General features: G+C 41.3%; 1 protein-coding gene, 1 long non-coding RNA gene and 1 pseudogene across 4 annotated transcripts; 1 reads left to right on the top strand and 2 right to left on the bottom strand.

The window, feature by feature from the left end:
- Positions 1-132,380: 132,380 nt before the first annotated feature.
- On the bottom strand, positions 132,381-138,597 carry LOC119867158. The gene is made up of 2 exons (XR_005369143.1): positions 138,462-138,597; positions 132,381-135,149 (listed from the first exon to the last, which is right to left on the bottom strand). It is a non-coding gene; the product is annotated as an uncharacterized LOC119867158 (long non-coding RNA).
- A 25,732-nt stretch (positions 138,598-164,329) lies between these two features.
- Positions 164,330-442,525, bottom strand: CHCHD3 (coiled-coil-helix-coiled-coil-helix domain containing 3). Of its 3 annotated transcripts, none has more exons than XM_038556475.1 (9): positions 442,266-442,519; positions 431,361-431,448; positions 387,673-387,754; positions 344,610-344,727; positions 263,615-263,629; positions 262,484-262,567; positions 219,171-219,241; positions 175,820-175,955; positions 164,330-165,071 (listed from the first exon to the last, which is right to left on the bottom strand). In XM_038556475.1, exons 1-9 carry the CDS (start codon positions 442,344-442,346, stop codon positions 165,048-165,050), a joined length of 699 nt encoding a protein of 232 aa, XP_038412403.1. In that variant the 5' UTR covers positions 442,347-442,519; the 3' UTR covers positions 164,330-165,047. The 3 variants fall into 3 exon arrangements, 2 of the variants coding, with proteins under 2 accessions (XP_038412403.1, XP_038412404.1); XR_005369286.1 differs by lacking the exon at positions 164,330-165,071 and adding an exon at positions 205,417-205,533 and having other exon boundaries at positions 175,838-175,955; positions 442,266-442,525; XM_038556476.1 differs by lacking the exon at positions 263,615-263,629 and having other exon boundaries at positions 442,266-442,517.
- LOC106559697 lies at positions 308,704-309,318 on the top strand (annotated as a pseudogene).
- Positions 442,526-442,947: the final 422 nt, after the last annotated feature.

Raw genomic sequence — 442,947 nt, 5'->3', positions numbered from 1 at the left:
AGCCTAAAATCCAGGCCAGGGGTCCCAGTGTCTCTAAGAGATCACAGGTAAGAGGCTCAATGTCGGCTCGTGTCATCTCTTCCCATAGACTGTAGATCTGGGCACTGGACACGCTTTTGTCCCACATCCACCTCCACTGTGACAAGCTATAAATAATGACTGCTCTCTCATCCTCTTGTTTGTCTTAAATGACCTGAACGATGGCATTCTTCTCTCTTTCCTGGGAGAAATTATTCCATCATCAAATGCACCTCTCTGTGAAGGAATGTTTCCAAATTTCCAGCCTAAATGTCCCTTTGCCATTCCTAATTATGCTTCCTCCCATGTTACGATCAGTATTATTGAAAGCCTCATCATTTTCTTCTGCAAATAAAATGAAAGCATCCTATCTCTTTCCCTCCAGTGCTTTCATCAACACCTTTTGGACACGGATGTCCCTTCCTGATTCTTCATGCTTATTCAGGCATAAATACTACATAAAGAGAGAGTGCATCTTAAGAAAGGAAGAGTGAAATGATAATGGTAATGATGATAAAGATATCTCCCAAAGATCAAAACAGATATTACAGATTTTTGTGGAACCATAAAGGTTTCTTTTTTTTTTTAATTTCACTGTAATTGGAGAGTGAAATATGCCAAGGGGATACTTTGTGTAACTGATATCATGTTTAAAATTATCCATTCAAAAAACATTTATGCCTACCATATGTCACTGTGCCGCACATCAAAGCTGTTTCAGGCACAGTCCTTACCCTTAGGGGTTTTCAGGTGAATGGAGAACAACACAGTCAACAAATAAGTGCACTAATATGTTATCAACGCGGAGATAAAAGTCTTCACCAGGTAGTGTGAGATTGTAAGGGAGAGAGCATCATTCAATTCAGAAAGCAATTATTCTCGATTCTGATCATAACACCATACTGAAATTACAACTATTCCTTTTTTTATTAAAAGCGTCTCCGCTGTTACAATATTTTTAAAAGAAGGCTCATCTAAATGAGAAATAATAACAACACTAATGTATGTTCTTCGAAGTTAGGATTTTAAATTATGAAAAAAAAAGGATTTTAAATTATGGAAAGTTCATGACGGTACAATATTTACACAGCACTTCTATAGAGTTCCTGATTGCTTTACTTTTAAGGACCCCTGTTTCAAAATACTGAAATATCCCTGTGGGACGAAACCAGGACTCAGATGAGCAGGTAAATCATCTCCATTCATTCCTTCCTTTCTCTCTCTCTTTTGTTTTGATTTTAAAGATCTTATTGGCTTTATTCATGCACTAAGCAGAATCTAAGCTAATAGATAAAAAGGAGCTTCCCCTTTAGTCTTTCTTTCATTCATTGGTTATATGAACATATTCTGATCTCCTACTGTGTGCCAACTCCTAGGGACTCTTGAGTGGAGCTCAGAGCAGACTGAGTCTCTGCCCTTGTGTAGTGTGCATTGTGGGTGGAGGCAAGAGTGAACGAATTGAATGAATGAACAAGATAATCTCAGGTAGTGGTTGGTTTTATGAAGAAAATTAGCACTGCAAGGGCTGAAGATTCACAAAAGACTTCTCTGAGGTGGTAACATCTGAGCTGAGGCTTGAAGGACAAGAAGGAACCAGCTAGGTGAAGACATGGGGAGAGGAAGCAGCCAGTACAAAGGGCCCTGAAGTGGGTCATAGCAAAAGAATAAAATGCGCTTCCAAAGAAGGCAAGCTTTGGGAACCATGAGAGGGTGGGTGTGGGCAGAATTAGCCAAAGGAAAGAAATAGAACAAGCCATTGTAACACACAAACATGCGCATAGCAATACAATTAGGAAAGATAAAACAGTAAAGAGTCAGGAAAATAGTTCATAGTCTAAAAAGATCTTTGGATCATGTAACTTCTTATACCCTATGAATCAAGCCTGGTTCCTCAAAAAAAGCTAACATGTAGACTGGGGAACAGAAAGAAACTAACAAAATGATGAATTGAGGATGGGAGATGCTGATCAGAATTGTCGAATGGAGACTATGTCAGTTAGCAAGGCTTTTGCTTCTGCAAGTAACAAAATATCCACCTATCTATTTAAGCAGTGAAGACATTTAATATCTCACAGGAGCAGCCTGGAGGTAAGTGGTTCCTGGTCCAGTGCAGGGACTCAGTGAGGTTCTCAAGGAGCCAGTCAGTCTCGTCCTGCTTTGTCTGTGTCTCATCCTTAATAAGTCGACTTTTGGCCTTGAGATTCATTTCCTCATGGCCCAAGTCAGGTCCAAGCATCCCCTCACATAATCATATTTAAGACTCACAAGAAGAAAAGAAGTGCTGGGGAGCTCTTTTCTAGAGTCGTTCTCCCTTCTAACAGCAGGTGAAATTGCTCAGAACACTCCTGCATGTCTGATTGGTCCGTAGTAGGTCACATGGTCACTCCAAGCTGCAAGAGAAGCTGGGGAAAATGAGTGTCTGGCAAAGAGGAATAGGATCACTGGCACTGATTTGGGCCGATCAATATTTAAAGAGTTATCCCTACAGATTCGACCAATATGGAGAGCCTTGAAACAGAAAAAGGAGGGAATAGCGGGCCATAGGAATGCAGAGCTGTCCATCGGGGCTGCGAGAGGATAGGAGGAGAGAAGGAAGGGATGCCGTGTGTGATAGAAAGACCTTGGATCTGGAATCAGAAGACATGAGTTACAATCCCAGCTCTGAGCAAATTACCAAAACAATCTCAGCTACTAAAACTATCTCACAGCCATAGCTGTGAGGAGAAGAAATTGTCAGAGTAGGTTGTGAGCATCGAGCGTATCCCCAAGACTCGATGGAGATTCAAGGGAAAAGTATAACTTCGATCTTTATTTCTTTTTCTCTTTCTTTTCAAGCATATATAGTTGCTCCTATATTATACATAATACATTACAACAATAGCATATATATAACTTATGAATAAATAAACATACATGTATTGGGATTGCTCAAAAAATTTACCAATAAGGGTCCTGATTTTTAAGAAAAAAAAAAAAAAAGCTTGGAAACTCTTTGTAAACAACATAATGCATATGAAGCACTTAGCACAGGTTTGTTCCCTGCTGCCTTTCTGATGTCTTAGGATGGCAATTTTTTTTAAGATTTTATTTATTTATTCATGAGAGACACAGAGAGAGGGGCAGAGACACAGGCAGATGGAGAAGCAGACTCCCTGCGGGGATCCCGATGTGGGACTCAATCCCAGGACCCCAGGATCACGCCCTGAGCCAAAGGCCAACGCTCAACCGCTGAGCCACCCAGGCCATTTCTAATGGCTAAGGCAGACATCTATCCGTCTGAGGGCCTCCCAACTCCACTCTCCAAATTCCACACAGCATGTACTTTCTCGGCACCTCAAATCCCTCTCCCGGGAAACAGGATTATAAGCATCAGGCCACACAAGCAGCTCCCAGGAGTCTTTAGGACGTGGCTCCTCAACCCCTGGCATCTTCTTCTCTTTCCACCTGCTGTTTGTCTTTTGACTATTTTGGACTGATGCGCACTTCCGAGAGGGGGTGAACGAGGGAGGGAGGGGAAGCAAATCCAGGGAGGGGATTTCAGGCAGTGCATGAAGCCAAAGACCCCTCTGGGAGAGGAGGCTTAAAACCAAACGGGGTGTGGGGATTTTCTGTGCGATTCATTTCTCCCCGTGAACCCTGCGTGCCGTCAGCACGACAAACGAGAAGTACCGCATCTCCTTCCCAGCTGCCTTCCTCTTTCTCTGCAGGCGCTCAAGAAGATCCTCCCTTTCTTCCCCCCAGCTCTCCCTCTGTGGTGGCCAAGAGACAAAGATGGGAGTGGGGTGGGGAAACAAAGTCACAAGGTCACTCCGTGGCTCGACGAGAATACACCCAGCAGTCCCGACACCCGATCAAAATCACTTCCCTCATTAAAAGCACAAAGATAAAACCTCCCTTAAAAATACGAGGCCGGCCTTTAAATATTATCCTTTGCCAACAGTTATGCCAGCTGTGCAGGCATTGTTCACTTATTTAATTTAACCTCCACACACCCCCACCACCACCAAAAAAAGGCTTCTGGGTTTGCCTTTAAAAACCCACATTAAATTCTCACTTAATGATTTGACCGGCTCCCCTTTAGCTCCTTTTAAACGAGCTGCCGATAAAGGAATAAACTTGCTGGAGAAATAAGAAATAAGCCTTCTGAACAGTGCAGCCTGTTCTGCCGCTCTTGTCCGGGCTGAAGCCCCCTCCAATGAATTGAGAGATAATGCTAATGGAATTATACATTGTGACTGGATCAGGGGCTGCCACGGGAAGATAAATACCATAGCAAGGCTAAGGCGTTTAATCAAAAATACCCCCATACATGTCCTTTTTCTTTTTTTTTTTTTTCCTTTCAGGAAAAAAAAACCAAAACCCACAAAACCCCAAGGCCTTGGTTTACCACACATATTACTTCACTCACCTCGATGCTGCTATTACTCCAAATTATTTGGATTAGGGGAGGTCCTACCTACACATATCCAAAAGCAAATTAAATTAGTAAGAGCTACCCACCCAGCAGATGTTTACAGTGACACCGACGACACCATGGCCAACCTCTCGGAAGATAAACTGAATGTGGATTAATTCAGGAAGGTGACAGAGCGCTTATCTGTTTTGTTTAGGCTTGATTTTAACAAGATAAAATCGGCTGACATGTCTGGGCTGTCCCTGGATATGCACTAGCCTGTGGCAGCGGGCTGGCGGTCACCTCCTTGCCCTGCTCACCTCAGCTGCACCGGGTTGGTGAGGCCCGCGGAGCACAGGTCGGAGGTCCCCGCTCAGACCTGAGTCCAGAACCACATCCACATAATGGTAGTTTGTCATATTTGGGGCCTCGCAATGTATTTCGGTTCGTTCTAAATTAAAGTGAATTTAGTAACGCCCTCTCCAGGTAACCGGTGACACCTGGTGTACCAGTCAGAGGTTATTTCTGTACATGACAGAAACGGATTCTCTCTCTTAAACAAAAATGGAACTTTCTAGAAGACCGTCAGGGACTCATGGGAATGGGATGCCAGGGAGTTCTGGAGGATGACCAGAAGGAGGCCCGAGAAGGCGACCCCACAGGAACAAGTTAGTCTGCATGCTGCCATGGCCTGAATGTCATGGCATCGCTCATTCCAAGGATGAGGCCCAGGAGAATGAATCTAAGGCATGCATCCCCCTGCCTCTCTGAGATAGGAGAAGGGAGTCTGCCCTTTCAGTTCTCAGAGTGGGAAACAAGTACTAACTGCCCAGGAAGCACCACGCAATAGGAGACTTCCCACAAAAAAGAGCAGGTGCTGATAGAAAGAGGCTGGACGATGGGCACCCCAAAAGTAGCAAATGGCATGTATACTAGGGCTAAGAAAAGCATGCTTGGGATCTCTTGATGCTTGAGTCTGAGCCTCAGTAGCAGATGGCTTGCAGTAGCGACAAGAGCTCTTGAGGATGACCCAGGAGACCTAGACCTAAGTGTGGGTGTCCATGCTAGGCGCATCTATGGAGCTGAGGCCAGCCAGTTTCCCTCTAGCTCACTGGAATGGGTTGAATTGTGTCTCTCCAAAATTCATGTTACAGTTCTAACCCCCAGTACCTCTGAATGTAGACTTCGTTGGAAAGAAGGCCATTGCAGATGTAATTCGTGAAGGCAAGGTATCCTTGGTGTAGGGTGGGCCCCTAATCCACCCCGAGTGGTGTCCTTAGAGGGGAAATGTGAACGCAGACACACATACACAAGGGAAATGTCATGGCCTCCCCAGCTGGAGCTATGCTGCCACAAGTCAAGGCACTAGCAAAGCTAAGAAAGAGGCCTGGAACAGACCTTCCTCTAGCACCTTCAGAAAGAGCTGACATCTTGCTCTCGGAACTTCTGGCCTCTAGAGCTGTGAGACAATAAATTTCTGTGAAGTTATCCGGTCTGTGGAACTTTGTCACAGTAGCCCTAGGATACTAGTGTACTCGTCTTCCATGAGAGAAGTGTTTTTGACTAGGTTTTTGACTTTCAGGCTGAGTCTTGACTTGAACTGGAACGTCCCCAGAGTCCTGGACGTTCTTGGCAGCGCTGTTTGAAAACCATGAGGCCAGGCAATTTCCAAGGTCCAGCTCTCTCTAAACTAAAGCCTTTTTTAAGTTTTGACAAAGGAATGTTCCAGATTTTGAAAAGGGTGTTCCAGGGACATTTACTTCCCCAGCTGTGAGGGTAGCCTAGTCCCTTAAATAGCCCCATGCAGATCTCCATACCACACACCGCAGCTGTGCTTCATCAGCCCCTGAGCCCAGGAGGATGAGACCACTTCACCCAGTGGCTAGAAAGTGTGCAGATTTCTTGGTCGAGTCCAGTGGCATTTCTACTGAAACACATGTATTTTTGCTGGGCATGGGTCCTGGAGACTCATTCCCATTCTGGACCCTCATCATCACCTTGAGTTCCCCAGTGGATCCAGCCAGTCAAAAGATTCTCTGGGCTACCTCCTAGAGCTACCTCCAAGCCCACATTATTTTAAGAGCTGTAAAGATGTGCATTCACAGCATCCAGACAACAGAGAGGGAAACTTGTCCAGCTACACTTGCCCAACCAGACTTATGACTCATATGTGGAGGGAGGTCTCCAAGAGACAAAGTAAAAGAGGCCACCATTCTTTCATCCCCCACATTTTGTATAAAATTATTTCATACCTACATAAACAGTATAAAAACTACTCAAATGAACCCATGGATGCCGTCCACCTATGCCCAATAGTTGTTGTCATTCTGACACCTTTGTTGACATCATGAAATTTCACTTCTAGATACTTCCATATACCTCTCTTGAGAACAAAACAGTGTCTTACTTAACTGCAATACCATTATCACTCATACTAAAATGAATAACTCCATAATGCTATCTAATCTCAAGTCTATATTCAATTTTTTTCCATCAACTGAAGGAATGCATTTCATAGTTAGTGTCTATTTCCAATCAGGATGCGGTCACAGTTCACACGCTGTATTTAGTTGTGGTGTCTGGAATCCTATAATCCACTCTAGTCCTCCAACTCCTTTCTGCCATGACCCTGACTTTTTGAGGAACCCAGCTTGATGGCTTTGTGGAATGTATTATATTCTCAAACTATCTGATTGTTTCTTCGTGCTGTTGTTTGACCTGTCCTCCTACCCCCTGGAGGCAACTGCCATCTTGACTGACCAAAACTAAGAGTGGACTTAGCTAAGGGAGAGACGGGACTGAGTGCTCCCGTTTGAGGTCCATGTTCTCTCCGTCCACCAAGTACAGGCTCCATGCCAGCATCTCTAGCTCAGCACTGCCGCTGAATGCTTGGTCCTGCTGAGCTGCTCCAGGCCCACTGGTAAGCAGTGCTGCCCTTCCCTCTCTGGACCAGGTTGTCTCTGAGGTCAGAGTGAACACAGCTGGAAACATGCATGCAATGCCACAGAAGATTCCAAAGATGTAAAGGTTTCTTGGTGATTTATATCTCTTTAATTAAGGGCTTTTATGCTTTAATTAAAAAGTTACAGAAGTTGTCTTTACTTCTGAAAAATGTGTTTATGGTTGACTGCCTGAGTGAATTAAACAGTGTCTGTTCCCCGGGTTGGCTCCATGCTAGACTCCTAGAGCTCATTTTCAAGGTAGGAGGAAGGACGCCAGTGAGAAACGCCATTAAGAAGCAAGGCTGTGACAACTTTTCATTACTTTTTGATGATCATGCAATAATTTTCCATGATAAATCATCTCATTACATGTGCAAATTTGGAGTCAAAATCTAAATGCCATGGTCGTGGAAAGAAACAACAGCAACAACAACAAAACCCCAGCACTAGGGCCTGGTTTAAAGGGATTCACCTCCTAGTTGAGGAAACAGAATACAAGCTTATGTTTTATTACTAATCATTTGATTTGTTCTCAGGTCACACTAGCACATGTGTGGTGCATGATTGTACAGAGCTTTAACGTGCGCTCTGTGGATAGTCCAGAGCCAACATCAGGATCTACTTGAGGACCTAGACATGGCCCCAGGCTGACTAGTTGTCTGGGTCATTTGCCCAGTTTGTGTGGGCTCAGCTCAGATATCTTCTACTTCCTAGACTGGATTATCAGTCCTTGCCTTTGCATTTCCACTGGGTTTATTTTTAATCTTCACTTTTAATTTTTTTCTCTGCTCTTCTTTGAATTACATGCTTTATGCCACATCAGTCTCTTCCACTAGAATGTGTTGTCTCTGCAAGTTCATCTCCCAGCCTCCATCCAGATAGAAGTCACTACACCATGATTTGTGTCCCCACTCTGCCATGACCAAGATTATTCCAAAATGTCTAAATCACTTTATTTCACTTTTTAAATGAAATATGCCTATTTTTTTGACTGAATTGTAAGCCCTAATGATCACAATTTGATTACCACTCTTCTATTCTACTAGACCATAGGTCAAAGAATTGAATCAACAATACTCTATTCATCCCAGTATGGTCTCTCTCCATTCATTCATTCATTCATTCATTCTTGTATTTATTTATTTCCTTTATTCCCCTTTCCCAATCTTGTTACCTTGATCATTGGCTACCATAAAATGAATGAGGCTCTTTTGTTTACATGCATTCTTATAAAGTGTGTATATCTTTATGCACATGGAGTTTTTATTTACATAAATATATAATGTCACATGCTTCATGATGTTTTCTAGAATTATATGTATGTATATATACCTAGAATAATATTTATTTCTTGAATGATATATATATATTTCTAGAATTGTATATATATAAATAGAAATACACTGTTCCTTATAAATTCAGTAGAATGAAACCTTACAACTAACTGAGTCTGGATTTGGGGGGAGATAATGGGTCTTTGGTTACCATTTCAATTTCTTTAATATTTATTAGTCTAATTCTGTTCTCAAAGATTTTTCTTATATATTTATATTTCCTAAAAATATATCCATTACATCTAGTATTACATCTAGTACTATTTGTAGTATGCTTATTATTCATACCCTGCTCTGTCTATAGTTTTTTCCTTTTTTCATTCCATTTTACTTATTTGTATTTTCCCTTTTGTCTTGATCAGGTTTTTCAGAGGTCTATTTTTTTTTTTAAGATTTTATTTTTTTATTTATGAGAGACACAGAGAGAGAGGCAGAAGCGTAGGTTGAGGGAAAAGCAGGCTCCCTGTGTGGATCCTGATGTGGGACTCGATTTCCAGGACCCCGGGATCATGACCTGAGCCAAAGGCAGACACTCAATCACTGAGCCACTCAGGCACCCTAACTATTTTACTAATGACATCACAGAATCAGTTTTTGGTTTTGTTAATCTTTTCTGTTATTTTTTTTTCAATTAAAAATTTTTTATTATATTTATTATTTCATCTATCCTTCTATCTTTGGGCTAGCTCCATACTTCTTTTTTCACTTTCTACCTCCAGAGCCGAGCACATCCTTAGTATACAAAAGCTTTTTATCAAACATCTATTGAATAAATGAATGAATTGTAAACACCTTGAGATCAGATAATATGTCTTGTCCATCTTCATAATCCTCAAAGCACTTACTATACCACCTAGCAAATAAGAGGCCTAGTAAAGATTGAGAGAATATTTGCTGAAGGAATAGTTAATATAAAGAAATATACTCCCTCTTAAAGGAAGCTCCAGAATTCATCTAATTGAGACTTCTGGTTTTTTTTAAAGAAAGATATTTCTGATAGTAATGTAGAAACCATTAATAATACTAGTAACCCTCTATTCTTTTCATTTCCTGAGATAAAAGAATCTCAGCTAGGCACACAATCATCTAGAATGAAGACCAAGTGATTAAGTTCTGGCCAATGGGATATAAGTGAAAATCATGGGTTCAACTTGAGAAAGTGTACTTCAAGAGAGGACACATATATTTCTTTTTCCCCTTTCTTCATCTCACTTTCTGGAATGTGGATACAATAAAGGATTACCTAATAATAAAGGAAATCACCTTGGGAATGGAAGCCCCCATGACAAAGGAGCAGTAACTTATTCACTAGGCACATGTTGATCCTTTTCCTCATAAAACAAAGACCTAAGAAAGAAGGTGATGTTAAAATCCTCAATTCACACAAGAGGAAAGCAATGAGGGAGCCAAGACTAAGATGCATCTCTCATTCTTTCTCAGATCTCAACTTACTGGCCAAATTTACCTCTTTAGGAAAGGGCTGCTCCCAAAGGCTCTTAACAGAGAAAAGGTTTCTCATGTGAACCCCCAATAATATGCAGCCCCAGTGACTGCCTGAGCATATTCCAGGTAGACCTCAATATTTCAGACTCTGGTCTGATTTTTCTCAGGCTTGACTCTGGCTAAGTAGGTAATCAGGTTCCCAGTTCTTTTCAAGAAGGTCAAACACAATTAAATCAAAATTTGAAAGCTTTGTCCACTTTATATAGCTCATGACCTTGACTCTCAAAGTATTGTTCCACCTTTGACTACATGAGTTGTAGTGTAAGGTCCACACTCAGCATGGCTTTGCACGCTTCAGAGCAACCTTCATGGATGACACCTACATGCTATAAAATCAAATGATCATGTTGCTTCTGTCTCCCTACCAGCTTCTTTAAGTCCTTATTGTTACCAGAGGCTTCTAGGCATGTTTTTTTCTTAAGTGGAATCATTATCAATGGCCACTGTCAACATCAGCTCTGGATTGACCCCAGAACCCTACAAAAAAGAAATAGGCAGTTCTAGGTTCAAACATGGGTTTATATCTCCTGGACACCAGGGCCTGGATATTTAATATAAAGAATCCAAAGTCCCAGTTAAACTCTGCCTTTGGGGATTGGTACAGAAAAGGGGAGTTCAAAGGAGTAAAAATCGCTTTGTGCTCTTAAAAGTGAGCAGCCTATGACTCAGACATCTCACCAGTGAGAGGAAAATAAATAAAATGATATTTACTGGGTGCTGTCCATGTGCCACGCACTGTAGCAGGCACTTTCACATACATTTATTATTGAATCTCTTGTTCAGTTAAAAGGCAGTATAATGCAAAGGTTAAGCGTAGTTAGTAGCTATATGACCTTGAGTGAGTTACTAATTTCTCTGACATTCATGTAAAAAAAGAGGTAAAGTTCTTACCTCACAAGGTTGATATGAACAAGGAAGCTAGAATAATACCTGTCACATAATAACCACTCAAGAATTGCTTGTTGGGGAATCACTGGGTGGCTCAATGGTTTGGCATCTGCCTTCTGCCCTGGGCATGATCCTGGAGTTCCAGGATCAAGTCCCATGTCGGTCTCCCTGCGTGGAGCCTGCTTCTCCCTCTGCCTATGTCTCTGCCTCTCTCTCTCTCTGTCTTTCATGAATAAATAAATAAAATCTTAAAAAAAAAAAAAGAACTATTATCATTAATCATTACAGTGACATTTTGAAATGGGTTTTATTATGCCCCCTTTGAAGCTATGGGATATAAGAGTTGAGGACTTAAAATAACCTTCCAGGGATCCCTGGGTGGCGCAGCGGTTTAGCGCCAGCCTTTGGCCCAGGGCGCGATCCTGGAGACCCGGGATCGAATCCCACGTCAGGCTCCCGGTGCATGGAGCCTGCTTCTCCCTCTGCCTGTGTCTCTGCCTCTCTCTCTCTCTCTCTGTGTGACTATCATAAATAAATAAAAATAAAAAAAATAAAAAATAAAATTTATTAAAAAAATAAAAATAAAAATAAAATAAAATAAAATAACCTTCCAGGGTCCACTGCTAATAATTGGAGGAATGAGGATTCAAATCCAAGCTCATATAACCCCAATATCCTTGTTCTTTGTCCCAGCAATTCTCCAGAAAGCCAACCCTTCTCTAGCTGATTGTTCTAAACACAACTTAGCATTCCTTATTAAAAAAATACTTGCTATCAGGGTCACTAATATGGCCAGCAGTTGTGGCACTCAATGAAAATGGGCCATTGACAGTAGCCCACTCCCCTCTGATGACAAAATCAGCTGAAATATAAAGTTAAACAGGAATAAAAATACTGGGAGTCTTTACTGGTAAGAGCAGAAGACACAGTTTAGACCTAAGACCAAAACAAGCTTCCAGTTCTTTCTTTCCAAGTCCCGACCCTAGTGCTCAAACACAGGGGAGGTTTGAGTCTACAGAACATACAACTAGCAACCACCAGGAGGGTTGCCACGGAAGAGGATCTGTCTCCCATCTCAGCCAGGTCAGAGAGTACAAGAGAGACCAGAGACATGAAAAGCCATCTCTGATGCAGATCCTGCCCCATGCGGATACATAAACAAAAAATTTCAGATTCTCACCATCTCACTGATTAGTGGAATCCCCCTCCACCCTTGGAGGACCAGTGAGAGGTAGAAAGAAGCTTCTTTCTGATCCTACAGGAAGGGCTAGTAGAATTCTATGAGCCAGGGACCCCTGGGTGGCTCAGTCAGTTAAGCATCCGACTTTTGATTTCAGCTCAGGTCATGATCTCAGGGTTGTGATTTCATATTGGGCTGGGTGCCCTTGGGGAATGTGCTTGGATTCTCTCTCTCCCTTTCCCTCTGCCCCCACTCCTATCCTGTTCATGCTCACTCTCTCTTTAAAAAAAAAAAAAAAAAATCTATGAACCAGAAGAAACAGGGAGCAAGAGATTCTCTCCCGTACAACCCTACCCTAACCAAAAATTCCCAATGCATATTCCCATCAACCATTTATAATTAATCAATAAAAAAATAAATCCCACAAGTACCCAGAAAAGAGCTCTTAGCCTTGAAATGAATGTATTAATTGTTTTTCATTCCTTTCTATACCACGTTTTTATTCTTCATATAGTCAGTTTGCTGGTTTCAATATTCCTTCAAGTAGCTCCCACACTAATGTGATTGGTAGTTTAAATGTCTCAAAGAAACATCACAGACCCCTGGGACTTGTATTTTTTTTGCTTGGGAAAAAAAATCAAATGGATTACAGAGAATTAGGTGGCATTAATCCCACCCTGGGAAAAGAGAAGCCAAGTTCCTTCAGTCTCTTTGTTTATAAGGTCACCAGAATCCCTTGTTGGGAATTATTCCCCTGTAAAGCACTTCTGCTCAGCTACACTGCAGCCCTGCGTTGCAGATAATCCAGACAGTGATTGCGTCTGGTCTCTGAGCAGAAGCTTCACTGACCTCCCCTAAGAGGATTCGAGTTCCAGCTTTGGCTGCAAGAAGAAGTTGGGGAAGTCCAGCCCCAAAACGTGCCAATTCTGTGACCACCTTTGGGACAAGATTCAGCCTTGCAGGAAAACATCCTGGCTAGAGAAGCTTCAGCTGAAAATATAGTCTCTGCCATTGGAGAAGCCCTGGGTCCCAGGTCCCAGCTCACCAAGCATGTAGGAGGGCAGGGTCTACATTAAGGCTTGGGAGATGGGATCTCCAACTGGCACCACCAAACACAGTAGACCCCCAGCTGTGAGGCTGGTGTCTGTTGATATATTTTCCTTGGGTGTGGTTTTGTGTTTTTGAGACTATACCACACAAATTAGTCCATATTTGGCTACCAATTAATTCTGGCCTTGGGCAAACCATTTAACTTTGAGCCTCGGTGTCACACAGATCTAAATTAAAACCCTAAATCTACTACCCATTAATGATGACTTACGGGATCACTCTGAGCCTCAGTTTCTACACCAGAATGTTGAGAAGGTTAATGCATATTTTGCAAGGTGGTAATAAGGATTTAAAAGATTACACATATAAAGAGCATAGCAGACTATCTGGTTCTATTTGGTTCTGTTAGGCTCTGATTGAGTTATCTGCCCAGCTGTGTCCATCACCGTGCACCACCCTCTTCCGAGAAGTCTCCATTGTGTCTCCAGTCTGTATGGTCCCAGGGATGGGTCCCAAGATATGGACTCCATTACCCCTCTGTGGTGCAAGATGGGCCCCTAATCTAACACAGGCCAATATGAGTCCCTTCCACCAAGACCTGGAATCAGATATGTCCCCAAAGAGATAGGTCTCCCTTTGGATAGAGGACTCTGCACACCCACAAGTTGAGAAGCCGATGGGAATTCTGTGCTCTGCCAAGCAGACTGGAGCAGCTGGAGAAGCTCGTGGTCAAATGGAGAGAGAGAAGAGAAGGAAGGAGACAATGCAGATGACACTCCAATCCCCTAGATTATCCCTGCCCTTGGGCTCCATGAAATTCATACCCCTGTGCCTCATAATAGTTTCTGGGTTTTTTTGTTTGTTTTGTTTGTTTGTTTGTTTTTGTTTTTGTCAAAGTTAGCATGGGCTGGTTCTGGTTATGTGCAATACAGAGGAGTCTTAATAATCTGGTAAACAGTTGTTATTCAATAAGCAGTAAACCATTTATATAAAATGACAGAACTGGCCGAGTAATGCCACCAATTCTGCCCTACTCTCCCACTCCTTTATGTGAAATATTTATTTACCGGGAGTCCCATTCTATACATATCTCCTTCTACAATTTTGACCCAGACTTACCATTACTCAATAATTTGTTTGTTCTATAAGCTGTTCCGCTGTATAAGGGCAGGGACCATGACAGATCTCTATTTCTGTGTGCAGCTGGGCACGTCTCTCATTCTGGTCCCCTAGACATGACTTGCTTATACCACACTGCCCCTGGCTGCAGCCACTTCCTGGGACCAGGCCTACATGATCCTGTACTTCCCTCCTATTCCAACCCTTAACGGCCTTTCCTTTGTTAGCTGGCAGTGCAGAGCAGCCTATCCTCAGCTCCAACTGAGAAGGGGGTATTTTTTGAAAAGGCAGACTCCCCAGGTACTCAGAATAAAAATAACTAATGTGCGGCCCCCACACTGAGCACTCCACAGGAATCATCTCATTTAATTCCCATAACAATCTATGAGATTGGCACCTTTATTATCTACATCTCACTGATGAAAAAGCTGAGGCACAGAGAGGATAAGAATTTATTCAAGGTCACACAGTTAAGAAGTGGCAAAGCTAATCCAAATCTGTGCTGTGAAATGCCAAGATACATATGCTTTACCTCTTCACCACACTAAATGATAAGCCTCCAAGCTAGGCTTTGATTCCGTGCATGTACTACACAGATGATGCTATGACTAAGTGATAGCTGTAAGAATTCAGAAAGGGGATCCCAGCATGGGCTGATGGAATGATAATAGCATCAGAGAGGATTTGGGGACAAAGCACAATTGGACTTTGGCCCTGGAGAATGGGTAAGGAACATGATGGATGGTTGAAAGACCAAATACTTGGAGCTATGATTATGCATAGAGGACTTGTTGGGAAGCAGGTAGGTGACATTGGTAGATGGGAGCAAGTTCTGGAGACAAGAGGAAGCCAGGCAGAGAGCTGGGTCTTAGTTTGACCAATAGGTTGAATTGTGCCCCCAACCCCAAAGATACGTTCATGTCTTAACACACAGTACTTGTGATTGTGACCTTATTTGGAAATACGGTCTTTGCAGATGTAATCAAGTTAGGATGAGGTCATTCCTAATTAGGTTGGGCCCTAATCCAACATGACTGCTGTCCTTATAAGAAAAGTGAAATTGGGGATCCCTGGGTGGCTCAGCGATTTAGTGCCTGCCTTTGGCCCAGGGTGTGATCCTGGAGTCCCAGGATCAAGTCCCTCATTAGGCTCCTGCATGAAGCCTGCTTCTCCCTCTGCCTGTGTCTCTGCCTTTCTCTCTCTCTCTCTCTCTCTCTCTCTCTCTCTCTCTCTCAATCTCTCTCTCTCCCTCATAAATAAAAAAAAAATAAAAATAAAAAAAGAAAGAAAAGTGAAATTTGGATACAGAGAGACACACAAAAAGAACACACAGGAGGCAGATTGGAGTGACACAGCTATAAGCCAAGAAACACCAAGGATTGGTGACCACCACTGGAAACCAGGAGAGAGGCAAAGAAGGAGCCTCCTCTAGAGCCTTCAGAGGGAGCATGGCCCTCCCTGCTGACACTTTGATTTCTAACTTCTAGTCTCTAGAGCTAAAAAATAATAAATTCATGTTGTTTTAAGCCACTTAATTTGTGAAGCTTTGTTATGTCAGCCTTTCTAAATAATGGAATATATATATTTGGTCTCTGCCCCTCATTGCTGGCAGAGAGTTTCTAAAACCCTTCTAAGTTCCTAAGTGATAAGAGCACCAAGAGCATCTTTATTTTCCTATTATTTGCTCTTTGTTCTTGGTTCCTGGCACAGAACTCCTAAATTCCTTAAACTTCCCTGGGTTATAGAAGGATCTTCAGTTCTAATGAGGCAACTCTTGGTAGGCTCCTGGATGGGAGCTATTCACCAGAAAGACCAAGCTTTGATAAGAAGCTTAGAACATTCATCCTCTGGGAGTGGGAGAGGAGTGGAGATTGAGTTAATAATTGACCCTGCCTATGTGATGAAGCCTCCATAAAAATCCCAAAAGGATGCAGAAAGCTCGGGGTTGCTGAACACATGGAGGTGCTGTGAGGGTGGTGCACCCAAAGAGAGCTTGGAAGCTTCACATGCTTTCCCCATGCCCCACCCTAAGTATCTCTCTGCCTGGCTGCTCATCTGTATCCTTTCTTTTATCCTTTAGAATCAACTGCTAAAGGTAAGTGTTTCCCAGAATTCCCTGAGAACCATTCTAGCAGATTATCAAAACCAAGGAAGGGGTCATGGCAACCCTGACTTATAGTCAGTTGGTCAAAAGTACAAGTGATAATAAGGACTTGAAATTGGCATCTGTGGGGAATCCCTGGGTGGCTCGGTGGTTTAGCGCCGGCCTTCGGCCTAGGGCGTGATCCTGGAGTCTCAGGATCAAGTCCCACGTCGAGCTCCCTGCATGGAGCCTGCTTCTCCCTCTGCCTGTGTCTCTGTCTCTCTCTCAGTCTGTGTCTCTCATGAATAAATAAATAAAATCTTTAAAAAAAAAAAAAAAGAAAGAAAAAGAAAAGAAAAGAAATTGGCATCTGAAGTGGGGGAAGTCCTGGGGGACTGAGCCCCTGACTTGTGGGCTCTGAGGCTCACTCAGATATTGTGTGAACAGAAAAAAATTATAGAACACCCAGCCATGTTGGAGAACTGCTTGCTGTGTGGAAAACCCACACATCTGGTGTCAGAAGAGAAGTGCGGTGTGAGAGTAAAGGAAAGCACGTTGAGCCTCTCCTAGACACAGCCCTAGCAAACAAATATAGTCATCATCAGAGAAGCCTCCCAGGTCCTTGAGCAAGATTGGGGTAATGAGAGGGAAGCCATGTTTTCAGAAGATCAAGTTCAAAAGGCAGAAACTGCTCAAAGACATAGAAAGAAAATGGACTTTGAAGTAAAATTAGATTTAGCACAGTCCTCACTCTACTTTCTACCTCTTCCTACAGACCAAGGGACACATTCCATCTTCCCTTCCTTCCCTCCCCCTCCCTCCCTCCCCCCTTCCCTCCTGCTGAAGGCTCTGAGCAACTTGACCCTTCCTTCTTTACCTCAGTTTCTTTGCCTGGAGAAATGGGGATGACAGTGTTGCCTGTTCTCTACTCAGTACCCCCCCATCCCAGTTGTCCCTTCTGGTCCCCCTACCCTAAACAATCCTTTCTCTGTGCTGTCTTTCTCCATAGCCACACCATGGTAAGCTTCCATTTACCACACTGTGGCCAAGAATACATTGGTTTGTTGGTTTACTGCCTATCTCACGCTACTAGAAAGTCAGCTCCTAGAGGAAGCAATGTGTTCCATTCACCAATATAACCCCATGCTCAGATCAGCACCCAATACCCTACAGGGGTTCAACAAATACTTGCAGAATATGGTAATGATACTGTATGAAAGATCACATGACATGATGTATGCAACACAACTATTCTCCATAGGAAGGACTTGGCATGTGTCGTTCCATGCCTTGTATGTCCCTGAACATTCCCCATATTTCACAAAGAAAGCTTATGCATAACTGAGAGCCTATGTATTCTCAGCTTGGATATCCTATAAGTAAAGTTGAAGCAATACCACTTTATACATCTATTTCAAAATTTTGTTCAGTTTTCCATGTCTTTAAGCTGGAAGACAGACTCAGCCTTCTAGAAATGTTCTTTATAAGTAATGTATCTTCGGTGAGTAATCACAGTGGCCTCTGGTAAGGAAGGAGATCACATGTTCCTCGCATAACTAGTAATGCCCCTTCCCTTCAAGATGAAGACTACCTTCCTTTCCTAGCCAGTTACAGTGAAGCCCCCCCGTTTTGGCCAGTTCTGCTGTAACGCAATATATGCATTCCCAGAAATCATCACGATGAGCAAAATCACACAATCAAAACCATAGAGCTTATGGGGTGGGGGGGAAGGGGATTAGAAGCACAAACCTGTGGGGTGCCTAGATGGCTCAGTCGGTTGAGCGTCTGCCTTTGGCTCAGGTCATGGTCCCAGGGTGCTGGGATGGAGCCCCACGTTGGGCTCCCTGCTCAGTGGGGAGCCTGCTTCTCCCTCTGCCTCTGCTCCTCCCCCCAGCTCATGCTCTCTTTCTTGCTCTGCTCTCTCTCTCAAACAAATAAAATCTTTTAAAACACACACACACAAATGCTCAAAAACTCCACCAATGACACCTTTTTTTTTAAAAGGAGAAGAATCTAATAAAAATGGTAGCCCAATTGTACACGTTAAAATGGTTAAGAAATACATAAATACTGCAATAAAAATGGTGCTTTACCCTGAAATGTCCTGATGTTTGCTTATGGAAAGGGCACCTGAAAGGTTACAGCTTGTGTCACTGGGACAGGAAGTGGGCAGAAAGTTGGAACCGCAGGTGCAGATGGACGTGGCTCCCAGCACAGTGGGCGGACCCTGGGAGCAGGGGGATGTCTGAGGCATGTGCCTTCAATACATTCCTACGCTTCTCTGCTTCTCCATACGCCTATGCAGTTTTCTGCACTCACCTAGTGTTTCTCGCGTGCTAAATGGCACATAAGTAAATGTGAAATTTGTGCCATGCTCCAAGCATTCCCTAAAACATCAATTGCACTGGAACAAATTTGCGTTTTCAAAACCAGCCTTATAGCGGAACTTGCTGTGTATCCAAACTCACTTAGGGAGTTAGCAATCAGGCTGGGCCCAGTTTATGCTACCAGGTTCTTATTCACAGGGACACATCTCACTTCTAACGTGACCAAAGATAGGGCGGAGGGAGCATCCGATGGGTGGTAAAGCTTTCCTTAAGCAGAAAACGCGAAGCCTCGTATACTTGAGATTACCTGTCTTCAACTTTTAGAAGAAGCCAATCACAGGAAACAAGCTGATATGTGGACATGAGCCAAATAAAGTAAATAAAAAAATGTGTCCTGGAAAGAGATTCACCGAGTCCCCTGAGCCTTCCACACCTGTGGTTATGTGTAATAAAAATTGGCATTTCGGAATGGGGATTCTGACTCAGGATCCTGAATGCTTTCTGAATTACAAAATCAAGAGCAAATGCTGTTCGGTGTTCAAACAGCTTAAGGAAGGAAAACGGACAGAAGCCTTTGAATAGGCAGTTTAACAAGGCTAACCAAAACAAGAATTTTTCTTTGAAGATTTATTTATTTATTTATTGGAGAGGGAGAAAGAGAGAGCGAGAAAGCCGAGTGGGAGGGACAGAGGGAGAGGGAGAGAGAGAAAAATCTCAAGCAGACTCTGCACCCAGCATGGAGCCCAACGTGGGGTTGGATCTTACAACCCTGAGATCACGACCTGAGCCGAAACCAAGAGTCGGTCGCTTGACCAACTGTGCCAGCCAGGTGCTCCCAAGACAAGAATTTTTTATGATTCTCAGTTAACCAAAAATACTGTGTCTTTAACTTTCCAATTCCCAGAGGCTGGCTTTCACATGCCCACCAGAGACATGCCCCCCGAGGAGGTAAGCTACATCATAGTTTGAAAATCTGGAAAAGTTGCTCCGATGGTTCAAATGGTCTAGGGTGAAGCTGCCTCTCTGCACCCCCCGCCCCGCCCTCCCCCTACCAATTCTTGATCTTGTCCTACTTCCCCTGGAAGCATGAAGCACAGCAGAACTGCAGCTGGAAATCTGCCCTGAGCAGATGAGGAATCAAGGGGAAATTTTATAGATGGAGAGATGGACAGTCCTGAAGTGTAGTAACCAGACTACGGAGATTGCAGTTTCAGCTTCCCGTGACAGAAGAGCCTTAACGGGCCCCCTCACACACTGTGAGAGCAACAATCGCCGTAATGGAAATGTTCCCTGAGCCTGTGACTCCTTCCAGTCAGGAAGTTCCAATCAGGACACACTTTGCTCTTGTTGATGACAGTGACCTCCTGCATTCCCCAAGGAAGCTCAGGAGCACTGCGCACCAGATGGGGGAAGGTGAGCAGCGTTGCATTATCACTACCATCACTGCCCATCACTGTCACCATCGCATCATCCCATGGGGTGTGACGGGCATAGACCCCCTGCTGAGAGCTGTAGCCAGTTGCACAGACGCTCTTCCCTCAGCTAGAGGCAGGCAGCACAAGCCAGAAGGAATACTCATTCATTCCTTTATCAAAATATTAATTCTATGGTTATTTGGTCCCTATTGTGTATTACCAGGAAGGGTCCAGGTGGAATGAGTAGGTCATCGTCCCAGCACTCAAGGAACATCCATCCGAGCGGCAAAGGAGACACCCACTGCCAGTATTAGAACTTAGGTGTCACGGGAGAATGTTGGCCTCAGATTTTAGTTACCCCAGAAAGTAATAAGGTCATCATCCTCAGCCTTCTGGCGTCCAACCCCCATGTCCAATTCATTGCCAGGATTGCCTCATCTTCCTTCTCACTGTGACGTAAACCTTCCCCTCTGTCACTGCCCTGGCTCAGGCCCCCCCGGGTGTCTCTGATGGTCTAAACACAGGTCTCGCTGCCCCCCGCCCCTTGCCTCTCATGATCCATTCTGCCCAGTGCGGCCTAACTGATCCTCCCAAGATGCAACCCTGAAGGAGTCACTCGCTCCCCTGACTGAAGACCTTCCTGTCCACAAGCCCATGGTCAGGGGCGGCACCCCTTGCCCAGCAACCCATGCCCGGCACTCTCCAATGGCCCCGACACTCATCACCCTGCGGCCCTGCGGTGCTCACTGCTCCCTGGGAAACCCAGGCACCCCACACCCCGAGGCCTTGTCCATATGCTGTCCCCTCTGCTGCCTTGGCAGTCTGCCCAAATCCCTGTCCTCCCTAGAGGTCCAGCCCGGGGTCCACATGGGGAATCTCCCAGCACCTCCCTCCTCGTGCCAGGTAGGATGCATCACACTGATTGTTGCATTTTCTAAAAGTTTGTCATAATCATTTGTTTGGATAACTAACTAACTGCCCTCCTAGATTCTGAATTCCTTGAGGGCAGGACAAGTTTACCCAGTGCCAAGTCAGGACCTGACATGGGGTGACTGGACTCAGGACTCCCCTCAAAATACGGGAAGCTCTCTCATGGGATTGTAAGCCCTGCTGCATAAAACCCCCAGCCTTCCTTCTCAGGAGGCTGAACACAAACACATGGCTGGTGGGGGATGTCCTGGAGCAAGCAGGAATTTGCTCGAGGCCAGCCATACTCCTCGGTGCCCTCTGCCACTACTCTTGTGGCTGATGCCACATGCAGGGGAAGGCACCATGGGGTCAGAGCGTGGCTGGCAGTCTCTCACTATAGGAGGCCAACTACGTACTGCCCATTGTACTTTTATTTACTTCATTAGGTGAATAGATATTATCCCAATTTGATAGATGAGCAAACAGCCTCTCTGAGGTTAAGACGCCCAGGGCCACACTGGCTGTGCTACTTCCCAGGGCTGGGATTTGAACCCGTGGATCTCTGAGTCCACAGTGTGAGTCCCCGCCATCACTCTGCCTCCCGCGAGTGGCCGATGGCGGGGCAGCTTGGATGACACTGCCCTGCATCCTGTAGGGCCAACACTCCGTGAGCACTGGTTGTTATTTACCTTATATGGTGAGCGGAGAGATGCCCGTGTCCCCCCCATTTCTGCAGACTAACAGACGGGCGCTAATTCGGTAAGTGCAAATTGTCTGGCTTCGGTTCTATCCACCATCTGTCTGCTTGAACTAGTGGAACCAGGGTGACTTGTAATCATGCCCGGCTCTCTTCACAAGGTCCTTCCAGCCCTTCCAATGAGTTTATCCTCTTCCTATTTTAAGAAAGAGCTTCACATAGCAGGGCACTTATGGAACACGTCCAACTACCAGAGTCGAAAGTGATATTATGAAGCCAAAGCAATCACACAGACAAAACCCTTAAACTAGGTGCCAGAGGACCCGGGCTGGCCCCGCTCCTCCCAGGGAATTGCTGGGCGACGAGAGACAAGTCTCGGCAACTCTTAGGGCCTCAGTTTCTCCACCATGACACTGGCGTCTGGAGCTTTCTAGAAGAGGAGGTGGTACTTGTGCTGTGTGTGTGGCAGGCCTGCCCCTGTGGTGCTGGTGGCGCTTTGGAGGGACTGTCCCCAACCTTCTCATCCTCACCCTCCAGGAGAAGCTCTTGAAACCCCACATCAAAGACTCTCCCTGCCTCCCCACCCCTGCTAAAAATAAAAAGCTGAACTTCATCTTATTCATGCCACAGCTAGGATACAGCTGCGTGAAGCTCCACTTCCCTGCTCTCTGCGACAGCTTCCCCCAGCCTCCAGCCCCCACCATGTCTTAAGCACGAAAGCATGCACAAATGATAAGAGGGTCGCAAGGCTAAGAGAGGCAACTTATGCAGCCCACAGGGCCCCACTTAAACCCTGGGCACTATTCATTCTAATCCAAGGAAATACTTTCCACTCATCTACCTAAGGCTGTCTTCTCCAGCCAGTTCCTCCCACCCTGGAGGGTAGATCTCTCGGCAGATAACTGTCCCTTATGGCAAAGAGGGGTGGATTTTCCCCTCAGTGAGATGACACTGCTTCCTGGAGGAGCAGAGGTTTGCCTCTGGGGAGGCAGGTGAGCCCTAAGTATGCTTGGCCTGCAGGACCACGGGGGAGGGAGGCTTCTCTGTGTGCCCGGGAACACCCCTCCCTCCCTTCCTGCCATCAAGCCCTCCCCTCTCCGACCCCAATCACACATCCGCCTCATTCCCCCATCTCTGAGACTGGCAAATGAGCCAATCCCACTGCCAGCAGCCAAGTTAATTTTAAAAAGTCTCTTTGACAAAACCAAGAGGGAAAGTTGGCTGTTTAATTTGGTGGTTTTCTTTAGCAACACTGAAATGTCTAACATCTAAATGTGTGGTGTTTGCGAACTTAAATATGTTGCCTCTGGACCAGCCATTCCTCAAGGAACATCTGCTCTCCAGAAGATCAGAAGTGAGAAACTGCAAAGTTGCATTACTTCTCTTTCCCTGAAGAAACGAAAGGTGTTTCTCTCCCCCACAAAGTAACAGCTATTTCTCTACTCCACATCAAAACTCCAGCCTTTGGCAAACATGTCCTACTGCTTCCAAATCCAAGCTCCGGCGCAGAATGCCAGACTTGCAGAGTGACAGCACAGTGCCCACCTCGTGCACGTTCCTCAGTATCCCCACTTGCTTGCAACTTCTGAACGTCTCCTGCGAGCAACCCCAGGGCAGGGAGGCAACCTACTGAGCCTACACAGTAACATCTCCCCAAAGGTGGGGAACTCGTGATCCCGGGGCCCAATCCTGGAAGATGAGCTGCACACAAGTGTCCCCGTAGGTACAGCCTGGCCTACAACTTGGAAAATGGGGAAAGTTGCATCTGATGCTGGCTGACAATTTAACATGCAAAGAGACCAAGAGAGAGAAGTGCAGGATACCTGTGGGGAGAAAGAAGGTCCCCGAGACACAGTCGAAAGAGCTATAGACCTCTGGGCTCCTCAGTGATGGTCTCTCACTAGATGTAAATTCAGCTATTATTGGCGACCCAAACTAACGGAGGTTTTGACCCACAGATTCATTTGTTCATGTAAACGATGTCTGGAGGAAGGGAGTCAGGGGCTCCCAAGAAGCTGAGACTAAGGCTTCTGTCTTTGTGCACCACCATCTTCAAGGTCACCTCAAGGTCACATCATGACATCTGTCTTCAAGATCATTGCCGTGCCAAATGGCTGAGCTCCTGCTATCACACTGTGTGCTAGGTAGCAGGGAGGAAGAAAAACAAGAGCAAAATGTCCCCATGACACCAAGGCAGCTCCATTTTAACAACCTTCCCCCCAGCTGACATCGTAGTGGCCAGGATTTAGTCACATGGCTACACCTAACTGCTTGGGATGCTGGGAAATAGTCCCCTTTAGTTGTGTGCATTGTGATCCTGGAAAACCCTGGGCATCTTCTACTAAGGATAGAGGGGATGCAGGATAGGAGTGGACAAGTGGCAGTGTCTGCCACAGAGATACATCTTTCCATCTGTCAAAAGAATGTCTACCCTGACTATACATCAAGATATCTCAACCTTGGCACTATTGACATTCTGAAGCAGATAATCCTTTTGGGGGGAGGGGGAACTATCTTTTATAAGATATTTTGCATCTCTGACCTCTCCCCACTAGATGCCAATAGCCCCACCACCACCACCAGCCCTCTGAGGTTGTGACAACCAAAACCGTCTCTATACATTGCCAAATATCCCCCAGGTGACAAAGCTACCCCTGAGTGAGAACCACTGGTGTATATCGCAAGAGCATTACAACGAGATTATACACATGATTCTCATAGAGAAAGAGTAGGAACTTTATGCCTGTTCACCTAAGGGGAACACTGTGAGCAGAAATGGAATTAATAGGTAGGCTTTGTTGAAAAGCATCTTGAGAGGTTTTCAGAGTCAAGTGTACTCTCTAATGCTCCCAAAGTTTCCAAGGGTAAACTCACAACTCGGGGAGGGAACTGACCTGCTAGTGATTCCTCTCACCCACTCAGAGCTTGGAACTGCAGGCATAATGTCCTTTGGCCTCATTTAACACTCCTTTTCCCTCCCAGGGTCTTCCAACACCAGATTATCTCCGCCTGGGCTCTCCCCCTTCTGCTCAGCACACAGCTGACTCTTTGGCCTACAGGCTCTGCTTCAACAGCATTGCCTCAACTCACCCAGGATTCTAAGTCACTCTGCCCTCCCATTGACTGGTTCGTTCCCCTTCTGAATCCTCCACATCATGGTTCCATAAGCATTTGCTAATCTATTCACTTTTGTTATCACTCTCCCCATCAGACCATAAACTCCGTTGCAACAGGAACCATATCTCTCATTCACCTGTATTTACCAGTACCGGCATGGTAACGTGCCATTAAATATTTGATGAGTGAATGAATGAATGTGGTCATAGAGGTGAGAGAGCCAGCAGGTGCAGGGGGTGTGAGGGAGTGGGTAAGGGAGTGATGGAAAGACCTGTATACAGACCAGTGCCAAAGCCTCACTGGAGCCCATGACAATCAACGAGTAGCAAGAGGGATTTTCTTTAGTGTTAGTATTTCCAGTCCATTATTGGCACTTATTAGGTGTCTGTACTTGGAATAGACAAACAAATGAAGCCATGGGACCTACAGTATAATATACAATATGATACACATGTACTAATAGTTACATTAAAGGTAAAACATGCCAAAAGTATATTTTAAAAACAAGAAAAAAAATGATTTCAACAACAGTCCTGAGGGTGGACAGGTTATCTTATGTCTGGAGGCAGGGGGTTCAAAGGGCAGCATTGGAGGGAGGTTTTGCAGGATGTGTACAAGTTGGGTAGATGGGAGATGGAGAAACGGTCCTGGAGGGAGAAACAGCTTGAATTCAGGCAGTGAGTCAGAGCACCCAGGCTTTTCCTGAGAAGGGAGTTCAGCCCAGCACTGCCCAGCAGAAATGAAATGTGAGTCACACAGGCACCGTTAAATTCTCTGATAACCACATTCAAAAAGTGGAAAGAAACAGGTGAATTTAACTCTAGTATGTATTTTGTCTAATCCAGTACATCCAAATATTACCATTCCAATATGATCGGTATGAACAATTACTAATGAGGTATTTTACCTTCTTTTTTTCTGAGGTCTCCAAAACCAGGTGTGTATTTGACACTGCTCACCTCAATTCGGACTGGCCACACTTGAAGCGCTCAGTAGTCACATGCGGCCCCAGGTCCAGGGCACAAAGGCAGGGTGGATTGGCAGGCTCACCCTAGAGAGACAACAGAAGGAGGCAGGTGGTGGAAGAGGTGAACTTAGTACTGTTTTCCTACCCTAAGTTACCGAAGGAAAGCTCAAAGGTGGCAGGTAGCACACGCCAGGGCACAGGCTCAAAATGTGAGCCGTCGAAGCAAAACTGAAGGTCACAGGTACATGTCCCCAGCAGCCACGACTGCACATAATGGCCTACATGCTTGGCCATGGAACTGCTTGGCCACACCAACTTGGCTAAGAAGAAATTTCTGGGAGATGTGAGACCAGTGAGTTTCTCCTCAATGGAGGAGATGCCAACACTAGGGAGATGCCAGGCTGAGGTACTAGAGAGACTCCCACCCACCCCCTGAGCAGCAGAGAAAGGAAGCTGCGGAGGAAGGACACAGGTGTGCAGAGACAGACTGAGTCAAGGGGCCAGGAAGAGGTACCTGTGTCCCACCAGCTTCCAAGTTCCAGCTTTCCAGACTCTTCTGAACTTCCCCTTAATACTGTCCTTCAGATGTACTTTACATTTAAACTGGAATTTGTCTTTCTCTCTTTTTCTCTCTCTCTGTCTCTCTCCCTTGCTCTTCCCTCTCTTCTAGAGTGCGGATTTCTGTTCCATGCAAATAAAGATTTAGAAGTCCTACGAAACACTATTAGTACAGGGCTTTACAATGTGCAACGTTGTTGTTTTGTTTTGTCTTGTTTTTTCTCCTGACCTGCAGAGACAGAAGACAGTCCATGTGACAGGTGTGCTGGCCAGGATCTGACAACTGATCGAATGGGAAGCGGATGTTGGGGCGATGGCTGAGGCTTTGAGCCTGGATGACTGGGAAATTGATGGTGTCCTTCACGCAGATGGGAGGGGAGCAGAAGGGGGAGCAGGTCTCTAAGGGAAAATGATGCTGCATTATGCACAGACATGAGTCCTCGGCCTCTCTGCCCTGGCGGGAGTGTGCAGCCATGAGACAGCCTGTGCTCCTGGCTGAGTGTGAGACACGGACTGCCCAGAGTGCTTTGATCTGAATGGTCCCACAAGGACTCTGGATTACAGGGTTTCATCTCCTGGTCTGCTGATGGTTTGGGATACGACAGTCATTTCTGGTGTTTACTTTCAAGCCTGTCTTCTGACACTTTCCCTCCACACCTCTCCCACTGGTACCTACCTGCCTCTTATTCCTGTGCCATTCGGTCCCCCTCCATGGTCTTTCTCCCCTTCTTCTCATGGCCCACGGTTGGGAGACCCTATTTTAGCCCGAGGAAGAAAAACTAACACACTATGTCCATGCCAGCTTCTAGTGACACGTGCACAAATGTTCACACTCTCTCACACACATGCATATGCACATGCATTGATTTTCTCTCTCTCACATTCTTTCTACACCAGCCAGATTTTGTGACATTCTTCCCCCGGGATGAACTTTTCAAAGCTTTTCAGCTACTCCGGGAATGCAATGGCTGATAGCAGGTAGGTTCTCTTGGCTCTCCAGACTGAGGCAGCATTCTCAACCCGACGCTGGCTGCCAGTGTGTCCACACCGAGCACCACACACCATATTCATGAATGCATGTGGCCTCTTTGCAGGCCTGCTTTTGCATTTGCAAAAGAGAGGAGAAACATGACTCAACCCTACCCTACTCTGTCTCGGCCTCTGCTCTCTACGGATCTTTGGGGCATCAGTCTTGGAAGCTTCTGAAAAAAAGTATCATGGTAGAAATTTCATAGCCAAGGAAACTGAGTCACCTCATAGTGAAGGGCACTAGGCCCTATTTTCAAAGAGCCTTCAACACCCACAACCTAAGGATCTCTGGGTCCTATTCTCTGGCCCTGTGGTCTTCAAACATTTTTGATTGCTTGTCCCATTTATAAAACTTTTTTGAGCATCCACCCCCAGCATATGCATATTTATTTACTTATAAATTATAATTATGTAGAACTACATTACATTATGCACCTTATAAATAGGCATACTCATTATAATAGATATAATAGACACACTCAAAAAATAGAAATTTACAAAGGAGAAGAGTAAATATAGCTGGAAATTCCACCATGTTCTTTCCATTGAGTGTGGAAAGCTCAGCTGATGTTCCTCCTGGGTACACGCCTGCTTTGAAGACTCACCGGCTCACCATCAGCCTTCTCACGGTACAATCTCTGCAGCCCGCTTTGCTGATGCTCGTCAATATTCTCAGCCCCTTTCCCTTCCATCTAGATATACTAGAGGATTGCACTCCCCAGCCTTTGAAGGTACAAGTGGTGACCTGAGCTGCATGACCAATAAATGGCTCACATCATGTCTCCACGTCCTCTCTTCTCTTGCCACCACAAAGCCTAGGGCCTCATGTTCAAGCGTGGTGTCCTAAGATGGTCATCCCAGGGCCCCTCAAGTGGCTACAGTGAGGAGATTCTGTGAAGCCACGTTGGATTCGAGATTTGGGAGATGTTCGTCACTATAGCACAAACGAATTTATCTTGACCAACACCGTTTGTGAATGAAGAACCAGCTGCCATCACGGTTGTGGGTTTGTCTCTGAGGACTGGGCTTTCCCAACTCATGCCACCAGAATGGTGCTCCTTGGCCAGGACAGCTAGCTAGAGTATCATGGAGGGAGAACAGCAGGGAACGGGCTGTGGGATGAGGTCAGGGTCCAAGAGTCTGATGAGTAAACCTGAAGACCAGGTAGGCACCTTTTGGGCAGCCTTGCTCAGGACTTGATGGGCAGTCTCCACTCTGATACCAAAGCCATCCCTGCACTCTGGGCTGAAGATCGCCAAGCCAGAGGGTAAAAAACAACTCTGTATCCCTGGTTTCTGCATATCCTGTGTCTTCCTAACAGAAAGGAGTTCAATTTCAGGCCAAATAGATAAATCCTCCTCCTTTAGGCTACTCTTTGGCTCCTAAGGCAGCAGATCTCTGTCTTTATGAAATTTTCAGGAGAACTGAATTGGAAGAGTCCCTATTTCACTGAAGCTACCTCTCCGTCGAATCTAAAACATGAACAGCCCATTTCCCTGCATGCTTCCCGCATTGGCTGACGCCAGGACCACTACTGAATTACAGCACGGGCTCCCAAGTGGTTAAGAAGAGATTAGGAATTTGGAATTCCTTTTTAACTCTGACATATGGCTGAAATATTGGTCCAGCTATCCTAACAGAGATGAAGTCACCGTAACTTACACAGGATAGAATTTTTCTTTTTCTGCTGGTCTTGGGCTGGTGGGGCAACTCTGCTGCACAATATTGTTTCCAGTTCCTTCTGTCCTTCTCCACTGTTATCTTTACCACTGAGCTTCTATTTCATGGTCTGAGGTGAGCTGCTCCAGGTACCTACCAGCTCCACATCCACTTTCCAGACAACAGGTCTAGAAGAAGGAAGGCACAGCCTTCATCTCAGGGGCATTACCAGGAGTTGCACACACCACTTCTGCTCAGATCGTATGAGCAGAATTTAGTCACACTTTGCCAGGAAGGCTGGAGAAATATAGTCTCTAGCTGGGCAGCCACCGGACCCACTATATTTTAGACATGCTATTATTAAAGGAAGGAGAGGCGAAAAGGTATTAGCAGACGATCAGCAGCCCTGGCTTGCTAGTGTGCTATGTAGCCTTCTTCAGGAGGCCTCTCCTCCCACCTCCACCCCATGTGTCCTGCACTGCTGGTCCCAGTGCTCACCCAGGGCACTTATTCTTCTCTGTGTCCCACCAGGTGAAGCTTCACGAATACAAAGGTGGAGTCCATTCCATCTATACTTGTATCCCCATGCCTGGCACTTAGTAGGTGCTTTTTTTAAAAAAAAAAAAAAGCTTTTATTTATTTATTTAAGAGAGAGAGCATGAGTAGGAGTGTGGAGGAGGGGCAGAGGCAGAGGGAGAAGCAGACTCCCCACTGAGCAGGGAGGCAGACATAGGGCTCCATCCCAGGACCCCAGGATTGTGACCTGAGCTGAAGGCAGACACTTATCCGAAGGAGCCACCCAGGTGGCCCTAGTAGGTGCTTAATAAATATTCATTGACTAAGTGAATGAACTGGAAATTACATAAAGAACAGCCATGATGAACCCAGGACTCCCCTCTGCCTGTCCCTCCCGACCCCCCTCCAGTTTTGCCTACCTCTGCCTGCCCCAAGGTCTTCCCGGTCTTTCTCCTTCATCCTCTCTAGGCCAGGCTCACTCTGGCCAGATCCGGGCTTTGCTGCTTTGGGCTTTTGTGATGCACAGTTGTGAGGAAAAGAGGAAGGGAAGAGAAAAGGAGCAGAAGGCTGAAGTTGAAGGGGCCATTTTTTGAGTAACGATGTGTGTGAGAGAAGCAGCTAGGAAAGAAAAGTAGATTTAAGAAGCATCACTGCAGACATCACGGCCAGATGAGAGACGCAGGAAGAGGACACAAATTATTTGGAAAAGAAAATGTGTTAGACTCTGTTTCTGTGACCCAGACTCTGCCTGGCAACTAGGCAAGCTGTGGCTCAGAGCGAGGATGACTCAGAACAGCAGGCAAATGTCAGAGAAGCATCCATCCCAGAAAACCTCCTTAACGAGGATTCGGTCTGCTTTGAATCCAGCAAAAATAAACAACCCTACAAAAGATGGAAGTCAATGGCAGTGGCTTTCAAGTGGTCTCAGGTAGTTTCCCAGCCTAGAAATCACGATGTCCTTTGTGGAGCCCCATGAGATATTTACGTTTTTAATTCCATTTTATAAAACAACAATTTTGGCAGAAGACAGCATGATTATACCCTATGGATGAAATATAATATTGCAACCAGGCAAACACATCCAAAAAGATTAGTTGTCAAACTAAACATTTAAAAAAAAAACTGCTTCTGGATTTTTTTTTTTTTTTTTCTGTTAATGCTGGTTTGCCACTGGCTCGTCTTTACCTCTGTCATCTGGCTTGCCGGTACGTAAGCAGTATCAAAAATCAAAGGAACCGTATACGGGAGAAAACTGAAAATGGAGAAAATTCTATGCATTAATTGAATGTTTTCTGTAGGTTAGGAGAGCATGTCTAGACTGTAAGCTCCATGTAGGAAGTGGCAATGACTGTCTTATTCATTGCTCTGTTTCAGTTCCTGATCCAGTGGCTCACGCTGACACATTCTAGAAGTCTGTGTGAGCAACTCTTTCGTTTTAGGTAGGGAACCTCTCGCTCCAGTGGGAACACAATTTGAAAACGACTGAACAACAGCAACACCCCTTGTACCCGTTTTGCTTGGGAGGTTCTTTTTCTTGATAAACACACTCAAGGTTCCAGGGCCTCATTAGCTCTCATAGGTCTGAAAAGACTGGATGACACGCTCAGTGCGCATGAGGTCCTAATCTCAAGAACCCTGGTGATTTTGGAAGTGACCCCGGACAAGTGGCCTGAGTATACTGAGTATAATCTGTGTATGTGTTTGTTGGAGAAGAAAGGGGCCCCATGTTGTTTTGTTGAGTTTTCATTTCTTTGTTTGAGATCTTAAAACACTGAGATAACACTAAAACAACAAATAGCATTGCTATTCGTACTCGCAAAGTCCAGTATCCTTGAGTTTTCAATTTTCCTGCTTATTTTACATTACTTATTTTATTTCTTTATGTTTAGTAATTTATTTTTTTTAAGATTTATTGATTTATTTGAGAGAGATAGAGAGCATGAGTTGGGGAAGGGCAGAGGGAGAAGGAGAAGCTGACTCCTCGCTGAGCTAAGAGCCCGATGCGGGGCTCAGTCCCACTACCTAGAGATCAAGACCTGAGCCAAAATCAGTAGTCAGACACCCAGTGATCTGAGCCACCCAGGGCCCCTTCAGTAATTTATTTTTAATTACATAAGTAGTACAGTAGTGATGCTTTACGATGATTAAAATCCAAGCAATAAAAACTAAAGTCCCCTTGATTATCACCTCATACCCAGTCCCCTCCTGCAAGGTAACTTCTCTCTGGTTTGTTCCCTTCTAGACTTTCCTTCATATGTTTCCATATCAATGTATATGTACACAGAGACACTTACAGTTTCACCTTGTTCTTGTTTTTATTTCTCTACATGGTCTACTAAGGGACCCTTTACTCTGTGACTTGATTTTTCCTTTTGGAATAAGTCTCGAAGTCCTTACAACGTTCATTCACGTAAATCTACCTTATATTTTTCACTTATAATATACAATACAAGTATATTATACAATATAGCTTACATACCTCATTCCCTACTCCTGGACTTTTAGATGGTCTGTAATCTTTTGGTCTGTGTACCTTGCTGACAACTGGCATCTTATTTATGCTTCACTGTATACATATGAGAGAGTTACTCCAGGAAAGACAGTGAGCAATGGAATTGCTGGGTCACGGGGCAAAGACACTGACAAATAACTCTCCAAAGTGGCTGCACCAGATTACTTTCCAACAAGCACTGTATGAGGGAGCCAATCTCCCTAAATGTCTGCCACCGTCATCGAGCTTCAAGATGATGACCTACCAAGCCAATGAAAACAGTCTCCCACTGTTGCCTCATTTTGCCCCACCGTGTTTTGAAGGCTGGAGGTCAGCTATGTTGTTGCTATTTAAGACAGCTGTCCTCTCTCTGCTTTATTTGTTGCCCCCTGTTAAACAGGGAGACACAACATAAGCAAGCAGCAGTGGCAGACACTGCCAGCCGTCCACCAAATCTCTTCTTTCGGGCACACAGTTAGACTACCATGGGTTCTAGATATAAAAACCTAAGTGGGGTGATATGGACCACCTCCCAGCTGACCTATAAGCCTTTTCCACATGCTCTTCCCCGCCCTCCCCCGCCCCGGCTTGATGCAAATAAGCATGGTGAGCCTAGCTAGAAGCTACATGTTGAAGACGGTAGAACTCCAAGAGGAAAGATGCCCGGGTCCTTCAATAACTGTTTGGAAAAGGGATAGCCACCAATCCAAAGATTCATTTCAGATTTAGTGTGAACAAGAAACAAATTTCTAGTATATTTGAGTGTTTGGGGGTTTATTGCAACAGCCATCAGCATAGTATGTTAATAGAACATAGATGATCATTAAAATGATCACAGGTGCTAAAAAAAATTTTTTTTTAAATCAGGGAAGAGTTCCCTGGCAGATATTTAGGAATATCTCCCAGGGCGAAATATTCCACCTTGGAAAATCTCTGAACAATTAGGAGTTAGCTGAAGACAATAAACCCTGGATGTTTCACAGTCTGGCTAGCAAACGGATTTCATCCATTTTTCTGGTTCCCATTGTGGCCTGAGAAGACCCACTTATTGGGGAGACTCTGGTTGTTGGTCAGCACTTGGCCTAGGGGATTCTGTTCACTTGGGAATTCTCTGTCAGGTATCAGGGTCGATTATAGAGAATCTAGACACTGCAAAATTGTTTCATCTGAGGTCAAAGACTACCCTGAATGCCATTTGTTTTCAGAATGATACCCATGAGCTTGGGGCCAGAGGTGAAGCTACCACATGGTTTACCAAGTTACCTGTTGAGGTTGACTGTCTATGGAGAAGAGAAATTGCCTTACATAGAGTTATACCCAACATTCCCGTGAAGGAAAGCAGTCTCAGGAGTGTGGCTGTCAAAACTATTTGTGCAGGCTATTGTCCTATGGCCGTGAGAGGAAACCAGCCCATCTCTCCAGGAGACTTGTCTCCCACCCGGGCCCTTCCCTATTTTACATCAGAGCTGAAATGAAAGTATTCATATCCTGGTTTCAGTCCAATAATGGCAATACTAAGAGGAAAAGAAACCCTCGAAAGAGGCTCACTTATGAGTCAGATGTAAAAGTTAGAAAGGGTGAAGAAACTGGACGTTCTAGCTCTTTCCACCAAAGTAGCAGTATTCAAACAATCAAATAAGGCAGGAAAAGAGAAGCAAACCTGGCTGACCCTTGGGCTCACAAAGCATAGTTTGAAAAGCACTTTTCTATAGGCCCTCCCAGATGGCCCATCCAAAGGTCTGCAGGAAGCAACCCCCAGATCATGCAGCCACACCCCAAAAGTGGTGGCATTTCTGGATGTAGGAATTTTAACGTCCATAAAGATTTAAGGACAGAGACTTTGTTGCATTTTGCCTATTGTATTCCCAGTACCTGGCTTAGCATGGAGCACATAGTAGGTATTTAAGATGCAAGGAATGAGGGAATAAAGGAAGTTTCGTCTTCACATTGCAATCAGCAGCAGTTAGAGCATATTAGCCACATAGCATTTTACAGTTTACAAAGCACTTTCAGAACCTGCTGTGAAGTAGTCAAAACAGTGATTATCATCCTTTTAATGGAAACAGTTTCAGAGACGTTAGGTAACATGCTTAATGTCACGCAGCTAGTCAAGGGCAGTTACAGTACTGGAGCCACCTCTCTGGCTCTAAGTGCCAATGATGTTTCAGCTACCCACACCTGAGAGTCTTAGATGCTCCTATCTTAATGGCTGCAACCATCAGCGGAGATGGTGGTATAATATTTTTTAGAATCATAGCAATATGCAAAGCATATAAAGACTCCAGTTCATGACCATAAGCACAAGCCTTTTGATGAGCTATCATGGGTATAGGTTCTATCTCTACACTGAGGGGGCAATCCTTACTCTAGGAGCACAGATTACAAACCACACACCAAATGGTCATCCTAAACATTCATGCCAGGGAGCTCCAGGGGATGAAGAGTATGGGATGAAAAGTTGGTTTCATGACCTGGAAATCCACTCAAACTCCAAGTCCTTCTTCATATGGGAAGCTACACCTGGGGTTATTCAGTATTGGTAAGGAAGCATGAGTCTGGACACTACAATTCCTTGGTCTGATATAAGTCATGGATTTGGTCCACAACTCTCAGGTTGCTGGTTTGGTGTTTAGTGACTTAGAAGTTAAACCCAGGTCCCTACCAGCAAATTGTCAAGGGATGCTCTATTTAGGTTGACCATAACCTGCCACCTTGTCTTAGAACCACCTTCACCATAAACTCTCAAAAATTCACCTACCTCTGAGTCAATTCATAGACAAGCATGAACAGTAATTATGTGTACAGAGAGGCCACATAAAAGGGAACAAACAGCCCAAGTCAGGGGACTTTATTATACTTCTATGTTGTCCGACCTATTCTCCTTGTATAACATAGGTAAAATAACTCCTTCCCACGATAGTCAATGCCATGGATGCATTTTCACATGAAGGAAACTGAACCCTAATAAGAAAGCAGTATATTTGGTCTTTCCTTCTTTCCTTCTTCAAATTCTTCCACTACTTACTTTTTCCATCTCAAAAGTGAGGTTAGGCAATTCTTAAGAAAGACCAGTGATGGGATGTAGACCAATGATTTAAGCCCAGGAGAGGTGGGGAGAGTGTTTAGTCAAACCTCTCTGGATTAAGGATTAAGTGTCCACATAATAAAAGACACCCCCTGCCCATCCCATCCCAGCACAATGCTAATGTTTGAAAGAGCAGAGTTATGATCATCAGGGGATCCGTAACTTTGCATTTTGACTTTTGTGGCCCTGCATCACAACCACTCCCCCTGCCAATGTACACAATCTGAGCTCAGATCAGACTGCTAATTCTGCAATATTTTAACTGTATTTCCCCTTTCTCTGGGCACCATCTTTTCACACTATTTTCAGGAACTTGCAGAGCATCTGTTGCATCCAAGCACCGGAAAGAACACCGTGGAAGGTGGAAGCAGGTTGGAGGCAGAAATGGAGTGTGTGAAGTCTTATCAGTTAGAGACCTGAGATCCTCTGTCTACACATCAATCCGTTGCAACGGGCATGCATGTGCTTTATGTACGCTCAGCATTATGCTAGGTGCTGTAGAGTATATAGAAGTAAAATAATTTGTCATATGAGGCAGCAAAAGCCTTGTACTCTCATTGAGGAAGCCAGATACAAAGAGAAAATAATAAGAATAGTACATTGCATCAACAGTGAATACCTATGTGTGCTATATACTCAACACCAGTGTCTGCTCTAGGTACTGCGATATAGACAAAAATCCCTGCTCTCGTGGGGTTTACCCTGTAGTAGGTAATATAATTCAGGGTTTGATTGTGGAAGTCAGAAAATAAAAGTCATCTGTAATTAAGAGAAGAAATCTGGGTGGGCTGAGCTAGAAACTTCAGGTAGGCCTCCTTCCCCATAGGCCTTTCTGTTGAGCTTACCCAAACTGAATTCATCACCTCCTCTCTTATATTAGAGACCCTCTTTCTGTGAGCCCAGTCACCTTCACTACCCACTCAGCCTTATGAGCTAGCAACCTGGAGGTATACCAGATGGTCTTAACACACTTCTCCTTCCCTTCCCTCACTGAAGGTAATCAATCGGCATGCCCTGTAGATTTTATCTCCTAATTGCGTCCCAAATCTGCTCCCTCCTTCATATGCCTACTGCCACAGCCTAGTTCAAGGCTTCATCATTTATATCTTCTGTAAGTGGACACTGTGATGCAGAGTCCAGGTTCCCTTTCCAGGAAGGCCTTATTGCCTCCACTCTGGGAGTGCTGTGGGTGCCCTGCCCTCATGGGGTTAACCCCCTCAGGGATTGCTTCAGCTACTGAGGGAGCTGTCTTATCTAAGCCTTATTTTTCCCAGCCCAACCAAGGACTACCCTGAAGGGCTATTCTAGCTCCAGAGCCCCTCCACAGGTTCAGCTGAGGCTGTTGTTATGCACAACATATTTCTCTGCCCACTTCTGTCCCTTCCCTCCCACAGGTGTCAATACCAAGCAGGGAACCTCCTCAATAAATAGGCTGCATACCAGAACCCAACCTCTGATACCCAGATAATTGCAGTGGCTTCTACAACCTACTCAGCTTCCACTTAACGCTTCACCAATCCCATCTCTGAATATCTACAAAAAGTGATATTTATGATTTCTTAAAATTTAACTTTTCCTCTTATCAAAGTGCTCAAAGTTTATGAAATCAAATGTTACTCAAGACTTAAAATGAAGAATGGCATTTCCTTCCCCACCCACCACCATCATCTTCTGGTATTCACTTTTATATTTCTGAATAACCTACTTATGTTTCTATTTGCAGATGCTTTTGATTTTAAGATATTTATTGTTGTCCTACCATGGAAGATGAGAGTTTAGGTCTTTTACACACACACACACACACACACACACACACACACACACACTTTTCCCCTCTTCATTTTCCCAAGATTGTTTTGACTCTGTAACTTCATTAACAGCTGATCCATATGGTGTACTGATTACACTTTTTCCTATATGGGTTTTTCATTTTCCCTGGAATAAATAATTGTCATGTTTTCTTATTCGCTTGGTTTTTATGTACCCCTAATTCCTCTCCGAACTTTCTACCAGAGTATCTCTTTTCAATATGTTTAAACACATCTGGTAATCAATCCATTCAATACTTCTCTTCTTGGAGACTTCCCTCCTGAAACTCTCCATTCTTTTTCCAAAATTAGAAGCCCTCTAATCCTGCTCAATTATCCTCATCATTATAGAATATATTTTCTAGTAGCTTCTTGATAAAAGGTATACAGTGAATGATTTTTGAAAGACTTGCATTCCTGAAAATTTATTCTATTTTATATTAGAGTTCCCCCAGAGAAATAGAGCCAACAGGAGTTTGTTTATTAATTGTGAGAGATTGGCTCACAAAATAATGGAGGCTGAGAAATCCCATGATCTGTCCTCAGCAAGCAGGAGGTCCAGGGAAGCTGGTACATAATTCCAGCCCAAACCTGAAGGCCCAAGAACTAAGAATGCAGATATCAAGGGCAGAAGATAGATGTCCCAACTCAACAAAGAGCAAATTCAGCCTTCTTTTCCCATTTTCTTCTGTTCAGGCCCTCAATAGATTTTCAATCTATATTTTCAATGGAAAATTTTCAATAGATGTCCACCAACACTAGTGAGGAAGATCATCTATACTCAGTCTACAGATACAAATGTAAATCTCATCTGAGACATGTCACAGGCACACCCAGAACCAATGCCTTGCCAGCTATCTGGACATCCCTTACCCCACTCAAGTGGACACATAAAATTAGCCATCATGTATCCTCACACCTCATACATAGAGGTAGTTTGGCCGGGTATGGAATTCTAGGTTTAAAAACAATTTCCTTCAGAATTCTGAAGTCATGGCTCCATAGTCTTCCAACTTCTAATGTTGAGGAGAAGATCCATACATGTTGACCCCTGTTCTTTTATATTCTCTTCTCACTCCCTCCCTCCTCTCTCTCCCTCCATCTCTTTCAGCTTTTAGGCTTTTTGTTTATGGCATTTTGAAAATTCATGATATTCCACCATAGTGTTTCTTAGTTCAGGTTGCCATAAAAGATACCATAGACTTGGTGGCTCAAACAATAAAAATGTATTTTCTCACAGTTCTGAAAGATGGAAGTCCAAGATTGAGGTTCCTGGTGAAACTTCTCTTCCTGGCTTGCAAATGGTCACCTTCTCACTGTGTCCTCACATGGGCTTCCTTCTGTGTGCATGAAAACTGTGGGGTTGGGGGTGGTGGGGAGAGCCTGAACTCTCTGGTGTCTCTTTTTCTAAGAATTCTTGTCTTGTAGAGTAGGGCCCCATCCTCATGACATCACTTAACTTTAATTATCTGTTAAAAACCTTGTATCCAAATACACTCATACTAGGGGTTAGGACTTCAACCTATAGAATCTAGGGGGTACACAATTCAGTCCATAGCATGCAGCTGATACCAGAGGACTTCAAAGGAAACCATTACTTCTTATTCCTAGTTCTTTCCACAAACCAATTTGCTTCTTCTTGGTTTCTTCCCAACAGCACTTCAGCTTTCTCTGCACTAGTAAGTCATTTGTCACAGCCCACTGCTTTCCAGCTTCCACAAATCTGTAGACTTCTTCTGCCTTTTGCCATTTCCTCTCCTGTACTTTAATTTGTCCTTTTGTTCTTCTAACTCTTCATAGCCATTGCAGTGGGGTTGAGACAGGGGGTAGAAAGAAATGCAAGTGTTTGGTCTGTAAGCATGCCTGATATTCCTTGAGAGTGACATATCTGCACTGCAACCTTTATTATGACTCTCCACCTAACTAAATCCCTCCACTTTCTCCCCATGACACTCAATAAGGATTTTAAAACTTTTCAACCGATGTACTCATGGTGGCAGGAGAGAATTAACATGTATACCATCAAGCTTTTGGGATACAGTCCATAGAAGTCAGCCACTTACATGAAATTCCTTTGATATCTCACGTTTTATTTTTAAAATATATTCAAATTGTACCTCCCTTCCATAATAGTTCTATTTAATATGAGTATTATTTTAAATTATTGTCATTTAAATTGTTTTTCACTTTACTTTCCTTCCTCAATCTTCAAGTAAAATTGATGCTTTGGGAAGAGATCATTGTTTATCTCACTGCTTTGAGTATTCATGAGACATATATCCCAATTTAAGAGGTCCACCCTTATCCTTACCGTGACCCCAACATCAAGCACAGTATTTGGCTTAAATATCTTAGAAGATATTTAACAAGTGTTTGGTGAAGGAACTGAACTGGATGATCTTGAAAGGAGGGTATTGTTTGATGGGGAGTAGGGAGGGTGCATATGGCAGGTAGACCATTTAGCTAAGCCAAATTCTAGAGGAAGGAATATACATAGTGAGTCTGTTCTGGATGGTACCACAGGCTGGGAGCTTTTCCAAATATTCGTATGTCTGATATTTGCCCTGAGATCCAAGTGTAGCTGTGTCCCTGAATAAACCATGTTTTCACTCTAACATTTGACCATTGAACCTCCCCCTGGCCATGCTCTCACCTGCTCCTCACCCACCCCTCATTATAGCTCCTAGCAGGATCAAATCCATGCTACATGTTCAAGCCAATCCCAAAAGCTCCATCTTGGAAGCAGGGGTGCTCTTACACCAAGGGGTACAGACAGATGCTTCAACTTTGAGCACTGCAGGGAAAGTCCCCTAACCTCAGCAAATCTCCCACTGAAGTCAGAAATTCTTCCCTTGAATCACTGTCCACTCAATGTACAAAGAGCCCTGGGAGGGCTGCCACAGGAAGTCTTTAACATCTCATAGTGAATAGATAGAAAAACAGCTGCCTATCTCCTTGGAGTAAGGAGATATTAGAGACCACAGCGGGAGAGAAATTCCTACTGGAGTTAATTTAATACAGATCTTTTAAACTTTCCAATATAGCCAAGAGCCAGGTCTAGTGGTACCCCCCACACACACAAAAAAAAGTTCTCACCAGGTTCTCGGAAGATGAGGCAGCTATTTACAGTCCTTTTGGTTCTCTTCTCTGAGCCTTATATTTTGGCCTCATAATTTCAAGTGCAAAGAGCTCCAGAGCATCTTCTCATCTTTTCCTAGTTCCCATCTCTTTTTCCTTTCTGTCCCTGCCTTTCATCAAAACCATAGCTGGCAACAGTTTTAGTGGACTAATCTACTGGAGGAAAACATCCCAAGTTTCTTGGGTAGAATTCCTGGAATTAAAGCTCTTGGTAGACAAGGAAGTCATATTTTAACGGAAATCTTTAGAGGTAATAATAAGACAGAACACATATGAGCTCATTCAATCCTTACAATCTTGGGAATCTGGGACTCTATTATTCCCACTTCACAGATCAAGAACCTGAAGCCCAGAAGTCACACAGCTGGTAAATGCTGGATCCAAGTGTAAACCTAGACTCTCTGATTCCACAGTTAGGCCTGTGGGAGAGAAAACTATATCCTTTTTGCCTCTACCCATCTTAGGACCTCAACTACCTCTGTAACAAGACAGATTAACAAGAGAAAAGCACGCAAATTTACTTAATATAAATTTTATGTGACACAGCAGCCTTCATAAGGAAATGAAGGCCCAAAGAAGCAGTCACACTTGAGTGCTTTTATACTAGGTTCGATAAAGCATGGAAAGTGAAAGGAAAACATGATAGGACAAAGGGGTAAGAGCTAAGAGTAGTAAACTGAAGGGAAGTTAGCAAGGCCTGTCTTTCTGGATTCTTCTCAGCATCCCTTCATCTCAGCATCTTCAGAGATAAGGATGCTCCTTTTCCTTCAGATATAAGGAGGGCATCTCTCACATGAGAGCCTATGACCTGCTTCAGGGGAAGGTCAGAGTCCTCCTGCACCTGCCGTTGCTCAAATTTCTTCAGCTTGAAATATTCACTATGATCACACACCACATTTGGGGGTGCTGTGTCTTGAACCCCATAAGGCTCTTACCCATTATGCTACCTCCTAAAGTGGAAATAAATGTACATCTGTCTCAACAGCTCCCAGACTCTAACTTTTCACGTGCCAAGAAAATTTCAAAATACTATGGGGGAGGGTAGATCAACGCAGGATTGCCAACTTTATGTTTTGCCAAATAAGCACATTAAAAATAAATCCTATGATCACTATCAGTTCATTTTTAAAATGACTTGTTAACACCACAAAATGGGAAGAAGATAATCTCAGAATAAAAGCAGACATCTAAACCAAATAAATTTAGACTTGTGCAAAATGGTACATCTGCCCTGTTCTCTCCATTTTGCTTAAGACCAGTGAAAACTATTACAGTATTCGGAGCCAGGGATCAGCTCACCTGGTGTATTTTCTCAGGACCTGGAGCAGGATCTCTGGTCCTCTTGGTATGGGGGCTGAAGAATGGACCCAGACTCTCAGCTTCAGTCCTGGGAACATTACAAGGAAGGCAGGCCTGCATCTGGCCTACTCAAGAGTTCCTCCATCCTAACCAGAACTTCCACACTCCCTTCCACCCAAAGGACTGCCAGTGTGTGGAGCAGGTGGGTGAGGAGATGAAGAGAAACCAAATCAGCGGAGCTGGTGTTCTGACGGGGCTGTGGAGATGAGAGGTCTAAAAATGAATCAGGCAGTTCATTGCTTGGGACAGAGAAGAACAAACACAATTTACTCAAAGTGATGGAGAAACGGTGGAGCTTGGTGTTCTCATTCTTATGCTTATTATTCCTTCCTCCTTCTGAGATTGCCCTCAACAGGTATCCACTCAGCAACTGAATTGCCAAGGAAAAGGTGAAATTTGGGTCCTGACAATTTTACCTGCTAGGTATTTTTTTATGGTTCCCTACCTGCTTCCCTGGCTCAAGCCTCATCCTCTCTTTAGTCAACCATGGCAACAGACACACACACACACACACACACACACACACATACACACCAGCAGAGATACACACACACACACACACACACTCTCCCCATTCATCCATGCCACCCCAATACCACAACCTACCTTATACCTAATACTCCAGAAATGCCAACTTCCCTCCACATCACAGGACAAGTAACTCAGACTGCTCTATCTGCATTGTTCTCCTCTGTTCTATATGACCCTCTTTATCCCTTGAGGCCTCACAGAGGTCTCAGCTTCTCAGGGGGCCAGGCTGGGATCCTCCCTGGCCACTGTCCTCACACCCAGGCTGGGTCATATGGATATACATACATGTCTCGGTGGTGGTGGTGGTCATTGTGCTACACTGAAATCACATTCCCATTGCTTCCTCCTTAGGGGCTAAGGTCATATCATACTTATCTTTGCATTCTCAATGCCAACACAATGCGTGGTGTGGAGCAGGGACTTAAAATAGGCTTTTTGAACCATGTATTTGTGTATCTAGAGCCAGATGGTCCCAGTCCCAAGAGCTGGTAAGTTAGCTGGAGAGTTGATATGCCCTCAGGTATAAGGACAAGACAGAGTGTTGGATTCAAGATAACCAAGAGCTAGAACACATGGTGCAGTATGTTCCCAGCAAGGGAAAGAGAAGAAAACAATATGAGCTGTCAGAGCTAAGAAAGTTTCCGCGGATGACTAAGAAAGAAGGAATGCTGAGGCAATGCTTTGGCACCCCGGACTGGCTCTCTGTACCCACTGTGCTACCCCAGGCCTCTACCGGGCTGGCCCCAAATCCTCTACCAGCTCAGGAGAATGCCAAACTAACCCACTGCAACAGCATCAGGAGCCTCCAGCATTTCCATCTGACAGTGCGAGAATGTTCTGAGTGCCAGGTCATTGAACTTGAAATAGGAAAATGAAAGTCTTTGAATAACTGTTTCTGGCAACTTCTAAAGAGAAGAATGGCATGCATTTATCTGCAGGCATCAAGGATGGGATGCAACCCTGCCAGGAGGCTGTGGGACAAAGGAGAGGGCTCCAAGGTTCTGTTAGGAGTAGTCCTTCCCCAGAGCTCAGGGTGCAGAGCTTGGGGAGTGGGCATCCCCTCTGAAAATCCCAGCTGTGCACTGGGGGACATTGAAAAAGAGCGGCCACTGTCTCCTGCAACAAGGACAGAGAATGAGAGCAGCGAACCTCTACTGTGCAAAGCCTTCGATCTAAGACCAGGTTGGCTCAGCTTTGCCCAAGGACTCCAAGCAAACTGGGGTTTCAGAGCCAGAAAGCTGAGACACCCCTTCAGAAATGTTCTCCTAGAGCTGTGAGCTGAGAGGGTTCTGTGAGGGCAGGACTCCCTGCTCCATGGGGGTGGAAAAGATCCCCTAACAGTCTGATGTTCTAGGCATGGGGCTTCTAGAGAATGGGTGTTCCAGGAACTTAGTGCATTTTAGAGACCCTCCCAGGGGGTCACACCCAGGGAGATAGAAATTTCCAGCCAATGATTATCGTCCTACATCCTCACTTCCATCCCACAGTCATCATTAAATGTGTCTGTCCCTGGTGCACCTGGACTTCAAAGTGAGGCCACACCAGGTCCTGGGGCAGCAAGAGTTCACCTGCCAAAATCCTGCTCTGGTTGCTGACTTCCGGATTCACTGAAAGCCTGAGAGGGTCAGGCTCTAAGTGGCCACCACATCCTTCCTCCCCCACACCCTGGTAAGGTGGCCTCCTTTGAACGGGGTAGGGACTTCTCAGCCAAGCAGCTGCCCATGACCCAGTCCCTTCCCAAGTGCAACTGACCTCCAGCACCTAGTCATTCCGGTCTCCCTCCCTCCCTCTTCCTCCCTCCGACACCCAGGCCAGCCCTCACCTTTGGTATTTGAATCTGGTTGCCAGAAGCACAGCTGGCTGAACCCAAAGGAGGTAGGGGAAGGTGAGGTGGGAAGAATTCCACCCCACCCAGCAGCCCCAGCACACACCCCCTCCCTCCCTGGCAGCCACTGCCTCAAGCCTTCTTGGTATTGTTTGACGCAGATATCAGATATCGTCCTTTGTGGAAATGCCTGGAATGATGGGGATGAGTGAGAGAGTGAGAGAGAATGGCAAGAGATGATTCTACAAGTCCATTCCCAGAGAGCCTTTTGATCATTCTTCATTCTCTCAGCTCTTAGCTCCCCCTGCCTGCATCTCTCTCTCCCTCCCTCCCTCCCTTGCTCTCCCCCTCCTAACCTCCCCCTCCCCTGCTCCCCCTCTCTTCCCCTGCTCTCCAGTGTGATCTGTATGCAAGTCCTTCCTCTCTCGGTCCCTCAGTCCCTCGGGTGTAAAAAGGATGAATTACCTCCTTGATCTCAACGTGATTGGCCCCTGTCCAAGCACCCCTCACCTGCTGGGTACATAATTGAAGTGTGGTCTCTGAGTCTGCAGCTGTCATGGAGGAATTGACAGAGAGACTCGAACAGGGCCCCCGCACGCAGACCAGGCTCTCCTTGGCTGTCCTGAGCACACAAGAATGCAATTTTCCACACTCTGCACAAGGGGAAGGCCACACAAGATTCTGAGATACTGGGAGTGAAAAATTAGTACTGATGCCCCCAAACTTGCTTTCAGCTGCCCCTCATGCTCTGCGCCTGCTTCTGCCCAAGAAGATTCTGGAAGGCTGACAGAGCCTGTACCTCATTTCTTCACCTCTACTATGTTGTAGTTGCTCCAGCAGCAAATATATAAAAAAATCAAATAAGGAGAAATGAAGAAAGGATTTCCCCAAATTCATGAGTGCCAGGCCTTCCCACATATCTCCTGTCTCTGCTTTCCCCTCTGCTATAAATGGAGTACTGGGGCTCCCCCTCCAGCCACCCACCCCAGCCTCTACTCAGATCCTGAGCCAAGCCCAATGGAGATGGGAAGCTGACAGGTAGCTCAGTCTCTTTCCCTCCACTATAAAGCTTTCCACTTTGGTCCCTACTCCTAAATTCAAAAATGGATACCTAGCAGGGGTTTCCTTGGCCTCCTCCAGTCCTGAAGTCTGCCTGGAGCCATGGCCAGCTACACTCTGCAGTCATCCACAGCAGCACTGCCTAAGTGGCCACAGCCCAACCCTGACCACGGCTGTATCTGGGGTCCCCTCCCCACAATCTCAGGCCCTCCATTGGGCCGGGCACCGCCAGTCCACCGCCCTGCCTGCTCCATGGTGTCATGAGCAGATCACAATCGTCATTGTGAGCCTAGGTCTAGGAAGAAATAAGACTATCTGGATAAAACTCATACAAAAGATGACACTGGGCATTAGTACCCATGGTTACTGAGCTATCACAGCTCCTGTCTCTTCTACCCCGAGAATGCGAAAGAGAAATAAATAAAATGATGTTAGCGAAGCATTTGGAGCTAAAAGGGAGCAAAACATGCTCTGGTGTGTGTGTGTTCCCGGAGTGTCTCAGCCCCTGGGGACAAATGCTCATTGACATTCAGTCCACAAATAGCAACGACTCTACATCTGCCTGTCTGACCAGCAGGACATCTCATCTTTACCAAGCCACCAAGTGTTCCTAAGGTCTCAGGAACTGAGTCTATGCATCTTGTACTTTCCAATTCCAGTGGGCACCTCTCCCCTGTGTTCTATGGAGTTGGCATCCCCAGGCGGCAATTTTTCTGCACCCTGGTCTTTATCAAAGTTTACCTCTGGGGATGATGAGGTCAGAACTGAGTGTAGCTCATCATCCAACCCTGGGGACCCTGAACATTATCCCAGGAATGGGATATGGGTGAAGCCAGCAGAGCACCTCTGTGCTGAGATCTGACCTCCAAGCTTGGGCGCCCAGAGCAGGATGCCCCCTAATGAAAGGGAAGTAATGGTTCTTCCTATCCTTAGGCCTTTTGTGCTTGTGTTCTATAGCAGAGTAGCCTGTGCCTCATTTTCCATTTCCGCCCCAAGGCAAAAATCAAACCTCCTGCTCTTGGGTCTTTGTCTCTCCAGTCCCATTTTCCTAAAAACAACACCCTGACCTCCCCCACCTCCTCACCATCATGACCGCATGTAAACTAACCTCATTTACTTGTATAAGAAAAATCAAGAGTTTAGGTAAAACAAAAGAAAAGGTTTGCCTTTTAGCCTCTTCCCCAATCCCTACTGCTCCCCAAATGCCCTACTCCAATCACCAACAGTAAAATGTTCCATAAGTGAATATTTATCTTTTCAGGCTTTACATCTACACTGAGTCAACAGTGTCCCCCAGTTTCCCAGTGTGGATGGGTGCTGCTCCACACAACTGAAGGAATCATTCAGGGGTCCTGCTGAACAAAGGATTAGCCCTCCCACAAATAACATTAAAGTTTTCATCATTAACTAGAAAAAAAATGTATGCAATTTTCAAATGACAAATCCCTTGCTTCTACACATCAAACTAAGAAAGTCTTAGGGCCCGGGTACCCAGTTTTGTCTGACATTTGTGAATTTCCAGACTGATGACCAGAGTCACAGGGTAGAAAGGGCACTACAGAGGAGATGTGAGCTCCAGCCTCCACTCCGCCTCTAATTAGCTTTCGGTAAGGATTTTGCTCAGTTTTCTCATCTGTGATTTGAAAGGATTTGGCTGAATTTCTAAGGATTGCCAAGCTCTGATGTTTCAGCATTGCACTGTCTTTCATGATTAGTAATTATGACCTACAAGGGTCTTGATGCTGTGTCTGAAGCATCGATGGAAGATCTCTGGCATTCGTTCCCAAAGCAGAAACATGCTCAGTTCTCAGAGAGGATCACAAATAGTTATCGGTGAGATAAGAAACATTCATGGAACATTTACTGAGTGCCAGACCATATGCCAGGTGCTGGAGGAACCATGGTGATCAAAGAAGATGTGGTCCTTATGGAACTAACAAGTTAAAGAAGTTATGGGCCTCAGAGATCTTTCAATTGGTAAGAGACACTTATACAAAATGCATACATATCACCATATGTTATAAACTGAGTTGTGTCTCCTTCCCCACAAATGTATATATTGAAGCCCTAACTCCCAGTGTAACTGTATTTGGAGACAGGGCCTTTAAAGAGGTTAACTAAGATTAAATGTGGTGATAAGGGTAGGGCCCTAGTTTGTGTCCTTATAAGAAGAGGAAGAGAGATAGAGCATCCTTTCTCTGCTCATGCACAGAGGGAAGGTCACGTGAAGACACAGAAAGAAGGTAGCCATCTTTAAGCTGGGAAAAGGGGCCTCATCAGAAAATGAATTTTCTTGCACCTTGATCATGGGCTTCTGGCTTCCAGAACTGTGAAGACACAAATCTCTGTTGTTTAAGCTACCCAGTCTGTGATATTTTGTCATGGCAGCCCATGCAGACATATAGCATACCACATCAAATCCATGATATCATTGACTTTATGGCACACCATTATTTTATGTGCCACTAAAAAGGAAAAGAAAAGAAGAGACAGAAGAAAAGGAAGAGAAGAGAAGAGAAGAGAAGAGGAATAGACGAAGAGGAAGAGAAGAGAAAGAAGAGAAGGAGAGGCGTAAAGGAGAGAGAGGTCGCGAGGGCGCGGATATGGCGCCTCGACGCACTCCATCCCGCCTCTCTCCTCTCCGGCTCAGAAGAGAAGAGAAGAAGAGAAGAGAAAGAAACATTACCAACTAAAAATAATGCTTTATTTTCGCTGGAAACATTTAGACTCAGTGGAAGACTCTTAGAATCATTTAGATAGATTTTTTATTGTTGCTTCAATGCAGCCAAAAAGGGAAATATAAGCAAAATACATTGGTTACACAATTCCTAAATCTTATTATTCAGAGTCCAACTCCTCTGAATCACTTTTCAACTCAGAGTAGAAAATGGCACCATGGATGGATGATGGATGAGACAGCATTTCTTAAAAGTATGCTCCACTCACATCCCTAAGACTCTTCCAAGCCATTGACGCCCATTATGTAAGATGGATGTTGAGCTTTCCCACTTGCCCTGGGATAGACAATTCTCCAACGCGAATGTCAGCAACAACGTAACACAGCTGCACCTACTAGTGAGAGCCTTTCTTTCTTAGGTCCCTGTATTAGTTTGCTATGGCTGCCATAACAAAAATACCACAGACCGAATGGCATAAACAACAGAAATTTCCTCACGGTTCTGGAGACTGAAGGTCCAAGATCAAGGTACCACAAAGTTGGTTTCTACTGAGGCCCTCCCTCTCTCCTTGGCTTGCAAATAACTATCTTCTTGCTGTGTCCTCACATGCCCTTTCCCCCGCACATGCACACTTCTGGGATCACTTCCTTTTCTCAAAGGACAGAAGTCATATTGGACTAAAAGTTCAACATATAGATATTGGAGGGATGCAGTTCAGCCCTTAACAGTCTTGTAAAGCATTTGCTTGTTACATTGCAAGAATATATTAAATTAATACTATCTTTCCAGTGATAAAAATTTGCTTTCCTAATATCAATTGATGACCTGCTGTTCTGTTATCCTCGCCTTTCTGCATAAACTTTTAGTTTCAGTGCCAAATCAGAGTGTGATCTTTTTGAAGACATCTTAAATATAAATTAAACTCAAAACATGTAATGTCAATAATGCTCCTAGCTCATATGAAGTGATGATAGTGTAAACAACCATGACCAAGTCTGTGCTTGCTCACACAATGATAACAGCACCAAGACTGCTGCCCAACCCACAACACTGCAAGACAGTATTCATAGTAAGATATATTCCAATTTCAGAAATGTTAAATGTGGACAAAAGTATATGTGTTTGTGTTTGATGAAATATGGTAAAACTAAGTTAATTAGGATATCCATAAAGTTCTTGTGCAGCTTGAGTTTCTAATAAATTCACTTCCATATAACACATAAACCATTTGCAAAATGCAACAGAGAAGGAATTTACTTGAGATTTCAATGAAATTTTTAATGATTCATTTGTTCTAATTTCTTTCTTTAATTTTCTAGTAATAAACCTTATGCTATATGGAATGGTTATATCCAAATGTATCTAAAATGATGTTAGATATGTTGAAAGCCAACATTTCTGTAATTAAATATAGTAAATTCTGATTAAATTCCCTCCCTATTTCAACTTGCAGATTTTTTATATCATATACAGAAGTAAATTTATTCAAATTCCAAACTTGTATAGTATCAGGTGATTGATTACACAGTGTTTTGAGGATAAACAGAGCTGTCCTGAGAAAGTACTTCTTAAGTTGAGCCCAGGCAGGCGAGTTGGGTGTCAGCAGGGGAGAAAGGAGTATTCTAAGGAGAAGGAGCAGCAGGCATGGAAGCCTTGAGTCTAGAGAAAGTGACTGAAAAGGCAACTGATAGACTTGGAGCTCACAGCCCAGGGGAGAGGGGACATGCAGGACCACAGGATGGAGATGCAGATAGAGGTGCAGGCAGATGCCCACTGGGATGGATATGGAGAGGTAGGCAGGATGGAGATGTAGGCAGACACCCCCTGTGTCCCACCTTTTTGCTCCATGTCTAGACGCATAGCAGAGTGTAGACAGATCATCCATTGCTTCTTTTTTTTTTTTTTTATCATGGAGACAGTTAGAAATAATCTCAGTATTTCATTCATAAGGTTGGTTAAATAAATCATGGTCCACCCAAACAAAAATTAACAGAGAGTTACAAAGAAAGAAGGTGGAACTCTTTATCTATTTATAAGCAATGATCTCCAAGGTATATTAAGTGCTAGATGTAAAACAGTGAGTATAATTTGTGTTTAAAAAAAGAAAAAAATAGTTTACACTTGCTTATAGGGGCAAGACTATTTTGAGAAATGTACATAGGACTTGAAAAGTTGGTTACCTCTAGAGAAGTGCATTAGGTGTTTGAGGTTAGAGATGGGAGTGAGAATTATAATCGTCTGCCCTTTGGGCCATTTAAGTCTTGAATCTTGCAAATGTAGTGGCTACAAGGGAGAAAAAGGAGGAGGAGGAGGAGAGAAGAAGAGAAAGAAGATGAGGATGGAGATGCACGATGTTTTAAGTCTAAGGGCAGTTCATTAGGGACTGCAGCTCTGCTTTGGAATGGCTTATGTGTGAACAAATAATGATGAAAGTCCTTCATGTCCCTTTGTTTCTCGAGGATTCTATCAAACCAACATTGCTTCCTGGCCATGTCGCATGGGGATGTTCTTTGAGAGAGAGCATAAACTACTTAAGGGCAAGGAACTCGAATGTACAGATTCAGGATCCCCACAGTCCCAACACCATGCTGGACACGGCCAAGGGTTTTGCTCTTCTAGCTGCCAGTTTCGTTGGCTCATATTCCAACCCACAACATGGCCTCAGGGGTCCCCCCGAACCCAAATGCAGCATGAACAAGCTGAGAAGTTGCTTCTACTTATGCCAGCCAGGTCTCAGGGTTAGAAAAACATGCCCTGATTAGAATTATTCTTTTGTGGTTAAGGATACTCTCACAGGCACCAACAGGAAGGGTCTACGAACAGAGGAGTCACAATCTATTAGTGAGTTGTGACATCAATTTAGTGTCTCCAACTAGACTTTAAAAGACAAAAAGAATGAAATTTAAAAAAAAATACAAAAACCAGAGGGTATCAGAGACTAGTAAGTCTAAGTACTGATTGGTGAAACTTTTTCATTTCAAATATGTATGTGGGTAGTAGGTCATGAGGTAAAATATATTTTTTACTAGCCAGAAGTGTTTGAAAACCAGCAGTCCAGGGAAGTAAGTAAGCACAAGTACTCTAGAGCCAAGCCCAAATTAAGCTCATGGTACAAATGCCACCTCTTTTTCGACATCTTGTCCCCTATAAGGTCATTCAACCTCCTCTCATGGGTAAAAGGTAGATAATAATGCATCATGAGATTAATATCAGGTGCTTAGCACAATGGTCAACATCCAGAAATCATCATCACTCAAGAATATTGTTCTTGCCACCAAGAAATACTCCTTTCACCTTGTCAAACCTTCCTGGCCAGCCAGCAGACCACAGACTCGGGCTGAGATGGGAGTATGATGTGGTGTGTGCTCTGAGGAAGCGCCACCTTCCTGGTGACCTGAGAGTGCTCCAGCTCCTAGCAGCTTCTCCTCAGCTCCCGCCCCTCAGCCACCCAGGCAGCAGTTGGCTCTGCGGCTTCCTGCCTGTGGACCATCAAAGGGGCTGGGTCACTGAAAAGCCACATCTCAATTCAGTGGAGAACATTACTTCATTCCAACAGGACATTTGTTATCCTGGTTCCCCTTTCAGCTCCAGAGCCAGGGAAATAGATGGTCCCCAGCCACTGTAATTCCTTCCAGGTAGATTTAAAGAAGAAGATGATGAAGAAAAAGACAGCAGTTGATTTGTGGTTTGGAAGAATATGTGATACACATGCCCCTGTCCAAAATTAACTGTCAATGAATCAATATCCAAGAATGAAAGAAAGTGCTTTATACTGGGGCTTTTGACGACGAGGCTTCCTTTAACTTGCAGCTCCAAGTGTTAGCCTTTGAACAATGACGAGGGTCTGTTCTGAGTCACCTCCTCTGGTAAAATCCCAAAGCCTGCTTCTCTAATGCTCTTGTACTTCCCAAACCAGCTGTGAACCTTACATGCCCACAGTGGGGGCACAGGTAAGAATATGTGGTCATAGCAGCCAAGAGCCTAAGGATGCAAGGGAAACCAGTAGATGCTTCTATTGAGTTAGGATCACATCTGCTGCCGATGGGCCAGGGAAGACCAGAATGTCTTGTTCATTAAGTGTGGCTTGGCTGGCCGTGTGGGCCACAGTGGTGACCCACCTGCTGCTAAGGATGCCACTAAGGGTCCACACCATGACTGGGTACCAAATCTTAGCTTATCTGCTTCCTTTGCTCTTATCATGGTCACACACAGCTCTGCAAGAATACTAGCAGAGGGGGAGGGAACACAGGGAAGAGATTTCCCTTGTGCCCTAGTCTCATGAGCAGAACAGACTGGATGGAAGAGGAGTTTGGTCAGTCTGGCCCATTAGTGATATCTGGGTATGCCTCGGCCCTAGGGAACCCATAGCTCTTCCAGGGAGAAAAGCACAGAGGGGACTGACAGAGGGGAGATTACTGTGTTCTATGAAGCTTGTCACCTTAATGGCCTGATGAAAGGAGGGTGACAGAGATAGATCAGGGTAATACCACAGATTACTTACTGGATTGCCATTATCATTAACAGCCTTAATTAGCCTATAATATACTGTACCTCGGCAGCAAGTGCCAGTTAGAAATGGAAATCAGGCCAGCAATTAGGAAGACAAGGAGCAAGAATGCAGAAGTCCATGGCTCCTTAGGTCTACACAGAATGCTTTTCGAACCTTGGAGTTCACCACGCTGACTCAAGTCCAAGACCTAGACTTGAGTTTCTAACCAAGCTTATGCTTCTAGAACCTCACTCTCTTTTCACTTCCTGTTCTCACCTCTCTGACCAATAATGGCTGGTTCTACTCCTTTGTTCCCTTGATGATAATACCATCCTACAAGCGCACAGTAGGCACTTACATCCCCAAGGTTCGCACTTATTTCCTCCTCGCAGTAACTCCATGGGGTTGGTGGAAGCAGGCATTTCTATCCTCGTCTGACCCATAGGGGACATTGAGATGCAGTTACTGAATAACATGAAACTTGATGAGGACCCAATTCCCAACCCTAATTTCCAATCCACTACCAGCCCTACAATCATACATACACATTTACACTCACGTACATGCACTCACAGATGCACATGCTCTCCCACACTCTCTCTGTCTTACGTGCCAACTTGCTGACACACACACACAAACACACTCTCACATACCTACACACACACACACACATACACATGCACCATGACTGTCCTTCTGGTCAAACTTGCTATCCATTTCCAACAATATCAGATAATTCCTAATCATTGAGATGAGTGACTCAGAGATCCTTCTCCTTATCCAATTGTCACCCAGTTTTCAGTGACATAAAATATAGAATTTGGCAGTTTCCTGTGGGACTTGGGCCAGGGTCTCAGGGACAGTACCAAGAGCTGTTTCTCAAGCTTGCCTCTGCCTTCCTCTCTCAACAATGACACTGCACAACACTCTCACTAATTCCTAATGAGGGCCCTCCTCCACACAATCCTTTTCCTATCCTTTGGGAAATTAAATTAAAAATCACTCACACTCTCAGCCTCTCTGCCCATCCCTCCTCAATCCTGCTCAAGAAGAGGAAATGCTAGTCTGTCTACCTTTGGATAAGACCCCTGTGCATGAAAATGGTTTGCTTCCCAAACCCTCAGCCTAATTATGAGAAAATATCAGACACACCAAACTGAGGAAGATTCTAAAAAAAAAAAAGAAAAAAGAAAAAAAAAGTGACGTATAATATTCTTCTAAAGTGACAAGAGCATGAAAAATAAGACTGAAAATCTGCCACAGAGACTGGAGGAGACTGAGGAGACATGACAACCAAATGGAACATGGAATCCTAGACCAGCTCCAGGAGCAAAAAAAGGATCGTAGTGGGAGAACTGATACAATCTGAATAAAGGCTAATTTGGTTAATGGTCTTGTACCAATGTTCATTTCCCTGTTCTGCAATGCACTCTGGGTATGTGGGAGGTTAACACTGTAGGAAGCTGGGTGAGAGGTACACGGAAACTTGCTGTACTAGCTTGGCAACTTCTCTGTAGATCTAAAATTATACTAAAATAAAATGTTTAGTACAGAAAAGACTGTCTCAGCCTATACTCTCGGCCACTTGTAACTGAGAAGGTACATATGATAAGAACACTCTTAGAACACATGTGTCTGAGTCTTGCCTGGTGAGTCACTCACGGAAGGATGGAGGGTATATGCTACAGTAATGCACATGCTGGTACTGTGACTGGGAGCAGCAGTGCCAAGGCTTGAATTTTAAACAAATCTGTGAGGCTCATAGCCTTCCAGATCAATGACATGTTAATAAATAGTTCATACACACATGCACACACAGAGCAGGAAAATCTTTTTTCTAAGATTCGTGTAAAAACGAGTTAACATGTTGGTTTTTAATATGTTATATTTGGCATGTAATGCATTTTGGAGTGCTGTTTTTCTATTACCGCGATAAAAATAGTTTTTAAAATAAAATCCAAATTGCTTCTGCATAGAGAGGCCTGCGGTCCCAAAGAGCAGTTTGAGAATCAGTGGGGCCGCGCATCCTGACAGGTTTACCCAAGTCACAGAACAAGTTGGAATAAGAACCCAGGGCTCCTGGCTTCCTGTCCTGGGCTCTCCTGTACCACAGACAAGTCATAGGCAGGCCCCTTGGTAGAGCCCTGAATCCATAGACAGCCTGCAGCATGACAGCAAAATGGGGAAGACCAAGCTGAGTGAGGTGGCCAAGAGCATATGGCTCCATGGCTCATACAGATGGGGCTGAGGCCGGAAGAACAGAGTGGACAGCTCTGAAGAGGGAGCATTGGGCAGATGGCTTCATGAAGAGGTCTTCACAGTCAGCAGCAGCGTATCTGATGGTGGGGGGCAGGCTGTGAGGCCTGGTGAGTGAAAGCCCACCTGTGAGAGCACAGTAGACAAAGCCAGTAGCCCTCCCGAGGACAAGAGAGCAAAGGTGCTGGTAGCTGAGCCCAGCTGCACCATTGATGGGCTTTTGTTAAGGGACCAAGTTACTGGCTGTGGTATTATCTCTGCAAAGAGGAAAGGGGAAACATCGATGGCTGAATTCGCAGAGAAAATCAGAGGCCATGGGAGAATAACCCTGATGCTGTAATAGGATCATCAGAGACAGGCAGACATGGGGAACTACTTAAATTCTACAGAAAATTGAATAATTCCTTGATAAATATTGCAAGGAATCCAAACGAACCTTCAAAGATAGGCCTGATATAATACACACAGCCATTCGAAACCCACACCACCAAAGCTTGAATTACTCTGTTCCTGTGGCCCCAAGACCCTCCTGGCAGACAAGGCAGCAACACCTCAGGACTTCCTTCTATGAGCGCCCAGCCTGATGGAGAGACAGCCCGACAGACAGGCAGTGATGCTGGAGGCAGGGTGCAGTGCTTAAAGATGTCTGGGCCTCTGAGTGCCCCATCCTGGAGTTTCTGCTGCTTTCGGCTGAGTGGTCTCAGTTCAGTCTCCTGTGGTCCCTAAAATGTTTCCTCATCTTTTGAGGAAGGTACTCACTTTCCAATTCTAACCCGTAACATAACACTCCCTGTTTATAAACCCTCCAGTGGCTTCCCATTCAATTAAAATGAAATCCAAACTCCTGACCATGGCGAGCAAGTCCCCATAGGATCTGACCACTCTCTCTTTTACCTTCATCTCATACTACTTCCTCCTTCTATTCACTCTCCAGCCTCTCCACAACCCCCAAATGGCACCTCATCACCAGCTGGTCCAGGACCAGAGCCTGAGCCCCCTGACCTTCCCATGGTTGCTCCTTCCTTCATTCATACTTTCTCAGAGAAAAATGCTCAGAGCACCATGCAATTTCATTTCTGGATAAATGTTATCCACATCTATCTTGTTTATTTGTGGGGTGTTTTTTCTCATTTATTTTTCACTTACTGCCTGTCTCCCCCTACCTTGTCTGTCTTGTTCAGCACCCTAGAACAATGCCTAGAATACAGCAGGTGCTCAATAAATAGTCATTGCGTGGATGGATGAATAGATATTTCCCTCCCTTGATGTGTCTCTTACCTCAGATTTTTCTACATCAAAGACATTCCCAAGATAGATCTTAGAGTCTGTTTGTCAAGAAGCAGAGGCTTTGAGGAAAAAGCGATTTGCTCAGAGTATCTCAGGCAAGGTATTTCTGTTCGTGTTCTCCTAATGCATGACAGCATGGCACCACAGTCAACAAGCCATCCCGAGACCCTGCTGCTTCCCTCCTGAGACATTCCCTCCAGTGCATCTGATTTACAAGCCAAACGATGGTACTGTCCCTGTCCTTGGGTAAACTCTTAACACTCAGATAGCTCTTCTGTCGTAGGAATTCAGGACCTAGAAGGATATTGAAAGTAAAGTTCAAGGCTCAGACTTTGCGAATTTCCCACCTTGAGGAGAGGACCTCAGCATCACAGACACATATTTTTGGTTTCATCTATTTGATGCAGCCACCGTGAGCAAGTTTCACATGCAAATTGTCCACATTCCAAGTCTCTGTTATTTATGATCTAGGGCACACAGCACCACCATCTTTCCTCAGATCATTGAGAATGAGCAAAAGACACTTCCTAGGAAGAATAATGAAGTAGAGGGACCTATTTCACCAGATCAAGATCCATTATACAGATCCATACCCTTGATACAGAAATAGCATTTCAGGTCACTGGGGAAAGTGGGGGTGTACACTAAAAGGTACCAAGACAAGTGAAAATCCAAGGCAAGGAAGCAGAGAAGAAGGTAAATATATAAATTCCTACTTTCTTCCCACATAAAAAATCAATTCCGGATGGATTGAAGACTTACATAGAAAGGGCAAACATTAAAACATTTAGAAAAGAATATAAGTGAGTCTTCTCTATAAGCTCAAAGATTAAAAGGGTTTCTTAAGAAACAAAAGATTGATAAATATTGACTGCTCTAAAATCAAAGACTTCTGTTCAAAAAAAGAAGGTTTTAGTTATCACAAGATAGCATTAAATAAGTATATGACAAGTGAGAGAAAACACGGGAAATCTATTTAATCAGTGAAAGATTAGTATTCAGAACCGAAGTAATTCTTACAAGTCAATTTAGGAAAAGACAATAATCCAACAGAGAAAGAGATGAATAGAAATGTCACTAAAGAGGAAACATGAAAACAGAAGCACCTATGAAAAGATGACCAACCTCATTAGTGATCAGGAGATTATAAATTAGGAGCCCAATAAATACCGTATTTTTACCCACCAGGTGGGCAAAAAATTTAAAAACTGAGAATAACAAGTGGTAGCAAGGATGTGAAGCAATGGGAACTCTATTTTGGGGTAAGAAAAATCAATGCATTCATTTTGGGAAACAATCTGAATACATCTTGAAAGTCAAAAGTGCACCCACCATCAGCAAGTGAGTATATGCCTCCCAGAGAAATTCTTTCACCTGTAAGCCAGAAAAGTGCGAAGATAATATTAAAATGAAAAGCCTGAAACAACCCAAATGGCCATTAGCAAAAGAGTGAATACATACATTTTGGCATATTGACATAAATGGAATATTAAGTAGCTGTGAAAAAGGAAAATCCTACATCTACCCATAGCCACAAAGATAATCTTAAAAACCAAAATGTTGGGCACCTGGGTGGCTCGGTTAGTATCTGCCTTTGGCTCAGGTCATGATCTCAGGGTTCAGGGATTAAGCCCCACATCAGGCTCCCTGCTCAGCAGGAAGCCTGCTTCTCCCTCTCCTTCTACTTCTCCCCCTGCTCATGTGCTCTCTCTCTCTTTCTCTCAAATAAATAATACATTAAAAATCTTTTTTAAAAATGTTGACCAAAAAGCAAATCTCCAACGATATCATTGATATGTCTTTTTTAAACTCCAAAGCAAGCAGAATGAAACATATTGTTTAATGATTCACACAGATGAGGAACTGTGACTATATTTGAAAAGTCCAGAGAATGGTAAACACAAAATTAAAGAAAGTGGTTATCTCAATGGAATATCCAGGCTGAGCATTCTAGGGGAAGAATGCAGGAAGCATCCTGGGTATCAGTGAAGCACAACTTCTAAATTTGGGTGGTAACATCACCAGTATGTGTTTTACTACCATGCTTTGCTTACATGTCGAGATTGGGTCTAAGAGCAGATGAACTTGAGCTGTAAAATCACTGTTGTTCATTCCTTCAACAAACAATAGGGAGCACCTGCACTGTGCCTGCCGTGGGGATCCATCCCTGAGCAAGGCAAGCTCGGCTGCTGCTCTTGCTCTTCTGGAACTCGGGGTCCTGTGGCCAGTCTGAGGCCTGAGAGTTGAAACGCCTCCACTTTTCTCCCTCACAGAGCTGACATCTTCTGAGAAGAGGCAGTGCACAAGCAAGGAGGACTGCCTTGGAAGGGGGTCTTTAAACACAGTCTCCTATGGGGTCTAGAATCTGCCTCTGAAACAAATACTAGTTTGTAACAAGATTTTCTTTGGCCACCAGCCTGTCTCCAAAGTAATTAAAGCCTGGAGGCCTTTCTATAAAGCTGACTGGGAATGCCAATTGCTGGGAAGGCAGCAGTTTGAATTTGGATGCTGGCACGACAGTTGAAATGTGAATGTAAAGGGCCTGGAGCTGTGCTGTTGGTGTGTCTTGTGGCCCAAGCGCTGTCCTTTTCAAATACCTGGTGTGTTCCAGCCACTCACCCCCAAACACCTGGTCTTCCTGGGTGCGTCAGCCTCCCGGACCCTGCTTTGCCACTCGCTGCTGGAATCTAAGGGTAGTTGTTTCCCTAGTGCTGTCCGCTAGAAGCTTCCGTGGTCAATATGGTAGCCGTGCATCCCCTGTGTCTCTTGAGCACTTGAAATGTAGCTGGTGTGACCAAGACACAGAATTTATAATTTTATTTGATTTTAATTAACTTAAATTTGAAGAGCCACATATAGCCAGTGGCTATGTGTTAACACACTAGGTAGCAAAGTTCTAGAAAAACACTTTACTAAATCAAAAATTCATTTTTTAATTTAAAAAGATGAGGATTGTTGGAAGGAGACCACCACCAGCGAGGAGGCTTCCAGCAGGTTCAGAGCCCAGTTCAGGGCATTGTACAGGCAGAGCATCACTGGCTTGAGGATGGGAGTTTCCACCTGAAATTGAGGGAAAAACTCAGAACCACCTAAAAAAAATAATCATCTTTCCTATGTATCGAGAGACGAGAGGTTAAAGACAGATGTAAGGAAAGCCATCACTGTGTTCACGATAACCCAAATGTTGGAAACAACAGCAAACCTGTTACACCAATAAAGACTGGTGTACACATACAATGGAATATCATACAAACATTTAAAATCATAATGTAAAAGTTTTTATTAATGTAAGGGAAAAAGCAGAACATAAAACCTATACATACTTCGTGATCAAAATTTCATGGAGGAAAATAGACTTTATATAAATATATATATGAATAGAAAAAAGCTTACAATGAAATATGCTAAAGTATCAAGAGGAATCATTTCTGGGTGGTGAAATGATGAGTGTTGTTACTTCTTTTTTATATTTTCCCAATTTTTATAATGGCCATTTATTATTTTAGGCCAAAAAAAATTCTTTCTCAAACCATGTTTGGAAGAGCTTTTAATAATGTGGAAAATGCACTATAGAGATAAGCAAAAAAAAAGGCAAGAGAGAGTGTAGATATGTAGGACAAGTGGTTCTCCCACAACTATATACACCAGGTACAGTGATAACATTGAAATGGTTGCAACACTTCGGTGAAATTAGGCCTTTTTTCGACCATCTTACTCTCTCCCGTAGCCATTTCTTATGTGTATCATTTTCTACAATAGGGGGTAGAAAGCTAATCCATCTGGATGAGACTCTGACCCGAAACATTAAATCAAGCATCTTTAGGTCTTTCCGCCTGGCCCTGGGGAGACTTGAGTGACGTCCCCTCTGCACCCTCTGGGGAACACTGTGGGCAGTTCGCTGTCCCGGAACCCCCTCAGTGGCCCCATGGCCCTCCCACTGCCACAGTGGATGGCTACTCACCCACCCTCAGAGGCTGACCTCCTCTCCTCCAGGGCCCTCCCTCTCCATTACAGCAGAGATTGGTTGAAGGCAATCAATACATATGAAAAACAATTGATTTTCTTCCCTCCTCCCAGCTCCCTTCTCTGAATGACTCTGTGTGCCACACATACCGCATACCGGGAATCACACCCGAAAGGAAGTGCTCTGGCTCCCCTGTGGGGACATGGGCCCCTCGCCTCCCCCTCTCCACTCCCTCCCTCCTTCCGCACTTGATTTCAAGATTGGTGGCAGTGCTCTTTATCAACTTGGCAGGTGCTACTGCCTTTTCCGGGCTTGGCTCACATGCATCCCTGTGCTGGGCTCCCCCTATCTGCTGCCTCCCCCATACTGAGGTCCCCATGCCAGCATCCTTCTCAGAGCCAGGGAGATTGGGGCTACAGCTGCCCCATGCTGTCCCAGAACCACAGCAGCTGGCTCAGCAGCCTGGATCTTGCCCCCCAGAGCCTAAAGGAAGGAGAATGTCTCAGATACATTCACGACTCAGTGAAGAACCTCCTGTGCTTCATCTCAAAACAGAGTTGCTCAGAGCTTTAAATGGAACCGAGTCTAGTGGCAGCCCCACCAAAGCACTTCACAAGGGAGCACTTCCAGACTGTAGACAGAACCTTGGCATTTACAGGTTTACCCTTCACTATTGTGACCCAGGAAGCCCATCACCATCCAATGTGACTTGTCATTTTATTAAGGCAGGAGTTTGAATAGTTTTGTGCTATAGAGCTGATACAGCTAAGTGAGACTGAAGGTATAAACATGAAATACTCATCTGGAAGAGAAACTGAGGCACCAGAAGATGAAAGCACTAGTCTGACATGCCCTCAAAGAGGCTGATTTCAGAGTCACACAGGAGCACTTGGCATGGTTAGAATAGAAGTTGATGTGGATTTATTAAAATATAACAGTTACTTGATAGAGGGGGCTCTTTTTTTTTAATTTTTATTTATTTATGATAGTCACACAGAGAGAGAAAGAGAGGCAGAGACACAGGCAGAGGGAGAAGCAGGCTCCATGCACGGGGAGCCCGACGTGGGATTCGATCCCGGGTCTCCAGGATCGCACCCTGGGCCAAAGGCAGGCGCCAAACCGCTGCGCCACCCAGGGACCCCTAGAGTGGGCTCTTTAACAAAGTCTCAGTTGCTAGCCTTCCATCAATTTGGAAGGCACACACACACACAGACACACACACACAGAGTTTATTCATATCCTTAAACTATACTACTTACCTTCAATCATCATGGTATTCTGTGGCATTCAAGTTTTTCCCATTGGGTCCTAGTTGCCTGCTCCCCAAACACCAAAATAGGAATCTTCTAGGTGATCTGGCTCCTGGTAGACACCTGTAAATGTCAGCTGACATCTAGCCATGGTGGCCAGATGGACCCATCCTCATCCTCGTAACTTTCCTCTTTTGTTCTTATTGTATTACACCTCAATCCACCCCCATACTGCTCCTTTGAACTCTTCCCTAAAATTTTCTACTGTACCATGGGTCTGTCTATGACCCTGATGATCACTAATTATACCTCAAGAAAGGAGGCCATGCCACACTGGGCCCAAAGCACAATGCACTTATCCCAGGAGCAGACCTGGTTGTCTGTGAGAAGAGCCCCTTGTGTGCCACATGAACAGTACACACCCCCTTTGAATGGAGCAAACAATCCCCTCCGTGCATATGTGATTGCTACTAAAACTCCTCCAAGCTTGGCTCAGCTGTCAGGTGGTAAGCAGCAGAAAACTGGACGGACAGATGACAAAGCATACTCAGGTGTCTGGAGGAGGGTTGAGTCAGGAATTAGGAAGAAGACGGATGTCTTGAGGAAAAGCAGGAAGAAGCCAGTGACAGTCTTTCTGTGAGATTCATTTCAGGGCACCAAGCAAAACCTTACCAATCCTCTGGCTGACAATCTGAATTCCACCACTACAAAGCCAGTGTCGTAGGCCGAGGTTTAAATCTGTTAAGACACAACTGAGTGGGAAAAATTAGAGAGGGAGACAAACCATGAGAGACTCCTAACTCTGGGAAACAAATAAAGGGTCGTGGAAGGGGAGGTGGGCGGGGGGATGGAGTAACTGGTGATAGGCACTGAGGAGGGCACTTGATTGGATGAGCACTGGGTGTTCTACTATATGTTGGCAAGTTGAATTTAAATTTTAAAAATGTAAAAAATAAATAATAAATAAATAAATCTGTTAAGACACAAAGGGCTTGATAACCCTTTAAAAAGGGATCCAGGGATCCCTGGGTGGCGCAGCGGTTTGACGCCTGCCTTTGGCCCAGGGCGCAATCCTGGAGACCCGGGATCGAATCCCACGTCGGGCTCCCGGTGCATGGAGCCTGCTTCTCCCTCTGCCTGTGTCTCTGCCTCTCTCTCTCTCTCACTGTGTGCCTATCATAAGTAAATTAAAAAAATAAATATAAATAAATAAATAAATAAATAAATAAATAAATAAATAAATAAAGGATCCATGTCTTATTCGGCCAGGGGAGTGTTTCTGTTTCCAGAAGGCTGGTTTTGTTCTAGAACAGGAGAGTAGCAGGAACCCTGGACAAGGAGAGAGGCTAAAAGGCAAGGTGGGTGGAAGGAGCCCAGCGGCACGAAAAACATAGCATACCCCACACTCTAGGCCACTATTTCTTCAGAGTCAAGGTCAGCCTCTTCACCTCTTCACCTTCAACCTCAACACCTTCACCTTTGTTTTCATTTGATTTTTCTTTACCCTCCTTGCCTGTCCTGTTTGGCATCTTTTCCACTCCCCATCAGACCCCATTTCAACCATGGTGGCTACAGGTTTCTCAGCGTGTCCTCATTAATACACCTGGGCATGTGTCCCAAGGAGTTCTTAGCATATTTTCAACTGAGCACTCCTTTCATGACCTCCAACGCAGCATGCAGACTTCCTTCCCTCATCCCTCCCTCCCTTCTTCCCTCCCTCTATCCACTCTTCTTCCCTCCCCCCATTCTTCCTTCCTTCAATATTTATTAGGTACCTGTTTAAGTGCTAGGCCCTGGGACAATAAAGATAAATAATACACAAACTAAACCTCCTTTATGTTCTTGTTCAAAATACATTTCTCAAGCTAAACCCAAGCTTTGAGACCAGCAAACACATGAGTTTTCATTCTGCTGCATCCCTTGACCCTGCCTCTGCCTCCCCTCAGTGGATCTTGAGCAATTAAATGAGTTCAGTGCTTTGGTTTCCTTATTGATAGAACAGGGATGGTAGTAAAAAAAAGAATTTTTTTTTCCCTCGCAACCTTGAAGAGAAGCATCTTCATTCGTCTATAGTGCAGTGATTTGCATCCCTCCAGGAACTCATAGAAAACGAAGTGGTATTATTAAACATGCCAGTGACAGATAGTTCAAAATCCAGAGAATGTCTTTCTATTTTGTATATGAATGCTTTGGTAAAACTACCCTAGAGATTGTGTTATAATAATATCTCAACTTAAAGTAAATGGAATCTATTACTCTAGTTTAATGTAACAGAGTATTTAGGCATATGTGTGATTTTTGTTTCCTCTAACTCACAATTTTCAAAGGAGCTTTCAATAAGGATTCCCGGAAAAAGTCTCTTTTGTTCCTAGAACGTCCACTGTCCAATAATTATTGCATCATCCAAAGCAGAAGTTATACCAAGGATTCATAGATCGCTTTTTTTTTTTGAGTGGCAGCATGTCATACAAGAAAGAGTGTTAGAAGAATGCTGAGACCTAGGTTCTAATGCCAGTATTGCTATTTGCTAATCCCAAGTCTCCTTTAGCTAAAATTCTTTGGTTGCCAGCAACAGAAATCAACTGTAAATGATCTTTATATTTTTTAGGGAAGAATTCATTAGAAGGAAGTGGGATATCTCATGAAACTGAACAAAGAGCTGAACAAGACACACAAAGGGAAGGCACAAGAGTGGCTGCAGTCACGCAGCATCAAGCATATGGAATTCCTCTCACCCATGCTGTCCTTCATGGATTTGACATCAAGAATCCTTCAGGCTCTGTTTTGAAAGCCGTACTCTTCAGAAAGAGACTAATAAGCTCAGCGTTCAACAGGATTGAGAGCAACCTCTCTGAGGCCCAATCCAGGAGGGATTCACCAGAGTAGGACAACAGCCTGGACGTGGCCCTGGGGGCCTCCCTCTGGGTTGTAGTCATTCTCAGAGAGAGGAACATCAAGACGGCTGGGAGTTATTCTCAGAGACCTCTGCCAGGGTCTTTGGGCAAGGGACCAAACCCCTGGGCCTCAGTTTCTCCTATAAATTTATAAGTTGGACTCTACTGTTCCTGAAATCCCTTCTGCTTCTTTATCCTGTAGTTCATAGTGGTGGGCCATAGCATTTCTTAAAAATATTACTGAGCATCTTTAGACTATTTTCAATATCTCCAAAAAGGCAACAGAATTTTTTTTGAAGATAAGCTTGCCCAGATACACTAAAAAAATCAGGTGTTGACTTATGGTTTAGAATTATTTTAACACGGTGAGATAGCAATGGTCTTATATGAGTGAAAATCTCTAATTGGCAGATGATATTAATTACTGTAAGATCAGTAAATAATCATCCTGTGATTAATGTAACTGTTGAAAAAAAAAGTGATTTCTTAGAAGCAAAAAGCATTGGCACCCTTAACCTCTGTTGTCAGAGGAAGCTTAATTTGTTTGGGGGAAGTTGGAATAAATTTTCTCACTCACACCTAAGAGAGAACTTTGTTCAACAAGGAACTTGTGGCTACCCCAAGTCAGCCCACAGAAGAAAAGCCCATACACACTTAGCCATCAGTGTCGACATCCAAAGTGAGCAAGAAGACAAACTCACCAGGAGGTCTGGGAAATAAAAACGTCGTGTTTTATCTCAGAAATGCTTTCATAAAAGCAACTTACCCTCCTTTAAGGAACTCTGAAGGAGAACTTGAAATCAGATAGACTTGTGATTACTTTTTCTCAGTGCGTGGGCATTAGCAATTAAAACACATTAAAATAACAAGTAACCCTAACATATTCTTATGTCCTAAATACTCCGGATGAATTTTTATCTAGAAAGATCACACCTTCGCTTGAGAAACTAAACAACAGAAAACCAGTTCATCTCCTCATAGCACCAAGTTCGATGTTCAGAGACCTGGTGGCTAGTTAGCCCTATTCTGGTAATGAGATGCGTGCCCACGGATCAGTCACCTTTCCCTCTGAGCTTCAGCTTCCTCCTGTGTAGACTGAGATGCTCAGTATGAGGCTCTCTAAGATTCTTGCTCAAATTTTCCATTATTAAAATAGTATATTGTTCAAACATCTTCCAGGTAGCAGGCACTTCTCTAGGTGATTAATCTGCACTATGTCCCTTAGTCTCCAAAAAGAACATGCCATTTTCATTCCAGCTTTATAAAAAGAGGAGACGAGTGCATAGAAAGGTCAGGCTAGGGAGGAACAGGATCAGAGGTCTGTATCTAGAAAGACATGCTCAGCCTTGCTCAGTGGGGCACTGGATGTTTCCCCACATCACTTTTCTCCAATTTCTTCAGCACCATTGGAGCAGACGCTTGCCTGTGCACTTATTTTCATCTTCCCCCTGACATCACCCCTAATCACCTCAGTTACTTGTCTCTAAATTGCCTGCAATTTGTCTTCATCTTTCCAGAACTGAAGAACTGAAGAGATGATGGCAATATGTCTTCCAGGTGCAGTTTCCTTGCAGCCTCCTTCATGGAAGTCCCCGGGGAGTTCCCTACAGCAGAACATCAGGTCTGTCTGGATAGTACAGGCCCAAAAGGTAGGAAACCACAGGACTCAAAGATAGTAAGAACCCAAGTAGGACTATGTGCCTAACAAGTGAAGGGGTGGGAGACAGAACTCAGCCAAAAGTTTAAAGAAACTGGAATTTGCTCACCTAAACATAATAAAACTAATAAATTTTTGTAGACAATTCTCCATAGGACTCTCACGTTTTTGCCTATCTTATAAGCAGGGTGCAGACTCCCCTTTGTTCCAGACCACCTTTTCGTGAATGTTTACATAGCAAACATCCCTGGAAGATAGAGATAGGGTCTTGCTCTAGAGCAAAGGGCAGGCATGTTTACTGTCTGTTATAAAAGATTTGTGATCCCTAAGCTCAGAGTTCTTCATCTATCATGGAACTTCCTGTGTGTACAGGCTTCATCTGGCCACCTTCATTCCCACCCTGTGGGAAATGGGGCTCAGGAGGCCAACACAAATATGTTGACAAAGTGGCTACTGCTTTTGCCATAGTGATGTCTTCCATTTTTTTTTCCATCTTTAATCCAAGAATCTCATGTCTTCTGCCAACTTGAAACAATAACAGGCTAACTTACTAGGTTGCAAGTAGAACAAAATCTCAGGCCCTCTACAATTCTTGACATTAATAGGCTTGAGAACAAGTTTCAATAAAAAGAATAGTGTATCTTCAAAGAGAGGTCAACAAACTATTTTCCCTTTCCTGAGAACCCAAGAATATTTCTTAAACACAGGAGAGAATCCAGGCTTGTAGATTGTTAAATTTGCTAATACTTATCTGTCTTGCCTAGGGCAGTTTTGGACTCTCCTCTCCCAGAACATTTTAGAGGATAATCTAGATATCCATCCATGTGATATACATCAGGCCTAGACACACCTAAATGCAAAGGCACAGGCAGGCACAAACATGGCTTTCATAATACTAGTAATGGCCTAAAAAGTAACTCTGTCCATGCACAGGTCCTCACTGGTTCTTTGTCCATATGAAATATCCACAACATGTGAAGTTTTCTTCAGTGAATTAGCTCAGACTTGGTCAGTCCTAGTGCAAAGTCTCCATGATTCCCATGACTTAGTTAGGATCTATGAGTGAGTATTCAGGACCCAGTCCTGAAACAAGCCTTTTCCAAAGTGTGTCCTCCCACTGAAACTTTTGGCCTACTAGGGGAAGCTTCTAGTGAATTCAGAAAATCACCAGAGTAGGGAGGTGATCTCCAGGAACCAGAAGCTTGGAGGACTCATATCCCCTTCACTTTATCCTCTTCTTTTCTGTCCTGTCCCAAAGTTCCTCCACGGTGATGGCTTGGTGAATGACTAGGTAAGAATTTGGGCAGCTCTAATGATTCATTGATTCCCAGATGCCAGCAGACAATGAAGGAGATGATAGTGATAGTACCGAGCCCTGAACACCATGGAAAGTCTAACATGCTCACTTCTTTGCTAAACACAGAACTTCCAATGACCACAACCTTATACATGCATCCTTATACATAAAGAATTCATATGATAAAGAACTCAAAGTGTTTCACATGAAACTTCCTATACACATCTATGCCATTAGCACTACTTTACCTTTGCATAGGACGTTTCCTCTTCAAAGCATTGCTATCTCATTTGATTCAAACAAAACCCTATTGTCATGGCAAATATTAGTAAACCCATCTTACAGAAAAATATATCAAAGCTTAGAGAGGTTAAAGTGATGTCTGAAGTCACAAGGTGGTTATGTGGCAGAGCTGAAAACTGGAACCCACTGCCTGATTCCAAGTCCATGATCTTTTATTCTATGCCATGCAGGAAGGGGATGCAGGCTACAGCCAGAGGAGAAATGTTAGTCTCATTTTATAGAAAAGCAAGAATCAACTAACTTGTCAAAGGTCACACATTGTGTAATGTGAAACCAAAACTAGATACAAGGTCTCTAGAATCTGTGGTCCCAGTTCTTTCCCAATAACCACTTGGTCTTGCCAAGAAGGATGGGGATATATCTTTCAAAGGAAAGCATCTCTGAGAGGCTGAACACATGGCTAAGCTGAGCACTGAGGGGCCCAAGTCTGGACACCAAGGACCCATAGAGGGATATCTGTCCTTGGTCTCTTGTAATGTAGGTTCCCATCTTTTCTACACTATGGTGGCCAAGGCATGGTTTGGGTATCAGACCTACTACAGATTGAGTCCTATCTCTGGTGCTCACTCTCTTTGAGACCTGGGTCAAATGACTTAACATTTTCTGGTCCTCAGTATCCTCTTCTATTAGATAGGACAATAGCAATGACCATCTCATAGAGATACTGTGAAGAAATGCAATCAGGTACATAGAGCAATAAGTAAGTTGGCACCAGTAATACCAACCATGAATTGGGGAGCTGGCAGGTGGCAGGAGGTTCCAAGAGAAAAAGAGAGGGAAGGCAAATAAAATTGATGACACATGGGGCATCTGGGTGGGCTCAGTCAGTCAAGCATCAGCCTTTGGCTCAGGTCATGATCCCAGGGACCTGGAATCAAGCCCTGCATTGGGCTCCCTGCTCAGTGGGGAGTCTGCTTCTCCCTCTCCCTCTGCCTCTGTATGTTCTCTCTTTCTCTCTCTCTACTCCTCTCTCTCTCTCGCAAATAATAAATAAATAAATAAACAAATAAACAAATCTTTTTAAAAAAATTGATGACACAGACAGAAAAGCCTGCCCTAAGAGTCCTGAATTATAATGACCAGAATATTCTACTGGAGTGGAGAACGGCAATGTCACCCTCCCTCTGGCCAGCCCTTTCTCCTGACTTACCAGGCAGATCTGGCTCAGCTGCTAGGAATCTATAGCTCTGGGAAACAGCCTTGAGTCAACCAGTTCTCTCCTCTGCCTTTGCCCCTGGGGCGTAGGTTTCAGACTTGCAGCACTGCCGCAGTGCTCCAAGCCCATTCCAGCCTCCATTACTAGAAAAAAGCTGCATTTTCTCTCTGAGTTGATGGCTCTGGGCTGAGCCCAGGAGAGACAGGAGGCAGGGAGATGAACCTACTGCAGTGGACAGTCTGCTCATCAAGGTCCAAGACATTAAAGCATCCAACCCTGTCAAAGAAGGGAGGCGAAAATGTTTTTACAGACAGAAAAATAGGGTCTTGATCCTTTTTCAAATCACTCCAGCTCCTTTAGCTATTGCACCATCTCCATAACATTATGAGAGAAAATGTAGTAGAAAATATTGGTTGTTGGATCTTCTTATTAGAAAAGCCTGGCTTGGAGTTGGCTCTTTTTATTATCTGCAAGATGAGCCCAGGCCTTAGACAGAGACATGAGACCTAGAGGGTACAGTGACTTGTCACGGTTATACAGCAAGACTTGAGAGAACCGGACCTAGGACCCAGTCTCCTGATACAAACCCAGTATTCTTTCTACCATAGCCCCATCTCCCTTGGGAAGCCCTCCTTCATAGAACTAAGATGGGAGAACTGGTTTCTGAAAATCTATACTGCCCCCACGCCTATACCTCTCTGCCCTGCCCTGAAGAAAAAGAAAAATCAACAATAATGAATGCTTGCCCATCCTCCAACCTTAGAAAGAGAGCTTGAAAGAACAAGAATCACACTTTAAGTATTCAGCCCAACCCCAGAACTGCGTGGGCCATTATAAATAGAAGCTTAAGCACCCACATATTTAAGGTCTTACACAGAAATTGGACAGCATCTAAAGGAAGTCACTCATATGCATAAATAAAGGGCAGTAAAGTCAAGCTGAAGAGAGCTGAGTAAAGGAAATCTGTCTGGCTCTTCAGTTATGTGATTCTATAACCCGTGGGATTAGGGAAAGCTGGCCTGGAGAACAGAAGACCAAAGGAGGTGAAATAAGACTTTCATAATTGCCTTGAAGTTTAAAAAAATTACAGACAGAAACGACCAAGTGAAGATGAACCAAAAAAGAAACAGGCTTCTCTTATATAAGGACGATTCCAATCAGACATCACTGAGAACTTTCAGACTATAAAAACAGTAAGTCAGGAAGTCAAGAAAGAACACGGGACAGAGAAATCAGTTGCCTTGACCTCAGAGCCTTTCTTTCAGCCCAAGGATATCAAGAGGAGTTGGTCTCACAAGGACAGTGCTGATAGCAGGAAGGGAATAAATGAACTGTTTTAGGATCATCATGCAGTTGACTCTGCAGTCCTGCTCAAATGGCCACATTGGGACTATGTCTCCCATGACCAAGCTCCTCTATCTCTTCCTTGGGGGAGATAAAAACACAGTCAGGTAGAGCATCTCTTCCTTGGAGCATGACGCTGCTGGAGGGGAGCACAGGTTTAGATCTCCTTCCCATAACAGACTTATTAATGGGAGTGAGTCGTCTATACCAAAAAGATCCAGAGTCTCAGCAGAAGATGGGCACCTCACAGTGGCCTGTTTCCTACACGGAAGGGAGGATTTGTGTGCAGAGGAACTAGGTGAGGAGTATGGGGGAGAGGTGGTGGTAAGGATCAGGGCAGGGGCAAAGAAAACTCTGGCAACAGAGTCCCCTCTTTTTTTTCCCCTCTTCTCTCCCTCTCTCCTTGCTCAGTGTCCACACTAATGAAAATAAGCCTGCACAGCTTCTTCTGCAGCCCAAGAATTCGTTCAGAGCAATTTGGAGCCAATTGAATGAACAGGAATAAACGAGCAGATATTGCAGTTTATGGCTGGCTACTCTAAGGCCCCAGGCAGTGATTAGAGGCCCATGGTCCTTTTTATGCCCACAGCAAGAAGACGGGTGAAATTTGGTCCAGTTAAGAGATCTAAACAGGAGGTGCAGTGGTGAGGAATAGGATGGGTAATTATACTCTGGGTTAATACTGGGGTGGTGGCTATGCCACCCAGACCTGAGAAATAATTAAGTGATTGAGTAAAAGATTGAAACAGGGGGAGGCAGTGATTGCTTTGTTTGGCCCATGGATGTACAGAGATGAAGTGTCCTTGTGGGAGGGAAAGCCAATTGCTACTCCTGGTAGACCTTGTCTGCTGTTGGACTCTGTCCCAACACTGATTCACTCTTCCTAAGCAAAAGGGAAAACAAGTGTATCACACACACACACACACACACACACACACACACACACACTTCCCTGAAATGGCACCTACCCTCTATCCCCCTTCCTCCACTACCAGTGCTGGGAAGCAGATAGTAACACTGAGTTTTACGTATGTCCGCCCTTGTAGAAAGGATGAGTTTGGTCTTGCGATGATCTTTCACCAATTCTTTCTTGTGGTCAATGACACAGATTTCCAAGATGGCTATCCAATGTCATGGGAACATTTGCGGCTTTGGGATGGACATTTTCTCTAGACCAAGTAAATAGCTCCTGTGGGGAGTAAAGGCTACAACTTTAAACTCAGAACCAAAGAAGCTGTTGAGGAGACCTGGTTGACCCTGACTGAGCATCTGTATCTCAGTAAAGCATTTAGGAAAAGACCCCTGGGATCAGCACAATAACACTCCATCTTCATTAGGATAAGTCCTTGGGCATTTTGCTTCCCACCACTATTCTGAGAATAAAATCAAGGATCAAGTTTTCTCTAAAACCCCCAGCCTGCCCATATTTTTTTCTGTTTTATAGTACCAGCACTGAACCTATAAAAGTGAATAAGATGTGGTTCCTCCTCTCAAGAAATTAAATTCTTCTAGCACTTGATGGGATGAGCACTGGGTGTTTTACTATATGTTGGCAAATTAATTTAAATTTTAAAAAAAAGAAGAAAAAAGAAAAAAATAAATTAAAATCTTCTAATGAAGATAGGTATGCAAACATCATGTTGGAGGAAGGTAAGAGAGATTACATAAATAAAGGAGAGGAGCACCTAATCCCGCCAAGAGGTGGGTAAGGGTGTCATCACATCATATCAGCTAAGTCTTGAAAGATGAGGGACAGGACTCAGCCAAGGAAAGAATAGTACTGCATTGGTTCTCTAGGCAGAGAAAACAGCATGAGCAAAATCATAGAGGTAAAAAATTGTGTGGCTCAATTGGAGAAGTACTGTTGGCCCAGTGTTATTAAAACATAAGGTATGGTTCAGATAAATTTGCAAAGTGAAGTCACTAGTTCTCAGACACTATGCTAGATAAATAGCATATCTATTAATAATCAGTGCCACTGAAGGGTTTCAAAGTCTATATGGACGGGGGCCATAAGTTGTGATGTAGCCAGGTTTAAACATTTGCAGAATGAATTTGAGGGAGGAAGAGCAGGGGCAAGGAGACCAGTTAGGAAGGTATGGGAAAAGTCCGGTCTGGATGAAACATGGTGGAGTTCTAACCCAGGGCAGCCCATCTTTAGGAGGAAGGTGGCGCTTGCTTGGATGCAGGTCATGATGTAGGCACAAAAACAAGGATGGCTACCAGATTTCTGGCCTGGATGAGGCTGGAGTCGGGGATGACCAGCAGGAAGCAAAGAGCAGGCTGGGTTCCAATTGACCATGTGAAGCCCAAGGGCTTGGGGCGGGGGGTGGTATCCTAGTGGAGAAATTTCCAGGAAACATAAGGACTAAATCCTCCGCTCTGTCACCATGCAGTTTGGTCAGTCCGGGGGAGGAAGTTGGCCTCTGTATGCTTCAATTTCCCTCTGTGAAAACTAGAATAGTCCCTTTCTACAACTCACCTTCTGGAAATACACTGTAAAGACCAAACACGACAAGGTACCTCCAGCGCACCGGAAACAAAGCTGTTATATAAACATAGAAGGAATTTAAACAGTCTCTGCACTGGGCGTCCTAAGGCTTCCTATTATGGCAAAATGATTTCAAATGATGACCTCATTTTGTAGTAGGTCTGCTCTTTGCGACTTTTAAAATGTGTTTGAAAGCTCTGCAAGTTTGACAGGTGTGTTGGCTTGCCTTTAACTCTTTTTCCCCTTGGCTGCTGTGGAGGGACAGGGAGGCATATCACAGCCCACGTGCACTCAGGGAGACCTCAGAGCCACATGCGCCAGTGCCCCCACTTCACAGATGAGGACGCCACGGCCAGAGAGAGGAAGGGACTCACTAGAGGAACACAGGGCATCAGCAGCAAATCTAGGATCAGCACACAGATCATCCGACCTCACTGGCATCTTCTGAAACCCTACTTGGCAGGGGTGGTACCTGTGGTAACACATGGCCAAGGTCTCCCCACTGCAGCCCACTGGGCCTTTTGTGGGCCTCTGCCCCCCCAAATGGAGAAAGAGCCATTGGGGAAATGGTTGTAAAGCTCTCTGATGTTCCAAAGAGTTAGGCAAAAAAATACATAAAGCCCATATTATGAGTCTCTCCCTCTTTGTTTCAAACTCAGAACATTTTCTAGATTTATTTCTAGAATAATGCAAGACAAACATGGATGGAACCAGTGACTGAGAGGAACACATGGAGATGTAGTACTGGGAGTAAATTAGAAGATCCAGGCCAGGGATCCCTGGGTGGCGCAGCGGTTTGGCGCCTGCCTTTGGCCCAGGGCGCGATCCTGGAGACCCGGGATCGAATCCCACGTCAGGCTCCTGGTGCATGGAGCCTGCTTCTCCCTCTGCCTGTGTCTCTGTCTCTGTCTCTCTCTCTGTGTGTGACTATCATAAATAAAAAAAAAAAGTTGAAGAACACAGCGCTCACTTTAAAAAAAAAAAAAAAAAAAAAAAAGAAGATCCAGGCCAGGGTGGGGGGTCAAAGGGAGCAAGAGAAGTCCAGAGACTCGATAAAGAGCTTTCAGGTAGGGGGCAGGGCCCACAGCCCACCCCAGTATGGGCCGGGGCAGGATGGCCAGAGGGGACCCAGCAAGGCAGGTGGAGGACAGGGCATACCCAAGACCCTTGGTCCTGCAGGGCCTGGACCGAATGTGAGGGTGTGGACCCTTCCGTCCCCTAAGTGGAGCCCCATACATGTGGGGGGGTGTTCCCCAACAGTGAGCCAGCTTCCAGGAGATGATTCCCCCCGAAGAGACTGCAGGGTGACACCAGAGTGAGAAGCAGCAGGTACCACGTGGGCCTCCCACAGATCCACATGCACACTTATATTTTAAAGGATCTGAGAAGCCCCATTATAGACAAACGTGTTTAGCTTGGCTTACACTGTTCTGACCACAGAACCCCGTCCTCACAGACATTACGCTGGGAGACGCAGCTGGAAACCATCCCCTAACACTCCTCTCCTTTGTCTTCGGATGGCCTCCCTCCCAGTTCCCGCCCCAAGATGACACCACATATGCCTTCGTTAAGATGGCTCTGAGTCCCTGGGGAGGGGACTTAAGTCACTTCAACCTGCTTTGTCCAACACAAGCCACCCCAATGACTCAAAGTGGAACAGCCTAGTTTTCTGGAGAGGATTCAGGCCAGAACTCAATTTAATTCAATGTAGCGGGTACTTCCTGAAGACCAAGTCTCTCACACGGCTGCAAAAACAGTCTCTGGCCTGTCTGTCGTCTAGGGGAACAGACAAGGCTCCAGACCAAAACTGTAGCTCCGAAGTCAAGGCAGCATTCTAGTAGGTGGTAAAATTGGGGGGCCAGAAGAAGAGGGCTCAGAAAAGAGAGAGAGTGCTCAAGAAGCCTTCCTGCAGGGGGCCAGAGGTGAGGTTTAAAGGGGCAGAGGAGAGAGGGTGACAGCCCAGGTGTGGAGAGTACAGGTGAGGGTGGGGAAGCCCCACAGGGCTCAGGGGGCTCTGTGCGGGGTGTGTGGAGATAAGTGGCTCAAGGGGGTTGCATGTGCACAGGCATGTGACGTTGTCCACGAGATCCTGGACCCTCTGGTGACTGGGGGGGTGGTCAAATCCCCTTGCCCTGGGCGCTGTGGCCTGGCAGCGAAGACAACCGTTTCCGTGAATCACGCCAAAATGAAAGTCTCAGCTGCTATGGACAGAGGAACGAACCTTCTTCCTGCCCCTGGGAGTGTCTCCCTTCTAAGGCAGTTTGAGGAAGGAAAATGGCTCAGGTGACAGCAATTATGACACATTCACAAGAGAAGACAGTGACCCAGCAGCCGGGACCATTCCCACCAAACCCAACGGCTTCTCAAAACCTGTCCCCCGAAGGATGTCATCCCCACTTAGTAGCAAAACCATCAAGGCCCAGTTTCACTCAAGGCATTTCTCACGCAACTTGGCCAGAGGGCCCTGCCCGCTGCGCCCCAGCAGCCCAGGCCAGGTGACCCAATGGGCTCGCCCCCAGCCCCTGGGCTGTCCCTCATCTCCCACTTCTCCTCATCACCAGACAATGGCTCCCTTATTAGCTGGCCTCCTCCCCGTCCACAAGCCTTTATTACAGTAACGATGGAGTCAGCCTTCTGACAAAAAGGAAAAGAGTAATTAGAGGCTCTTGTCTCTGCCGGGCAGCCTGGCTGACATCACTCCCCCTTCCTCCCTGCGTCTCGGGCCCATGGTTAACCCCCTTCTCTCCATGCTGCCTGCTGGGAAGAGAGTCAAGCCAGGGACCCACAGAGAAGCAAGCTGCAGGCCCCAAGCCAGAGGGCCAGAGCCCCGGGAGACCCCGTGAGAGGAAGGAAATGTGCAGGACAGCCCAGCACCTACAAAGGGGCCCAACACTTGCCAGGTCCCTAGGGAGCTCATCACCTCTCCCCAGCCAGGCCCAGTTCCACGGCCATCCCCTTACTGTGGGAGAGACCGCAGGGCTGAGGCCAGTGGCCACTGCGGCTCCCTACTGCCCCATGCCCACAGCATGGTCTACACTGAGTAAACCCAGCCCAGGCCAAGCCCGGCTCCACAGTCAGACAGAGGCAACCTGGAAAACCCAATAGATGTTGGCTCTTCCCAAGGCTTCCAAATAATCACCAGATCTTAGAAGACATCATGAATTTCTCCAGACTATTACATGGTACCTAGTGTGTGTTAGGCAGTGAGGGGAGAGAGCGGAACATAAGGCACACTCTGCCCCTGCCCCTGTCTGTGTCCCTGTCCTTGTGGAGCTTCTAGGTTATCAAGGAAGATGGACATCGAACCAGTCGGTGCAAGGATGCTCTACAGCTCCCAAGGAGAGGCCAGGAGGCCAGGAGAGGCCCTAGTAGGGGCACCTAATCCAGTGTCAAGCACCAGGGCAATCTTCCTGCAGAAAGTGAGGCCTGGGTTTAAACTAGAAGTTATCCATGGAAAGTGGGTGATAAGGTTGCTGTGTGGGAGGACCCCAGGCTAAGACAGAATGTGGCCTCTTTGAGGAAATCCTAGGGCCCAGCATGGCTAGAACGTGGCAAATGAGGCCAGAGACGAAGGCCCAGGGGCTGAGCCACCCAAGCCTGCCTTCTCCTGTACCTCCTGCCTCCCACGTGCTGATGGAGAAGGCCCTTGCAGGCTATTCCAGGAAAATGTCAGAGCTTCTGCTAAAACCCTCCCAGTGAAAGAGGCACCCTGTGGCCCACTTATGTACAGTTGCAGTTGGTGGAAACTTTTTCCTTAAACTAAATGAAATCAGCCTCAGGGTGCTGAACAGGAAAGAACATAGGGTTTTGAATTTAGACAGATGAGATTTGGATCCTATCTTAGCCACTTGCCAGCATTATGAGCACGTCCAAAGTCACATTAACCTCTCTGAGCCTTTGTTTCCTCATCTCTGAAATGGGGAGATACTGTTTACTTTGCAGAGGTGCGGGGAGGATGAAATGAAAGAAGGAATGTACGGTGACTTGCCCAGGGCTCAACAAACATCAAACGTCTTTCCTCAGCCACCGGTCTTCTCTCTCTCTCTCTCTCTCTCTCTCTCTCTGAAACGTGTAGCATTCATTCACACAGATGAGCCTTCATATTTTTTAAGCTTCCCTAGATCTTGTCACTCCTAGTTCCTTGGACCATTCCTCCCAGGACACGGTTTCTAAGCCCTTTACCATCTGTTTGCACATAGGAAGAGAAGGATGGTGTCAATGCCAATTAGCAGAGAGCTCAGGACAACTACATCCCTAAATGTCAGCTGCACAAGGGCAGGGCCCGGCTGTCTCGTTCATCGCTGTCTCCAGCACCCGGCACAATGCCTAGTACATAGTAAGCACTAGATATATGCTGATGAGTGAATGACTGAAGTCTGGGGACACCATTTCCAGTAGGTCAGCCTGAAGAGTTCTCCATTTTTGAAGAGTCTGTGTCATTTCCTTGACTCATATCAGGCTAACACACAAATGTGGACCTCAGGACTTCCACACATGAGCCACTCTTTTGTCAAGCCTCCTTCATCCTGTCTTCCTTCAGTTCATTTCTGAATGAAAAGTAGATCTTTGATTTATCCCTCCTACCTTTTTTATCTTATTAGGTTCAGCCCATCGTTCTGGCCTGCCCAGACTTTTTTTTTTGAAACCTCACTCTGTCATCCAACATATTAGTTCTCCCATCCAGCTTTGCTCCATTGATCAATTTGTTAAGCATGCTTCCTATATCTTCATGTATCTGCGGATAAAATGTCAAAGAAGACAGTCACATTGTATGGTTCTCTAGGGAAGTGGACAAGCCCGCCATGAGTCAGCACTGGAGACTTCCCGGTTGACATCAGTTCATTAGTTGACACATCTTGCGGACAATTGTTCAACCAATAAGAAAACCACTATTTACACATTACTCCATTTTGTTCACATGACACTACAAGGGGCATTGTCAAATCCCCAGTCCAAATAAAACCTCTGCTCCCTGGTGTATTTACATCTATCCTATGCAGGGTGTCCCAAGCGCTGAGCCGATTGCACACGATCTCATTCTGCCCCCTCGACAATGGCCACAAGGCACCTTGTGTGCAGTGCAGGGCAGTGGCAAAGCAAGCCAGGCTGCCTCGGTTTGGGCCCTGACTTTGCCGCTGCTGGCCAAGCAACACTGGACAGGGGATTAGTCAGAATAGACCATCTGCTACAATGAATGCCTCCAACATCTCAGTGATTTAACACCAGAAAGGCTTACTTCTTGCCCATGTCACAGCCAATTCCATGGGTGGCCTTCCACAGGATGGTTTGGCCACCTAGGCTCCTGACATCTAGTGGTTCCTCTTCAGACACCTCCACTGGGTCTTCTCCATTTGGCCAACCAAAGGGCAAAGACCGGATGGGGAACTCCAAAGCATTACAGTTCTGACACACAATCCTCTCCCCACATTCTATTGGCCAGAACTAATCCCATGACCAATCTCAATGTATAGGAGACTGGGAAGTGTCACAGGTACATGTTACAGTGGCAAACAGTCCAACCTACTTACTCATCTATGTCATTGACCTGACTCTATGTCAATCTGTGTCATTGACTTCCTGCCTCTTTATGTCTACTAAGTTAGTCAAGGTTCTCAGATACAGATAGACAGAGATAGATACATAAATGTGTAGACAGAGATACTTTAAGGAATTGCTCATGTGAGTTTGGGGATTGGCAAATCTGAAATCTGCTGGGCAGGCTGGCAGGCTGGCAATTCTAGCAAGAGCTGATGCCACAGATTTGGGTCCGTAATACCTGCCTCTTCGCGGACCTCAGTCTTTTCTCTAAGGTTAAGTCTTCAACTGATTGGAAGGGGCCCACTCGTACGGTAATCTGCTCTTCTCAAAGCCTGCTGATTTAACTGTTAATCTCATCTAAAAATACCTTCAGAGCAACAACTAGATTGCTGTTCAACCAAACAACTGGGCACCATAGCCTCGCCAAGTTGACACATAAAGTTGACCATCACAAAGACACTGAGAATCAAATCAGCCAGGCAGCCTGGGTGGCTCAGCGGTTTAGCGCCACCTTCAGCCCAGGGCGTGATCCTGGAGACCCGGGATCAAGTCCCACGTCAGGCTCCCTGCATGGAGCCTGCTTCTCCCTCTGCCTGTGTCTCTGTCTCTGTGTGTGTGTGTGTGTCTCTCATGAATAAATAAATAAAATCTTAAAAAAAAAAGAGTCAAATGAGCTGTACCCGAAAGCTACATACAACTTCCATTAAACCAGTTCATGACATATAATAAGCGCTCAGTAAGCAGTTGCAACTATTATTGCCCTGTTTTACAGATGAAAAAGTTAGGACTTAAACATGTAAAGTAACTTGTCTAAGACCACTGCAGCCAGACTCCAGAGCCAATTTCCTCTCCACTCTTCCCCTAAAGGTCCCTGGGACCACTTAGTTATAAGCAGCTACAGCCTCTGGGCAGAAGTGAGGATAGAGGGTAAGTCTGGGGGAACAAGGTGGCTAGAGGGCAGCGTACAGGCAGGCAGAGTGCCCAACATGTGAGCAAGTCATGCGTGCTCATAAATACTTGCAAACTAGAATACAAATGTACCTGTGAAAAAAATCATACAGATGTGACACCACGTGGAGCAGGTTCCTGGCTGGAGATGCCTAGAGCAATGCTTTTCTTCATGTACCCCTCCACGATTACCAGCATCAGTCTATGGGTGTCAGCATGATCTGACCATGAAAGTTGCTCAGCCCAGCAAGGCTGGGCTCACTCACACTCTGCCATGCGTGGGAGGCTATCCGTTATCCGTTGAACATTGGTCAAGGGTCAGCTGGTGAAGGGATGGCGAAGCCGAGCTTGAGATCTGAGATTCAGCTCCCAGGCCAATCATAATACAAGCCCTCAGAAACTCAGCTACCCAGTGGCCTGCAAGCACAGATGGGTAATTTCAGTGCACAGGACCCCACAAGAGCATGTGACTGGGGTACGTGAACCTTCTCTAGAAGGGAGCAACCGAAACCCGTCTTGGGGTAGCAGGCTGGAAGCACTGAAAGCAGAGAAGTACAATGGGAGTTTGAGGCCGACACTGTTCCCTGCACCCTGCCCTCTGACTGCCCCAGGGAGTTTTTGTCCACGCTGAGTCATCAGCACCATCTCTTGGTGTTCTCTCCTGCTAAACGGCCCTGGACTACAAATGGAAAGTCCTGGATCCCGGTCATCAAGTCATCAATGATGCTGGACAAATCACTGACTTATCTTGAGTCCCAGTTTTTCACTCTGCAACATGGGTGTAATTTCCACTCGTCCAACCAGCTGCACACAATGCAGTTTCAACGTGTCTTTGAGAGCATTTTGAAAAGCACTGAGGACCAGACAAATGTGCAGCACCGTCATTGGCTTACTATGTTGAGGATAGAGATTCAAGGCAGCGCCCCCAGAAACAGGCCTCTCTCCCCCATCCATCTGGTCTAGACCTTGGCAGGGCAGCTTGCAGACAGGGGTTCTACAGTGTTGTCTGCTCACGGGCACAGTACCCAAGGCTGTCCATGCAGATTACAGCTGGCTCCATCCTGGTTGCCAGGCATTTCAGCTAAACAAAAGGAATTTGAGGAACAAGGCTCCAACGAATGCACACTGGGGTGAGCAAAATGACGCCCTTCTCCCTGTGATGGCCGCGTGCTAACCATCACAGCCTATGCAATTCAGGTTAAGGCCCTCAAGATGGGGACATTAGCCTAGATCACCCAGGTGGATCCGATCTAACCATAGAGTCCTTAAAGTGGAGAACCTTTCCTGGCCGTGGTCAGAGAGACAGACAACATCGACTCTGAGGGTGGAAGAAGAGCCAAGAGCCAAGTGATGCAGGACGGCTGCCTCTGGAAGCGGGAACAGAAAGCAGATCTTCCCCTAGAGGCTCCGGTTAGGAATGAAGCCCTCCCGACACCAGCATCTCAGCTTGGCAAGGCCCACGTCAGACTTAAAAAACAGAAGGCAACAGATTGGTGTCATTGTCAGCAGCTAAGTGTGGGGTGATTTGTTAGAGCGACACGAGGGAGCCGGTGCCCATGCCAGGAGAAGATGGAAGAGAGCAGCTCGTGTGACCTGCGGCGAAGGTGGAGGCGTGAATGGAAAAGCATAGGCCCCAAGGCCCTGGACCGGCCCCCGTCCCCTCCTCTCTGCTTGGAGCAATCACCACCTGGCTCCAGGAGCTCAGGAAAGGGTGCGGGCAGGGAGTGGTGGGAAAGTAGTTTCCAGATCAGAATTCAGAATTTATATCCGTTGCTGGGCTGGACTTAGCTCCACGACCTCAGTGTGTCCCTGGGTTTTTTTGTGCGTACGATAGACAGGAGATCGTGACCGCCTTGTGTGTCCCCATCCCCATTCTAGGAAGGGAGAGCATGGCTGCTTGCCTCCTCGCTGCAGCCGGCGTCCACCCGGGGCAGTCCCACACCATGGCCTCTCCCCTGCGCCTCCTTCCAGCCCAGCCCAGCCAGGGCCAGCAGCCACCCCTGCTCGGCTTAGTCATCTCCTTACAGCGACAAACGCCATCATTAGGAGCCTTTCATTAGCAGCGGCTTGCACGCAGCTGATGTTGATTTGATAGAATCCAATTTAGCATCCCACTCTGGGCTCTGCTCCATAAGCATTTGGGTTTCGCATGTACAGGCGGTTTGATGCTGTCTTGATGGCCTTTTAAGCGGCTGAGAAAATTGCTGGCGCGGCAATTTGGTAGCAGGCAGGCTCCCGGCGGGGGTAGGGGGTCGCAGGGACGGGGAAAGGGACCAAAGGGCCGTCTCAGCCTGTGTCTGTAAAAGACAGCTAAGTGTTTGGGACTCATGCATGTAAAGTGCAGAGAGAACAGTCAGAACCACCAGAGTGTCTGGGGGATCCCCCCCAAGCAAGGTTCCACCGTAGTGCCTCCCCTTGATGGACACAGCCCTGCCCCCCCCCCCAGAAAACGTGTCACCCCATGCCTGTGCTGCATGTCACCATCCACCACATGCTTTCCCACGTGGTCTCGTTTTGAGGTTGAGTCCCAACAAACTGTCAGGCTAGCAACCAAGGATGTCACCACCCTCCGTGTTGCAGACGCAAACCCAAAGCTCAGGTGCGGCTGCGTGAGCTGAGCGCCCAGGAGCTGGCGGCTGAGAGTGCGTGGGCCCAAGACACAGCAATAACTACGGTAAAGGTGCAGGAGTGGGCACCCGCTTCCCTGACTCCCTGTTCTGAACCCCAGAGACTCACAGGGGGCAACCCTTTACCCATTTCCTTCCATGGGGGCTGCCAGAATGGGGAGGTCAAGGTCCAAATAAAAAAGCCCCGATTTGTAGCATTTGCCCATATTCCTGGTAGGAATACTCACACTATGCCAGTTCCAAGATGTCACCAGCTGCAGGGGTGCAGCTGAAGGGGTGCTCTTCCCGGGCTCTGAGGACGTGAGCAGGCTCGCCCACACCAGTGCCAGCGGGCATGACACTGTTCTGGATTTGCACCCATTTTACAACTAGACAAACTGAGGCCTGGAGTAGTTCTGAGCCTACTAATGCCCCGGCCCCAACGATAAGCCGCGGGGCGCCGAGGATGCCGTGCCTCCCTTCTGTGGAGAGACACGCTGCCTGAGAGCCAAGGGTCAAGCACAGGCCAGAGCCGGGGCCTCTCCGCCCGTAGCCCACACGCCTGGTTTCACGTGAGCCTTCTCCTTGGGAGGGGCTGGGGAGAGGAGTGGCAGGTGAGGGCCGGCCAGCTGCTTCTGGAAGGAGCAGAGAAGCAAGAAGGAGAGCCCTTCTCTCCAGTGCAATCTGATGTCAGTTCAGGAGGCTGAATGGCCTGGGAAGACTTTCTCCTTTTCCTCCCCACCTGGCTCTTTTCTCTCTTCTCCTAGTCAGAGGCCTCAGAAAATCCCTGCTTTGAAATCGTTCTCCTGAAGCTTTGTATGCACCTCTTGGAGTCGGCTTCTCTTCTCTCCACCCCTCGTGCTAGGCCTCTCACCCGAGGCAGGTGGCCTGAGAGAGATGGACGGGGGCCCAGTGCCCTGTGTCAGGTGCTTGGCCCACCTCCAATTTCAACCACAGCTGCAATGCAGTGTTCAGACTGAGCTCAGACCCACCTCCAACCCACCTGACCCATCAGGGACTCATGGGGTTTGATCTGCAGGCAGCCAGAGGCCCGCCCAGGGGAGCTTATGCCCCTGGGGCAGCTCTCAAACAATGGGACAGGAGCTGGTAGGAAAGGCCCCCATCTCCCAATTCTGGGCATTCTCAAAGCTGCTCAGGAGGCCCCAGCAGCACAGAGCCAACCCTATGGCCTTCCTTCTCTCTGCGGCCTCCTCCCGATTCCTGGGATTGCCTCCCAAAGAAACTACCAGCACCCACTCCTTGCCTCAGGCACTGTTTTCAGATATAATAAACACAAACCCTCTGAGGTGGGTACGAGTTACACCCCCATTTTACAGATGAGGAGAGTGAGGCCATGTCTGCCTGACTCGGGCTAGATGGGCCACCCATCCCGCCTGCCTGTAAAGACAGTGGTCCTGGGGGATGGAACCGCAGCCTGCCTTCGCTGGGCTGGCTGGGACAGAGCTCACGCCTGGGAGCCAGCTCAGGAAGAGGCGCCTTGACCACAGAGAACACCCAATGGGCAGTGCTTGTCTCTGTTCAATCTTGAACCCTTTCCCATGAAAAGAAAACCTCTCAACATGTCACCTCATTTTTGTTTGGCTTTTGTTAATATATATAACATACGCAGGTGTATGTGTATGAACATGTATCAACAAACGTGTGTGTTGAGAAGCTGGAGAAAAATGCACCAAATGTTAACAGAATTCTTGGACAGTGGCAGATACTATTTCTCTTTTGTGTGTGTTTTGTGTTTTCTCTTTTTTTCCATAATGAAATACTATCGTGGAGAGAGGCAAGAGCATTTTTTTAAAAGAAAGATCAAAATGAATGAATGAATGAATGACCGACCAAGCCTCTTAGGAGGAACTCATCATTCAGTGAAACCCAGACAGCGAACAGCAAGACGCCTATGAGGTGGGAAAAATTCATTCTTGGCCCGCAAGCCTGCCTCTTGGGGACAACCCAGCAGCAGCGCCGAGGAGCCAGGAAAGGTGAGCACAAGGAAGGGAAGCTTGAGCAGCCAGCCCAAGCACCTGGACACCCAGAGGTAATGGGGCGGGCGGGGCAGGGCTGGGAGAAGAGATGGGGGCCACTTGCTGTCACGACATGACGCCTTGAGGGCAGATAGGTCCCCACCTATCTGGGGCAGTGTTTGAATGAGATGCTGCTCAAGGGCTCTGCAGGGAGTGGGCAAGATCTCAGCCCTCAGGCACGGCGGTAGACAACATTCCTCATCACCCTACGGAGGGGAGACTGTAGTTCCCTTCGAGTGTTGAGAAGACACTCATTTGTTCAAGTTGCCCAGTTGCCCTTTGTTCATTAATTCCACACATGGTTGACTTGAGCGCCCTCGTGCCAGTCATCGGACTTGTAAACCCTTAAGTTTGGGGACCATGATGGCCTTATTACTGTTCCCCCACCAGCTGTTAGCACAGGGACGGGAAGGCATCCAGACACGGGGTGAATGAGCGAACCCTACACCCCCACCCCACCTCGTACCAGAACACGTTGCTGGGCTACAAGGAAAGAAACTTAGAAGACCTGAGGTTTTGCTCCTGACCTTCCAGCAACCCATCTCATGACCTTTGGTTGGTCAGTTATTTAACTTGTGATTCAGTGTCCCCCAAATCAGAAGAGCTGACCCTGAAAGAAAATCTAGGATGAAATAACACATCATCTGTTATAAACTTGTTGCCCCTTAGGATAAGGAACTGGAGTCAAAGGAGGGCATAAATCAGTCCTCAAATCACAAATCATAAATCCCTTCCTCAAATCCTAGATCCACTGGAAGTCTAAAGTGGTTAGCCATGGGGTCCACGGGGCTCTCTTCACACTACTGAGACCAGAGTAGTGGCGTTGGGGGCTGGGAGGATGGCCAGGCTGGGTGTGGATCTTTCTGCTTCTCTTCAATGGTCCCTCCTCTGGGAACTTGCTGCCTTAATGGAGGCTGCATTAGCTAATCTAGTGATTCAATTACTTCTAAATGCTCCTGGCCTGAGAAGGAGGGACAGCAAGGTGGGGATTTGCTGGCTCCTATTTGCCGGAAAGGGTTTCCCAAGACAATGGAGCTGCAATTTAAATTCCCAAGTCTCCCACTTCCCTCTCCATTCAAGAGCCCGGGTCATCAACCCAAATGAGATCATGCATGTGAAAGCACTTCGTAAACTATTTTTATTACCCATTCCCTCTTGGGGTGGGCCCTCATGCCTCCTCCAGCCACCCTCTGTCCCAGAGGTTAAGGGGGCTGCCCAGCGACACAGGGACTAGTGAGGCCCCAGGCCTAACCCCGAGGAATCCCAGGCCAGTGGTTTTCCTGACGTCGCAGAATGGAAATGACATTTAGATCTTTCACTGCTGCAAAGATCCCATCTTTAGTGACAACCCTGCTCTGTCCTGGGCCTCTCCGCTCCTATGGGAAATTCTGTACCTCTCACACGGGGACACAATCACAGACTACCTCTACCATCTCCTACTATGTGCTAGAGGCCCTGTCGCCTCAGGGAGATCTGACTCTGAGGACCATGCTAGATGTCAGTTTCCAGGGAGCACATCTCAGTCCCTGGCAGGAAGGGGTAGAAACCAGGAAATGTGTAAGGAAGGAGGACAGCAAAAGAGAGAACGGATGGCACATAGGTGAGTCCCTACCACCTGGAGATCCTTTTACTCTCTTCCACAGGAAGAATGGCTTTTTCTAAAGTCTAGGAATTGCTGCTGACTCCTGGAAGCCCTCAGGATTGAGTGAGAAGCTGCTACCTCTTTGATCTCAAGGCTGGTATAAAACAAGAGTATTGGATGGGAATGGTGGTTCCAACTTGTGCATTGGAATCCACCTGGGAAGCCTTAGAAAGTTCCATGTCTCAGCCCCATACACAAAGACTCCAGTTGAATTGGTCTGGGTGTACAGTCTGAACATGCGATTATTTTCATTTCCTTACCCAGTGGGTGCCGGGAAACCAGCTCTCCAAAGAGAAAAGGTTCTCATGTGTAGCATCTGCCAATGTCCATGGCGTCAAAGTTTTCTCTAGAGCCTATTTCAAGCAAACCAGTGTGTACCAGGGAGTCCAAGCTGCCACTAAAGTGGAGAATCACTATAGCTGGCCCTTGAGCCACCTGGGACCGGAGAGCCCCAAGTCCTCAGAGCAGGGGTGACAAGGAGGGGTCTGGTCATAACTCACACAGAGACACCCCCACCCGCCCCCCCCCTTTCTCCACCAGCCCTGGAGGCCATCCTCTCATCCCCTTCTCCCCACCAAAGGCTCTCTGCAGTGGTTTGCAGAGATAAAGGACAAAGAAGGAAAGAAAGTCCCAGTGGTTTCCAAGCACTGTCAGAGCCACTTTCAGGAAGAACCCACCCCATTGTTCACCTCCCTTCTTTTCTGTCAGGAGAATGTCTTCAGTACTGAAAGCAGCCGGCCAGACATTGGAGAGGTCAATTTTTAGCACAGGATCCACTTTCACTGGCGGTAAGACCAAGGACTTTCCCCCAAAGACATTCAGAACCTTTGTTGGAGCCAGGGTCAGGGGAAGAGGGGGAAGACCAGGAGGCCCACAGAGACGAGGAAGATATAAGCTTCTCCTGGCAGTGGGGGGTCTTGGATGTTTTAGTGAGGCCCACCTAAGTCTAGGCCACCCTTCCTCCTTTCCTCCAAGGATGATCACCTTGAATTCAACCAAATTCAAACAGTATTCATTAAATACGTTCAGAAATTGAACTCCGGGCTAACCGTTTTTGAGAATTTTTTTTAAGTGGAAATACTGTCTTTTGAGACTAAAGGAGAGTCAAGACTCAAGGAAGAAACCAGCCTGTACTCAGTCATGTGTCCACTAGCTAATGGCTAGTTTGGGTTCTGCATGTGAGCATTTTACCAATGTATGTTATTATACCTCACCAATTCCCAAAAAGGAATATAGAAAGCTGAGGTCCAGAAAAGGGCAGTTGGAAGTCTTCATGGAGGCAAGACTTAAGGTGATACATAAAATCATCTGGGGTAGCAGCTAGCCCAGGTCTATGGGGCATCTGGGAATTCAGAGAACTCCACTGTCTCAGGCAGTGACAAAATGGCAGATGGCCCTGGGTCTGGGCAGACCTGCTGGACCTGGGCAGACCTGCTGGACGGGGCCGCCATGTAGACTTAACGAGCCAGAAACAAGAGGTAGGGCAACATCCACTCCAACGGGACCCCTTTTTCTAATTTGCTCAAAATCATCAAACCGGCCATCAGGAACCCCAGAAAGAGCCCAGCCTGCCAATACCACAGGGCCAAGGTTTGCCTCCCCCACATTCTATGAGATCTGAGGCCTGAGTTCCGGTTCCCACTCCATTATGAACAAGCTCCATCAGCTTGGGCAAGCTGGTCTACTTCTGAGATTCAAGGGTGCCCTGAAGGGGAGGGCAGCACACGCTCAGATCATAAATCAAAGAGTCATTGAGCACCCTGAGCATTCGGGTCTTTGGTCTTGTCACAGCATCCTCTTAGGTTTAGAGCAATACTTTACATCTCCTAAGCCCACATTGACCCGGTGGTGGTTAGATGCCTGGGGGAGTTGCCGTGACATTCGAAATTAGACACACAGACTCACTGTGTAGGTAGTTATGAGTTGATCATATCCCTATGTGGTAAAGTAGAGTGACTATTTGCCATCAGCTTGGCCCCCTGAACCACAGACCAACATTAAAGCAACAGGGGAGCTTAGAAATGATCGGATCATCTAATTTTACATAGGATGAACCCAAGACTAAAGAAACCAAGGGTCCAGGCAAAGCCACACAGCCCCTTGGAGGTGGGCCTCCATCTCAGGGTGTCTCGGCGAGAGAGGGCACAGCACAGGCAGTCACCACCCTTCCCAAGCCCAAGCACCGGGCCTGAGAGGCTGTGACAGGAAGAAGCAGCTGAATTGCAAAAGCAATATAGGAATAGACAGCAATGCTGATGTAGTTCGGTGGCAGATTGGGGGGTGGGGAGAGGGAAAAATAGATTTTAGGAATTAGGAGAGAGGGCCCGATCAGTCAGGGGTGAAAAGAGAGAATTGTGAGTGACAAATGGGACGCAGAACCACGGAGGAAGATGAAACGAGGGAAGGGGGAAATCACCCCTCCTCTGGCCACACTCTGCAGGCGGCCTCGAAGCACGGCCGTGGCTTGCAGACGGAAGGGAGGACAGCCTGGCAGAGGGCTGGGTGGTGGTGGGCACGGCGCACAGCAGAGGGGCTGCCGGGGTGAGAGCTTTCCAGAAGGACTGGGGCACCACTTGGGGCTTGCGGTCAGCTGGCGGGCTGAGCCGCGTCTCCTCCACTGGCCAGGGCGGGGCAGCGCCGCCCGACCCCATCCTCCCCGGGCCTCTCCCGGCCACACTGACACAGCCCTTGCCTCGGGCTCCAGCGCTAGATCAGGACCCGAGTTCTACCCACATAGACGGATCCACATATCTACACCTGCGGCGCTGGCCCGGGAATGCGTTCCTGCTGGTTCTTCAGCCTGGCGGGCCTCCTCCGTTGCCCGGCTCTGAGAAGAGGCCTCTGCTATAGGCGAATCTCGCTGCGAGGAGAGCAGGACGTAGCAATCCGGGGGCCCGGGCTCCACTTTGGGGCAGGCGCTGTTCTAGAAAGTGGCAAGTCTCCTCCATCTCTGCCTTTTGGGACTGGGCCTCTGACTCAAGACAGGGCTCCCTCGAGCTACGCACTACACCCGGCTTCACCTTTAAGAGAAAGGATAAAGAATCTGTGGTCTATGTGGACAGTGGAATATTACTCAGCCGTCAGAAAGGATGAATACCCACCATGTGCCTCGACATAGATGGAACTGGAGGGTATGATGCCGAGTGAAGTAAGTCAGTCGGAGAAGGACAATCATCATATGGTTTCACTCATGTGGTTATAAGAAATAGTGAAAGGGATTATAGGGGAAAGGAGGGGAACTGAGTGGAAAAACTTAGAGAGGGAGACAGAACGTGAGAGACTCCTGACTCTAGGAAACGAACAAGGGGCGGTGGAAGGGGAGGTGGGCAGGGGGTGGGGGGTGACTGGGTGCTGGGCGCTGAGGGGGGCTCTTGACGGGATGAACACTGGGTGTTATATATACATTGGGAAATTGAATTTAAAATTTTAAAATGTAAAATTAATTAGCTAAAAAAGAGAGAGAGAGAGAGAAAGGTGCAAACGTGATGAAAACTCTAGCATTTCAGCCCAAGGGGCCTGACAGACAAAACAAGCCCAGCCTCCCTCTGCTCAGCGACAAGGATTGTGACCCTCTCCTGACTGGGGATGGTTGAGACCCCAAGGCACAGAGAGCTCAGGGGACCAGATGACACCACACAGCTGGCCCAAGGCCACTCTGGACACCCTTTGCGTTTCCCAAGTCAGCCCTCCATCCCCCCAGAAGAGGCTTAGCAGACTTTAAAAGGGAGTGCCAAGCTGGAGCTGACATTTTTGATGTGTCCAATGGAGGGAAAAGCCAGAGGTCAGGGGACTGTCACCTCTGTAGAGCGGGGAGCCAGGCCTGACCAAAAGCTTGGACACTGGCCGGCCAGCTGCACAAACTGGACAGATGGACACAAACATCTGCATGCTGCCTCCCACTCGGTCTCCCCAAACCCCACTGAAGAGAAACGGGTTTTTTCTGCAAGGAAGTCCCAAAGAACTGCAAAAGCCTGAGTCTAGGAATCATCCTGTCCGGGGAGCAGGCTGTGGAGACACAGACGCCTGGGCGTCCGGCTCCCAGATCCCAGGTCAGTGGGTATGGGGTGGACCCAGCGATCTGCCTTTCTGGCAAACTCTCCCTGTGGTCTCAGGGCTGCGTTTTGGAAAACCCTGGCCAGAGCATTATTTGCAGAAATCATAGAAGGCGAACTTGTTGGGAAGAAAAAGGAAGCATTGAATCCTTCATCCCAGCACCTGCATTATTTGATTGTAATAATAACGATGCTTCTGTCTCCGAGTCACTTTGCATCTCAACTGACTTGCTTTTCCCAGCCACCCAGGCCGGGAGCCCGAACACACTCATCATCTCCGTGCTCCCGGGAGGAAGCAGGCCCTGAAAGAAGGGAAGAGGTCGCCTGGGACCACGTATGTAGCTAAATAGTAATGGGGACTTGGAGGCCAGGACCAATCCAGCTCTCTTCTGGCCTCCCCAGGGCCCTCCCCAAACAGCTGAGTGGGCGCTCAGACACAGAGGGAGACGGGTTTATAAAGAGGGCATCCCGTTTGTCCTCAGGGGCCACCCTCAGTGTTATCCCCGACATCCCACGGGTGTGGGCCCTGAGGGCGGGTGGGGCACCCGGACACGCCTCTGCCCTGTGGCTTCTGCTGTGACACTGTGCCACCCTGCCCACCCCTCCGCCAGGGAGTCCGGGGAGTGTCAGAGTCCCCAAGGGCGTGGGGTGAGAGGCAAGAGCGTCACAGGAAAACAGCATCTGAGTGTGAATCCACCACTCTGCAACTTGATCCCAGGGTGACCAGTGTGACCTTGAGCACGGATTGAACTTCCAGCAGCACCTTCTCCTCCGGTGAGATGGGTATGATGAGAACACAGGCCTCTTGGGTTTATCCTGAACAGTGCATGTGCTAGTGAATGAAAACCCCAAACACAGACATTAATGGCAGGCCCCTTCCCTCCTTACTCTTCCAGGAGGGCACAGTGGGGGATGTCCCCTCAAGGAGGGGCTGGTGCTGCCCTACAGGAAAGAGCCAGGGAGCCTCGAGCCTGGACCAGCTGACCCACACATCGTGGGCCTCTTGCTCAGAAAAGTTTTCTCCCCACTTACCCCATGGCTCCTGTCCCCACCACCGCCACCACCGAACGGGATAATGGGGAGCATGTGCAGCAAAACGCTGGCTCAGCAGAGAACCCCATACATAAAAATCATTCTTGATGGCTACAATGGAGTTTGCACTGTCCAGGCCAAAATGAAATATGAAGATGGGGCAGCGGAGGGTGACAGGGTAACACCAGGGAGCGGTGATTGAATACAGCCCATGAGTTACACTCAATACTTACTGAAATAGAAAGATGAGGTTATGCGTCACCGGGTTACTTCTCCCCTGGACTTGCAGATACTGTCTCCGTCCTCCCATTAGGTGATGCCCTTTTTCCTGCCCACTCCCTCCTTCTCCAGGACTGAAACAGGTTTGATGCCTCCCCGGGGATAAGAAGCTCCTTACAGCTCTTGATCCTGATCTGACGGGTCTGCCCTGGCAGGGGAAGGGTAGAGGCTGGGGCAAGGGCAAGCTCCCGGGTCCCCTGCCCCTCCCCTACCTGGCTCTGACGGCCTTGGCAAGCCCCCCACCACCTCCGGATCTCAGTTTCCTCACCTACAAAATGAGGCTTTTAAATCCTCACTCCTTGCTCCATTTAAGTGCCAGGGAATTCGCAGGCAATGTTGCTCAGTTGTGTGCATAGAGTAAAAGTTTATTGAGACACCTGGAAAAAAACAATTGGTCCCACGATGGTTAATTTGGTGGCTCTAAAAAGAGGCAACCATAAGGGCAGGGGTAGGGCCTGGAAGGATTCTCCAAGAGGGGGTACTGAGGGCACAGTGGGGGAATGTTAAAAAGAAATGGGCCTCTTTGTTGTCCCTGCCCAGTGACAGGTCAGAGGTGAAGATCATTAATTTTGGAGACTTTGTGTGTTCAAGAATGAGAAGCCTTTTGCCTAATGAAGAACTCTTAATAGGTGTTGTTTTTCCTAAATTATCATATTAACCACAGATAATTAACAAGCGTATCCTGCATGCCGCAGGCTACTGACAAACCCACGGAGCGCATCTCGCAGCCTATAAATCATCCTGCCGTCCTTCAAGGCAGCTGTTTAATTGCTCCCACATTTGAGAGGAGCAATATTGAGGCTCTCTCTAAATTTGGCTGCCAGTGAAAATAAAGTCAGCAACATCTCAGCTCTTCATCATCGTCGCTCCAACTTGAGATGCTGCGGACGGCAACCCTGCCAACGGTGGAAGGCTGGAAAGCACCCAAAGGTGCGGCAGCAGGGGAGCGGCTGGGCTGAACAAACCAAGGGGTAGCCCTTGAAGGGGGTGTCATACAGCCCCCTACACGGCGGTACTGAAACTAGGTCGATGCGTGGAAAGCATGCATTCCAAATCACGGTAAGTAGGAAAGCATCATAAAATACTGCGTACGCAGTGACGGGTCTATAAAAAAGGTACACAGTCGGCAACAAATCGTGGGCAAGAACTTAGAGGGGTATGAAGTGCTGCGTTTAGCGCTTGTTTCTATCCTGAAGCGGATTCGGGTTGTTGCTCAAGGCAAGACACTGCTTGTGCGGGTGACTGACCAGAGGGCTCCGACGCCAGCCAGTAGGCCGTGACGCTCCTGTCACCTGGCCCCCCGGTCACCCGACTCGGGCCCCACATCTCTGAAATGTGCTGGATCTCTGCAGCACCCATGCCGCCTGAATGGCCTTCTTGGGGGTAGATACCGGCCGAATGTGTTTCTCATGCCTTGTGGCTCATGACGTCATAGGAGAGGAGTCTGACTCTCCGAAGGAGAATCTCTCCTGTTCCCTTTGGCCAGACTCTTCCACGAGCTCAGTTGCAGGTTCAGACTGCCCAGCTCTCGAGCCCAGCTCAGGCCTCAGCCTGAGATGTGGCTGGGGGGTGACTTGGAGGGGTGGGGGGCAAGAGGGAAAGGAAGGGGGATCCCCACGTTCCTTCTCTCCCAAACCTGAGGGCTTGTCAAGGGGAGGGGCACGGGGAGCTTTTCTCAGCCTCTGATTTGGTGGAGTCCTTCCTTCTCAAAGCTGACAGAAGCTGAATCTGTCCTTTAAAACTTTCAGGGGTGGGTGGGTCAGTTGGTGAGCCTAGGTTTCGGCTTAGGTCATGATCTCAGGGTCGTGGGACAGCCCCGCATCAAGACCCTGGGGGCTCTTCAGTGTGGAGTCTGCTTAAGATTCTCTCCCTCTCCTCCCTCCCTCTCTGCTCCTCCCCTCCTCATGTTCTCTCTCTTTCTCTCTCTCTCTCATAAGTAAATAAATAAAATCTTAAAAAAAAAAAAAACAGAAAAACAAAAAGACACCTCTCATTCACTGGGCCTTTTTTTTTCAAGTGTAGCTTTTCCTTTTTCCTCCCAAGGGTAGGAGAGAGGGAACCAATGAATGAAGGCAGCTAAGGGCAAGAGGAGCATCCTGGAGTGCAGGAAGCCATGCTGGGTTAAAATCTGGGTGCTGAGTGGCAGAGGATCAGCTAGTTGGCCAGCTTTGACCCTCTGCCCGTTCTTTCTCGATGCCCCTGCACAGTCTCTTCGGCTCTCTGGGTCAGGCCACTGGAACATGCAAGGGGAAGAGAAGGAGATAGAGAACGCACGGCCTCAGCCAGCCCAGGGGCCCTTAGACCTAAGCTGTGGGACTCAGGGATCTCCCTGCAGCCCTGAATTTGTAAAGGAGGAAGCAGCTCGATCGCCAACCCCGCAAGGCTGGCAATTCCCTTCTTCAGCTGGACTGGGGCGTGGCACGGGGCCAGGGCATGTGCCCATCCATGGAGCACGTGGAGAATCGCAGGATGGTGCCTCGTCTGTCCCCCGAGCCCCGGTGCTCAGGAGAGGTCTCTCTCTTCTCCACCCACGCCACATCTCACAGGCCTTAACTATTGTTTGCCATCTCCTACTTCTGGTTTTGAAATTTTATTTCTGGTTCCCATTAACATATTTAAGCAGAGCTAGGGATGGAGTCCTGAAGTGACCCAAATCACTACCTTGTGTTCCCTTCTGTCCCTGATGGTGCCTGCAGGGAGCACTGGAGCCAGAGCACTGTGTTGAGCTATTTAAAGCAGAAGTACCAGAAACACGGTCATACAGAGTCAAGTCACACCCCGCACGTTGCCTGGGTCTGGAAGGGGATGACCACGGAGAGGATGGCGGGAAACCAGGTTGCTAGACACTCCCTTTGAGTATGAATGGCAGCCGTGAAAATGAACGCATGCTCACAGCACCTATGTGATACGGTAACGGTGGTATCCTAATTTTGCAGATAAAGAAGTGGGCGCTCAGAGAAGCCAAATCACCTTCCTAAGGTCGCACAACTGGTAGGTAATGACGCCAGGTAGGCTCCAGATCCCGAGCTCTTGTAGCCTGAAACATTCTGCCATTTGATGACCATTATAGGAAGGACTGAAGGGGGAATGAAGGCAAGTAAGAAAAAACAATTAAAACAAATTCAAAGAGATCAGGCAGGTGGAATATCCAAGTGTCAAATCAGCACAGAATCTAGAATTATTCTATGATAGCTTTTGCTCTGGTCCGTGTCCATAAAACAAGCATCTAAGCTACCATTTGGTTTGCTGAAAGGGCCTATTTACTTGGGGAGGTATGCCTGGAGCAAGTCACCTGGCAGGTTCTCCAGCCAGAATCATCCATCCACTTCATTTCCTGGTCAGTATTGCAGCCTCCTGGAACTTTCCTGGAGGCGAAGCATGTGCCCCACCTCTAACCACCTCAGGCAGAGCCATGTAACCATTAGGACACCTGCCCACAGAACGGGAACCAGAGACTGTCCCAAGGTACAGGTGGGCAAGTAGCCAGCCAGGGGGTCCCTTAAATGGCTCATGCAGGAAAGAGATGACATGGGCTCCCAACATGCTTGGGAAGGAAGGTAAGGAGAAGGGTGAGTCATTCAGTTCTTCCCAGACCACCTACCGTTGCCTTTTTCTTACCTGCCTCTTGGTTTCCAACTTAACCTCCACCTTCACTTGAAACCCCACGGAGAACTCAGTCTACATCAGCCTGATGCTCCAACTCCAGCCATCAATCTTCCAGCTCATTCTTTCCCCCCATGCAAATAGTCATCCCAACTCCATCCCCAAGGGAACTATGCCAAGAAAAATGATGTGGACAATACAAAGGACTGCAGGTCCATAATCACTGACAAGAAAAATGCAACAAATAAAAAATGGAACGCAAGAGAGAGGGTGGGGGGGAGAGGAGAAAACACAGAGACAGCATGTTCTGCATAATGGGGCCTCTTTTGTGTAACACTTGTAATTACACGCATATATATGCACAGAGGGAAGTGTGGAAGCTTTGGAGGCTTGAGACCGAGGTGGGGATTTCAGAGTGACTTTCCCTTCTTTTTATATTTCTCTGTTTCATTTTGAATGTTCTATAATGAATACGCATTACCTCTCCAAACAGAAAATACGTAAAAAGCCATAAATTTTAATTAAAACTTCTCCTCCTTGACAGAGCCTTCCCAGATTGGCCCAGAGAGAACCAACAACTTGCAAAGATTGCCGGGAAATGGTTATTTCCCATTCTATCAAGGCCATTTCTCTTACACTTCCCTCCCACAAACCATTTACTCTTAGACTTAGATCTAAGGGGGTCAGGGGCAGCTCAGAGAAGAATTGCCCCTCCCTGCACCAGCCTATTACCTCTTCTCCAGGTGCCTCTGAGGGCTGTCCTGATTTTGAGTTACTTAGATACGATGTGTAGACTTTCTTCAGACAGCTAACTTACTCTGAGGAGGAATGTGACATATATGTGTCTTCTAGAAGTTTATAAATTTTATTTTTTAAAGATTAATTAATTAATTCATTCATTCATTCATTCATTCATTCGTTCATTCATGAACACAGAGAGAAGCAGAGACACAGGCAGAGGGAGAAACAGGCTCCCTGTAGGGAGCCCGATGCAGGACTTGGTCCCACGACCCCGGGATCACAGCCTGAGCCAAAGGCAGATGCTCAACCACTGAGCCACCCAGGCATCCTAGAAGTTTATAAATTTTAATTAAATGAGTACTGTATCTTGTAATTACTTTCCTTGTCTTCATAGAGGTTTCAAGAACACTCATAGGCCCTGTTCTTCCCTATCAGCTCTACTGGGCAAAAGCAACAACCTTCTCAACCTGTCCCTCCTACCCCTCGACCATGAGATTCTTCTTCCCCAGAGCTGAGCTTGACCAGAGCCCTGAGCTCCTGTCTCCCTTCTGGGGGTCTTTTGTCTCTGAACCAAACTTCTCAGAAGGTACCTACTTATATCTCTTGGTTACATCGGATTTCCTTACCCAGAAGCCCTCCCTTCTGAGGCATGGCTCCTCTGCATTCCATTCAACTTCCAAAAAAATACAACAATTAGAACTGTCTTCAATGACAAGTAACAGAAAAACCTGACTTACAATGGTTTAAACAAATAGGCTTTTCGTTTTCTCAAACAACAAAAAGTTGAAGGTAGGTAGCTGATGACACTGATTCAGCAGTTTAATGATGCCAGGGCAAGTGGTCTCTGGTGCTCTATTGACCATTGTTTTCATGGGCCTCAAATAGCTGCTGCAGCCCCAAACATCACATCTATAGTCGAGGCAGGAAGACAGAGATGTGTCAAACATGCCATCCCTTTTATTAGGAAAGCAAAAGCTTTCCCAGAACACTCAGAACAGACTCCATTTATGTCTTTTTGGCCAGACTGAATCACATGGCCATTCCCGGATGGAAAGGAGACTGAGACAGCAAATATTTAGTTTCTCTAGCCTGGAAAGTAGCATACCGGGAAGATCCATAGGGTTGGCAGACCACCAATCTCCATCACAGAGGCCAAACCCTTTTCATTGAGAAGGTAACAAACAGGGGCACTTGGGTGGCATCTGCCTTTGACTCAGATCATGATCCCAGGTTCCTAGGATCGAGTCCCACATTGGGCTCCCTGTAGGGAGCCTGCTTCTCCCTCTGTCTCTGCCTCTCTGTGGGTCTCTCATGAATAAATAAATAAAATCTTTAAAGAGAGAGAGAGAGAGAGAGAGAGAGAGAGATAAGGTAACAAACAGAATGACAACAGCAAAACTTTACTAAGCATTCATTCTCCACAGGCCCTTTGCCAAACACTTTTTACATCTGCCGTCTTGGAAAATCCAACAATCCCAAGGTGCACGGGCCACTAGTATCTCCATTTTATAGATGAGAAACCCATAGTAGCTTACAAAGGTTAGAGGATCAGCCCAACGCCCCACAATCTGTAAGTGCCATACCTGGGATTTAAACCCTGCTTCTCCAGGAGCCAATAAAATCTTTCCATGAAGGGCCAGATAATCAATATTTTAGGGTTTGTGGGTCATACAGTCTGTTGCCACCACTCAACCCTGCTATTACAGTGCAAAAGCAGCCACAGCCAGCATGTAGACCCACCAGCTGTGTTCCAACAAAACTTTATTTATGGACACTAAAATTAGAATTTCATATCATTTTCACCTGTCGCAAAATATTATTTTTCATTGCTTTATTTTTTCCTCGACTATTTAAAAATATACAAACCCACGCTTAGCCAACAGGCCATGGTTTGCCAATTCCTGCAGTTTGCCAGTGTTGTAAACATTTTGGATTCTGAGCATCTGGAGGTTTTAATGTATGTGCTCACCCCTGCCCTCTGCTTGCCTCACACTGCTGCTTTGGCTTAGATCTTTCCATTCTGCTCTTTGGCTCCTGCATTTGTGTGCGTAGATCCACAAGGACTACGAAACAGCTGTCACCCCTGCCACATTTCACCAGAGCCTCAATACACACCCTTCTACCGGTGTTGCCACAGAGCTGACTTATCACAAGACATCCTGGCTTGCCAGACTTAGAGCAAACCCCAGGGCAATCACAGGGTGGTTGGCCTTGTCTAGTTTTAGCGCTTTTTAAAGTTTTTTATTTATTTATTTGAGAGAGAGAGTGCACATGAGCAGGGCAGGGGCAGGGGGAGAGACGGACTCCCCACCCAGCAGGGAGCCCGATGTGGGACTACATTCCAGACCTCAGGACTCCAGGATCATGATCTAAGCCGAAGGCTTGGACACTTCACTGACTGAGCCACCCAGGCGCCCCTAGTTTTAGAGCTTTCGGTGACTTTTTTCTATCATTAACAGCAGCCACTCCACAAGCTCTCAGGAAAAGAGAAAACTAGGAATGAAAGCCCAGATTGCTTTTCTTTCCTTGTCTAAATAGTACTAGATGTCTTTTTGTAACTGGGAATTAAGGATGTGTAGGAGAGACAGGAGCAGTGTGTGGTATCTAATTGCTCTGATTCCTCCTCCCTCTCTGTGCAGACCTTGATCACTCCCAAAAAACACCCAGGAATTTCTTTGGGGCTTTACAATTAAACTTCCATGGAAGGGGTGTTTGTCCATAAAAGCTACCACTGCTTTGAATTACTCAGCAAGGCTTCCCTTCTCTCTGTGGGTCCAATGGCAGTGATGGGCCTACTTGCTGAAGATTTCCAGAAGGTTCCACCAGCCAAGATCACCAATGCTGGGAACGATTTCTCTGACTGTTAGGTGCCTCCTCCTCCTTGCTACTCCTAAAGGCACTGGGGGTAATTAATGAAAGAATTATTTATGATCCTTGTTAAAGAATGGTAAGGTCTGGGGTGTCTGGGTGGCTCAGTCAGCTAAGCATCTGCCTTTGGCTCAAGTCATGATCCCGGGGTCCTGGGATCAAGCCCCACATCAGGCTCGCTGCTCAGTGGGGTGTCTGCTTCTCCCTCTGCCTCTGCTCCTTCCCACTCACACTCTCTCTCTTTCTTTCTCTCTCAAATAAATAAATAAAATCTGAAGAAAAAAAAAAAAAAGAACTGTAAGGTCAAAGATCACAATGTAATATGCACAGGGACCAGTGCAAGAGGGTTTCGCAGGGGTGGAGAAAGATTGGGCTCAACTCCAAACAACAAGGAAAAGTGGGAATTTACAGCCAAGGAGCCGAGTGGAGTCAGTGGATAGAAAGCGACTGGGGGAAACATCTGGGTTAAGGGGGGATTTGGGCTACAGTGACCTAAGAGGACTTCTGCTGAAGGCCTTGGACATCACCTGGGGGGCTCTGGGGGCTGGTGGAGGATGAGGACTCTGCTCAGATTTTAGGGTGATCAGACATGAAGGAGAGCAGTTCTGGCTAAACCAATTTAGCCAGATTCTTTCTAAAATTGGACAATAAAATCAGAGAAGCCCAGTTAGAGTTTATTTAAGGAGAAACTCTTTGTCAGGTGATTCCCAAATAGTGCTGTTGTTGTTATTTGTTGTTCTAATTTATCACTGATCTTGTGTGAGCAGTGAACATTTTAAGGCTCCCCCCCCCCAAGTGATTCTAGAGCCCAACTTTCCTCTTCTGTAAAAATGATGGTGACCAGATCTGCTGCACAGGATTGCTGTGAGGAACAAGGGAGACTGCATCTGTGACACCTGGTACTCTTGTGGTACATGGGGGTGCGCCAGCAGTGGGGCCCACCTTCCTGCTTCAAGTCTATGACTGTGTCACTGACGGTCTGATACTCCCTTGAACACTTGAGATTGGCTCCTGTCCATGGCTCCCTGGCCTCCAGCCAGGAGGTCGGGCAAGCATGCAGGCCCATCCACATGGCCAGCCTTTCCACCAGGTCAATAGCTCAGTGAGCACCACCCTTGGTCGGTCACACTGGCTCTGCCTGGGGAAAAGGCAGCTTCAGCCAAAGGCTTTGGGGAGTACCGGTTACCTGGCCCTTGGTTCATGGAGGGCTCCAGCTTGGCTCATACGCCTCCCCGAGGGGACAGGGCTCCTCTGAAGGAGACAGACTCAGTGGCCCTGACTCCCTTTGAAGAGGTGCTGATCTCAGGCTTGGGGCTGTTTTGGTTCCTAGCTGGTTGGTAGCAGACTTGTAAGAGGAAAATGGAAATGATAGCAAAAGAGCTCAGAAGGGCAGACCAAGGAGTCCACCCCTTCCTCTGGGCAGATGGGGTCTTGACGCTGAGGAGGAACATGAACCATCAAGTGCACGTTTAGATTTTGACGGTGGCCAGCAATCTCTCACTCACCTTCTCAGGGCCCAGAGCCATTGCTAAGCTTCAATGTCTTGAAGGGGCAGGGGGTACAGCTCTGCGGCTCTGAACAGCTCTACGTGGGATGCCCTGAGAAGGGCTTGCATCCTCTCAGCCTCAGAGACAAAAAAGACCAGAGATAGACTTATCTAGAAGCCTAGACAGCTTTCACAGCTCACTCGCCCCTGCCAGAGTGCGGAGGCGGGTGAGGCTGTCTGCCCTGTGGAGGTTGTGGTCTCTGGCGCTTGGTCATTCTTTGGGGTCATTGGGTTCCTTCTCTCAAAGGACACAGCCTCACAGCAAGCCCTGCCAGGCGTAAACAGGGCAAAAGTACTTGTCTCCATTCTCCCCAAAGGCCTCACAGCCTCCAGGCTATGAATGCTGGTCTTTGAAGGGAGTTTCCAGCCTCCACATTTAACCCCTCAGCACCCAGCTTGAGGCTCCCACGCACTTTCCAACACAGTTTTCTGCCATCCTGATGGGTGTGAGGTGCTAAGGCTTCTCTAAAAACAGCCAGGTGTGTGTGTGTGAGTGTGTGTGTGCACATGTGTGATGAGATGGGTAAGAACACGTTAGAATAGGTGTTTATCACTCTTTGGAGTGTTACAATGACTAGGCGTTTGTCACTATCTGAGAGTGACCCCCTTACAAACTTTAGCAAGGGTCTAAAAGAAGGTTATGAGGTTACTATGGATTGAATCATGTCCCCCCCACCTCCCCCCACACCCTCAGACAATTCACATGTTCACATCCCCACCACGTGCACCTCAGAAGCTGGCCTTATTTGGAAGTAGGGTTGTTACAGACGATGAGTTAAGGTGAGGTCCTCCTGGAGTGTGCTGGGCCCTATGGGCCCTAATCCGATATGACTGGAGTCTTTATTAAAAAAAAAAAAAAAAAAAAAGAATGCCAGAAGAGACAGAGACATGCAGAGAGAAGAGATGTGAAGGGACAGAGAGGGGAAACAATCATGTACAAGCTGGGAAACCTCCCACTAGAAACTAGGAGAGGCCTAGACCAGAGGGGCTTTCCTAGCACCTTAAGAGAGTACATCCCAGCAGACAGCTTGATCTCACACTGGCCTCCAGAGCCGTGAGACAATTTATGTCACTTGTTCTAAGCCCCCCAGCTCATGGTACTTTGTCAGGACAGCCCTAAGAAACTAATCCAAAGGGCAGTGGACAAAGGGGACTGTGGCCAATACAAAGGGTTGGAGGCCCTTCCCTTGGGCAGCCCTGGGACAGGACACCATGTCTGTTAGCCTTGGGCTGAAGGGTTCAAGTCATCTCCACCATATGAACACAGGAGGCCCATGGCATTCAAGGTCTTAGACATTCCTGGTTTTAACTATTGATGAAAGATCCCATAATTTATGACACATGATGTGCAGCCATTAGTCATTTTGCCAGGGCACAAACTTGAATCACGCACTCTGAGGCTGGTGTGTGGACAGGGCACTTGGCTGTGGCTTCGTTCTCCTCCATTTGCCACCCGTAGGCAGGAACACACGGATGGTGACAAAGCCTGTGCTGCTTTGTAGGAAAAAATGTATCTGAAAAGGCAGGTGGCGGCAGCCAGCATGGGGGAGGAAAGCGAAGAAGTCTAAGCATGTGACAGTCTAAGCCAGAAAGTGGCTTTATAAATGACCTGAGTTCCATTTTTATAGAATCATCACCGATCTACAGGAAGCAGGAGATTTTTCAATTATACTTTATTGCCTTGCGGGGGTAGGAGTCCTAGGACTTAGTATCACTCTTGAACTTGGTAGTTCACTGAGGTGTGAGGCTGCCTCCTTGAACAATGTCAGGGATCCACTACAGAGCAACGAGGTTCCACTGTGTTATCCAAACCTCCTAAAGGAAATTTAGATACCAGGCTTTCTACAGACGTACTGCTGCTATCTGCTTAAAGCACTGCTAAAGGTCACTTGTGTGGTGTGATTTGGAAAGCTTCTCAGAGGAGCCTTGCACTAAATCACCCATTCCTTGGGGCCTTATCACTATCAAAGCATATACCCGAGGCCTGAAATCCTGCCATTACAGACTCATTCCTCCTGGTGAAGGCATTGCCCCAACCTTTGAGGAGCAGCCATGGTTGCAGGTAAATTGCTGATAATCGCATACCCCTCAGTGTCAGTGGGCTGAGCAGACTGTTTAAAACCAGCCTGACCATGGTTGTTGATAAAGGAAGTGGGAAGAACCACTTGGGCCCTGGCATCCTGGCAGGAAGGTGCTAGAGTCTTCTAGACTTGCCACGATCAGCACTGGCGGTGCCTTCACACGTGAGGATAGGGCCACACGGAGGAACAGCTCGTCTGATCTTTCACTTTCTGTGGAATTGATGGGCTGTGGATCACATCAGAAGAGGGAATCCCATCAGTGACACCCAATCTTTAGAGCTGTGACTGTTTTTCTTTTTCTTTTTCTTTTTTCTTTAAAATAAACTCCTACAATCACACCAATCAGCTCTAAAGTAATCATCCGTTGTGGAGGGAAACAACTTATCATCAGATCTCTAAGTCTTGACTTCTAACATAATGCCCAGGGATCATGGGTCTCTAGAGCTCTCGCTTTGACGCCCCTCTGCTCCCTCTTGGTTTCCCTTCTTCTTTTAGGGTCCCATCCTTCCCTACCATCTCTGGCAAGCTTTTAAGATAACTCTAAAAAAATAAAGCAATGTCAGTAAGGGCCACTGCACTATTTAGCTAACAGATAACCACATCGCTCTTTCTCGAGATAGCTACAAAGAACATTTTTGAAACATGCTTGGGTTTGTGAAAATAAGATGGATTAAGTCCAACACGAAATAGACAGCCAGGGTGTACAATGTTAGCAAAGCTACCGAGTCTGTTGATATAGCACCACAACCAAGGCAGAACACCCTCAAATTTCAGGTGGTTTTTGTCTGCCAGTAACTTAAGAGTGTTTCTTTCGTTAAGCATTTGTGATGGACTTCAGAGCCTGCACTCTTTTCCAGAATCACGATCATAACTCATTAGACTCATCCTGCAATGTGGGACTCAACCAGCTGACATTTGCTATAATGCATGTATTTGAGCAGTGACATTGGCCAAGGACATAGCTGTACACTGAAGAGGTGGTACCATTATTATGTCCACTTCGTAGGAAGGAAAGTTGAAGCTGAAGGAGGACTGGCCCTAAGCAGTGGAGCTGCTGTAGAACCCAGCTCTACTTTGCAAATGAGTCCAACATCTGGAGAAACCCTAAGGAGACTATCTTTAAAGGAACGGAGCTGGAGTTTGAAGGTGTAGCTAAGATGTGTTGAGAAGGTAAGAGACCTTGAAAGCTGAGTTCCCATGTCTGTGGTGGCCCAAAATTCAACAGAATTGAAGGATGACTCTGCTGTTGAGGAGGATATGTTTGCTAGTCACCTATGGACAGAGGTCTGGAAGCAGGCTCTCCAGTTTGCAAGCTGATACTCCCTGGGACAAACCCTCTACCGTCCCCATGTTCATACAGAGTCCTCCTAGCAGGGTGTGTTGGCCCCCAGTCCTTCTGGAGAAAGCCTATAGCAACATCCTTGAAGGTCAGAAGTTCTTGGCTTCTTGGGAGCCTGTTGTCCCCCCTGTGAAGGGGCAGGCAGGGTGTTGAGGGAGCAGAGCCAGGGGGACCTGGTGATAGTGTAAGCATTACAAAGCTGAGCTTACCTAGAGGGGGATCAGAGTACCCTTGGGGTTACCTATCTAAACTGTGTTGCTCTGTCTTTCTCCACCAAGTTGTATTCTGAAAGGATAAACTTGAATATAGGGTTAATGAGAATTTAGAAGACAAGGGACCCCAAAAGTCACCATAAGGGCTATGACTCATCCCGCTGCACCCACATCTACTGGACCCAAGGTGCCCTAAGAGGACACCCCACTTCTCAAAACTCTTCCCACTCAGGGAACTCCAGGAACAAAGCATCCAAATTGGCCAGGGCCCCAAACTAAAAACACTATGAGCCTCCTCTTGTATAATTCAAAATTAAAATAGCACTAAACCATAAGGGAAAGAAGGCCCAACCCAGTTGAGATGTTTTTCCAGAGTAACTACAAATATCAAATATCTCCATCTATTGGATGTGTATGTGTGTGTGTGTGTGTGTGTGTGCGCAGCCATGCACACATTTGTGCACATACTCAGTTGGCCTCATGGATTACCCTGGACAGAAAGCTGTCCTCCCAGCGGCCGAGGCATGGCTGTGTGGTTGTGCTCTTTAGCCTGGAGCTCCCAGGTAGCCCAAGGATTCACGCAGGCTGCTGTGATGCTTTGGCAACTGGTCTATTTACTCGAGAGAGAAAAACCGCCCCAGGTCTAGCTGTTTCCTCAGACCACAGAAGTTAGAGAAATCCTCTGTTGCCGTCCTCAGCTTTCTAAAACCAGGGAAGTAACTAAGGGCTCAAATGAAACCACCCTCAGGGGGCAGGTGGTAAGTCCTGCTTTGGGGTCCCACTCACAACTCCACCCCTCTGGGCCAGCCCAGTCTCTGGTGACATAGAGGAGCCTCGTTCCCACATGGCCAACTTGACTCGAGGTCACTAACACACCAATAAGTTGCCTCAGGAGAAGACGGCTTCCCACGATCTGTGGAACTACCTTAGTTCTTAAGTGAAGGAGGCTCTCCCCCAAGATTGCCATAAAGTGAGCTTTAGGAGTCTGAGAACCTTCACTAAGCTTCCCCTCTCCCCTGCATGGCGTACACAGAAGTCTGAAATTCTGCTGGGTGGATTCTCCCTCCTTCCTCCCTACTCTAAGGAAGACATATTGAGTCTGACAAGAGCCCTTTATTCCCACTCCTTAAGCCCCGAAGGCCCTGGTCTACTACACGCTTTCCACGCCTCTTCCTAACAGCATCTAATTTCCACTGCGACCCCCTGAGAAGGGCCCTGGGAGAGGGGCTTGGTCTGGTGTGTGAGTGCTGGAGCGCCATCAACTAATATTAATGAAACTCTCTATCTTCCTCTGTCAGAAATCTTTACACACACATGCACACTCACACATTCCTTTCTATCTTTCACACACACACACACACACACACACACACACCTCTACACCCCATTCCAGTGGGAGCATTCATTTTCTCTATAATGCTCTCCCATTGTGAGTGTGGTGATGGGCAATAGAGATGATGTAATAATAATTTTATCGGATCAATATATCATTTAGAAAATAAAAGCTCTCCCCTTCGTCGGGTGATGGCCAAGAGGGGAAATGCCTGTGTCTGTCAGTAATTTATGTCTGTCAGGCAGAATGGATGAGATCTCCCGCTCAATGCTCTTGTGTCTTTGTGTTTTACTGTATCCCCTATGTTTTCAGCAATGCCCATAAAACATTCCTCTGAAGGGCTCTCCTTTGAGCAGGAAGCAGCTCCCTCCCCGTGGGGCTCAGATCTCAGTGAGGAGGAAAGCCAGCATGCCCTGTGGCTTTTAGTTTCTTTGCATCGCAGATAGAAGGTCAGTTTTGTGTAGCCTAGTGTTTGCCGGGACACCTCTTTGCCTTTCTCAGCAAGCACGCACTAGGAGTTCCATTTTACAGATGGGGAAACAGAGGGCCAAGAGGGTAAATAAATCTTTTCCTCCAGCCCATGAGGGCAAAAAAGGTCTTCATCTTCAACGGTAAGAAAGCATTGCCCGTGCCTGCCCAGGGCGTGGTGGGTGGCATCAGAGCAGGAGACTATGAGCAGGGAAGTGTGTCACTTCATGTGACAGCTACATCCAAGTCAGGAGGATAACAGCTGGGGTCTCTCCCCTTTCCCCAAAACCCTTCTGATCCTGCAGTCTCATCTTGATGCATGAGCTACCTGCCTCTTCTCTCTGACAACTCGGACGGGCCCAGGTCCTATCGGGGCAGAGACGTTGGAGCCGGCCATGAGTGACCCTTCAACACTTGTGCCCTCGGCCCGAGTCAGACAGAGTGTGCTCTTGGCTTTGGCTCCCACCAGTTCCCTGCATAACAGAATTAAAATAAGCAGACGGATGGGGGGAGAGGAGGCATGAGGGAGAAATAAAGAGCAACATGCAGCAAAACATTGGATCAGTGGTTTATTGGGAAAACACAGAGAAAATGAGAAGGAAGAAAACCACCATTTAGTGTGTGCCAGCCACTACATTAAACCATTAAAATACAGGGAAAAAAAAGAAATTTTCTCGAAACAGTATTGACAGTGAAATGGATGCTGTCTTTCTCGTATGTATATGGGCTGTCCACTTCTCGGCAGTTTCAGCCACAGCGGAGACGGCTTTGAGCTAACGCTGTACTCTTAGGGCAAACTTTCCTTTTGGAACAAGGGCATCCATTCTTCTACCCGTTGATTCACTCAGCTTTCTCTGGGGCGGAGAGGCGGGGGACCACATGCTTTCTTTTCAGGACTAAATCATACGACTGAGCGATCAATTTATTAGTGAATTATTTGTCATCACGTTTTATTTCAGTATATAGCGCAAGCTACTTGTTTCTTTAGCGATTTTTTGAGCACTTACTATGTGCTAGGCATTATCCCCAACACGAGGGGTTCAAGAATAAATACAATCAAGTCCTCGCCCTCCAGGGAACTGAATAACACCCTGACACAGAACACAGGCGGCAAATTTATCCCGTCAGCGACACTGACCCCAGCCTACTCAACTATTCCAGAACGAAAATGGTTGGGATTGTGTTTGTTTGGTTTGGTTTTGGGTTTGGGGTTTTTTTACATTTTTTTAATTTAAATTCAATTTGCCAACATATAGTAGAACACCCAGTGGTTTCGGTTTTGTTTTTGGAAAGGGTATTCAAGCTGAGAAGGACAGCAAGTTCACCCAGCTAAAAAGGGACAAACCCAGATCCTGTCTTTGTACCAACTTGCATATCCCTCCTTCAACCTAGACACACACTATCAGCTTGAACTTCTGATTATTACAAATACATGGTCACTTTCAGGACCTTCTCAAGGCTGGTCAAAGATGTGAACAGATGAGAAGTCTGGTCACTTTAGAAGCCCTCACTCTGGGTCCTCAGCAAACAGCTCTTTCCACAGGAAGGCAAAGGGTCAAAGGTAAGGAGGACAGGCAGCTGTTTGAGTTGAATTCACAGATCTCATGTTAGTTAAGGGTCCGCGAAACACAGATATCTTTACTCTCTAGCCACGCAGGACATATTTTAGCTCCACTTATTTGTTTACCTTTCCGTCCTCAGAACTCAGTACCATGCCTGTCACCTCATAGAATCTCCAAAAATGGCTTTTATAGTTTTCACTTTTCTCAAAATAACAAACCAAATCTTGCAGGAGTGCCCTTTTGTGCAACGGGGCTGCGAAGACATAATCAGCCAATGCCAGGTGGCAGAAACATAACACAGAGTTGTCATGGGCACATTCACAAGTCTGAGCAGTAGCAGAATGCCCCGTCATCCGGGCTCCCATCATCCCCAGAGAGGTGACCAAAGCCAGGCCTGGCTAGACTGGAACTCTGGGGGTGGGAATGAGCTCCAGGGCCATTCACATTTGTGGTTTCTCCAGCTTTAGATGACCTGACCCCCTCTACCCATCCTTATCTCCTCTCCCAGAGACAATTTCTTTTTTGTTTTTTTACATCTTTTTAAATTTAAATTCAATTTGCCAACATACAGTATAACACCCAGGGCTCATCCCATCAGGTTCCCCCTCAGTGCCCGTCACCCTGTTACTCCATCCTCCCGATCCTCCTCTCCTTCCACTACCCCTTGTTCATTTCCCAGAGTTAGGAGTCTCTCATGTTTTGTCTCCCCCTCTAATTTTTCCCACTCAGTTCCCATCCTTTCCCTTATAATCCCTTTCACTGTTTCTTATAACCACATATTAGTGAAACTATATGATGATTGTCCTTCTCCGATTGACTTACTTCACTCAGCATAATACCCTCCAGTTCCATCCACGTTGAAGCAAATGGTGGGTATTTGTCATTTCTAATGGCTGAGGAATATTCCATTGTATACATAAACCACATCTTCTTTATCCATTCATCTTTCGATGGACACCGAGGCTCCTTCCACAGTTTGGCTATTGGGGACATTGCTGCTAGAAACATCGGGGTGCAGGTGTCCCGGCGTTTCACTGCATCTGTATCTTTGGGGTAAATCTCCAGCAGTGCAATTGCTGCGTCGTAGGGCAGGTCTATTTTTAACTCTTTGAGGAACCTCCACACAGTTTTCCAGAGTGGCTGCACCAGTTCACATTCCCAACAGTGTAAGAGGGTTCCCTTTTCTCCGCGTCCTCCCCAACATTTGTGGTTTCCTGCCTTGTTAATTTTCCCCTTTCTCACTGGTGTGAGGTGGTATCTCATTGTGGTTTTGATTTGTATTTCCCTGATGGCAAGTGATGCAGAGCATTTCCTCATGTGCGTGTTGGCCATGTCCAGAGACAATTTCTTTTTTTTTTTTTTTTTATGATAGTCACACACAGAGAGAGAGAGAGAGAGAGAGGCAGAGACACAGGCAGAGGGAGAAGCAGGCTCCATGCACCGGGAGCCCGATGTGGGATTCGATCCTGGGTCTCCAGGATGGTGCCCTGGGCCAAAGGCAGGCGCTAAACCACTGCGCCACCCAGGGATCCCCCATAGACAATTTCTAAAACCGATCCATTTCCAGCTTTTTTGGTGACCATTACCCTCTTTTTTTTTAATGCTATCAAATGTTAATAAGAGCAACTGTGGCATCAATTAAGTAACAGCAGTCAAACTAAAAAGAGATAAATCAAAATTACGTCTACAAAGAGGAAACACAGGCAAATGTCTGGCTGTGGTTAGTTGAATTGAGCCTGCCCCAGGGCCCTGACCCCCTAACCCCCACAACCTAGGTCTCCTCTCCCTGGGGGACCTGATGACCCACGGGCTGCATGGAGAGCAGCAGGAGCAGAGGGCCGCATGAGAAAGGCTGGAACTGAAACTCGAAGTGAGCCAACACCGACTGTGAGCATTTGCTTTTCCCAGCTCACTGAGCTTTCTCTCTGCTGACAGAGCTGCTGTCCAACTTCCTCGAGCATTTGCTCACAGAAGAGAATCTGGTTTTGATAAAAGGAAGTGGCTCTTTCCCATTCTCTGCCCGAGTCCTGGGCCACCTTCCCACAGAGACTGCCCTTCTGACTTGCGTGGTTCATGTTTCTACACACTTTAAGACCATTCTTCTCCATTTCCAAGCAGGATGGTTCCTTTTCAGTGTATTTTTTGCATGACATGTTTTTTTTTTTTTTTAATTTTTATTTATTTATGATAGTCACAGAGAGAGAGAGAGAGGCAGAGACACAGGCGGAGGGAGAAGCAGGCTCCATGCACTGGGAGCCTGATGTGGGATTCGATCCCGGGTCTCCAGGATCGCGCCCTGGGCCAAAGGCAGGCGCCAAACCGCTGCGCCACCCAGGGATCCCTGCATGACATGTTCTTGGTATACTTCAGGATTCAGCTGGAGCTTCTGAATCTCACTTTCAAACTTACATTCAAGCTATAGTTCTCAGACTGCAGAGGTGCACACACAGTTTGGAGGCTTTTTAACTTGTCCTGGAGGCTCTTCATTCAACTTTCGTCACATGAGTTTTTGGATATATTTTGTTTGTCTCCCATCTTTTGAAGGACGTATCTAAACCATCAGGTCCCTGATTCTCTTCAGATCACCCCGCACTGAGACCCCGGGTAATCTCCTTTGTCTGCTGCCCTCTGTCCTGTCTGTCCAAGTGGCCACCAACCACTTGGAGATCTGTTCAAGAGACAGCAGGCAAACCTGTGCGTTCCGTATGGGTGCGGCCCGAGGTGCCAACCAGCTCCCTTGCTCATCCATGACTTGTTTCATCCGTGCATTTGTGTTTTCCAGCCTTTCTTCTGCTCCTTGCCTCAGTTTCTTGGGCACAGAGTTCTAGCCTCCCCTGAAGATTAGTGGATTAATTCAAGTCATCCATCACCTTCTTCTGAAGCGCTTCTGCACTGTCGTGAGAAGTGCTTTGAAGGTGTGTTTCCGTGTTTGTTTCTGCCCCGTCTCTTGGGATTGGAAGGACTTTTGATGCATCTTCAAGTGATCCCGTCTGTCTTTGAAGGTGAACCCAGTCCGTGAAGTCAAGTGCAGAAGGCTCTTTTTTTCTTTTTAATGATAAGGAAGCACATTTTACAATTTTTCTTTTTATTTAAATTCATTTTAAGTAACACATAGTGTAGTATTAGTTTCTGGGGCGTAGTTTGGTGATGGATCAGTTGCATGTAACATCCAGTGCTCATGACATTTCGTGCCCTCCTTAGTGCCCATCCCCAGTTACCCATCCCCCCAACCCACCTCCCCTCCAGCAACCCTCAGTTCCCTATAGTTAAGAGACTCTTACGGTTTGCCTCCCTCTCTGTTTTTGTCTTATTTTCCCTCCTTTCCCCTATGTTCATCTTTTTTGTTTCTTAATTCCACATAGGAGTGAAATCATGGCAATTGTCTTTCTCCAATTAACTTCTTTCACTTAGCATAATACCTTCTAGTTCCATCCACGTCTTTGTAAATGGCAAGATATAATTCTTTTTGATGACCAAGTAGCCCAGCAGGTCACTCCTCTCGGCCCCCTTTCCCCCGCCCAGAAGACCACCAAATTTATTTTTTAAGCGATTAGCACTGTTGAGAAAGGGGATGGGTCGACTCGGGGAGGAGGGTTTCCCAGCTCGAACTCTGAGGAAGCAGAAGCTGGGATAGTGTAGAAGAGAACCTTGCATTGCTTGGGAGGTTGGCGTGGCTTCTCGGGTCTCCTTTAGCCATCAGTTCTCAGTTTAGGTCTCAGGCAAGTGGCACTGTGCGGCAGGTTCTGTTATGTAGCCACGCTTTCTTCTGGTAGCACCCTGGGCCCTCTGAACACGGTGAGCACCCAACCAACCTGGGCCAGTCCCACTACATCATCTAGAGGACTCAACTACCTGTCCTTTTCCAAGCAGGCCTGTCCTCAAGGGCAGGTCACTTCTGAGTTGTATTGAGTGCTGCCAAACACAGCCTCTGTGGCTGCAGAAGGCTGACCCCACCACAGGCGGCTGGAGGGCTTCCGAGGCTTGTCATTAGCCCAGTCTACTCCCTGGCTCTTCCATACACTGTCATGGAAGCAGAAAGCCATTTGGCTAGCTCCTCTTCCCTCCTTCGGGTACGCCGGCCTTTACTACACAAGCCACCATTGCAGAACACACTAGGACTTTGCAGAGAAAGCCACAGAGACCTGGGCCTGTCTCGAGCACACAGACATCCCCAGAACCCTGCACGGCAGCTCCAGGACTAGCTGGGAGGACCTGTCTGTGGCCCTCAGAGGGCCCCCTCGGCTCCAAAGAGCACCACAGCTCTGCCTCGGATTAGCATCCCGAAGGCCACAACTGACCCACGCACAACTCAGTGGAGTGTTCCAGCTCTAGTGTCCTGCAACCAGGACAGACCAGGGGTTGAGATGGAAAAAAGAACAAGGCCAGCCAGGTTCTGTAAAATAAGGCTCCCCGGCTTGTGCTCTCACAAACAGGAAATATTACTTAGGGCATCTGGGGAAGTGGAAAGCAGCCAGGGGCCAGCCTGGAGCTCAGCCACTCTACGCCCCACATGGCCCTGCTGCCAGCCCAGCCGATCGAGGTCGTGCCCACCCTACTGCTGGTCACTGTCTGATTCTAAACGGTGTAGGTGGGTGACTCCACTTCTTGATTTGTCAACTTTAAACAATATCTACTGATTTCCCTCTGTAGAAATAGAAGGATTTAAACCTGTTTCAACTGCCTGCGTCTTAAGACCTTAGCTCAATGTTTGTGGCTTCGTATTATTTTCTTATGAATATATTTGGTTATGCCCATAACATTGAATGACATATATACTGTGCTTTCTTTATTGTTCCATCAACTTGAGTCAGTATTTTGCTTCTCTTTCATGTAAAGATGGTAATATTTATGCCCCTACACTTCCCGCTCCCTTCCATCTTCAACCTCCTCTCAGATGTATTTTTATATTGAATTGAAAAGGTTAACATTTACATTCTGCAACCACGAGCCCATCTTCTAAGCTTCCATGGGGTGACTCCAAATGTTTTTTCTTAAATAGTGTTTACATTACTATCACTATAGGCATCTTGCTCACGGCCCAGGTTCCCAAATCAATTCCTCTTCTGCAAATCTGACATTACAATCCTCAAACCCCTGAAGGAAGAATGGTCACAACATAAAACTCAATGAATTTTTTTTCTGATATTCCAGCAATTGCTTAAAATCCTGACACATTTTTCTTGCTATTTGGATAATGACTTTCTGGTACAGCTTCTTGTTTTTCTAGATGTTTCCAAATGCATTCTTTTTTTTTTTTTTTTTCCTGTGAACAATGAACATTTTTCTGACCCTCAGAATTTTCAATCCTCCCAAGGGTATCATCTACCACAAGGAGTTGCCTTTCTGCTCAGACACTCTTCCTGTCAGATCACTCTGTTCTTCCCCTCCAGTCTGGATTGGTGATCCTTGAGATTAGTTGTCCCAAAGACTTACTGCCTGGTTGTTAGTTTGGGGTCCTCTTAACTGTTCTTGATTGGACTGCTCTCCTGTCTTCTGGATCCCATGTCTTCCTTTTCCTTTGTTTACTTCCCCAGGCTGCTAGAATACATACTCAAATAATTTCCTGAGAAAGGGTATATGAAAATTAAATGTCTTTATTTTGCCCTGATACTTGATACTTGGGGCTGGATTTAAAAAATTAAGTTAGGTCTTATTCTCTCAGAGGAAAGGCATTATTGTCTTCTAGCACTGAGGGTTACAGATGAAAAGTCAGTTGCCAGTTCAAATTTCATTCCACTGAGGTGACTTATTTGATCTCTCTGGGAGACTTTAGGATCCACCATTTACCCTTGGTGATTTAAGATTTCACAAAAAAAAAAAAAAAAAAAAAAAAACTGTCTAACTGTTGGGTTGTTTTGCTATTGTTGCTTCTATTTATTTTGCTGGATACTCTGAGCCCTTTAAAATTAAGGTCCTCTTTAGCCCCGAGAAATTTTCTTTTACTGTTTCTTTTCTAATTTCTATTTTCTCTATTCTCTCTTTCTGTGATTCTTTTTCCTTTTATGTTTGACCTCAGGTTGAGTTCTCTTGTTTTTTGCCTTTTTTCCAATTTTATCTTCCCTTAATATTTCTGTTCTGCATTCTGAGATATCCTCTTGACTTTATATCCCAAGCTTATTCTGAATTTATTTTGATAATCAAGATTCTGTAATCTCTAAGAACTGTCTTGTATTTGCTTTCTGTTTCTTTTTTCTTTTTTTTTTCTTGTTTTGTGGATATAATATGCCCTTAAATATGAGTGTATAAATAAGTTTGTTTGTTTGTTTGTTTCCTGAACTAACTTGATTTCCACTGGGGTAAGTCTGTTTATCTTGGCCTGTCTTTTTTAGATTCTAGCTCTTTTCTAAACTTTATGATCTCTGGTTGTCATTCCATAGTTTAAAAGGACTAGGCAGCTAATGTGGTTTTCTTCTGCATTGTGCTGCATTGAGATCTATTTTGTCACCCTATCTCTACCCTAGAAGTCTCATTAGCTCTCCATGGGGTGTGAAAGGTTGCCTGGTTGTATACTAGCTGGCAGATTTGGTGTTAAGGAGCTGACTTGACAGCCAGGCGACAGACTCCTTGAAGAGTAGAATATGCACCAAAATCTGCACTAGATGCTTCAGCCTTCACCAGAGGACTGGTTTAAATTTGAAGATATACCTCTTGCATGTGGTTTTGGAGCAGATACCAGGTGACCCATCCAAACATATACCAACTTAACCATACCTCTTCTATGAGCTTTCCACTGCACTAGCTAAGTCTAACCTCAGACCCTTCTTGGTTTCTAGTAGTTTTATAGGCTCCCACATCCTATTGCAGCCTCTTTCTACACCAGGCTGTGCCTTTTTCTGACTGTTGCAAGTATCCTGATAATACCATTCATTCCAACTTCCAGAAAAGTGTTGGGCTTTCTTGTCCCGTGGCAATCTTCCTCTCTAATCTTTTGCCATAATATACATTATTTATAGCTCGATTCCCATGAAATCTAAGTGACCAGGATGAAAACATAAGTTCAAGCCACCATCTTGAACCAGAAGTTCTCATTAAAAGTCTGTTGGAATTCCACTGTGAATTTGAACCATGAATGCTGTTCCACTATGTGCCAAACATTGTGTTTGACTTCACTAGGCTGCCAGTATAAGAAGTGTTCGAGGGGTGCCTGAATGGCTCAGTCAGTGGAGCATGTGACTCTTGACCTTGGGTCTTAAGTCCAAGATCCAGGTTGGATGTGGAAACTACTTAAAAAAAATATCTGACTAAAAATTACATTTGAGCCATTTTTACAAAAAAGTTACAAAGGAAATTCAAGGTAGACTTGAGAGAAATGTTTCAAAGGGTCCAAGGGCAGAAAGGCCAGGGTTGGCAGCTTCTGGCATTTTCCCTGATTGCAGCTGCTGGAGCACACAAGGTTTGGAGGCCACTCCAGCTCCTGCCAGGAGGACAGAGTGGCTGTCAGTCAAGAGCAAAAGGCCATGCACCAGGGGCTCTCATCCTGGGCTCCTCACCAGCAACTTTTTCTCTGCATCAGCTCAGCTGCCAACCTTTGCACACACCTGCTTCCCCCAGCAGTGCCAGGAGAGGCTCACAAGCTCAGAAGATGAGACAGAGGGAAGGCCAGATCTCTGGACTTAGCTTTGATGTGCTGGTCCACCACTGATCTATGAGTAGCAGGAGGCGCAGAGCTTCTCCTGAGTGTTTGTCAGGGGTCCAGATACCAAAACCAGAAACAGATTTGAGCTAATTAAAAAAAAAAAAAAAAAAAAGGAAGAAGAAGAAAAAGAAGATGATGATGATGATTTTATCATAAGGGTTTGGGAGTTAACTACTGAAACCCAGTATCCTTAAAAAAGGTATAGAACAAAGGTCTTAGGGACTATCCAAGAGAAGGATTTGCTCTCCTTCTCTTATCTCCCATCCCTAGGTCTATTTCCTGTTTCTCTCTTTCTGCAGACTGGCTTTCTCTTCTCCTCAGTCTACATGGCAGAATGTGGCTGCCCCATAGATTGAGGGTTCACATACCCTGGTCCAGCCACTCAGAGAGACTAATGGACTTTCCCTTAGGCTGATACCTGGCAAACTTCTTCTGTAAAGGCCAGATAGAAAATATTTTTGGCTTCGTGGGCCATACAGTCTTTGCAGAACTACCCAACTCTATCTTGACATGCAAAAGCAGTCCCAGCTAATATGTAATAAATGGGCATAGGACCATGTTCCAATAAAACTTTATTTACAAAAACAGGCAGGCAGTAGGCAAGATTTGGCTAGTTTGCTGATCCCTGCCTTAGACACAACCCCAACTTTTCAGAAGCATGGGTTAGTAGTCAGTCCCTTAGTAACAAGACTGGGGGGGCCTGGGGGAGACACAGCAGAAGCATGGCTGCAGGGAGCTAAAGCCTGGAGGTGAGACAAGCAGTTCTCAGAGAAGAGAGCCTGGGGAGACACCCCAAAAAAGGTCTACTATATCATTTCTCATTGTAGCAACCATAATTGAGAGTATTAGCTCTTGGATCTACTAACTTCACAGTAATCTCTTGGAATTGAGTAGCAAGAAACTTTTTGCAGTTGCTTGAGATCCTCAGAAACAAAGTTCTACTTAGAATGAGACACTTTGAAATTTCTGACCATAAAAAAAAAAAAAGGAAACAAAGGAGATGCCATTAGCCCCCTAAACAACCTACAGCTCTATAACTCGGAAAGCTTATTCAAACCTTTTATTGTTTCTTAAATGGACTTTTATAGAAATTTTTTACATGTAAACCCAAGGCTCTGAAATTGAGCAAGAGGAATTCTGACCTGAGTTGGTTTAGAGATGCCACTACTCTCTGGCCCACATCTTCAGGGCTCTTGAGTGTGTAGTGGTGTGGTTGAGGGTTGAATTATATGCCCAGCATGCCTATAACTCAGCCTGTGTCCTCAACTCCCATGATAGCCCTGTAGTTTACAGGCATGTCATAAAAAGGCTGTGTGGCTATTGGTGGGAATGTAAAATAGTGTAGCTGCTGTGGAAAGCCATAGGGTGGTTCCTCAAAATGTAAAAGCAGAATTACCATGTGATCTAGCAATTTCACTTCTGGGTATATACCCAAAAGAACTGAAAGCAGGTCTCAAAGCGACATTTATACACACAAGTTTATAACAGCATTATTCACAGTGACCAAGGTGTGTAAGTAACCCAAGTGTTCATCGACAGACAAATAGACAAACAAGGTGTGGTACATATACATAAATAGGATATTATTCACTCTTAAAAAGTTGGGAAATTCTGATGCATGCTACAACAAGGTTGAACCCGGAGGACATTATACCAAGTGAAATAAGCCAGTCACAGAAAGAAAAATACTGTATGAGTCCACTTATAAGGTACCTGGAGTAGTTAAACTGGTAGAGACAGAATGTAGAATGGGGTTGCCAAGAGCTAGGGAGGGGGAATGGGGAGTTGTCTCATGGGTACAGTTTCTGCCAGATAGAGAGTTCTGGAGATTAATTGCAAAACAATGTGAATGTACCTAACACTCATACATACTTAGAAGTGGTTAAGATGGTAAATTTCATCTTATGTGTATTTTACTACAATTTAATAAAGAGTCTGTGGTGAGACAGGCCTGGGCCTTCACGGGCTCCAACAGGTAAAGACAGCGTATAGACCAGAGTCACTGCCCCAAAGGCTTTCCTGGAATGAGTTTCAGCCTCTCCTAATTATGTGTCTATAAAAATGGGAGTTTTGATGTTTTTTCTTCCTGCCAACAGAAACCAGGGAATGAGAAACACCCTGCTTCTTTGTGAAACAGTCCAGCTGGTCTCCCCAGAATCCTCTGGGGCCCAGATTACTGGAGCACCCAGAGAGCCCAAGAAGGGAGATGTGGCCTCTCACATGGTTGCTGTTCTCAGGACACCAGTGCAATCCACTATGGAAGCAGAGTAACCCTGTGGGCAAGTACCAGGGCCACCGAGGGAGAAGGGCAGCCCATATAACCCCCAGAGCCTCTCACCAGCCCAGAGGAAGAGCCAGAAGTTTCTTCTTTAGGTGTTGACACTGTGCCAGCCTCCCATGGCCCCCCTGCCCCTAGTCTTGTCCCCTCTGAGCCCTTCTATAGATGGTCTCCTAGCAACTTTTGACCACACATCTAAGTAGGTCACTGCCATACATTGATGTTCATTGGCTGCCTACCACTCTCAAAACCAAATTCCCTATCGTGACACTCAGCATCCGTGTCCTGATCCCTGCCTAGCTCCATAGCCACCTTCCTCACACCTCCCTATCTTCATGCTTCTGATCCCAATGCATCCCTGAATTTCTCCTAATGGAATTCCCCTAATGTGCTCCTTTGAAATCCCAGCCAATAAGTTGAATCCTTTTTTTCCATAAAATTCAGACTCTCAGACTATGCTCAATGTGGCAGGGTGGCTTGTGCACACCGTGTCTTATTCAGTCTTCTTTGGGGGCCTCCAATTTGTCCACATCCTTTATACAGAAGGACACCCACGATTGACCATACATTTCAGGGGTGATCCAAATAGCACTGAGAATAGCCCACAGGCTCCAGGAATGACTTGGCAGTTTTGAGACATCATAACAGACACAGACCAACCAAAAACCATGGATCAAAATTACAGAAGAGGAATTTAGGATGAACTGCTAAGCAAGGGCTTAGCAAAGCAGTAGGATAAGCTCCAGAAGAAGGTTGTCTCCTTTCCTTCCCTCTGAGGGTAAGTCAGAACCACATCTGGCTGGGATGGTGTGGATGCAGCCTGGAAGTAGGAGATGAGTGAGAAATGTCCAGGGGCTCTTCTGCCCCTGTGGTTTACATGGCCCCTTTGCTGGGGGCTCTCCAAACCCTTATATTTATTGCTGAAAATGGGATTGTTCTTTCAGCTTTTGGTTATGGGGTAAAATCCTTAAAAAGTAACCATCTTTCATTCCAGCCAAATTCCTAGGCTCCTAAGGGATGGGCAGGGGGACACTGACATCTATGTCTCTTGGCCCTGCTGCCACATGCACCCCAGATGAGGTCAGAAACTATAACAACAGAAGGGAAGGATGAAGTTGCTAACCCTTCCCCAGAACCTCTGTGGAAGCTGGAATAATAGAGTCCTTGCCAGAGACCAACTTCTGTGGTCAAGGATTTGAAAAATGAAACACAACTCTGACTCTATATTCCTACAAGGTGTTTCCTTCTGGCAGACCAGTCACAGCACTAAACCTCTCTGAACTTCAATCTCTTCTCCTCTTATGTGGAACTGATACTATCAGCCATATACATGGAAAGACTGCAACGTGCAAGGCATGCTGGAAGTAGTTGTGTTTACTTCACTTTCTATTCCAGTGAAGCAATATCTAGAATGAATAAGGCTAATCCAAAGTTGTATTTTTTAAGATTGTATTTATTGATTCATGAGACACACAAAGAGAGGTAGAGACACAGGCAGAGGGAGAAGCAGGCTCCATGCAGGGAGCCCAATGTGAGACTCGATCCCCGGACCCAGGATCACGCCCTGAGCTGAAGGCAGATGCTCAACACTGAGCCACCCAGGTGCCCCAGGCAGATATAAAATTATAAGACATTAAGGTAGACTTTGTGATTGTTCAGAGAGTGAAGAAAGAAGAGAGCCGCTCCAGATGGGCAAGAGTAGGGGGACTAGGGCTGCAGTGACAGCTGAAGCACAATCATCATGTTCATCGCAGCATTACTCACAATAGCTAAGGTATGGAAACAGCCTAAGTATCTGTCAATGAATGAAGAATAAAGGAATTGTATGTGTGTGTCTGTAGAGACATGTACACAATGGAATGTCCTCCTGCCTTAGAAAGAAAGGAGTCCCACCATTTGGGACATATATGAACCTAGAGGACATTATACTTAGTGAGATAAGCCACTTACAGAAAGACACATACTGCGTGATCTCATTCACAGGGGGATCTGGAAAAGTCAAATACATTGAAGAAGAGAGTAGACTGATGGAAGCAGGGGCAAAGAGGCGGGCAGAACGGCAGGCGTTAGTCAGTGGCACGGAGTTGCAGTTACAGAGGAGGAGTAAGTCTCGAGAACTAATGCACAAGCCTGGTGACTACTGATGACGATTCTTCACTGAGTACTGGGCATTCTCAGAGAGTAGATCTCGGGGACCCTCATCACCACACACACAAAGGAAGTGTGTGATGTGATGTAGATGTTAAACGGCCCGGCTGAAGTCAGCAATCCACTCTGTATGTGTACCAAAACACCCTGTTTTACACCTTAAATATATGCAGTTTTTTATGTTTATTAGAAGTAAATATACATACAATATATTTTGTTAAAAATACATACATACATACATACATACATACATACATATGTTTAAAAACCACACAAGCAATGAACAGTGTTAGCGACCACAGGTCCCCGTGCTGCTGGGCTCCAAGTCCCCCTGAGTTGAGACCAATCTCATGTATCACCACTAGTCCAGGCTTGGGAGCTACCACCCACCGCAGGCTCCCTGATACAATGGCCACCCTCAAACCATGGGCCCCTCCATCAGTGGTCACTGGGGGAACAGACAAAGGCCACAGCTCTTCCTATGAAGCATGGTCACATGGCTGAGGTCAAGAATCCTTGCCTTTTACCCACTGCAAGCCGTATTGGGGTCCACGCTCAGGAGGGAGCTGAATCAAGCTGTCAGTTCCCAGAGATAGAGTTTCCTTCCCCAGGGCCTTGGGGACTCAGGCAATTGCCAAACTCCATGGCCCCCTCTTCCCCTTAAGTGTGATAGATGGGCCGAGTTTTCTTGGCGGTTTAAACACTTTGCATTGATTTGTGTATTAGTTTGTATATTGTTTTGAGAGACCAATTTCAAGACAAGCTTTGCCCATCGTCCATCAAAGCTCACTGGTGCTTTATCTTCATTCTGAGTTGGCTGCTCATCAGACTCCGGGCAGGCTGCTGCCAAAAGATCCTGCTGCCCAGGACCTCCATCCATCACAGCACAGGGAACTCTCTGCCTCAGGTTCGCAAAGACTTAGGTGGGGGCCGCGGCCACCGGGGAACAGCACTCCACACTCGGCCACTTGGCTTCTTGGAGAAGATCTGAGCAACTGGTCTTTGGGACCCTTAACATCTCCAGAAACAAGAATGCTCTAGGGAAGCTCGCAAGCATTTTGCACACGGGGAAACAGAGTCGAGCATCATGGGCTAGAAGCCGACATAGACCCCCAGCTGCATCTTAACAGTGTTTGGAAGGAACAGCGTGGAGACAACCATTGAGCATGGGGCACTTTTCCTTTTGCTTGCCAAGCACCCATGCCTAGGGCTACTTTGGGGCACAGCTTTGGTGGAAGGACATGGGAATTGCAGTCACCCTCCGAGCAGCATCTTACTCCATTAAAGAGACTGGCTCCTGTCCTTCATCCATGTGGCAGAAGAGGCTAGTCCTTTGTCCTCCAGGAATAGGTGGGTGATGCTCTGGATGGGTGGGTGGAGTCCCCTCTGTGGACAGTTGACTCTCCGAGCCCTGGCTGCCACTAGGGCGGCCAGTGAATGTCGGTTGCTGGATTAGCATTACCTTCTCTCCTTCCCTCTCTGTCTCATTTCTTTTCTCAAAGTCCCTGTGACCCACAATGGCTCCACCCTCCAGCACCAACAGTGACACGAGCTGGGTGTCCTCACTCCGCAATCCTGATTCTCCAAAGGGCATCAGAACACAGCGATCAGCAAACCACGGCAGCCACGGCAGCCAGGCTCTCGCAGCTGGGCCTTGGCAGGGTCACTCCAGCTGACCGCAGAAGCCTAACCCTGGAGGAGCTGCAGGGAGCCTGCGATGGCCTAACAGGGGGGCATGGCCCATCCACTCAAAGGGTCACCGTGAAGCCTGGGGGTGTGGGCAGCAGATGAGGGAAACGGGGCTGACTGACACAAACGATGAGAGAATAGAATAGGCGACTTCCAGTCCATCTCCGACCCTTCATGCCCCCCTCTGCAGAACCCCTCAGCTCCCCTTTGCTCAGGAAAGCCAGGTTCTGGATCTTTCCTTTCTCTTGCCCTCAAAACTTAATTTTTCAAAATAGAGATGGCTCTCCATTATACGAAAAGATGCTCAGTCTCATTCTGGATAAAAGAAATACAAATTAAAACTACTGTGAGAGTCCACTTATCACCACCAAGGTGGCAAAGAGCCAAAAGCTCAATAAACCTGTGGCGCTGGCCATGCCGTGGGGACACAGACAGTCCCGCTCACTCACGGCAAGAAGGGGAGTAAAAATTGATATATCAGGATATTTTGACTGTATCTTACTGTAATATAATAAAAAAACATGTTTGGTCTTTATCCCATGTCTGGCACCGAGTTCTTAAAATGCTTGGAATTTTCTAAGTGATAGGAATGTGTTTGGTTGCTTAGAGGGAGGCCCCACAAACCATACCTAAGTTTATGCCAACAGAGTGCCTCGGGATGAGGCCCAGTCATCAAAATCACCAAACCTGTGCTGATATAAGGGTGAGAACTTTCAACCACATTCCTGGACCTCTAAGGTGGGAGGCTGATGGAGGCTAAGTTATAGACACTTGAAGGAGACCCAGAGAACTTCCAGATGGTGACAACAGCGATGTGCTGAAAAGGTGGCACCTGGAGAGGGTACGGAAGCTCCCACTCCCCACCACATAACTGCCCCCCCCCCCGGACTGTTCCTGAGCTGCATCCTTTATAATAAACCAGTAATAGTAGCAAAGCACTTTCCTGAGTTTTAGGAGTCATTCTAGAGAATTATTGAATAGGGGACAGGGGTGGGGGGAGGGTTGCCAGGAGAGCCCCTGAATCTGTAGTCAGCAGGCACCTCACTTGCAACTGGCATCTAAAGTGAGGTCAGGAGGCACCCAGGTGGCTCAGTGGTTGAGCATCTGCCTTGGGCTCAGGGCATGATCCCCGGATCCTGGGATCGAGTCCCACATCAGGTTCCCCACAGGGAGCCTGCTTCCCCCTCTGCCTGTGTCTCTGCCTCTCTCTGTGTCTTTCATGAATAAATAAATGAAATCTTGAAAAAAATAAAATGAGGTCAGCTGCGTGGGACTGAGCACTTAAGCCTGTGGAGTCTGATGCTAACTCCAGGTAAATAGTGTCAGACTTGAGTCAAATTGTTGGATACCCGGCTGGTGTCAGAGAATCAGGGAATTGGTATAGGAAAAGATACCACACATTTGGCATCAGAAAAAGAGACATCAGACTTGCAAAATTAGCCATGTGTGTATCTTTGACCCACCCAGAAACTGCTTCTAGGAATTACCTTACTGATAGACTCGCCAACCACAAAATGATGTAAACACAACCCTGTACATTTTGGTGTTGTTTAAAATAGCAAAAGAATGGAAACAACAGGGATCCCTGGGTGGCGCAGCGGTTTGGCGCCTGCCTTTGGCCCAGGGCGAGATCCTGGAGACCCAGGATCGAATCCCACATCGGGCTCCCGGTGCATGGAGCCTGCTTATCCCACTGCCTCTCTCTCTCTCTGTGACTATAATAAATAAATAAAAATTAAAAAAAAAAGAATGGAAACAACCAAACTACTATCTATATGGGAACTGGCTAAACTGCTGAGATGCATACAGTGGAATTCTATACGGTGATAAAAACAAAAGCAAAAAAGATTGAAGAAGCTCTTTAAAAAAAAAAAAAAGATTTTATTTGTTTATTCATGAGAGACACAGAGAAAGAGGCAGAGACATAAGCAGAGGGAGAAGCAGGCTCCCTGCAGGGAGCCCGATGCAGGACTCTATCCCAGGACCCCGGGACCATGACCTGAGCCAAAGGCAAATGCTCAACCACTAAGCGACCCAGGCGTCCAAAGAAGCTATTTATTTATTTATTTATTTATTTATTTATTTATTTATTTATTTTTATTTATTTATGACAGTCACACACACACAGAGAGAGAGAGAGAGAGAGGCAGAGACACAGGCAGAGGGAGCAGGCTCCATGCACCGGGAGCCCAATGTGGGATTCGATCCCAGGTCTTCAGGATCGCGCCCTGGGCCAAAGGCAGGCGCCAAACCGCTGCGCCACCCAGGGATCCCAAGAAGCTCTTTATTAACATAAAAATCTTTAGGGTATCTTGTTATCTGGAAAGAAAAAGCAATGGCAGGACAGTGTTGATAACATATTGTATCTTATGTTAAATAAAAAAGGGATAAGGAATATAAATTTCAATCGGCTAGTACATACTTTTTTTCCCCTTAATCTCTGAAAGGATAAGCAGGTCCTAACACCAACAGTGACCTGCTTAAATAGGAAGATAGAAGTGGGCAGATGATACACAAGGGAGGGGAAAGGGAGATTTTTGCTGATATGGGAACCAGGTGAATGTAATTTCTATTCTCATAGGAACATCAGGGAGCCTATGCCACCTTCTCTCCACTTTAAAAATTAAAATGTGGAAATCATGACTCAAAGACGTTCCCTTGTCTACCCAGCTCTCAGATCTGGTAAAAGGACTGCTACTCCCAGGCTCTCACTCCAGTTCAGCGCTTTTTCAGAGATGCTGCTAGACCATGTGCTCCTCTGGGCCAGTGCACACAGGACACAGGACACATCTCTGAATCACTGGAAACTCACTATTTATTAAGATCCAAATGAATGAATGTTACATTTTACTTCCTGTGAGCCCGAACTCTCTGGCTGAGCTTATTAATTAAGTAATCATAGCCTGAGAGTGACAGAGATTTATATCCCCCAACCAAGACAGAGCCACAATTTCCCAGGCACCTTGGCAAAAGAAGCACATCTGGTGAGGGGGGCCTGTTAGCACCCCTCAAGTGAATTGCCATAAACAACTGTCCATATTGTAACTTCTGGCAGAATCAGCCGATGTATGGAGTAAGAAAAGAATGATAAGGTTAATATACTTAACACAGCACTCAGAAGAAGAGGAACTATTAATTTGCATATAGATTGTTCAACCAAACTAATGCCCATGGGGCATGTCCTCGGAATTGTGCAGGCTGGAGTGGTGATTTGGTGCATCGCATCATGGATATCCTTCTTCTAGGCCAAACTTACTAAACTCCAAATGCTGTAGCAAGGTAGGGGGCAGGTGCATCTCTGTCCAAAACCTGTGATATGAGTCTTAGCAACATCCTCGAACTGACTACTACCTCACCCGGACAGACAGGGCACTCGCCTCAGCCAGGGGTGAAACTCAGAACCCTCAGGACATAGATGCGCACCATCCATGATGTGTGACAAACTCAAATTGTGTCTAAATAGGCTGGGAGGGTTCAGAGGGAGAGGAGCTGAGTAAGACCATAAACACCACAAACACCTTGGGAAAGCAGATTGAGTAAAGCTACCCATGATGGATGAACATTTGCTAAGTCAAAGAGATCTGGAGCTTACGAGGAGAGCTCCGTTGGGGAGCTTTTGGTCACAAATTAGAGGCACGTTTGGCTCCTGAGACACAGCTGGGCTGGCTGCTGCAAAGGGAGCAAGGCTATCACAGCCGCCAGAGGGAGAACGGGTAAGTGAGATGGATGGAGATCAAATCCTATTATAACCAACTCCATTACAAAGAAAATTTCACCTTAACAAAAATATATCCAAGCCAGAGGCATTGGCCCATAATAATCGTATATTGTTCAAATAACCCATTGTGCAGCATGCTGTTCTTCAGTCCTTCTGGGTAATAGTCTCTAGTTATAACAACACCCCTGCACATCCCCACTTACCACATGATGAATTATTTGTGGTACATGACAATACCTGCCTTCCTTTCCAACCCTCTGACTGTGGGAGGTGACTTTTGAGATGCTCTATTGGAAGCTGATGTTTTGAAAAACTGCAAGGAATTTGTCTTTGTAAGAATCTTTTTTTTTTTTTTTTTTTTGTAAGAATCTTTTTACTTCATCTCGGCTTCCCATCAAACCAATCACCTGCGTCTAACACCATTAGGAAGATTATTTAAAATGTTAGATGATCACCTCTCCATAAGCAGAACAAAAATACTTGATAAAACTCGGTATCTATTTGTGGTTTTAAAAAAATCATAGCAAAACAAGACTAGACATTAATTTCCTTAAACTAATAAACAACATCTGTCAAGAACCTATAGTGAACATCCTACTAAACACTGAAATTTTTAAATCGCTCCCTTAAAAGTCTGGAACCAGATTAAATGCCCTTTATATCAGAGATTGGCAGAACCTGAAAGGCCTTGGAAAATACTGTGTGGAGACAAGGATTTGGAATAATAAGAACTCTCCTGTAGCACTGGTGGGAGTATAAATTCATATGACCCCTTTAAGAGCATTTTGGCAATAACAAATTGAAGATATACATGTTCTTTGATCTGGCAACTCCATGTGCTCAAGGAGATATGACTAAAAATGTGTATTGTAGCTTTGTTTTTAGTAGAAAAAGAGTTGGAAACAACATATATGTCCATCAAAGGAAGGATATATTTATAGTGATATTCTTACAATGGAAGAGTACTTAGTAATTAAAATGAACCAGCTAGAGCTCCATGTACGAACATGGATACACAACACACACACCATGGAGACACACAAAGCAAGCTTCAGGACACCTGGGGGCTCAGTTGGTTGAGTATCTGCCTTTGGCTCAGTTCATGACCCCAGGGTCCTGGGATCGAGCCCTACGTCAGGCTTCCTGCTCAGCAGGAAGTCTGCTTCTCCCTCTCCCTTTGCCCCTCCACTTCCACTCATGCGTGCTCGCTCTCTCTCTCTCTCTCTCAAATAAATAAAATAAAATAAAATAAAATAAAATAAAATAAAATAAAATAAAAAACACAGAGCAAGCTTCAGAAAGCTATGCCAAATGGTGCCTTTATATAAAGTTTTAATTTTAGAAGCTTGTGGGGACTAGGGCTCAGCACAGGGGTCCAAGGGCAATAGATTCAGCCTCTCCAAGCAGACATTTGTCCTTGGAACAGAGTGATTGGGGGGATCACTCCAGTTCTGGAGTCAAGAACAGGTTCTTACCCTGTGTCTTGAATGTTACCAGTGTCTTAGTTCAGACTACAACAGCAAATACCACTGAATGGGTGGCTTAAATAACAAATATTTATTTCTTACTAGTTCTGGAGGCTGGCTGGGTACCAGAATGGTTGGGTTCTTGGTGAAGGCCTCTCTTTTTGTTTTACACGTGTCATCTTCTCATTGTGGCCTCCCACGACAGAGACAGAAGGCTAGCTCTCCTCATCTGCTTATAAGGACATTAATCTCATCATAGGGGCTTTACTCTCATGACCTAATCATTTCACAAAGACTCCACCTCCAAATACCATCCCAGTAAGCCTTCACCATAAGAATTTGCAGAGTGCACAGTCCATAGCAATCAGCAAGCCTCCTTGACCACCTGGGAATGACCAGAAATCGACTATTCACCAGAAAAATGGCAGCACAGAGGGAAACTTGAAAACATCCTCTTTTCTACTTTTCTTTCCTCTCTTTCCCCATTTCCACCTCCTGGTTTCTGATTCCCTTTCACTATCTGTTACATATATATCTGTGAGACATCCAGCAGGCTACCCTGGACTAGTCCCCCCTCCCACCTCTCTAATCAATAGAAACATCATGAGACAAGAACAAAATTGTGAAGTCCTGATTGATTGGATCACATTATCTCATAGCACTCAGTAGAAATTTAATGCTTTAAGGAAATTAAGGTGACTTGCTTCTTCTTTGAGGTCCCATGGGGTGACAAGGTGCACCCAAGGTCACACAACAACTTAGAGAGCAAGACCTCAACTCAGGTCTCCTGTCTTTCGGGATGATGTTTCTACTCCACCACAGAAGCCTATGATATAGGCTTATTATGTAAAATCCACAAAACATCAGCTTGAGTCTTCTTGTCCCTGTGGGGGTTCCAAAAATATCAGATCATGCTTTATGCCACTTTCAAGCTCACAGGGGATGATTTTCAGAATGCCTTCCCCCGTGAGGTCAGAGTCATGCTTCCCATCACACACTGGGATGGCACCCAAGCACACACAGTTGTGCATGCAGAATGATGATCTCCACATTTAGACTATGACTCATCATTTCAAATGTCACTGGGCTTGGAACAACTTGAAAGACAAGGAAGGAAGGAGAGTGATGTTGAAATCTCAGTGGAGTGTGCTGATAAAGACACGTTCCTGTTAATGAAAGGCGAAAGTGAATGTTTCCATCCCCTCCCTCCCTGACTGATAGCCAATTATCATTAAGACTCCAGTAGCAAAAATTGTCTTAACAAGGGAACGACTGAGCTCTAGATGCACGAAAATGTCTACAAACATTCCAAACTCAATTCCTTTCTGGGTGATCTTGATTTGTGAAGACCAGTGAGAAATATAAATCAGATTAAGAAGTTAGTCATCCACATTGATGGACAGAACTGTCATATTGATCTCTGCAACAAAACTGGGAGAAATCTCCAGTCCCTAACCCCCAAAAACTTACAATCTAATGCAATTCAGAATGAACACGGGATAAATTTAAGACATCTATAGAGAAACATATAAAGAAATAGTACTTCATTTAAAGACAATACCATATTCTTCTGGCATTGGAGAAAAACCAAAAGGATGATCCAAGTGAGATGGAGTAAATCAGGAAGGACTTCTTAAAGAAATGTGAGGTTTGCGCCATAAGACTTGGAAGGAAAGCAAGGCTTGATGGTGAGAAGACAAAAAAGCAGACATCCAAGGCAGATGAATGGCTTCTGCATATGCCCAAAAGAGCAGTTATGGTGATAGTGGGAAGTCTTTACATCAGCAAGATAAGGCTATTTATATTCGCTCATTTCTTTATAGACAACGACCTCAGGAAGGAGGCAAGGCAGGGATCCTCTCCATGATATAGAGGGAGAGAAGGACTTAGTAGACTAAGTGGCTTGCCCTAGGGGTCATAGCCAACAAGTTGTAGAGCTAAATCTTGAACTGAGGACTTTGAACTCCAACTACAGAACATTTTAGGGCTCCCTTAATGACCTGAATAGAAATAGGAACATAGACACAGTGACAGCTTTTTTTTTTTTTTAAGATTTTATTTATTTATTTATTCACTCAATGAGAAATAGAAAGAGAGAGGCAGAGGCACAGGCAGAGGGAGAAGCAGGCTCCATGCAGGGACCCCGATGGGGGACTCGATCCCAGGTCTCCAGGATCAGGCCCTGGGCTGAAGGCGGCGCTAAACCGCTGAGCCACCCGGGCTGCCTACAGTGACAGCTTTTAAAAGAACTTGGCTCAAGTGCAAGTGTAGGGCAAGGTAATATGCTACATACTTCCAAAGGACTCAAGAGTTATAAACTTGACCTGTTTGATTTGTTGGTCAAGAGTCTTAGAAAATGAATTAATGCTACCAAGATCACAGTTTCAGTGTCTTAGGTAGCAGGACTGAGAACATAGCTGTAAGCCACTGTTCTCTTAGCACACTCTGGGGTTTGCAAAAGTTCGAGGTAGGGGGGCAAGTAACAAAGAGAGCCCTCAATATTAGAAAATAGATCTCTCAATGTGCAAATCTCCACAGGTGGAAAAATACCTCCAAATATCTACTGATAATGGATTGCCCCCACCTTTCTCTGCATGCAAAGATCTGCATGTTATAATTGTTAATTTGAAGTTAAACTAGGCTGGACACTTATTCTTTTCCCTTTCAACCTGATTTCAGAAACTTTCAGCTGGCATCCAGCCACATTTCCACACAGAATCATCTACCCTTTAAAGTGTGTCAGGTTCAAATTTGCTTAACTTTTATCCCTAATTAAGAAGGCCAGAGGAATACTTGGTAAATACTTTGGGTCTAATTAAGTCTGATTGCATTACGAAATGGAATCAGTGTATTCAACTTTTTATATTTTGAAATTCCAAAGTGAGCCTAGTCTCTCCATTGGCCACAGATGATAGCCCCTTGCACGTGAAGTACATAAACTGTTCTCACCAGCTGGTTAGTGGCTCAGTGGTACACCACAGAATTAACCAATTTCTCAGGAACTGCAATAATCAGCTGCACCTTATGCCATAACTTTCTTTCTCTGGAGCACTGTGTCATTCTCTACCCTTACACACATGCAAGGTCCTGGGCTCCCTTCTTTTCTCCACTGACATTTCTCCCTTATCAAGGGTTCTCAACCATGGCTGCATTTTGAGATCACATAGGAGCTTTAAAAATCCCAATGGCTGTGTGGCATGCCCAGATTTAGTTGATTTGGAGAATGGCCCGGTGTCAAATTTTTGTTTAAGCTTCTCAGATGATTCTAATCCACTAAGGTCAAGAACGACTACAACTATGTGATCTTATCCAGTGCCTAGGCTTTAAATCCTAGCCATAGGCTATACTTCTAAATTTAATCTCCTGTCTTGGGCTCTCCTGTGAGTTCCAGAATTATTCATTCAAACCGCTTACTTGAGGGACACCTGGGTGGCTCAGGGGTTGGGCGTCTGTCTTTGGCTCAGAGTGTGATATTAGAGTCCCGGGATCAAGTTCACATTGGGCTCCCTGCATGGAGCCTGCTTCTCCCTCTGTCTGTGTCTCTGTCTCTCTGTGTGTGTCTCTCATGAATAAATAAATAAAATCTTTAAAAAAAAAAAACCTTTTTAAAAACCTGCTTACTTGACATGCCCACTTAGTTACCTAAAAGGCTTTGCAAACTTCACAAGTTGCAAATAGAGCTCTTAATTTCTTCCTACTTCCAGTGTGTTTTTCTTCCAATCGTTCTCATTGTAGTAAGTAGCTCAAACCTAAAGCCTAGAAGCCATAGTAATTTTCTCCCTTTTCCTCATATGCTGCATCAAATTCACCAGCAAAGTCCTGTTTGTTCTGCAACCAAAGTAGATCTCATAACCACTATGTTAGGCAGCTTCCAAGATGATCCCCATGTCCTAGTATTCATACCCTGTACAGTCCCTTCCCACATTGTACCTGGGTTGGTCTGTATGACCAATCGCTTATGGCAGAATTGATGGAATGTTACCTCAGAGATTAGATTATCGAAAGACTATGACTTCCATCTTGTTCTCTCCACCATCACCCACACTCTAAGGGAATTAAGCTGCAAGCTGCCACGTTGTAAATAGACCTTAGAGAGGCCCATGTGGTAGGGAACAGAAGCCTCTGGCTAACAGTCAGAAAAGGAAATGAGTCTTCCAACAACCGTATGAGTGAAGTTGGATTCTCCAGCCCAATCAAGCTTTGAACTGACTGCAGCCCCAGCCAACAGCTTGAATGTAACCTCATGAGAGACCCTGACCAGAAATACCCAGTTTAGTTGCTTCTAGATCCTACAAAAACTATATAATACAACAAGTGTTAATTGTTTTAAGTTGCTAAATTTGGGGGGTAATTAGTTATTCAACAATAGTATGATACTCATCCACATTTCTGCATCTCATAGCTATCATGCTCCTTCACCTACCTCAATTTCTTCTCTATTGAGGACAATTGTGATAGTCTCCTCACAGGTCTCTCTTTTCCCATTCCTGCTCTCTAACAATCAATTATACTGTTTAAATAAAAGTAGCTTACATCTCTTCCCTGTTTAACACCTTTCAATGACTTCCCATTCACTTAGAATAAAACCCAATTCCCCACAATAGTCCTTCCTAATCTGATTCTAATCTATATCTTCAACTTATTCTTATATTTCTCTTCCCATTTCTTACTGTGTTCCAGCCACATTATGCCTTCATTTTATAGGAAGACCTTGCTTTTCTTTTATGGCTAGAGAAGCTGAGGGAAAGAGGGACATTTTTAATATCAGGGGAATAAGATCCTGGTAACATTGCTCAAAACAGAAATTACTTTTTTGCTATATCTCTGACAAGTATTTGTCAAGCTTGAAGGCCACACAGCATATAGTGTGGGAAAAGAAGAGGTGCTTTTGCTTCTGGCAATATGTTGGACTAAATGAGGAGAGAATATCTTCTCAGTATAGAACATCTAAAAATGCTGAATAAAATGAAAAACATATTTCAAAGTATGGCTGAGCTAGCAAAGAAAAAAAGGAAACCAATCAAAGGAATTAAAAACAAGGAAGTGTAATTCAATGGGGATAAGCTACAGAGGCATTTTTCTTGTGGATATCTGTGTATTTCCTGATGATCTAGAGTCAGAGTCACATACATATGAGAATGGAGAAAACATCCTGGGTCCCAAGTAGAATGAGACTTTATTAGTTGAGACTCCTATAGAGTGATACATCAGTGGTCACATAGAGATATGTCTGGCTTAGCCTTGACCCTTAAGCCAGGAAAGTAACAGATGGAAAAAAGCCTCCCCTAATATTTCCTGCCACAAACTAACATTTATTAGGATTTGGAGCTATAATTCATATGACCTGTGAAGCCACAAGGAAGAAAAAGTGCCAAAGTTAAAAGTGGTCCCAGATTGACAGTGCTCCAAATACCTGATGGAAGAAACACAAATTCTCTCTGAAGGAATGGATCCTCAACTCAGACATCTTGATATGTTCATGAATGAAAAACAAAATCACAAAACACATGGGAGTACAAGCCAACACGAATAAAAGTCGATAGAAACAATAAATTGCAGAATCAGACCCATTGATCCTGCAGGTATTGGATAATCAGAGAAAGATTTTTTTTAACATAAAGAAATGAGGAAATTCAAAGTATTACGAAGGAGCAAAAGTTATCAAAGTTGGACAAACCTATTTTAAGAAACTAAATATAACATCATGAAATAAAAATTATGCTATATGAAATTTAAATTGGACAGTTAGGCAGATTAGATTCAGGAAAAAATATATCCAGTAGACTAAAGGAAATAGCCAAAAAATGACCCAGAATGCATCAGCAAAAAAGAAAAGAAAGAAAGAAATTAAGATACTTGAATGAAAGAATGAAAAGATACAACCAAAGTATAATTGGAATTACAGAAGATGTAACTAGAAAAAGAAAGAAAAAATATTTGGAAAGTTAATGGTTTAGAATTTTCCAGGGTTGACACCAACTTCTCAGTTTAGGAAACCCAACCAATTGCAAGCAGGACACATCATACAGAAACTATAGAAATCAAGCTGAGAACTGAAAAAAATAGAAAAAAAAATCTTGCACTCATGGAGTTTACTTTTAGGGAGGGGAAACTGACAATTGGCAATTAGCAAAGTTAAAACAAAACAAAACCAACCCAGATCATTCAGACAGTGACATGTGCTATACAAAGAATTTAACTAGGATGATGTGAGAGCCTAGAACTTAGGAGCCACGTCAGACTTGGTGATCACAAAAGGTGATATGCAAGCTGAGATCTGAATGACAGGAGGGAGAAAGTCCCATAAAGTCGTGTGAAATAGCACTCCAGGCAGAGGGAAGAGTTAATGCAAAAGTTCCATGTCTGCCTGACCCAACTTCTCTGAGCCTCAGTTTACTCATCTATAAAATGGAGGACAATATCTTCCTCATGTCTGTTGTGAAACTTGAATAAAATTTTGTATATAAAGTACTTGAAAATCTTTGAATCATAATATTACATGATAATTTTATGGAGGCAGCCTGGCTTCCCATGAAAAAGACAGACTTTGGACCACCTGGACTAACATTTTTGGCCTGATAATTCATGTGTGAACACTCTGAGATCCAATGTCCTCATGTGTTAAATGAGAATGATGCAGTTGCCATAAAGAGTAAAGGGTAAAACAATCTCACAGAGTCTAGTGCTGTGCCTGGCAAAAAGAACTCAATAATTATTAGCTTGCTTCTTATCCCTCTCCAACAATGTTACCTTTTCTATAAAGGTTCTAGAGGCCTCTTCACTCTCCACACCCTGATTCTAGCTGGAAGTTCCGTTTTCTCTGCTCCCCTTTGCACTTTATGTGTCTCTTCCATGCTTTTCTGGTTTTGTTTTTGTTTTGCTTTGCTTTTCTCCTAGTGATCTGGAAAGATCTTTCCACAGACTTTATTCTAGCCATCTTTTATCCCCCGTACTATCTCACCCAGGGTCTTTCATATCATAGGTATTTAATAAAATGTTATGAGTGCAAGAATAAATATATGAATTAGAATTGGAACATCTCCACCACCACTAAACCAGCTGTTTCACAAGGAAGCTAATTGCATGGCTATAGTTGTTTAAAGCTTCTCTCTTACATCAAGTCAAAATCTGCTGGTGGAGATTTTACACCAACAGCCCCCCAGTGAACCACATCTTTGGTATCCATATACTGATATTATCTCCTCCCACTCTGACCCTGGGCTTATCCCTACAACTCGCTGTCATCAATGGGACAGATATGACAAATCTTTGCTTGATATATCTTTGTGCCTTGGGTTCACCTCTTGGATCACTGCCATCACCATTCAAGGATGTCCAATTTCACCTCCTTGAAGATGCAAGACCATGGGGTCTGATGGACCCAGGAGAGCCCAGGCCTTACCAATCCACAATCAGACTATAGTTAAATAGGCCCTGGCAAAACCAGCAGAAGAGCCACCCAATCAACTCACAACATTGAGAGAAAGAATAAATCAGTGTATTAAACTAATATATTTTGGGAGTGGTTTGTCATACAGAAACAGATAACTCAAATATTCCCCCCTTTAACTTCTCCCCTCCATCTATTAAAGCAAGAATGATCCTTCTTCCACAGATGAGTCCTTCAAATGGTTAAATACCCTCCTGAACACTTTTAGTTCTTCAATGAATTTTCACAGCAGTGAAAGGCCTAAAGGTACTTTGGTTTGTCCCTCTCTTTTACAAATGTGGGGCTCAGTAAAGGAACACACTCACCTGTGTTCTGGCCATGCACCTTTTAGAGAGACTACAGTCACACTGGTCCAGATGCTGTGCTTCCAGTCATGTGGCAAAGTCAGTGTTAGTGTGGCATAGTTGACATCCCCTTCACATAGTGGCTCATATGGCACTCGGGCTCTTAAATCACAGGGTCCCTCCTATGAACTACTGTGAAGCCAGATCTTCAAACTCCTATACATGAAAACCTGACCATTTGAACCCACAGGTAGGCTCCTATTAAATTGGTCAGAACAATTTGGGCCAGTTGAGGACTTTCTAAGTTTAAATTCTATATAACAATGGACCTTTACATCATTAAATTCAATGGTCAAGTCTCTGTCTTCAGCGAAATCTGACCCACTTGATCACTCTGCCCTCTTGGGGATGGTTTCTTTTCTTGGCCTCACAAAAATCCTCTTGGTTTCCATCCTATCCCATTGGCTGTTTCTTCTCAGTCTTTGCTGGATCTGTGGACTTCTTCCTCTCTCTATTTATCCTTGCTCCCTAAAGCCACCTATATAGGCTGAACAACCCCCAACACTATTTCCCCCATCTTAATTTCTCCCCTGAATCTCAGACTCATATATCCCATTGCCTGCTAAAGATTTCTAACCACAGAATGGGTTATAGAATGGGCGTCTTAAAATGCAATCTATCCAAAACAAAACATCTGGCTTTCTACCCCTACTTGTCCCCAAACTTCTCCTCATCTCCATAAATAGTAACCCTATGCTCAATTTTCCTGACTGCTCAGTCCCAAACCCTTAGAATCATGAACTCGTCTCTCACATTCCACACACAATTTATCAGAAAATCCTTACAACTCCGCCTTCAATATCTACAATGTCTTACCATTTTCACCATTGCCTCCACCCACACCCTAGTCTAAACCACCTAGTCCCTAACCCAGACTGTTAGGCTACTATCCTAACTGGTCTCCCAGCTTCCACCCTTAAAGCCCACAGTAGCCTGTTCTGCATATGGCAGCCAAAGTAATCATTTAAGCCTGAAGTACATAAGTCATTCATACCTCTCATCTGCTCAAAACCTTCCAGTGGCTTCCTGTGTTACCCAGAGTAAAATCCTAAAGCATTACCATGACCAGAATGCTCTACACAATCTGGCCTTAGCCACTTCTTGATCTCACCTCTTACTATCCTCACCTTCATTCACTCCACCACAGCCACAGCACAGCCCTTATGCTGTTGTGCAAACCCTCCACACATACCCCTACGCAGAGTCTGCATTTGCTCTTCCCAATGCCTGAACACACGATTCTCCTGAATCTTAATTGTGGCTCACCTTCATTTTACATAAAGTCTCTGCTCAAAGGTCATCTTATCAGAGAAGCTGCCTTTCTGACGCCAGCAATAACCCCCATCACAGGCTACTTGATATCGATTCTTACCCCATCTGACATGTCAGTCTGTCTCTCCCTCTAGTGTGCAAGCTCCATGAGGCTTTGTTTTGTTCCCTGCTCTATCCCCAGTGCTGGAACCAAACCTAGCTCAACCTAGGTGTCAATATTATTTGATAAATGAATACACTCTCCCTTCTGATTTTGGACCATCTGCAAAACGGGTGTGTGGGTGTGTGGGTGTCAATTATATATTTGTCCAAGAAGCTGATTTTTTTCTTCACGTGATCAAAGGTTACAATCAAAACTAATCTCTGTGGGATGAGCCATGGAGGTCCCACCTCAAAGACAAATAATACTAGGTCTAGACTGTAGAAGGCCTTCACTACACATAATGAGCTGTCATTGAAATTTCTTGAGTGTAAAATGACAGAGATTGTCTCATACGTAACTTTCATTGGGTATATTTAAACAAACAAACAAAAAAATTCCTGCTTAGATCAATGTGGAAGCAACTTGATATTTTTCCTTTTTTATACCTCAGCTTTTAGAACATTGACAAGTATGGTTCATTCTGAATGGTCCTGAGTAATTCTCTGGATGAGGGCAGGGACCCCCGGGTCATTTGTAAACAGATGCACATGGCTGGAAATAAATAGATTTATGCATCTGAGTCTTAAGACCACATCTTATGCTCACAACACATGTATTTCTTATCTAAACACCTGTGCACAGCTATATATAGCATACACAGAATCTTGTTTTCATAGCGTACAGATAGGAATGCCAGAGCTCTCTTCTGAGCCAGGGAGTCTGAGAAAAAAGCTGAGGGAACAGAGTGGAAGCTCTGCCACACACAGCAGACTCCAGTGAACTCACACGTGTACCAAATACCCCGCCCAACAGCTGGCTGCTTTGACAACTCCATAGCTCAGGAGCAGCCGGGACAACTGAAGCCTTTTTGGCATTGACAGGCTTGTGGTGGAGAAGGAGAGGAGCAATCGAGTCCATTCTGAAGATCTGTTCACTAATTTCTTTAAAGTGAAAACAGTGGTGGCCAGAGCAGAGGCTCAGCAGCGTGGTCCTCAGTCCCTCCAGTCACCTACAAGGGGATGGTTGGCAGCAGCTCCGGAGCTGGAAGGGGCCTCTAGAAAGAAAAGCAGAAGCAGATCTTCCTGTGTTGCAGCCCACATGCAGGCCCTCAGCAGCCTCCCTCCCCTAAGGCCCTGATGCTCAGGAACTGAAACCAGAATCAGTTCCTTAATGTAACTGGGAATGTTATTAACATTTTGTTTTTACCCAGCTGTATCTATTCTTTCCTCTAATTCTCCTACCTCCCTTCCAGAATCACACCAAACCCTTCATCCCTTGACACTACAATGAAATCCATACATTTAAAAAACTGTACACTTTACAGGTGTGTGTGTGTGTGTGTGTGTGTGTGTGTGTGTGTGTGTGTAGGCTTCTGAAAGCCCATTTGGGTTCTTTCTCTATTCTGGCCACTTTTATTTCAGGGTCCACGTGGGCTGATAAAACTGTGATTTTTTTCCCTCTCCATCAGTATATCTTCAAAATTACTCATGAAGGAACAGCACTGCTCTTCATTGGTAAAATATATACTTTACTTATTCATACCTTTCAGGGTGAAAATATTGTTCCAGTTATAAGTCTTGAGTCCAAAGGTTGCATTGCTAAGAAAGTGACTCATCCATGGCATTACAGGTGAATAAGTGACCAGTGTGCCCAGTGCCTCTCCAGTCATGAGACAACTTACCTAGTTAACTCATCATCCTTAGAATGGGGCATTTTCCCAAATGGAATGTGAGGCATTCCATTCCTTAGGCATGAGTAGAGTGTTTAAGTTCACAGACATAACATTTCCTCTGTCATGTTTTTCTCCATTGGTGAAAGTTTATTAATATCCTGTGTTTTAAGAAATCAGTCCTGCATGATGACACTCCTCATTTGTAGTCACTCATTCCTCTTTTTGGTGAAGCTCATGGTTGAGTTTCAGCTCAGATCTTTCTTTAGCATTTGCTCTGGGAATCCAGAGCTTATACAAGGTGGTTAAGCAACTGATATCCTTAAACTTTTAGGCAAATAAATGCTCAGAAGACACATAATGTTTAGTCACCACCATGCTGATAATGAAGAGGACGACATCATTTTCACAGGATCATGGAAGTTTGTTCATTCAACGGCTACAATGAGCATGTAGAAATTTAGAGCCAGCATTTTACAACAGCAAAGGCACTTTCCAAACATTTGCTCATCTCACCATCGTCTTCTCAAGACCAGCTAGACTGAGCCATATGTCTTAGCCATATTCCATCCCTAAGCCTTATCATAATGCCTAGAACATCATAAATATTTAATAGACTTTGTTGAATGAATGAATGCATTCCCTGAACCATTCAGTGGAGATTCAAATTTAGAGATTAAGAGGAAGCTCGTAAGTATCAGAGTCTGACACAAGGACAAATTTTTGGCTACTAATAAGCTTTCCAGGCTCCGAGTAAATCATGACCATGTTGTGGGGTTGGGGGATGGAAAGAAAGGAAGAGGCGGTAATACTAGCAATTCCTTTGGGGGACAGTAGGAAAAATGGTAGTTGTTTGGCTTAGAAGTGGTTCAATGACCCAGTTGGAAGATCTTAGGGATTATCTACAAGACACCACATGGTATCCTGTGGAAAAGGAGCCAGAAACTTCTCAGCCTCAGCTTCACTGCTGTTCTTTACAACCTTGCCTACATTGCATTGTGGCTACGAGCATTAACTGGGAAAATGTGATGGTTATTTCTATGTGTTGACTTGGCTAGGCTATGGCACCCAGTGGTCTAGTCAAACATCAGTCTAGGTATTGCTGTGAAACTATTTTTAATATTTAATTAACATTTAATTCAGCAAACTTTGAGTAAACCAGGTAGACCTCATCCAATCCGTGGAAGGCCTTAAGAACAAACAGCAAGATTCCCTTTCTTTCTTTCTTTTTTCCCCTTTTAAGTAGGCTGCACACCCAATGTGGAGCCCATCATGGGGCTTGAACTCATGACCCTGAGATCAAGACCTGAGCTGAGATCAAGAGCTGGACACTTAACCAACTGAGCCACCCAATTACCCCCAAGATCGCCTTTCTAAAGAAGAGATTCTCCTGAAGACTACAACATTGAAAACTTACATGAGTTTTCTAGCCTGCTGAGAAATTCAGATTCAAGACTGCAGCATCGACTCTTCCCTGAGCTTCCAGCCTGCTCGCCTACCCTACATATTTCAGGCCTGCCAGCCCCCGTGATCCTGTATGCCAGTTCCTTAAAATAAACCGCTCAATCTATCTCTCTTTCCATGTATGCATATGTGTATGTGCACGATTGGTTCTGTTTCTGTGAAGAATTTTGATTAATGGAGTAAATCAAGCCCCCACATGGTCCCTGACAAAGTACAAATGTTCATTCTCTTGTATTATCCGTCATGAATCTAGCTCCATCCTCCTATAAAATATATGACCACCTATTTGCAAGATGCCAAATGTGCAAAGACCCGGCAATAGCAATGACCTACTCCAGGTCATGACCAGTCCATAACAATCTTCTGTTTGTTTATTTGTTTCAAGTTTTTATTTAAATTCTAGTCTGTTAACATATAGTGTAATATTGGTTTCGGGAGGAGAATTCAGTGATTCATCACTTAACAGTCCATAACAATCTTAGGTTCTAAATCCTCTTCTGACTCACCACCTGCTTATTCTTCTCCTTCCTGATACCAACCCACCATTCCACCCTGAATCCCCCCAGATGCTATCTATGCCCACTGAACCCTAGGAGTCAGAGGTCCTCCCCAGCAAGGATGCACTACAGTCATTTGAGCCAATATTCTAACCTTGCATATTTACTTAGGATTTCTCTCCATGCTGGCAGCAGAAAGTGTTTCAGTGACAGCCCAGCTAGCTTGGTTTGTGTCTGCACTTGAAGCTCACATGGCCCATCGTGGAGTGAGCTTGGCCCATAGCCCAGTGTCACTGCCGTGACATCTGCCTCTAAGAGCCTGTGTCTCTAGCACTTTTTTTTCTTGAAATTTTCTTAGGTTCAACCTGTCTGTCTGCCTGCAGTCACTTAGCTTTGTCACATAGCCAGCATTAAAAACACTTTCAGATGGTAAACGACTTTACTTTCCTGCATAATTACCAACTACAACGTCTGGGAGTATGGAGGTGTTCCTGAGACTATCCTGAGCTCCTACAATTTCCTAGGACTTACAGAACTTACTGAAAGCTGTTATATTCAGTTACAGTTTATCACAGCTAGAGGATGCAGCTTAAAATCAGCCAAGGGAAAAGGCACATAGGGCAGAGTCCAGGAAAGTTCCACATGCAGAGCTTCTAAGGAGTTGCGCAGCGTGTTAACTCCTTCCAGCAACGATGTATGACATAGGCACAGAGCATTTCCAACCAAGGAAGCTTACCTGAGCTTTGGTGTGTGGACTTTGCACTTGGGCTCCGCGGTTGACTGCCGACATGGCTGACCCCTCTGGAGGTGGAGTGGATACCTCCTGGCCCAAAGCTCCCAGGATAAATCACACTGTTCAGGGCGGCTCAAGGTCCCCAAGTGAAGAAAGACACGCCTATCAAGTGCAATATTCCAAGGGCCTAGAGATCACCTCCCAGCAGCTGAGAGCAAAGGCTAGATCTTCCTATGGGTAAACTTAATTTCTCAACTATAGACCCATCCCCATGGTGTGTCGGCGAGAGCAATTTGACTCTGCAGTATTCAGTAGCCACCTGCCATATTCTTAACTCTGACTAGGTTCTTTTGAAAATGAAAGCTTCTTGCCCCAGGGGTCCAGGAGAGGGAGTGGGGACAACTGGCTCACCAGACCCACTGCTGCCATTTAATGAGATGGCAGGTCAGTGTGAGCCCCACCAGGGGGTGCTGTGGTTTGTCCCTCAGCCTTCATTGGTGCACTTTGGGTTAGCCCAAAACCCTTCCTTCCTAGGGGGTAGCCCAGAACCCTTCCTGCCCATGAACTATCCAACTCACTCCTTTCAGCTTATTGCAACCCCAACTCAACCAATAGCGCTGTCTTCATTTACTCGAAAATGCCTCTTCTTTCAGCTGCCTAGCTTACCACAATTATGTCAAAAATAATTCACCAGATTTGCAAAATCTACGGATTACTGACATTAAGTGGTGAGACTGCTTAAACTTTAGAAACAAAGACTCCAGAACTCCTTGGGGGCTCAAGCCATGCACCCATTTTCCCATGTTGCAAGGCAGAGGATCTAGACTAAGAGAACATAGCTACAGGCAGAAGGACTTGACCCACATGAGAAAAGCCAGAACTGATGAGTGACAGGGGTGGTGAGGAAAGACTCGGGGGAGGCAGGCGGGTAAGCTGTGGGGGGGCTCAGCTGGACAGACCAGAGGTGCGGGGCTGAATAAACACGTACAAACACTGTAGCTTGCTCCACCTCCAGGGCAGATGCTGGGCATCGCTGACAAGATGTCAGGGCTCCTCCAGCCCCAGCAAAGCAGCTGCCCAGTGTCCTCCAGCAACCTTCTTTCTGCCTCAGGAAGAGGGCCTTTGGGTCAGGTCACCCTTCTGGCTCCCTTGCTCCATCTTACAACCAACTAAACAGGACCTGTCCCAGGACCTGCCCTCCCAGGCCCCAGTAGAGAAGTAGCAAATCTGCTTTGCTAAATGGAACTAACATGCCACAACTAATACTGTGGTCACATACCGTTTTCCCTTTAGCAAGGGTTCCGATGTCTTCACTCAAGAGAGACCAGTGGTAGAAGAGATGTTTTTGCTGTCATAGGTAACTAACTGACTTAGCTTCGTGCCATCCCTGTCCACAGAAGTAAGGACACTCAAAGAAATTGCAAGCTCAGTATCTTGATGCCATCTAATAGCATTCCGAGATCATACAGATATAAAATAAGGAGATTCTAAGTAGGCTGGTTTTGCCTTGTATCAGAATCTGATTCTAGAAACCCAAACAAGCCAACTCACCCCTACCCTACCCCCAGCTGATTCCTCTGTAGCCAGATCCTTCCCCTCTCTGAGTTCCCATAGAACCCTGCTCAAGGCGACCCAGCCCCGTGTCCCGCCGCCTGCCCTTAGCCTGTGAAGTCTGGGATAGGGTTGGGCAGGGACCTCATCTTTTATATCTCTGAGGCCCATGGTGCTTAGCAGGGCAAAATGGAAATTGCCAGTACCTGCCTAGCTACACTAGTCCTGGTTCTGATTCCCAAGCTACAGGAAAAGAGGAAAGCGGGGTAGCCTTTTCTCACTCCCCGACTAGGTCAGACCCAGTTCTACTCTCTTCAGGGAGAGGGGGACATTGGGAAAGGCCAGGTGCAGAGCCCCCAGAAACGGAACGTAAACCATGACGATGTGCCAAGACCACATCTTCAGGATTAAAATCTCATCTTCCCAAATACTGAAGGGGCCAGCTGATCAGAGACACCTCGACCCAGGGGAGCCCTGGCAGGTGCATCAGAACAATGATTCTCCCCCCTCCCCCCGACCACCAGCTATCATGAAGGTAGCGACAACTATCCAGGGCCGGGAGGATGGTACATAGGATTGGGACCTACTTTACACGGATGAGCATTTTTCCAATGTTCCTTCTTAATCATCAAAACAAAAATGAGCCCAGTTGACAGGAGGTCCATTCCTGGCTCCTTTAATCCAGGGGTCATGAACTTAGCCCTCTTTCTCAGCCCTGCCTTAGGGGGCCAGAAATCAAGGCCAGACCTGCTTATCGCCAAGACATGCCATCCCCGTGTTCACCTCAACTCCTTAAGCCATCTAGCCCCTCCCCCTCCAAATACGTCCCTCTGGTAGGGAGTACACTAACTCTGCAGAGGCCTGAGGTGACAAATGCCAAGAGGAGCCAGGAACATCTGCAGACGCCGCAAGCACTGTTTTTATGTCCTACCTGAAAGCAACAGCCAATCCACAGAGTCTGCTGTGTTGTCTTTTCTGCCCATATTTGTGGTCGAATCATGCGTCTTTTTAAACCACAGTATTTAAGCCACCAGCAATAAGAAAACAAAGAGGGGGAAATTCCATCACAAATTTTTTGGGATTTTTTTTTTTTTAGTCTATTCATCCAGATGGTGATAAGCGCTGGTCTGCACCTGTTATTGTTTATGCACACATTCCACCTATAGGAATGTGTTGGGAACTTTCTGGTTGAGTCTAACAAGTGATGCTGTGGACCAGACACAACCTATAGCTCCTGGTTTCACCCTTCCGTTCTCTGGTGAAATCAAAACTAGAGCTTTTAGTGCCACGGGGACATAAAAAAGCCAATGACAACTTGGCCTGAAAGCCTCAGAGCCTCAGATTCCTGGCTTCAATAAAGCTGTTTGCACACCCTGAACACAAATGCCTGGTTATAGTAAGAGCAGCCACTTGGCATTTCTTAAACATCTCCATATCAGGTCCCCATTCTAGACCTCCTGAATTGAAGTTTTTGAAGTCATGCCTGAAAAGACATCGATTTTAAAGATTTTATTGATTTATTCATGAGAGACGCAGAGAGAGAGGCAGAGACACAGGAAGGAGGAGGGACAGGATCCCTGCAGGGAGCCCGATGTGGGACTCGATCCCGGGACCTCAGGATTATGCCCTGAGCCAAAGGCAGACGCTCAGCCGCTGAGCCACCCAGGCGTCCCAAGACATCCATTTTAAACACCCAAGGGATTTTGACATTTGGTTGAGTTTGGAGTCTTCTGGACTGGAAGACTTTCATTTCAAAACCTTGAATGGAGACCTTGGTTCTGTCCCAGGCATGGAGCTAACTTCCAGTCTTTGCTGTGTAACTCAGGGCAGCTCACTTTCCTCTGGCCCTGCCTGGCTCTCAACTGAGGATGTTGGACTAGAATAAGTGAATTCCTGCTTATAACCTAGAAGACCTAGGGTTTCCTTGGAGGTTCCAGAAGCTTCTAAGGGGAAGAAGGTAGGAATGAAATAGTTTGGGCTTGGGGTTCCCTGCCTTGAGAGTTCAGCATGGGGGCTGCCAAAAATCTATTACAATGGGCTGATGTCAAGCAAGAGCAAATGGGAACACCTGCCTGGGATACAGGAAACACACAGCCCTGGAAGTAGTTTTTGTTGTTGTTGTTGTTGTTGTTGTTGTTTTTTGGGTTTTTTTTTTTTGTTGTTGTTTTTTGGGTTTTTTTTGGTCCTGGAAGTAGTTTAAGGTGGCTCAAATGGGCATGGTTTTTAGAAATCACATTCTTAACATGGCAACCCTTGAGAGAGCCAAGGATTTGGATTGTGGGATTTTAAGAGTATCATTCCATTTCTGGGAGTCATGATTTCCTCATCCTTCAAAGTAAGGGGTAAACCAGGTGGTCTAACATTTTGCCGTTCCAATGACTAGGACTGTCTGTATCAAATCCATACCCCCCTATGGTGTCAGCAGACCTAGGTAGAATGTTACTTGTGCCTAGAACCAGGGTGAGTTGAGCTGATCCCCTGGGAACGTGGTGCACAGCTGCGACCTCATTGCCATCTGCTACGGACTGAGTTGTGCCTCCCTCTCCCCCACTCATATGAAGTCCTAACCCCAAGGTGACTGTATTCAGGAGTAATTGAGGTTAGATGAGGTCATAAGGGTAGGGTTCTAGTCTGATAGGACTGGTGGCCTTATAAGGAGAGACACAGGGGAGCTTGCTCCCTCCACATGTGTGCGGAGCACAGACTCTGTGAGGACACAGTGAGCAGACAGCTGTCTGGGAGCCAGGAGGGGAGCCGTCACCAGAACCTGACCCTGCTGCCACCCTGATCTCAGATGTCCAGCCTCCAGCACTGTGAGAAAACAGAGAAATGAAGACTCGGAGGTGGGTGGCTCATGCCCAGTCCCACCAGATTGAGAGAGGACCATTGGCAGGAGGTACGCCTCCAATTTCTACCTCTGAGTGTTTGCTATTGTGCTGTTTCCCTTTGGGGCTTCAGCTCAGTGAAGACCTGTTGATAGAGTGAGAGTAGGAAGAAAAGTGAGCTTCCCGGTGCTCTGGCTACTTCTCCCCCTCTAGGACAGATGGAGCGGCAGTTCTCGGGGCCCAGCAGTTAGGCGTCCTTGTGCAGGGAGACTTCCAACACGAATGATGGGTTTCTGTGGTGGGCCAGGGTGGGGTTGGCCCAGCAGAGCAGGTGCTTCTGTGTTTCTCTCCAGGAAGTCCTAGAGAGTGAGGGAGGATGCTGTCTGTCAGGAGAGAAAGGCCTGTGGATTCTGGAGCACCAGACATGAGCCAAGCTGATAAAACACAATACTAACAAGGTTACGATTTTTGGGTTTGTTCCTATGCTAATAAACACCTTAAAATTACTTGTCTGGAGCATTTCTATTTAACTAAGCCCTTTCATAAACAGTGCCACTTATTCTTTACAACAACCCTGGGAGGCAGATCTTATCCCCAGTTTGTAGGCAAAGAAACAGCCTCAGCTGTGATTCACCAAATTCACATAGTTTTTGAGCAGCAGTGCCGAGACACGAAGCCCTGTGTTCTATTCCACTCCCCATCTCCTATTTCACCCAAGGTTTGCTCTTCACAGAGAAATCAGTAAGGGCTATCAGCTGCTCCTCAACTCAGCTACATGGTATCTTGTGCTTTTGGCTTTGGGGAGTGAAGGGAATAGGTGAAGACCTAGATGGCTTACTATAAAGTGGTGTTTCTCACATGGAAATCCAGGGAGGCCTAACTCCTAGTAAGATGTTAAAATGTATGTTTTAAAAACAAGTGTGGGTCTGTTTTTTAGTCAAGTTTGGGCGATACTCCATACAGCCTGTCATTCCTAGGAAATTATGTTAACAATTAAAGGCTCTGAAAAGTCCTTCAATGAGGAAGCTGGTACAAATTTGTTTAATTCAGCATCAGACAACACAACTAATTTTTCTATCAACATCTCAGTCCCGAGAGCAAGTGATGCAGGATGTAGAAATATCAGCAGCTAAGAGAACAGTGTGTTCACTCTGACAGGAATAAAGGATTATTGAATTAAAAGGAATTGAAACTATTATCATTGTCAAATAAGCATGTTTAACTCCTCTCTAAAAACCCATCACTAAAAATTCTTTAGCTAAATAAATCTCTTTAAAGGATCAAATCATGTCATTGTTCATGTATAAGCGTATTTTCACTTAAAGGATTAATAAACAAAACATCAACCGCTATTGTTCTTATTTTATCTCAATTTCCTGCATTTTTCAAGTTTACAAACTAGGTATCACTTATAAACTATACAAAACAAATAATTTAAAATAATCTGCCACCCAAAAGCTTAAGATTTAGGACCAAACTTGGACAGTAGAGGACCAAGGGAACAGAGGGGGAAAACTCCATCTGTGGGTTCCTGGGTAGGGATAGAACATACTAGAAGGTATTGAAAGACAAGGGTCCAAGAGTGAGTCCAGAGGTGTGAAAATGTAGGTTTTAGATATGGAGATTTCTGGACCCAAGACATGCATACACCTCGAGTCTGACGTATGTGTGTCCCTGTGTGGCCAGAAGGAAGGAAGCTTGAAGGGAGACATGACACAGAGCAGGACTCAGCTTACAAAGTGGGAAATGGGATGCAGAACAGCCGCACAGTCTGACACTCTGCAGCACTGCCAGTGTAGACAGGGTGAGGGTGTGTGCAGGATCAGCTGGAAATACGCAAAAAAGCTGTGGTCGTGGTAATGGGAGCCCATGGTTAACCCTGACCCTGTGCTGGACACGGGTCAGACAGCTTTATGATTGACTCACTTAATCCTCACAACAACCCACCCCCATTATATAGATGGGGAAACTGAGGCAAAGCAGGCTACAGAGCTTGCCCAAGTTCACTGAGCTAGTAAGTGGCTGCCCCAACAGCTGCTTCCCCTGAGAGATGGACGAGGTATGTCTGCCTGGGAAGGCAGGCCCCATGTGCCCTGAAAATGGAGGAAGGGAAAGGTGCGGCCTCCCCTTCAGATGGAGGAGACTGGCTATGGAAGCCCCATGCGGAACCCAGAGCGGCCCGCTCCGCCTGGGAGGACGATATGAAGAACCAGAGCTGGGGCCGAGGGCCTGGCCAGAGTCTAGCCCAGCCATTCGCGTTCCCCGGCAGATGAGGCCAGGCAAGGACTTAATTCCCAGGGGGGGCAACGGTAGTTTGGGACTCAGCAGGGCTGGAGCCCTGGGAGCCTGGCCCCTTGTTCAGTGCTCCTTCCACTCCTCACATCTCGTGTCAGCTCGGGCTGGGGACCATGGGTCCAGGACGGCAGAGACCAGGGTCTGGGGCACGTCAGGAAGATTCACTGCTCTGGGCCACGGAGACTGGCTTTAGCCCAACTGGGGGTCATGAGTGAGGTGCTAAGACAGAAAGGTCACTGTGGGTGTGAGCACCAAAGGGACAAGTCCCCTCCTCCACCATGTCTTCCCCTTCTCCCTCCCCAGCCCAAAGAGGTACCAGTCCCTGACACTGGCCCCTTCAAAGCTAAAGCATTTTAGAGCCTGATAAACCAAAATGCTGAAAATTCATCTGGTTTGGTTAACCCAGTGCTGAGGCTTAAATGATCTCCTGAGATAATCAGTAACTCGGGCAGGGGAGGGGCGCTCCGTGGAGAACTGGGGCAGAGAGGGGTGGGTGCCCACAGCAGGAGGGCACCAGGGGCAGCAGCAGCGTAGGGGGGCAGAGACACAGGGCGCCGGGAGGAGGGGGAGGCACAGGGATGAGAAAGATACCAGCTCCTCCCCCCGCCCCAACGCATGCACACGCACATAGGCTTTGAGCAGCCCTGGTAGGCTTGCTCCAAGATCCTCCTTTACCCCAACATCCTCTTCCACACCTGCCACCTTCTTCCTCGACCCGATTCCCTTCCCTAACATCACCCTCCCCCGCTTCTGCCCTCCCTGAAGGGGAGATGCATTGCGCCTAAAAAAGCAGGGCTCACGGGTACCCTGGTCAATGAGTAAATCTGGGTAAAACACCCAGAATGATGACTGAACTTAGTGGTTTCCCCAGTGTTCTGCCAAGGACACCAACATCAAGTAACACTTATTATTTGATATTTTTTTTAAAGAGTCCAACGTGACCCCCAGGGTAATGCTGTTCCCAATTTACCAACCAGGAGAGGTGTGGGTGGTCCCTCAGCCTGTTGGTTCTTCACGTGCATACTCTCTGCGCTCGTCTTTCCCCAAATGTCACTTTCTGCTAGATGCCCTCAGAGGTGGGTATGTGCCAGGGTGTGGGTCACAACATGACAGCAGACGCCAAAAGGGGGCAGAGTTGTTCTCCCTCTTTCAAAACAACATTACATGCTCAAGAATGAAATCTGACCCCTTCCTCACTCCATATACAAAAATCAACTCCAAATGTGTCACAGGCCTAAATGTAAAAGCTAAAACTATAAAACTCTTAGAAGAAAACAGGTAGGATACTGGGTGGCTCAGTTGGTTAAGCATCTGACTTCTTGATTTCAGCTTGGGTCTCAGGGTGGTGAGATGGAGCCTGGCATTGGGCTCCATGCTCAGCGAGGAGTCTGCTTCTCTCCCTTCCCCCTTTCCCTCTTCCTCTGGCCCTCCCATTGCTCATGGGTGTGCACATGTCTTTCTCTCTCTAAAATAAATATGATGCCAAAACCACAAGAAACAAAAGAAAAACAGACACACTGGACCTCATAAAAATTAACACCTTTGTGCTGCAAATGATACCATCAAGTAAGTGAAAAGACAACACACAGAATGGGAGAAAATATTTGCAAATCATATATCCGATAAGGAATTTGTTTCCAGAATATGTAAAGAAATCTTACAACAGGGGCACTTGGGTGGCTCAGTAATTGAGCATCTGCCTTCAGCTCAGGTCATGACCCTGGGTCCTGGGATCGAGTCCCACATCAGGCTCTCCGCAGTGAGTGCCTGCTTCTCCCTCTGCCTGTGTCTCTGCCTCTCTCTCTCTGTGTGTGTCTCTCATCAATCAATCAATCTTAAAAAAAAATCTTAACAACAGTAAAAAGCAATCCAAGTTAAAAGAAGTGGGCAAATAATCTGGCCAGAGATTTCTCCAAAGAGGATAAATACAAATATGAATGGTTAATAAACACACAAACCCATGTCCAACACCATTTATCATCAGGGAAACGTAAACCAAAATCACAGTGTACCACTAAACTACTTCACGACAAGTAAGGATGGCTATGATCAAAAAAGATAGACAAGGCAATAAGTAATGATAAGGATATGGAGAAATTAGAACCCTCACATACTGCTGGTAGGAACATAAAATAGTGGAGCCACTTTCGAAAAGTTTGGCAGCCCCTCAAAATTTTAAGCAAAATTTTAAGCACAGGTACCATTGCCACAGGAGTGGCAATTCCACTCCTAAGATTATATGCAAGAGGAATGGAAACAAAAGTCTACACAAAAACTTGTACACCAATGTTCACAGCAGTATTACTTGCAAAATAATAAATAAATAAAATGCTCAAAAAGCAGAGACCCTACTCTCCATCAACAAAATGTGGTAAATTCATACAATGGAATATTGTTTGATTATAAGAAGAAGAAATGAAGTTGCGGCACATGCTCCATACACATGCTACAGCATAGGTGAACCTTGCAAACATTGCACTGAGTGAAAGAAGCCAGTCGCAAAAGACCACATACTGCGGGATTCCATTTCTACGAAATGTCGAGAACAAAGAAGCCGAATGAGAGAGAGAGAGAGAGAGAGAGAGAGAGTAAATATGTGGTTGGCGGGGGACTGAGGATTGGTGTGGGAAATGGAGAGTGATTGCTAAAGACCATAGGGTTTCTTTCCAGGGTGATGAAAATGCTCCAAAATTAGACCGTGGCGATGGTTGCACAACTCTGTGATTATGCTAAAAGATACTGAAATGTATGCTTGAGAAGGGGGAACTCTATGGTATATGGATGATATTGTAATACGCTGTTCTTACTTTTTAAAGATTAAGAAAGTGGCGTGACCCCATTAGGAAACAGAATAGGTCAACTTAAATGTCCAGTTTTGCTTTTGACTGGAATTCCCCCAGTTTGGCAGTACTGATGGTCACAGATTGACCATAAGTTGACTAGTAGACCCAAATACCTTCCCGCAAACATCTGGGTAATTCACCTTCTGCGGGGCCTCGTGCGAACACCAGTGAAAGCAACGCTGGGGTCAGGATGAAGATACAGCGGGCAGCAAGGGCTGCTGGGCAGGAGCCTCTGGGCCAGGAGGGAAGCCAGGACATGCGGCCTCTCACCTCACCCACAGGAGCAGGGGATGCTATGATGCCCCTGAGCCCCCAGTTCAGGCCTGGGGAGAGCTTCTCAAGTCAAGAGGAAGGGCCAGACCCCTTGAGCATGCTGCGGGGGGGTGGGCAGGGGGCCTCTCTCATCTACCCACTATTGACTATCTGAGCTCCCAGCTGGCTTCTAAAATGCTCCAAGATTTCCTTTGTCTAGATGGGGGTCATCCCCGTCTCAGCAGAGGCCTACCTCTCAGCACTGGAGGCAAACCCCCTCCCCTGCCCCCCACCCCCACCCCAGGGCTCAGCCACCATGATGGGGAAGGTCTTACACTTCAAATGCCCATTAATAAGCTGGGAGAAGCCAGGCAAACCGAGCATAATGAGGTTCACAGATAACACTAGTTTCAGAGGAGCAGGAAACCCCACGCCTCGGACACAAAGCAAACCATCTGCGGAGGGAGAGGCTAGAAACCCAAGGCAAATGATCACCACGCCAGGCATGCTGGGAAAGTGTTGCCTCACTGCTGGCAGAGGGAAGGAGCAGAAGCCAGTTCCTTGGGGCCCAGGAGGCACAATGTGGACTTCAGCTCCCGATGATAGTCTACGGCAATGAAGGATGTGCCAGTGGACCATTAGCTCAGCCAGTCCAAGCAGCGCATGCCAACTCTTCTAGCAAAGATTGTGGTCCCACCATGACAGAATGATATTTTTTCAAAGATATTTCTATGTCTGCTGGCATTCTCTTGGGCGGCATTGACGGAAACTTCTGAGAACAAAGATTTATCAGGGCTGACAAAGGCTCTACAGATGTTGCCTGCTGTGAGTTTATAGATTAGATGCGGTCAGCTGAGTAGGGCAGCCAACGGGTCCCATAATAACACAAAGAAAAGCTAGCCAGGGCTGGGGGCAGGAGTGGGCAGAAGCAGAAAGGTTAGATCTCTGGCAGGTTTGGCTGGGGGGTCAGAAGAAGCACAGATACTTGCTGATGTGTTGGGGCTGGAGGAGGAACTGGGTGTCCCCGAATTCAGACATGGAAGCCCTACCGGCAACATGACGAAGTGCAGAGGAGGCCTTTGGGAAGTAGGGTTAGATGAGGTCATGAGGCTGGGCCCTCATGATGGGATTAGTGCTTTTATAAGAAAAAGAGACACGGCTATGAGGACACAGAGAGAAAACAGCAATCTTCAAGCCAGGGAGCGTCTCCTCACTGGGCAACAAACCAGGTGGCGCCTCCATCTTGGACTTCCCAGACTCCAGAACTGTGGGGAATGAACGTCTCTTGTTTAAGCCATCCAGGCACTGGTGTTCTGTTATAGCTGCGTGAGCCAACTAACACTCCAGGCGTCCACAATCCCGGGCAAATGGCACCACTACATTATGGCAAGGGCCTCAGGGAACACGGACTCACAACTGCTGAAAAACCCTGTATCCCTCGTGCCCTCAACAAATATTTCAGAATCAACTACTCTCCGGACACTGAGAACACAGCGTGGAGCCAGAACCAGAGCCTTGCTCTCGTAGGGTTTCCTATTCTGTGGACTTCACCATCTGGCTAACAGTTCAATAAAGACAGATCTGCGTGCCCTTAAGCTGAAGTCCTTCAAACAGTGTTTTCCTAGGACTTAGGTTGATGTAAGGATATGCTTTAGAATATATCAACTCGGGACAGCTGGGGGCCTCAGCGGTTGAGCATCTGCATTTGGCTCAGGGCCCGATCCCAGGGTTCTGGGATCAAGTCCCACATGGGGCTCCCTGCATGGAGCCTGCTTCCCCCTCTGCCTGTGTCTCTGCCTCTCTCTCTCCCATCTCTCATGAATAAATAAATAAATAATCTTTAAAAAAATCTAAAAAAAATTGGGTTTCTTTCCTAAACATCTTTAAGATAAAATTCACTAATCATAAACTCGCACATCTAATGTAAACAAGTCAATGGTTTTTACTCTACTCAGAGTTGTACAACTATTACCACAATCTAATTCTGGAATGTTTTCTTCACACCAAAAAGAAACCCTGTACCTCTTAGCAGGCATTCCCCATGCCTCCTAACACCTACCCTGGACCCACTACTTACTTTGTTGTCTCTGTGGGTTTGCCTCTTCTGGACATTTCCTATCAGTGGATTCACACAACACATGCTCCTTCTTTGGCTTAGCGTGTTTTCAGGGCTCACCTGTACCACAGCAGGCATCAGCACTTCATTCCCTTTCCCACCAAGCGATCTTCTGCTGCGTGGATGTGCCACATTTTGTTTTTTCATTCACCAGCGGGCAGAGATTTGGGTTGCTTCCACTTTGGGGCTGTTATAAATAAAGCTGCTATGAGCATTCAGGTACAAGCTTCTGTGTGGGCCCAGGCCCTCAGTTCCGTGGGGTATATTCCTAAGGGTGGAATTGCCGGGTCATATAGTAGCTCTGTGTCTAACGCATTGAGGAACCTCCAGACCCTCCCAAAGCAGCTGCACCATTTCACATTCCTAGCAGCACAGGAGAGTTCTCATTTCTCACATCCTTGCCGACACTTGCTGTTGTCCTTTTTGATCACAGCCATCCTAGGGGGTGGGAAGTGGTATCTCATTGTGGTTTTGATTTGCATTTATTTCCCTAATGATCGGTGATGCTGAATGCCTTTTCATGTGCATATTGCCCATTTGGTATCTTCTCTGGACCTTCTGCCCATTTCCCCCTGATTGGGGGCTTCATTTCACACTGTTCTGGAGATTAAGAGCATTAACCTTAAGGGAGCATTTGGTGAGAAGGAGGCTGAGGTGACTGAATGTGAGGGTACCATTAAACACCCAACCCCTCCAAGAAAAAAACTAACCTGAAATTGGTGCCCTAAGGAGGGAAGCACAGGAAGTGGGGGAGGGAGGGAGGCCGCATCTTTGTGAAATGCAGACGCTCCAGGTTTTCAGCCCAAGGAACAGCAAACCCAGTTCAACCACATAAAGGACGAGGAGAAATGTATCACCTCTCAGAACAAGAAGTCCGATGGTGGAGACCAGTTTTAGCTGAGGCTCAGACTCTTCCCACATTTTACCTCTGCTGTCTGCCATGTTTTGTCTCTGTCCTCAGCCCTGTTGCTCCATGGTCACAGGTGGGCACCCATGCTCCAGTCCTGGGCACTCACACAGCAACGTCAAAAAACATCAGGGGACACAAAACCCAGCCTTACTAAGGTCTCTAGTTAGCCTTCCCAGAAGCACCCAGAAGACTCCCCATACTTTAGTGGTCAGAATTAGATCACATGTCCACTCCTAAGCCAATCACGGCAAGGACAAAGGAATTACTATGATTGGCTTAGGTTATTCAAGATTTAGGCAGCTGGGAAGGCAGGGCAAGTTTACCCCGAAAAGACCTGGCCACCTGATACTTGAACAAACTCAAGGAAGGATTTTTTTAAAATTATTTATTTATGATAGTCACAGAGAGAGAGAGAGAGAGGCAGAGACACAGGCAGAGGGAGAAGCAGGCTCCAGGCACCGGGAGCCCGACGTGGGACTCGATCCCGGGTCTCCAGGATCGCGCCCTGGGCCAAAGGCAGGTGCCAAACCGCTGCGCCACCCAGGGATCCCAAGGAAGGATGTTTTGAGGTAGGCCATGGTAAACATCATTACAGGCTGTGTGAGAGTATGGAAAAAAGCCCTGGAAGAGACCTTGACCTTCTTTACTACCCTCTACAGATTTATAGCTCTTCCCGGAGGATGTTATAGGCCGCCCATAATCTTTTGTGCCTAGTAATGCTCACTCTAAGGACATTATTTATGTGACTTCAAGCTGTCTATAAAACAAGGCAGTGGCCCAAATTCTCCTGGCTCTAAAGGACTGTCAGGTCCAAATGGATGGTACTTGAAGGTGAGCAAGAGTGGGTGCATGGAGGGTCGGCGGTGAGTCTGTGGACTCCTAGATTTCAGACCCATGAGGTAAGTGGTGCAGGTATCACAATAAATTATGAGGAGGAGCCGGTTGAGGAGAGGTGAGGGAACGGTAAGTAGTCCGCTGTTTTGGACAACCTGAGATGGTGGTAAACATTGTCCAGGAAAATAGGCGTAGCGTTCTCAGAACTTGATTTCTTCCCTCGTTTATTTTTAATCTTCTAGCAACAGGGAAAGGGCACAGTGAGGGCAAGTGGCAGAGGCTGAGTTGGTGATATTTCACGGAGCCCCACGCACCTGCTCTGTACCTGCCTTATTGAGCAGCTCCAGCCTCAGAGCCAGTGACCCAGCACCACTGAATAGGACTTGAGAGTTCCCAACCGAGTTTCTTTTCTTTGGAAGTCTTCTCTCCTCAGAAGACCTCGGGAAACCAGTAGCGATGTGGAAGTAGTTTTATTTAGAATGACTGGGCTCTGTGGCCCGCACCCTCCTGGCCCACATGGGGCCCACAGAGCGCTTGTACCTGGGACACCCCCCGGAGGCAGAAGCAGCCAGCATGCACACAGCCCGGCTGCTTCCCCATCTCTCTCTTCCTGGGGAGCAGGCCAAGGGAGGGAACACGAGGAAGTGAAGCAGATGTCTTGGAGCTCGGGGGAAGGTGAAAAAGGAAGTAGGGAATTTGTCTGACAAACTTGGGCAAGCAAAACTATCATCAGCCACAGGCGGGAGGCTTTCTGTGACTTTTCCTCTGCTTGAAACCTCAGTGACTTTGCACAGGCCAGAACATCTTGCACTAGTGCAGCCAGTACATGGGAGGGAGGGGGCGAAAGGAACGGAGCTACGTTTACTGAAGGCTCATATTGCACAAGGCCCTGGACTAGAGGTCGGGGTCGGGGAGATGGCAGTTCACACTGAACGGGGATGCCCTGAAGGTCTTGGCGGCAGGATGAGGCACGTGCAGAAAGGAGGCCATGTGGCAAGTAAGAGCCGGACTTCTGGGGAGAACGGGACTGGGTCGAGTTTACCAGCTCTTATTTTTTTTAATTTTTTTTAATTTTTTTTTAAATTTTTATTTATTTATGATAGTCACAGAGAGAGAGAGAGAGAGAGGCAGAGACACAGGCAGAGGGAGAAGCAGGCTCCATGCACCGGGAGCCCGACGTGGGATTCGATCCCGGCTCTCCAGGATCGTGCCCTGGGCCAAAGGCAGGCGCTAAACCGCTGCGCCACCCAGGGATCCCTGGTTTACCAGCTCTTATGACCTTCGGCAAGTTACTTAACCTTGGTTAAGCCTTGGTTTCCTTATCTGTAAAATGGGCACAAGAAAAATACTTCACTTATAGGATTATTGCAGTAAGAGGTGATGTATATGATATGTTCAACACAGTGCATGGGGGCAGCCCGGGTGGCTCAGCGGTTTAGTGCTGCCTTCAGCCCAGGGCCTGATCCAGTCCCAGGATCGAGTCCCGTGTCGGGCTCCCTGCATGGAGCCTGCTTCTCCCTCTGCCTGTGTCTCTGCCTCTCTTTCTGTCTGTCTCTCATGAATAAATAAATAAAATCTTTAAAACAAAACAAAACAAAACAAAACACAGTGCTTGGTTCCAAAGAACCCTCCACAAAGGTCAGCTATTAACAGGTGGGTACGGGCAAGGGACCAGAAGCGCCTTTGTCATAGGGACAGCCTTAAACCCATTTGAATTTATTTTCAACACTTTTTCTTGTGAAGAAAAAAACACAGCATGTACGTGAACGCACAGCCCAATGAATTATCATAAATTAAACAGATCTATTCACCACCCAGGCAAAGGAAGATTATTACCAGGACCCTTAAAGACCCGTTGGTGTCCTCTTATCAATACCCCCAGGAGGGAACTGCTATCCAGTTATGCAAACACTTCATTTTTCTTTAGAGTTTTACCGCATAAGCATCCATCCATAAACACCACCAAGTACTCTGCCTTTTTAAGAAGTGTATATGAGTGAAATTATACATTTACTCTTGAAAACGTCTTTTCCTCAAGTTTGTGGGAATCATCCATTTTTACATGTAGCCATAATTCATTCACCTGGATTAATGTGGCTCACGCCACACACCTCCATATATATTTTTCTTCTAAGGGCACATTTGGTTGTTTGCACTTTGTAGGTAGTAGGAATGCTACCGGACATTCTCTGGGGTGTACTTAGGAAGGGCACGGCTGGGTCATCAGTTATGTGTATGTGCTAGAGAATGAACGTGCGTCCTCCCAAAATCAAATGTTGAAACCTAGTCCCCACTATGGTGGTATTTGGAAGCGGGACCTTGGGGAGGCGATTAGGCCATGAAGGTGGCTCACTCACAGATGGGATTAGTGCCCTGAGAGAGGAGCTCTCATAGAGCCCCCTTGACCCTTTCACCACGTGAAGGTGACAATGTCCATCCAAGGGACATGTCCATCTAAGAACCAGGAGCAGGCCTGCACCAGACACCAGATCTGCCAGCAGTTTGTTTTGGGAGTCCCAGGCTCCAGAACAGTGAGAAGTGAATGGACGGTGTTCTTAGAAGTCACCCAGTCATCTATAGTAGGTCTGCTGCAACTAAGGCAGTGTGTTCAGCTCCAACAGTGCCAAATCATTTCTCAAAGTGGTTGTACCAATTTGCAGTCTTATCAGCCATGTATTAGAAGCTAGTTGCTTCATGTCCTTGTCAACACTCCATATTTTCCCTCTTTTTAGTTTTTGCCATTCTGGTGGTAAATGGTGGCATCTCATTGTGAATGTAATTTGCATTCCCCTAATTAGTAATGCCATTGAGTACATTTCATACGCTTATTGCCCATTTAGATATTTACTTTCTGTGAAGTGCTTATTTCAGTCTCTTGCTCATTTTTCTGTTCAGTTGCCTTTTTCTTACTGATTTATAGTTCTTTATATAGTCTGGATATGAGCTCTTTGTTGGCTTATGCTTCATAAGTTTCTTGTCTCTTAAGGCCTGCCTTTTCACTCTCTTCTTCGTGTCGATGAACAGAAATTCTTAATTCCAATTTATCAAACTTTTCCCTTATGGTGTGTGGTGGTTTTTTGTTTTTGTTTTGTTTTCTTTTGTTTTTGTATCTTAAGAAATCTCTTCTTATGCTGAGGTCACGAAGCTGTTCTTCTATATTGTATTCTAGAAGTGTTCATGTTCTGCCTATTCATTTAAATGACACTCCAATTAAAACTGACATGAGTATGGAGCAAAGTAGGGTCCAGTCTCCCTTTTGTTCCGTGTGGGTATTAAATTGACCCAGCACTATATATTTTTTTATTGAGATACAATTGACATATGACATTATAATAGCTTCAAGTATATCACATAATGATTCAACATTTGTATATAATGTGAAAAGATCACCACAATTAAGTCTGATATCCACCACCACATATACACATTTTTTTCTCATGATAAGAACTTTTAAGATCTACTCTCAGTAACTCTCAAATATACAATACAGTATTATTAACTACAGCCACCAAACTGTACATTACCTTCCCATGATTTTAGAGTGAGAAGTTTGTACCTTGACCACCTTTACCCATTTTGCCCATCCCTCCCCACTCACCTCTTGCAACCACCAATCTGTTTTCTGTTTCCATGAGCTTGGCTTTTTTAAGATTACACATATAAGAGAGATGATAGTTATTCCTCTTTCTCTGATTAGCATAATGCCCTCAAGGGCCATCCATATTATCGCAAATGACAGGATTTCCTTCTTTTTTATGGTTGAGGAATATCCCACTGTGTGTATATACATATATCTTTTCTTCATCCATTCATCTGTTGATGGACACCGTTTGCTTCCTCATCCTGGCTATGATGGTAAAAAACTGCAGTAAATAATGCTGCAATGAGCATGGGTGTATATATCTTTTTGAGTTAGTGTTTTCATGTTCTTCAGTTAATACCACTAGTAGAATTTCTGATCATATGGCAGTTCTATTTTTAAGTTTTTTGAGGACCTCCATACTATCTTTAATAATGGCCGCACCAACTGACATCCCCACCAACAGTGCACAGGGGCTCCCTTTTCCCCACATTCTCACCAACGCTTGTTTTTTGATAACAACCATTCTAACATTTGAGAGGTGACATACGTCTTTAAGGACCAATCTTTCCCGTCCGGCCTGCAGTATCACCTTGGTTATATAGCGACCATTCACTTGCTGCTCCTTTCTGTTTGGGGATGCCCTATGCTGCTCCACTAATCTGTCCAAGGCCACACTCTCTTCATTACTATAACTTGATAATGACTCTAGTAGAGCAAGTCCTCCCATCTAGTTCTCCCAAGAGGTTCTTAGCTATTCCTTTTTCATTTTTTAAAGTAAATTCTCTTTACTCTTGGCTACTTTATCATTCCTCTTGATTTCAAAATAATTTCAAACATAAAAAAGTTTGGAGAAGAGTAAAAATTCAATCTCTTATTCTGAACCATTCGAGAGGGAGTTGCTGACTTGTGCCCCATCAACCCAATACCCGAAACGAGAACAGTCTCCTATATAACCACCATGCGATCGTCCAAAAAATCAAAAAGTCAGGGATCCCTGGGTGGCGCAGTGGTTTAGCGCCTGCCTTTGGCCCAGGGCGCGATCCTGGAGACCCGGGATCGAATCCCACGTCGGGCTCCCGGTGCATGGAGCCTGCTTCTCCCTCTGCCTGTGTCTCTGCCTCTCTCTCTCTCTCTCTCTGTGACTATCATAAATAAATACAAAAATTAAAAAAAAAAATCAAAAAGTCACTATACTACTGTCATCTAATCCATAGTTCAGTCCCTGGTCAAGTTCTGCCAAGTATCCCAACAGTCTCTTTTACAGCAAAAAGATTCAGTCAAGGATCACATACTGGCATTGGTTACTGTTGTCTGTTTTGTGTCCTTCAATTTGGGAACAGTTCTTCAGTTATTTTCTTGGCTTTCAGAATTTTGACACTTTGGAAGGTTACAAGCCTTTTGTGTATTGTCCCTCACTTTGGGCTTGTCTGACATTTCCTCATGACTAGATCAGGCTATACATTTTTGGTGGGAATACCACAGAGGTGAAGCCCTGTGTGTTCTCTTTGCATCCCCATCAGATCTTGATTTGACCCATTACTGGTATCAGAATGTTAGTCACTTGATTAAGGTTTCGGTCAGGTTCCTATAGTACAAGGTTACTCTTTTTCCTTTTGTAATTCATAAATTGGCCATCAATTTGAGATTGCAGTTCTTAAAAAAAACTTCAGCCCTTCATGTTAATGTCCATTGATGTTTCTTGTGTGAATTATTACTGTAATGGTTATCTAGTGATGATTTTATAATTTTGTTATTCCTTTTCCATTTATTAGTTTGCATACTATCCTAAGGAAGAAGTACTCCCTTTTCCCTATCTATTCATCCATTTATTTACGTTATCAGTCTGAATCCTACATATCCATGTTACTCCATGGATTACTATCAGTATTTATTTTGATGCATAAACTGCCCCGGATATGAATGATATCCCCTTCAAGTTGGCTCTGCCCTTTGGATACGTTCTCATCCTGTATTTTCCCTGTCCCAGCCCTGGAGTTAGTCGTTTCTCCAACAAGTTATGGTTCCTTTTAGCCCACTAACTGGTATTTAGAAACCAAGATCTGGGCACCTGGACTGCTCAGTGCCATTAGGATGCTGTTGCTTCTCAGTTCTCTCAGTGACAGGGCTAAGGAGTATATGTATGAATATTCATACAGATATATGCACTTTATACAATGGCATGAATACAAACATAAATACGCACACACACTTATATCTGTACTTACTTCTGTACCTGTATTTATACTTAAGACCACAATCACATCAGTATTTCCAATTCCAAACCAACACTACAGAGTTCATCTTAGTTTTCTCCTTTTCCATATTTGTAATTCCCTCATCTGACAGTAAGAAGCTGGCTCCTGTCATCTTCAATATATTTATTTACTAGGTCAGTGTCTTCTATATGTAACCACTTTCCCACTGCCACCATTCTTCTCCTACCAATACAGGCACCCTCCTCCGATCACTCAGGCCCTGACACCACACTGTAAAGTTCCTCTACCAGGAATGGACATCCTTCCTCACCCCAATCTGGGCCACCTCACCTTGACCTCCAGCATGGAGGCCAACCTTGTGAGATCCCACCTATTGGCTTTTGGACTGAATTATTTAGGAAGGAAGAAAAGGCACAGAGAAAGGATGGTGCTCAGCTACTTTAATTATTACCAGTGAACATTAACTTGGGATACTTCTTGTGGCTTATCAGAAAATAGAAGCCATCCATAGGAGAGAATGACCTAATCCTCTCATGACTAAATCCATAGCTTGCCTGCATCTATATTCATGAACATGACCTTCCCTATCACAATGGACAAACTGTGCTAAGTAAGACTGGATCCCCACTTCTTGGCCGGCTTCCTCTGAAACTTTTCACTGAATTTCTCTTTTCCTGGTTATTTCCATTGGCATCCCCAACGGGCTAAAATATCCCCAGTCTTAAAAAGAAACCTCTGTAGAACCTCACAGCTCTTCCACCTACTTCTATGCCTTTTAGTAAAGCTTCTCAGAGGTGCTGCCTCTCCTGTCTCTACTTCCCAAACCCATCTTTCCTCAACCCCACTGTGAGCAGGCTTTCATTATCACAGTCACCAAAACTGCTTGTCAAGTAGCCTTCAGGTCATTGAATCCATTGGCTAATTTTCTCTTCTCGTTTGATCCATCAGCAGCATTTAGACAGCTGGGCATTCCCTTCTTCTTCAAACACTTTCTTCCCTTGGCCTCCAAGTCAGCCTTGGTTTGTCTCCCAATGGCCACTGTCGCATTCCTCTCTGCTGACTTCTCTCCTGAGGGCCACAGGAGTGAAAGTTTTTCTTCTGTTCTCTCCTTGGGTGAGCACAATCAGTGTCAAGGCTCTGCATCACGGCCACACTGATGCCTCAATCTTCTATCTAGCCTCAGCGTTTCACCTAAGAGCCTACTCAGCATTTCTACTAGGAGTTGTAATTTACATATTAAATGTAACATAAAAACTGAACCTTTGACTCCTGTCCTGCCATGATCTTGCCAGTGTTGTGTCTCCACCCCACTATCGGTACAACTATTCAGTTAGTTGCTCAGGGTAATCTTGGGTTTCTTATGCTTTCCCTCTTTCCCTCCCCCATCCAATAGTCAGTCTTAGTGGGTCTACTTTTATCTATAAATGTCCTAAATCTGGTGACTTCTCACTTTCTCCACTGCTACCAGCCTAGTCCAAGTCGGCACCTCTTGCTTACACTGTTAATGTAATAGCCTCCTGCTGTTCTCTCTTCCACTTTACCCAACTTCAGATAATTCTTCACACAGCAGCCAGGGTGATCTTTTAGAAATGTAAGTTAGATAAACTGATGGACCTGCACCAAGCCTTCCAATGGTTTCTAATCACAATCAGAATAAAATTTAATTCTTAACATGGAGAATAAGGTCCCTCCTGTTTGGACCCTGCCTACCTCTCTAACTCATCTCCCAGCACCATCTGCCGTTTTCACTCCATTCAGGCCATAAGGACCTCTTTGCTGTTCCTTGATACACCAACCTTATTCTCGCCTCAGGACTTAGGTGCTTTCCATATTCTCCCCAGCCTGGAATGCACTCCTCACTACATTCAAGAATCTGCTCACCTGTCACCTCCTTATAGCTGTCTTCACCACTCAATCTTACTTAGCACCCTCTTCCCCCCGCAAGCCCTATTACTCCTCCCTGAACTCTCTAGTCCATGCCCTGCTTTAGATTTGCTTAGCCATTTGCTTCCCCACCCCACGAGGTATAAACTCCGAGAAGCCAGAACCTATCATGTCGATCACAGTATCCCCGACTCCTGGGACAGTGCTTGAGGCACAAAGGTAGGCATCCACATCAATGTGTGGATGATTCAGGCAATGCCAGTGTGGCATGATACTGTGGCTGAAAACCACCTCTCCAGGGTCCGAGAGAGGGCAGGAGTGGTGAGCGGAGAGGTATGGGTAGATCCATAAGGTGATGAATGAGTCCCTCTTATACTGAGGAGGAAGTTGTAACCGGTTATACAAACCCAGACAGTAACTTCTGATGTTCCTGAAAGAGCATCACCTCAGTGAGGATCCGTGACTCATCTGCTTCTGTACAATAACGTCTTTCTAACTTCACAGATAAATTCATTCCCAGCGGAAGAAAATCACCTTCTGCCTTCGTTTCTGAGATTTCCAAGTTCTGCATCAAGCACCTGAGAGTGAGGAGTGTGGGCTCCTTTATTTTGGATTCACATTTATTATGTGGCTGCTGTAAAGGCATTTTAAGAGCACGGAGGTTAACTCAAAATAAACTCCCGCCAGCAGGTGAGCCGACATCCAATTCACCCTCAGGTAAAGCAAAGTTGCTGGTGCTTTGCTCTGCAGCCTGTCCTCTAAGCTTGAAATAAAAAGACGTTGCCACACTTCAGCTCTGTGTTGAATAATATTTTCAATGACTTTGTGGACAAGTTTCTGAGACTAGGGTGCACATTACCTCAGGGAGATTCAAAACAAAGCTAAAAAATTTGCAGGCTGGACCTGTTTCTAGTTTGAGGCTGATGGAGCAGAGCAGCCTGTGACTACAAGATGGAAGAAAATGTCTTTACCTGGCCTCTAGGACTGCACAGGCACATAAGCGGGTGGTCCCGGGCGTTTGGCCTCAACTTTTTTATATATTTGCAGGAATGGGGAGACAGAGTGAGTGCAGGCTTTCAACCTGTGCTGAGGCCATGAGGAGAACCTGGCAGCAGCCTGGCCAGGGGGCACACCTGACACGGAAGGGCACTGCAGGAGGCTCCCAAGCCTGGGCAGGCTGTTAGCTGTGCCAGGGCGAAGATTAGGAAGGAGAGGTGTGGCCGGAGGACAGTGGTACCCTGCAACTTGGCCAGGGACCTCTGGCTTCCACATTTGCATTTAGGAGCCATTAGGGAAAAGCTCTCTCAGCAAAGTGGCAGTGACCACAGCCCACTAAGGATCCTCCCAGGAGAAGAGGGGAGACTATGTAGGGAACAAACAGGAGAGGGAACTCAAACCTTCCTGCGCAGGAAACGGAAGTGTATGGAGGCCTCACCTTGTCACGCTCACCTCAAGAGGTTTGAAGCATTTCACTAAATTGAGGTATAGCTATTTCCCATTTAGGGTTGACTTGGTTTGAGTTTCGGGGATTGAACTTTAAGAGTTTCAGTTTTCAGTTTCCAACTTCCTAAGCTGAAAAGCCATAAATACGGTGACCGTATGTTTTGAATTGAAACTGAGTTTAATACTGGACTGTCCCCTAAATACAGGCCATATCATCATGGCTGTGGGTCTGGGGCGTCCGGCTGGCTCAGTCGCTAAAGCATGCAGCTCCTGATCTTCAGGGTCATGAGTCGGAGTACCACATTGGGTGATGAGCTTACTTCAAAATAATAATAAGGCTGTGGGTCTATTTGGAAGGTTCAAGACAACTGATAGGAAAAGTGGAGGATTCTTTGATTCGGATGAGGACTTTACTAAAGCAATTCTGCTTGGGGGTGGTGCGGGTTGGTGGTGCGGCCCTGCCAGGAATACTGATGTTGAAAAACCTGGAGCAAGCGAGTATATCACATGAAATATAGAACATATACATACAAAAGAGAAGATACGGTGAGAAACCTGAGATGTGACTTGCCCCAATAGTGCAAGAGCAGCAGAACCAGAGTAACAGTCCAAGACTCTGGTATCCAAGATAATGCCTCGGCACCCCTGTAATAGTACCTCCCAGGAGCTGGCCCTGGAAGGCCAAGTAGCACAAGAGAACTTTAAACGGACAGAAAAAGCTAGAAGAGGAGAAACAGATGGGAAACACAGAGAGGGAGAAGCAAAGACATGGATGAAGACCCGGGGAAGCAGGGGAGCAGAGCAGTGACAGAAAACAAATGAATTATTAATTCATTCATTCAAATAATTCATTCATATTACCTGTTCAAGAATATTAAAACTCAAAACAGACTCCTAGCTTTCAGTTCACATGGTCTGAATCACAGTAAGTTACTGCTACCCTTTCAATTTTCTTCATCTGCTCTAATTCTTAAATCTTGAAAGGGTCAGATCCTACAGCTCACCAAAATGAGGGAAAGAGAATGATCCTGTGGGTTTCTGGCAAAAGCAATTATACATGTGGGCTGAAAGATATCAAGCTAAGAACCACAGGTTCCCAGCTCCTAAGCCAGAGAAGCTAAGGCCATCTGGCTGCTTGTTCAGTTCTAAGCAAAATACAACTCAAGAGCTGCTACGGTGTCTCATTGGTTGACTAGCAGGCCACAAGCATCTGGCTTTTAGGAGTCTATATTTGCTATTAATAATGATTAGCTAGTAATTTTTTAAACCATCACATGTTAGCAAGTTTTCTGGAATAAATGACTGACTTTTCAAAGAGAAGACTTTGTACTGGTCTGACCCAGCTGTCTTCTAGAAGTTCACCAGACATTTGCTTAGTGTGACCTGCTTTCAGGATGCTTTATTCTTCTTGGTTTCAAGAGCTAATCTCTTGTGGTTCAAGGTCTGTTCTACTTCATGGAGAAGCTGATTGGATCACTCCCAGGAGACTCATAAATCACAACATTTTTCCCAGGAAGTTGTCCTAAAGTCCACAGTGTCCTGAACAGAGCTATGATGTAGTTGAAAGAGAGGTCTCCAAAGGTGCAGAAAAAGCATCATCCCACCCTTTTATTTCCCCCAAAGTGCTGTCTTTCCCCCCATACCCATCACGTTTATCAGAATGATAAATTAAATATCTGACAAATCACCCTTCCATTCTCATGTATCTAACCAGCTTGAAATGCCTGATTCTTCTGTGCTGTATTTCTCTGCCAGCGACAAGACTGGCAGCCTGGGATGTGCCAAGTGCTTGGCTCTCAACTGCAAAACAAAACAGTATAGGAGGGAATTTGTGAGTTAGCTGATTTGCAAACACTACAGCAAGTCACCGTGTAAACACTTGTTTTTGTGTACCTATTATTTCTCCCAGGCAGTTACCTGGATGCCATCCTGACAGTGGCCAAATGTGCTGCTCAAGTTACCTTGCTTCCTTCATTCACACTTAGGTGAGCTCAGTTTATTTTGCACTATTAAAAACAAAAACCCTTCATTAAACAGTAATCACAGAGCCTCTTGGGAATTATGGTAGGAGAGTCACCAATGTCACTCAGACTCAACATCAGGTCTACAGTTGTGTCCACGAGGGTACAAGAAGATGCCATTCAAATGGAGCCAACTCAGGAATCAGGAGGAATTAAGTCACACTTACATTTACCAGGGTTGGTTGAAATTTCCAAGCACAAGTTCATCCTGACTTCCTCTAAGTAAAAGGTAATCCGGGCTTGTGGATAGTCTTTCCATGTCCCCAACTTCACAAATACCAGTTAACTGATAGTCACACAAACCAACAACATATACTGAGCCCAACTGAATGTATGTGGTGGCCTACATGGCAGGTTTTTCAAGTTTCCATCTATTTACAGTAGAAGAATCAGAGGGTCAGTGTAGTTAGGTGACTACTTCGTCCCAAATTGGTAAGAAGCAGAGACGGAACCTGAATACAGAAACTCCTTATTCCGGAGCCCGTATTCTTAATTATTTTGCTAAATTCTCTCTCTCTGCATTAAAAAAAAACAAAAAAACAAAAAAACAAAAAACTTCCATATGACAAAAGATATTTAGGTGACATCACAGCTCACTGGCATCTTCTTCTCATGAATATCCAAGAAAGACTTTTCCATTCAGCTGCAGTGTGAATACTAACTTCCAACTTACGAAAATCCAGGGTTGAAGCACCAATCCTTTGGTAGAAAAATAAATGATAATCAAGAAATTTCAATGAAATTGCAAAGAGCAAAAACTGCAAGGTTTTTTGTTTTGTTTTGCTTGGGTTTTTTTTTAACATTTAACATAATATTGCAGGGTCAGATGTTCCCAACCAAGCTTATCTAATCTAGTTTCTGCCCCAGGCAGGGTGACTAAGTCATCCCAAAGACAGGAAGGTTCATGCAATTTGTAAAGATCTTACTGAATCCTATCAGGCTGAGAGGTGAGTTGCCTGTCTGAGGCTCTGCAAAGTGCTTTGGAGCTTTTTAGAGGAAAGGTACAGCACAGATGCAAATTAATAGCAATACAAATCAACTCAATTCCCATATGCATAACCATCTAGCCCAACGAAAGGAATACATGGAGCCCCGGGCTGCAATGCCAGTCTTCTTTGGAAAATATATTTATTATTGATAGTGAGTGCAGTAAAGATGTCAGTATTCATAATCGAGAAGAGGTTGTATAAGCCAAGGTTGCCTTTATGTTGATAAAAAATGCCTTATTTCACTTGTAATCATAAACATTATTCCAGTAAAAGAGGTACATTTTTCTCTCCTTTTTGTCTTACGTACATGATCACCATAATAAGTTAAAATGAAGTAGCTCTTCTATAGTCAAGGGAGAAAAGAAAAAGAAAAAACCAACATGCCAGAGCCTAGATGATTGTACCCAGCATTTCTGGGCTGAGATGGAGGTATAGTGCCCTCCCCTCCCCACTCCAAGGACCCTAGCCCCCATCCCAAGCCCCAAACCCAGCTTTGCTGGAGTGAGGGTTTACCCAACTGTGGAGCCTGGTAAGAAGAGCAAGCTGAATAGAAAGTTAAAAAGGTGGAGAGGGCTGCCTTTCTCTTTTAATTGTCACGAACAGGGCTGACTGACACTGCAGTGTGTCCTTGTTTGTTGATCCCTGATCTAGGCCTCGGCTTTTCAAACTGCAGTTGATCAAACTGGGATATGCTTCGGCTGAATCTGCTCTCTGGTGCTTCTCTTTAATCGTTTTCTCCTTAAATGGGTTACTTTCTTACTAGGAAAAAAAAATGTTCCACCTCTGGAATTAACGTTGAGGAGTTTTGCTTGTTCTAAAAGTTGACTTTATCCTCCCTTCTCAAGCATGCTCTGCAAGAGAAATAGAAAACATGAGTTTTACCAGCAGAAGGGAATCCCAAAAAATGACAATAACTGTTTAGTACTATTTGTATTACTTTTCAAGATCTACTCAAAACCACATAAAACAAGGCGTATGCTTCTTGGTCTCAAAATACTATTACCTTTAATGAATACCACCGTTTAATGATGTATAATTTCCAAATGACTCCACCCCCCCCACCATACTAAGCTGACTCAAGAGTGAACATGGCATGGATTGTAGGGGGGTGTGGACATGTGTGTTGTCTCACTACCAGGGGCATTTGGAAACACGTGGGAGTATTTCTGGTGGCCACAGGGACTGGGGTGAAGCTACTGTCAAGGCAAAAGGGGTGGGGGGAGGCATGAAGTAGTGATTAAACGTGAAAGGCTCCAAGAGGGCAGAATCTCTCCCAGAAACCTCTGCCCATTCTAGGCCAGAAGGCAGATGTTCATGAGCTTGTTGGGCTGGACAGAGCTACAAAGGTGAGTATCTATTTTCAAATTGCCAAAATGGCCCCTAGATCCTATTTAGTTTTTTATTTTTGTGAATGGGGTAGGGGGTGGTACACAGAAAGAATTCAACTATCAGATTAAAACTCTATATTTAGCCAGGGCAGGGGATATACTGCCTCAATTCTTAGGAATCTTTAAAAGACAAAAGTGATACTTTCCCCTTTAGTTTTAAAATAATGCAGAAGAGGAAGGAGGCTGTGTCAGGCCCAAGGTTGTCTGTGATTCATCTGTTTACACCTTCTTCCCTACAGCCCTCATCACTCTAGCCATTTATTCACTCAGCTCTTAACTGAGCTCCTACTAGATCATCACTGCACTGAGTGAGGTGCTGTGGGGAAACCAATACACACGCCCATCGCAAGTTAAGATATAATATACTGTAATAATTAGCTATTTAAAAATATATACTGGCTAAATATATGCTAAAAATTGATTTTACTGAAATAAGTAATACATACACGTAGGATAAAATTTAAGATAAACCAGAGAATACAGAGGAAAAAGTAATTTTTTTCTCTCTTTCCTATTTCTTAGTTTCTTGGGTATCTTTCCAGGAAAGTAGTAATTCAAAAGAGGAGTGGTTCTAACTTGTTCAGGGGAAGAGAACTCTCTAGAACTGGAGTGCTCAGAGGAGGCTTCTAATAGGATCTTCTAATAGGATCTAATAGGCTTCTAATAGGATGCCCTCAGAGAGCATCTCTCTGAGTCTTGCAGAATCTAGGAAGAAGGACCAGGAGTAGGTTGGGGGGGGTGAGGAAAGGAAGCAGCGGCAAGGATTTGGAGGGAGGAGCATGCCCAGTATGTATGGAGAGTGGAGGAAAAGACTAGCCTAGCGAGACAAAAGGGTATACACTAGGAATGTACCAAAGAAAAGAGTGTCAAAAGAGTCACCAGAGTGAGAGCTTGGCCGAGCTACTTTCTGTTGGCTTCTGGAAAAAAACCTGGGAATCCACCACATGTCCTTAAATAGGAAAATGTCATTTAGAGGGCTATCCTGACATCCTTGGCATAATGGATCCAAGAGATGAGAATCTGGAAGTAAGAAGACCAGGGCAGGGGCAGAGCAGGAATCAGGGTGGAAATGAGAAATAGAGCCATAAAAGACATGGATAGAAAAACAGTGGTGAGACCTAAGTTATGGTGATCCTTGTGACTGGGAAGCGAGGATGATGGCATCACCAAGAGAAATGGAAAAGTCAGTGGGAGGAGCCAGCCTGGAAATGAGAAAAAAGACTTAAATTTGGAGTTTGTAAGAAATTCCAGATGGAAATGTCTAGAGGAAAGTTGCTTGAGAAGAGATGTTAACAGTCTTTAGAGATAAAACTGAAGATGAAGAGAAATGATTGAAATAACAGGGCAGAACAGAAAGAGTGGAAGGACAAATAAGAGAGTGTGCTAGTCACAAAAGTACAGGATGGTAGATTATCCTGACTTAGCCATGATTATAAGTTGCTAAGAAGTCTATAGGGCACAAAAGACCAGATCCAAAAGTAGGCAAACTAGTTTAGAGAGAACACATATAGAAATGGTCACAAAATACATTCAAGGAGGAAGTCAATTAGAAAAGCCAGATGCATCCAGAGAAAACAGGAAAGACAAAACAGATAAAGCAGAAGACTTTGCTCAGCAGAATTGTCTTATAATGGACCACTACTCAGCCACCAAAAAACAAAACAAAACAAAAAAAACAAAAAGAAAAAAAAATCTTTCCACTTGCAATGATGTGGATGGAACTAGAGGGCATTATGCTCAGTGAAATAAATCAGAGAAAGACAATTATCGTATGATCTCATTCATATGTAGAATTTAATAAGCAAAACAAAGGAGCATAGGGGAAGGGAGGAAAAAATAAAACAAAGATGAACTCAGAAAGTGAGACAAACCATAAGAGACTCTTACTCACAGGAAACAAACTGAGGGCTGCTGGAGGGCAGGGAGGTGGGGGAATGTGGTAACTAGGTGATGGGTATTAAGGAGGGCACGTGATGTGATAAGCACTGGGTGGTATACAAGACTGATGAATACTGACCTCTACCTCTGAAACTAATAATACACTGTATGTTAATTAATTGAATTTAAAAAAAAAAAAAAAACACCACCACAATGTGCGATTTCTCTCAAACCCATCATTCACATAAGCTCTGTATTTGTTGGAAAAATTAAAAATTGAGCACCTATGATGTAAGAGTCAGACCAGACAATGTCCCAGTATCACAGCATCTCATTTATCCTCTTGTGGCTTGATCTGTGTGAGATGACAACTGTGTGTCCAGTTATTTGGACAGGAAACTATGAATTCCAGATATATAGACAACCTCACCACAACAGTCTAGGTTAATACAAAATGGAAGTCAGTATAGAGTAGATTTATACTGAGTGCATCTAAAGGCATTTAGTTAGTTACTGAAGAAAATTATCAGCTTAAGAGCGATGCCATTTAGCATTTTGGGAGTTACACACTCACTACTTTCTTCAACAAACCAATGGGAACTTGAATCTATTATGTGCCTGGCCCTGGCTGGTTTGAAGATCAGCGGGCCAGTCTAACAAAAAGAGTAATGGAACACTTTTGAGCAAATCTAAAACACAGAGAAATCACTACATTCACAGAATAGCCTGCTACATGTATTAAAATTCTAAATTTCAAAGATAGCACAACAGTTCCACTAATTCACAGGTGGCTCCTTGAAGATACAAGGAACGAGGGAAGGCTCTGGGGCCAGGCTATACACATGTTGTAAACTGCACCTAGCTGCCAACAAAGGGTGGCAGAGGTGATACAAAACCTCCTCATTTCGGTCAAAGACGTTAATAAATAAAACGTCAAGTTGAAATTTTAAAAAAAAATAGACTGGCAAATACTCTATTATCACCATATCCTAACTATGCAATAAAACCTGCTCAAAACCCAGGTCTTAGGAACTCTGGCTGGAGGGATTCTGAGGCTTGAAAAGGTCTGTGTCACTTAGTGTCACCTTACAGGTTCTCCCACAATCTCTGTATGGGCTCTGTAAGTCGCTGCTGTTGGGCTGAATTTCAACACTGCATAAATTTAACACTGCATAAATTAACATAGGAAATTCCCCGAAGAATCAGGGAGAAGATTTGCAAGTTATAAAAAATTGCTTCCTTCATTTAAGGAACTGCTAACACTTAATCTTAATGTGGAGAAAGAAATTCCTTGCATTTGCTCATCATTCACGTACACGGGCCTGCAGAAACTCCTTCTATAAACAGCAGGGTAAATTACGGAGAGGAGAGAATGGCTCAGGCACCAATACTGCTCTGCCCCCAAGTCTCTTCCTGATTCCAGCCACCAAGGAGGGAACAACTGGCGGCTCACACTCGTCACACAAGAGCAGTGCCTCTGGAGACCAGAGATTGCCTGTCGTTTCCATTTATTAAAATGATCTTAACTGTTTTCCTCAAATATTTTTGCTACACAGTAATCTCATCAACTGATTTTCGAATTATAGCTTTCTTGAAGGGGTTGACTATCATAGCAATGTGTCAGCTACTGGATGTCTCAATATATTTAAGAAGAATTATGGCAACCCTGGATTGCTAAACAATCAGCATGAAGAGCATAAAAATATACTTTTTTTTTTTTTTAAGATACTATTCAGAGTGCTTGTCTCTGAGCTCCCCTGGCATCTCACCAAGATTTGAAAGCCCTAATGAAGCGGGGTATGGAAGCAGGAGGGTTTATGAGGAAGCACTAAAATGAGAACGTGTCTGGGTACACCTGAGGTTTTCCCAAGGAGGGACATGAAAAGTGGGGAGTAAATGATGAGGGAGTTGGTGAAGACACCACGAGGAAACGGTGAGATAGAAGCCAAAGTCATCAATAAATTCAATTTGTGAGGAGCAGAGATGGGCTTTGCCTGCACACCAATCACTACTCCTGACCACCTGAAAATCTCATTAGCTAATAACTCCCTGTGTCCTCACTCTCTGCTCTCCCCTCAACAGCCAGTGACATTCTTTATTCTTCCTGCTTAATGCCTGGATCTGGTTTCATACCTTCTCTGACAAATGCTCTGTGTAATATTCAAATTAAGTTACGAGTAATTAACTGTTTACACAACTTGCCGCAATAACAGACAAAACACAAACATATTGCAGTTCTAACTCTTGAAGGATAAGCACTAGAAAAGAAACGCCTATTAAGAAAAAGGAGTCTATTATCATGATATTTCTTCTATTAAACCCAAATTTAAAAAAAAAAGGAAAGAAAATGCCGTAGAACGACTATTACTCTTAGACTATTACTTTGAGAAGCATTCCTATGATAGAAGAGACTGGGGATAACACATGTAAAGTTTGGGATTCTGTTTGCTATGTTGTGACTCCAACTCCAAAGGGCCACCCCACTGCAGGATGAGAACACCTATTGTGGAACACCCATGTGTCAGCTGGAGTGTGAGCAGCCCAGCTGGGCGATTAATAAATGTCATTAGGTGATGATGATAAAGAGGCCTTCGAACATGATAAAAACATGCTCCCATGGGTCTTCCCAGAAAACTAACCTTGATTTATCTTTGTGTTCCCTGAGAGTAGGCATCTGTGGACATAAGAAGCAAGCACATAAAGAGAGGGGCCCCTGTGGTGGGTCAGGAGAGGGGAGCAGGGTTACTGGAGCCAGGGGACCATGTGACATTGGTTCAGAGCCTCTTTCCTTCCCTCCTGCCCATGCAAACCAGGTGCATCTCTGCACCCAGGGGTACCTACAGTTTCAAAGGAGGCAACGGGAGGGGAGACTGACTTCTTTCTAAGGGGCTCCTGCGCTCTAAGACCTCTTCCAATTTGTTCTTGAGGCTGAACTAGGAACAAGTTTCCAGGGTCGGTCTGCTCATATATCTACCACATGGCTCAGACCGGACAAGCAGTGACAGGGAGTGGCCAATCCTCAACTCCCACATGGCTCAGACCAGACAAGCAGTGACAGGGAGTGGCCAATCCTCAACTCCCAAAAGAGAGAAAACAGAGACTTAGCAGGGCCTCTGAAAGATCGTAGACCTCTAATTCAGTTTAGGTCAATGGGCTCTAGAGCTATGCTTGTCCAACTCGTGTACACAGTTACTTGTTGAGAGTTCGGATGTCTGGGTCATCAGGAGTAGGCTATTTTGGTCTGGAATCTGCCCTGTATATAGGTCACTGACACTCTGTGAGTGCAATTTTTTTCCAGGTGAAAAGACAGGATTAGGTCACATGATCTCTAAAATCTGTCTTGCTCTAAAAGCCTATGACTCTACTAAATCATTTGGATGCACTCTATAATTCATCTGAAAACAATGATAAAATACACCTTGCTCTGGCACTGGGTTTTTCTTTCATGAACCCTTATTTCTAGAGTGACAGCGATTACTTTGTTTTTAGGCCTTCTTCACACAGAGGGAAGTATTTGAGCCCTGGTCCAACACAAACCCAAGTCACGGGGGAGATAAAATACAATGTCCTTAAGAAGGCTGACACCTCCTGCCATGGTACATCCCTCCATATGCCCCGATCTTAAGGTTTTCTATTTTGGAGGCTACCCATAGATTGGAGGTGTCATTTACATTTTGGAAATAGAGGACAGAGTACCCTAACACATTGGGCTGAAGGAACTTCATATTAAGATGTAGCCTCATTCACTACTACTGCCAGGTGACTTTCTGACGTCCCCAATGATGCCAGGAGGGAACATAGGACCAAGGTGAGCACTGCCTTGCTTATAAGATGCCCTCATTTTGATCCTTCCTTCAACTGAGCTGCTTACTTGGCTAATGACCCACTGCCCACTTGTTGATTTAAACTTCTGTGGCAGTTTATCTTCTCCTCAGTGGCCTCCTTTATCTGACTCCAGGTTCACACTGACCTCTGTCCTTTGGAATCTCCTGGGTCTGGCTGGTGTTTTAAGTCCTGGGCTTTCCTTAGTTCTTCTGATCTGGCGTCCTGCTCTGTCTCCACACTCCCTTGCCACGCAAGATCCACAATGGATAGGTGAAAGCCACTGCAGAACAGGGCAGCCCAGAGCAGACGAGAGGCAGACAGCCTACATTTTCTAATGGACTTTATTAGCAGGCAGGCTACTTTCTGCCAAACAGGGCTGTTTCTCAGTACATTGCCTTTGGAGAAACTGTTCTTACCCTCTCCTAGTTTATTCCGCCACTTTGGCTTCCCTGAGGCTGTCAGAAGCATCAGCTTCAAGGAAAGGGCATACAGCCGTAGGAGGCTGGGCAACATGCAGAAAACCAGAAGTGCAAAGTTGAACGTTGAGAGAACAACCTAAAAGGCAGAGGTACTAGTGCTGGAGGTCCTCAAAGCTGGGGTGCTGCCTATACCAAACAGACATGTCCTGGCCTGAAATGTGCTCATAAACGTGTGCTCCTGTGCACACAAACTTGCTCTCCTGGGATACCTGGGTGGCTCAGCGTTTGAGCATCTGCCTTTGGCTCAGGGTGTGATCCTGGGATCCCGGGATCCCGGGATCGAGTCCCGCATGGGGAGCTGGTTTCTCCCTCTGCCTGTAATCTCTCTCTCTGTATCCCTCATGAATAAATAAAACCTTAAAAAAAAAAAAAAAAAAGAAAGAAAGAAAGAAAGAAAACTCTTGCTCTCCTGAATGGAAGTAGAATGAGTCCCACAGCATCACGGCTGGAAGGACCTCATGAATCACCTAGTTCAAACCCATAATTTGGCAAAGAGAAAACTGAAGCCCAGGTCACCATGGCTAGATTAGAATGTCAGCTACAGTATTTCCCATGAACTCTACCTTCCAGGGAACACGTAATGTTTGCTCAGAGTCCGGCCAACTTCTGTACCATTCTGTCAGCAGCAGGGCCGGGACAAGAGTTGGAATGCTTTGAAATGCCCCCTAAGAAGGCTACACCCCAAGCAGCCAGATGTTGCCAGAAAATATCAGGACAGTGGGGTGTCCAGGGAACAGAGCAATGTAGATCTGAGAGAGGTCCCTTTACTATCCTCCCTCCCACCTTTTGATAAAAAGAACTTGGGTACATTTTGGTCCACTGGTGGCAAATACCACCAGCTTCCCATTTCTCTCCCACCTTCTGTAGTCTCCTGTAAGGTAGGTGAATCAAGATTGAACAGAAATCAGGTTATAGTGGCAAGAACAGGTAATTTAATCTGTTTATAGAGAGCTATGAAGCTAGGCAGATATGAGAAATAACAGTCTATCAATTGATGTCTTCCTACATTTTTAAAAGCTGTACCTCATACAGCTAGCCAGTAGCTTTTACGTCTTAGAAATAATAATTACAGCAATTTATTATCTCTTTATCCTGATGAAGAACACATAACTTAATATACTGGAAGTAACAGTCTCAATGTCTCAACCCATGAAGAATTGTTTAAGAATAGCTGAAGAAAGATTGATGTGAGTAAATGGATGAAGACAGGAATATCCGGAAATTTTCCAATCAGTAAAATCTATTAGTCTACAGTACAGTGTCTCAAGGGAACCAGTGAAAGCCCAATCTTATGAGTCATTTAAAAGTGGAGTGGATTTGGTTCTTGGAGTTCTTCCAAGGGGAAAACTCTTGCAGTATACCGGAAATGACAGTACACCTAATGGGTTGCTGTCATGTTGACCATTTTCCACATTAGCATGTCTAGGTGGTTCTTTGGGTTTAACAAGGGAACACAAGAAAGGGGAACTGACTGGTCAGGATCCACTACAACTGATGCTCAGGACTACTATACTGCTGAGGCTCCTTCTAATAACAATGGGCAGAGTTGGGGGTCACAAGGTTAGGCCAACTTGAGAAAACTGGAAACGGGCATTAGAAGAAAAGTTGGGGACCTCCAGCAGAAATGATGCTCTCAACCCCCTGTGGGCATCTTGGTGTGGTCTTAAAATAGGGTACCTTTCTGCGTGGCCTTAGTAATCCCACCTCCCTATTTGTGACCTTCAGTCTCTACTATGACTTAATTTGATATTCATGTATTTTCATGTTTTTCTCTACACTTCATGATCATCGTTGACATTTTCTCTCATCGCCTTATTTCTGTATTATGTATATATTCTATATTCTGTATCATGGACATCCCGTCTCATATCTAAAACAAAAACCAAACACCATTTAAAATTTTTTTTTTGTTTTGTTTTTATGGTAGGGTATATCTTGGTCTCGTTGTTACATTGACTGTCACGAATGCCCTGGGTTTCAATTCTCTCAACTGGAAAACAGCGAAAATAAAACCATCTCTATTTACATCTCAGGTTGTCATAAAAACAGGCAAAAGAATGGATGTGAAATCACCTGGAAATCTAAAGTACTATAGAAATACAAGGTATTATTGCTTCTTGTTTTCTTGCCTATTACAATGTTGCCCATCTTAGGATAAAAATATTTTGTGGACAGCTATCTTTGTATTATTACCTGGTGCTATAACTCCCTGATATTTGAATAGAAGGGTCGTGAAAACAGGTACCTCAAAACACACTTGCTGGAAAGAACATTAAATTATGTTGCAGATGGGGGTGAGGGGGCCTATTTTGGAATCACCAGTAATAATCTGGTGCTCCAGGATGATCTGTTTAGTGGTTTCAACATGAAATAACACAGCTGAGGAAAAGAAGGAAAAATTAAGATGTACCAAATACTTTATATAAATGTAATCCCCATGACACTGGGGATAACATCACCTCAATTCACAGACAAGAAAAATCAATGCCCGAGGTCACAGAGTTAGTAAAAGACAAATCTTCAGTGCATACCCAGATCTGCCCAATTTGAACTCCCCACTGCACTGTGTGGCATATTTGATGTTGTCACAGAGTAACTTGTGTTTTATTGTATAAATATATCCCATTGATCGCATGGCACTAGATGCAGACAATTCAACACAACCCAGATAGACAGGGTGGAGTCAAAACTCCATGCACCCTTGCAGTTGCCACTTCAGTAATGTTACATATCACACTGTGCAAATAGGCATGTTAGATACCAGCACAGAAACATACACGTTGTCACAGCCATTCTTTGCACTGACTACTACCTCCACCCCAATATGGCACTAATATTAAGTTAGAAAAATCCATGAATCAGCTTGCAGGTCCCAGGGGCTTCAGTTAGTACTAAAGATTGGGGCTTGTTAAGAACATATCAGAGGTTGTCTTTGACAAATAAAATGTACTAACTTAACATGAGCAACATTACTTCTACCAAAGACCTTTAAAGAAAAGAATCACTGGCATGCTAGTAGGAGTTACACAGTTGGAGCTACAAGCAAGAAACAGAAGAAAGCCTCAAGCCAGTAGGCTTTTAAAGAAAATACAGGCTTTTTTTTTTTTTTTTTTAATAAATCTTGGTTATATATTTTTTTCTACTAGTGTTGATGTTACTTTCCAGCTACCCAGACAATACCAACCCTCCCACAAATATCAGAAATTTATAGTGTTAGAAATTTACACTAAGTGGTTTTATTAAAACTACAGCAAATTAGACTACAGAAAGCCATGCTGTGTTACTCAAACACTACATTTAGTTGGGTCAGAAGGCCAACTCTGGGGAGTTTGTCAGCAGAAGGAATCAAGGTTTCCGACAATTTCTGTCAGAACAACCTATATCCAACTGCTAAATCAGTTAAATGATGGGCAATTAGGTGATCTGCCAGAATTGAAAATTTGCGTCAGGGTTTATCATTAGCTTTCTAAAGCACATGAATTAGAGAACACACCCACAATCCCAACCATCTCTTCAGCTCTTCTCCATTAATATACAGGAAAAGATTATAAAGAATGAGCTTCAGGACGCCTGGATGGCTCAGTGGTTGAGCGCCTGCCTTCGGCCCAGGGCGTGATCCTAGAGTCCCAGGATCGAGTCCCACATCGGGCTCCCTGCATGGAGCCTGCTTCTCTCTCTCTGTGTGTGTCTCTCATGAATAAATAACCTTGAGACCTTGAGACACAATTATCATAAAAGACAAAAGTTCAAAACAACCAGGAAAAGTATTGTTTTAGTAAGAATCTTTTTCTTTCCTGCAAGTAAATGAAATGAGTTAAACACAAGGAGAATGTAGACTTTTCTCCCAACCACCTGGATGGAAGTCGATCACTAACGAATCTTGTTAGTTGTTATGGCAATTCTTGATGGTGATGACTAGTTTGGTTTACAAAGCTCTTCCATACACATTAGCCTATTCAGTCCTTATCAGTGCCCATGATGCTGGGCTTGCTTCCTTCTGGTGCCTCAATGAACTTGGCTCACACCCACCTGTTTGGCCTGATTGACACAGTGCATGTACTGGTTGGCCAGAGCAGAGCAGCTGAGGGTCTGCTGGGTGTTCTGTCGGTAACACTGGAGAATTTTGGCCTGCAGATCAGCACAGACAGGATGAAACTCATACCGCCTGAAACAAAAACAGGTGAGTGAGACAAATGGTCTTCAATCAGAATGAAGATCAAGGCTAAAGAGTATATAAAACATTAAATATGATATAAATGTTTCAAGCATAGAAAAAACATTTCTAAAAATGATTTCTATGAAATTAGTTCCAATAGTTGATACCAGTGATACCACCATGAGCCTATCCGGACACTGTAACACTCTCAACCAAGCCTATACCTAAACCAGGTGAATGGTGCCAATAATCTTTAGCCCAGTCTACCAAATCAGAAACCCAAGAGCCTCAATTTCTCTCACCCATGCCCACTCCAGTCAGTCACTGAGTTCGAGATAATGTGTGGTCTGGTCCTCTTTCACCATATTCACTGTCATTACATTAATTCATAATCACTTTTATCCTGGAATCAGGCAATGACCTCTAAACTAATGTCTTGGTTTTTGCCCTCTCCTCTTACCTTCCAAAACATTCTTTCTAATACGTAAATCTAAGACCAAATCTCTCCCTACCGCTTTCTACATAAAATGCAAGGTCAACAGGCAGTCCTTCTGGATCAGGTTTCCACCTACTCTTAGGCTTCATTCCCCACATTGCTGTAGCTTGACCAAACTGCTTTCAGAGTTTGATCCATACAACACATCCCTTCTTCACGTCTTTGCTCATGCTGCTCTTGATCTTGGACATGCTCTGCACCCACACTCGCACTCATTCCTATATATCCAGAAAATAATTACTTGTCTTTCAATACTTGAGTTAAGTATTGAAGTGTCACCTTCTTTAGACAGCTTCATTAGCTCTCCATTCAGCGTAGAGTCTACTACTCCCTTTTTGGTGACCCCACTGAGCCTGTATTAAGCTTCCTCTACCACTTTCTTTCACCTTCCACTTAACAATGACTACACCATAGCCTGATGTAATTGATTAGCCTATATCTACTAGAAGGCAAATCCCAAGAAGTAAGGACTGTCTTATTTTCTTTGTGATCTCAGTTATTGATACGGATACCTCTTATGGAAGTCATGCAATAAACTGCTAAGAATACAAATGGGTGGAGAAAAAACATTTTTAAATTTTCTGGGCTAAAATTTTACTAATTATACTTACAAATCTCAGATTTTAGTTAGATTTGCTTTCAGTGAATATACAGTACCAAACATAATGCCTCCAAAAATCTTAAAATACACACTTGAAAAATGATAACAAAATCAACCAAATGAATTATGCCAATGAAAAGGAAATATTCTTAAGATGGTAGAGGAACTTGAATTATAAGAACTAAACATACCCAGAAAAAATACATAATATTATCACTTTTAATCCAGGAATTTATATTTTTTCCAAATTAGTTTTTAGTATAAAAGGCTTCCAATCTTTCATATCAGTTCTTTTTTTGCAATTTAAATTTTTTATTTCTATAGTAATCTTGAAATAGCATTATTTTATATTAAATGGGTTCTAAAAAAAAAAAAACCCTAGAGAATACAGGGGGAATATTTCTCATCAATAAGGAATCCCCTGGGTGACGATTTGTCTCCTTACTTTTATTCAATACACTAAGCTAACAGATTTTGCTAGTACAGAAAACTGAAATGCAAACCATGTTACTGGTCCCTGAGGGAATTTACCTCTTACTACCTTTTTTTTTTTTTTTTAATTTTATTTATTTATGATAGTCACAGAGAGAGAGAGAGAGAGGCAGAGACACAGGAAGAGGGAGAAGCAGGCTCCATGCACCGGGAGCCTGACGTGGGATTCGATCCCGGGTCTCCAGGATCGCGCCCTGGGCCAAAGGCAGGCGCCAAACCGCTGCGCCACCCAGGGATCCCCTCTTACTACCTTCTAAAGAAGGTAGACATACAGGGAAAAAATAATCCCACAAATTTTTTGTAACATTGATTTTACTTCTTTTACTTTTTCATTCATGACCTTACTGCTCTGCCAAATACCTAGGAACAGGATTTAAATCCAATCCCCGGAGTTTCCATTCTAAGATTTCGAAGTTTATACATCTATGAATTTTTTTTGGACACGGATTTCCCTAATCCCCTACCATGAACATCAGCATCTAAAGGGAGTCAGCTGTTCTTTGAAGAGCAGAAACACAGTCATCACAAACTGACTGATGATAGCAAGGCACATACCTGGATAAATACTAAATAAAATATAATTAAGCATTAGGGCAGCTGAACCTAGCAAATACATGACTAATGTCTAGAACAGTTCATGGGAAAACAGGGTTACATTCTCTCCTAGTGCTGAGGACCACAATTCTTCTACTATATCTTAGATTTTAAAAGGAGAGGAAGGGGATGCCTGGGTGGCTCAGCGGTTTGGCGCCTGCCTTCAGCCCAAGGCATGATCCTGGAGAGCCGGGATCGAGTCCCGCCACATTGGGCTCCCTGCGAGGAGCCTGTTTCTCTCTCTGCCTATGTCTCTGCCTCTCTCTTTCCGTGTCTCTCATGAATAAATAAATAAAATATTTAAAATATGTATATATAAAAGGAGAGGAAGGAGGATGGGGAAAGAAGACTAGAACAATCCCAACCATCTCTTCAGCTCTTCTCCATTAATATACAGGAAAAGATTATAAAGAATGAGCTTCAGGACGCCTGGATGGCTCAGTGGTGGAGCGCCTGCCTTCGGCCCAGGGCGTGATCCTGGAGTCCCAGGATCGAGTCCCACATGGCGCTCCCTGCATGGAGCCTGCTTCTCTCTCTGCCTGTGTCTCTGTCTCTCTCTCTGTGTGAGTCTCTCATGAATAAATAAAGTCTTTAAAAAAAAAAATGAGCTTCCACATACTGCACAATATAAAGAAGTTGGTGGGTTTTTTCTTTTAAAAAACTATTCACGATGGAACAATTCATCCAATACTATGAACTGTGTAAAAAGGGGTAATTTAAGTTATATAATAAACATTTACCGAGTTGAGCTATCAGTCATGTAAGTTGATGTCCATAAGTTATTTATGATTTGAAATGTGTCAAAATATACTTTTATCACCACAAATCAATACTGCTCGCTTCCAGGGTCCTGATTTCCTGTCTGGTAGTCTGTTCTATGCATGTATGTCACACATACACTCAGACATCTTCTGAAATCTTTTTTGTATATATTTCAATAGTATTGACGATTAGATAGTATAAAGGGGGAAGGACGGGTAGAAATCAACATAATTGTGTCCCAGTTCCTGGAGTAGACTCTGGTACATTTTCCTTGGATTAATCTGAAAGGGCAAAGCTCTGCCTCTGTATTGATCCGCAATGCTTGTTATGCTGCTCTAATGCACTGTTTTCACTTTGGGAAAATGCTAAATGAGATTACCATCCACCATTAGAAGGCCATAAAACACGAGCCATGGCACCTTCCATTCAGGAAAAGGTTTAAAGGCATTTCCAATATGCATTATGGTAAGCCCTCCATATAGCCACCGAGTCAGCAATTGATTTGTATTGACTGCTTTCCTTCCTGCTGGTGGAAAAAGCCACAACAAGGCAAAAATAACAAAAGGGCAGAATTTCAAGATACCTAAGAAGGAAAATTAAATCTCGGCGGCAAGAGACATTTAAATAATTTAATTTCTTTGCATGAAAAGGATATTTTAAAAGGCAAATGGCGAATGAGAAATGTTAAGACAAAGATGAAAAACAAATCTAGAGAACTCGAAACAGTAATCGAGAAAGAGCTAGAACGGTAATCCCCAAACATATTGGGCAAAAAAGAATTGGTGGAATGAAGTCGATACTTGAAAATATATACTGATCAAAAATAAGAAAAAAAAAAACAATTTCGTGGTCACTTGAAATGATTGGGGATTTTGAGGGGTCCCACCATGTATCCCTATACTCCTCCTCTTCATTTCACTTTGCCTTTTTGGACTCTACACTCTGTTCCCTTCCTCCTCCCTCCCTCCCTCTCACAAGCATCTACCTTCGCCCTTCCTACCTTACCCCACAGTGGCCCTAAGGACCAAGGGGGTTGATAACCATATCCAGTGACAGAATGAGAAAGCCTAAGACGTGAACAGAAAATAAAATCACTCCTGGTGGCATTCTGTATCAGCAGAGCCACTTTTGCCAATGCTTAATGTTAAATAGTCACTTAAAAGGCAGCTAAGAAAATAGATCCCAGTGTTTTGCTCATTATACTGACAGGGCCACTGTAGAAACTTTGGGTGGGTGGGTGGGTGGGGGATACAGAAAAGAATACAGAAATACATTTAGGCTGTTTTTAATTTTTCAGTGCTTAAAGTAACATGGTGATGGATATAAATTATTACTGTCATCTCTGATTATTTCCTGGGGATAATTTCCTATAAGTTGAATTAAGGGTCAAAGACAAATAAAAACATTTTGGAAAAAATGAAGCTGAGATAAACAGTGTTCAGCTCTCCTCTTGAGACTTGGTGACACACTGACACTCGACCATCTGTTTTAGAGCTATCTGCAGGTTTCACTGCTGCTGCTTCCACTTTCATGTCTGAGAAACTTCTTTGATGTGGGTCTGAGCTTTATATTTCGAGGAAACTACTTACCCATCTTTTTAGTTCTGCTAATATAAATGGCAAGGATAATAAGGTAACTTCAGAGAAGGAAAAAAATATGGAGATAGCTCTCCACATACCAGTCTCCACCAGAAGGCTAAAGAAGTCATGTAATGACAATCAGCAGCCACAAATTCCTAAAGCTCTCAGGAACACAGAAATCATTCATTCTGAGTACAGGTACACACACAAAAAGATCCTTTCCCTCTATCTGGACCAGTTAAGTACAGATTTGCAGGGTGGGGTGGGAGGGGTGAGAGGGAGGGAGGGAGAGATGGAGGGGAAGAGGAGGAGAGAGGGAGGGAAGGAATGGATGGGTAGATGGACAGACACAGAGAATGGCTGGTGCTAAAAGAATTCTGATTCTTTTAACAAGTTGCGACAATGCATCCTTCATGGGATCTGGTGATCTCATAAGGTGGTATTAACCACATTAAAAGCAGGCACACAACACCAACCATGGAGTCAAATCTTTAGGTCTAATTGCTATGGCACAAAGCAATTAGCAATTTTGCTAATGCAAAAACTCTGATTTTATTCTGTATTAAACATTTCATTAGCTGTTAAGCCCAGGAATCAGGATTTCTGCCTTTATAACAGAAAACTAAAGCTATCAAAAGCCCATTGCCAATAGTTTAAAAATATGTAATAATCCACATTTATCATTTAGAATAAAGCTATCATAAAATGCAATAGCAAGGAAGAAAGTATTAACTCAAAAGTATCATCTATTCAATTTTTTTCATTTTACCTTAAATTACAATATCCTAATAACAGTTTCCAAATAAAATGTAAATAGCCTCTTTCTCATAATGCAAAATCTGAAAGACAACTCAACTTCAAGCTTTTTCTGGCATTCTTAAATAACTGCTAACCGTTTTTATTAATGATGCTGCTTCTATGTGAGCTGTAATCAGATTTCCACAATTACACTTCAGAGGTAAAATATCTACAAAAGTTGCCTGCTTTGTTTCAATTTGTCTCCATGTACTTTTTGCTATAAAATCTGAAAAAAATAGGGGCACCTGAGTGGCTCAGTGGTTGAGTGTCTGCCTTTGGTTCAGGCTGTGATCTCGAGGTCCTGGGATGGAGTCCCACATTGGGCTCCCTGCAGGGAGTCTGCCTCTCCCTCTGCCTGTGTCTCTGTCCCTCTCTCTGGGTCTCTCATGAATAAATAAATAAAATCTTTTTTTAAAAATCTGAAAAAAAAATGAAATAAAAGCAGAGGATTTTTTTTAACATTTATTTTCTAAAACGATGTATGTTCGCTATGATGGTATCTATCATCTTAACACACAAAAAATGCCAAGAGGCCTCCCCCCATTAACAGACTACATCTGGGGGTTGTTAAAAGAAAAACTCAGCTTTGGCTAGACATAGAACACAGTGTTTGTAAAATTCTATCCTAAATACCCAAGGCTTGAAAGACCAGCATCTATCTGAAAATATTTTAATATTTAATTTTAACTTTATTCTATGATGGACTTCGGAGAAAGATGTCAGAATCACAACTCAGTAACCTGGGTCTATAGGAAGAAAGTGACCTATCTGCAAGGACGGAGGGAAAGACACTGCCAGTCCTCCCCCAGGTTTTAGCATTCCCAGTAAAAGGCCCTATAGCATGAAAAATACAGAGAGGATCTCTGGTCACCTGTCCAAGATAAAATGAATAAAACATTGTTCATGCACAGATTCACTGTTCTTAGGCCAATAGGCCTTGCAAATCCTAAGCAGATGAACACAAATACACCACAATATAAGGTGAGTGAAAATCTAATTTGGCAATATATTTTTTGGTCTTATTCAGTAATACTGAATGCTTGGAAATGATGGGGACAGTAGGGCAAACAAACCTAGGAGGAGAGTGGGAACTTAACAGCTGAGCACATGAAGGTGGTACGGCCTGGCTGCTCTGTCTTCTCACGGTGCTCAGTGGACAATAACACACTCTAACGTTTTGGGGCTCCTAGATGTCTGCTTTGTTTTCCTGAGCACGCTGATCTTCCAAGAGAGCCACGTGGCATCTTGCTGACTTCACCACGCCCTGAGTGAGATCTTACAATACAAATCACCCCAAAGTGTCTGGATTTAGAAAAATGTGGCCATCTTCTGCTATATCTCCAAAGAATAAGGGCCCAAACAGTTTTGTTTTATAAACATTTCCCTAAACTCTGGTGACCTAGACTAATGGCCACCTAATGTTAGTGAAAAAAGCTTTTCTAGAAAAATATCTCTAAGTAACAATATCTTAGACAAGAAATATTTATTTTGTTGAAAACATTTGTGAAGTCAGGCATCAGGTATGAGGCAGAGAAGAACAATCAATTGACTACTGATTTCAAATTTTTTACCACATCATGGTATCCTTGACACATATGGACTATGTGCAGCAAGGCTCACATCTTGAAAAAGAGAGATAAAATACTTCTTTCTTACATAAAACATATCTGGAATAAAAGGCAATAATTACACAGAGTTTAGGGACACAGAATATAAATTATGCCAACATTAACTCAACCTGGAAGGATCCCAAATCAACTTCCAATCACACTCTCTTTGGAACAACACAGGACTTATGAGATGTTGTTTTCTCAAACTCACAATCTTTTCATTAGGCGAAATGCTAGAGCTAACATATTGCACTTTAGTCTGAGTGAGTCTTAATTTAGAGAATTATACACTATCCTTCCCTTTCTCCCTTTCTTTATGATGCTTGGAATATTATTGCTTAATAAATGCCAAGTATTAATGCTGTAATAAAAACAGGGACTAGTGGGTTAACAATGCAACTCTTTGCTTTAGCAGTGCCTGATACAGTAACAGTTAACACAAGTGTCCTGAGTAGAAACATCACCTCCAAAAAAAAAAAAAAAAAAAAAAAAGAAACATCACCTCCTGCATGCACACAGTAGGCATAAAACAGAATCACAGTTCACAGAAGCAGTCCTTGTTTATAACGTACTGTACTATCTACAGAAGCATCCTCTGTTCCTTCAAAAGACCTGCAAGCCATAGAATGCAGAGATGTCCAGGGCCAAATGTTAAATGTGAATCTCCAAAGGATACATCACTGTGTGAGTGAGACCAAGCCATCTAAATACACCAAATTATTTTTATTGAAATAACTCAATAAGGCTTTCAAGGTGAAGAAATGCATTATTATTTATAACATGATTGTACTAAAAAAGAGCATGGCATTTATTCTCACCTGACTTGGTAAAGCAAGTGTTTAATTAAGCAACTTACAAAATGTTAATCCTGAGCATATGTAATACATCACCATTGCATTTCTTTTACTTTAAATATGTATGTATCTGTATATAATACACTGACCTTATGCCAACACAAGTTAATTTATATTTGCCCCCCAGACTTTGTGAGTGATTTCTATTTCCCCTATCCTCTTACTTTGGAATGTTCACTAAAATTGGTCTAAGAATGGAAAATATGAGGGTTGGCTGGTTCATTCATTCTTTCATCCTCTGTTACCTCAACAACGGATATTATTAAGCATTCAGGACATGCCAAACACTATGATAGGTGCTAAGTAAGATATGATCTTTGCCTTCAGATAGCTCACAGTCTAACGGGGATGGGGAGAGACAAAAGTGTACACGATGTCTTATGAGATCGAGAGGTAATATAGTTGTAAATATAGTGCTAAGCAAATCCAGAGATCTAGTTTTGGATAGGATGGAAACAGAATGCACAGTGTTCTAGACTGGAGGATATCTATCACTGAACAGGAAGCAAGAACTGACCTTATGATTTTCCTGAAGTAACCTTCAAGCCTCCGGAAGCTCTGTCCAGTTTATCTTGACTACAGAGACAGATTCAGAGATGGAAAGAACTCCTTTGACTATTGGGATATGTATATACCCATAACCTGGTGACTCCAAGCCTTCTGAACTCTACTTTCCCTTGGAGAATAGCTTGATATTTGTGTTCATGACATTTGCTAACACAGGCTTGGTTGGGAGAGGTAGAAGTAGTTGGAAATAGTTAAAGCTTATAAATTCTGAGTCAATAGGAAACCAAAAGGAAATTATCAGAAGCCAGAGCACAGTTTTAGACCTACCAACAATAAACAAATATTGAGAAAAGTTGCGAGTTGCTGTTTTAGTAGCTATGGTGGTAACTCTCAATTGGTGCTGAAATGACTCTTCAGCCTTCATTGTTTTCCCTATTTGATAATGACTTTTGTACCTACTCTGTTGATTAATTACTTGATATGGCCAAGGATAATAAAACTGGATAATTTGGTCCTGGATCAATGCCCAAAATTGGAGGTGGGGGGGAGGCAGGAGGAACTGGGATATGGTGGTGAAGATAGAAAGATACGGGGAGCAAAAGAACACTCAGAATTATGAAGGAAGAGGGAAGACATTTTGGGCCAGATGAGTTTCAGGGGAGACAAAACGGAAACTGGCTGAGCGTCCCAACCAGCCCATGAGGAAGGACAATGCAGATGGAAGGCTGCACATTCTAGGCTGTGAGGCTGAAGTAAACTGTGGCATTTTGTTTTCCAAGACAACTTTCATTGCAAATTCTGGAAGGGATATTATACTTCCCTTCATCACCCATTCTTCCTGCAGAAAGTCCTCAAGTTCAAAAGAGGAAGAAATGGATACAGTCAGCTATCCCCAGTATAGCCAAAAGGCAGGCACCAGTCTTGGCAATTTAGAAGGTTCTTCTGACAGAGTACACTTGCAATAAATCTAAGACTCTCTATGCAAATGTAACAAAATGCTGAATACAACCTCCTAGAGATAATCCTTCCATATTTGGAGAAATATATTATTTCATTGGCCTTATTATATCATTTTCGACAACAAGATCTAACTAGTATAACAGCATAGAATCACAGAATTTTCTAGTTGAGTAGTATGGTACCAGCAGCCTGTACAGAAATAGGGTTGAGCATACGCACTCATGTTAAGCTCTTATTTTAGGCACTTACAATTTTTCAAAAAGAATTACCCTTTGGGACGGATTTCTTATGCTCTTCAGCTGAGGGGATGCTCCACAGTGTTGGGGGGCAGGAAGGGCGAGACGTCTGGTGAAATCCCATTTGAGTCACCCAAGCATAAAAATACACTTCGCTATCCCCACCTCTTCCCTGCTGTGATCACATGTGAGACCGCTTTTCATACTAAGGTAAGTCAAGAATAGCTTCGTTTTTAAAATTTCAAAACTGTCACATAGCTCAATGTGGAATGCAGCACATCCTACAACAACTAGGTTCAGAAGACCAAATGTGAAGTCTGTCGTGACACGGTGTGCTGCATTACTTGAGGTGATACTCTTTCTGCCACATTTTTACATTTTGAAAGCAAGATCGAATACCAGATCTGCCCAGGAAGGAGTGTGTCTGGCTCTCTTAACTGGAAGAATTGCAAATGTATTTCTTATAGTGACAAGTGAAGGGAAAAAAAATCACCCATACTGATTTGCTGTGTAAGTGTTGGAGTGCTAGAAATGAGGAGGGGGCGGGGGGGGGGGGTTGCAGGTGGGAAGGAGGTAGAACTAAGCCTGTTGTTGGTTCTCCATGACTTTGGTGATTTGAAGTACTGGGCCTGGAAGCAGGAACTCCCTATATGGGTGTACTAGGCTCCACCAGCAAACCCCCAGGGACACAGGGCAGCCGGGCAGGGAAAAGACACAGGGCATCACAGCAGTGGCCACCATGTACACACTGTGGAGGGGGTGCTAAAGGGTGTGTAGAGACAAAAGGAGGGAGAAAAAAACATGCTCATTAAAGACACATACTCGCAGAAGCCATGGGTAACATAAGGCAATAAGTATGCTAAGGGAAGGGTACAGCAGCCGGTGCTACACTGTTCTGGGGAAAGAGTGGTCTTCTCTCCTGGGTGGAGTTCACGTGGGAGTCCATGTAAAAGGAGAGGGGATAACAGAAGACCCTTGAATGAAGGGTGGGACTGCAGGACAGAGGACATGTGGGAGGGTGTGTGTGAGCCCCCAGCCTAGGCTCAGTGGAAACAGCTGGCCAAGTTCAGAGGACTCAGGTTGGAGGCAGGACCTGCAGAGGTGAGATGGGATACTGGAAAGGAAGGGGCTGGGGCTGGGGGGGACACACTGCCTGTAGTAATTGACAGCATGCTTAGACTCTATTCCGCAGCTGATGGCAAGCCACCAGCCTTTCCAAACAAGAGAGTGAAGTTATAAAGATGCCACCATGAAAAGGTTGATCTGTTATGAATAAAATCAGATGGAAGCAGAGGGAACTGCCAAGGCTCGGGAGGCCAGCAGAGCCCCGCCCGGGGAACAAACACAGGCAAGAAGGGCAGCACTGGAAAGTAGGAATGGAAGGAGGGGGTGGCAGTCAGGACACGGAGGAAAGACTGAGTGATGCACACGGGGCTTAGGCCAGAGGATTTATCCAATCAAAGTGCTCCAGGATGTCAGGAACCCCAGGCGGAGAGGCGTGGAGCTGGAGCTCAGCACTGGCAGGACTGCAAACACATGAGAAATGCCCCAGCAAGACCCAGGGTGCGCTGAGATGGAAGGCAGAACATGCTGGGGGAGTGGCAGCCCCTCATCGGTCACCCCACCAGGGGACAGCGGTAGGGAGGGCTGAGGGATGGCCCCAGAGCCCAGAGTGGAGAGAAGAACCCTGCAACACACTGTCCTGGGCTGGGGAGCTGAGGAGGGCTGAGTCTCTTGAGAAAGGGGACTGCCACCAAGAATAAGGCTGCTAATAGGCCACGGTATTTGATCCCTATCAACCTGGAGAAACAATTTCAGGAACGGGCAAGGCAGTAAGAGGCATGGAGGAGCTACTTCAGTGGGTACAACTGGCCATGGAAGAAAAGGAAAAATACAGAAAGGGGAAGATTACATTTGGCCAGAGACGTGGAGGTCTTAGAGGAGATGAGAGACTCTCAGTAGGGTCTTAAAGAATGGGAGAGACTCAGGCAGTAGAGAGACGGTCCGGAAGAGCGAAGAAGTAAAGGCAGCGATATCACCAACAAACTGTTTCTTCCAAAGATTCCTATGGAAATTCACATACAGATCAGAAGGCCAAACGCTTTCAACAGGCATGTTCTACAAGCAGACAAAGGAATTCCCATCAAGTACAGTAACTAGGGAAGATGTGTTCAGAAGTCAGCAAATAGGGAAGACTGTGTGAAAAAAAGAGGAGTTTTCAACAGGCCTTTAAAGGAGGGCATGAAGGGCAGAATGGGTGGCCTGGTCCCTACAGACGTGGTGCGATCATGGAGAAACACAGATTTCCTGGTTAAAGCACGATGTCAAGCATGGAGGATACAAAATATGAGGCTGGTGAGATGCAGGACAAGAAGGCCATCGTCTGTCTGCTGAGAAACCTCAATGGTGAGTGGAGGCATATGACAGAAAGGGGAAATCCTGCCCAGTAAGGGAGAAGAGGGATTATCCTTCTGAAGGTGTCACTAGGTGCTGGTGGCAGAAGAGCAGAGACGGCACTGCAAAGCAGGAGCATGCCGACTGCCCGGGCACGCAGTGGTGTCCAGACTCCTGATGCTTCCGAGGGACAGGCCAGAGACCCCCCTGCACCTCCCACCCCAGCATGTTCTTTAATACACTAAGTAAATGCATTTGTGGCAGGGACATATGTGTGCGTTCGAGTCCCTTACTGTTCTCCAAAACAGATGTAGGCTGAAATTAATGGCTGATGAATGGTTAACAGAAGATGGAGACAGCTTGGCATAAAGTGTCTTTAAAAATTAGGAGTTCAAGGGTGTTGGTTAACTATAGTTACTTATTCCCTGTAAGCTCATCACGTACTCAAGTGCAACTTAAAATCATGCAATGTGCATATGCTGATATACGCAGAAGACGTATAGGGTTAAAAAACCACACAATTGGTAAGGGGAGTTGCTTCAAAGGAGAAACCTTGGTCACGGACTTATTTAGGAAGAGTTCCACTTTTGCAGGTGACATCTACATCTTCTATCACAGGCATATGTTGCTTATCAAGAAAGAATTCATTTTAAAGATTACAATGCCATATTATCTACAGGTACTTTGTATGCCCTGGAAAATTGCTAGAAGAGAAGGTTGCTTTTTCTTGCAGGTGCCTAAGCACCAAAACCTGTAAGATCCGCAGCACTTAACAGATCACGCTGAGACTCCAGGTAAGAAATCCCACACGCCAACTCTACACAAAGAGGAGAATATAAACTGGGGAAGAATTCACAATGCCTTCACACATGTCCACCTTCAGTACAGCCCTTCTGGTTTAATATCTCAGCAACCCTGTGACAGAACAGGACAGAGAAACCACCCGGTTATTTCAAGGCACAGGGCAAACCACTGGGAGTAAAATGTAACGTGAGTACAAAGCCTAGAAGCTGTCTCCATGCATGAAATCCTTGTGTGTCAGGGAGGTTGGCCCCTTCTAGATCTCTTCCACTGCTCTTCCCCACTGCCCTCTCCCCCTTTAAATTGTGCGTAACCCCCAAAGCTCAGGTCTTTGCCCTGTCATTCTTCTGTGGTTCCAGGTGAAGTTAGCTTTCCCTCTTCGAGGGTTGTCCTCCTGCTTTCTGGGGGACAGAATGGGCTTTCTAGTTTTTCTCCATCAGTCGGCAGCCGTGTGACCTTTGGTTTCTTTGGGTATCGGTTTCTTTTTAAAACACAGAGGCTGTAATCTTCCCCTCCTGAAGCTAGGGACTAGATCTGGCGATCCTCTTCTAACCCTGCCAACTCAAAGATCTTTAGACTAAGCATCAACTGGATACGTCCAATTTATTTGATTTCTAGTTCCTTAACCAAACAAGATTTTCCTTCCATTTTTCACCAAGAGCAATACTGTTTATCAGTAGGCATGACATTTTTTTGCTTTTTTGTGCTCTTAATACTTTATATTCAAGAAGTCACTGAGATTGTTAGTTCTTTCCTTGAAAAATCTTTCACACTTTCAACCATCACTTGGTTCGCCCTAACAGAACCCTAGGCTAATGTAATAGTTCATGCACGGACTACTGTTATTATTACCCTCCGAATAGTCTCTCTGCCCTCTGCAGCTGCCTCTTCAAGCTCATCAACATCAATTCCACCAACTGCACACCCTGCAAAATGCTAACCTTTCATAGGGCGCAATCAGGAAGGATTCTTCTCCCTTTCCATCTTCCATATTTTTACTTTTAAAATATTTCTCATTTCCCTTGCCTTCTCACCAAGTTACTATTTGCGGTGTTGGGAGAAAGGGAACCCACTGAAACTCCTACTAAACCACTATTTACCTATTCTGGCTTCTACATGAAGGACACACGGCAACATGCGCAAAATTGTTTTCAAGCACAAACTAAACAGCTAAAGAGCACAACTACACATATTCCTAGTGTCCATTTCCCAAGCCATGTTATAAAATTATACAATCATCCTCTGATTTGGTTTTATTTTTTACTTTAAGGGTAAGTGATAAGTTTCCACAGGAACTAAAATCATTTCAAAGGGTTGGAACATGGAGGTGTAAAAAAAAAAAGCTCAAACATGACTTTGTACATAGTGCCTTGCATCCCTGAAACTCAGTATTATAAATATTAACCTCTTAATTCCCTGGATGTCCTGAAAATGAGGGGGGGAAAGTCTCTTTGTATTTGGGAAATGGATGTTTAATGTTAACTGGCAGGGAAAAGAAAGAATTTGGAAGGGAAGTGGCTGATAATCCAATTCATCTCTAGCTTTAAGCACAACTAATCACATATGGTAACACGATTTACCGAGTTTCAGTAGAAAAGTACATTATGAATTCAAGTAACTAATATTTTCCTACTTAATACCCTATAAATGAGGGACACATCTCCAAGGATTTTATAGCTAACGAAAGTGGAAAGTTTATATGGGATGTATAATCATATTGAACTACATGCATGCCTATGAAACATCAACACAATTATTTCTTAATTTAAAAATTCTAACATGTTTCTTTTTTTGGTCCTGATTAACTAAAGTAGTCAGTACTGATGCCATAAGAAGGCATTAAATTCTAACACATCATATAACCTCAACCCCCCTTGTGTTACGTAAATGGATTTAAGCATTTTTCAGAGGGCAGGCAAGATTTAGCAAATTGGCTTAACATTCTAGGCTGCTGCTGAGACCAAAATTAACAAGACCAACCATGAAGTACAGAAAACAACAGCCTGCTATATAAACTCCCCAAATGATTATGATGAGCCTCATACATGAGTATTTCAGAGGTGGAATCTCAATGATTCCTATATAAAGGGATAATGATGTATTACTGCAGGACTAAACAATGCATTTCTCAATTCATGTCCTGGATTGGATTCACCATGCTGAGCTCCATTAGTTTTACATCTCCCTAAGGGTTCCAATTCAGCAGTATTAATCTAATCCATTACACACAGCCCCAATCTATGAACGTCTGCCTTACGAATGTCCCTTAATACAGTTCTCCAGTTGAGTGTTTCTGGAGAAAAATCACATAAACCAAAGAAACTTGAATTATTATAAATTCATAAGCCGACACTAAATTCCGTCTGCCATACTTTTACATTTCTGGGGTAAATTCACTCTCAGCCCCCTTTACAACAGTCATTTCATCCCACCTCCAACCTCCCCTTGCCCCCTATCTCACCCCTTTTCCTTCCTCTTTCCGCTTGCCCATTTTTCTATGTTTTGCTGAGAAACACAGGAACCCAGAGAAAATTCTTTTATCTTCCCACGTTGGATCTGCACCTTTTCTAGTGTTACTTTGGAGGAAGAGTCCCTTCCTCTGTAAAAGGAAAGACAATCTCTCCGCATGAATCCAATTCTTAGCTTCTCCTTCCCCTATTTTCTAGTGGGATTTCTTACTCCTCCTATCCTCTCTCTCTCTCCAACTACATCATTGTCACTCCAACAGAACTTTCTGTGATGATGTTAATGTCCTATACCTCTGTAGTCCAACACAGTGATCATAGGTGCATGATGCTGAGCACCTGAAATGTGACTAATGCAAAGGTAATGCATTTTAAATATTACTTAATTTTAAATAAATTTATATCTAAACAGTTTAAATCTAAACAATAACTATCATATTGTTGAAAGCACGGCTCTGGGAACTACTATGCTTCCAACAAACACCTCCACTGCCCTACCTTCCATCCGTTCTCTTCTATTCACGCCAAAGTGACCAAATGCATTGATTCTTTGTACACATCATAGAGGAACAATCAGTACAGACTTGTTCAAGAAAACTACTCTCCTTTCATGAAGGGAGTTTCTTGGCTTCAAGAAACACTGTGCTCTCTTGCTTTCCCTCCATGCTCTCTGGCCATTTTCTTCTAATTAATCTCTAAATGCAGGAGTTCCTCAGGATCATATTCTGGATGTTTCTCTCTGTTCTTCTCCCTTTATACTCTCTCCATCATCATCTCAACCATTCTCATAGCTTTAATGCCACCTGTGTGCTGACAGCAAGCCAATTTTTATCCCTAGCTCTGCCTACTTACAGGCAACAGCCCACTGCTATTTACAAGGAAGGTTTTACAGGTGCTGCATGTTTAAAAAGAACTCTTAATTCCCTCCTATACACCCAATTTGTTCTTTCTTCCCCATTTCAGTAAATGAACCCTCCAAAGTCAGGTAGTCTCTCAATATACAATCTGTCCCCAGATCTTGCCAATTAAACTTCTAATCTAGGATCTGGAAATCGACCTATTTCTCTCCATTACCACTATCATTATTCCAGTTCAGGCCACCATGACCACTGTCTGGAATATCTCAAAAATAACCCAGTTGCCTGGGTTCCATTCAGACTCCCCCACCCTCACCTCTACTGCCATTCGTTATCAATCAAACTGGAGTGCCCCTTTTAAACCCATAGTTTCCAGGTTGTAACTCTAATCCTTCCAATACTTCCTACAACTCTTGGGATAAACTTCAAAATACTACTTACGGCCTAGAAGGTCCCAAAGGATGTAGCCACTGCCACCAACTCCAGCCTCAACTCTGTCCACTATGCTTTCCTACATGCTTTCAGAATCCCCAGGGAAGCGTGCTCCTTCCTCGGGGTCTCAACACAGGCTGGTCTTGCTGCTTAAATGCCCTCCCTCTGTACTCCTCCTAACGCCTGCTTCTTCAACCTTCAAATTTGAGCGTACCGGAGGTCACCTCTGATCTCTTACAGTGGCTGCCCAGGTAATTTGCTCTCATAGCACCTGCATGACTACAACATCAAGTAATTGGAGTAACTAGTCATTCTTCCCATTAGACTACAAGCTGGTAGACACCAGGGCTCATGTCTGTTTAGTCTACCACTGTATTCCCAGTGCCTGGTACAGCACTGTCAAACACCACAGCCTGCTTAGACCTTCTGCTGTGCAGCGACAGGGCAACCCTCCCTGCTCCTCACTGCCACTGTATGAGCCTGTGTGTGAGGGGAAGAGAATAAGGTAGACATGTGAGGAAGAGTGGCCAGACTGTGTTGGGAAGACCAAGGTTTCCAGCATACAAACTGGACCAAAAATGGATTCTCCAATAAAGGAGCATAATCAAAGTCAGTTAGGTTCTATATAAAGCCACTGCTTATATTTTAGCTTGTTGTTGGTGATGGTTAACACAGGATCGGATATCTAAGACATGTTATGTGCATGTCTGGGTTCCACTTCCTACTTGGTGCTTAATCTCCCCAAGGTGCGACATTTTCACTGTTCCCACTATTTAAGATTGCTGTAAAGATTAGTAAGGTAATGTTTAAGCCCTAAACATAATACCTGGCACATAGTAAGATTTTTTTTTTTAATGAAAAATTTTTAAAGACTATTTATTTATTTATTCATAGAGACAGAGAGACAGAGGGGCAGAGACACAGCAGAGGGAGAATTGGCTCCATGCAGGGAGTCTGACGTGGGACTCAATCCCGGGTCTCCAGGATCACACCCCAGGCCAAAGGCAGTGCTAAACCGCTGCGCCACCAGGGCTGCCCACATAGTAAGATTTTAATAAATATGAATATTATCAATATTTTACTGTCTAATAAAGTTAAGCAAGTTATTCTGAGAACTTGTTAGTTATCGCCTTATTTCCAAAGCTAAACAAAGTTCCACTTTCAAACAATCAACTTAAAAAACAAGTTTTAGAATCTAACCCATGTGAGAGCTGCTAACTGTTCATACAACTTGAAGATGCCCACAAAGTGTTCAGGTGGTGGCAAAATAGGGTTCCTGCATGTATTTTGATAAAGGGATTAAAAGGCTGCACTCATGTTAAAATCAAACCTCCAGCATGGGGTATATAATTAACATAAATCTATGTATCTTTTCTTTTCTCAACTACGTTCTCACAGGGAGCAACAGTCCTCCCTTTGAATAACTGGAATTGTATTTGAAGTAATTACACTTGGCACAGATTTGCCCACTGCTGGTGGCAGGGCTGCTACCTGTGATGAGGCAGTGAGGGGAACTCCACAGAATTGGTGGCAAACTGCTTTAATTTGCTTTAATAGTAGCAAAAGCTTGCCTAAAACAAGTTGGGCATTTCAAGAATAATCAACACCACACAGCTAAAGTTCTATTACCATTAAACCAGTATTCAAACAGGCCAGAAACTGGTTTTCAGCCTCTTCCAGGGAGCTTCTGTATCTTTAGTGTCATAAATGTCATTTTGTAAAGTCAAGCTGGCAGTCCTCAGCAGGAAGCCTAGAAGTGCCAGTGTTAATTAAAAATGTTGGATAACTTTTCAGTTTATTCATGCTGTGAGATCTGTTCTCCCACCGCACCCTCAAAAACTTTTACCACCAAAGGACACTCAAGAGCAGGGAGAAACATGAGACTACGAACTATGATTTCATTTTCAAATGGTTTGAAATCGATGGGCAGTTGACAGCATTGACTCTAACGTTGTTGGAGCACAATCCACACACTGGGACGGGGGGAAAGGATGGCCAGAAGGATTCTAATATTGGATTGCAAAGAAAACCCAGATTAGAAATTAGAAATGGTCTTCCCTATGACTAAATGAGTAGCTCTTGTGAAGGATAAATGAGATATCCAGATCTCTATACAAAAACAAAACTAAACTAAAAAACATAATACATATCTGTGGATTGATTACTGCTCAGAAATTAGTTGCACATGACTAATTTATGATGTAGAAAGCTTATAAAATTTAGAGTTTTGCCAATTTAGAGTTTATATATATATAATTTCACATCATGGTAAGAAGTATATAATGGCTATGGCTATATAGCATGTTAAGAAGTAGAAATTTTAGACTTATCTGCCTAATTTGATCAGTGTAAACTGTCAAAAACTGCCTGATTACCTGGCCAGCAACTCCAGCTGGAATTAGGACTGAAGAGTCCTAAAAGAGGAAGATCTTAAGTACTGTTCAGGCTTATAATTTCAGTTTCAGGTCTGAATAGCTGGTGTGGTCATCCAAGTTGAATAAATTAGATAATTTATCACAATTAGAGAAATAAAGCACTGAGGCTTTTACGAAAAGTAAAATTTTTTTAAAGTACACTCTATACCCAGTGTGAAACCCAACGTGGGCCTCGAATTCATGACCCAGAGATCAAGCAAGCCCTGAGCTGAGATTGAGAGTCAGACGCTTAACTGACTGGCCACAAAGGAGCCCCTGAAAACAATGATAAATCAAGTATAATATTTGTTTCTACCAAATACTGTAAATTTTTTACCACTTTGAGATCTTCGATATCAGCAATAAGTGCCAATATTCAGACTGAAGGAAGAATCATTTAAGAGATAGGAGCTTTACTTCTTTCAGTATTTAGGAAAGAGGTCATTTGATTCAAGTCTTATTTCCCTACTAGAAAACTAAGGATTCTGCTCAGGAGACACTATTTCAGAAATGCACTGAAGGTTAATATCTTTGCATGTATTACAAATGCTAATCTAAGTGGAATGTTAATATATTCTCCTATTCACTACAAAGAAAATGGCAGATAGGACTGAACATTAAGGACATTTTACCAACAGTTGTTTCTATCCTACTTATTTCTTAGGTCCCTGCAAATGCCAGTCACAGTTTCACTGGTGCTCAGGTAGCTAAAATGAGGCAAGAGAAATGGGCTCTCCTACGAGGAGCCACGTCAGGACAAGAGGTAACAAAATAAAGAGACCTGTTTTGTGGTATTTCATTTCACAAACCTGCTGGTAGGAGAAAAGGTGAAAACAGAACAGAGGAAAAAAAATTTTTTTTTGAGAAAAGATATTAAAATTGCAGGCTTTCTTGCTCCTTCCCCTCCACCTTCCTTTTTTTTTTTTTAAAAAAAAAATCTTTTTATTTTAAAGATTTTATTTATTCATGAGAGACCGAGAGAGAGAGAGAGAGAGAGAGAGAGAGAGAGAGAGAGAAGAGAGAGAAGCAGAGACACAGGTAGAGGGAGGAGCAGGCTCCATGCAGGGAGCCTGACATGGGACTTGATCTCGGGTTTCCAGGATCAGGCCCTGGGCTGAAGGTGGTGCTAAACCACTGAGCCACCCGGGCTGCCCTCCCCTCCACCTTTTTATTTCTAGTTTAGGCACTGTCAATCAGGGCGTCAACAGAGGTTTTTATATATGCTTCTAAAGCAGGGGCAGCAAATATAAAGGAAATATGCCAACTCTCTCATTGCTCATGCCAATGCTGGACATCACTACTCAATCATGACACTCCAGGCTGAGCCTTGTTATATAGCCTCAGAACCCTTCTCAACAACATGCTGCAAGGAGGTCACTACCAGTCAGCTGGGGTTGGTTCCTGAAACCAAATTTTTTTGTGTTCCCTTGCTCTAAGTTTGCCTCAGCATTCTAGCTTTAGCACGGGGTGCAACCCTCTTGGTTTTGCACTTTCCTAGATCCTGTAGTTAAGGTTGAGTATTCCGTGATGTTGGAATTCACAAGAGGCCTAGCTTTCTTCCAATTAGCCCTTTGCTATATAAAATCCAAGGCTTCTGAAAGTAAGCAAGAGACCAGGTACCACCCCTTTCTGACTCATTCCACATCCCTCTAAAACAGGAGCAAAACCAGGAAAAACCATCTGGGCCCAGTCTATTTCTTTCCTTCCTGGAGAGGAGTAGTAGACTCCTATCAGTGTTCAAGCTGGAGCTTAACTATGCTTGTTTTCAAAGCTGATAGGAGGTTCAGATTCAGCATTTACACTTTTTTTTTTTTTTTAAAAAGTACGCATTTTAAAGAAAGTTTCATGACAGTCACTAAATCACCTGTATGAGCATTTGAGGAGTACCTACCCCATATGTTAACATACCAATCATTTGGCTTCCAATACAATTGCTCTCTCTCTCCAGAAAGCCTTTAATGACACCATCTCCATCCAACCTTCATAATTTGGCTCCCTCCGCCTCAGAGAGTGGGACTTCCTGGGCACGGTCTTCCTGCCTGCCATTGTGGGCCAAATGTAATTCTCCCCCAGCTGCTGCTGTGCTTGCTGCTTTATGACAGGGGCCTGCCTGATAGCTCCGGGCCATTCCAGGAATGGGAAGCCTTCCAGGCAACAAGAAGCTATTAGATGCAACCTGCTGGGCCAGGCTCACATTCTGCTCCCAACGATAACACATATATGCTTCTGCCTATATTTTCTCATTCCATAGCTTAAAGGAGGATCATCTTACACACTCACAAGGAAGGCTCTCTCTGGACAAACAAGTCAACAGAAGAGCAGAAAACAGCAAAATGTTGCCTGAAGTTCATTCAATAAATGGCACACAAAGGCCTCAAAAATAATTTCTCAAGTGGAAGTAGATTCTAATGACTAGAAATATGACTGCCTGGAAAATGGACAGAATCCAGAAGAGACACAGTGCATCTCTGTCTGTACGTGGGAAGTGAAGGAAAGGTGGCCATCTCTCCTGTGCATGTTTGTCCCTGGTCCCCCACAGCTGCTGGCTCTAAAGAAAATGCTAGTGCAGGAGGCAGCCATATAAAGGGCAGCGCTTATCTGCTTCAGAGAGAATTGAAAAGATTTACGTATTTTTTTCTGGGGTCCCAAGCTTTTTTTTTTTTTTTGGCATTACCCATAATGTATTTGTCCATGGGATAAACAGAGACGCTTTCCCCCACAATTATATTTGCTTAAAGGAAAACACAGCTGCCTGTCGTGCATATTAAGACGCAACTGGAACTTGAAAGACCAAACAAAGATTTCAAAGGAAAGGAAAGTTTTTGCAGCATAAAAGACACTCCGCCATACCAAAGTGCATTGAAACTAAAAAACCAAGGCAGAGTAATGACTATTCTCCTTGGGGACAAAAGTCCTATTGAGCAAGAAGCTATAGGTGCCATTTTCCAGAAGAGCCACCTGCTACTACTTGGAGCTATTGCCGATATTCAGGAGCCAGAATTTCAGAGTCCTTCCATCTATGGAGTTTGTGTGGGAGAGGCTGCACGCACGTGCGCCCTGAGGCAAAACCAATAGGTAATTACTCGATGCTGTCACTGTGGGATAACTGAACCATCAAGTCGACTACTTAATGATCCCCTCTTAGACGACCAGCATCACACTGCTCGCCACTGTTAAGAGGAAACCTTTGGAGAAACATGCTAATCCCAAGTGAAAGCAAAGAAGATACTGTATTGCTAAGAGGGCCCCCCCCCCCCATCAGAAGTACAGAATGTGGCAAGAAGATAATAAGCCTAATTAGTCATTACTTGCTATACTTACAACTGCATCTAATAACACTGCTGCCACAGTGTGTTTTATGTGATATCTTCTTTATGCGGGAACCTTTTTCATAAAACAAAGCAAAAGCCAAACCAGTTTCTTTTATTCCCCTGGTTTTATGGAGAAATAACTGACGTACATCGCTGTGTAAGTTTAAGGCGTACAGAGTGACAGTTTGATTTACGTATGTTGTGAAGTGATGACCACGGGGGCTTCGGATAACATCCACCTTCTCACATAGATACAATAAAAGGAAAGAAGTAAAGAAGGGGCAAAATATTTTCTCCTTGTGATGAGGACGCTTAGGATCTACCCTCTTAACAACTTGAACTGTGCATCACACAGCAGTGTCAGCTGTTGTTATCATGTTGTACTTATTTATCTTGCAACTAGAGGTTTGTACCTTTGTCTACTTTGCTCTAGTTTCTCCTTCCCCTATTCCTGGTAGCCACAGGTCTTATCTCTTTCCCTATAAAGTTGTTTATTTTTTTTCAGATCCCACAAATATGTGAAATCAATATTTGTCTTTCTCTAACTTACTTCACTTAGCATATTTCCTTCAGGGTCCATCTGAGTTGCCATAAATGGTACGATTTCCTCTTTTTAATGGATGAATTATGTATACTTATATACATACACACATATTATAACTTTCTACATTTGTCCACCAATGGACACTTAAGACTGCTTCCATGTTGTTTCCTTTGAAATATCCCCAGAAATGGAATTGCTGGATCATATGGTTTTCTATTCTTAATTCTTCAAGGAACCTCCACGCTGTTCTCCACAGTGGCTGCACCATTTTACAATCCCACCCAGAGTGCACAAGGGTTCTCTTTCCTCCATATCCTCACCAGCATTTGTAATCTCTTGTCTTTTTGGTGATGGCCACTCTAACAGGCATGAGGTGGTATTTCATTGTGGTTTCAATTTGCACGTCCCTGATGATGCTGAGCCTTGTCTACTTTCCTTGGAGAAATGTCTTTTGAGGTCCTTTGCTAATTTTTTAATTGGGTTGTTTTTTTGCTACTGAGGTTATGAGTTCTTTAATGTATTTTGGATATTAGCCTCTTATTAGATACATGTTTTGCAAATACTTTTTTGCATTCCATAGACTATCTTTTCACTTTGTTGATGGTTTCTTTTGCCATGCAGAAGCTTTTCAGTTTGATGGAAGTCCACTTGCTTTTTATTTTGTTGCTTATTCTTTAGGTATAATCTAAAAAAATCATTACCAAAACCTTTGTCAAAGAGATTTATTCCTATGTTTTCTTCTAGGATTTTCATGAATGCAGGTATTACATTTAAGTCTTTAATCAATTACAGTTAATTTTTCTGAGTGGCTTAAGATATGGGTCTAGTTTCATTCTTCTATATGAGACTATCCCATTATCCCAGCACCATTTATTAAAGAGACTGTCTTTTCTTCACTGAGTATTCTTGGCTCTCTTGTCAAATATTAGTTGACCGTATATGATGTGGTTTATTTCTGGGCTACTGATTCTATTCCACTGGTCTATTTGTCTGTTTTTATGCCAGTACCATACTGTTTTGATGCCAGATAGTTTCTTATACAGCCTGCCTGACAATAAAAGTTAACACTGAACCTTAGCTGTTATCTATCCTAGTAAACGTGTCCATGATGTGGCGAGACTGCTCCACATTACAGTGGGGCTGCAAGTAATTCGTGCAAAGCAGCAATCCACGAGGGTCAGTAGGACTTAACAATCAGTATAGTTTTAATTGAGCCAGAAAAAGAAATGGCTCCTATTCTTCTCTTAAAGTATATAGGAATTCTCTTCTCTATGCCTTTGTTCCATCAGCACCTTGATCAGAAAATGCCTATAATCAAGTTTAATACAGACTTGTATGGCAGACAATAGAGATCTTATGGGGAAAGCAAGTTGACTTTCATAAGATAACTTCTTATGAAGTATTTAATTGGCTTTCTTGGTAGAGAGCTACCTGACTTGAAGATGTCATGTTTCCAAGTTCAACTAGAAAATGTTAATGAGACACACTGTAGTAATGGGAAAATATATAAATCTATCTACATTCACAGAGCCAAAAAACAGTCCTCAAAAATAGTAAAGGTCAGGAAGTTCTTGAATATCTTCTTTAACAAAAATTCAGACTGATTTGGAAATCTGAACTGAAGGAATTTCCAACTAATGACAAATCTTAAACTAATAAATAATACTCCACTGTATTTTGAATCTTGCTATAATCTTAACTACCCTATTGATACTGTCAAGAGAAATGCTTGCTTTCTCTCTGGCATATATTGGCGATAAACTCTGGCAATTAGCTAGTGTCTAACAAAAATCAGCTCTGTATTAATAGCCTGTAATAAAGAATACCAACCACTAGATAAAGCAAACCATTAAAGCTAGACAGATGTCACATAGCCAGAGTCCCCTAATTTGCTAAAGGAACTTTTTTCAGCATGTACTCACTATATGCAATACCTGTGCTAGGTGCTGGGGACCTTTAAACAGAATAAAACACAGTTCCTGCCCTCAAGAAGGTTTCATTTCAACTGGGAAGGAGATTCACATACTGAAATTAGATTACACAACCTTGGTAATAGACCCTTCAAACCCCCAGAGTCTAAAATTCTTACTTAGCTTTTTACACAAGGGTTTCTTTTAATGTAAATTCAAGGTCCCTTCTCAAGTAAAAATATCCTGAAGAATAGAAGCTGAAAAGCTTTTAAAACTCTTTATAAGAGTTTAAATCAATTTAGTAAATAACAATATTGATACTAACTGAACACCTGTTAAGAGCAGTATGCTATAAAGGTGGCTAAGACACAGCTCATGCCCCTAAGGAACCCAGTTCCTATTTTAGAAAGGGAGCCAGGGGCCCAGGCAACGACGACTCAAACTGGACCATAACGGGCTTGAGTGATACAACACAGAGGGAGCAATTAATTGTGGTCTTTTGGGGAGGTAGGGGGGAAAGGGAATCTTCAAGGGAGCCTTCAGAGACACTAACATATAAGACAAGTCTTGACAACGAACGGAGTTTACCAGCAGGAGATGGTGAAGGTGTGCTGTGAGAGCAAACCTGCAGAAGCACAAAGGTGTTAAGACATGTTCTCTCTTTAATGAATAACTCCGAAGTCCATGAAAGACTACCGCAAGAGATGAGGGTGAGGTTGTGTCAAAGGTTATGTTTATATTGTGCTTTAATATTGTAAGTTATTATATATTATGTAATATATAATATATGGCTGCTGAGGCTGATCTAAGGCTGCAGAGCCATTGCCCTTTGCTCCTACTTTCAAATGTTGTGTTCATGAAAATAAGTCTCTTTGTTTTCCTGATAATTAGCAAAGACTGTGAATAAGCTTAAAATTACATTTATATCTTTAAAAAGAGCATATTACTATTTGTAAGTATTATGATTCCACCCACGATTTTATTTTAAAACAGGATCCCACTTACTGCCCTACCCTCACCTAAAAAAAAGTTTGAAAGCTACCAAAGGGACAGGAGAAAGAGAGAGGACACGCACGCTATTCTCTCCAGGTTTCTATATTCCTGTTTCACCCTCTACATGGATCTACACTTTTTTCACAGAAGCAAGGTTATAAGTTAGATTAGCTTTTAAAATCCCAAACGTAGTTAAATACACACGCACAAGCAAATGCACTATTGTTTTTAATTTTCCTTTTAGCTTCTTTTCCTTTCCACATACTCCAGCTTCCAGTCTTTCATTCTTAACTACAAATATACAGGGGTTAAACAGGCTTTTGTGGACTCACCTAGACACTTAACCACAGGTGTCTTTTTTATTTCTGGAAAAAATTACAGTCCAAATGCCAAGCAAGTGACTTCAGAAGAAACTTTAGGAAGAATTTTGTTCATTCGTTATAGATAACCAACTTATAAGTGTGTGCAATCTCAAATTAATATGAATAACCTAAAGGTAAGACAAGTTATTAGATGAAAACTATATTATAAGCAATAGCACTTATCCAAGCACAACTTCTCATATGCATTTCTAACTAAATTATGTACATCCTGGCATATTAAAATATGATTATTATTTTGAGTAGTGTCACTAACTGTTGGTTAATGATTTGACAGAAAACATGTCTTTAAACACATATTTTAAAAGGCATGGTATATTCTCAAATGCAGGTTTATATGTCCAAGGATTACCACCAAGAGATATATATATTGAATTATATGATGGACATCAATTTAAAAACACATGAAATTCACTCAACAGAAACTTGAACTATTGAGGACTATACTAATTAGCTAAATATTAACAGCCTGAGGTGTGCCAAAAACAAGAATAGCCTTCATTTAATTCATCTACAGCATCTCTGTGATTATCACCTTTCACAGATGTAGAAATACAAGCATGGGGGAGAGATAACTTGATAGAACAACCCTACTGCATTATGTGAAGGATATCTATAAAGATGAGAGCCAGTAAAATTTCTGCTGATGTGGATATTCACCATTTCATTATAGCTACATTGACATTATGGAATGGAAGGAATAATTAAGAGAAGTCCTAGGGGTGGGGAGGGGGCGCACAGAACCCCGGGAGACCAAGAACCACAAACAAGAGAAAATGAGCATATTTTCTTGGTAGTTGCTGTAGCAAAATCTGTAGCATTATTAAACATTCTCTTTTTCTTAAAACTACTTCCTAGAGACTCCATTATACAAAAGGGGGATTTTATGGTACGAAGTACAAATAGATGTATCATTAACAAGGACAGATCGACTTTCTGAAGAACATGGCCAAAAGCCTAGCACTCAGATCTTTTACAGATCTAGCCTTAATGCACTCTCTGGAGCAATGATCCTATTTTCTCTCCATCACCAAGTTCTGAGAGTATATTTTTCATTTGTCTTGTCATCAGTTAGGAAAGGTGAAGATGTGTATACGTTTTGGTTTTCAATTCTCCTATTAAATCAGCTTCTCAGTGCTTCAGTTTCCAAATGCTTCAGAAGAGGTATGGATTGACATTTCTGCCAAAGGACAATTTTTTGCTCCGTAGTTTTTCCCAGAGTTAATGGAAAAAGTTCTACCACTAATCTTTTCAATTCACCTCTAGGGAATTACAAACCAGCAGCAAAAACTCTAAAGGTTGTGCCAAAATGTAATATTTTTAAATTACACAAGTCAAAAAAGCTGAAAATTTTCACAAAATGAGTTTTCCTTTTCTTCAAGGAGAGAGACACTTGGGAGGTCAGATTTAGATTCACACTGTAATAAAACCTCTAAAGTTACGTAACCTAGGCTCTACCAATTCTAACCCCACTAGATCTGTGCAGAAATTGATCCTGTATTGGGGTGAATGCCTACTTTATGCCCAGAAATTTACCTATATTGTTCATCACCCCTTATAACAACCCAATGAGTTATTATCCCATAAATATTTCCTACATCAGCAAAGGGCAGCACAATGCCACATGATTAGAAGGACTGGTCATGATTCAAACTCTACCCATGTTATGGGAACAAAAGTACCACTTCCTAAAGATTTATATACAAATTTGTTTCACTGCAGCAAACAGTTGTTTTTTGTTTTTACTTGTCAAAAAACCCAAATAATTTGAAACACAACCTAAGTGCCTGGCAATAGGGGATGGGCTCCATGAATTCTGATAGATCTATGCCACGGAATAATATGCAGCTTTAGAAGGATGAGTTGGAATTATAAGTGTTGACAAAGGAGGAATGGATGTTAAAGAGAATATATATAGCATAATTTTTTTAAGACTAAAACAATCTATTTTTTATTAATGTGGAAGGATGACTCTCAAATTGCAATTCCACATTATTGGCCTTGTTACCAAAGGAAGGAAGGAAGGAAGGAGGGAGGGAGGAAGGGAGGGAGGAAGGAAGGGAGGGAAGGAAGGAAGGAACGAAGGAAGAGAAAGAGAGAAAGAGAAAGAGGAGAGAGACAGAGAGAGAGAGAGAGAGAGAGAAAGAAAGAAAGAAAGAAAGAAAGAAAGAAAGAAAGAAAGAAAGAAAAGGAAAGAAAGAAAAGAAAGAAAGAAAAAGAAAAAAGAAAGGAAAAGAAAAGAAAAGAAAAAAAAAAGAAAGTACAACCTTGATAATTTTTAAAAATCCAATAGCATTTATTAATTTCATGTTCTTTTCACTACACTAAGCCTCTAGGAAGGATATCAAAGGCAAAAGTTGATCACAAAATGTAATGGGAAGGAAAAAAGGTTCTTAAATATTCATTCAATAATAATACTAGGATCTTATTACGTGAACTAGCAATATAGGAACTAGTTTTATACATCTTGGGTGCATGTAATCATAGTTAGGCATAAACCAAAAGTCATGCACCCAGATAGCCCATATCTTAATAAACCATATAAAATTTGCTTTTAACACATTCTTTGCAACAACATGCAGAATTTAGTATCATAATGAATTTTTTTTAGGATGCCTTTTTTTAGAATGTCATTTTTAAGGATGTCATTCAAAGAGATCATGGCTAGGAATATCTTTAAAAGTTCACCATTATACCGTCTCAGTTAAAAGATGATCCCGTGCACGACATGGTCTCTAGGGACAGTGCTAAAATGAGGAACCAGCATACTAGCTTTTGGTGTCCCTTTATCTGAAAAGATTCTTTTTCTGCAAAAATGCCCTAGGATTTCCCTACACAGGATCCCATGAACCAAACCTTTCTTGAATTCTCTCTTCCCTACCCTTTCAATCACAACTGCTCTTTCCTGTCCCAATCTCTCAAAGCCCTGCTGAGAGGTAATACTATGATGAGTTAACATGTGCTTATTTTTGAATGGATATTAATGTTAAAATAATAGTAACTCATAGGGTATAATAAGCTGTGATTATAATAAACACACACATACATAGGCACCAAACATCACGGTTGTATATTCAGCAGAAGATGTCTAGAAACAATGACCAACTGAAGAGGCATAATTCCATGGTGAGAATCATGCGAAACAGAGACAGAGGATAGGAAAAAAATATTTTCAAGTGGATAGAAATTTTTGGCCAAATCCTCACATCCTCACTCTCAAGTGTTAATAACTCTTCCTTTCACAACATGGCACATAAAGTCTGACCCTAATCTTCTTTTCTGGCCCGCTATTCCATCACAATGCCCTCCATATTCATCCCAACCACTTCCAGCATCTGATTCTCTCTTAATGGAAAGCTATTCTTATTCTCCCTCTTCTTACCTTATGAGAATTTCAAAGTGAAAAGACCCACCCTATGTCAGTCACCTCTTCCTGTAATCCAGATTCCCTTCCTTATTCCTACAGCATTTTGTTTTACCTTTATATTAGCAATTGCCACACTTGAGTCACTTTTGTATTAATCTGCCTCCCCCATTATATTCTGCAAGTGTTCTGAAGTCAGGCAGGGATGGTGTCCTCTTCATTTCTATACACCCTGTTCATAAAAATCACATAGAATTTATCAGATAGGAGATACTCAACAGTTTTTCTTGAGCAAATGTTACAGTTATACCCTCTGTATGAGGTTTTGACACCTCTATAGCACAGCTAATGAGCTCAACAAGTATAAGATCTCTGAGGGCAGGGACTCAAACTTTTATTTCTGTATTTCCAGCTCCCACAGGGCATGGAGCATCGAAGACCCTTGATGGGTAGGGAAGACCCTTTGTTGATTTTAACGATGATTAGAATTCTCTAAAGCAAGACTGTCATATTAATAATCTCTCAAAATAAATAGAGGTCACTAAACTCTGCACTGGGGGAAAAAATCCAAATAAATGAGGACAGTGTGTCATAATCTGCAAACTGAAAGGAAGTCCAAGACAAGGGCGCCAATGAAATTGGTCTGTTGGCAAAAATCCAGTATCTCAGATTCAAAGACTTTAAAAATGTGCCAAACAAACCAACAACACTCACCTCCCCAAACCAAAACTATGAATTATTTAAGTACTGACTACACATTTGCTTCCTGCTGCTTGTCAACTACCCAGATGTCTGAAAGACTCAGTGTATATCCAGCAGTGTTATTTTCTTCTTTATACTAGCGTCTTTTGTATTGGAGAGAACATGATCATGAAAAGAACCGGTTAATTATGAGCAGTGCCCAATGAGCTGTGATGGAGGTGTTATGAATGTGTATCAGTGAAGCCTGATGCGGAAAACAGCAGCACCTGGGCATGCAGCTAGCAAAGTAATGAGACAGTGAGGATGTGCTGGCACCGGGCTTTGATCGCTTTATCTTGTTCAAGGGCTCTGCTTGGGGAAACAAAGGTGAGAGGCACTGACCTCCTGCCTACAGCCTGCACAAGCACAAAAAGTAGTTAATGGATTAAGGATGGAGGCCCTTCTCTCTTCTGCTCCTTGCCAACACACCCCTTTTTCAGAACTTATGGTTCATAGTTGGGGGCCCAGCATAATGCTGGCTAAGCAAGCTTCTACCATATGAAGTGTCATGTCTGAACATGTCTACAGTAATTGGCAATTCATTTTTCATCCTGAAGGCAGAAACAGGTGTATGCTACCTTCAAAATCCCCATCATAAGCCACGCAGAATGGGCCTCTCACACAGTCAGCTTTGCTGAGATCTCTACCAGTGGCAGGCTGGTGGACTTCAGAGTCTCCACTAGGTGGGTATGTCTCACAAACAGATATGCATGTCATCTCAGCAGCACCAGAGAACAAAACAAAGTGCAAATGGCAGCACAAAAAAAGAAAAAACAAAAAACAAAAAAACCCACCACACAACAGCCAGCAGCCTTAGTCTTTCTTGTGTTAATACTGTAATTGGCAAACAGCTGACTTCTTTGTACTTAAGATCCCTACAAAGAAGCATATTTAACATACTGAAAGAGGAGGTTTGTGTCCTTGCAAAGAGTACAAAGCCAGATGTATCACTACACAGCGTTTCTTGCCAGCTTCATCCCCAAAACGGTGGCAGAGGTGACTTCTGAGAGGAGCCAAGAGCAAGAACTCCCCTTAATGAGCATATCTATCAATTTTCAAGGGACATAGTTAATTACTAGCATTTAGACATACATGCTCACAAAAGGAACACGGCAATTTAACTGCTGGCTACTGAATGAGAAGCAGAGGAAACAGCTTAAGGCAGCCATGTGAGCAAGTTGGGGATGCTTGGCGACACTTGAACATGGGAACATGTGTGCTTTCATTTCAACATGTAGGGAAGGGCCAAGATGCAAGCTTTTACAAGTTCTGAAGCATTTTGCCAGGACGTAATACACAGTATGAACAAACGGCTGCCTAAGATTATTATATCAAAAAGTACCAGTGTTACTGTATAAATGTTAAATATTGCCTTCAAAATCCCTTTATCAAAAATAACTTTCAAAATGTAGCTAGGTCTATCTGTAAGACTCTCAGCTAATGAGGAAGAGAGTATATGATTGGCAAATGTAACTTAATGAGGACAGAAAAAGACTAATTCTTAAGAAAATAAATAAAAGCAAGATTTACTCCTATATTTCTATAGCATTGAAACATATTGAATGATGAAAAATATGATTAGGAATACAATTAATAATCATAAGTTTCTTAAGACTGATTAAATTGAAGAAACGCTTATTTTTACCTCAGGCAAATTACAGTTAGAAGTTGGGCAACTCCTAATATTTTGAGCATTTTTTCCTAATTAAAATTAATTCACAATAAATTTAGGGTATTTTAAGTATAATCAATATTTTTTAAAAAAAGCACCAATCTTAAGTGTACATATTGTAGTAAAAATTGCATATGTCTGTATAACTATTATCCAGAAAGCAATACTCCCAGCGCCTTAGAAAGTTTGTATCCCTTTCCAATCAAATTGCCCCTCTCTCCCCATCAACTATTCTGATTTCTGTCATTACAGACTAACTTTTCCTACTGTTGAATTGCATTTACATGAAATCAAACAAATGGAAGCATATAGTATGTGCTTGGCTTTTTTTTTGCTTAATAGGTTTCTCTGATTCATCCATGTTACTACATGTATCAATAGTTTGCTTTTTTCTTAAACTGCTGAATAGTATTCTATTCCACTGTATGAATATACCACAAGTTGTTTATCCATTCTCTAGGCCATTTGGGTTGTTTCCGGTTTTTGACAACTACGAATAAGCCTGACACGAACATATGTGTACAAATTTTTTTGTGGATGTATATTTTCTTTCCTCTTGGAGAAATACCTAGGACTAGAATTGCTGAGGCATAGAGCAAACGTATGTTTAAACTTAAAAGAAATTTGCCAGACTTTTTCTAAAGTGGCTGCCATTTTATAACTCTATTAGCAAAGGAGGAAAATTCCCGTTTATCCACATCCTTTCAAACAATTAGTACCCTCGGTCCTTTTGGTTTTCAGCATTCCAACATTTTAAATTCACATTTTCCTAGTAACTAATGATGTTATTAGCACTTTCATGTGCTAATGGCCATCCTTATAGCTTCCTTTGAAGTGTCTGTTCAAATCTTTTGCCCATTTAAAAACATTTTCTTAATGGTGTTTTTAGATGAATAGAAATTTTAAATTATGGTAAGGATCAATTTATCAACTTTTTAGTTTGTTTGCCTATATCTTAAAAAAATTGAAGAGGGTCAGCAATGGGAACCCTTGATAGATTGAAACCATGAGATATCTCATTATAAATTATAATTTCCAATGAGCTATGGAAATATATGTTTAAGTACAATTACCCTAGAAGTTCTGGTTTCAATTTTAGTACCATGGTTTTATCCCACGCAGGGTGGGTGACCACAGACATCTATAATTATCTGGTTGGAGGCAAGGAGGCCTGATAGTATTTGGAGTAGGTTTGCCACATTGTGGAGTGATAACACATAACTGGATCTCACAATATGGACGAACTTATACAACTTCCCAGAGACCATCCTGACAGCTATCATTTTTATGTGTAGATAATGATGGCACAATTTTTAAGACGGTTAACTCTGTAACTTTGACAAAAGGAAAAAATTAAAAATCTACATCCTAGAACTCTTCCTGGACATTTTAAAATGTGGCAGGTCAGTCAGACAATAATTAACTCTGATTGACCCTCCTACAAGGTTCTCTCCTTTCTACCTGCAGCGGAGCGGCACTCAAAAAGCAAAATAACTTTTTCTTATCTTTGAAAACATCAAAGGAAAATCAAAAATTATTTTCTACTGGATCCTTTAAAATGTAAAGGAACTCTAGTCCAAATGAGCAAGAAAGAAACCCTTCCTAGTCCCAGTTAGAAATAGCTTTGGGGAACAATGAGCTGTACGGTTAATTACTCAAATAAGCAAGGATCAGTAAACAAATTCCAAAATACCATGCACTCTAGAATTCCAAATGTTTTCATTTTAAATACTATGATACAAGGAAAGAAACAAGCTATAATTCTGGCAGGATCTCCATTTATCTAACACTGTGCAATTAATATTTCATATAACCATGTAGGGTATGCTAGATGCTTAATGGATTGTATTGATTAAGGAAAAAAGTTCAATGCTAATGTTCTTGTAGGGGAAAACAGAACAATTTGTTATCTCATGTGGAACAAACCATGAATTCAGGAGCTTATGGCCACAAACCTAACAGCTACAGCAATATTGGTTAGGATAATTTACATGTAACACAGAAATAGGTTAAATAAAGTGAAGAAGATGTCCAAAGCAACACAAACCAACCCTGACTACCACAGCTGGGACAGGGAAGAGTTTGGGGCATGGATAGGATGGACAGGATGAAAGAAAAAAAAAAAAAAAAAAAAAAAGGATGGACAGGATGTGGCTAACTGGACTGGATCTTTGGAAGCTTGTGTCACCACTCCAGGTTCCTTTACATACTCATGTTGACCTAAGTTGCTGAAGCAACTTCTTCCTCTCTTGATCTTGTGACCAACTGCAGATGTTCATGTGAGCCGCAGTTGGTGTTCTTTTTTTTTTTTTTGTGAAACAGACCATCCTGTGATTTATACCCCTGCACCTGCCCTTTGGGGCCCTGTGTTCCAATTAACGTTGCCACCCTGCCCTGCCCCTTTCTGCAGACATCTCTGAACTGAGAGGAATACCGTGAGGAACAGTTTAAGAAGCAGAGAAGAGAGTGCAGATAAAAGCTAACTCCCAAGTAGTGTTAATGTTTCTTGCCATTTGCTTCTGTTTTCTCAGAAGACCCTGCACAGACTAAATATAGAGATCCAAACCAAGTAATAAAAAGAAACTAAGTAACTGAGATCTGATTAGCAGGGCTCTGATTTTAAGGAATTGGAACAAAGCATTAATCACCTCAGGTCTCTTTGGCAAATCTAACCAATTTTAAATGCCTATCATAGAAATGTTGTCAAGTATTGGTGCATTCCAAAGCAGATCTCACTTTACTTGGAACTAATCTGTGGTTGGAGGTGGGTGGGATTTGGGGGATAGAGAGGTGTCAGACTACCCTGTACACATCCCCTGATGAAGTACCAAAGGGCTGCCACACCAACCAGGACATACTTAAGATGGCAGCCAATGTCTTAGAATGCATAAAACAGCTACTTACAACCATTTTTAGATGAGGCACAATGACAACTTTCTTTTCTTTCTTTTTTAAATTTTAGACTTTCTCAGCTTGGATGCCCTAAAGAGAGTGGCAGTTATAATTTACATATTACAGATGGAAGAGACAAGCCAAAGATGTAATAAATAACCTGCCTGAGGAATTGGTTGTTCTAAATAACCAAGACTGTTTCAGCCAAATGTGTATTTGCCATCAGCTTCCTTTACAACGTATATTCTTCAGCTCATAAACATTATTTCTCAATTTCAGAACTGAGATCCTCCACTGGCAACACATGACAAACTCTAGAGGGTTTGAAATACTATGCCAGTTGACACAGGTGAGCTGATTTAAAATCAAAACAAAACAAAACAAAAACCCCACAACAAATAACCCTAAACTTCTAAGTAGGCTATTGAAACCAAGTTTATACACAAAGGGTACAGGTATATTTACTTTAACTAGAATTTTGCCTCTTTGGTTACTAAATCTCTCACTGAATAATCAAGATGTTACTTGGCTCCAAGGACCTTAGGGAATAAAATGTCACCAGTGCAGCTGCTATACTTCCTGCTCACAGCCTTTCAAATTAAAAAAAGGGGAAGGAGGGCCCAATACAAATGCAGAATTTAATTAGTTAGTAAAAGCCCAAATCCTTGCTCAAAGCCCTGTTCTTCCTGCAATATCGCATTCTTTTCTTCTTGTGTAAACTTTTCATTATGAAGGAGACATCTTTATAATACAATAACTCCAGTTATAATGTAACTGCTGGTAACATAACTCCTGCATTAGAAAAGACAGCATGTTCAAGTAATGTTGTTTTAATATAATTTGTGTTCAGCAGAAACCAAGTCAACTTGGTCATTTAGAATTTGATCAATGTGAATTAGTGTCTTACTGAGATAAACCATTTGATCATTTAGAAATTGATCAATGAGAATCAGAGATAAAACATTTATCATGTACATTTGGTCTATCAGAGCCATTCACGCAGCACTAAAGTAGGTTATAAGCAGACATCAATAAGTGTTAGAGACGATGTGCAGGGTACCTGTCAGCTGCAGCTACAAATGCATATACAACAATATATAATTTTAATCCTTTTGATAAGGCCAGTTATTCAATAAGGCAGCTAGAGTCACCAAAAAATTGCCAGAGCTCCACTGGAGAAACCAGAAAGAGAAACAGCGCAAAATTGAACAGCTCAAACTTTTGAAGAAAGGTTTAATTAAAAGTAAAAGGTAAGTAACATAAATTTACTTGGCTAAACTTCTAGAAAAGTTTTAAGACTATTAATCAGAGTAAACTTTGTACCTGCAGTACAATTAGTTCTATTAATCTAATATTTCCAAATTGAAGTCACATTGACATTCAGGCGCACTGCTTACGCATCTAACAGAATTATAAATTTGCCAGCCAAAACCTTATTTAATTATTTTACAGCCAATTAAGCAGGATCTTTAAACACTGTTGCTTAAAACTATCCATGATCCCACGTGTAATTACAGAGAACATGAGAAACACCTGCTGATACCACTGGCATGTCATTCTCAGCTTCACTAATTCGTTTGCAGGATAGCTATTAAAATTATCCACCCAAAAGAGAAACAAAACACACTGCCGGTATACAGGAATAGAATTTGCCACCCCAAAACACGTCTTTCTGGCATAAGGATTATTTTTAAGAAACTGGCAACAACATGAGAAACTCTGCAAACCAAACAGAAGTGGTCTTTGTAAAGAGACCCTGACACATACAAGGGATAGTGACATGCATATAAAGGAAACCTCCATTTGTACAAGTGTCTCCCTTGCTGTATCAGGAAGAGGAGGGAATGACTCAACCTCTAGAAACTCTTATTAATGGTGAAGACAATAACTTGAATCTGCATAACAACCTGACCCATGTTTACTGAGCTCCCATAATTGATTCTATGTTTCCAACATCTTTTGTCATTAGCTGAAGATGGTATTTAAAGAGATGGTTTTGACCATTTTGAAGAGTTATTCACTTTCTCCAGGTCTCTTGTGTATACACATTACTATACTTTGAGTTGTTTTCTTCTGTTAATTGGTTTTATATCAATTTAATTATTCGACCAGCCAAAGAACCTAGACAAAGGGAAAACTTTTACACCCCTACATCAGTCAAAGTGAAAACCTAATAAAACCAAAAACATTTTAAAGTTAAAGGGTTTTACACTGAAGAAAACTTTGAATGTATGCTAATACTTACAAAATCCATTTTATCTCTAAGAGTTTTGCATAGCATTCCACAGATACTCTAAAATCACCCAAACTTTTTCCACAGGGTAACTAATCTCTTAATACGTTGTAAGGATAACCCAGGCTTCTTCCATGAGCCTAAATTTATAAGTTGGGCTTCAACAACTTCGTTCAAGGATAAAAGTGAAAACCCTTCTAAAGTCGGGCACACAAAGGAGTATTACTAGTGTTCATGTACGATCTCATAGAATCATACTCCTTTACAAGTGCTTTATCTTCCAAAGAAACTGAAGCCAAGTTGAAATGTTACACCTCTAACGAAAGGATTCCAAAAATATTTTCAACAGACCTATGTCACTTCCCACATGCATACTTTCTCCTTTATGGAAGGTAGAAATGGGCCACTTTGTTATTTAAGACAGCGTGGAAAAGAAATATCAATTGTCCTTAAAATGCTTTTCATTTGGGGCGCCTGGGTGGCTCAGTCAGTTAAGCGCCTGCCTTCAGCTTGGGTCATGATCCCAGGGTCCTGGGATAGAGCCCCACATTGGGCTCCCTGCTCAGTGGGGAGCCTGTTTCTCTCTCTCCCTCTGCTGCTACCCCCTGCTTGTATTCTCTGGCTTTCTGTCAATAAATCAATAAAAATCTTTAAAAATAAATAAATGAAATGCTTTTCATTTGTTTGATATTGTATTATCTTCACAAGGTTTCTATCACCTTAAAAATATTCTACATTTCGGGATCCCTGGGTGGCGCAGCGGTTTGGCGCCTGCCTTTGGCCCAGGGCACAATCCTGGAGACCCGGGATCGAACCCACATCGGGCTCCCAGTGCATGGAGCCTGCTTCTCCCTCTGCCTATGTCTCTGCCTCTCTCTCTCTTTCTCTCTGTGACTATCATAAATAAATAAAAAAATTAAAAAAAAATATTCTACATTTCTTTGACATGTACTTAATATTTGTTTTTATATTTAAAAAAAGCTCATATGTACAAAACACACGGATAACAATGCTTCCTTTTGGCAGATGTGGTGCACAGCTCTAATCCACCCAAACAGGTCTGATTCTGATAGGGATCAAGAACTAGAACCCCTGCAGGCCTCTGCCCTGTGCCTCACTGTGCCCTCTGTCTCCAGGGCTTCATACCCTGTATCCAGCTGGGCTAGGAGCTCCCTGAGGATAAGAACTCTTTCTATTGTATTTTTTGTTTTGTTTTGTTTCAGAGGGGGATTTAACATCATGCAGATTTCGTCTGGAAACAAAAACAGAAATTTCGCTTGTGGCACAGTTGTATAACTTGAGTTGGACATAATAAAATATTATCACAATATATATAATAATACAAATAATAAAACTGATTATTCAGTGAGCATTTACCTTGTACTAGACCTGTGCTAAGTACTATCTATGTAACATTCAATGTGGATTTTGTTGAATTAATTACCTATCAGGTAGAAAATAATGATTAACATGGAGCATAATCCTCAGTACACTGAGGTATGTGACACAAAACTAGGAACTAGCACCACAAATTGTTCTATTTAACAGATAACAACAAAGGATGATAGAAGCAATTGGAACTGCTAAAAGTGATCGTTTCTAGTTAGACTGGGAAAAATAAAGGTTAACTTTTTAATAAAAGCTAGATGTAGGGCAGCCCGGGTGGCTCAGTGGTTTAGCACCTCCTTCAGCCCAGGGCCTGATCCTGGAGACCTGGGATTGAGTCCCACATCAGGTTGCCTGCATGGAGCCTGCTTCTCCCTCTGCCTGTGTCTGCCTGTGTCTCTGCCTCTCTCTCTGTGGGTCTCTCTCATTATTGTCATCTCAATAAATAAATAAAATCTTAAAAAAAAAAAAAAAGCTAGATGTAAAAAAATGGTGGATTTGCTAAGTGATTTGGGGTTTGGGGCTAAAATTTTAAAGCTATTGTGGGGTAAAAGTTCTTGCTGGATAATAAACAGCACATATTCTTAATCTCCAAATTGGTTAATCCCTACTGAAAAGAATAGTAATAGTATTTTTAATAACTTATTGGGGACATAGGTATCCCATCGTACTAGAACTAACTTTGGAATTTTTAAAAAGCACTTTATTTAAAAATTCTGTCTTCCTCCTTTCTCTGATGGACTCTGAGTTCCATACTGGTAAGATCCTACCTGTTTCCTCATGGCTGTGTATTCAGAACTCAGAGGGCATGTCATAGAGGAGCTCTCTGAATGAATGACACGTTGATTAAATAGGGAAAAAAATTCCATTAAATCTAAAGTGTTTTAATGGTTTCCTGCCAAAACTATAAACTGAAGGACTCAAGTGTGAGTTAATATTTAAGCATCCCTAAAATAATTCCATTAGCTATCCTGGCAGGATGCATCAATGTGACTGGTGTTTATCATGTGAGGCTTTCAAATGCTCTTAGCTTTCTTTCTCTTTACAGTGATTTTGTGTGACTCCCTATCAGGTGTATAATATCGCCCCTGAAATTGCAATTCAAAAAGCTTCTCTCTCCTATAACCGAAATACAACCAAATGAAATCTTCCATTAGATAAAATTAACTAAATCCTCCTCAAAGTCCTTCAGAGCCTGTTGTCTAAATGGGATGGCCGAGATCAGCTCTGCCATGAATGAAAAGGAGATACTATACTGCCTTGCAAAAGATAAAAGCCACCATGATTACCTGCGATGGCCAAATCTATAAGGAGAAACAAAGTTCCACTGAGTAATTTCAGTGCCTTCAAAGATGGTAAGCAACTCTTAGAACCATGGCACGATCACTTCCTAGGTATGAAGCTAACGAACTCACTGCAATTCAAAAATACAATGTTTTAGGAAGCTCAGTCTAGCAGGTAGCACTGAAAAAAAAAATCAATAATATAATGAAAGCCACTCTCTAAAGAACCAGCTTCTTAAAATTCCTTCAAAGTATATAAAAACCTGGAGTTTTATTTGTTCTACAGTTAGCCAAACTGCAAAGTCTAAGGGCAGAGTCCCCAAGACTATCCTCACCATGACATCATCTGCCAGTTCAACCCAAACCACTCTAACCTTTAATACGCCACTGAAAGGACTTACAGAACTCACAGAAAGCTATTAAACTCACAGTTAAGGCTTTTTATGGGAAATGATAGGCAGAATCAGCCAAATGAAGAGATACATAAGACAGAGTCTGGGAGAGTTCCAGATGCAAAGTTTCCACTGTCATCAAGATGATAGTTCTATCCTCCGGGCAGCAACCTGTGACAATATGCACAGACTATTTATCAACTGGAGAAGTTCACCCAAATTCCAGTGTCCAGAGTTCCACTGGGGCCTCTTTATATGGCCTTCACTGGTTGCCCATGTGGCTGAATTCAGTCTCTAGCACCACTCCCCAGAGGTTGGGCTGACACCACATGGCCCAAAGGGGCCATTCATGACATTTAATGAGATACTTCCATCACTTGGGAAATTCCAAAGAGCTAGAAGCTACCTCACCCAGAAGTGGAGTATAAAGGCCAGACCTCTCTTTGGGAAAGGCCAAATTCTCTACTCCACCAGGTGAGAGTAGAATTAATAAATAATATTTTATAAAGGTAAAAGAGAATAAGGCTGCTGAGGCTCTGATTAAAACGAGGTCTAACCTATAGCTTCCATGTTGTCTTGGGAGAAAGTAAGCCAGCAGGATATTTAGTTTTGTGTTCCATGTAGCCTCTCATTTGTCAGCAGGCTAGCCCAAGCTGAACAACATGGCAGGTGCATGGGGCTTTCAGAAGAGTGATTCTTTTCATGTAAAGCCAGACTTAACTCTCTCTATAAAAATCCAGCTTCCACCAATTTCCCAATCTGCTAAACCTCTACTTCTGGTTCTCCCTGGCCCCTCTATCCAGGTGTTATGGGCTGAATTGCCCTCTCCCACCCAAATTCATATGCTGAAGACCTAAGGACAACCGGTATCAGAAAAGTGTACTTGGACAAAGGGTTCTTAAAGAGAATTAAATTACAATGAAGTCATCAGCATGAGCCCTAATCCAAAGTGATTCCTAAGAAAAGGAGATCAAGACAGATGCAGAGAGGGAGATACTATGAAGACACAGGGAGAAGATGGCCACCTGCAAGTCAAGCAAGAGGTCTCAGGATAAGCCAACTCTACTGGCACCCTGATCTCAGATTTCCAACCTCCAGAACTGCAAGAAAATAAACTTCTGTTAACCTAGTTGGCCTGTGGGACTTTATTAGGCAGCCCTAGCAAACTAATACACCAGCCATTCACTAATTCCTAGTGAATCTTTCAATGACTTGTTTACACCCATCACCTCTTCTTTCATATAGTATTACCTTCCTGTTTCTCATGCCTCTAAAGGAGCCTCATATCTGCTGTCAGATTAATATTACTCAAGAAGCACAGAAATCAGGGCATTTACCTTGTCAAAGACCTTCCAAAAACTTCTAGCTCAATGAAGGCCAACTTCTTTTTTATTTTTTAATATTTTTAAAAAGATTTATTTATTTATTTATTTATTTATTTATTTATTTATTTATTTATTTATGAGAGAGAGAGAGAGAGAGAGAGAGAGAGAGGTAGAGACACAGGAGGAGGGAGAAGCAGGCTCCATGCTGGGAGCCCAATGTGGGACTCGATCCGGGACTCCAAAGGCAGGCACTAAACCGCTGAGCCACCCAGGGTCCCCGAAGGCCAACTTCTTAACCCAGCAGTTAATGAATGATCCCTGCTGACCTTTCCAACTTCATCATGCATGTGAGTCCCTCTGAGTCAAACCACGAATCTGAACCAATTTCTCACCCACCAACGAGAGAGCAGGGTTTTCCTTCTGAATACTTTTCCTTTCTGCCTACTCAATATACTCCTCTTCAAGCCTCAAGTAAATTATCCTCTTATTCAGGATAGCTTCACAGATCATTCAAATCAGAATTGATCTCCTTTGATTTACCTTAAATTTTAGTTATTTGGATAGCTGTCCTCTTACAATGAAGGGTGCCAAGTCAAAACTTCTCATGGTACAAAGACAAAAAGGTTAATGAATGTGACTTTATCATTAGGGAGAAAGATAAAAAGATAACTTAAAAAATATGTAGGTAGAGTACCTTTAAAGAATCAAATCCATATCCAATTTTATATCTAAATACTTAAGATAGCACATGAACTTGTAAGAGTGAGATCTGTGGCCCATTCTTAGAAGGTCTTTCCCTGCTGCCCCTAAAAAGATAATTCACTACCAAGACCGGAGGTTGCTGTGTTTTTGTCTTTTTAAGATTTTATTTCTTTATTTGAGACAAAGAGAGAGAACAGAGGGAGAATGAGAGAGAGAAGCAGGCTCCCTGCTCAGCTAAATCCCAGGACTCTGAGATCATGACCTGACCTGAAGGCAGACGCTAACCAACTGAGCCACCCAGGTGCCCCAAGTTTGTCTGTTTAAATATACCTCAAACCATCTTTAACTTAAAAAAATTATATATAAAAAAATCAACATTAAAATAACACTAATAACCATTACCACACAAATTGCACCACAGCAGAAAGTAATAACATTACACCTTAGGGTTTAATCATTTCATCAAATGCTTATAAACGTGCACCAGGAAGGAGGTCAGAGCCCAATGCGATCTTTCAACTAAACCTGTCACAATATCTTTATTTTGCTTCACTAATTTACGCATGTGCTACTAACAGGGGTTACACAATAGAACTATTTATACTCTCAGGAAAATCCTGAATGATGTCTTCTTACCTAACGTGAGAACTGGCAGCAAAGGGAAAGTACAGGGCTATGGGTCACGGACACTTTGATCCATCAATTACAGAACATTCATTTAAACATTCCAAGGATTAACAGAGGCAGCAATTTAACATCACCTTCATAATCAGGGGCAAGGTAAAGTCTGTGATTTAAATGCTTTCAAGGTACATGCGAAGAAATGAAAACAGCTTAAACATGAGAAAAGTGGATACTCAAATTTGGACAAGCCCATCATTTTATTACATGAAAGTGAATGGTCTCTATGTTTCTATTATTAATAGCAATTTCACATCACCTTCATAATCAAGGGCATCCTACCTTATGTAGTATGATTCCAAATAAAAATTCTAGTACACTGCTTTCAAATCTCCCTGAACTTCATAAAATTGAGTTGCAACAAGCTTTCATCAAATGCCCTTTCCCTGTGTTTGAATTCCGCTAAGAGTAGATAACAGGGATCCACCTCAACTGGCCAAATACACTTGGAAGTACTCCAGAGGGCTATGCAACAATCTATCTTTTGTTCAAAAAAGCAACAAAGTTGTACTTTCATCTGGTCAAGAACAGTAAATAATTATAATAGTATTAAAAAACTTACTTAAACTTTGCTTCCACATCTTCAACAGCTTTCTGATACTGTTCAGTGGTGACTTTGTAGAATTCTGAGCTCTGTGGACACAAATTGATGACAGAGTCTTCACTATACAAGAGGACAAAATGTGTGCAAGGCTTACAATTACAAAAAATACGTAAAATCTTTTTTCAGCCATTCAAGCAAGGAATAAAGATTTCTTGCATAAGTGATACAGATACTTCTAAAAATGCTTCTAAAGGTATCTATTTAAGTAACAGTATATCTGCTGGTATAAAAATCATTTTTTAAAAGATTTTATTTATTCATGAGAGACACACAGAGAAAGGCAGAGACATAGGCAGAGGGAGACTTTACAGTAAACCTTCATATTTAAAATTCATCATTATTTGATCCCATGAGAAAATTATTAACACATTTTGCCTATTATTCCAATATCCTAGCTAGGATATTCAAGGTTCACTTTTTTCTTACACAGTATTTTTGTCCTCAGGATGGATTCTTTATGGAATGGAATGTGTTCTGTTACCTCCACCTGACCACAGCATGTAGTCAACATTTGTAAAAAATTAGTAAGAACAGAGGATGGATTTAAGTGAATTTTTATACAAAAAAAAAGGTTTCCAGTATTACATAAATGAACACATAAGCAGCATAAATCAAGTTGCAATAGGAAAGTAATGTCTTTCCTGAGCCAGAAAGATTTAAAACTGTGTATTCTGGCTGGCTACTTGGAAACCTGTCTTTCTGCAGGGGGTGGCCTAAATGACCCAGGGAGCCTTCAGACTCAATGAAATATCCTGTAAAATGTATCCTGGTACAAAAGAACACTACACAATGCAGTGGTCTATTGTGCACCTTCAATCCCTGATCACTCAGGTTTCACATGCATGACTTGGGGTAGTTTATTTTTTAATAAATCATTGTTGGATGGTGAGAAAATGAAAATGAAATCCTCTTCACACCAGTGACCCCTTTGCATTTAACAATCTGGGTTGCCCAATGACAGTCACATCCAGGTTTGTTGGATGTAGATAAAATCAATAGGTATGTGATTAGACAGCAGACTCAGGGTGGCTGGTGCAGTGGACAGGTCACCATTTGAGATGATGAATGGCTCTCTATCAACCTGGAGTCCCCTACGATGCTAACATTTACTATAATCTTATTTGGGCTGCGATTTATCTTTCTTGCACCTGATCAATAAAGATGAACAGAACAGTTGTAAGGATCGATTGTAATTTTTTATCATTTTCAAGCACAAAGGTGCATTTTTGACATGAAGACAATATTCTAAGAATCCTGCTTCTGCATTTTTTAAAATTACAATTTGAGTGACCAACTTCATCAGTCTGTACACCAAGAGGTTTTAATTCATCTGTAGGTCTCAAGCTACCCAAAAGCCATTTGTCTTCTCAGATATTTTAACTTGAGGCTGTGGAACACCTTCCTTTCAGTTTTACTTATAAGACTTTCCTTTCCTTTAAAACACACACCAGTCACAACATGCTCTTTTGCAATGTTCAGTTTCAGCTTTTTTGAGAACCCTTCTAACAAAGAAGAGTAAAAAAGGCAGTTATTAATCTACCACTAACACTGATGAGAAACTATCCATACTACAATGATAAACTGTCAAGTGGGTATTATGTTACTGAATTACCTATTAAAATTCTGGTGAAGCAATAACATCTTGATTAATACTTTCAATTATTTTAAGCATTGAAATTGTAATGTCCAGACAGAGCCAGGACTAGGCTGAAAGATCTGGTTCTGTTCTGTGACCTTGAACAAGTCTTTCAAACTCCCGCAGCTTCCTTTCCACTGTTCATAACCTGTAAAATATGGATGATAGTAGCCCTGCCTACCTGCTAAAGCGGCTACAAAAATCAAACAAGATAGGCACCAGAGCTGTGAAACCTGTTAAGTGTCTTTGCAGAGCAGGATCAACACTGTATGAATACCCAGTATTTATTCATTCTCCTGCTGGCAAGTATATTGAGAATAAAATAATTTTGGAGGAAAAAATTAATTTCGGCAAAACTAATAATGGGTACAAAATCAAAATGATCAAAGGCAAATAAGCTTTCTAACAAGAATGATGCACAAAAGAGTTCTCCCATAATATAAGTTAGTGAGCTCCCCTTTGCTCTGTAATGCCAAATGCAGTAAAATTATTACTAATTTTGTCAAAGTTTCCCTAGAATGTTAAACACACACACAAATAACAGTGTACCTGTGTTGTCTGTAATCTTAGCTTTTAATTTCTCAAGTTAAAGTTTTAGGCTTTATTTATGCCCTGTATTTCCACCTCAGCGGCCAGATTCTCACATTGTATAAATCTTTCTAACAAAGAAAAGGCCCAGGAGGCCAACACCACATAACAACTAAGGGAATGAACACAAATATGCCCAAGATCTATATGTGGACAGTGTTGAATTCACTTAAGTATTTACTTACTCATTCAACAAAATTAGATACTCATTATCCCAATAACGTTCATCTTGAGGAAACAGATTGTCAAGAAGCTTTCTATCTGATGTAAGAGAAAACTACTCAGAATGAAAGGTCACAAATACAGAGTTAAAAGTTGTTGATAGTGTTATTGGAGTTCAAAAAGAGTACATATCACTTTTGGTCTCAGAAAACACTTTTTAAAGTGAACAACTATAAAAGAAAAAACCATTCTCAATGTGTTTGACAGCAGGATGATGAATACATACTAGGTATTCATACAGTGAAAATCTACATAGTGATGAAAAATAATGAATCAGACATATATGTGGGGCAAAAAAAGGGCAAGTTCTAGATATGATATCATAGAGTATAATTTATGTCAAGTTTGGAAAAATGCAAAATGATGAAATGGGATTGTTAAACAGCAAATTGCACTGATTATCTCCAAGTGGTAGCAATTGGGTGGTGGTAGTAGGATATGAAGGGGCGGAAACCCAGTGGGGGCTATATTTCTTTTTTTTTTTTTTAATTTTTATTTATTTATGATAGTCACACAGAGAGAGAGGGAGAGGCAGAGACACAGGCAGAGGGAGAAGCAGGCTCCATGCACCGGGAGCCCGACGTGGGATTCGATCCTGGGTCTCCAGGATCGCGCCCTGGGCCAAAGGCAGGCGCTAAACCGCTGCGCCACCCAGGGATCCCGGGGGCTATATTTCTTAAAGTGTTCTTAAAATGAGGTGTACACAGCTATTTATTTCACTACTTATAATATTTCATAATATATACAAAAATTGTATTACTCTCCTCCCCTTCCCCAAAGGAGCTAATTAACAGTAACAAATGATTTAATATTGCCAGACCATAAAAGTTATGTGTAGGGGGATGCATGCTTGAAGAGGTTGGCTAAATCAAGATTTTGTATATTTTCTTGAATGCTAAGCTATTGCAGAATATCCACACATTACCAAATAAGAGTACTTTTTCAATTTCTATTGTGAAATAACTTTGGATCTACAGAAAAGGGGCAAAAATGTGGAACATTTCCAGGGCACCTGGGGTAGCTCAGTTTGGTTAAGTATCTCAACTCTTAATGTCGGCTCAGGTCATGATCTCAGGGTCATGAGGTTAAGCCTCACTTGGGCTCCATGCTTGATACTCTCCCCCTCTCCCATGCTTTTTATCTCTCAAATAAATTAATAAAATCTTTAAAAAAATAGTGGAAAGTTTCTATCTTTACCCTCTTTCCTTTCATGTCAACATCTTAGATAATCACAGTACAGTCACTAAAACAAATAAGATAACAATGCTACAGTACATTACTAGCAACTAGTAGTAACTAAATTGCAGACATTATTTGGATTTCTCCAGTTTTTCTACAGATGTTCTTTTTCCATTTCAGGACTCAATCCCGAATGTCATATTACATTTAGTTGTCACAGCTCCTCAGCCTCCCCTCGTCTTTTATGACACCGTTACAATCCTAAGGAACACCAGTTGGGAATTCTGCAGAATGACTGATAATTTGGGCTTCTCTCACATTTTCTCATGATTAGATAGATGTTATTAGGCATTATTGAGACCAATACTATAGAAGTAATGGGCTTTTCTCCAAGTTGGACCCCAAACTACTTCCCAGATTCTAGTTTCACAACTGCCTCCCAATGCTGCCATGGTTCTACTCTGAACAGGTACTCACAGATGGTAGATGTACCCTAATTTTCAGAGATGCTGTGTGTGTTATCTCTATTGTCTTGAGATGGCAATAGGTTTGTATATGCCCCTTTTCTTATGAAGTACAAATTACTGTTACTTTAATGTCACTATTGTAACTAAGTTTGTTGTTACTTGGTCAACCCTACAGCTTGCAGTAGTGCACCTTACCATCAACATCAACTGTATTTTTGTCTGATCCTTTTTTAATAGCCAAATCTTGAGACCTATACAGTCTGTGCTTCAAATTAAGTAACGTCCACATTCCAATTTCCAGAGAAGGTAGAGAATATTTATGTATATAAAATGGCCATTCACAAATGACCATATACCTGTCTTTATATACCTACCTAGCTATATGTATCTCTATCTCCCCTCCAAACTTTGTTAAAATACTTTCTAAGTCCTTGTACTGTATGGGGTATAGGAGAAACAACCTGGTGAGATGACCCTAAAAGGAGAACCAAAAAGAACAGGTAGAGATGGGAACCCAGGGTGGCTCAGTGGTTTAGTGCCTGCCTTCGGTCCAGGGCATGATCCTGGAGACCCAATCGAGTCCCACGTCAGGCTCCCTGCATGGAGCCTGCTTCTTCCTCTGCCTATGTCTCTGCCTCTCTCTCTCTCTCTCATGAATAAATAAATAAAATCTTAAAAAAAAAAAAAAAAAAAAAAAAGGACAGGTAGAGAAAGTTGCCCATGATCCGACATGGTGGTCTTTCAAGGAAAGGATCACTGCTTTGTGCATGGCCATATTGTTCCTATGACTGTAAGGTCTTTTACAACATAAAAAATTTTTTTTTCAGAAGATTTATTTATTGAGGGTAGGACTGAGGGAGAGGGAGAGAATCCTCAAGCAGACTCCCCCTGAGTGTGGAGCCCAACACACTCAATCCCAGGACCCTGAGATCATGACCGGAACTGAAATCAAGAGTCCGTTCTTTAACTGACTAAGCCACTTAGGCACCCCTAAAATTTAAAAATATCTTTCATTCATAATCTTTCTGTAGCTTCCTGCTCCATCAACAGCAGTTAAATATTTGACACAATTAGTCAAGTGGTTGCATGAATTTGTGGCAGGTAAATGTCATTCAAATCAAATATTAAAAATCTATTATTGTCTTAATTTAAAACAAATTTTTATTGTTTTGACATGGGCATTAAAACAATGATTTCCACCAAGATTTCCTCTGAGAAGGTAGATCTTCTAAATTCAAAATAGAATAATACTATCTTTTTGATGTTTTAGAACTATCAAAAATCTGATAAAGGCTTTGTCTCTTTTTTGTCAAAGATTTAGTGAAACAGGAGTTCCTAAGAGGTGAACTATTTCCAAAATAACAACATAATACTAGATATGGGAGATGTGTCTGTCACCTATATTAAAAGACAAGACACCACTGGAAACAACAGGCATTTTCATTTTCTATATGAAGACATTTTCCAATCTAAGGCACTAGGTACCAATTACTAAAAACACAGGCAAAGGACTGAGTTGGCAGTGAATGGTCCACTGTACATATTTTTTAATATATTTAAAAACATGAATACGTTGTCCACAGCAGTTTATACTTTGGTGAGCAATTCATAGCAGAGCAATGTGAAGAGCGTGTACTTTACTTCTGAGCCACACTACTGATTACAGCTCCATCCTCACATCTGTAAAATGGGGAGAAGTAACCAAAGTGGTCAAATAAAAATCTCTGGGAGATTAAATATAATTCATGTAAGGTTCTTTAAAAAGTACCTGGGACTGCATATGGTAAGCATTACAGGAATGTTACCTATGATCATTATCAATTATTTGAAGAGTAAAAAAAGTATACAGTGTTGAGTAATTTTTTCAAAAGCCATTTTAATAAAAATCTAAATCCTTAAAAATGAAACCTTCTGTTAAACCAATCATTACTGAATTCTGCTTACAAGGCTCATCTGTTCTATTTTTCTGTTCCTTAAGATAAACGGGAAATGTGAAGACAATGGCTAGACAGTACTAAGAATGTTAATGGCTAGGAAAAAACTCTCTCTCTCTCTCTATATATATATATAAATATATATATATAGAGAGAGTGTTTTATATATATATAAAAACACCAAACCAGCCCATATAAAAAAAGAAGTCAAACCAGTAATTTTTTTACCTTATCACCAATGAAACAAATTAAATAGTAAAAGTACTTTTTAATGCCTGGACCTCTCAGGGCCTTAATTCTTACTATGCACTGTAAATCTCCAAGATGAGAAATACTGTTCATGATGAATCCCAAACTGATTTCCCATGGAACCTTTTCATTCTGGAGCGTCTTGAGAGAACAGAACAGAATCCCTCAAATGTTCCATGAGAAACACTGGATTAAAGAGAAGTTGACAACCAGTATTTCAATCATGTACTTCTTTGCATGCAACTTTTCGTCGAGCAATATTTTCTTATGGGTTACTTTTAAAACCAGTGTTCAAAAGAGTAGAAGTTGGCAGTATTAGAAAAGGGTATCAGAACTGATGCCAGTGCTAATAAAAAGAGAACAGGCTATTATCTCGAATTTTTAAAAGTTGAGTTGAGGGGTACCCGGGTGGCTCCATCAGTTAAGAGTCTGCCTTCAGCTCAGGTCAGGATCCCAGGGTCCCCGGATCCTGCGGCTCCCTGCTCAGTGGGGAGTCTGCTTGACCCTCTCCCTCTGCCCCTGGCTGTGTGTGCATGCACGCTCTCTCTCTCTCAAATAAATAAAGTTGAGATGAATTTCTTAAGGAAACCTATTACTGTACCTCTCCCCTGTTCCCTCAGAGCCCAGTGACAGACTGCAACACAGGTCATTTTTTTCCTCTTTTCCGTCTGTGTGACTTTTGGTGACATGACCTTCCAAGTTTCTCTCATCACGAAAGGGTGCAGTGGATTTCTCCACCTCCTCAATCTGGGCTATGCTTCTGACTTGCTCTGGCCAACAGAAGTGACAGGAGTGACGTTGTGCCAGTTGCAAACACAAGCCTCTCTCTTGGAACCCTGCCTAGTGCCACATCCATAAGCCTGGTCTGACGAAGGAGAGACTGTATGTCACTCCAGTTGAGGCCATCCTAGGACAGCCAAACCTCAGCCACGTCAGGATAAATGAGGCCAGACACATCCAGAAGTAGTGCCCAGGTGGGTGACCCGCAGAATTATGAGGTAAATACATGGGGGCTGTTTTAAGCCTGTCAGTTTGGGGTAGTTGGTTATACAGTAAAAGCTAACTGACTTAATGCCCTTCGTCTGTGTTCTCATAGCACCATGGACTTCTACCAAAGCACGCAATACATTGGCTGACTGCGTGTTTACACGTGAGCTCTCCAACAAGTCCACACGGTTCCTAAAGGCAAGTATCCCATCCCATGCATCATTATCCTTCGAGCACTCGGCAAAGTATATGATATACAAAACTTCCTGAAATAATAGTAGAATGACACCACTGATTCTAAATCTCATTCAAAAGTTTACTTTTATTTAAGACAGGCTGGGATGGAGAGAAGTCTAAAGTCAATGAAATAATATAACATGGACAAAATGGAAAGCTACATTTATTATGTGTCTCTTACACAAACTGACCAACACTACAGTCTGCTATGCCACAAAAAAGGACATGGATAGTGCCTAAGGTCATGTTCAAGTACAATAATAGTGCAGTGAGAGGTCAAGCAATGCACAATAACTCACATAGGTAAAGAGTTTACTTTCCTCGAGTAAGGAGGCCCCTGGATGCTGGAAACCTAGAGCTGACGTTGGTGCCAAGGATACTAACCAAGGCCTAGGTCCCTTTTCGCTATTCCTTCACAGCCACCATTAGCATCCGCTTATGTCCCCAGAGTCCCCAGATGGCTACTGTATATCCAGTTATCATGCCCATGTTCCAAGGAAGAGGAGGGACATAGAGACGGGAAGAGGAGCCCTCTCCAGAGATATGCGTTTCCATCTCTGTGGCCAGAATTATAGACCACACACAGCTCGATGCAAATGTTTTTGTTTTCTCACTTCCACAATAGGAGAAAGTAGGAGTTTGGAATTGGTGTTGAGTGAGCCAATTTATCATACCTGCCATGGAGAGCTGAAGTGACAGAACAAAATCATGCACAAAACAGCGTGGTTGATTTTAGATACAAGAATTCCAATATTTCCTTCCGGCCACTTTTAAAATTCGAATATGGAGTCTGGGCAGGCGGTGGGGGGGGGGGGCGGGTGACAGGGGGGGAGTGGGTAGGATTTACCCATCTGGTATTCTAATACCCAAGAATCAAATTTTTAGGCAGTATAAGAAGGAAACTGGAAGCAACAAGAGTGGGCACTATTCCCAATTTTGGGGAGGCTGGCCGTGGCCCATGTTTTTCAGTGTGTGATACTGCCACTTTCCATTTTCAGAAAGTCTCCCTTTAAAAGTATATTTTAAAATGCACATGCACAGACACACATTATTGCTAGATTTGAAAATTGTCTGTTTGCAAGTTCTAAATTAGATCAAAGGAAAACATGCACACACAGTATTCTGGCAGTATTTTCTCAGGTTCTGAATCTTATTTCTGTTCTATTATCACTAATATGACCATACCTGCGATACATAAAAAACGAACATATCCAAAAGGTCACAAGAATAATTTGTTAACCAGCTTTCATCAGTTCTTTTACAAAATGCTTCACATGATGGTTTGGGCACAACTATATAACATATCATTGTACTGAGGTACAATTTAAATTCTGGTAACCTTACACTATTTCTCAGAGGTGAGTAATGCTCTAGGCACCAGCCATTCAAAGACTATGGCCACTCTGCAGACATCGAGCAACAGTGAAAGGGAGAAGGACACATTTGCCCTGAGGTGTGAGCAGACTGGCTTCTGAACGTGTGAATCTACTCTTTCAAAGTTGATCTATAGGGGCGCCTGGGTGGCTCAGTGGCAGATGCCTTTGGCTCAGGTTGTGATCCCAGGGTCCTAGGAGGGAGTCCCACATCAGGTTCCCTGCAGGGAGCCTGCTTTTCCCTCTGCCTGTGTCTCTCATGAATAAAATAAAATCTTAAAAAAAAAAAAAGTTGATCTATAATCACCACTAACAATTTTAGGTCTCTATCCTTCCTACAACCCACCCAAACACAAGTGTCACTCTACCTGGCTAGCTTTTTTTTTTTTTTTAATTTTTTTTTAATTTTTATTTATTTATGATAGTCACAGAGAGAGAGAGAGAGAGGCAGAGACACAGGCAGAGGGAGAAGCAGGCTCCATGCACCAGGAGCCCGACGTGGGATTCGATCCCGGGTCTCCAGGATCGCGCCCTGGGCCAAAGGCAGGCGCCAAACCGCTGCGCCACCCAGGGATCCCCCTGGCTAGCTTTCTTAAACAAAGGTCTAGCATGTACAAGCACCAATAAAAGCATCGACCGACAATGTCAATGTGAGCATTCCTGTTAAGTGGCCGGATTCGAAACAGACTTCCACTTCTCCTTGTAACACTTGCCCAAGAACCATGTTATAATACGTAATCAGCCAGATGCAGGTGAGTACATTTCCACCAAGATGAAGTTAAGCATTTGGGGATGTGATTTAATGACGCAAATGCAGCATGGTTACAATTTCAAGCAGAGAAGTCCTCAAACAGTCATCTACTAAATGGCTTCAGGTGGCCAAAAAGAGCTCATGCTTCCTCAACACACCCTTTTTGTAGACTCCCACAGAATCAAGAGACTGACTCTGCAAAATGACTAAACTTTTAGCAATTTCAAAAACCATAAATTTTTAGAAAAAAATTTTAAAAACCTACTAATGGGTCTAAATTTAGTTTATCTAGCGGCTCCAGTATTTCTCCTGACAACCCTCCTATGAGAAAGCCTAACGGCCAGTCTGTATTCTGCCTCTGTGTGCTCTTGTGTATGCCAAAGTCTGTTACAGATGGGCAGAGGAGCAGTGGAAGGAATTTGATCATAATCAGTGAGAAAAGTGACCCTTGAATAAAGAAAGTACTTGGCATCTTAAAGACTCTTTCGTTATCGGTACTTCATAAACCCATGGCCTTGAGTCCACTGTCTCTCTACTCTCTCCTTTTATCCCTTTCCCTCCCCCTAAATTCCTGCTCCAGAGAATGCCTTTTAAATAAATACACTGCCTTTTTAAATAGCTTGTGAATTGCCAACATTGGTTCAGATGCATGGTATATCAGATTCAGTATTCTGTTTCTAAGAGGTACACCAAGGAATGAATTTGGTTATTTAAACTGGGTCTCTTTAGATGTCTCGTATTAAAAATGTAAAAGCGAGGACCTTATCTTTTGGGGTGATTGTATCAATGGGACATTGTAGGTTCAGCACTTGGCACAAAGCTTGGCTTCTCCTTATTCTCCATCAGAATACCACTCCTGCCAACCACCCTTAGCCGCCTAGCTGATCCCATCAGAGCCTGGTCTCCATTAATTTACCTGCATGACTCCACAAAACTGAAGAATGTGTGTCAAGTCGATGGATTTAATGCTGGTTTTGTGCAAGCGATAAACTCCTGTGTAGCTATCTTGAGCAGAAACATGTTTCCAATAACCTTTTGGGTCCATATATAAACGTATCTTGATTTTCTCCACTCTATTTTTTTTTCAAATTCACATCACTAGTGATCAATAAGAAATTACTAATTTAGCAGTTTCTTACAAATCAGAAGTTGTGACCACTAAGTTCCATGGTTAAAGGCAAATGAAGATTCCCTGTGGAGAAGCCTATCAGTAAATTATCCCAACATCTCTTCTTCCTACTTAGATACACCCATTTTAAGCTAGGTATACAGTGAACCAAACTAAAATTTCCAGGTTGCTTCTAGTTAGACCAGGCTGTAAGCAAAATTATAAGGGACTTCCAGGTAGGCCACTTAAAGCCAGCCAACCTCAGCTGGCAAAGAATCTTTTCAGCCCTTTGCTGCGAGGTAGGTGTTACAGCCAGAACTCCAGCAGCCATCCTGGAACACAAACTGACCTTACAGGGGGAAAACCCTGCACCAGGAGGCTGGAGAGGAAAAAATAGGTGCCTGGGGCTCTACCCACACTGAAGCCAACATGCCAGCCCTGGATTGCCCACCTCTAGACTTTTATTAAATAAGAAAATCAACTTCTAATTTTAAGCCAGTCCATCTTCATGACACACAGAGTGACGATAATCCAGAATAGATCTTCCTTAAACCCCGAACTGTTTGCTTTGTGTGCGGCTGTGGATGACTTTAATAAAGTCAAGTGCAATGACACCCCAGGCGCACCCTGTCCTTTGCAATAATGCTTTGCTTCCGCTTCGTCAGAAATCTGTTTCCTCTCTCCTTTTCTGACAAAGGAAGAACTGAAAATTTAAAGCCATGTTTAACTGTAGCATCAAATCTTAACCATCCCTAAGAAGCTACATTTCATGAAAATACCCTTGTTTCCTAGGCACCTTCGCAAAGTCAATGAATTGCTTCTGTACCTACATTCTCTTTCCATCTCTACTGTTTCTCATGTAAAGCAACAGAGCTATTCAGAGCTGCTTCTGGCATTTCTTGTTTTATCCCAGGCACTTTAGAAGCTTCACTAATTAGAGTCTCGGGTTTTTCTTTCGTAATTTAGTTTTCTAATTAGAATAGAAATTGTAGATTCATTGACAGCTTTGCCACTGCACGAGTTATGTTACTTCTACTGGAGTTATAGTATCTTGTGCCTTGGTTTCTTCGTCAGGGCAATTTAAATAAACAACTGCACCAAACCTTCAATTTGCATTCTACGTTTCCTTCATCTGTTCCCCTCTTCATTCTACAAATACTGAAGGTCTGTGCCAGACACGAGGCCAGGATCTTGAGATATGATGGAGCAAACAGAGGGTTGGCCCTGCTCCTAGGGAGTTTATGACATAGAGGAGGAGACAGACATAAATTCAAACCTCACACCAATAAGTATATAATTAACAAAGAGTTACAGTGCCACAGGATCACTATTAAAGATTTTTTTTTTAGGAAGTAGTTTTTCTAATGAGTCTCCAAAGCCCTATTTTTTTCTCTAAAGTAGCTAACTACCCCTCATATGCAGTTCTTAAGTTAGTTGTCTTTTTATTTCCTTTTAGTTTCTCTCACTGTTTCTGTCAAATGATTCGGGCTTCAGAGCAAAATTCTCTCCATCTTTAAAATTTTCTTCTAACCCTTTTCGAAATAAGGGAGACCTACTTACACTGATTTGGATGGGAAAAAGTCCATGTAGTAGGAAAAAAGGAAAGTTTATTCTTTTAAGATTTTATTTATTTATGATAGACACACAGAGAGAGATTGAGAGAGAGAGAGGCAGAGACACAGAAGGAGGGAGAGGCAGGCTTCATGCCGGGAGCCCGACGTGGGACTCCAGGATCGGGCCCTGGGCCAAAGGCAGGCGCTAAACTGCTGAGCCACCCAGGGATCCCCCGGAAAGTTGTAAACTACTTTGAATAGTGTATTTTTCTAAACTGGTGAGTCTACACACATGAAAACACACACAACCTGAAATATTCTACAAGAAATATTTGCCACCCCTGGAAAAGAAACATTAGGAGGAGATATGCTTTTCCTTCTTATTTAATTGCCTTCCGTCACAATTTAAATTTTTACCATGGAATTGTATCATTTTATAAGAAAATTAACCATGCCAAAATTTCCAACAGGCATTACACTTAAACGTGTATCATTCCAGAAAGTAACTCATCTAGATATTTTGGGGAAAGTGATTCCTTGGCCTCTTCCTGCTTTTTAAACCATGCTTATCATGAGATTTCCCATTTACCCTACCTGTAAAGTATGAATTTATTATCCTTTTCTATAATAATGTCAACAAAAGGCCTTAAATCTTTTTACTGTTTGTAGCTTTTCTAAGATAAAACCATAACCTCCCTTCTACACTCACCTTTTAGACTTTTATATTACACACCTCAGACCTTTCTACTTTTGACATCATTGTGCATTTCACTGTTTCTTCAACAATGGTGAGACAAAGCAATTTCACAGTTATCAAAAGGATTATCACGAGAATTTACCACGATGTCTTGCAAGACCCACATAGAAACTTTTAAATTACTGTGTGTTACCAGCACAGGAACCTCTCATTCTCTTGACTGTGTAACATGACACTGTCAATTCACCAGGTTGTAAGTTGCAAAGGGCTCATGAGGTGATATTACATGCACATTTAACAGCATACTCACTGGATGGCTTTTGACAGAAGGTGTCACATTTCTACTGCCAACACATCTTAGGCATGCACTCCATTTTTACCCTAACTGGGCTCATATCGTCTCCCATAGAAAGGAACTCTATAAATCAAATTCTCTTGTACTTGCTCAGCACATGCACTGGTGTACACACATGCTCAGTGTCCTCTTGAAAACTCGGGCTAAGAAAGAAAGCTGGAAACAATAATCCCAATGGTAGAGAAGCAGACAAACATGAGCTTCCTCATCATCAACTCTGCTGCATTCTTCACTCATTCACAATTTGATACTAGTCATCTCAAGAACTGACAACACATGCTCCCCATGATGTAACTGGCTTACCCATTTCACCTTACAGCTCTTGGACAACCTAAAATTCATATAAAAGGGCATATTTTTCAATAGTAAGCTAATGTAGGCCTGGCCCACAGGGCGGGAGCTCTAAAAATGGGAGGGTGAAGACCTCTTTAAAGGCTAGTGGAGGGATCCCTGGGTGGCGCAGCAGTTTAGCGCCTGCCTTTGGCCCAGGGCACGATCCTGGAGACCCGGGATCGAATCCCACGTCGGGCTCCCGGTGCATGGAGCCTGCTTCTCCCTCTGCCTGTGTCTCTGCCTCTCTCTCTCTCACTGTGTGCCTATCATAAAAAAAAAAAAAAAACAAAAAAAAACTTAAAGGCTAGTGGAGAAATAGAAACTCACGCATTACACTAAACAAGCAATGTAATTGCCTTCAGTTCTGTAGCGCTTTCAGCCTCCAAGAGAACCCCTCATCACAATGGGAATGCCATGGGGGGAATGTAAGCTGGCATCCAACCCTGTTTTTCCTCAAACTTTAAGGTCTCTATTGACTGCAAATAGATTATATTAATCATACATAGAACAAAAGACACATATTTTAAAGATTCTCACAGAAATTAAAAGACCTTCTGGGATTATTTCCTTGGAATCCAGGTTGAGAAACTAAGGGCTAATCCTTCTACTACCCTTTAGCTTATTATATAGTGACTTCCTCAGAGGGACTCCTAACCGAACAGGGAGGGTCAAGACTAACGCTTCTGAAGGCAAAAGAGAAGTGTGTAGAGTACAAACTGAATCCCTGGGAGGAAGGAGAAGTGTTAGGGGAAAAAAAGGGATCCTGACACAACAGGCTAGAGAGGCCAAGACAGAGTTGGCCTTCTTCCCACTTTTGCCTAGAACCTGAATTTTTAAAATATCGTAGAGGACAACACCAGTAACTCACATTGATCCAGAAAATCTACTCAAGAAAAACTCTCCTGAAAATTGGGCAAAGCTTCAAGCTTGCTTTCAGAGACACGACAGTGTTGGTCTCTGCTCCTCTGGCACCAGTCGAGTAGCAACCCCAAAGTGAATCAAATATTTATTAGAGCTAATACCTTTCCAACACTACACAAAAATAAGCTAAGCAGCTCAGATGAAGGGAAGAGTGCCACAGACATGCTCAGAATCCCAGACTGAGCACATCTCTTTGAGTAAGATTCTAACTGACCTCAGCAGAGTTATGGCTAAAAGCCTTAATTGAGGGTGCCCTCAAGATGCAGATACGGCAAAGCATTCCAAAGCTTAAAAGCTAAGTTAGGTTCATCACTGTGCTTAGAAAGCTATTTCTCACCTTTGAAATTTACTCATTAAGGAGCCAGGTGCTCAGCCTCTGATGCACAGATTTCACGCCCATATTCAATAGTTGTGGGGTGGTACAGGTAAGGGCCATGGAATTACTACCCACAGCAGTTTTTCAGCTGTGGATCTATTTTCGCCCCTAGCTTCAGGGGCCCAGGAGAAAAACTATGCAAAACCCAACCAAAGCCAACATTTTGGAAGTAATTTTATGATTTTCTAAGTAAAACTTTTCACCTAAGAGAAAAAGCCATTTTAATAAAATCTCCTCATTGGAAAAAAGGTCTAGAGTACAAGTATTTGCCACATATGTTTCCCTGAAAGTAGCATTTGATAGGCTATAGGAAAATTTGTGAGACAAATATTGATAAAATCATTTTACCTTATCCTTATCAAACTGGCTGGGCTTTGCATTGGCTTTTTGTTTTGTTCATACAACTGTTCGATGCTGCTGAGCCTATGAAGAAATGTACTCCCCTCCTAATTTGCTAGTGTGAGTATAAACTGGTATAGTTTATAGCAATATGTCTCAAATGACTTTGACTTGGCTTCATTTTCTAGAAATATCTGAAAAAATCATGGATGTGTATAAAAATTTAGCTAAAATTTCCTTCATCACAGAGTTTATATAACTAAAAGATGAAGAGTGACTTAAACATTCAACCACAGAGGACAGCTAAAATAAATAACAGATCACCCATACAATGGAACGGTAGGAACTGTTTCAGCTTGCTTCAATCCTGAAGACAGAAAAGGAGAGAAGAAATATTTAAACTCCTTCAAATTTTGGTACTTGGTGAATGGATTGAAGGGTAAGGACAGTTTGACAACAATTTCTTATAATGTACTAAACTATACAAGCTCTCTTCCAGAGTGAGAAAATGAAGACTTTTTAAAAAGCTGGCACTTTCACAAGCTACATATGTATCCATCCATAAAGCCCATACAGATGAGATGGTATGAATTAATTTTAAAAGAGAGGAGAAACCTATTTCAAATTACAAAAGTCAAAACCCTATTTATTCTTGGTGTCCCTGAAATTCTTCTGCCATTTGCTAAATGGGAGAATGTTCCTTTTCTGAATAAGAAATATTTACTGACAACCATCTCTTAAGGGCAGAGTGCTAGTAGCTGAGGGAAATGGTTTTCTTCTTCTTTCTAAAAAAAAAGGTAGTTATTTGTTCTAATGCTTATAATCTACAGAGATGTGATATTCATATGAAAATGTCCCTGAAAAAAAAAAAAAAGAAAAGAAAAGAAAATGTCCCTGAAAAGAGCAGATGCTCTGGATATCCCATTTTTACAAGTATACACAATCCCATCAGAGCAACAGCTGCTGGGAGGGTGGTATGGACCTGGACCCTCCCCAACAGCAGAGGGATTGATTGATTGATTGATTGATTGATTTATTATTTATAAATAAATAAATGATTATTTATATCAACAGATTTTATGATAAAAACCAGCTAAAGAAGTAAAGTCAGAGGCTATGCCTTCATTTTACCTACCAGGAATTGGTATGCTTAACTGAAGGTACACACTTGCTGGACATCCCAAAGTTAGTAACTGCTATAACCAAATCAGCAGCCCAGGTTTGATGCCATAAGTACAGGGCTATAATTTAGGTCCTGAGATTTAAAAATAAAATATGCCTTTTCCATACAAAGCAATAGATGGCATTCTGTAAGTACTTGACAAACTCATTATTTCCTTTGACCACGGAGCTATTATATTTATTTAAGTCATATAAGAATGAACTGGAGTGCCCAAGCAAAATAAGGTCCCATGCCGATGAAACGCCTATCTCAAGTTTTAATTCCCTTCCATCGACTTTGAGCCCGAATTCAGTTGTTAGTAACAGTGGCATGGTTCTCTCAAGTGCTAGCAACACATATAAAGCTTCTCAGGTGAACGGAAAACTCAGTCTTAATTTAAGGGTTAAAAAAATCTCAGATATGAAATGGAGAAAGATTTTAAAAGTGGCAAAGGGATCACCTATCCATTTCAAAGACATGTTTATCTTTTTGTATTTCAAAGGAAAGGCCTTTTGAAAGATCTGGCATAGAAATATGCATGTGAATGGAAACACATTGAAAAGTCTTAGCTTTCAGGTATAATGGCTCTCCCTTAGAAAAGGCTGTGCAGGATCCCTCCATCTCGAAGGCACATTTCATATGCTGCCAAAGCACACAAGGGCCCTGCAGTATCGCTTCTGTCCAGCTTTTATCGGATGACTCATTAACATTTTCCTTCATTTCGGGCCTAAATCCTACTACTACTTAAAATTTCCACTCATCAACTGCAGAGATGCATTCATTCATGTGGTTACTAAAACAGGCCAGAATGTGTCTTATTTGTTTTAGGGAGAAAAAAAGCAAGCGGGGGTGGGGAGGTGGGGGAGGAGGGAGGAGGGAATGGTAAGATGGGGAAGAAAAGATAATTATGGAAGACCCAGTAAGCAAATTTGATAGTCTTCTTCTAGAAATATTCATGAAAATCTGTTCTTAAAAACTGCTGGTATTTAGTAGCCAATCTTTTCCACATGACTTTCCCGAGAAATGTTCTTAGAAAGATCACACAAAGGGGTGATAACAAAATGCGTGTCATCAAAGGATCTTTTGGTCTGGCATGGAGTCTCTCTTCCCATTTTCAGTGCGGACTGCAAACTCCTTCCAAGGCCTATCTCAGTTGCTCTGTCTTGATCACACTGTGCCTTCTGCCTCGTGCAAGTCCTTCCAAATACCACAAGCAAGAAAGCAGCCATCCACCAGGGACAAAGCATCCTGTATTCTGTTAGTTTCCACAAAGGCGGACCCTGGGGATTTAGAGAGTTGAGGTCTACAAAAGCACTTTAAAGAATAGCATATTCATCCACAGGAAAGAAGTGCTCGTGAAACCCCTGTGATCTGAACACATCTCAGGGGAAAGAGACTGTTCTTTACTTTTGAAAAAGGTCTTTATTAAAAAGACAAATGTGAAATATAAATGTAGTCTGGGGTAAGCAATGTGAATTAGGCCCTAAAATCATTGCTTTTCCTAGCACACATTCACAGAACTTACAGAAGCAAAAAGAAAGTCTGTAGTAACCAGGCTGAGTTTGAATCGTGGCTTATTGCTCAGTGTGATCCAAATGTAACCAAATCCATCAGCAGCCAGATGTAAATGGCCTTGTGCTAGGCTGATTCTCTGCCTGGTGAAAGCCCTCTCTCCAACTGGAGGACAAGTTATTAAGAACCTGGTTGTCATCTTAGATTGGCTAGATCATTTGTTTCCCTGAATTCTTTTTCTCATCATTTACTCATTACACGCCTCCTCCTGATGTAAGTAGACATTTATTAGCTTCTGCATTTATTGCATTGGCAAACAGAAACATTCTGCTGCATTTCCTGGGGGGGCTCACTCATTTATCTATTAGATAAGAGACTGAAGTTTTCTACAGGGCAGAAAAATTAAAATATCAGTCAGGTTGACAGCCAGGAAAATGAGGGTCTCTCTGCAGCAAGAAGCTTTCTTGAGCTTTTGGTTTAGTGAGAAGCTGCAATGTTATTTCACCAAACTACCACTTCATATATAACTAAAACTGTGGCTATTAGCTAATACTCCAAATGAATGATACACACCATACCCAGTAAAGTATCTGAGATGCAAAGCTAATTGCTATTTTAAACAGAAAATGTAACGAAATGTTTTCAAAGGGCCATTTCTATAAAGAGCCAGGGAAAGAACACTCACTGCCTTACTGAAGCAACGAAAATAGAGCAAGAATCACAGGATTTAAAGCTGTAAGGGACCTTACAGGTTACTGGATGGAATCCTTTTCCAAGAATCTTTTTTTTTTTTTTAAGATTCATTCATTCATTCATTCATTCATTCATTTATGATAGACAGAGAGAGGCAGAGACACAGGAGGAGGGAGAAGCAGGCTCATTCATTCATTCATTCATTTATGATAGACAGAGAGAGAGGCAGAGACACAGGAGGAGGGAGAAGCAGGCTCCACGCCGGGAGCCCAACGTGGGACTTGATCCCGGGACTCCAGGATCACGCCCTGCGCCAAAGGCAGGCGCTAAACCCCTGAGCCACCCAGGGATTCCCCCCAAGAATCTTCTTTATAGCATCCCTGACATGTGATAGTTCTCATTCTGCCTAAAACCCTGGTGGCTCAGGGAGACTGTCACGGCCTACAAAGCAGTTTATTTTAGAGCTGAAGACCTCTGGTTGACAGGAATTCACCTCCTAAAGGTGGCCTGAAATAAATGCATGTGATCGTGGGCAAGCCACTCAACCTCTCTGGGCCTTGGCGGGGGGGGGTGTCTGTTTTAAAAATTAAGTGACCCTTATGTTGAAAGAATCAGAGTTAGAGGGGAAGTCAGAGGTGTAACTAGCTCATCCCAGCCAAAAGATTATTTGATTCAGCAGAGCACAGGACACTGCCCTGTCTTGTGGGGTGGCATCACACCATAAGCAGAGCAACCCTGCTTGTCTTTAACTCTCCATGCTGAGACACAGCCATTCCAATCAGGACATGGGAGTTCATTTAGGGTACAGCTGCTGTCTTCAACTCTTTATCAATTTCTTCTTCATTCTTTTTTCCTCTTTTCTTTTTAGCTTCACTTCACCTGAACCAACTTTGACTATACACCTTTCCTTCTTGACAAAAAGCAGAACCTGTAGCACAACGGAAAATTCTGTTGAGGCTGGCAGCCGCTAATATAACCCTTCCAAACAGTTGGCCTTTGCCTGCCATGCCCTTATCTTCTTGATTCTCTGACACCAACATTCTGGGGTTTAGCTCTCTGCTGAACAAAGCATGAATAGCCTAGTATTGTGCCTGTACTGATTACTCACAGAAAATTGATTTTTAGTGTTCTGCTCACTTACGAGTTTGTATGCTAGAGAACACCTGCCTTCCTGATATAATATTGCTTAAAGTATTGCTCAAGTCCCACCCAATCAGTTTGGGGATATGAAAGAATACAAATACTAGTAAGAATACTATCTTTACAAATCAGTCACATCTTTAGCCAAGTGTTCATAAAGCTATTTCCCTAAGTAGCTCTTAAGTCACGTGAGGAAAGCAATCTGGATAACAACACTGCTCTGTGAGCTGATATTCATACTGCGACACTGATAAGCAGTTCCACTGGTGCCATGGAGCCTCAGTATACCAACTGGAAGAGATTCTCACTCCTTACTACAAAAGCTTTAGCTAAGAGTTAGTGAACTCACTGGCAGGAAGTGCTGCAGCAATGTACTTGATGTCTACATTAAAAGCCCCCTTACATGTTCAACCATGGCTTAGAAGCCTGTGGAATGTAGCAATGGAACTTTCCAAAGATCAATTCATGTCCTCTCTCCCCAAAGAGTTAATGTCAACAACATAAAGCTAGAGGATACTTCATTAAAAATAAAAAAAATTACACCTGTGCTATAAGGACCTGGATGCTAGAGTCTCCCTTATTTGTGGTACCGTTGATATAAACAGTATGGATAAAAAGCAGTAGAGAGGTTCCTTACGGGGGTTCACAGTTTCACAAGTCCTATATATTCCATTACATGACACAGGATGATAAATATTTTTCAATTTAGTTTCAGCGTTTATCTTATCCAAGTGAAAGTCTTCCTGAAGATGTCCTTAACTCATACAGATAAATTCCTTACAAAAACTCTAATTCAAAGGGACACACCCCTCTATTCATTGCAACATTATTTTCAAGAGCCCAGATATGGAAGCAGCCCAAGTGTCTACGGACTGATGAATGGATAAAGAAGGTGTGGAAGGAATGGAATAGTACTCAGCCATCAAAAAGAATGAAATCTTACCATCTGCAAAAACATGAATGGATCTAGAGAGTGTTATGCTAAGTGAAATGTCAGTTAAGGAAAGATGAATATCATATGATCTCACTCATATTTGGAATTTAAGAAACAAAAAAATTTTAAAAAAGGACAAACCAAGAAACACTCTTTATAGAGAGCAAACTGATAACTACTAGAGGGGAGATGGGATGGGAGAGTGGGGGAAACAGGTGACACAGATTAAATAGTCTTACCACGAGCACAGAGTAATGTATGGAGCTGCTGAATCACTGAATTGTACATTTGGAACTAATACAAGACTGTATGTTAACTACACTGGAATCAAAATAAAATAAAATAAAATAAAATAAACATAAATTATTTCAAATGCTTCACTATATGTAAGGAACTACAGGAGGGACACAAAGATCAACACCACACAAACTCTTTCCTCAACTAACGAATCTGCCATAGAGTTGACATATATTAATAGGAATATTTAACATCCACTGATAAAAACCTATGTGCCAGGCACTGTGATACATGCTCCATGTTGTTATCTAATTTAAACCATACAACACTACCCTCAGGTTGGTATTATCTCTATTTTCCAGAGGAGGAAACTGAGGCCCAAAGAAGTTGAGTAACTGATTGTGCGAGCTTGTCAGTGGCACGACCAGAAAAGAATCCAAGCAGCTGGCTCCAGACGTGATATTCTTGATATTCTTAACAACTCTACTCTAGTGATTTCCAAATAGCTATATAAAAACTTAAAGTGCCTTATGTAAAGAAATCACATGTGGACAGAAGGATCAGAAGGCTTCATGTAGGAGGCAGCAATTAGCCTCTAAATAAATCTTATTTCTTACCTCAATCTGCTACTAGATATTTAAGTTATTATATTTTTTAAATTCCTAATTTTTTATTTCACTTGGCTTAAAAATGGGAGGAGGAGTGATAAGTCAATTGTAATTTCTAACAGAAGCAGATACAGGTGCTAAGTGGCTGTGACACTTTGGTGGATATCTGGACACTCGTTTTTAAATCTCTACATCACACACTGAAGCCAAAAAAAAAAAAAAAAAAAAAACAGAAAAATAATCACAGGGAAACTGGTTAACAAGCTAATGAACATGTAACTTTTCTAACGTAGAAATTATAAAGGTCAAATCTTTTTTCACTCTATACAAATTAAATTAAAATGAACTCCTAAGCTATATATTACATGGCCTTGAACTAAATTTTGACTAGTTAGATTTTTTCTAACAGAAAATGCTCTTAATAATCTTTTGCTTTTTTCTAGTCCAAATTCCCATTCCCTCCATGACAATGGAGAACCACCTCCCTGTACTATCCCACACCATCCAAAATATCTTGCACCATCCAATCTCTATAGAAGACTCCCTCTGCTAGACTGTGTCCCCTCCAAAGAGTTAACCATGAGTTCAGGCCTCAAGGTTTGGTTCTTCTTTCCTTCTGGGTCTCTAAGGGAGCTCCTCCTGTCTTGAAAATCTAAAATTTTTCCCAGTTGACTAATTTGTATATCCAGCCCAGACCTTGCCCCCCAATGACATACTTGCCGGTCCAAATATTTTGCTGACAGCTTGACTATCACAGAGGCACCCCAAAATTAAATGGATAAAATAGAATTTGTGATTTGTGCTCCATAGTCATTTCCTTGTTTCAATGAACCAACTCATGCCTCCTGGCCTTCCAAGGTTCAGTAAGCGGTTCTTCCTTTCACCCAGAAGATGAAGCTACAAACACAAGAATCCTCATTTTCCTTTCTCTTTCCTCATCTTATATTCATATAAAGATATACATATATCCTCCCTATTTCAGGCCAGACTTGCCTCCTTTCTTCTGTAATAGGCAGGTAATGGATTTGGATTTTATTCAAAGAGCAGTGGGGAAGCAACAGAGGTTTTCTAAGCAAAGAAATGACATAATTAATCTAACTCAAGTTCTGAAAAGATCACTGTAGCTCTTGGTTGGGGAATAGGCTGCTGGTGATGGGGGAGGGGGGGTGCAGATAATGGAGTTAAGGTGACATGGGATGACCAGAGTTTAGGTGAGAAATGACAGAGGCTTTGTCTTTGTTGGCAATACAATTAGAGAGCAGAAAACACTGAGCTGTATTTTGGAAGAATCAACAGAACTTTCTCATATTCAAAAGGAGAGATGAGGGCATGTGAGGCAAACTAAGAATCAATACTGTATCATAGGTTTTTAGCTTTAACCCTTGAAGAGAAAATGGTGCCACTTCCTGAGAAGAAGAAAGCTAGAGGAAACCTGGTGTCCAGAACACCTCAGAACCTCTATGTCTAAAAAAAAAAAAAAAAAAAAAAGAACCTCTACGTCTGCCATTCTGAGGGAGAGCAGGAAAGGGAGGGTGTCCATGTGTGCCCCCTACACTTGACGGTCTCTATAGACTGTTCTTGCTCTCCCTCTTAACTGCTTCGTTCTCAGATCACACCATCTGAAACAGAACCTGTCCAATCTATTTTCTCTCACAGTATCCACACTTCCTTAACTGTACTTTATTTATTGTCTAATTTTCTGTGGGTTTTGTTTTTGCTTTCTTATCCATCTCCCACTCACTAGATTATAAGCTCCATGAGGGCACATAATACATCCTTCATATTTATTCCTCCTTCCTCTGCCTAGTACAGGTCCTGGTATATAACTGCACCTCGATAAATGTCTGATCAGTTATCCTCAAGAATTTCTGGGGAAAGGGAAAAAATATGCCTAAAGGACAGGTTGACAAACTATTCGCATAAAGGGCCAGAGAATAAATATTTTAAACTTTGAGGGCTACACAATCTCTTGCAACCACTCAACTCTGTTGCAGCATTACAGTAGCCATAGAGAACATGCAAACAAGAGTGTGGCTGTGTTCCTATAAAACTGTATGTATACAGACTGAATTTTGAATTTCATAAAATTTGTGTGTCATGAAATTCTTTTGATTTCTTTTCAACCATCTAAAAATGCAGTAAGCACTCTTAACATGTAGGCCACAGTTTGCTGACCCCTGGTCTATTCAAAATTCACACATCTAGTGGCAAGGAAGGAGAGAGTGAGAAAAACATTAGATGAGGTGATTGGTATAACTTCTGGTGAAGAAGTTATACTGTAAAATAATCCTTGTATTCACATACCTGCTACCCTCCCACTAGCCTGCTGGCTCGTCAAGAAAAAGAAACCAGGTCCATGGATCTTGTCACCTAATACTTCGTGTTTGTTGACTGCAAGAGAGGGAGGAGGAACAGAAGAGTAGAAATGTATCCCAACTCTGAAACAAAGACAAAGCTTATTTTCTCTTGATTCTGCTACCACCTGGCCATGTTGAGAAACACATCAATTTCGAAAGATGAGTAGCCATATGATAAACTTCAATTTCCAACTACAATAATGACTTCAAGACCCTTAAAAAAATGTAAAAAGTATTAAGAACTCCCATTATTATCCTGTAGGTCATTCAGCTCAGAATAAACACTATTTTCAGATACAATGTCAGCAATATCTCTATTAATTACAAAACTGTGCTCCAACCATATACCTCTGTTATTAGACCTGAATTTTCTCTAGTCAAAAACGGTGAGGCAGACCATTAAAATGAATTTTAATGTATCAGATAAAGAAAGTTATGGTGCTGCAAAGATGCCTTTAAATACCTCATAAAATTATGTCAAATGTAAACCAATATAACTGAATGCTTTTAAAAAAAATTATAAGGAGGGGTAAAAAAGAGAGAGTGATGGTCCAGCTATGCTAGGGAGGGGCAAGAACACATGTTCCCAAGCTCCACAATGGCCACTCTAACATTTATAGTTGAGCCGAACTGTGCAGCCTCAGCAGACTGTCCATTGTAGAGAAACCATCAGGGAGTCTGATCTTTCTTTGTTTTAGGGATGCAAAGAGGTTAGAGGGCAGGAGGGCATTAGGAACCTAAAAGTGAGGAGGGAAAGAAATTTCCTGGAGGTGGGGGTGGGGGCAAAATGGAGAGTTGGTATTAAAAAAGGCAGATGCAAAGAGTAGCTATCCAGCCCTTTCTGTTCTGATAGGATCAATGAAAGCCAGAAAGGAAATTCAGAGATAAAGAAAACCATTTCTATCTACGGATGTGGTTAGAGGAAGAATTTTTGCTCAACTGAGATGACAACACACATGGGTAATCCACATATTGTTTGGCTTTGGTTAGGGACACTGAGTCCAAGTGGCCTACTTAGGCTCCTTTGTGTCTAATTCGATCCCATCCCAACTCTGGCCTCCCAGGAGTCTGTGCAGCGTAGAGATTGAGTAAGTGGGCTTACACTGCCCGGGTTCGAATCTTGACTCTACTGCTTACTACCTCTGTGCGCCTGAATAAAGTACACACGATTAGTTGGCCTCTCTCTCCTCCTAGGTAAGATAAGGATACAGCCCTGGACATGAAGGCATGGGAAGCATGCGGCATGGTGCCAGGAAACGGTAAGCTCACGATAAATGTTGCAGTTCTTTCTTTCCAACACTGAGGTAGGATTACTGGTGTTGACTTGGATTTGGGGGAAGGTGATAGGAGCTTGAAGAAAGGAATGTGAGGTCACAGGGAGTTTTGTAGGCACATTTCCACTTGAGGAGTTTAAAAAAAAATTTTTTTTTCTTAAGTATTCACTTACCAGCTCCATAGTACCTATTTACTATTCCTCTAAGAGAGCAAGGATTAGAATCACTCTTGAAATCAGAGTGCCATTTGAACTCAACACAGAGCTGATCTGCTAACAAAATAGAGACCCAAATAAGCAATGTCTGCCAGGCTTGGCAAGACTGATATTGTACTTGAAAAGCAAACCTGGCACTTTCTGAAAAGATAGTGAAGAACATACTAGAGCAATAAATGGCACGGAACCAAGGCAAGAGATGTGGGTAACTGGCATTCAACAGGACCTGCCAGGAGGCTCTTGCCCCATATGGATGGCTCAGGTCTGGCATACAGGCCCCTGCTCAAGTGGCACCCAATCAGAAGCCCCCCAGTATAAAATAGCATCTGTGCCCACTCCGCCCAACACACACATACGCTGTCATTTTCTCTCCCTTTATTATGAGTTCTTTTTCTTCAGAGAACTCATTACCACTTGACATAAAATATACTTGTTATGTACCGTCAATATTAACAGAGAGTTAACTCTATAAAACCAGTAATTTTTGTCAATTTTGCCCTCTGGTGTATCCCTGGAGCCTAAAACGGAACCTGCCACACAGTTGTTCTAAATAAACATTAAATGAATGATCCAGTCTGGTGAAGAGCTCACCCTGACAAGGCAGAGAAAATAAAAAGAAACTGAGCTAAAGTTCTAAATGGTCGGTAACAGAGTACTAAATTGCTTGTTTAAAAAAATTAATTTGGTCAGTAAAAAGCAATGATGATTTTCCCAAGTTTATGAAAATCCAACAACCTAAAAACATTCTAAATCACAGATGGGACCAAGAAAATGGAGGATAGTAGCTCTTGAAATCAACAACAAAATGAATGAAGAATATATGAGGTAGGTTTACAACTATAATTTAGAAAGTTTATTTCATTGGTAACTAAAATCAGCACACATTTTTCTCTCCCATAAAATGTCCACAGATAAAGTGACCGGAAGTATGTTAAGGAAAGTCGATATTTCCATTCCTTAAAATACTTGCCATGAACATAGAGCATTCTATTGCCATTACTGATTTTAGGATAAATGAATAATGAAAACTATAAAGCATAAGGAGTATCTAGCTATACCATTTTTCTATGTGGATAAACTTTAAGAGCAGTCATTTTCTCAAAAGAAAAATGATTTTCTTCAGATAATGGGAAGATCCAGAAAGTATATTATATAAAATAAGCTATGGGAAATTTTTAAACTGCAGTGTGGGTGTTCAAGGTGGCGACTTAGCAGGTATTTTACTGTATTTTGTACCCACAGAGAAAATGGGAAAGAAAAAACAATTTGTAACGGTTGCTTATGCCTTATCTTTAAATTACAGCATATTTAAATAAAAAAAAAAAATTCACCCACAATTGGGAAACTAGATTTAATCCTTATAATGCCCACAATTTAAACTGTAACAAGCGCATACTTTAGTCATTAAAATATACTTGGATTCAAGGGATTGAAAATATAAGATCTGCATATATAAAAGAAAATTTAAGGGGCCTAACCAATATTCGTCGTGTTTTGCTTTTTTTTTTTTTAAATAGCAGAATCAATAAAGACAATGGGAAGATGTGGGACAGATAAGAAAAAATAATGAGTAAATTACATGAGAACAACATAGAGGTTCATACAGATCTTTTGGAAAGGTTATTGTTTGGTGAATTCATTTTTTAGATGAAGCATTTAGTCATTTAATTGTACGCAAATTCTCAATCTCAGGATGCCTTTGAGAAATATAGTCAAAAAAGGTTCATTTTTGGGATCCCTGGGTGGCGCAGCGGTTTGGCGCCTGCCTTTGGCCCAGGGCGCGATCCTGGAGACCCGGGATCGAATCCCACATCGGGCTCCCGGTGCATGGAGCCTGCTTCTCCCTCTGCCTGTGTCTCTGCCTCTCTCTCTCTCTCTGTGACTATCATAAATAAATAAAAATTAAAAAAAAAAAAAAGGTTCATTTTTAAGAAACTTAACATAGTCTATTGTGAGGTTTTTTTTCTAAGCAGGCAAAAATGTGCTGAGACTGTTAGTTTTATAATTAAAAGGACTTTGGTGATTTTATTCTTTGGTGGGTACTTTAACAGACTCTTCCATAAACTGCACAAAATGATGAGATATGCCAGAATTAAGTCTGACCTAATACACTTTTCTGTAGAAATGAAATTTACAATACTGATATCAACATCCCACTGCCATGTCCCTGACGTCATGACTCCACCAGAAATGTTCTCTGCCTCTTAGGAATACAATCCAAAATAAAAAACTCATTAAAAAAAAAAAAGAAGAAGAAAAGAAAAAAGAAAAGAAAAAAAAAAGAAAAGAAAAGAAAAGAAAAGAAAAGAAAAGAAAAGAAAAGAAAAGAAAAGAAAGAGACAAAGAAAGAAAAAGAGAAGAAAAGAAAGGCCCTTGTCATCAGGAATATTCTGATCCATGAAATCCATCATTAAAGAGTCTATGTCAAGGAATCACCCTGCCATGTTTTTGTTTTACCACACATCTCCTTGTTCTCACCCCCAGTACAACCCGATGACCCGTCTTCGCCCATGCGTTCATGCTTTCTCCTCCTGGACATCCATTCTATCTTAATGGAAAATATAGAAAGTGAAAAAATAACTCATTCTTGTAGCACTTGTTAAATGAAAACTCCACAAGACTGACCCAAAAATCAGCATGAAAAGTGAATCCTTGTTCTGTACTGAGATCCCAAATCAGAGACTTCAAATGAAAGATTAAAATAAAAACAAACATTCAAGTTAAAGACATGTGCTCACAGCATGTTATTGAAGGGGCACCTGGGGCAGCCTGGGTGGCTCAGCGGTTTAGTGCCGCCTTCAGCCTGGGGTGTGATCCTGGAGACCCAGGATCGAGTCCCACGTTGGGCTCTCTACATGGAGGCTGCTTCTCCCTCTGCCTGTGTCTCTGCCTCTCTCTCTGTGTCTCTCATGAATAAATAAATAAAATCTTAAAAAAAAAAAAAAAAACCATAAAGGGGCATCTGTGTAGTACTTCCCCCAAATTCTAGAGTCTCCTCCATCCCTGCAATCCCCACACCCCAGCTACTCTCTTAAAGCTGCTTTCTATGAACTCTGCAACCGCTCATCTCTGGAACTTACTCTCTTCATCTTTATATATCAGTTTTGAGGAGCTGCATTCCAATAGCACAATATCTCAGGGTTTAATAAATAAGCCATTTTTAACCTGGAGTAGTGAAAGCTCAACCAGCTCTATTCTGTTGTGGTTGCTGTTAATTTCTTACCCGTTGGCTGGCATTATGATAAAAAATGAACAAAGATTCTAACCAGCCTCTGCTCAAAAGATAGAGGATGAAAGAAAGACGTAAGCTTAAGTACAATGGAGTGTCCAGATTTGAGATCTATCGCTATCTCTGTCCCCACACACAGTCTGTCAAATTTTATGGGATACACATACAAGAGAAAATTCTATTTTATCAAATAAAACAAAGTATTTACAGAGCTCTGAAAACCTAAAAGATTGGGAAGACCTAATTTTTGTTTTGGTTTTGGTTTTTTAAAATTATTTCTGTGTCACAAAATGGTTACGCAATTGAGCTAATCATTCTGTTTTCTGGCAAAATTCAATATAACATTTCAACATAACAAATAATGGGAAAATATGCTTTCCTAGAGTTTTCCCCCTTGTTAATTACTAACTTGTTAGTTATCTCAAACCAAGTGGAATTATCATCCTCTAGATGCTAAAGAATGATAATGATGGCAATAGCAGCTATCCTATTTAATATCCAAATAAATTCACAAATAATACTTTGTTTCATCTCTATACCCTCAAGAAGTATGTTATGAAAGCCACATTACAGATGAGGCTCTGGAGGTTACACAGGTTATGTGGCGCTCCCAAGGAGTCAGTCAATAAGTTGGTCTGACACCACTTGCCTTTGATGTCACTATGTTTACCTTCTGGTCTTTTGAGGGAGAGGTCCCAAGCCTTCAAAGCATTCCAGAATCATCCAAGCCCATCTCCCTATCTTGCTGAGGTCTGGGGTTATTAAATATCTCAGGTAATCATGAAATAACTGAGAGACAAGCATTTGGGAATGATAGCTTTACAACATTGTGAGTATCTGAAAATGAGCAACTAGAACAAGTCAGTAAGTTAGCTGTCCTTTTCTCTGTTAGAACAAATTGGGTGAGTTCTGCTGGAAATTTCTTTTGTTCAGCACAGCAATTAATTAAAAAACTACTGCATGCCTGCATTGTACCATGTTATCAATAAAGTGAGTGAAATTTTGTTTGAGTTTCATAAAACGTAAGGAATAATATCCACATTAATTCAATGTATTTCAGTCACCTTTGCAATATTTGGGATGGTTACCCCAACACAAATCAGTTTCAGGGACCTACATAAATACTCATTTACTTACTTAGAACCTATCTGATCGGATGATAATAATGACTAGGCAAACACTGCCAGCACTCCCATTCCCCAACTACAAAAAAAAAAAAAAAACAAAAAAAAAAAAAACAAAAAACAAATCTTGAAACCTCCACATTTCTGTTTCCTTGTCTGAAAAAAGTATACTTCTGTACTAGATGAATGCTAACGTTCTAAAGAGCAGTAAATTTTTATGTCCATAAAATACTCTACTTCATGAATTCAGAATCTAGGTTGTTGTATTAATAATGGTTTTAATCATCTGTCAGCATATGCTTCAAATATCGGCAATCTTGTTTGGCAAAGCTTGAAACCCAGAATTTCATCATATATCATGGTTTCCATTTGGCTACTCCTAAAGTAATATTCATTCAAAAACTCTCTTTTGTGTAATTACTCTTAAATAGCTAGAGTATAACTGATATTTCTGTACATGTAATTACTTCTTCTTCTATTTAGACTAAAATACTCTTTTGTCTTCCTGGCATTATTCTTTTGGGCACGGAGTTAAGGGTCAAATCCAAATGATACATAATATAATTTTTTAATGTACCCAACAGAGGAATGGCAATCTCAGTCTTTAATTACATGCTATTGGATTTTAACAAACAGTTCTAGGAATGTCTGCCAAATTTCTATAATTTAGAGCAACTATATCATGAAAGAATAGACAGTCCTTTTTCTTGAATTATAAAAATACTCACTGTAGTTCTAGTTATATTTTTACTTGAATGGTAGTGAGATAAGCAGAAAAACAGATCTCCACAGGTGGACTGCCTCCCCAAGTAGATTACCTGAGGATCTCTACTCTCCGCCTTAAAACTACCCTTTTCCTGCTTGTCACATCACATAGGGTCCATCTGGGCAAGGCTGAACTATACTGGAATTAAGTTCTAGAAATACTGATATTAATAAGAGGTAACAGGCAAGGAGGAGCAAAGAGAAATGAGAGGTGAACTGTGCTTTATTCAGTCATTCTGTGTATCTTGCGTGCCTTTCATGCATGATACCGGGGCATACAGTAGGTGCTCAACATCCATGCATGATACCTGGGCATACAGTAGGTATGTATCCTATTGTATGCCCAGGTATCCTTTATCCCTAAAAGGCGGATGTCTAACACAGGGCAGAGGAATGTCCAGAGAAACAGCAAATTTAGAGATTTTGTAGAGAGCGTTAAATCAAGAAGTGGCTTCCAGGTAGTTGGCTGAATGGTGTATTTCTGAGATTTATAAATTACTCAGGTTAATTCTGAGGCAGAGTCTAGAGAAGCCACAGAGCTGGAAGTTCAAATAGCTCTAGGATAGGAGGACTATTTGTAGCCTTAAATCAGAGGAAGGAAATGGACAGTAAATTCCTATCTGTGTGACCATAATTTAAATTTACAGGATGTTTATGCCACCAAGATTCCAGGATGAATACAATCCTACCAGCAGGCAATAAGATGGCTGGGCTGCTGTGGATACAGTGGTTCAAGGGCCAATTCATCAGAGATGTACTAGAAAGAAATGATTCTGCAAAGTGAGCCATGGCAAAGGAAGATAGGAGGGCAAACTTGCCCAAGTGGCAGTATGAGCTGGAAGGGGATCACCAGGGGATACCACATCCCATTCTCTCCTTGCTGCCAGCACACTAAGTCTCAAAATTACCTTGGATGATCTAGCTTGGTGTATAACTTTGATTTCTGGATGTTTCTTCCCATAGTATTTCTCATACCACCGTCTTTCTCCCTACCCCCCAGAGGAGTAATGCCTGAACCACAGACTCTTATCTCTCCTAGAACTCAGCCTGTGTACTTCACTGGATGAACTGTATCCACCGACTGATCACACCCTATAATGAAACTGGTGCAATTTCTCTTTACTATGGAACACGATCCACATTAAGTAGGCCTACTGGTGCTGAGTTTATGAAAGGAGACAAGTACAAAAGATGCTAAGGGAACTCAGTGGAGAATTCGCTCCTAAGCTCTTGAGGCTCTAAAAGTATCATGTCCACTTCCACCAAAAATCTTCTTAAAGTGCATGTGTGTGTGTGTGTGTGGGGGGGGAGGCAGAGGAGTAGAACCACATGATCAATGTAAGGCCAGAAAGCAATGGTCACACAGAAGGAATGGCTCTTAGCGAGGAGGAAGACAGAAGCCTGGCTGTACCAGCTGGTAAACTCAGGGCAAGTTCCTTGAGGTCTCTGAGCCTTAATAACAAAATCAGCAACAACAGGTTGGGTGGTGAAGAGAGAAAATACCTTCCACAAAGATCTGTGCTGGAGTTAAAAGGATGATATGAAATCATTTCATTAACTGCCTGCCTAATAATAATCCCTCAGTAGATGGTAGCTGTTTCAATGATGCTGCTGAGGAGAGTGACACAGATACTATATTTCTTGGCCAACAGTCTCAAATAGCACCACACAGTGCTAAGTGTCAAAGAACATTCTCACCCAAAGCCAAGTTTGGGGATAATACATGAAGTTGAGCACTCTATTTAGAATGGGGTTTGTCTATAGAACTGTTCACCTCCCCCTTCAAAGTCATGTAAAAATAATGGCTAAGAACACTGTCTAGGCAGTATGACTTAATTTACTTTAAAAGTCTGCTCAAAAAGTGGTATCTACACTGATGATTAATATTATGTAAGTAAGATACGCAGCTGCATTAATACCAGTAGCTAGCGTGACTGCAGCAGAAGGACCCTCACCCAGATCTTGGAGAAAACCTGCAGAATAAGGTGTAACCTGAGTTAAGGTGTACGCTAAGTGACCTGGAAGACAAATACCTACCTCACGTGGACCATTTCTGAGATGAGAGCCTTTCACCTCCTTTGAAATGAAATGAAAACTTGTGCATTCATTTATTTAGCAAAAATTTACAAAGCACCTACTATGTGTTGGGCACTGTTCCAGGGGCTAGGGACACAGCGCTGAACCTAAGGTTCCTGCTCTTAAAGATCTAAATGAGAACTACTAGAAATAAGGGCACATTCTGTGGCCACATTATTTTCCCTGGACCTCTTGTTTTTAACTGTCAAAAGAAATTACAGAGCACAGGACTACTGATCTTCATTCAGCTTAACTCATTGGATACAAAGTCTGCATTTTCTGATCTAGGCAAGCAAACCCTATAGCTTCCTCACCAAATAATAGTCAGTCCTATAAACTCTCCTGAAGGATCACAGAAAAACTCAAGGCTCTGAAGAGAAGGAAAAAAAAAAAGGTGTTAATAAATCTTTTCCTTATTCCTCTAGTCCTAGATCTTGGTAAACACTTGTGGGAAGATTTTTAAAGGTTCCCAATGATACTTAAATATTTACCTAATCTGATTACCATCCTATTTCATTTTATGAAAGAAGAAAAGAAAAGAAAGAAAAGAAAAGAAAAGAAAGGAAAAGAAAAGAAAAGAAAAGAAAAGAAAAGAAAAGAAAAGAAAAGAAAAAAGAAGAGAAGAGAAGAGAAAGAAAAGAAAAAGAAAAGAAGAAAAGAAGAAAAGAAAAGAAAAGAAAAAGAAAAGAAAAGAAAAGAAAAGAAAAGAAAAGAAAAGAAAAGAAAAGAAAAGAAAAGAAAAGAAAAAGAAAATGAAAATGAAAATTCCTATTTGGTCCCTTGATCCTTGGTGGCATCGGCCCCCATGCCTGATTTTTCTTCACCCAAGGACTACAAGTCCTGGCTTAAAAGGCATGATTCTGGGTGTGAGGAGAGGGGCCACTACCCATGGCTCCCAACTCCGCAGAGCCTGGAATAATGCAACTCTGAACAAGGACCCTGGATAAAACATCAAACTGAGAATTACAGGCATAGTTTTCTAAAGGATCTTAGAAGGACTAAAGATTATGAAGAGAATTAAAAACGTGAACAACTCCCACTCCAGAGGCCCTCAAGAATCCTCGGGCCTCTTTCTCATTTGTCTCCTCTTTTGCACCACAGTACAAAGGCAGGCCATTCTAGGATGCTTGCAGGTCCTCAGAAACCTTGAAATTAGAACTCTGCTAATGAATCCCTATGGCTTCTTGAACTTAGTGTCCTGGGATGCAAATCAGGAGGGACTCAGAACTACAGGAACTGGCATTGTGCAGGGCACAGCTAACCTCAGATGGTGTGCCGGAATAAGCAAAGTGTCTCTGGAAAAAAGATTCTATGGCTTGAGTGTGATGCTGAAACATGGCATGCAGTATCATCATCTTGGAAGCTCTCAATGTATATAAACTCTGAGAAGGCCCTGCAGTAAAGAAATCTGTTCAGTGTAGTTAAACTTAACATTTCTCCAAATTATTTGGCCATGGAACCCATCCCACTTCCTGACAAATACATTAATTTTTAAGAGTTGATCTAGTGCCTACCATGTGCCAAGCACTATCATGGCAATCAAAGGGGAGATATTTCTGGGCTTTGCGGAGCTTACATATTTAATATTTTCAGAGACCGCTATTTAAGGCGACCAGTTCACTCGATCTTTATCTGAACATGTAACCTGATGGATCATGCCAACCCACTAAATTCTCCTGTAAATCCCACAATCTTCAGCTGAGACAAAAAGTAGCAGCTACTCCTCACAAAACATTTCTGCTCTGGAAAATAATAGTCTGACAGAGCCTCCCCGGATCCACTGCAGCAATTAAAAGCTCTGTGCCAGATGCCAAAGAGTGTTTGTGCCATTCATATTTGTCAGTGTACCTCCATACGCTGCCTGGCTCACTGGAAGTGTTTAACAAATGTGTTCGAGAATAAATGGTAAACAACAAGGACTCCCTCTAGCCCATGAAAATTCGGGTAAAAATGACCAAGATCAAAATCCTATCTTAGTCTCTGTGGCCAAACTGGATTTACACTCCTCTTATTGGATGTTGCCCTGACTTGTGCCAACCGGCTTTACATGCCAAGTTCAGATGTGGGCACTTCTTCCTTGATAATGTTATGAGCTAATATTATTTGCAAATGTTTTAATGATCAAATACATCTTTCTAACTGAAGCTAATGTGCTGAAATGTAATCCCTTATAGAGGCACAGCTGGCTCACGGTCTGAACATAAAACTGAGATTCAAGAGCATTTTCTAACACCAGCCCTGCAATTTTCTTTAAAAAAATTATTATTCGTGTATTTTAATTTCTCAGTCTATAAAACAGGGAAATAAACACTGGCTGGTCTGCCTAAATGAAGTATATTCAAAATTTATAAATAAACAAGATATCAAGAAGCAAAACAATCACGAATTACAAAATTGGATGCAAAGAAGATTCAGAGATCCAGCCCATTTTCAATCATATTTGCCGGAAACACAGAATGACTTCCTGGCTGCAATATTCCTACTAATAAAGGAAAGATCCTAAAGAAAGGAAAGGGAGTATTGTTTTACAAATAAAACAACCTTGCTGAGCCTCCCCACACAAAATAAACAAAATCTTTAAAAAGTGAAATTAATTTCCCCTGCATTTTATAACGCTTTATTTCTCACCTTGTCTTTACGCATTCAGGTGGCATACCATTTTAAAAAACCATCATGCTAAATAGAATTTAATTATTTTACAGTACGGTTTTTCACAAGGTAAAGGAAATATGAAGAGTCAAGAAAGTATGCAACCCATATTGTCGGCATCTTAGCACTTCTGATCATTACAAGCACTCACAAAAAGGCAAGAGTGGGCTTTAAAGCTAAACTCTGTATTATCTCTTTCTCAGAGCCCTGAGGCTATCACTGCAAAGCACAGTGGTCCATTCTAAGCTCTGAATAGAGAAAAGGAAGAGATCATTAAATTATAATTTCCATGCACAATTGGTACAAGTATTTCCTACCAACAGGATTAGTATGAAAGCAAGATCCCAGAATAAAGCTGCTCAGCAGAGAGGATGGCAGTTTAGTGTCTTGTAAATTTGATTTCACTGAAAGCCCTGACACATCATAATGGTGAAATCCTATTTACTGTAGCAAGCAGGGTGGATAATGCTATTTAATACCTGGTGTACTGTGTGCCATCAGCTCATAGCTTTGTACTCCATGTTCTCATCTTACCTTCAGGTTAATACTTCTTGACAGCCTACATGGTAAATAGAGCCCCAAATTAAGTGCTGATCCCGTGATTTGCAAATCTTTCCTCTAAAGTTAGGCACAGAAAGACTGGATCCAGTTAAAGGGATAATTTTCACGGGATGCATCTTTAACAGGCTCACCCCAGAAAAGAATGTAAGTCGCATATCCCTAAAGCCAGATTTAAAAAGCATTTCAAGGTTACCCAAACTACATTTCCCATTAGGAAATTCAGAGAGGTTAACAGAAAAGCCAATGCGTTTGAAGGACTTGTTGAATAATGAATTAAGGATAAGAACCCCATATCCACTGCACTGCATGGGTCACTCCCTTCCCCCACAGGAGGACAAAACAGAAGGGGGAGTAAAAAAACAAAAACAAAAACAAAAACAAAAAAAACCCTCCTTTCCTGCTTGCTGCTTTTGGAATATCTGCAACAATAAGCACCCTTTAGGGAGGCAGTGAAGAGTATAAATGGGTTCAGGTATTTGAACCCAAGTTATAAATAAATGTATCAATTATATTAGCAAAAGATATGACGATACTGGCCCTTATTAATTTCTCTACCTAATCAATGAAGGTATAAGCACATTATGTGAACTATCATTGTTAATGAGAAAAAAAAGAGCAACTTAAGGTACATGCAGCAAACCACTCCTAAAACCTCTGTCCTGTGTAATGGCATTACAATTAGAAGTGTCGCTGGCTTCTATCGCCTTCAATGTCCCACTCCTGGACCAGAGAACTTGGGTTTCTGCAACTCTGGGTAACTTCAGACCACAGGGAATCTGCCCTGATTTCAAGATGAATGAGGAAGCCAATATAAAAATGCAGTGTCAAAGGAATGATATTTATCTTTAGGTTGACCAGTGCAAACTAGTTAGTCATTTACAATGAAGTTATGCTTTTAACTATTGTGTTAAATCTGCTGTGTCACACTGTATGGCCAAAACACACACAATAACTTAGTGTATATGAGCTATGCATATGACCTAGAATCACTGATGATTGTTCAGAAACCACATGAGGGGGGAAAATATCAAAGGGTTTTTTTTTATCCCATAAATAGACTTTATTAAATTATCTTCCTACCCCAGAAAAGACTGCTTATGTTTTAGTATCTCAGGTGTCAGTGATCTGTGATTCTATCCTGTATTAATCCCATCAAAAGGCTGACCCTGCTTCACTCAGTGAGGTATTTTTATAATGACAGACTTCATCTGGTAGTAAAAATACATAATAATTTCTTCCCATAAGCAGCACACTGGGCTGACAATAATCCGTTCTGTCGTTGTTTCTTTTTATTATCATTGTTGGCATTATCTTCCCCCAAGCTTTGCACAGAGGAATAGAGAAACCAAGGTACTAATTGACAAGAGAAGTCAAGCAATCAAAAAAGCCAATTAATCATACAGATGAGCCCGACACTTTATGATGCAATGAAAGATATGCCACCCACTATAAGTAAAAGGCTTTTAAAAATTGCTCATTTGATGTAAGTAAGCACGACCTTAGAATTTAATTAGTAACTCTCTCCACAGGTGATGAACTAGTAAAGTACTTTTCTTCTTAATGACAATTTATTTTTCACTATTCTCTTTGCACTGCTCTCTTCTGCCCAGCTTGTACAATTCCCTCTCCTTAATTGTATGGGATTGACTGCAGTGTGTATGCAAATAGCTACTGAAATCCAGAGGAGCTTACAAACAGAAAGCAATAGATCCCACTACCCTGTTGATCTGAACACTGTGACTCTAACTAAGCCCTCTGACCTCCCTCAGCTCCTCAAGTCCCCAGGGCTTTTATAGCTCTCTTCACACTGTGCCAACCAGCCCTCCTCATTCTTATAAATGCCAAGAGCAAAGAGGATTCAGTCGAGCAAATCAATTCAAGTTCATAATTGAAAAGTTAGACAAGAAGACATGCTAATCATCAAAGAACTAACATCTCCAAGATGTCCTGGGGAGAAAGGGGTCCTTCATCCTGGAAGATCCCTGGGAGGATCTGCCCTCCCAAGCTATGGCCTAGTCTTGCTTCTCACTTCCCTCCCACAGAACTAACAGACTACTGGAAAACAGGCATTTCCTGAAGATTGTAAAGGCAATCCAGACTCTAACAAACTGACCATCGAAGCAGCTCATCAAAAGTAACAGCAAGTTTTGTTTCTTTCTAGAGGTGGAAAGAGAGGACTATCGGATAGCAACACTATGAACGTGTGAATGGCTCAAAACTGCTTCAATGACTATGGCTTGCTTACTTCATAGTAGAAGGAGCACACCTAGATATTAAAATAACTCCTAGGGGTATCATGCCATAGCTGCTAGGTAATAATATTTTATTTATTCCCTTTTTAGTCAAATGTCCCCTGGAAGTATCAGATCCTGGAGAGAAGACTGCATTTTGAATGCTTAACACTCTTCTGGATTATGAGGTAGCATAAATCCTATTTTAACATTGGAACCTAAAAAGTTGTATCAGAAGCCAAAAAGAGCTAACTTTCTACCCAAAGAGTTAAAAACCAACAAGACCCCACTCGAGTGCAGAACTAACAAATATTAAAGCTAGTACTGGCTAATGGCTGAAAGCTGAGGTACTGGACCTGTCTCAGATCCAGATGTTTTGGTTGGATATTCTTGGGTAAGTTACTTGAAGCATTACCTCTGAACAACAGGACTGACAACCTCATAGGGTTATCTGTGTGAATAAAATGACAGAGCCCATACAAAGTAGCTAGCACATGTAAATGTACAATAAATGTTATCATTACTATCACAATAATGACGATGATGCTACAAATAATATCAAGACAGTCAAACTTGATTCTCATAGGATATATATTATTAATTTACATGACTAGTGAAGACAATACCAAGTGTTTTGCAGATATTCAAAAACTACATTAATTGCTTAAGACATAATTTTATGGTATAAGCTTAGTAAATCTAGGATTTATTCACTGAACACCTATGTGAGTTGTGGAAAACACAGAGACAAGAAAATGACCTTTACCCTCAAGGAATTTATGCTATAAACACAGGTAACTAATCACAATTATAAATGTGGCACCACAAAAAGAGATATGTAAAACACTGCGGAGCATTCCCTTAGTGATTTGTGGAAAGCTTCCTAAAAACATTTAAGAATCTTCTCTTCGAAAGCTGCCCTGGGCTTCCTCTCCTCAAATCACCAATCAGGAATTAATATCTTCCAAGTCTCTGAAATCAACAACCAGGAGTTAACACTCAAGTCCCTTTCAGTTAGGCCATGTACCTCACTGCGACCCCATGAACGTTATTTTTTTTTTCCCATGAACGTTATTAAAATATAAAAGTTTACTTTTACAGCTATGTCAATGGTGTTTGATAAAGCCAGCAACTTTTACAATGAAATGAAGACTTGAAAAACTTTACAAATGGCTTTGACTTTCTTTCTCAATAAAGAGTTGCTGCTTTTGGAATAATGATTCTAAGAAGGGTGAATTAGTGCCCAGTTTAAAATTATACTTATTCCTCCTCTCAAGTTAGTAAAAGGAAACAGTTATCGCTGACTCCTGGTGAACTAACCAATATGAATACATGGGAGGAAAAAGCTCCATTCATGCATAGGAATTACTTAATTGATAGAATTTATTGAAATAGATCAGAGAGGCAAGCCAAGCTGTGTTATAGAACTGAATGTGTTCTACACTGCTCAAGGGACTGGGGTTCATAGTCTCAAAAGAAATTTATATTAAGTCAATGAAAATGAACAATTCAAGTGATAAGATTATGAGTCATCTAAAAGGGGTAGTGTACATAATTATGACATTAATCTAATTGATGGGGATCGTTTTTGGAATGATTCTGTGAACGACTGGTCAATGTTCCCTCTCCAGTAATGATACAGCACCTGGTTTCTCTTTATGGTTTCATCATTGCATTTGGTTAAAATAAAGACATGTACTTAACCCGCTTTTAAACCAGAGGCAACCTGGATTTCATGTAAGTTAGGTGATTCTATAAGTTACCATAATATTATAATCATTTTTCTTACATTATGCATTCATGGATTCAGCACTTTTACATCTTCTCACACAAATTGTAAATAGAATTTCTAATAGAAATGGTGAGACATTGGCACTTTTCACTGTCATCATAATATAAGGGGAACTCTTTTTACAATCTTCTGCATTAAGCCTGTAAAAATGCTTCATCACTGAAGGCCTACATCTCTCAAATATTCCTCGAAGAAATCCAATTGAACGAAATTAATTTAGCTACTTCAGGAATGGCATGATAAACATGATTTCATAGAAATGGTAAGAAGACAGCAGAAAGCTGAACAAGAAAGTTAAAGTAGACATTCTTTAACGGCAATGGCTTTTGTTAAGCATTTTCCAGTTTTCAAAGAGTTTTTATATACATCATCTTATTTGGTGCCCCCCCCAAGTAACTCACAAATGTGAGCAAGGAATGGAGTATTATCCCCACTGCATAGATAAAGAAGCAGAGACCAGAAGAGATTAGGTGACTTGTCAAATAACTAGGTGACCACACCATGCCTTCTGACTCCTAGTCCAGCTTGGAGTTATTAGGTATTAACTAATAGTACTATGATTATTCCATTTCAGGATTTTTCTAAGCTCACAGGTACTCCTTGGTTTTCAGTTAAAATTCTTAAATAACTACTTTCTAGCCTTATCTTCAAAAAGGAAAACTATACATATTTTGCTTATATGAAAAGATGCTGATGGCAATGATTTGACATCATCATATGATATCCATGTGATCTACCACCATTTGTTCTAACCTGAGGCCAAAACAACAGTTAGCTGCTGAGGAGACCAGTTTCATCTGCCAAGAGCGGGTCCTCTCAGTACATCACACTAATCACTGAATTACCTCCATCAAATTGGTGGATTTATGAGAAATGGGTGAATGTTTTTCATTGCCTTTTCTTGTACCTGACAGTGCTCAATGACAAACTCAAAAAGTACTGAGCATAGTAATACTGGATGGCAAAGAAAACTGTCACTGGACAAAGGAAAAGCAGGTGCTGGGTAAATGACCTCAAAAACTAACGATCAAAAAAAAAAGAAAAAAAAAAAACTAACAATCATTTGTTTTACCTAGTTAACATTTGCTATCAGGGATGGTGGTCTAGAAGGGTACAAGTAAAGTAAGAGCTACCACTGACCGCAGTAGTGGTTATTCTGCGCTGGACACTACTGTAGGTGCTTTATGAGAATGAGCTCATTTAACAAATCCATACTATTATAACCACATTTTACAGCTGAAGAAACAGATTTTAAGTAACATGCTCCAAAAATTCAGCAAGTAAATGTCCATTCAACCCAAGCCATCTGATGTCAGAGCTGTCCTCTAAACCAGGGTTCTGCAGACTATAACTCAGGAGTCAAATCCAACCTGCTATCTGTTTTTATATAATCCTAAGAGTGGTTTCAGTATTTTTAATGGTTAGGAAGAGAAAACATCAAAAGAAGAGTATTTCATGACATACGGAAATTACGTGAAATTCAAGCTTCAGTGTCCATAAATTGGAATGCAGTCACACCTGTTCACTGACATACAGGCTATGGCTGCTGTCACATTACAATGGATGGGATGAGAAGTTGAGTTGAGAGAGCTGAGTAGTCATGACAGAAACCATACATGGCCAGCAAACTCTAAAATATTTTCTCTCTGGCCCTTTACAGGAAAATCTGCTCACTCCTGCTATAAGCCATTCCATTCTATGCTTATTTATCATCTCTACTTGGATATCGTAACAAATATCCCAAACTTAAAGTCATTAAGATCAAATTCCTGATTTTCTCTAGGACCCACGTCCAGATCTGTATCAGAATAATCTTCCCCTCTGGAAAATCCACCTTTCTAGATATAAAAGTCATAGATCTAGAGTATCCTTGAGTTCCTTCTTTCACTCATGTTCAAAACCATCAATGAACGTGATCAGCTCTGCCTCTGAAATATCCAACCCTGCTATATTCCATCCATGGCTAGCAGCCTGGCCAAAGCCATTGCTATCTCTTTTCCAAATTATTGCCATTTCATCTTACTAGGTCTCTCTTGTTTCCAATCTTGCCCAAGATAGCAGCCAGAATGCTGTTCCATTCACAAACCCTCTTGCCTCTCCAATATGCCACTGCTTCAGGGCTTTGGCGCTGGCAGGCTTCCCATTACTGTAAATCTCTTACCAAATGCCATCTGTTACATAGGCCCTCCCTTTTCATCAGACCTCACACCTACACTCCAAGGCCCTGGGACTCTCTTTTTCTCTGCTTTATTGTTCATCCAGATACATGCAACCTGCCATTCACTATATATACTAGGGCTCCCTGAGGGCAGAAGTTTAGTTCATTTCCTTCACTAGCATATTATGGTAGTAGCCTAGGGCCTGACAAGTATTATATGCTTAAGTAGATACCTGCTCCATGAATGAAATGACCCCCCCATTCAAGAAGCACTCACACTACTGACATACAGAGACAGGTGAACAGATTTAACGTGTAAATAACTGTACTGAATAAGGCTTAATAGTGTGTTTCTCATTTTATCTACTTTCTTATTAAACATTTTACTCTAAACAAAACAAAATTCAGAGGTCTCCATCAAAGGGAAGAGAGAGCTAGCTTGTATCGCCCATGTATGAAATGATTCTAGACAAAGCTACTTTACTAAACAAGAGCACTGATAAGGGGGCTCAAATGCCTATTCTGAAACCCACAGTCTCCTTCTGTTTTAGCCTTAATCTCCACCTTTGAATCTCTGTCAAACTCTAGGGCCTGCCCAGGGTTACTGCCACGATTCCTTTTCTTCTTCTTCTTTTCTCTTTTTTTTTTTTTTTTTTTTTTTAAGGTTTTTATTTATTTATGAGATAGAGAGGCAGAAGGAGAAGCAGGCTTCTTGCAGGGAGCCCAATGTGGGACTAGATCCCAGAACCCTGGGATCATGCCCCGAACCGGAGGCAGAAGTTCAAACACCAAGCCACCCAGGCATCCCACGACTCCTCTTAATTCCTCTTCCTAAGTCCTACTATTCAACTTGTGCCCACTACTCTTAAAAGTGATACTCATTTCTTAGCCACAAATGCAGTGAAACTGAGGTTTCCCAAAGACAATAAATCCCTTAGAACACTATCATTTCTACAAACCCACTCGAGTTTAGTCTACTCAGTGTTAGGAAGAGTCAAGAGTAGCATTCTAAAATACCTGGGGGAGTTGGAGAGTGGTAGATGACTGAATGAACCAATAATAAGACCATACCTAAAACAACCAAAGAAGAAATAACGTCCCCTGTGAGAATGATCTACCTACTTCGCTTCTTCCTTTTCTTTTAACAAGGAAAAGCAGATAGAATTTTAATTATTGATGCTTAAATAAACATACAGGAAGGCTGCAGGTGTGGTACTAGAAGAGAATCAATGAGAAGAAATAGTCATACCCTCTCCTCCAGTCTAGCCAGCTGCTCTTTGTAGAATGCATCTTGCTTCTTTATCACTCGATCTTTCTCTTCCAGCTGCTTAGCCTAAAAAAAGACATAAAGAATATACTATATCAAGAAAAAGCAGCAACAGCAAAGCAAAAGTCAAGTATAAATGACATTAGAAATAAGTACACAAAGCTGAAGATTTTTGAAGTCTATTAGGTCTCTGCCATAAAACAATATTAATAAAATGATGATTGCTGTATTTAAATGTAAAGAAAGAGTCTATATTGTACTTTTTTTTACTGTGACAGCTGTGTCCTACTTTGTCAAAAAGCTATCAGAATAAAGCACAGTTTTATTTAACTTCTTTTGAAGAGTAATTTAAGGATTAATATTTTGTACAATAAAACTTAGATTTTTGCCAAGCATAAGCCACATAGTTATTAACCTTTTTTTTTTTCTAAACAAAAACACCTATATGACATTTTCTGTGTAAATCTTATTATGTTTGAGAACCCTTAAATTACTGATTGAAACCTGCACATAAATACATGTATGGGCCTATTTTCTTTTTTGTGAAGCTGTTGTCTTGGGCTGGGGGATGGGGGGCGGGGCAAAAACCACGGTAATTGTTTATTTGTATAATTAAAAACTAAGAGTGAGAAAACACAGTGAAAGCAATTTTAAAACTCAGTCATCCTATTTTGAATTTTTAAGATTTTTTTCAAAATTAAGAAAAGGCAACAAAATTTTTCTGATACTTGAAAAAAAATAATGATAAAGATAGTTACTTATGGATGTTTTTCAAAGTTAATTAAAAACCTGTGTTTTTCAAACTGTTGTTTATATCTTGATCATTACAATATTTAAGTGGTCTTTATCTCTGAGAAAAGACCTCCCTGTTTCACTCCAAGTTAGGAACGTTTTTAATATATTTCTGTTCAGTAGATGTTGAATATATATTTAACCAGAAATTTTAAGATATCAAGCAAGTCGGCATTCCCATCCTGGTGCCATACACCGCATTTTTTTGCAGTGTGACCAAGGGTCATCTGGCTCAACCTTATGCAAGCATGAGTTTCACCATCTACTTAGTTTAAAGTGTACCCATTTTGCACATTCGTAGGTCATTGCTTTGCTACTTACTTTGTCTTCAATGTCCTGTAGCATGTTAAAAATAAACAAACAACAGTTATTTAACAATATAAGTAGTATTTTTTCCTAATGTCATAAAGAAATCTGATAGGTAATATCTAAGATGCAAACCAAAGAAGGCAATAAGGGAAAAATAAAATCAGAGAACTTGCTTAACTTGGGACATTAAATGTCATTGTGCTGCTACAGCCTGAATAGAAGATTTCAATGAAAAGTTCATGCTGCTTGAAAGCATATGAATAAATTTTAAAAGAATATTAAAACATATTCATATGCAAGTACACAATAATCTATGGCTCCTTGGTACAACATAGTAATAACCAGACTAGTCAGGAATATAAAAGAAAAGGTAAACACCCAAAATAGAAATAAAGGAAATTTGTAAAAGAAAAGATTTATGAGACCTTCCATTAAAAATAAAAATCATTAAACCAAATGAACAAGCAAATGACAAAAAGAGGAAAAGAAATTACAACATATAACTGTGAGAGTTAAAGTTACTAAAATACAGAACACTTTAAAAAAAAGCCCTCTAATTGTCCCCGCAAAAAGCCAAAAGAAAAATACACAAATGATATCTACTGGCAATTCACACATAAGAATACAAATAATAAACACATAGGGGAAAAGCAACGCTAAGAGAAATCAAAGAATGAAAATAATGAGATACCACTATTCACCTAATGAACTGACAAAAATCTAAAATAGTAGCAAAAATGTCACAGATAGGCTCTTCTATACACTATTGGTCAGAATGTAATTTTGTATAACCACTTTTTAAATCAATTTTACAAAATGTAATGTTTTCAAAATGTACCTATTCACTGAGATCTAAACTATTTTTAGGACTTTTTATAAGTAATTGTGACAATATACAAATATGTTGATGATAGGGTTGTTGAGAATTGCAAAGATGCAAAAATAAAAACCAATCTAATGGTTAATAAAAATATCCTCAAAATATCTAAAAAACAAACATATTATAAACAAAATGGACAGTATAATCTCTTTTTTGTAGGGAAGAAAAAAACCCAGAGAGGTACTTGACAAAATGTCAACAAAAGCTGTACCAGAACAGTAGGTTTATGGGTAGTTTCTCGTTATTCTTGCTTCTTTATATTTTCCAAATTAAAAAACAAAACAAAACAAAACATATACTTTGTAATCAAAGGACACAGGAGGGAATTTTCTAAGGTAAGAGAACTAGTCTGCTTGTTGATAATGGTGGTGGTTACACAATAGTATGCATATGTGAAAACTCACAGAACTATGTATTACAAAGAATGAAATTAACTATATAAGTATTTTGAAGTGTATACAAATTAAGTACACTAAAATTTATGAGAATAGCTACTTATAAATATGTGGATGGGGCAGCGCGGGTGACTCAGCGGTTTAGCGCCGCCTGCAGCTCAGGGCGTGATTCTGGGGACCTGGGATCGAGTCCCGCGTCGGGGTCCCTGCATGGAACCTGCTTCTCCCTCTGCCTGTGTCTCTGCCTCTCTTTCTGTGTCTCTCATGAATAAATAAATAAACAAAATCTAAAAAAAATAAAAAATAAAAAAATAAGTATGTGGATGGATATATGCATGTATCTTTGCTACTGTTAATCTGCTTATCACTTGGCCAATTTTATTCTAGGCATTTAATCCTAGGAAATATTAAGAAAAGCAAACAAAGATTTATGTCTAAGAAACTATAGCGAATGTTACTGAAAGCAACAAACAAGTGGGAACAATAGAAGTTTGTGTAAATGAGGTTTGGTCCAACATTGATTATAAAGTTTTAGTCCAGACATAATGACCAACATTTAAAGCCATTAAAAAAATAATGTTTTAATAGTTAATTTTTCTAACTCAAAATTGTATGTGTGTGTGTGGGGGGGGAACTGGTCAAAAATAGCATGTACAGGAAGTTCCTAATTTTGCTTAAGGAAGGAACAAGGAAAGCTGAATGCCCTGTTATACAGACTTGGAAAAAAGTATGTATTATACCAACATGTTAATGGTGGATATGATATGCATCGTGGGATATTTTTTATTTAGACCGTTTTATGCTTTCCAAACTTTCTAGAATGAACAAATATTTCTTCTACAATCAGAAAAATATTTCTTAAACATTAATATCACATATATGTATCCCTGGCTATGAGATGGAAACATAGCATGATACTCAAAGGAGTGAGGTATTTAGTAATTATATTAACAACCAAATTGTTTTAACAATTTGAATAATTATTTAAAGGATGAAGATTATTTTACCTACAAAATCCTTAATGTACCAGTACTTGATTCTCTCTCCCATTCAATGTATGACATTACTTACCATGGTTCTTGAAACACGTGCACCAGATGTTTCTTTCATTCCTATATAGTGCACAGTGAGACTATTTTTAAAACACAAATATAAAGTAATAGGTATTCTATTATGGTCATTTAGAAAACACTTAAGAATTCAACACTATAAATATATTGCTTGAGCCTACTGAGGACTACATGCATCAAAAAAATTTAATTTTGAGAAGCAACGTAAATAAAGGATAGATAGCAATATCCTCATTGACTTTTCTAAGATGCAATCTTTGAAAAAATTTAAAGCAACGTGTGAAAAGGTCAGGTATGCCCACTAAAAAGGAATTACCTCCAAAGACCAGAAAACACAGAGCTACAGTCCAACATCACAAATCTTTCCCTAGACAACCAACAGAATCAATAGTTTGAGATCCACTGGTGACAATAACAAAAAAAGAAACATGGCCACAACACTTTAAAGGCACATTGCTTTGAAACAGTTAATGTGATACTGGGAGGGAAAGTCACACAATATGAATCCTGAAACTTAAATAAGCCTGGAATACATTGACTAAACTAATAGCTGCCAAGGATGGAGAGTCACACTCAACTTATGAAAAAGCAGTAAACCAAGTGCAAGGAAATAAAACTTCTACATACAACTCTCTAACAGAGAGAGAATCATTGTAAATGAACAAAAAGAAAGAGGATTACAACATCACTTATTGTTCTAAAACCATTTCTTAGGGGAAAAATGAATATAAAAAATGTCCCCTCATCTCTTGTTTACTATTCCTCTCACTACAAGAAATGTGCACTGATTAGTTTTCAGATCCTGTTAGATTTGGGATACCGTGACTGGGCTTGAAAACATGACAGTAACTTAAGTGGATCATTATGGAAAACTAGAACACCCCATATGCAAGAGACACAAAGAAAATATGGAAATCAAGTTTTCTTTAAGAAACCCAACACAAATATTTCAATATCTCAACTCAGCGTTGTGTTAGTAAGCTAGATTCAAAATGAAGCACCCATGTGTTAACTTCTTTAAGACTTGCCTCCTTTCAGAAAGGATTGGAGATGCTTATGACAAAGAATATAATAAGGTCAAAAGAAGTAAAAACCGGGATTATGGATATGACTTATTGTGCTGGTAGGAATTTTACCTTCCCATGTACATTCCTAGGTAACTCTTCATAGCCAAAGCTTTTCAGCATAATAGCTCAGCCTTCTTAGGCCTGGTTGCTTCTGAGGACTAAGCTGTGGCACAGGGAGGGTACGAGGCCTGGAGAACCAGGTGACATCACAATTCACCTAGTTCAGAGGCTGTAATGCTACCTTGGACATCAAGTACAAGGCATGTTAAGGAAAAATTCTGGGTTCCAGGAAAGCTTATACATTTTATTTTTTAAAGATTATTTATTTATTTATTTATTTATTTATTTATTTATTTATTTGACAGAGAGAGAGAGAGAGAACTAGCATAAACAGGGGGAGGTGCAGCAGGAGAGGGAGAGCAGGCTCTCCACTGAGCAGGGAGCCCAATGTGGGGCTCAATCCCAGGACCTTGAGATCATGACTCGAGCTGAAGGCAGACACTTAACCAACGGAGCCACCCAGGTGCCCCAACGTTGTGCATTTTAAGTGACAAAGTTCCTTGAAATGCCAGTGTTCAATGTTAATAGCTCATGGGAAAAAAACAAAGCAGATATCAGCTCAATTTTCCATGGGAGGATACTATGAAGCCAGATATTACTAGAGTCGAGAGAAGGCAACAACTGTAAATCAACCTAAATAGGAGATCTCCATAATGATATTTCCTATAATTCTAAATCTTGTAACAAATCTGAAAAACACATATAACAGATAGAAAAAGATTTAGTCTTTCACAATGGTATGGATAGTCTGTGGCAAAGATCAATCTTGTCTTATAAACTCACATAGGCAAATAAGAGCAGGGAAAAGAGCTTTATTCCTTGTCATAACTATGTAAAACACAAAATACACAGGAACCTAATAAAATTATATGCTGACATAAAACAAAGAGAACTGAAATATCCAACGGGGCTGAATCATAAACTTGTAAGGTAATAATAATACATTTAGAAGCTGTAGAACATGATCACTGTGAATATCAATTAGCCGTAACAAAATAATTAAAGTAGCCATGTATTCAATTAGCTGAATACTAGACTTTCGTTATAAATAAGAAATTACATAGGGTTCACTACACCTTTATCAAGTGGCATTGGTAAACAAGGAATCATACTCAAAAGTACTGTTTTCGAAACCACATTAGAAGGTGACCTTCAAAGGGGTAACTCAGCTAGGTGAACTCCATGATGCCCAAACAATTATCAACTTTAGCACACTGTTCAATGACTACTTACAGGCATTAGCTATGAGCAAATGCCAACCTGAAATGTTAAACTACACTTATGGCTACTAACACAGCAAGGGCTGGCATAAGTGGAAGACAAAGACTTGTAATAGACTTCCTAAATCTGGACTTGCTCAGTTCATTTGTTTCTGTTTTGTCTTCCCAAGAAAAGCTTCGAGAACTCTCCTCTACATTTCAGATTTTTTCATGCTGATGACATACTGGAGACAACCTACTGAATATGTCCTCTGCCACTTTTGGGCACATCTGCTTATTTTCTTGAAAAAAAGTGAGCAGGGTATCCTTGGGTGGTTCAGCAGTTCAGCGCCTGCCTTTGGCCCCAGGGCGTGATCCTGGAGTCCCAGGATTGAGTCCCAGTCAGGCTCCAGGCATGGAGCCTGCTTCTCCCTCTGCCCCATTCTCTCTCTCTCTCTCTCTCTCTCTCTCTCTCCCTCCCTCCCTGTGTCTATTATGAATAAATAAATAAAATCTTAAAAAAAAAAAAAAGAAAGAAAAAAGTGAGCAGAGGCAGGGTAAGTAGTCTGTGAAATTAAAAAGTAGAGCCAACAAGGACTGAAGAGAGGATGTTGTTAGGTTCAGAAATTTAGAACAGAAAGCAACCTAGTATAGCTTTGAATTTTTCCAGAAGTTCTCTTCTAACATTTGTGTGGAACATGGTATTTGGTAAAAAGAAGTAAAATTAAGTGCTAGATGAAGTCAGAAACGACTTCACAAGCTTTCTTCTATAGCTTTAGAGAGAAAAATAATTTTCTAATCATACATTCAATTCTCTAGTTTTCTGGTTTAATTCAGAACTTACCATCACTATGACAGATAGCAGGAAATCACTTGGTGAGGAGTCAGGAGACGCAGCTACCCATTCCAACTCTGCTAAATCACCATGTGACCACACACCGACTCACTCCAGCCCTAGCCATGTTCTAAAACCCTTCCGTGACGTCACTTCCTTCATGTAGCTATTGCCAAGTCACAACCCTGCTGCTTCTCCCACTTTCACACCTAATAAAACTTTGCAAAAGGTCTCTCATAGCACCTTTTTTTTTTTTTTTTTTTAAAGATTGTACTTTTAAATAGTCTCCTACACTCAACATAGGGCTCAAATTCACAGCCCCAAGATCAAAAGTCACATGCTCCACTGACTGAGCCAGCCAGGGGCTCCTTATGGCACCTGTTTTTTACTTTGCCTTGTATCATACATGGTTACTTACTCAAGGCCCTCTCCCAGCTATACACTCTAAGATAGGAAAAGAGATTTACTTCTCTTGATCTGTATCCCTGTGGACTCTAGATTCTACAAAGGAAATACATAGGACATGGTAGCACAAATGAAAAAAAAGTACAAGTAGAAGTAAGTAGACACAACTTCTGCAGAGCAATCTGGCACAGCATCTGTGATTTACTTCAAAATACACAGGGTGACATTATGTGTCCATGTTCCTTAGGTTAAGCTCTGAACCAGGTGCTGCCAGCATGCTACTGAAGGACACATAATGCGGGAGTAATCAGCAAGTATTCTCACTAGAAGCTCAAACCTGGAAGCTCAAAATGTAGAGGTGGCTACTCCAAAGTCTTCACTCATGCATGCCTTGATCAATAATGATGCTTTGCTAGTTAGCACAACGACTGTTGGAAATGAGATTTTATTAGTGAAAATGGTTCATTAGCATGACAAATGTTAGATATAGGTCTTTCTAGTTAGTAAAATGAAAACTCAAAAAGATATGAGTTAGCTGCCGTAAGGATATGCTTACATCTGCTATGGGACCAGTTATGAGACTATGAGAGGTTACGACAACAAAGCATACAGCTCTAACTTTAGGGATGGCACATTAGTTTTGATTGCTTAACCAGTCCCGTATGCAACTACTGGTTGAGGACAGACTCTCACCTTTGGAACCACTAACATTCTGGGCCAGATCATTCTTTGTTGTGGAGAGCCACCCTATGCACTGCAGAATGTTGAGTAGCATACCTGGCCTCTATGATGCCAATAGTACCACTCCAACCCTGAGCTGGGACAAGGAAAAAATATTTCCAGGCATTGCCAAAACTGCCCTAGTTGAGAACTATTGGTTTAAGTGGACTGTCGACTGAGGCCAATTATAAGCAGCCTCATCCGGCCCAAGTAACCTTTTTCCTGGGGAAAAAAAAAAAAAAAACACTTAAAAGAACAGACAACTGGGACTTCACTGAGTTTTACTGAGTTGTATGAATCATTTTGTCCCTGCTTGTTAATAAATTTTTCTTCAATAGAAGTCTGTTTGTATTGTAGAACTGAGCTGGGGACTTGCTCACATCATCACCTGGTAGGGCTGCACTGCAAAGGAATAGTGTATAAAAGCAACAAGAGTGGCTCACACGGGGATCCCTGGGTGGCGCAGCGGTTTAGCGCCTGCCTTTGGCCCAGGGCGCGATCCTGGAGACCTGGGATCGAGTCCCACGTCAGGCTCCCGGTGCATGGAGCCTGCTTCTCCCTCTGCCTGTGTCTCTGCCTCTCTCTCTCTCTCTCTCTCTCTGTGACTATCATAAATAAATAAAAATTAAAAAAAAAAAAAAAAGAGTGGCTCACATACAAATAATGCATCATATCCCAGTGAGAGAGGAAACTGGGAATGTTAGTTCTTTATTTTTGAACTAAGTATAAAAAACATAAAACAGGTATACAAGTTCTATCTTTTCTATGGCTGCCTGCATAAACAGAATCAATGCCTATTTAACCTAATATTTTGAAACCATGTAACTGATGTTTGGTTCAGGCAGAATGGATATTCAGTTAACATGAACTGGTACTGGTTGCTTAATATTTGTTCTGCTTGGGTAATGACAACCCTAGATCTGATATTAAATATTTTATGTACCATTCCTGAGAATAGGCATATGATTCCATTATAATTTACAACTTTCAATGTTACAAAGCAACATGAAATTTCAACACGAAAGGTACTAAAATATACTGTCTCATCAGTTCAGTGTTATATAATCCATGCTCCCAACCCCCAACACTCATTTAAAGAAAGAACTCCCGTCACGATATCCAGCACATAAATATTAAATAAGTGCTGAATCAAAGTGTAATGGACTGTTATGGGTTCAGAGTTCTCAAATAAGCAGCTCTAGCTTCTCTAATGAACACTGGCTTTAGTTATTACATGTTTATGAAAGACACAAGAGCATCAAGTCTAAAAGAAAAGACCATATGAATCAAAAGCGAAACTCCAAAAGACCAAGTTCTATAAAGAAATGAGAACTCTATGTCACAGAATCATTAGTAAGCTTACAAATTTTAATAAGAAGGATCACTGAAAGAGGGAAAAGTAAATTATAAAAAGGGCCACATTCGATAAAACTACTGTGTGATTACATGGATGCAGAGCAGGAAAGGGATTTTATTATCAAATTCAGCTGCAGAATAGATGGGTTTATAAACCACAAATGTTACTATTACATGTAACAGCAGAGTAGTCTTAACCCTAGACCACAGCTGATAGGGTATGGAGTGGAAAGGAGAAACAAGCACTGGGAATTACGTGGTCGAAGGTGCAATTACACTAAAATGCCTCTCTTCTTATTCCATATTGTGGGGGATAATACTTCCATTTCCAGGCACTTACATATAATCTTGTTTTACCATGGAGATTAAAAATCTCAGAAGCACTCTAACACAGAGATGCTAGCTCAACCGCATTACTTGGGCCAAGACATTTGATGTCACTGATCTGGCATGTAAGTTGGACAACCACGTAGAGCCAATTACTGCACAACTTCTGAGTTCCTTTTCTTTGTATTAACTTGTGTTTGTTCAATTTAAACTTAAGATTTAATGTGTACACTATTAGGACCAATTGGCCAGAGTCAACTCAACCTCTCTTCTTACAATCTATTTCACAGTCACAGCTGGGAAAAAAATAAATAAAAGCAAAACCAGAGATCATCCAGCTTATTTTATAAGATGCAAGTGAGGCTCCAAATTCCTGTTGACTAAAGGAATTCTTAAGGTCAGGGACAGGGTTGGCCCTGGGACCCCTGCCTCTTGATGGCAGTGTACATCCCATCAACGCCCTGACTGTATTTCTTTTCATTTTGGCTTGCCATTAAAGGAAGATAATGCAAAAGTGACTATCAAAAATTTGTAGTTATTTTCAACAGTACTCAACATAAAGAGATTTTCAAGATCTACTAAGGGTTAATGCAGAATATTCTGAAAATGTCTTCAAAACCACCCATATGTTGCATCAGTACCAGTGTGCTGGGACATGGACGCTGAGACAGAATCAGAAGAGCAAGAGATATACTGGGAGAAGGCTAAAGGAGAAAGGGAAGAGGAGTCTCCCATGATGCTCTAGACCTGACACCTGTGACATGAGACCAGGATGGAAGGAGACAAGACTGTAGGTCTGAGAAGACCTGGTCAGGACAATGAGGAACCTTGGAGCAAAGACTGTCTAGTAGAGGAATCCTGCATCAGGCAGGATGACCCAGCTCTAGAGCCCCTGCCATGTGCTACCGGCCTGGTGAGGACATGGCCTGGGGATAAAACCTGCGGTGGGTTCCAGGCTTGCAGCAGCTTGAGGCTTATGGCCATCCGCACCCTTCTCAGCAGGCCCTCTCCTAGGGAGACAGCCCAGGGGCACAGTTCCATGGTTGCCACAAAACACACCAGCACCACCACCAAAACAAACTTTGAGCAGGTCTTAAACCTCAGCCTCCAGTTCAAACAGAAAGTAAAGCAGCAAACAAGAACAAGGTTATATCCGTTTGTGTATATCTGTCGGTTCCCTTTGGGATTGTCCCACTTACACAGGCCAGGCTCAGTAAATTCAACCGGACCCATGGAAAACAATTTGATCCAGAAATCCTGTGTAGCAGGAAAAGCAACAAAACAGTCATCAGACAACTAAAGCTTTCATTCCAGTCTGGCTGCTAACTCATGATCTTGGGCAAGTTTCTCAACCTTTTGGGGCCCGTTTCCTTTTTTGTAAAATAAAGGGATGAGCTAAATAATCTCTAAGATCCTTCTAACATTCACAATTTGTGTAGCACATTTACCACATTTCTCCTATTATTCAATTTGAACCTACTCTACATCGAGGCCAGAGGAAATTCAATGAATGCATATGTTCTGCTGCCAAATTGCTAGGATGCTATGAGCACATATTAAACAACATTTGGAAACAACTCTGTGTCTGTGACACCTGGTTGCCAGGGGCAGACGCTGCATGGCAGCAGCGACGTACCCTCCCTGCCTGACTTGGCATCGGTGGTAGGTCTGCGGCTACTAGAGGAGTGGCAGGGTTCTCTGCCTCAGCAATATTCACAGCACTGCTTCTCGAACCTAACCCTACCTGTCAGATTCAAATAGGTAAGACTGATGATAAAACAGCCCATTTTATTTTTTTAAAAAAGATTTTATTTATTTATTTATCCATAAGAGACACAGAGAGGCAGAGACACAGGCAGAGGGAGAAGCAGGCTCCCGAGGGACTCAATCCTGGGACCCTGGGATCACAACCTGAGCCAAAGGCAGATGCTCAACCACGGAGCCACCCAGGTGCCCCAATATGGGCCACTTTCTAAAATAAGTTCAATTCATTGGTGCTAACCAAATCACACTAGCTCTGGTTTTCTACCAAAAAAAGACTAAGTCCAGAAAATAACAGGGCATCTTTATTTCCTTTATAGTGCTTTGAGGAGGATGGTATGGTGTAATTACATCACATGCACGTTCAGTTTATGCAAATCCAATTACTCACTGAAGGGGAGAAAGAGAAGAATTTGAATGGAGCACAGGTTTCTACCCACTCCATTGGGAAGCCCAGGACCACTGCATTCTCAGCCTCTCTCATTTCCTGCCCAGTGAATGGAATTCTGGTGGTTCAAGATAATATAGTTTTCATACACAAATCCTTAAATAAAAGTCAACATTTCATCTAGTGCTCAACTAAAGAAGCCCCATGACCCAATAACAGAAGAAAAATAGCACAGCTGGACTCTTAAGAATAAATGTGAAAAGAAATCTTTGCTTCATATATAGGTATTGTTTGTTTTTTTTTCCTCTTTTACTGAGATGTAATTGACAAAATTCACATGCTGATTTTATTTACTTTTAAAAAAAATATTTTATTTATTTATTTGACAGAGAGAGAGAACACAGGCAGGGGTAGCCGCAGGCAGAAGGAGAGGGAGAAGCAGGCTTCTTGCAGAGCAGGGAGCTCAGGGGGTACTGATTCCAGGACCCCGGGATCACGACCTGAGCACAAGGCAGACACATAACTGACTGAGCCACCCAGTGCCCCACACATGCTGATTTTAGAACGAGATCCTTAAGTAAGATGTGACTCCACTATATTCTAATAAAAACTGGAATTGGAAAAGTATTAGAAGGATAAAAATTATTTTTAAAACATTCCTCAGCAATGGCCATTGGTAATGAAAAGTATGAAGAACTGTACCTGGCCCTTTATGACATCCCATTTTTCCCCAAACCTGATAATGAAGGGATTTTTAAAAATCTTTAGCCTCTGTACAAAGTCTCTAGCTTCCCTGATGGGCTAAATGAGGCATGAGATCATGAGAACAATGAATGATAAACTCAAGCTTGAAAAAAGAAAAAATGGAAAGAAGTCTTAGAGAAGAGGAATGAAAAGAAGAGAATGCACCCAAGCCAGGAATCATCCAAGTGGAAAGTAACAGAGCACACCAGATAAAATGTAAACAAGCCACTTCTACTCCTAGATCAAACTGGTTGAAAAGGAATGAGAAGGCAGCGGTTATCTGCTCCTAGGGGGGCCACACTGAACCAGACCTGACCTCTTCTCATTCCCTGAGCGTGGCTAGCTCAAAGTTAGCTCTGTCCTCATCCCTATTAGTACAGTCCTGTGGAAGGACCATAATGAAGCACAGAGTTCTAGATTCTCAAATCCCAGAATCCCTTGGCACACTGGGGAGTGCCTTCCATCAAAGGTTTGCTGAGCAGGGAACTCAGGAATGGACATAACCCAAACACCAACTTACAATTCTTAACATCCTTGATCACTTTTAAGGACCTAAAACTTCATAAGCACTTTAGAAAACCTCACTCCAGGGGATCCCTGGGTGGCTCAGCAGTTTAGCGCCTGCCTTTGGCCCAGGGCGCGATCCTGGAGTCCCGGGATCGAGTCCCATGTCGGGCTCCTGGCATGGAGCCTGCTTCTCCCTCCTCCTGTGTCTCTGCCTCTCTATGTCTATCATAAATAAATAAATAAATCTTTAAAAAAAAAAAAAAGAAGGAGAAAACCTCACTCCACGGCAATGTAAAGAAAGGAGTACAGTTTTACACCTACTTTTTGTTTGTTTTAAGGTTTATGTCTTTGATTTTGAGAGAAAGAGAGAGTGTGTGAGAGTAGGAGGAGGGGCAGAAGGGAAATCTCAAGCAGACTTCCCGCTGAGCAGGGAGCCCTACCAGTGCTGGGCTTGAATTCACAACACTAAGTTCGTAACCTGAGCCAAAATCAGGAGTCAGATGCTTAACCAACTAAGCCATCCACATGCCCTGACTTTTGTTTTGTTTTGTTTTGTTTTTTTAACAGTTAAGGAAACAGCTGCAGACAAGAGACTTGCCTGAAATCTACAGCTCAAAGAGCTGTCTCCTGAAAACAGAATTTCTGACTCCATTACAGCTCGCCAGGCAGGCACTTCCCTAGGTTTGGACCCAAGAATGAAAAGCAACCTCATGATTTTGACTTGGTTTTGCCTGCTGGGAAGTCAGAATATTATTAACTATTTGACATGATATCCTGCCTGCCTTATAGTTATGGCTATCTTATTATATGTTATCTTTCTGGCTTAAAAACCATCCTCCTGTGAGTGTGATTTTCATTTATCCATCATTTGATCAGATGCCAGAAAGCTCCTAGCAACTGTCCAGACTGAGCAGCTAAGTGATCAGATTCCAGCCCCAAGGAAAGTGACCCCCACCCTCAAGCCTCTAAACCAAATGCAAATATAATAATGCAAGTAAAAAATATGATCTTAATGACAGACTGTGAATGCCATTTGATTTCATATTTACAGCTGACTAAAAGAAGAAGGATCATATACATCAGAAGCAGGAATGTGCCTTAGAAACCAAGGTCTTCAGATGTTAAAAAGATGTAATTCTGGGAGAGCTCTACTCACATAAGATCATAAAGCTAGTTAGTCATGGGTTAAGAATAGAATACAGGTTATCTTGACTCACATTTTAAAGTTGAGATATTAAACAATAACTCAAAAAAAAAAAAAAAAAAACGCTTCCTGTGAATAAGAAAAAAGAATCCAAAAATAAAAATTCTTGCAATTCCAAACATGACATCACTGCTTCCCACCGCCCCCAACAACGCACGTGCACATTAAAAAGCATGCGTTTGCGCAGGGTGATCATCTAAGAACTTTTAAGTGGTGTTTACGACCTGGGGTGAGCACTGCAGAAGTGGACAAAGATATCACAGACCACAAACCAAAAGAGCTATGTGAAAATAAAGTCACTGAAAGTAACAAATCTATATAGTAAGCATAAATACCAACATGCATAAGTCATTTAGTATGGCAAGAAAAATACTATGCTGAAAGCTCTGGCTTGGTTCTTTAAAATTTTACAATATTAGCCAGCTATTCTATTTTTTTAAATGTTGAATGTTTTGTGATCCTCACCATTTGTCACCTAGCACAGAATATTCCAAGCTCCAGTAAACAATTACTGCTTTTTTTTTTAACTGAACTAAAAAGGCAGCCTGTTTGCTCTGAAAAATGGCTACCACCTGCTATTAATCTGAAGCTGAAAACAAGCAGTGTAATGACATTTAGCAAGTTAACACTCCCACCCCTACTTTCTCCAAAGGAGAGCAAAAGTGACATTTCATAATCTTCTCAAAAATTTTACAAAAAGTTCTGAGATGTGGATTTATATTTTACTAATAATAAAGTGCAAATGACATAGAAGATTATTAAAACCAGATACTGTGCCCCTGCAGGGTGACAAGCCTGGTTTAAGCACTGAAGGAATCCCCTTCCAAGTCCCCCTATCTTCTTCCTTTATTCTTCTTGTCTGGTGTCAGATGCATACAAGCAGTAATGATGACATGATCAAGGAAGAGCTGACAACTGGCTGAATATCTGTAAAAAAGACTGTTTAACTGATCTTTGCAACAAGCTCTATTTTGTCCTACTAGAGCTTTCTGTCTCCTGAGGTAGCTTGTATCCTCAAGAGCTGAGATGTAGCATAAAGCTGTTAATTTATGCATCCTCCAAATAGTTCCTGGAACACTTTGGAGAACTTTTTCAAATGGGTTGGTAGAAAAACCTGGCCACCATCTTACTCAGCTCTAACTAAGCATATGACCATGATCTAAGCAGACTACACAACTCACGACAGCCCATAAATGACTCTGGGGCACTCTGAAAATGTCTCTTCCTGTGCCAAACCCTATACACCTGTGAAACCTGTTAAATGCTAAAATAACTGACCTATCTGAACAACAAACTCAACATATCTAGTTATTTATTCCAGAAGCACTCAATGAAACCTATTGCATGGAGATCCTCCAGCACTGGACTAGACATGATAGAATACAATAGCCAAATGCATCTCAATGACCATAAACCACAACCCTAAAGCTCTGATTTGCATAGAGCCATAAAACCAGCAACAACCCATTCCTGTCTGTGAGCACTATGTTCAAGAATTTAAAAACTGGGGTGAAGGGCAGCTTGTGGATTGTATAAACAAACAACCATAAGAAATGATAATATATGATAAGGGCAATGAATACTGCAAAGAAAATAAAAGAGTCAATCAGCTGGACTAAACTTGAAAGCTCAATGAGTAGAATTTAGATGGGCAGAGATGGAGTCAAAGGCCACTGCAAGAAAGGGGACAGTAATCAAAGGTACAGAGGAGAGAAGACAGGAGGCCTGGGCATGTACAGCAGGTGAAGAGGGAATTACAGTAGGAGGATCAGAAAGTAAGTGGGAACTAGACTGCAGGAAGACAGAATTGTCTGGCCAAGAGGTCCAGACTTCATCCTGTAGGCCATGGGGGGCCTCTAAAGGTTTTTGAGTGTGATGAAAACAGTATTTTAGGAAGATTAATCTTAGTGTATAGGATGGATTAGAAAGAGGGGAGCTTGCCAGTGGGGAAACCATTAAGGGAGCTGTTGAAAGGATCCAGGTGCGAGATAATAGAGGACTACATGTGCTGAATGGCAGTTATGTTTCCACCAGCACTTTCTAAATACCATCTAAAGTAAATATATAAATTCCAGTGAGAGGACACAACAGAAAGAACAAACCATTCTCCGAAACACAGGAGGGACATGCAAGGATTAACACAGTGCATATCGTTAGAGCCATGCTATGGAAAATCTCCATATAGAAATAACCACTTGAAACCATGTGATGTGGACATAGGTCAATGACGGATTTGATGTCAAACACACCATTCTAAAATAAAATTACTTAGGAAAAATATAATTAATGAAAGAGGACGAAAATTGGGACATGTCATCACGACATATTAGGTGTTATTTTCTTTAAACACCAGTGCCAGTCATAGGTTGAAAATCTGTTGTTGAAGAGAATTATGCTGCCATCACAAGGAAAAATATGACCAGGAGCTTTCTCCATGTCCAGCTCAACAAAAGTACCAATCTCTTTCCATCAAGAAGTTCACCAAATTTGCTACAGTCTAACACTAAATTTTAAGCCTTTATTGAGGCTGACTCACCTTTATCGAGGTGAGTCAAGGAAACTTGTATTCCATTCTTGTAATTTAACTAGATTTCCGATCTTAAAAGTATCCTTTAATATCTCAGGGCTTTGCTTTCTAAGGTATAGTAAAAAAGTTAAAATACTAAACCCTCTACCAATGAATTTCAATAAATGGTTAAGATGCTCCAATAAGTAGATCCGAAGCATAAATAAGCCTTTGCCCTGTGAGGTGGGTCCAGGGCATGCTGGCTCCTTTAGGTTTCCGCGGATAATTCAACAAAACAGAAGACAAATCAAAAGGATAGATCACTGAACTCGAGTCTAGAGAAAGCCTCTTTTAATAACCAAGATTAACAAAAACTAATAGTTGTATAGCACTTAGGAGTTTACAAAGTTCCTTCATATTACATCATTTAATTCTCAAAACAATGCTAGGACTAAATTAAATTCTCCAAGCTCTGCCTAGAGTACTGCATAACACAAGAATAGTAAAATAAACCCTGAAAAAATTATCACCACAATTTTACAGTAGAGCACACTGAGGATCGCAGAAGTGAGAAGATATGGCCAAGTCACATGGCCAATAAATGGTTGAGATGTTTTTTATCTACAACTGTTTCATTATTACACAAGTACCTTTATCACCTTCTCTACAAAGCCATGCTCAGGCTCTACTGACCATTCCCTTTAATGAACTCCCGTGGTACTTGGAGCCTGCAGCACCAATTCATTCAGCAATAGTTATGAAAAAACAACTATGGATGAGGCATTGTACAGAAGTGTTGTTGCTTAGGGGTGTACTAGTCAGATCTCTCCAGAGAAACAGAACCTAGAGGATACATGGAGAGATATATATAAGAGGAGACTTATTATAGGAATTGGCTTACACTGTATGGAAGCCAAGAAGTCCCACAATCTGCTGTCTGCAAACTGGAGAACCAGGAAAGCTGGTTGGATATTCAGTCTGAATCAGAAAGCCTAAGAACCAAAGGAGCTAAAGGCATACCAGTCTGAGGCCAAAGGTATGAGAACAAGGTGGTATAAGAACCAGGGTGGTGTCACTAGTCTAAGTCCTGAGGTCCAAAGGTCCAAGAACCAAAAGCTACAATATTTATGGGCAGGAAAATGGATATCTCAGGGGAAGAAGAGAGAGAATCATCCTTCCTTTGCTTTTTTTTTTGTTCCATTCACTCCAACATATTAGATGATGCCTGCCCACATCAGTGAGGGCAGATCTCTCTACTTGGCATACTGAACCAATTATGTTCATCTCTTCCAGAAACACCCTCACAGACACACTCAGAAGTAATGCTTTACCAGTTAGTTAGCTGGGTATCCTTTAGACTAGTCAAGCTGACACATTAAAAAAAAAAAAATTTAAGATTTTAGTTATTCATGAGAGACACAGAGGCAGAGACATAAGCAGAGGGAAAAGCAGCCTTCCTGTGGGGAAACTGATGTGGGACTTGATCTCAGGACCCGAGGATCACATCATGAGCCAAAGGCAGACACGCAACCACTGAGCCACCCAGGTGCCCCAAGCTGACATAAAATTAAGCACCTGGGGCTGGAACAAGAATGACAAATAATCAGATACAGTCTTTCCTCTGAAAAACTTGCATAGAGAAATAACACAAGCATGCAAATAACTATAAAAATGAAAGCAAAATTTTTAGATTGTGAACTCCTAGGGCAGGGAAGTATGTCTTTTGATCACTGTATGAACAGAGCCTAGCAGGTACCTAAGAGAAGCTTCATACAGGTTTGGGGGATGAAGGAGTAGCTTTCCTTATACACTTACCCACACTGTTCAGGTTCCTGACAGACACAGAATGGCTTAGCTAAATGCATACTCTGTACTCCTCAACTTTCTTATTCTTAATAACTACTGGGATTTCAAGGAGTGTATTTCTGAGAAAGAAAGGTGAGGGTTTTTTTAGGTGTATTTCTGAAATTCCCCTTTGTGGGTCTCTCTCCCAATTTAATACTGTGCATTTTTCTACATGTCATTTTCTCCATCTCTCTTGTTCCAAGAGACTGGCCTAAGCAGGCAGCTTACTATTTCCATTTCCTTCTGATCCAACCTGACCCCCTCTATCACACTGAGCACAGTAATGCATCTGATCAGCGAAGAGCTAGTAATTATGTGCTTCCAAGACACCTCTCCAGAATGGCAGACAGAAGCAAGCATGTCACCACCTCTCTCTCCCATGCCCACAGCAGACATTGCTCAGCCATCAGTACTCTTTACTCACTAAGTATGGAGGGGGCTGCAGAACCCCCTCAACACAGTGCTCTAGGCAGGCAGTACCAATCAACTGGAATTGGCTGACAGTTTGCCAGAGAACTATCCTGGCTGTTACTCAAACTTTGGGTGAAAGAAAAAGCAGTAGAAAAAAATATAGAAAATTAAGAGGAATAAAGGAGAATAACTAAGGGGCAGGAGATACAATTACAGATTAAACCCCAAAGCAGCATAGACTATGCCAGACTTTCAACAATCAAGAGTAAAAGGGTGTGGAGAGTGGACAGAAAAGCTGGAGGAGATGGAGTTCCACCAACACAAACAGTGATCTAGCAATCTCAGGAGCATGCCTGCTCCCTAAATGAACACTTCTAAGTAGAAATGGGTAGAAAGAAAGCAGCCCACACTCTGGGAATTAGAGACTGACAGGGGTAATATGGGAAGAGGTCCTAGCCCAGGAAGTGATCAGAAAATGACTTGTCACCCCTATCCAAACAAAACGAGGGGTGACTCAGTGCATCAGTGAAGTACCTGTTAATGTCACCTTTAGGCAGACACAGCTGCGACTACTTTCAGATGACATGGGTAGAAAGGACAGGGGCTGTTTCAGTGTGTGACCGGCACCCATGACAATGCAAATGGGTCACAGCAGACACTGACAAGAGATCCATTAAAAGGCTCAAAGAACCCATCGGTGTGGACAGCTCAAATTATTTTCATTTTCCTTCTTGCCATCAAAGTCCTGTAAAAAACCAAAAATTCATTGTAGCAGTGCATAAAAAGTTCTATGGGAAAATAAAAGTCATGTGTACTATTGGGTACAAAACTTATGTTGAATCAGTCAGCTTGCACCTCCAAACAAACCCCTTGTTCTCCTACCCACTGAATTAGTGCCTTTGGACTGACCTCATAGGGCTGATTCTTGGCTCTCCATATCCTTCTTTTCCAAACACTTTCCCCAGCAGGTTACACGTTTAAAACTGTATGCAGAATATTTTCTGCATGAATCAGTTTTTACCTATAAACCCAATCTGACAAAAGAATTGAATATACATGTAATATGAGTAAACTAATAATTGAACATTAGTCTTCCTCTGTCTTTTTCATTCCCTCTTTTCTCCTCAGTTACTACTAGCATTCTTATCTTCAGCTGCTTCTTTAACAAAAGAATAATAGTAAAATATATCAGCAAAACTAGAAATGTGTCCTATCCATAAATCATCTTCATCCCCCATATGCAACTAATCACAATAATCTATCAATCAGTATTTCATGCACCACCCTTAGGATTTTTGTGATATTAATTTACCATCATTTAAGACCTACTGCTATTGACTTGGTATTTTTCTTTAAACTAGCTCACTTTTAAAAGCTGAATAATTCTAAGGGAAAACTTTATATAACTACCATAATTAGAAAACCAGATTCAGCTGTCATAAATAGAAGATAATAGGGAAAATACATTGAAAACAATTTCTGGTTAGAAATTATTGCCCAACCCAAGATTCTGAGCTGAGACATGCTCCCTTCTCTTTGTTAAAAAGGTAGATTAACTATGCTAGTGGTTAAAAACAAAGTATCACCAATAACGTTGGCATAAACTACAGGGGTTAATTATATATAATCCACAGCCAGAACTCCTGGATGGGAATTTTAATTCCTCCACCTACTAGCTATGTGATATAAGGCAAGTTTTTCTAACCTGTGCATTAGTTTTCTCATCTATAAAGTAGGACTATTAATAATACTTCCCTCATAAGGTAACTGTGAAGTTAAATAGATTAGTATTTGCAAAAATCTTTACTACATGTTTGTTAAACACAACGTAGTACCACAGCAATAAAACCAGGTTCTCCTGAAGAGCACACAAGTACAGCAACAATTCGCAAGTCACAGCAAACAACACTATAGCATGTGATGAAAATTCCAAAACGTCAATAAATCAAGACACCAGGTATGTTAAAGGCATAAGCCAAAAGAGGCCTGAGAATAAGTATGTAGAGATTTCATCCAGAGTGAAGGAAATGAGCCCTACATTTCCTCTACTTGGACTAGACCAGAGATTTGGCGACTCCTCAAGTTCAATAACCCCTGGTAACTGTAGTAGGCATATCAAGGATGACAAAACCCTGCTTCAAGTATCTAGAAATCTAAAGAGAGACAGATGATTTTTAAAAACCACAGTATAAATGATGATAAAGGTAGTGGCATGGAAATCAGAGAAGGGGGAAATTAAACCAATGGAGTCAGAAAAGGCTTCACCAATAATGGCAACATTGAGATGGGTCCTAGAGGTTGAGCAGTTACTCATCCACCAGACAAGAGAAAGGGTACTCCAGGCTCAGAATGCATGAAACCCAAGGGTAGAATTCAAGGACTGGCAACACATGTGAGGACCCAAACAGCTTCCTCTACATTGTCTATGCCAAGAAAACCCAAATACACAAAATTTTGAACAAGTGAGGTCTATGACACGATGCTTTCTTGCCACATTATGCCCAGGCTGAACAGGTGTAAAGAAATCAATGGCAGAGGGATGCCCCATGGGCTGAGGCCAGTAGCACAGGGAAGGGGAGAGCCTGAGAGAGTATTGAGAACAATGTGACATCACTGTGACCCCCTTGGAAGCAACTACAAAGTAAGATCACACTGATGAGCAGCAAGCCAAGCCAAATGGGTGTTAGTGAACAATGTATTTAGAATAAGATCTGGATGAAAAGCAGGGCTATAAATACCCAAAAGCTCTCTAACTTGTGATTAATTTAGGATATAGAATCCAACCAAAGAAAGGGGTTCTGCATATCTGCTTTCTTGAACATGCAGAAATGATATTATAATCTCGACCATCTACATGAGCCATACAACTGTGTTCATCCAACGTGTTCCCAAAATTAATACCATTTTGTGTGTAATCAACAGGAAACAGATTTCTCCACAGAACAGGTTAAAAAAAGAGGTTAAACTTAAAAATTATAATCTATTTGTTGTGATAGATATAGCCTCAATTTTCAACAAAATATAAAGTTAATTTCCTTTTCCAGACAATAGCCTTCAAACCTTCTCAAGCACTGAGCCTGACAGTAGAGGAGAGGGGTGTAGCTATGGTACATCAGCACAACCTATCTGATAGAGATGTGTGTGAGTGTGTATGTGTGAGGGGAAATGGGATCCTAAGTGTATAATCAGATCACTTAACTACATCATTTAGAAACAGTGAGAGGAAAAGTTTACTAATGAAGCTAAAAATAGAAAAGAGGATGATAAACTCAACAAGTACACTCTAAAGTCCTATAGATACCACAAGCTTGGAGGGCATCCACCGGGAGGGAGCAGCAAGGAACCAAAGCAGGGGTAACCGAGAGTGACTTCAGAGGTGGAGTGATCGAGCTTTTAGAAGACATGGGGTCAGGAAAGGGACAATTCTGACAAAGCTTTACTCTGATCAAGCCACACTTAGTGGGCAAAAAGCATGAGGAACAAAGCCTCAGAAAGTGCTGGAACTGGCATGTTGCGAGCTGATGGAAACAACTTCTGTTGTTCCCTTGTAGTGTTTTCTTTTGGCCTCTTTGCTATTATTCATCTTTCTACTTATCAAGAATTTCTTTCTCTTCTTGTCTCTCTTCTTCTTTGCTCATTTCCTCTTCCTCATTTTTGTTCCTGCTAGTGGGCAAAAATGTATGCAATGCATTTGTTTGTTGTTTTCAAGTTCAAAAGAGGTCAAGTAGAGTATGTCATACTTCTGACTTTAAAAAGCCAGAAGCATTAGTCTCACCCCCAAGCGCCTTACCTCTTATGGCTGGATTCTTTTTTTTTTTTCTCTCTCTCTCTCCAGATAATTAGTAGAAAAAAAATTAAGAGAAAAAAAATTCCCTATTCCTGATTTAGCAAATACGTTCTTAGTGCTCTTCATCTTTGCTCACATTAATGCCTCATCGTTCTTTTCATTACTTCTCTAATTTTTAACTTTGTGATCATCGGGAACAAAGGGTATTAAGACACAGTATCACTGGCACATGTAAAATTGTGATGCTGTGTGAGATATAAAAATAATCATCTTTCACAGAAAGCAAAATGTTTTTCTCTGGTAATCAAAATTAGCAATGTTGTTCTGGAATCTCACGCTATAGAATTAACACATAACAGAGGACAGGCCAGTGAATTCCTGAGCTCCCTCCTAAAACTAGATTTCAAAAGGTCTCCTATCTACTGATTATCTATTTTTTCTAATTATTTCCCAATGATCTAGTTAAATACTTCTCATCCCTTAATTTCATATACTTCTAATTTTTAAATCTACTTTCTTCTTCCATTCTTCATCCTAACCAGTTTATTGCTATCTGAGTCTACCATTCAAGTGCTCTTTCAGAGAATGAGAAATAACAACTAGGGGCACCTGGGTTGCTCAGTTGGTTAAGCCGCTGCCTTCAGCTCAGGTCATGATCCCAGGGTCCTGGGATGGAGCCCCACACTGAGCTTCTTGTTTAGCAGGGAGTCTGCTTCTTCCTCTTGCTCTGCTCCTCCCCCTGGCTTGTGGTCTTTCTTTCAAATAAACAAGAAAGAAAAGGAGAAAGAAGAGAAGAGAAGAGAAGAGAAGAGAAGAGAAGAGAAGAGAAGAGAAGAGAAGAGAAGAGAAGAGAAGAGAGAGAAGAGAAGAGAAGAGAAGAGAAGAGAAGAGAAGAGAAGAGAAGAGAAGAGAAGAGAAGAGAAGAGAAGAGAAGAGAAGAGAAGAGAAGAGAAAAAAAGAAAAGAAAAAAAAGACTAAATCACTCAGTGGCAAAAGATATTAACTGATAAAAGTGAAACTTTGTTGAGCAGCCTCTTTTTCCCTAAATACATTATTTCATATCACCATTATTTTCCCTAGAATGAAATGAACATGGTAGGAAATTATTTGCAATAAAGTCTAAGTATATAATTTATTTTGAGTGCATTCAAACGGCACAGGCTGCATCCAAGTTTATGATTCTGCTGCTGTTAAGAAAAAAAGAATAAAATCAATATATATAACTGGAGAACTCTGTACTTGGTTGGCTAGTTTATTATTCTGAATCTGGACAGAATCTAAAAGTGTTCTATACAATCCCACAGAGAAGATTAACCAATAGACTTTCCTTCTACCAGAACTAGCTCCTGTCTTTAAACTAAATCTCTCCTGCTGAAATTGAATCCTTAAAAAAATTAATCCCATACTCAGATGTAGCTAGAAAAGAGCCAGTCGTAATCCTCTATATCATACTTCTACATATACTAGCAGAAGGTAATCCCCTCAACCTTCTCCTCTTTTTACTAAATATCTGTGTTATATGGCTAAATATATTTTTATCCAGCTCTTCAACTGCAATGTGGATCTTTTCTGTGTTATTCAAACTCTAAACCCCACTCAGTTTACTTAAATTCTGTGAACCTTGGTTTCTTCATCTAAGAAATGAAGCTAGTGACACCTGCCCTATTTCTTCTAAAAATCAAATTAAACCATATATGTAAAAGCATTTTCAAGCAGTTAAAAACAATACACTCATTTCAAGTAGATATGTGAGCCAACAAATGAGAAAAGAGGACCAGAATGAAGAAAAGACCTAAGGATAACATAGTTAAAATTTAAGTAAAGCTTTGTCTATATTTCCTGCACTCACTATAGCTAATTCACTCTGTGACAACTTCCAGTTTTGATTCTAATAAGGAGTAGCTTAGCAAATGATAACAGGTTAAGATCCAACCTATTGCTGCATTCAAAAAGATCTGAAAAATCTTGAGTTGGCTGCTGGATGGACGATGGTATAGTTAGGGAGACAAAACCACTGAGTCTCAAATCTAGCATTTACTAACTTTAGGACTTGGGAAAAACTACATAGGCTATCTAAGCCTTAGATTGTCCACCACCAACATGAGGACAATAATCAGATGCTCCTTAAATGGGCTCTGTAAGGATTAAATAAGAGACTTTATATATAAAGTTCTGGCACAGTGTGGCATACATTTGGGAAACAATTATATCAGGACCAGTAAATGATACGCTTAAAACACAACATGAAATATAAAAGTTACCTATGTAATTTAAACATTAAGTTGTAATAAAGCATCTAAATACAAATTCTTTGCCAACTGTCTGAATGAGTCCTTTTCCTTGAGTATGGTTCTGCTGAGTTCCCCATAATCTTTATAATGGATTATCAGGAATTTTAACTGGTTTCCTTAAAAGTTAAAGGTGAGCGAGGGCTCAAAGATCCTCATAGAGCAATCAGCATGCAGGATCCTTTTTAATTTTCACCCCCAATATTTTCCACAGTTCTCTCACCCACAGCCATTCCTAATTCAATAGCAAGTTTTCAGTGAATCACATTTATGAGTCTTTCCAAAGCATTCACCTTATTTTTCACATAATAGCAAAAGATGACATGACATTTAATTAATTTATGCAATAACGAAACCTAACATAAGGCTTGCAAACAAACATGACTGACTTTTGGTAAGCATCCAACTTAATGGATCAGGTAAGAAATGCACAGGAATATCAGAAAGTCTACTACTGATGAGCACCGATGAGCCATGGACATCACAGAGAATATTTCATGAGGAAATGGAAGTTGTTTAACATACCAAGTGGATTCTGAGGAGGTCAAGTTAAGAGTTCTACAATAGCTGAACCATCACCACCACCTTTGCTTGCACTCTAATCCCATATATTTGTGTCTGTTCCTGGAAGATCCCACATAAATTGTTTACCCTTCTCTGACCAAATGATCCCTAAGACAACTGATCTAATTCTCTCCCAAAAAGTTATCAAACAAACTTTCAAGTTGACCAAATCCAGTCACAAGTTTTCAAGATTAGTCTAAAGTGATTCTAGCTTGCAGGAGGCAGAGGCAGGGAAGGACCCAGGAATATTAAGCACAAAGCATACTACTATTTTGCTAACCTTGTAAAGAGAGTTGTTTTTTTTGTTTGTTTTTTGTTGTTGTTGTTTTTCACAGTCAGATGTGTGTGGTTCCTGTGTACACTATTGGATGAGTGGAGATGTCTTGCTTCAGCTTCAACAAACTGTTCTAAATGCAACCCAAACTGTCAACTCCAAAGAATTAACCTTTTAAAACCAGCACTTCTCAAAGACTTACAGCTACAATCTGATGTGTCACATAGCTATGAAGAGTATGACAAGTAATCTGATCCTACTAAGGTTGTCACTGATTTACTTCTTATACAAACCAGAGAAGATTCAAGATTATCCCTGTGATAAGTTGCTCTCATTCCCTGAGTTTCTGGGTTGTTTTCTTAAGTGAGAGAGAAAGGGGTAGAGCTACAGGTAGCACATTGGAAATGTGTATCATCATCACCCCTTTATCGATCCCTTTATTTATAATATGGATAATCCATAGAGCACTGTTGCATGTATGAATATACAAAGAGCAAGAATTGTTGTTCTGTCACTGAGGTCAGTAAACTGCAGCCCCAGGGCCAAATCTTGCCCACCACTTGTTTTGGAAATAAAGTTTTATTGAAACATAGCCCCATCCATTCATTTATGTATTTGTTCATGGATGCTTTCATGCTACAATGACAGAGTTAACATGGTGGCAAGAGAAACTGTATGGCCTGAAGGCTTAAAATATTTACTATCTGGCCCTTTGCAGATAAAGTTTGCTGACCCTGGCTCTAACAAAAATATGATACCTTAACCAGAAGACCTAGAAAACCTAGTCCTCCAATACTCTGGGGAAGAGAATGAATAGCCATATAAAGAAGATGCTTATCTAACATACAAGTCTTCCCAAAAGGCAGAGATAAATAGAGAATTTAGACACAGAACTATTTTTCTGAATGGCAAAACACATACACTGAAGATTAACAAGTTGTCTCAACTTATTATTCTAAGAGTATGAGTCACTGAGAGGATGGTCTCTAAACTTTTATTTATTATTTATTTGTTTATGGTTTGTTTGTTTCCATGAAAAAGAGAAGCAAAAGCTGTTATGGAGTTCCAGGATGGTGACAGCATGCTCTTGTATGCTTTAGAAACTAGCTGTTTTATGCTCAGTAAGCCTACCCAACCAATAGCTCATCCGACTTAGACTTACCAGCTTGCTATGTCCCAAAATAAGAATATAATTGTTATTTTAGTAACATTTAATTGTTTCATTGTATGCATCAATATTTTCTTTATGTTCTCAGGTTTTAAATTTTAAAAAGCTATTTACATATTATTTTTTCTAAAAAATCTAGCTGTGTAGTTTATCATGAAAATGGCTTTTTAGAGCTCAGTTTCTTTGTTGGATGCGAGTTAAGAAAAAAATAATTCTAAATAATCATTTATGTTTGCCATCTACCAACAATTACTGGGCTGAGTAAGAACCACAGTAACAGGCACTGCTTGGGTTATAACGGGAACCACATGTGATACCCTCCTCTGGGCTCCTGGGGGAGAGGCCATTCCCTGCCTATCACTGACAGCTTCCTCTTGACAAATCACCACCACAGAGAAGCAAAATTCATTGAATGTCATTAAATGTAGAACGAGGGGAAGGAAAAAGTTGTATATGTAAACTGAACAATATTTTAGTTTTAATATTATTATATTTAAGTAAATTATGACTCCGATTTTAAAAAGATTTAAGGGTCTATATATACATACAAGCAAAAAGCTAAACTGTACTCATAATGATACTCTAATTTTATAAAATTCTTCTCTACCAAAGAATTCAAACCAATTATATATTCCTGAAATATACTTACACCACTACTTTCCTCCAGGCTCTGAAATTTCATTTAAGAAATGTAATAAAAGCAAGTAAATTCCAAGTACTAGGATAAAGTTTCAGTATTTACCCCTTGAAACAGTTCTTTTGCAAAGTAGTAAGATTAATAATCTACAAGTCTCTGCATATTAGGCTCATTGTAAAAATAAATAGTAAATAAGCCTAATATTTGCTTGAAGGAGGTGTCAAAAATCTCAATCTACAGATAAATAAACTAAAATTAAGAATAGTTTGAGGGATCCCTGGGTGGCGCAGCGGTTTGGCGCCTGCCTTTGGCCCAGGGCGTGATCCTGGAGACCCGCGATCGAATCCCACATCGGGCTCCCGGTGCATGGAGCCTGCTTCTCCCTCTGCCTGTGTCTCTGCCTCTCTCTCTCTGTCTGACTATCATGAATAAAAAAAAAAAAAAAGAATAGTTTGAGACCTTTACTAAATGCAAACCAGAAAAACATGACACACACCAACAAAAAGCATAAAAAAAAGTTTTTATTAGTCATCTTCCAAAGACTAAATTCAAAGGCCATTGCTTAAAATTCCAAGTGTATTTTTCAATGAGAAAATGGTCCAAAGGCAGCTGCAAAGCCTAAAGGGGACTTCTTATCACCAAGTCTCAGAGGCTGATGGCACTGGGTTAGTGAGAAGTCTAATTTCCCTACAGAACATAGGGAATTTGCAGACACACAGAATTTTATAGTTTCAAAGGATTTGAGAAATCCATCCTTTCAACCCACATCTCTGCAGCAAGCAAGAAACAAAGGTTCAGCAAGAGTAAATGACCGCCGGGAGACCCACAGCTAGAAAGAATCGAAAGAAGAGCAAAGAAGTGCTGCCTCCACTCCTGCCATCTTTTTCTGGGTGCATACAACTGAAGTTGATTGGATCAGCTTTCTTAAGCTCACAAAAAGAATGTAGAAAGAAAAGGGAAAAAGCTGTTGTCAACTTAGTAGGCAAGAATTAGCTAAAGGGGAGCGCGGGTGGGCATGTCAAGCTGCCCAAGACGGTAATGAATGGGATTGTAGAGCGCACTCAACGTACCCTAAGAAGGAAGAAAGGAGTTGAACAAATCCCTCCTGACTCAAAATCTCTTTGGAGGCATTTAATGTGACCTCTCCCAAGCAAAACTACTAATATCACCACTAAGTGTAATAAATAGTCTTTGGTTCATGTTTTCATGACCCCCAAAGCCTGAACGCCAAGAAAAATGCCACAAAGTTTAGAAAACTGCCCAGCACCCCACTGCAGTTCCACTCTAATTTGAATCCATGCCAGGTCTGTACCCCATATCCTGCTTACCTACTAAAAGAAGTCTCAATACAGAGGTCTGCTTCTCATTCTCTCAATACTAAAAATGGGAGGAAATGGTCAACGTACCAGGAGGTATTATTGATATATTTGAACTTAGATCAAATGTCCATTACCACTTCAAAAGGCATAAGCCCTTCTTTAAGAAAAGAAAGAAGAGAAAGAAGTGGAAGGAAGGAAGGAAGGAAGGAAGGAAGGAAGGAAGGAAGGAAGGAAGGAAGGAAGGAAGGAAGGAAGAGAAGAGAGAAAGAAGAAAAGAAAAGAAAAGAAAAGAAAAGAAAAGAAAAGAAAAGAAAAGAAAAGAAAAGAAAAGAAAAGAAAAGAAAAGAAAAGAAAAGTCAGACATGAGCTCTATTTTTCACTTAAGTTTAAAATTATTCTGATTACCTGAGTTTGGCATTTAAGTCACTTGACCAATTTTTTAGGGAGTTTTATTCACTTTCAGGTATTTACCCACAATTGAGACTCTCAACATTACCTTGTCTCTCAAACTGCTACTCTGTATTTTAAGTACAAGGCAACCTACCAGCAAAGCAACTACTTACCTTTTAAAATCCCTTGACCAATCATGAGGAAATATTTCAAAGAGTCACACTTTATCAAACCTACACCATCCATCATGTGGGGAATGTTGTTGGATAAACGTGCTAAGGTGTATCTTAAACAGAATTTACATGTAAACCTGCATGTGAAAATTTACTTACTCCCACACAAGGCAGAATCTAAAATGATCAAGAAGGCAAACCAAACTCAAAGAGCCATTTAGAATATGAATTCAAAATAATCAGAAGAATGTCTTGCTTAAATGAGAACAAACCATGTACCTTTTAAACACGTGTCATTACAGACAATGTCACAACAATGTCATAACAGACATTCAAAGTTCAAATGCATCAACAGAATTTTCTAATACATTTGTTTTGTTATAAAAAAATTTACATTAATAATCCTTTTCAAAACTTTGATATTCTGGTTGGTTTTAAAAGTCTGTGTGTTTCAACATAGTTGGAATGTGGTTATCCATTTATAGAAAGATTTGTATATGACTGGACACTCCAAACCTGCTTTTTCCATATGGATAGAATAGATAAGATTAGACATAGATAGAAATAAATATGTAAAATATTCAGAGAGAGAAAAAAATTTTAAAATTATTCCATTTATGCAGTGGCCAGATTTCTGGCAAGTGCAACCAGTTAAAACATAGTATTGACTTCAAATAAGATTTATTTTTTAATTCTTAGCAACAGGGTGTCAGGGTCTGTAAACCTGACTATACATAAGTTTTATATGCCTTCAGATCTGCATGCATAAAATTGCAAGTAAAATAAGATAAAAATCAGAACCCAAGTTCTACATCCAAATAAACATGCTTTTTCAAATATAACTTGTCAGGGGGAGATAGACCCCACTCCACAACAGAAATATTTTTGGCCTTTAGACTTTGAATGATTTGTTTAAAGACTTTTGCCACCCAAAAAGATAAAAAAAGAAACAGACATATGGGACATTCAATTTGACTTAGGGAATGAGCAAGGAATAATTAAGCACAAAAATATGTAGATGAAGTATTTAAGTATTTATTAGTTCTATGCAATAAATAAATGGATACTAGAGTTCTGAATAATAGTACAATCCTTTGCAAACAAGACTGATAAACTATGCAACTCATCAGAACCATAAGAATAACAACTGGCGTACAAACCTTGGAGTAAGTATTCAAGGTAACTATGAGAATGGAACTTTGACCACAACCGAAGAAATAAGGGATGAGAACACAAAAGAACTGTCCACATTATGATGACTGACAAGGGTGAGATTAGGTGACAATAATGAGACTAGAAAAAAAGAGTCCTGGTTTTAGTGAAATATGGACAATATCATATGGAAATTCTAAAGTCTAAGAATGATCAGACAATAAGCCTTCTGAGCAGGAAGGATCTGGTCTGAAACTACCCAACAATGGTCTCACAGTAACATGACATAAAGACATGAATAAAAGAATGAAGTAAAAAGCAGAGTGTTTAAAATAGCTCAATTGTTTTTAATTTATAAATCTGTCACTTTCTCATAGTTACTTAAGCGCAATTTATTATTCCTCGTTTTAAATTATAGGGAACGACTAACTTCTCCTCATCCAACCCACCAATACTCCAAATTGAAACAAAAGAAAACTGAGAGGTCATCACATAAAAGGGACAAACTGGCTCTGGTCAGAGTAAGGGATTGAAATTCTTTTTTTTTTTTCTAACCACTTAAAAAAAAAAAAAAAAAAACAAGCAAGTGTGGAACATCCAAAATTCATCTGACACCAGAGTTCAAACTGTAGAAGTGTGGATATTTTTAAATGAAGATCTCTAAAGGACTCCCAGCTTGGTTTAAATAGAAGCAAGTAGTATTCCAACACAAATACATTCCTTTGCGATGTGTTATCTCTGGGATATGCATTGCAAAGCATATAAAATACCAAATGTCCAGCTTGCTCACTCTCTAACACACACACACACACACACACACACAAACACACACACAGCATGCAGCCATGCCCAGCCACCTGAGTGCCACATGCCTTGAGAGAGATCTAAGCCTGCAACAAATTAAACTAGATCCTATTTCTTTAAGGCCCAGAACTGAAAAGAACTGAACACTAGTGGTAAACCTGTATCCCTTTGATCTTCATTGTAACAAAAAAGCAAGATGACATGCTTAAATGAAAAATCATTTATAATGGATGAAAGAAGGGCTATTCTCTCTTTGAATTTATCTGTTCGGAAGGGAAAAGGGTGGGGGAGTTCTGGGGAGAAAAATAAATTCTGAAAACACAAAACAATCCTTATGAGAGAATAATAATGGAGAGGAGCAGGCATCTGAGGAGAAAGAAAAGATATAAGGAAAATCACTTCAGTCTCTATCAGATTCTAATTTAACAAATGGGTGGAAGACAATTTCTTATTTAAGTAGGATTAATTTTAAAAGAACCTGATTGTGCTGCAAAGTTGCAAGTAGAAACCACAGTACATCATGGATTAACCCTACACTACGGTGACTGTAGAATTCATTTCAAAATGACTGCATTTTATTACTGCTTTCCAGCAACAATTTACTACTTTATAAGATATAAATATTGGGAGTAATAAATTTGTCTAGTTGTTACCTTTAAGCATTAAAATTGAACTTAATTAAATGAATTATTCACAAGGGACATGATTCCCCTAGCTAGCCCTTCAGTATGGTAATGTGAAGTTTTAATTGAGTTTATGTAATTTATACAAATTTTTTAAAAGATCTGTTGCTGATATTTTTCACCTATGGCACAACCTATCAGCACCCAGTCATACTAATACCATACTATCTGTTTTCAACAATACTTTTCTTTATATAAGCAAGAGGATAACCCAACTAAGATCAATGGTTTTGTCAGTTGAATCACGACTTTTAAGAACTGGTGAATATATACAGTAGTAGAGTAGAAGTTCTAGAATAGAAGAACTTTTGGAGTTATTTGTACTTCTAGCTCTTATAACCCTGTCATTTAGTTATTTAATATGTATGCAGACTCGGACCTGTGCAATGTTCTACAAACCATGACAATCGTGTCACAGATATGATACAAGGTACTGAAGAAACAGTACTGAAGAAACAGATGGTCACATTGTCCCTGTCCTCTAAAAACTCAAATCCACTAAGGAACTGGAGCAGGAATACAGAAGAAGGATAACAAATTTCACAGTGGATGGAGAAATGTTAACAAAAATGGTACCAAAAGATGGGGCTCAAGAAAGAGTTATGGTGGAAAATATATAGATGGATATTCACAAGCAAAGGCATTAAAACACGGAAGGGTGGTAGCATGAAAGCACATGGCAGGTTTAGCAACCTACCAATGGTTCAGGGCAGTGGCATCTAAGATGCACTTAGAAATATGGCCAAAGGTGAGGCAGCAAAACCAAGCATGGGCAGACTATGAAGATGGGCCTTGGTACCATAATGAAGCTCCAGCTTTACCGAGAGATAATGGCAAGCCACTGCAGGACATCTTGCCTGGGAGTATGACATCAGAGTTTCATCTGAGATAAACCAAACCACTCCAGGGACAATGTGGAACACAAAGGCAAGCTGAGATATGCTTGAAGAGACATACGCTAAATATCATGAAGGCCTGGACCATGTCTATGGCAGCAGGTTGGATTCCAGAGTTTTAAGGAAGTAGAATCCGTAGAGTATGGAAAAGGAGACAGGAATGGCAAGGAAGATAACTGGGTTTCAGATACAGACGATGATGTCACTCACTGGGAAAGAGAACAGCAGGTTTTGATGAAGTTAGCAGATGAAAAGAGAAGACTGGTTAAATGTTACATGGTGGAAAATACAGCCTGAGAATATCGACTCTGAAGTTGTTGGTTTAGAGCTGGTAGCTAGAGCCATGGGTGTGGATGAGACTGTAAACAGAGTACAGAGGCTGAAAAGAAATATTCACAAGAATCTGTGACAAGCAAATGAAATGATGCACATGAATGCATTCTGTAAATTGTACCTTCAACACATAGGTGCTTTTCTTTTAATAAAATATCAGTGCCCATCCTCCTTACCAAATAATCTCTGATGCCTTCTTATAAGCAGTTCTCTATATTATGGTATATGGAGTTAATGATTGACTCTAAAGTATCACAGAACTTTAGGGAGTACAGTTTATTAAAACATATCTTCACACAGATTACATATAAGCCCATGACCCCCAGATTAGAACCATACACAATGAAGAGTTCACTGTAACCAAGCCAATGAAAGAGATGATAGCCTATTCCACAAACCTGGGGTATAAATAGTAGTTTCATGGAAAATCATAAATTTTCTGCAAATTGCTGATGCTTCTGACCCCTTTCCCAAGCTGCCTTTATTAACCAACCACAATGAAGTGAAATAGGAAATCTTCACTCTTAATATGTACACCAAGTGTCTGGAAACTTCCTATTCTTTTTTTGGTGGGGCGGGAGTGGGGCAGAGACGGACAGACAGACACGGTATGGGAGGGGCACAAAGGGAGAGAGAATCCTAAGCAGGTTCCATAACCAGCACAAAGTCTGACACAGGGCTCAATCTCATGGCCCTGAGATCATGACCTCAGTCAAAAATCAAGAGTCAGACATGTAACCAATGACCCTGGCACCCCACTATTCTTTTCTAACTTCTTACAGCTATCGACTAAGTCTTTTCCTAATCAGATAGGTAGGTATGAAAAAAATCTACACATATCTATCTATAAATGTAGGAAAAGCTGGTAATTTGATCAAATATGTAACAAACTTCAGTCCCTCCAAGATTACAACACTGAACCTTACCGAAGCATTTATAATACTAACAGCTGCTGCCATGTTTCATGGAAGCAAGTGGTTTAAAACAGCTTGAATTTCTAAAACAAGTGTTATTTTTCAAAAAACCAGACACTGTTAAAATAGCTCTATCACTTATGTACCCATTAAATTGTTTAAAATTGACAATCTTCAATATAAGGCTCTTCTTGGAATTAGATGTCCATTTCCAATGTCAGGAAATCAGAAAAGATTCCAAAAGCACCAGAGGAACTCAATCTTAACTAAGACTCACACGTATGTTTCAGAAAAAAAAAAAAAAAAACCTCATCTGATAGAAAACAACTCTGTCAGATACCTTTAAGACTTTACTCTAACTTTTTCGAAAGATCCCATCTTTCCCAAGAAGTATATTAAACCACCTCTAAAGTCAAGGATACCCATATCCTGAAGGATCTTTAACATATTTAATAATTCACATAACAAATCTATTGATTGATACAGGTGAAGCAACTTCAGACTCTTTCTCTCTTAGAAGCACAGAACTTCCAGAAGAGTCCCATAGAAAGATTAGGCTAGGGTCTTTAGGTCTGCTCTGAGGAACTATGAAAGTTAAGAGAAAGCCTCTTAAAAGCCCACAGCAAATATCATTCTCAATGGGGAAGCACTGGGAGCCTTTCCCCTAAGATCAGGAACAAGACAGGGATGTCCACTCTCCCCACTGCTATTCAACATAGTCCTGGAAGTCCTAGCCTCAGCAATCAGACAACAAAAAAAAAAACATTAAAGGCATTCAAACTGGCAAAGAAGAAGTCAAACTCTCCCTCTTTGCCGATGACATGATACTTTACATAGAAAACCCAAAAGCCTCCACCCCAAGATTGCTAGAACTCATACAGCAATTTGGTAGCGTGGTAGGATACAAAGTCAATGCCCAGAAATCAGTGGCATTTCTATACACTAACAATGAGACTGAAGAAAGAGAAATTAAGAAGTCAATCCCATTTACAATTGCACCCAAAAGCATAAGATACCTAGGAATAAACCTAACCAAAGAGGTAAAGTATCTATACCCTAAAAACTACAGAACACTTCTGAAAGAAATTGAGGAAGACACAAAGAGATGGAAAAATATTCCATGCTCATGGATTGGCAGAATTAATATTGTGAAAATGTCAATGTTACCCAGGGCAATTTACATGTTTAATGCAATCCCTATCAAAATACCATGGACTTTCTTCAGAGAGTTAGAACAAATTATTTTTAAGATTTGTGTGGAATCAGAAAAGACCCCGAAGAGCCAGGGGAATTTTAAAAAAGAAAACCGTATCTGGAGGCATCACAATGCCAGATTTCAGGTTGTACTACAAAGCTGTGGTCATCAAGACAGTGTGGTACTGGCACAAAAACAGACACATAGATCAATGGAACAGAATAGAGAACCCAGAAGTGGACCCTCAACTTTATGGTCAACTAATATTCGATAAAGGAGGAAAGACTATCCATTGGAAGAAAGACAGTCTCTTCAATAAATGGTACCGGGAAAATTGGACATCCACATGCAGAAGAATGAAACTAGACCACTCTCTTGCATCATACACAAAGATAAACTCAAAATGGATGAAAGATCTAAATGTGAGACAAGATTCCATCAAAATCCTAGAGGAGAACACAGTCAACACCCTTTTTGAACTCGGCCACAGTAACTTCTTGCAAGATATATCCACGAAAGCAAAAGAAACAAAAGCAAAAATGAACTATTGGGACTTCATCAAGATAAGAAGCTTTTGCACAGCAAAGGATACAGTCAACAAAACTAAAAGACAACCTACAGAATGGGAGAAGATATTTGCAAATGACGTATCAGATAAAGGGCTAGTTTCCAAGATCTATAAAGAACTTATTAAACTCAACACCAACGAAACAAACAATCCAATCATGAAATGGGCAAAAGACACGAACAGAAATCTCACAGAGGAAGACAAGACATGGCCAACATGCACATGAGAAAATGCTCTGCATCACTTGCCATCAGGGAAATACAAATCAAAACCACAATGAGATACCACCTCACACCAGTGAGAATGGCGAAAATTAACAAGGCAGGAAACCTTGGAGAGGATGCGGAGAAAAGGGAACCCTCTTACACTGTTGGTGGGAATGTGAACTGGTGCAGCCACTCTGGAAAACTGTGTGGAGGTTCCTCAAAGAGTTTAAAATAGACCTGCCCTACGACCCAGCAATTGCACTGCTGGGGATTTACCCCAGGGATACAGATGCAATGAAACGCCGGGACACCTGCACCCCGATGTTTCTAGCAGCAATGGCCACAATAGCCAAACTGTGGAAGGAGCCTCGGTGTCCATCGAAAGATGAATGGATAAAGAAGAGGTGGTTTATGTATACAATGGAATATTCCTCAGCCATTAGAAATGACAAATACCACCATTTGCTTCAACGTGGATGGAACTGGAGGGTATTATGCTGAGTGAAGTAAGTCAATCGGAGAAGGACAAACATTGTATGTTCTCATTCATTTGGGGAATATAAATAATAGTGAAAGGGAATATAAGGGAAGAGAGAAGAAATGTGTGGGAAATATCAGAAAGGGAGACAGAACATAAAGACTACTAACTCTGGGAAACGAACTAGGGGTGGTGGAAGGGGAGGAGGGCGGGGGTGGGGGTGAATGGGTGAGGGGCACTGGGGGCGGTACTTGACAGGATGAGCACTGGGTGTTATTCTACATGTTGGTAAATTGAACACCAATAAAAAATAAATTAAAAAAAAAAAAAAGAGAAAGCCTCACCACCCAGTTAGTGAGGTCCCTACCTCATCGGATGGCCTGAGAACTGCTCATCTGCTGGTTCAGTAATAAACCAAAGTGACAGAAATCTTTAACTGAAATGTGATTCCTGCTAGTCCTTTGAAGTCAGAGTAATCTTTATGGTGTGGCCTCGTTCACTTCTCCTTCCAGACCTCTTGCTTCTAAACTCAGCAATGTCCCCATATATGATCTCCCCCTTTGAATTCCAATGTACAGTCTCCCAATTGAAACTGCTTCGCCTTGCTGAGAAGGCTGCACCGCATTCTTATCCTAAAAGATTTTTCACCCTTTTTTCTCTCCTTTAATCTATCCTCACCAGGACCACATGCCTGGCCATTTGGCTGCTCTGTACCTTCCAACCTGTCAACCATTAAAGGTCCTCCTCATCCAGCCCCTAAGTTCTAACGACATTCACTTACTCAACATCCAGAAACAGAACTTGTGGGTCTGCCATTTCTGGATCTTTTTGTTCCAGCTGTCCTCTCAGTCTGGATGCCAAGAACCTTTCAAATCCCTATACCCCTCCTTTTTTAAGCTCCCGCTCAGATACTCAGTCTTCTACGAAATTGTGTCAGGTGCTCTCCTCATTCATCCGATGGTCCAACCCAATCTCTAGAGCCTGAGAGCCTGAATACTCTCTCCAGCCCCTTAGCGCTCTGTTTCTACCTATACATATATCAATCTTCTGAACTAGAATTTTACACCAACACAGTATGAGTCATCTTTGTAATGCCCAGAGCACTAATAGTACACTTGGCACACAGAGAGCAGGATATTAATGTGGGAAAACAACACACAGAGAGCCACAAGGGCTGGTTCAAGCCACGACTCAGTCACTTAGGTGGTAGTAGTGATTTCCATCAAGTCGCTCAACTTTTTCATCTCAGTCCCCTCCTCAATAAAATGTAAAAGAATAATTCCATAATTTGAGGATATCCAAAGGAACAAGAGAAAGAATATATATAGGAAAATTCTTTGGAAAACCAGTATAGTACAAACAAACACAAAATGGTATTACTGGAATGTTTTAAAACACAATGTTGATAAAGATGGACTCCTTCTACAAAAGAAACGCTGCTTTGAATGGTTAAGTACTGGCTACAGAAACTGGATGAGACAAAAACATCAAAGAGGTTTGCTCACTGGTAATACTTGATCTCTTTAAGATTATTGCATTGTTTTATTATACTAGGATGTAATATGCTAATCAAAGTATTAAAACTAGACTTTAACATGCAGTATTTTGTAGCCTTCTGTAACTTCAGGTGTTAATTTGGGTAAACAGTCATTATATTACACTCATATGCCTAACTGCTCAGTTATACTTTTAACATAAATGTCAATTACATGAAATAGCTTTTGAAAAAGAATTTGTATCATTTTTTCTTATGATTAACAATCTATATTCTCACTGACCAATGTAAATGAACTTATAAATTTCAAGTTCTGTAAGAAGAGTATCTTCAATGCCACCCCAACCCCCAACACATACACATTTAACACCATGTCTGCATTACCTCTAAAAAGAAGAAACCCACTGTGCAGCAGGCGGTGTGAAACATACTGCAGCTTTACACTGCATTATGAAAGCAAGAAAACAGCCAGCTGTGAGTTAGAAATAGAACAAAATTTCCAGTTGCAAACCCAAGGGACCTTCAGGTAACACTCAAAGTATTCCTTAATGATGAATAGCTGATTTCATTTCAGACCCACTATGAACACTGTAGGATATATTTAACATTTTAATTTTTGGTTTCAAAAGTAATAAACCTGTTGGTCGCATGGAAGCTTGGTGGTCACAGCGGCCGATCTATCAATCAATCCAACATGGCTGGGCTCCACCAGCAGACCCTGACACCAATTAGGAAAGTGAAATAGCGAACTGCTGCTACCAGGTTACAGTTTTGCCAATTAGAGCACATCCTGGGTGAGAGCAACCAATGAACACTGGAACCCAGGGTCAGGAAAGAGAGGTAAAAAGAACCTCGTGTAATGTGACATGAAAAAGAAAGATTGCAGGAGGGACAGAGAAAAGAAGCAAGACAGTCTGGAATCAAACAGTACGTTTTATTGTTCACTTGTCAAAGACATGCAGGCTCTAAGACGAAGCAAAAGCAAGGCGCTCCCCTTGGTCTCTATCCTGGAAGGAACTGCTTATTGGCCAGCGCAACTTGGAAGCCCACCGCTGTCGTACATGAGCACTGAACCTGCCATCTCCAACTGTTCCCTTTTAGTCAGAATTCACAAGTTAAGCCAGCTCATGCAGGGTCTGAACGTCAAAGACAGATCACTGATAGACACATATCAAAGGGCTGGAAGGACAATATTTCCGATCAGGCTCATTACTGGCACACAAACCTTTCCTGCTAAAATTTCTCCCTTTTTTTCCATCCTACAAAATTTTAAGGACCTCCTTTCAATTTTTCTACCTGAGTTTCTCTTGGGAGCCACGCCTTATAGCCCTGGCTTAGCAAAAACGTCATAAAATCTAAGGACCTCAAAATCTTCCCCCTTGAGTCCTTTCATCTAGTCACTGTTTCCTGCCTCAGAATACCTTAATTCCATTTAATCTTCTGGCTTTGAGGGACTCCCAGCTGATCCTTTCTGCTCTGTGTCATCTGAAAAAGCAAAAGGTGAAAGCAAGGCTGACACGAAAACCTTCCAGAGTGTGGAAGTTTGGGACTATAGCTGTCATTTTCAGAATCAGATACAAACCTAGGTCTTGATCAGTTTCATAAATGTAAAACAGACTCTGGCCCGAGTCAGATGAAAATGGTAGACAAAAATTTCCTGAGCGTTAAAAGGAACTGGTATTTTTCTAATGCAAAAATGCTATTATTCATTATCAACTGAGTCACAGTTATTACAACATATTGTCCACAGGATCTGATGTCCATTCTCATCGTGGTGACTCAAATTCAACTCTGGTAGCTCTCTGTTCTGCTGTCATCAGTTCTACCACAGTTTTGTAAGAATGAGACCAAGTAATTCTAACGGTGCACACTCAGCATGCTATCCACATACACATCTGCACAAGAAGGGTGTATTTCAATGATGAACACTGAAAGCATGAGTCAGAATTTATCATAAGTAGCTTCTAAATTGTTCTAGGGCCCTAAAAACATAAAAGATAGTCTTTCTCTGGAGAGGAGGTTGTCAGCTTTGGTTGCCAGTGGGAATCACCTGGAAGCTGTGAAAAATTTTTGCTGCATCCTAGGGTCTTGCCCTGAAAGAATGTTGATTTCACTGGTTTGGAGTGATATCTGAGAATCAAGATTACCTTTGTTTTTTTTTTGAAACCCTAGTCTGACTTGGTCCATATCTGGGTCTGCTGGCCCTTCCCTCAAAAGATACCAGAGGTCAAAACACCAAAACACAGCACAGCTGAGCCAATGATCACAAGTATTTCAAAGGTTTACTACACATGCAGGCATAGACATGGCTAGGGGAGTCTGTGGGCAAGGAGGTCACGACAAAAGGACTCTCATATGGGGCCAAGGAGACAAAAGAGGCCAGGCGCTGGGGATATACCTAGAGAACTACAGCACACCAGTGGGATTTCTGAATAATGGTGAGGACTGACTTCAGGTGGTCCATTCCGGTTGCAGGGGGAGGGAAGTATCAAAAGAGCAGGACAGGGCAGCCCAGGTGGCTTGGCGGTTGAGCACCTGCCTTGATCCTGGAGTCCCAGGATCGAGTCCCACATCGGGCTCCCTGCATGGAGCCTGCTTCTCCCTCTGCCTGTGTCTCTGCCTCTTTATCGCTTTCTGTGTCTCTCACGTATAAATGAAATCTTTAAGAATGGGGGGGGGGCAGGACTTTGCTCAGTCTTTCTGCGAGTAGCAGAAGTGAGTCGAGTGGCATCATCTGACAATTTCTGACAATATATTTGACTATATATATATATAATATATATATATTATATATAATATATATATATAAACAAGCAAGAGGGAGGAGCAGAGGGAGAGGGAAAAAGAGAATCTTCAGGCAGACTCCCTGCTGAACCCAGAGCCCTAGATCATGAGCCAAGCCAAAACCAAGAGTCAGCAGCTCAACCGGCTGGGCCACTTAGGTGCCCCTCTTCTCAGTTCTATATACTGTGTCCAGCATAAGAGGAGACAAAATGGAAGAGGTATAATTGGAGAGAGACTGTTTTTTTCTACTTTGGTTTCCTTCAACTGCCATAATGAACTTGCCTGACACTGGAGAACCTTAGAAAGAAAGGGAGGCAGATTCTGGAAAGTATAACCTGGCTATAACCCTGAATCACGACTCCACAACAACCCCAAGGACCATGATGAAATGGCAAAGGAGAAACTCTGAGCCTCAGGAAAGGTATTAATCCATCTTTAGATTTCAATCACTCACAAATGTTTACTAGCAACACTAAGGTCTCACAAAATTTGAAAACTAACTAAATTAGAAGTGCAAGTACCTGAGGCAGCATATAAGCAAGTATAAAACCAGAGAAACACAGATTTCACTGACTAGCATGAACCCCACAAGACCAGCACTGATTCTCAATGATTTTCAAACTGTAGGTTGCTACCTATTCGTGGATTGCAAAATCAATTTTAGTGGGTTACAACCCACTGTCTTTAAAAACGGAAACAGAATAAGAAACTATGAGGGCAGAAAATAGAATACAGTATTATTTCTCATGTTTATTAATTTATCTCTGTGCACTGCATCATGATTTAAAATGTATCACTGAAGGTCATGATTTAAAAATTTTTGTTAAATATCTATCCATACCAAGGAGGACCATATTTCATACAGTGGCACAACTAAATAAATCATGTTCACAAACTAAGGGGGCACATTTATACTAGTGACGGTATGGCACAGTAGCTCAAAGCATGGGTCTGGAGCAAAAGTAAGAGCCCAGTGTCAATGGGTAAATTACTTAACTTCTCAAAGCCTCAGTTATTCCAATCACAGGAACAGTAATATTAGCACCTCATGCCATAACCATCAAATGAGATATATGTGGAGTTCTTGGCACAGAGCCTGGTATAAGCAAGTGCTCCATAAAATATGATACGTTATTATCACTGCTTAAATGCAAGTCTGATATCTCTTTTACATTATCTCAGTGGTAAAACACTAAAGAACAGGTTAAGGTAACTCATGGGAGCAAGACGGGGACTGCTACCCAAGAAAAAAAAAGGCCCTCACCTAATTCCGGAAGAACCTATTTGAGATAAAGAGCCTGCCATGGTAAAAGGGCAAGATGGAAGAGTTATGAACTTACAGAAATGCCACGATGTGAATACAGAGTGAAGAAAGAGAGTATAGGTCAATAAAAGCACAAATTAAATTCTCCCACCAGGACACCTGAATCTTGCACTTCTTTTAACCTGCCACTAGTAGCTATGACCCTGGCCCACAAAAGTACGAAGGACCCTAAGCTTGCCCTGTTTCCCAATCTTATTCAAACTGCAAGGAACCACAAGCTGTGTTCTTAAGAACCAATTATTAATTAGAAGCCCTGGAAAGCTGGACGGTGCCTGTTATTATTAAATCCAGTATCAAAAAGGGATGTGGATAATTACTATATTTTCTTCTCCAACTGGTCGTGATGAAACATGCTCAAGTTATTCTTGATACAAGTGTCACCACTGGTAAAGCCCTCAATTTGCTGGCATCTCATCAATGGTACACTTGAAACTCCTATTGCTTGCTGTTAAACTAACAGTTTATATTAGGCTAAACACAGTTTGGTAGCCATTGTCAAGAAAATTGGAGTTGCTCAGGCATGGCAGCAGTTACTGATGTTATTTGTTTGGAAGCCTTGTGATTTAGTGAATCACTAGCAATTGTTAAGCAAGTAATTAAACTATAAAGCCAAGACCTGTGATTTTTCAGTCTTTTCAAAGCAATAATCATCAAAATTCCAAGTACCATTTAACTGATCCCTTCTAAACACGCTGGCAACATTTATGTTGTCATTCATCCTGTTGTATAGTTTATAAAAACTAGATTATGGCCTTTATAGAAATTATATGCTGCTCAGCTACTTTGCTAAATATGAGAGGTTTGAAAGAAAAATTCACAAAAATTACTTAATGAGAACTGGACATAAAAAGTTTGGGATTTGCTCACGCATATAGCTATCTTAGGTTTAATAATAATTCAAAAGTCCTATATTTAGGATTCAAATACTAAAATAACCAGACTATTGTTCTCATAACCTTTTCCAAACCTAAGACTGCATTATATAAATTTCACAATTTCTCTAAGTGCCTTTAAAATTACAAGCAATTTAGTCTGATTCATGTACCATACTGACTGCATGCAATTTTTTTTTTACTTCGCATCTCAATTATGTCTTAATATTATGGGGGCTGAAATGCATTAAATAAATCATATTTCACAGACTCCTGGTAAAGTAATAATACTTACATGCATTTTAGAAGAAATTGGCCTGCATTATAAATGTATTCATAATGTCATTACCTGCCTTTCCACACTAACTGAAATATTAGGCAGCAGTGCCTACCTACTTCAAGCCACTGATGAAAGCTTTTAGCAAACCTTATGCTTATTCTGTCGCTGGCAATCAGCTCCGTTGTTAAATATAATCCAATGTTTACAAACAGCCATTTATCCTATATATAAGCAGCTCTTATAATTAGCAGAACATTGTTACTGATTAAGATTTAATCTGGTGGCTAGTATTTCTGCACTGTGCTACATAAAGAGATTGGCTATCCTTTAATCAGTCAAAGGACATTGCTTTTTCAAAGTACTTTATTAATAATGTAAAGTGTTTTACTACAAAGCATACTGCCATTAAGATAATTAATTCATTAAAAATCTATATTACTTAAAAACAATACAGTGGTGTTATAAAATGATTTTATAAAATGGTAGGGGGAAAATTAGCAAGTACCTTCAACAATTTAAGAAAACATATATTATTTTAGAGACCTGGCAACATAGCTCTTCTCTATCTAATTGTTAAATATTACATAAGTGTGTCTTTGGTTTACATCTCTGCCTAACAACTTACAAAGCACTTTCATGTACATTATCTCCAATGATGTTCCTGGTCATTCTGTGAACTAGGTATCATGGCTATTAATCATCTCCATTAAACAGATGGAAATACTGAGGCTCATGGACATTACATGACTTGCCCAAGGACATATGGCTAATAACGGCAGGGATTCACATTCTTTCCTCCATGCTACATTGCAGACTTGGTGCCTCTGTTTCCAGAACCTGAGTAAACAATCTGAGTAACCTAACCCATCAAGAAAACACAGAAATATAGACCATACACTGTATACAGTTTGGAAATAGGCTGTTTCAAAAGGTCGTCTGGAATTTGGTTTGGGGAAATCGATGTAAGTCCCAAACCAGCCTAGACACATTCTTATTTAGTCTATAATACTTTTGAACTATGTTAACATAAAAATGTAGTGATCCCAGGTAACCTACCCACTCTCTATGCCATCATCTCGAAGGAAGCAACCATGTCGAATGGAAATAGGAATGCCAGAAAGCTGTCCCCACAGGCTATACAGTCCACAGTAGTAGGGCTCCTCCACCGTCTTCTCAGACACCTATCTTCCCCATGAGTCCCCCCAACCCCCACCAACAGCAAAGGACTAGGAAAGGAGAAGCCTCCCCAAGCAGAAAGTTTAGATCTCTGAGCCTGGGGGAGAAGAAGGCAGGAGTGTCCCAAAGAGGAGCTGGAGCTGTGAGGACCACACAGCCACTGTTCCCATGAAGCATGGGGTATGGTGAACATGAGTACGTGGCAGTCATGGGTGGTGCAGGAAATCACATAGCAGCAGGCTATCCCTGAACAGAGCAATACCGGATCTCTCATAAAAGAAACCAAGTATTTGCTACAACAGTGGAGGGAATACAATAATCAAACATACCAGCCCTTAATGAGATGAGTATTCACAAGAAGATGGCTTTACATGGTTTCAAATACTGAGAACTGTCAGTTACTCACTTAAACATGAAAGAGTCTTTTGAACAACCAGGAAGGTTTCCAGAGGAGGAATGAAGAGGATATACTCAAGCATCAAAGTCAAGAATCTGGGGGGAAAAAAACCTTGAAATCTCAAAATAAATTTAAAAAAAAAAAAAAAAAAAAAAAAAAAAAAGCCTGAAAGACATAAAAAGCCAAAAAAAAAAAAAAAAAAAAAAAAAAAAAAGCCCAAAAAGCCTGAAAGGAACAAATGAGTGTGGTACCCATTTATATTAATTGTCATCATAATTTCTTCTGTGGCTCAAATTGATTAATTCAAATTTCTTATCCCCAGGGCCCATCTGCTAATAAATAGCCCCTATGGACATATTCTCTTTTGAGGAAAACTATTAAACACACAGCTCCATAAATGTATCACATGGGAAATTACCTCCCCTAAGGAGTTAGCTATCTAAAAGGTGTGAGTGATAGGAGGCAAAAACATACTACATTTGTCATTCCCATTAGCATTATTAGTGCTAATGAGAAAGTACATGAACAAGAACACACACCTCTTAATTTGAATGTGTTACATACAAATAGAGACTAGATTAGTCACAGCTACTGGGATTAAATGTTAGTGCGGAATGCTGAAAAATTGCACGAGGCGATGCTTATGGGGGTTTTGCGGCACAATGTCAGCTATTTAATTACAGTTTTCAAAGCATTTAACACCTCTTAGCACAGAGAAGCTAGATGTGTGTATGCCTGTGTGTTATTCAGATGGCTCAGGATTTTAGGTATAACTCAATTATCTGGCATCCCTGGGAAATAAAGTGCTCCATCTAAGTGCATTTTCTATATAATCGAGGCTTATATCTTCATGCATCCTAAATCCCTGATTAAATCTGTGGCCATCTGTAAAGGAAATCTTTCCTCAGAGTTTTTCCTCCCCTTGCCTCCTTACAGGCAATGGACAGAAGTGAAAGTGCTTCTTCTGAGTTTTTTGTTTTGTTTTATGGATGAATTAAGGCCATCATTAGGAATATTCATCACCAAAGTACTTTAAAACAGTTTCTGCTTTTTACATTTTGCTTTTTCCTTCAACGTCAGGCTTTTAGCAATCATTTCTCCAGGTTGACTCTGATGGCTTCTAATTTACAGACTCCATTATTCACTCTAGTCTTGGAGTTTGTTGCATCTTCCATGGACCGGTGAGGGCAATAACTAAATGTGTGAAGAAATATATTCAAGCCCCTCCATCTGGCAGCAGCCATCAGCTCATAGGTATGGCAAGATGGGCACTTAGAAGTGCATCCAGGAGCTGCGGAGGAAGCAGCATTCCGATGTAATGGGCTTTCTTCTCAGGGCGCACTGCTGGCAGTACTCCCAGCTATCTGTACTCCACAGGGCTCCCCACCCAACCTGGCCCCATAAAGCACACAGACTAGGGTACAAGGCCCAGCAAGGTTATGTCATATATCAGATTCACGTGCGACATGGTGGCTACAAACACCCAGTTCCTCGGTACAACCTATAGAAAGTCTGTCCATCATGGGATTCACTAGCTGGAGCTTGCCCATAGCCTTCAGTCTGTTGCAGAGGAGGGAGATGGATGCCACCCACTGTGGGGCTCTGAGAGTCTTGAATTCTTGCTGGGTTGGGAAAGACTCCACATACAAATTCTTTGAGGTGATCCTAATTGATCCAATCCATAAACCTATTAAAGAAATCCTGACACCCAGTGAATTACCAAACCAGTCCACCAGCACAAAGAGATGCAAGAGCTGACATGTGCAGGCCACAAGAGCTGTGGCCTTTGAAAGGTTCACAAGTTCCACCAACTATTGGTGGCTCTCACTGTGCAGCATGGAAAAAATGCAATACTCTTCAGCTCCACTGTTACTGCTAATAAAAGTATTATTGGTAAGATTCATACCTAATAAACAATTTAGGTTAATATATATACATATGTATAAAATATAAGTAAAATAAGCATCAATAAGGCTAAGAATGGGGGCAGAAGGAAAAAAGCACATGGTTTTATTATTCTTATTAGCACTCAGAAATGGAAAGAGAAAGGTATTGTTGCATTTACCCTGCTGGTTTCCATTTTTTTAGAGAAGATAGCAAAGGAACTCTTAGACCCCCATACTCCACATCCAAGATCCAAGTTCCAACACAACCAAGGAAGCTATTATCTCAATGGCCAACATCCTATCAAAATAATTTAAAGCTGATGCTTCCCAATCATACAGGTGCCTTATTTTTAGGCCCACCTATTTTCATCTATTCTTACATGATTCCTCCTGCTAAAGCCATTATGATCTGTGTGTTCAAATGACCCAAAAAGATAATGGTAGGGCAGCAATTTGTTGAATTCTATCCTCGAATTTGTGACTATATCCAACACAAGAAGCAGCCAGTGTCACTACTTAACAACAACAGTCCTGATTCATACTCATCCTTGAAGACCATACTTAAAAGATTTCTTACAACTTCATGGCGGGGGTCTCGCTGCAGTTACTGCCTAGGCAGCCACATCTATGCGCCACTCTCGAGGCTATGCTCCACTAAGACTCTCCCTGCTGCTCAGCATAACCACACTTCAGCTCACAACAATGCTTTTCTTGTCCTCTTCAAAACATCCCCTCTGAGACCATTAGCCACTCACTGGAACAGCAGTTCCCAGACTGTAGTTCTTTCTGCAGGCTCTGCTCCCCTACATAGATTTGTAACTTGAGACTCCATCTCTTCAACCACAACCTCCTTATTTTCTATCTCTTTAGCCTTCTTAACAAACTGTAACTCTCAAACTTCACCTTCACCAGCCAACCGCCCACTTCCTGGAGATGCTGGGGTTCTCTACCTTGCCGGAGACCACAAAAATTAGGAACTCAATCCTGTTCTTCCTAATGTCATTATCTCTCCTGCTTTTCCAGTGAGCTGCTGGGAAAGATGGGGGTCAGACAGGGCAAGAGTCTAGTCAGGAAGGCATGAGATGTTTATGAAAAGAACAGGACAAGGTGGGAGAGTGCTAACAACAGAACTAGGGCTTCCCATGTCCAACTGTGGAATCTGTATGTAGAACCTCCTAATCTTTGCTCATGTTGCCAAACACAACTACAAGAATATAATAGGAACACAGTGATGCCAGTTTACAAAGCACTTTCATATGTCATCTCTGAATTTCCAGAACAAAACTCTGAAGAACCTAGGGTCATTTGAAAGATGAGGAAACAGATTCAGAAAGACTGGATGGTGGCCAAAATCATATTTAACAAGCAGGAGAGCTAGGGAGCACATCACCCTGAGTCATAACTTCTCTAAGTGTCCTTTCAGGGTCCCCCATAACAACTCTAGGCCTGTATTTGTTGACAGGGACCATCCAGGAGGCACAAACTTCTTTCTAATAAGGTCAAGAGACATCAGAGAGAGGAATGTGGAAAGTCACACAAGGCAGGAGAAGAGGGAAACATTATTACATTCATTAAAAAAAATCCTTACAGTGACTAGTTTATCAACCTTGATATAGATGAGAACAAGAGTTGAAATAAATTATTTATGATGTATAACAGTTTAATGGAGTATAAAATAGACTCTCTTTTTCACAGTAAGAGTTGTGAGGTTCTTAATGTTGCCATATCCAGACTGAGCCTGTATCCTACTCATCCAGACTTTTGACAGAAGCATCAATTTTCTAAATTGTTCTCTAACAACTACAAGTTAAGAAAGAAAATCACTCTCAGTGTTAATGATTGCAATTCTCTGAAGATACTAAAGAACCCACTGTAATTTCACATCACTGAATCCATGGCTTTATACATCAGAAGAATTTTCAGACAGTTTCTCCTGTGTGGTTTTAATATTAAAAGAAGATATCTATATGAAATACACTGAAAAGCTAAAAATGATATGATGGGATCTAGACTAGTATTATAGACTTGAAAGTGCTGTATGACAACATCCATAAAACATGAAGAGAGAAAAATGTATCACATAAATGTCCTCTGAAAAAGTAAACAAGTACTCCTCTTTGTTCATAATAAAAACAGGAAGAGTTAGCTAAATGAAGTTCACAGGTAACTTCAATAAATAACAAACTGATGCTATTTATTAATAGCAAAATCCACATTACATGTGCTGTCTACCACCAGGCATCTGATTGGCTGTAAGGGTCACAAAATATCCAGCCATGCAAGAGTAATAAATGGTTTAGTAGCAAATAGAGACACGAGATTCTGGCAAAGAGAGAAGAAAAGAGTAAGAATAAGGCATAAGCATGAACAGATCCTTTAAAGAATAAACTACCAGGTATTTAAAGTAACACTAGGAGCACAAAAATTTCTGTTTATATATACATTCCAAATACTGCATAAAGGTATTTCAATACACAAAGAATAACCAAGGGTCTTGATTATGAAAATATTTACTAAAAACAAAAAGAGACTAATGTTCACTGTGAAGAACAGATAAATCATATTAGTAAAAGAATTTTTTAAATTAATGGTCATGACTAGGGAATTGCCTTGATAAAACTGTTTTAAAGTATAGATCTACAGTACTACAAATAATGTGGCATTGGTTTAAGAGTTGGCAAATATAGCAAATGAACAGAATTTAAGACCAGAAATAGTCTTATTTCTACATTAGAAATTGATATAAAATAACCAAGATATCCCTAAGGAGAATGGACACATTATTTATTTTAAAAATTTATACTAGCAAAACTGTCTGGGAAAACCTCACATGATAACATACACCAAAGTAAATACAAGAGTGAATTAAAATTTCATTGTAAAAAACTGAAAGCATAAAAGTAGAAATATAACTAAGTAAATCTTACAGATGGACACACCTTTCTAAGCATATACTTACTATAAAAAGAAAACATGGACAGAACTGACTAAAAATTTAACAAAAATATTTAAAACAATACTGGAAAATGAAACAAGGTTATGAATGGGCAAATCAAATTAGCAGTGTGTGTGTGAGAGAGAGAGAGAAAACAAAAATATTGTAATATAACCTTTCATCCAAAAAATTTGCTTCTAAAAATTCATCAAAAAAACAGAAAACATGCCATGGATATCTGCAAAGATTTAGCCCCAAGGTATATTCTTCTCCCCAGCTTTGTTGATAAAATTTTTTAAAATGGAAACAACATAGACATCCAAAATTAAGGAACTGATCAAATATCCAAACTACAGTACAGTATATAAGATCTCATAAATCCAAACTATAAAAATTGCCATAGAAAAGGAATAATGCAGAGAAAAATATGCACAATGTATTTCTGCATTAAATAAGATATTAAAACAGTAATACAGTATCAGCCCAAACCTGGACCTTCCTACTCCATACTCCTCAAAAGTGTGCATACATGTGTACATATGTATGTCTGTATATACAATGGTAAAAAACAGGAATCATACGTAAAATATTAACAGTAGAAATCAGGAGTGGGATTAGATATGTTTTGTTTTTTCAATACTATAGGTACAAATTTTTCTGTAATAAATATTTGGTTTTATTTCAACGTAATCATCTATATGTTACAGAATTGTCTTCCAAAATGGAAGCCTACCCTAAACTCTCTTTCCTCTCACTCCTTATCAGTACACAAAGACCTTCTTCACTGGCTTTATAGGCAGTTACTGTAACTGAATTCTCTAAGCTTATAAAAATCTGTCAGTTGATTTTCTTGGTTTTCTAGGTACACAGGATGCAACTAAAGAAAATTTTACTTTCTTCTGTTCTGCGTTTTCCCTTCTAAATTTTTTCTCTCTAACAGTACTGGGTTGGTACACCTCCATGACACCCTATGCTGCTCCTGACATTAATGGGAATGCTTCTTTCAAACCACCCTTTAGAATGATGGCTTATTGGATTTTTGGGTTTATTTTTTAATAAACTTTTAAGAAGTCTCATCTTGGGACAGTGTTGCTGAAAACTAAAAGAATTAATTAAATATGCACAAAAATGTAAAAATGACCTTAAGTAATACTTTTCAAATAAGGCATGGTACTCCAGAATTCTATCTTTGGTGGAGCAAAGAAATATATAACATAATCAACTAAATTTCTTTAATATTGTGGGTATCTTGGGGTGTTTGGATCGCTCAGTCAGTTGAGAGCCTGACTCTTGGTTTTGGCTCAGGTCATGATCTCAGGGTCCTGGGATCAAGCCCCCAGCTCCATCAGGCGCCACACTCAGCAGGGAATCTGCTTGAGGATTCATTCTGTCTCTCTTCCTCCCTCTTTCTCTCTCTGCCCCTATAGCTGCTCACACACAAACGCATGCATATGCTCTCTCGTAAATAAATCTCCAAAAAAAATATAGTGTGTCTATATTTATACACACATGCGCACATGCTAATGGAATTAAGCATCAAAATGAATTTCTAATATTTTACTAAAAGTTAAAATAGTTCATGTGATTGAATGATCTCAAACTTTTCTTTAAAAGTGATAAAATGAATCAAGAAAAGGGGAAAGACCAAAAGAAAATATGCAAGAGAAGGCTGAAAAGATAACATTAACATGAAGAGTAAGCAATCATTTGTGTAATACTCATTTAAGCAAATTCAACTTGCATCAGTAAAATTTGTTTTGAAAGAACTTCTAAAAAAAATAATAAGCTAGTTAGATAGATACTGAAGATCCACTAAAATGTAGACCACTGACAGTAGGCACACAATAAGTGCTCAAAGATTTTATCAATTAAATTGATTGAAACCACAATCTACATCAAGAAACACAAGTTAGCAAGTGTACTAGTAACACCGGAGATTCTATGAGACATCATCTTCAGAGGGCAGACTTACAAAGGCCACATAAACATTTTTATGAAAAATGATAAACAGAACCATTTGTATGCACCTGCTGTCCAAACAGCCATTAGAAATTATAAAATGGATAAAAGTAGATATTCTATATCCAACATTAAAATTATTCTGATGATTCCTATATTTGGTCTTGATAAAGATATGTTTAATTAACCATGGGGAAAAAATTTAACTAAGAACTTTAGTTGGCCTTTTTTTGGGAAAGAAAAAAAATGAGAAATTCAAGAGTATCTCAACGCCTTTGGAATGTACTAGATTTGGTAAAAATAAGCACCAAACAGGGCTTGGAACAGGATAGGCCCTTGTTAAATAGTTTTGGAAAAAAAAATCAGTCCATTTTAGAACTTTATGATTGGAACATCACGTAGAACTCTTCCTGTAACCTTGCTCGGTTTGGCTAAGAGGCTAAACTGAGCTGGAATTGAACTCCCATGTCATATGAGGCATCACTCCATTGGGAATGGCAAACACTAAATTTATGGTTACAGGTCATTCAAAGTTAACTCCTGGAATTTCTAACCAAAAGTGACTGATCCCATATTCCATTTCTATAAATATTCAGGCAGAGTAAAAACTTATATATCAAGCTAAGGCCTAAAGAGATAGGATTCTTTTTTTTTTTTTTAAGATTTTATTTATTTATTCATGAGAGACACATAGCGAGAGGCAGAGACACACACAGGCAGAGGGAGAAGCAGGCTCCATGCAGGGAGCCAGATGCAGGACTTGATCCCAGAATCACAACCTGAGCCAAGGGCAGATGCTTAATCACCGAGCCACCCAGGTGCCCAATAGGATTCTTAGTGCAAACTTGCATCTCAATTACTGAACTTATTAGCCTGATACATATGATATTTTACCAAATGAATGGATGAGTGAATAAATGAACAAGTTAATATTAAAATCTGTTCAGATACAGAATAGAGAATCTAGAAGTGGACCCTCAACTTTATGGTCAACTAATATTTGAAAAGCAGGAAAGACTATCCACTGGAAAAAAGACAGTCTCTTCAATAAATGGTGCTGGGAAAATTGGACATCCACATGCAGAAGAATGAAACTAGACCACTCTCTTGCACTATACACAAAGATAAACTCAAAATGGATAAAAGATCTAAATGTGAGACAAGATTCCATCAAAATCCTAGAGGAGAACACAGGCAACACCCTTTTTGAACTTGGCCACAGCAACTTCATGCAAGATACATCCATGAAGACAAGAGAAACAAAAGCAAAAATGAACTATTGGGACTTCATCAAGATAAGAAGCTTCTGCACAGCAAAAGAAACAGTCAACAAAACTAAAAGACAACCTACAGAATGGGAGAAGATATTTGCAAATGACGTATCAGATAAAGGGCTAGTATCCAAGATCTATAAAGAACTTATTAAACTCAACAGCAAAGAAACAAACAATCCAATCATGAAATGGGCAAATGACATGAAGAGAAATTTCACAGAGGAAGACATAGACATGGCCAACAAGCACATGAGAAAATGCTCTGCATCACTTGCCATCAGGGAAATACAAATCAAAACCACAATGAGATACCACCTCACACCAGTGAGAATGGGGAAAATTAACAAGGCAGGAAACAACAAATTTTGGAGAGGATGTGGAGAAAGGGGAACCCTCTTGCACGGTTGGTGGGAATGGGAACTGGTGCAGCCACTCTGGAAAACCGTGTGGAGGTTCCTCAAAGAGTTAAAAATAGATCTGCCGTATGACCCAGCAATTGCACTGCAGGGGATCTACCCCAAAGATACAGATGCAGTGAAACGCCAGGACACCTGCACCCCGACGTTTATAGCAGCAATGTCCACAATAGCTAAGCTGTGGAAGGAGCCTCGGTGTCCATCGAAAGATGAATGGATAAAGAAGATGTGGTTTATGTATACAATGGAATATTCATTCCTCAGCCATTAGAAACGACAAATACCCACCATTTGCTTCAACATGGATGGAACTGGAGGGTGTTATGCCGAGTGAATAAGGCAATCGGAGAAGGCAGACATTATATGGTCTCCTTCATTTGGGGAATAGAAAAAAATAGTGAAAGGGAATAAAGGGGAAAGGAGAAAAAATGAGTGGGAAATATCAGAAAGGGAGACAGAACATTAGAGACTCCTAACTCTGGGAAACGAACTAGGGGTGGGGCATGGGGAGGTGGGTGGGGGGTGTTGGTGACTAGGTGATGGGCACTGAGAGGGGCACTTGATGGGATGAGCACTGGGTGTTATTCTATATGTTGGCAAATTGAACACCAATAAAAAATAAATTTATATTAAAAAATCTGCTCAGATAATGTCTTCAAATGAGGAGAAATGTCTACATTGTATATTTTCTGTTATTTAATGTTCAAATTCACAATAACCTTTATACCATCTTAAAATATTTGCCAAGCCACTAAGCATTATCAGGTTTCTGTTCCACAAATAATGTACATGAATCTGCATTCTTTTTTACTAAACAAGCAAAACTTTTACTCATTCTCAAGGTATTAGCTAATCAGTATTTATTTACAAAATAGACCACTCTGTCAAAATACCAGAAAATCTAATGAAGATTGTTGCTTTTTATGTAAAATTAATGTTTTAGAGCAAGTTGACAAAAAATAACTTAAAATAACTTTCTTATATGTATAGCTAATCAGTACCATTAGCACTGAGATTTATCATGTAGTTGAAGGCATAATTATATTAATGAAAAATTAATTAAATGAAACAAACCAAGTAACACAAATAACCAGAAACAAAAGGTACTTAATCTCAATATCTGAACACCTATTTGGCTGTTGTACCAACTTATTTTCCATCCTGCCTGTTTCAAAAGCAAATTTAATAGTATTTTCACTTTATTTTAAAACTTGACACAAGAAGTTGGGGGAAAGAAAAGAAAAATGAACAAACTGGGGGCACTTAGATGGCTCAGTCATTTAAGTGTCTGCCTTCAGCTCAGGTCATGATCTCAGGGTCTCAGGACAGAGCCCCACACATTGGGCTCCCTGCTCAGCAGGGAGCTTGCTTCTCCCTGTCCTATTCACTCTTGCTCTCTCTCCCAAGCTGTGTCACTATTCTGTCTCGAATAAATAAAATATTTTTTAAAAAAGAAAATGAACAAAAAACCTGATAGCATTAAGAACGTAAAACAGTTTCTAAAATTACCTTAAAAATTGAGATACCACTTAAATTCAAAAGAAATATGAAAATGAGAACAGATTTTTTTTAAGTTTAAATAAAGACCATTAGGTTTTATGTTTGATGTAGAAAGACTCAAATGTTTAGTATAATCACTGAGCACTTTGATTGATTGACTGATTTTCTTTTTTAGAGAGAGAGAGAGAGAGAGAGAGTGAACGCACACCCACACATGGAGAGGTGGGGGGCCAGAGTGAGAGGGAGCCAGAGTGAGAGGGAGATACTCAACGTGGTGCCTGATGCAGGGCTCAATCTTGGGACCCTGAGATCATGACCTGAGACAAGATCTAGAGTTGGACGCTTACCTGACTGAGCCACACAGGCATCCCTCTCTCAATTTATTTTTGAAAGATATACTTCCCAAGCAAAGTAAATTGATAGGCACTAAGTGTATCATTTAGCTGATAGTATTATAATAATATCATTGCATTTGATAATATAGAACTACATGATGATTATGTTTAAGATAAGCACAAAAACCTGTATGCCAATTTTCATATGTTAAACTCCAAAAGAAAAAAAGAAATCTATCAGGTACCCAATTTATATAATTAAACATTGAGTAAAGTTTGATTTCCTCCTGTATGTGTCAGTTTAATTACTATATTTCAAATATGATATCCAGATTATCAGTAAAAACTCCAAAAGGACTATCCTCATAAGGTAAAAATGTAACAATGACTCCACAGGCAGCCACAAAACACCGCCATTAGGAGAAAGACGTAGGGGCAAATACAAAAATTAGTGAATAAATAGATACATAAATTTTGTGATGTCATTATCAAATAATGAACCTAGGTTTTTAAAACAAACATAAACATCAGTTGGAGTTTCTATTCTGAAACTTCCTTTTTAGTCAAGTCTTCCAAAAAGTCAAGAAAACTGGTCTCATTACTTTATAGGCAGTCCCTGCCTCTAATTGAAAATGTTATTACAGTTCCATCACCCAACAGCCTTGATTCTAAATAACTTCAGTCTGCTCCCAAAATATCAAATCTATTCTCAGTTGATGAAGATTTATCACCTTGGAGGATATTCAAAGGGATGTGCTTTTAAAGGCAATTTTTGGAAGGGGGGGGGCGGGAAGAAATTAAAGAGGGAAAGAAGAGGGAGGAGGAGGAAAGCAAGGCCTGTGAGCAAGGCCAGCTCCAACAGAATCAATAAGACAGCTTCAGGGAGGCTCTCATAGAAGGAAGAACACTTACCATTTGATTTTAGTTTATTTTTAAACGATTCACACCAGTCATACTTTGCAGCCATGAACTGGTGACAGTGGAGATGCTTCTGTGTTTACATGACCAACAAGGATACCAAACTCAAGAAGAAAAATGGTCTATGGGAAATCAGTCACTAATGTTCAAATATCATATGTCTACTCAACATAATATATAAATGGCTTTTTTAGTTTAAGATTTTCTTCCTCCACTGCACAACTGACAATTGACTTTCTCACAGCTAAAACTTTAAAATGGCAAAACAAATTTTGAAGACATTTTCTGTAATTAAAAACGGCTGGATAGATGCTGAGAGAGAATTTTTCAAGGATAATGTTGCTTTTCACTGTTCTGCTCAAAGATTCAAATGAAAGAGAAAATGTGTTGAAATCAAGTAATTAGAATTCCATTTGGTCCATCACCCCTTTTCAAAGATTCTAGGTTTTACTGACAACTTTTGATCACCATAATATCTAGGAAAATAATAGTATTTGGTATTTTCAAATGAATATATGTAATCAAAAAGTCAATATGATTTATAATCGCAAAGGAGTTGTCAAAAAATGTTAAATACCTAAATACTTTTTTAAATTGGCTTCACATCAGAAAGCTCAAATATCAGCTTTGAAGACCATGTAATTTTGGCAGGCTGATAACTCCTCATAATATCCATCTCACCATGTTTAGCAGGGCTCATTAACATGAAGGATGGGGGTAGGAGCCAGGGGTAGGGAGTAGGGGCATTTCCTTGATGTTGGGTGGGGAGCAGTAAGTTAGTTCTGACCAGGAGAATGTGAAGGAAAGTAGTATGCATACCTTTCAGAACTTATCCCCAAATATTCCAGAGAAGGGATATATATATACCTACTTCCCTCGCCCTGACACTGTCCTGCTGTGTGGAACAAAAACATGAAAATAAGCTTTCTTAGACTCTATGGATGAAGATTAACCATACACATATACTAATATAAAATTTTAAATTGCAGATTCCATCTTTTAATGAGTCTATATTTACTTGCCGAAGTGGTATAATAGTAGTTGTTACAGGATGCAGAAATGTATGTTAAATCCTCCAAAAATGGATAATACCCTTTCCCAATGCAGACAAATGATTTTCAATTTTAAGTAGCCTCATTAAAAAAAAAAAAAAACTAGGACACAGAATAAATGACCTCAAAGAGTATCAATATCAAATAAATTTTTAAAAATAAGTCTTAAGACCTCTGAAAATTGAATTATTTGATTTCAAAACACCAAGAAAATGATACTGAAAAAACAGAGTCTCTCCACAAAGGTGTAAGATTTTAATGTTGGTGAGGCTACAGAAATCACGCCAAAGGAGCAGAGTCACAACAGCATTCAGTGAATGGAGTTAAAAGACAGACATAAGTTAGAAGCTCTGGCCCTTCCAACTGTCAGCTGTATATGCCTGCCCATATATGCCCATGTTCCTCCTGGATAATCTCAATTTTGCCTTGAGAAATGGGCAAAATATATGCTCAGTCTACTTCACAGTGCTGTTGTAGACATTAAGTGTGAAAAAAAAAATACATACAAATATATCTAGAAAAAGGAGATCCTTTGCAAATATAAGGAACTATTATTATTCAAATAGCTATGTATACATGCGAAAGTACACACTGGCTCTCATTTTTAAAAAGAAAGTCATTTTAAAAAAAAAAAGTATCATTGTAAATGCATTCCTATTTAAAAATCTAATAAAGATCTCTTCTCACCTCCAGTTGACATTTCAGGAAAAAGATGGCTAATTTACTTCTCTGAAGATCTCCCCCTCACTATTTAATAAATAACAAGGCTAATATTTACCAGTACTATGTAAAAATGATACACAACTGACAAAACGTTTCTCATCTCTGTAAAATGAGAAAAACATTGATTCCGTGATTGATCATAAAATGGAGTGTGAAAGACAACCAAGGGACAGTCCAACAACAGATGAAACGGCCTATTGTGAGATTCAGGGTGCTAAGAAAGCCTGTAATTTTTTAAATTAAGATTTTTATTTAAAAATTTGTTTTCTTAATTATTTTAGAATGCCTGAAAAAAATAATTCCCAGATAGTACATTAAATGCTGTCAATTGTGTTAGACTGTATAATATGTTGCTATGTGGTTTCTCAATTTTATCAAAATTACATCTGAGAGAATGAAACCATTTGTCTACATTTAAAATTCCTCATCTCTACAACTCAATATTTTTCCTTGATGCATTCTAAATGCCCTAGTAGAAATTATTTTGAAAAGAAACCATTAAAGGTATGCTAATGACTCTGAATTGTGACAGATGCTGTGGAAACAAGCCTGTTGGCTGAGGCACAGCACCATTAACTATCTATCATAAAGTACTCTGGACTTGCTCATTTATTACTGCTGTGTTGCTCAAGGGGGGAGAAAAACAGCAAGAGCTTCTCTTTCTGAGGCAAAAATCATAAGCCACTCACTTATTCTAATGTCATGATCCCCACTGTTTGTCTGCATGATAATTAGGAAAATCAGAAGTAGTGAAATACTGCTTTAACAACGTGATTGGAATTAAACTATTAAAAAGGCCAAGGAGGAAGTTCCATGTGCTTACTGACTGGTGAGTCTCCAACACTAGACACCCACTGCAGGCAAAACATGTCCTATTTCCTAGGAAGGAATCGGGGAGTGGAGTTCCAAGCCTCACAGGGAGGTGTGGGGGGGCGGGGAAGAGAAGAATTTTTAGAAAGGGGAAATGCAAACATATCATTACTCTGAGAATTGTCTGTCTACAACCTGTTGATAATATTGGTTGGTGACTATGTTGAGAAGAAACAGTGGTCCAGCCACTGTGGGAATCAAGAAGTAGGTCACTGGGTTTTTACAAAGTGACTGCATGCATGCTAGCTCACTGGATCCTACCAGTGAGAAAGCTCGAAAAGAAAAGAAAATATGCTGCTTTTGGAAGAGAAGAAAGTAAAGCTCAGCTAAAAGTGAGGGGACAAACTCAAGACCTCAGAATCATTAGCTGAAGTGCCCAGAAGTCCAGTCTTCTGTCTCTCAGGCCAGTGCTCTTTGCTCAAAGACCAAGTAAGATAGTAGTGAGGGAGGCACAAGTGATAGGAAGGGTGGGTATAGTTTCTTTAAAGCTCTACAAAAATATGAATAATATGCTGCATAACATGTTTAATACAGATGTTACAGTCCCATTACATGGAAGAAGCCTAAAAATGTACATAGGCGCCCAGGCCTAATAAGCACAGCAATGGACAGCCTTGCTAGGCTTGCACACAAATGCCATTCTGACCACAAGGCAGCCAGGCACCAACAGGAGGAGGAAGATGCCTTGTTTATCTCTTGCCTCCAACAGTTGTTCACAATGAGGGTTGGACATTTAGAATCCTACATTTTTAAAATGCACTTCCCAGGTCCTACCCTATAAGTCCCAGTCCACTGGGGCATTTTTCACTAGCTTGACAGGGGACTCAGGTAACCAGCCAGGCTTGGGAAACTTCATCCTCAGAATCACAGCGCTTCCTTTCCTACCTCCACACACAACTGAGAGAGGAAAAAGGTGGTCGGCACAAAATTCACAGGTTTCAAAGTCAGCTACAGATTTTACAACAGTTAAGTAAAGGACAGGAAGCATAGCAAAGAATTCAACAAAAAACAATCCTGTCCAGAAAGGTACTCTCAAGCCTAAGGGACTTTTAACTACAGAAAGGGAAGCTCTCAAGACAGCCCTAAATGGATGGATGAGAAGTTCACTTTCACAGAAAATACAATAAGCTCCTGCCATAAAGTGTTTGCTGAGCATGGGTGTTTGACAAAAGGTGTTATAATACCCTAAGCTCAGAAGTTTGTACTAACAATTTGCCATTGAAGTCCAAATTATAGACTGTAGTAAAACCAAATGCTCATTACCCACAAAAAGATCCTAAGTGTCCACCTTTTCATGGGAGTTGGCCCCCAGGCAGGAACTCGAGAACAGTCATAACGGGGTTAGTGGCAGTAAAACACTGCACCTCTAGAGACCCTTTAAGTGTTCTAAAGAAGGCTTATCTTACAGCAATCTATAAAGTAGAAGTCAATGTGTCCATTATTTACTTATTCCAGAACCATGTGGTAATAAATTCAATATTCTACTCAATACCTGAGTTCATTACACCAATAGCTACCTACTCTGGCCAGTGAAAAGGACCGCTTAAATGGCAAGTACTTCATTTATATGTAAAAGCCCATGAATTAATGTCATCTGGACTCTTTATCAACGGAATCTGTCAGGGACACCTAGTCTATAAAGAACCTTATAGAATCTTCTACATAACTTTTACCAACCTTACGAAGTGATTATAATCTTTTCAAGCACTTTGAGTTTAATACATTGCCAGGAGGTGTTCAAGTTTAATGAAGACTGTAAAGATACCAATCATGGCATGTAGGAACAGGGCCTGTCACCTACTAACTTTAGGGGTGGTGCATGCGCTCTCATCCCCTGCTAGTTTCCTATGTCCTCTTAGATGAATGCACCCAGGAGCATCACCCATGGTCATAACCTCACCTAACAAAACAGACCTGTCATTTGATTCACCACAGCAGCCCAGAATGGGCCTGAATTGCCATCATACCAAGATTGGGACTAGTGAACAACTCAAAGGAGCCCCTTTGCAGCTGAGTCTCCCGAGTCCAACTTTGCCTATCCAGATTGATTTTCTGATAGCTATCTCACAGGTTTCCAACAAGCTTGCTCAACTATTGATAGCCGTGGACAGGAAAAATTCCATTCAGTCTATATTCCAGCTACTCTAAGCATCCTGAGAGCGAGGACCATGCTCAATCTTCTGCTCCCCCAGCTCCTGACATAGTACCTACACAGAAGAGGTGCACAAAACCTATCAGTTAATAATTATGTGTTGCTATTCAACTGAATGACTTGGGACAAGCAACATCACGTTACCTCTGTTATATTACACAGCTCTGGCTATGGCCCTAGCACTTTTGGCTGGCCCTGCATTAGGAGAACATATAGGAGACTGCCAGGGCCTAGAGAATCTATATCTCTGCACAGACAGGGTCAGGGGTTATCGTGAAGCAATCATCCAGAGACAAATTACTGAGAAATGGTTGAGAGGTGAAAGCAAATATCAATGCCAACATGGTGCCACTGTAGCTCTCACCTGTGCCACATTTTGCGTCTCAACAAAATAGAGACCCTACCATTCTCAGAGACAAGAGGAGCCCACACCTGAAGGACCACAGCATATAGCCTATAGCTCCCAACGGTCCATTAAGTCCTGCCAAGAAAAGCCACAGGCTAGCAGCAGCCTTTAAGACAAAAGACTGAAGTCCCCCAAAGAAAAAGGATTTCTGCCTCCAGACCACCATATTAATTCTTCTCTGGGTCTCTAGTCTGCCCCACTGCCCTGAAGACATTTGACTTGCCAGCCATACAACTGCAGGCACCGAATGCTTAAATATCAAATCAAATGGGACATACCCACACACCCACACATCCTTAATACAGATTTATCATAAACCCATATATTTATATAGTGTGATGCAGCTGTTTTTTTTAAACTTTTTAAAAATTCCATTGTAGTTAACATACAGTAGTATATTCATTTCAGGTGTACAATATAGTGATTCAACAATTCTGTACTCCATACTCATCCCAGTAAGTATACTCTTAATCCCCCCTCACCTATCTCACTCGACCTCCACCCACCCCTCTCTGGTGACCATCTGTTTGTTCTCTATAGTATAGAGTTTGTTTTATGGTTTGTCTTTTTTTTCCCTTTTTCATTTGTTTTGTTTCTTATATTCCACACAAGTGAAATCATATGGTATGTGTCCTTCCCTGACTTACTTCGCTCAGCATTAAACTCTCTAGATTTCATCCATCTGCAAATGGCAATATTTCATTCTTTTTTATGATTGAATAATATTCCATTACGTATATAATGTAAATACCCATTAGTGTGATTACTGGAATATAGGGTAGTTCTAGTTTTAATTTTTTGAGGAACCTCCATATTATTTTCCAGAGTGGCTACAACAGTTTGCATTCCTACCAACAGCGCATGAGGGTTCCTTTTTCTCCACATCCCCAACACTTGCTATTTCTTGAGTTTTTCAGCCCCTCTGACAGGTATGAGGGGATATATCGTGGTTTTCATGTGCATTTCCCTGATGATAAGTGACTCTGAGCATCTTTTCATGTGTTTCTTGGCCATCTATAGGTCTTCTTTGGAGAAGTATCTGTTTGTTTCTTCTCCTTTTTTAATTACATTCGTTTTGATGCTGAGCTGTATAAGTTGTTTATATATTTTGGATACTAACCCTTTATCAGATATAACATTTGCAAATATCTTCTCCCAATCAGTAGGCATCTTTTAGCTTTGTTGGTTGTTCCCTTTGCTATGCAGCTTTTTATTGTGATGTAGTCCCAATAGTTCATTTTTGTTTTTCTTTTCCTTGCCTCAAGAGATTTATCTAGAAAGATGACGTCAGAGAAATTATTACCTGTGCTCTCTTCTAGGATTTTTATGGTTTCTGATCTCACATTAAGGTCCTTGATCTATTTTATTTTTGTGTGTAAGAAAGTGGTCTAGTTTCATTCTTTTGCATGTTGCTGTCTAATTTTCCCAACATCATTTGTTGAACAGACTTTCTTCCATTGCATATTCCTGCCTCCTTTGATGAAGATTACTTGACCATGCCAATTGTGGGTTTATTTCTGGGCTTTCTTTTCCATTTCATTGCTCTGTATGTCTATTTCTGTGCCAGTACCATAATGTTTTGGTTACTAAAGCTTTATAATATAACTTAAAATCTGGAATTGTGATACCTCCAGTTGCGTTTTTTGTTTTACTTTATCAAGATTGCTTTGGCTCTTCGGAGTCGTTTGTGGTTCCATACAAATTTTAGGATTGTTTGTTCTAGTTCACTGAGAAATGCTATTGGCATTTTGATAGGGATCGCATTAAACCTGTAGATTGCTTTGGTAGTATGAACATTTTAACATTCCTTCTTCTAATCCATGAGCATGGCATTTCTTTCCATTTGTGTTACTTTTACCCATGTTTTATAGTTTCCAGAGTATAGCCCTTCTACCACTTTGGTTAAGTTTATTCCTAGGTATTTTAAGTGTGATGTAGTTTTTAAAAATGCTTTCAAAAACACTGTCATCTGACCCAATTATCAACATTGTTCAAACTCACACATAAAAGTAAAAATCCCCTAAATAATTACAAAACACTCTACATATAAGATAGCACACACACAAATGCACACATGCATACACACACACACACACGCACAATTAATCAAGAGACTAAATCAGAGCATGAAATACTGAGTTAACTATTTCTATTCCCTTAGGGTTAACTTCTCTCCCAAATCTGCACCTGTTTCTGGCATCACCATTAAGCATGATATGTACTGATTATTCCTACTAAAACATAATGTTCACTAGGGCAGGGACTTCTCTTTTTTTTAATGTTTTCATGTAACCCCAGCATATAAACTATAGTGCCTACCATGTAGTAGGCTCTCAATAAATAATTCTTGAATGAAGAGAAATGCAAATGAAATACATCCACAGACAGATCTACATATGAGGAAACATTCACTCTTGCTCAAACAATGAGCATGGACTATGACAGGCAAGTCATGTTTTAAATTACAAGAGCTTTATTATAATTCCACATGAGTACAATAAAATGTTATTAGGATCATGCAATGAAGTCTATCAATTATCATTATTCAATTACCATAAATCTTCTTCTTTGTTTCAAGGTAAGAACAAAGAGAAGCCAGTGACATTTACCCACTACTAAAGCTGTCATAACAGTGGCCATGAGGAGAACTGACAAATAATATGGTCCTTTCTCCCATGATTTAAGGGCGATTAGGGCATAAGGTATCAGTTTCACAGTCTAGGAAGTTATAATATTAATCCTTGCCCAGCTACTTAACATCTCTTAAATGAGGAGGTAGGTAAATGCAGACAAGGTTGCTGAGAAAACTGCCACATAGAAAGGAAAGATACACACATAGAAAGATACACACATAGAAAGGAGGTGATACACAGATAAACATACATCCCCATAGCTCTGCTGAAGAGTGATCTATCCCGAAAGCCCTCTGTGTGTCTGGCTTATGCAAAGGGGAGCTGCCCTTACCTCCGTGGGGTTTATCTAATCCCAAACCAGCCTAAATTTGTAGACCCTGGCCTTCTTCCTTCCTGTCCTCTGGCCCACAATCACCACTGAAGGTGAAAACCATCTCAGACAGGGAAACTAGAAATACATGTGCTGATTTCACTGCCACTTTATCCCTAAGAGCCCTGGGCCTCATTCCTCAAAAATAGAAGAGGGTTGGATAGGGTGATTTTTTTTTTAAGATTTATTTATTTATTCATTCATGATGGACAGAGAGAGAGAGAAAGAGAGGGGCAGGCAGAGACACAGGAGGAGGGAGAAGCAGGCTCCATGCCGGGAGCCCAACGCGGGACTCGATCCCGGAACTCCAGGATCGTGCCCTGGGCCAAAGGCAGGCACGAAACCGCTGAGCCACCCAGGGATCCCCGATAGGGTGATTTCTATAATAACAAGAAGTATAGTGATCATGTAAGACCACTCTGCCTCTATCTGCACCAAGGTTGACTGGCCACAAAGACAGGAAGAAAGGAAGGAGTTAGAGCCCCATACAGCAAGTTCCAGGCAAAACTGTGCAGTGGGCTACAGCTTGGAATTGATGAGGCTCTCATATCACAGGGCATGCCTTGCAGAGCACGCCTTGCTCAATTCCCTTTCTTCAGTGAAGTGCTGAACAAGAGAGGCCCACCTGGCCCAAGGCACCAGGGCTATTATTGGGAACAGCATCAGGCTACCTGTCAAAAGGCCCCAGGTGAGGAATTAATTACCTGGGTGAACTTAGTATTGCACATTTGCACATTTAGACGCCTAGTTTGTCGACAGCCTCAGAAGTTTACAGAGACTTATGAATCTACTAAAAGGCCAAATTATTGCTTTAAAATAAGAATTGTATCTGCCAAAAAGAAGAGGCAGGTGGGACCTCCAGCCAAGACATGCTCTTTCTTCAGGCCATCTGTGTGGAAACTGGAATGTTTTCGTGGGTTTAAGATTTTATTTATTTATTTATTTATTTATTCATTCATTCATTCATTCATTCATTCATTCATTCATTCATTCATTCATGAGAGACACAGAGAGAAAGGCAGAGACATAGGCAGAGGGAGAAGCAAGCTCCCTATGGAAAGCCCAATGTAGGACCCCATCCCATGGCCCTGGGATCACGACCTGAGCCAAAGGCAGATGCTCAACCGCTGAGCCACCCAGGTGCCCCTGGGACATTATTTGATAAGCTTTATGACCCAGAAATGTGTAGCATGAGGCTACAACAGCTTGCTGTAAGCATCTCCACACAAGGAAAGCATCCACCAGCACCAGAAAACTAACTGAACTAACTGTAGACCCAGGCCAGGTGGGAAGGACACAGCATTACTTCTTTTTTTGAGTCTTCTCTTTCCATTTATTTAATTCTTTTAAAAGTAATAATTAGTGGCTGAAGGATCTATCTTTATTATATATAATAAATACTTAATTCACAGAATACGATAAACTTAAGTGTTTCATAATTTTTGGTGTGTGAGGAGGGAGAGTGGGGGAGGGGCAGAGTGAGAGGGAGAAAGAATTTTTTTTTTTTTTTTTTTTTTTTTTGAGAGAGAGAATCTTAAGCAGGCTCCACACACAGGGTGGAGCCCAACACAGGGCTCCATCTCACAACCCTGAGATCATGACCTGAGCTGAAATCAAGAGTCAGACGCTTAACCAACTGAGTGACCCAAGTGTCCCAATACAGAAGTTTTAAAAACAGAAGAAGTTAAAAAATTTATATAATCCTACAGCAAGCTTTCAGTACAGATACACAGATGATAAAGAGTATACTGATTTTTACTATATTAAACATATTGTAAACATGCCCCATGATATTAATCTTCTAAAACTTCATTTTAAAGACTAAACAATAAAAATCGACACATTCTTTCTTTAGACATGTTAAAATATTCCATCCGTGACAAGCAAGCCTGACTCTGAATATGTCTTGAACTTTATTATTAAACAACTAACCAGTTTTCCTTTATTTCTAAGTTATCGTACTATAGTCGACAAGCACAGAAAAGACCTTCCAAATCGAAAGTGCCCTGTTCAGTTGGAAACTTAAGGCTTCATATAATCTCCACAGTGACAAGGTCGTGATCTGAGAAACTAATACCTCATCATGATAGCTGGGAGAGGAGGGGGAGGACTGCCCCAACCCCAAATATCAACTAGCATCCACATCCCAGATGTCAAGGGTGGTCTTGCCAAATTAAACAACCCAGTACTTCCCCTCCCCCCCTTTTTTTTTAAGATTTTATTTTATTTACTTGAGAGAGAGAGAGCACCAGCAAGGCTGTGCTGAGCTTAATCCCAGGACGCTGGGATCATGACCTGAGCCAAAGGCAGACACTTAACCAACTGAGCCACCCAGGTGCCCCATTCCCCCTTATTTCTATCTTGAGAGAAGGGGAAATAAGAATTTCAGGCCATGCTTACATGACTAAAATGCTTCCACCTCTTGCAACTATACTACAAAGCAGAGGAAAAACTCCCAATATGTTGTATCAAACTATGGACACCATAAGAACATCCCCTAATACTTAGTTGCCTGCTACTTGCTTGTGTCCCATTTTCAGTGACATGGGGACAGAAATGTCTTTCGTACAGCTTTTCTAGGATGACAGACATTAATAAAAATGCATGGGTGTATTTAGCACTGGCATGGACCAATTTCTTGTTATTTTACAATTATTGATTGGGGAACTCAAACACACTTTTGTTACTTGCCAGACAAAAAGCTAACCCCACCCCTTTGTAAATCTTGAGAAAAACCCAAAGAAACAGGAAAACTGATGTATTCTGGAAACAGAGCATGCCAAGACAAGATTATAGCCAACTCTAAACTGAGAATCAAGTAACAAATGTATCTCCAGAATAGAGCTTGAGAAACTTGCAGTCTTGGCAAGTCACTCTTACAGCAGCAACCTTTGTTGCAATTGAAATTGACGGCAGGCTTTTTTCACTTCAAGTGAAAGATTTCTGTCAGGGTGAACATATTTTAATCCACCACATGCATTTGTACCATGTCATTTACAAGGACAAAACCTGACTATTTCAAGAGTCTGCTTTTGTTGTGTCACTCTACGGGCCCAACATACATACTCCCCAGGCTCACAGAAAAAAAAAATTATTTCTGTGTGTGCCTACACTCATATATACATACTATATATAAAGAGAAGAGAGAAAGGAAAAGAGGGTGGGGGGGAGCAATATGATAATATACATGAAGAGCATATGTATCGCTATACATACTTCTTGGAAATAGTGATCTACAAGATGGAGATACATGGTTAAAATATGCTGCATACTGAAGAAGGATGTTATTTAGATCTTGTTCTTTTTGATGCCTTCAGGGGTGGAACTCAGTGAATTTCCTTACAATATACTGAGTTCTTCAAAGAACTTAAAAAAAAAAAAGTGAAGCATCAATATATTCTGCTGTCGTAACAGGGAATAATGGGAACATTTTAGAGATGCCACTGTCCATGTGCTACAAGGTCAACATGGCAAAGGGGAGGTGGGGTTAAGAAAGACAAATTATGCCACAAATGGACAAGGTAAGTGTACAATGCTCATTAAAACATTAGCACAGGAGGGGTGCCTGGGTGGCTCAGGTCCTGATCCCAGAGTCCTGGAATCAAGCCCACCTTGGGCTCCCTGCTCAGCGGGGAGCCTGCTTCTCCCTCTCTTTCTACCCCGCCCTGATGCTCATGCTCCTATCTCTCAAATAAAGAAAATCTTTAAAAAAATAAAAAAAAAAATTTTATTACATTGAGGAAATAAGTGGGAAATACATGGAAAATAAAGCAAGCCTTTAAAAAGATGAATCTTTATTTGGACTTAGAGGTAGCAAAAGGGTTTAGTTCACCACAGTATAGAAACATATATGGCATTTAACGGTTATTTTGTAAAGGTATAAAGTAGACCAATTCTTTTCATTATATTGTATTTCTATTTTAACTGATATCAATTTAAGCTTATTTTGCTAACCAAAGGCCTGAGTTTTCATTCTAAGTCCACGAGCACATATTAGCAGAAAGATTCCATCCTCTTAAATCCAAGAAAAGGACCCCTCTCATTTTGCCCCTTTCAATACATGACTGCTAACAGCATTTATACTTGTGCCTGTGACTAAACCACTTCTACTAATCAAAAGTAAGTTTTCAATAACAAAAATCCAATTTCACCAAGAAAATAGAGGCTTTCAACTTAACTCTTTTCCTTCTTTAAAATGGGTTTTTAAAAAATAACTAAAGAAAATTAAAATAAATGTGACTCTTGGAATTGGTAACCTATTCATAAAGCAAAATTACTTTATGAAAAGTCAATTTATAAATATGTAGAACTTTACATTCTCTTAGAACTCCTTTATTTATATATTTATTCATCAAGGTAACAGGCTTGAAAGCAAAGTGCATTAATGACCTTGTCCTCATTTTAAACAGAAACAAAAGACACACAAAAAAAGCAATTTGCCTAAAATTATATGAAGTAATACCTGAGAGAGAGGACGATGGGGGGGAGGGGGTGTCTATTTCAGATAAAAGTATTATTTAAAAAACTCTGTAGCAAAATAAGAGTTTACTAACAGTTTTTAATGATACAAGTTGGAGGTCTGCTACATTTTAAAGACAGAGAATCAATAAAGATGCTGGTGAAAGCATTTAAGTCCTTTTGATTTTGGTTCAGGAAAAGAAAATACCCCAAACAATTGAATTTTCACCCACAATACAGAATATTAATCTATGTCTGCATGTCTGAATAAAATTTCTCACCTATCATTTTTTGCCCATTCCACTTCTGTCTTTGTAAAACTCTAACAATAACAGCAAGAACTCATAAGTTAAAATTAACAACACCATATTCATCTTGATTCTATCGTTTGCAAATCAGGCTTAAAATGTTTTAACACATGACAACTAAGTGCAATATATGATCCTGGAATCTATCCTGTTTCAGGAGGAAATATTACTATGAACATTACTGGAATCTGGATTAAAGATTAAACTATTGCACTGTTGCTAAATTTCCTGATTTTTTTTTTAAGATTTTATTTATGTATTAACGAGAGAGAGAGAGAGAGAGAGAGAGAGAGAGAGAGAGAGAGAGAGAGGGGCAGAGACACAGGCAGAGGGAGAAGCAAACTCCATGCAGGGAGCCTGCTGTAGGACTCAATACCAGGTCGCCGGGATCCCTGGGTGGCGCAGCGGTTTGGCGCCTGCCTTTGGCCTAGGGCACGATCCTGGAGACCCAGGATCGATTCCCACGTCGGGCTCCCGGTACATGGAGCCTGCTTCTCTCTGCCTGTGTCTCTGCCTCTCTTTCTCTCTCTGTGACTATCATAAATAAATAAAAATTAAAAAAAAAAAAAAAATACCGGGTCGCCAGGATCAGGCCCTGGGCTGAAGGTGGCACTAAACCACTGAACCACCGGGGCTGCCCTAAATTTCCTGATTTTTACAACTGTGCTCAGTTATGTAAGAAACACACACATTAATTTTTAAAGGGTACAAGTATTAAGGGGGCAAACTGGCATGATGTCTGCAACTCATGCAAAATGGTTCGGAGAATGTGTATACGTGTGTATGCGTGTGTGCACGCACAGAATGATAAAATGTGTACAAGACAAATCTGAGCAAGTTTTGTCCTTATAAAATTTCTGAAAGCTAAAAATTCAAAATTTAAGAAATTAATTTTAAAATTAAAATTTCTGATAGTGTCTAAAAAATACCTTTACCACATACAACACAAAGTATACATACTCAACAGACAAGTACATCATCTAACCCTGTTTATACTCAGGTTTTAAATTTACAATAGACCTACAGTAAAAATAAGTTACCAACTATTTCCTATCCTTCCACCATAGCTGTGAGGAAAGAGCTTATTTTTATGAGGTGGACTAATTTTTCTATTACATTAATTAACCTGCTATCGATATGAAATATTCTTGGAATTATTAAATGCAATTGAAAAATGCATTAATGGTTACATAACTACATTCCCAATTTGGTTCATTTTCTTTTTTAACTTAACAAATCTCCAAAATGGTCAGTGATATATTTTTTAAACTATTCCGAGTTTGACTTTACAAGAAAAATCTATGGAACATCTTTACTTTAAATTTCTCATACAATGTGAGTGCCTGGGTGGCTCAGTCGGTTAAGCATCTGTCTTTGGCTCAGGTCATGACCTCAGTGTCCTGGGATCAAATCCCACCTCAGGCTCCCTGCTCAGCGGGCGGTCTGCTTCTCCCTCTTCACCCTGCTTGTGCTCTCTCTGGCTATCTCTCTCTCTCTCTCAAATAAATAAATAAAATCTTTAAAAAATAAATAAATTTCTCATAAAATTCAATGAAAACACAAAATGCAAAACTGAATACACTGCAATACATTTACTTTTATAAATAAGCTACTGCATCAAGTCTATATTCTCAACAAGAATCCTACTAGATTAACACATCTTTATTATCCAAAGTAGAAAAAAAATTGAATCTTCCCTTACCTCCCCCTGCAAATAAAGAGATTACCTTGCACATAAAAAAAAAAAAAAAAAAAAAAAAAAAAAAAGTAAAGATTCTGATGTTATCTATTGGTGTTCTTCTGAGGGCAAGGAAGAAGGTAATTGCTACAAACCAGGTCCTTTGGTAACTCTATCAATCACCTTTCCCAAAATATAACAGATCATAACAATTTTTTTAATAAATACACTCAAAAATGACTTTATAAAAGCATACAATAACATTTAATTTAACCAGTATCCTTTGTAATGTATAGATTCACAGGTGAGAAATTTTTTGAATACTGAAATGTAAAACCTGACATGCCAAAACTTTTTCAATTCAAAATAATTTAGAAGGAAACTTTAGTTATAATATATATTATTCCATTCCTTGTCCTTAAACAATTATTCTTAATCCCCACTAGTGTTGCAATTATGAATACATTATTTCATTAAGCAATACCACACAAGGCCTGCTAGACTGGCTAGGGCTGCCTGCCTCCGTGTTCCTTCTCCATGAGTATAGTATGCCCATCATGCTGTGGTGTTTTTACTTCCTGCATGTGCTCATCATATGCATGACTTTTGATGCCTGTTTTATTTATGTCTCCAGTAATTTCTCCTTTGTCCATTTGCCTGCCTCTAAAAGTCCCCTTACTCTAACACAGCTGGTAGAAACTACTACAGGTTAAAAACTTAATAACAAAATTTGCTAAATTGTGCCACTAATAAGATCACACAGGCAGTGGGAACCTAATTTGTAGCTCATTCCCTGTGCAACCTTTAAGTTCAGAGTCTCTCTGAACATGTGTTTCATTGGCTGTAAGGGGAATGATGGAAGTCCTACCCATTCAAGCAATTATTAACACCAAGTAAGACACTGGACTTGAAAACTCTTGGTTATGAAAAGTATTAAAATGAAAAGTATTAAAATCAAGTATCAACTATTTTCACTGTGATGCTGGTTATTAACAAAGCTCCTGAGGAATACAGCACTACATAGAAACATTATGTGATTCCTTTTGGGTTTAGAGCTATGGTCCCAGGCGATCAGCTAGCTGTGTATCTGAGAATCAGACTAAAGAAACTGTAAAAAGAATAATGTTTAGTGCCTAAGCAGAAAGTGTATAAGTAAGCCTATAATCTCCAATAAAATTTGCCCTGTGACACTGACTGATGTTCTTTCTTATCAAGAGAATATTAAACACAATCTAGAATTAAATTTACAGTGTTTTAAACAGGCAGAGGATTTTTATTTTTTTAAATATTTTATTTGTTTATTCATGAGAGACAAAGAGAGAGAGAGAGAGAGAGAGAGAGAGGCAGAGACACAGGCAGAGGGAGAAGCAGGCTCCATGAAAGGAGCCCGACGTGGGACTCAATCATGGGTCTCCAGGATCACGCCCTGGGCTGAAAGTGGTGCTAAACCGCTGTGCCACCCAGGCTGCCCAGGCAGAGGATATTTAAACACAGAGTTAAGTATGGGGCTTTGTAGCTATTTGTCATAAAAGGTGCAAGAATAGAGAATTTAGTTAGTAACCTCCTCTTAACTTTTAATTTCATCAACAAATTTCTATGACAATGAAGACATCTGATGAGTTTACCACAAGTAATCATGAATTATTGGTGCTGATCATTCCATTACATTTTTTTGAAAATAGCTTGGTGCTGAGTAAATCATATTCTGCTTGGGGCTATGTAGTTTACCTCGAATTATTTCAGAATCATCTAAAATGACTCATTTTTCTATTAAAATGATGAATGGGCTAAATGAGGTATGTAATAAATACTACAGGTTTGTAAACAGATTTCTGCTCTCTAGTGAATGGAGGCCTTACTTCATTTGGTGATTCTGCCTCTTGGTATTTTCAGGAGAAGTCATCCTTAAAATATAGTTAGTAAAGAAAAGAATGGAGAGAGTCACATTGGAACCAAATGTTGAATGTCTTTCTGGTTAAGGGAATAACCCTAGGCTACATGAAAATAAACCCTTCTTCCCTCACAAGAAGGGCACAGTTTAAAACATCAAGAAACTCAGGAAGAACATAACTCAGTCCCACTTAGGAATTCTAACTAAGCAATAAAATTGAGGACATGGAAAAGAAATAAATATAGATACAGAGTTGTTCAAGAATGTCCAACATTGGGACACCTGGGTGGCTCAGTGGTTGAGCGTCTGCCTTTGGCTCAGGTCATGATCCCGGGGTCCTGGGATTGAGTCCCACATCAGGCTCCCCCCTGGGAGCCTGCTTCTCTGCCTATGTCTCTCATGAATAAATAAATAAAACCTTTAAAAAGATTAATGAAAAAGAATGTCCAACATTGAGAAAATTTTAATGCCAAAAAAACAAAAATGAAGCAGATCTCATTGCACATGGTATGTCACATAGTAAACATTACTACTATTCAATTTACTGCTGAATTCACTACGTCACAGGTCTGCCCACAATAGGTTGAAAGCAATTCTCCAAGGCTATATCAGAACTGACATGAAGACAAACTGAAAAGATTGCTGGTGAACAAAAAAGGAGCACATTTGCTTTACAGTCTCATTCACCAAATAATGTGCAAAACTCTTATTTGGGATTTATAAGGATTGACAGGCCTCATTATATTTATGTTAAACTTTTAATTTGTTAAAGGTTAAAACAAACTAAGGGCCATATTTCTTAGTCTCTTCAGTAAGAAATGAGATTATGATGTCAGTTCAAGTAAGATTCTAAAGGCCTAATGATATTTCATTTCAAGAAGGCAGGCAAAAATTAACAATAAATGCCAGGTCATTATAAAGAGACTGAATTATAACCAACCCTTTGCACCTTAGTTACCTATGGATTTTTTACTCAGGGCTCCCCATACCTTACCTTGACACCCATAATGACCCAACTGATGGGATGTCAATAAGCTATTGATGGCACGGCTACCACATAGGACACCACGCGGCAAGACTTGCCCTGAGCCAACCCATTTGCAAGCAACCTCATGCATTTTTTTAAAGTACATTTCAAATGGAAATATGACAGCACATTCTAAGCAGAGTTGCTCCTCACAGTGGTCTTTGAATACAACTAGTTTTTGGTAAGAACACCCAAGAGCATTATAGTCAACTGTGCTATTTCCTCTCTAATCACTTTGTCAACAAGGTCACACAGCCAGAGAATACTTCCTTGGAAAAAAGCAACACAAGCAAATTGCCATCACCTGTACATTGTGTTCAGTGGACTGACTCATCATCCCTGACGGTGAGATTTAATCTCCTTACCAGAAGAACACTCAGCCATTCCCTGCTCCGGGCCCCTCAGTATCTGCTCAGCATGATATCATGCTTCTCTAAGGCTATTTGGTAATGTTGAGATCCCAGGCATTTCTGTAAAGCTGGATGAGAAGGGGGTATGACCATGTACATTCGAGAAATATATTCATCTGGTTAGGCTCTCAGAATAGAAGCAATACTGAAATCTGTAAATCCAGTCCTATTCTTTCTCTGGGCTCTTAACATAATGGTGAGGCTGGCAAGCTGAGACAAAACATGCTGTTCCTTTTTACTGCAGGAGCAAACAAACACACCTGAAGCGGCCCTGCCTTTCCATGGAGTATTTCATTAACAATCTCTTCATAGGACTACGTGCCCTCCCGCTGACAATAATAATACTGCTTTAACACACACAGGAAGTAACGACCATACATGATGACAAACAACATAAAGAGAGAAGATGGCATCTAAATGCTCTGTCCTGGAAACTGTAATGGCCTGCTGAATCCAAACACACAGGAGGCAAAACGATGCACTGAGCCTCTGCTCCTACTGGTCTTAAGGGATAAAGGCTCTTTAAACTTCCTATTCAGACAGTAATTGAGCAAGAGTCAATAATAGGACTTATAGATGGATCCCAGGTCCCATTCTTACCAGTAACACTGAGGAAAATATTTCATACTTACATGGTTTAGATCCCTCACACATAAAGTAGAAATTCTACATTTAAATAGTCTTCAAAAGCAAAAGCTCAAAATCATTAAATTCATTTTCTGGCATTGAAAGTAAATTTAATATACCATGCATGTCACAACATTTGGGGCTTGGTGGTTTTTTTTTTTTTGCAAGAAAACCAGCACACGGTTTATATAACCAGAGGGAACACACTAATAGAGATTATAATCAAAGTGCTAAATTGCACCCAAAAAACTGCAACAGTTTTTTTTTTTAAAGATTGTATTTATTTATTCATGAGAGACACAGAGAGAGAAGCAGACTCAGGAAGAGGGAGAAGCAGGCGCCATGCAGGGAGCCTGATGTGGGATTCGATCCCAGGACTCCAGCCAGGATCATGCCCTGGGCCAAAGGCAGGCGCTAAACTGCTGAGCCACCCAGGCGTCCCTGTAACAGTTTTTTTTTTTAAGTATGTTTAAGTGCCCAATAAAAGAACCTAGGAGAACTGCCGCTACACTGCAACTTGACTCACCTGGTTAATTTTAATGACACTGAAAGCCCCAAGTGATTAGTCTTACTGTTTTTATTGAGAATTTTTTAGCAAGAACCATGTTGATCATTTCAAAATGACACCTCCAACTGCATCCTCTGCCCTTGGCCAGAATGCCACTTATATTTGGGCAGCAGTGGTATTCTTATCTACTTCTTTTAATTTAGTCATTTTCCTCCATACCCCAAATTTCAAAACCTTTCTCTTTTTTTGCCATGAAATTTCAACTGTCACAGTTTGAAGCACAAACAAAACACAGAACTGAAAAGCACACAGCACAAAATTAATCAATTCTTCTTCTTGATTGCTTCACTGGTGCATTTCAGACAAAAAGGAAAGTGGGGATAAAAGTGACATTTTGGTGAAACAGTCACTTAAATTTAGAAAAACTAAATTTATGCATTCATCTTCTCTATTTTTTAGTGTTATTTTTTTTTCTAAACACTATGAAGTTTTAGAGATCCAAAGAAATATAAGTAGGAAAAAAGTTCAAGGTTAAGAATGACCTTCCCACAAACCTTATACTTGACAGGAGACTCTCGAGGAAAAGCAACCAGATGTAGTTCATTTTGGCATCCCCAGCAACTAACAGTGCCTAGCACACAGTAGGTGTTTAATTAATTTGCAAAGGAGAGGAATGCAGAAAGGGACCAAAATACATAATGATCTAATGATCTCATCTAAAGTCCAACAAGGACAGCCCCGGTGGCTCAGCGGTTTAGCACCTCCTTCAGCCCAGGGCATGATCCTGTAGACCTGGGATTGAGTCCCACGTCAGGTTCCCTGCATGGAGCCTGCTTCTCCCTCTGCCTGTCTCTTCCTCTCTCTCTCTCTCTCTCATGAATAAATAAAATATTTTTTTAAATCTTTTAAAAATAAATAAAGTCCAACAAAATACGGATGCCTAGGTGGCTCAGTGGTTGAGCATTTGCCTTTGGCTCAGGACATGATCCTGGTCTGGGGATAGAGTCCCGCATGGGGCTCTCTGTGGGGGGCCTGCTTCTCCCTCTGCCTGTGTCTCTGCTCTCTGTCTCTCAAGAATAGATAAAATCTTTTTTAAAATAAATAAAGTCAAACAAAATAATTAGTGCCATATCTGAGGCCAGAATCTTTCTAATTCTACACTGAAGTTATACTTCACAATATACATTTAACCCAGATTGTTTGTAATTCATTACTACTTTTCCTGTTTAAAATAAGAGGGTTTCTAATAACAGACACCTTGGGGCTACCCTTGACATTTCTCTCAACCCTTCAAATCTAAAATCCTAGTCATACTATCACGTAAGTATCACTTACCTCTCCCTCTTTTCTCTCCATCCCCAATAGCACTGTCCTAATTCAAGCACCACTTATTCTCTCTTGGATTAATGTAAAGACTTCTAACTTGCCCATTTCCATTCACTTCCTCTTCTAGTCTATCCTTCACACTTCACTAGAGTGAGATACCAAAATGCCCAACTATTTTATTTCTGCCCTTCTAAACCCTTATATGTATCCAGTCCAGGGTTCCTTGGATTACATTCATAGAACTCATGATCTTAGCCCTGCAATTTCTGCTTCACTCTTCAATGCTCCTTGCCCTGGACCTCTGACTCAGCCATTCCTGGTAGTGTCCCACTGTCCCTGTGCCCCCAAGCTTTCACCTGCAATATTTAAGACTAGGCCATCCCCACTCCTCAGACATATGTGTAATTCCCACTCATACCTCCAAGACTCAGCTCAGGCACCACTTCCCTGAGAAATCTTTCCTATTCTCTCCCACTTCCTCTCCCATTTTCAAGGCTTGAATAGATTCAATTCTTCATTTATTCAATCAACAAGTATGAATTGACTAATTTCCCCTTGCTAGGAACTAGTATATATTGGGCACCCAAATATGTGTTGAACAAATGATTGCATATATAGCAAGGAGTTAAAAGAAAGTCCCTGCTTTCCCCAAACTGAGAATTCTCACAAGAATATATGGCTCTATTAACAGAGTTAGCCCTTCTTAACATTATTTTTAATGTATCAGTGTCTCCCCCATTATACCATTATACTATGAATTGATTTATTTCTCTTTCTTTGAGAAAGAGAGAGAGAGAAAGAGAGAGAGAGAGCGAGCAGGGGGAAAAGGAAGAGGAAAAGGAGGAAAGAGAATCTCAGGCAGACTCTACACTGAGCACAGAGCCTGAAACAAGGCTTGATCTCAGGACTCTGAGATTACGACCCAAGCTGAAACCAAGAGTTGAGCACCTAACCAAATGAGCCACCCAGGTGCCCCACTGTGAACTTCTTACGGACAAGAGTTTGTCTCTTTCATTTATATATTCTTGGTATCTAGCCCAGTGTTTCTCATATAGTAAGCACTCACTAAAACATTGTCCAATGGGTGAAGGAAACTATTTTACAACTAGATGTATAAATATTTAAATATTTCTTTAGGTAAATTTTAGGTTATTTTAAAGTTGAGGTTAAAAAAGAAAAAAGAGGGCAGCCAAGGTGGCTCAGCAGTTTAGTGTTGCCTTCAGCTCAGGGCGTGATCCTGGAGTCCCAGGATAGAGTCCCACATGGGGCTCCCTGCATGGAGCCTGCTTCTCCCTCTGCTTGTGTCTCTGCCTCTCTCTCTGCATCTCTTTGTGTCTCTCATGGATAAATAAATAAAATCTTAAAAAAAAATAAAATAAATCACCGTTAAGTGATGATGACAAAAAAGACTAATGTCATCAAATCAGCAAAATTTAATAAGACAGAAAAAAAAGTCAGTCAAAATTTTAATCAGCATTTTAAAAAGAAATGTAACTGCAAACTTAAAGACACAAGTCTCTACAGTTTAAATTTTTTTAATCTAATGACATAGCAAATGTTAGATTTATATGTATGAGATCTTAATGATTCACAGAATGTCAAGTTGCACAAACTTTACAGTTGCCTGCTGCTGTCCTATTATGAAATCTTCATTCTTTATGGAGGTGCTTTCCTAAGAAGCATTCTTTTAATGTGAATTGTATTTAGCATTTTCATGTAGGTAAGATTATCAGTGAACTGCCTCTTCAAGACTTCTGGGCAAAACTGCTAACTAAAATTATCATTCCAATGAGTAAGAAGTAGGGTGACTGGCTGCCACGGTCTTTTCAGATCTAGAATAGTCCTTACAGCTTCTCCAACTAAAGCAATTCTTCCTAAAGGGAAAGTCAGATCTGATCCTATTTTAAAACTTCAGCAACAAGGCTCTCGTGACTTTGTCCTTCAAAGAGCCTCTGTAAAGCTCTCTGGGAAGAGAAGCGCAAACTCCCATGTAAGGAGAAAGCAAGCAATCTAAATGTCAACTGCTAGTGGGTGGAGGAACATGGGGGCTGGGAGTAGAGTTAGTTTTATTTCACAGTACCAATATCACATCAATTTTGTTTCCTTTTTTTCTAGTTCTCCTGAAAGAAAGCTTTCTAATTCCTTGCAACATGTGAACCCCAACCTTTACTTTTTTTTTAAAGATTTATTTATTTATTTATTTATTTATTTATTTATTTATTTATTTATTTATTTATTTATTAACGAACGATAGACACAGAGAGAAAGAGGCAGAGACACAGGCAGAGGGAGAAGCAGGCTCCATGCAGGGAGCCTGACGTGGGACTCGATCCTGGGTCTCCAGGATCGTGCCCTGGGGCAAAGGCAGGCAAAGGCAGGCGCTAAACCGCTGAGCCACCCGGGGATCCCCGCCCAACCTTTACTTTTTTCAAGGCTGCAACATTCGGGTTCTAAATGAAGAGGACCAAATCAATGTTTGGCCATCACCCAAACAGTCCCCCATGTTAGGGTTAAGAATGGAAGCAATGGGGACCCAGCCTCACAGCAGAACCGTGCTAACATCCTCAGGGTGCCTCTCACATGAACTATGGGTTCTGGGGATGCCCGTGTCCCCAGCTGAGGACGCAGGGACAACATTAGACTTAAATCACATCCCATATCACATGTTATACAAGATGTAGAATCTGGAAACCTGGACTGTACACACATGGGGAGAAAGAAAAAATGAACTGTATACTCTTATAAATAGGTGCAGTAAATGCTTATTTCCTTAGAATTTTTTATCTTTAATTGTGACAAAAATACACATAAACATAAAATTTGCCATCTTAACCACTTAGATGTGAAAAGTTCAGGAAAAGTACATTAACACTGTTATATACCCAATCTCCAGAACTGTTTTCATCTTTCAAAACTGAAACTCTATACCCATTGAAAAGTGTTCCATTTCTCTCTCCCCACAAACCCAGGGCAACCATCCTTCTGCATTCTACCTCTATAGATCTGACCACTCTAGATATTTCATCTAAATGGAATCCTACAGCATTCGTCTTTTTGTGACTGGATTATTTTACTTACCATACGTCCTCGAGGTTCATCTATGTCTTAGCATGTGTCAGAATTTCCTTCCTTAAGGCTGAGTGACATCTCATTCTAAGTGTACACCCCATTTTGTTCATGCATTCATCTGTTGATATACACTTGGGCTGCTTCCACCTTTTGGCTACTGTGAATAAGCTGCTGTGAACATGGGCATACAAATATCTCTTTGAAACTGTGCTTTCAAATCTTTTGGATAAGTACCCAGAAGTGGGTTGGCTGAATCATATGGTAATTCTATTTTTAGTCTTTTGAGAAACCGCCATAATGGTTTCCATAGTGGCTGTGCCATTTTACATTTCCACCACATCCTTGCCAATACTTGTTATTGTCTGTTTTTGTTTTTGTTTTTTTGGATAGTAGCCATCCTAATGAGTATGAGGTGGTTCCTTAGTAATTTTTCTATTTTCCAAATTTTCTAGAAAGAAATTTTATTAGAAGAAAATTCAGTGAAATACATTCAGTCATTAAAAATGGTCATACAAATATATATTTATTAATAGAGAAAGATTTTTACCTTATAATCTAAATTATTTTTTGATGTCCAGAATTATATGAGACTATGTATACTATTGTCTATGTTTGGGGAAATACATATAAACATATTAATATAAATGTTTTATACAGACTTAGTGGAATGGGGAAAGGAATATAAAAATAAGCCAAAATGTTAACAGCAATTATCTCTGGATAGTGGTCATTTAACTGACCTTAGTATTTTTTTCTGTTTACTTTCTGATCCTCACGCAGCGAATATGCATGCTTTCTATAATGAATAATAACAATACAGGGGGTTAATCTTATATGTAAGTTGGGAATCATCAGGTACCTAAATTATACTGTGGGCAGTCATGTTGCTTTGATCATGAACTACCACTCAAACGTCTAAGAACATGCAAGCCAGGACTGATCAACTACAATCCTATTGCATAAATTCTACTTTTATTCCCAAAGTGCTATAAGGGCTCTATTTGGCTAATATTATGATAGGTGCTGAAATCTGAGAGATACTGTAATTTGCCATCTATATCCTATAACCCTAGAATGGAAAAAGAAGAGAGTTACAAAACAGCCTTCCCTGGACATTTCTTTCTTGGTCCATCACCTTTGTTCTGGTTTCACTGTCTATTCATTCAGTGTGGACCTTGAATTAGTTTTTGGAGAAATGGATTGCACATTGGCTTCCTTTTATTTTCTCTAATGGCACGTGACCTCTCCAAGAAAGGGAAAATACCAGAGAACAAAAACTGATACTTTTCTTATCAATTTTTAAACAATTTTTAATTGCCTGCTGAGCTGGGTACATCACCTAGTCTCATTTTACCTCTCCACTGAATTACTAACTACACTCCAATGAACACTAAAGGTTTGAGAAGGTAGATGTGGATTTCTAGGAAGGGTGAAATGGAAGGTAAGTAGTCAGGACCCCAGGCTTCAACCAGAGCAGCCCCACTTTTACCTAACGGGAAAATCGTTTGCTACGTTATGATGCACAAAGACAAAAGAACTTTATTCAGCCATTAAAAATTCCATTTCAGAAGAACATTCGTTGATGTAAGAAAAATGTTCATGATGCTAAATGCTATAGGCGCATTGTTCAAATATTTATCCATTCTTATATATACAAATTCTCATATATTCTAAGTATGTAATAGACCTAGGAAATAAAAATTGTCTAGAGGAAACATACCCCAGTGTAAATCATGGTTATACAAGAATGACAGATTTAGGCGTGCCTTTTAAATTTTCTCCCTGCTATTAATAATCATTTTTAAACATGTTTATGTAGTCTTTGCTTTTAAATCTTTTTTGAATAGTTCTTTAAAAAAAAAAAAAAAAAAGATTCCCTTTCTTTAAGAAGATCATTCCCTCAAAGTCTTTGCTCTACATTTTTCCCTTTCTAAAGCCCAGAAAGTAAAATCAATCAATCAATCCCAGAAAGTGACTGACCAAACCTTACTCACCTTTGCTGGAGACTTCCTGGACTAAAATCTGGTGGTTGCAAGCAGAAAGAGAAACAAGATAGGCTGCTTGCCCCCAGAGGTTTCAAATACAATGAAATCAAAATCGGGGCAGGGGTGGGGAGAGCAAACAAGCAATATCCCTTCAGGCAAGATGCTTGTGCCAGTGTCTCCCTGTTGATCTTTACTGCAATAATTCTCTAGTTACCTGCTTTAAAAAGTCCTTCACGGTTAATCTTTGCAAATTGTCAACAACTTGTGAAAGGCAAAACACACACACACACACACACACACACACACACACACACACACACACAAGAAAATCTAAGCAAAGAGAAAGACCATGCATTTTGTCAACACTAAAAGCTGGTAAGGCATCATTAGCTTTTCCCAAACATCAGTGATCTCCTTGTAGACAAGACATTTCTATTAAATCTTTAATACTCACCAGGTGCTTTGCCTTGGCTCGTTCTTCTTCACTTGATATCCTCTCTCGAAGAATAGCTCTGGTTAACTGCTCATTGGCAAAAGCCCTCTCCCGGTCCAGTTCTTTGCCTTGCTTTAGTCTGAAAAGACAAAAAAGGACTAACTTTTGGAAAAACTATGTTATTGGTTATTATTTAACAAAATACTTAAATAAAAAGAGAAATAGCAGAAATCACCTTTACCTATATTTATTAAAAGCAGGTATATTTTCTAGTTAAGGCCCCATACAGCCTCTGCCCAAGCATTTAAAATGGCAGAATTCAAATCCCTAAAAAAGTTTATTGATAGGACTTGCTTAACTAGTTTTACAACGTTCTTATGTAAAATTGAAATGTGCCCACCTAAAAATTCCATCCCTGGTGCCTCCATTTGTCCTCTGGAGATACAAGCAGTAAATCTAATTAACAAGCCATCTACAAGACAAATATTTGAAACTAACCATCATCTTCCCCTCAAAATTGCCTCATCCAACAGTTTGTTGAATATACACCCGCCATTGCATAAGGCCCTAATGACAAAATGCTGAACAAGAAAGGATGGGTCCCTGTCCTCAGGGATCTTACATTACAGCAAGGAATTAAAAACATAATTAAGATCTCTTCCCTCAAGATAAATTACTCCTACTTTCCAACGATCCTCATCTGCAAAAATGGCCAGACCTTTGAACAGCAGGGATCCTCACTTCTGGAATGACTCCAATTTGTCCCTTAGCCCCAGACCAAATGTAACACTGTGGACATAGTCTAGCAAAATAAGACAGCAGAACTTCACCTCCCAAGGTCTGTACACAATACTAATTCTATTAATGAAGCATCTGACAGCACTGGGTTTATCAGTAACCTCATCACACAATTACATCATATTAAGTTACAATCCACTAAAACCCCTCATTGTGCATGAAAAAGATAAATTACTTTGGCACCAATTTTCACCATAATGCCTGGCACATAAAGGCATTCAGTAATCACTGAATACATTTTAGTCTAATCTTATGGACAAAATTTTCTGATTGCCTTTTCTTCTCTTGAAGAATAACCCCTCTACACCATCTTATCCCCAAAGGTACAAGCGATGCTTTAAGAAGAAAAGGTAAAACTGTTATGTTGATATAAGTGAAATTCTGAGTGAAATCTACTTTGTAAGTAAGTGGTAATGAAGAGTACCAAATTGAATTCAATACTAGTCTATCAAATTTGTTTTTAAAAGATTCTTGAAAAGAACTAAAGAAAATAAAAAATTCTATTACTATTTTTAAATTGCCACATCATCCAGATACTCTGAAATTCTCAGAAGTCAATTACAACCAAATTTCATTATAATCAATTATTTTTTTAAAGATTTTTTATTTATTCATTCATGATAGACACAGAGAGAGAGAGTGAGAGGCAGAGACACAGGCAGAGGGAGAAGCAGGCTCCATGCCGGGAGCCCGACGCAGGGCTCGATCCGGGACTCCAGGATCGCACCCCGGGCCAAAGGCAGGCGCCAAACCGCTGAGCCACCCAGGGATATCCATTATAATCAATTATAATTAAAAATAGAATCCGAGGGGTGCCTGGTGGCTCAGTCAGTTGAGCATCTGACTCTCAGGTCATGATCATGGGTCCTGGGATGGAGTCCTGAGTAGGGCTCTCGGTTGGGGGAGGGGGGGGCGGGTTCTGCTTAAAGATTCTCTCCCTCTGCCCCTCCCTGCATATTCTCTATCAAATAAATCACTAAAAATACATATATATAAAATTGTAAAATACATTCTTAAAAATTGAACCCATGTGTTTTTATGTCTTGAATAAAGATAAATAATAGACATACATTAAAACCTACACTTTGAAGTTCTCTAAAACAAAAGTAACCTCTAGAAGCTTTTCCTTGAGACACCTGGGTGGCTCAGTGGTTGAGCATGTGCCTTTGGCTCAGGTCATGATCTCGGGGTCCTGGGGTTGAGTCCCACATCGGAATCCCCACGGGGAACCTGCTTCTTGCTCTGCCTGTGTCTCTGCCTCTTTCTGTGTGTCTCTCATGAATAAATACATAAAATCTTTAAAAAAAAAATTAGAAGCTTTTCCTTAAGCAGTAAGAACAATTACACTTACATAAACCAAATTTCTCCATATTATTTCACAGTAAGTTCAGCAGCATCAATACTATCAATACAGTAACTCAGTGGACGTGAATACTCGTAAAAGAACACTGATCATTAGAAGTCTCGCCACTTCTGTAGAATAGCAGCAGCAGCATCTGTGGGGATCTGTTAGAAATGCAAACACTCGGACACCACCCACACCTACTGAATTACAAAGTGTGGGGGTAGTGCCCCCATAAACTGCCTTTTAATAAGCTCTCCAGGTGATTCTAATGCATACTGAAATGAGAGCCACAGCCCTCAATTACCAAAATATACTTCTACCCACATAAATCCTGGAGATCTACAAAAGGAGAATAACAACAAAAATGAAGTGGTCCACATAAGAACAGTGTGCTGGTAACTGCTGAGACTACTGTATCAGATTATGAAATGGTGCAGTTAAAGCATTTTACTGGCATGTCATCCACAAGTAAAAGATACTACCTAGGTTACAAGTCAAGTGGAAACTAAAATAAAATAATAAAAATTACTATCATGCCTAGATCACCTACCATATGCCAAGCACTCTGCCAGGGATTTTACATCCATATATACAACTACTATAAAAATTACATTATTAATTCAGTAACATAAAATGAAGACTATTCAACTAAATCTTCTCATATCTACCACATGGGGTGTAGCATATTTTAAAGTATTGTTTATCTTATAATACTTACCTGAGTATTTTTTTCTAATTTAATTTATTTGCATATGATACCAATTTTAATTACAAATGGAGTTAAAAGGGGCTCAACTTAAAAAGTTTTGACAAACTAATGAAAAAGAAGCAAAAACTTGAGCACAAAGGCCTTCAATGTTATAATAAAAATAAGGTATCAGTTTGCAATACCTGGTATAGATGCACAAACTTTGGAGTTGGGAGTCCTGGGTCCAAATCAAGGTTCCAGCACGTACTAGCTGAGTGAAGACTTGAGTTAACCTCCCTGGGTCTTGTTATGCTCATGAGTAAAATTAACTGGTATAATACCTACCTTACAGGGCTCTATGTACATAAAGCACTTAGCACAATGCCTGTAATGTAATAAGCACTCGACGCTATTAGGTTAAGTAGTAGTGATAATAATAGTACCCACTATGGGGTCAGCAATACTAAAAGAGGAAGAAAATCTCCAAATTCACTAAATATACCATGACTGTATCCACTCTGTCCTCTCCATCTTTTTTCCCACATTTTCACCAATAAGTTCTGCTTTATTTTTATTATCTTCAAGGACTTCCAAAATAAAAAACTGACAATGACCTGCAGCCCTATCCCTTTCCCACTTGCCTATACACACACACACGTATATGTATACACACATGTATATATACATACACACGTATATACACACACACACATATATACACACACACCCGTATACACACACACACACACACACACACACACACATATATTTAGATATATGTCCTTACAAATAGACCTGCATCTTCAGAAAGTCAGGCAGTAGTCCCCAGGAAATTCTTATTACCTATAAGCAACTTAGCTGTACAATCTAATAAACCTGTTTTCTCAGCTTTAAAATATGATGATTGGGGGATCCCTGGGTGGAGCAGTGGTTTAGCGCCTGCCTTTGGCCCAGGGCGCGATCCTGGAGACCCGGGATCGAATCCCACATCGGGCTCCCGGTGCATGGAGCCTGCTTTTCCCTCAGCCTGTGTCTCTGCCTCTCTCTCTCTCTCTCTCTCTCTCTCTGTGACTATCATAAATAAATAAAAATTTTTAAAAAAATATGATGATTGAACTACATAATCTTATGGTCCCTTGAAGGTAAAAGTTTTACAAACACCATACATTAAATACTTTATTCTTCATCCCACAGAAACTCTTGAGAAAGTTGGTGGCGGAAGATAAATGAAACAAAGGAGTACTATCCCCAAATTTTTATCATTTTTCACTCAGAGGGCACTTATATTTCTAGTCTCATCCTTAGATTTTCCCACTAGATAAAAACTATGAACTAGGCAAGAACGAATGGGTCTCACAAATTCATTCAATAGATAATTATTAGGTGCCAGACATTATTCTGATCACTGAGAACAAAATGGTGAGCACAAGGGACACGGTTCCTACCCCTGTGAAGCTTAAACTCTGATGCACCTTTAAAAAAAAAAAAATGAGGCTGCTCTGACACTATATGGATGGGAGCAAATATCTGAATTGAAATCTAAAGGATATTAACTGAGCAACCTGGAGAAGGAGAACGTGTTTTAGGGGAAACAAGAGTCAAGTCCAGAGGTACTGAGAAAGGCTTCTCTTAGAGCTGTGTGCCTGCTGATTCGGACAACAAAGGCTGGCAGATCTAGGGTCACACAAACACACACACAATTATCAATAAAAATTAGTGCAAGGCTTTGAAGGATGCCTGAAGCTTAAAATCACCTTTGCAACATTAGAAAAAAATTTTTAGAGAATTTTAGAAGTTTTGCTTCCTTTCCTATTATTTTTTTTTTAATTTTTTTTTTTTATTTATTTATGATAGTCACAGAGAGAGAGAGAGGCAGAGACACAGGCAGAGGGAGAAGCAGGCTCCATGCACCAGGAGCCTGATGTGGGATTCGATCCCGGGTCTCCAGGATCGCGCCTGAGCCAAAGGCAGGCGCCAAACCGCTGCGCCACCCAGGGATCCCCGTTTCCTATTATTTTGAAGGGAAGAGTTTCAGGTAGATGGTGTCACTAAATGAGGTTTTTTTTCACCTCAGAAGTCAAAACAACAGATGAAAAATTGCTAAATTGTCGTATTCCTAAGTTCCCCAAATCTCTCCTCCACAAAATTCATTTACAGCAATACTTTCCTTCTAAGTTCCCTCTTTCACTGATTTAGATCATTTTCCTACTGCTTTGCTATGCTCAGAAGCTCCCAATTCTTTTCAGAGCTTCCTCTCTGGGGCCCTTGCTTGGATTATTCCATCAAGCTATTTTACTCAATGGCCATCTATGAAAGGTAGAAGGCATTTCATTTTTCTCTTACTTTGAGCCAAAAGCGTTGACCCAGTCTCACTGGGTGCTACTATGGCCCAGTGGTGGAGCTGCACATCAGAAGCCAGGTTGTTTTGTAAACACCCCAGAAGGGAAACAAGTGAAGTGCTCCCCCTCCACCATAGAAGGCAGCACTTTACTTCTTTGAAAGTCCCTGTTAGGTGAAAAGGAGGCATGAGATAAAAAAGGCCATTATTATAAAGTTTCCAAAGCTTTAAGAATTATCTCAAAATAAAACTAAACAAACCAGGTATCTTGGAGAATAGAATACATTCTCTTTTTTATTTATTGGCATTCCCCACTTATTATTTCAAATCTCCTGGTCCAATATTATTCTACATTAAGCCCCTGATTTAAGTTTCATTTAAATCTCCTTCTTTTAAATACATATCTCTCCTCATTTAAATTCTCTAGAGTTTTAAGCAAAGAAGTAGGAGTTTAGTGTAAACTTTTCTTATTTGCATTAAGTAATTGGATAGCTTGCCCAAGCTTAATGAAACAAATACCAGTCAGCTCTGCCCTTATACCTCAAGCCCTAGCAACTTAGCTGTTTTTCCCGGTATATTCTCAATCAGGTGAGAGATTTAAGATACACCAGCAAAATAAATTTCTAAAAACCAGCCAAATCTCCTATAATGAATATTATTATAACATATCCTTTTAAATGGAAAAAAATAAACTCATATACATTCAGCTTTCATAGATATCTAAAATCTAGTCCTACATGTTTCAGTTTCTATAGGAAAAAACACCCAATATTATTTTATTCCAAAGAATGTAAAGATTTGAAGAAAGTGGGAAGGGCATTTTAAAGATAGCTATAGCATGCATTTTGAATGTAGTCAACTTCATTATCCTCCATGAAGGAAGCATTACTATCCTCCTTCTTTTATAGGAGAAGGACGGAGATGTACAAGACCACATGGGAGACATAAAACAATCTGATCTGATTTCCAAAGCTATGCTTCTTAAACCTCCTAAAGAGTCAATCCCTCTACAGGAATTAGATTCCACTACATTATTCACCTTTGTGGTCACATAAGCACAGTTTTTAAATCTGATATTATTCATAATTATTTTTTAAAGGCCCACTTTTTATTTTTTTTCCACTCTATGAAGTCAGAGTTTGCCAGAGTCAAAATCATGACCAGCCCTTTCCCAAAGTGGTTTGGCTTTCAGCAGCCCAAAATGTTTCTCTGAACCTGCACACTGCCCATGTGGCCATTCACAAACACTCAGATTTATCTTCATGTATATTGACACCTAAGTAATTCTATACAATTCTAGCTTAGAAAAATTACTTTATAATTTAATGTATAAGGCCATTATATTACTGAGGAAAGATGACAAGAACCTCAGATAATGGGTAAGAATAAATGGGAAATGAAGATTGTTAGAGATAAAGTGATTTGATGAAATTACTTATCTACACCTGAACTGTGACCATTTTACACAGACAATATCTGCAAGTATTACATGTGCTTCACTCAGACTGTTCCAACACTGGAAGAGAAAAATGAGCGACTACAACCTCAAAGGTCATTTCTAATGCTAATGATGAATTTTATTTTAATGCATCATACTTTGTCAGAACATGCTGAACCAGCATTCAAAATACTGTTTACTATTCATTTTTTAAACAGAAAAGCTGAGCTGGGTAATTCAAGAAGCTAATTATTAGACTATTAAAAATAATGATGGAACAAGTATACAACTTTTTATTAGTAGGACTTTATATAAATAAGAGTACACAACAAGCTTAATTCTTCTCCAACTCAAATTATTTCAAATACTGCCAAGAATGTTTGTGCACTGAGGTTCCAAAACAGATACATGAAGATCTAGGTACTTTAATATACCCACAATACAGCCTTATAACAGCCATGTGTCTCTCTATATGTAACACTTATATGTATCTGTATGTAATATCTATATGTACAGCAGATAAAAAGAGTTAGTATTTAATAATGCTGACTTTTGTGCCAGGCACAGGTCTAGGCGCTTGTCAGGTATAACTCACAACAAACCTATAGAATCGACTATTGTATTTTGAATTAGAAAGTGGAGACAGAAGTTACATAAAACCAAAGCTTATGTAAGTTAAATAGTGCCTGGCTCTTGGCTAGCATTCAATAAATATTTTTGAAAGAATACAGAGTATGAGCATAGTATAGTACAGAACATAGGTATTCTTTATGTAATGGTAATTTAGCAATAAATGGCACTTCTTGGAAAGTTGAAGGACTGCAATCTAACAAACCATATACTAAGTCAGGTATTATTAAACCAGCATTATGACCTGGCTCTGAATATAACCAAGAAGACATTTATTTTTGTCATCTATGTTTTTACATAAATACCATTTAAAATGTCATTCAGAATTTAACAATCAAGGTTTCCTTCCTTTGCACAAAAACATTTTCTAAAAGTGATTTTAGCTTACACTCAAATTTAGTCATAGTTAGTCTGGACATTTTCCTGCATAGCTTCTAAACGATGCTGGAGGAAAAACTCAGCCCATTAACTGGAAGCCCACAACTTTTATTGGGGATTACCCATAACCATAATCTTAACCAGAGGGAGAAGCAAACTCCCTGCTGAGCTGGGAGCCCCAGATGATGTGGGGCTGGATCCCAAGACCCCGAAACCATGATCTGAGCCTAAGGCAGACGCTTAACTGACTGAGTCACCCAGGTGCCCTCTATTTCAGTTCTCAGGGGAAAAGTTCTACCTGTCTTGGTTTTTTTAATCATTTTCTTACCAAATATATTCTCCTACTGTGGTGAAAAATACATTTATATTTGAAAAGAATTCTGATTTTATTCTCAAGTTAATGTTTTCATAACCATGGCCCATCAACCTCCCTGTCCCTCAGAAATCCATAATTAAATTCCCTAGGAGGAACTTTCATGACACCCTAAAGCACCCCTGTCTTCCTTCTTCTAGGACAACCTATAGCTACTTCTTTATCTGGCTTAAGCTGAATATTCAGAGGCATCTTAAACCAAAATAGTCAACTTTCTTTTTTTTTTAATTTTTATTTATTTATGATAGTGACACAGAGAGAGAGAGAGGCAGAGACACAGGCAGAGGGAGAAGCAGGCTCCATGCACCAGGAGCCCAACGTGGGATTCGATCCTGGGTCTCCAGGATCGTGCCCTGGGCCAAAGGCAGGCACTAAACCGCTGCGCCACCCAGGGATCCCAATAGTCAAATTTCTACCTTAAAGAATACATCAGTTGTCACAAAATTCAAAATACAACTGAATAATGGTTGGAAGGGAGAGGGAGACACACTTTTAAATTGAGGCATATCAGTTAGGGCTTGAAAGCCAACTGTTCCATAGAAGTAGGATAAAATAAACTTGCATGACCTGTTGCTTGTCTAGATAGTGTCTACACTCCTTCCCCCTCCAACATTCCTTTTGTGGGTGCTACAGGTGTTTATATACTAAGATGCTAGAGGAGGACAACCACAGAGTCAAGTGGAAGAGAAAGGGACAAGAGGACAAGTGCAGGCATCACTAGAGCGCATCTATCTCATCAGCCCACATGAGACACAGACTGAGCCAGGGACATGTGACAATGTGAGTCAGCTTCCTCTGGAACACAGAAAACTAGGACATCCCTGGTTGAGAATCTAAGATACCGGGGGGAGGCTCTCATAAAGAGGACCCAGTTTTGAAGAAATGACAGCACCGAGAATCCTTCAGTATAAGAAACATGCATCAAGCCTTTTACAGTGATTTGCATTATGTTTCTTCTTCATAAAAGATGCATCTTGTCAGGACACCCATTTTGAAATTATGTCCTTGTTAAGTTGGTAAGTCTGGAGAAACTTTTAGCCAGAAAGAGAGAGAGAAGATATTATTACCATTCTCCATTCTAAGACTTGCAGAGGAAAAAGAATCAATGCTTCTTTTCTATTTCAAAGAACTTTCAAGCTTGAACCAAAGTGCAACCTCTCACCCTCCACTGGCAGTATGCCTCTGGAAAGTACAGATTCACACACCACCTAACTCAATCCATCTCTTTTATGGGAGACGTTTTAATGCTAAAGCTTATTAGCATATTCCTCCAACAGGCCCAGAGTAAATATTTTTAAGGAAAGAATGATTACAAAAAGTCCTTTATTTTTCTTTTTTGAATCAAGTACTCTTCAAATTTCTGTTTTTTGGCTTCTATTGAGCTGCTAATTTGAATGACACATAAAGGTTAATGACTCTTTGTTTTTGTCAGGTGTGCTTGTTACCATTCCATAATCGTGTTTCTTTATTCTGGCTGGTGCTTATAAACTGAATTGCACCTTTTCTCATATTTCTGTTTGTTTTGGATAGCTTTGCCAACCCATTAATTTTTAACCTTCATTTATGAAGGTTAACACAGATTACTTTAAGTGTATGTCATATAATACATAGCTCCTGGGTGGGTAGGTATGTCTGTGTGTTAACACAACCTGAGAACCTTGATCTTTAAAAGGACAGTGCGGCCAGCCACAATTATTAACAGTATAATAACTAATGCACTTATCTTTATTTCTTCCATTTTATATTATGTTCACTATTAATTTTACTTTGTTATCTTTTATCCCCCTTCATTGTTTCCCGGTTATATCAAGTTACTATATATTCTCTTTCTCTCTCAAAAAGACCTATGGTGTACTTTTCTACGCAATTCGTGGTCATTCCTTTCCCCTCATAGACATATTCCCCCCCCTGCGATTGTTTAAAAACACAATTCCTACTATTTTCTCAACCACTACCCTCTGCAAACTCAGTAAGATGAAATCATTTGAATACACTGACTTTTTCCCACAACCCAACCTTAGCTGAGTTCAGTGCTTCAAATTCATACAGTTCTTGGGTTTTCTCTTCAAGGATTTCTCTCCAATTTCAAGAATCCATATGAATAGCACTTTTATTAGATGTTCTGTCTACCATTCATGCATACAATACAAAGACTGCTCCTCATGGATGCTTCCTCTCTTCTCCACTTTTCCCTATATTGAGATATGTTGTGATGAATTTGTAAGTTGGTTGGAATTCTCTTTAAGTATTTTCCTAAGATGTTTTACTACATCAGGTATTCATCTATGACTCAACTTCACACCCCTCTTCTATCCTTTGCTTTTGTGACGTGAGATCTGGGAGTCTCTAAACCACATTGCTGCTCTGCAGTTGGGTCCCTCTTAGGCTCTGCCAACAGAGGGTGCCAGAGGGAGACTGCAAGGCTGGGGAGAGGAAAAAAAGGCACTCTGCTGTTTGCTGTCTATGCCTTTCAGCATCACTCAGGCCTCCTTATTTAATCCAGTTTGCCCACACTCGCAAAATCAACCTTGCCGCACCCCACTCTGGAGACGTCAGCCCTACCTACCAGGATGATCCTCAAAACCTGGGTCCCAGACACACTGGCTTCTCCTCCAAGCTCGGAGATAGACAGGTGCACCACCAGCCAAGAGACACCTCCTCTTCTGAGGCTGAACAGTAGTTCACAGGACCCCTCCAGCAGGTTCAATGTTTTAACAACTGCCACTGCTTCCGGCCAGGGCCACCTCTGGGACACCTGCAAGCTGTACTGTCAAATACAATCAATAATAGCCGCACAAGGGATGCCTGGGTGGCTCAGTGGTTGAGTGTCTGCCTTCAGCTCAGGGCATGATCCCAGGTCCGAGGATGGAGTCTCACATCAGGCTCCCAGGAGGGAGTCTGCTTCTCCCTCTCCCTGTGTCTCTGCCTCTCTCTGTGTGTCTCTCATGAATGAATAAATAAAATCTTTAAAAATAATAAGAGCCACACAAATATAGCTATTACAAACTGAGATGTGTTGTCAGCATAAAGTATATACTGGATTTTTACTACTTAGTATGAAAACAATAATGTCATGTGTACCATTAGTAAATTTTATGTTAAATGATGATATTTTGGATATACTGGGGGAATAATATATCTTCAAATTATTTTCACCTATTTGTTTATACCTTTTTGACATGACTACTAAGACAAATCTTAATGAATAGAAATATACATAAGCCATCTATCTAAATAGCACTGCCTTAGGGGTCTTTTTGTGTATTGTGGGTTGTTTCTTCCTGCCTGTTCTGCCCTTCAATACTTCATTAACAATTCTTTTATTAAATTCTCTCTGTAGGATCCCTGGGTGGCGCAGCGGTTTGGCGCCTGCCTTTGGCCCAGGGCGCGATCCTGGAGACCCGGGATCGAATCCCACATCAGGCTCCCAGTGCATGGAGCCTGCTTCTCCCTCTGCCTATGTCTCTGCCTCTCTCTCTCTCTCTCTCTCTCTCTATCATAAATAAATAAAATTTTTTAAAAAAATTCTCTCTGTAAAAGTAACTGATAAGTTTTATCTCTTTAATGGATTCTGGCTGCTAATCAGAATAATGTTTTGAGAATATTAAATTCTCAAAATCCTCATACACTCCTAGGTCCTTTTTCACCTGACAGGTATATGAGAGCTCAATACAGAATTCAGGAGTTTCAGATTTTTTTTTTCTCAGGAATTCTGAGAGTCATTCCACTTTATAGATTACAGGTTGGCAGAAGAAAAGCCTAAATCAGGCTGATCCCATTTCCTTTATAAATTAGTGGTTTTTTCTGTCAGGAAGCTTATAGGATTTTCTCTTTATCTCTAGAGTTGAGAAATTTTAGTGTCTATGAGTCATTGTGCATTTGCTCTCAATCAACCCTCCTAAACACAGAAGCCCTTTGATGTGTAGACTCCAGCCTGTCTTCAGCTCAGGGAGGTGTTTTATACTGCTCAATTACCCTTGTTCCTCTTTCTCTCCCACTTATCTCCACCTACAATTTAGTCTATTTCATCAACTATAACATGCACGGACTTATCTTCCCCATTCTTCAATATCTACAAAATCAAGATGCATCTTAAAATCAATATATCTTACCATCAAGTGGCAACAGGAGCCAATGCCACAAGCATCAAAAGCACCACTGAGATACTGCAAAAGTTCTTGCAGGAAACACCTTTTCTGAACACTCCTCTCATGTGTCTATCTGGCTGCAGTGTCCAGTAAGTGCCTTCTTTTCATCTGTCCACCCACCAGGGTGTAGGCCCAGCTGCTGGGCCACGTTAAGTGGAGATACCTGTTCAACGGTGGGAGATGAGGCAGGGTCTGCCCTTGGGGCCCAGTGGTAGATTACCAGCTGAGAAGTTTTCAGCCCCCCATCAAGGGAACCAGGAGACAGTCTCTCTGTTCCCATCTCTCACCCAGACCAGTTGACAGGGACATGGAAACCAAAAGGTTCTCTGTGGCGCATTCAGACAGACTGGGGCCAATTCTGGTGCTCTGTCAAAACTAGCCCACTAATTCACACCGACCCATCAAATGTTTTTCTAACCAGTGCCAGCTGGGAATGAGACTGAAACTGAAATGGAAGGACAGTGGAGACACTTTAGATGCTTTCAAGCCTCCAACTCCCTAAAATCCTCTCCACTTTTAACATTTCTCTTGCATTTTTACTCTTTAACACTAAAGGATTTGTTAAAACATTTTAGGGCAGAATTACCTGATTAAAAGTGCTGGATGAAACAATATTGGGCACTGTCAATTCTTATGGAAATAATTTCCCTATATCACCTCTTCCCTATAAGGTGGATTTTCCTAAAAAGAAATTTTGGAGTGTAACATGGCTCCCCTATACTATAAACACGATGACATCGTCATACATATAATATGTATATTTTATATATATACCAAAAATATGTAATATATACTATTAACACCTAAACAATCAAACAGGAGCAATTTCACATAAGGACAGAATGGCATGACCCAGTTTTGCAGCTAATAATAATCAAGCATAATTGAAGGACAGATCTAGGGAATCAAGGAATCAATAGAATGCCTGTAACACAGAGCAGTGCTTTGATTAAATATTACACAGTAGTAAGTTCAAGATTAAATTCCATGGCAAGCAGCTACTCTATAATCCTGGTGAAATGCATAGCCAATTGCCACAAAGGTCAGCCTGGGAGAAGAGTGACATCCTCTTTGGAAAGCTGAAGAGCCTAATGAAGTTGTATGTGAAACAGAAAGACAACCCTCCCCCCTCCACCCTACTCCACCCAAGGAGTATGTGCAGCCAGACCAATTTTGTTCTCAAAAACCTAATGGAAATAAACTACAACAAAAGGATAAACAGCCTCTTCGGAATCAAATTTTACATCACTGAGCACAGCCATAATTATTATTAGCTAGTTAAACACAGACCTTAGAAAAGAATATCGGGCAGCCTGGGTGGCTCAGCAGTTTAGCGCTGCCTTCAGCCCAGGGTGTGGTCCTGGAAACCCTGGATCGAGTACCCGTCAGGCTCCTTGCATGGAATGGAGCCTGCTTCTCCCTCTGTGTCCGTGCCTCTCTCTCTCTCTCACTCTGTGTGTGTGTGTGTGTCTTATGAATAAATAAATTAAACCTTTAAAAAAAAAAAAGAATATCCATCCATCTCACATGCGACTAAAGATGGCCCTATGTTTCTCACCTCAACTGCTCTATAACCTCAAAAGAAATATCAGGTGCTGAAGGGGCCTCGTCCCTTCAACCAAGCTCACCCTTCTGTGACAAGTCACCTCAGTCTGCATAGGAGTCCAACAGACAACATTAGCACCTACCGTGTCTGCTCCACAAATGCGTTCTCCTTAGATAACAGCAGCTGATTTGCATGCCTCTCTGACACTATATTCATCAGCCAAAAACTTATCCTTTGGCAGATGTTTTAGTTCATTATCCCCTATGAAATAACACTAAAGAAAAAAAATTCTAATAAAAATGCATGATCTGAAAGCCACGCTAAGCAGCATACTGGATTTCATTTAACTTCCGCCTTTAAAGCAGAAAAATGTACCACTACGGCCAAAAATGTGTACCTACTGTCATTCTAGGGTTCATGTTCACCCCCTGGATTGATATTTTCCATCTCTGACTAAAAAGTAAAGTCACAGACATACTTTCGGATATAAGAATTATTACCGTTCAGAATTCACATCAAAGATAACAATGAAGGAAACAAATGGAGCCACCTGAAATGAAAATGCATTAAAAAGTACTTTTTTTTTCTTTTGGCTAGTTCAGTATGTAGACCATAGTGCAAAAACAAGGAATCAACCTGCAGGAGATGGGGCAGGACATCTGGGCCTTGCTGGTAAGGAGTCTACCAGAACACTATTCCATTTCACTCAAACAAAAGGCATTCAGACCCATGTGGTCCTTTCACTCTATTCCATTTCATTTGTTGTTTTGAGTCCTGAAGAGTTTCACATACAACTGATGCCATTTAAATGAAAGAATATGCATAATAGCATAATATTCACCTAATATTGTAACAGCTACCATTTTGGGAGTACCTCCTTGCACCAGGTATTTTAACAGGTGTTTTACAAACATTATTTCATTTAATCTTCACAAAAATACCACAGAGTAGTAGTTTATTCACCTTTCAGAGCTAAAGAAACAAAGCAGAGACAAATTAAATACATTGCTCAAAAAAATCACCTATGAAAACACATGATAAGACTTCTATTCTAGATTTCTGACTCCAAAAGCCATGTGCTAGTCACTGTACTACATGATCTTGATTGTGTGAACCAAAATACTTAAAACCCCTCAAAGTAAAAATGTCCACTGTTCCAATTCAAATATATTAACATTCACATCTAGTCTTTCTTGCCTCCCCAAAGCCCTCCATCTTTTATCATTTGGCCATAAGGCAACTGCAAAAGGCAACACACGTAATGATATTATGTGGCAACAAGTGGCTAACAGATGATACAGAATGGGCTTCCACTTTTCTCCCCTCACTCACAGACTCCCGAGGTTGAGATATACTGCTAGCACTATTCCAAAGGTATAATCTGTATACATAAAATTACAATAAGTGAAGAAGCATTAACTAAAGATTATATAACCATATTGATTACGACTACAAAATACCATGGGTAACAGAACACAGAAATTCAAGATCTGGATTGGGTCTTTTTCTCTTCTGAGTTACCAGGGCTGCGAAGGTAATAAATTAACATTTCAGTTCACATAAAATAGCTATGCAGTCCCTCAAATTTAGTAGTCATAGGGGTCCCAAACCCCTTCACAGATCTGCAATATAATTCTAAGTGAGAAGAGGACTGCAGTGTTGCAGTGAGGAGTGTGCTCATCAGGCTTTTGACCCAGACCGTTTACTCCTGGGCAGCCTAATCCAGAAGAAAAATACTGTGGGTGGGAAGCAAAGCCAGAGGAAAGAATTGCAAGATTAACTACAGTTAAAAAACATTTTGGGCACGCTGTCTACCTACGTGTTACACAAATGTTTCGTAACATAAAAACTTCAAAATGATTAGGTAAACCACATCTACTCATACAAATAAAAACTGTGTTTCCACAATGTTAACAACCATTTCTAAATTTCAGCTCTATTATTGGCCTGAGGAACTGAGGCTTTTTAATTATGCAGCATTAGTCACTGACATAGTGCTCCAATTCCACGCAGCACGAACCATGTTAGCTAAACTAACAAAATGAATAATTTAGCTCTCAGCCAGCAGGAATTCACTACGCCACCTTCATTATTTACTTCACAATAATGATTTACTTCTATCATTTTTGAAATAACAGCTGTAGGTGTTCAAGATGAGCCCATGGGCTACTTACAGAGCTTCAGATCCACGTATCACAGGAAAATTAATTCATCCCCCATTCAAAAATATTTGAGAAATCAAGGATGTTTTAAAATCAACCTACACTCTTTAACAGAGCTCTCTCATTAAATTCCAATCCCATTAAATGTCAATAACCCTAACGTATAATATAATCAATGTAATCATACTTCAGCTAAAGTTCATAAACTGTGGTATTGCCACTGCACAAAAAAACAACATATCTCATCAATTGTGTATTTTCACACCTTTTACTACTTGGCTTTTTTTTTAATCGCACCAGAAAAAGGATTTATTTTTCTCCCCCCACCACCACTTTTTTTTTTTTTTTTTTTTAATTTTTATTTATTTATGATAGTCACAGAGAGAGAGAGAGGCAGAGACACAGGCAGAGGGAGAAGCAGGCTCCATGCACTGGGAGCCCGATGTGGGATTCGATCCCGGGTCTCCAGGATCGCGCCCTAGGCCGAAGGCAGGCGCCAAACCGCTGCGCCACCTAGGGATCCCAAGAAGGAAGAATTTTAGACACAAAAATACCTCTATCATTCCCTTCATGAAAAGAATTTTATGGCTTCTCACTGTAACTAACAGGGTTGGGAAAAGCAGCAAGAAACCAGATGCGTTCACAGCAATCCAGAACAAATTTGGTCCAAGAGACCAAGGTTTGTACTCACTCTCTCATACACTCTGCCGAATATCAAGTGTCTCGGTTACCCCACAGTTCACAGGAGGCCTATCTAGCTTCGATTCTGCAGTGATGATAGCCATCAGGGAGATTTGAAAAATGGTCCCTGAATTAGATACTTCAGTTTTATAAGCAGCTAGAATTGTACTAACTCATATTCAAGTCCTAGTTAGAATAATCTTAAAGATAAATAAATACTGTCAAGGAAGAAAAATTTCAGGGATAACTATAAATTTCATTAAGATATATAGCAGATGTTATGTGGAAGATGAATATTCATTCCATCTGGCTTCCACTGCCATCCATTTTATCTTTACAGTGATTTCCAAATATCCCAACTCAAAATGCTTACATTGTACAAAAATTCAACTGCAACACGTTTGTGGTGCAAACATTTTGTCATTTTTTTGCTTAGTTCAACATGACTAAGTTTGTTAATATATTTTGACAGACTTGCATAACATCCTAAAATGTTTTGAACAATGCAGTTTAGACCGCAATGCAATATTAATGAGTGAATAATGTTCTTGAATATAAGGTTTAATATTTAATGATTCAGAGTGCTGCTTGGATTTGATGCAGAAGAAAAATGTGGTTTGGAATCACTGCATTTATCAAGGGACCTGAGAAAAAGACTATGGACTCCAGGCAAACCTTTAACCTAAACTTTGAGCTGGGGTCTCAGGTGTGAAATTGATGCTTCACCAACTGAATTTCTAGTGCTTATCAGTATTCACAGCATCACACCATTTATCAAGTGCCATTCGTCAGAATTTTTAAATTACTAGGAGCTCACATGGCTGTGCCAAGAGGTGGAAAGAGGAGGGTTAGCATAAAAGTAACATTGGGTAGTCCACATTCAAATACATTTAAGAATCAAGTCTGTCAATTGCATCAACCTGTCAATTTGATTATTCCTCTTTTTAAAAATGTGTGGAACTATAAAGTATTAACTTCACATCAAATAACTTATCTCCATATCTTCTAAAAGGTTAAGTTCCTAATCTAAAGGATCACACAGTAAAGTTGGTTCAATGTGTCATCTAATGCAAACATTATTGGACTTGACTTTTTTGCCAACAAGCCAATGTCTTAAAACTAAGCATATGAAAAGCAACAAGATTTATCGAAATCAGTCAAGTAATACCCAAAACCACAGAACTGTGAAGAAGGGACTGTAAAGTACTCCTAACTGGAATATTAATATTATTGTGCTTTGAAAATAAAACACTATTCAAAGGATGAAATAAGGTCCATTTCCAATATTTATTGCATTCGCAATTCACAACAGCCATGTCAATAATCACTAAAACATCACCTAGAATTAGAACATCTGAGTTTAACTCTGCTCTGCCATTCTGAATTCATCAATATAACTTCTCTGAGCTGGAGGTTTTTCTCATAAGAAGAGAGAAGTAGTAACACCTTATGTCAAATAATTTTCATAGAATCTAATTAAATAACACTGTTGAGCACTAGGTCACACTCAAAGCCTTACACCAATGTGAGTAAACACAAAAAAAAATCTATGTAACATTTACTGAGCAACTACAATGCTCCAGTAAGGTCCTGCACAAAACCCTTCACTCGCATTATCATTGTGGTTGCTAGAATAAAAAGAGCAGAAGACAGCATTTTCTATGCTGCTTCATTTAGCTTCTAGAAAAAAAGGGAGAAAATAAAAACTGAGGGGGGAAAAAAGACCAAAAGCACAAAATGGCAGAAATAATTCTAAATATATATATATATAAGTGATCATAATATGTGTAATTTGGACTGAATTTGCTAGTTAAGCCACAGATTGATAGACTGCATCATAAAAATCCACCTACATACTGTTTATAGGAGAGACAGCAAAATCATTAAAATACAGAAAGACTGAAAATAAAAAGATGGAAAAAATGTAATTAACCAACACTTACCTAAAGAAAGCTGGTGCAGCTATATTAATATTGACAAAATAGACTTTAAGTTAAATAATGTCGTTAGGGATTAAGGGGGCTACATGATGATAATAAAAGATTCAATTAAATAGGAATAGATATAATATTCAACCTGCAAGCATTTAATAACATAGCCTCAAACTATATAAAGCAAAAACTGAGAAATACAGACAAAACGGACAAATCCACTACCAGAGATTTAATACAGCCCTTAGAGAAACTAGCAGATGACTAGCAGTACTAAAAAAAAAAAAAAAAATAGTAAGACTATAGATTTGAACACAATTTTTACCTAATGTACATGTAGAAAAGCCTCCACCCAACAATTAGAGAATGCATTTTCAAATGTACAACAGTTACATATATTAACCATAAAAAAGCAGCAGAATGAACACAAATATATGGGTGAAATATTTTTAGCCTATTTCCACTAATGTCATATTTTGATAGTTTACAAAGTATCATCTCAATTTGGAAGAAAGAAAAATTATCAAATGATAATCAATAATCTACTATTTAACTTGACATAACATGTTTTAATCACTAAAGTATTTATTGAGCATTTATTACATGCTTAGACTAGTATATAAGAAAAAAAGAATAGTGTACAAAACATTATGTTAAAAAGAACAAGTGACTCTACCATCAACTACAGTACCATTCCTTCATTTATATCATAACATTTACATGATACTATTAAGTGAATTCTATTCCATTTTTGCCAAATCACCAATTATATCAATAATTCAAAAAAAGAGACAAACAGAAACAAAACTGCCTTAAAATGTCTACTGTAGAAAACTTGAAGTTTGCCAATGACAGGTAATAGCCCTCATTCGCTATAAAATCTTAATTACTATAATCAGTGAGAGTCAATTTTTTTCTGTTAAACCATTTAAGAGAGTTGATGCTACAAATTCAATGAAAATTAATTAATTCCTTCTAAGCACTGGTCCTGATGCTCCTGCAGGTAATGATAATGTCTCTTTAAGGGAACACAGATTCAGTAATTAGACTTCCCTCAAGTGTGAATAACTGAGACAAAAGGACAGATAGATGTTCACTTGGCACATTTTACCCACCTTAGTCCAAACATCTATATTAAATTACAGTAGCTTTTATGAATATTCTCTTTTAAAGCGTACTTAAGAGCAGACCAGTATGCTTAGAAAAATGGCAGGAAGAATACACAAGAAATTGTTAATGATGGCTACCACTGGGGAAAGGGCAGGGGTACTGGGCTGAGTTGTTTTCAATGTTCTGATGTTACTGTTTTTAATGCAAATCTATTGTTTAAATAAAATGTTAGAGCAACACTGACTAAATGAAATATAATGAAAGTTACAGTTGTAATTTAAAATTTTCTAATACATTAAAAAAGTAAAAAGAGCCAAGTCAAATTAATGTGAACAATGTATATTATTTAGCTAAATACATCCAAAATAACTATTTCCACATAATATCAGTACAATTAAAGAGATATTTTTTATAAATTAAAGAGATGTTTTATTTTTTTTTCCACACTGAGTCTTTGAAATCTACATTTTATACTTAGAGTGGGTCTCAGTTCAGACCAACCACACTTCAAGTATTTAATATTTACTTGTGGCTGCAGGACAACATTGGGCTACATGAATCTCAAAGGTATACATACTTACATACAAATTAGGTATTTTTCTTCCTAGATTTCAAAGCAGTAAGGAGGTGTCCATTAGAACCTCTCTCTCATCAGTTCTCAGCTCATGGCATACTACTGTTTCACTACTGATTTCGAAGATCTTTATCAAGGTTTAGATTCTGATGGCATCTTCTGCATCAAGGAATGATTTACTTTCTTTCTGCAAGGCCTCATGTAGCCTGTTCATCAATGCCCTCAATCCATGTATGTTATTTCCCTTCTTGGTACATAAATGAGAATTTTTTTATATATATTTTTATTTACTTATTCATGAGAGACAGAGAGAGAGAGGGGCAGAAACACAGGCAGAGGGAGAAGCAGGCTCCCCCCAGGGAGCCCAATGCAGGACTCAATCCCAGGACCCCAGGATCACGCCCTGAGCCAAAGGCAGAAGCCCAACCACAGAGCTACCAAGGTGCTCCACAAATGAGAATTCTTAAAATTACGTACTTGTGCCATTTGCAACGACATGGATAGAGCTAGAGAGTTTTATGCTATGGAAATAAGTCACAGAGAGATGAACACCATATAATTTCACTCATATGTGGAATTTAAGAAACAAATGAGCAAAGGGAAAAAAAGAGATAGGCAAACCAAGAAATAGGCTCCTAACAATAGAGAACAAACTGACAGTTCCCATAGGGGAGGCAGATGTGCAGGTGGGTTAAACAGGTGACAGGGGTTGAAGGTATGCACTTGTTGTGATGAGCAGCAGGTATTGTACATGCTGAATCACTATACCGTACACCTGAAACTAATATTACACTACATGTTAACTAACTGGAATTTAAATTTTTTTAAAAGATTTTCTTTATTTATTCATGAGACACAGAGAGAAGGAGAGAGAGAGGTGCAGAGACACAGGCAGAGGGAGAAGCAGGCTCCATGCAGGGAGCCTGACATGGGACTCAATCCTGGGTCTTCAGGATCAGGCCCTGGGCTGAAGGCAGCACTAGAGTGCTGAGCCACCGGGCTGCCCTGGAATTTAAATTTAAGAAATTATGTATTTGTGTGCAATGCAATCGTCTTGATTTCAAGGCTTTAACTACATCAGCAGAGTTGGTTACTGCATATTACCTGGATCTCCTTCCAGAAGGTCTTAGCTTGTTTTTCTTGCATTTTCACCAACAAAGAGATTTTCTACGCTTCTTAGAAATGATGAAGGCAGGGCACCTGGGTGAATCAGTGGTTGAGCATCTGCCTTTGGCTCAGGTCGTGATCCTGGGGACCCAGGATCCAGTCCCACGTCGGGTTCCCTGTGGAGAGCCTGCTTCTCCCTCTGCCTGTGTCCCTGCCTCTCTCTGTTTTCTCTCAAGAATAAATGAATAAAAAAAATTTTTTTAAATGATGAAGGCAAGAGGAAATGAGGAAGGGCACACGTGGAACAGAGCAGGTAGCTTTTCTGCTACATACAACTAGGGAATAATTCTCTGAAATGCATGGATGGAAGAATGGACAGGCAACATAGACAATCACATACATGAACATGTACTATGATTCTGTGCGGGTCACTGTGCTGTTCTAAGAACTTTACAAGGAATGTCCCACTTAGCCCTCAAAGTAGCCCTGAAGATACCCCAACGTGGGTGTCACTATTGTCCTCCATTTTACATAGGAAGAAACTGACCTCTAAAGAAGTAATTTACTATGTAGGCTCTGAACTTGTAACCTGTAAAACTGGAATTCAAACCGAAGCAGTCTGACCCCTGAGGCCACACTCTTTACCCTCACACTCATCAAAGAGACAAAAGTTCTCCGTAGAAAATAAACGTTTTATAGGGAAAGTTTAATGTGTGCCAGGTAATTTATATACATTGTCCTATTTTACCTTCGCTTAAAAATAAGCTTATCAGGTAAGTATTTTTACTAACCGAGGGAACTGAGAATGTAAATCAACTACTCAAGATGACAGATTACTAAAAGGCAAGGCTCAAAGTCGAATCAGAGCTCTATCCGGCAACCTCCAGCCCATTCCCTGCCACTCCCCTCCCCCCCATAATGTAGGTGAGTTTGTAATTACTGTAATGGAAGAAATCCATGTAATTAGGCTTTCCTAGGACTCAAATAATTTTATTTGTAGTACTTAACAGTTCAAAAAGAGCATTCTTTATACAGAGAGATAACCTGCATGAAGGTAAGCACTATCAAAAAAGACCACTCATTATAAAACTATTAGAGACTATAATACTGCTTCAATTTCTAATTCACTTTTAGCTTGCTTTAATACAATTAACTCAGAAGGGGAGTACTATTTAAATAGGGACACATTTTCAAATTTTTCCTTTTCAAATATCTACAGAACCCTAATTAAAACTGCTCTTCCATTTAGTGTCACACAATAATGACGCCTCCTGAAATCTTCATATACAATACACTCATAGGGGCATAAATGTTCCAATGATATTAACTTACCATTCATTTAAGTAGAAATTAAACAAGAATAAAAATGAAAATGACATTATTATACAATTTCATTACAGATTCCAGAGTGAAATAAAATGGATTAGTCACTGAAAATGAAACTTATTATTTCCATTTCTAAGGGATGCTATATATTTATTTATTTTATATATTAACATATATAAATATAATGTACATTAATATATTACATATATACACACATATATATATGAGCATGGAAATGAGGTGAAAAGATGTAAGTAACCAATGAGATCAATTAAAATATGTGAAAAAAATAAATCCCAAAAGCATTAAAGATCTATCTATGTATTAAAATGAATCAAGATGAACCTCAGTTCAGGTACAATTAACGGTTCAAAGACAACATGCAACACAATTTGTGGAAGACTGCTAGAACTTGAAACTCCCACTATTGCCAATTTTTAAAAATTTCCTTAAGACCCATGTTTATAGGGCTAAAGAAGTAAAGAATTGGCAAACATGCTCTTAAAAATACCTAGAGATCAAACAAACACACAAAAAAACCTGGAGATCTGTATGTTTTATTAAAAATGGGCGTCAAATGAAAACTAACCTCTCTGGGTTCAGGTCAGTCCTATCAGAAGACAAGATAAATCATTACTTTTTTAAAGTAAAGTTTAACAAATGCAACCACTGAGCTTTTATTTTTAACTATGTGAGGCACATAAAACTGGCTAAATATCTCACATGACTTGAAAATGTGATAACTGAAGAAATGATCATTCTGTCACTGTCCATCATATGTGACAGAGAAAAAGTATTATGTGACTGGTAAAGACCAATTTTACTTCCTTCCTTACCATGACAATGCACTACCATTTATAGTTAGTTGTCAGCTCAGATTTACATAGTCTTCTGTTTTATACTTGCAGAGGCTCAAGATCTTGTCCATATTAATTTGCCACCTTTTGACTGGCTACCTTTTGGCTCATTTGTTTTACTACTACCAATATACCTGCTTAGATAAAAATATACAAATAGGGACATATAACATCAGCTTTACAAATCAATAAACCCTGACCCTAACCCTTTTTAAACTTCAAGCCATAATCACTGGAAAGTCTTGATAAAAAATGACTTCCATCAGAAAATCAACACTTAAAATTTTAGACCTGAAAGATATCTTACAGACATCTTAAGGATATCTTTTATTTTATTAAACCATACTCATTCATTTTTACATGTATACATCAGTTTAACCCTTCTGTTATAGACTGAATTGTATCTCCTCCAAAATTCATATTTTGGAACCCTGCCCTCTAGAATCTTTAGGAAATGAAGTATCTGAGATAGGTCTTTTAAAAAGATAATTAACAGGGATCCCTGGGTGTCTTAGCAGTTTAGCTCCTGCCTTCGGCCCAGGGCATGATCCTGGAGTCCCGGGATCGAGTCCCACGTCCGGCGCCCTGCATGGTGCCTGCTTCTCCCTCTGCCTATGTCTCTGCCTCTCTCTTTCTCTCCCTCTGTGTCTCTCATGAATAAATAAATAAAATCTTTAAAAATAATAATAATAAATAAAATAATAATAATAATAACAATAATAAATAAAAAGGTAATTAAGGTTAAATTCAATCAAAAAAAAAAAAAAAAAAAAAAAAAAAAAAAAAAAAAAAAAAGGTTAAATTCAATCATTAATGTGGGGCCCTAATCTGATATGACTGGTGTTCTTATAAGAAGAGGAAGACACACCAAAAATGTTTTGAACATGGAAAAAACTAGATGAAGCACAGAGGGAAGTCAGCCATCAGCAAGCCAAGAAAACAGGTCTTGGAAGAAACCAGATCTGACAACAATTTGATTTGGACTTCCAGCCTCCAGAACTATGAGAAAATAAATTTCTATGGTTTCAGCTACGCAGTCTGTGGCATTTTCTTATGGCAGCCATTGCAAACTAATACACCATCTCCTGAGGAAGAATGCCAAGAGTAGCTTCAGAGTCCTAGAAAATAAGACTGACTGCATTGCAAAAGTGGGCCATGAAAGGAAAAGGAGAGTTTCAGAAAAGCTAGCTTATAAGAAAAGATAAAACTCAAATGGAACCAAGATTTAAAACAGTATCCAGCATAGAGGTCAGGGTAACTTGCTTCTTGGTAGAACATGAATTATGATATATGCCCAAAAAGAGAACGAGAGCAGTAATTTAAAACACTGGGATAATTAAGTAGCAGATGAAAAATAAGTAAAAAAGCAGTGAAAAAGGAAAACAGTCTCTAGACCTGGGGTAGGAAAGGAGAAAGACAAAAAGCTTCTTTAAAGTAACACAATACTTTGCACTGAAGAAAATTTTCAAATGTATGTACTTTTTATTTTGGCTCAGTAATTTATGGAGTCTAATCACCCCAATACAGCAAACTGAAGAAAGTCTGTTTGGGTTCTCCTGGTTAAATATCTGCATCACATCTCCACTGTCGTACTTGCAAGAAGAAGGAAGTTTATTCAAGAGATTCATAGCTATAGTAGAAGTAGCTGTGGTAATAATTGTCATTACTTTTATTATTAAAAATAGCATTATTATAAACGTTTATAGGGCCAATGCAATTACATTATTTGATCTTCACAATACTAGGAGACAAGTTGGATTATATTCTTTCATAATTGTTTCTGTGTTTTTAGAGAGAAGTTAATTCTGTGAATTCACCTATATTCAAAGAGTTAATAAGTGGGCAAAGAAAGACCAGAACCCCTGTCTTCTGATTCCCAATTGTGGATTGCTTTTTGTGTAAAAACACACATGCTCTGGCGCACACAATGAAATCTCTTCCATCTCTACAATACCATTTCCGTGTTTATTATATGCACCCACACACATGATGTAAGGGTGAAATGCATGCACATCCCTCAGCTCCCCCTCACTACTGGGTGAAGCTGAATGTCTAACTTGTCTTCTGCATCTGCTATTAGTCTGTAATCAAGAGAAGCTCCAGCAAAAATATTTACTTACATGTTGTAGAATAAGATGAACATTTAAGAAAATAACTATCTACGCTAATTACAAATTTAAAATTAGGTAATTCTAGAAAATCAAGATACAAAAAAATTCACAAAAGTGTAACCAATGCAATTTTTTTAAGCCTAGACTTCAGTCACCCACTTCACTTGCCACAGGTTTTTCATTTCAATCTTCAAATTTATTTGATTTTCCTTTCATTTCATTTTTTTTGTAGCAACCCAAAAGCAAACACTGTGTTATCCTTTAAAAGATGAAAGTATGGCCAAATTCAATATTCAACAAATATTTATTTAATGCAGCCTGTGACTAGGGCATGGTTTACAAAGCTGGACACATCTGAAAGCTAGTTTACTTCTTCTATTAAGACCTGATCTTAGGACATCATCATACATTCGTAGATACAGCGTGGTGTTGATTGGTTGGCCAAGTCACATTTAGGCCAGATCCACTGTGGCAATTTTAGAAAGACCAAGTTCATTCCAGGGCTCCTGGAGCCTACTAGCCACACATTGGCTCTCAGCAGCTGCACGCAGGTCTCTGTACCAAGTTATTACATTGAGAGACAGCTAACAAGAGATTAAAACTGAGTAACAGTTTAAACTACCTTTTTAGTCTCTACTGACTAAAGTATCCAACAGGGGCTCAAACTCTCATCGCTCCCCTTCAGTAACAACAAGACCAACAAAAAGACTACTGCATAACACTAAGAACTACCCATGTAAAATTAATGAAAATACTAGCCAAATAAACAGAAGGTGTGATCATATGGGCTAATGTAACACTGGTTTTACTACTACGTTCCCAAAATCTGCAAGAGTAAGACAAACGCAGGACGAACTGGTAGTAAATGAACTAGCACAATTTCTTGAAGGTATGTTGGCAATAATATTTTGTATCATTTTTGACCAAGTAATTCCACTTGTAAAACTTAACCCTAGGAAATAACACTGGATAATACTATAATAGGAAAGGAAATAACACTGGATATGTGTAAACTTAATAAAAAGGATATTCAAAGCAGTCTTCACGGTAGTGAAACATGTTTATTTATTTGGAAGGCTAAGGGTCTAACGGTAGACTACCATGAAGTTATTTAATGACAAAACATCCACGACACACCTTAAGAACAAAAGTAAATCAGCTTAGGAAAACAATAGTGACAATATGACACCACTTCTGTTATTTCCCCTATGTAGGTGTGTCTGTGTTCCAAAATAATTACAATGGTTTCTTATGAGCGGTGGGATGGTGGCAATTTTCATTTTCTTCATTTTGTTTAGCTGCTTTTCTCTGATTTTGCACACCGTGCACATTACTTTGGTAATTAGAACAAAACACTTCTTACTACTGTGTGCCTTCGACTGTGCTTTTATCCATAGAATCGTCCCAGGTTCTAGGAAGACCGGATGGGTGAGGGGAGGACAGAGCACAGAAAAGCAGACCAGGCTACAAGATGGAATCGACTATGGGACAAAGTAGGATAAACAAGCAGAGGCGAGCCTGACTCTAGAGGAGTCTCTAGGAGCCAATTTCCCTTATCGAGGGCCTGTGGGGTCACCAGAACTGGGCAGAGAAGGTGGCCGTGTCATGGCTGCAACATTCAAAGACTCACAGGCTGGGGCAAACTGTTAGCAACTCTCTGGACCTCCTCAGGGACCCTGAGCTATATCTCTGCTAAGCTCTCTCCCCACCATGCTACAATACATGTCTCCCGATCTTCTGATTCTCTTAGCTTCTTGATTAATATATTTGCCCTTTCAGAATGTCCTCTAATTCATGACAGCCTTCCTGGAATTGCTGTCTGGCTTCTCAACATGTGATATCAGATGTCCCATAAACAACAGGACTATTATATTAAAACTGTGAATTAGATCCGAGCATCCCATTTCTCCCCAAGCCTATTAACTTGATGTTCTCCAGGTTGAATCTCATTTAATTTGCCATTTACAGGATAACCTTTCCAGGTGTATCTTTCAAGTCCTTCCTGCTGTTCTGGATACCTCTTAATATCTGTATGTTGGGAAAAATCATTGGAACAAGGTAAGAAAATTAATGCTGTTTTTCTCCTAATGGGAAAAACTGGAGGAGATGGGAACACAGTGCAATCAATTCAACACTGGACAACACCCCGAAGAGGGCTGCCTTCCTGACTAAACAATGAATGGCCACTCAGAAAAAGCAATGCATATTTCTGTCTCTGAAATAAGATTGATCAAAAGGGTCAGGTAAGGCAATTTCCCCTTTTTGGCATTTTACCATTAGTTATATATAGTCAAAGATAGCAGTCTTTATGCACAGAATTGTCACCAAATAGTCCCAGAACTGGCAGATCATACTACTAACGATTTTCAGAGGGAAAAAAATTCAAAATGAGACCATTCTGTCTTCTGCACACATGCAAGAAAAGCAAGAAATTGTAATGGGGGGGAGGGGGGGCAAGGGAGGCTGCAGGATGGCACATTTCTACGACACAGCAAGGCCAGGCATATTTTCCACAAAAATAAATTAAAAAATCACTTTGCCACTTCTATAACCTCTCAGTCTTATACTGTATAAGAATGATATATGTTAAATACATAAAGATAACACTCGTTGGCCATGAAAAATGCCTGAGACAAATCTAAATGACCACCATAATAAAGAATTTGATCTTTTCTTTTTTGTATTCTCCCTAGGCTTATGTCAGTAAACTAGAATAAACATGTTATTAAAAGAGAATCAATAGAAGGCTTTAAAATATACAGTACCACAAAAGGTCAAGCCCTGGTATCGATTTTAATATAACATTTTTTGTGCAGCTTCCCAAAGGGTTCTTTCCTAATACTGTTCTTCATTTTTCTCTCACTTTGCTCCCTGACTGGTGAATTTGTTGTTCTTGTCTGCAAAAAGCTGTCTAAAGCTGACTTTGCTGAGTGTGTGTCATTCCTATGACAAGCTGCTGGAAATGAAAAAACAAAAAACAAAAAAGTCAACCAAGGAGGGGAACAATTGAAGGTAGTGGGAGGATGGATACAAGAGAACAAGAAGCACAAGACAGCATTCAAATAGCAAGGTGCACAGCAACACTGACACTCAGAACAACCTGCCATTGCAGGCCATCCTGGGCTTTGGTCTCCCCGGGGACCTTGTATGGACAGATTCTTAGGAGCCAGGAAGGCTGAGGAAAGCAGAGAAAGAGAGGATCTCTCAGGATTCAGGAGGAAAACTCTCACCAAACCAGGTAAAGGACTCAAATTTTCAAAATACAAATACATGTGGCCCTAGGGTTCCTTTTGAAGGAAAACAGGGCCACCTTCCAAAGGCTCCACGGGGCTAATGAGAGGTTCATGGCTAGAGCCACAGACTTCCTGACTTCCATCCCAACACTCAAGATTCACAGACTTGGATAAAACATACTCTGGATCAGTCATAAGCATGAGTGTGTGACACAGTATATATTTTACATGTAGTTCAAATTTTCAGGTTTTAGTACCCAATAAAAATAGTCCAGAGCCCACACCATATTCTCATAATGCCACTCTTTCACTTTTAGACAATGCTGACTAAACAACAGGATGGAAAAGTAGATCGCTTTTGCCTAAGTCACCTGAAACCAAAAAAAAAAAAAATTTGCCACCTCTGGAATTAAAAATATAGTCCCTGTTTCAAAAACTGAGAGCCGATTAAGTCAACTAGAGGGGAAGACATGAACAATCACAGTTGTTTCCTAAAATCCAAAAGTTAGGGCAGCCTGGGTGGCTCAGCAGTTTGGCGCCACATTCCGTCCAGGGCATGATTCTGGAGACCCGGGCCACGTCGGGCTCCCTACATGGGGCCTGCTTCTCTCTCCTCTGTCTCTCATGAATAAATAAATAAATAACATCTTTTTTTAAAAAAATCCAAAAGTTACTGAAGAGGAACAACTGGAGAAGAAAGCAGGATTCAAATCCTTATGCTGCCTTCTATATGTTCTTGAACAAGAAACTCAGCCTCTTGGAGCTGCATTCTGACTGTAGGACAAAACTGTGGATAGCATTTGGTGTAGGGGGCCGCCCAGCTTTAGATCCCAGGGAAATGTGAAGGGCATCATCCTACAGGCTGCCACACAGACTACAGCCAGCCTGGTCAGAAGGCACCCAGGGAACGCAGAGCTAATGTACAGATGCACCAGTACAGCACCTAGCAAACAGGAGGCAATCGTTAAGTGGGAGCTGCTGTTGCTGCATGATAACTCTCCTGCCTCTTTTCCCTTTTGGACAAATTCTATCCCATTCTCATCTATTTAGCTGTAATCATAAAATATTATTTTAATTTGGTAATGCATTCTTGTTGACACTTACTACATGACAATGAGTTCTGCCCTCAGAGACCTTTATGTTCCAGGGAAGACAGTCAATCAACAGCCAAAGTGCTATGAAGAAACAAAGTAGAGACAAGGATAACCAGAGTAAGAGGACAAGAAAAAAAAAATATTTAGATAAAATGATCAAGCAAAATCTCTCTGTGGAGCTGCAAAGAACACCAAATAAGAAGAGGGAGCCAGCACGCAAAAACAGCATACAAGTATTCCAGGCAAAGAGGCATATAGAGGTTTGCAGCTGACATCGTTGTAACATTCAATGAGAGGGTGGTAAGTGATGATGCATGAGCATAGGACTATATAAAGAAAATCAGAGGCCTATAAGATCATGGAAAGGTCTGGACTTTGTACTGAATCTAATGAGAAGCCTTACAAAATTTTAAGCAAATAAACTCTCATGCTTTAAAATACATTTTTAGGGGCATCTGGCTGGCTCAATTGGTAGAGCATCCAATTCTTGATTTCAGGGTGGTGAGTTAGAGTCCCACACTGCATGTAAAGATTACTTTAAAAATATAAATAAATGTTTAAAGCACACTCTTACTGCTTTATGAAAAGCAGAACCTGGGGACAATAGCGTGTCTCCCTTGGAGTAGACTCTGAAACAACACAAGTGAGAAATGATAACGGCTTAGACCAGGGTTTCTCAACCTTAGCACTGATAGCAATTGGACCAAACAATGCTTTGTTGTTGGAGATTATTCTGTGCATCACAGGATATCTAGCAGCATCTCTGGTCACCAGCCACTCACTAGGTGCCAGGAACACCCTCTTAAGTTGTGACAACTGTAAAGGTCTCCAGCCGTGGCCAAATGCCCCATGGGTGGGGATGTGGGCAGGTAATAATATCCCCCAGTTGAGAACCACTAGCTTAGACTAAGTAAGGATGGAAATGGGGAGAGGTAATGGATTTGCAGTACATTTTAAAAGCAGAGACAGGGATGTGCTCGCTTTGGCAGTACCTATACTAACACAGAGACAGGGCTAATTAACTATAAGAGGGAAAGGAGAGCCATAAAAGCAAGAAGAATGAAGGAGGAATAATTGGTAATCAAAAATCTGATATTACCCTCAATTTTTGTTAGGCTAACATCTAAGTTTTCAGTAGTTTCAGGAAAGTGCTTTCTATGTCAAACTTACCTGGAGCTGTACAAATAACAAGATACTCACTTGGACAATAGTTTGGGCTCTTTATCTTTAAGTCTATAAAAACTGAATTGCATACTTGACAGGTATATTCATCAAGAAATACACAATTCCTAACATTTTACAATAAAATTTACTGAAATATTAATTTTCATCCACTATTTGACAGTATTTTGACAGTTTTATTTCAAAATATAGTCATGTGAATTAAAAAAACAAAAATACAAAAAAAATCCCTTTCCTTGTGAATTCTTTTCAAAACTAAATTCCTTTATTTATTGAGCTCCACAATCAAGGCAAAACTGATTGTACTGAAATCTGAAAAACATAAGACTTCAGTAAACCACATCAAAAGAGCCTCAGAGAGAACATTCAGACTAATATATAATACGTAACATCACCACGAGGCCAGAAAATAAGACTGAGACACAGTTAAGTAGAGTAGTGATGAGTATGACTTCGGATTCCAGGTTGTTCGTGTTCAAATCCCAACTTCTCTATTTTCTGGGCATGTGACTGTAAGCAAGTGAACCGCTCTGTTTTGGACACTGCATTTGCAATGTGAGTGTACCAGGAGAACAGAACCTCCTTCACAGTGCTGCTGGGAGGATTAAGTGATCAATATGTGCAAAGTGCTTACACCAGTGCTTGGGACAAAGGAGTGTTCAAAAACTGTTCACTATTACCATTGGGTCTTATTAGTTATTATTATCTAATATTACTTTTCCTAGGTGAAGTCTTCTTACATGGTGTATATGATCAGATCTCAAGCCTATCTATAAGATCTGTATACTGTGTACTTGGGAAGAGGACTACAATATAAGATTGCAAGGGGGGGAAAAGCAAGTTATACAACATTATTAGTTCAATCTCATTTTGTTCAAAACACAAACCATATAAAATATGGTTAAGAATACATTTCCCATTTGGTATGAATGTGTGAACAGTTTTCTGAGAGGGAGGGGAAGGGAAAAGATGACCAAATTTTTATGCTTCTATATTATCTGAATTTCTTCAATATATGATGTATTTCTTTTAAAAAATTTTAAACAAATAAACATCCATCCATCCATCCAAACTCAGTAGTTTGAGGAGTTACCTTTTTAAGTCAAACCTACCATGTTATGTTCTATAGAAATAATAAAAATTGCAGAAACTGTTAGGTAATGGTTTTTAAGAGGTGAAAGATTAAATGATTTGAAGAGAAACCAGAGTATGGGTAATGGTTTTTAAATTAATTGACATTTCCCATATTAAATTAGTGGATTAGTGGTTTCAGTTGCCCTTTTTTGTTCGTTTTGATTTCATTTGGTTTTAATCCATCATCCTACTGTAATTGTAGCAAAATTGTAATTCGTAGATTTTTAAGGGATTTCTGTTTTAATATAATCAGCACTTACAAAATGGCACCAAGAAATAAGGAATTTAAGCAATCCATTCTAAGAAGTTGTGAAGGAACTCAAATTTAAATCATTGAAACATTAATGGTTAATAAACTATTATTATACTTTATACTTGATGTCAAAAATCACACTACAATCACATTAATGGGATAACTTGAAAAAAATTCCAAATGAAATGGTTTAAGCATGAAGGAGCTACAGTGCATGTGTAAGGAAGCAGCTATAAATAGTATATAATAAATTGCTCACATTGTGCTACCTGCACATTACTCAATGGAGGAATTCTATATTCTAGTTTCAAAGGCATGTAGTCCTAACAGTAATTTTCTAACAGATTTAAAAACATAAGTTTGTAAACTAAATGTGACGACTTCTCAAAATACTTTGACCACTACAAAAAAGATTAATGAATACTAACAAATACTACAAACCAAAAACCCAATACATGAAGCAACAGATCCAATACAAAGTAGAATAACTGAGTCTTAAAAAAAAAAAATTTTTTTAATCCTAAAGATGAATATAAAAGGAGAAATATAAAATAATTTCCACTTCACAGTCATCTATTAAAGTAAATCCTGGGCAGCCCCGGTGGCGCAGCAGTTTAGCGCCGCCTGTAGTCTAGGGCATGATCCTGGAGACCCTGGATCGAGTCCCACATCAGGCTCTCTGTATGGTGCTGGCTCCTCCCTCTGCCTGTGTCTCTGTCTCTCTCTCTCTCTCTCTCTCTCTCTCTGTCTCTATGAATAAATAAATAAAATCTTTAAAAAAATTAAAAAATAAAAAAAATAAATAAAGTAAATCCTGTGCCTCTTTATTACTTCTGGAACAATGCAGGGCCCAAGTGACTCCACTGAACTCAGCAGAACAGTGCTGAGCACATACGTGACTCAGTGACTGGAAGCTGACACACATCTCTAAAGTTCAGGAGGCAAAGTACCACCTGCTTCCACACACCCTGCCACCACACTGAGCAATTAAGAGAAATACACCAATCTTAAGCTAACAGGAAATTCAAATTACCACCATCGCTTAAAATATGTACACAAATGAGCATTTAATAGGGAGTTATAGCCTACATAAATAAAGAATATTAACTTTAAATACAAATTCTCCAAAGATTTTGGTCCTAAAATAAAGGAAGTAGCAAGAAGATGGTCCTAGGGTAGCCCAGGTGGCTCAGCGGTTTAGCACTGCCTTCGGCCCAAGGCATGATCCTGGAGTCCTGCATCGGGCTCCCTGCATGGAGCCTGCTTCTCCCTCTGCCTGTGTCTCTGCCTCTCTCTGTGTCTCTCATGAATAAATAAATAAAATCTTAAAAAAAAAAAAAAAAAAGATGATCCTGAGCAGTTGCCCAAATCCAGTAACCAAGAACCCACAACAGGGTTGGTTTTTTTTGTTTTTTTTTTTTTTGTTTTTTTTAATGATAGTCACACAGAGAGAGAGAGAGAGAGAGGCAGAGACACAGGCAGAGGAAGAAGCAGGCTCCAGGCACCGGGAGCCCAACGTGGGATTCGATCCCGGGTCTCCAGGATCGCGCCCCGGGCCAAAGGCAGGCGCCAAACCGCTGTGCCACCCAGGGATCCCAACAGGGGTTATTTTTGAGTGATCTTTTATTTACTATGGTTTAAATGTGAAAATCCAAGTAAATGCTTGTTATTCTTTTGCACAATGATAAATGAAAAACTTTAATGAAAATACTCCTTGTATACACAGAAAAGGCAGGATGCAGGATGATAAAGTCCATGCACTCCATGGACTTGGGTTCAAATCCCAGACTCAGCACTTACTAGATACAAGCGTGGGCAAGTTCTTTACCTCTCAGTTTCCTTGTTTAACAAGTGGGGTAGCAGTGACACTAGGAGGATGGATGACTTAAAATACATACAGTGCTCAGAATAGTACCAAACACATAATAAAAAACACCACCTATGATCTTTTTAATTTTCTCATTTTGGTTGGGCAAATAGGTCCTGTACTTGGGAATGGTTTTCACAACAGATAATATGTGACCCCAGTGTGCATGTTCTATATGCCTGTCATCTATAAGCCATGAAGAAAGTTTCCAAAGCCAAACCGCATCTGCTTCTGGATGAGTGGGATGTAAAAGAATATGGGTCTTCTCAGCAAAATATTTAACAGAAACTTGTGACTCCTGGGTGGCTCAGCAGTTGAGCATCTGCCTTTGGCTCAGGACATGATCTCGGAGTCTTGGGATCAAATCCCACATCAGACTTCCTGCAGGGAGCCTGCTTCTCCCTCTATGTCTCTGCCTCTCTCCTACTCTGGGTCTCTCATGAATAAATAAATTCTTTTAAAAAAATATTTAACAGGGATCCCTGGGTGGCGCAGCGGTTTGGCGCCTGCCTTTGGCCCAGGGCGCGATCCTGGAGACCCGGGATCGAATCCCACGTCGGGCTCCCGGTGCATGGAGCCTGCTTCTCCCTCTGCCTATGACTCTGCCTCTCTCTCTCTCTCTCTGTGACTATCATAAATAAATAAATAAATAAATAAATAAATAAATAAATAAATAAATAAATAAATAAATAAATAAATAAAATAAAAAAAAGTTTAAAAAAAAAAAATATTTAACAGAAACTTAACATGAGCCACTTGCTTCTTTAACAGTTTTCTCCAACCAGGAAAGGAGCAGGAAGGGGTTATTACTTAAACATCAAAATGTGCCAATGTTTGGAAATATTACAATGCTGAGAAAAAAATTTACATCTGATTGCCTTTATTCCTCTTCAGCTCAGGGCTCTATCGGCAAAGCTGTTATGGTCAAGAAAGGAAAGAGGGGACCATATATTTTTCCACTGTTTCCAAAGTGAACTGCCATAGAGAGGATCTCACATTCTTTTACATCCTTCTTAACACAACATTCATTACCAGCAAGACCGGCAGATGGCTTCCAGAAAGATGAGGACTAAGGGCTCAGCCAGGGTGAGGCCCGGCCTACGTGGACCACCGTCCATCAATACAGACTTCTGGACTCACGGAAATGGACATCAGGCTGCTGCCCACTCACCTTCTAAAACAGAAACAAAACTGCATCCATCCAACAAATGCTGTTTGGATAAGATAAGTATATTCCTCACACACAAAATGTCCAAACTTGAGAGAAAATTATCCTGATCTCAGCTTTCTCAAACTAAGTCCTAATAGCATTAGGGCCTGTAAAGATGATTCCCAGGTGTCCAGGAAGGAAAAAGAGGGGGAAAAAAGACTGAAAGAACTCTACATTCCTAGTCCTAGCCAGATGGCACTTGAATCAGCTTTATATTGGAGTTCCACATTGGGCTTCCTTTGAGTAAATGTTTCATAGGATGCTGTGGGACAGTATGATCCTATCACCTCAGCACTAGATGGTGTGGGGTTAGGGGGCAGTCCAGTTCAAGTCCTGTTCTGCTGCTGAGTGAGAAACTTTACATATGACTACTTCAGTCATCTGTTTTTATAAAGCAGTGATAAACTATTAATGCTATTGTCAATGTTATGGAAGGAATGATAAATCATTTATAGAGCACATTACAAGCCCCCCTCATCCCCCAGATTGTACTGGTAATGCAGAAACTTCAACAAGAACTACTACAACCACAGAACACTCAGAAACCAATTCCTAGAAGCTTCCAAATGTAGAAATCAACTTTGGCACAAATTACTTCAAATACTAGGCTTCATGAGAGAAAACTCTGTAATTACTGTCAAAAGAAATGTGAACAAGAAGTGGCTGGACATCACTGCTGCTATTATGATTAATAAAAAAAGTTACAGATCTCTATGGCATGCTTGACTAATTCTGGTTTCCCATGGTTAATATTCCAACCATGTAGAAATAGCTCCTTAAACAGAATTCAGGGTAGGATCCTACAACAACACAGCATAGATAGGAAAGAAAATTGGCTTTGGAAAAAGAGATGTAAATAAAATACAGACTGGATAATCCAACCTTCTACAATAGTGGGTTATTGAAAGCAGTCGTCTCTATTAAAAACAGAAAAGTGCCATTTGAAGAGAAGATGAAAGTAGCAGATGGTGAAAGATTCCAATACCTAGTACATACACAGCACTTCTAATCATCTTCCAAGGAAAAATATCAGATGGCTAAGACACGATCTTCCTCTTGCAATAAGAACTGGTTAGTTCTTTATCTACTTTCAAGCAAATGTCATAGAAAAGGGATAGGTATAAAACAACAGCGATACAGTATGCATTTAAAAAGGACAAAAAGGCCGCAATAAGGAAATAATTCTATTATATTGGGATTTTTACACTACAGAAGGAGCTCTTAAATGTCAGCTCATTTAAAGGAATATTTTACAGACCATGCCAACAAGCCATCAGCTACCCTTCCTGGAACCAGACACAGGGAAATATGCTCACATCACAGCAGAGTGGTACATGTTACATCTGGACATCAGATGAAGAGTGATAACTCGAATTTCTTTAAGCACTTTTTTGCAAATATTTCTAAGTCAGAAATGAGTTCATTTGCCTGTGACAGTTGAGTGCCTTGAGAAAATATTGACTAATGGATCTTTTAAAGTCACTTAAAAACTATACTTTGATGATAAACTATTGATAAATATCAGTTATCAACAGCACTTATTCCCTGAAAACTGTTGGGTTTTCTTAATTACTATATACCTACAGATTACACACAGGTTGAAGATATGCAATTTCATAAATGCATCATTTGTGTTTATAAATGTTTGTGTTGTGATGTTTAACATGACACTACTTTAAAACAAAGGTTTATAAGTAAGTACAGTTTCTAGCTAAATGTCTTTTTAAAGGCGTAATTTGCTTTTACTTTTAACAAAACATAGCATATATATGTATATGTCATAGGACAAATTGTCCTTGCTAGAAGACTGTCAGGTTCCAGCTCCAGTGATTCAGTTGAACAAACATTTGTGAGAACTCACTACATGAAAGGCACCACACTAGGTAAATGACTTCAGACTTATGTATTTTCAATGTGACACTAACTCACAATACCCTGTTTTTCTCCAGTACATTCTTTCCTCCTTCCTTTCCCAGCTTTTTCTTTCAAAGGCTGAAAACACCAATAATAAAACTGAGATGAATTATTATTATATAGGAGTTTAAACAGAAGATACCACTGCTGTGAATTTCACTTTTAACTATAAAAAACTAAATGCACAAATAAGTTTCAAGCCCTTTTTTGATGACAAGCCCTTACCTGATGCTATAAACTGAAAAATGAATGAACTGGGTTATACTCCAACTTACACAGATACTGATAAAATTTATGACTACTAAAGCAAATTAATTATCTTAAGCCTCACAAATCTAAGGTAATTTTCCAAGTAATTAAAAATGGGCTAAAATTTCAAATGATGTTCATCTAAAAACAGCAAGCAAGTCATCTTGGTTGATGCACAGTAGTTACAACATCACGTAGCGATTCCCCTTCTTCCTGGTTTCTTGAAGAAAGGTTATTAAAGCTGAAACACTTTCACTTGCCTTTATGGGGAGAGAGGTAAAATTCAAATGCCAAAGGTCAGGGGTCAGAAGTAGTCACATTTTCTTGTTGTCAGAGATTGACTCCTGAAGGTAGGTAGGATGCAAGAAGACCACATTTTAAAAGTCTATACTCAAACTGTAGCATACTGTGTCCTGCTACAGTTACAATACAGGATGGTCAGCCATAACCAAAAATAGGCTGTAGAGAATAACAGCAAAAACAGACTGCTGACATGGCATTTACTCTTGACTCCCAATGCACCAAACAACTATTCTATCCATGAGATGATATGGTAAGCAAAACTATGATTCCAAATTAGATCCATCAATTTTACTGTGTGTACTAATATTTCGTCAGTGATTTTCGGGGTATCAGCTTGTCAACTAAGCAAACCATTAAAGATGTTCATAAAACAGAATCAGATCTAAAAATAAACTGAACTGGGATTCCATGTGTAAATATTTTCTTAGATGTGGGAAAAAAATTAGAATACTGCATATACAGTCACAGTGCTTACAACTAGCTACATGGTCACTGGTCTTAGAGACCTTTAAATAAAGCAATTTTTAATTAGGCTATGTCTGCACGTAGGTTTAAAGGGCATGGAGATATAAAAGGAAAAGTTCAGGTACATTTTCAGTGGGCTAATGAAATACCTTCAGTTTAAACAATTTCTGAATGGGACCTAAATATGTATGTCACTGCCAGGCAGAGATGCTGTAAGGGGCCTTCTGCACCAGGTGGGACATGAGCCAGACACTCAGGAAGTCCTTTCCAACCTGGCAGACATTCCAGCCTTCAGTGTGTGGACTGTACTGGCAGCATGCAGTTCCAGAACCAGTCTTCCATGTTTTCGCCCGCCTGAAAGCAACTCACAATTGCTGTCTGCCGCGCAGCAGTCATGCACAGTTGCCACAGCCTCTGGGTAGCATCAAAATTTGCACAACTGGTGTGTCAGCAGCCTGGAAAAATTCCGGGGATGACAGTGGAGTGATCTTTCAAGGAATGCCGTGATGCCAAGGTTTGGATGGTGCAGAACAAGAATATCAAGACCCTGAATCCAAGAGTGATTTAGAAGAATCAGACCCGGTGTGAGCAAATTTTAAGAAGCCCTTCACCCTGGGTTTCTCCCTAGCAGCACTAGTGACATACTGAGCCAGATAATTCTTTGTCTGGGGTGGGGAGGTGGTTATCCTCTGCATTGCAGGACATTTAGCAGCCCTGGCCTGGACATGCCTGCTAGATGCCAATAACACCAGGCAAGTTGTGATAGCTAAAAATGACTCCAGATGTTGTCTTTTGTCTCCTGGGGACCAAAATCTTCCCCCCTGAGGACCAGAACACTGTCTTCACCTATTTATTTTGCTTACATTTTCCTTTTTCATGAATACACAAAGTGATAGGTTTTTTAAAAATTCAAGTAAATCTTAATGAGCTCTTTCAAAAAAAACTTCTAAGAGATAAACCATTATGCTATAATTTGCAGCAATTTCCTTCTTAGTGGTACACCAAATGCTTCTTAAAATCGATGACATCTTCAATTCAATGAAAATGAGCCACCCACCACCATCCTTTCCATCCTTTCCCCTTGTTGTGCAACCTTCATCATGACTTCCTTCTTCCCCACTGTGAGTTTTAGTAGTACCCAGTTCTTCACGAGCTTATGTCTGTCTTTCTTTTGATTCTTTTGAGCTATCCTTTATGCTCCTCAAAATGTTCTTGCTTCCTAAGTTAACCAGAGGTAAGTTTCAGTCTTTTGACCAAAAATCCAACTGAAAGAAAGGTCCTTCTTTAAGCTAGCCTGATAGAAGACCTTTCAGATTATTTCCCTGCCATGAAGTCAGCTTATTAGAAAGACTGTTCCTTTACCATTCACCACACAGGCGAAGTGAATGGGGCAGAGATGAAGCCAGAATTGTTGAAACAGTGTGATGGGTCTTGGGGACTCACTGTACTCTTCTCTGGTTTTCAGTGTGCTTTAAAATGTCCATAATAAAAAGGGTAAACAAGAATAAGAAATATTCTGTAAGGAAAAAAAATATGATTTCCAAAGTCCTCTTCACACAAATTTGGTTCCTTATGTGTTATGTGCCGATCTTAAGAATTCACTATGGTTACATGGGCACCTGGACTAGCATACAAGTAACAGGACAACAGCACAAGAAACTATTCTCTAAAACAGCTTACAAGGCTTTATTCAATTAAGGCAACACATACAATAATGTATTAAATGCTTCATGACTCCAAAAACTTGCTTTTAAAAGACTACATACAGGGCAGCCCAGGTGGCGCAATGGTTAATGCCACCTTCAACCCAGGGCCTGATCCTGGAGACCCGGGATCAAGTCCCACATCGGGCTCCCTGCATGGAGCCTGCTTCTCCCTCTGCCTCTGCCTCTCTCTCTCTCTCGCTCGGTGTCTCTCATGAATAAGTAAATCTTTAAAAATAAATAGATAGATAGATATATAGATAGATAAATAAATGACTACATACACATCAGGGCACCTGGGTGTCCAGTCAGTTAAGTATCTGCCTTCAGTTGAGATCACAATCCCAGGACCTAGGATCCAGCCCCCTGTAGGCCTCCCTGCTAAGTGGGGAGCCTGCTTCTCCCTATACCACTCCCCACCTCTGCGTGCCCTCTCTCTCTCAAATAAATAATATCTTTTTAAATAAGTGAATGAATGAATGTGAATGAATGAATGAATGAATGATAAAAGACTACACATAAAACTTTCTTAATGCAGGGCTCCTGGGTGGCTCAGTCAGTTAAGCATCTAACTCTTGATTTCAGCTCATGTCATGATGTCCAGGTCATGAGATCAGCCCCATGTCAGTTCCACACTGGGCATGGAATCTACTTAAGATTCTCTCATTGCCTCTCTCTCTGCCCACCCTCTGTGTGTGCTGTCTTGCTGTCTCTCTCTCTCTCTCTCAAAAAAAAAAATTTTTTTTAATACTTTTTCTAAAGTTTCTTCTCCAGTAGAAAAAAAAGAAAAGGAAACAGCTATTGATTCTACCAAAAACTATCCTATAAATGAACACACACTTTTTGCCAAGATTTGACAGGAGAAAGTTTTCACGAAGAAGGCTTCAAACGAAATATTTTTTCTTAAGAAAAAATAATAAAAAGGGTGTATTACCCTCTACTCTCCTTAAAGGTGATGGTAAATAAATTCCTTATCAATAGTCATTTGTTCAGTTTACAGGGAGGCTGCCAGCCCCAGTCCACATGAGATATGAAATTGGCTCTCACTGGCACCTTTGATTCATCTCATGTGCCCTTTACCCTTCCATTGACCAAGGTAGAGCAAATGGGAGTTGAGTAACAAAGGGCAAAAAAACACCATAAAAACAAAACACCACAGTAAGAGGTATTGTACCATATGGGAAGAAAGGAAGATAAAAATCCTATGTGAAATATAATAAGCAAAGTAAATATGAGTCTAACCAAAAAAGCCTTATTAAAATAAAATTCAATTAAAAATAATAAAATTTCAAAGACAAGAAATTCTACCATAACATACCGATTTTCTTTGCTTCTTAATGAAAATAGTCTGAAATTTTCTGAGTATTTAAACTTCACTCTCTAATTATATACTCCATCAACCTAACCCAATTAAGTAATTATAAAGTGCTGCGTAAGAAACTACTGAAATATACACACAGACCCTTTTACCAGGACTAATTACATCTTGATTTTTTTAAAACCCTAAGCCATGAGCCTTCCTGAGAAAATGGTGGTCTTAATCTAAAACTTATGTCCTGTCCCACACATTTCAAGCAAATTAGTGGTAGCTTAGCACTTTGTTAAAGGGAAAGAAATATTAGAGAACATTTTTCAAACCCCTCAGTTAAGAAATAAAAGCTTTAAGGCCCAAAGAGGTTAAATTATATGTTAAAGGTCCTGTGGTCAATGAGGACTAGAATCCAAGTCAAAGACTTTACATTTGGCTCTCTCAAACAAAATAGTTAAGCAATCCAAAATAAAAACAAATATATACTAAGCATCTACACGTGGTAGGCATGTGCCTAGTATTCACAGTAGAAAGACATTCACATGATTATATAATAAAACTCTTTGCTACATGCAAATTCCAGAAGTAACACAGATGGGAAGCACTTGACTGTATCTTGGATCAAAATGTATTCACATATTTTTATAAGTATATACTTTAAATCTTTAAAAGTAGTATTTTTTACCAAAAAAAAAATATTATCATGCTGTTTTGAACATTGCTTTTCTTCAAATTATTGCTTTTCCACATCCTTCTGAATCAGCACATAAGGAACCACTTGACTGTCTGATATTCCATTGTAGGCATGTATCATAATTCATTCAGCCAGTCCCCATAATGGGCAACCATTCCAGTTTTCTATTATTACAAAAAACACTTCAGAGAACATTCTTTCAGCTGTAAGTAGTAGTATTAGTAATGACAATAATTGCATTGATGTACAAAAGAATAAAATGATCAAGAATAGAACAGAATTATGGAGGATCTTATTTTTCAACCTTACATATTTCTGCAATGTCTTCAGCTTTTTTAAGTGAGGACATTACTAACTGGTGCTATATGTTAATATGGACACTATGCGAAACATATGACTTTCACTGTGAGCAACAATATTGTAAGCCTTAACACCCATTGTAGACTGTACAATTTTCGATCATAAAGACATCTGGTGAAAGAAACTAACTAGTCTAAGAAATGCCTGGAGAATCCTCAAGAACTACTTCTTACATACTAAGAAAGTTCTCAGTAATCATACAGCTAAGAACCACACAAGAGATATAATGGTCATAATCCGGGGGCACCTGAGAGGCTCAAGGGTTGAGCATCTGCCTTCGGCTCAGGTCGTGATCCTGCGGTCCTGGGATCGAGTCCCACATCAGGCCTGCTTCTCCCTCTGCCTGTGTCTCTACCTCTCTCTGTGGGTCTCTCATGAATAAATAAATAAAATCTTAAAAAAAAAAAAAAAAAAAGCACAATCCAAAACTGAAAATGGCCACATTCATATACTCAACACATTCTGAAGTTCAGCCAAACACAATACTGGGTCTTATTACAATCATTCTCCAAAGGTGTTTCATAATTATGACCAAAGTCCACCAAAATCTGTCTCCGATACCACAAAACTCACCGTTTCTGGTTTTCAGACTCTTTCCTGGCTTGCTCCAATGCCAGCTCCTCAGCTACTCTTCTCTTCAATTCTTCATCAGAAACTAGGATATAGAAAGAGTGGGAAGAGATTAAAATCAGTGATTTCTTAAATATAGAAGCAAGAAAATACTCCAGAAAACAAAGCTGAGACTGGATCTTAATGGGCAAAGTTCTGCCAGCTGGTCAGTCTCCTTGGAACTACCCAAGCACTGCAGAAAAGACCAATTAGTGCACTTCATGAGTAATTTAATCAAAAGGTCCCTGGTGACCTAGAAATTTCCACACCTGCCAAAATGTATAATAAACTCAAGGAGCTGCTTACTGCCCAGTGGGGACTGAGCCATTAAGTACAAATTCTTTAAAATGATGTCCTATCATTAAAGTCTGACAATCACATATAAGGGGAGGAGATGCTGTAAGAAAGGGACTTCAGACAGGAAAATGACACCGAACTATTCTCATTTTGATAATTAAACATTTCAAAAAGCATTTTTTTAAATAGGCTCCACACCCAGCATGGGACTTGAACTCACAACCCTGAGATCAAGACCTGAGCCAAAGATCAAGAGTCAGACACTTAACCTACTGAGCCACCCAGGTGCCTCATATAATTACTTTAAAAAATCATTTGTGACAGGAAGAAAATCAATTGTATTTACATACATTTTTCCATAATTTATGAAAAAAGGCATTTATGATTTATGAAAATTTTAAAGCCATATTTTTTGGAAAATATGTCATTCAATGTCAAGTGCCAACAATTGGAGAGAAACACAGAAAAGTGCTGACAGCTGGAGCTTTCTAAATATGTGGTGACTTGATTTGAAACATCTGGTCTTTCCAATTGGAAGATGTTGTATGATATGCTTTGTAAAGATTCTTACAGCAAATAAAATAGACAAATTTTATATGTTCCTTAAGAGTCTTCCATAAAAAATAAGCAGAGACTATCTCCATTGTGCTAGAAACTCACCACCTAAAATCATGATGAGGAAAGCACCAGAAAAGCTTGGGAGAATCTATGAATACACACAGGACCTAAGAAGTATTTCAAATGGTGGAGTCTATGAGGTGGAAAACCAGCAGGACACTTTATTTGATGATCTCCACATTAAAGTGCCTTGCTTCAGGGCATATGCAAAAACTGAATTACAACAAGGTATTTTAAAATTTAGCTGACACTGGACAATAACAATGAAGATATGGGAAAAGTCATAAGGACATGTTCTCTTAGGTGTGGGATTATCAGAAAACAACAATAGAACCAAAGGACACCATCAAGGTGAAAAGACAAACCCATTGAATGGGAGAAAATACTGGCAAAGATACAAGACTTGTATCCAGAATACACAAACAAAAAGACAACAAATTTAAAAATGGGCAAAGGACGGAAACAGGCATTTCTCTAAAAAAAAATAATACAAGTTGCCAATAAGCACATGAAACATGGGTCAATAGCACCCATCATCAAAGAAATACAAATCAAAACCACAATGATACTCCAATTCAAACCCAGTGTAATCAAAAAGACAAGCAATAATTAACAAGTGCTGGTGAGAATGTAAAATGAAGTGGCCACCACAGAAAACACTCTGGCAGTTCCTCAAAACGCTAAACACAGTTGCCATGTGATCTAGCAATTCTACACCCCGGCACTGTATATACTCAAGAGAACTGAAAATATTTACAGCAGCATTATTCACAATATTCCAAAAGTGAAAACAACCTAAATGCCTATCCACTGATGAATGGGATAAAAATGTATATCCATCGCGATAAAGCTGTAAAACGAAAAAAATAATATAAAAACAGAAAAATAAATAAAAAATAAAAAAATAAAAAATAAATAAAAAATAAAAACAGAATAATGGACAAGGAATTAGAGAAAGGAATAAATACTAGTTGAGATCTAATCCCAGCATGGCCATCAACAACCTGGAGGACCTTGGAGGGAAGTTCCTAGCTTCTCTGTACAGTTTTCTGCAAAAGGCTGTTCTGCTATGGACATTCTCCAGGGTCCCTTTGAACTATACACTATGCTGCTGTTTGGCATCTCTCCTACTTCACAGTCTGTAAGATGAGAAAGATACAAGTCTCAGCTTTGAAAAGGTCACATAAAATCAAGAAAAAAAAAAAACTAGAACAGAGAATTCTGTCTGCATTCAGGCAAATCTTAAAGCTTTTTTCAGTATTAAAGATTTAAAATAATACAAACGCCAGCAGAGAAATTCAGACAGGGTAGCCCGGGTGGCTCAGAGCTTTAGCGCTGTCTTCAGCCCAGGGCCTGATCCTGGAGACCCAGGAACGAGTCCACTCAGGGTCTCTTCATGGAGCCTGCTTCTCCCTCCCTCTCTCTCTCTCTGTCCCTCATGAATAAATAAATAAAATTTAAAAAAAAAGAAAAAGAAATTCACAGACAGTAATAGCTCAGCAAAGATCCGAATGGTCTTTGTTTTTCCATCAGCTAGACTTTGATCAATCAGGTAACCTACCCAAGTTCTGATTTTCTCATGCAAAACCAGGATCTGCTGGGTTACATGGGGGTCAGCTGGCTATGAAGTTCTAGACTATGCACTCTACAAAGTGATAATTTTCACCTTTTCAGCTACCTCTCATAAACAAGCAAAACATCACACTACATTTTTTCAAGTTGCTCACAGCTGGTAGCTCTAATTAGTAGCAAACATTGAACAAATATTTAACCCAACTGATACTACACAAACTATAGTCTTTAAGTTTGCCATACCAGTTAGAATCTACAGAGTGAGGCTGATATGTATAATCAGACCGCTTCCCCCTGGATTTTTTTCAGATCACCACAGCAACATTTTTCTCAGGCAAAATTCAATCAAAATCTCAATCACAATTCAAATGAATTTCATTCAAACAATTAAAACTAGGCTTCGGTGAGAGCATACCAGCTCTGAGTATGCAGCAATGGGATCCGTTTTCTCAGTGAGCTGGTAACCCCATGTCTTCATAGTGCATTTTACGTCGTTTCTTTAGGGGCTTCCTACTACGGGAAAAGCCAAAGTTAGCAGAGAGCTTTTTATGAAGATGTGATAAACCTAAAATGGAACAGTAAGGTCTCCATTACCAAATGGTGACCAGTTGGGAAGTTAGGAAGGAAGCCATGAAGGAGGGACTGCAAATTAGGAAATGTAGCTTCAAGGCCTGTCCTCTTTCTCTATACCATCCTGCCTATTCTATCAGCCCCACCACCTGCCCAGTGAGGTGTGAAACAATGGTGCTGTCATCTAGGTAGGCCACAAGGAAGAGAAGTGGGAGTGAGAAAGCACCAGTCATGCAAAGGGCCAGAAACTCTTGAGGCCACTGAAAAAGACATGCCCCAGGGACTGATGATTGACATCACTTTTGGTCAGTAAAGAGACCAAAGCACAGCTGTCTTTCTAATACCCTAGCTATTCCTGGAAAAGAAAAACGAAAAAAAAAAAAAAAATTACAATTTTGGGTCACAGCTGAAAAAGGAATTACCTTAGCTACAAGTGAGAATTTAAAATAACAAAAGATAAAACATGACCTAGCATTCAAGAGCCTAAAATCTAAAATAGCAAATCAAAGCCCAGGCAGAAAAATAAACCAGTGTAGTAATGGGTTTTGAGCAAATCTAAGTTTCATGTTATTTGTTTTTAAATCAATAGAATACAGAAAGCAACAATACATTATTTCTTCCGATGGGCCTGGTCTAAAGCACAGAAGGAAAAAAGATATACCATTTGGAGACCACTATTTAAAATGGCCTTTCTGAAAACACTCTTTTCAGCTCTCAGGATCTGAACATTTTCTCAAATAAAACTGTTATTAAATTAAAAGGTCAGTGTTTCAGGATGGACTACTTTCAGAGAAGCTCAGGAAAGGCCAACCTTGCCTATTAGCACAGTGAGTTTCCAAGAAGATCTTTAGGGACTGGCAAAGTTTGTGAAATGAGAAAAAGTAAAAAAAAAGAAATGTTCAAGCCATATAAATCAGATTTGCCATGGAAATCTGCAAACCTATTTCAAGCTTAGTAAGTATGGTTCACAGCTTTTACATACATACAACACTTTCCTTTTAAAATGTGTTAAGACAAAAGGGTATTTTCTTCACATACTTGAATCCCGTACTTTTAAAAATCTCCACAAAATCCTTTTATTGTCTTTCTCAATGGCAAATGTATCTTAATGTACATAAATACTGGCATTTTCTCAATTAGTTGTAGATAACACAACACTGCAGAACATGGAAGAAAAAATAAAGTATTTCAATTGCTTGGTTATATCAAGTCTGGCCTTGAATGCTTCCTTTAAAAACAATTATTGAAAATAACAAATACTTGTATGATTGAAAGCAGCTCCTAATTCCTAACAAAGTCATATTTGTTTTTAGTGTACAACATTCTAAACAAATGTTTTGGTTAATCCATTAATTCTTTACTAACTGCCTAGCAATCTTTTACTCCTCTTGGCTACGTTCTAAATTTCTAAGAATTTAAATTCTTAAGAAATTCTTTTTTTTATTATTAGGATAAAATGCTGTTTTTATTGGCTTTATATGTTGGGGTTCTATCCAAGAGTTCATTTTTTTATTTTCTTTAATTTAAATTCAATTTGCCAACATTTAGTAGAACACCCAGTGCTCATCCCATCAAGTGCCTTCCTTAGTGCTCATTACCCAGTTACCCCAAATTCCTAAGAAATTCTAAGAATCTAAATTTCATTTGGGTTCAGGATCAGGTAAGAGGGGGTGGCCTGGGTGGCTCAGCGGTTTAGCGCCACCTTCGGTCCAGGGCTTGATCCTGGAGACCTGGTAGCAAGTCCCTGCATGGAGCCTGCTTCTTCTCCCTCTGCCTGTGTGTGTGTCTCTCTCTCTCTCTGTCTCTCATTAATAAATAAGTAAAATCTGAAAGAAAGAAGAAAGAAAGAAAGAAAGAAAGAAAGAAAGAAAGAAAGAAAGAAAGAAAGGAAGGAAGGAAGGAAGGAAGGAAGGAAGGAAGGAAGGAAGGAAGGAAGGAAGGAAGGAAGGAAGGAAGGAAGGAAGGAAGGAAGTCCTACTTATTAGAGATCCTAGTATTCTTAGGACTAGAATACCATGGTCTTAATTCTCAGAGAAAGTGCAGCATAAATTCATTATGCCTCACCTGCTTTCTATGTTATAGGACTTGTGTCCAAATTCCATTTTCAAAAACTGGTTAAACTAGAGGAACACAGGGAAGGAAGAAATGAGAAGAGAGATTCACTATATTCAAGATAGTTCCTTGAGTGGAGAACAGAAAGATGGAAGAACATTATGAATGCCACATCATCTATGAAAAAACAAAAAACTGACACTGCAACTATGATTCAAGATTTATATAGATTCCCTGAACCTCAAGGGATGTTATCAACATCCTTTGTAACATGGACATGACCATGACTTTCCCTTCTCTTCATTTTCTTTGCAATATCCTCACACTATAATTCCCTCCTCAATTATAGTATTTCTTAATCTCTAAAAGTTACTTAATAAAAGTGATGGCTTGCCTCTTAGCAAAATGTCAGGTCCTCTGGGATTTTTTCTTTACTCCATTTCTCTTTCTGGTTTACCTTTTGCTGATACATGTCATGTCCAATTTTATAAAGCCTATTATTTTCATATGCTAATTTAAAAACCCTGAAGAGAAACTATGAAAATCTATTCTAAGAGGGACACATATATACCTAAGTGCATAGCACAAGCAGCAGACTTTAGAAAAAGGCAGAGCCTCTGCCAGGATTGAGACAGCTGAGCCACAACTTATACCATAAGACATAATCAAATTAAACTTTCAGCTTCATAGAAATAGAATTTCAATAAATTCATTAATACAAAATGGGCACTGATTGTTTTAAATAGAATAATGGAAGCATCCATTCACTCAATGAAATAAGCACACAGTATATTGGAACTCAATGACTCACAGCATGGGTTGCAGGACAAATCCTGTCCCACTCCTTATCTTATAAAAGATACAGGGTTTGATTGGGAGAAGAGTCGAAAGATGACGAGGATAAATCTCTTAGGCTACAAAGAAACATGTAACAGTTTGCCATTATCCATTTGTGGCACCATTTACTTGGCAGACAAACCTGATTTAAACACACACACACACACACACACACACAGGAGTATATTAAGTATGATGTTCATCTGACAGTTACATTCATTATCACCCAAGGATAATGTATCTTAAGACTTCCTCCAAAAAAATAAATAAATAAACACCGCCGTCTGTCAAGATACCTGGCAGAGTAATTGAGGCTACCTATATGTTACAGTTAATGATAGTGTTGGAATGAAATCCTTAAAGGCACATTCAAAACCATAAATATTGACTCAGAAGGCACAGTGGTACAGGGTATGGCAATCCAAACATTAGCAGCATCAAGTTAATGGTTTATTTCATTGTATTACTGCTCCATCACGATTTTATACTTTTGTAAATTTCTGATTGAAATGGCATAATATGCAAATAATGTCCATTTTATTGTTTGCTTCACACCCAGCACTCACAGAAAGCAGCTCCACGTTCCATTCTATGGGAAAACACACATCAATACCAGTCCGCAGAAGCTGTAGAGCAACAGACAAGCTCATCAGTCACATGCTACAGTTTCCACATTTTTAAGTAGATAATTCATAAAACCAGTATTGAGAATCAGATACATCTAGTATTTCATGTCTCAATATCCTGAATAATAGTGGCAAGACCCCACAAAGCCTCAAGGAAAATAAGATCTATAATTTAAATTAAAAAATAATAATTACCTCTGGATATTGCTTTTTGATGCATAGCTTAATATTTTTTTTGTTTCATAAATGGATGTGTTTAGTTCACTGGGGATAAAACTATAAATTAAACAGCATTAAATCTTCAATCCCAAATAAAGTATCAAAACCACCCAAACCTGTTTCCATTTCATTTCAGTAGTCCTTTGTGTGGCCATACTCAAGCATTTCTTTGAAAAGACCCGTGAAATGCACAGAAGATCAAGCTGGAAATGAAGGGGGTTCCCAATTAGTCCAGGCTTTGCCATAACTGGTTTTTGTGATTTTGCTCAAAAACACACGACTGCTTTAGGCCATGGTTAGTTCATCTGTAAACCTGAGGGCTGAAACCATAAAATCTCTAACCGCCCCTCCTCTGGAATACAGCCGTGTTAAATGGGAACCCATGGGATAGAATTCATGCTTGAGCCCCCACATCCCCTAAAAAGCCCACTAAAATAAAGGTAAAGGATAGGATGCCTGGGTGGCTCAGCGGCTGAGCGCCTGCCTTAGGCCCAGGGTGTGATTCTGGAGTCCCAGGATCAAGTCCCATGTCAGGCTCCCTGCATGGAGCCTGCTCCCCACTCTGTGTGTCTCTCATGAATAAATAAATAAAATATTTTAAAAAAATAAAATAAATAAAGGTAAAGGAATAAAACAGTAGATCACTGACAACATATATGGTCAGTTGGTCAGTTGCTTGAAGTGACGCTGCTCATTTGAAGACTCTATCAGATACCCACCCAGCAAATGACCAAAAACAGCCTCTAGGCTTCACAGACAAAGCAAAAACAAAAGAGGGAGAGGTAATGGGGGAAGGAACAATACTGTACAGGCTGTGCTAGGCATACAGACATTCAATAAAGAAATATAAACTGTTTGATTTGTAGAATCAAACATCAGTTGTTACAGAAGTCATCAACTTTTGAGGTAGCTTGGGAAGATTTAGAAGGAATATACATACTGTAAAATCACATACAATATAAATAAAAAGTTTAACGACTACTCAAAAAAAGAAATCCAAGACAAGTGTCCCTCCCTTCTCTAACATCTCTCCACACACCAGGGCCACCGGGTTTCTGCTCCCAAACACTCCTTCCAGACAATCTGGAGCCAGGGTGCCAGGGTGGCTCCATCAGTTGAGCCTCCAATTCTTGGTTTCAGCTCAGGTCATGATCTCTAGGTTATAGGATCAAGCCACATGTCCAGCTTGGCACTCAATAGGGAATCTACTTCTCTCCCTCTGCCCCTCCGCCCCCCACTTGCTCGCCCTCACCCTCTCTCTTCTCTAATAAATAATCTTTAAAAAAGGAAAAAATCTAGAGCCACCACTACAGACACATAGTATTCATAAAGGAGAGAAAGATGGGTATTCATTATAAGCTTATGGTTTCAATGTTTAAGCTCTCCTACGGTCAATCATACGAACTTATTTTTAATTATTTTCTTCCAAATCAAGTGACCTTTAGAAATAACACAAACTAGGGAAATCAATCAATTCACTGGGTAGTAAATTCTCTTAGACTTAATCCTATGCCAGGCCTTAAAAGAGATGAAGGCATATGGTCCCTACCATTAGAGATTGTAGTCTTAGTAAAATTGTGCTCTTGAGGTTTAATATTAAGAAATCTTGGGGGGGATCCCTGGGTGGCTCAGCAGTTTGGCGCCTGCCTTTGGCCCAGGGCGCGACCCTGGAGACCCGGGATCGAGTCCCACGTCAGGCTCCTGGCATGGAGCCTGCTCCTGTGCCTCTGCCTCTCTCTCTCTCTCTCTCTCTCTCTCTCTGTCTATCATAAATAAATAAATAAAATCTTTAAAAAAAAAAAAAAGAAATCTTGGGATGTCTGGGTGGCTCAGCGGTTGAGCATCTGCCTTCGGCTCAGGGCGTGGTCCTGGAGTTCCGGGATCAAGTCCCACATCCAGCTGACTCTATGGAGCCTGCTTCTGTCTGCCTGTGTCTCTGCCCCCCCCCCCCCCCGTCTCTTATGAATAAATAAATAAAATCTTAAAAAAAAAAATCTTACCAAGGCTGGCTGTAGTAACGGAGTGCTCCATGAAGGAGATGGGACATGAGCAAGAACGTACATTACAGATGGAAAAGAACCCCACCAAAGCTTGTTTGTAAGAATTAAAAATAGAAGGGTAAATTACGCTTAATTGTGAGGAGCCTTGAAAACCAATAAGTTGGATAAGAAATGTTAAGAAATAGAGCACCGTGAATAGTTGTTAAAATATGGAAATAATGCAATGAAACGGGGTGTTACAGGAAATTTATTCTGACACAGGTTTGCAGATAAATAGGACAGGGAAACCATAAGGCAACAGATGAGTGGTTCTCAAAGTGTAGCCTCATCCCCCATGCCAACTCTCTCCCCTTGCAGCCAAAGCAGCAGGAACCTGTTAGAGACGAAATATTTCAGCTCCACCCCAGACCTATAAATCAAAAACCCTGGGGGGTGGGACCCAATCTGTGTTAATAAACCTCTTATTAACCATCAGGTGATCCTGATGGTCACTCAAGTTTGAGACAGTGGCTTGGGGTGATGAACACTTGAGCTTAAGGTACTGGCAGTAAAGACACCGTGTAAGATATAAGAACTCTTGTAGGAAAAACCGATCCTCTGTAACTAAGAGAAGAAAGAGAAAGAAGTCAAAGGTGCCCAAAAATGCCCAGATGCCAGAAAATGAATACCCATGATGGTCAATTAAGAAAGAGAGGCTGTTTGGGCAAGAAAGATAATGAGTTCCATTTCAGACATAGTCAATTGAAAGTAATGGTACAATCACCACATGGAATTGTAGGCAATTAGATATTTGAACCTGGCATTCAGATTTATTTGCGACTTGGCTGGAAATGCTGATTTGGGAATGACTATTACAGATCCAAGCTCAGGGAATTCTGTGGAAAAAATTGTGTAAAGAGAAAAAAGTAGAAGGCTTTTAAAAGAATAGGTAAACCAGTGGTTTTCACCCTTAACAGAAGAAGGAGGGGAGTGAAAGAAGAATCACCAAAGAAAGAAATGGAACGGAAAAGAAGAAGTGAACCAAGATACCGTGTGCACAAATAAGAAATGTCATCTCATGAACCATATTCCAGTCAGCTGGCAGTAGTTGCTTGGAGTGCTGGACGTACAAGGACTCCATGGCCAATTCCAGGTTCAGTGAATTACAGTCTACCCTGGGCACTGGAGGAAAATCTGGCAGGATAGCTAACAGTTACCTAGCATCCCACAGAGTGCATGGAAATCGGATAGTGTGGGCATCAGGAATCAGTGGGAAGAGATCAAGAGGGCACCACTTACAGGCCTCTCTTCAACAAGTTTAGAAATAAAACAAGAACAAGGTGAACAATTTATAAATAAAAGATTACTTCCAAAATAAATAAAATCTTAAAAAAAAAAGATGACTTCCACAAAAAGTGGCAATCTTGCATGTTTGAAGGACAGCCATAATGAATAATCTGTAACTAAATTGTTAGAGACTGATGAATGCTAGTTGTTGTTTCTCAAGAGTAACTTAGAGAATACAACGTATGCATTACTCCTAAGGACCTGGTTGTTTAATGTACAGTAATGAAGACCAAGTAAAATTTATGTGTTATATTCCAGTCCACTTTCCTCATTCCTACCCTGTGGCAAGGTTCATAGCACAATTTTTATTTTTTTTATTTTTTTTTTAATTTTTATTTAGTTATGATAGTCACACAGAGAGAGAGGCAGAGACATAGGCAGAGGGAGAAGCAGGCTCCATGCACCGGGAGCCCGACATGGGATTCGATCCTGGGTCTCCAGGATCGTGCCCTGGGCCAAAGGCAGGCGCTAAACCGCTGCGCCACCCAGGGCTCCCCATAGCACAATTTTTAAAGTATATTTTATAACAGTGAAACGGAGCGGACAAGCCCACTTCATGTGCCAAAAAGTTTTAACCAAGACTAACGTCCTTCCCTAAATAATTTGCTTTGGTAAATATAAAGCCAAATACCACTCCAATACTTAGATTCATAAATCAATCTTCCCTTTTCCTGTTGTTATGAACGTGTACTTTTTAGCAAAAAAAAATGTATTTAATTCAAAAATCCATTAATCATTAATAAAATAAGTAATCATAAGATAACAAAATAATAAATGAGGTACTTAATTCTTTAAACTCTGACCAACATTATTTTCTAAGGGAGTCTTTAAATTTATCTTTGCATGTAATCAAAGCTCAAGAAAAACAGAAGACTCAAAAACCTAAAAATAAAAATCTGCCTTCTAATCCACCCAACTTCCTACAGCTCTGGGGAATGTCCACTGATCCCAATCAGGAGACTTCTCTTCTCTTGAATGAAAATAAAATTTTTGACCCAATTATGGCCCTTTTGAGGGCCTTCTTTTTGAGAAGGAAGAAAGCTGCAGTCTTATTTTAGATACTGGCCCACTACTAGACAGTAGAAACAGTAAGGGATCACAGACAGACTAGCCCATCAAGTGTGAGATGGCAAAAAGGGCCTATTTAACACGCAAGCTAACCACTACAGAACAATGGGCTCTCCTGGGTAGTTTTTTATAAAGCAATTCAGATTTAAAACCCATGCTTAATTCATATTTTATTTATGGTACTTCAAATATATTAAAACTGTGAGACAGCATAATACACATTGGTATTATATTTTTCATTAAACTGTAGTGCGATATTCTGAGCTTTGTTTTTTTATTTAATTCACATTGTGATAATTAGATCAGCCTCTTTTTTGAAGTAAAATTATATCTATAGCCCTGTTATTTTTTTTCCTTCATCTAAAGTAACAAATCTCCACTTATGTTCAGAAAACAGAACTTCAGTGTAGTCATCACATCTAGTAAAGCAAAAATACTACTCTGTGAAGCATTAGGAAGCTGTGAATCAGCTGATCACTGCTGATTTCATCATCTTTAAGACACAAAACTCTGGGGACATCTGGGTGGCTCAGTCAGTTGAAGGACAGCCATAATTTGGCTCAGGTTGTGATCTTGACCCTCCTCTACCCCTCCTCTCATTCTCTCTCCCCACTTCAAAAAAAAAAAAAGACACACACACACAAACACACACACATATACACACACAAAACCCTTGCAAAGGGATTAAGACCAAAGGCCTTGTCCTGTCTTTAAGTCCAAGAATGTACTTAACCTTTTCTCTAGAAGTCAAGTCAGGCTGAGCAGATGACAATAGTAAAGACATATATTATGATTATGTATTTATTATGATTATATATTCCTAACGATCCACAAATTTCCTCAATACCAGTGTTATAAAGAGAAAGGCAGTAGAACACTTTCTTTCAACATTTCACTGTTGTAACTTACACCAGGTAATATGTAAGGTTTCAGGATGTAAACCCTTTAGGATACCTGGGGCTATCCCAGATATTAATGAAAACAGGTGCTTCCTGAGACCAGTGGTTTTCACCCTTAACAAACACAATGCTACCTTCTATCAGCAAACATTTTGTAATATGCCCTTTGCTATCCTGAAAAGGGACAATAATTTGACACAAAGTTTTTAAACAATACCCCTAAGTGTTCTATTTGAAAACTATATAAAGAAACTAATTTGTAATGAAATAATGGTTTTGCACTACGTAAATACTCAAACTTAACCACACTAGATGTAATAACCTGAATATTGACCTTATATGCAAAGTCACCACAAATGCAACAGCTGTAATTACTGCTACATAGCACCTGCATTCTTGGAAAATTCCGTATACCTTAAAACCATGCAAAACAGACTATCTGCTTATATAATAAGTTCTGGGCTGTAAGTAAGTTTCAACTACATAAATTTCTGATGAGACAGCAAATTGAGGGCACAGGACAACTCTTCAAGGGACAGAACTATCCCGGGCATTGCAAAACCTCTAGATCCGTGCCCACTAAACACCAGGAGCTCCCCTACAAATTTCTAAAATGCCTAACTGGGAGCAATACTGCCCCACCACTGAGCACCACTGTTTTAGACGGAGCTCAAATATTCACTCTGATACAAGAAAAACATGGGAAGCCTAGCTACTTTATGGTTCCTATGACCATACCTAGTCACAAATAATGTACTAACAGCAATATGGAGTTTTCAAACACAGATAAAAATTTGGAGGGAGCTGCCCCAAGTGCCCAAGTATTACTAGTTTCCTCTATCTCCATACTCATTAAAATCACATTTGCCCAGTCCCATTCTTAACAGATCACCTTGATTTTCCTCAAGATATCCAAAACCACTTTCTGCTCATCACCAGCTTGTCTATTTTTTTCTCCCCTGATGCCTCAAAATGAGTCCTACAAGGATGAGGGTTCCATTCAATGGAAATGGAAACAAAAATGTAGGTACAAATGGCAGCCTAAAGACTCCAGCTCACTGTTACAATACCTCAAGAATGCACCAGATACAAGGTGATACCCATCTACCCACAGACTGTTCTAATGTTTTCATTATTAAGCACTCACAGACAATTTCAGGTTAATACCTTTAAGAGAGTAATCTCCCAAACAGAACACACTTCCCATCAACACTGTCTACATCTGATGATTCTTGGCCAATTAAAACTCTATGTTTTATAAGTGACAATATCAGAATTAACACTGGACAAATAGTTCAATAGGCCCTATCAATTTTATATTCCAGGAAAATGAGAAAAGGATTTAAAGTTATTTGCTCTAAATTGACAAATAATAATTCACAGGGAGTCTTTGATACTAAGGAAGTGAAGGTTTAATAAGGAATAATTTCTCTATAAACACCAAAAATAAATTAGCTTTCGCTATAGCATTAATAGAAAACTATCTAGCATAAATTACAGGAAGACAGCTAGAATGAGTACAATCCAAATATATATGATACTTTAAAAGAAATGTATTTATGTCATTTTTAAGTAACTGCAGCAACTGGATCCAGTCTTTTAAAACATGTTACCAGGTAAAGGTTCCTAGAACTGTTCTAACAAAATCAATAATTAGAATACCAATTTACTCTCTGTAAATAGCAATTTCTAATGTACATGACAATGTCATAAAATAATTTGCTGGGATCCCTGGGTGGCGCAGCGGTTTGGAGCCTGCCTTTGGTCCAGGGCGCGATCCTGGAGACTCGGGATCGAATCCCACGTCGGGCTCCTGGTGCATGGAGCCTGCTTCTCCCTCTGCCTATGTCTCTGCCTCTCTCTCTCTCTCTCTCTCTGTGACTATCATAAATAAATTTAAAAAAATAAAATAAAATAAATAAATAAATAAAAATTAAAAAAAAAAGTTTAAAAAAATAAAATAAAATAAAATAATTTGCTAAGTAATTTGAGATCCTCTTACCAAACCTTCCCTCTCTTCCACCCCATCCCCCACCCTGTTAGTGTAAGTAAACATAAATCATCTCTCATTTCATGACAAATTATCAATGAAATGAATCCAAATTAATTTGACTGCATGTTTTAAAATTTTTAAGAGGCTTTAACATATTTTAACTGTGATATATTTTAAACAGTATTTAACAGGAGAAAATAAGATATTACATATATCATATAAAAAAGATTTTTAAGATAAGAGTATAAAATGTTCAGATTTAAATTTATATACATCTAAAACATGACTATGAAATAATGGGAATAGTATAACATCACACATGAAAGAACTCCATTTTAGTCATAACCACTGTGTTTGTGTGTCTACATTATAGGATTGTGAAACAGAGAAGCACATATTTGATTTCTCTGAAATGGACAGTAAAACAGAGCTCAATGAGAAGCACAGCAAATCTATTCTAATTAAAGAATCAGGTTTAAAGACACCTGTGTTCTCTTCCTGACTTTATCTTCTGTGACTTAAAATTCTTACCTATAAATTACCAATGAGGTTTCTCTTGAAGATAACACAAAGTAAACTAAGGAGGTATTTTAAGGACAGTGATGAACATCATTACAAAAACAGAATGAAACTCTATTCAACTGAAGAACCACCAGCATTTGATTTCTAAAATCCTGACTATTGTATAACAACATTTCATTGAGCCAACACTGTATTTCCCAAGAGACTACAACTTTTTCATCATACAGAAAAGATTATGTAATAATAAAAAAAAAAACTGCAACAAACAGGGTTGCTGGAGGGGCTTGGGTAGGGGGACAGGTAGAAGGGGTGATGGGGATTAAGAGGGGGTGATGGGGATGTGAGGTGTTGTATGTAAATGACATATCACTAAATTTTACACCTGAACTAATATTATACTGTGTTAACTGGAATTTAAATAAAAACTTGAAAAAGAAAAAAAAGGAAAAAAATTATGGTGTATCTGTCGTGGGAATTCAGGAACTGGCCTGATGTCAAGGCCCAATTACGTAAGTATGTTAGCTTTTGATCTCCAAGGTTCACGTATTTATTGTAAATGAATTTAATCTGACAGTAACAAGAATGAATTTTAATCTCTTCCATTGTCTTTGAATACTACCAAAGTCATGGATTATGATGGATGATGATGAGACTGAAAGGTAAGGTAAAATTGATGTTGACCAAGGCTTGTCTAAAAATTCATTTTCATGGCCCATTTAAGTGACTATTAAAAACAGGAAGGTCAGTAGCAAAGAAAAAGATTTAGACAACAAGGAAAAGCAACATATATTTTATTTATAAAGCAATGAGAAACAGGGAAGCAAACTCAATATCCAAAAACAAGGAAATGGCCCAAGAGTAATACAGAAGAGCCATATTATGAAATATGGTGTTAATATTAACAATGCTTCTAAAGAATCATAATACATGAAAAGATCCTCACAAATCAAGTAAAAAGGACAAGATACTAAAACTGATCACACTGTCTGGTCATATTATTTATTTGACCATTTTGTTTTGTATGTTATATGTCCAGTAATGAAAAAAGCATAAGGAAACCATCACAAAGAAATACATACAAACATATGGTCTCGAATGATATATATAAATTGATAATAATGATACCTTTGAATATAAGGGAATAGATCATTTTCTCTCTTTACATTTAATTGTAGTTTTTAAACAAAAACATTTTTATTGCCTAGTCATTTAAAAAGTTGCTTTTAAAAAATGCTTGAATAGACAGTAAATTCCAGTTTTCAAATGTACAAAATATATGTTTAGCAAAACATTCAAACGTCATTTATACCAAAAAAAAGTCAGCTGGGATTAAAGAGTCGAAAAGTGAGCACCACAAGATTTGAGAAAACAAAATTGGTTTTTGTTTTTTCCTTTACCCCACAGCCATCCTGCCTACACTCCATTATAATAGACTATGTGTTCTTAAAAGGCAAATTACTCAAAGAAAGTACAATCATACACCATTATTGTAATACTGTTTGGGGGAGAATTTATAGCACAGTTTCTTATTGAGCTACCCAGAAGCATACCACGTGAGGGCTATTTGCTGAAGAGTACTTTTGTATTGAAAATGATGAGATTTAAAGTGTCTGAAAAAGAATATTTGATGGCCATATTAAATATAGGTAGAAAATGGTGTAGAGAGAGGCTTAGAAAGTCCAAATATTCTCTTTGCACTTCATTGTTTCAAGTAGCATTTAATTTTTTGTCTTCCATTTAGATTTTTCAATTGATAATACCAGTGGTCCTGGTATGATGAATGATAACATGTTATCAAGGACAGCTGATGAAAAATTCTTAGTCACTGACTTAAGCAATCAACTGAGGTTAAGCTAAGTCAGATAAAAGGAATGAAAGATAACCACTGATAGGATTTTCTACATCATGCAACAAATAACCCACAATATAATGATAGTAAAGCTCTATGGAGATCCATTTCCTACATGCAGCAGTCACCGCTATGGAGTCACTACACTTGGGGATGTTCTAGAAAATCACTCCATAAATTGTCCATTTTGGCTGTGAGGCAGACATAGAGTCCTATTTATTTTATTCCACAGAGGCATAGGCTAAAAGAAAATATAACTTCAACTATAAATTTAAACTATATTATATCTATCATTATATTCTTCGCTGCCACTAGCAAAATAAAACATTTAATGTTCTTTGCTTGCTGATTAGATTTATACTTAGTAGGAAATACATATCAAAATTTAGCCTTGCTTCCTTAAAATGGAATCTGACAACTTCTCACTGGGGTTTCATGGCTTGCAGCATCTCTAGTGAAAGCTATTATTTAATGTACCAAACTCCCTTTTTTTAAAAAAGTTGCTTAGTACATGTACACATTACAATCACTGGCTAAGACAAAAAGGTTTTAAATATCTATTTGTAGGAATTGTATCTCAATAACAAACATCAAAACCATCACTCTTCACAAAGCTTTCAAAACAGAGTAGCAATGACAAATGACAGGACACTGTAACAGATACTATAGCTTTATCCTGAGTTTAATCTTCATCTTATTTATTTGGGTTTAAAGGAAAATCACACTAAATTATTCATTCCTTACAGTAACAGAGAAATCCTCAGATACTGTTTATGCAGTTAGAATATAAACTGAAAATATCAAGTCTTTTCAATTTTTCATCCATAATACTAAATCAGGAATAACTAAAATCCAAGAAGGAATTCAGATATGTGACAAAGTGAAGTCTTCATGACCAAAATATACCAATATCACTCAGCTTTCTTCTGAAAAAGAACTTGTGCCTCAGAGATGCCCAGATTTTCAGCATTTAAAATCCTAGCTATGTCCCGTTCCAGTCTCACCTGGGAATCCAAAGAAAATTATGAACTCTAACACAGAACAGGTGGCCACAAGGGGCAATTTTTGTTTGAGCATGTGGCTGAGCATGTGGTAGAATAAAGACTAGACTACCTTTGCCAGCCTAACTCACAGTTGCATAGCCCCATGACCATGTTAATAATATGTGGACACGACATGAGAGGCTTCTAATCACTGCCCGTAGCAGAGACTAGGCCAGCTGGGGGCCAACTTGGACCATACAGATAAAGGAAACACCCTAGGAATGCAGAGCAATAAGACAGAAGGAGCCTGGGTCCCTGTATGAAGGAATCGTCAAATTACCCAAAGTATTATGTGACAGGAAAACAAAATTCTAATTTTTTACTGAGGGTCTCCATTAGACAACAGAACCTACCTTCTAGCCTATATATTCTTTTTTTTTTTTTTTTTAAGATTTTATTTACTTATGCATTTAGACACAGAGAGAGAGAGGCAGAGACACACAGCCAGAGGGAGAAGTAGGCTCCCTGAAGGAAGCCTGATGCGGACTCCTGGGACTCAGGATCACAACCTGAGCCAAAGGCAGGTACTCAACCACTAAGCTACCTGGGCGTCCCTAGCCAATATATTCTGATAAAACATGGCAAAAATTCCAAGTTCTAATCTACCCTTTCTCAGACCTTGAAGGATCAAAGACAATCTCAAAAACACGTACACTTGAGAAGGGAATGGGATGGGGGGGAAGGAGGAAAGGGAGAGGAGAGGAAGAGAAGCTTAGATCTAAAAGGAAGAAGAAAAAAATTAAAAAATAAAAATAAAAGGAAGAAGAGATTGCCTAGATCTAAAATTTGACTCTACCATTTGTTATACATAAATTTAGTCATTAGCTTCCCTGGGATGCAAGGTTCCTCACCTGTAAAATAAGTGTAACAAAAGTAACCATGTCACAGGATTTTTGTGGGAATTGTATCTCCTCCTAATGTATATCAATATCTCATCAGATTATATTTTAGCTCTCATAAGTCTACTTTACCTAAAGACCTATACATGTAATCCTCAAATTTCAAATAACCAGCAATTTACAGATTACTCATCGAAATTACCAATTATCCTTTCTACCCTGGGAATTCTTCAAGGCTCCATCCTGCCATCTGCCTCTTGTTCAATAGGAGTCTAACATCATCATACTTCCTGCAACCTAATGATTCGCTACCTTTCCATCACCTTTCTGGAAGGTTAAACTTTTATGGAAGAAAAAAAAAAAAAGTTTCAGCTATCCCAAAAGTCTGTTGAGAATCTGACTACTCCAAGCAATGCTCTCAAATTTTTTCCTTCTCTCTTCTCATGCGGCACTCTACATAGCAGCAAGAGTCCAAAACATCCTCCTAAGTCCTCCTTTTTTATACATGTTTTTTTATTTGGTTTTGTTTTTTGCAAATTCACCAAGCAACCTTTGAAATAAAAGGATTAATTCTATCACAAGTTCATTTTCCCCATCTCCACCCCCTCCAAGTCACACAGAAGAAACTCAAATGTGATCATTCTGTTCTGGGGGTACCATCTAGGAACCCCACCTGCACTATTCTATGTTGCACTGCTAACTCTCAGGAATTCCTAAAGTCCAAAACAAACTGCACCACTTCAATTCTCCCTTTGATATGCTAACAGTTCCTAAGAGGAACTCCAACTATCAGCTACAAAATAAACATTATTTTAGGTCTAAAACAATCCGCTTGGGCATAAGTTCGGTAAAATATTAATACATTAAAGCTGCTGGTAATGTTTTTAGCATTAATGTTAAAATTCTTTGAGAAAATAATTATTTTAAGCATGCAGTGACTGATTTGCTGCATTCTTAAGAAATGCAAATTATATCCAGAGGCCCTCTTTTTTTCCAGTACATATCCAATTTCATAAAAGATGTAAATGGAGAACCATAATCCACTTAAAACATATTCACTTAACAGAAAGCTTTGTTGAACTACATCTATTTTTTCCCTTTTTAATGAGCAATACTTATACTTTTGCAATCCTAAAAATGCTTCTCTCATGCTCCAGCAGTATTTCTGCATTTTCCTAGGATTCTTCCAAACTATTGAGCACCTACAACCTCTTTGCCACAAAGGACAGACTGAACGCCAAGAGAACACCCTCTGAGCAAGCTTTAAATGACCTTGCTACCTCCTGACAACCAGCCTTACCCCCAGAAAGATGTAGGGACCTTGACATCCCTGCTAGGTGATACTCATCATTACAGTCAACTCTGCAATAACATAGGGACCAGGCAGGGCCAATATATTGCTGAAGCCATTTCAAGCTGGCTCTGGTCTCTGCCAATGTGTACACAATTCCAGTCACTCCCTGGTGCAGAACTAAGGAGATGTTTCATTTCCCTTCCCAAAGCTCTTCTTCCTGCCATACATGCCAGCAGCCAAGTGCTTTGCTCAGTGCTTCTAGAAGTACAAATCCTCTTAATAATAAAATCTTAAGAAACTCCACGGTAATTTTTTAAAGAATCTGTAATGTACACATTACACGATAAAATAATTTTAAGTTTAAAACATTTCATTCATTTATTTTCAGTAGGCTCCACTCCTAACGTGGAGCTCAACACAGGGCCCGAAATCATGACCCTGGGATCAAAGACCTGAGCTGAGATCAAGAGTCGGATGCTTAACCGACTGAGCTATCAGGCACCCCTTAAAACATCTGATTTTAAATTACTAACTATTGAGATCATGACCAAGTTTATTACAACAGCCTTCTATAGTATTTACAGATCATAAAATTCAATGTGTTCCAGTCTTTAATTATGTAAAAGAATATTTCAAAGTGAAACCATATACTTGAAGACCAACAATATTTTAAAATATGGTATCAAAAAACAGACCAAAAAAAAAAAAATGCTTCCATGAACTACTGTTCGAAACTCTTACATTTTGCATTTAAATTGTTTAAAGTGGTTGAAGTAAATCAAGTGGTTTAATTTTAGACCTTCTGTGTTTCATTTCTAAATGACAAGATAAGGAGAGATTTCAGGGTGCTATTTGTAAATGCAAATAAATTGGAGGGAGGATAGCTTTTATTCCCAATAAATTAAAAAGCAAAACTGAATATAATAATCACCATATTTTTCTCTTTTTAACAGTTAGTATTAAAATATTAGACACATCTCAATGGGCTGTATGGGAATTTTTATCAAATGAATACAGCTTACTAATCTAGTGAAAAGTATCCTAAAGCTAATTTTCAAAACTATCATCATTTTTATGATGTTCATTAACCTGCTTTTCATCTTCAGTGTCCCATGTTTCCAGACTTTAACCAATAATCCATTACGGGTATAAATCAAATATTAGATGACTATGAATAAAAATTTCAAACTTCTTAAACATCTACTCACCAAGGCAAGTGGGAGTATGTGTAATAAACCAACTGTGTGATAAAGCAAACGAGGAACTGCAGCCCACTGGCCTGATCTCCACTAACAATCACAAAACTCATTTAGAAAGGCAAAGAAAATATTTAAATAACTGTTTTGCTGGTTGATTTGTTCACAGAAATTAAAATATCCTCCATTAGAGCTTTTAACAGCAATGTGCTCTCCAGAACAGTCATTCAAGTCCCCATTTGGAAAACGGTGCTTTAGAATGGTACAAAATACCAACCTAGCCAGACATGGAATCTTTCTAACTTTCCCTATAATTGAATAAATGCTTATGTTTTAGGGCTCCAGATATTTCCTAATGGGAAACAAATATCAAAGTAAAAATAATGAGGGCATGGGGTGGTTAAACACACACACACATACACAGTCATTATAAAAGAAGTACTAAAAGAAAATATGTATCTACTACCTTAAATGCCAGATTTAAAGATCTGTCCTTAGATAATCAGAAATTAACAGTATTCTGCAGCCTTATCAGGGAGAGAATGCGTGTGGCAGAGGAGAAGTCTGGCAGATGTTTCTGCAGGGTGGACTTAAGGATGGAAGCAGAGGCTGGTGAGCAAGCCCCCTCCCTGGGAGGGAGAGGAGGGTGAAGAAGAGGACTCTGCCAGCGGGTCCCACACATTGCACAGCTGGGACCCTGAAGCTGGCCTTGGTCAAGCAGAGCCACAAACTTCTCCTGTCCTGTAGGGCTGCAATCCTGGTGAGTGGTAAATGTGCTAAGGGGGGTGGGGGGAAGGGCTCCCCTTCTACCTGAAGCTCCTCCTGGCACACCATCCAAGTTACTTCCTACTCTGAAGCTCTAAGTGAGTCAGACAAGAGGGGCTTTAACAGTTAAGAAGAAACAGCTTACTTATTCCTGGCTTAAGGGAAGAAATAAAATGTTTTTGAGTGGTTATCTCCTATTTAACTAACAAAAGCACTGGGAGAATTCAACTTAGGTAAGTACAGGAGCAACTCTAATACACTCAAGCTGTCGGGTCTGACAGCTGATGAAGAGCTTCAGACTTACCAGGTAGCAAGCCATAAAACACACCTTTTCAGGCTTACCTAATGCGTGGCGGAGCACTGCTATTTCAATGCTCTTTAACACTCCACTTCAAATCCTGTGTGTGCCCCACGTCCCAGTCATTACTGATGGAGACCTGACATGCTCTCTGACAGCCAGTCACCCTCATTAAAACAAATTGCCCAAAAGGAGCTGAAATACAGAAAACTAATGCTTTTTAATGAAGAAAATACCAAACCCCAATATAATCATTTTACCTTTGGCGAACAGGAGGGGTAGAGAATTGACTGGAATCCAAAGAAACAGGCAATTTACAAATATAGGTTCTAACCACTTTATAGTGAACTTACTGTTTACCCTCAACTATCTCACAACATATGGATGCCTTAATTATTCTTCCTTTTTTTATGAGGCCTTATATCATTAGCATACATTTTTGGTCTTGCAATTTGTTTATTCAACCTTTATTAAGTGCCTAATATGTGCCAAGAGCAGCAGGTAACATAATGTATGCTGGCATGAGGGACAATATGGTCTAATGCAGTTCTTAACCTGGGGATTCTGAGGTTTTCATAAACTTGGATAGAAAAAAATTCATCTTTACTTTCACTAACTTCTGAATCAACACAGGCATTTCCTTCAATTATGAATAACAGCCTAAAATGAATTAGTATTAGACCCAGTACCCATGATTCTGTCACCAGTAGAAATCATATTTTCATAAAATATTGTAATAGTTTCAGACATCTCAAAATATCAATCATGCTCATCACTACTTTGAACTAATAGTAGAACACCAGACGCTTTTATTTAGAGTGCTTATAATAAAAAATCATATTTCCATATTACAAATTTGGGCCCTTTAGTATCTTGAAAATGTTGTTATAATTGGTTTCCTTTGTAATGCTAATATTCTAAGTATAAAAACACTATTCTGAGAATGGATCCAAACACTTCACCAGAATACCAAAGGACATCATGGCACAGAACGGTGAAGATCTTCTCATGCAGAAGAAAGCACAAGGTTTGCATTAGAGACCCCAGCTTAAATCCAGGTGTTGCTTGTGGCCTAAGCAAGTTACCTAACCTCTCAGGGCCTCAGTTCCCTTATTTGCAAATATTGCTCAGAGTTGTTGGACTGTGATAATGTATGAGAGACCATGGATCAAATTTTAGAGATGATTGCCAAATTATGGTAAAGATACCAAAGTTAATAGCATGTATAGGTCACTATGACTTCTCTAAAAGATTTAACCAGAAAAAGTTTCAGAGTAAAGACAAAGGTAAAAGAAGATATTTTACAGTTTTAAAATCCTAACCCTAATAAAATGTCTTGTCCTCAGATCATTTTAAAAAGATAATACAGGAAAATCAAAATGACAAGATATGAACTAAACTTAGAGCCACAGGTCATTATTTTACATCATCATCTAAATTTTTGTCCCTCAAGAAAAGATACCTTACCTGAGCTGAATCAATAAGAGAAATATTAAGTTATATTTAAGATGCAAATGTGGTTTATCCTCAAGCAAAAATCAGTCCCATCACTATCCTTATCAAAGAGTACAACACATTTATAGATGATGCTGGAATACTTTTTTGTTCAAATAGGTTTCACACATTTTAACAATCACAGATAAAATGACGGGTGGGGGGACACCTATGTGATGTCTAAATTTAAAATAGCAAGTGAATTGGCTAAATTATAAATATATTATCTCAACTAACACAAGCCCAAAAAAAGAAATCTTTAATCTTTAGAGATTGGAGGTTAAAAGGAAAAAGAAGAGAGATGTAGATAATCCAAAAACTCAAACACAGGTGCTTTAGTTTGGGATCCAGTAAGAGTTACACACTCATAATCAGTTAGTGAACTAGCTTACAGAAACAGCAGCCACAGCTGCAGGCATAAATTCAGGAGGAAAAAAAAAAAGATTTGTACCTGCCAGTATACATACCTTTAAATGATCACAAAGCAACAATAATTTTAATCCATCACTGAGAATGACATAAAATAATAAACTATGTGAAACCGAGTGCGGTAAGAGTTAAGAAGTGATCAGAGTTCCACAGGGATGATCAGGGAAGGCTTCTTGGAAGAGGCAGGTTTTTACTGATTTTTTAAGTCAAATCTGGCCTAATGGGGAGAGGATAACAAGGGAAGGGTAAAGGGGCAGGAGGGGAATAGGGATCACAATGGCCAGTTTAGAAAATATAACAAGAGGATGGGGCACCTGGGTGGCTCAGTAGGTTGAGTGTCCAACTCTTACTTTCATCTCAGGTCATGATCATGGGGTCCTGAGATCAAGGCCAACAACAGTATGCTCAGCGGGGGCATCTACTTGAGGTTCTCTCCTTCACCCTCTGCCCCTCCCCCTGCTCATGTATGTACAGTGCTCCTTCTCTCTCTCTCAAATAAATAAATCTAAAAAAAAAAAGAAACAAGAGGAGACCTCCTTTCTGAATTAAATCAACAAACAACCTACTCATCTATCACTGGGAATTCACCATAATAGTGTAAGTGTAAAAATTGTCCCCCTAAAACCTCTCAGATACAATAATGATAGACTATGTACAGAATAGCAACAATATAAAAACATATGTGCAAACACTCCCCAAGCAAGCCTCAAAATATAGATAAATTCACAAAGCAAGAGAGGATTTCTGAAAGCAAGGAAACAGGGTAAGGACATGTTGCAAATTTCCACCAAGAGAATGGAATTTTTTTTTTTAAGATTTATTTATTTATGATAGACATAGAGAGAGAGAGGCAGAGACACAGGAGGGGGGAGAAGCAGGCCCGTGCCAGGAGCCCAACGTGGGACTAGATCCCGGGACCCCAGGATCGCACCCTGGGCCAAAGGCAGACGCTAAACCGCTGAGCCACCCAGGGATCCCCGAGAATGGAATTTTTAAAAAATATGTATGTATCCGCTCTAAAGCCACATAGCACATATTAAGTATCAGACACCTAGTATTTTAATAAAATTTTTCAATGTTGTAACTTTTTATTTTGATATCACTTCAAGATTGCAGAAAAATTGCAAGACTACAAAAAATCTACATGTACCCTTTCACCCAGATTTCCCAATTCATTTACTCTCTACACACACACACACACACACACACACACACACACACATTCTTCTGAAACACGTGACAGTAAGTTGCAGACATGATGCTCTTCACCTCTAAATACTCCAGTGATTTCTGAAACAAAAGGACAATCCATTTCATAACTACAATACAATGATCAAAATTAAGAAATTAACAGTCATACAATAATATAATCTTATTTAATTTGCCAGTTGTCCACACATATTCAAAAAAAAAAAACTGATTCAGAGCCAATCTGTTACATATTTTTTTAGACACATGTTGTTGTTAACTTATTAAAGACTAATTTAAATTTAATAAATCCAGGGGAAATAGGGCCTGGTAATTTGATCCTACTTAATTTTTCAGTTCTATTGACATGCACCATGATGGTGGTCTTCCATGTTTTAAAAGAAAAAGAAAAGACAGAGGCTTACTGATGCTATTTAAGTATATGAAGCATAGTAAATTCTTTCTCACCCATAACGAGGTTCAACAAGGCTAAGCTATACTGTTAGCTGTGTTTATTCCCATTTCCATTTTACCACCAGTACATTGAGAGCAAAAGCCTCACTCATCTTTTTACTCCCTGTAATGTATACAAAGCTTTAATGTCTGGAAGGCGTTTCAACAGGACAGGCAGAGAGAACAAGGCTATCTTTTCAGGCTCAACGCTCCATAAAGATCCTCCATGAAAGAAAAGCACATTGCACATGAAAATGATTACAGAAATGACAGTGTCTGAACGTGAAATGACATCCTTAACTGCAGTGTTAACTATTTAGGACAAAGAAAAAAATATATATATATCACACCTCTGCTATTAACCTCTGGTCTGCGAGCCCTTGGTCCAAGCCCCTTTCACAAGCTAGTAGCTGCTGCTGTATTCCGTTGATTCTAAGACACACACTCACCATTCACACTTTAGCCACTCTGATAGTGACAGCATCTGACTATTGCTGGGAGCCAGTGGCAGTCACAACAGAGTTCATGACACTGTCTATGTAAGATCGAGAAAGCAATAGCATTGAAACACGCAGAACAAGTGTCAGCAGCTTGGGAGAAACTGCAGAGTCGCAAGAGAAGCACTCTTGTAAGAAATGCAACATCTTAATGGCACAGAGGGTGAGAGCATGTGAAAATACACTGACAGGGACAACTCAGAGTCAGAAAGTGAGTCACACTTGGACTCTGAGTATGTTTCAAACATATCATGACCAACTCACTTCACTTCAGTTTTCCTTTTTCAATCTATCTTCTTCCAGTAAACATGAAATGAACATCCGAACGGGTAAGAAAGCATTTGACTAGCTTAATGGTCAAGGTTATTTCTTGGTGGAATATAACATAACAGTGTATTCGTATAATTCGATTCAAGAATCACAGTACTTCAAGCATAGAGGAGAACACTGTACTATGTTCTTGAAGATCCTCTTCAGGAACAGACCACAGCCAAACTGGAAAGCCAAACCACAGTACACCTGCCAGCTCTAAACTTCTCCATGAACTGACCAGCTTCTTGTAGGCCAGCAGGGCACTGAAAGATTCGAGCAGCTACTTCCTGAGGCTGCATTTCAGAAGGCAGCCGTATTTCTATCTCCACTGAAACATGCTCCTAGCTCATAACGGCAGGCAAACCTGGAGGGGGGCGGGGACACATGACACACATACCACCCCACAAACCCAAACACAGCTGGTATATTAAATTTAGACACACCAACCTTGACAGTACCCTTCCTAATTACTATTTTTCCCTAATTCTCTAGAGTGACTTTTTTAAGCCTAGAAGGAGGTGCCAACAGCATTTTCATTGTCATTGGCCTAGTTATTTTGAGCATCATATCCAAATAATGAAATATAATTAATTTTAAGATAAGAGATCTTTAAAAATACATATTCTGGTACCTTGATCATTATTATGTATTTTTATCTAATTTTTACATTTTATATATTAGATCTAGGCATACACACATGTATATATGAATGAACTTTGTTTTTTGTTTTTAGGAAGGGTTTGTTTCAAGTTTTTACTCAAATTCCAGTTAGTTAACATAGTGTAATATTAGTTTCAGGAATAGAATTTAGTGATTCATCAGTTACATATAACAGTGCTCATCACAAGTGCTCTCCTTAATATGAATGGATTTTTAGATATAGTTCAGACTGCTTGGGAAGAAACTTTGAAAAAAGATAATTTTCATTTCTAAATGTTCAGAGACATACACAAATAAGCTCATAATTACAATATAACTGCATCTAACTATGTAACGATGATGCCAGTGGAAATCTACACAGCTGCAAACGCAATCATTTGTTCATAAAAGATTTCCCCCAGGTAATGGTGTCGACACACAAACACAAATGAAAATGGTTCTTATCTAGCCAAAGAATCTCAAAGATCAGAGTCCATTCCACCATTTGACAGATAAGAACATTAGGGCCCAGAGACATAAACTTATCCAAGGTAAAAAAGGCTCATTGGTAATAAAGTTGAGATAACAAGTCAGCACTTCTCATTTTTCAATCAGCAATCCAATAAAACAGTAATTTAAATAGTCTCTTTTTTAAACTGTATTTTGGGCATTAGGCTATTGTCAGTAATTAGTACCCAATCTGAAGTATTTAGTACCCAACCTCCTAGGTGAGAAAACCGCTGTGAACGGCCCATGGTGATTCAGAACTGACTGATCCCAAAGCCCTGGTAATGCTGCAATACAGCTTTCAACAGGCTCTGACCGTCCCTGAAAAAATGGCCTAAGGTGGCATGAAATTAGTTCTGTATACATGTGCTAAACCCTCCCTCCTAGTGTAATGGGGAGAAAAGCCACAGTTAATACTCTTGAAAAAGAGGAAAACAAAAACAATAAGCAACCACTATCACACTTGGAAAAATAAATAAACAAGTAGGTCAAAATTAAATCATTATAAAAGGAAATTATTATAACCCCTCCCCTTCACCGTATAATCACACCAGCCCCAAGCAGAAGAGCAAATTGGAGAACATTTGCCTCTGACAAGAGCTTATACTGCAAGGAGCCTTCAGTAACTACTAATTACAATGTTTTAAGGAGCGCTGGGTGGCTCAGCTGGTTAAGCTCTTGATCTCAGCTCAGGTCTTGATCTCAGGGTCATGAGTTCAAGCCCCAAATTGAGCTCCACACTAGGCATGGAGCCTACATACATACTACATACATACACATATACATATACATACATAAATGGAAAAAAATAAAATGTTTAAATGTCCATGCAAATATATTTGTGGTTGACATGTTATTTTCATAGGTGATGAACACACACACACACGTTTGTATGCATACACACACACACACACACAAAGATTTGTTTATTTGAACCAGAACTACAAAGACACAATACCTGACCCCAAATGGTGGAATCCAGAGTGAAGCATTATATAAGCCCTCTCACAAGGCAGAAGGAAACCTCATACAAAGGAGCCAACCTTGACAGCGAGCTACGGGAAAGTGCCAATACCATGAAAACTCAATGGAAATTCATCGCTAAAGGGATGAATTTAGCGCTGGGTGGCTCAGTGGTTGAGCATCTGCCTTTGGCTCAGGTCGTGATCCTAGGGTCCAGGGATCAAGTCCCTCATCAGGCTTCCTGCATGGAACCTGCTTCTCTCTCTGCCTCTCTCTCTCTCTCTCTCTCTCTCTCTCTCATGAATAAATAAATAAAATCCTAAAAAAAAAAAAAAAAAAAAAAAAAACTCATCACTAAAAAGTAAAATGTCATCTGGGTGTCACAGTTAACACAAAAATCCATTATAAGCCTGAAGAATTACTCTAAGAACTTTATTTTCGCTGCATCCAATATTTCTTTAGGGAAATACATTCTGAGTCCCTTTGCCCAATAATGGGGAATTGCCCAAAAACAGTGACTTTAGTACCCAGCTCCTGCCACTTCTGGGCCTCACAAGTTAGAGAAAGCTGAGAGGTTCAGGGAGGTTAAATACACTGTCCTCAATCAGGGGCAGAACTGAAGTCCAGGTTCAGACATGTCAGGACTTCAACATCTATTAATACCCACGTTCCTGCTATGAAACCACAGGTGCTGGGCATTTAACAGGTGTCTGGGCAACTTCCTGGGTCACACACAGGAAGGCCATAGGGAGAGGGAGGTGCTATTTGGAACCAGTGAAAATCTCCCACCAAATCCTGAGGACTCTTTGGCTCTCTATGATCTAGTAAGTCCTCCAGCTCATACTTGGAAAGACCTATTGATCCAGCCCTGAACTGAAACACAGGGTAGCACTCAGTAGTTGTAGGATAAGTGAGGAGAAACCAAATGAACTGCTTTTGCATCTGAACCCCTAATAACAATCAGATCCATGAACCACCCACTGCCACTATTCATGTTAAATCAGGGTCAAGTAGATCATATCGGCCTTCCCCAAAACATTAATCTGAAACATCCCATTTTGTTGATAGTTGGCAATCATAAGAAAAAGATAACTGCACACATCATAATGGTAAATGTCATAAATAAATACATTTGGTGACATAGCATCAAGAAATAACTTTTAAGTTACTTGATAATGATTCCATTCAAATTTTCTTATGAGTAGATTGCATGATGAATACCTTTTGGCAATGACCTTGTTCATTTTCCAAGAGGGCTAGATTTTGCATGAATGAGCACACCAGAATAGGGGCTCCCTGCTGTTTCATCAACACAGAAACTACCCATTCCTACAACAAGGGAGGAAAAAGAAAACCATATTCAACAACGCGTCTAAGGGCACATGTTCTATTAACATGTGTGACTTCATAAATTATTTAGTACAAAACAGATTATAAAAATAAAAGTACCTGTTAATAAAAAATACAAAATTGACAGGCCTTAGCCTGTTTCTTAAAACAGACTATATCTACCTCTCTTATTCTGAAGATGACAGAAAAATAACACCATTCCTTCTACTTCTGCAAATGCTATATTTCTTTTTATTAAGACAAAGCAATGCATTACTAAGACAAACTTCTTCAAAAACTTGAAAAATAAAAATATACTGTTCAAGTACATCCAGCAATGCCACTTCACTGATACTAAAATAACTCACAGAGAATAAGGTCACTGCATAGGCTCATCAGAAGGTCCCTCTCTCACTCCCTTACATCTCTGAAGGGTTACAGAATTCCCAAAGCCCTGCTTCACCTATATTCTACTGAGTTCCCAGTCAAAATTTTAAAACAGAATAATAAATATTACAATGCAAGTCCTTAAGTATATATCATAAACATGGGAATAGGAAAAAATATGCATTTGAAGATACTTTTTAAAAATCTGACAAGAAAAAAAAATAAAAATAAAAAAATAAAAATCTGACAAGATTCAAAAGCATTTGAACAGCTTTAGTGAGATAAAATTTCTATACCATAGAATTCAGGCATCTAAAGTATACAGGGTCAGTGGGTTTTAGTAGACTCACAGAGTGGTGCAACCATCAGCAGGCATCTCTATTCTCACCACTTGCACCCCCAACCACCCCGGCCCTAGGCAATCACTAATTTACTTTCTTTCTCTGTAGATGTCCTTATGCTGGACATTTTTCATAAAAATGGGATTATACAATATGTGGTCTCTTGTGACTGGCTGCTCTCATTGAACACAATGTTTCTGAGGTCAAAAGTATTTTGAAGACGCTGGAGATGCTCGTAGACCTTTCCATTCTTAAGCACCCTCCACAGGTGAGGCAGATGCCAGATGGGTCACAGAGGGACCCGGGGGGCTTTCAGGCATGAATTCTGTCTACAAGGAGCTTATTGAAGAGTAAAGCTGTTAACATAGCTATTGATAGTAACTTATTTTTTTTGTAGAAATAGTGACTGCCAAGGGAAAAATACAAAGTGTCATGCATGCTCAGAGTAAGCAAGGTAAATAGGATCAAGAGAAGTTCTGATAAGGTGACCTATAAATAAAATTGATCATACATACACACACGAATAAAGTCAAATATAGAAACATAGGAATGGAGACATTTCCTACAGAAGTAAGTCCACACTCCTTACTTAGCTTTGTTATTCCACCCATATTTACTCCTTGTACTCTTATCTCCCACTCAGTGCCTGCATTCGAAATAAATAGAACTAATTATAATTCCCAGAAATCACTGAGCCTTTATGATTCTAACTGCTGCAACCACCATTTCTTCTCCCAAGACAGAACTGTGCCCCTCCTCCTTCCCAGTCCCCACTATCAATTTCCTTATGTCAGATAAGTAAACTCCTACTAATCCTTCAATAATCAGCTCAAATATCACCACCTCTTTCATGATGCCCACCCTGACCTCCCAGGCAGAGTTAGTCCTTAATTCTTTATGCTACATGTGTATCTTCATTACAGCTCATACTGCATTACTCTGCTTGATTCATCTATGGATGCCCAGCAGTCAGTATAGTGCCTGGCACACAGCCAGGACTAAGTAAATGATTACTGGGACAAGGGAACAGAACACCAAGTAAAAGGCAAAGAGGCAGACAGAAAGACTGGCCGAGTACATCTGGAGTGTGTGAAAGGTGGCAATAAAGTCACAGCCATGGGTGCTATGTTAATGAAGGGACATTTATTGATCACCTGCTGTATTTCAGCACCTGTACTTTATCTCATTTAGTTTCCATGGCAACCATATGAAATTAGTCTCTCCATTTTATCCTGGAGGACACTGAGGTAAGACAAGATCACACAACTATTAAGTGGCAAAAACATACACAGTGTGTGTACACATACACACACACACACATTTCTATTTAGAGGTAATTCAGCTACAACTTTTCCATTTCCTATGTGAAGAAAAGGGTTCATTTCCTCTGGAATCCTGTTCCTGAAACCACACCATCACACTGCGCCACTGCCAGGGAAACAGGTGGTGATTTCAGTTAGCCTCAGCCGCCTCCATCCTGGGTCTGGTTATCCTGGTCCAGACCATAACTCCTATGGCACATCAGAAATAATGCTGCAGACCTGAGCACTAGAGGCCTCTGTGACAGTTTAACTAAAAGAATTTGACTTGGATCTTGGAAAAGAGGGCAGGTCTCTATCAAAATCTAACATAGCCTTAAAAAGTTTCAGTTCAAAGTCCTATGAGCAATAATGAGAGTAAAAATGAGCAATTTTTTTTTTTAAAAAGTCACTGTTTTTAAATTTTACTCAGTCATTTTTGCAAACATCATTTTTGCAGAAAGATGAACATGGGTCATGAAACAATGGCTGTGTCAACAGACATATAATGTTTAATAGGACAGAAAAAATTAGAGGGAGCAATTTATCGTTTGCATGTTTATCTGGCTTAATAAAAAATATTTTTTAATTATACAGTCTATGTTTTCTCAAAGATTTTTTATTAAAAAACTAATAAAATATGTCAAAGGTCAAAGAACAATCATGAAAAGAGGATTAGAACTTCCCATAGTCTTATAATAATCACTCTGAAAAGTTTCTGAGAAAGAATATTAAAGCAACCTTTTCAGAAAAATTTTATAAAGATGTCACAAAGGCAGTTTATGGCTCAATCTCACAAGATTCCCAGAGAAGTCAACATGTTACTTTAAAAAATTTAAAAAACACCTTGTGCCCAATGGGTGTCCAGGTTGTCCCACAGAACTAAACGAAAGCTGCTTAAGTAACCTCATTCTTCTTATCAGAAAAAAAGAAAACAGTGTTGATCAGCCCCATTCTGCCTGCAAGCATGCATGTACACAGTGAGCCAAAGGCATCCCTTCTTAATAAAAGCACAAGTTTTAAGAAGGGTAATGAATTGAGGGCTTTGGAAATGTTTCTGCTAAAATAATTTGTTTAAATAATTATGAAGGCAACATTCAGAACCCATAACTTCAATAGCTGCATTAATAAAACAACAAAGATGTTTTGGAGGAGTTGTCAATCTTAAACACTGCTTTATATTTATTTTATTTAAATCAAATCTACCCTGATTATAGTAATTGATTTTCTTATAATTCCTCAGGTCCATGCTCAAAAAATGACATACAGCAATCAATATTTATCTCATTGTTCAGAGTAATGAGATGACCGTTACGTCAATAGCAAGACTAACTGTATCTGAAGAATTTAGCATAACTACCAAATAAAATGTAGGGCAAAGCCAATCTAATATAATTATATGCATTATTACCATAGTACATGGCAATAAGGTTAAAATGAGATGCCTTGGGTAAATGCCCACATGAGCTCAGCCAAAGTCTTAGAAGTTTTTCTTTTATCATTGTTAGTTAATGCTTAGCTATTTGAACACACAGGCAAGCCAGCTCCTGGGTCTCCCAGTCTTCTCCACACTGGCCTGAGAGGACACAAGCAACAGGTCTTCCTTCCAATCCCTAAATCCCCAAAGTTCCTGAGCTTTCAGACACCAAAACCTCCAGGCTTCAAAGAGCTGGCCCCAGGGACCTGGAGGAAGTCGGTGAGAGCAGAGAGACTAACCTTTCCAGAAGACAAAAGTGATAATAGTAGAGTAAGAAATGAAGATCCAGCATGGGAACAGCTGCCCAGAAAGAACAGACAGTAAAGTGGAGCTCTACTTTCAAGGGTCCCAGAGTTCTGACAACGGGAAGACAGGAAAGGGTCTTCCTAGAGGAGGCTGCCAAGGCTGAATAGCTGCTTTTCAAAGTCAGAGGCATGATCTAACCAACCTAAAACTCTTTTCCTAAAATTCCAAAGAAAAGGGACTAATGTCAGATTAGCTCTGACCCAACAGGAAAGGAAAGTGAAGGAGGTACCAGGAACTAAGAGTGCCAGGATCCTAGAGGGGGGGAAATCCCAACTTGCTTCAGCCCTCCCCAAAACTTGGCAAAATCTATGCAGATGACTTATTTTCTAAACTAAATTAATAACTAAGAGTGGAACATGAAAGTCCTTATCAACCTTTCCAAATCAGGGCCCTGCTCCCCAGCCACTATCCCCACAAACCGTGCTTGCCACAGATGGTATCCCAGAAAGATATCTCTTACAGTTAACTGGGTTTCACTGGGTTTTCTATGGTTACGACCTAAAACCTGTAAAGCATTTTTATGGACACTGTCCTGGGCCTGGCGAAGACCCTCATACCCATGCCCAATGGAACAGGCGTAAGAGAAGATCCCCTCTCCACCTTGTATCCAGCTGATGCATGCATACACACCAGGCTTTGTGACCTGATTGGCTTTAGCTCATTCATTCTGTAAACATGTATTTATAATTAGTCACTGTGGTTGAGGGTACACAGGATGAGTAACAAACGTTCCCTGATCTCAAAGGCTCACAACCTAGTAGGAAAGACCACTAAGCCAGTAGCCACACTATAACGAAGAATATTACTGTAACAAGGGTCAGTATTGTAAACTTAGAGATACAAGAACAGGAGATTCTTCAAAAAGGCATCAATTTGGGAATTCTGCCCCAAAATGACAAGAAAATGGCTCTTGAAGAGAGAGAGAGCTCCTCAGCCCTCTGAGACTTTTTTTATCCAAGTTTTCTTAACCAGCTCACCCTCCACAGATCAATGTTTACCTACAACAAAGAGAGACCTCTAATGGCTCTTCACCCCAGCAGAGACAGGTCACCACCAAGGCAAGGGAAAGTACAGGGAGAAGTACCACAGACGGGGGTCCTGTGAGGACCCCCCTCCCCCAGTGAAGACAAGCTGTGCTATCTGGGGGACAGGGCCCATATATGGGCAAGCACAACATTTCGGGACAAGCACTGGGATGAGAGGAGAAACACACACGGGGCACTGTTCAGGGACAGGGGACTTGCAGGATGGGCATCTAACCCAGACCTGGAGTCAGGACAAACCTCCCAGAGTCTGTGATGTCCAGGCAGCCATGTGAACAAGGAGGGACAGTCAGCCAGATAAAAGACAAGGAGGTGAGGCCAGGGTGGGGCTGGGGCTGGGACTGGAGCAGAGCGCTGCAGGAACAGCGTTGGCACAGAAGTTCATGCATAGTTCAAAAATCCAAGGGGGACAGGTTCAAGGGCATTCAAGAACTTCAGGGGGACTAGAGAGAATTTGACATGAGGCAGGTGGATCTGGGAGTGGAGGGAGGGGATAAAGCAGCAGAGGGATTGTGCAGGACATGCTGGCTATGTAAAAGAAATTTAGGGGCTCCTGGGTGGCTCAGTGGCTGAGTGTCTACCTTTGGCTCAGATGTGATCTCCATGGGAAGTCTCTTTCTCCCTCCCTTCTGCCTGTGTCTCTGCCTCTCTCTCTGGGTCTCTCATGAATAAATAAATAAAATCTTTTTAAAAAATTAAGATCATCCTGTGAGGAAGTGGAACCTGTCAGGCATTAAACAGAGGAATGGCATGATTGGTTCTACACTCTGGCAGTGAGAAGAAACTAGGAACCACAAGGCTGAAGGCTAGTGCCCCAAGCAAGAGAGTATTAGAACCTGGCAGGAGAGAGAGGATGGTAGCTGCTGGGGCGATGACACCAGGGATGGGAGAAACTGCCTAACTTGAAATCATAAGAAGGGAAATGGGAAAGCAAGGCGTGTTGGACTCATCTAATACACAGTGAGGCTTGGGGTGTCCCCTGCAAGGCCTACAGCCACAAGGGGGGCAGGCCCAGCAAAAGAAGTAAGAGCAAGGGAGCATGAATTGAAGAGTTAAACAGCAGCACTGGCTCATTTGACAAAGTAAATGGGTCCTGCCAACAAAGCCAACATACAGGGGCTTCCTGCAGCCTCTATCTCCCCATTATATGATCTGTGAGATATCCTAACTACCGTATGCCTGTAAGTAAGGAGAAAGTTGCCATTACCACCTTGTAAAGTAATTTCAAGCTCCAATCATCTGGTGCTAGCTAATGAAAACCCATATTCCAATTAACCACTCAGTCAGGGGAACCAGGGCATGCAGAACCAGACTACTGTCTTAAGCATGCCACAGCAATTCTATGAAAAACTTTGAAGAGCCTCACTATAATGATCCACGAGTTCCCGAGGCTTTTCAAGAAACACTCAAGCAAGGTGACAGCTGTCAACAAAGTGTCAAGTAGCCCTGGGGGCAGAACAGGTTTAAAAGGGAACTTAAAAGCACTTATTGTCCCCTGGTAGCACTGATTTGGCCTGATACAGAGTACTGGACATGTAATTCTGAATAAACCAGGTGGACAGGAAAGGGTAGAGGCAGAAATGAAATGCTGGATCAAACCTTATTTTTTACAATTTTTTTTACACGGGAAAACATCATCATCAACAACAACAACCTACTATTTGGTCGACAGCTAGAAGGGTCAATGGATTGATTTTGAATACCTCAGCTTTCAGTAGAAAAATATACATTTGAAACTCTTGGGCAATATATTTTAAGAGAACTGGACCATCCAGATGATGCCCTCGAAGTCTACCAAATCTAAGAAAGGCAGAAATACTGTTAATCAAGGACTTATTTTACAACTGACATATTAAATTTAAATCAAAGATGGTATTTTATGTATCCTATGTCCTGCACTTTCTAATCCATTAGAGCTGTTTATAAACAATGGCTGATATTTTATAAATCTTGAAGCATAATTATAAAATTTATACTTCAGTGTTGTTTTCATTTTGTGGTTTATCATTGGAGATAGCCATGATTTACTTGATTGTTATGCCCAATAACAACACTTGTTCTATGAGAAAATACAATCTGCTGTCCCACAATTCACTTCAGTGTCAAACTCTAACCACAGCAAAAAAAAAAAAAAAGTGGAGCACTTCTATCATATAGATTTTTCTCTCTTTTTTCCCTGTGGTCACTGACCTTCCTTCCTTCCAGCTCCTGAGGACTGGGACTCCATGGTGCTATTTTATTTCTAATCTGCAGAATGCAAGGCACCTAACAAAACAGCTGCTTCTTTCTAGTAACCAACGAACAAGTAAAAAATTTCTGACCTACTTGATTTCATATACCCTGGAAGCACTAATGCAATTATGCTACACCAGTCACAGGGCAGGGGCCTCCAAAGATTTCATAAAAAGCAGCTCAGCCAGTGGTCAATCAGTTAACTTGGAAACCAAAGGGCAGAAGTCCTAAGTCACAAAAAACTGCTGGAAGGTGTGACTCACTGACATTTCAGAGCCTACTAAGAATCTCTCTCTAATTCCCTTCCTCTACTGCTGGAGCTTTTCCCTAGACCAGGAGCAGCAAGGACTGAGGTTCTTAGTCCAGAACTGCCACAAACCAGCCCCAAGGCCTCAGGCACCAGATCCTCCCACGTCCTTTGTTGCCTTTGCCTCTTCTATCTCCATTGTGCTTGGTCTTCTCTATCTCTGATTTCTAAAATATCCTGTGTATATCCAAGAACCCATTTGCATCATTTCACCGGCCCTCCTCAGAAATCTGTTGTGCCCTACACTGCCTCAAACAGGGCAACTTTGTTTTTTTCCTTTTTTTTCTTTTTGCCATAGGGCCAATTAAGGACAAATAAAAAATGCTTACAGAGCTGCCTATCTCTTCATGAAAATGATTTTATTTAGTACTCTAGGAGAAAACATATATTCTTACTATTTAGATTTGTTAAACACAAAAATATCAATGAGAAAATTAGCACTGCAGTTTTAGACAGAAAAGCATTATTAATATCTGACTATATCTGAAAAGTAGCAACGAATGCAACTTTTTATACTTGCATCCTGAAATTAAATGGAAGTGCTCAGTAGCCACTAAGCCCTACAGGATAAAAGAAAATTCCTTAACTTCCTCAACCTTCCCTCCCATGAGACCCCCTACCCGTACCCTTCATCTTTATTATTCAGGTCTGTGGACTGATACCAGCACCCCCACCTCCTCTGGTGACCTGTTGGCCCAAGCTGACCTTTTTCTCTGAGTTCCTATAACACCTTCTACACTTCCTACATATTCTATCTCCCTTACAGATTTATTCACTAACTCAAAAATATTAACCGAGTGGGTAAAGGGCACTAAATTACTACTTACCAACTACACTGTAATGTTAAATAGGTTTCTGTTTTTCTGGTTTTGTTTTGTTTTTTTATTCATGAGAGACACAGAGAAAGAGAGAGGCAGAGACACAGGCAAAGAGAGAAGCAGGCTCCATGCAGGGAGCCCAATGTGGAACCTGATCCTGGGACCAGGGGATCACACCCTGAGCCAAAGGCAGACAGACGCTCAACCACTGAGCCACCCAGGCGCCCCTGTTAAATAGGTTTTGACCAAATTAACAATTCCTTGAAGCCCAAGATTGCTGTCGTGCTAGTACTTGTTGACGCGTGGAATTAACAATATGAGTTCAACCATCCATTAAACGTAGACCATGGATTTATTTTTAAGAACAGAGTATACTGACTAGAGAATTTGATTTAAAATCTTTAAGTCAATAGTGTACACATAACTTCCTTTTAGGAATTGTCAGACAAATTATCTATTATGGCACAAAAAGTGCAGAGTTGAGAAACTGTCATCAACAAAGTTTCATGTATTAAAAGTTGGAAACCTAAATATGGCAACTCCCTTCTGCTCTTGTAACTCAAGTCAAAGGAACAAGCACAACTTTTTACTGTGAACTCTCCCTACTTTGTTATGTCTAAATAGACCATAAAGACCTGCTTAAAAATAACTAAGAGGGCCAGATTCTACGAGAAAAACACAAAAAACATATAGATGAATCTATTTCCCTAAATTGGCTGTTTAGTTTAGGCTGTGCTATTTCCAGCTTAAATTGGTTTCCTGCAATTTGTTAAGGCTGCCAAATACTTTGTGATCTCAGTGATGTACTTAACACCAATCGGCAAATCTTTATTTTTCACAATGACAAGAAATGTGCAGAGAAACTTGCACAGTGAGAATAATAACAAAAGTGAGTTCATTTGTCTTTTTTTCCAGATTCATCATTTTAATCTGGTTGCTCATGGCTTAGGAAACCAACAGATAGCCTCCTGAAATCATTTTCTACCTGGTTTTTTCCTATTGATTTGGGGACAGAGTTTTCTCAACATTAGATAGGGTCAAACACGAAAGGTGTGACCTCACTGTAAGCCAGAAAAACTAAAGAATCAGGGTGGAAATGAAGAAAATCAATATCCAACTCTGGTTTTTAAAATCAAAAGATGTGAGATGTTAATGAAAAGGTCAGATTTTAACTATGTACAAGTGGCATCCCTTTAAGACAGCCTAAAAAAAAAATTCCCTGGTGTAAAAGCAAGCCAACATAGTTGAGATAACACACAACACAGTGAAGAATTTGAGGCAGTGAGGACACAGTTAAATTCTTTAAAGCACATTCATTTATTAAAGTGGCATTACAATCTGCTGTGTGTCACGTATTATATTATTTTGCCTGAACAGCTTTACATGCAAATACTTATTGCAACGACTCATTGATCTGGTTCAAGGTTTGGCAAAAAAAAAAAAAAAAAAAATAGTTTCAATAAAATCTTTAGAGGAACTCACTTCCTTATAGCGTAAATTATATTTTCAAAACTATATATACAACAAAACTTAGTTCCTATAATACAGAAGTCCTCAGGCTCTCAGTCCATCAAATGCATTGCCCTATATTCACACATATGAATAGCCTAGGGCTGGTATGAATTAGAATCCTATGAGGAAGAAGGCATTTTAATGAATACTAAAAATTCAACTCACATTTAATATATAATTTGCTTGACACTGAAAAATGTAGAAAAGGCTGGTGACATTTTTATCAATATATTTCTGTAGACTTGAAAAATTATTTCATAATACATCTAAATTATAAATCTTAAATCTATAACTGAGTACTAACTAAAACCCCCAAACGAGAGAAACGCAGAAAAGAACAAACTTTGAGGCTTTCTACTTTACAAACTTTTTTTTTTTTATTTTAAGAATAAATCTCTGTTAATTTGCACAATCATAGTCTAATTGCACTCCTAACCTAAGGGCAAGATCATTTCAAAACAGCACATCAGATGTAGGTTCTTTTCCAGAGTTGGGCTGGAATAGATTAGGGATATATTCTACTCAGAGGGCCACATTATATACCACATCGTGGTACAGACAGAAAAAGCAATTTTCCACAATTTGTGTGGAACATGAGGGTACAGGTGTTCCTCAGCTACTTGGGAGTCCAAGGAATCAATACCTCCAATACACCCGTAACACACAGGTCAGGAAGCTTCTACAGACTGCAGTGAAGATAGTACACCCAGGGAAATATTCCCTGAAGTGTCCATTTACCCACAATCCTTGGAGAGGAGCTGGGATGTGGGAAAGGCAGGCAACAAGATTCACAAACACACAGTGCCATCAAGTTCCACGACCTCAGTCACATCATTAAAATCATGTGATGGAGCTCACAATGGCATGCCCTGATGTTCTAGACTAGACTGCACAATAGAACATTCTGCAACAATGAAAGTGTCCTACACTGCGTGTAGTGAGCACTGACATGCAACTAGTACAACTGATGAACTAAAATCTCAATTTATTTCATTTTAATCCATTTTAATTTGAATCTTCACAGCCCCAGGTGATTAGGGGCCACCACTCAGCATTCAGTTCTAGCCTGACCACCAAACACAAGGTGGCATTCGAAGAGTTTTCAGTGCCCAGGCTGGTCGCGCACCAGAGTTCATCAGTCAGGTCAAACCTAGGAATGGGCAGTGATGGCTCCCTCAGATACACCAGTGTCAGGTCACGCCCCGCAGGCCAGACCGTGAGCAGGCATGGAGCACCTCCCCACGCAGACCCACCCTCTCAACGTGTCAGTTCAGGAAACCAGCCAGAGAAGGAAAACACCTTCTCTCCTTTCACATTATTGAATGAGAACCAAAGTGGGGAAAAGCCGGAAGAGGCAACAATCGCTTACAGACAGAAAGAAGGTTCTTTCCTAAACCCAAGCAGCATGTCACTAGAAGGGAGCCCTTTCCCTCCAACTAGACTCTGTCACATTCCTCCCACAGAAATTAGCAAGGTGACCTGCAGATTATAAAAAAACAGAGGGGCTCACAGTCAAACAGGCTTGAATTCAACTGTCGCCTCCATTGCTTACCAGCTCTGTGACTTTGGGCAGGAAAACTAATCATGTCAAGTCTCAGTTTCCTTCTGTGTAAAATGGGTTAGTGACAGTCCCTTCCTCATAGAATTATAAGGATCAAGTAAGACAAAGGATTTAGCACAGTGCTGGCACACAAATAACATTATTTAAGTATAATTTATCACTATCGCTTCATTATTTCTTCACCATTATTATCCTATCTCCCTAACACAGCAGGCAGAAAAGAAATCTACCTAGAAAAAATCGTATTTTAGATCAAACTCCAATTTAAAAAACATCCACACACCAAAAGTTATTCTTGATATACTTAATTTTAATATCTTCTAGGTTTCTCTCATGCTTCTATCTTTCTTATAGTCTTGTCATATACTTAGTTGTTTCCCTCCAAAATCCCTGAACGTTTTGAAAGGAGAGGGTTTTTGGTTTTTTGTTTGTTTGCTTCTGTGTCCTCTCAAAATACCAACCTTATTTGCACAATAGTGGGCATTCAATAAATGTCATCTGAATTAAATTTATAGAATTATATTCCAGAATGATCATGAGTAGCTACTTTCAAAATGTATAATGGGGACACCTGGGTGGCTTAGTCAGTTAAGCGTCCAGACTCTTGATTTCGGCTCAGGTCATGATCTCAGGATCGTCAGATTGAGCCCCATGTCAGGCTTCATGCTGGGTGTGGAGCCTGCGGGAGATTCTCTCCATCTCTCCCCTCCCCCACTTACACATGCATATGTGCTCTCTAAAAATATATGTGTGTGTGTGTGTGTGTGTGTGTGTGTGTGTGTGTGTAAAATATCATCTGCCTTAAAGCAATTCAACTCTAAGCACTAAGAACTATTCCAGGAGCTGGGAATTCAGCTGTGAACAGACAGACAAGGGACAAGTGACAAGGTCCCTGGAGTTTATCTTCTGGTGGAGATGGCAGCCACTGTGCATAAGTAAAAGAAGAGTGATAGGAGATGATAAATGATGAAATGGAAAACAGAAAGGGTCCAGGCATGGCGTGCCTCAGAGGCCAAGGAAAGCTGTTTAAATAGTATTCCATGTACCATGTGACATGGGATGTGACATGGACTGGTATGTGACAGGGACCAGGATGCGACATGGGCTAATTTTTTCCCCAAGACTAAGGCCTCCGTGTGCATGGCAAAATGTAAGGGGATGAGAGAGGAAACAGGGAGCCAGTTACAAGGCTCCTAAGAAGGCAAGGTGAGAGACGCTGGTTGTCTGGATCAGGGCTGCAGCCATGATGTGAAAGGGTCATAGAAGATGTGTTGTGAAGATGGATGGGGCAAGACTGGCTAAAGGCCTAAGGTAAGGAGTAAGGACAGGATGGGACCCAGGTTTGGGACTTGCCCACCTGTGTCATTTACTGGGAGAGAAGAGAAAAGCAAGTCTGGGGAAGAAGAGAAAGGCTTCTTTTGGATATGTTAAGTTGAAGATCTGAGAGCAGAGATTTCAAGTAAGCAGCTGTCTAAATTTTGTTTCAGGGAGAGGTCAGGGCTAGGGATATAGCTGTGGGAGCCTCAGGCATTGACGTTACCATTCCAAAGCCATACATTCAGATGAGATTACTTAGTGGAATTTGGCAAAGACAACCAGGCTGAAGATACTGGAAGGGTGGGAAGAAGCCAAAGAAAGGGTTTCCAGCAAGGAGGGAGAGGTTACTTTTAACATTAATAAATGGTGAACCCCTCTTCACACCCCCCACTGAACAAGGAGTTTCTTAAGAACTACTTCTTATTCATTACTTCTTACCCAACTATTTCTTACTCATCTCTTACCCTCTGTCTTAAACATATCGGAAGCTCAATTCATGGTTACAACTAATGATTAGTAAGGTCACAACTGTCCCCAGGTGAATGGCATTTGGGCAGCATCCCATCTTTCTCAATGTATTTCAGTCTGGAGGCAGATTTACCATACAACACCCTTTCTAATAAATACAGAAACTGCTTAGTCCAAGATTAATCATCTCGATTATTTTCTCATTACCATTCCCCCAATAAACAGTATGTCCGTCCATCCATCAAACTGGGCAGCAACAAGAACAGTAACAGACACATAGCAGGTGCTCAATAAATACCTGTTGGATGAATAAATGGACGGGGAGGGGGAAGCAAAGAAAAGGGAGATAGTCTTACCCATGGGATACATAAATAAAATGAGGCTTAGTAATTCTCTGTAGATGTCAAATTTAACATCTTATTTTCATCAATAATGAAGACTGAGAAGAAATAAACTGTTTATAAACTCAGAAGAAATCGATTAGGAAATAAAAGCATTGGAGATAGTTCACAATTTGCAAACAGTAAATCAATATTTTCTAAGTTCAATATTTTATTATAAATATTTACTCCTTTTTCTCTAATATCCCTTTAGGTAATTCATTTTACACAAAAGACATGAAGTAACCTGCCAAAGCTTAACAGAGGGTTCAGAAGCTGGATCAGAAAAAAAAATTCTACCAAGACTGTTTGAAAATCGATTTATTCTCCTTTTCATGCAAAATGTTTTAAAAGAAACCCTAGTACTGCTTTCTAATACTCTGTATATAAAAAAACCAAACACCCAAGTAACAATAAGCAAAAAGACATGCAGAAGAATTTGGCGAATCAAATAAACTTTTATCATTACAGTTTTCCCTCTAAAAATTCTAAAATTAAAACTTCAAAATACCTGAGGCACCATAAGCACTGGAATGCCGCTGAGACTTCGAACCAGATGGGGAGGTTTCCTTCATACGATCAATCACATTTTCCGAAAGCTGAAAAGGCACATCAAAATAAAATCAATTATAAAAAAACAAGAAAGGAAATAGTACCATAGCATCCAAGTAACATAGTCATCCACATCAATATGTGAAACAAATGGCCTGAAGAAATCTAAGTTACGAAACTAAAAGCCAGAAAGAACAGTTGTAAGATTTCAAGATGCACCCCACAGCACTATTTCTTTATTTCTTCGAATGCACTGCTAATAGCTCATTATAAAGAACTCCTTTCCTCATTTTATACAGTGCACCAAATTGTAATCTCTGAGAAAATGTAAGCCCAGAAAAACGCCAACTTTCCTCCCCTAATCCTACAAATTAATTTTGCAAGCAACAGGTCTTAGCTCCTTCCTTCCCTCTAGTCCCAAAGGAAATGGTATCCTTCCCTCCCTCCTGTTCAAGCTAATCACAAAAAATTGGTCTTTCAACAAATTTTATTATGTACCAAATCTGTGCCAGACACTAGACTAGATTTGGGGTATTCAATAGTCATCAAGTTGCTTGAAGTGGAGGAGAAGAAACCATCATCAGGCACTGAAATGTAATGCGAAGAAGGGCACCACCTGAGTCAGCCAGCCTAAAATGGAAGTCTCCAGAAAGCATATGGGACAGGACATCTAGCCAGGCTTTGGGTGTAGGACTGGGGCTGGGGAAAGATAAACAGGCCTTAAGAAGAGAAGACTTAGCCTAGGAGTACTCCAAGAAGAGGGAACACATGGCAGGTATAGAGGAGAAGGAACAGCTTGCTGCCATTAGACACTAAGCACAGATAACAAGTAGGCAGCTGGCAATAAGGTGGAGACTCTGAGAGTCCTCAGCCCTGGAATTACTATCATACCATTCTTGTCTATTTTCTTTATTGCACTTACCACTATGTGAGGCATTCTTGTTTGTCTGCCTTTTACACTCAAAAGGCAGCTCCATGAAAGCTAACATTTGGCTCTCCTACTATATCCCCCGAGCCTCAATAAGCCTGGTTAATTGGATGAATGGCTAAACAAATTATTGAAACAATATGAATGAATGCAAGAACGACTGAAGCAAGAAGCTGGGGCAGGGGAGAGGGAACCGATGAGAGAAGGTGGAGAGAGAAATGAGATTTTAGATTCTTGAAGACTCTTAGTAAACCCCTTAAGTGAAACAGTTTGAACTGATCCTGAAGGATTTTAAGCAGGGCAGTGACAAGATCAGACTTACATTTTAGAAAGATCACTCCAGCTACAGCGTAGAGAACAGATTGGAGTGGGACAAGAACAGAAGCAGGAGGACCCCTGAAGGAAGCTAAAGGACCAATTAAGAAGCTATTAAGCATATGTCCACACAAAGATTTGTGCAGGAATGTTCATGGCAGCATTACTCATAATATAGCAGGAGTGAACCAAGCAAATGTCCATTTACAGGCGAATGGATAAATAAAACATTAGGTATCTATACAATGGAATACAAGTCCGCAATAAAAAGAAGTTCTGATACATGCTATGATATGTATAGACCTAAACAATAATTAAGGGAAGAAAGCCAGGCACAAAAAGCCACATACTGTATAATTCCCTTTATATGAAATGCCCAGAAAAAGGCAACTCTGCATAGATACAAAGTAGAGACGTAGATACCTAAGGCTAGAGTAGGAATGGGGATTAACTATAAAAGGACAGGACAGATCTTATTGGTTTGACGAAAATGTTTGAAAACTGGATTGTGCTGATGGTTGCACAATTCAGTAAATTTATTGGAACGCATTGTACACAGAAACAGGTGAGTTTTAAAATATGTAAATTATATAATAAAGCTGTTTTAAGGGAAAAAAACTATTATGATAATCCAAAGGGAACACATTCAAAAGATATTTAGGATTTAAACTAGCTAACATTCACTAAGTGCTTATTATGTGCCAGGCATTACACTAAACAAAACACTGGACTCATTTAATCTTTAACTATCATGGGAAATAGATACTTTTACGGTCTCCGCTGTATAGGTGAGAAGCTAAAGCACGGCCAGATTAAATACCTTGCTCTTGATTTTACATTTTATTGGTAATGGAGCCAGGATTCAAACCCAGAAATCTGAGTCCCAAGGACCCATTCAGGTACCCTGCTTCACTGCCAGACTCAGCATCTGACTAGATGTGGAAGCAAAGCAGGAGTCCTCAGGACATCCAGGCTTCTGAACCATGTACCTGGGTGAACCCTTTCCTGTATCCAACTTCCACTTCCTTGACTCACCACCGTCTAGCTTATAACCCCATACAGTGGTGTTTTTGTAAAAGTCAAAAATGACCAAACAAGTAACCTTTTATATTTATGTAAATAAATACCGTTTATATTTACATTTATAAAACACCTAACTTCCCTTTTAGCATCTAACACCTTTGGTCACTGTCCTCTTCTGGAAACCCCTTTTGGCTTTTCTGACCTCCCACTATCCAGACTGCCCTAGGACTCTGGCCACATCTTACATCTGTTGCAGGATTCCCCTTGCCTGCCTACCCTTAAATGCCAGAAGGACCCACATTCGCTCCTTTGCCTTTATTCTCTTCTCGCTCTAACTACTCTCATTGGTTATCTCATCCACTCCCTCGACTTTTAACTGCAGTTGATAAATTAGTGAATTCTAAATCCTTTATCACCAGCCCAAGACCTGAATCCCAAAAGCTAGACTGCATTGTCTAAAGGACACATCCTATTGGACAGACCACAAGCACCTCACGCCCAAAATGTCCTAAACTGAATTCACATTTGCCAAAATCTCCTCTTCCTCTTGCTTTCCTTATCTCATTAATGATACCACCTCCACCCAGCTTTCTAAATCAGAACATAAGGCTTAGCCTTGACTCTTCGTTCTCCCTCATTCTCTTGGCTATCAATTTCTCAACCCCGAAATATTTAATGAATACATTTCTTCTGCCATCCTATCTCCCCTGCCCTAATTCATGGTACCATCAATAATCTCCCTAAAATGCAAATCTGACTATGGCAATGCCCAGCTTCAAAATCCTTCATACCTTCTATTGACAGAGAAGTCCAAATTCTTCTCCACGGCATTCAAGACTTCCACATCATTTGGTGATGCCTAATTCTCCAACCTCAATTTCCATAGCCTCTGCTTTAATACTTCTTACTTTGTTCTCCACCCACACCAGCTACTTATTGGAGGCCGTCTCTTTGCCTTTATACATGGCTACATTGCCTTCTCCCCTGGCCTCATGGGAGGGAATCACCTTTCAAAATCCGATTCAAACATCCTAAAGCCTTCTCTGACCTAATCGGTTCCCCACTCCATTCCAACTCTGCCTGCCTGAGGCCACCCTTATTGGTGCCTCACTATACCGTGCACAAATCTCCAACATGGCAGTCCAACGACAGAACAAGTATTTGCCTTTCCACAAAACTGTGAGCTCCTGTATATTACTGAATCATTTACCAAATGTTTAGTAGGCCAAGCACTACTTAAGGTCTTTGTGATACAAAACAGTCTGTACCTGAGCGGTTACTTATATCCCAGGAGCCAGACCAGAATGCAGGGGAGACAGTTAATGGAAAGACTACAGCTCAAAAGCTGGGGTCTCTGGAAGAAAATTCTAAGACTCCTCTTGGAAGAGAAATGGAAGTTAGAAAGGACAATGTCAAGGGACTTTCTATTTGAAGATGTTAGGGCCAGTTGCTTCTATTCTAACAACTGACAGCCACTGACATTGCTACTGAAATGCACCTGCAAAGCTGAGATATATCTTAGGAAAAAACTCTTAAGATTGACTACAATCCTCTCACAATTTACAGGTGAGAAAAAAAATAGTTCTGAGTAACATCCAATTTCTGGTAGCATCAGGATAAGCAGTAACCACCAATCTCTAGTCCAATGCTTCCTCTGTTAAATAATACACCCCTTCAATCCTATGTGATAAAATAAATTCACTTCCTGTCAAGGAGATTAAATAAGCTTTACTAAATTTTAGAATCTTAAAGCTATTTTAATCGATACATAATGAATATAGAGCTCATTCAACTACATATTATATATTTATAAGCTATTTTAACATAGTATGCTATAAACACTATATATATTACATATCATATACTACCATATTATATACTATTATATATAACATATTGTACGTTACATTTCTAATATGATTTGTTTAAAGCTAATGTACATTAATTTGATATAACATACATCTATATAAAATTTTGTATTTTGATTTATTTTTCTATAGTTCAGGCCAAAGTCAAAGAATTACAGCTACACTAAATATATATTCTACCCAATCAGAAAGTGAATGTGTTTGCTAAAAATCAAGTGTTGGCCGTAAACCTTCACCTGTATTGATGACAGGCCACCCTTTCTTCTGGATACCACTTCATCTACTTCTCAAAATTCATACATTGCCAGGACCTATTGCTTCTTTCAAAATGAATACTACAAAAGTCCTTCCAGAAACTAACGCAGCCTCCAAAGTATCATTCCTTGAGAGTAAAACTAAAGGCAGACCCAAAGAGAGGAAAAAGCACCAGCCACCTCCTAGCCATACAATCCCAAGGAAGTCATCTCCATCAGCCTCATTTTCCTCGTCTGAAACTGAAGAACACCTACACCTGCAGTTATAAGAAGGATTCCAGGTGCATCATAAACTGTGACATGCTACACACAGAGTTGGTAAAGTCACTACGAATACAGCTCCAGCCATGGGGATTTGGACTAATCATTTCATCTTAGATCATTCACCAACTCACCAGAGCTTGTGCTGAGCTCCTTCGCTACACAGTGCATGAAGGCTGGGCTACATCTATTGCCAGAAGCAGCTACCTAAGTCCCAGTATGATTATATAAAGTGCTCGCTTATTCCTATCTAAGCATGCTCTTTGGGTAAAGTGTAGTATCTCTTTAGCCTCATCACTGTCTCTTTTTATTTTCGCGACTTACCTGACGTCTCAAAACTTGCTACTTAATGTCAAGTTCTAATATCAACTCAAAACATTTACTAATGCAGGCTTTGACCGTATTTCAGTAAATTTACAAGCATGCCATGCGAAGAAGCACAATTCATCTTTTGAGTTGATAAACATATTGTAGGGTTGCACTGAGCGTCAACCTCCCTCTTTTGTCCTTATAATCTTTTATAAGTGGATCCTCTGGCCCTTCCAAAGGTACATCCATGGCAGCCTACGGTAGCAACTCTGCTTGCTCCACGCATGAGTCGCCTTATCCCCAGTACATTCTCAGCTATGCTGTTAAAAGGCAAATTGCCGTGCCGTATTATCCTCTGTATCTCCAGTTAATACCAGCTGAGCTGACCTTCCAGTTGCAGAGAGAAGTTCAGACTGGCAACTCACCTGATCTCCTCTGTGAACTGGGGTACTCATGAAGCAGCTCACAAGATTTAGAGATGCTGGTCAGGGTTATACACACAATCTGGACCTTCAGAGCGACTCTTCTCTGTGATGTGAACTGACCCAAAAAGGGGTCAGAGGTAGGACATAAGCTTCTGCAAGGGCTGGATAAGCAGCCCTCTGTAAGAGAAGCAGCTTCTTCAGGAAATATCTTTCCTTAAACAGGGTACTTCTGTTAAAAAAGCTTTTGACAAAAAAATAAAATAAAATAAAATAAAATAATAAAAAAAAAGCTTTTGTCCTATTTAAAGATCTGTAGCTACAATACCTGTTTCCAGACCTCTCTGCACTCCCCATCAAGACAAATACCATGTGCAAAAAGTATTTGCAGCAAAGAATGGTGAAATCTCACTCTCACGCTCTCTCATTCTGTCACACACACACTACAATTATGCCCTGAGGTCCATGGACTATGGATTAATTCCTCAGCTTTATGCAAAACTGCATATTAATATTGTTCTGGGCCGAGTCCGTAGCTTACAGATTTACAATAATCCATGAACTAAAAGAACCACTGTTCTCCTCTAAGGGATAACTAAGAGGAGAGGGCCAGGGCTTTCCAACATCACAGAACTGAGTCCACGGACTCTATCTGTCCTCTTCTTTACTGCTGCTAAAGAGAAATTTAAGTAAATGGGGCTTACTAAGTTCTGGTTTGTACCACTTACCACACCAACATGTGTTCCAGAGAGGAGGAAAGGATGTGTTACGTTCTATAGTCTTCCCACTCAAAACTTCCTAACCCCCTTGGCTGGTCTTATCTAAAACGAGCACAAATATACCACCCACCAATCTAGAATCCAGTATTCTCAGAAACAGGAGGCTGCATGAGAGGGACAAAGATAAGTATTTCCACTTCCAAGGAACCGAGTAAAAGGAGGAGGGGAACTCCTTCTAAGTTGCCCTTCTCTAAGAGGAAAGTTTAGAACCACCTAAGACAAATAAATCACACCCTCACCTCCATTATTTTTCTTCATCTCTTCCCCATGTGTCTTAAACTGACTAAAGGACTCAGACTCATTTTTCTCACTGGGTCTTCATGTAGCATAGGTCATCTTTTTTAAGAGTACTGGTTTCTTTTTTTAACTACCATTTTAAGAGACAGGTTCCCAAAACTGCCATTATTATATAGAAGATATTACTCCCAAATACTTACTTAAGGGCATGGTGAGGGAAGAGAGAGACATAAAGTTTATATGGTAACTTTTAGCTTACATTTGTAATTTGCCACTTGTATTTCTTTGCAATTGTCATTAATGGAAATGAACTTCTGTCTAAAATCTTAGAAAGATTGATTGATTGATTGATTGATTGATTTTTAAAGATTGCATTCATTCACTTGAGAGAGACAGAGAGAGAGAGCACAAGCAGGCAGAGGGAGTGGGACAAGCAGACTCCCAGATGAGCAGGGAGCCCAACACAGGGCTCAATCCCAGGACTTCAGGATCATGACCTGAGCCAAAGACAGACGGTTCACTGAGACACCCAGGCACCCCTCTTGGAAAGCTTTAAAAAAAAAAAAAAAAAAAAAAGTTCTATAAAGCTAAACAGGGTACTCTGCCCAAGAGTCACAGAATCTAAACTGGAAAGGAACCAATCATCCACCAGTTAGCTAAATTACCTCAACAGCATCCCTCAACACTCCCAGTGACTGACCGATTTATTGCCTCTGTTAATATACACTCTCCAGAATCCTCAACAATATCTCACATTAAATAATCTTTTCATTTTGGGGCTCCCAACTGTCAATACTTCCCCAAAGCATCAGTCGCATCCCATGTGAGGATCCATACAACTGCATGCATGTATGGCTCCTATGAATTTCAGCTTGCAACTTCAAGGCCAGTTGCAGAGCTTCCTTGATGCCTGGAAAGCCTGATAAATATTACTTTGAAAATGATACTCATTGAAGTTGACATTTGCTCTGGAAGAGTTCACTCACAGCTATGATGTTTTAGATAAACCAGTGAAAAGACTGAATGGTAAGCATACCTTCCAAACAGGCACAGCAGGTGCTCAGAAAAATCCTATTAAGAACATGTAATATGAGTAATGAAAATGCCTGGTCTTTCTATCCCTAGAAATGATTTTAAACTTGGAGAAGAAGGCAAGGCAAGAGGGTGGCCTTTCATCCAACCCATGAGTTGTTTTAGGTTTGAAGCTGGAATTAGGTATGAGAATATGAGTGATTTTATGCAAGTGGAGGGAAAGCTATCAACTGTGAAGGATAAAGGAAATAAACACCATGAAAATAACACCTGGTAGGTGAGAATAAACTTTAAACTTAAAATTGTTAAGTAGGCCCTTTAATTGCTAACCATTGAGGACATTTTCAGCAAAAAAAAAAAAAAAAAAAAAAAATCTGGGAAAACATTATCTATTAATAAACACAGCCTAGTTACTGAAAGCCTTATGTTGCTTACTAAATGTTACTCTTCCTATATTAAGATAAATGAAGATGAAATTACTATCCTTATCAGTGGAACGCAGAATTGGTTTTCCAGCAGTGACTTAGTCTGTGAATTGCTGCTACGCTCTCATTTCTTATGAGTGATGACATAAATATTAGACAATTGGACAAATCTGGAATGTTTTCTTCAGCTAAGTTGAACGAACCTATCTGCAGTTCAACGCTGAAGCTTGGGCCTCATCGGCACCTCGCTTTAGTCAACTGAGCTAAAAACAGTGGCTCGCTTATGATACCAAGATTGTTGCTTATCCTTCCCCATGCCTCAGAGGGAAACAAGAGGACTGTTTTGAGAGGAAGGCAAGGCAAGGCAAGAGGGTGTATTTTAGGAAAAATACAAAGATCGGCTGAAAAATTTATACAAAATGCCTAAAGGGAAATCACACAGGCAATCAGCTGCAGAACTAAGGACTCCTTTTTCTCAGTCCACATCTTTAGGTATGCCTGTGGGAGCACAATATGCTCTTATTTAATCATTTTAAGATCAATGTAAATTTACATACCCATTCCCTTGAACAACTCTAATAATACCTACTACTCATGTAAGTACTAAGCATTGTCAAAACACTAAATGCTTGTATACCACAAGCAGGCTGCAGTATCTAAACATACTGAACAAGGAAACCTAATCAAAGTGACTTGTCCAGGGCCACTGAGCCTAGTGAGAGGCAGAGCTAGAACTAAAGCCAGGTTGGCCAGCTTCCAAAGCAAGTGCTCTGGCCACTATTCTAACTACACAGCACTTCCAGAGAACCTTCAAATATTAGATGTGAAGGAACCTTACCTAACAGCTGCTTTTTATTAAAAAGCTACAACGTGCCACGTGCTTTAAATACCTTATCCCATCTTCTTACCAAATATGAAGAAGTGACTTGTCCAAAGCCGCAGAATGATAAACATCTAATCTGAGACTCACACCAAGGTCTGTTTAACTCCAAGCTGATGCTTTTTTGAACAAGACCCCAAAGAACTCAGGATGACCCCCAAGTACTCAACAATTCAAGAGCGTGCCATTTTTAGAGGAAATTGCAATGGGCTTGAGTATGGCTACAAGAAACTTATAGTGCCACTAGACTCACAGAATTTCAGAACCAGAAAAGATCAGAGGTCTCAGAGATGTACTCAAGCCCCATCATTTTGCAGATGAGCAAACTGAAGCACAGGGATGCAAATCAACCTTGAAAAAGAAGGATTTGAAGCAAGTGGGAGACCACTGCAAGGGCATTCCAGGTGAAGGGTGTATCCTGAAGTGAAGCAAAGCACAGAGGTCAAAGGGGGCATGGTGTGTGCTTGAATCATAAATACAATGCCCTCTGTGAGAAAGGACAAAAACAAAGAATACTTCTGTCAAGTCGTGTGTTCAAAAGACATAGTTTCTTTTACTTAAAAAAAGTGGAGAAAAAGTTTTTTAAACAATCTCCTCATTCTAGGCTAATATCTACCCTATTATCATCCTTATAGTAGCTAACCTTACCTAATATTTGATATGAAGGTCTGTGCTGTGTCCAAATTTTCTTTTCATTTTGTTTGCTCTCATCACTGTGTCTGTCTATAGCAGGGCGTGAGAACATGGATTTAACTATTGTTCTAGCCAGTGACTTCTCACCCAGAATTTGCTTTGCTCTCCCTTACTTTTCATTTTCACCCTTAGGTATGGAAAAGTCAGAGCCTAAGGCAAGGTTAAACAAATCTCTGCATAAAACGCAGTTTATAGTAGTTTTTATTTTACTCCAAGGAGTACCAACTAAACCACAACAATGCCATGCAGCCTCAGACATTCTGTTACAAAACGTGGTACTGTCATTAACTGATATCAAGGAATGGTGGTCACAGACCAAAAACTGAGGTCAACAGTTTGAGCTTCTATAGAGAAAGCTTTAATAAATTCTTCTCACGGTAACAGTTTCAGAGTAAAAGTTCTTAAACATTTTAAGTATTTAAGAAGTTTTATTTCCTGGTAACAGAACTAAACACAATTCACACATTTCATTCCCTTATGCGGGTTGTGTGATAACAAGGAAGGAAAACTTAACAAATGATAATGGAACTTCCAGAAGTGAAACTGCTTCATTGACCAGGTTCGAGCAATACTCTCAACACTGAGAGGCTCCCGGTTCAGGTGCAGCGAAGAGCGTTCAGTGCAGGTAGGGCCGGTGTACCGACACCCCGGGGGGAAACCAAGTGTTCCGCTTGCTCGCCGAGCACCCGCGGGGGGCGTTAAGGCTTTCCCGGCGACGTGCGGCTGGGGACTCACCGGACCCCACCGGCGCGGCGGTCTCCCAACACTGCAACCCTAGCTCAGGCTAGTCCGGCTGCCTGGCAGGCGCCTGTCCTGGAGCAACCGGGCCTCGTCCACAGAGGAGGCAAAGAGGAGGCGTCAAGCGAAAGCCCAGAGCTGGAAGGCACCCGGGCAGGCCCCAAGTCTGCGGCGTGTGCGTGTGCGTGTGCGTGTGCATGTGCGTGTGCGGCAACCGGGGGCACGAGACGGGGGCGCTAAGGAGAGGAGAGCGGGCTTTCCGCGAAGCGCCAACGCACCGAGAAGGGTAACGGGGGCCGGCGCAAAATGAGGTCGCGATCCTGAACCCAGGAGGAGTTCAGACAAGCCCCACTTCACAGAAGGCAAGGCCGGGGCTTCGGATAAAGCCCCCCGGCTCGTGGGCACCTCGGCCAAGCCCGGACTGGAGCCGCGCGCGGGGCAGTCGGCTTCCGCGTGGCGCTGCCCCCACCCGCCCCAGCGCCCAGCTCAGCGCCTGGCACGGGGCCAGGGGGTCCCTCTGGATGGACGTCCCGAGTCTTGAAACTTCAGGCTTCCTTGCAGGCAGGCAGCTCGGCTTCGGGCCGGACAGCACTGGGGGCCCGGGCGGGGGGACCCCGGCTGAGCCGTCCCGGGCAGGCCCGAGTGTGGGGTCCGGGCCGGGCGCCGGGCGCCGGCCCTCCGCCCGCCCGCGGTCACTCACCCGGATGCCCTTCACCACGGTGATGTTCTCGTTCTCGTCCGCCTCGAAGGTGACCCGGCGGGTGCTGGCGGCCCCGCCCATGGCTCCTGCTTCTGCCCCCGCACAGACCTGGCCCGGGCGCACGAGGAGTTCAGGCCCCACGCGCACACACGCGCGGGGACGCACCGGCCGACGCCTTCCTCGCGCGGCGGGAGCAAGGCCACGACCCCAACAAGCAAGGAGAAGGCGCCGGTCCTCGGCTCCCGCCTCCTCCGGTCACGCGCCGCAACAAGCGTGCCTCCGATTGGTCGGAGACACGAACGGCCCGCCTCTATTCGGCGGGGGCGCCCGGATTGGTTGGACCGGCCCCGGAGGCTATGGCAACAGGTGCTGTCTGACCCGGCTTCCGCAGCCCCCGGGTGTACTGGGAATTGTAGTCTCCCGTCCGGCGCGGTAGCGGCTGGGACCTTCTTGCCTCGGACCCAGAGCGCGAGGGGCGCGCGGCATCCTGGGAGATGTAGTCTGGATTGTGCGCGCGCTTTGTAGGCGGGCGACTTGGAAGGAAGTCCGTCCCTCTAACGAAACCTACGTTTTGGACGTGTGGCTCCAGAGACGTGGGTCGGGGACGTGGGGCGTACAAAGTCTGTCCTCAGGGAACTCGCGGTCTGCCCAGGGAGATGCTCTGTCCTAACGGAGCCATTCC

This window comes from Canis lupus, chromosome 14 (assembly GCF_011100685.1).
Source record: "Canis lupus familiaris isolate Mischka breed German Shepherd chromosome 14, alternate assembly UU_Cfam_GSD_1.0, whole genome shotgun sequence".
Taxonomy (NCBI): Eukaryota; Metazoa; Chordata; class Mammalia; order Carnivora; family Canidae; genus Canis; species Canis lupus.
This window is presented reverse-complemented; position numbering and strand designations above follow the sequence as displayed.

Bases quoted from the DNA above. Each gene is read 5' to 3' on its own strand.
- CHCHD3 (XM_038556475.1), bottom strand. From the start codon at position 442,346: ATGGGCGGGGCCGCCAGCACCCGCCGGGTCACCTTCGAGGCGGACGAG. The intron at 175,956-219,170 runs GTAAGTTTTTTA...TTTTTGTTTCAG, and splicing joins GATGTGGAAGCAAAGTTTAA to GCGGTATGAGTTTCATCCTG. The intron at 165,072-175,819 runs GTGGGTGTGAGC...TTTCTCTTGCAG, and splicing joins GTGTCAATCAGGCCAAACAG to AGCATGCTTGAGAAGGGAGG.